Source organism: Falco cherrug, chromosome 7 (assembly GCF_023634085.1).
Source record: "Falco cherrug isolate bFalChe1 chromosome 7, bFalChe1.pri, whole genome shotgun sequence".
Classification (NCBI taxonomy): Eukaryota; Metazoa; Chordata; class Aves; order Falconiformes; family Falconidae; genus Falco; species Falco cherrug.
Genome location: NC_073703.1, coordinates 65,183,052 through 65,659,852, shown reverse-complemented (window position 1 = coordinate 65,659,852; position 476,801 = coordinate 65,183,052). Strand labels below are relative to the sequence as shown.

The 476,801-nt window shown below is 46.9% G+C and overlaps 15 protein-coding genes and 2 long non-coding RNA genes across 41 annotated transcripts; 10 read left to right on the top strand and 7 right to left on the bottom strand.

Moving 5' to 3' along the window:
- Window positions 1-66,929: 66,929 nt before the first annotated feature.
- Window positions 66,930-145,205, bottom strand: ADCK1 (aarF domain containing kinase 1). Of its 2 annotated transcripts, XM_055716546.1 has the most exons (11): window positions 145,120-145,205; window positions 142,080-142,217; window positions 137,632-137,715; window positions 114,121-114,324; window positions 91,330-91,488; window positions 87,452-87,610; window positions 84,113-84,229; window positions 74,276-74,425; window positions 73,828-74,025; window positions 69,360-69,553; window positions 66,930-67,954 (listed from the first exon to the last, which is right to left on the bottom strand). In XM_055716546.1, the coding sequence occupies exons 2-11, from the start codon at window positions 142,203-142,205 to the stop codon at window positions 67,783-67,785; spliced, it is 1,563 nt and encodes a 520-aa protein (XP_055572521.1). In that variant the 5' UTR covers window positions 142,206-142,217; window positions 145,120-145,205; the 3' UTR covers window positions 66,930-67,782. The 2 variants fall into 2 exon arrangements, with proteins under 2 accessions (XP_055572521.1, XP_055572522.1); XM_055716547.1 differs by lacking the exons at window positions 114,121-114,324; window positions 145,120-145,205 and adding an exon at window positions 144,496-144,515.
- A 9,392-nt stretch (window positions 145,206-154,597) lies between these two features.
- On the top strand, window positions 154,598-172,385 carry SNW1 (SNW domain containing 1). The gene is made up of 14 exons (XM_055715276.1): window positions 154,598-154,635; window positions 155,624-155,777; window positions 158,210-158,371; window positions 163,619-163,714; window positions 163,806-163,912; window positions 164,760-164,864; window positions 164,957-165,026; window positions 165,698-165,763; window positions 167,006-167,122; window positions 167,474-167,615; window positions 169,345-169,441; window positions 170,250-170,367; window positions 171,372-171,535; window positions 171,614-172,385. The coding sequence occupies exons 1-14, from the start codon at window positions 154,622-154,624 to the stop codon at window positions 171,816-171,818; spliced, it is 1,617 nt and encodes a 538-aa protein (XP_055571251.1). The 5' UTR covers window positions 154,598-154,621; the 3' UTR covers window positions 171,819-172,385.
- SLIRP (SRA stem-loop interacting RNA binding protein) lies at window positions 172,318-176,454 on the bottom strand. Its single transcript, XM_055715280.1, has 4 exons — window positions 176,302-176,454; window positions 176,108-176,166; window positions 174,221-174,328; window positions 172,318-172,442 (listed from the first exon to the last, which is right to left on the bottom strand). Exons 1-4 carry the CDS (start codon window positions 176,390-176,392, stop codon window positions 172,383-172,385), a joined length of 318 nt encoding a protein of 105 aa, XP_055571255.1. The 5' UTR covers window positions 176,393-176,454; the 3' UTR covers window positions 172,318-172,382.
- Window positions 176,455-176,467: 13 nt separating this feature from the next.
- Window positions 176,468-189,982, top strand: ALKBH1 (alkB homolog 1, histone H2A dioxygenase). Of its 2 annotated transcripts, XM_055715277.1 has the most exons (7): window positions 176,489-176,599; window positions 178,445-178,720; window positions 179,142-179,250; window positions 183,672-183,834; window positions 187,285-187,375; window positions 188,511-188,704; window positions 189,247-189,982. In XM_055715277.1, the coding sequence occupies exons 2-7, from the start codon at window positions 178,703-178,705 to the stop codon at window positions 189,668-189,670; spliced, it is 999 nt and encodes a 332-aa protein (XP_055571252.1). In that variant the 5' UTR covers window positions 176,489-176,599; window positions 178,445-178,702; the 3' UTR covers window positions 189,671-189,982. The 2 variants fall into 2 exon arrangements, with proteins under 2 accessions (XP_055571253.1, XP_055571252.1); XM_055715278.1 differs by lacking the exon at window positions 178,445-178,720 and having other exon boundaries at window positions 176,468-176,599.
- Window positions 177,278-208,304, bottom strand: LOC114015724 (uncharacterized). 2 transcript variants are annotated; one of them, XR_003559805.2, is made up of 5 exons: window positions 208,219-208,304; window positions 206,212-206,302; window positions 197,626-197,742; window positions 183,101-183,188; window positions 177,278-177,383 (listed from the first exon to the last, which is right to left on the bottom strand). It is a non-coding gene; the product is annotated as an uncharacterized LOC114015724 (long non-coding RNA). The 2 variants fall into 2 exon arrangements; XR_003559806.2 differs by lacking the exons at window positions 177,278-177,383; window positions 183,101-183,188 and adding an exon at window positions 190,586-192,821.
- A 1,936-nt stretch (window positions 208,305-210,240) lies between these two features.
- On the top strand, window positions 210,241-289,010 carry SPTLC2 (serine palmitoyltransferase long chain base subunit 2). Its single transcript, XM_055716043.1, has 12 exons — window positions 210,241-210,426; window positions 222,449-222,643; window positions 230,799-230,953; window positions 231,997-232,145; window positions 232,482-232,606; window positions 237,355-237,448; window positions 240,140-240,245; window positions 241,084-241,303; window positions 243,116-243,242; window positions 275,072-275,207; window positions 277,128-277,257; window positions 282,823-289,010. Exons 1-12 carry the CDS (start codon window positions 210,301-210,303, stop codon window positions 282,940-282,942), a joined length of 1,683 nt encoding a protein of 560 aa, XP_055572018.1. The 5' UTR covers window positions 210,241-210,300; the 3' UTR covers window positions 282,943-289,010.
- A 2,091-nt stretch (window positions 289,011-291,101) lies between these two features.
- ISM2 (isthmin 2) lies at window positions 291,102-312,329 on the top strand. Its single transcript, XM_055717250.1, has 6 exons — window positions 291,102-291,240; window positions 305,565-305,825; window positions 306,312-306,690; window positions 307,538-307,678; window positions 308,118-308,195; window positions 308,806-312,329. Exons 1-6 carry the CDS (start codon window positions 291,103-291,105, stop codon window positions 309,321-309,323), a joined length of 1,515 nt encoding a protein of 504 aa, XP_055573225.1. The 5' UTR covers window position 291,102; the 3' UTR covers window positions 309,324-312,329.
- A 6,804-nt stretch (window positions 312,330-319,133) lies between these two features.
- AHSA1 (activator of HSP90 ATPase activity 1) lies at window positions 319,134-325,439 on the bottom strand. Its single transcript, XM_055715998.1, has 9 exons — window positions 325,269-325,439; window positions 324,750-324,940; window positions 324,493-324,575; window positions 323,696-323,813; window positions 321,940-322,028; window positions 321,450-321,584; window positions 320,561-320,662; window positions 319,976-320,027; window positions 319,134-319,544 (listed from the first exon to the last, which is right to left on the bottom strand). The coding sequence occupies exons 1-9, from the start codon at window positions 325,346-325,348 to the stop codon at window positions 319,372-319,374; spliced, it is 1,023 nt and encodes a 340-aa protein (XP_055571973.1). The 5' UTR covers window positions 325,349-325,439; the 3' UTR covers window positions 319,134-319,371.
- An 87-nt stretch (window positions 325,440-325,526) lies between these two features.
- Window positions 325,527-339,445, top strand: VIPAS39 (VPS33B interacting protein, apical-basolateral polarity regulator, spe-39 homolog). 2 transcript variants are annotated; one of them, XM_055715996.1, is made up of 21 exons: window positions 325,527-325,601; window positions 325,636-325,696; window positions 325,808-325,900; window positions 326,347-326,446; window positions 327,757-327,900; window positions 328,865-328,903; window positions 329,242-329,306; window positions 331,919-331,975; window positions 332,879-332,971; window positions 333,617-333,650; window positions 334,100-334,202; window positions 334,291-334,318; window positions 334,505-334,578; window positions 335,138-335,213; window positions 335,510-335,644; window positions 336,187-336,228; window positions 336,630-336,719; window positions 337,116-337,202; window positions 337,713-337,802; window positions 338,131-338,235; window positions 338,507-339,445. In XM_055715996.1, the coding sequence occupies exons 3-21, from the start codon at window positions 325,808-325,810 to the stop codon at window positions 338,525-338,527; spliced, it is 1,476 nt and encodes a 491-aa protein (XP_055571971.1). In that variant the 5' UTR covers window positions 325,527-325,601; window positions 325,636-325,696; the 3' UTR covers window positions 338,528-339,445. The 2 variants fall into 2 exon arrangements, with proteins under 2 accessions (XP_055571971.1, XP_055571972.1); XM_055715997.1 differs by having other exon boundaries at window positions 325,567-325,696.
- A 2,787-nt stretch (window positions 339,446-342,232) lies between these two features.
- NOXRED1 (NADP dependent oxidoreductase domain containing 1) lies at window positions 342,233-347,749 on the top strand. The gene is given in 5 exon segments (XM_055717028.1): window positions 342,233-342,248; window positions 342,315-342,522; window positions 343,082-343,188; window positions 343,279-343,610; window positions 344,281-347,749. Coding segments are annotated over 5 exon segments (897 nt in total). The 3' UTR covers window positions 344,515-347,749.
- A 1,362-nt stretch (window positions 347,750-349,111) lies between these two features.
- On the top strand, window positions 349,112-362,491 carry TMED8 (transmembrane p24 trafficking protein family member 8). Its single transcript, XM_055716642.1, has 6 exons — window positions 349,112-349,343; window positions 350,729-350,807; window positions 353,391-353,520; window positions 354,457-354,598; window positions 354,870-355,169; window positions 356,194-362,491. Exons 1-6 carry the CDS (start codon window positions 349,250-349,252, stop codon window positions 356,409-356,411), a joined length of 963 nt encoding a protein of 320 aa, XP_055572617.1. The 5' UTR covers window positions 349,112-349,249; the 3' UTR covers window positions 356,412-362,491.
- A 130-nt stretch (window positions 362,492-362,621) lies between these two features.
- On the top strand, window positions 362,622-372,264 carry LOC114015717 (uncharacterized). Its single transcript, XM_055716640.1, has 13 exons — window positions 362,622-364,256; window positions 364,716-364,892; window positions 365,148-365,253; window positions 365,762-365,884; window positions 366,420-366,633; window positions 367,609-367,632; window positions 368,428-368,550; window positions 369,100-369,287; window positions 370,051-370,250; window positions 370,573-370,664; window positions 370,977-371,031; window positions 371,712-371,809; window positions 371,961-372,264. The coding sequence occupies exons 1-13, from the start codon at window positions 364,096-364,098 to the stop codon at window positions 372,173-372,175; spliced, it is 1,776 nt and encodes a 591-aa protein (XP_055572615.1). The 5' UTR covers window positions 362,622-364,095; the 3' UTR covers window positions 372,176-372,264.
- Window positions 367,031-368,428, bottom strand: LOC114015718 (uncharacterized). Its single transcript, XR_003559787.2, has 2 exons — window positions 367,415-368,428; window positions 367,031-367,313 (listed from the first exon to the last, which is right to left on the bottom strand). It is a non-coding gene; the product is annotated as an uncharacterized LOC114015718 (long non-coding RNA).
- On the bottom strand, window positions 370,826-382,879 carry GSTZ1 (glutathione S-transferase zeta 1). 3 transcript variants are annotated; one of them, XM_055716644.1, is made up of 10 exons: window positions 382,754-382,879; window positions 378,978-379,029; window positions 378,229-378,296; window positions 377,683-377,763; window positions 377,087-377,212; window positions 376,482-376,557; window positions 375,572-375,624; window positions 374,250-374,299; window positions 373,489-373,638; window positions 370,826-371,329 (listed from the first exon to the last, which is right to left on the bottom strand). In XM_055716644.1, the coding sequence occupies exons 1-9, from the start codon at window positions 382,772-382,774 to the stop codon at window positions 373,512-373,514; spliced, it is 654 nt and encodes a 217-aa protein (XP_055572619.1). In that variant the 5' UTR covers window positions 382,775-382,879; the 3' UTR covers window positions 370,826-371,329; window positions 373,489-373,511. The 3 variants fall into 3 exon arrangements, with proteins under 3 accessions (XP_055572619.1, XP_055572618.1, XP_027660438.1); XM_055716643.1 differs by lacking the exon at window positions 370,826-371,329 and having other exon boundaries at window positions 373,245-373,638; XM_027804637.2 differs by lacking the exons at window positions 370,826-371,329; window positions 382,754-382,879 and adding an exon at window positions 379,558-379,660 and having other exon boundaries at window positions 373,245-373,638.
- A 9-nt stretch (window positions 382,880-382,888) lies between these two features.
- Window positions 382,889-421,640, top strand: POMT2 (protein O-mannosyltransferase 2). Of its 14 annotated transcripts, none has more exons than XR_008733236.1 (24): window positions 382,889-383,133; window positions 383,785-383,869; window positions 384,670-384,774; window positions 385,948-386,056; window positions 386,604-386,712; window positions 388,396-388,555; window positions 391,100-391,206; window positions 392,139-392,221; window positions 393,319-393,428; window positions 395,307-395,373; window positions 396,271-396,340; window positions 397,759-397,837; window positions 398,597-398,748; window positions 400,427-400,518; window positions 401,598-401,674; window positions 402,858-402,929; window positions 403,142-403,201; window positions 403,400-403,505; window positions 405,377-405,517; window positions 406,139-406,253; window positions 406,856-407,079; window positions 411,059-411,124; window positions 415,183-415,254; window positions 416,720-419,708. XR_008733236.1 is itself a non-coding variant. In XM_055716639.1 (21 exons), exons 1-21 carry the CDS (start codon window positions 382,889-382,891, stop codon window positions 406,959-406,961), a joined length of 2,250 nt encoding a protein of 749 aa, XP_055572614.1. In that variant the 3' UTR covers window positions 406,962-413,385. The 14 variants fall into 14 exon arrangements, 1 of the variants encoding a protein (XP_055572614.1); XR_008733235.1 differs by having other exon boundaries at window positions 415,180-415,254; XR_008733234.1 differs by having other exon boundaries at window positions 414,724-415,254.
- NGB (neuroglobin) lies at window positions 420,164-426,342 on the top strand. 2 transcript variants are annotated; one of them, XR_008733242.1, is made up of 5 exons: window positions 420,164-420,378; window positions 421,527-421,638; window positions 423,192-423,311; window positions 424,433-424,826; window positions 425,964-426,342. XR_008733242.1 is itself a non-coding variant. In XM_055716645.1 (4 exons), the coding sequence occupies exons 1-4, from the start codon at window positions 420,272-420,274 to the stop codon at window positions 424,577-424,579; spliced, it is 486 nt and encodes a 161-aa protein (XP_055572620.1). In that variant the 5' UTR covers window positions 420,164-420,271; the 3' UTR covers window positions 424,580-426,342. The 2 variants fall into 2 exon arrangements, 1 of the variants encoding a protein (XP_055572620.1); XM_055716645.1 differs by having other exon boundaries at window positions 424,433-426,342.
- Window positions 426,343-428,798: 2,456 nt separating this feature from the next.
- TMEM63C (transmembrane protein 63C) lies at window positions 428,799-463,096 on the bottom strand. 5 transcript variants are annotated; one of them, XM_055717194.1, is made up of 24 exons: window positions 462,918-463,096; window positions 443,168-443,282; window positions 442,674-442,894; window positions 442,247-442,326; window positions 441,066-441,153; window positions 438,336-438,373; window positions 437,774-437,916; window positions 437,420-437,471; window positions 436,876-436,984; window positions 436,369-436,442; window positions 436,184-436,264; window positions 435,932-436,052; window positions 435,686-435,819; window positions 435,334-435,456; window positions 434,698-434,851; window positions 434,030-434,136; window positions 433,137-433,223; window positions 432,553-432,618; window positions 432,281-432,443; window positions 431,953-432,058; window positions 431,577-431,744; window positions 431,178-431,293; window positions 430,940-431,011; window positions 428,799-430,858 (listed from the first exon to the last, which is right to left on the bottom strand). In XM_055717194.1, exons 3-24 carry the CDS (start codon window positions 442,869-442,871, stop codon window positions 430,646-430,648), a joined length of 2,493 nt encoding a protein of 830 aa, XP_055573169.1. In that variant the 5' UTR covers window positions 442,872-442,894; window positions 443,168-443,282; window positions 462,918-463,096; the 3' UTR covers window positions 428,799-430,645. The 5 variants fall into 5 exon arrangements, with proteins under 5 accessions (XP_055573169.1, XP_055573166.1, XP_055573170.1 ...); XM_055717191.1 differs by lacking the exon at window positions 462,918-463,096 and adding an exon at window positions 462,633-462,895; XM_055717195.1 differs by lacking the exon at window positions 462,918-463,096 and adding an exon at window positions 462,633-462,895 and having other exon boundaries at window positions 443,168-443,231.
- Window positions 463,097-476,801: the final 13,705 nt, after the last annotated feature.

Here is a 476,801-nt window from a genome sequence, read left to right as displayed (position 1 = left end):
GTTTTGTATGGACAATATAACAGCAGTAAGAACTATCAATCCCTCCTCAGGGCATGGGATTAGATCCCAGTCTCAATTACTGTGAAGAAAATCAGGTATTACTTCATTTACTTCAATAGTTAACTCCAGATTTAAAATGTGCAACTGGCAATAAAATCTGGCTTCTAGTACGTTTCTTCCCCTGCTGATAGTTCTGGCAATCTAGTATTTTGTAGCTTGCAGTTTATCAAAGTAATGATTTGATGAGGTAGTCATCTGAAACTGCACCACCACTGGCCCTTCAGTCTCTGAGGTCTTCTAAGACCATGTACGTGCTTGCATCATATTTTCATCTGGCTGCCTATCATCAGAGCATCTTCCATGTAAAATCAATGGCAACAGCAGTCTCCACTTCTAGTTCCAACCTAAACCTCTTCAGTTTAGCAGACAGAAAACAGCATGTACCCTGAGAGAAAAACAAACTAGCAATGGCAGCTTACAGCCTGCTTAATCACAAAGGATGAAGTGAGCCCAAGAAGAATTGGGGAAAACAAGCTACATCCACACACCGTTCTTTCAACTTGAAAAAAAACCCCAAAAACTAGGACCCCCGCATATAAAATAGCTGTAAATCAGAAAGAAGCACAGAAGACTTCATCTAACTGAGGAACTTCTGTTCAGAGTGCTATATATGAACCAAAGAAGATAATAACTACTTTGGGAAAAAATGTGCATAACTCGGACACACAGACCTCTATTTCTGAAAAATTGTTACAGTTCGGCACCAAAATAGCAGACATTTTATAAATAGGTAGTGAGTAGTGAGAAAATATTAGAAGAGCAAGGAAGTTTCTTTAAGGTTGCAAGGCACATCTTTGCTAGAGCGTGGAGCTAACTGGAATGAAGAGGAAACCAGTGCAGTATAAGGAGAAGTTCTTTGTCCAGGAAGCAATACTCTAATTGCTCTATAGGGGAGTGGATTTTTCTGACTAATTGCTCTAATTCTTTCTTTCACATCTCTAGCTCTAGCCCTGCAGTTTGCAAACAAATTGTGTGGAGAGAAAGGAAAAAAATAATTGTTACCAGTGAGACGAGCACCAGCCCCCTCTGATACTCCTCCCCTCCGCTGCACATGCCCTGGCATTCCAGTGAGACTTTCAAAAATGTGTGACACGCTCTAGATAAAGTATTTTATCCCCATATATAAGATGATCAGTAGATACATCAGCCTTTTCTGGTGTTTTCATTAAGAAGTTCCCTTTCCAAGGGGCCTTGTAAATTAGTGTCACAGATTTATACACCTGGACACCTGGCCACTCCCTCCTGACATAGGCACTGTGCTTTCTGCTCCCACCACCAGAGAGAAGAGGCAAAAGGCAAGAATGCACAGGCACAGACATGTTATTCATCTTCTTTTGCTGGTTCCCTTCAAAATGAATTTCCAAAACTTTTTACCACGCTCACATGTTTGTTTTAACTAAAAGATGTAATACTGTCAATAATCCGGGGCAGTTCAGTTCATACAATTTTCAATAAATAGCTAAGTGGGAATGTTCATCTTCAAGGTACTTATCCTATTCAGATCTGAGCTTGCTAATTCAGGACAGCAGCTGTAGTACCCACAAGACATAGCTTTTGCTTACATCTTGCTGGAGCAGTGATCTGGCTCACAGGAGCTACCTAACTCCCTGATGCACTAGAAACTATGTGTACCATTTTCATCAGTTCCAGGTCCCCCCCTTTTCTGTTAAGCAGGGATGATGAGAGAGATCGAGATCAGAGCCTAGAATAGGCTCTGGAGACAGAAAAGGCAGGAGTTAGAGGCATCATCCATCATGCCAGGATGTCCAAATGCTGCAACACAAGACCTAGAAGATTCCATCTAATAATGCCCCAAGTATGGCATCAGGGGATGGGAACAAAGGCTGCACTGCAGTATTGTCCCATGGAATGTAATCTCCTGGGCTTTTTCCTCAGGTTCTCGGAATGGTATTGACCAAATAAGGCTCAAGGGGAATTTGCCATTGAAACAGTGGCAGGGAATTCTGTGCGACAAGGCAAGAAGGCAATTTATCTCTGGCTTTTTTTCTCCCCCCCCCCCCCTTTTTTTTTTTTTTTTGCCATGTTAGCACTTTCAGTGTCTTTTTGCCCGAAGTTAATACCCAAGGTGAATTTAGAAGCTGCAGTCCAAACTGTGATCAGACCATCTTGGTTGTGCCAAACGAAACTGATGTTATCTCACTGGTGACCTTATCCTACTTGAGCAAGCAAAACTCATTACAATAAGAAATAACAGAGATGGGAAAAGAGTAATCATGACAGTGCCTGGTCAGAACTCCCTTTACCATCATTCCAGAGGATTAGTTCTAAGTCCTTCTCCTGCAAACACCATTTTTCACTCCAGTGGAATGTTCAACCTCCAAAGTTATTCTGGCCATTTGCAGGACGTATCTGTTTATTCTTGATTCACAGACCTTTTCTTCCTCCTAGCATGTTCCATTGCATTTATTTAATAGCTACAGAGAAACTCTATACAGTGTACGCAGGAAGCGATTTTCTGAGCACTGCTTTTTTTAGCTGAGTGTACAGGGGACAGAAACTACACACACACGCACATTTGTGTGTGTGGCAGTGTATGAATAGAAGAGCATATGTCAAAAAAACCTGATGTGTTTACCCAGAGGATTCCTTGTAGGAGTATGTAAGAGGGCTTAAGTAAGAGTGGTGTGCATGCAAACACTGCAGGGGTATGTTCAGGGCAAAACATGTAGGGAAATGGAATATGTTTCATTACACCAACTAATATATTTGGGGAAAAAATAATGCAAACCTTTCTCCAAGTCACGGACAGTGTTTTCCGCTATCTCTAAGAGTGTCATTGTGAAAGGCTGTCTTGTACATGTGTGTTTATACTTAGGAATACATAAGCATAACAACAACAGATGAGACAGGTGCGTGTGCACACTTAAGTGTGCAAGGGAAGAAGAAAAAAAAAGCTGTACATTCTTTCAGCCAGCAATATAAAATTTGATGGTTGTCACATTGGCTCTATGACCCACACTACCACTTATTACATTAGACACATATCTACATCTCATTCTAAGACAGAAAAAACATCCATTACTATCTGTCGTTGTCAACAATCCCACTGTGACCCTGACTGACTGCTGGCCCAAAAGGAAGAGACCACTTCTACAGGCAGCAGGTAGCATCCAGTGAAATGGTCAAAACCAAAGCCACAGTTCAGAGTTAATGCACAAACCTCCCAACAAGTATTTCCATCAGCTTTGAACTCCACCCTTTCCTGCTTCTTAAGTCTTCTATGGGATCACTCCAGTTTCTGAGATGTTATCAACCCCCTTTGCAGTAAGACTCAGCAGATCCTTATTACTTTCTACATCTTCCACTTGAACTCTGCCTCTTCTTCTTGTTTCTGAATCCTCAGATGGATCCATGAAAATGAAATAATGACATCACAGTGTGCTTCCCTGCTGACAACATACCATATCATACCTGCTTGTCTATCAGCAGGATTGGGCAAGAATAGAAATTGATGAGTACTAAGAGAGTAAGAGTATGGAAAAGCCTGTGATCAGAAAAGCTGAATTTAACATGACTGAAAGATATAAACCTCTCTTTAATAAGATGCTCAGCCAATGCATTTACAGGAGCTACTGCTTGAAGAGCTCCAGCAAGTCCTCAAAATTAAATACTATTTCCACTTTGCCCTTGACCCCTTCAGTGACCCCGAAGTACATACACCTAGATTGCTCAAGGCCAGCGGTACAAGATAGGGACAGTTCCTGCTGTAACCACTAGGTAACACTCCTAACAATGTAGGAAACACGGTTTGGGATTTTGTACCTAAAGTTGTGTTAATTCTTCAGAACAATCCCTGGCAATCCCATGTCAAACACTTACCTGTAGCTGGCTGCTTATCCACACAAGACAGAAACCCTCCCCAGCCAACACAAGCAGGTGAAATAAGGACATCAGTGCAGGACAGAACAGGCTCCCTTCTCTTTCTTTCAAAAAGCAGCCCCTCACACCCACTATAGCACCCAACTCATGACTGAGCTCAGATCCGCTCCACAGTCACTGCAGTGCAAGTTTTCCCAGGAGAATTCCTGAGCTCCTGAAAAATGCTTGCATCTTTATAACTAACTGATCAGCTGGGAACCTCTCAGGACAAGGAGCAACTGCTGCAGCCAGTGCCCTTCTAATGTTTGGGCCATCTCATTTTTAAACCTTATATATAATTTTGGATAAAGACGATTAAATGAAACAATCTGTTATTTTCTCTACTCACATGCAAAGCGAACACAGCGCCATCAAAGATCATTCTGCCCATGCGAGGAAGTACTTCTCATTCACAATCAGATTACAATAGACATCTTATTTTTGCACGAGTCTATAACTTGAAGATTTAAGGTGAGATGGTGAACCCCAAACAGGACTCCAATAAAACTGAGTCAAGGGGAAAAGTTCTCTCCCTGCTGCTATAAAACATTGGGGAATGGGAATTTTCTAGCATAAGCAAAATTCTCCAATGAGCAAAACATACCTTCTTTCCACTTAGTGAACACTATTTTTTACAAAAGCCTTTTAGCCTGCATTTAATGATAGGTGTGGCATATCTCCAGGGCAAGCTTAAAGTATTGTTTTTGACCTTTAAAGCACTATATGCTCCTTTTTCAAAGTTAATAGGCATTAGATTTCCATGCTATTTAAGTACTTTCTGAAAATTCTACTGGATATCTATCTTGGAAAATCCAACACTGAGTTTTGAAAACCCAACCCAAAGTGGCTTGGGTCTCATATCACCTGTTTTCTCAAAGGAGGTTAAGCCAGTACTGACTTGCAACCACACAAACATGACCATAAAGAACTAACAGCCAGGACTCTGCCCTCCAACACTGCTTGCAGCACTGTGTCCTCCTACGTGTCTCCCCTCCTCACCTACTGGAAGGCTCTGACTGATGCCATGAGACTTTCAGCAGGCCTCTTTTGTCCAATTACAGGTTCTGCACCCATCACTGTGTATCAAAGCATATTCTTGCATTTCCTGGGCTCAGTCTAAGCTTTAAGACAGGCAAGTTGGAAAGCTAGACAAATGCATATATTCGAAAAAGGGACAGCAAGAAAATGGAGAGCAGTTCCTCTTCTATAGCCTGGCCCCTGTGTCCCAGAGCAAATACAAAGCTTGCTTTAGGGCACCATATAAATTGGTATTATAAATTCAGATGGTGCACCAGGGAGTGCCTCATTCTGTATGATTGGAGTCATTCTCAGGAGCAGTTCAGGCACTCAGCCTGCCACATGCGACTGCTGCCCCAAGGGCTGCCATTACAGATGCATTATTACAAAGCGCTGCAATAAAGCATGAACTAAAACAACTTCATTGAAATGAAGATTAATACGGAACATGTGTTCACCTCCGTACACTCAGAAGGAACAGTCCAGCAAACACAAGCACCACAGCGCTGAATCTGATGGGCTAGGGGAGCAACAGAACTGGCCAACCACCGCTATTGCTGAAGGCAAGCAATACATTTCCATAGCATCTTTTAAGTGTCCACGGATGGATTTAATGCAGCAGCTGTGAGGCAGAGTGAAGCAAGCAAAACGTGGAGTGATGAAACATGCAGAAAAGTGAGCTGTGTCTAAGGCAGAGAACAGAGAGGGTTGCCTCAAACCTACAGAAGCAATACCACTAGCATAACAATGCAGAATGATCCATGCCCTTAGTTATCACAGATTTCAACAGATATTGATGGATATTCTCAGCACTTCAAAGTGTCATATCCACGTCAGAGTTACAGGTGAGAAAGATCAGCTAAGGTGATAGTTCATCCATTCCCCTCACAATCAGAACAGGATTATTGCCTGAGATCTCTATTTGTTGGTGCCATTGCCTCCTCACTTAAACTCTCCCATGCAATACAACACTGTCTACCTCCCCCTTCTGATACCCTTTCAGAGCGTCATACGTTTCACCATTGGCATAAACCGAGGGCCATTACTTCTATGTATTTCCCAGCTCAAATTAAACTCATGATACCCTGTCATGGTTTAATGGCCCAACTTTCATGCTTCCTTTTCCTGCTGCAGGCTTTTCATTCTTCTTTTCCTTGAAAACGGTGTAAGACCCCTATCAAAAACTGGCTGGGACTACTGACTGCAGCCCCCAGTGCATTCCTTTCTTCATTCTATCAACCAAGTCAGCCCTGAAGTTATAGTAGTAAGCATAAAGGCATCCAGGATCGACAGGATCCATCATGTCCAGAATAAATAAATGACTCAGGCCTGGAATGTACTGAATACTCCTAGATCCCTTTGAAGTGTCTGAGACATGATCCTGTATGAAGGCATTGAGGGTGAAAAGCAGCACATCAGGTCTTCTTACTAAGAGAAAAAAAAGGGGGAGGGGGACACGGCATTTCATGACAGAAAACAAAGGGTTGGAGGTGTAATATAGCAACCAAAGTAATAGATTCATGATTAATTTCAATGATGTTTTTTGGCACTTAAAAGAAAATGCAACAATCTTCCCTGAGGGCACACCTCACCAAACACAGACTTTGACCCTTGGGAACCAACTGCATGCAAAAGCTTTTATCTTTTAGCAGTGCTTTAGACCTGGAGATGGTCGGTCTGTCTTTGGCTTCACACGCAGATAGGTAAGTTGTAATGGATGACAGAGGTAGGTGGTTTTTTTTGGGTTTTGTTTTTTTTTTTAAAAAGAGAAGTCATGCATCTCTGTATATGAGCTGGAAGTGAGTGGGGGAAAAGGACTAATTAAAAGTAGAGAACAGATGCCCCCGTGATGCTGGCATCTCTATTGCTTTCTGTTTCTGGAATGAAAAAATCATTTGTCATAAAAATAAATGAACTGACATCAAATATTTAAATTAAAAAAAAAGAAAAAAACATTGAAGGGGAGATAAAAATACACAGTAAACAAGCAAAAGCTCCAGTTAGCAGGTTTGCCTTTCCTCCCCAAGCTGACTGGCACTGCATCAATGCAACTCAGAGAGAACAAGATCTGCTGCATGCAAACGATTCCTAACAGAGCTGGAACTCTGCACTGAACGTGGATGAGCAAAGGTTGGGCAGTTGCCTTTAGACAAGGCTGCCATGTCACTGCCCATTCAAAGGGCAATACTGTAAAGAAATGGGTATGAATTATATTATTTCACAGCAAGGTGCCATCCATTCCTCCTTGCACTGCAATTTCATATCCCAAAAATAGAGTAGCCTTCACAGCCCTCCCACAGCGCACCTCTCACACCACCACAAATACAGCTCTGTAACAGTCCACTGCCATCAATATTCCCCTGACTAAAGATGACTTAATAAAACATTCTTAGAAGCCAATCAACATGGCTTATAATTAAAAAGGAGCCAATGTTAAGCTCTGTTGAATTATTGCTTGCTCTCAGCTCTCTACACCTCTGCTAAACCAGACATCATGCTACATCCCAGGATGGATCTATGCTATGTCTAGCTCTCAGTGGAGAGCTCTGTGTATCTCTAAAGTGACAGTTTCTTCTATGATCTTAAAACACAGCTTCAGACCTACAGATCTCTTTGATTTAGACCACACAGAGAACCCAAAGCTCCATATGTTGATGTCTAAATGCCTGCATAGACCCAATTCCCATCATGCAGAAAGGTATGTGAATCCTTATGCAGGGTTAATGCAGAATGCTCATTAGATATCTCTTAACAATCAGGTTCCTACCACGCAAAATGCTGTTTTGATGCCTATACTTAGCGTTGGAGGCACTGAAACTTTCTGCTCTTCAAATCTAGGTTTATGATGTGATCTGCAACAAAACAATGGGTGTACCTGGTTAAATGGTGAGGCAGTACCTCTCAGCATTGGCTTCTTGCAAAAAGAAGTCAGAATCATCCTATAGGAACTGATCCCCCAGCTGAAGTGCAGAAATATAAAGTCAGATGAACCACTGGGTCTGCAGTTGCTATATTTCATATTTCCATTGTAAAAAAAGAGGTGGTTTCCAACAGGTTCTAATTAAAGAAGTTCTGCCTAGCCTGTCAATGTCTTCAGCAAGGGGCCCCAGAGGTTAAGTGCAGGGGACTATTACAACCTGGACACAGCTAGGCAAGTGTCAGTCACAGCTGAACTGCAGTGTCTTGAACATACTGTGCCCAACTCTATGCAAAGAGCCAGTGATCATAAGCATGATTTATAGGATCACCCCATGCACAGGCAAATTCATAACAACAGAAGACTCCATCCTTCCCCCATCCAGCTACAAACCACAGCTGACTGTTAAGATACTGACCTGCAGACAGAAGACATTGATTATCTTGTCCCTTTTTTTCAGGCAGAATCCTAGGGCTATAGCTCAACCTACTTGTGGCACTACACAGAAGCAGCCATGTCGTCTCCGAGTTCATCACAATATCTGCAAGGATGATGCAGGAAGTACTGCATCACAACGAAATTATTCTAGGTTTTGTCTGAAATGGAGTTTTACTGGGATTATCAATATAACTTCAAAAATCTTGTTAAACAAGCAAATGTTATAATTCCCTGTATAGATGCTTGCTGCAGAACAGGAGCTGCTTTTTTGTTTTCCTTAGCTTAAGCTCCTCCCAAAGTGGTGCAAGCTGACCTGTGAAACGTTATTTTATAAAGAAACAATTAAGTTATAGTAGCATATCAATTTCAGTTCACACTTATACACACCCGTATCACTTCTCCAGACAGACAATGTATTAGATAAGGGACTTTCATAGCATTATCAACAGCAAAATGGAAAGAAGCTACATCAGATACCAGTACTGACAGAGAATTGGGGTCATCATCTGGGTCTCGTCTCCTACCTCTGGAAGGAGAGAGTGGTTTGGTGTCAAGCTGAAATGACTGAGAGCTGGAACCTGACAGTCCAGACACCTGCAACCATGTCTATAAGCCAGTCTCCTTCTCCGTGCCTCATCTTTTCAACTGTAAAATGAAAAGCACCTCACCAATGCCTTCTGATGTATTTTACAAAGGTTAACTATTTAATACTAAAGACAGCCTCTACAAACAAAACTTAATGGAATGCTATATGTGAAAAAATCTTTTGAGAAGATGTATAAGTTGCTACTCTGACCACCAGGTTTTTTTAGTTTTCTTTTTCAAAGAAGTTACTTATAGATATATGCACCAGTTTTACATGTTCCGGGCTCTTTGGCAGTTTTGGAGCCAGAAACCCGACTACATTCCATCTCTAAACACCTCCCGTGTTAATAAAAGTTTCCCTACTGTAAAACATTCTTCTCTCTCCCATCGTCTCAGGAAAAAAAGAAAAAAAAGAAAGAAAAAAGAAAAAGAAAAAAAAAAGGAAAAAAAAAGGAAAAAAAAGGTTCTTGCAAGGGGTTAAGATGCATCTTTAATGATGGAGCCGAGAGAAGCGCCTGCCATACAAAGAAGCTAATCAGTCAATCAAGAGCCAGCTCACCAGACAGAAGCCGTCAGTGCCTAACTGCTCTGTCTCCACCTGTCCAGGGGAACAACAAAACAGCATGGGACATGCCTGACAATTGAGTGCAAAATAGTACACATATTTATATATATCTAAGCATTAAAGGGGCAAGTTGTTGCTGCAAATTAATGTTTTCAAAAATATGAATAACAAACCCAGCACCACACATGTACTCATGTCCATTTGAAATAAGGCCAGTGACTCTCTTAGCTTTTTGAAAACAGCAGCAATCATCAGGATACAGAAGGACAGTAGGTGAGAATTGCTATAATTAGTCTAGCTGGAAAATATTTTGCCATAAGCTTGCCAACCTAGATCAGTTAAGCGAATGGTAGTTTCAAGAAAGAAATACATCTCTTAAAAGCAAAATGGGCAGACCTATAGGAGCTGTGTGGCTTTGCATTAGTGAGAGCATAAAAGGTCAGTAGCCTTTATTTCCCAGGTCCAATACAGGCTGAGGCAAACCACATTATCCTTATCTGCCTCAGTTTCCCCAACTACAGAAGGATAATGGACCCTACCTAGATTATAAAGGGATGATTGGTTTTGCAGCTGGCTTCATTAATATTCATTAAGAGCTTGGAGACCCTTGCATGAAAAGTGCTGCCCAAGTAGCGACTGTTAAGCTTGCCATTTTGCTGAGTGCTCTCGTAAAGAATTTCGAAATTTTTTTTCCAGTTCTCTTCAGACAGGTGGGTGTTTCGCAAGCACTCGGCATACAAAGAGTTTATAAAAGCATCAAGGGGCTTAAAATAACCGGCGCGTTACCCGGCGGTGGCGTGCGAGCCGAGGGCAGCGCGGCGGCGCGGCGGGCGGGCGGTGCCGCTCTCCGTGGTGCTGAACCCTACCGGGCTGCGGCGCGCCCCCTCCCCGCCGCGCTCCGGGGCTCCCCGCGGCGCCACCGCCCTAACGGGAATCCGCTCCGCCTTACGTGCTGGCCGGGCTGCACCGCAGAGACCCTGCGAATAGCTCCGCGATGTGTTCTTGGATTATTTCAACAGGCAAACCTGAGCTGGGAGTCTAGATCCTGTTGCTTGATAAAGTGCACTCCAGCCTGCCCTCACCCGCTGGCCTGACAGCCCCCTGATGAGGGGCAGCTCAGGTCATAACTGACCCGTGCTCCCACCGGACTTCACGGTATGGGCATCGTTCCTTCCACTTCAGTCACAGAGTTCTGTGCCAGCACGGGTCTAAAACTTTCCGGGTATGGAAATCCACTGTGGAGTACTTCGAACACAGCATTACGCACCCTTGAAGTGTGGTCTTGCTTAAAACCTTACTCATTGTCCATTCCTACAACAGGGAAAGGCAAGAGGAATAACTGTGTGCTCTGGGTTGCAAAATAAAAACATAATAATAAAAAATACTACCTGGAGACGGGGAACAGAGAGGGATCTCTGTCCCTAGCTTACCTGCCTTTTCTTTTTGTTCTGGGTCACCACCTATCTAGTTATTTCTATGATCACAGGAGCCTGGGGCAGCAGCAGGCCTCAAGGAAACTGTGCAGCTGTTCTACGGGAAATAGTCTGAAAAAACAGGGAAGGGAATGCGTTTCATCTCTTTCATCAAAAAGCAACACTTGGGTGAAAGGAAGCACAGGCTTTCCATGTGCACTCCACAGGTAGGGCTCACATAACAGGAAAACCAACCTGAGCAGAGAATCCTACTGTCAGCCAGGAGGAAGAGAGGACAGACCAGCTGCCTAACATACAATACCCTCTACAAGAACAAACAGTATTTGGTCATTAAATATACAGTGATTGGTCCCTCATTCTGCCCATTCTCTGCACTCATTGTGAGCAAGAACAGCAGTGAGGGGAAATGCTCTCTTTCCCACCAAGTCTTTTGAGGCTCATTAAATTACCAATCGTTTCCTAACCTGAATATTTATGCCCTCTCCTTGTGGAAAAGGACAGCAACTAAAACTGTAATCCCCAGTGCAAGGAACAAACCAAACCTCCCCAATCTTATACTTCTCCCAGGGACCACTTCCAGACATGAAAAGGCAGCTGGGAAAGTACTTCCCAGCCTCACAGAGGTGATATTAGACTAAATTCATTCATGTTTGTAACACTTAGATATTACAAGAATGCAGGTCATAGAAAAAGCATATAAAGAAAATGAAATACAAGGTCCTCAGTGCCTACCTCTAATCTTAGGAACTCTCGGGATGGGGAAAGAGATAAATAAAATCATACTTGCTCTGAGGGCTAATTCAGTGTCATGGCTAAAATCCAAATTGAGTAATTACATTCTGTCTCCTGAGTGTGCCCTTGAAGTTTCTGCTAAGCATGTGACTTCACTTCCTGTTGCCAAGTTCTGTGACGTGTGCCTAAGTGTCAGCTGTACCCACCCATATGACCTGACTCATGCTGCAGGAAAAGGAAGGTTTTGTTCATCCGCCACTCTGAAATCTTTTGATGAAAGGTCTTGTTGCACTTACATACCTCACTTGAGTTCCAAAGGCATTTTGCTAGGGCTGTTTCACTACTAGCAGCAATACCGTATTTGCTCCATAGCACATTTTATAAATACCCTTTCCCAGCAACAGCAGTACCATAAACGTGCCAAGCCTCTAATACCTACAGCACACCCTTTATACTCCCTTATTTCACAGAGATGCTGAATAGGCTGAGAACACGCCAGCTGTTTGTTTTCGTCATGGGGTTTAAAGGTAAAGTTTGGCATCACAGTCATTCCCTGAACTACAGCAAGGGCCTATAGAAAGCCAAGCCAAAAGTCTCCTTGTGATACTAACACAGCCATGAATTGTCTCTCACAGACACTTTTATACATCTGTTTATTGTATATTTACTTAGGCTTCCTACTTCACAGCACATTTTCTCCTAACGGGAAACGTGTTTTATACCCCTCCAACATTACTCCAGAGAAGCCAGGATGAAGATGAAGCAAAGACAGCACCTACTTCTCACAGGCTGCTTTATTTTCCTGGAATACATCCTAACCTTAGAAATGCTGGGAAGGCAATTGTGATTAGGGTCTGCTCAGATCAGGAATCTAGGAACAAAGAATCCTTAATCCATGAGATTTTAAAATGCTACAGGGAGGGGCAGACAGGGACACTACACACAGGCACTGCAAACAAAACTTGCTTCCCCCAGCTAGATCTCAGATCTTAAGGATATACACGTACCTTATTCAAACTGAAATAGATTACAGTTGGCCACTTGAATATTCAAAAATCTGGGCCCCAAAGGCTCTACTCCCTTTTTCACTTGACATCCTGGACCCTGCTAGCCAAGATACAATATCATCTTCAAAAATCATGAGACTCGCAAGCAGAAAGCTTCCAAAAGATCCCAAAACACATACATCCAAACAGACTACCGGTATTTCCTGGAGGCTGCAAAGCAACAGACCTTCATTCTGAAGTTAAATCAATTACCAAAGCCCTTTTTTTTTTTTTTTTTTTTTTAAATCTAATATTAAGCAGCAAGTGGGAAAGGTAGCTTTTCACTACCTGAAAAAATAATAACAAATAATGAAGTCTAGTTCTTATAAATGTTTTCCATCCACACATTCAGTAACCTCCATTAACAGAATTGAGGTCTGTCTTATAACATGGCATTCCAAAGTGCTGAAAACCTGCAGCTCCATTTAGCTTTAATAAAAGCCATGGGCAACAAAACAAAAATTAGACCAGAGCTGTCTGATAGTATTTTGCTATACTGGGGGTAAGTAATTGCCTTCATCCATACCTGAAAAGAAGCCAACTGCCATATGTAACTTGGCATCCCAAATGACTTCAAGCTTGAGGTACACAGAAGGATGCTCACCTGCTCTTGAAGGAGCAAGATGAAAAAGGCACTTGAAATCCACCCTTCTGAACACAGGCAGAGCAACAGCTGCAAAAGACCAATCATCACATTTGAATTTCTTACTTGCAGGAACAGCTACGAAGGAAGAAGAGGCAGCTAGTCCTCTGTGGCTCTTGGAAGTCTTCAACTGAAACCAGTCAAGGGAGGCACTATCTGGACTGTTTAGCATTTATGGTGTGCACTCACTTAGTGACTGGAAGACGGATACTGATAGTGACTAACCACAGTGATTCAGGAGATACATAGACAGCTGACTCCAACGCCTCAGCAGGAAGTCCTACTCCTCTGAATCGTACCTACTTTTTAATAACTTCACCCCCAGGTCACGATGCATGTTTATGCGATCCAGACCCAACGTTGTCATCTGTAAAAATGAAAAACATCTCCCTAGGAAATGCTGGAGATGTCCCACACAGCTGAAATCCTTTGGCAGTGAGAGTAGACGTGCTCAGCTGTTCTAGGACTATAAAGCACAATGACAACAGAGACTGACATGGAACACTCTCTCTCTGAGAGAGCATTTTGCTGCTTTGCAACTTTTTTTCCTATTTGCAATACAACCCACATTCTGTAATCTCAGTAAATGGCCATTTTCCATGCTTGACTCAGACTAGCTACAAAAATGAAAAGGCAGGAGCTACATAACGTAGTGACATAAGCGAATGAGCCATCTGATGACTGCTTACTGAAAGAGAGCAAGGAACCTTGTGATCTCCCCCCACCCCCCAGTTTTGTCACTGTACTATATGGAATGATAGGACAATAGTGTCATAGAACTGCACACTCAGAGGATTAATGTAAAATCCTGCAAGACATCATATAGTCTGTTCATACAGGATAGCTCTCTAACTTGCTTAAAATGGGCTTCAACCTTGCTTTGTTTCCCTGTGTTGCCTCATCTCCCCTGCTGGACTTTGCTTTGCCTCAGTGAACTCCCATTGTTCACAGCAGAACACAAAGGTTGATGAATTTATCCTCACATTACTCTCTGGAAGGCAGAGAAGTGTCAACTTCTCATCTGCAAAAGGGTGATAATTAAATGCTGAGAGAATAAATGACTTGCACAAGGTCACTTGAGAAGTATGTGGCAGAGCTGAAAATTAAATGCAGATCTCCAGAGCTGCAGGTCAAGGCCCAGAACGCAAAATCTTTCTGCCCTGCTGGCACAGTGGTGATCAGACTCCCAGCACATCATAAGGCACTCTGTAGGAATGCGTGTGTTATCGGACATGAACTGAATTTCTTGTGCAGTTTGTCTATAGGAAGAATTGGATAAATTTCAAAGAATCAGGTAAATATCGGAGATCAAAGAAACAGGAAAGCAACACAGAATCTACCTGAAGAGCTATGAAATGCCTTTTTGACATCTTGTATAAGACAAAGATGTAGGCTTCTTCTATTGGGCATATTACTAGTCCAGAGGAAGATCTGACATTAAGACCGTGTTTAGTATACAGAAGTCACAAAATGCAGCCATGGAGTTATCTTTCCAATTTAACATAAGGCTTGTTAACAGATTAAAGATTTTGGTAGTGCTACACTTTGTGTCACAGTTACAGTATAATAACTATTTATCTACAACTTCTTGTCTTCTTGCTTGCTATGCAAACTCCTGCCAAGCACCCCCTTTTAACCTTCCCTCTCTTCTTTCATTTGCAGATGCTTCCCCCTGATCCACATGATCAGATTTATGCCCATGCATGTAGCATGTTTCCTTCATTTCTCTGCCTAAAAAGCTTTCTATCCTAAGGCTTTCAAAAGGAAACAATCATCTTAGCTGGGTGTTAAGCCTGTCCTTCTTGTGTTTTTTGAAGCTAGGAATGACACAACACGCATTCCCACTGCATCCAAAGAACTGTAGAGGAAATGTAGGGGCACTATAACCCATAAAGTCTCCTTAGGAAAGCAATAGGATGTCAGGAAGATGGCCAGGCAGCAGCAGAGGACTGAGCTGCTATGAAAGTGGTGCTGGGCAGGGCAGATGCGTTTTTGAAGGCACCAAGAAGGGAGCAGGTAAAAGAAACAGTAGACAGCTGGGAGAGGAAAGGAGAAACTCACCCACCTGGAAACCTGCACAGCTGGATTCCAGTCTCATTTTTGATTTCAGAGCAACCAGGCACAGCATAACAGTATTCTGTAATTCTCTGATTGTTGGTGCTGCTTTTTGAAAGGTATCAGTACCACGATGGATTTTAGTGGCCCTGCCCATCACTAATCCCAGGTGTATGCCTCATCTCAGCAGTGAATCTTGCTCATGTCTAATGCATGTACCTACACTGCTTTGCTGCTGCCTGAACTCTGCTGTGAAGTCCCAGCGTGGCCTTTGTTCTTAATGTGTGCACAAAAGAAAGCAGATGGGTAAAGCTTAACTGACAATAATAATAATAGTTGGGGTAATAGTAATAAATCAAATGCTGTCCTCACAGTTCTGGCAAATTTCTACCGATTTCATAAAATTTGTGTTTGTATTAAAAAAAATCCTAACCTCAAATCACAGAGTTGCGGCATTAATTGCCATCTTCACCTGGACAGCTCAGCTTTTCATATTACACCCCAGTTTCTACATAATTTCAAGGTGTTTCATCAGACAAAATATTTGGAAAAAAATTCTAGCTATAATATTTTTGTTCCAGACATACTCCACCATCCAAATAAGTGGCCATTTGTTTTGTTTTTTTAAAGCAATATAAGCATTTATGGTCAGGAGAAGTATCAGGAGTAAAGAAAAAGATCAAATGGCTGTAAATTATAGCCCAAAGGAGATCTCAACAACTGCAGTTCAATTTTCCTAGTAAATTAAAGTATTGAGGAAAATTTCCACCTTGAAACAATGCATTTATTGCTCTAAAATAACTGAAGAAAACAAATTTTAATGTTCCTGGACTTTTTTTTAAAACTGTTGCTTAATACTCTTAACCCGGTCACTAGAGGGTGTCAAATTACAGCTTTGGAAATATGATCAAGATCATCCCAAAGGCTTAATTCATCCTAAAGAGCATCCCCAGATGATACACCCAACTGTTCTGTACAACACTTCACCCTCTATGCGTGTGTGAATATTGCAGAGTGTCCATAGACAAAACTCTGCTTTACTGCCAGGGAAGAGTACATGCTGCTGTCACATAGAGGTTTTGGTTAAAATGAATATAAACAAAGTCAATATCCCTAAAGCTTTTCTTGCCCCGTTCTTGGGGGATGTATATGCTGGTACACGAGGATAATCTCAGATGTTTTTATTAATGTTTCAGCAGTACAGCACTGCATCCCTGTCAGTTCTACATAACCACTGCACACTGACTCCAACTGACTACACCTGTTCACAGTGCCTATACACAGAAAACTTTATAGATCTTACAGACAAGAACAGCCAACAGCCCAAAGGTGATCGGTGGATTTTGCTGTTAGAATCAAAGCCACAAACCCCCTTTACAGTAACATCTCTACTAATAAGAAAGGTAAGAGAGGCTCACCAAGCTGGTAGCATTAGGGAACACGTGCCCAGCCGCCCCCCCCCCCCCCCCCCCCCCCCCTTAACAAATATTTCCTTTTTGTCCTTTCTTCTCCTCCAAATCCACTGCCCTTAGCCCAAAGAGACAAATTTCTATAAGCCTCCACATAAAAGCTATCCAAAATTAATAGGAAAAGCTAAACCCAGTAAGACTCGGTCAGCAGCTAGGTCAGAACTAAACCTCCATGTAAGAAGAAAACTAAATTATTTTCAGTATTGGTAGGGCAACTGGGAGTAAGGACCACTGGTAAGGGCTCAGGTGCAGTAGATCTCTGTGCATAAGTCACAAATGACAGCTCTGGTTGCCCACTGCAGACACTACCCCAGTGGATCTTACAGCCGTGACTGACAATAATAATGAAACAGGACATCCCTCCCTGCAGGCTGCTACTTCAGCTGTCCTAACAACAGTATGCCTACCATAATGGGACAGCATAAACATTAACAAGAGAGGAGCTGTGGGAGACAAGCTGAACGCAGGCATATGCTGCCTGAGAGACCACCAGGATGCAATGCGATGAAGGGTCCTGCTCGGTTCAGAAAGAAGTGTTCCCAAGCATGTGAAACAGACCCAGAAATGGACACAGCCTCATGCACGCGCTGATTTTGTGCCCATGAACACATTTGCACTGTGATAAAAGGAAGGAGATACTGCAGAGACAGTAAACAAAGTCTCCACATTTCCATGGAACATTGGTTTGAGGGGTCCCACAGGCAAGCCTGCATCATTTTCAACCTGTCAACCCCAAACATGGAAAGCATTGGGTGATAGAGACCCAAAACCAGGCATATAAAAATGATTAACTTTCAAATCCTGGGGGTTTCTCCCTTTGGTGTAAACAGGTCTTCAATTGCTGCAGCTTCATTATTCTTTGCTTTCAAGGGAAACAGATTTTGATGACTCCAGTCGAAGAACACCAAACTTTGAACAGGAGTCAGAGCTTTGAAACCAAAGTGAGCAATGCCTTTGCAAAATGAGGTACATCTGAGAAGCACAAGCACAGTCACAGCCCCCTTTTCTTTTGCAATTTCACCTTAAAGTGCTCACCCTTTCCAGAGAGGAGGGAAGGTGCACAACCATGGCATCACCATGGCCTTGCTGGGATTAGCACCTTCACGCTACAAGAATACCACCTTCCTCTCTCCTTGATCTCTCACTTAGCACCATTCAGTTAAACACCATCCCTGCTCTCCCCACCACACTTTCCCTCTCAGTTGCACTTCACCATCTCAGCCTTTTCCTTACCTTCTGCCCTCCATGCAAACCCATTCCCAGCCCTACTCAGCCATTCTCATCCACACATTTCTTTGCTCACCTCCTCTTCAGCCTTAATCCCTCTCTTTCTAACCCTTTACCCCTAACACCTTTCTCCGCTCTCCTCACACCTACAGTTGTAATCCCCTTGTCTGACCTCCTCCTCCCATCAGCTTTACTCCACTCCTCAGCCCTCTTGCTCCCTTAGCCCCTGTTCCCTGCCCCACACCTCGCTTTCCCTCCACAGTTGCCATGCAGGTGTTCCTCAGGCTCTCCCCACTTCACTCTGGGATCATCCCTCCCACCAGGCCCAGCATGCCACCTTTTGTTTACACAGAGTCAGGTCTTCCCTTCCCAGCTTTGCTTCTAGATCTGCCACATTTAGAGAGTCACCATGACCTACTTAAGCTCCCTGACCTAGTTATAACAGAAATACCAACTCTAAACACTCAAGAAAAAAGGGCAGCAGGAGGAAGGAAATACTATCATTATTGTTTGGAATGAAAACAAACCCACCAGGGCAGGGCTGCTGAGTTATTCCAGATCTGGCCATTTCCCAAGGAAGCAAGATCAGCAGTTCACTTGATAATGCAATACCAGCCTGGCCATGGATAACACAGGTCTAGAAATTACCTGGGAAAACAGCCTTTGGCCTTTTGCCAGCATCCCATTTTCTTCTCTTTTCCTTATTCCAACCTCTTTCTACCTGGCTTTGCTCACCCAGGTATTCCACAGCAAATCTGATTTTACCCACTACTCCCACCAGTCCTCCTGGCCTGTGAATCCAGGCTACAGCAGCACCTGTTTGCTCAAGAACAGCATTTCTGCAGCTGAGCTTCATTTAGAAATCAAGCAATGCTCTGCATCTGTTTGGCTGACCTCCTGAGCCCTTCTATTCTACTTCAGCTATTGCCACAGCTGCCTTCTCCCTTCCCCTCCAACCTGTGCTATTCAAACACCTTGCTTCACTTACCTGGCTTGGTGTTGCAGTGCTGTCTCCTCTTTTCTTTACGAGCTCTGGAGGTGGTGTCAGCAGTGTCAACACTGACACTGAGCTAGTAAAGCTGACTAGAAATAGCAAATGTTCTCCAGAACTAGCCAGGGGTCTTTGGGTTAGCAATGCCCATTCACTTGAGTGCTGTGTACTGGGCTCATGGCTTAGAAGACAGGAACCACTGCTCTGTGACAGCTGGTCCTGTGATTCACACTCAGCTCAGCTTTTATTTTAGTCATTGTTAATAGATTCTCCCATAGCATTTCTGTTTTAGGAATCATGTTGGCCCCATAGTTCCATGGATGAGTTCACTAAATCGAATTATGTCTCCATACAGCTGATATTTTGTGGTGCTGAACCTCCCTGTATAGGGCCAGTATCGTGACTGACACTGGAAGCAGCATGCTTTGCACCCCGAGCTCACATGGTGCTCCTACCACCACTGCTTAAAACCCTGCCAAGTGGTCCAGCAGAGGCTCCCCGTCCATAGCCAAAGTCCCATCAGAAAAATGTAGCTGAGTGTACTGTAGCCCTCCCACAATTTCACCAGAAATATTTATACAGACATGAGAGTGGTCATTCTGCATCCATTTACTGTGATTTTGTACCTGTTTGCCAGCTTCAGCATAAAACATACTTTTTGGCTATTGATTTCCTGGGTCACATGCTAATCTACTGTGCAAATGGCTTTGGAAATTTACTGTGGAGCCCCCAAATCCCTATGTTGTCATCAACCACTGCCTGCTAAATGTGCACTTGTGCATATACTAAACAGCAGCTTTAGCTCCTGTATTTCCTTTGTAACTGATTTCTCAGATCTGTCCCCCTCCCGTTGGTTTTCCACTCCTCCCTGTGCTGTCTACACTTGGGCATGGTCCTACAAAGACACTGCTAACCCACAGTCACTTCAACCACCCTCTGTTTTGACTAACAGCATCACTTGCCTCTCTGCTGTATCTTCCCATACAGCTGTGCTCTCCCAGCCTACATCGCTGCCAGCCAGCCCAGCCACAGCCCTCCACACTACTCTGATAACGCCTCAGTCCCCTGACCTGCATCACATCACGTTTAGTCAGATCAAGACTGAATTCTTCTAGCATGCAGGGCTGATATGTAAGGTCTGTGATTTCAGCAAGTCCTGGATCCTGAATACACTGAGAAAGTGCCTCACACTTACAGCCATGGGCATGAACACCTTGCGTTAGCATCACCCCCTACCTCCATTTATAAGTACCGAGAAGTGGTAAGAGGACTGGAAAAGGACAAAGTTGTGCCTGCACAAGCTATGTGCGGAGGATCCCTGCCAGCTTCTCAAGACAATATAAACCCAATGAATTAAGACAATTCCAGACATGCTGATTACATTTGCCGTTTCAATTTCTGATGGGATTTTCAGATGTCTCTGAACATTCTCTACCTGGCATGTGTCAGCCACACTTCACTGCTGCTTTTACGTTATTAGTATTGACAGCCACTCAGTTTAAATGCAGGTTAGGATTGAAATCCTGTCTGTTTGCTTATCACTGCCTTTTTATCTTGTTTGTTTCCATTCATTATGGAGAAATCCTCCTTTTCATAAAGCTCCTTTGAATACCTCAGCAAACATGCAAACACAATGCTAAATGGATTAACTGGGAGGTACTGGGGTCTGAAGCCTGCCTGAATAAATGCTTCTGGATCGATCAGTTCTGCATACAAATGCTAATGGTCTGAGTTTCTCATGATATTTCTGGGGGTTCAGCACAGGTCCAGTGGCATGTTGGGGATAACTCTTCCCTTTCAGGAAAGGCAGAAGGGGAGAAGAACATCTGGTCTGTAAGAAAGAGCTAGTTACTCAGGAACATTATGAACCACTGCAGGATTTTAACACATGGCAAGAGAGTGGGTGTGTCACGACTGCAGATTATTATGCCAAATTTTATCCCCTCACTTTTACCTTGTCCTCTCCCCCATTTTCTGGTTAATAGCCACATGCTGGGAACTGTCATATTGTTCTTTTGAAAGGTGTTTGGGGCAGGGACTTCCTTTCTTTTACGTGCATACAGGGAGCTTAGCACAGTGGCACTCAGGTCCCAGAATGAGACCTCTGAGACGTTACTGCAATATCAATAACAGCAATATCGCTCTTCCATCTTTAGGTCCTTACAGCATGTTTTCCAGACATGAATTTAGCCTCCAAACATCCCCTGTCTGTTGTTGCTATTGTCATAATATCCATCTATATTATACCATTTACTTTAGTATCTAGTTCATTGTAAAGCTGAGACACCCGAGGCAGAGAGATGCTAAGGCATCCCTATACCACAGCACTCTGCACAGCCAGAAAACTCTGTGTCTGCGCTGGCACCAAGCACAGGCTCGGACGTCCAGCTGGCTGGGAGGTCTTAGAGCTGGGCTGCAGTGCCCTCCACAGAGCTGTTCTGTGCCCCAGCCCAAGCAGCACAGGCTGGCAGTGCTGTTGGCTCTACAGCCCGCACAGCAAAGAACTGCTCTCAAAGACTCCCACGCAGACTGGCAGCAAACAGCAGAGGCAAGGGGAGGCATTTTGATTCAGGCCTCAGAGATGGGCGGTGGGATCACCTCTGCTACTTGAAATTTTCTCTGTGGACTAAAAGTGGTAAGGGACAGAGCATCTAAATTTTCTTTATGGCAATGGAAACCCTACAGAACCAGCAGCAAGGTCTATGCAGCCCCTTTTTATCTTTGCTAATACGGACAAGGAGGTACATTGCACCGGTTTGTGAGGGCTTTGACACGCTGGACTCACAATGAGACACCTCTCCATCAGCTGACTCCTGAACCAGTCATTCATTCTGATGGAGTCTACAATAAGAGCTGGGCCAAGGCTTGCCTCAGCACATGCTGGCCCTGTTTCTTGTGAGGACACCCTTGATGGAAACCCTCACCAGAGCCACTAGGTTAAGCATACAGTCACACTTTATCTATGGTGGGTGACAGATCAGAAATTCAGCTTTTCAGGGAAAGGAAAGAGAACAATATCACTGGTTTGCTCATCACAGTGATGGTAAGTCAGATACCAGATGCCTACTATGGCTGGTAGCATATTCCACCTTCCGAATGCCCACACATGATGCTATCAGCCCTAGCAGAAAACAATTTTGCCTCAAAATACACAAAAGGAGATGGTTAATGACAGAGAATAAAACAACCCATTACAAGGAAGTATGCTTGCACTTAGACTGCTTAAGAGCTATACAAAGGGTCAAAGATTAAGTACAAGGCCAGCATAGGTACTTCTATCTAAACAAACCTCCTCTCTAAACAAAAGACTTGATCTAAACCAAAGCTACATTAATGTTGATGCTCTCTAGGTCTTTGATTGCTACCAAACACCAATTATGCACCAACCTGTCTAGATTGCAGGTGAATGTCTTTTAGGTTTTAAAGCTAACAACTTTCTGTAAGTCAGAATAAGGCACAGACCACCCACTCCAGGAACCCAAACCACTGGATGTGACAGTCCACTGCATATTTTTTTCTAAAGCATGGGTTAAGCAGGCAAAGTGTTAATTTAGTGCTTACAGTAATATAACTCATGAATGCTATCTGCAGGCTCACCCAGCAACACAGAACTTGCTTGCTTTCTTCCAGCAGCTGAATATGCACATCTGTCTCTGAAAGACTGGTACATGCCAAAAAACTATAAACTGCATTGAATGAAAACTGTCAGCACATCACTTAATGCCACAGGCCAACTCGTGTGAACCATCCGTACACCCCTGCCTGGAGCAGGCAACTGGATGTAAGGAGAGCAGTTCCAGGTAATACAAAAGTCATGTAACAAAGCAAAAACATGTGGCATTCAGGATATAGACACACTGCAGCTGTCAGCCAAGTGAAATGCCCCCAAAGCTTTCTTGCTACAACACCTATTTAAAAGCCCAACAAAGACAACACAATTAGAAACATGCCATTCACAATTCAAAGTGTTTAATGAGGGCCTGGTAATGAGCACCGAAGCTGCCTAGGGGCATGGGAACAGAATAACCAAACTGGAGATCTTGAATCATCTTTTAGAAGAGTAGACATAACAAAGCTGATACAAGAAGAGGGGTCTACTTAAACAGAAATGAAACACGCAAGTGTAGGAAAACACAGATGATGATCTGTGAGCTCTAGGAGGAGCTACAGAACACAGAAGACTCAGCCATGGTTACTCATCAGAGCACAGCATTTCCTAGCTTTGACATATTAGATGGGTTGTGAAGGAAGGACACAAAAAGCGGTTGTTTGTACCTTGTACAAGCAGTAATTGTTGAGGTGTGTGGTCAGGCTAGAAGATGTGACCTTGCATTTCAAAAGCAACCAGGACAGACACAGGCCACCTTGGATTTTACCTTGAGTAGTCCCTCCAACCTTGATCAGCTATTTTGATCGTTCTTGAAGTTCTCTTTCTTCTACATGTTAGCGTCTTGATGATGAAAAGTGACAAGCTGTCTGATGAACAAAAGCAAGAGTAGATCCCGTCAGAGCAGAAGGAAGATGCCTGTTTAATGCCCGTTTCCTACGTCTGAGGGTAAAAACCCATCCCTGAAGTGGTTGATTTCTGTCCGCTAATAGACACATTTTGTTATTGCAGGCAAAAAGAGTTTACTGATTTGCGGGGTGGGTGGGGTGGGATTTTCAACCAATTTAATTTACTGCCAATGAACAAAGTTCCAGTTGTTGATTCTGATACCAGAATAAAAAGGCACACAGCGAAGACGCTCCTTGCCTCTTCCAAACCTCTCCTCCTTACTTTTTGCTTCCCAATGCCCTCCCCACACATTATACTCTTGTCTCCCTGACAGGGACTGCCCCTGAGCCCAGGGGCAATGCAGGAAAATGGGGTCAGTGCCTCGGTCCTCCTCCAACAGCAGCAGCAGCCACTTCAGAGCCGTACCCGCCAGCCACAGCCCAGCCTGCCTGCTCAGCTGCTGCTCGCCTCCCCCCACCTGCTCCGGCGCGGTCCTTGGCTCTTCTGTCCCCTCCCGCTCCAGCCTCCCTGTCCCCAGAGCTTGGCACTTACCACCCTTTCTAAAATATGCTTTCACAGAGCTGCCACAACCTTCGCCGGCTGGCTCAGAGCTGCCACCGCCTCTGCTGAGCGCCTAGCCTTGTCCTGCCCGGGCACTACCTCAGAGCTGGCTGGGACCGGCTGGGACCGGCTGGAACCGGCTGGAACCGGCTGGAAGCAGCACAGGGCAGCCCCAGCCTCCACCCACAGGGGCGCCCTGCAGCCCCGCCCCACGCTGAGGGATGGCGCCCCGCGGGGCTGAGGAGCCGGTCTCCTGAGCCCTTAGCAAGGCCGAGTGGGGGGTCCCTGTGGGGAGCCACCAGCCCCCCGCGGACCCACTCCCCTCTTCCCTGGGGCCTCGCAGCCCCTGGCCCCCCACAGCCGCCCGCGGGGGTGGCGACGCGATGGATTTCAGGAGCAGCCCTCTGGGCCGCTGGTCACTCCTGCTTTGACTGATACATACATTTTCTGCCTATTATATGTATATATTGGTTTTCAGGGGGAAAAGCATTTATTGCTTTTAGCACACTTAGGAGTTTAAATAAAAACAAATATATCTATATTGACTGTAGTTATTATGCTTGGTTTCATACAGCGTAAGTGGTTCAAATAAAAATAGATTGGTTGGAGTGAACGTGCATCAGTTCCAATAATAACACAGGCAGCTTCAAGAAGCATAGAAGTTTCATTTAATGTGCACTGGGCTTACAAAGAAGAGAGAAGAAACATCAGTTTAGAGCAGCTTTTAGTCTACATTTTCTGTCTAAAGGCTTCTGTATTTACCAGATTTCTGGAACTGAATGGAGTCCATAAACAAGTGGCGAGAGAGGTTTATTAGGAAGCCCAGAGGGGTATTACAAAGGGAGAAAGTGATCTACAGTAAAACATGGCTCTGAGGTAAAAATTCCCAACTACATTACCTCTCAACAGTTAGTCCCCTATCTGTGGTATTATCTCCCCACTGGAAGGCTGGGCTTCAAGCTGGAGCAAACAACTCAGCACCACAAAGGATTGCAGTTTTTGAGAAAACCACACTAGCCGAGGGCTACTGTTCAAAGGGAGAATGAAGAACAAATAGGAACAGGGAACGTAACAGTCTTGTTGGGTCTAGGCCATATACTTCAAGAAAAGGCTACAGGAAACTAGCGTAGAGGAGGAGAGGGGGTGCCTTGGGTAGGATGCAGCCAGAAACTTTCTGTCCTAGCTGTTAGGAATCCAGCAGCTACTATGATCATAATAGCTCCAGAAACAGAAAAGACTTCTCTTTGAGATATCAGATGTTCTATGGAAGGCATCTAGGAGACCATCTCAGAGGCAGTGATTCATTTCCAGGAATGTGTGCTGATGGTGAAAGAATCAGTTCAACCCTGCACCTCTGTTCCCCGAGATGATAAGAGAGCAAAGCTGGGACTGTAACTTAAGGGCAAATATTGAAAAGAAGCTTGTTCAGATCAGAGTTGACTCACAACAGTCTCTTCAAGCCATGGATTTACACCCCAGTCTCCAGTCATGATGGAGATCTGCAATGGTCTTATCCTGGGTAGTGCAGGAGGCATATTTGGGGGCAAGAAACAGTTTGGGAGGTACCAAAGGAAAAAGCCCTCATTTCATGGTCTTCGAGTCTTTGTATTTTACCTATTTCCCTCTTCACTCTTCAGATTTCTTGTATGTCCAGCAGAAAGGAGGACACTGCCTGTATGTTGGACCCCCCTACTTCAGCATGGGCTATGGCGGTGACCTACGCGCTCACACCTGATAGCAATGAAGAGGGATTTTTCATGCAGTTAGAAATGTACTAGAGGAGAATGCTCTCACTGTGCCTTTAGGATGGGCCTTTGAGGTAAAGGATGGGATCCCATCTCCCTCCAAAAGCCCTTGGAAGTTCCCAACTCTGGGGCCATCTGTCCTCCATGGGACCATCTGTTCCCGGTGAGCAACACCCCAGAAGAGCGTGTTTATTAAGAGTAGCAGATTGAAGCTTGGCAGGGTCTGCAAGAAAGCAATAGGAGGCCTTTAAGTGCAGACTTTCTATTTGCAGTATGTGAAGCGTGCATGTGTGTGTTTCCTTCAACCACCCATATTCCACAGGGGAAAGCATTCAAAAACAGGACCCAAAAATAGAAGAAACTGTGTGACTCACAGCCCTGCCACCCTGAGTTGTACACTCACCAGAAATCCCAAGCAAAGCAGTGTTAGGTGTTACACATCCTCCACGCTCATAGCTGCAAGTGACCCCAAAGGAAAACCTACACTATATACATATAACGAGTCATCATGTGCTAAAGCATCTTGCCTCCAAAGGGGCGCTGCTCCAACACCACACCAAGAAGGTTTGGTTTCGGCTGGCTTCACAGGTCTGGTAAGAAATTGCTGAGAGAACCAGCCCCCCCTGTGCAAAGCGCAGGCCTGGCTGCCTCCAAGGATTAAGGCACGACACATAAATATAGAAATATTAATACCACTGTCCTTGGCCACATTTCTATTTCCCTGGGATTTTCAACTAAGAAAGTTATTCTTTGCTTCTTTTTTTAAAACATGTTGTGTTCAATAGTCACCATAGCCCTTCCACAGATGTTCACATTTCAGAGGTAACTGAAGTGGGTTTTTGTCTAGAGACAAAAAGGTACATGAGAACTACCAGGTTTTGCCTGGGTTATATCCACTTCCCCATGAGATTAACAGCAGCCAGCTGAAAATTTTCTCTAGAAATATATTACTAATAAAAATATTTTTGTTAAGTTCCTTGATTTTTTTGGTAAGACTGTCCAAAATTCGAATATATTTTGGCTTCTACTGAAAGAACTATAAACAATAGAACAATATTTTTTTAAAGCAAGAATGAGAAAAATGAGGATTTTTCTTTGTCAAAACAAGAAAGTCTTGAAGATAAGCATCCGTCTGAAAAGAGAAGTAAAAATTTTAGTATGGGGAAAAAGCTCATCTCATGGTCAGCTCCAGCCATTCCCTTTTGCACCATGTTGGCCAGGTGGGCTGTGTGGTACAAATAGCAAACAGGTTCTCTGTGTGTACTCATGTCTCTCTCTAGTGGAAAGCCCTCATCACTACACAAATACAGATAAGAGACACGGGATCTTCGGTTCAAGCGTGGGAGACCTGCTCCCCACCGATGCCCTGCATCTCGGGGGCTGATCCTGCCCTGTGGCTGGGGCAGAGCTTTCCTGCCCTGCACAGCAACCCATTGCCCCCAGGCAGGGCTATGCTAAGGTTTAACATAACCACAGTATTTTGGAGAAGGGGAGATTTTAGCATTGCACCCGGAGCTAAATTAGTACCCAAAAAGTGTTGGCATTTAGGGATTTAAGCCATATCCATTTGCACTGTGAAGAAGGACAATAATTAAGAAATCTTCAAATGCCTCATTAAATGCATTTCCAGGTAGGAGCTACCCCACAGAAAGAGAGAGGCATCATCCAGATTTTCGTGGCATGCCCTTGGAAATATAGCCAAACACCCTGCCAGCTACCAGCCCACTCTGCCCAACTCCTCCTAATCCCTAGGGACAGGGAGGAGACATGTCCCAGGAGGGCCCACTGGCCTCAGTTTGCCAGTCCCTACTCACATTCCTCCACAGCCACCTGGAGGCTTTGCTCTAGGCTTGGTTGCAGCAGTTCGGAGCCCACTGGTGGGAGGCACATGCACCCCTGACTCTTATTGCACTGCAGCCAGCGCTGCAGCAGAGCACTCAGGGCAAGTGGTGCAGGGTCCAGCAAACAGCGTTGTGCTATATGCTGGCAAGTGCCAAGCAGAGGCAGCCCGCTGAGCAGATGTCACACTTGGACATGGCTGGGTTTTCCTTTCCGTGGTGACAAATAAGCACCATTAGACTGGTGGAGATGAGAGCTGTACAGCATGGAGAAGGTGGATCCAACTTTGCTTCCTCCCTCTGCAGAGCTGGGGTAAGCCAGGTGCTCTCTTCTTGCCAGGGAATTGCTCCCTGCATTGCTGCCCTCAGCTCAAACATGCTGCCCCCGTTTATTCACAAAGGGGCCAGCAGCTGCATTTGCACAGGATGATTGTAGAGCACTATTGATCTGGAAGCCATAGAGCCAGCAGAAGGCATCCAGGGGCCCTATGGGCAGCCTGCATTTGGACTGGCCACAGATTGCTTTTTGACACCTAAGGATTTTCTCGACGGCAGCCCTGGGGTCCATCCCTGTGTTGTGCTGGGATGGAGAGCACTGTTCCAGAGAAACCAGGGGGTGGCCAGAGGCTGCAGGAAGCAGCAAGGGCTTTAGCCACACAGCTGGGGTGAGCAGATGTCCTGATGACCCAGGTTTCCTTAGGAGTACCAAGTCACCCAAGGTTTCCCTGCTGCCACGTAGTGCAAACAGGCTATTCTGTCCTGGAGGCTTCCAAAAAGCTGTACATCTCCTGCAGCATTGCCTTTGTTTCACAGAGGTGGAAGCTGAGAGGTGCTGAATGCAGAAAACCTCCATTATAACTGCGAGATGGCTAACTCAAGCTGACTTGATGAGCAGTTGTGCAGAGCCTTGCTAGATCCTGCTGAGGGAGGGACATTTGCAGGTACTCCACACTTGGGTTGTCACTAATGAGGCACTCCAAATGGCTGGGCAGTTTTGAAAAATCTGGCCTAAATGATGTGCCTGGGGTGGCAAGGCATGTGCGAGGTATAGCTGGGAGCAGCAGCAGCCTTCAGGCAGTTTCCCAGGTCTAACCCCTTTTCCTTTAGCCTTCTTTTCCTGTGAATCCACCTTTGACTGAAGACCCTGTTATCAGTGGTTTCCATGCTTACACTAATCTCCATTTTAATTCTATATAAATATATTAACACAGATTTCACGATAGAGATCAGTATTATGTTCCCAAGTAACTGTACGGATTTCTAAGTATTTGATATATGTTGGGAAGAGGGCAGTGGGTGCAAATGGGTAGTACAGGCACCAAGGCCCTTGAACAAAGCAGCACCCATAACGCCCTCTGCTTACACCCAGCAAAGCTGAAGACTGATATGTTTTACATGGAAGAGATGGCTGTCACAAATCAAACATGAGCTTTGCATCAGGGAGTAACAGGCATAAAGCTATTTTACTTATTTCATTTGAGATATAACATCAAGGGGCTACTCAAAACAAAAATATTTCAGAGAAGTCTTGAAACTCCTCTTGCCTCATCTGTCAAAAATTGGCAGAAAATCTAAGCAGTGCCTTTGATTGCTTAATTTGTAATATGCCCCTAACATAGGATGACAGCAGTGACTATCAAGGTAAGTGCCTCTTTTTTTTTGAATGCAATATTTGTCTTTTACTAATAAGCTAATTGAGCTTGGCTGTTGGAAGCCCTGAGTTTTGTCCACAAGGAACCCTGTATGTATTCAATACCTGTCAGCTAGAGGTCAAAAATGAAAGGTATTTTGTCTCCTCTTTTCCTTCCCAGTCAGAACAATTTTGAAGTGATGGGTTTAAAGGCCCACATCAATTTTATTCGCTAAACAATGTTTTCCCCACATTCTTTCAGTTACACTTTCCTATCTCCAGCAGGATCTAAGAGCCTGACTTTAAATCTCACCCAGCCCTAGCTTTCCCTGTGGCCACAGAAGGAAATCTTTTGTGCCAGCCGCTCTGCTGCTCCACCTCCTGACACAATATTGTTTCATCATAACCTGTCCACCGAGCAAATTGCCTCTTTGGCCCCCTCGCCGTCTCTGCACGGGGCTGGGCTATTGATTGTGACAGTGTGCCGGTGTGCACGGGGCGATTCCTGGAGAGGAGGGGTCGATGGCAGCATAATTGCTACCTCACCGGCAGTGATCAGGACAGGGGGCTGAAGCACAGCTCAGCGGCAGAAAAAAGCTGACGCTGCTGCTGGAGCATCTTCCTTCTGGCTGTGGGGTGTTGGAGTACCTGCCACGGGGCAGGAGACACAGCTACGCTGCTGCCAAGGGAACAGGCAGCGGTTATTCCCACAGCAGTGGTTTTGCAGCCACTTATTGAGAAGCAGAGAACGGCAGGCAAGGGGAGAGAATGGATGAGGGCTTTGCATCCAGAAAGAAGGGAAAGGGTTGGTGGAGAATGACGTGAAGCTGCAGGTTGGTTATTCCCCTAAGGTGCATTGCACTGTCACTACAGAAATTAGGTCTGGAAGGGAGACTTCAAGCATTATCCATCCCCCTGCCCCAAGACATGACTGACTATACTTACACCATTGCAAGGTGGCAATCCTGGCTTAGGACAGCACAGAATATAAAATGGACCAGAAACCAGCACTCTCACTTTTAAGAAAAGACCGTAAGCTTCAAAGACTGTAGCATACAGTGACCAAAATCATGACAACATACTACATGTTGGAGCAATTCATTTTATAGGCAGCACCTCTGCATTAAAGAACACACAGGAATCTTCATATCTAATGGGTCCATTGGTTCATGTTATTCATACCTTCTATGTTTGTAAATATCAGATGCTTCAGAGGAAACTTCATCAAGTAAAGAATAACTGTTTAACAAGGTGCCTATCAAGAAATTCTTAACACTAAACAACAGCTAACCAATGAATATTTTTAATATACTGTGACTGCAAATATTTCCATTATCCAGATAGGCGACTAGCACCTTTCAGTATTCTGCTAAAATCTTGCTCAGACCTTTCAGAGCAAAGCAGCTGAATGTCACCAACACAAAACTGGCCTGGAGTATAAAATAAGGAATAATTTTCTGATGACTTGGAAGATGAGGAATCCATAGTGCTGATCAGAGCAGTGACAGTGACTCAGTGGGTAATGCCAGGGGCCTCATTTCTCCACTCTGTGCCTCAGTTTCTCCACCAAGTAAAGAGGAAAACCAGCACTTATCAGTTAAAAGGAAATACCCCGAATGGTTAAGTTCTAATAAACACAAAAGGCTCATACTTTCTGATTTTACTATCCAAATTAATATAGATGACCATAGATTTTTCTAGAACGGCCTGACATGTGACATCAGCCAAAGAAGGAGCTGATTTAATCCTGGATATGGCTGTATTACAACACACCAGAAAGAAATTCTACTCAAGGGGAAGCGAGCAGCCTTTGGAAAAGACTACTTTTCCTTGTGTAGTAGGTATCACAAGCTAGTTAAGAGAAAATGTTGGCTGGGTTTTAATTTTTCTCATATCTTGTCATATCTATCCTCTTAATTTTCATTCCTGCCTATCAACAGAAGACTCTCACTCAATAAATAACAATAACATTAAACATTTACTATAGAACTGTCAAAGTCCATCATATTAATAGACAGTGTCTTATTCTCGCCATCGGCCAAATAGGGAAACTAAGACATGCACAGAGGGGAAATATCCATTTGACGGCAGGGGCAAGCATGGAGTTCAACAATGCAGGGAGATTTATTTGAACAATACTTCTGAACTGGTATGAAGATGAAAAGTCCTAGATGCTATCTTTTTTTGTTTGATGCTTGGATCACTGGCTTCAGTTTCAAAGGCTTTTGAGAAGGCAGGCTTGCAAGCACTGGTTCCTGCACTCTGCACCACCGCCACCTCTGCTGAGCTTTCCAAACACAGACACAAACTCAGACCTGCCAAACACGTCAAACTCTGGACAAACTTAGCTACAGCCAACTCCAGCATATCCCCTACCTCAGAGACACCGGCTGTGGCAGCCACGACTGATAGCTTCTCCTCCCCATTTAACACCTTTCCACATGTTGGCTTGGACGTTACTAAAGCTTAAGAAGAAAATCTGACATGGTGCTCTCATTGTATCCATATTTGTGGGTGACTCTCCATCACTGACAGAGCCTGCTGTTCCAATTCCAGCTTTACAGACTCATCCAGGGAGTAAATGCAGGTGATTTATTGTCTGAACACCTGGTGACAGCTGGGTGCCCTCATGCACTAACGCAGCCAGGGATGGAGTATTTTGTCTCACCTCCAATCAATCAACAAAAATCTCTGCTGCAGGCTTGCACCAGTGATGCCCAGACAGGAGCAATGGTGGTGCAGAACAGGGCAGCCAGGTATGAGTAGGATTATGAAAATCACCTCTCGCTCAGTGTAGTCCTGCAGCAAGGAGTGATTGAGGCACAGTGTGGACTCAAAGGCATCCTGAAAATTAGGTTTCCTGAGACCAAAACAAAGCTAAATTCAAACTTCTTCAGCATACAGTGTTAGATTTGGGAATCCAAACTTGGCCTGTTTTTGTCAGCGCTTACAGTCATTAGATTTTTGATTGCAAACACCAGGGCATTTCCACATCAGGAAGTCCCCTCTCAAGCTGCTGCTATTTTCAGAGCCTGAGTGGAATACCTTAAAGACTTTGCCTCAGAGATAGGTGTAAGCCCAGGAGAGCTTCCACTGGAAGCAGAGCCTTGCAGAATCGAAGCCTGTTTTCAGAACTTGGGCACATTGGGCTAGTCCACTTCCTTTGTTTTCAATTCCATTGCAACGTCACAAATTCATTTCTGCCACACTGATGATGTAAAATCGTGGTATTAGTAGCACAATGCCAAAACTCTGAGGCCAGACCATTGTAGCAGCTCTCAAATCTGTGTGGAAAACCATGTCTTCAAAACTCAACAGTGACCTCATGCCAGCAAGCAGACATCCAGCTGGCCAAGGGCCTGAGGTGACAGCCTCTTCCAGTTCACATTACTGCTTTTCTCACGAGTACTATCCCAACTTTTCAAAGCGCCACGTATTGCAAAAGCCAACATTTGCTCTAAGTGCTGCCTCTGTTTCCCTGGCAGGGACTGGGTGGGAAAGAGCCAACACACTGCTGGTACCTCCAGCTCCACCTGGAAGTGGCAGCACCAGCAGTCCTGCCATGGAGTGTCAGGCTTGGCAGAGAGCAGGAAAGCAGTGTTGGGCTCTAACCACCCATGGCAGGAGACACAGAAGAAGCTAAGCCAGGAAGGCCAGTACTGAAACAGCAGCAGGGGGCTGAAGGAAAGCACCAAAGCCCAGCTTTTTTCCAACATAATGTGCAGCAAGCACTGAAAAAAACAGGACCCAGCTGAACCTGAGCTCTGCCATTCCTCTGCTGGAGAGCCTGTCTGCAGTACAGCTCGCTCCACATACACTGGGAAAGAAAGACAGAAATTGCACATGGTCTCTTGTGTGAGGTTTAGAGATCTTTTGTCTCATCACTTGTCACGTGATGTATCCCCATACATGGAGATGCAAAGTCACTTGCTAAAAAAGAATTCTTAACTCCACAACTTCCCCAAGCTTCATCTACGTCTGGCAGCAGGGAGGGGAAGGAGGCAGGCATGCCAGTTCATGTTTTGATCAAAGATTTGAATTTGTTATTGCTTCATCCAAGCCCATTTACGTCCTCCTACCCCTGAACTCTTCCCAGCATCACTGACTGTCTCCAGTAGTTAAAACATCAAGCTAAAGAAATTCCTCCTCAAAACTCTGTGCTGTGAGAAAGCAAAAGCAATGTATCACTCTGAGAAGCTCCATCTTTTCCATCACACACTGGCCTTCTGCCTTCAGGCTCAGCTTGCAGCAGAGAACAACTTTGTCATCACTTGTAAACGAAGTGCTTTAATGTAGATATCACCGAGGGAGAATAAACACAAACCACAGTGCTGTTTCACAGTTACATCTCTGATGTTCCCAACAGAATGTAGCACTTACGTGGTGCTTTGTCTCCTAAGATCTCAAGGCAGCAGACTTGCTGTCAACTTGATGGTAAAAAGGGCTTCTCCCCACACCTCAGTCCCAGAATGAGATTAACAGCTTAGAATGGGCTTCGGAAAAGAGCAATCAGTGATGATGGGACTAAAGCAGCTGATTTCTAAGTTGAAATAAAATGAGCTTGAAATAGCTATAAAGCTCATTTGGTGTACCCATGCTACAAGATATTTGTGATAGCAGTTAATAATATTACCATTAGCTAACCATACATTATAACCATATGATAGAAGAATGGAAAGACAATCTTCTTCAAATCTTGGCAGACTCTCTGAAGAGATAAGTTGTTATAAGAGGGTAAATCTAAATGGAAAATAACAAAAAGGTCATAAAATAAACCTAGGATGAATATTACCATATATTTATTAGAAATTAATCTAGTCCAGTAATCAGAACTGGAGCACTTATTTCCTTTATCTGCTACAAATTCTTGTAGTTTCTGAAGCTAAATCCAGAGGAAGATGCCCATGGTGAAACAACTGCCCATGCTGGAGGGGACTGTATGCTTCACCTATTAATGGGGTGACCAAGCTGCATCGGTCTTCTAGAGAAACCAAGCATAATTCTTCATGGACATTTGGAAGTGATCTCATACTCAATATCACATCAAGTTTAGAGAAAAAAATCCAAATTGATTGCTATTCATATATCAGATGGGCAAACAGACACCAGCTGCAGTGTCGCCCACTTACTCTGAATTAGCAACGACTGTATTGCAATTCAGCCTTTGAGCTTTTCTAAAATATAAGCAGGGAGAGACCATCATAATGTCTGTGATAATGACTGGGTGTGTGGATCATGGAGCTGAAAATTATTTCTCCTAAACTCCTTTCTTAGAAGAGGACATGTGTTCAGATTTGGCTGGTTGGTCTGAAACCGTGCGTGTGTTCATTCATCTCTGCTACATATCCAGTTTGTTCACTGGGACATATCACAATGCTGATTTCAGTTTGACAATATCGCATCAAAGAGATAAAAATCACACCATAACCTTAAACTAACCTTCCACTGCTACATTATTTAATAAATATTATAATCTTGAAGTTACAATTATACCACATAGAAGCCTGGATAAGAATGCCAATATGATTGCACACTCAAAATATCTCCGCTTTTCAGGAACAGAAGTTTCTACTATGGATTAACGTTATAGGCCAGATCCTCACCTAGCATAAACTGGCAGCACCACTGTGCTGCACCAGTTGATATCTGCTGCAGAAGTTGTAGCCCAGTGACTTTAAAATAATCAGATCAGCAATCCCATCCACAGTGCTTAGCAGAACCATACACAGGTATATATTACACATGCCCGCTCACTGTGGGTTATATATTTATAGAGCAAGCTAACTGAAAGGAGTTAAGACTGTGCACTGTGATGCATTCAGCCCTTTGATGTGAGCAACAGGGGTTATGGCATTGTTATATTGGAATTGAATACGAAGGCATGAACACGCAGACGTGGGTAAGCATGACAGCTGTGCTAATACTCGGTGATCTGCGTAGTGCAGGATGTATGAGAATTTGTAGGTTTCTTGCACTGAGAAGACTTTCATCAGTCTCAGCTGAAGGCTATAGGGGTCTGAGGGTAAGGTGGAACATATGCCTGTTCATATAACACCCTTCTTTGCAGACTGCACCTGGATTTAGTATAAAGGCTGGTATGTCCCCTATGGGCCAAAGCAGCAGTTTTAATGGATGCTGAGTCAGATGAAAAGGAGTACCCTGGTCTTCCACATTCAGGATCAACATCCTAGCCTCATGGGAAAAAGCTACAGACACAGCAGGAACTAGATTTTTCCTTGTGCAGTTAAACAAGCTGAACAAGAGAAGACCAAGCCTGCATCAGCAGACCACACATCGGCTCCAGCTCTTAGCCAGCCTCCCACTCTCCCTTCCCATCCCACACAAGCAGTCTAGCACCTACAAATAACTACACGAGGCAAAACCACAGCTTGTAGCATTTGTGCAAGCTGCCCAATCCAGTCAAACACTCAGCTGCTCCAAGAGTATGAGCAGGTACAATCGGGAGCGCTGAGCATTGAGAGTATAGCTTTGCCTTCACATCTGATTAGCAATGCAAAGTTGCACCCACAGCAGAGTCTGCCTAACATACAAAAAAAAAAAAAAAAAAAAGTGGCTTATTTTTTAATGCTCTTATTAGCACTGAATGCCTTCCCTCCCTACCCAGACACATAGCTGGGAGAGCAAAAGACAAGGGCTCTAGCCTTTGTGCATAATCAGGCCGGGCAAGCTATCTGACCCACGTGTGCCTCTGCCTCCCCCCTTCCAGTTAGTGCTTTCGTCATGCTGAGCTCCTGTGCTGTGGTTTCCAGGCGAATTTCTACTCGGTGCTCAGAGAGCTGAAACCTTTAGATTAATCCCAGATCTGTCAGCCTCCATCATTTTCAAGCAGGGCTGTGAGCTCCAGGGCACTCTGTTACTTTCTCTAGCACTGAGGAGCCTTAAGCTTCTTGCTCTCACTCTCCTGGAGAGTGGGCAGCCCCATTCCTCTCCCTCACCAACCTGAGATGACCCTGAGTCTGTGCCCAGTCTGGTTGCAGCAGGATTCTCCGTGAATCAGGTGATTAGTTGGTTTCCTTTCCCTTAATGAATGTCAACTTGATCTGCAAAGTTCAAGCCAAGTAGGAGCCAGATGCTGCCAGCCATCCCCTTTCTCCCTTACACATGGCTGCCCCAGCCCCTGAGCTGCAGCCACTCTGGCTGGTACCGTAATCCTGCTTGTTTGCTGCAGGTGTGGAAATGAGCCCCAGTACCCCACACAGAAACTCTTCAGCCATTTCAGTGACAGCTCAGCACTACTCCTAGGCTAAACTTGAGATTTTGTTCAGCTCTGGCTTTGGTTAGACTGAACCTCTCTGATTTGTCTGCTGGTGATCAACTGCTGGGGAAATTTCTTTCCCCTGCTCTAGCAGACCATCGTTGCCAGTTATCTGGCCCCCATCTCTAAAACAGTGTTCCCCGGTCATGCAGGGACTTTGCGTCCTTCTCTCCTGCTTACCTGTCTTGTTCATTTTGCTCTGCTGCAGGCAGCAGCAGCGATTGCTGACCTGAGGCTGCAGTGTCCATGACTGATGCCTAAGACCATATAGCATTGTCCTCAAGATCTTTGTGCTCACAAATCATGTATGAACCATGGGGACCATGGAGAACACCTCCACCAAGCTCTTACCCTGCTGGAGATGCTGTATAGTTAATCCAGCACCAGCAGGACCCTTGTTAAGTGGCAGGCATGGCCATCTGGAGCAAGCAGAAAGGAAAGAAGATTTGTAAAATTACTCACTAATAACTACATTCTGGGCTTGTTGCTGTACAAAGCACAGGCCAGGAACTGGTCTTTACCCCACTGACCTATAATCTACCACATTTCTTTTCAGCCTGGCCCAGTCTATGGAAGTGGGCTATGCTTACTCAACCTGCAGCTGGCTCTGCTGGATTTCCTCCCTTACTCTCGAGTGCAGCATGGGGATGGAAACATTCTGCAAGAGGCCGAGCCCTGCAGAAGTCACCACTGGTAGAGTGAAACTGTCCTGGTCCTAGCTGCTAGGTGTTCGCTGTGACCCACCATCATTCTGGGAGCTGGGAGGCCAGTGTGAGGAGCTGACTTGAACCAGAGTACGTGCACCCCCATATGAGCTTCCCAAAAGTGTCTCAGTCCCAAGGGCCAAGGCCTCCCATATCTGTGATACACCTGTGCTTTGACCCTGCAATGATAGGGAAGTGCTGGGCAAAGAGAAGAGCACGATGCTGAAGCCCATTGAGGAGGCAGGAAATGAAGCAGAAATAAAACACAGTGAAGAGCTGAAAAGTCTGTCCCTAAGAAAAATTCTTGCAGATGCTAAGAAAGCCAGATAGTGTGAGCAGAGCAGTGCTGGTAGCCACTGCCCAGGACTCCAGGACTTTTAGTGAACTCCTTCCCTCCACACAGGTGCTCTGAGATGGGCTAAGGAAAGCTGGGAGAGGCCCCATGTGCTGGACCAGGCCATGTCCCCGCCATCCAGCACCCCTAGGAAGAAGAGCAATCCCAGCCAAGGGCTTTGACAGGGAATATTTGAAGCTCCAGGTACAATGCAGGAAGCAAAGCCCCATGCATGCTATCTGGATGCTGCCAGTCTGGAGCCCCTACAAGCCAGCCATGGGCAGCTGTGATCCTGCCCTCCGCAGTACTGCCAAGCAGGGACAGGAGAGCTCCTTGAGGTACCAGGCTCACTGCTTAAGCAATTATCCTTCCTGTGAATACCTCTTTGTGTGTGGAAAGGGGAGATACTTGGTGCTGGGTGCTATGAAAAGAGTTTAACTCTTCACCACGTAACAAATAAGTCCCATTGTTCCAGCTCCCTGGCTAGCACTCCCTCCAGGCTGTGCTCCCCGAATCCCTTTCAAGAGCAGCTGAATCAATGTTTGACTTGTACAAACAGCCGCCTGCCTGCAATTTGGAAGGGATTCAGATGGGGATTACGGCAAGGCAGTGGATAAAAATCTATTACATGGCAGTATTTATTCTAGATCCCTGTGGCACTCAGTGTGAACTCTGGCAGCATCTCCTGTTCCTTATTCAGTGGCACATGTGCAGGGGATTGAGAAGAATCACTATCAGGAGAGCATGCTACAGAGCAGTCAGAGGAGAGGACCAGAATCTGGACTGAGTACACATTTTCAAGTCAGACTGACTTGGCTCTGTAGTGCAACCCCCCAGGGGGTGGGAACATCTTTAGTTTTGAGGAGAATTTGATATTGCTGAAATTGTATTGTTTTGATAGCCGTAAGGACCTGCTTCAGCTCTGGTTTACCGAAGACCAATGGTTCTGGCTCAGTGCAGCTGTACCTGAGATCAAAATCCAATCCTGCCTTCTCCCTTTGGGCACAGAAAAGCTCCAAGCCCTGAGCCAGCAGCAGGAGCTCCTTGGGTGCCGGGAGGCTGCCTGATGTCAAACCACAAGAGTGATGTTGCAGCAAGCCCCACACTGCTGCTCCCCACTAGTAGGCTAGCAATCAGGGGAGCAGTTCAAGCAAGGGTTGAGGGGGGGCTATAGGTGGCAGTCTCTGAGATGAGGGGACCCAGGAACAGGACTGCAAACAGCCTGCTCATTGCCCCCAGGGCTCACCACCAAACCACTGCTGCTGGCCCAGACTGGCCAAGCTAGACAGGGATAGTCTCCCAGGATGGGCATCTGGCCTGAGTACCCTCAGTCCTTTTCCAGCACACACACACACATATTCCGCCGGCATGAGGGAGCACGAGGAGCACCAGGGCATTACTGCGAGATGCTGCTGACTTAACAGGCTTTGACAGGGCTGTCCAGCAGCAAAGGGAGGCAGAGAAGCCACCACTCTCAAAAAAGAGAGCTAGGGGAAGGGTCCGAAGGGACTGAATTACCCATCCCCAGCTTCGCCTTTTCTTGTGTTGAAAGTACCAAATTTTCATCTGCCGGAAGCACATCACATGTCGAGGGAGACAGACCTCTCTACATCAGCGCAGCAATATTTTCTCTGCCAAGTGATAGCGCTAAGAGCAAAATAAGCGCTGGCCAAGGCCCCCTTGCCTTGCTGCCACCGACAAGACAGTGTGTGCAAGCACCCCACTCCCTGGCAGCAGCGTTTCTGGGCTGAGCAACGCGGAGATGACAGGAACAAATGGACTGGAGAAGGGCTGGAGGAGCCAGAGCCAGTTCGGGCAGCCCCAGCTATGAGGGACCAGCCCTAAGCACAGCCACAGACTCCAAAGCCCAAATTGGCCATGTCCTAAACACTTAACAGCTCCCTCTGGGGACTGCTCACGTGGCTGGATCTGCACTGGAGTCAGCCCCATGCCAGTGAATGAAGCTCTCCCACAAGGTGCTGACACAAATACAAGGTAGGGGCGCTTGCTAGCAGGGAGCACCACGAGCCTCCTCTTCCACAGCTCTTCCCTGGGCTCTGAACAAGTCACTGTCCCTCCTGTACAGCGGTACGGGTGACTACCTCGATGGACAGGCTTCAAGTTAACCAGCATTGCTGTGGCCTGAAATAACGGGTCATTTCCTCAGCTTCGCCATTTGCATTTTTAGTTGAAATTTTGCTATATGTAAACCAGAGATAAGCCTGACCTACAGAGGTGCTGGGAAATTTAATGAATGGAAAGCTTGCAATGTGCTTTAAGATCGCCAGGGAGAAGATACAAGAGACATGCAAAATGTTGCAGTACATGTAACATTTTATCAGATTAGAACAAATTTTAAGGTACTTCATGCACCAATCTCATATGAAGATGTGCTTTATCATACATAACTTCTTACAGGACCCACACTGCATCCAAAAGATCTAAACTTCTGGAGGGAAACTAGGAAGAGGTCATAACTCGCAGATTTCTGTCCCCCTGCTTACCCTGTCCACATGGTCGTCTTTTTCCCCTCACTTCCTCTTTCACTACAATACACACTTTTGTTATCCCCCATTTCACCCTGTCTTCCTCTGTCTGCCGTTGTGAAGTTATTGCTCACTGGGTTTTGTTTTCATGCAGAAGACAAAAAGCATCAGAAGTAACATGGAGCCCCAGAGGCAAACACACCGGGGCCGCAGCATTCACATCTCCTCCTATGGCCGCCCCGCCTGCCCCCAGCAGTTGCACCAGGGCTGTGGATCTGAGACTCTCCCACCTTTGTGTGTTATTTCTGCGGCCACGTAGGTTTTCTGCAGGGACCAGGCTGAAGCCCCCCTCAAGAAGAGCTTCGCTTTCATGCCGCAGGAGAGCCTCCTTCCTCGTGAGTGTAATTTGGTTCATCCCACTCCCCAGAGACCCTGGCTTACCTGAACAAGCCCAGGTCATCTGCCCAAAGGGATACACGCAGGCATTATGTTATATATTACTGTTAATGAAGTTGCTTTGTTTGTTCTGTCGCTTAGGGGAGTAAGTTAATGTCTCAGAATGCCCTTTAACAGTATTTGGCTTTGTTTATTAAATATTTATTTTGCAAGATAAATGTGGATAAGCGGCTCCTATCAGGATTCCTTCTGGGAGGAGAGAGCGTCAAGAGTCTTAGAGGATAAAACGGTTATAAAGAACCAGGTTGGGTTCTTATTCAGAACAGCATACATACAGCACCCACCCTTTCTAACAGTATAGAAGATAAACTGTTTTGTCTTCCGAATTCTCAGAGTTTATCCCCAGCAGCCAAAAGAAAGTGGATCTGACATGCTTAGGGGTCTTGTGCTCTTCTCTGCCTGGGGCCTGACACTCCTTCCCGCCTACGGGTGTAAAATGACTACACTTCCCAAAACAGTGAGAGGGAATCCTACCGGTTGCCATATAGTTGCTGCTGCTACAGGAAGGGTTTGGCGGGACAGGAGGGGAAAGCAGGTATAGGAAGCCTTCAGCAGCAGTACAGGGAGAAGGGGAGAGGGGAAAATCGCACGGATGGAGCACAGCTAGGATTAGCCTGTTCACTGGTGAGCCTGTGGGCTGCATACACACCTGCTGAGCCTTTCTTTGAGTAAGCAAATGGCAGAGGAAATACAAATAAATGCAACATGTTAAGCAGTTATGACAAGAAGTGAGCACTGTGAGCTATCCTGAAACTTTGCAAGACAGCCTCAAAACTCTTCCCTAGCAATGCCAGCAGAGTTTGGCGGGTCCCTGTAGTCACAGTCTCACAGGATCTGACTGAAAGGGGTTTTAGAAGAGACCTCTCGATGCATCCCAATTCCCCCTTTCTGCCCCTAACACCCAGAGAAGAGTAGGCAGGTGGGAAGTGGTGCTGCTCTCTTGCACAGCCGTGAAGATGCCATCCTCCCTCTGCCCATGCACATGGCTGGCATTTGAATCTGGCCTTTCTGGTCAGATCCCACTGTGGCTGTTTGCAGAGAGATTCACCCCCGTGGCATCCTTCTGCTGGGAGAGTGACTCCCCTGGCTTCTCTCAGCTGGAAAAGAGGAATAGCCATCTCTTCCTGATGTGCACGGGAGTAGGGCTGAGAGGGATTGGTGTGGATTCAGCCTCCAGCCACCTGCTGTACAGAATGGGCAGATCATTACCCAGAGAGCTCTGTAATTTTGCTTTGCAAATGCTTGCCCGCTGGCGCAGAGCCTGAGGAGGCTGCTTGCAGCTCTGCATGCCAAAAAGGCACTTTACCACACATGAGGCCACCAACGCTTCTGCAGCCAGCGACCTTGCAGACTTAACCCTCTCTGCTGCTTCCCAAGCCAGCTTTTTGTGACAGGGGAAGGAGTGGCAAGAGGGGGTAGAGAGGGAAAGGGGCTATTGGAAGGAAAGAAATAAAGAGCAGTGCAGGGAAGGGAAGAAGCCATAATAGCTAGGGAAAGAGGGGTGTGGAGGCCATGGAGGTATGTTGAGACAGGAGTCCCTGTAAGAAGTGACAGCACAAAAGGGAGAAGACTCCATTCCCAAGGTCTCCCAAGCAGGCAAACTGCGAGTACCCTCTGGGAACCAACAGCGAGAGTGAGGAAGAGCCTGCTTGGGACTTTCTGCTAAGCACAGGAAAGCTTTGCAAAGCCTGCTGCCTGGGGAAGCCTGGCTCATGTGCATATACTGCTTGCAACTGCAGCAGCCTGCCATTCCTCCTGCTTCCCCCACCTCCCCACAGCTTTTAAATTTGTGGGCAAATTTCAGCTAAATCTTTGACATGGCTACATCTCCATCTGGTACTGTATTTTCACAAGTTTCATGAAAACAGGCAAATGGATAGCAGAGAGAAGCCAAGTTTCTAGGAAGGGCCATGTGAAATGTGAATTCAACAGTATTATCACTCAGCAGAGAACCAAAACAGGACAGGGCTTCAATGAGTAAGTATCACAACAAAGTTCAAACTCCAACTCTCTAAGAACTATTTTTCAGCCAGCAACTGTGCAAAACCATCACGATTTGAGTAAGCTGAACACCCAGGCTCTGTTCCACACTGAAACCTTCTCTTCTGATTTGGCTTGAGCCCATTCCCCAGTGACGTCCCCCCTGACATGCACATCAGAGATGGCAGCAAGCTGAACCCGCTGAGAACAAGCATGAACCCAAGTGCTCAGCGATCACCCCTTTGAAGAAGCTCTCCCTGCTCTGCAACCACTGAGCCCTCCCCCCCCCCCAGCCGCCCAGAACCAGAGGATGGCTGCATCCTGTGGAGGATCTCTGCAGAGATCTGTGCGGTTTCCCAGGCAGCAGGGCCTTTACTGCCTTGCATCGCACCAAGGATCTGCTGCAGCTTTGACAGAGGTGCAGCCCAAGAGGTCATGTGCGGTGCTGCACAGACAGGGACTCTACTGCTTCCCACATGCCCCAGTTAATCTTCTGTTTTCTGCTTCTAGGCCTATGCCCAACTGGGAAGAGGGTTTCAGTACAGAAGGGAAATAAGGCTCAATTGCTCACACGCGCATCCAGCTCCCACTTTCCTAGTGATCTAAGAAAGCCTGTCCTGCTAAAGCACCTCTAGATGTTCCTTCTACATTCAGGTAGGTCCAAAAAGGGCAACCTTTGTGCTTTTCAAATGCCATTCCCCAGCCTTGCCTTAAAGGCTCTGCTAAACTAAGCAATGCACCAACATCAGAAACATCTAAGAAAAAAATTGTACGTCACAAACAAGCAGGCATTTGGAATCCATGGCCAGATGCTCTCCTTTTTATAGCAGAACACCTGTTCTCTACTTCAGAAATACTCTCATTTTCTAATAATACAAGCCACAAGAAAACTAGACCCGCTATGCCCACCTGATCTATTGTAGCAGCAAACACAAATCCCAGTTCTGCTGGCACTATTACATGCTCCAGTAGCACCCATGGCTTGCAGGATATTTACTTGGCTTAAAGTTACTTTAAGAAACAATAGGATAACATTTTTAATGTAATTTCATGACATTTTGATGACTCACACCATTTTATGACAACTTTGCATCAGCCCTTATTTTTCTAATTATTCCTAAAAGTGTGCTAGGAATTTTTCAAGCATCTAATTAGGGAATCATTGCCCTGAAAAGCTCCAATCTGACCCCTTGATCCTACACGTATACATGGAGGTTTGCCTTCAGCATCAGGGCTTCAGATGTGAAAATGGACAAGGGACAGGCAGGAAGAGGAAAAAAAGTGAGGATGACTAAAAGAGCATTCTACATGTTGGTCATTCTGATTTTTCTCTTTTCCTCCCTTTCTCCTGATTTTCCAGCCAGCTCTCACCCACTTTCAACATGGTGCAGTGACAGATGAGTCTTTTCTTGGCAGAACTGAGAAACTAAAAACCTGAACTTTAGAAAGAGTCCCTTCAGTCACACTAATGCTATCCTGTATGATGCTGGAATACAGCTGGGAATTAATGGGTCAGAACAAAAAATTTTCCCCAAACTGGACAAAATTATATATTGCTGTTGATTGCTTCATTTCTTTCCTAAGTACATGAGGCAGAGTTCTCGTCAATAAGATTTCAAGAAAAGAAAAGGATAAGAAAAACCCTGAGACTTTCTATATTTAGTAGCTTCTGCATTTTGGCAGATTTGCTTGCTAAAAATACTTAAATGCATTTATTGGTGGGGTGGGGGAATCAGTACTTTCTGCCTTTTACCATCCAATTATCCCAGCAACAAGAGAGGTAGACAACTGCAATTTGAGATTTCCTAACAGCTGCCTGCTGAATGTATAGCACTTAAATGCCCGCGTTTGCAGAAGACAGCAAGGAACCCAATCAAGCAGGCTGCCATTGGGGTTAGCATGTAGCTGAAGCGCTCAGCAGCACACCCAGGTGTGCCAATGCCCAGCCCAGAGAGCCAGTGCTCTGGAAATAAGTACCACTCCTCACCTGAGGGAGAGGGATGGTGCCCACATCCCCCTCGGGCAAGGCAGAGTGGATGGGGCCATAGGCCACCAAAGCCAGCAGCAGGGATGCACAGGGCAGGAGGGCATGGCTGGAGCAATGTGCCTGCCCAAACCTCGGCCCAGGACACCCCTGAGCAACCAGGATGTACAACCTGATCCTCATTCCTGGATTAGGATGTAAGTTAATTCTTTGGGGAATGTGGGGCTATGCTTACTCTGTTTCTTTTAAGCACTGCCCCTACATGGTGTCTGTTTGGTAGCCCAGGGTCCGGCACAGTTGGCTGAAGAGCCGAGAACCCAAGCCGTGAGCCTTTTCAGCCTGAGGAGGTTTGGTTGTCACAACCAGACCCATTTGGTGGCTGCATGTCTGAAGAAAGCTACTGATGCTGCCGACATGCATTAGGGCTTGTAACCTGTCTCACTCAAGCTAGTTACATTTTTGAACCAGGACCTAAAGACAAGTTTCCTTAGGTCTGTTCTTAAGTTTTACCTTCTTTGTGTGTGACTGATCAGCAGGGTTTCCTTGGACTCAGTCTTCCCTTCAGTATAAATAAAATTATTAGTAAGTAACTACTTCCAAGCATGAAGTGGATTTTATGAGCAAACATGAAGCTGCTGAAAGCTATTGGTTTGAAGTCTTTTCAATGGGAGAGCCCTGAATCTAAAGTAGAAAATATTCTTAAAGAAAAACATAACAAACAATATGGATTTGCAGCTCTAGTCACAGTGATCTAGTTTCCTTTTCCAACAATTACTCCAACAGAGTAACAGGTCTTGGGAGGCAGCAGGTGCCATGTCTCGACTCTAGTGAAGCTTTTGACACTTTGACATGTGACTCACGATATTCAAGGAAAGATTGTCTAGGTGAACCTACTGTGGGATAATAATATTTGGTTAGAAAAACATTTCTTGAAAATAGTTATTATTATTTCATTGCCAGATGAAAGATGTATTGAGTGGTGTTCATTGGAGGGTCCAGCACTAGTCAATGTTTCCATTAATGATTTGGATAATGGAATAAAGAATATACTTATTAAATCTGCAGATGACATCAAGCTGGGAGGGACTGAATATGCTGGAGGACAGAAATAGAATACAAGACAATCAGAGCAAATTGGACAAATGATCTGAGAACACAAGGTGAAATTCAACCAGGACATATTCGTGTAATTAGACTTAAGCAGGAATAATCAACTTCATAAATACAGAAAAAGGAACAGCTGTCTAGGTGGCAATTCTACAAAAAGGACTCTGGAAGTTACTGTATAGCACAAGCTGAAAACCAGTAAAAACCACCACAGAACAAGCAACTATCAGACTGGGACACTGAGGTTAGTCTGAGAGACCTGTGATGGAGGTTTTTCCCTAGAAGATTGTGTCCAGTGTTGTGTCCCCCACTCTGAGACAGAGACCCATTGGGGAGAGCTGAGGAGACAAGAAGGGGAAGAGTCAAAGGTTTAGGATCCACGGCCCACAAGAGCAGACAGAACACACAGAGGATGTCTAGATAAAGAGAAGATGACTGGGGTAGGACACAGTAACAGTTTTCAAATATCTGAGCAGCTGCTACAAGGAAAAGAATAATCTGTTTTCCATGCCCATGGTGAATAAGAGGCAATAAATTCAACTTCAGCATGGAAGATTTGGGTTAATCTCTTAAGAATAGGGAAGCACTGGAAAAGATTGCCCACAACTCAGTCAAAATATTGTCAAGGGTAAGGGAGGTGCAGCTGAATATGCCTGGGGCAAGGCGATGGACTAGATGATTTCTCAAAGACCTTCCAATCCTATTTCCTATAGCTTTTTTGATCAGTAGTAGCAAGTTTAAACAGAAACTGTTCACAGAACTCTGCATTCCCCCTCCTTCTTATCAAAATATATTCCACAATGAAAGGGGAGAATTTTGAAGCTTTTACAGTACAGCAAAACACACCCACCCCAGTCCCCACCCGGCTTCAGCAAATCTATTTCCTAAATACGCCAGGCACATATTTAGGTGTTCTCAACCCTATGTGGAACAGAGCTTGACACATTAATCTTTCAGCAACAAAACCACAGTCCTTTTCTAACAAGCCTGTGTAACTATTCCTAGGGGTGACTACAGAACCTCAGAACCCTGCGGCTCACTGCACACGCCTTCGTCATCAGTAGCCACAGCTAAGAAAAGTGTTTACATCCCAGGCTTACTGGTCTGTGCAGTCACAAAAATAAAGGGTTTTCGGGATTTATTTTGATTTTTTAATATTTTCCTGTGGAAACTTCTCAGATGTTAAATCTTATGCACCCACTCAACAAACTGAGGTCAAGTCTAAAAAAGATTAGAAAACCCTAAAAACCAGTGTCAGTCTCAGACTCTGAGCACAAGACCGATGGCAACTAATGTTTGCAGGACCTGTATTTGAAATCAGCCACCCTTCTCTTTACGGTAAGAGGAGAAGCCCTTCTGCCAAGAGCTAGAGCTGTTGCGGACCCGTTGCGCAGGCAGCTGCCGCACTGTTGTGCTGAGGGCAGATGCAAATGGTCAGGGAGCGTGTGCAGGGAACGCTGCGTCCTGCGGCGCTTCTGCATGAACATGATGCGGGCTACAGACGTGTGTATTACCCAGAGGAGGAAAAGTGACCACAGGACTGTAACTAGCAGAATGAAGGCAGAAAAAGACGTATCGATTCCATCTTAAGTGATCGTAAAACTTTTCTGGTATGAAGACGACCGGGAGTGCATGAAACACTCCCTCACAACCCATAGATGTGCGTCTGTATGGACCCATGGCAACTCCAAATCGAGGTGGTCATGCTCCCTATTCAGTCTGCCAGCGATGAGGATAATTAATACCATTTCTCAGATCAACCATAAAGTTGCAGACCAGCAGCTAGCAAAGTCAACGAGTGACGTATTTTGACACTAAAGAGCTTCTGAGAGAAGCTGTTGGCTGGCCCCAGTTGTCCCAGCTCCTTCTGCGAGGCCTCAGCTGCTGCAGGGTTTCCCCCCCTGCACTGGCACTCTGACTGCCCAGCAAGGGGCTAGTGCTGCCACATGTCAGGTGCCCCCCACTCCCAGGGATTTACGGGAAACGAGAGCTTGGGGAGACCCCTTAGGGGCTGCCCAAACACAGCGTGGAGTAATTTTGATGCGAGACAAAACTCCTGCTGCACCTCATGTGGGGAGATGCTTTCCTTGTCGATGCACTCAGGCAGGGAACAGGGACCCGTGGGGCCGAGGATGATCTCCCAGGCTGGCCATCCTTCCTCTCCCATCTCTCGCCCCCAGCATCTCTGAGCGATGCTCCCAAGGCTGGCTGTGCCCCTGCTGCTCGAGTTAATTACAGTAATTATACCTGCACTCCTCAGCTCCAGCTCCCTTTTGTTGTCACTTGCCTGCCCATTCATTTGCAAATCTAATGGCTCAGTGGGTTTTTTTAAAGAAAAAGGGGATAGGGAGGGCAAAGATACAAATGAAGAAAGAAAGTATGATTCCTGCAACAACAACACGAGGGGGAACTGAGGACCCATTGAGCAGCACCAGGTGTTTTATGTAGTGCCCCTACAAGGGTTGCGTGATGCTCCCGGCTGACAGGCCAGCCTTGCCTTGGCTACAGCACTAAACCAGAGTGAGGAAAAAAGAAAGCATTGCATCAGCCTCCCCCACTGCCTGCCAAATTACCTCAATCAAGGTTCATAGCAGAGCTCAAGATGCTGCCCGGTGGGTCAGAGCTCACTGGCCCAAGGGCAGGAGAGCTTCCTGGGCACCCAGCATTCCCAGCACGGCACGATGCCCACGCAGCCACCGTCAACCTCCAGCAACTGCTCTTCTCAGCGCTTGGTCCTACCCATTTCTCCAGCAGGTTTCCCGTGGGCAAGGGGTGCTGCAGCATCAGCTGTGGAAATCCAAGTCTCTTTTCATGCCTGGGAGCAGGGGCTCTCCAGCGGTGACCCCACAAGAGCCATTGCGAGAGGTGAGTGCGCAGTTCAGGTCACCAGTCTGGTAAGGATAGATTTGAGGTGAATCCTTAGAACAACGAGGGGAAAACAGCATAACCAGGAAAAAAATGGGCAGAACTGGCTTCCTAACTGTTTTCAGGTGCTCTGAAGAGGAAGCCTGTGATGTCCTCTGCCAGCTAACACTGGGACCGGTGTTATATCACTGCCGCAGCAGCAAAGTAGAGCAGTGGGTTTTGTTCACCCAGTACTGTATACAGTTTCCAAGAGAAAAGTACAAAACTGGTTGGGGTTTTTTTTGTCTTTTACTGCCAGTAAGATAGAGGCAGTGAAAGAGAGCAAGGGGCAAAGAGATAGCCTGGTTCCTTTGCACTAAACGCAGCAGTTTAATTACACTGAACTGAAACACTTCCACACCAGCCATTAGACCAGTTCATCAGTGTAGCCACACACTTTTGAGCTCATTCCCAGTATCATCCCAGACACCAGGATTTCCCACTGTGTGATGTTGCACCACTTCAGCGCTAAGGCCGATTTCTCTCATTGCCCATGCTGGAAAGGCAGCCCAGCTGGCTGCAGAAGTCCAGGAGTCTGAGAAGGTGAGGGTTAAACTAACTCCTCTGATAAAGTATTAGAAGAACAGACTTTTTTTTTTTTTTTTGTAAGGCAGCTGAAAATAAGTGATGTTTCTCATAATCGAAGTAGATGTTTCTTGCCATCGTATGCACTGTACAGAAAACATTTATAGTCTTGCATATCTGCATAGGCAAAAAAACCACTTCTAGAGAGCGGACAGGAGCAGGAGGTAGAGAGCCTTCTGAATCATGGGCAGGCAGAGAGGTAGTCAGGGCAACAGGTCAGAACTGCACAGCATTTGTATTTGCAGGTAATATCCAACTGGAAATTTTTAACTGAAGTGAAAGCAACAAATTCATTTTAGTATAACGGGAAAAAATGCAGACCCACTAAAGTAACGCCCTGTTTCCAGGCAAGAAAAATGAAACACAAGCACTGCACAGATCTGAGCAACATGTAACCGCAGCATGGCAAACCAGAGAGTCTCCAAGTCCTGCGGATGACATGCTCAAAAGGGTTTTCCATCTCCCAGGAGGCTGATTGCTGGGGGAGGAGAGAAAGGACCTGCAATTAGGTTGATTAAAATAGTGGTCCCAGTATGGTCTTTTCTTCACCGTTGCCAGGAGACTAGAAGGCTGGGATGAACTGTTCAAACTTTTTGTAACAAAAATAGGTGTTTACTTCCCCACCGTATGATCTTGGCCCTCTCCAAGGCTGCGCATTCTCCATTAGTTCTCCAGAAAAAAATCCCAACCCAACCTCACTTTCGTAGACTTGAGTTAAGATGGATTTACCACATCCAGACCCACATGGATTCTTCTCTGCCTCTGTCTTCCCGACCCAGTGCCCAACTCCAGGCTCTCTGCCAACCATTTGGTGGGTTTCTTTCACATTTTATAATACTAATCCTGTCTTTCCTTCTTGATCCAGAGCCTAGGCCCACACAGGCAGGTCAATGCCAGGTTACTCGCCCCCATCACAGGATATACATCTGGAGCAAAGGCTGCCTGCGTAGCTCAGCTGGCAGGAGAGGACACCAAGATGAGCAGACACTCACAGGTTATTAAGTGGACACGCACTACCCGCAGTCAGTGACCTACAGAGGATCTTGATACAGAAACCAAGCCAGGCTATCTTAACAACTCACTCCATTTTTTCCCCTCCCTCTTCCCAGCTGATATGGAAGTAAATGATGGTTATAGTCCAAAGTGAAACCCTACTTTTTCCTTCCAGTCCCTTTTGGGGACCATCAAAAGCATACTGAAAAACAAACCAAACCTAAAGTCAGCAGAAGTAGCTATTCTAAAGTTAAAAGCCTGAAGATCTCCATGCATTTGAAGTGCCTCTATAGCCTGATTTAGGCCATTTGCTTCAAGATAAGTTTCATCTTTCCTAAAGCCAAGTGTATTAATGAAACTGAGCCAATGTGCCTTTTCTGTGACTTTCTCTTGTATCTGCTGCTACAAAGACTGTGCGTGCCAAGCAGCGTGCTTTTTTTTTAATGCCCCAATGCCAACATCCTGAGCCGGAGACAAGGGGCTGCAATAGATGGATGGATAGCAGGCACGTTTTGGAAACGAAGGATAGAGATGACAGTGAAGATAGAAGATTGCAAAAATTGCAGCAAAATTAGCTCAAAGCTTAAGTCTCTGCTACAAATCTGGTAGCATGCATGTGGGGGAAGGGCGCTTGAATTCCAAGAGAGAGGATCCTTGCTCCTGTTAACACAGCAGTAATCAGGCAATAGCTGGAAAGAGCCATTTAAACCTCCCTGTGTCGCTGTGTTGTAACACACCACACAATTACTCATCACGCTCCTTTCCACAGCCTGCGCAGGCTGCCTGCTGGAAAAGCCATACTGTGCATCCATCTCAGCACGGCTCGGCCGCATGACTCCTTGGGTACCCTCCGGATTAGGCAGAGGGGAATTCACATGAGTACCTGAAAGTTTCCCAGCTAAATCCCATAACATGCACGAGGCTTCCATAGTCACCACACCCAGCTCTCTGCCTCCTCGCATCTGGGTGGAGAAATGGCACCGTTCACGTGGAGAGGTACCTTGACCATAAGGGCAAAGCACAGGAGCGCTACCAGAAAGCCTGGTTCTGTCCTTAAGTCTTCAGAAACTTCCCCAGACTCAGGCTGGACACCAGCCCTGTTAGTAGTGGCCCTTCCCTGCGTTTGCTCCAGCGCACGCATTGCTAACAAGGGTCTCTGAAGAGGGCAGCAGGCGCATCCAGAGATGGGGAACAGGCTCGGGTGGGAGCATGAAGGCACAGCTACATTAGCGGAGGATACAGGGAGCCTCAGGTTTCTCACCGGCATTTTAATAGAAGCGTTTCTGCTTCAAAACCACCTTGACTGGATGTCAAGGACACATTATAAAGGCAGGTCAATCTAGGTGTGAAGCAATGTAGCATAGCCATAGCAGCTGGAAGACTGCCAGAAGCAAAAAAATTTAAGAACGCACCCAAGAAGCCTAAACCCAGCAAGCTCACTGTGTAATTACTAAATGAATTGCTTCCTGCAACCTCAGATGCTAATTACTTGTGTGTTTTAATTTTTGTACTTAACATTCTTCTGTCCAAATTGAAGTAAATCTAATTTAATGCCCCAACACAAGCAGACTCCAAGTGTCTTTTCCCTTGAAGGCTTTTGCTGCTAGCCGGTACCTAGACACCATATCAGGAATAGCATTATTTTAACTTCTAAGTGGCTTTTGTCTTGGGTGTTGTGAACTGGGAAGACAGAAAAATTGTGCAAGAGGTAGAGAAGGTGCCTTCACTCCTGTCTGTCTACTAGCTGTAGCTATCCAGCCTTCAACAAAGGCTACTGGGAGGGTAACACAGCCCAGAGAGACACACAGCTGTATGTTCACAGCATCCAACAGACGCTTCCCAGGTTCATTTCCTGGTTCTGCTGGAAGGGAGAGCCAGCCACAGAGCCCAAGGCTGCTTTCCTAGCCTATCTTCCACAATTCCTTTCTATTTACAATCCTTCTTGGATAGCAGTCTCCTAGCCTTGCTTAAACTCCTTCCGTCTTGGATATCACCCCTCTGACATTGTTCGCTCCTCAAGCTTCTAGAGAGGGTCCTTGCCGCTAAGAGAAACACCCATCCCCTTTGTTGCAGCATCCCCAGCCCCAGCAGCCACACCAGCCGCACGGCGTCAGGCACGGAGGAACCCAGGGAGGGTGCAGAATGGGTTTTCTACAGAACCTGAAAAAAGTCAGAGACTGCTTTGAAAGGTCTGCACAAGCAAAAGCTGTTACTTAGCTTCTTGACAGCAAAGCAGGTGGTGAATTTACAGAACGCCATCTCCCTCCCAAACAGTTTTGCCACAAATTTCTGGCACTTCACGAAAGCTCTTCCCTTCCAACTTGATGATGACCTTTGCCGCTGATGGTAGGAGAGGAACCTGTTTGTCTCAGCAGAGAGCTGGCTTTGCAGCCCCAGAGGAATCAGCGAGGCTAGTGAGTAGCTGATGGGGTGGAGGGCGGATAGCTTAACAAGAGCATGGGTTATCTTCATAAAAAATACAGCCTGCCACAGATCTCCATATTTAAGAACATCCTCTCAGAGTCATTAGGCCTGGTAGCTTTGGTCACAACCTAGTATTAGCCCCAACAAAAGTGTCAATTCCTGCTTAATAAAACACGGTTTGTGTTTTGAGTCTCCCAGAGACTTTTCTACCTCAAGCTTCTCCGCACATGGCCAAAGCCTTTCAAAGCCCAGGGAGCAAAACAGAGGTGCTGGTGAGCCAACGGGCAGCAGCGTTTTGAGCTTGTGTGTGCCACATGTTGGTGCACAAAGTCAAAATTCCCCTCAGTGACATGGGTTGAGGAGGAAAACAGGCAGATAGGGGCCTCCACAGAACACAGCAGCCCCCAAAAGCCTCAGCACTGCTTTTGTTTTCTCATACCTTCTCCCACCTGTCCTCAGCTGCCATCACACACCGTCCCAGGCCCACAACCTACATAAAAGACATGATGAAAGAGGACCTCTTACGTACTCATTGTCAGGCTTCCAAAGAAGTCCGAGGAGATAGACACTGTCATGCATTCAAAAGACACCACCATCTCCAGGAATGGGACTTTCCCCAGCCACCCTTCCCTCAACTTTTTCCGCAGACAGAGAAGCAGGGAAATACTTGCCTTCTCCAGATCACCAGGCAAAACAACCCTGCTCCCTGGGACAGCCTCACTGCTCCTGGCTCTGTCCCCTTCTCCCCTTCCTTCTCCACATCACCCACACGTCACACCCAATGAGCTACCAAAGCCTTCAGCAGGTGCACTCGTTACCTCCAGCAAGAGAAAAAAGTAGCCATGACCCAGAGTTGCAACCTCGTTAGAGTTTGTAATGAGCTAACGGGAAAACATTTCTCCCTGATTAGAATCCTTAACAAGCTCCTGATTATTATGAGTGGAAGTTGGCTGGCTTCCTGCTTTGTCCCATCTGTAATGGCAGGATGGCTTCTAGCATCCCCCATGGATGTCTTCCCCTCAGCCCAGCAGGAAGAAATACAGTCACTCTTTACCGATCTGTACCACACCCTGACAACAGCAAAAGAGAAATACTGCCAGTACTAACATGTCAGCCCTTGCTGTAAAACAAGGGTTAAGCTTTCTGCTGCTTGGGAAAAACCTTTAGTCACCAGTGATGTCACCGAAGAAGCCAGCCAAAGGCACTGAGTCATGTTGCACCCCAGAGAGTGCTGTGGTTGGGGGCTCTAAGACCCTTTAACAAGTGCTTGGAACCAGGATGCTCTTTATCCATTGCATTTTATCTATTTAAAAAATTTCCACACACACCCCCCCTCGAGCAATGAGTACTGCCAGGTGATCTGCTAGTGGCAGGAAAACTGCAAAAGATGTATTTCCAAAAGAGGATGCGGTCAGTACTGCACAGTGAGCGCAGGGCTGGGGTCTCCCAAGGCAGACGCGTACAGCAGGTGCTGCCACGCTTCCTCCAGACCTCCTCCCTGCTGGCAGCCTCGGGATGCCAGGACAGGGAATGTCCTGTCGGCCCAGGGGGATCCCTGCAGGGTGGGCTTGTGGTGCATCTGCAAGGCTGCTCTCTGAATCACATTGAGAGTTTTCTTGTCTTCTTTCTGCTTGGGACCATGGACATCCCCAGGAGACCCTGCCCCCTGGCAGCCTCCACGTTACCCCAGCCCTGCAGGCCCACCAGGCAGTGGTGATCAATACAAGGAGCCAGCCCCTCTCCACCCCACATACAAAGCCTGGTACATGATACTATGGGAAGATCCTCCACCTTCGTATCCCATCCATTTGTCTCTGTCTCATGGCCCTCCCTGCTTGCCTCCTCCAAATTCTTCTGCCAAAACCCCTGCAGCCCTCATTCTTGACTCCTTCTCCAAAAGCCACGGCAGCCAGCAGGTCCATCAAGCTACTCCTTTTTCCACAGTGACAGCAATGTCCTTTCTGTAGCTTCCCAACAGTCCTTTCTGCAGCCCAAAAAGCAGGCCAACAAGTAGTAGGGGACAGGAGAGGTGCTCCAAGCCCAGCTTACCTTATAACACAACCGATACAATGGTCACAGGCAGCATCAGTTTGAGTGGAAGAAAACAAACCCAAACACTAATTGTTCTGATTAAATACAAAAGATGGAGTCTTTACTGTATTTTTTTAAGACTGTCTTTGGAGTTTACTGGAGCAACAGAACTGGGATGCCTCATGTGTTCTTGGTGATTCAACTCCAGCCCACATAAGTACCCAGGATGATCTGGTGATGTGATGGAGCCAGGGGATCCACGTGACTGGGAGGGCTTGCAGAGGACACTCCGGTGACCACTGTGACTCAGTCTTTGCCACTTGTGTCACAAAGAATGGTTGGGCTCAGATAGACATAGCCAACTGGCCAGCCACCGTGCCTTGCACTGGTTACAAAGGTTTCAAGGTACTAATTACTGGAAACAGGCACAGCTGCATTATATGTAAATACATACATACATGTTTATAAATGTTAAGAGGTATAAACTTCCTTGTTAGAAGTTTAGACCTGCTATAAACAGAAGTACGGAGTAGGAAGAAACTTTTCCAGTTGGCAAGTCTTAAGTGTTGTCCCTTTGTGTGGCTTTTCCACCCCCCTCTGGGCCAGCCAGGATGAACTGCTCTTGGAGGCTGCAGACTGGGCTAGATGGAGCATTGGTCTAACGCGGCCTTTAAGGTTCCAGTTTCATGTTGGAAATGGTGGCTTTTAATTGTGACTAGTGTTAATATTTTAATGACTTCTTTCTATTCAGACATCACCGTTGCCCTTCAGCCTGTACAATGCTAGATGTTCGGATCTTTTTCCCTGATTCTCCTCCCCATCACACTGGGAGCAGGGGAGGAAGAGTGAGCGAGCGGTTGCGTGGTAATTAGTCGCTGGTTGGGGTTAAACCGTGACATGGGGCATGTGGTTTGCCCTTCCAGCAAAGCAGAACTAGAAGATTTGTGCCTGGGAATGTTCTACGTGTTTTCTTTCTACACGCAGCCCTAGAACAGAGATGGCGAAGAGCCTGCAAGGGCTCTCTTGGGGACCTCAGCCCAGGACTGGCATGGGTTTCCCCTTGAGCTGACATTAATAAAAGACCAAAGCAGAGGAGTGGTGCTTACAAGGCTCTCTCTTTAGGGCCCCTGGCTCTGCCCCAAACCTTGCAAAACCCCTGTGCCATACCACATCCAATTCCATGGCCAAGCATAAGAAAAACAACTTGAAAGACTGTGTGTGGTGGGAGCATCCATTGGCACATGCCTTAACGATATAAACATATCGTGTCTCCTGACACTGGCTATACATTTTTTAACTGGGGCATTAACACTCAGCACTTGTAACACTTTTAATCCATACATATCAAAGCCCTTCTGTGGCAAGAGAGATGCTGCACAGGCTGTTGGGAGCCTAGAGATAACCCATTAAGATTTGGTAATAGTGGCTAATATACTCATTGACCCAGTTGAAGATGTACAGAAAAGTAACAAAACCCTCCGCCCAACATGCAGCTGGTTTGGTGTGAAGCCCAGAATGGCTTCCCTGGAGTAATATAGTGCGGAGTTCAAAAACATCTTTATGTGAATCCTGTAGTAACACAGAGCTGCCTTTTTAAGCTAAATTCTCCCACTTCAAAGTATGGTCTCAAGCAGAATCTGTTGGTCGAATCCATAAGGCATAGAATACCTTGCCTGGGCACTTCCTATCCCCGGCCCAATACAGGCAATGGAGACAGAGATTAAAGGGCGCTCTCTCTGCTCTCCCCACTTCTCCCATTTGTAACCACGTGGCATGTGTTTCTGGGCAGAGCCTGCAGTGTCCCACTGTGGAGAGATCCTGGGCAGCTGTTTTCCATCAAACACATGAGAAACCAATGACAAAATGAGGGTGCTGCTGGAGGCTGAGTCCCACCCTGCTGCAACACAACTCAGTCCTCTTCTGTCCCTCCCAGCCAGGCGAGAGCCCTTGACTTTTTGCTCTATGCTGTTATTTTCCCTTTTGCTTCTTCTTCCCCTCCAAACCACGCTGTTTGCTCTTAGAGTTGCCCACCCTCTCCCTCTCCAACCACTGCCCATGCTCAAAGCAATTAACTCTGCCACTTTCTCTGCGTCTGCTCCTCTGAAGTTTACTGTCTCATGTTCGGAGGGGATAATCCATCGGCCACATGGCCAGGGGTCTGACGCAGTCCTTTGGCACTCGTGCTGGGAGGTCTCTCCGGATGTATGGTTGTGGAGCATGGAGACGGCGGTGCGCTGGGAGCAAAACCAGCATGGCCTGGAGTTTAGTGTTCCAGCCAGCATGTGCACACATAAGCATAACCACATGTAAGCACGCTCATATGAGCAGCTCCACAGCCTGAAATCTCAGGAAACAGCTGGAAAAAGAGCCTGAGAATCTATTAGCTGTCAGGAGACAACTCGCCTGCTCTCACACTGCAGAGGCCTCCCTTTAAATCAGAAAGGAGAACCCTCCTTGCCAAGAGCTGCGAAGGGTTTCCAGATGACTTATGGAACCTGCGTAGCGTTATTATCTGAAGGAAACGTGAACGTGAACAGGAGCTGAACACCGTGCCCGTGCTGAGCCCACAGCCGGTGAGCACACAGGGTGCCTTGGGCCCAGGCTGAGCTGAGGTCTGAGTTACACCACTAGGACCAAACCGCTGATCTTTGGAGCGATCTAAAACACACCCAACTTCCCCGCACAACAAGGGCCATTGATAAGCAACATCAGCATCTTCACAATATGGCCTACACCACAGCCAGGCCTCCTTCAGCCTGCCAAGACACCCTGGAGAGGCAAACCAAGAGTGAGAGAAACATCACTGCGGAGGGGGCTCAGAAGGCAGGGTCCAGCCAGCAAAGCGAGAGGAAAATGCCTCTGCACACGGGTGCACCACGCCGTCTGCTCTGGGCAGCTGGGCACGGCCCCAACAGCTTCATGCAGCTGAGATGGGGCAGCATCTGCCTTGCGGCTAAAGCACAGACCCCCAGGAAGCTGCATGCCCCGTGCCAGCCGGCGGTCCCCCCCTGCGCCCCCTTCGCCGTGCCTGCAGCAGCAGCCAGCCGTGCTGCCGGGTGATGGCACGTGGGCTGTCAGCGCCGCAGAAACTGGGGAGGCACCAGGCTGAGAAAACCGGTCGCAAGTGGGACAAATACGCGAGAAGAGAGGCTGAACAGCTAGATGGAAGCTCCTTGCTGGGAGCGGGGCTAAGCTGGCCAGGCTGCTGGCAGAGTGAACGGACAGCTGGCTGGTGTGACAAGCCATTTAGGAAGTCCCGTTTCCTCTGCTTTTCACTATCTTTTCTTCCCCCTCTTTCCTTTATGTTTCTGATGTTGGTCATTTTTTTAAGGGCAGACGGCTCATCCCATCAAGCTGCCCTGAGAGGAGGGACCAGGCTGTCCGACCCTCTACCAGTTCCCTGCTGATCAAGCATTTATTCAAATCCTTCTCCAGTTCCAACCAAGAGAGAGGCACAGTGATCCCACAGATAATGAAAGTCTCTTAGATCTAATGAAAATAGGTAGGCGGATAGAGGAAAGAGGACTGCCTGACTGTCCCCGCTGTGGCAGAGATTGCAGTATGAGCTAAAATACCAAGCACCAGGAAACCTTCATGGGAGAAACCATGCAAATATCCCAGGCTGCACGAAACACATTTAATCCGCCTCTGTGCTCAGAAGGGCACTTGCAGCTGGGCACGGCGCAGGGAGTCAGCAGGCGATGGAGGCAGGCACAGCCTGTCACGGCTGGATCAGCAGCAGGTCTCCGTTCCGTGGCCTCTGCGCAGAGGGCACGGCTGTCTGGGAGCAGATGCATCCATGGCACCCCGTCTGCTATCGTGCGGGGTGTGGGTTCCCCTCCCAGCACCATTGGCCAGTGCTATGCATTAATGTCCGAGACTACCAAGAGTGTTTAAAAGTCCTCTCCATCTCTCACAAAGGGATGAGCATCCTTATCCCTCTTTACACCGGTCCCAAGGAGACTGTATCCTCTATGCTAACAACGCTGGGCCAGCTCTTTAATGAAGCCACATTGTGCCGCTAATGCTCCTGCATCCTCTAGGCAGAGCGAGGCCAACGAGCCTGCTCTCCGTGCAAGTCTTCCCACACCCTCTCCGCAAATAAGTTCATGCCAGGTCATAGCCTGACTCCACCGCTGACTCGGCTGGCATGTGAGTGCCCGCCAGTTCCTTCAGAAGCTGCTGAACAATGTGAACCAGGCTTAATGATGGATGTGACTCTTGCCTGCTCCCTGCAGATTTTCTGTACTCTGCTTGGGAGCTCCCATTTCCCCGCTGAAGGCACAAGGCAGCAAATGGAAGGGCATTATCCCTCCTATTTGCACTGAAACATTGGTGGTGCCAGCACATAAAAAGTGGAAGGAACCACACACCTTCCCCTTTCAAAAACCAAAGGGCCAGGATGCTTTCCAAGCCTAGAAACGAACTTAAGGCCAAGGCTGACATTTCAGGGATCATTGCCGATTAACTTAATGAATAAAATTCTCCTCTTCAGCCATGCTTTGTGCATGCAGGAGAGGAGCTGGATTGTTTTCCTGCCCCAGTTCTGGATAATAATTTTCGCTGCATTCACTCGGAGACATCTGTCTGTTTTCATGCCTGCAGTGTAAGCTGGTGTTGAAGTTGCATCTGCTAAGGAGCCTCTCTGCTCCCTATCCTGGGGGCTATTTCAGGGCAAAAATATCCATTAACCGCTCAGACTGAAGCACACACTCAACAAAAGCATGAGCAAATAACATAATGATGCATCAAGCTCCGTACATAACCCATCAGCTGTGGCCGTGCCTGGAGAGATGAGGGAGCGGTGGCCCCGAGCAGGGTAGCTGCCCAGGCCCCCCGGCACTCGCCGGAACCCAGCCCGGCTGCCACGGCTCGCTCCCGGGGCATCGTGGTGCGACTGAAGCCCCCAGCAGCTGCCGGGGTGGCTGGGCTGGCGAGGTGGCTCTCCCCGCCTGGGCCGGCGGCGGGCAGGGGGACACGCACCGCTGCCAGCCCCGTGGTCCCACTCCTTCCCAGCGGACCCGAAGCCACATCACCTCCACGCTCCTCCCGCCACCGCCGAGGCCCTTCCCAGCCTCACAAGCGGCTCCTTCACCCACCGCAGCTCAGAGACGCTGGGCAAACCAGCGGCGGCTTCCCAAACCCACCATGAAAAGCGAAAAGGAGCTAGACACACGGCCGGGTGCGGTGTGTGTTTCAGGGTGTACGAGTGACTGGAAACCAACCCCAAATCCCTGAAAACTCAAGAGAAAACAGGAACAAAAGGTGGGAGAAAACCACACAAGCAAGGGGGAGGCGGTGAGGAGAGGGGTATTGATGTTTGAAACGGGCTCTTTAAAATGGGAGATAATGACACTGAAAATTATTCTGAGCTTTTCAAAGGCATAAATGACCAAACTGCCTCCTGACTCCTGACTTACATTATCCAGAAAGAACTTAATAGCATGTTATTATCGCTTCTCCTCGCTGACAGGATTTCGGCACTGAAAAGACAAACAAGCAGCGCATTCATAATTGCAGCCACGTTCACCCCTGCGATGCGCTGGCCGCAGCTCATTTCAGGTAAGTGTCTCAGCGGCCGGCCAGGGGAGCCTGGCGGGGCTCCGTCACCTCTGTCACTGCCCGAGGGGGACCGGCTGGGTGTCCCCAGGGATGGCCGGTGCCCAAAAGCTGCTGTCTAGGGGAGAAAGGCATGGCCTGAGCTGGCTGGTGGCAGCTGATGGGGACTGAACCCAGTGGGTCACGGTGCCCCCCTGTCCCCACAGGTGCCTGCGAGGGGTGGGGGGCTGTGCGGTGGGTCCCCATGTCTGCTGCCACCACGGCTCTGCGGGCCGGCTGGGGGCTTACAGGAATGGGAGCAAGACAGGAGGACACAGGGATGCACACAAGACAGGAGGACATGTGCGAGGGCTGGGGAGTGTGAGCAAACAACCCAGCCCGAGGTGTGCAGTGACAGCCCCAGCCTTTGGCAGTTGCCACGTACGATGACTTTTTGTGACCGGCAGCCCCAGAAGTAGCAGTGCCGCTGATCCCCACAGCTGGGCGGCCTGGCAAGCCCCTTCCCACTGCCCCTGCCACCCCGTCGCCACGTCCTGGTTCGGGGGTTGGAAGGCAGCTCAGCCACACTGTGCTCCTGCCCGAGCCCTGGCCATGCCCTGGGACAGGCACCGTCTCAGTGTAAGCTGGGCACAACCCTGGCGTCACGCAGCACCACTGTGCCACCGCGCCACCACCTGAGGGGCACCACAACGCAGCAGCTGGCTTTGCACCCATTCCTGAGGCACCTTTCTTTACATTTCCCTTGTGTTGTATCAACATGTGCCACTGCTGTCAAAACACCTCTCTCACAGCAGGTGCCCATCTCCTCCTGAACCCCCCAGCGCTCCGAGACGGGGCCAGCTGCAGCCCCAGCAGGGTGGCACAGGAGCTCAGCCTGGAGGGAAAGGGACGGGGAAGGGAAAGATGCAGAGAGCCGTTTCGTGGGCTCTGCTTGGCTGCCACTGCCTCGGGATGCATCTGCACAGGCCCACCCGGGATGCAGAGCGTGACCCAGCCCCACGGGCTCCCCGGGCAGAAGACCATCACTACTACCATGCCGGCGTGATGAGGCTGAGCTAAACCCCAGGGGCAGCCTCGGCACAGCGCTCTGTGGCCTGCCCATGATTTACGACCCAGGTTTAACAACATTTCGTTTTAGCAGCCATGCGCTGATGTCCAACGTGTAGTCGTGATTTTTTTCCCCCAGTAGCACAATATGGCAAATAAATAATCCTTCTCCACTCCACTACAGAGGACAGGCTGTAGAGAGAGCTTAGGCAGCGTGCCCAGAGCCATCCACATCACCAGGGTGGGACCCCCCAGCCTCAGCCTGAGTGGGAGGCTCTGGGAGAGGGGCCATAGAGGAGCACCCACTCCCTTAGGAAAACTCAGGTGCTGCCAGGGAAGGGCACATGGCACAGGAGCACCCAAGCAGCTTTGCTGCCCTGTATCCTCCTGCAGAGGCTCCTCCAAGGTCTGTCTCTTGCCTGGACACTGCTTGGCAGAAAGCGCAAATGCAGCAACCAAAGAAAACCATGGGGAGAAGACCTGGGACAAAACTCCCGAGAGTGAGGTAAGACCATGGAGCAGTTTCCAAAATAAAGGAGTTGCAAGAACCGCGTAACCTGGGCAGGGTGAGGACTGAGGGACAGACTGCTGGGAACAGCCCCTTGGCCAGCGAGGGCTGCGAGGACAACCTTGCACAGCCTGCACAGCTCTCCGTCCTGCTCCCTGGCTTCAGTCTCCCATTCTCGGGGTGCACAATTGAACAGGCAAGTATAATCGCTCCAGGCCGAGACTCTTCTCCCATAAAACTGACTGCTCGGCCTGCCCTGCAAAGTCAGCAGCGGTACCACGATTTTAGCCGCCGGCCCACACCCCATCAATCTGCATTCTTCCCTCTGACATCCTCTGGGGCTCTGTCCAGCTCACGCCAACGGGATTTAGGTGCGCTGATACCCTAAAGTAAATCCCCAGCCCACATCACCTCATTGCTCAGGTCTCCACGCTGGCTGTTGCAGAACAGCTGTTTCCTCGCTGACCTCCCGCTCCCGGTGGCTACGCTGGTGGGGTCACCCTGCTCCGGTTTATCCGATAGTCCCACGACGCAGAGGAGCAGCCGCAGTCCCAGCGCAGACTGGGCGCAGCACAGGCGGCCGAGGGACTGGCTGCCCTGTGATATATGCATCTTATATTGCCGAGTTTTCCTTTCAGCCTTATCAGCATGATGGATAGTTTAGCCATGGTGAAGTACAAGACAGTAATAACAACGGCCACGATTACTATTTTTCACGGGTTTTTTTAAGAGCGATATGATATTCCCAGGTTTTGTGCATGTCTCTGTTTATTAGCTACCATTTGGTTATCTCTTCCATCTAAATCTTTGCTTTATTGAAGTTAGAGGCACCGTTGGGCTGAGGGGAGAGCAGGGGCTCCCGGGGCAGCCACCCTGGGGGGACGCTCGCTGACATCCCCACTGAGCCCAGAGCTGCAGCCTGCAAGCCACCAGCAGCCAACGGGCATTTCACATGCAGACACATCCTGCTGGGTCAGACCGAAGTCTTGTTCCTTTCTTTGCAGCGCTCCAGTTATAGGAAGAGGCTTTATGGGTGTTATTTATGCTTATACATATCAGAGCAAGGAAAAGTAGCCTCAGCAAAAAGAATCCGAATCAAATGAAAATAACAATGAAGTAAAATAAAATATAGTAGACTACCAGAGCTCCTCTCTACTCCACACTGCTTGTGTGGTCTGGGCAAGCAGTTTTTACCAGACCACAAGAAATCAAAGCACCTGGGCTGCAGCGAGCAGCTCACGAGAAGCTGTGCAAGGTGCAGCCAGTGAGCAGAGCCTGTGGCCCACCTGGACTGCCGCGGAGGATGGCAAGCACAGCGGTGCTCTCTGGGTCACACAAGCCATCCCAGAAAGGCCGTTACCCTTTGACAAGGTCACCCTGAGCTGCACAGGCTCTGCGGGATGCAGGCGGGTAAGTGTGTGAGGAGAGCAGGATTCTCAGGGGCAGCAGGTCTCCTGCAGCAATGGAACCTTCAGAGCTGGAACGGAAGCTGCAGAGATGGCTGCTGGATGCGGAGCAGAGCACAGCCCTTCTGCTGCTGTGCTGCTGACATTAAGAAGGTGAAGAGCAAACTCAGGCTCCGGTTGCTCCTTCCCTACACCCCCTGCTCCACCTTAGGCACCTCTATTCGAGTGGTCAGAGGATCAGCAGCCTCAAGCAGACCCAGATCTGCCCTGAGGGCTGGCATTCCGCCTCCCAGCACAGGGCAGGGCACCAGCCTGCACCCCCTTATCTCGGTGCCGCTGTTTGCTCCGTGCCATTTGAAAGCCGTCATGCAGACTTGTCACCATCGCCCAAGACAAGCACGTCCCCTGGCTGAGATGGGGATGGCCAGAGCTTGGGCTGCAGGGGCAGGAGCCAGCCACAGCCTCCTGCTTCTAGAGAGGAGCCAAGGAGGAAGAAATGTCTGTTCCCTGCTTCCTAGCCATCCAGGTGTCGCGGGATGAAGGGGGAAGGCACTGGCTACCCTGAGGGCTGCACCCCTCCAGGCACCCCCCTCTCTGCTCCTGCCTGCATCCCGGGTGTCCTGGCACAGCCCGCCGCGTGTGACAGCTCCTTGCACGCTCCAGGACCCCGCAGCCTGCCCACACGCCTTTGGACTCAGGGTACAGGGTGGGAGAACGGTGCCGGGGGCACAGAGATACACAGGGGTGGGGGTGGGGGGAAGAGCCGGGCCAAGTGATGCATTGGAACGTAGCCCCAGTGACCCACCGGGAGTCGTTTGTGAGGGGAATGACTTTGGCGCTGGCCAGGCTGCGTGCCGGTCACGGTTCATTTGCTCTGGGAAGCAGGGAGTGATTCATTTGGAAAGCTTCTTTGCCGTGACTGCACGAGGTTCATCCGCCCCTGCGAGATGGCAGAGGGCACCATGCAGCCTTGATCTGCAAATCTATATGCCACCCACTTATCATCGTTAAAGTTCACTGGATGTGCTACGTAAAGGCTGTGATGTTTAGCCTGGACTCACGCTCTCTCTGGCTCTTTCTTCAGCTGGATGTAAATAAGCCTGTTTACTTCATACCCTGAATTCTCGCAGTTTTGCATGGCAACATCATTTACCCCAACTGCCCCATTTTCTACCTCCAGCCAACCTAAAGATGGCACATTTAGATGCTAGATGAGATGACTGCTGGCTCCCCAACACTTCCAAGAGCACTGAGAACCTTTAGGATGGGAGATGCTCCGAGGCCGCAATGTATTCATATTACAGGAGCTGAAAGTTGCCTACCGGTTTTGCACCCCTGGCCCCAGCTCTTATCCCCTACTTGTCAGCCCTGAGAAAGTCGGGGGGTTCAGCAGCCTGCTGGGCGGCCAGCGTTTACTGCCTGCGCCAAACTTCGGTTCACTCACAGCCAAAGCTGGGCAGACAGCAGCCCCGGTGCTGCCGGCAAGGAGAGCAGCAGAGGCTGTGTTTGCTGGTGATGAAAATACCAATAAATGCAGGTTGGAAGGAGAGGCCAAGTGCACAGAGCTGATCCAGGTTACCCATGTTTGACAACCACAAATTGGGATGAGAAAGTGTCTTTTCAAAACCCTTTTAACACATTCACCTTCGAGAGCTTTCAGCAAAAAGACAAGGCAGGAATGTTAAAGGGTCAAACTCCGGGTGTTTGCTCGTTCTTTCCTCAGGCAAGCCCTCATCGATTGGCTGTGGGAAGGGTGAAAGCTGAGCACAGCTGACGGAGGAGTCCCACTGCTTTACACCGAAGCACGCAGCCTGCCAGCAGAGACTAATGACAACAGACAAAGCTCTTCTAAATACACCTCACTCTCTGCCTGCTGCACGCCGCCAAAAAATGACAGTCTGAGAGGCTGCTGGTTCCCTACCACTTCTGGAGCCAGAACCTTCCCCAGGCAGCGGGACTAGCAGTCACAGGGGGGGATTTTGGAGGGTGAAAGACCAGGCAAGGCTGAGAGTGGGCTGGGGGCTCACCAGTCAATGCAAACACCTGCTGCAGGGAGCCTCTCTGTAAGACAGAAGCCTCTGGAAATAAGGGATAGGTCCAGCGTCTCACTGCGGGATGAGCTTTCATGCACAGATGTTCGTGAGACCCAGGCAGTGCTCTGGCCAGTATATCCAGACATGAATGGGCAAAGGCATTTGCAGGGGCAGCTACAAGATGAGGGATGTGCAGCCAGGGACCATTACTAGAGGGTCTCCTGGACTTTACTGGGTACACCAGGCCAATTCCGTGAGTGAAGCTCTACTTGTGAGGCAACCAAGAGAAGCCCACCCACACTGGCCAGCCTACGAGCCGTGTCTCAAGACAGGCACTGATTCAGCCAGACTGCTCACGTGAGCAACGATTACTCATGCAGAGGCTGCAGGACAATACTCCAGGGCCCCTACAATTCCTTGCCAGCTCAGGAGTCTCGTCACTGCAATTACCATTATTCTGTTCTCTGACGCCACCACACAACCCAGAAGTCAGAGGAATCTCTCTGACGTGTCATTGCACAGGTTGGGGACAAGCTTTGCAAGGACAGTCAGTCTTACTGGGGTTGGTTTTTTTTTTGCTCTTAGCAAGTATGGGAGACCACAGGACTCCTGCGCTGCTGCCCCCATAGCAGGAAGGGCTCAGAGATCGAACACCAGGGTCAGGCGATTGACTGCACCAGAGACCAAACCCCACATTCAGTAACTCCCCACCTACAACTCTGTCGCTCACCACTTCTTGACAGCCCTGAGCCAGCCAGCCGTGCCTACACTCTTGCACGTGTACGCAGTCGCTGTTAAAAGCCACGCATCCGCAGTCACCAACCCATCACGCTCAAGCACACCTGCACTCCGGTACCTTTTCTGGATTACATCCCTTCCCTCTCCCACACAGCCAGCAGGAGGATCAGTTCCTCAGGGACTCACACACACTCACACTCTGCTCCCTGCTTCCCTTGCCATGCAAAGGGACTCACTGCGAGGTGGAGTCTCGCACTCGTACAAGCTGGGAAACTGCACACAAACTGAGAGAGCACACGGTCTTCTTCTGGCTTACTCTCAGGCACAGGCTGGTGCCCGAGTAACGACCCTCAGCTTAGCAAGCTTGCTGGCAGTAGAGGGATGTTCCCATCCTGTCCTTCGTGTTCCCTTTCACCAAGACCGTTTATGAGAAAGCTGAAATGATCTTAGCAGTCACCTCCATCCATCCACCCTTCCCAGCTGCAGGAATCCTCACAAGCAAGCAGGGATGTCTCCCAGGATCCCAAAGACGTCTCACATAAAGGAGGCCTCTGGGTGAGGCTTCCTGGTAACTATCCCACAGCTGCAGAATCAGAGCCATCAGACCTGTCACTTGCAGCACCGAGCAAGTGGCAGGTTTTCGTCTGAGGCAAGAGCAGCAAAACCCCACAGGCAGTGACAAGGTGAAACGCTCAGTGTGTGGCACGGGGATGGTGACATCTCACAGATGAGCTGCAGCGCGCAGCCACTGGCAGGGAGGAGGCAGGCTCAGCATGGATCTGGGTGGCAAGGAGTGGTGCGTCCTCCGAGCAGAACGACGCCCACTCCTCCATCCCACCCCAACACGCATCTGATGCAGCAGCACCAGAGGACTCAGATGTGGAACAAACCTCCTGGGAAGAGGAAAGACCAAACGGCCATTTCATTTGGCTTGCAAGGAGTTAACAGTGCTGCCTGGCATCACTCCGTGGAGAAACGGAAACAGGACTGAGGTTAGAGGCCCCAGCATCACCCTGAGCAACGCAGCCAGGCATCCCTCCCCTGAAGGTCTTTGATACAACACATTTATTTTGCTGTGTGGCAGTACTGTACAGTATACATACATTACCAGCAGTTTCAGAGCCCTGAGTTGTCATTCCGCCTGCCTTCCCTGAATTTCAGAAAAGAGACAGGACCATTGTCCCTTTCCCCTATTTCACTTGCAAGGGAACAGGCCAGGAAAAGTCCAAAAACAGAGGCACTTGCTGACAGGACTGGAGACAAACCTCAGAAAGCCACACTCCCAGTCCACCACTCTCACCGTTACGGTCCCCTCTCTGCACCAGGTGCCAGCTAGTTTATGAGCCAGCCCTAGTGCCAGCTCTCCACGAGATCCCACTCCTCTGAGAAACTCTCTACACACCTGAACAGAAATCAGACTAAGGAGACTGCAAAAACTAACATAAACCTCATTGGATTTTAAAGGGACTTTACCACCTCCCTCTGAGGGTCTGAGAAACGTTTTGGGCAGGGTTGGGATTCTCTTAAATTCTCTATGATTGTTTAAGAAAAAGCCAAGGAGAGGCTTTTGCTTCCAGTGCAGTCCCACTGGAATTTGAGTGGAATTTCCTCTGCTCAGATGGGGAAAGAAAGTACCCTGCCCTTCCAGACGCACGGTATCCCACACCTCCTTTTCCTCACCCCTGAAACGGCAGAGCTCCCGTGCAGACTCCACCTCTCCGTGCCACAGAGAAAGCTAATGCTGTAACAGGCAAGGACAGTGCAGCACGTAACGTGGAACAAGACCCAAAAATAGCCCACAGAATAGACAGAAATAGTCAGAAAGGCAAATGTGCCATGGAGAGTGGAAGGGAGGGAGCGACGGAGGGAGGGAGCACCCGGGCCTCTCCCACTAGTTCATGTCAGTACGTGGAATGGTGCGTCCGGCTCAGGAGAGCAATGACCCAGCTCCCCAGCTGCGACCCCTTCAGCCACAGGAAGAGTTCATACAAGTTGATCTGCCACAGGCTCAGGGCTTCTGTGAATGAGATCTGGACTTTCCTGTAAAACGAGTGACTCTTGCTCCTCTGGTACCTAGAATGAGAGAAACAGCTGCATTAGATCCAGCAGGATGCAGCCTGGTGGGAAGGAGCTCTGTCCTATGTCTTCAGTACAAGTGACCCTCCCCAGCAGAGGGGAACATCCCACATGTGGATAAACACCAGCAGTGCAGACCCCTGGGAGCAAAGTTCCTGAGGAGCTGGGAACTGCCTTCCTCGCATGAATCCAGACAGCCTGCTCCCCTGTGAGCCCTGTTCTCTCCCCACTGCATGTAGTAACCCTGGGCCACGGCATCCTCTGCTTCTATGCCCAGCTTCCCTTCAGCTAACAGGGACAGATGAATACCCCTATAGCCTTTCCTGGTAGCCCATTCGTAAGAGTCTAGCAATCCTGACGCACTGATTCCAGGAAAAGTAATTCTCTACCTTTCTTTAGAAGCAAAGGTTAACTGCGCTTCATAGGTCCCTCATCAGCCAGAGAAATAACTGTTATTTCTTCTGCAAGGAGAAGGAAAAGGAGTGCAGAAGAATGCAGACGTACATTGACTCATAAGACTCACAGATGGAAATCACTTGCGTGACTCCTGTTCCTGGCTTTTAAACATCAGCCCGATCTTCACAGTCAGCCCTAACCCCTCTATCAGGCTACAGAAACTGGCAACAGTGAACTTTCAGATCTTTCCTACCCACAAATACTTCCTAGAGGTGATGCCTATAATGGGCAGGAAGCCCCTTGCCCTCCTCTGGAGGGGCCAGACCCTAAACCCTTACCCTAAGGCTTCCAACTCCATCCCTGTCCCCACCCCCAGGGTGACAGACCTGTCCTCTGAAGAGGCTGATGGGCATGAGAACAGCACAGACAGTGGCTTAGACATGTAACTGAGCAGGGGTAGGACCACAGCAGATGTGCTAATCAGGGGGAGAGGTCCACAGCTAAGAGTAAGAGGTCAAGCTATGCCTTGTCAGGGCCCTGAGTGGGGGGCTCTAATAAGCTTTAATGGCCCTGACTAACCTGGGACTTCCCCCAGTGCTCTGCTCATAGGCCCAGGAGCTCTGGTTAATCTTAGGCCTGCACTTTGAGTCCCTGCCTGAGCTACGCTGGAGGAGTAATGGTCCCCAGCTCATGTCCTGCTGTGAAAGCCCTTGACCTGGACCTCAACTCATGTACTGACCTCTTGGCTTGACCTCAGCCCTGTCTTGTCACCATGGACCTGCTGACAACCACTGGACCTGATCTACAGATTGACTTTCTGGTTTGACCTTGGACCTGCCCTGCCACCACGATGTTACGTTATGATACAGACTTTTGACTGGGTCTGTCCTGCCCGCCTTGCTTAGCTACTGTGGGACTGGGTCCTGGCTGGCCAGTTGGCCCTGGGATTCCCACCTGCCCCTCTGCTGCTCCATGCCTGCCTCTGGTGCGTGGAGAAGAGACTCACGTGGAAACAGCTCTGATGCAGCAGCGAGACATGTTGAGAAAGGAGCTGGCACTGGCCCGTGTGTGCAGGGCTGACTCAATCCCCCTTAACAGGTCATTGGTCTTCAGCAGCAGCAGCATCTGGCGGGGGACATTGTTGAGGAGCTGGGTGATCTGGGGTAGGTAAGCAGCAGCGTTGGACCGGATCTCCACGTCCTGCGGCCAGCCGGGTCATGTCAGGGAGAAAAGAGAGAGAAGATGAGGGTGTGTGGGAAACCCAGGTGCAGATGCCGTTGAGCTTTGGCAGGAGGAGACAGTTCTTCCAGATCGTGACTCTAGCCCAGAAGCTAAAGAGCTCTTTGTCCTGCTTTCCTGAAGACCCCTGGCTGCCCCAAGCCCTCACAACCCAGTCACAGATCACTCTTGCCATATCCCACCTGCCCCTCCGTGGGATAAGGCCCTGTCCGCTCACTGGCAGGACCAGCAGCCTCTCAGGAGCGCAGGGCACCCGCTGCTATCTCAGTTCTTGGCCCCAGGCAGCCCACAGCAGCCACGTCTCATTACTGCCCCTGCAGCCTTCCGAGCCTCACCTCAGCACCCCCAAGGCTGGCAGAGCTGCAGGGAGCACAGGGCTGCTCAGAAGGTGGAGGCATGCCGCAGGGACAACCGGGCTGCTCCTTGGTTTGCTGTCCCGTGCAACTGCTGGCTTTATGTTACACCGAAGAAGCTGTTTTCAAGGCCTGGTTTAGTCCTCTGTTCTCAACACAACCCAGCAGCGGAGGGAAAGCATTATGCAGTGAAGCATCATGATAACCCAAAAGATCAAAAACTGTCATCTGCCAGATTAAGGGACTGTTTAGACCCATATCCCGTCTGGCAACCGCCAGTAGCAAACACTTGAGGAACGAGTATAAGACCAAGGCAGGCTGTCGTGGTTTAACCCCAGCCGGTGGCCAAGCACCACGCAGCCGCTTGCTCACTGCCCCCAACCCAGAGGGGTAGGGAGGAGAATTGGAAAGGAATGTAAAACCCAAGGGCTGCGATAAGAATAATTTAATAATTTAAATAGAATTAAAAAAGATAAGAACAACAACAATAATAATAGTAATAATAATAGCAGTTACAATGAAAAGGTGGGGGAAAGGATAAAATCCAAAGGAAAATGGAGAAAGGAAACCAAGTGATGCACAGTACAACTGCTCACCACCCGCTGACCGATGCCCAGCCAGTCCCCGAGCAGTGATCCCACCCCGCCAGCTAACCCTCCAAGTTTATACACCAAGCATGACGTCCCGTGGTATGGAATACCTCTTTGGCTGGTTGAGGTCACCTGTCCTGGCTGTGTCCCTTCCCAGCCCCTTGTGCCCCTCCAGCATTCTGGCTGGCAAGGCCCAAGAAACCAAAAAATCCTTGACTTAGCATAAATATTACCCAGCAACAACTAAAACCATCGGTGCGTTATCAATGTTGTTCTCACATCAGAGCCAAAACACAGCACTGTACTAGCTACTTTCTTCAAGTTAACTCCATCCCAGCCAAAACCAGGACACAGGCACAGGGTGATCCTTCATGTTCCTTGGTTCCCCAGCTTCCAACAAATACACAGGCCATGGTAAGATCCCAGTGGCAACTGATGGGCTACAGCCTGAGCCACTTCAGATGGGCTCCCCTACAACATGAGCACCATGCAAGACAGCCAGCTCCCACTCTTCTGCCTCTTCTTAGACCTGAGTGTGGTGTGGAGCCGATTCCACACGCATACCGTGTCCCTACCTCTTCCTGCAGAGGACATGACACGAATCAGCCCCTGGAACATTTGAAATCTCCAGAATCCAGCGGAACAGATGCGGAGGGCAGCAAATGACTCCTGACAGGAAGGAGGCTCCTCTGTGGGAAAGGACAGTTCTAAAACCTCTCCTCTGGAATGAGGGCTGGCTGGCCTGTATTTCATGATCTCACACTCACTGTGAATTTCAGTCTTATTATAAAGGAACAGACCTGCACAAATCAAGTGTGCAGGCCATGATGGTCAGAGATGTAGACAGCTCACCCACCACCATGGTTGCTTTGCTGCTGACAAATAAATCTTTGTGTCCTGCCTCTGTCACTGACAAAATACACAAAGCTTCAGCAAGAAGACGCTTAGCTCTCCTAAATGTTAAATGTTTTGTTCCATTATTTGGTGGCAGAAAATTCCTCCCTGATTATCTCTTATCCCAGGCAGCATCACTGCACAGCCTACTTTATTTTCCACACATAGGTTTTCTTTTCTATTTCTTTTCTTTTTATTTTTAGCTCCAGCTGCTTGTCCACATCACAAAACAACCACATGATCTGTCATCAGAACTGTCATTTTCTGTCAAGGGCAAAGCCTGTGTGCAGGGAAAGAAATGAGCTATGCCACAGGACCTGAGAAAAGCCCCTTGGCTGCCGCTGCTGAGGCTGCTGCAGGATGCAGCAAAACACAGTCATAAAATCAGATGAGATGAGGCTAGCAGCCGCCCTAAGCGGTCAGCTGCCTGGCCCTTGGCTTAAGGCAGGAACAACTACACCTATGGCAATCCTCAAAATTTGCATAGCCTGCTCCTAAAACTCTACAGTGATGTGACTCAAAGTTTCCCCAGACCATCCACACCAGCATTTTACTGGTCTTACCATTAGATCTGGCTTTCCTTATGTTTAAGCCCAATCTCCTTAGCTGAATTTAAACCCGGTTACTTCTTGTCCTGTTGGCAGCACTTTAACAGATTCGAAAATCACTACCGTAAGACTTCTTGACCTGTGCTTTATTCTGGACTTTTTCTGCCCTAACTTGCTCAGACTTACCTCATGGGCTGCATCTGCTTGACCGCTAGTCCTTGTAGCTTCCTACTGGACTTGCCCCATCAAACCCCAGTCTTGAGATGCAGTGCCCCAGGCTGGACACAGCACTACAGGTAAGATTTTGGTCCAGGAGCGTGCTGCCTTGTCTCACAAGCCACCCTCACGTCAATACATCCTCAAGCACACTCTCTGGAGCTCTGTGCTGATGGTACCTGCCTACACAGCGCTTGGCTCTTGCTGCTGATACAATCTTTCAAATTCACCTCTAAACAAGGGCAGGCAGCAGCTCATTTCCTAATGCCATAGCAAATCTGCTCAGCTCCCCATTATCTGCAGCAGGATTATCCAGTTTCAGCATTAATTGTGTCATGTAGGCAAAGACAACAGAGCTAGTTCCACACACGCAATTCAACCCAATGACAAAGTTCATTAGCCCACACAAGGCACCATGCGGCTGCAGCTACACCTCTGGCATAACCTTTGCAAGCCAGCTGAGGATGAGCAGTGCTTATTAGCTCAGATTCAACACTGGTCTTGTAGTATTGGAGCCAGCTCTGTGTCGATTTGTCTCGGTGCCTCTGAATTCTTTTATGGAGCTATGAGCTCCAGAACTCACCAGATCAAGCCTCTCTCTGCTAGACAGCCACTATATGTTATTTCCAATATGCAGAAAATTAACTGACATAGGAAGCAATCAAATTACTGGGCAATGGGATCTGTTACCCAAGGTATCTGACCTGCTCATTGCCATGGGTGATGGCAATCCACTGCAGCAAATTCTGCCACTTCCATCAAAATGAAACACCAACCCAAAAGAATTTCCAGAAGAGAATTTCACAGGACAATGCCATAACACTACCTAAATGAGTTTCATCCTCTCTACTACAAATGCGTGCAGAAAAAAACAAACCATAGGATACCACACGTTCCTACCTACAGGCACTAGTCCGTTGGCTGAAATCACATCACTATATGCTCACCTCTACAAACACGACAGTTGTAGGGGCTGCTGCTATTCTCAAGGTGGTGTGTGCACGTCAGGAGTGCAAGGAGGCACAAGAAGGATCCCAGCATGTGTGGACAGGAAAGGGTGGAAAACGTAAGTGACAATTTCCTAGATTTGCAGTGATTGAGTTGACAGGATCTGCAGTTAAGCAACCTTGACTCCAAGTTAATAGGGTTTCTGATTGGGAGGTAATTTCCAAGGGTTTTTAGGAGTTTGTATCAGTGCTGATAGTCATTTACATGCATAGTGATAATGCATTATCCTTCTCGTGTCTTCCCACCAAGCCTTTATGTCTCCTCTACCTTAACCTATCCTCCTTGATGGTTCCCTGCACAGCTGCATTCAACACTTTTTTAAGAAAAGGCTGATCTACAAATGTTTCCCCTGCCAGAACTGGTGAACACTTAGCCATTAAAATATTATACAAAATTTAAGCAGCCCATGACAAGTGAAACTGGGAAATTAAGTTCAGCCACTATAAAACGCGTTGCAGAAGGAGTCCTGGCTTTTTCTAGCTCAGCTGTTAATGCAGAATTTGCTACAGAGCTGCTAGGGGTTGCCCAGCATTGTTGCAGTATCAGTGGTGCAAGTGATTACGAAAAAAGAGAGGTGCCCCAGGAGAAGGAAGGGCCTGTGATAGGGAAGGGCACGCAGGACCTACCTCGCTGGCTGAGACTGGCGACCGGTCAATGCCCCTGTTGACAGACTCCCAGGATCTGGCCGTCAGCATGCAGGCAAAGAGGGGGTACAAATTCCCTGCCCCAAGCCGCTGGCTGTACTTCTGCACCCTTTTCATATCGGCCTTGATGAGGGCCTGCCAAAGGCGGCAGTAGTCCATGCGGAATGACTCGCTCAGCACCTGGGGAGGGAGACATGGTCCTCAGAAGTCCACAGAAGACAGGGAACCGGGGGAAAAGCTTTGTGCCCCCAAGCTGTGCCCTATCCCCCATTTCAGAGCCAGGAAACATCCTTGGAGAGTTATGGGAGTAATAGGAAAAATGTATCCATATGGGTTTAGGAGGGTGAAAGGCTGCAGCTGGCTGTACTCCTTCAGCCTGACGCCCACAGGCAGCCTCACAAGGCCCTGGAAGCCCCCCATAGCTACGTACCTGGTAGAGCCCGTGGTCCAGGAGGATAATGTGGGCCTTGCCAGAGGCTGGGCACTTCTTCACGAGCACGTTGCCCGGGTGCGGGTCACAGTGCACAAAGCCGTTCACAAAGATCATTTCGCTGTAGAGCTTCCCCAGGTTGCGAGAGATCTGTGAGAAGACAGGAGACGGTCACACACTGTGACCCACAGCAGGGCGCCTGCCAGGGAGGGGACACAGCCCCCGCACACCAGCACTGCAGGGAGCAAGGGCCTGGCACGTGCCCATGTCCCCGTGCAGAGCTCTTGCAGCTCCCCGCACTAACAAACGCACAGCGTGGCTGCTGGCATCTGCCATGGGGTGATCCGGGGCATTCCGGGAAGGATCCATACAGGAGGCACTATGAAGCTGTTTGAGGAGTCAGGGGTTATTTAATGACACTTCCCTGGCACAAAAAAGAGAAAAGACCTGTGGGTAGGAATGGGGTTTCTGGTAATGAGGATGAAAGCAAGGCAGCAGATAGGGGCAGGCAGGCATTCACAGGGAAGGCACGGGAAGAGCTGCTGGGGTGGGTGAGGGGCTGCTCAGAGGAAGACTCGGGTATTTCCATTCGTGGATGGCAGCAGAACCCAGTGAAGGAGGGGGGGAGGTGACTGAGCCTGTCCATCTGCTTACCAGAATGAACACGGGTTCCCTCTCCTCTCCAACACATTGTCCCCCACTCTCCCTCTTTCTTCCTTCAGACCCACTCTAATCTGATCTGTGATGTCTATGAAGATGAAGCAGAACAGAAAGGCTCTTTAAATCATCCCGTCACTGCTGTGTCCCTCCATGCCGCTGCTCCTTATCATCAAGAGATGTTATTAAAGTTAAAAACCTCCTAGGAGCAAGCACACATCTGCAGGGCCCGGGATCAATCCCTTGCCATGCACTAACACCGCACCCTCGCCCTGACATCCCACCGCCAGCCCTCCCCACCATCCGAGAGCAGCATGGTGCTCCACAGTTGACTGCTGAATAAGCAACTCCAAGACAACAGTTATGCATGATTCCAAGCATGTCCCCAGGACAGAGTGTAAGCAGCAAACAGGCAGCTGTTCCCATAAGCAGAGGTGGCAGAAGAGGTAACAGGAATACCAACAACAGCTCATCCTGCAGAAAACCCAACAGCCAGGGAAGGGTTTGCCTTACCCCCCTCTGAAATGCAGCCACCTCTGAGAACAGTCTTCATTACAAAAAGTGCCCAAGTAACTACAAATAAGGAGTTAGGATGGGAACTCTGCAGCACACCAACAGGCACAGCTTTAGGACCAGGTGGGACAACCCTCCATCCCTCAAGTGGGACTTGGAGCCACTCCTGAATCACAGAAAATGCTGCCCCCATGCCAAACCACCCACACAGGTGGCACAGCCCAGCCCTGTGGTCTCCTGTAGTGCAGTTCCCCTAATGCTACACTGATGCTACTGGAAGTACTGGCCGAGAGGAATGATGTTTCCCTTCTGAATCACCAGCAGACATCCCTGGAGCAATGAAGTGACTCTTACAGGTCTCCTAGATTAACAAGCTCTAGAATTGAATAGGACCAAAGTACCAGGTGCGGTGACCTAGAACAGCTGAGCAGCACTTGCTGACAGTCCAAGGACGTGCCAGCTAGTCCCTCATTCACACAGCCTTCCACGCACCTGCACACCAGGGGGAATGGACTTGGACATCATGACTGACCACAGCATCAACCACAACACCCATGCACACACACTGAGCGAACTGCATTTTGCCCTCTCTGCCCCTGCTGTTTGTCCTCCAGGGACCTGGAAGAGCACAGAATTGAAGGTGAGGACTTGGGGACAACCTGGGGTGGCAATATAATGCTTCACACCCGTTAAACACAAGTCCAGACAAAGAGCTGGCAGTTCTGTGAACCTGTTGGTTGGTCGTGGCTAAAGCCTGGAAAGCTGTTCATTTGGGGCACGGGAGTATGGGCTGCTTCAAAGAGCCCGGATTCTCCTTCTGTGCTACGGTAATAGCACAGGCTAGGAAAATCAGGCAGTGGAGCAAGTTGCCCAGAGAGGTTGTGCAACCTCCATCCTTGGAAGTTTTAAAGACCTGACTGGGTAACACCCTGAGTAAACTGGTCTGACCTCACAGCTGGCCCTGCCTTAGCAGGAGGTTTGATAGCAGACCTCCTAAAGCCCCTTCCGATTTCAATATATCCTAGGATCCTACAAAAACACCTCTCACCAAGTTATCCATGCCACCCTCATTACAGGTTCTTATGGTATGGCTGTAGGCTCCTCCAGGTATGGGGAAGGTCTCCCCTCTTGAGTCACCATCAGCAGACAGGTCACTGAACAGATCTGTGGTCATAGCCTTTCGCAGCCCACAATGCAACACAAAAAAACCAGCTCAGGATTCATCTTCCCATGAAAACAGAGGGCTTCACAGCCCTGTTCGGACCCACAGGCTGGGCCATGGGTATAAGATAATCCTCACTGCAAGATCCCCATCCTCTCTCCCTTCCCTGCTGTACTTACATTTACCTCTTCCTCAGAAGAAGAACCTTCACTCCTTAATTCACCGAGACTAGACTTTATCGCTTTTTTAAGAAAGAGGAACACATTCTGTATAATTTAGTTAGCATACAGAAGACATGTTACAGGGATTTATGATATAAGCATATAAACAGTCTTTACTTTTGGGAAAAAAAATTACCCAGTGTTAAGAGATGGAGCTGTGCTGCACATTAAAGTAGTTTCGCATATTTTTGTCTGTTGACATGCCTCTAAAATAGGGTAAAAAGCACCAATATTGTTGAATTCTAAACAAAAAAGGAAGGTTATGTTTCTAGGGCTTGGAGTGTAATATGTGAATAGTGACCTAGCATTATAATTTAGACAAAAGGAGTTCATGTTTCTAGAGAAAAAGTTTAGGAAAAAACCATGAAACCTTTATATACATTAACTGTCCGGTACTGTGCCCCATCACTATGGTCCTTTATTCCACCCTTATTGAGAAGGCCACTGGATAAATAACATATACAGAAATCACTTTGGAAGAATGCAGTTAGGTGAAACGAGAAAACAAATGCGTGAAAACCTCCACCCAGGAGAAGGGAGGAATTCAGCGTGCATTTCAGCTGTGGAAGACCTCGGGGTGAAGGTGCACCACAAATTAGACAAAAGGTTGCAATTGTTTACGGAAGCAAAGACAAAAGTAAACACACAGGCATTTTGTCATGACACGGAGAGGTCATCATTCCTTTCCCTGTTTATCATCCAACACAACAAAGCCCTTATCATTACCAGGGTTCCCCAGCATCGTTCTGCGGCACACCATAAAAAAATAATAATCACCCTTGGAATCCTGCACTCACTTCCAGACATCTCATTAACCGACAGTAGCAGACTACACAGAGTGAGTCCAGAGAAAGCAAATAAATGAGCAGGATGCAGGAGGAATTTACTTGGGAAAAAGATAAAAAGAGCTGAAGATTCCAAAGTTGACTAGGGAATGGCAGAGGAGAGGCAGTCTGCCAATGTTAGGAGGTTTGAATATCAAGAATGCAGAAGCACCTTCTGCATTTCTGTCACATAATTCAGAGGATCCCAAGCTGCAGTATAGGTAGCACCAGTGATATTTTTCTTCTTGTATAAGTACACAGCTGCAAACTGTTGCTGCCATCAATTTTGAAAGCCTGGACAACCTGTTACCCTTGTATGATCTACTAGGAGCTACTTTTGATGAACCCGTATTATACCCCCTTGTACACAGTACCACAGCTGCAAACTCCTGGGCACACACCAGCCCTAGTACACAACTCTCCTCTTAACAAATCAGCACACCCAGCTGACAGAGCAACCCGACTGGGAAGTCCATCACAAATGAGTATCTTTACAAACACCAATACACAACAGTTAGCAAGAATCCTCTCAGAAAGGAAAGAATGCATGTAAATTTGAGCCTATGAATACTGCCACAGTAAAAGATGGCACGTATGTTCATGAATAGCTGCACTGTAACAAACCAGCCTGGGTTATCCAGGGAAAGTCCCTGATACTTTCCTGGCCTTGTGAGCAAGCTGGAGTAGTCCTGGCTCCGTGCCTCCAACTGCCATGAAGAAAAAAGGCAAAGAAAAAAAATCCTGTGACACGGTCCTGCAGAGCTGATCTCACAGCCTGCCCCTGATAAGTCCCAGATGAAACTGCCTGATAGGGCATCATCCCTTCCTGTCCCACCTCCATCTGTGACTGTCTCTTTAGATCAGGAGCAGATACGAGTCTCTGGCCTTAATTTGGCTGTAATATTTGCCAATTATTTTAAGAGATGGCGACACTAACTTCTATTGATCTTATTAAAAGTAAAGGTCGTTGTGCAGCTCATTTCTCAGGACTCAATATTACCTCCTCAGGCCAAAATAATAGCATTGATTTTGGAATCTTAATCGAAGGTTAATTGGATTGAAGAGTGCATTGGGTTTTTGCTTTCTTTCGTCGTTGTTATTACAGCCACCATCTAAGGGTTTGCTTAATCCTGCTAGGGCAATCCTGCCCAATTAAACTGGTGTCAAATTAGCAAAAGGTGCAGATGGAGAATAGCCACAATTTGGAGCCTGCTCTGTCTGTGCTCTGAAATGGCTCTTCTTCATAGCAGATTAGGATGGTCACGCCCAAGAGATGGGATTTCACGCTCTGTCCTCTGTGATACAGTTGTGAGGATCAAAACACAGAGCTCTGTAAAGCTGTACTATCACTATGCACTGATCTAGCATCACAGCAAGGTGATGTCTGGACACACATGGTGTCATTAAGATACAGGAATAGTTTTTAGGACTCCTGGAGTGTAGTCCTAGCATGCCCCATACTCTCTGTTGGGGACTGAGGAAATTATTTTCCTGCTCAATGCCCCATCTTCCACAGCATTTAAGTGGGGAGAAATATTCTGACTCATCCACCCAGGGAACTTGAGGGACTAACTTGATAAGTTTCTACAGATTCTCAAAAGGACACAGGTAGAGAATACCAGCCATTGTTTATTTAATTGTTTCTTGCATCTCTGTCAGACCCAAAATGGCCATGGGGATCATTTTCCCTCGGCTTTAAATGTAGTCATATTTCCTTGGATTTAATGTAAAGCATCTTGATGAGACTTAAGCAATTGATTGACACCGATGTTTAAGACTGACTTTCAGTAAGAAAGGGGTTAGTGTGTAATTTAACTCTTTTACCTGGTGTCTTTGCACAGTTCAGAAGCTGGAAATGCTGGAGGTCACTATTCTTGCTTACCAGTGCCTTGTGAATTTTCATCAAGCTTCAGACAAGAGGAAATGTATGGGAATCTGCAAGGAAACCTCTCCCCGGACCAAACTGGCAGGTGCAAAGAGCAAGAATAGCCTTTTTCCTCAGAAAGAGTGTTCTTCTCCATGCTCAATTTCATCGAGCACTTGAGTGTTATAAGCACAAATACTTGAGACGTGAAAGGTTTCCACACTTGTGCTGACAAAGGGATCCCATCCTGGGAAATCCCACTTAAATTTTAGCAGTTACAAGGCAGCAGCTACCAACCCTTGGCAGAAGGGTAAATCCCATACTGAAAGCATATTTCAAGTTGCAAAGCTGTCAACCATGAGAAGGTAGCCAGGTTCTTTATTGAGCTAAGAGATACCATTCCAGTGCAGAACCCATTTAGTAACAGAAGGAAGCAAAAAGCCACAGTAGGCTGGAGTGACAGATGGCAATAATTGCGCACAGTAGCTCATCTTAAGTACCTTAGCTGTTTGCTTTCACTTCTCAGCTGGACAAAACACTTTCCTGACTTCTGAATCATCCATGGCTCATGACCAGCCTTTTAGTGAGCTGAAGTACACGGCATCATTTTCTTTCCCTGACTCAAGTCCAAGTCAGGGCGATCATGGGGGACTCTCCACTTGGCTACCCGAGCTGGCTGGTTAGCTGGAGGTGATACAGCAAATGCCACAAGTGCATCTGTAAACTCCACAGCTCCCACAGCCTGCTGATCCAGCAGCCTCTGTGGAGACAGGCAGAGCATCCACAAGGAGGGACAGGGAGGACCCATGCAGCAGATCAGAGATAATGTTAGGATTTGTATACAGACACGGTCTCTCTAAATGAAACAGGTAAAATCAGGATGGGCGCAAAAGGAACATTTGTGCCATTTGAGATCTTCTTTTAAAAGTCCATGCTCTAGGTAGCCTTCCTATCCTTTCTTCCCTCCTGCATACAAACGTCTTGAGAACTCCTCAGTCTGTTTTTCCTCCCTTCCCTGCTCTACCCACCTCTTCCAAATGTATCTTCCCAATCAAGCTCTTGTGTCTGGAAACAGGCACAGCCCAGTTTCCAGGTGCTCCCCCCTTCTTAACCCTGCCATGGCCTGGTCTTCCCTCAGAATTCACGCCAGCTCATTTCTCGGTAACTCCCCTCTCCAGGCTTCCCTCCCACCATCAATATCCTAGCTGCATGCTCATCCTCAGCTACACTTGCACATGAATAAGTAACTGTTCCACAGCCAGATATTTCAGCGTTTGCACTTGTCTTTAGAAATCAAAGCCTTCTCTGATTAAATGCCATTACAATCCAGCACTTGGACGGATCCAGAGAGATTAATGTGCTTTTGGGCAGCTTTAATGATAATCCTGCTACAGACGGTATTAAGTAAATGTCAGTAACCTGGTTTGAAGGGAGCTTTCACCTCAGGGATCCTCTCCATTTAGAGAGGAGAGGCTCAGCTTGCTTTTCAAGGCTGCATTGTCACACAAGAGAAATCCTGCTTAGTGAAGACTCCTCTTCCTCCACCCAGTAAAACAAACTGGAATAAGATGATAGAGGGGTTGATAGATAAATAGATTGGGACGACTTATAGGGAGCTAATGCATCTCTTGAAAGCCAGAACTGGTGTATATAATAAGTCATGCCATGGCTTTGAAACCTGGCTGGCCACCCCCTCCTCGTGCTCCTTTCAGTATCCGCTGCCTTTTGCTCACCTCACCATCACAATACGCAGCTCTTTACCCAGGGCAGCAGCAGCAGCAGCTAATAAGGGACCTTGGTCATATCTGTCCCCATCTGCTGCACCTTGCCAGGGAGAAGTCTGCTCCTACCTCATCTTACTGTGGCCATAGTAACAGTCCTTATTCCCCATCACATGATTCTGACAGGCTCAGTATTCCTTCCGTTCTGTTGTTGCTTTATGGGCAACAAGTAAAAGTTAATAATTTCAGAAGGTGGGGAGAGAAAAGGAAGAAAGAATAGCTTATCACAGGCACTGAGAGAGTTTGCAGAAATTCAGTCCTACTATGGAGCTGACAGATTGCCAGAACCCTCTGAGACTTATATACAACTTTTTTAAAACTACGTCTTCGCCATCATTCAGAGACCAGCTCAGAATCAGCAAAATGCATGGTCGCATTGCTGCGTGGAACCTATTTTGCCAAGACGTCACAAAATGACCTTCCCAAAGGCATGCATGATCAAAAAAAGTGAGCTAAATTTTCATCCTAAATCTCTCCTATCACAAGCAAAAGCCTTTGCAAGTTAGGAAAATGGAAATTAGCTGCTTCCGTACTTTATTTTGGCACACACTGGCAGCAAAATATCCCACTGAAAGGCTAAAGTCATTGAATTTTCCACTCTGGAAAATTGCAAACAGTGTTTTTGCCTGGGCTTCTCCAGACAACTTTGCTATGTCCAGCCGTTTGAGAAAATTCAAAGCAGCAACCAAAGTCCCGGGTGAACTACACTATGCTAGCTACCTCAATCTCGGAATGGATCTGTTTTCCAAGAACTGCGAGGAAGCCCTGCTCCGCATCTGAATGTACATATTGCTCAAGAGTCCTCCTGCTAATGCATCCAAACAAGCCTTTCTGACTATTTCAAGACTTGAGGAATATTTACCGTTGTATCTGAGCACTGTGGGCTAGACTTGAACTTTGCCTTTATAGCAGAAAAGAAGGATAGAATAAACTCACTCAAAGAAACTACTCTTGCTTTTGACCAGCTGATTTGTCCAGGTGAATGGAGCTGTGTGTTCTGCCACAGACAAGGCTTTTAAAATCTCTCTTGATAGCAAAGTCCATGAGCTACCATGTTCTCAAGAGTCACACTGTGGTGCTCTTTGCAGACCAGATGCATCATTGAGGCACTTACCTTGGTAAACACAAAGAAAGATCATTGGCATAAAATAAACACAGAGAAGGAATTGTGTCTACCTCTGACAATGACCTCTGTGATGCCCTGATGAGAGGGAGGAGGAGGAGAAGTAGTATTCCCAAATGCTCCAAATTCTTCCTGATAGGAGACATGAAAGCAGAGAGTCTGCACTATCTGTGGGTGAGGTTGTATTCATTTAAGAAGTCACTTGAATGAAAATGGACCAGGCATCTTGCAGGGAAGAGAGAGCATTGTTCGCTGTTACCAATTGACTTTGGCTTGTTTGTCACAATTACAATAGAAAGACAGTCTCAAAATCTACTTCAACCTTAGACCTTCCTTTCCTGTATTTCAGTGGAGAAACATGAAAAGGTGCCCACCTTTCTGCCTGCAGGGGTTACTAGAAAATATCTCGTTGACTTCTGTGGGGTGCAAGAGCAGAGGAAGGGGCAAAGAGAAACAGGCGGAGAAACAGACAGGTTACTCAGTCCTCCTGTAATTTGGCTGAGCTCTTTAGGCAGAGCTGCATGCTGACGTAGGGAGGCAGCTGAGAAGATACACTTAACGTTCTCTCCTTGTGTGGCATACCAAACTCACATTTCCCCTCCCTTGAGAGGTCTTTGACATGTCTCTAATTGATGCCACACGAACTTTGCCATGGATAGAAAGGGAGCAGAGAGGAGGAAGAGCAGAGAGAGGACACGTTCAGATTTCAAAGGTAAGTGGATGGACAGATTAAGTACAATTGATTTTATGCCATAGCTCTCTGATAGCCAGTCAACCAAATGCAGCTTCCAGGCCCATCAACAGGGCATAAGGCGAAAGGCAAGCAGAGGTACCTCAGTCAGCACTCACTGTCTGGGAGGGCTAGCTTGACACACTGTCCAATGGCTCAAAACCCTTTCCCCAGCATCTTCTCAGCCCTTCCGGGAAGTAATACCTTCTTTCCCTCAAGAATCTCTTGGCCACCGAGAATCCAAATCTCCCAACTTCATGCCACGTATACAAACTGCTTCGCTCCTCAGGGAAATGTAGCCTCTCCGTAGGGATGAAATCTGGCAGCCGTTTAATGAAGGACTGCAAAACTACACAGTAATGTAGGGCCAGGAAGCAAAGAAGAAAACTGTTGCATCCAGAAGAAAAAGGGAGATTTTGGAAAGCAGAAGAAAACAACCCATGTCAGAATATTACACAGAGCACCATGGCTGAGGCTCCAGCACTCTAGTAACTGTGATCATATAAGATCTATGATTTATATCTCCTGGGTAAGGTGGTAGCTGTTGGGATATAAAAGCTACATCCAATGCATTTATCCAGGAGAAAGTCAATGCGGGAGAAAAAGAGGGAAAGAACAGAAACAGAAAGAGTCAGAAGCTGAAGTTGTTCATTTAGGGTAACAGGATTGCCTTCTTGGCACAAACCACGGGTGTATGTAATATAAAAGCATGGTCATCTTTCACTACCTGTCTGCGTGAAGATCCCTCCAGCTGTGCAGCCTACAGGAGTGTTCCTCACAAGGTGTTATGTACTTTTCCCAGAAGCACAAGAACTGAGATCTCTCAGACTGATTGCTCTGTTCACACCTGCATGTACTCCCTTTTCTGCCGCATCCTGTCCGTTTTGCATCAACATCAGTTGATGTCAACATCAGTTTTGCATTGCCCACCATGCCCAATTCAGAGACGACTGAGAAACTACCTCATTGACATTGATGCCATTCCTCTCCATGTAGGCCCTGTCGTTCACCTGTCCCCCTTCCATAAACTCCATGAGAAGGACACGCCTTGTTGAGAGCTCCCAGTAGATCCTGGGGACCTGAAACAGGAACAGATGGGTAGGGTCAAACAACAGGCTGGGAAAGCAAGGAGAATATATCACACACAACCCAGAAAAGGAGCAAAAATGGAAGAGGCTGAAGCAAGGGCTTGTTTTTTTCTGGAGCACAAGGGAGGCAAATCCATCTACCAGCCTCTTCCGCAGGACAGCAGTGATGTGTGCAAGGACAACACACCAATTCAACGGCAGCAGGATCTGTACTCATGCGGCATTTCTGGCCATGTTCTACACGACTTTGACCATCCCACTCCCACTGATGTCTGAGAGCTTTCTTATCTGCTCTGCAGCTCCTGTAGCTGGACTGTTTAACTAGCACCTATTGCAAGTTTCTGAATCACCTACTAAGCTCCTTTAGACAGGAACAGCACCTCGTTCGCTACGCACAGGGCCCACTTATGCAGCTCTAAAAATGATAAGCCATCATCATAAATTGTTTCTCCGCAGCACCCCTTGGAACACAAACACCTTTAGGCTGACAAAACCTGCGTACTTAGGCCATCTGCAATTGAACTGGGAGAAAAATCAAGTGTCACAAATAAGGGGCTTGTCACAGAAACTGTGGGAGACCCTAACTATCTTGTTTTCAATGTGACACAGTAACAAGCGTAAAATGTCAAAGCACTTTTCATTCAATCTGCAGTAAATCAAGCTGAGTGAGGTACCAGTAAGAGACCCTGTGTCACCCGGGGAGGCAGTGACGCAGGCATTGCTCAGGCTGGCTCCCGCTTTCCAGCCTCTCTCTCCAGCCAAATTCTTTTCATGATGAAGTCCCTACTGTCAAGAATCCTTTTGAAGTTCCCTTTGGATATTCCTCACATCACTGTGCTGACCAATCTCCCAAGCTGTCCAGATTTGCCTTTGCGCATGGGTGCAGCCACACAGGTACATTTTACCAAAGATACAAGGGAGCTCCACCATTCCCATTACTACGCCCCAGTACAGAGACACACATTTTGGACCCTGTAAAGAGAAAGCCGGTTGTGCAGCCTCCTCTCCTCACCTGCCTGACTCAGCTGCGGACTGCAAGGTTCCAGGACCTCGGGGCAGGCAGGAAGAGGTGGGAGGTGAAGTCCATCTAGTGCCACCAAAGCCAGGGGAAGCAGTCAGGACACCATAGCTCACCTGAACCACTGAACAAGCAGCATTTGTTTCATACTTTGCTTGTAACTACTGACAGTGTCTCAGTTCCACGCAAACTATCTGCTCCCCCCCACTCCTGTCCTAGAGAGACCATTTTCCCAATGTCACCCACTTCTACCTTACCGTGTGTGTGACTCCTTCGCTGAGCAATTCCAATGTCCCTCAGCCCCACCGTTCAACACTCCTGCCATACTTTGCATGTTAACCTTGCCCAGGCTTTGACACCGGAGACCCACTGTGGGCACAGGGGATTCAGTTACTCGCAGCCTTCCCTGCTTACCTGGACGTCCATTCTTTGCAGTTAGATTGGTGAGAAAGCCAACCACCTCCAAAACTACGGTTCCCCAGCTCAATTAGCTCACCGATCCCTGCTGCCTTAGATCATTTCAGATGACACTCACTCTTGTCTCAATATTTACAGAGGTAAGTCAGTGGGCTTTAAAGCACTATCCGTGTTGTCAGAGATGCCCCTCTCACTCACAGCCAAATTCTTCAGTGATTTTTTTTAAATACTCACAGATATTAGGCTGCAATGCTACTGCATGGAAACAATTTATCTCCGGCTTTAAAAGCTCAAACAAGTTCGCAGCACAAAATCTACTTCTCAGCTTTCTAGCTTGTTTAGGAAAATTAATGATACAGGAGCCCAATTCTTCCGTTGCCTCTGGGTGATGAACGTGTCTCTGAATTGGCAGGTCAGACAAGAGGATCCATTATTTAGCCATCTCAAGCCATTTGTTATTGTTACACATATTGATATCATGATAGCTCCTTAACCCAGCCAGGAGGTGATTGGCCGTCTCCATGGGGATTTACTTCACAGTATCCTAGTTACAGCTGCAACGGATACAGCTCTCCAAGGTGCATCACTTCTGATAAGCGCCCACTCAGCAAAATCATTGGCCTTTGGCCTTCTGTAGCCCTGGTTGCTTTTAGCTATCTGTGTCTGAGGAAAGGCCACTGCTGCCACGGGGCTCCAAAAGGACTTCCTCAAACCTGGAGTCGGGTGACAAGGAATTATAGCCCTTGCGTGGAGGAAGCAAGGAAAAAATGGATGCATCAGCCTGTAAAGCCTAACAAAACTCACCTCGTTTCAGACATCTGTCACTTTCATCTTGGGACTTCTGCATAAACGGGAAGTGAAAACCTCATTTTGATGTGTGTATGCAGGAGGGTTCAAAGGGTGCATTTTTTGCTGCCTTTGTGTACGTGCAAATGCAGTTATGTCAGTGACTGCGTCACAGCACCATGTGTGCTTGACCATGCTTGTGTATTTCCAGAACGCACACAGTGGAGGCTTGCACCTCTTGTATGTCAGCAAAAGATTTGTGGGTGTGCGAGTCTGAAGATGTGAGCTTATGTCTTTCCAAGAATGCGATGTGTACATGTCTGATCGTACTTAAGACATTTGTCAGTGACCTTAGTTGGTTTGTAGCAGTGGAGGTGGGGTAGGAGTGCTGGTGAGGAACAGCACAATATGGGTGCAGTTGAGCTTGTGTATGATGGTAACACAAATGCACTAGCCATGGATATGTATGAAGGATGTGTGCTCAACTCCAGAGTGAGAATGTGCTTTTTTGCAGGAGGAAGGATTCATACAAACATGCTTCCTCCTGAGATACAGTGTCCCCAGTCTACTTGACATCATCAGCTTCAGTCTAGCTTCTCTGGTTTATGTCCATTTCTTGGCCTCAGTTGTGAAAAAGCCCAGGAAAAGGTACCATCAGATGGCTCAGCAAAGAGTGGCAAATTCACAGGTCTCTGGACAAGTTCAGAAACAGTGTTCAGGAAAATGAGTAACAGGCTCCAGAGACTGCTGGCCCCAAGCCACCACTCCTCATCCACTATATGATGCCTACAGTAGGAAACGGACAAGGAGGAAGCATGTCTCAAAGCAGTTTCTGGTCCATATCATTAGAGCAGTCTATGATGAACAACACGGAGGGACCGAACTTCATTCTCCCTCTGTACGGGTTCCTCCAGGTGGTGAATGAGGTGCACAAAACACATAAAGTGAGACTATCGATGCACATACATACACAGAAACATGTGTTCCCTCACCTTCAGGAAGTCAAAGTTCTTGAGCATATGAGCAACCTTCTCAGCATTCCTGCCTTCATTGAGGAAATCCAGCTCCAAGGGCAGATTCTTCTTAGCTTCTTCCACCAGCCACATGAACTCAAAATCTGGAAAGATCTGCTTCACAACCAAGAGGAGGACCTGAGAACAAAGAATCAAAGAATCAGCTGTACCCTGGCTCCAAAGCCACACAGCTACACACAGTGCTGTATTGATAGGATTGTTCCAAGTAACTTACAGATAAAAAACCCCAACCTGCATCCCAAGCGCTCAAAGGGTTCCTGCAGTATCATAACACAACACATGGTGTTATGTCTTGGTTCTGCAACACAACTTTTGGCTTGCCCTTCCACACAAGCACATCTAGGAGTTACATGATGGCACAGAAACCAAAGGGAGACTATCTGCCTGCTGCCTAGAAGTAAGAGAACAAAGCCCTGGAAAAAGAGACCACATGGCCAGATCTCACCAAGGGCATGGCCCAGGACTCTCTTCTGAGTCCTATAATTGTACAAGTCACTGTTCGGCTTCACTCGAACAGCCCTCAGATAATGCAGAAGAAAAAGATCTAAAGACTTGTCACCTCTATGTTACTTCTTCCACTGCTGAGCAAGAATTTTGCTAGCACAGAAAATGGACTGAGCAGTTCAAAGAAGACAGTGGATTTTGGATACAGCGAGTAGGCTAGAGATCTTTAAAGGACACTTCTGGTGGGGCTCAGAGGACAAGGTGCTCCCCAATGTCAGTCACAGCTTCCTCGCCAATGCTGAGGTGGTGTTTTCTAAATATCATCTATCCACCACCTGGCATCCCCTTCTTCTTAAAGGGATTACGTATTCAGCTGCACAGGGCCTTGCAAAGGCCAACCGAAAAGTTCCTGGAAATGTTCGCTTGAAGCAACATTAAAGGGGCAAGAGACGGGCAGTCATTCCTGAAGAAAATCAAGATTATGTGATTGGATAGTATAATCAAAACTGCACAGTAGCCAAGCATGCCTTCTGTTCAAATGAAAGGCCAGTTTCTCAACCAATGCCACAAATTTACACAAGCTGACAATCTGGACCACATCTTAAGGAAAATAATTCGTTTGGCTTTTTTTAACTACTTGAGTCACAGAACAAAAATAAAGCATAAAAATGCAATCCACTTTGCTGTCTTTATCCGATGATGTTCTGTACATCCATCTGAAAATGAAAACAGACTTGTCAGTGTGTGTTCCTGGACAGTTTCCCTTTCTAGATCTCCACCACTTAGGTGGGAATTCCTGCACTGCAGGAGGAACATTTAAAGCACACACCAGAAAGCTGCTATCACTGAAATGTATGACAAAAAAATAAGTTTATGAACCATCACTACTCCTGTTCAGCTGTGTAAAAACGTTTCTTCTCCACCCCTGTCTCTACTTCTCTTATCTACGTGTCAGTTCCAAACTCAATGTTCCTTTAAAAATGTAATCACCAGGTTCCAGACACTATTGAATGATTTTTCTACTGTTATATCTAAAGGCATAAATCCTTTCAAATTTATGTCACCCAAATGAAATGTAACCAGCGATCTTCCTGAATGTGTACATAAACTTTATAGGGGCTGCAGGATTACTTCGTTGGTGCCTGATGTGAGAAAATTCATGCATTGTTTTTTCCTTGCTTTAAATACTCTTTTGAATCAATTTGCCAACTTGACGATCAGCAGGGACATACTTAACAAGTATTTGGCCTGTCCCTTTTCTGACATCTGTCTAACATATTGTCTGGAAATAAGTATTGATAAGAGAAGAGCAGTGAGGTATCTCTCTCTGGATTTATCAGATGCTGTACTGATTTTTAAAGAGTCAGCACTGATGCTATGAAACCTCAAGTGAATTTAGGAATTTTCCATCTAGCTTTTCCCATTCAGATTCCTTCCCATCAGTCTCTAAATAAGCCATCAATATTTAAATCAACCTCCTATTTAGCTGCAACGCCTGTCTGATTCTTAAAGGACCAGAACTTCAGTGCACATAGACCAGCCTTCAGTGCAGCTTACACAAAATCAGTCCCACACAAGGATGTGATGATGCATGTAAGACAGCACTCCGCAAGAGACCCTTGAAAACCAAGACGGCATGTGTCCTGTTGTGAGCTGCTTTCCCCTGGCTGTGTGTACACAACAGATCTCGGGGATGCAAACTAGACTGTCTGTAGAAGATGGACAATACTAAATTGCCAAAAGGAAAAGCACTGGTTTAGTTTCAAGTTTCCCAGGAAAGTTAGTCTAAAAACTGAAGACAGTGATCATTCTAAAATTGTCTTTTACCAGTATAACCAGCAATCATGCCAACACAGTATGAGGGGAGATATTTTTGGCAACAGCCACTGTTAAAAGGGAAAATGTCCCAAGGTGGATCTAACCTTGTTCATACACCATCCTCTTATGGCCCTGGTCTCACCGCCTTTCATTACCTGCTCAGACTTCTTCCTTGATTACTTAGTTTCTGCCATCCTGCCCTGGGCAGGAGTGAAGGATGCCATAAGCCCCCTAAGAACTGCTGTGCATGTGATGACTCGCAAAAGCAAACTCATCAAGCAGACCACTGCAGGCAGTCCTGGAGAGGACCCAAACCAAATCCAAATCTACAGATGGACCCAAAGCCAATTCAAACAGTTCTGTGTTCTCAAACCAGCACTGAACCAGACATATCCCATCTTCCTGGGATATCTTTATTGAACCCAAAAATTTCTTTCACTACGAGTTCAAAATAAATATTCAGCTGCAAGCTAATGTGCTTCAGCTAGAACCAGCTGTGCTTCTTTGCAGACTAGCCAGGATTGCTCAAAGCAGGGTGTTTTAGCTGCCTAAAGGAGCTTTAGTTATGTGCTTCTCTGAGAGGGTGCTGGCAGGATCTTTGATTCCTGATCTCCTTTAATGGCTAACTGTGTGTCATTGCATCAGCAGCACCCTCTAAACACTTATCAAACCTCCTCAGCTTAATCTCCCCCTCTTTAGTCCCATGGACATGCCTGTCTGCCAATGGATGTGCACATTACTGTACTGTACATAGATATATGCTTATTAGAAGAGCTAAAAGCTTTACTGCTACCATTTACAGACCTAATCCTTCCCCTCTCCTCCACCTCAGCCCTGTCTCCATCTCCTGTTCCCCACTACACCACTGGCACCTTTGACTATTGCAACGCAGTGCAGTGCCACAGCTTTTCTCCCTTCAATGGGCTAGACTGAACTTTGGGAGATGTTACAGCATTGCACTGGGAACACAAGTGGTACCCACCATTCAGGAGAGGAACAGGAGACAGGCACTGAAACTTTTTTCCTAACTGAATCCCTCATTTGTGCAACTGCCCCTGTTAGGTGACCCTCTCCATATTTCACTGTTTTTGTTTCCAGCATGAATCAGTTCAGTATTAAGGAACTGATCAAGAAACACAACTGAATTACAGCAACCTCAGCCACTGTTGAATCCACATTGGAATTTAACTGAAAAAACACACACTTATGATGGAGAATGATTTTTTTTCTTGGTTACACAGACCTGACTGCCAGGTGAACTGAGAACAGTTTAATCAACCAGTTAATGGGCACACAAGTTGAAGAGAGACATCAGGACTCTACTTCTTAAATCTCACGTGGACTTACTCTGATGTCATTTACATTTACTTGTCTTCTCCTTCTGCCCTCCTTCACTGCTACCCTCTTTTCAGTCTCTCTGTTCACACAATCACCCGCACTGCAACCTTCACCAACCCTGTATTATTCCTGGTTTCAAAGCTACAGGATGGTGGTGTTATACCTGCTTACACCATGGGTCCCCACTCATTTCAATGGCAATCACTCTGTAAGTCAAAGTCAACGAGTATTTTTACCTCCATAAGCAAAATATCCTTGGAGCTCTGAGCTTGAACCTTTGGGTGCTGGACTTTCACTGCCACTGTTCTTCCATCCTGCAGCACTGCCTTGTGCACCTGGGCTAGCGATGCTGCTCCCAAGGGAGTGTCCTCAAAACTCAGGAAGAGCTCTTTTATCTGCCGGGAGAAGAGAAAGAGGTATCAGCTTGGGATGCCAGAAACTATCCCACAGGCCAGAGATAGCATATGCCAAAGATGGACAGCCTTTCATCCTTCCTCTGTCGCTTGCCTGAGCCTTTTCACTGCTTGGCCTCCCAGTGAAGGAGAATATCAGCACAGTTAATTAGCTCAGAGCCAGTGCCAACATGGTTATGTGGCTTCAGGCACAGAGCTAGTTCATGTAATGCTAGCAGAGGGGGTTTGTCCTGCTCTGTAGAGTAAGGTGCAGACAAGCTCTGAGGTATCCAGAAGTCAGCAAAGGGAACCTGTCCCACTCCTCCCGCAGGCTGAGCTGATTTCGGGTGAACAGTTGAGAAGCCGTTAATTTATGCAGTAACAAAAAAGAAAGAATGTCACTGCATTTTTATAACCTGCTTTTTAAAAAGTAATTAAAGATGGGAGCTGCAGTGAGCTAGTAATTAAATATGAATAAAGACCTTCTAAGCAAAGTCTTCATGCAAAGTGTTAAACGAATATTCTTTTTGCTGACAAGGAAGAAAAATACTACACAAGGAGCAGCCTGTTCCCTCCTGCAGCTGCCAGGGAATGAGCCCCCTCCCACACCACCCTACCCTTTCTCTCCCAGCCCCTTCCACGGAAAACTATTGCTAGCAACAAACCCGAGCATTTGCTGCAATTAGATCCAACAGAGACTCAGCTGCCTCCAGTAATTCACAAGGAACGTGCATTTTATTTATTTAATTAATTCCCTTTGGTCCTAGCAGCAAAATCAATTAAGTAGAACAACTGCATTTAAAAACAAGTAGTTATGTGTTTTTTAATTACAGCAAGTCCATAATTCAAACCTATTGACATTCACGTCTCAAGAGAAAAAAAGTTTTTTCCCCTCTTTCCCCTCCATCCTTTCTTTTCTCTCTCACTTTTAGATTTTGAGATTCTCATTTCAGATTAATATATAGACAAAAGCACCTACAGGATGACAGATGGCTCAGGGGACATGCATTCAAGACACAGACTTCTATCTATATGTGAAGTTTGTCTATCAGCTGAAGAGAAGACCTGTTAAAGGGAAGACACTTCAGCCGGCCAGGAGCATGCTGGGCTACGAGACCCCATAAGGAAGGAAAAAATGCAAACAGAGAATTTGCCACATGAAGTTGAGCTGCGGCTTTCTTCAACTCTCTGACTACCCTATACACATCCTCATATTAAAAGGATGTACCCTTTACAGAGCAGCAGCCGATATTACTAGTCTAACTCTCATAAAGGTGGTAACATCCTCCAAAAGTTAAAGCACGGGAGTTCACTGGCCTGAATCCAGTAAGGTACATTTATAGTAAGACCATATATAAAATGAAATTCCATCTGCTTCGGATTTCTAAAGCTCTTAATTGCCTACACTGTCAATCCAACTATTTTCACTGGTATTGAATGCATGCAGGGGAAAAAAAAAGCTGCACACATTGCCTGTGGCAGGAATAATATATACAATATCCTTGTGTGACTAAGTTTTCTACAGCAACACCATTTGAAGAAAGCTGTGTCTAGGAGTTCTTTTGGGCAGAAGGATTTCATTAAAAAAACCTGTTACTTAGAACATGAAAGCCAGGTTAGCGGTCATGTCCATAAGAGCCAGCCGAGTGGCCCTGCTGCAATTCAAGGGGGAATTTGTGTGCACCCACAGGCTGCAGGCAAGGGCAGCAAGGTGAGGGACTGCAACGGGGCCAGAGAATTGATGGCTTCTCCCGGAGCAGAAGGGGAGAGCATGCACATGGGGGAGGGAGCATATCACAGCCAGGCCATTACATGAGCAGGTGTGAGGCTGAGATAAAGAAGTAGCAGCACAATTACAGCTGGGCTCCAGGACCCCCCACTTAACAAATCACCCTCATTCATTATGAAATTGTCCTTTCGCAGCTTGATGGAGGCAGCTAGCACCTCTGATGCAGGCTGTGTGTCCCAGGCAGGCAATAGCAAGAGAGAGGCTGCATGACATGAAAGCAGAGAAGAGGTGAGCCAGGGAGCGGGGTACTTCCCAAGGGAAGGTGGCTGCACCCATTTCCTGCAGGCAGGGAGCTCTTGGAGCAGGCTGCAGGCTCTTATTGTTCACAAGCACCCAGCTAATAAGTACCCTTAACAAAACCCCTAACCATCATTTCCAGGATGGATAATTAGCAAGCAAAGGTCTAGTACAGTCTTAGAGCCCACCTGACATGGTATTTAAGGAACCTTCAAGCTTCTTTCAGGCCACAGCTAGCCTCAAAGGGCCTTCTCAAGCTGGCTGTTGCCATCCATAATCCTGGCATGAGATGAAACATACATAGTTTCCAGACAGGTTTAATAAAGGTTTAAAAGAGAGAAAAGGAACTTTAGGGCTGCTCTTTCAAAGGACAGCCAGCTGCAGGTTTACAGCTGTACAGGTGAGCGGTGTCCCTGCAGGCAGCAGTTTGCCTCACTAGCCTTCCGCACACCCATCGGGCATGTGCTCAACAGCAAATGAACTTATGGATCACTGTACTTCACCTGCTGGAAACACAGTCCTGACTGTTTAATTCTAAAGAATGAAGCTCATTTGATTTTAAATATGCACAATCTTTTCATGACTGTTGTTATTAGTATTCACACCTCAGGGAGCCGATATAAAAGCTTTTACAGGATCTACCTACTTAGACACTTCTTATGTATTTGTGCTGAGGTTGCACCTAGAGACCACCATTAAGCCCAGAGTGCCACCGCACAAGGTGCACAGCCACTCTGGGCCCTGCACAAACTCCTGCTTTCCAGGAGTCCCCAGTTGTCACCTACGCGACTCCTCATGCTGAAGCGCCCTCCCAAAGCACATACAGCTCTGCCAGAGGTGCATGGCACACGCCGCGATGCTGAGCATCAGCATGCCTCAGTACTTGCTGTGAATCCTGTCCTTAAACACTTAGGAAGTTACTGGAAGTCAATTGGATTTAAGGTCCCAAATCCTGAGTCCTTTCTGAAAGTATTACCTTACACGACCTACCCAGCATGTTCTGAGAAGTCTTTGACAGAGCTGGGATTTAACCCAGACATCCCAAGTTCCAGCCTGATGTCTTAATCTCCAAACCATAAACGTTTAACATGCATGTCTCGCTAGCTAATTTCTTTTGAAATATACTGCCTCTTAATCCCAACCTTTTTATATCCATGTGCTGCATAAAATGATCAAATATTACCGCCTGGTTTCAATCTGCCCTCTCCACAGAGAGGTATGTTCCCTTCCCTCTCCGGAAAAGCCGCTAACAAGGTGCCCTTGGAGCAGGAGGCCAAGTCAGGGAGCCCCTTCCTGGCCCAGCACTACATAACATCATCCCGAGTGGGATGTGGTGGCTCTGCTCTGTCACAGTGACCAAGCAGATCAATGGTGGCCATGTGTCAGCAGTGTGCTCAGGACAAAATTAGAGTGTAGTGGGATGCAGGATCACTAATGGAAAGTGTCTCAACAGCCCAGCCCTGTACAGCTGGCAGGCTGAACCCCTTTCAGCATGGTGCTCCAGTGTGTGTGGTGTGGCCAGAATGGGGCCACTATGGGGGTCTCAGTAAGAATATTTCGCATTACAAGTCCTATCCAGGCACTTTCCAGCAGAGTCCAGGACAGTTTGGAAAATTCTGGTTTTCCACAACCACTTACAAAGAACTTTTTCTCAACTCTGCCCGAGCTGCACCAGTCCAGTACAGGTGTCAGTGAGGAGACTTTCAAATGCTCAGCATTTCCCAGGGGAAGAGTCCTTCACCAAAGCATTTCAAAACTGCCTTCAAAAATTTCCCAAGACTTCAAAGGACTCTTCAGCCTGGAAAGAGAGACAATGGGGAGGGAATGTCACAGAACTCTATAAAATCACTTTTGTCACAGAGAACAGGATTGGGAATGCTCGTCTCGTTCACTCCACAGAAGAACTCAAGAGCAGCAAATTGTGGATTAGCACACAAGATTACCAGACAGCAGGATTAAAACAAGCAAAAAGAAATATTTTTTCCCCACACCAATTAAGCTGCGGAACTCATGGCCACAGGACATTATGAATATCAGAAGTCCAGGTGGGTAGATAGATCGATGAAGAAAATCCATCACCAGGTGGTGTTATTAAACACCAAGATCCAATCTCTGGCCCAGGAAACCTCCAATATTCAGATTATTGGAATTGGGAAGATCATAGAAAGTAAAGCTTAACTGTACGCCTGCCACGCCTTCATAGCCTTTGCCTCTCAGCCAACATTGGCTACAGCTGGAGGCAGAGTGGCGGGCTTCAGCTTTTGGTCTGATCTGTGCAGTCACCCCCTATGTTCTTCAGAAGCTCTTCCTACCAGGCTGAGCGGTCTCAATGCCAGCAGGATGGACAATGCAGGAATTGTTTCACCTGCTGCCAGCCTGGGACTCGGTCGCTGTTTCACAGCCTAGAAAGTTACTGATAGACCCTGTAAGTTTCTGAGTGCAAAAGGTATGGGGGAACCGCAGCTGGAAGTGACCCCGTCTCCAGGGTAAGCCCTGAGCTCTGGTAACAATGCATCTTCATGAAATGTCTGTCATGTAACATTCAGACAATACAGTTGTTTCTGTTACCAAAAGTATGGTAAATATGCCAGAACCAAGTGTAAATATGTCCACGTCAAGAGACTCTGGCACATCTGGGGAACATGCAGCAGGAGCTAAGACCACCTCAGACAGAGGCCATCTCCAGACATTTCACTGTGCTTTGATTTGACAATCACAGCCTCTCAAAAATTATTCACAAAAAGGGGCCCAACAAGTATGATGCTATTCTATTACCACCAAAAAAGCAATGCAAACTGAAAGATTCAAAACCTCAACCACAATTTCACAGCAGATCTCCTCTTCTGATCACAGTATCCTATAATTGTTCCTGAGTCTTGTATTTTGTATTTGGAGATAGCAATCTATGAGGTGACCTGCTATTTCGGAAGGGGCTGACTAGGCAACACAGGTTTAACTTGAACTTCTTGCCTCCAAGATCCTCATCACAGGCCATGATACAACCAAGCTCCATTAACAACAGTATTGTGCCGCGATGGCTGGGAGCAGCTTGCAGTCTCCTAGCATTTTGATGCCATGCAGCAGCACAGGAAGATGCACATGGGGAAGCTGGAATCAATCCATTCAAGACAAAGCAAATCGCTCAGTTGGGAGACACATCCATGGAGGAAGCCGACAGCCAGAAAGTGATTAAGGGAGGTAAATTTTGCACATCTCCTTGTGCTATGATTCTCCAAGCCGGAATTCCCTTGACAAGGTGACTCAATTCATCTGTTTTTTCCATTCCTGATAGAGACAGCACCAAACAGCCCCTTCTTAATCATGGCTCTATGGATGGCAATTTGCTAAGGTGAGCTCCGTCTGCAGGAGCTTTCAGAGATTTACACAGGGATCATGCTGTCTGGAGCCTCCCAGCCAAGACTGCGTGACACTGTGATAATGGGATTTGTGAGTGTGCTGGAAAACAGACCAACACAACACCACTCTGGAAAGAGAGCAGGTTTCCCAGGGAAGTTTTGGGGGCTGCAGTGGCCATCTTAACACTGCCAAGTACAATGTCCCCTCTATTTCATGTGGCAGAATGGCTGAAGAGTTACACAGTTCTATGTCTGATACAGCATTTCTAAGGCTTGTGGCTCACAGAACTTCTAGAATTCACTTTATTGACACTAGGACCATATTGCTCTCAATTCTGAATGCCTTTCCTGGACTAGGTTTAAGGGATGTGAACCTCATCCTAGGCTGGTTATCTTTTCAAGAACATACACATAACTGTCCGTGGCACCAAGGACTCACTGATCCCCGCAAGTCTGCAAGACCAGAGTTCTAGGTGTGAGAAAATATTACCTCGGAGTAGAGCGACCTACTTCCCAGACAGCAAATGGAGGGTTTTTTCCATTGTCTCAGCCCTTCTATCCCCTCTACGAAAACAAAATGTCACAGTGTTGCTCCAAGAATTATTAAGACAGCAAAAACTGAAAGATTAGATTTATCGCAGCAGACAGTGGATTATGAAGAATAATTCATCAAACGTCAGAACAAACAGCCTACAATTTATAGGCGGCTTTGTTGAGTCAGTGAAATCTGATTGGACTTCTCCCCACCTAATGAATGCCAAGCCTAATTGATGGTTCCTAAATGTATCTGTCAAGAACATGTATTTATTAACTCAATATTTTTAATAATATTGTAGATATACACAGAATAGTGGTTTTCTTCTAAATGGATTCCGTGGTGTTCATATTACATATACATGTAAGTGTGCATGTACACAGAGGTATCTACGGCATCCAAATTAATACAGGTAAAAGGTACGTGTGTATTCTGATGCACTGAAACAATTACGTATGGCTTATTGCACAAAATCCCTGCATCTTTCAGTGCACAGGATGGCAAAGCAATGAGGTCCATTTCAAGGGGAGATGTGTGCTAAGATGCCTGCCGAGAAATTGGAAGAGCTGAGCTCTAACATTGTCTCTACCTGATATCCCATGCAATGTTGGGCCACACCATGTCACAGCTCATGCATGGAGGAGCAGAATTAGGACTGTCCAGTCAGCTATAAACCCGCCCCTATTTCATTTTTCAGGACCAAATATGTAACTTTAATATCTTTTGAAAAATCTATCTGTATAATACATACAGAGCAGTTATTACATCCACAGCCACACAACTTCATCTGCCAATGGTACCCATTTGCTTGGGGCATGCAAATCACTGCTAACTTGGTTAATCACTGCTAACATTGCACCGCAATAGCGCAAACCAGAGCTGTCCATCAACCACCAGCCTTTCTTCTGGGAAAAGGCTGTGAGCCAGCTGGGGTATGAAGGCTATCTTTTCCTGTTATTTCTACCTGGTATCACCTTGGTACTCTGCAGCCCACTACCAGCTTCTCTGGGATCCTTCCAACAGCATTTCCCAGTCACAAAGCTATGAATGTTACAGAAAATGAACTCTGCTAAAGGAAAAGTCTTTGATACCATCATCTGGGCACCAAAGCTGGCTCCCTCATTCACTGTCTGATACCTAGGGTCCTGGCTATTCCCTGTTCTGCTCACTTACCAACTTCTGTAGTCTCTTCTGACTAGAAAAGCAGTGGGAAAGCCTACATGAAGCCACCATTGCTGTCATCTCATCCATCCAATAAGCAGTACAACAACTGTATCAGGCTACTTGATATAGTACCTTTAATTGTTACAGAGCCATACTTTTGAGAAAAGGTGCCTTTTGTTCCATCCCTGATGACTCCTGCTTAATAGTCTGCGCTCAGACACACATATGGTAGCTTCATTTATTTTCCTGAGTAAAGTCAGATCCTTAAGACAAGGCAAAACTATCTGAGAATATCACTCATCCTGGATCGAAACCAATCTCAATGGTGACAGCTACAACAAGCATTAACAGCAAGGAGCAGACAGAGCTGACGTACATCTCCTGAGACCCTACCTGTGAGGCAGATCTCATCTCCCACCTCTCCAAAAGGTGTGCCACTTACCTATGGCTCCCACAAACAAACAATATTCAGTCCAATAAAAGCGAGGATTGTTGTGGACAGACGGGAGCCTAACTGGCTCAGGAACATCCTCCTGATTGGCACAAGGAGATAAATGTTTTTCATCAATTAAGTTATTGGGTGTCCTACTACCTTTCCAGAGGCACAGGGTGCCAAGATTAACAGACTGGCTCAGTACCCCAAGACTCAATGCTTTCAACAGTTAAGAGTTCTGCAAGTTTTCATCATCACAGCCTCTTCCATGCTTAGCTTCATTCAGCTGTTTCTCTGTCCAGGTGCTGGCTTCACTAAGCACTCTGAAAGCAGACAGACTGCACATCAGGCTTCTGACATAAGGCAGGTATCAAGCTGGATAGTAGGAAAGCAGAGTGCAGTCATTACCTGCAGGGCTAGCACAACGCCTTCGGTATACTGCAAGCACACAGGACAAACCAAAGAGAGGAAACAGCAAAGCTGGGATCTCTCAAAATGAACCTCTAACCCATCCATTCAGTGTACTGAATGTACAGTGTACACTCGTATCAAGTGCTCCAGACAACGCAGATAGCTTTTCCCCCTTGCCTGTAATCCCATGCTCAGAATTAAATTCCAGGCTATTTCCTTCCAAATTGTCCATTACCAAAGGAAAGATTTTGCTGTTCAAAGCTACATGCCCAGTTCACTTCCCTGTAGAGAAGGTGGAAGGTGGAAGAATGTTGCACCACTGAAATCGATGATTTCCTCAGGATCTCCCTGAGTGATAACAAAGTACCAGTCCCTCTAACCCTGATGTGACCATTGGGAAAATGCTCATTTCCTGTTTCCAGATGCAGTTAATCAGCACAGTGACTTGGCTTGTTCAGTATCCCATTTCTTTCTACCTCAGAATAAACATCTTGTACAGATCACCGCCTTCCCACAGTCCCGAACCACTTCCACAGCCCAGTCTGTCTGTGACTGGCCTCCAACAGCAGCCAGTCACAGACTGATCCAGAGAGTCAAGCCAGAGTCCGCACCAGCAATGGTGCTTGTGTGGAGATAAATGTCTCAAAGCACACACTAAACAGTGTCACTGTGCACTCTATTTTGCATGATATAAACATCTTATAGTCTATGCAAAATGCACAGACCAAAACAATAAAGCTGAGGCATGTATATACATATATATTCCTGTTCCCTTCTTCCCATTCCATCATGCTGAAAAAGAAAGTAGTGACTTATTCCCCCCAGTAGTGCAGGCTATGGAGGAGATGCTCCAACCTGCCACATGTTCCCTTGCCCTCCCCTTGCACATACCAATGTTTCCCTTTATTTGCTCTTTCACCTTGAGCTGTCCCCCACTTGAAAAATGCTCATTAAATTCACTCTTTTCTCTCTGTCTTTTTAGAGAGATATTACTTCACCTGCATCTCTCTTGTCTGTGAGGATGGAGCCACACTTGTCAGTCGTTCAGACTGGAATCACAGTCCTTCAAGACCACACAACTTCTCCACTCCCAGCCATTTTTTGTGTTTTAATTGAAAGCACACTTTCTCTTTCTTTCTTCCCCTGCTAATAAACAAGGCTTTCACTTGTTTCACAGTGTGCAGCGAGAGCAGCGCAGAAGACAACTCTTTGCTGCCAGTAAAATTCTTTCTACACCCCGTCTGTCCAAAGGGACTCCTATTCCATTGTTCAGTAGGAGCAGTGGCTGCTTCTACTGAGATCTTTGAAACTTACCGTGCTCTCTGCAGCTCTTCAGCTCCCAAGCAATAGAGCTGAAAATGCTAACATAGCAGGAACACCCCTGTAGTTCCTAGGGAAGGGAGCCATTTCCTCAGCCTTCTGCTCTTCTAATGGTTCTGTTAGCATGTCTGAGCAGCTTCCTTACCCCATTCCCAGCTTTCTGAAGATGTTCCACAAAGCTCTGCTCACAGCCCCTACCCCCACCACTGCACTTGGATAATTGCTCACATAAAATTTCCACCCTCTTTCTGGTGGCTCCTAGTTCTACCTCTCTACTCTAGTTCAGCCTGCCTCTAGCCAAACTAAAATTTCAGCCTGTCTTTCAGGTAGTCACCTCTCTGTTCACATTCAACAAATCTAAAGCATGGTTTCTAGTCTTCTCACTCAAACCATCCCTCCTGTCTCCTTTCTCCTCACAACTGACAATGTCACCACCCTTCTGTCACACGTGCCTGCAGCCTTGGCTGCCTCATCAACATTGACCTCCTCGAGATATCATTTCCAGGCCAGGTCTGAATCTAGTAGTAGACATGGAGTACTAATGCTCACAAGTGACAGGTGACAAAAAGCCAGCTGTTGTCGTCGTCCCCCCCCCCAGGTTCTCATTTCTCTTGAGCTACACACAAACTAAGACACATGGGAGTCCCTGAACATACTCAGAACCCCTGGGTCAATTCCTGCAGGCATATTCCTAAATAACATATCACGCCTACAGATGCCAGCAGCCTGCTGCAAAGACAGCACACTTGGAAAGAATCACCAAATCATACAACAGCTCAGACTGAAGAGACCTCAAACGATAATCTGGTCCAACTTTTCATGGGAAAGGGAACCTAGATGAGATTATCATGTCCTGAAAACCTACAGAGGTGAGGACTCTACCACATCCCTGAGGAAAGTTGTTCCCATTATTGACAGTTATCTACATAAAAAATTTCATTCTTATATCAAGATAAAACCTATCCCAAAATGCCACAGAGACTGGGCCAGTTGGCACATTTAGGAAGAAGGTAAGACTTAAGGAAGTACCCCACGCAAATGAATTTTCAAGACAATTTTGGCTTCAGGCATAAACACATCCCTGCCACGCACTGGCTGAAACCCAAGTAGGAAAGGGTCAACAAACCCACAACAAACAGGCTCCACATTAGTCACAGCCAGGCAGAGGGAGGCTCTGTTGAGGACTGCAGAGATGCCCCAAGGGCCCTGTCAGCAGCAAGCCTGCACAACAGCAGCAGCCCTGTGAGAAATAACCAGCTACCAGAGCCTGAGGATATATAGGGACCTTCGGGAACACACATCACCTGTGCCTCATCTCAAATGCTTCTGATTCAGCTTTGAAAAGTGTATGAGAGAAGGGGTAGTGGTGGAGAAATGTCTATGGGCAGGTTTATGTGACTATATGGAGTGTAGTGGGGAGATGTCTGGGGGTATGTGTTTAGAAGAGGTGGGCTACAAGCATCTGCTTGACAAGCAAAGCTGTGCTAGGGCTTGCACAGTAAGTTATGGAGGGGGAACGGGGCTGTGCATTTGTGTGTACAGCTTGTGTGGAGAATGATAGGCAAAATCCTCCATCCACAGAGAGGCAGGAGAAGAACAGGGTCAGGACAGGTGTTTGCATGTGAGTGTAGAGGCAGCATGTAGATATATATCGAGCAGGACAGCACTGCATACACATAAGTATATGCTACATTGACAGACCCTTCTACTTCAGCTCCTAAAATGGAGAGAGAGGCATACTCCCATGAGTATTATGTGGAATGCTTTGATGTGTCTCCTCTGAAAGGGATCAGGACCTAGGACAAAGAACAGGAACAATCTAGCAGTCTGTCACCAAGGTGGACAGAGGCACAGTACAATGAAAACATGCAGAGGGCAAACCCCAGTCCCAGACAGATTCTGCCCAGTTACGTTCCTTCCTCAGGCTTCAGTCATAATTACATTGATGTAAGCGTGATAAAGTTCTATTGAAGCATAGCATTGTCCCAGGGAAGCAGGAGTGAGGATCTGAGGTAGACATGGAAGTACATGTAGCCTAGCAGATGTGGGCAGCTCTGCCTGAATTGAATTCGTATCAAGAAAGGGATATAATGAAGTCACTACATTAGAAGAAAGATGCTAAAAAGGTAGGAAAAGCCCTGCTGAAGATGTAAAGCTCATAAGCCAGTTACTGGTGATGACTGTACCATGATGAGATCTTGAAACATCAGCACACCTAGCAGGCCAGTCGATGCAAAGAGGTGCAGCTGTACAGCAGTCCACACCACAGAGAACAAGATGCAGGGACTGAAGAGAAGTCAAGGGAGAATAACTTACAAAAACATCTGGACGGGACCCTGGAGTTCCCACTGTTTGCAGCCTGCTCTCAGAAAAAATGTGTAGAGATCCAGAGAAGTCATTTGAGGGAGACAACTGCATGGCAAATTAAATCCACAACCAACTGCCAACAGCATCATTGGCACCATGCTGGGGAAGGGGTTCTGTATACTCCCTAACAACCAGTCCTATAAGCCCTGGAGCCCAGAGCTCTCTGCATCAATCCAGAGAGGAAAGTCCCGTGCTAGGCCAGCCACATCATTACCTGCTTCTTTCTTGTTAATCTCTCCTCTGAGTATCAACCTCTCCTTTCTCCTCCTGCCCATATTTCCTTTATTTTTCATGTCTCTGTTCTGATCCATCTGCTCCTTCTATGGTTTATTATTTATTTATTTTTAATTATTATTATGGTTATTTATTATCTGTCTCTTCGTCCTCTGCCTCCCATGTTTTTTTTTTCCTTGCCCCCAGATCTTCTTGGTGGGCTGCCAGGTCCCTGGTTCAGTGGTGTAACTCAGCTGATTTACTCTCCTTAGAGCAGTATCTGCTCTCATGTAAATCACACTCCAAATCCAGCCTGTGAAATGGGCTTGTTCACTAAACTCTATGAATAGGAAAGTAGGCACAGCTGGCCTATTCATAATCAACATAAAAAATAGATTAGCACTTTACAGATTAAACATTATCGTTTCAACAGTTAACATAAATCAACTACACTTACAGGCCCAGCGTTGCTGCTGCCACTGCAGGGTGACAAGCGTTGCAAAAGGAAGGGCTGCCAGTCCGAGCTGCAGTGGGAAACAGCTTGTTTGAACGTAAGTTACCCTCTGGCACCCCCAGGGTGTGCCGCTAGAGGTTGTTACAAGGAGAAAAGTGAGCTAAGGAAACAAAGGTAGGGGGTTAATTTTGATTAATTCACATGCATTTCCATGCAATACAGCAACCTACTATTCTAAAGCCAGAATCCAATTGCCCTGCTTCCCTCCCTATGGCTGATGCAGCTCAAAAACAGATGGAGCAACAGAGTCAGTCTCTGGAATAGGAACAGGACAGGGAGCCTCTAAACACTCACTGGTATTTAGCTCTGTCTCCTACAGTTTAAAATCACTGGGCTCCTGTGGATGAGGTAAAGCAGTTTGGTGGATTCTATCAAATGTAAGCAGGGGCACCTATCCCAAAAAGCATCTCATCATAATCCAGGGAGCCACCTTACCAAAGAAGGGCTGAGGACTGGGATCCACTCCAGACATACCCCACAGAGAGCAAAGTCAGGAGAGAGTAGCCCAGAGCCTGCTACTGGTCAGCCTGCACCTCCTTTTTCATTGGGTACAGGACACTAAGACACCGCAGAAGCTCAACCCAACACACTGTCATCAGTGTGCTACAGTTGTGTAGTCAACAGAGAGGTAAGACCCACAGAACCAGCACAGTCCATACCCTTCCCTTCCTTCCTGCTCACTCACTGAGAACCATCCAGTGTCTCAAATGTTTAGCTTGGAGCAGCCGATTTATAATTCCTGAGCTGGTCCTTATAACTGCAAGGGAATGGCAAAGGCCTTTGACAGGATATCCCATTAAAAACCAGCCTCACAGCTCTTTCAAACAAAAAGAAGAAAAAAAAAAAAAAAAGAGGAAGAGGCTAGGTTACAGTCCAAAGGACAAAAGACAGCCTGGGACAGGAGGAGTGGGTTTAGGGGTTTTCTTGGCAGCCAGGGCAAAGATACTAGCAGTTGACAAAGGAAAAGGCAACAGAAGTTACATGAAGAGACTTCTTTAGTATAACCCCTCTTAACAAGCCCTGGTAATTTTAATTGCTCTAGCCTCCTTCTAGCCTTTCTTGATAAATGGGAATAAAAGTCAATAGACCTGAACCAATAAGTTACATCCAATAAGGTGTTTGGCAAAATTAGCTTTGCTCCCCGCTCACAACTGATACCACCTCAGTTTCATTCATTATCTCAGATGAGCCAACTAATGTATATATTCTACTAATCATTTGAAGTTTGGAAGGGTTGGTGCTGAACAGACTCTTCCAAGAACTTGCCAATTTCAGATGGAGTGGTTATGGGAGCTTTGTAAGGGAGAAACTCACGGGTTTGCTTCAGCTGAGCTCTCCTGGCACAAGCAATATATCACGTGAGTTTATTGCTTCAGTTGTCACAGACAGCTTCACAGGTTTGGCTCTGAACCATGCATCCTGTAAAACCAAAGCACTGCAAAGCTTACAGAAGATAAGTGCAAAATGCGCTTAATGTTCACAAACATAACTTGATTTCCAAAGGGAACATGAGAAAACTTCCTCTCTCTCAGACTGGCCTGCCTACTAGGGACTGATGCCCTTTCTTTACTAATGGTGGAAAGACCTTTGAGACCTCTTAGGTCCCAATTTTTGCTTCAGTTCTCAAAACATAAAAGCATGTTGAGTGTGAGGCTTCCCATGAGGAGAATTTCCAATGTTCTCACCCACAGCAGCTTTTTCACAGGGAAGAAAGCCTAGATTTTTTCCTCTAGGAAACCTAGGCAGGGTTGAAGTGCTTTCTATGGTTCAGCAACCGTACATGGAACCAGGAGTTGTCTCAGACAGATCCCAGAAGTGCCATAAAGCAGAGCTTATTAGATCACTGTATATCTTAAAAATCCATAAAAACACTGTGTCTATTCTGCATGTTAGGAAAATGCAGATATATCAAGGTCAGACCCTATAACTCATTTCACCTTATGTCATCTGTTTCATCTACAAATAACATTCTGCCATGCCGAAAGTCGCCAGACTCACTGCATCATGTGTTCATGTTCCTGATGGGTCAAGAGCCAACTGGGTAGATGTAAAATTCTGAAAGCAAACAGGAGATGCTAACCAGGCAGGATCAAGTAGGATATTAAAAGATCAGTGAGCAAGCAGATGACAGGATTCCCTGCTCTCTCAGAGAAAAATCGGGCATACTAAACTCAGCCTGAGTCTAGATCAGAGCATCAAGTGAGAGTATTCCTGAGTGTATCAGCAGCAGGCTTTGAAACAGAAGCCAGTCCCACTACATGGCAGCTCAGTGTTTCTGCCCCTGCCCAGATCCTGCTGTGTCATAAACACACAGACACTGCTGAACAAACGAGACACACACTATGTTTGAAAAAAAAAAAGTCTCCATATGCAAGAAGGCTACATAAGGACTATTAATCCCAGTTACAGATAGTGATTTCCAGTGATTTGTTTGGAACTGGAAGGGTTACCCATGCGCTGAGAGGTGGTTCCTGCCGATGGCTAGAGCACTGTTACGCAGCACATCCACCACCTCTGCAAAACGTGGACACTGAACACAGCCTGACACAGCTGAGGTGTGCATTGCCAGCCAAGATTTATTTGCATCAGAGCAACACTTCAGGTGTCATCAAAACTCTGAGATAAACCATACCGAAGAGAGCGTACCATCTGCACACAAGACCCTGTGAGCCAACGAATTCCATGCAGGTATGTCATACACTAACCCTCAGGCACCTAAAGAATTTGTAAATTAAAGAAAAAAATGTCACTAAGCATGCAGATGGGAACTACTCACTAGGCCATTCCCCATCGCATCTTCTGATCTCAAATCTTCCACTTCCTTGCAGAAGGCCCTCCAAGAAATCCTTCAGAAAATCCACCATCCAACCTCCTGTATCGTAAATCTTATTAACTTGAAGGAAGCCAAAGGAGATTATCCCCTAATCTAGCCACAAAACCTTCCCTCTCTTAGGCAACGGGGCTTTGAGCACCCAGGAAGAGGCTGCCATGAGCAGGGCTCAGCCAGATTCTCTCCCAGCAGCTGTGAGCGCAGAGAAAACACATGGAACGAGGGAACAGCCTGTCCCAAAGCTCCCGGGGCAATAAAGACACCAGCTTGTCCTTGGCATGACTCTAAGGGTCAGTAACACCAGAGCTTGCAAATGGAGCGAGCAAGAGGACACAAGGAACCAAGCAAGGTGGACCACCCAAGCCACACAAAGCTCCCCACTTTCCCCACCTGCCCTTGACAGTGGAGCAGCGGTGCTGGGCAGCTACTGCCCGCACACGGGCTGGGTGTGGGGGCAGCCACGCTGTGGTCTGTCAGCAGCTGGGGCCTTTCACCCGAGGCAGGGTAAGGCAGAGCACGGCGGAGGCTGTAGCAGCAGCGGGACCCGCACAGGCAGCTGCTCTTGCCTTTCAGTTGAGTAATGCAGGCCCATTTGTTCTGGGTGACATTAATGCTATTCACCATCCATCTCAGACTCTTTAAATTACCTTTTTATGGCCAAAATCCTTTTCGTAATTGATAAAAATCTCTTTTTTATATCCCGAGTTATTGAAAAAAAATGTGAACTTTTTTTATTCCTCATTATAGTTTTAATACAAATGTGTTTTTTATTGACGGCTGCTTGGAAGCCCTGACGGGCCTACTGAGAGAGGCTTAGGGGGCGGGAGAAGGGCCAAATCCTGCTGTCCCACTTCCCAGCCCCTCACACTGTCAGACTAACGGCCACCATAGCCCAGCCTCCCCTCTGGTGGGTAATGTCATGCAGGAAGAGATTTCCTGTGATGGCCATACCACCCACAGCAGGCAGAAGAAGCTCTTGCTGACCTAAATCTACTTTCCCCATGTCTGTTAACGATGTATGAGAGATCCAACTTCACAGAGCACCCCAGCACAGCATTGCTGGAGTGGACAAGCTACATGAGACCCTCGTGTTCAGCAGAGCCATGTAGCATCAGTCCCACAGCCCCCCAAGCAACCACGAGAGCAGCCGTGCACTGACTGTGCCACACATCAGTGCTTTTGGGAAGAACACTTGACCACAAGTTTGTGCAACACTGGAGGGAGTAGGCACATGTCCTGGCATCCTGCATGGGTTAAGACAACACTGCCAGCTTGGGAAGAGGCCTTCTGGGGCCATAACAGGATCTGCAGCATCGTGACCTGAAGACCTTGTGATCTAGCCGGGTAAATGAATCTTCTATAGGGCAACATATGGAGCCAGCTACAGAAAGTGGCTCCTACTCCCTTGGGAACAACTTGGATGCTGTAGGACATGCACTGTAATACCCAACAGCCTACTGAAGGCCTAGCTGCTTTCCCACAGGGCTCAGCGCTGCTTCAATAGTTCTGCAAATCAGAAGTAAGCATATGTCTTGCCAGAGCTTAAAATGCTAATTAACAGTTCCAGAAGGAAAGAAATCAGTCCGTCCTTCTCCCGTCTCTGACACAGCAGAGGCTGCCATGCTGTACCAAGAATGCATACAGAAATAGGAGTAAAAAGGGGAGCCTTTTCTATTCCGTCTGTCTTTTCCCATACTCCAACAGTTCCAGGGCAGGGAAGTCTCTTGCTGTGGGGATTAGCACCTTGCTGCGGTCTCATTCTAAATCTTTCCCATGGCAGGTTCACATGGGCATGTGATTTTTGTCCCTCCCTGTCAAACGACCGCATGGCATTGCTGCACATCACTGCAGTGACCATGCTCCCAGGTGTACCATCAACAGTGGATGAATAATGTGTACCCGACCTAGAAGACACTTTGGGAAACTTGGGAGCAATTTAAAATAGAGGGACAAAGGGCAGTAACCTTATTAGCCACAGTTTTGCTGCAGGGACAATGGCTTCTCAGACAAGGAGTATCTGTTTCTTACTGCATAGCACTGGTGCCATGCCAGGTACAATGGTAGGAATCCAAGGAGAGCAAAGCCCTTTAACCTAAGGCTGAGTCCTCCAAACATCTCTGTGAAAATGCATCTTGCCTCACAAACCTCAGCACAGGAGGTTCCTCTACCACACGTGCTTTGCTTACAAATCACAGTCAAACCGTTGACATACCCTGCCCTGCTCAATCAGCAAGCTCCATTACTGTATGGCTGCAGGAGGTTTCTTGCAAATGGCAAAATAGTCCTTGAAAAACAGGTAAAAGCTGCAATTAAATGTGGATGAAAAGGATGGTCTCCTTGGAGGTGCTGGCTAATAAAGCAATTAGACACTACTTCCCATTACCTGCACTCCCACAAAGCAGAGCTAGACTGACATCCTTCCAAATGACTGTCTTTCCAACTATTTAAGCCCTTTATACAATTTGGCTTCAGCAAAGACAAGCCTTGACCTCTGGGGTCTCCCCAGCCCTTTCTCCCAGCTTTGAACACAGCAAGCACTGGAACCAACACACTCAATCACTGCTGGATTCTCCCTACGGGACCCTGTTTTGCCTCTCAGCCTTCCTGAAGCACAGCAGACTGGTGGTATAAGTATGTATGCAGATGTGGATACCTGAGGTCAGCATTTCTTGGGGTCCCTCAACAGCATCTGAGACTACTCAGCTTCAGCAGTTTCCATTCATCTCTGTGACAGCTTCAACAACTGTTAGCAAGAGGCCAGAGATGTGAGGATAAATCAAGGGGCAAGGAGGAAGGAGAGACCCTCACTCCCATGGCAGGCGAGACAGGCCCAATGCCCTGTACCAGCCCCTCGCCCCCCAGGCAAAGACACAACCTGGACACAGAGCACCTGGGCAGCCGTGCCACACAGGTGCCCTACCAGCATGGGAAAGACCCTACCTGGGACCACACTGGCCTCAAGGAGATGCTAATTTTATCCTGGTCCTAATCCCCAGCTGCACAACCTCAGACCAGACACAGGAGCAGAAACCCAAGAACCAGCCTGATGGGAACCAGCCAGAAAGGAGCACAGGTGGGGGAACTGAGGTATTTCTAAAAGGACAGTGCTGAGAGATGTGTAGGGAAGGAGTGTCTCCCCTCAGGAAAAATTACCTTCAACGTGAGTTAAAGCCTGGGTAGAGTATGGAGTACACAAACACACCAAGAGGGACAATAAGGAGTCTTGGGGGGGAAAAGTCATAAAGTTGATTACAAGATGCCAATGTGTGAGGATGGGCTGGAAGGTGATGAGCAATGGGCTCTGGAAAATGATGTCTTGCTGTATACAACAGAGGGATTACAGTGGTGATGAGGGGGTAGAGCTATGCTGTAGCCTACTGGGATGTGCAATATGACTGCAAACAAGGAGGTATTTTAGGACTAGAAAGAGGTAAAAGAGCATGTTGGCATAGATAGGAGTATACAATGAAGTGAGGAGATGTCACAGTATCTAAACTCATTATCATTGCATAGCAGCAGAGAAGCAAGACCCACAGAGCCATATGAGGGACTGCACTGGACAGTACCAGAGCCAGACAACAGAAAGGCACCAACAATATTTAGAAAACCAGGGCTGTAAAAGCTGCCAAGTCATTCTGCAGCTATTCAGTCCTATGAGGAGGGATGCTCTGGAATAGCCTTGATCAGAGCAGAGAGAAGCAGATTTACTTTTGAAAGGGGAGAGTTTCACAACAGTCTGACCAGTCTTTAGCAATGAGCAATTAGCTCCTCTGGGCACCCTGTCCATGGAAATTACATACAGAAAGACCTACAGGAAGCCTTTCTGACAGACACCAAAGGGCTGTCAGCTGGAACTGGCTTGGCCAAACTCAGAGATGCCCTGGGTTCTGCATCTCTGCTCTGGGACTGAACTGGCATCGCCTCCCCAGTATCCCTGTATCCCATAGCCACAAACCAGTCCCTTCCAACAGACCTGCCAGAGGGAGGAAATGCCCTTAATCCCAGTGCTGGTAAAACATTACTTCCATCATTTCTAGTTTCTAAACACAATGATTTTGTGCTTGTAAGGTGCAGCCACTCTGAAAGATTTATCTTCCAGAGCCCCTCATCAGTCTTTCTCCCTGAATGTCTGGTGTCCACATTTCACCAGAAGTTGCCTGGCTCTGCTCGCAATGCACTTTGTTGAGTTAGAGAGCTCAGCTGAGCCAGCCATCTTTATCTGTGTCATTAATAGCTCTGCAGAGAAAAATACAGTTGTGGGGTAGGGAACATACACATTTCACTTTCATTTTCCACACTTGACACCTTTTCATTTTCAGAACCTTGTTCAAGCAAGGAAGATGAAAATAGAGTAGGAAAGACTCTTTTATTCATATCTCATCACCCATTTTATGCACCCATATGCTTTTCCCAATTGCTTCAAGGAATCCAGAACGAGCCCAACCTGCGGTATCTCCACTGTCTCCCCAGAAGATTCTTACTCTATGATCTTGCTAGTGATCCAGAAGTCATTGTAAAAATTTCTTTCTGCAGCCTCTCCCACTGCTGCTACTCATGTTGCCCTCAGAATCCCACCCTCCATCTCAACCTCTTGCATACAACACTCAAGAGAATGATCACTGCCCATCACCACTTAGCCAAACCACTGTGGCCAAGATCAGAAAGACAGCATCTGCTCACTACTGATTATTTTTATCCCAATGATCCCTGATAGCTACACGGATTCCCCCTAGACTTAAAACAGGGTTTGACAGGTTGCCCTAGTCAGCATATATGATGCACCTTCTACGTCAGATCAGCACACCTGCCATTTGCCTTTAAATCAGTCCATTAGCTCATATGGCAGAGCTCCACACTGCAGCTCCCAGTCTCCAGCCATGATGCTGGCCAAGAATGGGAGATCCACGATCACTAGGGTGTCACGCAAGTCTGTAGGGTGACAACAACTGCATTGAACTGCTGTAAATCTACCTCACAAGCCCTCTGTCTTTGCTCAAAGATCAGTCCCATTGGCATGATCTCCAGTTATGCCAGTTTTCCCACAAAACCGCTTCATTTGTCAAATATCCAAGCCTCTGATAAGATTCTCCGGCATAGGTCACATCAGAAGACAGACTGCTCCTAATTGACTGAAGACACAATGCTTCTACACATAAAATTGGCTTTTTTTGATCTTCAAGCCCTTTTGGAAGCTCTTGCCTAATTTGTCGGCTTGTCACATTCCTCCCTAGGTATCTCTGTATTTCCAGTTGCAATTTCTTCCATTTGTTCTGCATGGATCCAAACCGTATGTAATTACTTCTTGCCTACACTTGAGATTCATGTGAGGAGCCAGCTCTTGCACCTGATGGGGGAACTGGAAGTCTTACCACTGAATTCGAGAGCAGCAGGGTTAGGCCTAAGTGCCCTGGGAAGCTTCCCTCACTGTTATTTTCTCTTCTATTTTAATTCATCTGCAAGCTCCCAGGTGAGATGCTGGCCCCAAGGGGGAAGATTTCAGGATCCATCTTTCCACTCTCCTCTACCCTGACACTCCACCTTGCCCTTCTGCCATTTATATTTCAGCTAAGTACATCATATTTAAAATGTACTGAGGATGTAGCTACGTGGGAATTAAATTTGTTCCTGAAGTCACCCTATTAAATCCTCTGGGCTCCAGCAAAGACAACTTTGGTGCATTAGGTTCCCCCAATCCTTTTTGTTTTTTAAATACCTTGCAACTGATGAACATGGGCATTTACCTCAGCTTTTAATACTGCCCAGTTTCAACAGCTCCTTTATGTCTATACATGTCATTCTCTTCATTTGTGTCTTTTATCATCACTCTCTCTCTCTCATTAGCGTTTCCCCTCTATCTCCTTCTTCCCATTTCTACCTTTTTTTCTCCCCCTCTTTGTCTCTTCAAAATTAAATATTGCCCAGCACTGCCCATGTGGGTGAAATGAATGCTAAGAGGGAAGGCTGCTGTGGAGACTGATTTCGAGCTGCCTCGCTGGGAATCAATGAGGCATGGAGGGTTCATCTAGCTCCCAAAAAGCTGAAAGAAACCAGGGCGTATCAGTGGCAGCTGAACACGCACTTCAGAGAAAAGAAAAGGGCCCGTCTCCGAGCACCTGCCTCAGCCTCTGAGAGATGCCACACAAACTGAGCCATAGGTGGCTGCTCTGGTAATTTAATGGGGTCTAATCCTGGGGTGGCTTTCCACAGCTCCTGCAGAGGAGAGGCTGCCGGATGGAGGCTCACAGAGCAGCAGGGAGCCTGCAGGGAGCAGCTAGCCTGCCCTGCTCCATCTATCCACTGAGCTATGAAACACAGCTGGTACCGGCCAGGCTACAAGGCTGCAGTGCAGAGGGAGGGAGCATCTTGCAGGTCAGGGGCTGACATTAACCCTGCCGTTAAACTTCAGGGGAATATTAATTGTCATTGCTGACTGGACAATACCTAGACCCTTAAACTACACATGGGCAGACCCACCCCATCCAAATCTGCCCATAATATACCCACTAGGTGCAAATACTTCAGTTACCCCCTCGCATTCCCCACATACCTCCTTACCACACAGTCAGACAGACCAGAACAACCCAAAACAGCCCCACAAACCTCTACATATGAGCAATAACAGATGTACACACTGCTTGCCTTCTTCAGCCCCCTGTCTTCCTCCCACTCACACGCACCTTCTCTACCATTGCCTTCACACACTGTTGCCTCCTGCCTCTCTCTTACCATGTCAGTTGTGATCCTTGAAATATCTCTCCTCAACATGGGCTGGAGTGAGGGGATATCTTCTTGTAAAGGGCAAGATGCAAAATATCGGAACATCCTCTCTACTGCAGTTACTTCCCTTACATCTAATGAACACAGGCACCTACATCTGATATCAGTGCTATGGGTTGCTGAGGGTTAATGGTGACATAGACTTCTGGGCTACTGTGTTACCTGACTGTAAGCACCAAAAGTGATTTATGCTATTATTTTCTTTGGGGGTTAATTAGGGGCTTGAGAAAGTAAAGGGCTGTCACTGTTAGATGGAATTGGTCCAGTGCAGCCAGAGGAGAGCAGTCCCTCACAGAGCTCTGCTAACATATCTTCGCCCTGAACACGAATACCTCCAGCTCCCACCCCTCAGTGTGGCAGATGGCCCTCCACCCTGAACTCCAGCAGCCCTGTGAGTCTCGGCATAACCTCGGGGTACGCTGCTCTGCTGAGTCCCGCCATTTCCACCTGCAGCTTTCACATCCTTAATCCACTCTTACCTTCTCCTTTCCTAAACTTGCTAATAATGCCCAGCAATGGACAAGGAAAATTCACATGGCCTTCTCCCAGGGGCAAGGAAGAGATACCTCCTGCTTGGTACCTCTTGCCACTGAGAACTACCAGGGACTTCCTTGCTCCTGTTTTCCTTCCTCTAGCTGCCCAGGGCTCGCTGAGGCCTGAGAGCCAACACAGGCTGTGGCTGCCCCTACCTCTTTGCCCAGATCCTCACGAATAACTTGCTCAATCTCCTGCCTGGTGCTCTGCGGGGCCTGGCTGTGCAGCACTTTGAGGGTGCGAGTGTACTCCTCAGGTAGCAGGTAATCAAGTGCTCCCAGGTGCTGTCCCACTTTGATGAAGGTGCCTCTGTTGGTGCAGCACAGGTCCCGGAGGCGCTCAGCAGAGCGCAGATGCACCTGCGGAGAGACCAGAACATCAGCTAAGCCCTTTTACTGTCTGTTACATGCACACATCCATATATATATACCTTTATATGTCCAGTATTCACACAGCCCAGGAATTTCCTTTCTTGATTTTGGGCATCATCATCTAATGTGTCAGCTAAATATTAGGACTCTGGCTTGATTTAGAGGGGCTGAACCAGACCAGGACAAGATGCTCCAGAGTATAAGGGGCTTCAACACTTGTTTGCACAGGCACCACGATCAGTGACAGCACATTACTTTCTGGCTCTGTCCACACTACCTCCTTACACAGAATAAGATGTCTAACCATGGGACAGCATTGGTTTGTCACTGTGCTCCACCGCTATGATGCACAGATTGGGAACCCTTGTCAACAGGCAAAAGTCAGGACCAAAACCATGTATGTTAGACTCTTAGTATGAGTGCCGTGAATTAAAGCAAGAAAATGAGATACCACTCCAGAAACTTCCAGGAACTTGGAAGCAGAATCTGTTAAAAATCAAAACTACAGGTGTCTATTTGGCAGTGAGGACGACAGCACGCAGGCAGTCCTTCATCCTTCTCAGCTCACTGACACACCACAAGGGGAAATCACATCCCTTCAGTCCACCCAGGTCTTGGTCTTACTGTTTACATTGCCAGCAAAGTCTGCAGTGACAGTGGTTTTAGAAACTAAGAATTAGAAGACTTCCCAGCTTTGCTCACATTGGCCAAAATGCAGCCATCAAATTACAAAACCTATCACCAACCATTTGCCTGGCCTGGATTTCAGCTCCTGAGGTTCATTCCGCCTTTCAAGAACAGGCCAGCCACCACATCCTTCAGTGACAATGATTTATTCTGCCTTTATTACTCTCACTAGACAAACCTCCTGCCAAGGACACAGCTACACTCAATATTCTTTAATAAACTTCAGATAAGTTTACTCTGATACATTAATAAAATCTAAGCACATCAATGATGAAAAATAACTTCGCACCCATCTCCCATTAATGCCTGACACCTATCTGCATGGAGGCTCCTAAGTCCTCTCGCTTCTGTGTCAGAAGTCATTGAAGGTCAAATCCTGTATCTGCAGACCTCATCTGCCCAAGACCCTGTGGTGTGGGACTCCACCAAAAGCCTCAAAATATACGGCAGAAAGGAACACCACCACAAAGGTGGGAACACCACACACACCCCATTCCGTGGCTATCTTTGACTTCTGTGCAAAGCAGTGCTGTGTCACATCATGGACAGGGCGAGTGTCTTGCACTGGGGAACATATCAGGGGAAAGACTGGGTGCTGAGCTGCAAGTGCATGAAACACAGGCCTAGGGGAGTGTGAGGAGAAAGCCTAATGTGCAAGTCTCACACTTAGCATGTGAGACTTGACAGCTTGATGCACACATACGCACGCGTGCACACACACTTTCCTAGGTGGGCACGCACGGGCAAGCATAACTTGTGCTAGGTGCGTGAGTTTCCCCCAGTGTATTGCCTGCTCAAAAGCACTCACGAATACATAGGCAGAAAATAACATCCACGAGCATACCTGAAGTCTCCCACATTATTGTGCTGCATTTTACACACCAACTCTAAAGCTCCTGCTGTAACAAGCAAGCCTCTGACCCAGCTGTTTCCCTGCTCCCCTCCCCTGTTGTGTGGCAGAGGCAAAAGCAGGCCAGAAGGGGACATGGAAAGGAAGCTGTGAAAGAGGATGAGAGAGCAACAAAAGCAGGGAGGGAGTATTGGGATGAAAGAGAAAGGCAGCAGGAAGGAGGGAGCCAGAGCAGCTGGGTATTTTGTCACAGCATCAGGAGTGCAGCCCATTACAGGGAAACAGCTTTTATGCAGCTTCAGTACTCACACTCTGCCCGCTGCCTCCAGCCATGGGGGAACTCCTCCAGCAGCAGCAATGGGGAAGGGGAGCAGTGGCCGGCCGCGCTCCCCCAGGATAGCCCGGGATACTGGCAGGACACAGTGGCAAGGCTCCTTGCAGATTCGTTCCAAAAACCCCAGCACTGAGCATGAGCCAGCACAGCACCCTGCAATCTCCTGCAGGCACAGCAGGAGCCCCTCAAATGACTCCAGGCTGCAGCACGGCCCAGGGCAGAGCGACAGCAACCCTGAGGCTGCAGCGCAGTGCTGGGCATGAGGCTGGGCAGCCAGCTCGGCATAGAGGTGCTGCCTCCAATGTACCTACCCATCCCACACAGATTGCCAAGGGAGATGGAAGAAACAGGATGGAAAACTCATAGCTGACAATGCAACTGGTTGTAGACACACTTGGATGCAGGGTACATCTCCATGTCGGTCACTGCTGAGAAGGAGGGAGAAATAGTCTCTCCTCTAGCACCAAGCGAGAGGAAATTTTGGCTCTTCCAAACATATCTACCCTGCAGAGAACCTGGTTGGCCTCATAGACACAGCAGTCCCAGCCAGGAGAGACAAGAGCATCCTTACAGAGAGTTCCAGGAACAAAACAGGACAAAACTCCCATGCACAGCATAGGGGGTCTCATGTTCTCACAACTGGCTTGGCTAAAACTCCCAAGAGACAGCTGCCCTGGCTGGCTGTCCAGACCAGGGAATGCCAGCTCCTGCCCCTGCTAGACAGACAGAAGATGACCAGACAACTTGTCTCAGAAGAAGGAAATCTGTCTGTAGCCCTACATTTTACAAAACTCCAGTCCACGTTAGAGGCAGAAGTACAGTGAGAATGAGGCAGGACTGTGAATGCAGCTACCAAGGTCTCTTTTCTTACCAACCAGGTCAGGATTTTTAGCAGAAACATCTATAATTAATATCTATTAATTGCCTGGATCTCCCCAAGCTAGGTCATGGTCCAGATGCAGCACTTGTTTCTCTGATAGATGACCTCTCCTAATCATAGGCAAAGCAAGAGTGTCACTTTCCTACAACTGTGTCCAATACTGCTGACAGGTTTCTGTCCTACCTTGGAGAAACTGCAGGGTAAATGGAAACCCATAGAATGGCTCAGAGCTTTTCTCTGAGGAATCTCACAAGATATTGCTCTTCGTTGCACAAGCAATACCTTGAAGACTCTTCTTATCAGGAAAAAGAGCTGGGAACAACAGCTGGTTAGACATGGACCTGCTTGTATCCATCATGCCTAGAAGCACACTGCAGAGAAAGGAAGCATTTCACGTACCAAGGATTACCAAGAATAAGCCTCCCTTGGGAAACACTTCAGATCACAAATGCTGTCTGAGTGTGTATATGGTTCTTCCCTCAGTCCACCTGGGCATCTCCTTCTGTCTCAAATCCCCTCCCCAAATTTCAGCAGGACAAATTCTCCGTTGTCCCACAGGATGGCCAACAGACTCCTGTAGTCTACCTAAGCCCTGCGTAGACTAGGATTAACATAGATTATTAAAATTGTTCCATACGGGCCACAGTGAAAGTTTAACAACTGTCAGGTATGGAGAGGAGGCACCTCTGGAATGAAGCACACACTCAGCAAGCAGAGCTTTAATTTTTCCTTGATGTACAAGCAGAGCTGGCTTCTCAAGACATATTGATGCTTTTGAAGGAGCCTTTATTCACAAAGACCTTGGCAAAGAACTGCTCTTCAGAGCACCAGACATGCAGGTGTCACAAATTGGCAGATACTAATCTCGTCTTAAAAACAAAGGAATTAATTTAGAAGAAAATAAATACCAAAGTTAAAATAGTCTCGTGAAAGCTTGAGTATCTGCTGTCTGGTGACAGACCTGGTGACAAAAGGGCTCAGAAGAAAGGCCACTAAAGACAGTAAGGTATGTGGTGGAAGCCACTCGTATCAAAAATCCTTCAGAAAAGTCATTCCAGCCCTGAAGGGCATACTCATAGCTGGCAAAATGTGAAATGAGGATTAGGAATGCAGAGAGAAAATTTGAAATTCAATTAGTCAAAGACATAACAAACAAGTCACCACAAATTCCTGGTGATGAGTGCTGCCTCCAGGAACACTGCAAACATAGACATCTCACAAAGGACATCAGGCTGGATTTCACCCAGAGGACAGGGCTAGAAGGGCTGCTCCTCTTCCCACCTCCATACTGGACAGCACTCTTGTACAGGGGAGCAGGAACAGCTCCACACCACGTGGTGCCTGCTCGCATCCCACCTACTTCCAAACTGAGCAAGGGAAAGGAGGCGCATTCTCCTTCTGCAAGCAATTCCCTGAACAGAGCAGGATGCTGAAAAGAAGCCTGGCCATCACTGCTTACAATGGAGTTACACTCTCCTAGACAGTATTTCAAGGAAGATGTCTTCAGAAAATACCTTGAAAACTTCAATCATATAACAATTACAGATTAATTCAAAAAGTAGCTGAGATGCTAATAATCATAATAAAATGGTCGCACATTAAAACCATTAGCTTCCAGAGGACTGAAGGGGAACAAAAGTTACCCTGTTTTTAAGAAAAATCCAGAGTAATCTGGGGAATTATAGTCCTGCAAGCTTTTATTCTGTATCAATTAAATTAGTTGAGATAATAATTATAGAGTCCTAAAAATCATCTAGCGAAATGTGATATGACTGAAAACAGCCAACAGGAATTTTAAGAGGAAAAAAATCATTCTTCACCAGTCCGCTAAAATACTCTAAGCATGTTAATGCAATGGTCAATAGAAGAGAAAAGGGGGATATCTACTGGGACTTTCAAGTGGCTTTCAACAAACTCCCACACAAAGAGTGGAAAGAAAACTGAGTAATTATCAGAGAAGATGTGACATCGCTTGCTCATTTTATCCCATTCCCAGCTCAGCATTCCCTCTCTGCAACACCAAGCCCAGCTCTACAGACGTCAGCAGTGGGGGACTCTAGTTAGGACAAGGCTGCAACATTTAGTGATGTTTTTACCACAGCTTGATTTCAACCTGCTCTGAGCTCTTTTAGACAAGGTGATACTGTGGAAGCCTTGCCTACCTTAGCACTTGCAATGTTGTTACATCCAGTGAGGCTGAACCAGCACTGGAAACACTGAGAAATGTGATGGAAAGGCAAACAGGTCTGGGTAGCACCCACAAGGCAGAAGGGTGCTAAATGAGGTGATACTGCAGAAGCCCTGTCCATGTTAGCACCTGCAATGTTGTTACTTCCAGGGAGGCTGGACTAGCGCTGGAAATACTGAGAAATGCGATGAGAAGGCAAACAGGTCCAGGTAGCACCCACAAGGCAGCAGGGGCTCTCTACTACAAATAGACTGACCCACATCACTGTCAAGAATAAAGAGCAGTGTCCCATTAAAACCTTTCTTACACCAAAATTTAATTTCCCTGCTAGTGATCTGGCAAAGGAGACAGTGGTGCAGTGACAAAAATTCCATGAGATGCAACAGAAATTATTCACCGCTATGGAAAAATAAGCCCTGCCAAGTCCCTACCAAAGATAAGTGAACAATCAATAGACTGGCAGCTCACCCTCAGCATAGATGGCTGCAAGGTTACACATATTGGAAGGTGCGATTTATCCTCCCTGCACACACTGATGGGCGCTCTAAATTAACTGTAGCCACCCAACACTTGCATCACATTGTTGTGGATGGCTCAGTGAAGGTACATGCTCAATGCACAGTGGGGGTCAGGAAAACCACGACAAGCTGTTTGACTGTGTAAAGAAAGGAAAAGAGAAAAACATTAAAAATATTAAAATGTCATTATTTAAACTGAAAGCACAACCTCACCTTGGATTCTGGACATCCCATCACAAAAAGAGGTACAGAAGAAAAAGAAGAGGGCAGAGAAGAACAAGGAAAAAATTAGCATGAACTTGAAAAGAGTCTATGAAAAAAAGAGATCTGAAATGCTAGAGGACTGTTTAGATTAAAGGGAGCTGATGCATAGGAAAGAAGAGTTCTATGAAATAATAAAATATCCCATTCCTATTTCCAGCTCTCACAAAATGGCCAATAGTCGGGCATTCCACAAAGCAACAACCTTTTCAAAGTTTTTTTTACATGCCATTTTACACAGTACAGCATTAACCAGTGGCACTCACTGTCAGAGGACAAAGAAGCCAAGAGCTTAATGGACTTCAGAAAGACTTTAGACATTTATGATAAAACAACCATACCTGACTTTATATGGAGCGCTTTTCATCTCTACAAGTGCTTTTACAAAGCTCTTTACAAAACTCAGGATTGCTATCCCCCATTTTACAGACCCGTAAGAACATTACATGTAATAAAATGTCTAAAGGGCTTTAAACACTCTTGCTCAAGGCATCAAGAAAAAAAATTACCCTATTGATTGGCCACAGCGAGAGGCAGAATGCAAACAGGGTGCACCATCAAAATCTTTAAAGAACTTATTTGGTGTATCCAGCTCCTACATTGCAGTTAAATTGGCCACCCCTGCTGCTGCAGTTCAACCTGCTTCCAGGGGTCTTCTGTATTTACTGAATTACCTGCCATTGCAAGGACTTGGGACATTGGTGATGGACTCTTGCCTTCTTTCCATGGCACTGCAGAACTGCTGCTTATGGTCTTTCATATTAAGCCTTTGCGATGCTGGGAAGTATCTTGTGGCACACAGTCTGTGAGAGCGTCCCAGGCCTATATGCTGTCAGCCATCCTGGATGAGACAGCTCTTCCAGGAATACCTGCAGCCACAAGAGACTGGACTGGAAAAGCATGGCTGTCCCTCGGACTCCATACAGAAGGAAGAGAGGATGTCATTATACCTCTGTAGCGGGTATCCCCAAAACACAGTAAGTCAGGGAGGGAGAAAAGACATGTCAGAGAAGATAGGAAAGGAATCTGGTCCTTTTCCATCCCAAATCATGACAGGGCCATATGCACACGACTGGTAAAACTACAGAACAGTTTTAGATGACCCAGGACAGCACAAACCAGAGAGGAACAAAAGGATGCCCATCTCATTTTAACACAGTGAGAGCCTGAAATCGAGTGTCAAGCCAAAAAATCTGTGAAGATGTTTAGGGAGGATGCAGGCTGGTGAAGTGACTAGGGTACTCGGGTGCTTTAAGAACAGCAATAGAAAACCTAGAACCTGTTACAATGACAGTGTACTTGTGTCTAAGGGGCCGTTATCTCCTCTTTCAACAAATTTGAATAAGCATACAGTTAATATAAACTACTATAGCCTTCATTACCACTATCAGCCTGGTAATCAAACTGACTGACAGCAGGGATGCTGCAGGGAGACACACAAATCTATGGAATTGTTATTGCCTCCTTTTTGTATTATCCTTCCTGCCTACCTTTTACAACAGCTCGTTCCTAGGCACACCAGGTATTTCCCATTCAAATGCTTCCTTATACCAATACCATGGGATCATACTGCCGATCATGGACAGATCCCTGTCTTTGGAACTGGGATAACTCCTGGTGCAATGTACCCCACTAGGTAATAATTAATTATTTGTGTAAGTTATATATAACATTCCTAAAGATCTTCCTACGGGTCTCTGCCTGCCCACATGAGAGTAGGGCATTCCATATGTTCCCACATTATCTTTTCAGATCTTTTTAGTTAGTTCCCCTTGGTGTAAATGCTGTCAAAAAGGCATCTCCCTAATTCTGTTGACTTCCGTAGCTCAAAATAGTCCAAGCAGAGATTGATATTCTTCAGAAATTCTGGCACAACAGTTGGTTGCCAGTGGGACAGGCAGACGTGAGAAAAACAGCTTTACAGCTTGCAAAGGATAAAAGACAGAGATGATCCCCTAGACTAAAGCAATGTTTCTTAGCTTCAAAGTTTCACAAACATGGCAACAAGGAGTCACACAACTAGCAAGATAGCCAGTGAACCCTGGATAAATGGAAGGATATACATAAGGACCCTGCATAAGGCAGCTGAAATCTGGTGTTGGTGCTGTGGCATTGTATCACCAGTGCTAAAGGCAGCTGAAATTAAAGCAAACACATTTCACGATTTGTGCAAAATTTCCCTGGAGATCACAAGGGACTTTTCCAAACCTAGGTCAGCCCATTTCACACCAAACAGACACACAAGCTTCCACCCTCCAAGCCATCAGGACTCTGAATTTCAACACACAAGCACACACAGATATTGACCTCCCCCCCATGATCTTCCCACTAATACCCTGATTCACAACATGGTTCCTCACAATCCGTACAGGTGACTAAGGGGTAGCCTAGCAACAAACCCTTAGCTTGAGATGTCACTTGGTTCAGGAAATATTTACGCTGGGCTGAGGTCCATCTCTTCAGCCAGTCACTTCCCAAGCTGCTCTGAAAAGCAGGGAGCAGCATTGCTCAACCACAGCACAGAGCACCAGCAGTCACCTTGCTGAACCCTGCACTTGCTGGCTGGTGTATGCACAACCAGCACCGATTGCCTGCTCCGTGTTCCATCTTCATTTTGCTCCAAGCTCGGTCATTTGTGCTCTGATTATCTCTCATTACTGACGACCTTGCTGTAATGAGTTTTAATCTGCCTCGTATTAATTAGAAACATTTTCATTAGCCAGCTCAATTTTAGGTAAATAGCTAATAGAACCAACTGAGCTGCAATTAGTTATCTGTGGGGCAGTTCAGGAGAAAAATCAGAAGGGAGCAGCTGTTTCCCCTCTAGACACCTCTGTGATATAATGCACTATTCTGTCTAAGTCTCCTGAGTACAGAGACGAAGGAGCACAGCGAAGGGATGGTCGGAGACAAGGGGAAAATAACATGCTAAAATAACTGGGGTGTAGCACTTCTATAGCTACAGCATTACCTGTCTATTCTCCCCATTAACAGTTCCACATCCAACTGTTGAATATAGGAATTTGAGAGTCAAGCTGAGAGCTTTACACTTACAGACAGCACCTCCAGTGAACAAGGTTCTGCTCTTGAAGCTGCTTTGCCCTGTTACTCTACAACAGGTCCTTGACAGGCTCTAATTTGGGGTGTGTACACTTACATGAATGGTACTTACACGTGAGGATAAGATCAGACCAGAATCAGACCAGATTTGCATGAGAAGGAAGGACCAGACCTATGTATACACAGATGTATAACACCTGCAAAGTCAGCAGGTTCTCAAAAGTGCCCTCAGTGTCTTGTTGTCCTGATAGGGCTACTATACAAAGAGATCTGTCCTGCGCTTCATTGCAGAGCACCCACAGAGGACAGGATTCAACAGCATGGCTGCAGAAGGCACAGGGTTACAGAAGCTGCAGTGAAATTAGGCACGTGTCTCGATCCATTGATCACAGTGCCTGCAGCTCCTGTTCAGAGGCAGGTGAAATGATAATAAATTTGACACGACATCTCTCAAAATCTTGCTAACAAAATTAATTCAGCTCAGCTTGGATCAGACTATGTGGGATGACAATGAAAAAAAAACCTGAGGGCTGAAAGACACCATCTTATATGGCCTTGTCTTTAGCTGTAGTGGGGGACTCCCAACCATCAGTCCTATTAAGCCCTATTTTATTTGCTATTTCCAGTAGCTATAAAGAATAAGATCACCCAAGATGTGTGTTACATTCAGCAGCGTTCCCTAAACAGAAGCTGCTGACAGACCCTACAGAAACTGCACAGGCGATGATGCTGTGCAGTAAAAATGACCTTAAGGGAGAACACCCCCCCAGACAGCTATGTCTAGGTAAGGAGAGCCTGGGAAGACAGTAGCATGTGAGGGAATAGCATCAGTAGGAAATGAGGGCTGGTCCTGGGCCATGAGGAGGGTGGGGGGAAGAGCTCAAACAAGGCCACATTAGGAATTAGCTCTCACTGAAGCTCATGCAGTTATGGCTATGCATAGGGAGGCTTCACACTAGGGAGAGAGGTGTAGGGATGACCTCTTCACTTAAAGAAAGGTCTGAAGTTCCAGATAGAGAAAGCAAAACAAACAAGGAAGAGTACATCAGGAGCCACTGCAAGACAGATGAACTGGTATGGTATGAAAGAGAAAAATTTTTGTGGTGTGTCCTCAATAATAAAATGTGATTCTGCCAAGAAGGCTGACCTGGTAACATTTTCTAATTAAACAAGAGGTCAGACACTGTAAACAGGAAAGGAAACATACAGGGTGTTACTAGGGTTAGTGAAGAGGTGGAAGACGAGATGAAACGAGTACCAAAGGAATCTGTTCAATACTGAATATTCTTGGACTTCAAAGCAAAGTGAAGGATCCTAGCAGCACAGGTGAGGATGGACATCTGACAGCCTGATCCCTTAGTCCCCACACCCCACCCTGCAATAAAATGGAGCTGGAAAAGTCACGGACCCCACAGGAAACACCGACAGACAGAAGATACACTGAAAGACATACTGAAAGATGAAGTTTATCAGGATCGATGGCCCAAGAACTGAAGGAAAGATGGAGAAAGCTCAGCTAAGTCTCATCTACTTCAACAGCTGAGGGTCAAGACAGGGTAGCTTCACACAGTCTGTTCTCCTAGTGTGGGTGTGCAGGGAAGAAGGAAGCACAAAGGCAGCCGTTGCAGCTGGAGGGGAGAAATCATCACATCCACTTTGTCAACGCCGAAGAATTTGGGCTGACATTTTTCTCTTCCCCAACAGTCAAATCCCACCCTACCAGCTGCACGTCACAGCTGACCTCCAGTCAGGACCTATCTGAGTCAACGTCAGACTATTAAACCATGCAACAGCAGCTTCTCCCTCCTTGTACATATGCAACTTCTCCCCTGGCAGGTTACTCCAATGGCCAGGGAAGCAGAGTAAGTGGGCTCCCTCTCTTACAGCCACACAGACAAGCACCAGCATTGAGCTTGGTTACAGAATCCAGAAGGAAGGGTTTCCATTGCAATCTCTCTAGAGATCTCAATACAGCCCCTTACCAAACTGAGAGGCAGATTCCTTTCCCCTTCTTTAATCTGAGAAGCTCTGACCTTTAAAGAACTGACCCTTCCCACAGGGACAGGATGCCTGAAGAGGAGAGACACAGTAACACATGAAATACCTAGAAGTGATTAAATTAGATCGACAAAGAAGTCAGGAAAGATAACAACCATGGATTATGCTGTCAATTCCAAAAACCTGCAGTGACTGTCATAGCCCCATATCCAACAGATAGAGAGAGGCTGTGGTGCCAGTAAGTCACCATCAATGGCAAAGTGCAGTTCTACTTCTAAAAGTGCCTATGTTGAAAAAGAACCCAAAACTCAAGAAATGTCCCCTTGTCACTCAGCAGGTCTGTTCCCTTCTAAGTACCAGAGTTGCTGACCTCAGTGAAAAAAATATATATATAAATTACTGCAGCTTTTTCATCCAGTTAACATCACACAGCTCCACACCAAGAAAGGCAGCCAGTGTCTATTAGCATCCCAGCAATGTCACCACTGTGGGAGAGTGAGCTGGTGTCTCTTTTGATTCATACACAATCAATAGACTTGTTAAACTGCAATTAGAAGGTCAGATCCTTCCTTGCAGCCACTCTTGTGCTTCCTCATTGAAAACAGTAGTTTTATGCAGGTGCCAATGGAAGCATAAGCAATGGGCTTATGGGGGTGTCCGTGAAGGTAGCATTTGGTCTACTGAATCCTTACAGGTGCTAGGAACACAAGCAACAGATATAACCTATATTAGCTTTGGGTGTGTCACTTTAAAATAGCATGAGATAGCAGTTTAATAAAGAAAAACGTGAATATTTGACATGGCACTAAACTGAGATGAACAAAAGGAGAGCCCAGGTGAAGCCATGTGTTGGTTATTCATTATCCAGAGTAGATTACTTTTGTTCCCACAATAAGCAGAAAGAATTACCCCCAGCAGTACCAGAGGCAATTTTCATTATTGCAGCTGGTATCACAATGAACAATATTGTATATGTCTCTCCTGCACTTGGCTGTGGCTCACCAAGGTTGTGAAGGGAATAAAACTGAGATCATCTTTATATACAATTACGTGTTCAACATTTTGCCCTTTCCATTGCCAGTTGTTGAGTCTTCCCTCTCATCTAAGAGATGAATGAGCATCCACGAGGCAGGGGTGCTGCATTTGTAAATGTCAAACATATTGTAAGAACCTAGAGTAAAACAGTCAGTTAAGCTGTTGGATGTCTGGTCTCATTCTAATTTTAAGAAAACGGAGTGTCCCTCCACCTACAGACTCACTGTCAGCCATTACTTTATTTACGAAGAAGTGGGTGCAACAGGAAACATTATCAATGTATGGAGAGCTGGGCACACAGCCAAGAAGAAAAGGAGCAGAAAGCCTCCACCGCCAGGTTACCTGTTCCATCCAGGATCAACGTAGCTAGTCAATATTTAAGAGTGGTTCAGCCTAGGACATTATAAAATAGATTTCTGTACAATTGCCTGTGAAGGAATATCCCTACCCTTATCCCCCATCCTTCCAAAGAAGCAATTACAAATAGCAGGAAATGGGCTTTATCAAGCAGAAATCTGGGGTGGATTTTATCTTCATTTAAAAGACACTGATTACCATAAATCACCTATGCACATATCTCAAGGGGCAGGGTAAGGGAAGCCTGGTCCATCATTACCCAGTTACAACCTCCCTGTGGAGAAAACTGCAAATCAGGCAGCACTTGCCACAATTTGAAAAAGAATGTACCATATAGGAGGCCAGGTTTCAGTCTGAAACTCTCATAAACAAAAGTCCAGGCTCCTTTGTCAAAAGGGGAAGAATCTGGTATAAGAGGCTAACATGGGACAAGAAAAAACGAAGATGACGCTGCACTGGAGATAATAGGCAAGAGGCAATCTCCATCAACAGGCTAGTCAAAGATAAATGATTTCTAACCTTGGCTAGAAGGTAAATAGTAAACTCAAGACAAAAGGCTTATCACAAAGGCAATCAGCACAAAACCTGACAGAAAAAATCATACTGACAAAGATCCTCCAAACAATCAGACCTTGCTGGCAAAATACAGTCACTGCGGATAGTCCCAAAGACAAAATTTGCATGCCAAAAAGGCCCATAGAGAATCAACACTACACAAGATGGACATGAAGCAAAGCAATGAAATCAGATGCTATTAATTCAAAAGTAATGCTATCTGTGACTTCTAGCCTCAAATATTTAATATTAAAGCACTTACACACTCCATACAGAGATACAGAGATCCCATGAAGAAGGATGAAGTCACAGTGAAACTGGGAGTTGACATTAGCAGGCAGGAGAAGATGGAAAATGGGATAAATGTGGTCTTGATTCAGTTTCGCTTCACTGTTCTCCCATTATGGAGATCAAGGCACGAAGCGGGGTTGTGCGTTGATCACCACTGAAGATTTGTTCCTTTCCTGGGCAGGGACAGAGTGCTGCATGTACAAGCACTTGGCTGGAGGTGGTAAGACGGGACTCCAGTCCCAACTAAACAGATCCTTTACCAAGACTCTACTGCCTGACGACTTGAGTGAGACAGCAAAGAAGGCAAAGCAGAGAATGTGAACAGGTCTCCTCCAGGAGCTTCTTTAAATCTAGGCCTTCTCCAGGAATTTCTTTAAATCTGTATTATGCCTATTCTGAAGACTAAAATAGGCTCCTTTTTAACCATGTGCTCATCAGCACCTGGGATGCATAGCATCCAATAGTAGCCAGTCAACTATGAGATAGACATCTAACTGCCTCTTTAGGAGCACAATTGCCAAGACTACATGAATTGCTGTCCTGACAACACATAAATTGGGTGAGCTTCTAAACACAGCCATGAGTAATCCAGATATTTCAAACTCCTCCTCCCCTGGACTTTGACAGAACACTTCAGGCACAGGGAGGCAGGGTGCCTTAATCACCTCCACAACAGGAAGGCAGTCATCTATGGGCCAAATCACAACAGTCCCCAGAGAGCACTCCACAAGAATAATTTTGGGCAGGTAGTCTGCAAATTCCAGGGGGACAGAGAGAGAGAGAACATCATTGGCCACTTAAAACTCCACCAGCACATCAGATCTGACCTCCCTGACACAGGGAATCCTTAGTGGCAATAAAGTAGTCCAGATAATGATTTTGTGTCTTGTTCTAAAATCCATCAAAGCCACAAGTCCAGCATTCCTCACTTCCAAGCCTTCATGATGCTGCTCAACCATGACACAAACAGAAGACATTGGTCCAACACCAACCATGAAGACCTCCCCTCCATATGGCAATGCCCAGATTCAAGCTCATTTTGGCATATGGTACTGGGAAACCAAAAGCTCAGGAAAAGCAAGCTTGGAAACCCACTCTATACTCTAGTTCTGGTTTTGCAAATCCCCCATCTCCAACTAAATATGTGTTGGCTTACAGAGAAGCACATGTTTCTAGCAGTTATACGGAGCTGTTAGATTTTACTATTCAGTTGCCTGGAAGAAGAAAAAGAAATCTCCTCTGTTGCCCTATTAATCTGTCATAACAGGATTCTTCATAATTAATTTGTCCCTAACAGTTGCTTTGTAATGGTAGCGAGAGAATATTTCAGGAATGGCAATTACCTCTGGTGTCAAAATGATGAGGAAAACAAATGTTCAACCATCAACAAAATGCAGTGCCTTTTCCACTCCCACCCGATGGTGGGTGACAGCACTGCACATCAGAATTACAGTGCAGTTAATTACTAGGCATGTTGCAATTGAGAATTCATTTCCCCTCTTGAGATTAAATTTGTTGAGCAACGCAGGTGGAAGGAGAGGCACCTGCCATTGGGACAGGGGTTGTGTGGGGAAGTGGTCTTACCTACACATTGCTGCTGCTTTAATTTACTACACTTATCTCCAAAAATTATAAGCAATGAACACTGTTTAAAGGAACTTTTCTTCATTAGCTACACACACATCCCACCATTTCAAAGACGTTGCAAAGGGACAGAGCTTGACTTCTTTGTTGTTGCTTTATTTAAATTTAGTATCCTTCAAATAAAAATCACATTTTTCAATACTAATATGAAATATAATGGGCTTCTAGGCTGTTTGTAAATGGAAGAGTTCCCTGGGCTGTGAGCTCATTTGATTTCAGCCTGCTACAGAATCTAACATCTCACTGTTTCTGGAGTGAGATTTCCAGGAATGAAGCTAAGATACACACAGCGTGGAGCTCATCTTTCCAGATGAGGACCAAGCTCTGCCAAAGCTGGGAATCATACTCCAGAAAGGAACTGGGAAGGGCAAACCTGCTGGCTTGGCTGCTATCAACACAGGTGTGCAAAGCCGCAGGCTGGGAGAGCTGTCCTGTCTGGGGCTGGCAATGAATCCACCCAGCACTTGCTACCCTAGAATCAAAACCATGGTTTAAAAGAATCAAACATCACCCTCACTCCTGGTACAAACTCGGCCCCTAACCTGTGGCTTTTGGGGCCAGTGGAGGTTGAGGAAAGTTGCGGTGGGTCTATCCCTGCTGGTCAGGGAGGCAGGAGGTGGTATAGCTCTTGGCAACCCTTCACATGCATCAGGTTGCAGAAACCCCTTGTCTTCAAGCACACAACCTAGTACAAGCACCAGCTCAGAGTGAGGAAAGCACAGTTCCAGCTAACAGCCTTGCTGTTTCTCACCTTCCATCACTCAGGAGCCATCATTTCATTATAAAAATGTTCCCCAGTCAAGGATCACCATCCCATATATTGGCAGCAAGTAACTCCCAATTCAGACTGCCACACCAAAACCTCAGCTTACTGCAAAAAATAGAAGCAGGGAAGCTGTCCAGGAGAGAAAGAGGAGAGACAGAACAGGTGATACCAGGGCATTGCAGACATCAAACATCTCCTGCTGGGCTCTGGAAATGCCCAACTGTGCTGCCTGACTATGAATACAAAGGAAAGGGCCCAAGAAAGGAAAGGGTATCTTCCCTACTTCTCTTCACACAACAGTTCTACGATAACCAAATGGAAGCGCAAAGCCTGCTGCCCTTCAGCAACCCTACAAAAACCAACTTGTGTTCAGAGTAACCCTACAATAACAAACAGGCTGTACCATTACAGAGTTCACAGGCAACTGAAAACAAGTACATTTTCAAACAGAGACTGCAGGGGCAGTAAAGACATTTTAGGAGCTAGCTGTTTTCAAAAAGCAACTCTGCTAGTGACCTTTTCAGTGAATTTACCTCTAAACTCAGCAAAACTGGCAAGACAGTAAAGGGATCCAGGCTTAGCAAGAGGCATTTCACAAAGCACTGTGCATGTGTGTATATGTGCAGGCTCACACGCAAATTCATCATTAAAGTGGAGCTAGGAACAGAATGGAGGCTGTATAAAGATGACCCTTGTCACTATGTTTATCTGCTCCCTGTGGGCCCCTTCCAAGTCACATCAGCTCAGTACACTGACAAAAACAAGTTGTTACTGGTGTCAGACCTGCCAAGATGATGCTGCTGCAGAGAAAGGAACAGCAAGCTGCTCTGAATGGTGCACCATCAGCAGAATTTGCAGCTACTGACACGGGACTCTCAAGTCAAAAAAGAAACAAGAAAAAAAAAAAGGAGGGGAAAAAAAAAAAGCAATCCCAAACCAGTTCTATGGGACCAAAAGCAGGCTTAACTAGGTTAGCAGTGAATGGGATTACCATCTTGGATTCACTCCTCCAAAGCCATCTTTGAACTTCTGACTCTGTCTTGGAAGTGGTTACTTCAACAGAAGCACTCATATCTGAACACACAGGCACAGGTCTGCAGGCAGACAGATGTGCCTGTCCAGATGTGCAAAAATGCAGAATATGCTCACATCAGCAGATTCCTAGTCAGGGCACCTGAACACCCTAGTACATAAAGGGGTAGCTTCCAAACTTGGCATTGAACTTCACATTTTGTTTTGTTCCTAGACTAAATCAGCAACTGCTCCAACTGAAGAGAAACAGCTTCCTTTCTTCCTAATTCCCAGGGCTTCCTCAGCCTGGCTGAGTCCTGCCTTATCCTGGGGCACCAGATGGAGCAAGACAGACACCTTTCCCTCAAGTATGCAAACGACCCCCCCCACATAAGTAAAAGGGTTTGCCTGGAACCCACTAAGATGCCTTCAACATTGCCAAGAATTCCAGAAAAGGGTTTGCAAGACACCACTCACCACAGCAATTCCCTCAACGCTGCCTTAACAGACTAAATGAAGACACTGGCTTGACAGGTAAGATAATTGTGTGCTACCCTCCAGCACATTCTTTTATCAGTTACACTTTGGGGAGAATGTGATAAGGTCACTGGTTTAGCAGAGCAAATCTACAGTATTCAGTCCTACTCTGAAATTCCAGCTCGGCCTGATACATGAAATACTCTCTGCACGCCATGCTAGTCTTCTCACTCCTGTTTTTACATCTCTGTACTCCTAATTTGGGGTCCTTCACTTTTGTGTTTTGGTGTTTCACTGCAAGCTGACTATAACAAACTTAGGAAGGGGAACAGAATCCACACTATGGGTCTTGTTAAGGACTCAAAGGACAAACAAAACATTTGAGCAGCCCAGTTTGCCATAACAAGTACTGATATGTCCCTATCCCCAAATGAATATTATTTTCCTAGTGTCAGATAAGATTATTTCAATTCTCAAGCCAGTTGTCTTCCTATTCTTAAAACAGGGAAAGCATCAGCTACCTGTCAGCTCTATTGATTTTACAGGTGGCCTCCAACAACCAAGCCATATAAACTGGCCAGTAGTTCAAGGCTACATAGTCCTTCATTAAGAAAATATCCTTGATTAGAGCCTGATCCAAAGTCAATTGGACCAGGCTTAAGTTACTTACAGAGGTATCATAAGCAATTCCCACTTTTTGTTTCCCCTTCTCTCTTTACAGAGACATTCAACCCTCTAAGAAATCCTACGTTCGTATCTATTTCCACCGCTCGCATCCAGGGTGAAAATTCAGGCAAATAAATAAATCTCAACCATGAGCTCTGCAGAGAAGATACCATCTCTTGCCATATGTCTTGACTTTGCACTGCTGAGTGTTCATTTCACACTGAGACTCAAGGCGTAGTCCAAACACTAAATAAAAGATTATTTCTTCACTTTCCATTTGCTCTTTTTATAGTGCTCCTCATGGTGCAGGCTCCTTGTAGCCTACATCCTTCAAGGGCTTCCTAATGGTTTCCTCACTGTACCGGTTGAGATGTTCTTCAGATACTCCTCTGGCTATTATACCTCCTCCGCAGCTCTAAAGAAGCAAAGTAATGAGGTCTTCAGGGATTCAAATTAAAAGGGATAGCCCCACCTGGAGGAGAGAAGGCTGAACGTTCCCAAGGCACACGGTTTCACTTCTGCTGGAGAGGTGCAAGAAAGATGCAGCACTCCATCAGAGTGCTGTGCCTGGCACCTCACGCCCTTGCTCCTGGAGTGAAGCACTTCAGGGACAAAGGTGCACAGTCAGGGAAGAAGGCGCAATAAATGAGACGCTGCCTCTCTCCCCTCACTTCTCTCCTTCTTCCTCTTCAAAAAATGCCACAGTGAGATGGCTTGTTTCTCTGAATATATCACTGCAGAGGACTGAAGAACATCTTGTTTTATAGGCACACATTCCCAAAAAAATGGACCTTCCTGATGCTCCAAAATTAAAACCTAGAGATGCTATGGCCACAACGTTCAGCTGACACCACTCTAGAAAGCAGGAGGAAAAGGAAGTGTCTTATAATTATAAGATTTATTTTACAGCTTGTTACGTGTTTTCAGTGCAAAGCTTTCATGCTTTATGTGTTGGCAGGAAGTTTGCTAGACAGCAGCGCTCAAATGTAGAGTCATCAAGCCACCAGCTGGCCCTGCTAGTAGCTTTTTTAGACTGCATTAGTGTCGACCATGCCTTTTAGATGAAGAGATATCCTGGGGAGTACATAATAGGGCAACCAAACATGATCAGCTCAGGGACTGTAGATGGGCTGTGAAGCTCTTCACCTCTGTATTACTGGTTCCCATTTAGCTTGGTGACAGAAAGTCACTGCCACCTAATGGCTATTCCATGTCTCATAGACAAGTTAATTTGCTTCTCTAGTTCACCACAGGCTGAAGCACAAGCAAAAAGAGCCACCACCACACGCACTGGCTGTGGTGCAGAACAGCCTACCATTCCCCATATACAGGTACCTTTTTGAAGGAACTCAATGGAGAGCCCCTAGGGATTTCTCTCTGCAGCTGCAGTCCATTTCCATCATGAAAAAGCTGGTTTAGGACATCACTTCCTATTATTTAAGGCACATAGTGTTACTGAATCATGAGAAAAGTCCAAAGACATGGGCTATTTCGTTGGTCTGAACTATCCAGAAACTGTGGGTTATTTTTTAAAAACACACGTACACATACACCCGCTCATTTTCTTTCCAGGATCCTTCAGCTGGGCAACTTCACTGTGAGATGCAGCTCATTTTGAAAACACCCACCCCACCATGAGAAGCAAACACAACAACCGCCAGGAAAAGCCTCCAAGGACCAAGAAACCATATCTGTGTAATGATGGCACAAGGTTACACCTTCCAAATATTTGCCCAGATACTGACAGCCCAATAACCAGGAGTTTGAATGAGGAGAACATCCTCATTCTGCTCTCAAAAGGAGGAAAGTTAATTAACCTCCCCAAATGGCTTCTCCCTGACAAAGCAATTCTGTAGCCAACAAAGTTAATTCAAGAATGGATTCCCACTGTCTCCGGAGACACCTTGAGCACAGATCCCTTCTCTCCTTGCTGTCTCCTATCCATTAAAAAACCAAACCTGTATCCACATTCACAGCAGTAACCTTTTGTCTTACAGAGGAAAATGACAAAAAAATGCCCTGCTCAGGATTTTCAAGAGTGGCCACTTGTGTGGAAATCTGCAAGATGACCAACCCATTGCAATCTTCTTACTACACTGACAACAACTCAGAAACCCATTGATGCCAGCCCTTAAACAAATTGCATGTTGTGCAATACCTCCTGACTGACAGCAGGATCAACAGAATGCCAGCAATAAGGAAGTGTCAACCAAAACATCCAGGTGCTACCATGAGAGGCACACGGGAAATGTCACAGGGTAGGCTGACTGGAGACTGAGCAGACAAATACTCAAGGAGGCAGAAGAATGTCAGAGAAATGCAACTCTCTACAGAATAAAATGGTTTGCTGAGAAAGCAATAGATAAGGAAATGGCACTGAGCAGGCTGCCTGCCTTCCTCCTCTGACCCAGTACAAGCAGGGGCAGAAATGGGAAGAAATACCCAAGTTTACATGTGCAAAGATGGCCAGAATAATCGAATGCAACAGACGTGAAATGAAGAAAGCTATCTCCCCTAACGTGCCTGACACCAGCCCTACAGACATCTGATGTCTTGGGGCTAACCATGACTACCACTAGCCTTGACATCAGTACACTGGCATTATCATCACAGGCAGAAAAAGGGCAGACATCCCAGGAAAGGGTCCTTCACTCAGGAGAAAGATCAAGTTACCCACCTGGTCCAGCCACCAGTGGTGAGATGAAGCAACCACTGGGATGGACATAAAGCCTGACCATAAGCAGTTTTATCCCCGTTACAGGCAGGGGCAGGAATGGAAAACTTAAGACATTTCTTTCTCGTGCCTGTTGCTGAGGAAGTTGTGTGTTGCTGTGAGTGCCATCAGGAAGGTGGGATTTTCATATCTCCTGGCTGAGGCGAGAATCAGAGAGAAGCAAACCGAATTCCCAGCTACTGCTTCCGGCCTCATGGGAAGTAGTAAAACACCCCCAATCTTCTGGCCATAAAAAGGTGCTGAGAAGTGAGGGACTGAGAGCATTAGCATCAAAAGTGGTCCATGAGGGACAGAAAAACAGAGTAAGATTGAAGAGAATTCCTTGGAGCTAAGCAGGAACCTGGCTAAAAGCCCCTGGGAACCCATTTCCTTCTCAATCTGCTTTGCATTTAATTGTTTCCTAATGACTATGTTCCTGTTTGGCCCCAACAGGCTCAGTGACTGGCGCTGCCACTGAGACTTCCCATCTCTCATCTGAGGCCATGAGTAATTTAGAGGCTCCAGTTTAATGGCTAATTGTGACTCCATGGAGAGCGAGTTAAGCATTATTTGCACTGGAGTAGCACCCACCAGTATGCTGAGTACAAGGAGGAGATGAACAGAAAAAGTGTTTTTCCACTCCCAGCTGCAAGTCTGTCCCAGACACACATGCAGTTACACCTCCCCACCAGGGACAGAGGCACAGCAGCTGCACCCAGACCCGCTGGCACTGACTGCAGTCCCAGGGTCACCAAATCCCTGCCTCACAAAATCTCTCCTCTAGGCACAGTACCAAAAGTGAGGCTGGAAATCAGTAACAAACTCATATACATGCTTAAAAGAAAATTCCAGACTCTCAGCATACAAAGAGGAGGTTAAGCTGGCCTCACTAGAAGGACAGAAAGCAAAGAAAGCACAATGCATGGCTAAGAGCACCAGAGATCTCTCCAGGACCGAGGCTAGCAGAAGCAACATCTGGTTAAGTATCCTTCACACACAACACTTACTTGGAAGGAGCATTCACATCCTCTTGGCCCCATCCAGTGACTAATCTTTAGTAACAACTCCAATGGGGCAACTTTTTACAGGTCATTCTGAGTTAGTTCAAGACCAGCAAAATGAGCTCCCACAGTGTTAAAAGACCTGCAAGATGGTAAAGACTTGGTTGCCATCCACTTAGAGCTGCACCAAGATAAAGAGTATATGGCATCTAACTGCCCAGGCCCAAAAAATTGCCCCATGCCAAACTGACGCTTTGCTAGCACAAGCTCCACAGGGATATTGCTGAGGAAGCCACAAGTGCTGTCCCAGGCTCACTGGTGGCCCTCCATAACACCTTCCAACAGCAGGACTGGTCTCCAGAGGCCAACAAGTTTTACAGACTCATGCTATACCCATACCTACTTCCTCCTGTCTCCCAGTCTCCCAGTTCATTCCCCTTCATACAGCCAAAGGCTTGTGCTGGCCATGCCACAGAGTCCTTGTGTCACGCTGACATGCTGTGCTTGCCACTGGCTCTGCCATGCGCAGAGGCTGACTCAGCTAGTCTTAGACGCCAAGCAGGGAGACCACAGCTCTGTGCAGCGCCAGCAAACAGGGCCCTTTCTGGCTGCTTGGGGCATGAATTGACAAACCATCAAAACCTGCATGACAGAGGTTAATGAAACCACAAAAAGACATGGCAAAAGGTCAAGAATTTGCAAGGGCTGCTGCAAACTGCTGCCAAATGACAAGCTGTCCACAGCACTGATAACTCCATAACTTGGGTGTCGCTCAAGAAAGCTACAAGCAGCCCTTCTGCAAACGAGGTCTCAAAGGCATGTGGCAGAGACATGGGCAGATGGAAGGTGAAGCTCCAGACTCCGACACATCTATCTCCATTTATGCCAGGGCATCAGTGCCCCTCACCTGGGATGAGATGTTACAGCATAACAGCTTGGCATCTTTAGACAGGAAAGGACGAGAACAAGCCCAAGGAAGCCACTCTGCAAACTATGCCAAATACTCTAAGACTGTACTGATGATGTGGATTTTCTGCCAGGGCAATACTAAAGCATGCTGGAGTCCAATGCCACCGATTTCTACCTGGCTCACCACTGTTTCCAGCTTTAAAGACCCTCCAGTTTGAGAGTTCCTTGAGAGTACCACCCCATGCATTACAATCATATCAGTGGCCTAAATCCTACATGCACTAAGAAGAAAATTTAGGTTAAAGACCTTACTTCAAACATACTATGCAGACTGGCCTAATTTGGCACAAGCCGTTACTTCCCACTCCAAAGAGGCCTTCAGCTGGAATAGCTGGAGAGACCCTGCCTACATACACCACACACACACTAAAACTCAAGGTATTGCACCCACAGCTCAAAGTATTGTAGGGCTGTAGGCTAGAAAGGTGCACCACAAGACTGAGAGGAGCAATAGGGGTGCCTTAGCTTCCTTCTCACTATAAATGCTTTTTCTATTAATGTTCATTACTGATATCAAAACACAACAATGTGTTTTGCAATGAGATGTATATTTCTTTGCCCAATTCTTACTTCTTGAGAGATCTACAAGCTTGATTCATCCCTATCACTTCCCCTCCAACACACTTCTTTTACTTAAATCCATCAGCCTTCATGTCATGGCCATTACCAACCAATAAGCAGGGTAAAAAAACACTGCCAGGCCCCTCTCAGCAGCTGACCTCCACACAACCAGTCTGGACAGCACAGAACCAGTGACAGAGCCCAAATGCATCTTATCCCATACACCAAGCCCTTGAATCTCTAATGGACACACATGAGTACTGGTTGCATGTAGCTGCTCTTGACAAGGGACCTTCTCCACTGGGCCACACATGTCCTGCAAGAATCTTATCTAACATGCAGCACAGTTTGCTGTTAATGAATTGGTAGAAGGCATATTGAATTATTAATGGTTTGCTTTACAGCAATGGCTTTTTCAACACACCTGTGCCTTGCAGAGTTTCAAAGGAACACAGTCCAGTGCTATCACCTACCTGTGATTTGAGGAAGTCATACTCCTCTGATCCATATGGGACACTCCGAAGAGAGGTGAGGTAGTCATAAGTGATAACTGCCGTCTGCAAATGAAACCAGAAACATTTAGCAAGCTCTACAGTTATCAAAACAACAAAACTTCTGTTAAGGAGAACGTGTTAGCTTAGGCTCCAAAGTTTAGGCTCCACAGTGAAGTTAATGGTAACAGACTCATACGAAATTAAATGAAAAGTTTTTAATTTCAATGAACATTTATAGAAAGCAGTGCAGGGACCTCATTGACACGGAGCTATTAAAAATAAGCAACACTTGGCACCACTCCTATACTACCTTCTATTTGAGAAGCTCAAAGCATTTTCATCATCTCTGTACAGCGCCTTGCACAGCAGATTCCCATTCTCAGTCAGCCATCTGGGGCTTCCACAATAAGGGCTGCTGCTAGTAACAGCGATCGTGCAGACCCTGTTTGTGCCCCGAGAGTCATCCCACACTTCATCTTCACACCTCCAACCTGCCTAACCACATCAGTGCACACTGAGCTCAGTCTGGGTAGATGGCTCAGCAGGGAGCAGAGTGACTGAAGGCAAGCTCACCAATTAGCACAAGCAGCAGTATTTTTGGGGATATTCAACTGCACAAAGGACTAGAGGGCCAAAGGGTCAGATAGCCAATTTCAAAACAACAATATGGGTTATCCAGCTAAAGCTTGTTAGCTAGACATAGCCACAAACAATAGCTAAGTGCCTTAATGATTTCTGAAAATGGATCTAGGGTACTTTACAATTTTATCCTGTGACTGAAGTTCCTCTCTTTCCACAGTCAGAACACCAGCAAATGGAACAGAAACATACAGGTCATGTTTATTAATTTTACTTGGAAGGAGAGAAGGGAACATACATCTAAATGAGCCTGTTCACTAACTTGCTGTTTGAATTTCAACTGATAATTCGGATCTGAAGTCAGATTTCCTAAAATCCCTCTACTGAAGGGGTAGCATCCCATGCTGGGACAGGATACTAGCCCCACCTTTCACCGCAAGCATGCCTAGGAAGGGCATAAAGCAGAGCTGATGTATCGCGAAAGCCAGGGAGGCAAGGGGATCAAATCTGGTTTGAGACAAGGTCACTGGAACTGACAACAGGGAAAAAATCAAACGCTCAGAGTTGCATCCAAGAGGGAACCAAGCTGGGAATCAGTTACAGATACAGTCCTTCTTTGTGGAGGTTATGTTTCTCATGTTTCCCATCTTGCACATCAAATTTTTTTTCTCGCTTTTCAGGCTCTCTTGCCCCTGGTGAACTCAGGAACTGCACAGCTACACAGAGACCCATTCAGAAGAAAAATTTTTCAAAGCATCTTCACAACCTCAAAGAACAACTTTGAAATGGAGGGAGGTTTGAATCGGCCTTGCATGAAGGCTTGAGCTGGTTCTTATTTTATCTCTGGTCCATGAGGGTAATTATCACCTCCAACTTGAAAAGAAGCAGCTAACAGATTGGCCTGTATTACAGAGGAAGAGGGAATTAATTAAGCGGTTGCTAATTACATCGTAATCTTAAACACTAAATTAGTGTTATGATGATCCTGATAGGCAACTCTGACATTGCCAAATCCCTGCTAGTGTCTGAGATGTATTGTAGCTACTGCACAGAATGTTCCTTCCACATACCCAAAACAACTGGGATACCCTCAAAGAAACACAGCAAACGCACAACTGCTCTGCCAGGTTCCTAATTCTACCAGAACACAGAAACTGTCTGAAACATGATGCTGTCCATGCCACTGGCTTTGTTCTCATCCAAGACTAGTGCTGTCATTCACATTACAGTGTGAGACTGAATCTTGGAGACATAAAAAGACCTACAAGATTAACTAGTCCCCTCCCTTACAAATGCCAGATTACTTCTTTCACAGATCTTGTGCCAGTCCAGTGTTAAATGTCCCGAAGACTTGAGCTACACTTCGTATCAATGAATTCTCAATATTTTACACTCTTCCACCACTCCTAAAACTATCCTTAGATCTTACCAAGTCATGGAACAATGCTCCCTCTGAATACTTGTCTACCCACACATAAGCGAGAGACAGTTCCCTAAACTGAGGCTCAAGAAGAAATCTTCTGCTGGTGCACGTCAAAGTCTGCAAAGGACTACCAAACCAGTATGCTTAAAATACAAGCAGACTCAAATCCTTCTAATCAAACTCAGATGAAATCTGTCCAGAGCCATGTAGTTCTTGACCTCCATGTGTTCTTTTCTCTGGGCTTTTGTTTTGTTTTGCTCGCTACACCATAAGTTGTCTTAATTTCTTGTGTGTGCTGCTGCTGAACTTAGCTTTTAAGAATTACAGCCTCTTCATTACAGCATGCTCTTTCCTGGCTATGGTCCAATGATTGAATCAAGCATCCAGGTAAAAAGCCTGGGCAAGGCTAGATTGAAGGACAGACACTTTAGGTCCACCTAGATGCCACCAATATCCAAAGTTGCTTGTTTGCCACAGCATCAGCTTTCATTTACAAAAACAGCAAGTCTGAGAAGCTCAGCTTCTTAGAAATGAACATGTCTAATTGCTCTATTGGCTTCATCTGGTTCATAGCTAAGGAATAAGAGCAGTCTGGGCTGCCAGTGCTCAGATGAGAGCTGGCCTCTGACCTTCCAACAAGGAGCAGACCCCAAGCTGGGAAGGCAGAGGTCACTGCTGCAGCAGGACTAAAGAATCTCTCAGAAGCAACCTAACCATACACAGTCCTATGTATTAGAGGGAACACAGAATTCAAAAAGAGACAGAAAATTCTTGTTTGAAAAGTACACAGACACACAGAGATAAACAAGTGCTGCCATCACCTACAGGAGACCAAGCATTGGTAGCTTGGTTTTGGAGGTCACTGCTTGCAACTATGGGTGCAGAACCCTCTAATGCATTTAAGAGCAGGGCTAGTGAAGTGCTTTACAGCCCACAACTTGTGACTTCCCTGAAGGCAGAGGATGCGAAAGTCAAGCATGTCTTCAGATTTGCCAGCATCTAGAGCAAGGAAAATCTCCTTTCCCCTACTTCCTATTCATGAGGAAAGTAATCTCTCACTGTCACTCAAAGCACAGCTTTGTCACTGCACTTCTCACTTATTGTCTTAAAACAGAAGATAGCCACAAAAACACTGGCTTCAAGAAAGACTGAGAAACACTGGTCAAGCAGGCAGAACTCAAGGGCAGACTGGAGAGCCCAAACACCCCGAATAGCAGATTCCCCTCCAGCCACAATAAGCTGTGCTCCCTCTCCATGCTTCAGTTTCCTGTGCAGCAAGAGGGAAACAGCTGCTCCCTGCCACCAGGCAGCACTGCCTTATGGTCAGTGACAGAGCTCGAAGCTTAGCACTTACTAGGTAAGAAAGAAAGACTAGAGTTTGTATTTCTGCCCTTACCCTTTCAAAATGAACACTCATTTTTCACAATAGTTCATGGTGTAGCTTGCACATATAAACAGCACGGCACCTGAGCCAGCCCACAGAGCTTGTTTCTTATTGCATCTGCCCTCAGGAGCTGACTCCCTGTAAAACCCATTAATGAAGTGCTTAGAAGTCATAGAATATGCAGACAGACAGCTGCTTACCACTGGGGGTCTGTAAATGATGGAGACTGTGGCCTGAAGTGACAGATGTATAATGCAAGTGAGGTATAGAGAGACTGATACCCCCTCCAGAGCCTCTGTCCTCCTTGTTCCTGGCTGTTTATGGATTCATCAGTGAATATCCTCAAGGATAAGGCAGAAACCTGTTTGGCTGGCAGTCTCGATTCTCAGGTTTTCTGGAGCAGTGATCAACGCAAGGGTGAATGATGCTAGGCAGATGAAGCATTTATTTTACGATTCTGGAAACTAATCCAATCTCAGAAGTACATCATCTCCCATCCTCACTTTATTCTTGCTTTGAGAATGGTCCTCAAAACACCTTCCCTCCTCCTCCCAAATCTCACATACTAAGGGTTACAGGGCAATGGCTACTGTAGCATATCAATACAACAACCATGATCCTTAAAACAAAATGTTCCAATGTAAAAAACGGTATATGTAGACAAGACAATTTGAACTAGGTCACTGTTAAAGGCAGCAGGACAGTGTACCTGGGTGACTGGTGGCTGATGATGTGGGCCCAGAGTGAGCCCTTGCTCTTAAAGGTCCTACCCTATTCAGGGAAGCAGTGACAGTTATCTGCAGCCCAGTATTTCTGGGTCTTTCCAAAATGTGCAAACGACAGCTCTGTTCCTTATATGCTTTCACCTCTTTTCTCCCCACTGTCAGAAACTTGAAGAGCTCCCTATTGACCTTCTGACTTCCAGAGCCAGCTGCCAACTGGAAATGCTGAGAGGGAATGCAAGAAATCCAAAGTTCTGGTGAAGTCCGGTTCCCTTACCCACCTAGAAATCTTCCTGCACATTACTAGGGTGACACTTACTGTGGCAATGGCTCGGCCCACACGAACAACTCCAAAATCATTGGGATCCACGAACTTGTTTCCATACAGATAGATGCCAGAAGCAGCTGCTGCCAATGAGGCCAGTTTCAAGGCCCTCCGTGCCATGGCTGATGAACCCTGCCGAGACACAAAACAGCAACTGTAACATCTGAGAAGGACGTAGTGATCTGATGCCTACAGCCCCAAGGGACCTGACAATCCAAGTTTTAATTGCTCCTTTGCTAATGATGTATCACTAGCACTGCCCCCAGCCAAGAGCTCAAGCAATCACACAGCAAACAAACATAAGCTGTTCTGCTGTGGTTCCATTGCTGTTCCTAATTCAACAGTGTCTATGGGTCACAAACCCAATAGTAACTCACCACTAGACCTTGTGCCCCCACAATATTTGTTTGTGGTCCCAAAGGCTTTACAAGGAAGTACAGGTGGACAGAAAGAAGGGAGTACAAGCTCACCAAAAGTCAATTCTGATCAGAGCAATAGGCCACCCCTTCAATGCAAATGTTTTGAAGACATCACAGGATAGGCAGATTGCAGGGGGATAACAGAAGATATAAAAAAGCAGGGTTTACAAAGAGCTCCTGCAACATCAAGAGCACCCAAAACTTGTTGGAAACTCTGCCAGACTAGTGAAAGTGTCTCACTGCTGATGAGTGGTAGGAGAAAAGGGGATGCATCCCTGGAGGCTGCATGCGACACCAGCATCTGGTGGCAGACAGCCACACACAGTGCAGGGGATGGGGGACCAGATCAGAGTGACCAAGCAAGGCTTGTTTTCTCATCATCACCATCCTGTCCAAGGGCCAAGCAGGGATTGCACTGGTAGAATGGACATCTGCAGGAATCAGCCGCCTAATCCTGGCTCTGTCACAGGACAAGCACAGGCCTGGGGTGAGACACTTCTCAGTTTTTCTCTGGGAGACAAGAGTGGGGAACAAATGCATTTCCCACACTAAGCACTCTGAGGCACTGCATTCCTTGCTTACCGTACATATAGTGTAAACATATAATTCAATACATGTGACATATATATATTACAATTCTTTATGTCACTTCAGAGGATTCAGACCTGAAAAAAAATACAATTTAGGTATATTTTTCTTTCCTTTCCCTTTGGCTGGTATTGTATAGAAAATATGATTGACCTTTTTTTCTGCTTACACCACAAATCAAGAGGCATGGTTCACCTACTCTGCAAGGTCTCAAAACCACCCTTGACAGTGTGGGCTTTTACCCCATCAAGATGGAGTCCACTAATCCTCCCACTCTTAGACATGATTGAGAAACTTTCCTACTTCTCACTGTGAAGCTTTAGCAGGGTCAGCCTTTTCTCTCGGAAGCCTTGTAACCAAAAAACACATGGAGTGACACAGGTCAAGCCTTTCCAAGTAGTTCACAAGAACACAATCGGCAAAATAGGCTAATATAACACAAGAGACCTCTGCACACGAACCTTAGCAAAACTTTATTATTTCCTTTTATTCCCTTATAAGCCCTTGGTAATTCTGAGGCAGAAAAGCTGAGACATTCAGTCAGCACCTGTCAGAGCTGCCTGCAGCATCCCAGCTCCTTCCCCTGTTGGAAGGGGTAGCTGACTGATCAGGACTCCTCTGAATCTGATATGATCAAACACAAGAGAAAATAAACCTGGCCCCCTGACTGCAGCCATATGAGCACACATTTCCCCAAAGCAAAGCTGCCCTCCTCCCCCTGCCTCAATGAAATTCTAGAAATTTGGGGGCTTCTTTCTGGAAGACTGATGTCTTTTGTACAGAAAACTCTTGTATCCTCTCTCACCTTCAAAAGACATTTTCTGCAACGCGTTTTAATTAAACCATTCCTGCTCCTTGTACATTTCTGTAAAATTTCATTTATTCGAAAGCGAAAGGTGCAGGCAGTGACTTTTTTTTAACACAGAAAATATGCCTCTCTCTTTCATTATTTTTTCCTTCACTTTCTTTATTACTAAAAGAACATTTGCTTGAAAGCAGGATGCAAGTCCATCTGTTCTTGCATCTTATTCCTACCTGCAGCTATAATCTGCAGTTCGTGACATCACATCTATTGCCATACCCGCCAGCTGTACGTCACGAACAGAAGATGGGAACTTTAGGTAGCAAATAACCAGGCAGAGCAGTTGAGCTCTTTTAGCAACAAAGTTTTTTCACGCTTAATGTGTTGTACCAATAAAAAGGGGAAAATTAAAACCCCTTCAATATAAGGTGCAGAAATGGAATTGTCAGAAATCAATTGTATTACGAAGTTTTGCATAAGGTGTCAAGGAGCCTTTTCCATGTAAATGAGCCACCCTAGGGGTATCTTAAAGACCCTGTCAGCTGTGACACACAGCTCAGGATGTCACCGCCTCTCCTTAAGGCCTGCGTTGATGAATCACCTCCAGCTCTTCTTTGGCCGAGCTGAGCCGGCTGTTTCGCCTTTCACACGGCTTCGCACACGCAGGGCTCCCTCTCCTCCCGCCGGGCTGCTCCCACTCCTGCTCGGGGGAGCCGGGCCGGGCGCTCACCGACTCCTCCCGGCGCCCAGGTGTGACAGCCTGGGGACCCAGGGCCGTCCCCGCAGCGAGCGCTGCCCACCCCCGCGGGCGGCGGGGACGACGCGGCCGGGGCCGCCACCAAGCCCCAGCTGGGCCGATCCGCCCCTCAGCGCCGCGGCCCGAGGGCTCCCCGTCAAGGACGCGAGAGGCCGGCTCCGGCTGCCTGCGATTCCCCCTCAGCCGTGCCGTAACGTGCCGTGCCCCCCGGCACAGCGCCCGCCCCCCCGGCTGCAGAGACACCCCCGAGCCCGCCGAGCCCTACGGCAACCAAGTCCCCGAGCCCGCGGCCTGCAACAGCTGCCTGGGCCCTGACCCCTCTGCCCGGCGGCGCCGAGGGGCCGCACCGGGCCGCGGCGCCCGAGGCCGCGGCGAGGGGTGAGAGGGCAGCGAGGGGCCGGGTCCCCGCCCGCCGGACCCTGCGGCACCACGCCGAGCCCGCAGCCGGCGCATGGAGCCGGCACTTACCGCCTCGCCGGCGCGGCGGCGCTTCAACTCCCGCGCCCCAGCCGCCTCCCCCCGCTTCGCCGCGCACGTGGTACTGCCCTGCCCGCGTGGCGTGCTGGGACATGGAGTTTCCGGCCGCGGGCGCTGGGAGCGGCGGGGGCGCGGCGGGACTGCAAGGGGCGGCCCTTGGGCGAGCCCACCGGGGAGCGGCGGGGGGGCTGTCACCCCGCGCTGCCCTCACGCCCCGGCGCCTGCCGCAGGGGTGCGCCCAGCTGCGAGGGAGGGGGTGCATGGGCAGCACCCCCCGGCCCGGGGTGCAACGGGGTCACACAATCTCCGCTTTAGCAGCGGGGCTTCCGACCTGGCCCCGGCTGCTGAGAAAAGCCGTCTCCTGCACTCTTAAAAAAATCTCCAAAAAATACTTCAGTAGGCTTTTGGTGTTTTGTCACTGGAAGTCCTGCAGCTGGGAGAAGGGATGTATATATGTATCCGTATATACATAGATATGTACCAAAAACCATGGGAGAAGGTAGAAACACCACACGCGGATGCCAGGGTGCTCCTTTCCTACATCTATGCAGGTGCTGGACGGGCACTGATGCGCTTTCATTGACTAAAAATCAGAACCGCTCCTTAGCGAAGGGTGCGGATTTGCCCAGGGTGCTGTGCGAGTCTGGCTGTCGTGACACATCAGGGTCAGGTGTGAGCACCGGCACCTACAGCTGTAGCACGTGGGCTGGCAACGCCGTGTCTGCTCTCACCGCTTGTCCTGCTGCTGTTAAACACAAAACAATGTCGTCCATCGAGCGGTCAGATCCTTAAGCAGCATAAATTGATAGCGTAAACTATGCAGCTATACTTAGCTTTTGTCATTCAGGGAAATGCACACATGGCTGCCTAACATCAGCTTACATTTAAGGGTATAATTCCAAAGGCCAAAGAGATGTGCATCATAAATATCTCAGAAACTGCTGTTCTCTGTCCAAGAGAGTGAACCAGCAAAACAACTGTGTTCATCAAGAATAAAAGAGCTGTTGGCGACAAGAAAAATAATTGCAGAATGAAACAAAAAAACACCTTCTCTGCAGCTAACCTTTAGCTCCTTACTATAAGAAATGAAAACGGTAATAAATTTTATTGTATTCAAGGTTCAATGCAAAACCAATCTTTTCACCAAAGTCTTCTGACAATAAAGATTACAATAAGAGAGAAAGAACCAAGCAGAGAATGAAAAACTATTGCTGAATTGTCATAAATAGTGTAAGAGAGACATATTCCCTGAGGCAAATACCTAGGTTGATACTCACCCACTTAAAACCCAGCATTCCTGATTGAACTTTTCTCCCATTGTGAAAAGAAAGCAGCTCAACATTGTTTCCTGTCAATATCTTTCTGATAAAGAAAACATGCAATTCAATAACACCTAGGAACCTATCATGGAAAACTGGAAGTACTTGGGACAGAATTAAGGACACAGCCACCACAGTTAATCCTGAATACTATAAAAGGATGCCAGAGACCAAAACCAGAATGAGACCAAAAGGAACTTAGTAATTCTTTGAGAGTTACTGTTTCCAGCAGGATGCTGGAAAGACTGAAACAAATCCAGGAAAACATCACCACAAGAAATATCCATTCACATTTGCAGGGATACAGTTGCACGGAAAAAGGTAGAGATGGGGGAAAAAGGGATCTAGAAACACTTGAAGCAAAAGGTCTCAGCTGCTAGAAGTAATAAACCAGGACATGGGGCTCAGGGAAAGGTCCTGATGACCAGACTGTCTTCCAGGATGAACAGGTTTTTCATCCAAACTCCTGTGGAAAATGTTGTACAGGTAACCTGTCCACCTTCTCCCCAACTGTGGGACAATAGTATATTAAAGATTTTCCTAAAAGATCAACATAATATTGGGAAACTTTGCTGGGTACCCCTTTTGTTTCCATCTGGCTTCGCTTCACTTTTGTTTTCCTCCCTTGTCCCCTGCAGCAGATATTAACATAAATACCTGCATAATGTGGGCTTCCTGCTAAATATTATCTCCAAGAAACAAAGCAGCTACAAATTACGAAGGGCAGAGTTAAGGGCGATTACCCTGCCAGCACACTGAGGGTACAGGGCTCACATGGCCAGTTGCTGCATCAGCCATATGATGGCAAAACTGCCTACAATCCCATAAGTTTCTTTCTCTTCTTGGACAGATGGGAGCTTTTGAACTGATGGGGGGCAGTGAAGCATCCCAGCTCAGTCCTGGACCATTACCAGTTGTGTAGGAAAGACTATTTTTGGAAGGAAGCTTTACAGTTTAGAGGGTGATGTTAAAAGAGGAAGAAAATAAAAACTCAGGGAGATGTGCACATGAAGTACTACTGAGAAAATGAGAGAGAAATGCGTGCAGTTTGCGTGAACGTGAAGTAACCGCTCTGAACCACAGAATAAATAAGAAATACAGGAAAAAGATCTACTGCTCCTGTATTTACTACAGACTGTGGAAGTTTTGCTGTAGATTTTTGTGTTTGCAAATTCATGACCTCCACAGCTCAGGCTGATACTGAGCATAATAGCAGGGCATCCATTTAAAGCTACTGTGCTACTGCATATAATAATCCAAAATAGAGAATGTAACCTCAGCACAGCCACTGATTCCTGATCACAGCTCGCTGCTTCTACCCGGGATACTTAAGACTGCGGCCCAGGCTATCAATCCCCTGCTTTAATCTCTAGACAGCACATGTTGGCAAAGCTCCCAGCAAAGGGAGCAGGTCAGTATCTGATTTTTGCTGGCCTCTCCTGGAAAAGCTATGGGAGGTTGCATCACATTAATTCTGTTCCTCGCAGCTCTAAGTTAAACAGGCTGATGCTGGGTCTGCTGCGGAAGGGGGGGGAAGGAGGGGGGGAAAGAGGCTTTTGTAGTATAACAATGCCGTGTGCCTATGTGCAGTGGGCAATTATGTAACCAACGCTAGATCTTTCTATAATTGGAACAAGCACCTAGTTAGAGTGATCAGAGCTCTTTTGTGTGAGGCTGCACCGGGGTAGGCAAGAAAAAACTTGGCTCAAAAGAAAGATGCTGGCTTGATTTCCCTTTCCCTTTCAACTGGTGAATAAATTCAATCTCAGATTGCCCCAAATTGCTGTGAAAGACGAAAATCGGAAAGTGTTTCCTTTTCATTCTTGTTGAAGACATTTGCATCCCAGGTGTGAATCTCACGAAATGCAGAAACAAACCCAAAGACTCAGGCCTCTCTGGCCCAAGCACCAGCGCGGGAAGAGCAGCCTGACTGCCTGAACAGAGGACAGAAGGTCAGTATCAGCCCTCCCCAATGAGAATCAAACTCTTTTAGGTTCACTTAGAAGAACATGGCAAGATATCTGGTGGGTCTCACTTATACTGGATATTCCTCATGTATGGGAGGAGACATGGGAAAAAGAGATCAAAACAGTCCCAGAAAGCAGGTCATCCTATGATTTTGTGGACTCAGGGAACCCAGTTTAACAAGGAAATATGAAAATATATAGGGAGAAAATGCTACCAGTGCAGCAGGAAGAACAGCTTGACCCAGCAGGTCCTTCACTTTTCTGTTCTGTCCAGCCATTCTGTGGATGGTCGGCAACACAAATATTGAAGCAGATCCATCTTCTGCAGCTATAAACTAGTTCAACTATAAAAGTCACTGTAGCAATGCCAGTTCATACAAGTTGAAGGTCTGGCGGGTGGGATCTCTGCTGCTAGAGGTCTGTACTTCTGAAATTACTTCTGGTTAGTTCAGGTCACCAGAAGAAATATTACAAATACCTGTGTATAAGGATTGACAGTTGTGCAAATCAACATGGAAGACAGGAGGCAAAACAACCTACTTGGAGCTAATTCCAGAAGATAGCTTAACATCCTCCCACAGGTCTTCTGCTAGGCCAAACCCACCCAAGTTCTTGGTCCAACTTCAAACGGAGATTGGCAGGTTTTGCCTCTCAGCAATGGAAAGCTCAGAGTTGACTCTGGGAGCCATCAAATTTTAGAATAAGATCTTCTGACCAATCCTACTGTACAGAGCCAATATTTGGATAAGACATCTCTTGAAAGAAACATGCCCATTGCCCCAGGTCATTCAGTCTCTTCCAGTCAGTAGTGACCAATGTTTGAATGTGACAACAAAAAGTGATGTGCTGCTTGGAAAGCTGTGCTTTAGGTGAGCTGCAAAGTCCATTTCTACTAGTATTTTGTTCCTTTAAGGCCTCTGCTCAACCTTGTTGCCCAATATCAGTTTGGACAAATGCACACTGCCTCCATAGTGCTCTCTTGTAATTTCTGTTGGCAAAAAAATTCCCCTTTGCTAAAGCTGTTGGTGACTACAGGATACTCCACTTCTTCTTGCAGGTCACGGAGAAGTGTCAGTAGGCCACCACATCCTGCGTGAAAATAAGTTTATCAAGCAGGAGTGGAATGTATCTAAAACCATGGCAAAACACCCTGGAATATGGAAAGTGTTACAGAAGTACAAAAGACCATTTTTGCCTATCTGAGAAAGTTGACTTCTCTACAAAGTACAACAAATAATAGAAATTAAACCAGCCTCCCTTTCAGTCTTTCCAGAGAATACAGATAGGGCTTGAAAAATTTAAAGATTTTTACAAAAGCATTAATAGACTTCCTGATCTTTTTTCCCCCAGCTATAATTATTCCTCCTTAATGTCGCCTGTAACCCGTAAGAGAATATGAAGTGCAGGGGTTGCTGATGTGGCTGAACCTTTCCATCAAGGTAAATCTCTTCTTTTTCACTGTTTAGCATCTTACCTGTGGCATAATTTATCCCCTGAGTTGAGAAGTATCATTTATTTTGAACATTTTTTATTCCGCAATGTGCAGTGACTGTTAGGCATGCAGATATCTGATATTAACAATAGCTTATTCCATTACTTTATATTGTCATCTTCATTTCTTACAAGATATTTCATGAACCATTTAATTCTGCCTTTGCAAATGTGAAAAGTGCTGAAGCAGATTAAAAAGGTGCAGAGGATTTAACAGCCTAAATCTACCCCAAAAGACTCCTTGGAATGCATCAGAAATATGCTCTCAAAACCAGCTGTGGTATCCGCATCAAACTAAAAATGTCCCTGCTGGCAGCCATGCCAAGGATTAAGTCCTCCACAGAGCCTGAACTCCTTACCCACCATACAGAGGACCATTTTGGCGTGATCATTTTGTGAAAAAGAGATGTATGTGGAAACCTGATAGCATTATTGTCCAGAAATGTTCAGAAAAAAATATTATGGTAAGAACAAAAAGGAATTCATCCTTCTTTCTTTGAGACAGATTTCTTTTGGGGGAAAATGTGTTTAAGGATCTCAAAACCATTCCTTGCCTAATGTTTCTTTTTATCAAGGCTCTGCCAGAGCTGGCATCTTTGAAACATTACCAGGTCTGTTCAGAAAAAGTCCCAAACTGGGAGAAACATGAAGATGCACAAAGGTATAAATTCAGAAGAGAATATTATCTTTTCTTGTCTGATGCTGTATATACTGTGGGTCATTAAGTTTCAACTGGCTATGGGCCCTGTTTGTTTGGGCTTGCCCAAAGCAGATCTTCAATAATGAAACCATTTCTTCCTGAGACTTCAGCTTTGATTAGAAGATAACAAGGGATTGACAAGTGAGCACCTCCCACGGTGTCCACAGGTTAATCACTCTCATTGTTAAATATTTCTGCCTAATTTCTCATTTGAATTTCCCTAATTTCTACTTCCAGTCACTGGTTCTTGTTTTATCTTCCTCTAAGAGACTAAAGCATACTTCCAGATTTCGCATTTTTAACTTGTACCAGTACACATACAGGATGGTCAAATTCTTCTTAATCTTTTGGTAATGAGAAAAATATACTAAATGTTTTACTTTGCTCGCTCAGATCATTTATATTTGTAATGCAATTGACAATAAGGATAGATAAATAGAGTTCACCTCATTCTAATCTAGCGATGTAACATTTACCTCTTAACATTTCACCACAAAACAAGTTTTCTTATTTTATTTCCCCTATACTTGCAATTAACACTAGCCTTATATTATCTTTGTAGTCTTCTAACTCTATCTTCCAGTATTGTTTTAGAAACCTGAACACCAGGACAACACAGGGTCCCTCTGGAGTTCACCATATCCCTACTTCTACATCCATAGGCTGCATGAGAATTTTTGTTACTTCACAGCACAAGAAACTCATGTTAGGCTGCTTCTTTCTCATAAACCTCCTGGATCCTTTTCAGAGTCACTGTTGGCCAGGACAGTCTGTACTTAACCCCCCCACTTCTTACTTCCAGATATAGAAGTTTGCACAATGTGATATTAGAACACGTCTCATTTAAATGGGCTCTACTTACCAAGTAATCTAGCTCACTCTGGATGACTTTCCTCTCAGTATTACTGAACATTTTGCCATTCATTTTTAAATCTATGAATTTTATGAATAGCAATTTCATATTGATTGGGAACTGATGAAAATGGTGACTAGTATAAGTGTCCCTTCCTCTGTAACTTCGTCAGAAATACCTTTATGTAGCACTGATCCACCACTGGTGATTGCTTTTTGAGATGCCAGCCAGTTCTCCATCCAGGTAGCATAAGTCTTCAGGTGTTGCATAGTGCTAATTTGTTAAGCAAAACAACATGAGAAGTAGAAGCAGAAGTAATGGGTGGTGTACCAGGTCAGGTTTGAGGACAACTATGTGAATAAATTATTTCTTTGGCCTGGTGGCTAACCTAACATAAAAAATAAATTGTTTTCTCACTTCAAGAAGAAAATGGAAAAAAAACAAACAAAAAAAAACCAACAACCCCAAACCAAAAAATGGTTCTATGTTGGGGAAAAAAATTATTAGCTCAGAAATTAAACACGTTCTGGTTTTAAAAATTTTACCACTTTCAAAAAAAGTAAGCTCATTTGGACTATACTTGGCCAACAAACATTGCTTTCTACTAAAGCTCGAGTAGTTCACTTTGCAAATGTTTAAAAAGGTTTAAACTTTCTAAACTCCCCAGTTTTTGAGTTCAGAACTTCTCAAAAAAACCACCCTTTTTTTACGCCAGCAAATATTTTTGACCAGTTAAACCATACATGTAAACATTTTCTACATTTGATACATGATAGGTAATGCAGAGCAGGGACAAGAAGTTATTCACAGCTGGATTAGCAGCATGTGCATAAAATAAAAGCTGCGATATGTTTCCAGAGCCATATGGTATTGAATAAGCTTGTACAGTCCCTTTGTACCATATGGTCCACTGTACCCATATTCACAAACTCAAGATTAGCCACCTCAGACATAAAAATTAAACCACAAAAAGAAAGACGTTCAAGAGAAAGAAAAAAGTATTAAAAAGAACCAGTTTTTCTTATAGCCAGGCAGCCATAAACATCTGCAATCACGAACAGCTTACTGTCTGCAAAGAGGAAGCAACTGCACAGTTCTCAGAACAAGCCATGAGACTGAGGAAACCAAAGGAGTATCTCCCTAGTGCAGGAGCTGAAGGAGATTGTTTACCTACAACTTTACCTGCTTATCAAGAATTTTGTATCATGGCTGTCATATGAACTGTGTTGCAAAATAGTTCACAAAGTTGTATATTCGCCATACAGCATTAAATATTGCATCACAGCAAAGGAAGAAGGAGAAATGTCAAGGTAGGAGGGAGAAAAGATAATTTTTCAGCTGAGACCAGTATAAAAGCTGGAGATAAGTGACCCTGGCAACTTCTGATGGTGAGAGGAGGCTCCTGAATCAGGAGGCAATATTGCCAGACGTGACAACAGCAATTCTGTTGCTAAATGACTGACAGAAATGGGTAGGAGAGATGACTGATGAGTTTTGCTTAGGAAAATTATTGATAAATGATATATGTCAAAGTCTTATATCTTTAGCTTTGTCTAAAGTGCTCATAAGAGGCCAGCTGTCTTGGAGAGAAGGGGAAGTATCTGTCATTCATAGAGCTGATGACAGAGCTGCTGTCACCTCAATGCAAAGCCAAAGTCTGATTCACACTGCAGATTACAAGAGTTTTGGCATAGAAAGACTGCACCAAGACTGTCCGTATCTTCCACGAAACCTCCACCATCCTAGAAATTGTAGCAGACTAATTCAGTCTGCAGCGTTACTCTACCTTGCAGATTAGATGACAAGACAGACAAAATGACTAGAAGACTGCAAGACAGACATTTAGTCTGCCTTACAGTCTTCCTGCCTCTTACAGTAATTTTTTCCCTTTCTAATAGACCGTGTTTGTTTCTTAATCATTCTACCCTTTTCTCCTCTGGGCAGCTTCTGTTTCTTTTCTAGATGAACCATGCCTAGCACAATGGGAGTCTTCTCCCTTTGATTCACTAGATGCAAATGTAACAGTGGCAGTTACTAATTAATAACTAAATTTCTTTCTTTATATATGATACCATATACTGTCACTTCAACATAAATAGCAACTTAGTCATTTAAAGCTCCAGCTAGTTCCCATCTACTACAACTTCCTGAGAAGTGTTTTTCCCTATTTCACACGTTAACTGTAGAGTACATCTTTGCTTGATTGTAAAAAAATTTCTATGTAACATTATGGATGCCCATTAAACATAGACAGTACAATTCCTGGCATTTAATGCAGTTAAATCTATTAATTTTTATATCACTTTCAATTTTTTTCCTTCTTTCTCATGTGCCAATTTTTAAAATGGCACCTAAGTAGCAAATATCAGAATAAGAAATTTTGTTTCAGTGAATCTGCGCTGTATGTTCTGCTTTTGACTTGGGATAACTTCAGCTGGATGCATGCAGTTACTGAACTCACTGGAACTTACCTGAATGTCTGAGGGGAAAAAAATAAAAGAATACTGTACTGAGCTCCTTTTTCTTCCAACCGTGCCTAAGGGATTTGTATGGCTCTTGCTTTCCTGGCACAGCCTTGTTGGGATTGGCACCATTGCCACTGGGTCCACCTCCTCTGCCCAAGTCTGCTGAGGCCAGCGATGGCTGGGGAGCTATCCAAGTGGGACAGACACACGGTACAGAAGTCACCGTGTGCGTCGCTTGCAGGAGTTCATTAGACTGTGGCTGTCCGGGTTTGGCAGTAGATAGGGGACTGGGGCCACGGGCAGTGGGCAGCTCAGCTGACGGTGTGCCCACGGGTGGCTGCGGCCTGCCCCAACCCATCCATTGCAGCGGCCAGGAGGCCAGCCCGCCCGGACAGAGCCGTCCTCCTGCGCGCCCTAGCTCGGCTCTGAAGGAGACAAACGGCCCATAGGTCCCTCCGAAAGGCCGTGCAGCCCGAGGGCGCAGCCGCTCCCTCGACGCTGCGCCCCTGAGCGCCGCCTGGGCGGGAAAACGACATCTCCCATGATGGCTAGCGGCCCGCCCGGCCGCAGCGCGCCCGCGGTGACGTCATCCCGACTACAACTCCCAGAGACGCGCGGCGGGGCGTGGCGCATGCGCGCGGCTGCCACCCCTCCGGCCCCCGCGGCCCCGCTGCCGAGAAGACGACGAAGGCGGCAAGATGGCGCTCACCAGGTGGGTCGGGTAGGCCCCGTCCGGCTGGCCGCGCTCCCCCGGCCTCCCTGCGGTTTCCCGGCCGCTTGCGAGAGGCTCCGACCGGCGAAGGAGGCCGTGCTGCAGGGCCGCGGCTTCTCCCGGGCAGCGGGCCCGCCGGGCAGGCAGGAGGCCCGGCCGCGGCTGGAGGGAGGGCGGTGAGGGCCGGGGCGGGGGGGCGGGGGGCTGCCCTGCCCTGCCCTGCCCTGCCCTGCCCTGCCCTGGCGGGAGGGGGGGTTGGTTCAGGGTGCTGTTAGTTGAGGGCTCTGCCTCCTAAGCGTGTTTTCTGTGGGAGGAAGGAGCTGCCCCTGCTCGGCTGGACGTGATCGGTTCCAGGGGGGTTTTGTCAGGGTTTCCTTAACCGTGAGTGAGGGCGAGAGGTCTTTGTTGTGAGTTACCGGGCCTCTCGCAGGGATCAGGAGTGCAGCTCTGGAATGCCAGCTTTCTCGGAGGTGGACACTTGCTTAATAAAAGTGTAAAAGAGCTCCACAGTCTAGACGAGCTAGAAAAGGGGAAGTCACGAAATTGGGGTTCGACTTCTGGGCTTTGGCTGGGAGGTATGTGACGTTAGGGGGGAGGTCGGACAAGTGGAGTATTTTCTGTTTCTACTCTGTAGTGGTGGAAAGAATACACAGTGGGATGTGACCCTCCTGTTGGAGAATGGGCATTGTCACTGTCCTGTTCAAACATGATGTGAATGTGGATGAATTTACCGTCAGTTTTCATAGGAAACTTCCAAAATGCTGAGAAAACACACATTGCTTTTCCCTCTATAACTTCAGAAGTTATTGCCCTCAGGTTTATGAATGTAGTACTCGCGTTTCATAAATTTCTTTCTTAATCTGTATGAAGTGTAAAGAAAGTAATAATATAGTTATGGACTCAAGCATAGTTGAGTGTCGCTGAGTGAAATGATCAGAACTAACCTTTTATGTCTTTCTGGTTTTGGTGGCTGTCTGTGGACATGCAGCTTTCTACCAGCTCCAACCCAGCTGTCTCAAGATCAGCTAGAACTAGAAGAAAGAGCAAGAGCTCAAAGATCTAGGCAGACTGCTCTGGTCTCATCACGAAGGGAACCTCCCCCATATGGTTACCGAAAAGGATGGATACCACGGGCGCTAGAGGTAGGTATTTAAATTCACACTTTAGTAGTGTGTCTGCTGATGGGAAAAAGAAGTCTATTTTCTGAAGCAGAAATAAACTCCGAGCATCTTGAGTGTAGCTCAGAATTGTGCAAAGCCTTACCACATGCACCATTTCCATCCAGACAGCTCAGTATATTCTTGGGTTGAGGGAAGATGTTGTAATTCACCAAACTGCTTCAAACGTTTGATGGTAAACAGGATAAGGATTCTTCCATTCAGAGGTTGTTGTGTTGTAACATGGAAATGGTCTTTTCAGTTTACAGTCTGCGAATGCAGGGTTTCTCTGAGAGAGACATCTATATTTTTTCTCAGTCGTTACTTGTTAAATGAACATTCCGGATTATAACTTGAAGAAGTGAACATGTGTATGTCAGAGAAGAGAGTGCTCAGGTGTATTCTGTTCTTAGCATAATAAATAGCTGCTATTGGGGGAGGTTGTTAGGCTTGGAAGGAAACTTAATTTGTTAGATACTCATTGATAAGTGCGTTACTGGCAGAAGGGTTTTGGACAGTGCTGTGTGTATTTAGCCGTAATCCTTGACACTTTAATTTTAATTGGCAATGATAAAAGGTAGAAGGGTAAATACAGATCTGTAGCTCTGATTACAAACCTGTTTTAGTACAGCTTCTCACTGTGAGCCACAAAAGCTTGCAGATTTTGAAATGGCACTTAACATCTGAGACTTTCTTTGAGTCATGAGCCAGTGCTCTTGGGACAAAGCGTGCTGTTGAGGTTTTGATACAGTATTTCATGTGTGATCCTGCCTTGTTCTAAATACCATAATTTCATGAACTAGTAACAGCCTTGCCCTCATTTATGTTTAAGTCCCATTTATGTAAAGATGGATCCAACACTACCCTGGTGATTCTTTAGTGCTAGGTAAGGTGACTTCAAATAGCAGTTCCAGTGGTTCTCTAGAAGAAAACGTTTTTGTATGGGTTCAGTATTAATAAAGTTTATGATGTTAAAAGTTATACCTTTGTTATATCCAGTATAGGGTTTCCTCCCTACACTGTTGATGACTAAGTTAGTATTCTAGTGCTTATTCTTTCTGAGCGTTAGTAAAAGAACTTCTTAACAGGTGATGGAAGGTTTTCAAAGTTTCCAGCATCACTGAGCCATAAAGTGATGCACATTTCCAAAAGACTGATAAGGACTCCTTTCTGCCTCAAACAAATGCAAATTCTTCAAGAGCAGTAAATTCTTCCAAAGCATAACTGTTGTCCAGTGATGCTGGAATTCCATTGTTAGAAGAACCAAGATTGTTCTTAATAGATCACTTCATAGTTATGCAAAAAATTTTGAGGAATGACTGACTTTTGTTCTGGCTAATACTTCAGCATGATTCTGTAACTAATTGTTGAATGCAGGTCATGCAGTGGAAGACTTTAAATAATGGAAGCAGTATTTCAGTGAGCGCTTAAAGATGGTGTAAGCATGTTCTTTTTTAGAAGGAAGTGTTCTGCTCGTTCATGCCAGCCTCACTCCACGCCCTCTTTGCAGTGGTGTTAACTATTTGGTCATGTGGTGAGCGTGGAGGGAGATCAGTCTACCCAGGACACCCATTATTCTTCTTTGATCTGGTTCGTTATCAGACCCCATGTAAGCAGTGCCATTGCAACAGGGGGAGGGGGAGATGCTTATGCTGCTTTAAGCAACTGCTTTCTCTGAAGAGTTGCATTTGAAACTGTAGCCTGATGCTGGTTTATCAATCATACAGATTCTGTGTGCATCTTCGGTGTTACTGAGACTAGTTACTGGTCTGATTTAAGAGGGCTTTTCGTTATCTGCTCATTAAATGCTTTTACAGCAACATGTTGAATGAGAGAGGAAGTACCTCTGTTGGGTGTTGGCCCAGTTTTCAGTATATTCACGTGTTGAAGTAAGGAAACAGGATAGCTTGCTATCTGTACCATTGTAAACCTATGAGCTACAGTTTTTGAAAGGAATTGAAAGCTTTTTCTTCATTATGGTATGAAAAGCAACGAATAACGAGTAGAAATTTTCATCAAAAAATGCTGTGCTTGTAATTTTAGTTTTTCCACAGTTGCTTTATTGCAGAAGGTAAATTTTGGGGGTTCTAATTAATAATTTGCATATGAATTAAATACTTAATCATGTATTGTCTGTAGCATAGTAGTGCTTGCACATTCGTCGGTGATAAGGGCTCTTGCTCTGTGCAGGGAGTAAGTGCTGCAAGATGTCTATGCACTTCAGTGTCTTTTAATAAGTGTAAGTTCTATAGCCCATTGCTGTCTTACCCAGCTAAAACAGTAAAGTTACTGGAGCATTCTGGCCATGTTTGATTTGGTTAAAATCAATCCACTCTTCTCATTCCATTTCCCACCCTTGCAAATGTTTATACCATGTTTTTGTCTTTCAGTCATTCACTACTTTTTCTTTTATGCAGGATTTTGGAGATGGAGGTGCTTTCCCAGAAATTCATGTGGCCCAATATCCATTGGATATGGGCCGAAAGAAGAAAATGTCCAATGCTTTGGCTGTTCAGGTGGATGCAGAAGGAAAAATAAAATACGATGCAATTGCTCGACAAGGACAATCAAAGGACAAGGTAATATTTCTTCAAATATGTAGACTGGCATGTACACCTGGAAAAGTAAGTATATGCAGTGTGTACATACAAAACTCACTGGTCTGGCATTAGCCAAATGGATTGTGTCCTGTTTCCTTAAAGTTTAAGAACTGAAAGTGTCAGACAAACATGAACATTTTGACTGGGATCACTGTGTGATCTTCTCTGTTATGTAATTAAAAGCTGAGGCAAAAATAGTGAGTCTACACAAAACTTACTTGATAGCTTAGCAGCTTTTGTTAGAGAGCTTTCCGGTGAAGGCAAGAAACTGAAAACAGGCCTGATTACAGGCAGCCTTATTTCAGTGTGTAGAAAGAGGGAGCAAAAAAAAAAAAGTCAAAACACAGTTCAGCTTTCAGAATACTACACCTTGAGCCTTACTAAGTTAACATTTGACTCTCTTGGCTGTTTTCAATATTGTTGGGTGCTTTTTTTTCCTCTCTTCAGTTGCCCCAGAAAGTATTGCCAGTGCTTATACTCCAAAATTTTTGTGCTGAGTTCAGTGATGGCAAGATTCTCACTGAATTTAATGGGAACCAACTTCAGTTTCCTGTGTACAGCAGCCTTTCTAAAACCAGATGACACCTTATGTTGACATCCTAACTAGTATTGAGGAGATCAGATACTTGGGTCTCCTAAGTCCACATTGAGGACTATTTGCATGTGCTTTTTCAAATGTAACAAAATGGACTACATGGAAACCTTAATTCACTTAAGCAAGTTTTGGAGACTGGAAAATTGCTGAGGCATGACCAAATGTATGACCAGCTGCTTGTTACAGCAAGCATCTCCTGTAAAGGATAGGGTAATCCGAAGAATATCTTAGAAAAGGGTTAACTACATGGGGTGTTTTACCTAATAGTTATGAGTAGTTGTTTTCAAAATAATTTGACTTCTCCTGCTGTAATGTAGTGTCATGGTTTAACCCCAGCTGGCAATGAAGCACCACACAGCTGCTTGCTCACTCACCCCTGCAGTGGGATGGGGGAGAGGATCATGAAGACTAGAAGTGGGAAAACTTGTGGGCTGACATGAAGACAGTTTAATGGGTAAAGCAAAAGCTGTGCACGCAAGCAGGGCGAAACAAAGAATTGATTCACCACTTCCCATTGGCAGGCAGGTGTCCAGCCATCTCCAGGAAAGCAGGACTCCATCATGTTACTCGGGAAGACAAACTCCGTAACTCTGAACATGCCCTCTTCCTTCTTATTCCCCCAGTTTACATACTAAGCATGATGTTCTATGGTATGGAATATCCCTTTGGCCACTTCGGGTCAGCTGTCCTGGCTCTGTCCCCTCCCAGTTTCTTGTGCACCTGCCCAGTTGGCAGAGCGTGGGGAACTGAGAAGTCCTTCACTTAGGGTAAGCACTGCTTAGCAACAACTAGAACGTCAGTGTGTTACCAACATTATTTTCATACTAAATCCAAAACACAACACTGTACTAGCTACTAGGAAGAAAATTAATTCTGTGCCAGCCAAACCCAGGATATTTAGAATGCCTTAAAGCTTATGGATGTGTAATATGCCCAATGTCAGAAAGGTGGTATATCCTCATCCTGTGCATCGTGTTACTGCAGTACTTCTGGAAAAAAAAAGTTACTTCAGTAGAGACTCTGTTGTCATGTGGTAGAATGTAGTCAGACTCAACAGAAACCACAACAGTAGCAATATTTTCATTGAGAAGACTATCAGTGGGCTTCCATTAGACTTTATGTAGTGTCTTGAATTATTTGTCAAGAAGAAGGTACTGAAATATTAATTACACTTAAAAGAATTCTGTGACAAAATATTTAGTACTGATACTAAATGCTTGATACAAAATAGAAATTTGTCTTACCCCAAAGCATAAAAAATAATTTGGAGCAGATCAGTAGACAAGAAGTAGACATACTGATTTTGGAGAAGCTGTAGGACAAATAAGAAACAAAAAAAAAATTTAAATGAGAGTTTAACTACACTAATTTACAACTTGCCAGGTATGTCTTTACTTACTGTGGGATCAGATTTAGCTTTCTTATAATAGAACGTTCAGATAGGCATCTAAGTATATTTGGAGAAGAACTAGAAGAGATAGTAGGCTTTAGGCAAGAATTTTCCATATGGCATCTATAAAAAAGTACTAATATTCTCATGTATGCTCATGTGTGGCTCCTTCATAAGCCATACGTACATGATGGAAGAGATGTGTGGTTTTTCCAAAACTGAGGTCTGTAGAACTGGAATTAGGGTTTCATAACGCTAAGCTCTGCCTTATGGGTCAGCTTGAATCTGAGTGCATCCAGCTGGCTTTAAATGCTGAGATTAAAGATTGAGTATGTGATTCAAGGGGGAGTAAAAGTGGGGGAAAGTTAGGTACTGGAAAAAAATTCCGCTGGAAGTAGCAGAACTACTTTTTCTTGATTTGTATTGCAGGAGATGTATTGGCACAGATGTCATAGGGAGTAGCTCTTCAGTGATCTGTGTTGAGTTGAATAATGTGGAATATTTTCTGTAAGAGAATTTCTGATAGTACAGTGTCAGTAGGATTACATACAGAAATTTCATTATCCTGAGAGCTGCAGTCATAATTCAAATACTTCTCCAATCTTAATACTTAAGAGAAACAGATACTTAGCAGCCTGCCAGAAATGAGATGGAGTTTCTGATCCTATTCGCTGAACTTTGGTTTGGTCTAGGTTAAGAAGCAAATTTTGCTTTTGTTACAGCTTATGGATTTTTTGGAAGTTGAATTTAGTATTCCGCCACCTTGTAGAGGCAGCACTCCCATCACCTAGACCCTGTCTCTGGATGGCTTGTCAGCAGTTTCTACTATTGCAGTGGTTCATCTCTCTTGCATCTGTTCCCTTACATAGTTGCTTCAGAGAATTTTCCTTGAAAAATGCAGACATAAATGAGAGAGTCTGACAAGCCTCCTGTCTGGGGCTGGCAGAAAGTCTCCTAGACGTGAAATGCTGGATAACGTTGATGAACCTGGACGCGTGACCTTATAGATCCAAGGGTAGAGTTCCGTCTGGTTGTCCAGATGAAGGATTTCCAGCATTAGCTGTGTGGTTAGCTCTTGTGCTGCTATAGATTCTTCCCGTACTTTCTCTACTCACATTACTAAAAGCCAGGCTACAATAATGCATCAATATTGATATATTTTGGTGAGACTGATGCTCTGTCTCCTTATTAGGAAAATAAGGACATATAATTGTTTCCTGAGTTTTTATTAAGACAGAAGAGAGCGAAATCAAGGAGGGGAACTATTATGTCCATTACTTTTTTTCTGGCAAGTGCAGGGGTCGGATTTCTTGGTGACCCAAGGCTGTGGCTTAGAAGTTAAAGGAGGAAAAAAAGAACCACAAATCTTTCCTACAGTTGTTTTCTCAAGAATTTTGGTTATTTATTTGCCTTTGTGGTAGAATTTGGTTTGATGACTTATTGTCAGGTTTTTTTTTCTCTGGTGTATGTGCCAGGCTTACAACCACATAATTTGTAGAAACCATTCTTTGATGAGGAAGGAATTCATCCTGCAATGCTCGATGGTAGCTTCTTGATTTACATGCTGCTCTGGATATACAGAATAAAATATGTTGAGGGGAGGGATTTATATGTTACAAACTAAGAAATTTCTGTCAAGACATCTGCGGCTGTTGGGTGTCTTGTGAAACTCTGAATGTGATTGATGTCTAAATTCTACCATGAGCTACAGTATATTATAAAAGTACTTAAGTAAAAATGTTTTTTCTGATGACAGTGGCACACAGACTTCTAATTGCTGCCTGTTAAGGCTGCCCCAGCCAGAAAGGGAATCATGTAGCTGTCCCAAAAATTGAGCATTTTGTTTCTGCCTGGGAGATTCTGCTTTTCAGTAGCAATCAAAATGAAATATCTGAAACACAGGCTGATGCTTCCTCTTAAATTTTGTAGATGAAAAATGTTAGTGGGTGGGCATACTACAATATCGAACAATCTGAGTCTCTGCTTTAATCTTGGATTAATAAAATGTCTCAGTATTACTGTTAAAATAAGGTAAATATGTAGAAAAACAACACAGTGCAACATCTTTATCTGCCTATCTCCTCTAAAAAGGACTCCAGTTAGAACATGCAACTCTATCAAGTTTTTGATGGAGACAAATTTTTTTGTATTTTCAGGCTAGTTTAATCTATATATTAGCTTGCCATTTGCATGCAATACTTTAGGGTTTAAATAGTTCATGTAGTTCATTTGTATCTTGGTGTACTGTAGTTCTTAGAGCACCTCTTAGACTCTTTTTTTATTTTCTTTTTTTTGTCTTCTGAGATACTCGCAGCTCTTTTGGCGTACTTTGTTCTTCATGCAGCAAGACAGTTGTCCTTGGTTAATTACCTTAGAGGAACACTGCTCTTCAGATGTCCTTCATTCAGCATCTGAGAAGCTAGGATATTTTTTATACTAATTCAGAGGTTTAAAATTTTAGGAGTGAAGGCTGAGAAGCGGTAAATGGCTCTTGTGTGACAAATTAATGCTGAGGGTAATAGGTCAGTTTCGTAGTTGGACATGCACTTTATAATGAACTTGAAATAATAGCTGTAATGACTTTTAACCCTTTGAACTAAGACTTTCTGATGTTATTTTGTTGAACAATTGTGAAGCATTAATGCAATACAATAAATTTTTCCCTGTAGTCATCTAATGGTGTTCTTTGCCTATATTTAAAATCGGAGCTTAAAGTTACTGACAGCTAGCTGCATGTTGTATGAAGACTGAAGTACATACGTAACAGAAAGCATCAAGAACAGATTTCTGAAACATTTACTTTTTTCAAGAAAACCGCAAGCATAATGAAATGAAAAAAATCTAGATGTTGAAAAAGACTTGTATCAATTTCTTAAGTAATCCATGAAAACAAAAGTACAAATGTAGATATTTTTTTTGTTGGTCTGTCTTGGGGACCCTGAAAAAGGAAAAGAATATGAAAGGGAAGTAGGAAACTAGCATCTAATCCCAACTCTGAGAGTGATTAACATCATATTTTATCAAATTGCTTCTTTTCTTCAATTACTCCATCTGTAAATTGGGGTCCCAGGTATATCCTTGTTCTGTGGGAGTCATTGAAGAATATGTAATTGTAATGCATTTAGAATTGTATACAAGTTTTAATTAGTACCTGAAGTGTAATCTAAGCCTGAAATGTTTCCTTTGATATATGTACAGTTATTCCTGTTTGCCAGCACTAATAAAATAAAATGTTTTCCAGGTTATTTACAGCAAATACACAGATCTTGTGCCAAAAGAGGTCATGAATGTGGATGATCCTGAACTGCAAAGACCAGACGAGGAGGCAATCAGAGAGGTATTTTATGCACTGATGTGCATAGCTATTGGTGGCATATTGTATGGTTTGCGTATATGATGAATGCACACTGTGGTATTTTTGTCTTCAGATAACAGAGAAAACAAGAGCAGCCTTGGAGAAATCAGTTTCCCAAAAAGTTGCAGCAGCAATGCCAGTTCGAGCAGCTGACAAACTGGCTCCTGCACAGTACATTCGGTATGTAGCACTGTGTGTGTGTACATGTAAGATGTGGTTACATATAAAATTGATTAAAATTGGGATATTCCTTGAATTTCTGAGAACAGAAATTGCTCTTGAATTCTGTTTTCCTGGAAGTAATATGAAACTGGCTTGCGTATTTTGAATTTATCCACTGATGACAAGCTAATTTGAAGTGGGTTGAAATACGCCTTAACATGTCATGAGTTGTGGCATTTTGTGGAGGGGTTATTGTTCTAGCAACAAAATACAGATTTGTCAGGGGCCACTAGTAATAATGCTGCCCTAAAAATAGTCTTTACTGGGAGTTTCAAGCCAAGGCAAGGCATGTAACAAAGTTCTTCCCTTATAAAAAATGAGCAGCTAGAAAGAATTGGGATTACTAGGAGGCTGAACCCCATTTTATGATGATTTTCTGCTGTAAATGCAGAAAAATTCCATGGCAGGGTTAGACTTGGCCTGAGGTGAATTCTGAAAAAAGTATGTGAAGAGGTTCTTAATAACCAGTAAGTAGTCACCAGGGATTCACAGACATAGGTAAAGAGTATTGGGACATGCTTAGTGTACTCTATTAGTTTGTTTCTTCTACTTCAGAATCTAGGTTAAAATAGGAGAATGTCGCCCTGGGAAGATATATTCTGTCTGGTGTCATTGAGTCTCTACATTCAGTAGAGTATCTTCTGTGCAGTTACCTGCTCATGGTGTTCACAGTGGAAAAGTCTTAAACTGGCGTAGATAAAATGAAAATGCAGCTGGAGCAGTGCACTGAGTAAAAATGGAGCTGGGCAAGGAATATCTAGCAGTTTGCAGAGAGAGAACTGAGCAATCTGATTGTTTTATTCAGGTACACACCCTCTCAGCAAGGTGTTGCCTTCAACTCTGGAGCAAAACAGAGAGTTATTCGGATGGTGGAAATGCAGAAGGACCCTATGGAGCCTCCAAGATTCAAGTAATTTCAAAACTTTTTCATGGCAAATACAAGATTCTGAGGTGTATTTCCATAAAATGTGCTGATTAGTAATTGTTTTCTTAATTGTTCAGAATTAACAAGAAGATTCCACGTGGGCCACCTTCTCCTCCAGCACCTGTAATGCACTCTCCTAGCAGAAAGGTATGAAATGCCATAGCTGTTCAGAGTTTTGAATTCTAGATGTATTCACAAGTTCTAATTTGATCTCGTTCATTTCTGTGCACCTTCCACTTACTGCTCTTTTGATGTGATGTTAAGTTATAAACTTGGTGCCCAGTGCAGTCTTTTTGGCTTTTTCCTATGTACCTTGTCAAAAGTTGAATAGATTTCTCATTTTATGCAGGGCTGTGTTGTTGGATTTATTCATGGCATGGATGAGTTGACTGAGGCTTTAGCCTTGGTACGCTGGTGCTGCTTTTAGACAACAACTATTAAGCTAATCCATAATGATGCTAATTTGTGTTACTAAGCATTAGCTCCTTCTGAGAGATGAGTGGAGGGGTGGTTCATCAGTTTCCTACAACTTGAACTGCTATTAAATGTGCAAAAATTAACAAGCCGGCTGTGAGTTCCGGTCTGTGTGAAAGAAGTTTTAAGAGGATGGCTGAAAAGCTGTTGTGACTTCATTCAATGTCGGCAAAGGTGCAGTGCGGAAATTAACATCTTATTGCTGCTGAGAAGAGTCGAGGGTTTTTTTGTAGTGGTGGCCTGAACTTTGAACTTTTAATTTATTTCAGAAGTTTCAGAGAAAGAAAACAGTATTTCCTTTTGCTGTAACTCTAAAGATTACTTTGCTTCTTTTCTTAAATCAGATGACTGTGAAAGAGCAGCAAGAGTGGAAAATTCCTCCGTGCATTTCAAACTGGAAAAATGCAAAGGTAATTAGGTTGTCATAAATTCATCTTTCTAATGTTGCACCCTGCTGGGAGACTTCTGTAAATGATTTAAGCTTGAATAGTACTGGTTTTAAACCTCTATAGGTTTAGGTAAACTGGTTGCTTCCAGCGTGGAGAACACATGATTTTACAACTTGTTTTTTCTGTTTGGCATATAAAGGGTTGTCAAACTGACAGGACTATAAAACTGAGAAAGAATGTGTTACTTCATGGCAGAGATTATGCATTCAGAGAGGAAAAGATGGCATTAGTTAAAATCTCCATAATAGTGCAGTGTGTGAAGTCTGAAACCAAAGTCTCTGGAGCTTGCAAAGTGAAGTCATCTAAACTGAAAAAGGAAAGGGTAATTCACAGAGAACCGAGCGTGTTTCTTTTTAATACTGCAGTCCAGATTTCTGGAAAGTTCTCCTTGTTGCATTCTTTCACTAGTTAGTTTTCATCACTGGTTAGCTATTTTTACTCCTTGTTTGCATAGGTATGTCCTGTCCCTTTGATTTTTATCAGCCAGTAAGTTTATGTTCAGAGAGAAAGGAGTATTTATAATTTGCTGCAGTAATTGGTCTAAGAGGCAGCCTCTTCAAATGGAGGAAGGAAAAGCTGCATGTTTGGATGGGTTTTTTTCTACCCCAACACAGCTGTATAACTGGGACTGATGCTAATCAGTAGATCAAATTTTAGGTTACAGATGCTAAAACCAAAGCAAAAATTTTGTAGAGTTCACTAAAGAATCTTAAAATATCATCTATAAATAATGATAGGTTTCAGCTTTTGAAAGCAAAATCGGCGTTCAGTGTCTCTTACTTTTGCTGGTGGCCTTGCCCCTTACTTTCTCATTTTGAATCGGCTAACCTCTTAACAGGTATGAAAACAGTTTAGGGAAAACAGTTTTTAGGCACAAGTGGTAAAACAGACTGGGAAAGCTATTATCTGTAGTTCTTAATACAAAGCAGAGTGGTCCTCATCAATCAAAAACTGTCATTCGTAGTAAGATGTAACTTGAAGGGAAATTGTGACACAGATTTGGGGAGAGTGTGGAATTGGAGCAAAGCTTATTACTACCTGCCATAAATTTGAAGTACATATAAAGGAGGGCCATCGGGGTGTATTAATGATGGGCTGTAAGTTCTGTGTGTGTTCTTGTTTTCTTACGCAATAAATGTAGCAATGTTCATTATTACAAACAATGTTAGTTTCTGTGGTTAACTGCCTTCGTTTTCTCTGTAGGGTTACACCATTCCATTAGATAAGCGCCTGGCTGCAGATGGCAGAGGATTGCAGACTGTTCATATTAATGAAAATTTTGCCAAGCTTGCTGAGGCTCTCTATATAGCTGACAGAAAGGTCAGGTGGTTGTCTAAACTATTTTGTTTCATGTGGTTTTACCTTCTTTTGCTTATTTCCTTGGGAAAATCAACAATGAATAGGGTATAGCTTTTTGATTTGTCTTGCTTCTTGACTAACATAAGACGTAAGGTCTTACTCCCACTATCTTCGAATCCGTGGCTCAGTGTGGGCTAAATTATTGGCGGTGATGGGTCTCGTTTCTCTCAGCTCTACATGCTGTGGTTGTCTGGCTTTGAACTTTCTTTTTGTGGCTTGATTCCTGCCCTGTTTACTGAGTAACTCCAGGACAGAAGATCTGCTTGTATCCCAGGTGCTAGCTTTCTTTTTAACTGTGTTTTATGTGTGCAGGCTCGTGAGGCAGTAGAGATGCGTGCCCAGGTGGAGAGGAAGATGGCTCAGAAAGAAAAGGAGAAACATGAGGAAAAGCTCCGAGAAATGGCTCAGAAAGCCAGAGAGAGAAGAGCTGGGATCAAAACCCATGTTGAAAAAGGTACGTTTCTTTGTTTTTAAGATGCTATGGGGTTTTTTTAGCACTCTCTGAAGTATGGGTTTGGAGAAATAACCTGAGAACTTAAAATACCTAAATATCAACTGTAATTTCTAAGCATGACGTCTGTTCTTCATGTCTTTACTTGATCAGCTAGTGAATTAGTTTAATTCACTGGCTGGTTTGATGGGATCTGGATTTGAACCTCACAGTAGTTTGTGTATGCAGATTTAGGACGCTGTTGAGAATTTCAGAGTTGTTAATAATCAGTGAAAGGAATGGCTTTCGTGGACTGTTATAAATGAATTAATATATTATGTTTTTATAATAGGCTTGTTGCAGATGAAGAGTGACTTTGTTTACAAGAATTAAATCATCTTGTTAAGTTTTCAGAGATGGTAAATGCAATATTCTGTCTCTTGTACTGTTATAACTGGTCTTGCAGAACTGTAGTTCTGTTGGCCTCAAGGCCCAAGACCTGCTAACTTAACTAAATCATACCATTGTGATAAGTGTTATATTTTGAACTAAATGACACTTCAGAGATCAAGACGCTGAACTTACAGAGCAGTTACCATCTCTCTAAAAGCTGGAGGGATATGGTCATACGGTGCCAAATGCTGTAGCTGGGATGGCCTAACCTGTTGCCAGCAGGCTGGGGACTGGCTGGCTGGAGAGCCACTCTGTTGAAAAGGACCTGGGAGCCCTGGTGGACAATCCACTAAACACAAGCCGGCAGTGTGCCCTGGCAGCAATAATGCCAAGGGCATACTAAGCTGCATCTGCAGGTGTAACCAGTAGGTCAAGGGAAGTAATCAGTTCCTTTTACTGGTGACCAGTTAAGACTGTGTCTGGAATACTGTGTCCGGTTATGGACCCCCAGGTACAAGACTGATAGTGGTAAAAAACTGGAGAGGGTTCAGTGGAGGGCCATCAAAATGGTTCAAGGGGCCAGAGTATCTGCCTCATCAGGAGATGCCGAGGAAGGAAGCTTGTTCTGCCAGGAGATGTGGCTTTAGGGGACACTTTAGGGACTCGGGAGCTTTCCTGACTCTACAAGGGGATCGTTAGAGCTCTTCACTAAGCTGTACAGTGGGAGAATGAGACAGTGGTCAAAAATTAAACCAGGAGGTTCCAATTACGTGTGTGGAGAAAAATGTTCACCATGAGGACGAGCAGCAGTGAAAAGGCTGCCCAGGGAGGGTGGAGATCTCTGTCCATGGAGGTTTTCCCCACCTGAGTGGACAAAGCCCTGAACAACCTGGTTTGAATTCAGCATTGATCCTGCTTTCAGCAGGAGGTTGAACTAGAGACTCTCTTCCAACCTGAGTGATTCTCTGATACTGAGTGTTCTTCAAAGCACTTAGATGCCTGTGTGTTTGAACAGTATTTTTACACTTCAGAGATAGAAGTATGATAATGATGATCTGTAGGTGTTTTAGGATGTTAACTTCTAGATGGACAAGTATTCTAAGCTCTTGAAAGTTGAGACAATGTAGTTACTGGCTGTGTCTGCTTTATCTGTCTTGTCAAGGACAGTTAATCGCTTGTGGCACAAGAAGGCTGTGGTTTTCCATGTGTTCTGTTTGTTTAAAGTGTAACATTTTAAACAGTGCTAAGGGTCACATCTCTTCTGTAAAACACTGAATTGAATCACTGTGCCACTGTCTGTGGCATAGTTAATTCAAACTTCAACTATTTGTCTATAATGAGCAATCTTGCATTTGTTCAGAGGATGGAGAAGCTAGAGAAAGAGATGAAATTAGACATGACCGACGCAAAGAGAGACAGCATGACAGAAATCTTTCCAGGGCAGCCCCTGACAAAAGGTGAGTCACAAAGGAAAGCTGCTTTATTCCTCCACTGGCGCCGGCTTGCCCACCAGGGAAGCTGTTACACGGAGCTTCCTCTTGCTTGATAGGAGTGCCTGAACGTTACTTTGGGGAGATACTGGTATGAAGCACTGTTCATTCATTGCATGCAATGGTGTTACTGTGCTAGCGTGTTGCTGTACTCGTCTACATTTAGAATTTTCCAGATGAAAGGAGGAGGGGGCACTGCTGGCTTCGGGTAGGTTTTCCTGTAGCAGAACTTCAGTATATTGAGATTTAATTAATATGTTGACCGCAAAGGTTGAAACCTGGATCCTGTAACTTCAGTGAGACCAGAGTATCATTAGTGGCTTTGTTTCTTGAAGCTGTTCATTTGAAGGAAGCTTGGATTTGTGAGTGTAGGCTGAAGTATCTTGTTTGCCCAAGCTAGTGAGATTTCTGAGCACAAGTGGTTTCTGGAGGCTTAAAATCTCTAATATCTTAAAATTAGATTGCTTTGCCTTCCCAGAATATAATTACACTGGTTCTTGCAAAAAATAAATATGACATTTTAGACTAAGTCAGCTTGATATAAATTGCAGATAGTGGAAAGCAAATTTAAATGTCATGCCCAGCTGAACATAACTTTCCCAAATGTTTCCTTTGCCAGGAGACAAATTTTAAATGTTACCTAGTAAGGAAGGGCAACAGTCAAAATCTGGCTCCTGAGGCAAAGATTTAGCAACTAATACAGGATCAGGTTGCAGCTGAGCATGTCAACAAATACGGTTTACTGACCTAATAAAACTTAACATTTTTAATTCAGGTCAAAGCTGCAGAGAAATGAGAACAGAGATATCAGTGAAGTTATTGCCCTGGGGGTGCCCAACCCCAGGCCATCCAATGAAATCCAGTATGACCAGAGGCTGTTCAACCAGAGCAAGGTAAAAATACCTTTTCACATCTGTGTAGCTTTCTGTGAGAGCATGCTCATCCTTCCTTAGTGTGTATGGCTAGAATACTGAAGGGACCCTGTTTGCGTGGTTGGTGTGGATATACTTTGAAAGAAGTCTCTACACAACTGGTCAGAAAACTATTGATCTCCTTTATCCATAGCTGATGCAAAAAAAATGGAATATTCTGAATGTGTAAGTGGATTAAAGTGTTTTTGTTGTGGTTTTCCTCATTGGGGTGCGGGGAGAAAAAAGCTATTTTGCCTTCAAGCTGCAGTGACCTCCTTTTCTTCTTGTGTATGAATGTACTGACTGAATAAGGGAAATCTGCTCAGAGAGAGAAGCAAGTAAATACTTTCTATTCCCATTATTGCTTATGTTAAAAATCCTTCTGAAGATATAAATAGTTAACAGCAACATTTATATTCCCTGAGCTTCATACTGTTCAGAGATGAAAAAGTAGATTAGGCTTCAGAAAGTCCCTGAATAGATCTGCAGTTCGTCAGTCGTTCTTTTTCACATATCCAGTGAAAGACTTGCAGGCAGAAGGGAAAGCTGATGAACCAAAAGTGAACGAGCAGGCGCTTCTACTTTCAGAGTTTACATAAGCCTCTATGTGATTTGGATCAATCAGCTTAAATCATGTTTTCCAGAAATTCTGAGTAATACACATTTTTGTAGGGTTGTACTTGGCTATTATAGACAGCTGCACTTGCAGGGCAGACTGAAATGATCCGTTATTCTGAAACATTAGTGGCCTGTAATCCTTCCTCTTGCTCTCTGGGAGAGCAGAAGTGGCCCTGACTGAGGCTTGCAGTGATTGTGTCACATCCTCCGGACTTGACCCCAGATCCAGAACCGCTTATATCCTAATGAAGTGCTTAAATGACACAATACCGTCTTTTGTGTATCTGTGACACCATCAGTGTATCCTGATGTTAAAACAAATGAGCTGAAATTGTGCAGACTCACTGCTGTTCTTTTCTTCTTTACAGGGTATGGACAGTGGCTTTGCTGGAGGAGAGGATGAAATTTATAATGTTTATGACCAGCCCTGGAGAAGTGGCAAGGATATGGCCCAAAACATCTACAGGCCAAGTAAAAATGTGGATAAGGACATGTACGGTGATGATTTAGAGGCTCGAATAAAGACCAACAGGTAAGAAAATAAAGTTAAGAAACGGTCTTAATTTGTAACCAGAGTACTATCAACTGAGTATCACCTCTTCTTCTGCAGGTTTGTTCCTGACAAGGAATTTTCTAATTCGGATCGTAACACAAGAGGGAGGGGCAGAGATGGACCAGTCCAATTTGAGGAGGATCCATTTGGTTTGGACAAGTTTCTGGAAGAAGCTAAGCAACATGGTGGTTCTAAACGGCCATCAGACAGCAGCCGCCCTAAAGAACATGAGCATGAGAGCAAAAAGAGGAGGAAGGACTGAATGCCTCTGCTCGTGAGAGGTAAAGAAATGGACTAGACGCTTGGACTTCATGCAGAAGGCGTTTTTAGTATCAGAGGTGTATAGGGGGATGGCACTGTAATGCAGCAGTTCATGACTCTTGTCACAGCTCTGGTGTGGATATATACACACACTAATTCTTCTACATAGGACAGCTACCCCTGGAGAGTGGAGAAATGGTGACCACTTTGAAGCATTTCACAAGGGAATTATTCTTTAGCAGGTGTTCTGACTGTTGATTCCCTGTTGCCCAGCATCTCAGGGTAAGAATGTAGCCTCTCCCTTCAGCTTTTAGGTTTTGTAGGTAGCTAAAGCTTTTACTTCATCTGTTTGAAGCTTTCCTGCTGTATATAATTACTGTTCTATGCTGTCATGAATGCTAGGGAGTTTACGACTCAATGCTTCTTTAGTGCGTCTATACAGTTTATTTGAACAAGGAGGGGAACCAGCTTGATTCTGTTTAAAAACAAATACTCACTCATAGTTTCTCCGTAACCTTTATTTTAGTTCCTTTACATTTGGTGAAATAAAGCCTCCTTCCACCGCTCATTCACTTTGGTTCTTTCTTTGACTGCGTCTTCTATAGGGCAGCTGTTTGAGAGTAAGCTGAAAACAATGGAAATTATTTAAATTAGCTAGGAAAAAAGGTTTGATATTTTTCATTTCTGATCTTCTAAAACATTCGTATGGAAAGTGGAAGATGGGTTTATAACCGGTTCAGTTTCATGCGCCATAACCCCAAAAGCTAAGCTCCTGTTGGGAGAGCTGAATATAATTTGCACAGCAATTGCTAGTTGCATCAGCAAAACGCATCTTGAAAGCTTGGGCTTTCAAGTGGAACTAATAGAAGGTAACTGTCTAAACCTAGCCTGGAACAAAGTGGGGAAAGTGCTCCTGTATTTTGGTTCTAGAGAAGCTTGCATTTTTGAAGAAATTAAGCAAGCTAACTACTACCTACCTTCTGCTTTTTATTTTGCTATAAAGAAGTCTCTTAGCTCTTGCACCTTTTGTGTGGGTATACTCTTCAAACCCTAGGCACTTAAGTGAATGTGGCTATCGTACAGCTTCAGGAATAAGAAGCGGCAAAGTAATTTCCAAGAAATTGACACTAAATACTTATCTGTGCTGTTCCCATACTTAATTTGATAACTGCATACAGGTAAGTTTTTTTAGTTGCAGCCCAGTTCAGGAGGGATCAGCCCATTGCCTGGCTTGTCACAGTTTACAACTGAAGTTGGCAAATGACTCCTTCATTTCCCCTTCCATTTTGTAACTCTGAGGTCAGTTCTTCTTAGGAATAGGTACCAAAGTAACCACAACCAATGATGTACGAACATGTCAAGCAAAATACTTTTTATCACAGACAACATCCTGAATCCCTGAAGTCTCTTGCCAATTCATTTTACTCTTAGTACTTCCTAGCAGTGGAAGCCTCAAAATGAGAAAAGAGTTGTCAGAAAGATACTGAAGAATTCTTAGTAATTACTCAAAGATGAGAGTTGATAGTGTCTGTCATAACAGCCTCCTTGTTGCTTATGGTTTCACTCTGTACTACTGAGTGAGTAGCTAGGTCAGCCGAAGCACATGTAAGTCTACAAGAAAATCCCCTTAGTAATTTGCCTCTATTTAGCGAGCATTTTAGATGCAAGTTTCTAATGGCTTTGCGCAGCCATTGACTCACTGTCCTTTCTCCCTTACCTGTCAACACCACTGCATATTAAAGGTTTGGAAAGTGGTGGGATGGTCATTTCCATGCTCTTGTTTTGCTGCAGTGAAGCTAGATGATACAGCTGTCTGGCTCTAACTGACCAGTCAATGACAGACACCTTTGTATAGGTACTAGACCAAATGTTTAACTGATGGAGATGGCAAGTTAAAAAAAAAGCTGCACTGAAGCTAATTTAAAGTTACCTTGAACACATGAAAGTGGGCAGCTGATTTTTTCCAGTACAAAATGATGGCTGAAGAACTTTCACTAAAGCTCAAAGCTTAGCTTTACATTGTTTGTCATCTTCCCCATGCCACTCAGCATCCAAATTAGATGCTGGAATCCACCTGCACAGAAATCTCTATTACAAATAACAGCTAGTTGTATGGCAGTTCCTGAACAGTTTTACTGCATTCATATTCCTTTAGCTTAGCATAGGAAGAGGTTTTGATTTCTGGTATGTGATCTCTCTGATACCTGTATGATCTCAGACCCTAATGAATTGAAGGATGAATAAGCAAAAATATTGATTATTTAAAAAGCATACTAAGTGACAAAATGCTTAATCACACTTGGAATGAATATGGCAATATTTTGATGTTACTATGTCCAACCAAAGGCAGAATTAAAGAGCTCAAATCATTACATTACTTCAATAAAGGAATTGGCACATTACCCTGGCACCTTCAAGTATGTGGGAGTCCTGCTGAAATACATTCTGAAGGTCGCTGGGAGTTGAGAATTTAATCCAGCAATAACGTCTGTGAAAGCCTGTATCTTTATCCTAGTCAGCAGTGTAAAAAAATAAAATCCAGTTACTATAGAAAACACTCACATAGGCTATTAAAAACTTTCCATGGGTATTCAATTTGACAATTCGGAAGTTATCAGAGAAATCAGTACACCTACTATTTCAGAAGCCTTTTTCACACTTTAAGACATGTACTCTCATTGGCAGCATGCAGGGGCCTAGCAGAGGCTGTTCTGCATCCCCTTCTCTCCATTTGAGTCCAGCAATCATAAAAAAATTAAACTATAACTTAAAGACTAGAATAATGCATAGCTGGTTGCTTTAAACTGCGGTAGTTACCTACTATTAGGGCAGTCACAACAGAACTGACATTTAAATGGCTGCCTGATTTGAAAATAAGCCTGCCACAGTACTTGAAAAGCACTGAAGAAGATAAAGCAGCTGCTTAAGATACTAAGAAAAGAGGCTGCAATTCAAGATGACAAGCACTAACTGCGCTGAAAAGAAAAAAAAAGTTTAACTTTTAAGAATAATTTGGCAGTGGGAAAAGACAGTTGTCAATAGAGAGAAGATAATGCTGAAAAGCCAGATGTACCAGAGTGGCTTTTATCCCAGCTCTGATCCCCAGAGTTCACAACAGCTCTGCCGCTCTGATCATCAGGCATGACTGGCTGCGCTTCCAAACACCGGTGAAGTTTTCACACACAAGGCACTGTAGTCACACTGCCCTGTTTCAGTATCCCAGTAATGTCTTAATTAGGGTTTCTTACGCTGCTGGCAGATTTTTGTACCTCTGGCAGTTTTAAGCATTAACAAACACTCCTAAAGTAATCACTGAATCAAAACAAATAGACATGCACCAGTTAGGCTTTAATCAGTGATGGAGGCAGGTTTTCGGTAAGCTGCCAGCCTTGGCAATGAAGCAATGCATTCCGTCCTGCGCCTGAGGAATAGAGCATGGCAGGCACACACCAACGCTTGAGCATTCAGACCGTTTCAAACTATCTTTCTCCACTTCCAAACTAGTCCTCAGCTGGCAGGGAAACCATCAGCTTGCTAACTGAAGTTCAGTACACACTAATCATTGCTCCACATGGAGAAACAGGAGCAGGCAGAACCTCTACTCCTTAGCAATGACCTGCAACTTACCCGTAACAGTGGGAAAGGAACGCTTTTTTTTCTCCTTTACTTTTCTAAGAAGCTGCACTAGATAATATTATCCCTAACCTACATGCTCAGAAGATAAATAACCTAAACAGCAGAGGCATGAACAGCTGACAGCTTGGGAGCATCCTGAAATGGTAGGCTTTGTGTTAGTCCCGCGCTCCGGATGGGGTATGAACGCACAGCAGGAAAAGACTGCAGGTTCATACCCACACCTTTGCATTTGTTAGGCCAGCGAGACCAGGCACACGAACACTTTCTTGTCTGTCAAAATAAAGACAACGTGACAGAGAAGTTCAAATCACTTTTAGGTTATTTTTCCAGAAACAGCAGCACCAACAGGATCCGAGGGATGCGCTTTTCTGAAGCTCTTTCAAAGCCAGTGGCAAGCAGGAGGCCTCAGCGAGGCCTGCAGGAGGCCCGCAGCTCACGGACAGGGGAGGCACCCGCCGGGGTGAGGAGCCACCAGGGGGCGCTCCCAGCGCCCGCTCCGAGCGCCGGGTGGGCTGCAGGCCGCGGCGCGGCCGGAGCAGCGGAGCCGCCTCCGGGGCCGGGCCCACCCTGCGGGACGGGAACCCGCCGGCCGCTCTTCCTCGCTTTACCGAGAAGCCACGAACAGCAGCCCGGAGAGAACGCCTGGGTACTCACAAACGGCAGCTGGCACCTCTGCACCGACCCGAACTGGGAGAAGTACTCCTTCAGCTCCTCTGTGGGGGAAACGCGCGCTGGGTTACACGGGCCCGGCACCCCCGCGGCCCCACGGCCTGTGCCGGCACACGCGGCGGGGCCGCCTCCCTGCCTCCCTCCCACCGGCGGGGGCGAGGCGGGTGGCGCTGACTCACTGTGCGACACCGTCCAGGGAACATCAGTCACGAAGAGATCGAACAGCCTCCGGGAGCGGCGCACCACCCCCACGGCGCTGGCCGCCGCCATCTTGGGAGCCGCAGCGGAAGGGGGCGCCCGGCCCGGCCCGCCCCGGCAGTGAGTGGCGCCGCCCGTCGCGGCCTGGCCAAAATGGCGGCAGCGGCCCTGACGCGGGAGGGCGGGGAGGACGCCTTCCGCCGGCTTTTTCGCTTTTATCGGCAACGCGACGCGTCGGATCTGCGGGGCGTGGTAGACTTCTCGGTGCCGGGGGGCCAGGTAACGCTGGGCGGCTGCTGTCCTTGCGGGCCGGCGCGGCGCGCTGCGGCCCTGCGAGCGCTGTGGTGGCGGTGCTGCCGCCCGTGCTCCGCGCCGGCCGCTTCCCCTCCTGCTCGGCGCCGTCTCTCCTGCCGCGCCCTTAGCGGCTGGAAGGCGCTGCCGTGCGGCGCGGAGCCTCCTCGCGGGCCGCTGCAGCGTTTAGAAACGAGCTGGGTGGCCGCAGAGGAGCCCGCCAGGCCCCTGGGGCCCGCCGCCCTCGGCCAGCGCGCCGCCTAGCCACGCATTTACTGCTTTTCTTTATGTTTATTTACTCCCGTAGTGTTTAATTGTCACTCTACGCAGCAGTAAGGTGTCCCCAGAGCCTCTGTTGAAGCCACGTGTTACTGAAGGGACGTGCAGGTACACGTGGGTGGCAAAAAGCAAATGTCGCTCTTGGAGCTGATGCTGTTTCCGGGCCTCCTGGCCTTTGTCTTGGCCATGAAATAGCTGGGTGAGCCGGGATCAGCCTCTCCCCGCCGTGCAGTGGGTGCCCAGAGTCCTTGTTGTCTTCCCCTTGGGGAATTTTCTTCGCTTTTCTTGCTCCCATATAATACCCACTTGGCTTGGCCCTCAGGCCCAGCTGTTGCAGCGGCTGTGCAGTCAGGAGCACATCTGAAAGCGGCAGCCATCGTGGTTAGTAGTTTACTGTGTCTTGAGTGATGGAGAAGTGACCTTTAAACTCATCTTCTGTTTTGTCACATCACAAAATGAACTATTGTTAACCAGGAATTTTCTGCGTATGAGCCTGTATGAGAAAAAAAAAGGAGTAGGGAACATAGTTAAAATGAAACTTTGCCTAATTTTTCATAGTTCAATGCTTAGTGTTTTCCTTTTACTCTTCTATTAGAATATATATTTTTCTATCTTTTCAGACAGTAATTTTGATACTGTTAATGGGACAGAAAACCAGACCCATCTGAAATCGTTCAAGGCATTAGCATTAAACAAGGGAGTTGTTAACACTTCAGCCTTTCTTGATCTTGCAGCAATCCTTTATCAAATAGGATTCCAACATCACTGCCCTTGTGAGAAATTCAAAGTACTTGAAAGCATCACAAGTATCTGTCCCCTCTCCATATCATTCTTTTTGTGGCTGTTACCTTCTAAGATCAGTTGATAGCTTACTAGTGAAAGCACCTTTTTATTCCTCTTTCCCTCAGGTTAAAAACATTTGGCTTTTCCCTTTAGGAAGGCGTACAGGCCAGGCAGATTGGCCCAGATACTTCTGTTCCTTTTCTCTCAGAAAACTTTCAAGTGATTGAGTTCTTCAGTGAAGTGTGACACACCGCAGCTGCCCTGCTACCAGGCTAATTTAACTGATTCAGCTCGTGTAATTTTTTAGCACAGAAACAGCTCCCGCTTTCCACAAGCCCTGGCAGCAGCTGATGTGTAAGCAGTTTGAGAAGGCAAAGAGGTGGCAGAGTCTTAGTGAAAGGCAGAGCCTTCCTGGGGATGTTCTGCAGACAGGACTATGGACTAAGCTCTTCAAGGCTGGCAGTCACTAAACTGCTTTTGGCAGAGAGCTGAACAATTGGTAAAACTGAGCACATTGCCAGAGGCTGCTGCCCAACGCTAGTTTAGAGCTTTCTTACAAATTCTGTGTACATATTTTAGACACATTGCTCAGGAGGTGTTAACCGGAGCTGTCAGCCTGCGGAAAGACTGATTTTTACGCATTTGCCACTGCAGAGTCTGTGTGCAAAGGCCTTAATTTAATATACGCTTTATCATAAACAAAGCCTTGCCTGTCTCTGCCTGCTTATGACCAGCTCTTTCCTTATACGAGCCTGTACTTACTATGCACAGCCCACATGGAGAGCTGGACTGGGGAACCAAGCCAGAACAAAATCAACCTGCCTCTACCCTGCCGTCCCTAAGACAGTTCCCAATCCTCAGGGAAGAAGGGAGCGAGAACACAGTGGATGAGTTTGGTTCTTTGCAGCAGGAGTTGGCTTATTGCAGCTTAAATGCAAGCGTTACTGCGACCCAAGAGAGTTCCTCAAGGAAACGTATCTTGCTAAGCCTTGAGCTGTTGACCCTGCTGTTGGAAACAGAAGTGGCAACATGGTGTTCAGTTTGAAGGTATAAAATGTTACAGGTATATTGCTGTCTAATGGAGATGATAATTACCAGAATATTTTACAATGATGAGGCTGCACTGTAGAAATGGACAAATAGTGCAATTTTTTTTCTCATTGGTATAAATTGATGGGGTTTTTTATGAATGGAGGACATCTGTCCTGATCCGTAAGTATTGTATAAACCGCAGGTACCTTTTGATTGTTGTATTGCATACATACTAGCTCTGTTAGCAGCATGCCCTGTTCTGGTCACAGTTGCTTAGACAGTAGTTCTGTGTTACAACTGGCATTTTCACAAAACTTACCTTGGAATATGGTAACACCTTTTCTTATAGGTGGTATATTTGGATGAGTTCTTCATGTCTTCCTTTTTTTCTCCTTTTTTTTTTTTTTTTTAAACCAGATTTGTTTTCTTTTGCCAGGTGTTCAGATCACAGCTCAGTATTTCTTCTGTCAGTGATCAAGATGCCTACAGAGCAGGATTGCAGCCAGTTAGCCAGTGGAAAGCCTATGGCCTCAATGGGTATCCAGGTAGGTACCTCTGATTTAAAGAAAAAAATAAACACAACCTTGTTGCTTGGGATTTGAGCATCTTCCATCTTAGCCTCCTTGCCTTGCCTGGAAAAGCTATTTTGGTTTACCTAAGTGTAGTTTAGTATTATTTTAAGGGCAGGAGAACAAAAGAGTCAGCTAAAGAGTAGGATATATATATATGAAGGTGAGTACAGAAGGGCCAGTTGTTTCACTGTCTCTGATCAACCAGACCATCCCTCATAAGAATGGATTTGCCTTTGATAGAGATTTTGCATTTCTGTAGCATCTGTTTTTCCTCAGCATATATCATGAAAATTAGATAAGTGACTGAAATACAGTGATTTCAGGGCTGAAGTGTGGCATCTACTTGCTAGTGTAGAACACTGAGTACAATAAGTGAATAAGAACCTGTTGTCCTGTTCAAGGTACAGAATAATTTCATTAGGCAGGTTATTTCAAAAGCTGAAATGGATCTTAGGCGTGCAGGTCACCTGGTAGAACCACAGAAAGATGTTAGGTTGGAAGGGACCTCTAGAGTCCTGGTCCAACTCCCTGCTTAAAGCGAGGACAAGCTGAAAGTTAGATCATATTGCTCAGAACTTTGTACAGGGGAGTTCTGGAAATCTCCAAGGATAAGAAATTACATACCCTTTCTGGGCGCCTCCAGTGTCTGGCCACTTTTGTGATTTTTTTTCACCTTGTATCTAACCAAAATTTGCCTTGCTGTAATTTGTGACTTACCTCTCATAATCTTGCTATGCATCTCTGAGAAGAATCTGGTTCCACCTTCTGCATAGTGCCCCTTTTACTAATATAGAGCAGCGTGTAACCAGCCTTTATTGCCGCAAGCGTGCACTACTGACTCGTGCTTAATTTGTCCTCCAAGACCCCGTGGTCCTTTGATTCAGAGCTGCTCCCTGGTCCTCAGGCTGTATGGTGCATGGGGTTATTCTGCCCCAGGTGCAGCATTACCACTGTTGAACTTCCTGAGGTTCTTGTTGGCCCATTCCTTCGGTTTGTCAAAGTCCCTTTCAGTGGCAACAGTAGCCTCCAGCATATCCACTGCTGCTCCAATTTAGTGTGATCTGTGTGATGATGATGGACATCCTGTTGTCCCGTTGTTGATGTAGATGTAGTTATCAGTCTTGGCCCTGGTATCAGCCCGAGGAACACAGCCCGTAACAGCCACTGGTTAGACTCTGAACCATCAAATCACTGTTCTTTAAGCCTGGTGGCCCAGCCAGCTTTTGCTCACCCTTTTAGTTTACCTGTAAAATCCATAAGCCCCCAGTTTGGCTGCGATAATGCTGCAGGAGACTTGACTGGAAAACTCACATTTAGCAGGCAGGAGGGCTGATGAGACAAAATTTACTTTCGGTAAGTCCATGCTGGCTGTTTCCAACCACCTTGTGTCTGGAAATGGCTGTTATGAAGGCTTGCTCCATAATCTTACCAGGGATTTTGGTAAGGCTGATGAGTTTGTAGTTCCCCATATCCTCCTTATTTCAGGGGAGTTTTTTTGTTCTGTTTTGGTTTTTCTCATGTTTCTTTTGGTTCATTGGAACTGCAGTCAGTGTCTGTGTGGGTTGCTATGAAGCCAGCCTACCACTTCTGAAACTAAGGCAGCCACGCTAGCCATCTGGCACAGTCAATACACAGGGAATAACTGTAGGAGAAAGGCTTCCACCTCTTCTTGCCTCTCTCAATTTTTTTGTTCCACTTAACCTGTCATATTATAGCTGCCCTTCCTTGGTTTCAAGCATTTTATGTCTGTGTAAATGTCCTTCCTAGCAATTACATGGGGAGGGATCACAAGTGTTCCACTCAACTGCGTTTTTCTTCTGCTTTGACAAAGAAAACCTTTCACTAAAATAAAATGCAAATACATCAAGAAATTCCCGTTCCTGTTTAGCATCAAGTCATGTGTGGACAAGAATAATATTTTAACCTTTTCCAGCTACCTATATCTGGACACCCTAAAGCACTATAAGATATTTAACTGCCCTAATAGCCCTCTAAAGTAAGTTAGAATTTCTTCAGTTTGTCTATGGGCAAATGAAAGGGAAGTAATCTGGTTTTGTCCCCACAGTGAGCAATGAAATACAAGACTAAGGAAGCTGGGTGAATTTCTGTTGCAGTGTCCCGAGTTCTGTGAGATGTGGGTGATGCTGTCTTTGGATCTTTGTAACTGACACAAATTGGGTTTACGATGGGTTGTTCTTGTTGCTAGACATCTGTATGTCTTACGCTTCCTTTGACTGAGGCTGGAGACCACTTCCACCAGGTGTAAATTAATTCCTAGTGTGCCGTAACATCTTGCTGCAACAAGAGAACAAGCTTCTGCTTCCTCAAGGCAAATTCCTTTAGTATACAGATCCCCAAAGAATTCATCATTTGCCTGTTCCACTCAGACCAGCTCTTTCAAGGCCAAGAGGTTCAATTGTGTTGACTTCAAAGCTTGTCTGTGGTGTTCTTTAGTCAGCTCAGAAAGACTGCTACAGAAATAAATCTTGTTCTTTTCCCTCACATGTCTGGCAAGTCACTGATTTCTAGCACTGCTGGCGCTCCCAGGAACTATTAGTCTTGACTCTTAGCGTAGAATTTTACAGTAAAACTCTGCAACTGTTAGAAATTACAAGTTTTCTGCCTTTCTTGACATCAGCAGCATAGCAGCAACCCACTTTTTAGTTGTTTTCACTTCTGTAAATCTAGACTAACCCAGTGTCTTAAGAGTAAGCAATGAAAGGTTTGGAGAGACGTGAGCATGTTCTAAGCTTCTGTTACAAGTAGGGTCATAAAATTTGGATTCTTGTTCTCAGCTCTGTGTGAAACTAGCCCTCCAGGCTTTTAATTCCTTCATTAATACCTAGAGATTATACTTACATAGTAGAGTGTAATTCCATGAATGTAGTAAAGCGCTTTGAGGACCCCACATCAAAAGGTGTAGACGGGAAGGACAATATTATTATTCTGTTCTATGCAGAGGCCAACAAAAAATAAATTTAATGCTTCTGGCAAAGTAACTTCTTGTAACCAGACCTGTCTGAAGGTGCAGGGAATGGAGTGAAATGAATGACAGTATATTATTAATACACTGAAGGCTCTTTTTCTAACCAGTTAATTTAATCTTGTGAGGTCTGTGAGATACACTGGCAGGAAGCTTTTCTTGTGATTTTATTACCACTTTCATAAGGCCACAAGGCAAGTTTGTATCCTACTGAGACTCCTAGCCTTGTTTCTTCCTTTTCTTCTATTTTTGTCTGTTTAACTTGATTTGACTGAGAAGTTCAAAAAGACACAGTAGGGCAAAACCTTGAAACCTCCTTTTCCTTTGTTCCTCCTATACCCTTATCTCTCTTTGTATGTGTATTTTGTGTTGGCGAGTCTCACTGAATTGACAGCCTTTGAGGGAGCGCCTTGATTCTCAGAGTAGGTACAATACAGATTAATAGCATCTTCCCGTCAGACACTCATTCATCAGTGCCATTGACCCTGGCCTGCAAGGAGACACCCCTGGGGTGCTGGGGAGAAAATTCCAGTGAAGAATCTTGTTAGCACTCCTGCTGATGGCAGATCTTCTGTCAAGGACTTTTGTCTGTTAAGATATAGACCAAATCAATCTGTTACATCTCGGCTAACCCTCTTATTTGAGCTGCTGCTTGAACTCCGCCTGAGGTGCACGGCTAAATGAGTGTGCAGACTAGTTACACATTTATGTTGTTTTGCCAATTAAAAATGACTGCACAGTATTTGCGGTCATCAACAAGAAGTTTGGGATATAATTTGGCTTTCATGCCCTTTGAGTATTACCATACCAAAATGCAGGGATGGATACAACCAGACTTACCTGGAAATAAGCATGAAGCAAAAGAGAGGACAGTTTACGTTGCTAGAGACTTGCTCAGCCCATGGACTGATCTCTGCATTTCATGATACTGAAGTAACAAGAAGATAGTATGAGTTCAGAGACAGCAACGAAGTTAGTTTGAAATCTAGAAAAACTGGGCCAGAATTACTTCAGCTTTGCAGGGTTCAAGAGAAAAGTCTCGCTGAATCATTTAAAAATCAGATATACTCCAAAGCAATTGGCTTTGCAAGTTCTTACTCCTTTATCTGCTTGTAGTCAATATGCCTTACACAGGCATGTCCTTCATGATCATTTTTTACTTTGACCAGAGTTGGCTGCCCTGTCTGCCGTGTACTTTATGGCCACCATTTGTAGTGAAAAAAACCAATAGATTTTAACAGTTCAGACCTGGCAATAGATCCAACAGCTTACATGCAAAGTCAGTGGTTGTATGTCTAAGGTGTTTTTTCAGTACTTCTGACCCCTGTCCTTTGCTCTAGTTTTAGAAAAAAACAGGAAAATGCCTAATCATACTTTTCTTCCCACCCTCTCCCTTTTTCTCTGTGATCAGGGTTTATTTTCATACCAAACCCTTTCCTCCCGGGCTGCCAGCGTCACTGGGTGAAACAGTGTCTCAAGCTATACCCCCAGAAACCCAATGTCTGCAACCTGGACCTGCACATGGCTCCTGAGAAGACTATTGACCTGTGGGGACAAAGCAAGGAGCAATTGAAGTAAGTCCACAATAACCTTTGGTGGTCAAAACTAACGGAGCCAGAAGTTGTTCTTAGCCCTGAGAAAGTCTTAAGAAAAATGAGCAGGGAAGGGAAGCTGAAAAAGACTGTGTATATGTTGGCAGTATACAGATGGTGTCAGACATGCCAAGTTAAAGATGGATTTTTCATGGCTTGATGTGGATCCTGATGAATGCCCTGCTTTCACACTCAAAATGGGATTTTCTAGTAGCAAATGATTCCAAAGTGATCAGTCAAATGTAAAATAGTGACCCTGGCTGATATCATGGTGCTTGGAAGCTTGCTAAGCTCAGCTGTGAGGGGAACCATGAGGTCCTTCTAGGCTTCAGTTTTCCTGAGGAAAAAGGGATCCTTTCCAAACATCCTGCTCATGCTAGCTCTTCTTCCCAGTCAGCTGTCAGACCTAGCATACTGTAATTAAAAGGCTGCTGTCTGCACTTTTATTTTTTTAACTTCTCAAGTTGGCTAGTTTCTGTGGGTTTATTTTCCAATGTATTTCTTTGGTTTGGTTTTTTTTTTTATTCAGTCTGAGGTGGCAATTAAATGTACGGTTTTAATGGCAATCCTATCTGCTCTGTAAGATTGCCACAGGTTCAGAGTTCTGTGGCTGATGCAGCTGCCTTTCCTCTACTTGATTTGAAAGTTATTGGAGGATTTACTCAAGTTTTGAAGTCAAGCAGAAAGTTTTAAAGTCCAAGTTTTAAAGACTTTTTTGTTGTTGTTAATTAGTCACCTGTAAAAATACATACAGGATAGATGCTTGTTTACAGTACACAGTGTTTTAGTTATTTGGGTATTCATCATTACCTTGTCGATTTGACTGATGAAATCAGTGATTGAGTGACCAAAGTTCCCTACAACTCTCATCTTGCACCACAGTAAAATTGACATGTTGAGATTTTTCTTTGGAAATGCTCTTAACATCTACAAGATATGGAAAGGCAAGAGCAAGGTTTGGACTTCTAAGTATTTGAACCTAGGAGAGAAGTTATGCCTCCACTTGTGTTTTCCAGGCTCAGTCAGAATTATTTACAGAAATTCAGACACCTTTTTTGTGTTCCATCAAGGATGAAAAATTGTTCTATAAAAGTATTGTGAACTGTGCCCTACAGCTGAAAAAAGTGGGGTACTGTTCCAGCTTGACAGGCCTTTCCCAGCAGCACCTCCTGCACACAGAGAGAACGATCAGAACAGAGGTTAATTTGCAGCTGAATCCAGTTCACTTGAAAACAGTGTTTGGAAGAGTGATGGCTGGCAGAAACACGGGCACTTGTCTGAGTCTTCAAGTGAGCAAACTGGTGTATTTGTGCTTTTACCTAGGCAGATCAAACTAGCCAACTTGTCTAGGAGTGAGAACCTTTCAGGGAGGGGAGAAATAGGGTGCTTAACTAAAAAGAGGTGTACTTCCAAGATTGGACACGACTTTAATGCTATTTAAAGCCATCAGGAATATGCATAAATGTGCTTATCTGCTCTTTTCAGCATGCAGGAATCACAAGGTAGGGAGAGTCCACACAATTGCTAGAAATGTATGCTATGCTTTCCCCACAAAGTGAGGAAAAAGTAATTTCTTTAGTGCTGGGGACAATTAAAAGCATAAAAGGGGGTAAAGCATCCCTACAAGGGAGATACATATGTACTCTTGTGTGTAAGGAAAAGGGCGGGGGCAGTTATAGAATGCGATCTAGTGAATCTAGACCAGTGAATACAGAAAAAAGGGAGCTTCACACCAAAGCTCCCCTGTTGTTCAGTCTTGTTATTTTTAACCTAGTTATACCAGAATTTCTCTGTGCTTTCTTGTAGGAGCATCTGTTGCTACAGCTCTAAGAACTCATTGATTTCAGATATGTAACAATCAGACTTTGCTCTCCTTAGCAATCACATGTGAAATCACATGCAAAATACTAAGTTGTGGAAATAAGGACCTACTGAGCCTATTGGGGTTCCTGCTGTTGTGCAAGCACCCTAGCGCTGTAGCAAATGAATGGCCCTTTCAAAAAGCATGTGCTAAAAATGTTTAATTATGAACATCAGATCTACGAGTTGAAAGATTTAGAGGAACGAGTTGTGGGCTCTCCCTCTTCTAGATGCTGTTACCTGCTTGTAGGCTCCATAAATTGTTCCAAGCAGCATGTATTTGGCAGTTACTGTGTTACTGCATTATGGTAATAGCAGTTGCTATTGCCTTATGACAAAGATGGAAACTGGAAAGATGACTCGATAATCAGTGAGCTATGAAAAATTATTAAAGGTAAAGAAACTGGCCTTTAACTCCTGTGCCTGGTTTAGCTTAGGAGCTATCAGTACAGTATAGGTGAAGGGCAGAAACAAGGCGTGTGTCTGGGTAGAAATGCATATTAAATGCAGATGCTTGGCTGAGATTTGACCATGGCAGCACAAATATAAATCCTGTTTTGTAAAAGAGAGCATGTCTTACAAAACTAATGAGGCTATAAATCAGAACCAACAATCTGGTGATACTGTTTATTGTGGTGTTCTGAATGCGTTTCCCTTTTCTTTCTTTATTTACCATAACACATGATTTAGCTTGAGAAAAGAAGCTGAAGTTGCTGGAGTAAGTGGACTAGAAGATATATGTGTGCCTTTCTATATTTGTCACTAGCATGTTTCTGTCTGATTTACTATAGTAATACTCTTGGTAACTTTTAAAGGACTTTTCCATAGCCATAGTAAAAGCCCATCCCTAAGGTCTCTTACTGCCATCGCCACCTTCAAGTAAGAATGGTAAATTGGTGTGTGGCGTCAGACCACTGAGTCCCTTTGCATTAGGGTTGTCACTTGAGAATAGTTTTTTGTCCTGCAGAGCAGTCTGGATAGGAGACATCTGCAGTCTAGACTTTTTGACATTACAAGAAACATATGGTCATAGCTAGAGCAGTCTTGCTTCTTACTGAACAAAGGACTCCTTGTAAAAGTACCAGGTAGTAGAATTGACAGTCCTTTGCAGTATTGTGCAGCTTGATACACTTCACTGTCAGGTGAAGCATTTTCCGGCTCTTGTCATTTTCCATTAAGTGCCTAGAATGTTTTTTTCCTTCTGTTTGCGGCTTTTAGATCTTCATAGATTCTGTTCTTTCACTTTCGGTGCTTAAATAGTACATGCTTAATTTTGAGTTCTAAATCCGCACCAGTTAATTGTGTTGTCTCCATCTGATAACCCATTATGTACCCCGTTGAAAATACAAGCTGACAGCAGTTGGCAGTAGACCCTATAGCTTGCACAAATTGCATGAAGTAAATTTCCAAGGTCTTTGGAGGAAAAAGATAATGACACTGAAAGAAGTTTAGCATTGATGGTTTTAATAGGCTGTCGTGTGGGTAAGTGAATCTCATTACTGTATGCTGCACTACCAGAGGACCCCTCAGAAACTAACACATATCTGATTTCTTTCCATTTTGTCTTTGCAGAAGGAAAGGTTCCGGTAAAGGGGAGCCTAGAAGCTTATTGGAGAAGCTGCGCTGGGTGACTCTTGGTTACCATTATAACTGGGATACTAAGGTACTGAAACAAAATTCTTCATTTTTCTTAGCTGTAAGCAGTCAGAATGGCAGGCAGAGGAGGGTATCATGGAATAAAATGCTTATGATCCTATGAGACAGCCTTGAGGAAAGGCTGTAACAAACCATGCTTGTAAGAATGTTTTAATCTCCATTAGCTTACTGTGAAACATTTAACAGCAAAAGTCCATTGCTGCATTCTTTCCTTTGAAAGGTAATGTGGTAGCATATACTTAGCTCTAGACCTGTGACTGTTTCGGAGTAAGACCATTTTTACCCTACCAAAAGGCATGGTCACAAAAGGGTGTTAACTGCCTAAGATGAGAATGACCTTGAATGCTTGAAGACAGCTGCTTCTCAGAAACTAGTCCTCTTTGGAGGGGTGAGCGAGAGCAGGAAGAGACTGCTGCTGGTGTGCCTTTGAACGTAAGAGTCTGAACCAGTATAGTACACTCTCACCAACTAACAGCTATTTTGGGGCTCCTGACCAAAATAAACTTTTTCATAAGACTGAATCAGATGGAGGCTGAGAAAAGATGACAGTGAATATGCGGTATATTGCAGATACTTAACCAAATCTGCTTGCAGCCTTATATTTACCAGGTCAGCCTATTATTGGGTAGCCTTAATAAAAACTTGGTTATTGCTTTCCAGTCCTCTCAGAATCACTCATGGGAGAGAGAAAAAGTAGGTTTGCAATTGATTCCTGTTCCTTACTTTCCAAAGAAGGAACAAAGATGCTTGTTTCAGAGCCTTGTTGAGATACAGAACTGTCTTTCCTTTGGCAGCTTTACACAGTGACCAAGTAGATCCTCAGGATGTTGGTACTAACCTTAGGCATTAATCTTACAGACTTCGAGTTTGCCATCCAGATATGATGATGAACTCCATGATTAATTGAATCTCTGGCAGTCTCAGCATAGGCACAGAATTAAATGATAGGAGGTAAATGCACTGTGGGTCCACCTATGTCGTAGTCATTTTTCCAGATGAATATGATGCCCTTCTCCCTGACTATCAGCCAAACTTCTGAGTTCTCTTTCAATGTTTGTTTCCAGTTGTATTTGCTGCTCTGATGTTCTGGGTGTGGTTTGTTTTGTTTTGTGTTTTTTTTTTTCCCGCTCTCCTTCCTCCAGAAGTACTCAGCAAATCACCACACTCCTTTCCCCTCAGACCTTGCATTCCTGTCAGAACAAGTGGCTGCAGCCTGCGGGTTCCGGGGTTTCCAAGCCCAAGCAGGCATCTTGAACTATTATCATTTTGACTCTTCACTGGGAATTCATGTAGATGAGTCTGAACTGGACCATTCTCGGCCCCTTTTATCATTCAGGTGAGTTGAGGAAAGCACTTGAGTGTTGTGGAGGGGTTGATGGCTTTATTATATGGTTGCATACGGTTATAGGAAGTCAGTATTATGTAGTTTGCTAATTGAGTATATAATCCTCAATCTCTGAAGGCATGAACAGTAGGAAGGTGTAGTTCAAGGGCATAGGTTTTTCTTTGAAGACTGCTTGAATAGTATGGATGCAGTGCCTGGAGTGGAAGAGCTCTTAGCACAGAATGCAGTTCTGTTCTAAAGCAGCAGAGTGTCAGCTGGGTACTAGCAGGCAAGGATGAAATACCTCAGCAGAGTTTCAAGCCTGGCAGGACAGCTGCTCACACTGTGCTTACCTTGAACCAGAACCAGGTATCTTAGTCTGTTCTCCATGTTCTCATTGTGAAGTTGTTACTAGGAGTCCATCTGGTTTTCTTGTTTGGGTTTGTTTTTTTTTATAAAGGGATTTTAGCTGCTAATATTTTCTTACTGCACATGTAATTGTTCTCTACCTGAATTTTCTTTCTCTTCTCTCTCCATCCTCTTACCATCTCTAGTTTTGGGCAATCCTCGATATTTTTGCTTGGGGGCCTGAGGCGGGAGGAGGCCCCAACAGCCATGTTCATGCACAGTGGAGATATCATGGTGATGTCTGGCTTCAGCCGTCTGCTCTACCATGCTGTGCCCCGCGTCCTCCCCAACCCTGAAGGGACAGCTTTGCCTTCGTGTCTGGACCAGGCACTTGCTTCAGACCTTCCTGTTGGCTCAGTCGTTGAGCACAGCTCTGATGAGGATTGGCAGGTGTGTGCCAAGTACTTGCAGTCTTCCCGCATCAATATGACTATTCGGCAGGTGTTGGCTGAGGGTCAGAAATTTCCTGAGGAATCTGGGACAAACAGAAAGGGCCAAGCACCCTCTGAAGAGAGTCACCGTAAGGAGAACAGTAGAACCAAGAGGCATAAACCGAATACAGATAGCTGAGACCAGTAGATCATGCTGACATGGACTGGACAGGCAGTCTCCACATGGAATCATATTAAAGTCACTTGTCTGTATTGGGATTAATAAACTTCTACAGAATAACTGTAGTCCTTCTCACTGTAAGAAACAGGTTGGGGGAGAAAAATGATTTAGAGGTAAGAGAAGGATAAGTTCAGGACTGAGACTCAGGAGATGAATTCTATTGCCACTTTGTTGCAGACATTTACGGTACTCCGTTCCCTTTAAAATACCTGTATATGTCAGAGAATTTCAAGCTTGGTTCAGTGATGCTCATAAAGTATTTTGAAATCATTGGGCAGAAAGTGCTGTGTATCTTTATACATAATTACTGTGTGTTAAAGAATCCTATTGGGCTTGTAAAGCTCAGCTGAAGTGTAGTAACAAGTACGAATGAGAATAGGCTGCTGTGGGTGTGAGACCTACCTGCAGCATTTCCAAGAGAATTACTTCTACAGCAAAAACTGGTTCAGTGATCAGAAACTAGCAGCTCTCTCAAGCAACACCTGCTGCAGTCTTGTGCTCTCCTTTTGCCTGCTTGCACCCACTCAGCTGCAGCAGAAACTGCTCTTCTGAGTGGAATAGGACTTCTTTTTGCATACCTCAAATTTTGGAGAGAAACAAATGGGAACAATATGTACTTGGAATATCTAGTAGCTCCCAGCAGGGTCTCCTGCCCACAGTAAGTACGTGACAGACCTCTATCCCCATTCTTTCAAAACTGCCTCCTCTTAAGTGCCTGCAGATTATGGTCCTCCAGTCCCAAGCTAGCGTCTTTAAGGAACAGAATGACTTGCAAGTAGAAGCAATGAAGTTGTAAATCAAGTACCTGAAAAAAAAATGAATTGGTGACTATCTCTGTCACCCAAAGATAAATATATTGAAACAAACAACAAAAAAAAGCACTAGCTTTTGTGCCAGTTTTCTTTAAGACTCAGACCTTCTTATCTGCTTTTTAATGCAATTTTAATTGTTGGAGTGGAATGCACTGTCCCTGGGGTATTTTGTTGCACTTTCCCAATGAATAAACTGACTTGGTTTTTAAATTAAAGATCTCTATCAGGTTTGGGCTGGCTCTTTTCTTTTTCTCCTTCTTAGTTATTTCTGCATATTGTTAATGCTGCCGCATTCCCTGTACTGTCCCTTCTAGGCTTCTTTTGGATCTCCTGCCTGTGCCAGCTCAGGTGGAGGAGACCTGCATATGTCCGCAGGGCTGCTTTGCTTATGGGTGGTTCAGGGTTTGTTGGGCAGTTCCAGAGAGGTGTTGCCTGCAGTATGAAAGTACGTATGTGGCAGCTTTTCCTCATGGGGAAAGTATGCCTTGTCTACTTATTTCATAGCAGGTAGGTCTGTGTATGTGCACAATTAATTCCTTATACAACACTGCAAAGAGCTCCAGTAATTTAATCTCTAAAATAATCAGTTGTGGGTTTTAATATCTTATTCTATGCCAGAAATGTGTCCTTTCTGTATCCTAGGCCTGGTGTATTTACAGCAGAGCCCTGGGAGAGTGAATACTATAATGCAGGGAGGTTACAACATGAGCAGAAAGGCAAGTTGACTGAGTAAGTCTCAGAAAACAGCAAAGCTCCCTTAGTAGCACCTGTAGGTGGGGAAGGGGAGAGCAATATTTCTTCTCCTGACAGTGAGAAGGCAGACTGTTCTTCGCTCTCAAGAGGGAAGCAAAAATCTGCCAGCTCACTCAGCACTGAAGATGAGAGAAGAGTCATGGATCTAGACGGTCACAAACTAGAGCTGGTTTCCTCATGTTGCAGGCTGAGATTTAAGTCCATCAGTTCCCTACAAATACATAACAAATGACCGCTTGTCATTTATTCCATGATTCAGTTGTTCCTGTGAAGAAGGACAAGAAACCATACTATTTATCCTTTGCAGTTTAAAATTGCAGCAAATGCTGCAAACTACTAACAGCAATTGGTCATGGGAAGTATCCAGTCCATTGGAGCTTTCTGTTTAGATGCAGCTGAGTTGACAATTTGCTGAGTTACTGACTTGCAGTCAAGCTTGTTCTGTAACACCATTGTGAGTGAGACAGCGCTGATCTAGTTCTGTATCAGGCACCCAGAAAATAAAAATTCTATGACCCAGAAATGGGCATATGGGAAATGACCCAGGAAAAAAAAGCGTCATCCATGTACAAAGAGAAACCACTATAAGAAGGGAGAATTTCCTGAAGTGCCAGCCTGGCAGGAGCATTGTTCTGTGACTGCAGAAGAGCAGAGTGCAAATGAGCAAACCACAGAACTTCAGTGGGCTCTGCAAATGGTGCTTCCGGACCATGATTTTGAAGAGGCAGCAACAGCTGCGGGAAGAGGTTGTGAAGGGGGCCGCATCCAGTGATAACGCTCCCTACACTCTTGCTGATGTTCCTCCTAGGACAGAAGGATAGGGAACCATTTACCTACTCTATATAGCACTCAGGCTGTGACGTTGCACCTCACTTGTTTAGGTTTGTGATGATGCAACAGGATTTTTCATAGTATTGATCAAATTTTTGTATCTATAGGTACCACAAATATTTGCTTGTGTTCATATAGGTACGTGCTGAGATAATCTCTGTATGTAGCTTTTAATTCCTCCAGAGGAAAAACACTGTCCAAGGGCCACAAGCACAAAATTGCATCAATGGCACAGGCCGCAGTCTTTTAGGATGTCCTGCTGTGCACAGCTGAGGGGAGGGAAAGAAGAGGTCTCTGGACCAATTCTGCAAGAAAATTAATGTAATGAGTTGATTACAGGAAGATTTAATTCAAAGCCACCTGGAAATGAAGCATGTTGTTTACTACATGTACTCTGTTCATTATGTGATCTATAGATAAAGCTAACTGTCCAACAGAGTTGAAACAATTACTGGGGTTTTTTTATAATCAATAGTAAAGTGAAAATGAAATACCTAGCTAAATCAGAATCAAAGCACAGTGGGATGAATACTGGGTGCAGAAGAGGAAACTACCTGTACAAACAAAAGGGAATACCCAGACAGCAGCACAGTATCTCACTGCCATGGCTGCAGGTCCAGGTTGAAGCTGGCTTGCATTTTGTGGAGTACAGACAAGAGCTTGGATCTGTGTTCATCTATTCGTGTAAGTCATTGTCATTCTTTGCATCACACCTGAAGCAGGGTAGATTTAACATGGAAAACAGACCTGTCAGTGACAGGATTGTCTTCTGCTTAATTAGGATGCAAAATTAATTGAGCTATAATCCAGTGTACTCTAAGCATACTTAAGTTCTGATGAAATCATAAAACTTGCCTGGATCTGAACACATTACCTCAAAAAGTTAACAGAAGTACATGGACTGCAGACTTCAATGATTCAGAAAAATAAGTTGCTGAAGGCCTCAGAAGACCCATATATAAAAGGTCTTTTTTTGGATACTCTGTGCGAAAAGAGACTTTTGAGAGAAAGCCATGCGAGTCATCTGCAGTCTGCTGATGCCTCTGTAAATCCTAATAACCAAAGCTGGTTGAAAACAATCTGTAGCATAACACTATAGATCTGGCACAAGATGTGGCTGACACAAGTTTAGCACAGTACAAAATAAGTTCTGCTATTTATACTTAGCAAATGGTAATCACAAATATCTTAATAAAACCATTTTTCTATACAAAGAATGCAACATTGACTAAGAATATCTTCACATACGCTCTGGTAAAGTTGCAGTGAGATGAAAGTCACCACTGTGCAAGTTACAGCTTAGCTCATACAGCTCTTTCCTTGCATCATCTTCTGATATCTGTAGTCACAGGCCCACAAAAATAGTGGTTGAAGGGACCTCTGGAGTGGCCAGTCCACCCTCCCCCTAGGAACAGTGCTGTTGCCACAAGGCTACACACGCAAGACAGAAACCTTCCCCGATGGGTGTAGAGGAATGAAGCTGGGTTAATTAGCATTGATGATTTACAGCTGTGGGCTGGCTTCAGGGGTGGTGGGTTGGTCAATGTAGATAAGGTGCAGCTGTGGCTGGCCAAGTTAAGTGGTTGAGAGGCAGTGAAGAGGGAGCAACCGAGGAAGGAGCAAGAGGAGAGGGCACACATGCCCTGGATGAGGTGAGACGAGGAGAAGGCAGCAGAGGGACTGTATGAAGAGTGTGCTGGTATGAGATGGTAGAAGACCTTGTTGCAGCTTGGTAGTTTGGAGAGTGCTGTGACAGATGGAGACTCTACCATTTCACTTGGTAACCTGCGCCAGCACTCCTCTGCTTGCATCATGCAGAAATTTTGCCTTATGTCCTGCCCGAGTTTCCCAAAATACAGCTTGTAACCATTCCCTCTGCCTCCTTTTTACCATCTGTTACTAGCAAGAGTTTGGTTCCATTGTCTTTGTAACTCTCCTTCAAATAATTGAAGTCTACAGTTAGACCCACTCCCCCTTTGTCTCCTCTGTGCCACATGAAAGGACCCCAGGAACCACATTTCCCCACAGATCACGTGCCCTGGGCCCCTGACATTGCTCTCTAGCCCTCTTCAGCACCTTTTCCTATTTCAGGTGGTACACTGCTCTCTCTGCTAGTGCTGGTTTCTGTTACAAACAGGATGCCAACAACAAATGGACTACTGAATCCTTGTTCCTAAACCCACTAGACCCACCAGATTCGCTTAAAACCACTGGATCTTAGGCTATGGGGTTATTTTTACGGTTTTTCCTAAATTAAATAACTTTTTCCTTCCCATCTACATCACAATAAAAACAAAAGCAGTAGTTTTGTGAGGTGCAGAGTGAATGTACCATGGCTCCCTATGGATTTATGTTCCTGAAAAATCGTGAGCTCTCACTGAAGCTTTTCTTCCAGCTGAGCATCTATAAGTGATTTTTTCCATGTGATCTCTCCAGTGTTTAATACATGCACGGTGCACCCTTTTCCTGAACTATAGGGTCCCTCTCCACCTACTGACTACCTACTAAGCTTGCAGAAACTTAATTAGCTGTGAAATTTATGCCATCTATCAAATCTAACTGAAATAAACCGACAGGTTTCAAAGTTGCCAGACAGAAATGTGAAGACAGAGAGTTTAACACATGCACAAACCATGAGAAAATAAACCTTACTCCCTTAGGAAGCCAGGCTCAAAAGTCTACTTTCATGCTCTTAACGCAGACTTGTCTGGACTTCTATAGCAGGTCTTGCTCTGAGGGGTTTTGCTCTTGGGGTCCCAGTCAAGAGAAGAACAAACCAGAATACCAGAATAATTTTAGCCCAGTGAGCACCATCCCCATCCAGTTTCTGCTATTTTAAGAGTATGACACCTCTTAGGAGGAGCCAGCTACGCACAGAAACTCCAAACAGGTTAATCAGCTAAATGCTTCTCTCTCCAAGACAGTAAATAAGTGTCTGGAGTACAACAGGAAGCCAGATCTGATTTTTGTTTGCAGCTAGGGCTTGTATTCAGATAGGCATCACAGAAGGCATCCACCACTTCTCTATACCAGGGGAGGGGGGAGAAGGAAGGAGGGGATAAAATCTGGACAAGCCTGCAGTAGCTCTTCCTCTCTGCAGAATACAGGAGATGTTTATTTCTCTGAACAGGGAAAGCTTTAACCTTGCGGAGGCACTTCCCATCTCGTTTTTCCCAAGTCAGTAGAAGTATTCCGTCTCTGACCTTCTCCTATGGTGCTGTTGATGCCCTCTTCAACAAAACACCCACACGTAGGGGACTCTCCCCTGAGCTTCTCTTTCTGTGTCTGCACTCACACATCTTAGCACTGAGGTTGTGCCCTCCTTCACCATCACTCAATGCTCATTTCCTTAACTTGGGTGCTCAGTGCTGCTGGCTGGGCTGAAGGAGGCCACCTGCCCACAATACAGCTTTTCTGTCAAATGTTTCATGAAACAGATGTTTCATGATCTCAAAGCAATTCCAAAAGGTAGGTCAAGATCCTTACCCCCTGAAAGGTCAGAGGCAAGGCCAGTTTACACCAAAATATGGGGAAACAAATAGAAGTAAGGTGAGGTGGCGCTCACACTTACATATTAGGTTTACAGTTGGACTCAATGATCTTAAAAGTCTTTTCCAACCTAAATGATTCTATGAGGTACAACAAAACATTCTCCAGATATTCTTGTTGAGACTATGTATAGACAGCAAAAAGCGAATCAGCCTAGAAGACACACTGCCTCTTTCCTGTCTGATGTTGGGAAGTCAGCACTTTACATTAGCTTTTAGCTTCCTTCCAGGTGAATTTAAAACTCATTCTTATTTACTGAGAAAGGCCAGAAGAATCAATAAAGGCCTTGGCTTTCTAGAGGTGATCATCTCACCAATCATTTCTTCTCTGTTCTGCACTAAGGGCTTAGATAAGGAGAAAGAAAACAAAACCAAAACCTTCTTAACAGAAAGGTTTCTTAATTAGGACGGGGGAAAAATGACTGCAATTTTGCTGTGGCAAATTAAAACCAAAATGAGGTAGCAAAGAGCAGGGTCTGGAAGGGAGGGGGGCAATCAGAGACAGCTATTGATTTTGAAATGATGGAGGAGCCAAAGGAGAGCGCACAGCCTGGGAAGGAGACTCATCTTTCAAAGCACTGTTCTTGCTTAAAAACAATCAGTCCAGGCAGAGGTGTTGGTTGTTGCTGAAGCTTCAGAGTTAGCTTTGTTTTCAGACAGAATTTAAATTTTGGAAAGACTCACTGGTTCATAAGGGGATGGCTCCTGAGGCAAATCTTGAGATTGTGGAGCTAGGAATCATGGGATGGAGCTGAACAAAGCAAACCTGACTGAAGTATCAGGAAATTCTTAGCAGTAGTGGTAACAGAAAGAGTGTTCAGAAATAGTTTCTTCCAAGGACAAAGAAAAATGTCACTGCTCACAGCCAACGCAGGCAGAGAAAAAAAGGAACAAACCCACACTGAATATGGGGCAAGCACCAAGATCTAACACCCTTCTCACTCCCAGTTGTTGCATAGCATGTCTCATCTTTTCTAGAACAGAGAGAACTGATCTGGCATTGCCTTACCTTGTCCCAGTGGCTGAGATCAAGCTTAGGTACAGCTTTCTGCCACTCCAGGCAGCACACTTTCATATACACTGGCCTTTTCCCCCTTGGCTTTTCAGACGGCACTCCTCTAAGATTAAAGTCAGATGTCAGTCTGACCTTTTGTCAAATACAGCCAGCACCTGAAAAGACTGTCAGAGAACAGCACCAATCTCGTAATGACTGGTTTGAGTTTGTCAGCTTGTTGTCATTGCTGTGATGAAACCTGACTTTCCAAAAGTGCTGGCAGGTGCCTATGATGGGGGGCAGGAAGATTGTAGCTGCAGTACTGCAAATAATCTGCAGCCATTCTAAACCCAGCTGAATGCTGTGTGCAGGTAAGCTCCTTTTCAGCCCAGACAGCAGAAAACATGCCACAGGCCCTTTTAAAGCAAGGGGTTTGTTCCACCACATAGGAGACCTATCTTCTGTTCTTCACACTGGCATTACTCCATCAGATCCTCATCACGATGCTGGTGACAAAGTGGCATCTCTTTTGCTCCCCATAGGACTAGCAGTTTGTTGGAGATAGCATATCCTTGTCCACAATCCATTTCCCCCCCTCTTCCTCTTGCCTCCAAGCAGTGCTAGAACAAGTGCAACAGAAATCTGTCCTTTCCCTGTCACCTCCTCTGTCTTTGTAGCTCAGATGCTGGCATGTCACCTGTTCCCTGCCTGAATCTCAACCGTAGGCAACACATGTAATTAGCTGGCAGAGAGACCTCTTCATCCCCTCCTAATGCCCGATCCGCACGTGTCAACAGCGGGAGCGCACCTCTCCAACAACTGTTTCTGCGGCTGCTCCTGCCATTGACAGCTGCTGCTGGATGTCAAACATGAGTGTAGGGATATGATCTCCTCCAAGCCCTTCCTGAACCACTTCTGTGATTGTGCTCCAGGAGGGATTAGTCTGGCATGCTGGTTTGCTGCTTCAGCACTTACCTGGGCTGAAAGTGGAACCAGCCTGCAGACATCTCCTGGCTTGTACTGGGGTCTTATATAGCAAGGCGTAGTCTTATTACTATCCTTGTCTAATCCACCAGCGCTTCTTCCCTTCTCCTAGGGCAAAATGATAAGGGAGAAATTAAAGGAAAGAAGGATCCCAGGTCAGCAAGCATAAAGAAGTGATGATACGGCATGGTCTTTCTGATCCCCCAGGACCCTCCCCTGTAGCTGCAAGCATCACTGCACACAGTTCTGGAACAGCAGAGGCTGCTCAATTCTGAAGGCTGCAATCCCTGGCTCTACAGATCTTTGATAATTCCTTTCCCTGGAATTCACACAAGGAATGCTGTCTTTTCAGGTGATATGGAACCTACTGAGAAACCATGGGTCCCATCCGGAGAGTAAGTGTGCAGGTACTCAGTGTTTGATTTGTTTAATATTATTTTCTGCAGCAGAAAAGCGGGAGAGCGAGAAACATTAGTCACATACTTGCTTAATTGAGATCTAATAGCCAAGGTCAGCGCTCAGCCAAGAATAGATAGCAGAAGCCTCCCATGATGTATTTTTTCAATGAGCTGTTCATAGCACACAGACTGATCTATTGTCAGTTTTCACTATGAAAAATTTAACTATCTCCTGGAATATGCTCAAATCCATTTTGCATCATTTCCTTGCTTTTTCATTTAAAAATATCTTTCCAATAAGACCTCATGACCGTGCAAATTAGCAGATCTCTGCTGTGTGGAGAGATTGCTTCACCTCCACTGAAGTGCAGCTATTTGTTCTTTTGCCAGCCCTCTGCAAGATGACGATACCTGTTTGTCAGTGTCTCACATGCTTTTCTGTGCTTTAAACAAAAAACTCTTAAAGGGAAAAGATGAGTACTCAAGGGAAGATGCTGCAATGGGCACATCAGTAAGGAGGAACACCGGACCTTTGCCTCGAGCTGTATTCTGCATGTCTGCAATGTTCCAGTGCAGCACAGGTAGGTACCTGCTGGTCTACAGCACCTCTCTGGTCTCCTGTGGCACTTCAACCTACAGGACCCAGCACGACCATCTACTTGGTTCATTCCTTCTAGCTTTTGCGTATGGGTCTGTGCAATGTTCCTCCCCAAACCAAGCATTTCCAAACATTTTAGGCCAGAAAACCTCTCCTCCTCCAAGTTTTCCCCATAGACCACAAAGCAAGCATCTCTCCAAAGCCTTAACTGAGAGCACAGAAGAGATAAAATTTATATGGCCTCACAGATCACTGATCACTAAACCTAGAGAGCTGATGGAAGAAATAAGGCCTCTGAAAATGAAAGGAATAAGGTCTCTGAAGAAGAAGAGAATATGGTCCCCGAGGAACACACCTTAACTCCTGTGGTACCCAAAGGATGCGGCTGTACTTGCTTTGCCAGGGGCCAACGCACAGGACATGATCTGATCCAACTAAGAACAGAAAACATACTCTGTGTGGGCACCAACAGCAAGTGTGAATACACTAGCTGCAAGGGGGCTTTCTGTTCTGGTGCATATCTGCCTTCTGTCTATCTTTGGAGTCTCGCAGTACGTATTACTGGTGAGCTCCAAGCCCCTCGTGGTGCGAGTGTCGAAGTTGTTCACTGTGATGCTCCCCAGACCACCTCTCTTGCAGCATGGGTGCAAGGTCCTCCTACAGACAGCTCCCTGCACATGCACGGTAGAGTACCTAAGAACTGGCAGCTGACTCAGAGTTCACTGCTCCTGAGGGCACTGTGTGGATATACAGTGCAAGAACCATATAGTAATTCAAACCACAGTCCCTCTGTCTTTGCACTGCAGCAGCCACCAGCACAGGACGTGCCCAGACAGTGGCCCCCTTCTGCTGAAAGGTGGAATGTGCGGAAGCCACCACCATATCCCAGTGTATACCACTCTCCCAGTCTGGAGAGAGGACAGCATGGTCCTCACCCATTCTCAAAACAGGGAGGGTGAGTTAGGGGCTTTTAGAACAACTCTCAAACATTACTGCCAGGCATCTGGCCGGGAGAGGAGAGTGTGGTCGCCATGGTAATTCTTCACCTCATTTAACTGCGAAGTAACCTCTTGCATCTTTACATGCAGCCGTTCCCAGCACATCTGCCCTGCACACAGCACAGGCAGCACGCTGCCCAGGGTATCCACATGCAGAGCAACCCCCTGCCTGGAGCCCACACACACACACATCCCCTGCAGTGCAACACTCTTGCCCATATATGATACATAACATGTATGTGCTGAGCAATACACATTCCCCCAGCTCTCTCCACTCGTATCACCTATGCCTGTAGATAACCAGGCAGGCTTACAGCCCTTGCTTCTACAGCTATAGGTCCCTCTGCTGCACAGGCATAAGATGCTTTAGAAGCACAAGATCAACACATGCTCAGCCAGCCATCAAAACACTTACCTGTCCTGTCTCCCCAGCCTTGCCACAACACCTGCCTACAGCTCTTGTACAGTTTATTCTTGGATGCATTTTGGTTTTATGCTGTGGCATGAGCAAGGAATAAATTCAGTTCTGTCCCACTCATTTTCCTCTTTCTGCCTCCGAGGATAAAAAGTCCCCAAGAAGCACATCTATATGACTGTGTGCCTCTCTGCAGAGCCACTCATGGGAAGCTGGTGGTCACATCATTGGGTGCTCCTGACAGGACCCTGCTGTTCACATTTCTGGCAGGTAACTATAGGAAATCAATCTCGGTTTCATTTCTCCTCAAAGCACTCTGTGGGTCCCTGCAGGAGGGCTCTGTTCCCTGCTGATAGCAGGGGAACGGAATTCCAGAACATCAGTGACTGATTTTATAGCATAGCAGGAGCATGGTAGATAGGAGCCGTGAGCTGAGTCCCTGACTCCCCTGCTACACAACAGCCAGGTATCACTTCATATCAAAAGACAAAACTCAGCTCCCACTTACACCACCAGACACGGCCTGGGGACCTCTCTCACTGTCACATCAGGTTCCCTCAGCTCTTCCAGAAGGTGCTGGTGTGAGACCTTAGGTAGTGTTACTAGGATGGGCACAGACCTGCCCTCAGCCAGGCCAGGTGACAAATAGAAACCCCTCAGCCACACGTATGTGACAGCTCCAGCTAACAGGGCCCACAAAAGCCAGCAGGCATAGACTCAGTGGAGCCTCAAGTTCCCATATCTGGTGCAAGTGTCCTTTTCTGCCTTGTGCTGTAGTGAATTTTAACTAGCATGTAGCAAAAGCAGACGGTCAGGGATGGCCCATATTGTGAGGGTGACAGTCACCTGAGTCTGATGGTGTTGCTAACAACCACATCCCACTTGTTACTGCTATATAGCTTGCATGATCTATACACGTGGCCTAACAAATGCTCTGAGAAGTGCTAGAGGCAAAACATCTTTAGAGAGCTGGCAGCAATGCCTGCCCATATCCTTTTGGGCTCATCCTCCTCTTTGTAAACCTTCCAAGCTCACCTTGAAGACCTCAGCTCTCTCTTGAGGACCCCTACCCCTCCTAAAATCACCTCAACATCACCATCCTCAAGCCTGAATGCCCTAATCAGAGTATGATTCAGCTAATACAACCAGTGATCTGATGTACGTGGGCGAGGATACAGCTGAAATGAGATTTGCCCAACTGGCTGCCCAGCATCTCTGGACAAGACAGTCCCTGTTCACCCAGGACTGGTCAGGGTCCCACATCTCATCCTCCCCCATCTCCAGGAAGCAAAAAGCACACACACATGGCAATTCACCTTCCCATCCCCATCATCGCTACCTGCACGCCTGGCTGTGGCTGAGCCCAGGTGCCTTCAGAGACACAGGCCCGGCTTGAAGCCCTGCACAGGAGGTGACCCAGGCAGAGCTGCGTGCAGAGAGCACAACCAACACAGCTGGGCTTGCTCCAGCACGGAGAAACACCTAACGCCTGAGCACACACTTACCTCTTGTGGCCATGCTCGATACAGCAGCCACTCAGGCCGGCAGCATCTTCACTGGAAATGCGATTTTTCTGTGAGTTCTGCCATTTCCCGTAGCTGCCGCTTATGCTTGTCGGGCAGAGACATCTCTCCCCTGCACTTGGGGGGGTGAGCACAGAGCCAGCTTTGCCGCCCCGTTTGCCTGATGCTGATCAACACACACACACTTGGGAGTGGGAAAGACAACTTGAGCGCTCGGCACGTGTCCTGCCCAGGCGTCTTGGATGGAAGGCCAAGTATCCATCTCTGTTCCTGGGGCAGATTTCCCCTATGGTAGGGCACAGCCTCTAACATCTTTCCTTTCCTCAAGTTAAGCATGGCTTTCACTTCCTTGGATTTTGAAGGGAAAGTTTTTATCTACCTAATTAGGGGTAGTTCAGGATTCTGTTCAATTTCTCCCTCAATCCATTGCCCTGTATGGCAAAGCCTCTCCCTCCTCTATCCGAATAATAACATCCTTGCCAAAAGCAGAGGCAGCACGTAGAAGAATGGCTGCAGAAGCGTGGCCTTAGAATCTCTGAAGATCTGCACAATCCAGGCCTGGTATTAGAATAGGCCTGTAATCAGAATTGTGCTGAAGTTGCTGTGCTGAAGTTAACAAGAAAGGTAGCCTTGAGCTATTCGTGAATCCTGAGACCAAGTAATTATGTTGTGCCAACAGGCCGTGGCTGTAACAAGCTACAGCTCCTGGGAAAGCAGGTGCAGGGCCGAGAAAGATAGGGACCGGTATGGGAATATAGGGAGTAACAAACTACAAGGCTGAAGCACAGCAACACAATTAGCTACATGGATAGAATGCTTATTTTAGTCATGATAATTAGGGGTGTGAGAACCGTGCGTGTTTAGAGACTACTAACCAATTATATTTCTGCTTTACGAATATGCATGTGTATCGGTTCTATACAAGTAGTGTTAGAAACTAATAAAGTTGAGCAAGATGCATAACTCATATTGAGCGTCTTCTTGACTCCGGCAAACCCTTCTTCCAACAGCAGCAGCCTTCCATTTTCCTGTACTGACCCTTTTCTCTGGACTGAACTTCAGGTAGCTGATTCTTTCTGTGCTCCCATCACCCCTAATACTAGATCTGTAATTCAAGAGCAGCTACTGCACAGAACAGGTTGTTTCCCCTTACATCTAATCTATGACCACCTTCCCTCAGCCACCAAGTCAGTTCAGTTCACCAGTCCGAAGGAAATCTGGTCAATTTTCCACAGGATAATTTTCTGTTGGATCAGCAAGCTGAACTGACTCACTCTGCAGGTAGAAAGCCGAGCATTAAAAAAAAAAAGCCCCTTTAGCAACATCTTCTGTCAATTTGTCTATCCCCCTTCATCCAGTTTTTCTAAAGAGGAGAGGCACGAGAATGAGAATCTGTAAAACTGTGCTTAGTACCTGAATGGTAACAAACTGCTCCTTCCTCCCTTCTCCAGGCTAAGGTCTGGTCATTGCTCAGGTGCTAGAGTGCTGTCCTCACCATCTCTCCTCTTCTCTACAGCACGCTGCCTTCTCATGTGCCACCTTTGTAACAGCATCAGTAAGGGATGAAATTAAAAGTATCAACAAAGACACACTTTCAAGGGAATGCTGATTTTAGTTCTGTTTTTCACAAAGGACCAAATGAATAAGAAGGAACCTGTCCAGTCTCCGCAGTTGGAGACAATGTTGTCAGAAACAGCAGCAGCAGTTGTGGTCCTCCCTGGAGTTAGCCATAGCAGCCTGATCGCACTCTGCTGGGCTCAGTGCCCTTTACCAGAGCTTCTCAGAGCGCTCTGCGGCAGCTGATAAAGTAAGACCACCCCTGCTTGCCAGGGTACTGGTGGGAGGAGGATTTGGGGTCACTTCCATAGTGCCAAAAGTCATAGGCCCAGATGCTCAAAGGTATTTAAGCACCTAAAAAGAAGTTAGGAATTAAAATATCATGGGGCTCTGGATCCTAATGAGGATGCAGTTATATTGGCATTCAATGTTTCTGCTGATACAGCTGATAGTGCTTGGAAAAGTTCTGCTCAAAAAAGAGCGCTATTCTGCTGACATAAGCTGCCTGCACACAAGGAAGGCTTCACTGGTACAACTCTGCTGCTACAGCGATATCACACGCATTTACATGTAAATTAGGGTTTTGTTTATACCGCACAGATGCAGCCTTTCACTTCATCCTGGATGGGGAGGGGAGAGGGAGGGTAACAGTCTCACTACTCTCATTTTATGGACTAAGAAAGCAAGGCACAAATGAAATTATCTTACTGGCTCAATATCACCCAACATGGGTGACAGAAAAGGCAGAGACCCTGGTCATAGGTTACAGCCACAGGTCTTTCTTCGCTGCTAGAGATAGGGAAACAAATGAGCGAGTCATTAAATAGGAGCCTTATCACATCAACCATGCAAGGTCAAATCCCTGATTTGTTTGAGATGGAGGGGCTAGTAATGAATCCACTAGGGAGCCCTGAACCTGGGGGACTGAGGCCTGTTTAGGTCCACGAAGCACTGTTAGAAAGCAACGGAACTTGAGACCTAAAGAAACTACTACACTACTTCACCACTCGCCAACCTGAGCAGCAATAGGCATGACTGCCAACAAATGTCCATGGAGGATGGACGTGAAACCAACAACATATCACAGGAACCAAGCAGGGGATCAGAAGTTACTGAGATTACCTTGCTTCCAACCACTGTTGCCCAAGTAAATACGCACTAAATGTACTTCCATTCTGCCAATACTCCTGTATCTTGACCACAGACTCTACCAGGCCATACTTCCACTTACAAAAGCCAACATAAGCCAAGAATGATAAAATAACTGGGTGTACCTCAGCTATTCATTCTCAGACCTGCCTCTCCTGCTCTACTAAACCACATATCTGACACGGATACAGGGTGAATTGCACAGGAGGACCAAACTCATCATTTTTGCTAGGAAAGTTTTAACCCATATCACCTTCTCACAGTAGCAAATACAGAGGTTCCTGGAGCTACAGCCTTTGTTTGTCCCACAGTGCCAGTAAGTGACCTGAAAAGACACATCACCACACAGTTCCACTGTGATGGTATAAAGATACATCCAAAACTCAGGCTCCAGATAAAGCAGGTGTGGCCATGGGTTGCGTGAAACATAGTCAAAGCGAGTGGATGTTACTGCCGGCCTTAAGTTAGCTATAAGATACAGTCTAGCTCCATTGCAGAGAAACAGCAGCCTCCATTCCAAAACACTGCCCAAGTCACTGCCCAGAGGAGAGGCAAACATCCAGAAATTTGAAGTGGAGGGTGGGAGGTGGGAATGGTGTGACAAACAGAAACATGACTTTCTGAGTAGTGTTTTGCACAGGAGTCTTGAGGACAGGGAACATGAGGAAAAGCAGACAAAGCATAGAGAAGGCGGCTTCAAACAAACCTAGGGCGATCTTGGGAGTCAGCCCTGACTGAAACATAGACAAAACCAGCTCTTCAGTACTAGCTGAAAGGTGGCTAGAGCCACAAGCAAGGAAATAGCATCCTGCTGCTCAATTCCCTCATACCATTGAAAACATAACCTTATATTTTGGAACTTTAAGAAAAAAGGTAAATACAGTTATCTACCTCTCTCCTAAATGAAGGATTAAATTTTTGGCCAGCTGTATGTATCAAAAGGAGCAACAACTGCAGGAGGTTAAGTCAGTCTGTTATTAATTCCCTGTTCTGCTGGCCAACACCCTGATTCTAGACATATCATCCCACCCTCTCTCACATATCTGTTTTCTTGTGGCTCATCAGACATATTCACACACATCTTTCAGTCCCTGGTATATATATCTCCGGTTACAAACCTTCTGTCCTGACTCTTCTCATCACAAAAAAGTTATGCAAGCCTGGCTGGTTTCTCCAGGCAAACACACCGAACAGCAAACAATTCATCAAGTTTACAAACTGTGGTTCAAATCAGTGCCCAGAGATTGGTTCAGTCAAGGCTTCATTGCAAAAAAAAAAAAAAAAAAAAAAAAAAGCGAGAAAAATAGTCTGAATGGAGTCTTTTCAGCACTGTATAACTTTAGAGGTTATTTCCAAAATAACGTCCTCCGAGCCAGGAAACAGAAGCTGTGGCAAGCCTAGAGCTGTAGCATTCACAGCAGAAAGTGTTAATGTCAGGGAGAGTCTCTCCTGGAGCAGAAACACAATTCTCAACTTAGCTAAACTTAAACCAACCAACTCCGTTCTTTAGAAAGATAAACCTGCCTCCCCTTGCTTCCACCAGAAGGAAGCAATCTGCTGTGGGTGTTCACAGGTTATCAAGATACGCTGAGAACAAATGATGGTCATTTCTACACCAGACTAGCCAACCTTCCAAGCATCACTCTCTTAAGAATTATGCTAAGGCCTCACCAGCTTTCCACAAAATTTAGCTAGGGATTTGATAAATTCTCCTGAGGCACCCTCGTAGCTATCTGCTTTCTTCAAAGGCTAAGAAGTTGCCAAAGAGTTTTCCACACTTCTGCTAATTCTTCTCCTATGCTTCAGAAAGGCATTCTGCCATCAGGCCCAAGCTAAAAACCAAGATTCGCTGCTCCCCCGAGTAATTTCCCAGCACGGTCCCTGCAGTTTACATACTAGGTTGCTATAACTGTGAAAGGGAAACAGAAACAACACTCACCTCACAGCACTGCATTGGTCTGCCCAAACTGCAGCCTTTTCAATTAAACCTTCAGCACTCATTTTGTGCTTACTTCAGCCTGCGCCTGAGACTGAAAATGAAGAGGAAAGGCACATGAAGAATGTAGACTTTTCCCTCTCGGAGCAGCCTGCCTGCTATTAACTGCCTTGAATACAATGGCTGAGCCGCTGCTCATTCTGTCTCTGCACTGCAAATATGAAAGTCAAAGGCTTAAGTTTATTTCTGCCTACAGCTGCCTTGAGACCTTCCATCAAGACTCTCTGCATAGCCGGCATCATTCATGTACCCAAGTTTGTCTCAGTTATCAACTCTCACCTTTCTTGAAGGAAATTCTTCCCCTCAGTCACATCTCAGTGACGACTTCTGATTATCTCCTAAAAGTGCAGAAGGCTCTTGTTCTCTCAGCTCTGCTATGCTTCTCTGTCCCAGTGGTTATCCAATTGTTCCTTCCTGAATTTGCCCTTTTTGCTGTCTCCAAACTTCACAACTCTACTCTGTGATCCCCCAACCTACAGACAGTTAGAAACAGTATCCATTGACTCACATCAGTGATGTAAGCTCTCTGGTGAGATGAGCCTGCTGTGCAGCAATTCCTGCCTGTCTGACTTGTTACTTGTGGTTCACTCTTCCTTTTGAGTCATTAAATTTAGTTTTTCATACAGTTCCTTTGCTTCACTGAGTTAGCTAAGTAAGGATGCTCGCTCTGCCAGCTCATAGGAATAGTATTCTTGAGATCTAAAAGGAAACTAAGAACTGGAATTTGCTGTTCTGAGTTTGTTTGGCTCCTCTGTTTTGCAACTTAGTCCAGAGACACAAGCTGCAGCTGCCAGTGTACACAGGTGTCTTGTGTGTTACACAGAGCCGTATCAGAGCTGTCTGCAAATGTGACTCCAGGAGCTCTGGGGAGTGTGCTTGGTGCTGCCCATGGCAGCCGCTGCACCCTGGGATGGCACCCTCATGCTGGGCCTTGTCTCCACAGACACCCTGGATTCTTCCGTCACTGCAGCTCCAGGGTTAGTGTGGCCTTCCCTGCCCCCTGTGCTGTGCCAGAATTGGCCAGGTGCCCCTCAAACACCAGGTTGTGCTGGCCCCACACCGAGGGCAGGGCAGGTCCTGGCAACACAAGGAGGTCCCATGTGCAGGGGAAGCACTGCAGCCACTGTGTGAGATCTCTGTCCTGCACAAGTTAACCGGTGGGTACCTTGATGTTTTTTCTTCCTGTGTTTCCTAAACCAAAACTGAAACCATTGCATTGTAAGGGTTTGTGCTAGTTGAGTTTAAGGACAGATGAGGTAGCCAGTTTGCAGGTACCTACATGTGGAAGGGGTTTGGGTTCTAATTGAGCAGATAACATGGCAGTGAGATCCCGTGCCTGGCAGGTGAAGCAGCTTATCCTCTCTAGAAGTAAGGCATTAGTAGATGAAACTCCTCCATATGCAGGTGTGCAGGGAATGGAAGGTGTTGCCCTACACACACCCTGTGAGCATAGGCTGGTGGACCATCTGCACCCCATGGCACAAACTGGTCAGGGAGAGGAGACAGGAGGAAAAGGCCAACAGCCAACTATGGCAGCAGGGGAAAAAATCCCACAAAAAAAGTTCTACGTGATGTGGTCCCCTAGTACTTTTCTTTCTTATTTTCTTTTTTCATTATAGTATTTGTTCATTTCCTCATAGATCTCTTCAACAGCCTTCCCCTCCTTATCCAGAAAAAGCTCAGCAGCAAGAGGGGTCCCTGTGCCTCTTCTCCACCAGCATTCCTAATGGCAGCCACACTGAAGCAAGTCCACTTGCACAAGCACTCAAATGCTGAACAGGAGTGTTTGCTGCTTTGATCGTTAGGTCCTTCCTAGCAACACTAGTCTCCCCCATGCTCCCTTCCCGTGACATGAGAGGGGGCACAGCCCATCCTATCTTAGCTGATAGCTCTGTCTCACTGCATACCGAAACCAGATGAAGAAAGAACGCTTCCCAGGCAAGTCCATACCTGCTTCAGTGGCAGTCACGATATGGGAGCGCCCGCAGACAGCATGAAAAGGAACAAGGCCTCACACCCAGCCCATGCTTGTTACCCCTGAGCCTGTGTTTGTATACCTCATTACAACAAGCTCTCTTGTTCAAAGGTCACCCAGAGATATGAAGTGTACTGGATGCATACTGCTGCCTACAAATAGGCTGGAACCAGGCTGTGAAGCTCTCCCAGGTTTTCTTGAGGGGAGAACAATGACTATCTTTCAAAGACACTAATTCACTTTTGTTAGGAACTCTATGATCATATCGAATTTGCAATGAGATTCATGACAGAGGCTCCAAGATGTGACTGTAATACAGAAAAAAAACCTGTCAAGAGTAGCAAATCACAAAGGAAAGGATAAGACCATTCTCTCAAATTCAACTGCTTAAACTTGTTAACTTTCCATTAACTGAGATTTGTTCTCATTGTTTCAAGTTAGATTCTAAGAAACACCGCAGCCCACCCTTATCAATTACGCTGGAGAAATCAAAGGTCATACTCTGCCATCTCTTCAGTATGTAATTAAGCATGTTAGGCTGTTTCCTTTCCACCAGTTAACACTCCTGCAATTCAGAAACCTCTGGATGCCTTCCCCTTCCCAATCCCTCACCAAGATGTATACAAAGTTGTGTAATAGTGCACAAATACAGATGCTTTGTGGTTTGCGGAGCACCTTTCCTCTGGTGTTGCCTGTGCGTTTGGTAACCCAAATGTTGCTAAGGTTGTTAATACCTATCCCTGAACTAAACAGTCTTTATTTTACAGGTCTTTGGATGAAACATGTTATTTCCAAGGCCTGTCAGAAAACACTTAAATTCATAGCCAAATATATGATGATTTTTAAACACTGCCGCAGGCAGAGTTAACAGACTGACAACTTCAGCTGTTAGGGATACTAGCTCAGCAAGGCAGCCATGCATATACCTATCTTTAAGCCCAAATTTAAAACCTGTTGGCTCAAGCTCTGCCTGGAGCTTGTCTGCAGGGTTTCCCATCGGGTCCTTCATTACCCAGGTGGACCTGAGCCAAGATACACCTCTCCCAGGTTGATCCTAGGCAGGAAAGGGCATTACTGTAATTAGCCCTGACCTCGCAAAAAGCCGTTCAGTTTCACCCAGGGGTTCTCCCAGCAGCCTGCGGGGGTTGCTTTGATCTCTCTCGCACAGCCCACCAGGCCACAGCCCCAGGCCTGCGCGGCCCCGGGCACCCCCCCGGGGCCTGAGGGAACCGCTCCACCCGTCAGCTCCCTCATCTCAGAGCAGCAAGGGCAGGCGAGGGGCTCCCCGGCTGCCTCACCCCACCCTGGCCCTCCCAACGCTCCAGCGACTGGGGTGCCGACTGGGGTGCCCGCGGGGAAGAAGGGCCGCCGGCGGTAACAGGAACAGTGCCAGCCCGTACCCCGCCGCGCTGCCCCCTGCGCGTCAGGGATAGCGTTTGCGGATGCAGGGTGTCCCCGCCGGCAGGGCAGGGCAGGGCAGGGCCGGGCAGCCTCACACGGCCAGAGCCCGACCGGGCGCAGCGCACACCCCGCCACCGCCTCACGGCCGCCACCTCACACCCTACCCCACCAGCCCGCCCCGCCACCCAGCCCATTGGCTGCCGCCTCAGCCACCGCCCTGCTCCTCCCTCCTGTCATTGGACAAACCCTGCCATTCACTCGCTCCCCTTCCCTCCACCTCGCTCTGTGATTAGCTAGCTCATCTCGTTCTCCTCGTTCCCGGTTCCATCCCTTTCAAGCGATTGGATAACTTTTACCGTCTGTCTCCACCTCCCTCCGAATTTTACACTTTGCGATTGGGTAAGCCACTTCCTCCATCTCGCTCCCCGCCCATCTGATTGGCATGCGGGACTCTCATTGGGCCTCTGTCTCTCAGCCCCACCCCCTCTTCCCGGCCTGCGCCGCCATCCTCTCACGCGCGCTGATGCGTCACTGCTGAGCCCGTCCCTGAACGTGACGTCTCCGCCGGCGATTGGGGGAGGCGGCGGCTCGCGCTTCCGGTGCGGTGCGGCCGGGCGGGGGCGGCGGAGCGGGTGCAGCGCAGCGGAGCCGGCGGGATGGAGCGGCCCGAGCGGGCTGCGGCGGCGCTGGGAGCTCAGCCCCGCGCCAACGGCTGCAGCGGCGCGGCCCACGGTGGCCTCCGCAACGGCTACGTGCGCGGCCTGCCCGCGCCCGACACCCAGGTGTGAACGGCGGGCGCCCTCCGCCGCGCGAGCGGGGCTGGCAACGGCGGTGGGGGGGAGGGGCAGTAGTTGCTTGTCTCGGGGGCTCCGGTGGCGGGCCAGGGCGTGTGGGGCCGGCCGGCCCCGGTGCTCTCTTCCAGGCGGGCGCCGCCTCGGTGCTTCCGCCCCGCTGCCTCGTCCCTCCGTGCGAGCCCCGGCTGGGCTGCGGAGCCGGGGCAGCCTGCAGCCGCCCCTCAGCCACCCGGCTGGGCGGTGGGGGGCTGCGGCCGACGTTCGTGGGCTGGCGCGGGTCGGGTTTGGGTGCCGGCCCCAGTCCCGGCCCTCAGCCGCGCGGGCAGGGCAGCGCCCGGGTGGTGGGCCTGGCCCGGGGGGGGCTGTTAGTGCCCGGGGGGGGTGGGGTGTCAGCGCCCGGCTGGCGGGCCTGGCCCGTGGTCGCTTGCCAGGCTGGTAACTCCGTGTGAGCCGGCTGGCCCTTGAGTCATTGCTGTAGCTTTACTGCGAGGCTTTTACTAGCAGCACAGCTTTTAAACTTAAACCTCGATATAATACGATAGGTCTGTACGTTAGAAGAAAAGACTTTGGCAGTTTCTCACCGTTGTTTTGTTGTTACAGGCGATGGGGCTATGGGTACAGGTAGCCTTGAGTAGGGAGTTCCCTCTACAGAAGAGTTAAAGGTTGATGCAGCACTTCCCATCTGGCTGCATTAACACCCTGTGATACCAGTGTGTATTTGTGCTTTCAGACTTCCAGTTGTTTCTCTGCAAAACACTAAACTTTTCTGTTACGGTGTAAGGTTCTTAATGGTTCTCGTGAAGGCAGGCCCAGTGGTATGGAGCAGGTTGCGTTTCCTTGGACAGCCAAAGCTGCTTGAGAAGAGACTTCTTCCTCCAATGTCACTCCTCCTGTTGCTCCTTGTTTTCACTCCTGTGCTGCCCATTCTGGGTTTTTTTCAGCGTAGGCATGTGCAGTCACTGCGTGAACCAGAATGAGAACTGATGCAGGGTAAAAGTAAACTTCCCCTTTCTCACCCCCACTCCCGAGTTAACTTTGACCCAGGGTACTTACTGTATTTCTTTCACTAGACGGACACTTACAGTCTTCCTGTGGCACTGGGGAGGTGATAACACAGTTTTGGGAGTGAACAAATGGAGGAAGACAGCGTAATACCTTCGTTTGGCAGCAGTGACAGCTTGTACTGGTTTGGGGACCTATGGCACTGGTAGTTGTGCCTTGCAAACACCAAGCACTGCTGACTATAAAACCATAGGTGTAAATCTTTGCATTAAGACTGAACATGCGTGTTCTATGAGTGTTTCCCCCTCCCCGTGCTTTTTAAAGAAGGTGATCTGAATACAGTTACATTCTTCTGCTCCAGAAGAACAGGAAAGTGTGGTAAAGAAGCTTTTTCCTCAAGGATTTTGTTCAGCTGTGTATATGGAAAACATGGGAGATGCAGCCCGTCAACATCAGGCTCGAGCAGCTTAAAAACCTTGCTGGTTTATGAGATGTTCTATTCAGTTAGTACCTTGCATGTGATACTGTGCTCAAATGTGTCTTGGAAGCCTGAGGCATTTGAGGTAACTATTTCTAAAGGGTGAGGAAGGCTTATTGGGGAAGTGGTCATGTGAAATCTTAGCAAAAAGCCCAAATGTGGCATTGTCAGAGGATGTGAGAAAAGTATAAGGAAGTTTTATATTGTTCTGGCAGCTGCTTGCTGGTCAAGCAGAGATTTATAATTAGAAGTCTTGCATTCTTTTCAGGATAATTTCATGTGGGCCAGATTGCTGACTTTCAAAATGAGAGTCTAAACGTTGGAGCCTGACTGGAAGAAGTGAGTATTTAGGAATACTGGCCTTGTAGAGCTTCCTCATCATCAGTGATCGGAGCTTAGAGCTGCCAAAGATATACTTGCTCATGTGTCACAGGTTTGGCTATTTGATTGGCCTTTTGGTTTTTTGAATTTTGGTTGTTGGGCCTTTACACAGAAGAAGGGATGTTAATGCTTACCACGTGTTGAGTGTCTGTTTGTACTATGTATATACCCATACAGTGCTTGAGAGTGCAGGCGGAGAGGTCTGTGGAATGCAAAGTAAACAAGTACCAAAAAGGAGGCAGCTTACATGTAAGAGTGCAATTCCTACTTAATAGAAAAAAAAACCAGAAAAGTAAGGATGAGTGGAAAAAAAGATGCTATTGCAAGAAGGCCTATGATGGGGTCCTTGAAGAGGCGAGAAGACATCTAGATAAAATGAATACATCAATGGGAAGTGAAGGGGGAAGGAAAGCCATTGGTATAAAGAAGTGTTGTGATCACTGGCAACTTATCTGGAAAAGCCTGGAGCTTTTGAGAGGAGGGCTTAGAGATAGGGTAGTACATCACTGTGCCCTCCTGCAGGGCTTGATAATACAGGAAAGCCTAACCCATTTTTAACAATGTGTAAAAAGGAGTCTGCCCCTACCTAGAACATCTGCTGTGGCAACCTGAGTAAGTTTTGGGGTTTTTTTTGTTTTGTTTTGAGGAGCGAGTGGGCTGGGTTACCCCACAAAGGTAAAAAAAGATTTGTATTAAAGGGTATTATCCTTATGGCACAGAATTCAGGCTTTCCTTACAACTCCCTCCACAGAAAGAGACTGGTATTTGATATAGCACAGGCTCTTTACTGTTATTCCAGCATGAGCAGAAGAGGGTGAAATTGTTCACCTTAATTTTTAAATAGTTTGTATTAATTTGTCTCTTGCTGGGATCTGAACTGCTAATCTTTCCCCTTGATGAGAAGAGAGAGGAACTTGGCTGCCTATTAAGACTGTGCAGTAACTGACCTTGGCTGCCTTGGAAATCAATGGGATATTATCAGTGGCTAGGAAAGTAATAATTTAAAGTTAGGGTTTCAGCATATTAAAAAGGCATTCTGTGGAAATACTAAGGTAAACAACAGCTCTTTTTGTTGCTTTCCTGGGAAATCCTGTGTTAAAATTACTTTGATTCCTAATCTGTTTAGAGATTAAAATTCAGTGAATGCAACAATCTCGCTATAAGCACCTTAAGACAAAGGTGGAAGAACCATCTAGCAATTAAAAACTGTGGGATATTGCAGAAGAATAAGTAACATTTCTGACTTAAGCTAAGGGAGTACGTGGTTAGAAACTATAGTGATCTATGGATGGATTCAAAACTGATTTAATGCTTCAGTGTAATACTGTGCTATGTAAGATGAAAGCCTGACATCTCAAAGGGTATTGTTATGATGTGAGGAAATGAACACAGCCAGCAGAAAGAAAGCAAATCTCAATAAAAGAACAGAGAAGTTACCTTATCAAGTTGTGCACGATTCTACTTTTTATGTCATTCTGGTCTGCTGGAGAGAGTCTAAAGTGAGTTCATAGAAAAAACAGTACTGAGGATCTGTCAGGACACTTGTGGGAATAATAAAGAGTGCAGGGAAAATTGCTTTTTCTTTCTGCAGTGCAGTTTTAAACTGGAATGTATTTCGCCATTGGAGTGTTTTGCTTTGAAGCAAATGGGTAATAGTTTTCTAATACTGCATCTGAAAACTTTTTACTTCCTTAGAAGAGGGAGATTGGGACATATTTAATGTGACAAGATGCCCTTTTTTCCCATGATAACTTATTGGAATCTAGCTATTATTGTAAACAGATTTTTAGTAATGTATTTTTTTGGACTCCTTAATTGAGCTTCTCACCTTAGAATGGTTTGTTGTGCTTCTAGAAGTTGAAGATGAAATAATCTCAAACAAAAAAAAAAATATTGGAATGTAGGTTTTAGTTACCAGGTTCTCAATTTCTGTTGTGTGCAGTATCTCTGAGTCAGTCAGACAGGAGCTGGAATGATACAAGCAAATTTTAATTTCCTTGATGTTTCTAGAAGGTCTTCAAATGACGTACTATGGTAATCTGCAGATAGCTTATTGTTTACATGCTTTTGTAAACAAGGTTTCATCCTATTTCCTCAGGAAGACAAGGAATAGTTTGGTTGAAGAAAGTGGGAGGACTACAGGATTTGCAGTCCCTTAAAATGTCACAAGTCCTGAATGCTTGCAGCTATTAAAATGGACAGCATAGATATTTTTTCCTGAAAGCTTTTGTGTGTACGTGCTAAAAACTGCTTGTGTGGTCCTGTGATTTGTGTTTGGTTTTCTGAGAGAGCGCAGTCATACTGCTTGTAGGCTCATCTCAGGGGTTCATCTTGACTTTATAGATGCTTTTGTTGGAATTCAGGTTAATGTAACTTCTTTGGGAGAGCACGCTTACAAAGATGAGTGCAACAAATACTGAAAGTTTCTGTTGTTACAGGGAGTTGGTGGTAGCAGTGATGTGAATAAGCCCTTGTTTCAGATGAAGGTTAGGATAAGACAAAGATGTTAAGTAGCTGCCCTATCTACTGGTATAAAAAGGAATTTGAATACAGAATTGTGAGGTGGGGTGGTTTTTTTTCCACATCTGCCTGCTTATTTAAAATGCAAATATTTCTGATAAAAAATTGACCCTAAAGAACTAATTCTTGTGAACTTATTCAGCAAGAAGTGATTGTTGACCCTTACTCAGCATTTGTGAGACTGCATCTTGAGCACTGTGTCCTTTTGGGCTCCCCAGAAAGATGCTGACATAGCCATGGGAATCTGTGAATCCAGTGGAGGGCACCCAAGGAGCAGAAGAGGCTGGAGCACTCGAGGTATAAGGAGAGACGGAGAGCTGGGTTTGCTCAGCCTTAGGAGGAGAAGTCTCAACTAGCTGACTGGAGGATGTAGAGAAATGGAGCCAGATTCTTGGACGTGTGTGGCAGTAGCCTGAGACGCAACAGATATAATTTGGAAGAATGGGAAATTTTGATTACATACAAGGAAAATAATTTTTCTGTGAGGGTGGTAAAAATACTGGAGGAAGTTGCCCAGAGAGTTTGGGGAATCTCTATCCTTGGAGGAGTTCAAGATTAGATTGGACATGGCCCTCAGCAACCTGCTTTGAGGTGGGGGGTTGGACACAACGACCACTGAGGGTCCCTTCCAACCTTGGTTATTCCATGATTACAGGAAAAAAAAAGTCAAAAATTGTGGGAAAGTTTGCTCAGGATTAGACATTAGCGTTCAGTCCTTGAACCCCTGTAAAAATACATGCCTTAGGCCTTCTAGCATGTACTCTGAGGCTTGTATCGGGCCTGGGGAAAGAAATTATTACTTTTGCCTCTTGCTTGGCTTTTTGATTGAGTGCATTTATTGTGTCAGTAACATAAAACTAAATTGAGTAGAAACCTGGCTGACCTAGAAAAGACTGCAGTCTCCTTCAGGTGTTTTCATTGACAAAACTCTTTATTTCTGAAAAAGCATACCTGTGCATGAGGGTACTTTTCTAATACTAAATTCAATTATAAAAGACTGTAAGCCTTTGTGGAAGGAATAGCTACGCCACATTTGATCTGGCTAAATGAATATTTGAGACCACCATACTAAATTAGTAGATGTAGAACCAATGTTGTACTCGTTGAGAATTTGTATATTTGTACCGGTTTGAAAACAAATGCAAAACCAGATACCCATGGTAGTGGTTGGTGTGACTGGCTTCTCTTAGATTTGAGTATGTGGTACTGAGAAGTCAGTTTGGATAAAGTGTTAAAATCTTTCAATTATATTTGGACTGCCATTTTAAACTTAGCTGGTGATAAGCCTTAAAGGCTATAATTTAAAAGTTCATTTTACTTTATTGTAACTACTTGAGTGATATGTCATGTTGTATTTTTCTGTCTTAACTGTAAAGCAGCATTGTTTTTTTCCTAAATGTGATGCTTTCAATTTGTTGGAAGAAAAGCTTTATCTTAATTATTTATTGACTTCAGTTTCTCTAGGAGGAATATAAAACATGGGCCCAGCTTCAAGAAGGTTTCCAGGTGGTTTTTTTTGCCTTCATTAAGAAATCACTCCTAGAAAAAGAACCATTTATAATTGAAGGGTATAGTCTTGAAGAATACTTGGAGTTGAGAAGGCAGGAAGTAAAAAGTTTAGGAAGTAAAAGGTTTTAAATGTCTGTAAAAATAAGTGAGAGCAATTCTAAAGTATGTTGGGAACTCTTTGAGAGGTATCTTAAAGCCTAGAGATTGACTTGTTGGTAAACCACTGCAGACTTGTGCTGTCTTTGGAAATCTTTATTTTAAAACACATTTAGTAATCAAGCGTGCAGGTAAGGAATTTTCTGTCACAACGCTGTACTAGATAAAGGAACATACTAGTTTTAGAGGTAGTTTAAGGTCAGGAAAAGTATATTCTCAGTAGGATTTAAATTGTTAGACGTATGTAGTAAGCAAAAATACCCCAAACGTAATTGCATCATTCACTTGTTTAGGCTGGTTTTTTTCCTTTTAGCAACACTTAAACGTTGTGAAGATTTATACTGTAGGTGTGGCAAGTGCATCTTAACAAAGGAATGCCACATTTCTTGGCATTTGGAAATAAAAATATTTGATAATACCGGCCAACGAGAAGAGTAATTTGGAATACACTCGAGTGTTAAAGTTTGTCTTGTAAAACAAATTTCCCTCCTGTGTGTGTTTTTTTTTTAAAGCTTAAAATGCAATTCAAATAGTTTCATTTTAATTTTGATAGTAAGTATTTCGTCTTTTTACCCATGCAATAGTCTGAGATTTGAAGCCTAAGAACAAAGCAGCACAAGAAAAAGGGCAAACAGTAAAATTACCACAGAATACCATAAGAGCTTAGAGCAGCTGCCTGTGTGGAGTTCTCAGTGCTGTAGTTTCTGTAGTGTTGACTCCCCATATCCTTTATTATAAATATGACTGCTTTTGAGAGTTGAGGCACATCCTAGAGTGGATGGGCATCGCGTATCTTGCCATTTTATTCTCTATAATTGGCAGGAATCTTTGACAAAAAAGTAGCTAACTCGTGGAAGCAGCCTTCCACATTAAGTTTCTGAAAAATAATAATAAAAAAAAGCTGCAAAGCTGCTAGTAAAATTTCTGCAGTGTGTGTGGTATGTGGCAATGAGAAGCTACTAAATTTTAATAAGACTTAGTGAAGTTGTGCTCCAGCTTAAATAATCCTTTTAAGCTGTTTGCATGAAGTCTGCCAGGTTCATCTGACTTTGTTCTTCCTGGCAGCATAAAATGAAGAAGCCTCTTAATACAGAGTATTAGGGGGTTTCTGGGGTAGCAGCATCACCAGTTATTGTGTACTTCTTTCTTACTGTGTGCTCTGTGTGTTGCATTTGGAGCATCTTCTGTCCCTAAAGTATATGCCTGCCATGCAAGATATGTATTCAGATCCCTCTGATAAATCCTGTGTGTTGTCTAACAGTAGTGTCTGCATATGATTCTGTGTTTAAGTATGGCTTTTGTCTTCTCACAAAACTTTGACAACTTAATGCTTTTGAAAGTTAAGCATGGTACCCTTCAGTCTGAGAGTGTTTGGCTTCTTGTGTGCTCCTTTGCATCTGCTGATTTCTGTCATGAGATCTTATCCAAGTTGTTTGCTAACACAGGTATAGCAAATATACAGAAACACCTTTTCCTGTTGTTTTTGAGAAGTTTTTGATGAGAAGAAAGTCAGGTTCAGATTAATGCCAGTCTCATACATGACCTGTTTTGAATGCCAGCAGCAAACACGTAATTACCACTGAAATCTGTATCTGCTGGTTTCATTTTAACCTTCATTGTAAATCCATGACAGGGTGAGGTATGGTGGTCCTTCTCTCTGTCCAAATTTAAAAATGGAAAACAGCGAAGGGTACTGGTAAAAGCTGGTTTACTGCGGTTTATGGATTGCAATTTTTTAACGCTCTGATAAAGGAGTTAGATTCACATCTAGTAGGAGAGTCAAGGTTGTAATCAAAGCATGCAATTGGATACATTCTAGTGTGAATTTGTGCTCAGTGGGGTGACCTAAATAACTATCTTTGCGCAGATGACACTGTTCTGTCCCTAATCATGCTAAGGTAACTGCAGCAGGGGTATTACGTGAGGGGTTTTCCATATATGTCATTAAAGAGTTTGAATAACTCAGGATAGACAGAAATATCTTTTCTGTCTGTGAAGCTGGAGTCTCATTCGGATGGTACCTGACCTTAAAGCACTGCAAGACTGGATGCTGTCTGGAGGCTGTTGTGGTCTTTAAAGCATAACTTTGTGCAGTAGCTGGGTAAGAACATCAGGTTGGGTGTGCTTTGCTGTACAAGTGTACATCCACAATCCCATCTTCTGCCTATACTAGATATGCTATCGTGCTACTTATAATGCTTCTAATTTGCAGGATGAACTAAATCTGAAGTCTGTTTCCTACTGTAACATCTTATGAATTGGAGCTGTTGGCAGGTTGGGGAGATGTTTATAATCAGACCCCTTGATGTGTTTTGCTTAGACCAGTGCAGTCCTTTCTAGCTGTAGCTATATGCTGCTGCTGCTCAGTAACAAGTTACAATGCTGTTTTATGTGATTTCTTTCCCCAAGAGCTTGGCCCGACACAGGCGTTACCTGTGGCTGACTCGGAATGCCATCTCTTTGGTGCCTTCCATAACCAGCTGGCTGGTGCACTCTGGTTTTCTCCTGCAGTTGAGTTCCTTGATGTGACGGTGCTCTTCTGTGTACATGCAGTCTGGGCAGTACAGCAGAGAGATGTAGGTGAGCACACACCTGCTTTTTTGAACCATATACTTAGGTGAACTTTGACTTTTCTTTGTGGTCTCCACTTAGATATGCAGTGTATTCTAGTTCAAAGGTCACAGCAGACTTCGTTATGGTAGGACTTGAATTACTAAGGTGTAGCCACCTTCTCTCTTGGTCTCTGGAACTGAACTTGCTGCCCTTTGGCAGCAGGGTTGGAGCTCGCAGCATGTAAGCCTTCATTTGAAGGCTAATGTGCAGATTTATAAGGCATTCTTGGAAAACTGAATAGGCTTGTATCTAAAATGTGGCTACGAATGCCTCTTCTGTAGGCCACTTTAGTGTGTATTTATAGTCATTGTATGCTTCATGAAAAGTCCATGGAATTGCTTTCAGAGTATTTAGTGTTTAATTCAGATAGGATAGTGTAGAAGCTTCTCAGCTTACATGGTAGCTGACATGAGAGTATAAGGGTGTATATGCATATATAACAATGCTTATGCACATTGGTGGAAGAACACTGGGAGGTGAAATTGATTAGAGTATGTGTTGAATCAATACAGGTATTCCCAAAAGAGCCTTTCTCAGTGAAATGTTGCGTTTTGACCGTGTGGAATAACTAGTTTAGTTTTAGCATTTGTCACAAGCAGAGACACCTCTAAAGACCTGGAGAAAATTGGTATGCTTTTATTCCGATTAAAATTGTGTGTAGGTTTTGGTTTGTTGTTGGCATTTTTTCAGTTGCTATTTTCTGTTATTAGGTAGTCTCAGATCTATATCCTTAGGATGTAGCCTTTCACCTCTTCCAGATGAACATCCAGTTACTGGAAAAGACGTGAAAACTTTGATGTGATATCTATTTATTAGATGCTAGATAGTTTGCGAAGTAGTCACTACCACTTTTCTGTCTGCTTATCCAGAAATGTGCTACTAGTAGACAGCCCCAGGTAGCAGGTAGGTGGTATGCCTGCTCCTCAGTAGCTGCTGTTCACAACCTGGTCTGTCACCATGGGGACACAAAATTCAACTTCAGTTCATCAAGCCATGAAATTGGAGTAGTTGGAGCTTTGGTGCATGATCTTTCTGAGATCTGGATGCAATAAAATTCTATGGTTTCATGAACTGGCGTCATAGTGATACAGTTAAGGAATCCCGAGAGGAACAGAGAAGAGAAAGCTTTCATGGTTTTTCCTCTGCAGTGTGGGCTCATCAAGCCTGCTGATTGTCGTGGTGCTGGTGCCCCTCCTTTCTCCCCAACAGCTGGGGGTTCTTGTTTGCTGAGATCTGTCGAATGAGTTTGTGCGTGGAGCAGTGCTGTAAAGACTGTTAGGGTCTAATAAATAACCTTCTGCAAACCATTGTGTATTCAACCTGGATCAGTTCAGTGTCAGGAGGGATGCTGTGCTGAAAATCGGATTAGCCTTAGTTGTGCAAGCCAGAGGGCGACACAGGTGGCACAAAGTGGGAGTGAGTGGGGCAGGGGCAGTTGCTTCGGCTGGCACAGTTCCTGAAGAAAACAGTGTATGAACCTGTGGCCTCCACTAAAGCTTTAAATTGCCATAATCTGAGCTGCAATGTGGTAAGCAGGTGTTCCTACACCTGTTCCAAAGCATGGTCATTTTCTACCTTAAGCCACTACTGTGTACAGTATGTTTTTAAAACTACTTCATTATTAAACCTGGCCTCAAAATGCTCTAGGTTAGTTATCTGCATCTGGGTAAGTGCTGCTGCCAGAAGAGAAATTCCTCCTGTATCTTTGCTGTTTTTTCCGCACTGGCACCAATTCTAAAGTCCTCGCAACTAGCGTGACCAGAGGATTTGCTCTACTTAAAACTTTGTTCTGGATGTCTGTGTCAGTAGAAGGGGAGAGGTAGAAATGAGTATTAGGAGGAAGGTGCTGGTGCAGTCTCTATGCTCAGTAACTGCATAGCTATAGCATAATTGTATCCTCAGAGCACACCCTTGTTGTCTGAAAAATTACTTTCAAGATATTAATGCCAGGCTTGAAATGCAGACTTGCTTCAGCACCTGAGACGAGCAGATGTCACTTTCCAAATAGTGCAGTGTCTGCTGAGGCCGGCAAGTATGTCTGCCTTTATTGATTCATTAGCTGTTAGAGGCTGGTACAACTCTGGGTCTTTCTTTCCCATATGATACTAGGAGTGCCATAGGTAAATAACTGGGTTTTTTCTGTCTGCTGGCCCCCACCCTTCAGTAATTATTGGCTGTTGTCCTTTTTTGATGTATTTAGGATCAACCTCTTTCCTAGGTGTTGATGTTTCTTTTATTAGAATATTTTTAAAAATACATTTCTTATTATATGTATATATTTAATGCTATAGATAGGGGATTTATGTCTTGGAGAGTGTTCTTTCACATGTAGCAATTCTATTATAGGGTAGCTGTTCTGTAACTTTTAGGAATATAGATAGCAATTTCTATGTTTTGATACATTGACTTTTGAGATCTGGTCTTTAACTTAGTTCTTTGAACAAGTAATCTAGTTAAAACCATGGTGGCTTTCCCTGCAGTGTTATGTTGAGTGAGCCCTTGCCTTGTAGCTGTGAAGTTTTTCTTTAATACTCACAAATACTGTGTTTTGTAGTGGTAGTACTTGAGATGGACATGCACATGTATTAAACAACCAGTCAGGTTCTTACCTTCAGGAGATGGTATGCAAGTGGCAGGATGACTTTTAGTGTGGATTTTATGCAGAAAGCCTTGCTTTGTTCTGTGTGCTGACATATATGCGATGTTGAAACTGTGTATACAATGACTTTTTTGTCTGTGGTGTCATGTCCGCCTCGTGAATGAGTATAGCATTTACGTCAGCATCTTTAGGCTGACAGCTACGGAGAGACTAGCTTATGCTTGTTTTTTTTAGAGTAATACAGGCTTCCAAAGTTGAGTCTATTTTGATATTTTCCAGGGTTTTTTTTCCAATTCTCATAATTCTAAGAATACATTGTTTAGATTAATAAAACTATCATTTCTGTTTTGTTTTTACTTGTGGCAAGCCTGGGAAGCCTTACTGTACTGTTATTTGTGCCTACCCAGTTCTTGGTGAAGGGGGAAGGCAATTTTTTCATTTTGGTTGGCCTTGATATAAGCGATGCTCTCCTATGTAGCTTCACAACCTAAAAGAACTTTAATGAGATGTTAGATTAAACTGCGCTAAATCAGTAACTGTGACTTTGGTTACATTAACAACTTGGCAACCTCATCTATGGAAACAGATGGTATTTATCAGTAATGGCTGGATCTAGCTGGACGTACTTTGAGCTGGGCTGGGGGGGATGCAGTGCTTATAGCTGGTTGGAGGGGCAGGGACTACTCTGAAATGCCTATATCGTTTCTTGAATGAGTATCTCACAACTGCTTCTCTTTAAATATTTACTATAGATAAATCATATTGTGCACAATGGAGGATTATACAAAAGGCCTTTCAATGAAGCTTTCGAAGAAACACCAATGCTGGTTGCTGTGCTGACCTACGTAGGCTATGGTGTTCTCACTCTCTTTGGATATCTGCGAGATTTCATGCGGCAGTGGAAGATTGAGAAGTGTCAAAATGCAACAGAAAGAGAAGAACAAAAGGTAACCGCTGGGAAATAATGGTAGGTGGGAAATGATGTGGTCAAGCTAGATCGTGAGCATTTCTTTCGGGAGCAGTGTTGGTCAGTTTTCTGCTGTTTTTCTAGTCTTCTGGATGCCCCAAATATTATGCTAGTACTGCTGTGTCATTAAACTAAATAGCGTTTCAATGCTGCATCAACAGTTTGTCATGTTTTAACCACCATGCAGCTGCTCGCTCACTGAGGTTATATCAACTTGCTGAGGGATGCCCTGCCTGCAGAAACAAGGGTTTGGGAGAGAGGGACTGCATATGCCAGCATCAGCAGCTAAATAAATGCTTACCAGAGGATCTGGTCTGAGTTTGACAGCAGTAGGAGGCTTTCTGATGCTGCTCCTGTGGCTGGGTTTTGATTTGGAAGCATGGTATTAATTCTCTTAGGCCTAAGTGGCTGCAAAGAAAAACTTGTGGATGAGAACCAGAGCACAAGCTGGATGACTTTAAATTCATCTGGAGTCAAAGCTCTAGCAGGTTAGCTGGTGAGTAATCTGAGGTACTGACTCCTGGCTCACTGGTAGTAATCAAAAGTAAGTAATTCCTGATAAAACCTATTCACAAAAGCTTCTGTTACCAGGTGAAAAATCTTGCCTGCTTCAGCAGTTAATCTAGAATTAGAGAATCCTAATTTTGAGTAGATGTAAAATACGTCTAGAGGCTTTTATTCCCCACAGGAATTAATTGCTGTTACGAAAGCTACTGTTTAAACTTGCAGTTTGCAGCCTATTTCCTGCTAAGGCTTAGAGTGAGCTCTCTCAGCACAGTATAGAATACCAGTGAGCTTTGCTCCAAAGGTAGAGTGAATTAGCTTATTACTCTTGTTGATCAGGATTCTGTTTTTCTCAACTGCTTTGGGGAGCCAGCCTGGCTTAGAAAATATTAAGGGCGTTTGTTTCCCAGCTTCTGGTTCTGTGTGCAGCCAGAAAAGCAGTTGGCTAGTGGAAGACAGAGTGGGTGGGAAGGACATCTCACTAATGCAAACAAATAATCAAGGGGAAGAAAAAAAAAAGGAAGGCTTTTTTGGAGGCAGTGCTGGAGTAAAGGGCATATCATATTACGGTAGATCAGCTAAGATGCAGTAAACTAACCAATGCCTAGAGTTACTTTACAGTAGCTTCTTTTTGTGAGCATCATGAGGTAGAATTAAACTGATTAATAATAAGGCGCTTATTTCCAAAATAGAAACATTCTCATAGGACTTAAATGCATAATAGGTATTTCATATTGGTTTAAAAGTACAGGAGCTTAAATTTACACTATTTCCAGAACTGACTTCTGGAATCTGGAAGTAAAAATCTTAGACCCCTTTTAACAGTTACAATATCCAAATAAGGATGGCTGGCTTGAAACTTGACGTGTTCATTAATGTAATTTGTGCTGTGGTGGTTTGTGTCACTTGGGAACGTGACACCCTTGTATTTTTGTGTGTATATACTAGAAGCTGATACAGAAGAGGAAAATCAAACAGTTGCAGAAATCTACCAAGACATTAGAATAAAGGTTTAAATATTGGTCTGTACTGATGGTACTTGAGGATTATAAAGGAGTAAGTGCAGTGTTGGTGCAGTTACTCTGTACTGTAGTGGTTAATTTCTGTTGCACAGTTTTTGAAATACTTGTTACCATTATGTAAGGTGCAGGACTGCTTACGGTAGCCCTTTTCTGTGGGAGCAGTCATGACTTCACATGAGCGTACAAAAGGAGGACCTTGGGCACTAGGTCTAGTTAGGGAATACATTATTGATATTAGGCTCTTGCTAAAGATTGTCACGGGGCACATTGAAGCACAGAGTTTATTAGCAACTGATTATCCTAGTTCTGAAAGAAATTTACCCTGAAATGTTTTTATAAATTAACTTTGCATTGCATCTTACCCTGAAAGGCATTTGCTTAACAAGTACACCTCCCAGACAGATGAATTGAAACCCTTTGAGTCTGCGTGTTGGTCATGGCTTGCAGGGAAGAGATGCATGTATTTGGTTTGTTTCGTACGTAAGATATCTGTGGATGGAGCTAGTAAGAAGTGCCAGTGAATATTGTGTAAGAATGAAAAATAGGAAATCCTGTTTAAAAAAAAGTTTTGCCGTTGAAGAAATCTCAGCCTGGTGTTCTTCCCCAGATCACATTTCTAGTGCTTTGGTTGGAATAGCTGTTTCCTATATAGGACAAAGAGAAAAGTGATCATGTGAGGTCTAGAACATACAGTACTTACCCTCACACTTTGCTGCTTTAAGCTTTGTTTGCCTGCGAATGAATTGGTGAGAGCACATTGTAGTGAGTCTGGTGTGGGAGCTAGGTTGTATTTTGGTGCCACAGGGGGCTGGTGGGTGCTCAATGACTTGTTTTCAATCAGTTTCTCATGATTTTCAAATATTTGAAAATCTCAAGCTGCTGGCTGACAGCCCACTCATCTTCTGGTAAGTGAGTGCAGATATAAGTGCACAGGAAAAAGTTTGAAACTCATGCTTTTTGTTTTTCTTTCTTTTTTTAATTAATGCATGCAAATTGGAGGAGCCTTGTGGTTGCTCTGGCAGATTTGTGACCTCTGTGTGAACAGTAACATTTTTCTTATTTAAATTCTAAAGAGCCAACTAAATGATTATGATTTTCTTAAGTATCAAGCAAAAGGGTTAGCTTTAATAGTTCATAATTGCTTAGGTGAAAAGCTCAAAGCAAAGGCAGTGGGAGTAGCTGTGTAGCTGAACAGTGTGTGACGACCTGCTTTATCAGCAAAACAGAATTACACAGTGCGAGGAAGCATTTCATAAAGGGCTGAATGAACTTGTCCTGAAAGCCATTGAACTGAAGTATGTGGATTTTCTGTTGTGAGTTTCTGAAGGTGATCACAGTTAAAAGCATAATGTAAAGTTAGATCCAAAATGTAGTCTAAAAAAACCCAAACAAACAAAAGAAATCCCCAAAAGTCACCTTCAGTTTTTGTGTGATTTAGAGGGCAATATATTTCAGTAGAGCAAATCCTTCCTTGACTTGTCACTTAATATTGTAATCTTAGTCTGTGTGTCAGAACTAGAAACCGCAAGTGACTAATTTAAAGGCTTTCCAATAGGTCTATATTGGGACAGAGTCTGACAGTGAGTAAATTCCTTGGAATTTTAGAGCCTTGCATTAAAATTAATGAGTCCAGGAAAGCCTAATATTGACTCAATGTTGGAACACAAAAGGGTGAAGAGGGACAGACTTTGCTAGTACTGATTTCCAGGAAATAGTCTGATGGCTTTTGGCTTTGTTTAAAAATATATCTAGCTGGGCTTTTCCTGGAAACGAGTGTTTTGTATGTAGCACATCCTTTCTGAAGCGTTATCAGCCTTATTTAGGCATGGGTAAGTGGCAAAATTAACATGACCGTTCATAGTTACGCTAGAATCTATTTATGCATACCCAATTTAATGTAATGTCGTATAATGTAGTTAAATCTGCAAATGCTTGTAGGATTGTGTAGGCAGGATGAAAATCACTTTTACGTTTATTCTAGTCTGATTTGCCTGTTGATCACCTTGTATGCTTTGTATAGGGCAGCAACTGGGCAAATGGGGCCAGTAGCTCTCGAATATACCTCTTCATGCTCAGTAGCTGGCTCAGTTAAAACATGTTTCTAGCACCTGGGGTTTTCAAACACTTGTTCACAGGAATCCCATCTGTAGGAGTGTTTCAGTGGCAGTAAACTGGAGCCCTTTGCTCAGTGTTGTCCTAGCACCTGTATAGCTCATCAGAGGCCTCCTGATGGTATAAAGGTTACCTGCAGCCATTGCTCCATTTTTTCTTGACTCCTGTAGTGGTGAGATGGAACTAGTCCTTTTGCTTCCTTTTAGAAGCCTGAAATTTGTTGCAATTGTCTGCTTGATTTCCATTCAGAGTCAGTTTTGTATTAGCAGGGAACGCATTATGTGAATTGCAGATAAGCCCAGCTGGTGCTCATGGCACCATTTGTTAGCTTAGGTGCAATGCTGTGAAAACTTGGCTCTAAAAGCAGCATAATAACTACACTTGCATGTCACCGTGCCCCAAGCTAATGGTTACAAAGCTCTCATTATGACCTTCACTTGTAGTATTAATTTACAGTATGATGAAAACTTGGATTCCCATATCGCTTATGCTGAGGTGCTGCACCCCAAGGGAGAATTTTATTCTTCACTTATTTCACCCTTTCTTGAAATCACTATGCCTTTCAGGCTTCTGGGAGACCACTAGGGTTTCTTCATCAGGCATCACCTTACTAACAGGATATATGTTCTAGGCTGAAATCAACAGGGATGGAGCTGTTCAGGATTTCTTAGCTTAGTTCATAGGAATTTGAATGAAAGAACACACTGCTTTTGCTCCCTTGTTTGGAAACAGTGTAACCTTCACTTTTGTGAAGTTGTTTGGGTGTCCTTACTCTGAAGATTGCTCAAAGATACCACTCACTCCTAGGCTATTTTTTCCTCCAAATGAAGCTGTTCTGTCTCAGGCTGATACTCTTATGCTCTGTTATGGCTAGAAAGAGTGTCTGATCTGATCTGATAGGATGAGAACTTGATGGAAAAATAATAATAAGCTCTGAAGTCCGTTTAAAGGTAACAGTGATTGTTTCCAGTGGTAGGACACTGTTGCAGCAGAGCACTGCGGCTGCACGTGCTAAAAATTTGATTTAGTATGGATTGATAGATTTCATCCCCCCTTCCTCCCCAAATATTTGTTTTTCTTGATTCAAGGATTGAAAGAGTTTGATTTGCATGAGGAATTCAAGTGGTCTTTTTGGTGTACTGTCCTCTCTACTCTCTATCTGAAATGCCACACTGTAGAAAGGTGGAGCAGAACAAACATAAAAAACAACCCCTAAAGTAGCAGGCAGACCATATGGTCCTGCATGCCAGCTCCAAAAGAGGGCCTTCAAGCTGCTAAGGTCTGTACTAGTTTATAAAGGCACGATATCGCTACCATTTCTGGTTTTGGTGTTCTGAGATGCCTGGGTCATGAGGACCTCTTGGTAGGGTTAGGATTACTGAGGAAATAGACAGTCCAATTTTGATGTTTGCCAAAATAACACTCCCTGCCTGTCCTATTCCCAGGGACTTTCTCATAAGAGCTAGCGGAAGGTGGTTTATTGGGGGGCAGGACAGACCACAAAGGGGCTGGCATTAAGCTGATGCCTCACTTAGAGCCCTTTGCTATAATGGTACAGCTTGGTACCCCCAAAAAACTAAGGCCAGTGTTCCGTATTAGACCTTAATTCCCTCAGCCATCGTTTGTTCCTTGAATTCTTGTTGACTTTTAAGACTCCTTTTTTCCATATAATAATCCATTAGGTTCAGAGAACTTCTTTATTTCACAGTTAAATCACTCTAAACTTAGTGATCCTGTTGGCTTGTAAGACCATACTTGCATTGTATACTTTGGGGGTGTCAGCCTGTTGTGGGTGGTTGTCTTTATCTCACCAGTTGAGCTTGTTACTCTTCCTGCTTTGCCAGCTTGGGTTTCGAAAGAAAACATGGTCTATCTGATCAGTAACCTGAGGTAAGAGTGGACTGTATCAGCCCAGGCGTACCTGATTCAGTTGGTGTGATGATTCACTTCCAGCCTCTGGTCCTAGCCAAGAACGTTGGCTAAAATCTCAGTTGTTTCCTGGGTCACATAGTGTGCTTGAGTAACTGTTGGGAAGCTGAATTCTCATGCAAAGGTGGTTAAGAGGAGTTGAAAATGCTTGAAAAGATCTCGGTAGATTATAATTAGACATAAGTCCAAGTCCCACAGGTATTGATCTTCTAATGTGCCACAGTTTCTTGTTGATTTTTCTCTTTCCCCACACCTCTACAAACTATGTAACAGAGGGTTTCAGTAACTTGTAGATAATTATTTCGGATTAGTGTCATGAATTGAGATGTTAGTATATTGCTACAAGTATTCTCATGCATATCACCACTTTGTAATAGACTGCAGTAGCTATGTAACTTCAGGTATGACTGGAGTTCCTGAATGCGTTTGTCAATACCAAGATGTTTTTCTCCTTTGTGAAAGTTACCAGTTTGTTAGTGATTCAGCCTTGAAAACCAACATTCTGCCTAGAACAATGTGAGATGCTGAAGTCAAGGAAGGCTAGAGCTGTGCAGCTACTTTAGAAAACTAATGATTTTCTAGGGGATTACAGCTTTGTATTAGCTGACCTACAATCTCTCTTGACAAAGTGCTTTTCTAAAAGACCTGACATGTGAAATAATGCAAAACTATACTTAAGGAGAGGAAGGTGGAAGAAATAATTGCCCTTCCATGCATCTTGGCTTACAGAAATGCGGTTTCCGCAGCCTTTGCTGAGAAAGGACACACTTGTGATTCCCTGGCTATTCATTGTGTATTTCCCAGTGATCACTGGCTAAATTTGATTGTTTTTCCATAGTTGAAATGATGAAAAATCGTGTCTTTGTGCCTTTTTGGCACGTCGTTATGCTTAGGTGCAACTACATCTGCTTAGAAATCGGCACTTTCGGACTGTCTTTCCTGTGCAGGTGCTGGTAGGGGGATGCAAAGGGGTGGACCTTGATGGTTCTTTTACTCCAAACTGAAAGGACAAAGTTGTTAAATCATTAAAATAGGAAGGTCTTGCTGCAGTCGAGCATTGTTACGTAAAAGCTGGTCAGTGCCCATTTGTTTGAGTTGTTAAGCTGACATAAATGCTCCTGGTTTTGTTTCAGTGGTACAAATGTCAGGCACCATAATATTTGTTTGGACAGATACTCTGTGTTGCTTATCCTGTCACCAAAAATAAAACGCCCCTCACCAAGTTTACATTTATTTCTCTTAAGAAAAACAGGAAGTGCTATGCTGGCTCTTACCTTTATCTTAAATTCTACAATTCTACTTTTTCCTTTTGTAGATTATTAAAAAGGCTTCCCCCCCCCCCCCCCCAGCAGTAGCAAATGAATTATGCATTCTTATCACTACTGAATGTCAAACTTCCTTTTTATTTGAATAGTAATAAGGAAATCTCATGACTTTGGAGCATTTTAAATAGGCCAGAAAAAATGTTCTTGGGTGCTCAGATGTCCTTGCTATCACAGTTAGTTTGACATTCTTGTGTGTTATCCATTCAAGACAGTCACTTTTCCTGAAAAACGTTGGAAGGGAAGCTAGAATTCAGGAAAAGCTCATACAAAGAAATCCTGTGGGACTTAAATGCCGATAAGCTGTGCAGAAGAGAGATGCCATAATGTATCTTATTAGCTTGGATGCAGAACAAAAAATTGTAGGAAGTTCTAACAGTAATCTCTATAATAATGCTAGTGCTGCTGTATCCAATTTGTTTCTTATGTACAGAGTAAAATACAGCAGAATACTTCAGTTTTCAAATTCTTTGTGCATGCAGCAGAGCAATGCATACTGTTTGGTACCAAAAAGCAATTGCATATTCCTTTGCTTTGTTTAACTCTGAAGGCTGAATCCAAATCTCTTGCAGAGATGTGCCCATGCATTTCACCATGTGGGTTTATTGTGTGTTTTGAGAGAGGTGCTCTCCTCAACTACCCAGCAAGAGCTGGAAAGAGAGCCAAGGTATTTCAAGTCCCATTTGAGTTCAGAGAACAAAACCTTGATGTGTCATTAGGAGCTCCCAATTCAGTTTCTGTGATGCTGTAAGTTAGAATTCTTTGAGGATTTCTAACTTGAAGCGTGACCTAATGCCATGATTGGTTTTTCTGGTTGTGATTGATGGCTTTGAGATTCTATGAGCTACTTAAGTTATATACAAATAAGGACCTACTGTTGAGGAAGTCTTAGGCATGGTATGTTTGCAGGTTGAAGAAGTTTGGAAATCACGTCTAGCTGGATGAATTTGGCACTAGTAGATTAATCTCTTCAGCTTTGCTGCAGCCCCACCTTCAAATAATTTTGCACTGGCATGGATTTCTAGAATTAAAACCAATTTGGGTGAATTTGATTTCAGGGCTTGTGATGAACTATTTAACTTTTTCTGGGGTCCCCCCCCCCCCCCCCCCCCCCCCCCCTTGGATTTTTCTGGATTTTATTTATTTATAAATTACATCCAAATGACAGAAACAACTTACTCCTCTTATTTCTAGTTTGCTGTAATATATATTTTCCTTTGTTACTTTCAGTGCTTTTGCATTTCAGGACTTTGTCCCATTGTACCAGGACTTTGAAAACTTCTACAACAGAAACCTCTACATGCGGATTCGGGACAGCTGGAACCGTCCAATCTGCAGTGTGCCAGGGGCCAAAGTGGACATGATGGAGAGAGTTTCTCATGACTATAACTGGACATTCACGTGAGTCACAAATGAAGAAAAGGTTTCCAACGACTGTCTTGAAGCGGGTCTATAAGAGCAAGTTGGAAGCTGTGAGGTTTAACAACCAGTGATTCGTGTTTGTTTTGGGCTTTCCAGTGGTTCAATCAATTTAGTCAAAGTATTTTGCTCTTTTGAAACACATCTGGCTACTGAGGTGATTTGTGTATAATTTTTTGGCTGTTTGCTAAGGTTCCTAGCTGTGTTAAGATTTCACGGGTGTATGCCTGTAATAAAATCAATACTTTTGTGTGCGATGAGCAGAACCTGGAGTAGATAATTTGTATTGCACTGCTACTTGTGACTTTGTGTTGATTTAGAATCAGTCCTGACACTTGAAGTAAATTCAGTTTCAGGTAGCAGCATTTAACGTGATTGTTTTGAGTCAGAACAGAAGTAGTTGGTAGAAACAAAATCAGAAATGCAAGGACAATGATTTTTACAAATTGCAAACATGCATCACAAGTTTGATGTGAAGAGGTTTGCAGCACAGAACTTGGTGAAACTAGTCATGTCTCTCCTTGGCTTTCAAGGACAGAATAATTAAAACTCTTTTTTTCTGCTGAACTTCTTCCTTAATCTTGTCGTGTATTGTTAACATAGCAGTGCCAGATGTGTTTCCTTTCTGTGGTTAGAGGATATCCTGCTTGAGGGGGGGCTGCCAAGTTAATTGATCTGGAGATCTTATTTTGTAATTGAGAAGAAAGTTGTACATTTCTGGGATGGAGGGTAGACACGTCAGAAGAACAAACGGTTTGAGAAACATCAAGCAATTTTAGATACGATAGCAAAATCACCTTTTAATCTAAACCCTTCTGGGAGCTAGTTTGAGTCTGTAAAGCAGGGAAAGCATCTCTTTGATTGTTTTGGTTTGATGAGGGGCAGTACTGAAATACTTAATGGTTGATTCTGTTGATTTTTTTAACATTTCGGTGTATATTCTAAGAAACTAAAATAAGAATCTTCTGGTGTATTTAATTTTTTTAATTGTGGGTGTCCTAATTTGTGGTGTTTTTAAAACACAGGTACACGGGGAGAGTGATAAAGGGCATTATTAATATGGGTTCCTACAACTACCTTGGATTTGCACAGAAGGCTGGGACTTGCCAAGAAGCAGCATCTAAAGTTCTGTCCCAGTATGGAGCTGGAGTGTGCAGCACTAGGCAGGAGATGGGTAAGTTGGAGCAAGATAGGATGTTCCCCTGATAGATGTTTCAAAGTCTGTAGTCCGATCACAGGTCTTTGAAACTTTACTTGTTCTACACTTTACATTAATCAAAAAAGAAGCTTTTACTTCAGGGGAGACAAATTGACTTGCTGGGTCTAGTTTGCATGGCACAGCAGTTGGCGCTCTTATTTTCATATATATATATATATATTATTTTTTCCCAGTGTTCCCTTATGGGCCTTTAAATAAAGAGCAGCCTGATTGGTGGAAGTTCTTCTCATAGTATATAGCAATAGTGAAAGCTTCTTCTCACTCTGAATTTCTCACCTGTTTTATGTGCAGGAAACTTGGACAAACATGAGGAGCTGGAAAAGCTAGTTGCCAGGTTTCTAGGTGTGGAATCTGCAATGGCGTATGGAATGGGGTTTGCAACCAACTCTATGAACATTCCTGCTTTAGTTGGCAAGGTATGGCTTCAGTCACTGGCTAAAGCTCATCTAACAGATTCTGCTGGTTGGGTTTTCTAGAAGCCACTTGTTTGGTTTTAGTTTTCTTCGGTGGCAAGCCCTGCAGATACTCTCTGTGGAAACTCTCACAGTATGCATTTCTAACCTCAGGAAAAATCTTCTTGGGGAAACAGCATCCATGGGACCAATACCAGTCCAGATCTTGCCCTCTTTCTGGGGGAGAGCCTAGCATGTGAAGGATCGCTTCCTCAGGCTACTCAGTGTATGAAATGGTGGCTGATTAACAGGCTGATTGGCTGATGGTATTTTGATGTTCTTGAGATGCTATGAAGTGATTGTGTCAGTGAGACACACAGATAAGCTGCATTGCATGTTGGTACATACTGAATTTATTATCTCTGAGCGACAGCTGAAAAATCGTTCCATTGAAGGAGCAAAATCCTAGTAGAAAAGCTATTTGAGAGAAACAAGGTCAAATGCAAAGACTGATGATGTCTGCTGTGTGCCCCATAAAACAGTACACAATGCAGCCTGGGTGTCCTGCTTGGGTTTTTTAGTGATTGGAAAATGAAATTAAGAAATCTCTTTGTATCTTCTGATGCAATGTATATGTTCCCTTAGCTCCTACTTAGAGTAAAACAGTGCAAGTACTGGAACTGGTTTCTCTTCTTGAAAATGGTTTGCTGTTAGCCTGATACTACTAGCCTGTTGGAATTCTTTGATCCTCTGTAGCGAATTATTTCCCTCTATTCAATTTATTTATTTTTCCACTTCCTGAGATCACTTTGTAAATTCTTCCATTTACGGTATCTACAGACTATAAAATTGCTGCCTTGTTTTTCCTGGCAAATCTCTTCTTGACTAGTTGTAGTGTCGTCCTGCATGCATCCTGCATATTATTTGTAATAATGAAGCAGCACTGTTTACATAATATCTCTTTTCTTTTGGTCTTTTAAGTTCTAAATATCAGATGCTTTCCATAATGAAAGGCATTTTTGAGTCCCATGCGAGAGAGAAATTCAGTGCTTCAAATCCTGTCTTTCTGAAGTCAAGTACTTCAGCAGTACTATGATTTTGAACCATGTGTGTTACTCCTGACGTATCTTTTACTTGCATTTCTCTATTCTTTATCTTCCCACATTTTCTCTTCAACAGAAAAATAATTCTTGATTTCTGTGAGACCTTTTGAATTCAGAACACACGTGGTCAGATACGTTTAAGTAGACTTCTGTCTGTTGTAAGTCAGTACAAATTGGCCATTACTGCAAAGTGACTGAACTTTTTTTCTGGGGATATGAATCCCACTGTATATCTTTAATATCTTATGAGAATAGCCTTGAGATAACTTACTCAGCTCCTTAGTTTTCACATTTGAACTATAACAGGTTTTGTAACCATTGAGAGAATCCGAATGGTGAATTTTAAGGCATGTATCATACCTGTTTTCACGCACATAACTTGGATGTTTACTAAACCAGCTTTTTTTATAAATGGATACAGCAGTCTGTACTGTGTTAGTAATGAGCATGCTTAGATTTTGTGCACTTTAAATCAAATAGTAAGAAGCCCCTGCCTCGTGACACTAGAAGTGCCCTTATACTCAGGTGAATACTCCAAAAAGAAAATGCTTTCCTCTGAAGAAAAGAGTTCTTGTCAAATGAACCATTTCACAGCTCAGAACATTCACTAAATACCTTTTTTTGCCTGCCTGAAGCAGCTTCCCATTGCACTTTTCTTCATTGTCTGCAAATACAGACTCGCATAAATCCTGAATTCTGGCACCACCCAGTACACAATGGGCTGTGTGTGCACAGCCTGTTTGGCAGTGCTTTGGTAGACTCTTCAGTAATGCCAGAAACTCTCGTGCTTGATTAAACTCTTGGGCTCTCATATTTGTGCTACTGTTTGTGTCTCTCTGCATGTCCTGTGTACATTTTCAGGTGCAAAGCTGCTTGGAACGCAAATTTTTGGATGTTTGGCAAATATAATCAGTAATGGCTTCTGCATTTGGCTAGAAGCAGTTTCTTCGACAGTCAGGAGTATGATTTGAAGCAAGTAGTTATTAACATTGTATCTGGGCACCTATATTGCAACTTAATTAGCTTGTAACACAAACTACTGCAATAAAGTTACTCACGTATATGTAATACTGGACCAGCTGTTCTCTTTTTGCTCTGTGGAATCCTGAGGCGCTTGGTTTATGTTGCTACTAGATCCTCTTTTCATAGCAACAAATATGACTTGACTATCCGAGGAGGATCTGTCTCTACCCCATAATCTGGTGGTTCAGCATTGGTCAGCAAAAGGAATTCAAAAGCTTCATTAGCGTTACCTGGTTGATCTTTATTCACTATGCCTTGTTAACAGCAGCTTCTACTAAGCAGGTGCTGAAAACAGGTATAGTTTGTGTACACTAAAAGTTGTGTTTCAGCACTGTTAAAGCATCAGTAAAAACAGGTCTTTCTGCACCTGGCAGTTTGCAGCAGGAGAGACCCACAGCTGACAGCCAAGTTTTTGGCTGCCTGGTACAGTCACTGCCAAGTATGCTGAGTCTAGAGCACAAATAATGTGAGATTTGAGGATTGCATAGTCCGAAGTTGTTAGACCATTTGGAGGCTAAGCTAGGACTTAAAAGTTGCCTGTTTTGGAGTAAGTGTCATTAATGTTACTGTAACTAGCTAATAACAGCATTCTGTACTGGCTGTAGCATAGAGCTTTTCATCATAGATCTGGACTGACAGAGGCGAGATAATGGAATTAGAGCAACGGTGCTTGAAGGATTTGGTTTTGGTTGTAAGAAAACTGATTTCCCATGTATTGTTAGTTTGTGAAACTAAGTGCTCAGGGTTGAATTACACAATTTGTGAGCAGTGCTTTTTGACAAGATGTGGTGTTCACATCAGTTTCCATGTCTGCTTTGTAGGATGCATTGGGAAGTCTGATCTTCACTGGCATATATTTTTCTGGATACCAGTAGACTGATCTCCAATTAGCGTTAGTCTTCTGGATGCTCTCTTAATTATTAGTTTGTTGCTAAATGCAACTGAAGTCTTACTGTTGTAGTAGCAGGACTCAGTTTTACATACGATCATCAGTGATTGCTGTGCTGTACCAGTGTGCTTTGATACTTTGCCCTCTCTCTAGTGGCAGACAATACTAGACTTTACTTCCTCTTCAGTTTTAAATTTTTTTTTTTTTTGGTCTAACTGAATGTCCTCTTCTGTTACACAGGGGTGAAGGGAGCCTGCTCTTCAATTTGTTAAATCTACTTTCTCTGCCAAAAGCCTTGTATTTGTTTTTTTTTATGGAGAAGCTCCTTTGGGACTATTAATCTCTTCTCTTTTTTTAAACTATCATTTTTCCTGGTTCTGACCATTTAAGAAGGATACTAGTACTGGATTATTATATTCAGTTTTTGGTAAAGTAGTGTTTAACAGCAATGCCCTCTGACATGGTATACATACTCGGTCTGGTATAGTAGTTCCACAGAGCAAACACTAGCTGGAGATTTCCATGCTTCTTATGCCAGTCGCTGAAATGTGCAGTGTTAATCCTTGTAACAACAGTTTGAACACTTGAGATTTAGTGTAGTTTCTGAGGAAAATCAGTCTCGAGCTTTCCCAGGCTGTAGAGTATTTCTAGGTACGTTACAATTCTAGTGCAAAATTTTCTTTATTGTGGAGAAAATACTCTGATTGTTTGTGACACCTCCTTGTGTAACTGTAGGCAATGCTTTTTCACAGTCCGTTCTAGTAACTCATTGCAGGGAAGAAATGTTCTTGACTCTTCCCTCCACCAGTTGTTAATAGAGAAACACAGAACAAACACGTGTTTACTATCAGATCTTCAGCATCTTGACACGCCTTTTGGATTTTTAACTTAACAGTTTATGGAGTTGTGGAAGATTTGCATAGTAATTGGAGTGGGCCAAGGTTATTTAGAAATATTATTGCTCTTGTACAAACTAATCCCCCAGTATGCGTTCCAGTAGTCCATAGTGATAACACTGTGACTAAATGTTCAGCCTAGTAGTACATTACTGACCTGTAATGCTTGCTGCTCTCAAAACAGATGTATTCTGATTTGATATTTGAAGAACGTATCTTCCCTTGTTTGAAAAAACAAGCAAGTTCAATGTAAAGTTTAATGGCTTCAGAAAACTCAATTTCACTCTGCGGTTTTGGTTTCCACTTCCTGTTTCTTGTATGTTACCTCCATCTAGAAAGTTCTTAATAGTTCTGTTCATCAAAGAAAATTAGTCCCTTTGGTACCACTGAGGACACATGGGGTTTAGTCAGTGCTTACCTCCTAATGTATGAAATAGTGAAACTTTGGTAAGGGCTTTAATCCAGGGCTTTGGTGGGCTGTGTCTTAGCACCAGTGTGGACTTGCTGAGTGAATGGCGGCCAGCTGCTCTGCTCTGTTCTACCTGGCTGCAGAGGAGGATGAATATCACAATTGAGAGATTCATGTGAGATATTCAGGCAGATTCGGCTGGAGGACTTCTGGGAAAAGTGAAACTTAAGTGGTTCTTTCTGTTAACAGCAGCTGTGTATTTTTATTTGCCGTACTAAGGCTGCAGATTGTTCCTTAGCAAGTCTTGCCTCGACTAGCTGCATTTATGTTGGAAGTGTGTTTGTTTTTTTTTTCCTAAATGATCTCTAAGCAGTTCAGAGCTGAAAGGTGTTATATGTTTGGCTGTGAAACATAACCTTTTTAATATCTTCCTCTTTCCTCTTCTAATTCAGGGCTGTTTGATTTTGAGTGATGAACTGAATCATGCATCACTAGTGCTTGGAGCAAGACTGTCAGGAGCAACTATTCGAATCTTTAAGCACAACAGTAAGTACCAGATGGTGGACTCTACCTTTCTGCAGACGTTGTAGATCAGATACACTCTAATCTATCTTCTGATAGTTGGAAATTCAATTTCATGCAAGGCAATCAATTGCTGGTTACCTGAAAGGTCAGAAGATGGCTGCAACTGAGAATTTAATCATCCTGAATTGGATATCTTTTGATATCTTCATTCTCAACTAATAACACTTTTATCCTGAAGCTCTTCTGGCTCACATCCTCTAACACTTTTATCCTGAAGCTCTTCTGGCTCACATCCTCTGCATATGAAGAGGAACATTTGCTGCCCTTTGGCAAGTCTGGAGGCACTAGTGTCTTAACATGGCTTCTTGTTACTTGGGTAGCTCAGCATGGTTAGTCTATTCTAACGGTCCATGTCACATAGTAATGCAATTTTGTAGTGCTCTAGGTTATAGCCTGGGAGATCAAGTTTAATTTTAGGGCCAGATGTCAACATGATCCTACAGTAACAAAAGCTTATGAATGCACATGTCCTAGCTAAACTAGACAGCCATGCATTGGTACAGTATAGTACAAAAGGAATTTGGGGGGCGTGACACACAGATTAATTTCACTGACTTGCTTTAAGCATTTGTTTCCAAAATGTACAGAATTTTCACCTTGCTAGTTTCAGCTTCCTCCAAAGGGAGGTATTTAGAATGACTTTAAAATTAAAAATACGTAGGAATTCCTTCTTTTTTTCTTAATGAAATAGGTGCCTGGTTGTTTTGGTTAGTAAAGCTGCTACCTTCATTCTTTAGCAACTCCTAATATGTTTTATACTATCAATCTCTGAGATGATGATGATGACTTGCTCTCTGAAGTGTGTGGTGCTGACAGCAAAGCTTGGGTGGCTGCAATTATTTTCCTTTCTTCGTCCTACTTGACAGTGGATCCTCTGATGTGCTTATGGCTTCTTTTGTGTTCTCTTGTCCTCTATCATTTGAATAATTTTCTTTACAGAAGTGTAGAGCTTACTGTTACATTCAGTGATTCATTTAGTTATTTATTTAGTTTGCTCCCTTCATAACTCTTGATTGCTGAGCAAGATCACAAAAGCTTTATATTAGGCTTCTGCGTTTGTATAGATGGACATTGCATCCCAGTTCCAGAATTTCAGAGAACACTGGTGACAAACACAGTTTGGGTTATGAGGAGAAGGACTTAAAAGCTCTGCTGTGATGAGAAAAAATAGATGATCTGTGGGAACGGGGTACAAACTGTGAGCAGTGGTGAGACTGGGGGATGTTCTAGAAACCTTATAGATGGTGGGGATCTGTGAAAGAATGGAGTGGCAGATTAGAATCAGAAGGCACAATGCAAGCAATGATCTTGGCTTGCCAAGATGATGATCATTTCATAGTTATGTATACGTTCTGTATGCTACTCTTGTTACACCCTATGCTGCCTTAGTTAACTTAATTTTCCTGAGATATAAATGGCTTCATTCATTTCTGCTTTTTTAGAAATTATGGAGAAAGAAAAAAAAAAAAATCATCCCCCTTAAAATCCTTGCCAATGTTTTCATTTTTCTTTTATCTCGTTCTGCACTTTGTCTTTTTTGTTAAGGTCAGACCTAGTTCCCAGCCTTTCCCTCTTCCCTGAGAGATCAGAGCAGAAGTTCATATACCATTGTTCTCTCTAACTGTACTAAACTTGTCCTTTCTTCATTGAGAGATCTGTTGGAGGTGGGGACTCACCGATTTCTTAATCTTTGTCTTTTTCTGAACGTTAGCTGTCTTTTAACAGTCTATTAACTGAATTACTTTGCTGGCTAATTTCTGGTCTAATTTCTAGTTCACAAGCTCCTCTTGGTGCTACAGCTGCCCTAGTCTATCAGTCCTCTTTTCATGGTTGTGCTGTTTTTTCATGCCCTAGTGTTTTTATCTGTCTCTTGCACAGCAGTTTAGCTTTTATGGTTTTATTACTCTCATCTCCATTCCTTTCCTCAGTGGTTTTTTTTCGGGACTAATTTCGCATGTATTTATTTTCTCACGTTAGCCAAGTCTCCTAGGATCATGTCAAGTGTTCGCAGCCAAGGCTAGTAAGGTTTCACAATACATTGGTACTAACAACTTCATCTGTCTAGTTTCTGATATGCTGAGCACTGTCCTCTTTCTTACACTGGTGGTTCTTTCTTCTTTCTTTTCTGTTTTTGGTTTAGTAGCTTCCTTTTCCACACCTCCAGTCCCTTCAATTTCAAACAAAGTAATAAAAAAAGTACATTTGCTCCCCTTTCTTGTTCTGCACTTTGGTCTGCCTTCTACTTATCTTTTGTTGATTGTCCTTGAGCTTGCTTGTTCTTTTTTTGAGTTATTTCTATCCACAAGGACACACTTACTACCTAAATTGCTTTCTCTTTTCCTCACGATGAGATACCTTCTTTTTTTTCATATTTTTTTTTCCTTCCTTGTTTGCTGTTTATGCCTGATGCTCTAACTCGTGCTTTTAGCTTAGGATGATGAAATTCTTCCTCAGAATTCATAGTGTCACACGTTCCCTTTAATCTTATCTGTGGGCCCACAGCTAGACAAAGCCCATGCTTATTGACTTATGTATGGTCTGTCCTCCACACTGGAGCAGTTTGTGCATTTCTGGAGTATTGCTGTCTTTAGTCATGTCAAAGCTCAAGCTAGTAGCTGTTTTGGTACCATTTAACAGTAATTTCTGGTGCAGATATGCAAAGCCTGGAGAAGCTGCTCAAAGATGCTATTGTGCATGGGCAACCTCGTACACGGAGGCCCTGGAAAAAAATTCTTATCTTGGTGGAAGGAATATACAGGTACAAACTATTCTTTATATTCCTAAGACTCTCCACATGAGATCTAGCTGCTTAGTATTTGGGTTCTTTTGCCAAATCAACTATGAATATTGTCACTTCATAGTTCTTTCATTAATCTCATCTGCAAATTAAATTGAGTTATGTATGTCTCACATCCTAGACTTTCTGTTGCTAGTACTGTAGCTGCACCTGGTGTTATCACAATGCTTCTCACATCCTGATTAGACTATAGAAATTAATTAATCTAAACTGATTATTTACATCACAGCTGAGGTCTTAAATTGCTTGTCCATTCCATTCTTTCTGTGCTCACTAGATGATGCTAGTGTGAATGGAATTGTGTAAATTGAATGTTTTTGCTGAGAGTGATTAGGAGCATGTAGTAGGCTTAGCAGTGTTAGGCATTTAAATCATAGTGACTTTCAGCACAAAAAGGGGGCATTTTGGAGTGCTACTAATGAGAGCCTAGTCAGTGCTTAAACTTGAAAACAAAAGGTAAGTAGATGTCAAATCGGAATACTGACATTAAGGTGGAAGTAGAAATGGGGTAACTTACATAATTGTCACTGAACACGTTCCTTTGCCTTAACTTACTGTTGCTGCTACTATCTAGTCTGTCAGCATCCTAGAGATGTTAAACAGGTAGAAAGTAGAGATCTGGGCCCCAGGTGCAAGGAGGAGTTATTATTCATCCCTCTGCAGAACACGATATGTCTAGCAAGTTGTATGTGTTCATAAATACTGAAAGAGTGAAGAAGAAAAAGCTTAGTGGCTTTAGGCTCCGTAAGGAGGCCGCAATCATTAAATCAACTTACACTGATTTTCTGTTTCTCAACAGTATGGAGGGATCCATAGTCCGTTTGCCTGAAGTGATTGCCCTTAAGAAGAAATACAAGTCCTATCTGTACCTTGATGAGGCTCATAGTATAGGTGCCCTGGGTCCCAGTGGCCGGGGTGTGGTGGAGTACTTTGGACTCAGTCCTGAAGATGTAGATGTTATGATGGGAACATTCACCAAAAGCTTTGGAGCTGCTGGAGGATACATTGGGGGCAAGAAGGTAAAAAACTGGGAACCATGTGTCTGTTTTAAGGCTGGGGTGGTAGAGTCCTTCACTAAGCATTTAAAATTTGATCTATTTTAAGTACCCTGACTGTCCTTTGTTTCATAATTTTATATACTGCCCACTGCAGTGAAAGTCTGTGCAATGCAGAAGAGTCTAGTCTAGTAACGTACCTCATAACTGTATACTTCTCACCTTGTCAGCGCTCATCTCAGTTTGCAGAATGTACAGCAGTGGTGTGGTATCTTTTTAGAAACTGCTAGGAGCAAAGAAAGCAGGGATTTCTTAATGTTACTTTTAATGAGACTTGCAGGAAAAACATCAAAAGCTGAAGTTTTTCCATCCTGTTTCGAAGGAGAATTCCTTTCGTGGGTTAGTCTGGCAGAATTGATTCCCTGTGGACTCCAACAGTTTGCTTTCTAAAAAGACAGTTCCCTTCTTGGGTGGCTTTTTGGCTACTGACTCTTTTATTGAAATGTCTTCTAGGAAGCGATGCCCTTGCTGAACTCCTCCTGTTGGGAGGGATGGTGTAGACAACGGTGTGTGTCCCCTTTCTTGTATCTTCAAATGTATCTCACAGATCAGGCTTCTAAGCTTTACTTGAGAGCAAAATTCTACGATTTTCCTACCAGGACAGTAATTTTTTAGATACTGATGGTGACAGTTAGTTCAGCCCATCTAAGTGGAGATGGAACTTGCCGATGTTCCTCTTTGGGAGTTGACTGCAGTTGGATTAAAATTACCGACGTCTTCCCCAGAAGAAAGCACCATATTAATCTTTTTGGAGTGGTAGTGAGCTAGTGGGATTAATTCCCTTGGTGTAAGGTGAAGCAGCTGAGAGTCCTTCACAGCTGTCGTTTAGCTACTGTTTGAGGGATTGCTCCAGGGGTAAGAGGCCTTAAATCTTCTTACCTAGTTTATTTCGAAGTCCCTTTACAACTTCCTTTAATTTAACAGACTCCAGGCACACAGCAACATGAAATTGAACACTTCCACATATTTCTGTAATACATTCTCAGCTTGTGCAATCTGCAGGGCCATCATTATTAATTCTATGGTAGCACAAGATGGACTCTGTCCTGGCATTCTTACTGGTGGTGTTAATACTCTGCTGGAGTGGACTGGGTATTTTAGAGTGGTTTTGTTACAGTTAACAACAAGCAGACTAGATCTGTGGTGTGTTGGTCCTTTATTCCTACGTGACCTGGTTTTCCCCTTTAACAACTGTAGCAGGTGTGTTTAACTGGGAAATGCAGGAGGGGTAGGCTGAGGTGTTTGCACTCCTAAATTGCACTTGCCACTGTATTTATATTGTGCTGATAAATGGGAGAAAGTATGTTGTGACCTATTCCCGTTTGGTGACTTTTGTGGGGAAACAATTATATTGAACATGATACATAAGCACCTACAGATCCTGCTCCCCACTGTTTCATTTGTTTTATACTCCCACTCTTATAATAAACACTTTTGAAACATAGCCTGCGCACAACCTGAGTAATGCAAGCACCTTTTTGCAATCCAGTACTGGTGGTATTAGCTAAACAAGTCTGTCACTGGCATTTGTCTGTGATCAACACATGTTCTTGCCCTGTGATATAATTATGGGTTGTCATGTCTCTGCTGTTTGCTTTTCAACTGTTGATTATTTGTGTCATAAATTCAATCGTTGAGATACCTGTTCTCTTCCAGCACATTCTGAAAGAGGTTTCTTGTGGTGGCCCATTTTATTGTGTGATTAAGACATGACAGTAAAAGCATTTCTGTTCAGTGCTGGGAAGGCGATGTATGATGCCTCTTGTGTTTTGCTAGGAACTGATTGATTACCTCAGGACATATTCTCACAGTGCTGCGTATGCATCATCAATGTCACCTCCCGTCGTGGAGCAAATCATCACCTCTGTGAAATGCATTATGGGTGAAGATGGTACGACTGTTGGTGAGTCCTTCTAACAATAAGCATGTGGAAGGGGGAAGCCAAACAGACTTGTTATCACTTTGGCAGATAACTCATTCAGTGGACACATTCATAATTATCTGTTGGTACATGTAGACTTGAAATTTCTCTATCAGTCAACCAGTTTACTGTCCTACTTAGCAGATCAGCCTGGTAACAGCACAAGGAGTTTCCAGCTAGAGGTAAGTCATCTTAGCCTTATCTAAGACACAATATTGTCTTGTATTCATTTTTGTTCCATGTAGCTTTTCTAGCCTCCTTCTTTCTCTTCGCCATTGTTTCTTTATTTGCCCCAATTTTTAGATTGCTTTCAGAGTATTTTGCTGTCTTTTACAGTCAAGACCAGCAGTCTTGTGTGCTGGTTACTGCAGGGGCAATGCTTTTGATTTTCATCTGTAGTATAACTTGATGTTTGCACCTCAGTTAAAGTAAATCCAGGAATGTTTCTGAAACCTCTTTTTACCTGGGGACCTAGAGGCAGTTTTCAAAATCTGTAGACTTAATGCACCAGGAGAAGAAATTCAGTGTATTTGTCTTTATTATCTTTAGGTTTTTTTCGTTATGAAAGTTAGAAAGGGGAAATCTGTACTAGTCTCAATGCATTCAAAATCAAAACCAGAAATTCTTGTGTTTTATTTGCCTAGTGGGTAGCAGCTTCCTTCAGTTCTAGCATAAAGTAAATAGCTTGCACATGTGATGTGTAAGATACCTTGGAACTGAAACGGTACAACACCTTCTGTGTGGGATATGTTTCCTTCTTCACAGGTAATGAAAAAGTTGTGAGCAGCTCACACAGGATGACAGTGTGTGTAGTCTGAGGATCTGTCAGTGCTGTTCCGAGAATCTTAGAATTCAAACTGCAGATTATATTCAGTTATGGGAGTTTCAGGCATCTGGCCACGAGGTGGTGGTGTATACTGAAGAACTGTACTTGCCTTTGCACATGGGTCATCTGCCCATCTAACCTGACAGATAACCCCTACAATGAGAAGGCTTGCTGGAAAAATGAGTTAAGAATGTTTCTGCTATAACAGATTTCATTCACTTTGCTTACATTGTCTGAGAACAGAGAGTTAAGTGCCAGCAATTGGTATTGGCAGTTCCTCAATAGAGGAGTCGTTACTGAAGCAAGTACAGCCAGACAGCAGCCTGTACCTGTGCTAGCACTGAGTGCTTCCCAGTGGTTCATGTGAGATACCTGTACCATCCAAGAGTTGTCCTCAGTGCTGCTCTCAAGAACAGATGTTAACCAAGCTGCAAACTATGTGAAAAGTTGTGCAAAAGGGCTGGTCTTGTTGTCATCTTAGAAGCAACTGAGCTCTTTCTAGCTGATGATTTGCCAACAGTCTGTGGTTTGCTTGGCGTTGCTTGTTTTGGGTTTCTTCCAGCATCTGTTTTCCTTAATGAAGCAGGAAGCAAGGAATGTGTAACTGATTTCTGTTTGCAGTATTCAGACTCAGGCATTTTTGCCCTTTTCTGAGGCTACAGTGTGATGTTTATTCAAGCCAGGAGAATGGAAGCAACTTCCACTCCAGACTGTTCTCCTGCCATTATGCCAGCAAGATCCCTCAGGCCTGAAAGGTGAACCAGATCAGGAAACAATTTGGCAAAAAAATAAACACAAAAACTCAAAAGGCCTTTTTTTGTTGTCATGTTGCTTAAAATGCATGTCAGGCTACATCCTGCTAATTTGAAACTCAAGAGTAGTACCAGAATTCCTAGCCATTCTTTCTATTGAGAAAAGAATTGGTTTTGGTGTTTGAAAGCTGTGTCATTTCAAAGAAGCCTCTGCATGTCTGATTTCTGTATAAGCTGTAGCACTTTGCGGAAGTGCTGGATGCAACAGCTGGATAGCCAAAGTCCTGTCTGCTCATACTCAAAGGATTTCTCAGCTGCAGGTCTCATGAAAGTGTTACTGGCTTTCCAAGCATGTAAGTCAGCCTTAAGCACCTCATAGGATGATCTCTGCATGGAAGTGCTTCTCTGTTCATGTTCTGCGCAGTGCTGCTTCCCTGTCATGCATTTTTTTAGATGCCTTAAGGCTCTAGAGATAATATTACTTTGTAGGCATTTTCTGTGGATGAAGTTGGCAAAAGCTCAGTTGGGTGAATTGAGCAGCTGCTTAGCGATAGCATGACAAAGGTGTTTTGTTTTGTTTTTTTTTTTGTTTAAGGGCTTTGGCTGAAAAACTTCTGTTTGGATTCTGTGGAATTATGGGTGGGGCTCTGGAGGGCCACTGCCTGCAGTTGGTTTGACTAGTGAGTAAATGTGGAGTAGAGTGGTGCTGGTAAGAGTTGTTGGCTGTGGAAGACAAGTAGAGGAATAGTGTTAAACAGGGCCACTGGTAAGCACCTCTGAATCAACTGGGTATTACAGAAATTTCACTGCTTTTAAATTAGTTAAGGTGAACTAATGGATGAAGGAAAACTGAGATAGGGCAATGATTTTACAAGGGCACAGGAGCTGGAATCAGAACAGTAGATGGCTAGCTCCCAAGCCTGACTTTTGGGCCACAGCTAAATCCTTTAATGGCTTCAAGAATGCTTTTTTGAAAAGAACCTGTGCAGCTTCTTTGTCTGCCTGCTTCTGTTTACCACACACAGTTTGTAAAAGCTGCTGTCCTCCATGGCATCAAACCTTTGTGGAAATTGAGATGGTCTGTAGCTGATGAGGCAGTAGTAGTAAGCAATTAGTTTTTGAGGATGAAAGGGTTTTTGTGTATTATTTTGCTAGAATAAGTTGATTCTCTCGTCTTGCACTTCAGGTTATTTCTAAATCTAATGAAACATCTGGAGGCTCTAAACTTACAATACAAGGCGTTGTAGTTAGTAAAACTTTACATAACTAAAAAAAGCAAATAGCTCCTTTCAGATCTTTCCAGCAAGCTGCCAGTGACTAAGTAGGATATTAGTAGGAGGCAGCACGGACAAAACGCAGATGCTATGAGAAGCTGAATGGCTGCTTACAAAGAACGTAAGATGGATGGTGTGCAAGTGTGCTGCCTGAATTGGGACAGTAGTTTCTTGTGTTGATTTCTGTTCGAACTATTCTGTTCTCTGTAGTGTTTATGCATGTAAGTGACTAGCAAGCCTCAGACTTTCTGAAGGCAGTTATGGGAATATAATTATAGATAAATACAAGTATATTACTTGCTTCTTCATCCAGACTGTAAAAAACAATCCACAGCCAAAGCAATGGCAAGAGCTATGTTAATGGGTTCTTGGTAATGGTGCTTCTGAAACTCCTCTACATTGTTATCAATGCTGTATGTATGTCTGTCCTATTTTGCTTTGCTTTACTTGTTTTGCATATAATTGGCTAGAAGACCATCACGTGGTCTTAAACAAAACATACTTGTTTTGTGATCACTTTGAGAAGTTCTGCAAAGGAGCAGTTGTCCTCAAGTGGTGAACATCTTGAGCTTATAGAATGTCTTCAGAGAACTCCAGTGACAATATAGGTGGGTATCTCACGTATCACATTTGGCTTTGTATAGTGGAGTGAGGTGAGTAGGAGAGATGGAGAAAGCTTCTTTCTGCAAAAGCAAACTCTTTGGTGCTGGTTTTCTAATTCAGAGTCACTATGGTTGAAATTGTTAATGAGCAAGTGTTGCAGATGCTTGTCAGCAGTTCAGTGGTTGCTGTTCTTTCTGTTCAGCCCCAAAGATGAATGAACTTCAGATAGTTTTGTAGATAAAGGGGCTTTTTTAAACAATAATAATAGACAGACATAATAAGCAGACTTTTTGGGGTTATAGTATACACAAAGATGACAGATGGATTCCTGGAATGGAGTTCTGGAAATGTAGTGTAGAGCCACTTGATTCTTGCTGTTCATGTGCTGTCTGTGTTATTTAAATTGACTGTAGGGAAAATGAGACAGCTTGGTGCTTGTCCTGGTAAATGAGATATGGTTGGAATTTATGATACTAAGTACTTGGTGAATTTTTCAGTGTCAGTGGTTCAGTTTGAGTTGAAAGGTGGAGGGATTTGACATTACAGTCTCACTAGGACTGGAAATCCAGTGGGCTCCTTTCTGCCATTTATGTAAGAGCCAGTGGTACAACCTGTGCAACTGGAGCTCTGTTAGCAGTGCTGTGTTCAGGACCCAGCAGCCTGTTCTGTGCCCTGATAACATCATGGAGGGAAAGCTGAAGAAAATCGTAAAGTAACGCAACTGAGACGTTGGCAAATCAAAGCATGCAAGGTGAAACAAGTCTAGGGACTGGTTAACCTCCTTCAGAGGTGAAACTTAGTTTGCTTTCCTGTATATTAAAAGTTGAAGGTGAGCCTTAAATCCAGGAGTGTTTTAAGTACCAACTTCAGTTCAAACTGTTAATGGCTTGTAAAAGAGGTGAACTACTTCCTTCCATGGACATTAACTCAACAGTAGTAATTATACCTGTTGATGTTTATGACAAGTTTACTGTCTTCCATCTCAGTTTCAGGAGGCAAATACCCCACACCAAATCACAGCACCATAACCATACATAGCATGTAGAGAATAAGTTGTGGACAGCCCTTGCTCCAGATGGCACTTAAATTCTGAATGAACGTTGTCTTGAGCACTGTATAGAAACCAAGGTTTATTATCTTACATAGCTGTCATGTCACAAGCAATGGAGGCAGCAGTTGCATGAGCCATCCCAGCTGCTAAACTATCGGAAATTAGTAACTAACCTTAGAGGGCTAGTCAGTTGTACATAGTTTGATTGGTATTTGTCCCATCAGAGCATCTCAGTTGTGAAGAGCTAGTAGTTGATTACATCTAGTCAGAGGAAACCTTAAAAAAAAAAAAATGGATTTCTAGTCTTGCCATTGCTGTGTGCAACAAACTTGAGTGAGTTACATCAGAAAAGGTAGTTAAAACAATTATAGCCAAAAAGAATAAGAACGTACAGCTGTGTTGGCAGAGAACTGAGCCTGATTGAGCTGTTGAGTACATGGGACCATTGCTATATTGTCATTCACAGGGAGAAGCATGCTGGAAAGAAAGCTAAGCCTTACCTGCTTAAATTCTAGGGCACAGAAGATTGCAATTAGTATTTTAACCTCCATGTGGTTAATCAGGCCCTCAAGTGAAGATACGACCTCAGTAGTTCAATCAGCTGCCTAATCAGTAGGTTTCTTCAAGTTGGACATTTTGTATAATTCCCCTTGACTTTCGAAAGACAAGCCAGAACTATATGCAAGTATAAAGTGTAAGCGGTAATGAAGGAATAGCCCATGTTACATCACTTGGAATTTAATTTTAGGTAACTTGTAGTGTCTTTATAAATGAAGTTTGTACCTTGCCATTGTTAGCAGTAGATCCACAAATGGAAGCGGTGGCTGCTGTTGTACTCCAAAGGGGAAATAAATACTCCTTGCACAGGCTGAGGTTGAAAACTTTCAATTAGCATTAAAATCGGTTCATTTGAATTTCCTCCAATAATGCACTTGTTAATGAGGTGTTAAATTATCACCTTGGGAACCCAGGGACCAGTCAAAACTAATTTGAGCAAAGTGAAAACATTTTTTGTTGCTGCCCTTGAGAATCTCAAGCTGAGCTGGGAAACTGTTGGAAAAACAAATACTCTGGGGGTCATAAAGAGAGTTTCCTGCTTCTCCCCAGGGGACTAACAGTTTTAAACATCACTCTCCGTATTTGTGCTTCCAGCTGGGGATCTTTTAAATCCAGCTTGTTGCTGCACCTCTACCTCCCTCCCACAGAGCATGGCAAGCCTCCAGAAAAATTGCTTTAACCTGGGCTGGGCAGGAGAAATCTTTCAGCCTTTGGTGCTTTGAAGAGTGTTTACAGATGTTAGCAGAGCTGTACCATTTGTGTTGTGCATTGGAATGTGAGAATTCTTCAGTGCCTCTTCTTTTGGACTTTAATCAACATTGTGGTGTTTGTGCAGGAGCTTATAAACCTTTATAACTGTACACCTGCTTTGTTCTTATAACATTCTGGTTCTTGCTATTTCTGTTCAGGTGTGAGCTGTCATCCTGTATGGTCATAGCCTAAACACCGATCTGTTACAGCACAAATACAACTAGGAATGTGGCTTTGATTAAGTAATTTCATTTTTCTTTGTTTCTTACACAACATTTGGTTTAAAATGTGTGGCTTGCTTTTTACTCGCAATAGCACTTGAGGTGCCCCATTTCTACAGAACGCTGCTGTGCTGCTCATACAGGGGAAAAAAGAAAATACTGGGTAGCAGCTCACTAATATATACAGTTAGCAATCCTGTGACTAAAATGCTTTAAGTCAATATGAAATTTAAGGTAAAACATTTGAATGGAAGTAATCACAAATGAGGTGATGTACACTCTGACTTTGGGCTAGTGTGAAATAAGAGTTCACGGTTCCTGGTATGATACATGATTTACTAGAGCAGAGTTTTTTGAAAATACCTGAATGACCCACATAAGCACCACTTCCTATCATCAACCCTGGCAACTGCAGCAATTTTCTACATAGAAACATTAATACTAGTATTGCTATAGTGTCTGCGGCGTACAGACACATGGCAAACTTTCATTCTATGAAGTGCATATAATGTAAATGTTTCTAGCTTCTTCGGAAACAAGCAACAGTCTGTAACTGAAGCCCTTTTTCTGGACTATGTGCAGGTGTATTAGGCTATGTGGGACTCGCAGACCAGTTGAACCTGCTGTCCTTGGGTACTTCAGCAGGTTCTGATATAAAATGTGGCTGGCACCAGGTCAACTCATGCCATTTCACATCAAACACAGACAATCTTGACAGTCATCTACAATGTATGCTTTAGTCCTACTGGTGTGCAGATGTTTGCTAATGTATCAGAATTATTAAACTTCCTTAGAGAGCACAGACTTAATCTTTGAAGAAAGAAGCTGTCTGAAAAACATGCATGCCGGTTACGCTTTGAGAGCATATGGCCAGTGGAGGGACTGGAGACAACTTTAAATGAGATTGTGGAGGTTCTGTTGCAGTCTAGCTTTAACAGTGGGGTTTAGCTCATGACAAATTAGCTTGTCAAGAACAGGATAAATCAACCTGCGAAGTTTCTTGCTGCCATGGCTGAGCTTCTGTTAATGCTCAGGTTATTGCCTAATTGTTGTGTAGTGGAAAAGTTGTGGTTACGGTGGTGTCTGCCTGGAGGGAGATGTATTACAGAGCATGCATACTTCTGAAGTTCATGTTGGCTGGCAGCTCCTAAGATTTCTGAACTGTTTGAGTATGGACACTGGGATTTGGGGGGGCGGGGAAGGGAGCGGGGGCTGGGAAAGCCAGTAAAATACTTCTGAAGCTTCTTAAGACTTTCAAGGTTCCCTTCTGACTGGCCGGCTTAATATTCTATTGCATAAGTGTGTTGCCGAACACATTTGCCCTGCAACTAGCATCTCTAGAACAAAATACTCTGTGCAAATAGATTCGGTACTCGTATAGAGTAACTGTCTATAACAAGAGCTGGAAGCAGAATGTTTAGTACTTCCAGTCTTTCCTGAAAATAGCTTGTCTTTTCTAGGGTTATTGCTATGTTCCTGACAAGTAACTTTTTCTTGAGGACCTGGCATTGTAGAGGCAGCTGTGGATTTTATATGCACAGCTTTGCTCTTTCCAGGATCCTTGGAAAATAGAGCCGTGCAGGAAAAACAAGTCTGTAAAAGTCACAGCAGAGGCAAGACCGATGGGGTTTGGGACTTTTCAGGCACAAAGCAGACTCTTCCACTTCACTGCAGTTCCAGGTGGCAGGCCACCAGAGCCACTTGCCAAATACAACTTACTAACATGGGAAAGCTTGGCACCCTTCCTGTTGAAATTATTGCAGTTCAGGGTAAATCTGAGAGCACAGTGGAGAAGGACAAGGATGTAACAGATGTAGCAGCTGATGTGGGCAGCTCTGACATGGTGGCAAATTCACAGGCTGTAGCGTTTATCATGAGATGAACCTCTTAGCTGTTAAGTGTCTTTGATGTCAAAGGAGAAACTTGAGCACTTATGGGAATGGATCAGGGTCTTCACAAAAAGGTGTGACAACTGTGTTGTGTGAAAGATTCAAGTGCTATCTTCTCAGTGACTTAGAAAAGCAAACAAACAAAACCAAACCAGCTCCTCCATAGTGGAATTCCTTAATTTTGGGACACATTAGTAAGGAGCACATACACCCTTGCAGCATCCTGTCTCTCCTATTGCTCCTTGGATTAGGTATGTGAAAAAGAAAAGAAAACTTGGTGGGTATATCAAGGTCATGTTGAGGGACAAAAAGACCTTTGGAGGCAACTGTCCTCCACTCCATAAGATCCTATTTAGTACCACTGAGAAAAAGTAGATATTTAGCACCATTCTATTCACTCATCCCTTAAGGGATCCTCCTACCAAGAAACGGTTAGTAGAAGGTAGTCTGCCCGGGTTTTTTCTGAATTTTCAGAGTAAGTGCTAACACCAAGAAATGCTTCTCATAGTACCTTACAGTATCTGCTACTGGTCAAAGTTTACTTATGTGTAGGATCTCATTATTATCTCAAGCTTATGGAGCCTGTTTCATAGTGTTTGGTCCTGGCATCGTTTCTTTATGGAGCTGATTTCTGTTCAGTTTGGCCAGAAAATTATACTGCAGTGCTTATGGCTGCCATCTCCCAAGGAAGTTTGCCAAAGAGTAAGCTAGTCAAACACATCCCATCCTTCAGCCTTGCTCGCTATCCAGGTGGGAGAATGGATGCCCTAGCTCTGTCTCTTTTTAGACTAAGCTGATTACTGGTTATTTCTAAGCCAAGGTGGACACTTTATAGCTGGCCGGTATATCTCTTCCGCTGAATATCAAGCCTTGCTGTGCTAGAACTTGAGCATTAGTCTTAACTGCTTCAGGAGCAATGCTGTTAGAAATTTTTAAGGCGTTGACAAGGAGCCTCTCCAATCAACTGACTTTAGCTGAGTACTGTTTCTTGCATTTATACGCTTCCCACCTGACTGTATAGTCAAGAGCAGCACTTTAGTGGCTGAGCAGCTGTATGGAATTGAGGGAGAAGACTGTTGCTAATCATCTGCAGCTAACCTGCACTGTTTCTTATGTCTGCCTCATTGCCTGTGATTTCCATGACATACAAATCCCTTTGTCTGGCTGAACTGGCTTTGATTTGCAGAAGAATAAATCAAGGCCTGTGGATCTTGTATAACCTTGTGCTTCTATACTGGTTTGATGTGAAATTTGAAAAAAAGTGCAGTCAAAATAAACCTCTAATTGTTATGACCAGCGAACAAGGGATCCTTAGAGAAGCTAGTATCTCAAAGACCAGTTAGCAGTTACTGAGTAACTGCTCCAAAGTTGAGTACGTGGATATCTTGTCCAGTCTGTGAATCGCAGCATATGATCTTAAGAGTTGTTCATGGTGAGCAGGATAAATATACTGACAGACTAAATGTTAATATTGTTGATAAATAATAGACTTTTTGTAAAACTGCATAAACTATACTCCACTACAAGTATTTCCCTAAAGACTGTTCTTGTATTTGAGAATTTAAGATAGGAAAAATTGCTTCCCTTTTTTTCTGAACACAGCAGAGCCTAATCTTTCGTTTCCAAGTTGATTTTGTGAAGTGCTTCCTAGAGTTGTCAGAGGTAGCTCTTGCACAGCTACAAATGTCTTGGATTTATAAAGATTTCCACTCTGATGCGTGTGTAGCTAGAGATATTTCCACAGATAGGATTGTTATGAAGGAGGGCTTTTTTTAAGTCAAAACTGTGATCAGGATTGTATGTTTGTTGTTGTTAAATCTTGGCAAAGAAAACAGTCCTTGGTGGCTGCTTGGTGTAGGGAATGCTTACTGTGTGCTTTTGCTCCTACAGTGGTACACAAAACAAAAAGTCTTTGAGTAATTCCTTTGTTAATCTTGCATTGTTGCTGCATCTCTTCTTGTTTTTTCAATTTCTCAAGTATTACAAAGTCTTAGCTCAGCAGAACTACCTGAGGTGCCCCTAGTATCAGCAGTGGTCATGCTGCTTAGAGAAGGGAAAAAAGTATGTTTGAAAGATGGGAGGTACTGAAATTATTTGCAGAGGAACCGTTTGGGTTGAACTTTTAACTAGGTAGATGGATGAGCCGCTTCAGTTACCTGTGTAAGTCCTTCCTAGTGTAAAGTTGTAATTATCTTCTAGAAGCTTCACACAGGTGTGTCTGGAATAGGGAGTTGAATGGTGGCCAGCTCTTTCAGATGAAGCAACACTTGCAGTTTCTGGTCTTGAGAAGGTCAGAAGTTGATGAACTGATTTCTGTCCCAGCATCAACAGAGGCACTGAGGAATGGGCCTAAGAGAGGAAACAGATCAGCAGCTGCTGAGAGGTAGGAGATTAGAGGGGAGAAATGTATAGATAAAAAAAATATGTTTTTTTCATATGTAAATCAACATGCAGAGGAAACTGCAGACCTTGCAAATCATAATCACTCTTACTTCCACATAAATATAAATTCTCCAGTGCATTTCCAAACAAATTTCAGACTTCTTTTTTACAGAGGGTAATTGAATTATTCATTTTAAACAAAACAAACAAAAAACCCCAACCACCACAAAAAAAACCGAACAAGAAACACAAACCAAACTGCAAGTGAAGACTAGCGTATTTAAAGTTTAGAAATCGGTTTTGAGTGCCTTTGCAGTGAATATACTTCAGTGCAATTAAAAATGATCTGTAAGCTTTAGTTATTAGTTATCCTTGCCTTAGTTATGACTTCTTTTTGTAACAGGTTTTGTGCAATTCAGGCATGGAAAACTGGTTAAAAATGCTAAATAATACACCTGTAGTTGTGCTATTCTAAGTTTAGGTATGTACATTCCCTACGGAAAATTTTACTTTTTCATACCTTTACTAACTTGGACTTGGACAGACTTAATATTCAATATCACAGTCCTGAGGTTACTGGAATACCTGGTATTAACATTTCATGATTTATTTTTTTTTAATTAAAACCATAGGAGTGGGGGTTTTCCAGAGTACTGCATCTAGTATGAAAAAGATATTAAAAACAGGTGAAAATTTTAAGTTGTACCTGTCAGTTAAAACTACAACAATGAAAAAAAAAACCCCAAAAAACAAACAAAAAACCCCAAACCAACTTGGAAACTATTTATCACTGATCTGTTAATACAGGTATGGCTGTCAGATTTGTCATCCATCCTAATCCTGATGTTTTGCTATAGCCTTCTTCGTATACACTAATTTTTATTGGATTTTAATCCTTTTAGTTTTTCTAGTACCTCATACTTTTAGCTGCGTTCTTCACCATGTTTTGAGAGAAAGTAGCCCAGGTTGGAGTAGAGGAAGGCTACATAGCCTTTGTTTTGTTTTGTTACAGGATTTTCTCCATCGGGAAGGAGGTAGTAGTAGTCTGTAGCCTGTTGATTGTGGAGATTGTGCCCTAATAGCTTGGCTGAGTTCATGGATTTTGTTATATACTTAACTTAGAAATTTTAGTACGGAGGGGAACCTTTGGAAGGTGCTATGTAGACAGAGAAGTATTCCCCTACAGCAGTTTGCCCTGCCTTCAGGATTAATTCTTCTGACAATTCATCGTGAAGTGAATGATTTGCATAACGGTTGTCTTTGTGGAAGCTCTGTAGATACCTGGTAAACTGGGGGAATTACACTGTGTTCTGGGAATCGTGTGTATAGGATCCAGGGATTTTGATAGTTCTGTTGTAATGGTATTTATTGGAGGGGTGGGAGAAACCACTGCTGCTCCAGCACAGTCTTAGATGTATGTAGTGGTGTCCATAAGATTCCTTAAATGTTGGTTTTGATGTATTCAGTGAGGTGGGAGAGTGGTTTGAATGCTTCTATGGGGGAAGATTTTTTTTTTTCATAGCAAGATTTTTCTAATACAGGTGGTAAATGTTCAGTGACTTCCTTTTAGATGTGAGGGTGGAGTGACCTGTGGCCATGAGGGCTGTGCAATCCATACACATTTGTTTTTCTATAGTACTAGCATCTTGTGAAGTGCTTCTAGTGCCTTTTTCTTTACGAGTTTTATCTGTGTACATCAGACCTATTAAAATTGAGCATTGTGTTTTTTCTTGGAAAAGCTGATGTGCACTACAGCTTTTTTGTATTCCAGGAGAAACGTAGTTTACAGAGCTGTTTCTATTTGTCTGTATATGTAGAGAATATCTATGCCATAGGGTGAACTCCAGCCTAACAGCAGCTGTATGGCAGAACTTGTGCAAATGATACATAGCGGTACAATAGAGGTTAATTGTTATTTGTTTTATCTCTTCTGAGGTAGACAGCTTCGGGAGAGATTTTATGCTGCCACTGTAAATAATGTTGGAGATGCAAGGAGCTCTTACAGTGCTTCTCATGCGTGAGCTAAAGCTGAATTTGTGTTTTATACTGACCATATCCTTCCTTTTTGGCCGTAGCTGTCTTAAAATGTGGAAGTGGACTGATTTGCTGTTCTTACGGCACATGTTCAGCTGGAGGTGATAATCTATCTGATTCTGTAAGGTATTTTATATCTGTGTGATATTTTACAATTGATAAAGGTAGTTAGTAATGCTAGCTGAAACTGGGCGACTACTAAGTTATTTGTAACGCTTCTTGGTTGAAACATAGGACGAGGCCATATCCTCGATCATCTTCCCTTGCACTACAAAGGCAAAGAACATTTCTGTACCCTCTTGTGTTGCTGTTTAAAATCCCAAAGAACAGTCAGCTTTGATACTGGCTTCCATTGTAGAAAAACGGTCTGCAGAAAACAGATGGAAAACATAGTTCACACTTCGTTGCTTCGTTGTAAAGCTACTGAACTGTCTCCATGGAAGTAGATTATAAACATCCTTTATATAATAAGCTTTGTCAAAGCTTGCACATTCCTTCTCTTGTTAAAAAAAAAAAAAGAGGTGTTTGTATGTGTTCCTGATGTTTTTTCTCTCTGTGGCTTCAGTCTGACAGGAATGCCTGCCAACCGATTTGCATTGTAAAAAAGGTTTATTTCCTTCTGTCTCTTCTTCACTGATGCTTTGCCTTACTCTTGAGTTTTTAAAAGCAAAGATGTGCATTTTAAGTTCCAATGTCTAAGGTAGCGTAATAAAAAGAAAATAGAAGTTTTCAAATGCTTGCTTTTTTCTAAAATGCCATAAACTTGGCAAGTTAAGTTTTACTGAAACTGTATAAAGGTTTTTTTTGTTTTTTGACTTCCTCATGGTGGAGGCACCATAACTAGTTCAGAAGAATAGTCTTACCAGCACACTTTTTTCCCCCTCTCGTCTCAGCAAGGCACAAGAATAGCTGTCAAACAGGGTATGTACAGCTGTCTTTGCAGTGATTATGGATGTTGTTATTATGACTGTGCATTTGTGATAATACACAATTTGTATGAGCTAATGTGTAAGTAAATACTAACTCCACAAATCCTCCCAGTAATTAATATGCAGAGTTAGGTAATATGTGTACTTAATTTCTTAGTTCTGGAGGGGTGGCCCAGTCTCATTCTTGAAGATCATTGGTTCATCTGAACCAATGCTTTTTATGTTCAAGATAAAGATCCCTGTAAGCTGTAATTGTTAGGATGCCATGAATTTCAGCCGTGTGACAGCAGTGTAACCAGATACAGTGAACAAGGTATAAACAAACATGAACAGCTAAACATAAAAACTAAACAACCATTAAAAAGTATTGCTTTTGTGAATTATAGTTCAGAAACTGCTTTCTGGATTCCCCTGGGTGGTGGGGATTACTTGTTGTAGGCAACACTGTTCCTCAGCAGATCAAGTTGAGCTGGTAGTGTGGGTTTTGTTCTCACTTGCTCTCACAGGACAGTTACTTGGTCCTATCTGTATAGTTATTCTATCAAGCTATGATACTTTAGGGAGAACTGAAGTTGCTTTCAGTAGAAATTCAGCCTCTGGAAAAGTTCTGTGTGGAAAAATACTGTGGTGGCTTGTGGGGCTGGAGTTAGGGTGTCCTTCTGGCTGTCTTCTCTGACTGCAGCGTTGTTATACAGGGCTTTGAACTTAGCAGAGGCGGTAAGTGTAATGTGACCATGAAATGGAGTTCTGGTTCCTATGCAATCCTTCACATATGAAATAATTTTGTGTTTAGTCAGTCTTTCTGATTTTTTTAGGTACACAGACACCTGCTCTCACTTTCTTGTTCTTTATTAATAGTAAAATAGCGTTCATGGATAATTTTTTATCAGCTCTACCACCAGGCCTTTATCTTGAATTCTACTTTAAGTGCAAAGGGCTTGTGTGTTTCTGACAGCCATTCGCAGGAGAGAGTGTGTTGGTTTGGTTTTGTTGGTTAGTGATTGGTGGGGTGGTTTTGCTTTGGACAAGACTGATTCTTCACCAAAGACATCGAATCCTCCTGCTTCTGTATAGCTGGATTTCCTATGAAGAGTAACACAGATTACAAATGGCGAGCATAGCTCTTTTGTTATCCATTGTGTGAACTTTAAAGTGGAGACAGTTGCTGTTTCTGCAGGGTCTGACTTGGGTGTGGTCATTGTAGTTAATACTGGAAAAATAATTTAAAAGCTTACTACCAGCTAAATGTAATTTTACTAATCATTAAGGAATCTGATGGTACCAGCAGCCATCAGACTTTAAAACTGCTTAGGACTTCCTGAGTCTTAAAAAAGCAGGTTGCTCTACTGCACAGTGCATTTTGAGTATGCAGAGAAGTGGCAATAGACTGTATTACGCTTTCCCATCTCTGGAAACGGAGTTCTTGGAATAAATTACAAGTTGGCATTACGTTTGAGGATGTGGTTCTCTTTTACATGGTTAATAACGATTATTTATGCAATGTGGATCTACTCTTTGGTAATTCCTTTATCTTTAAAATCAGAGGGCCGCTGACAAACAATGTGAGCAATTCATTTTAGCTTGCATGCTCTCTTACATAAGATAAAAGCCTGTGTAAATGGTAAATGTGGATGGGAATGTGGTTAGTGTTCTAAATAGAGCTATATAGGCTTTGGGGTTGGTTTGTTTTGTATTCTTTTCTTTTTTTCCCCAAAGGCTAACAGATTTCTGCAAAGCAATGCTTGCCTCATGACAGTTTTTGTACATAGGTTTAAATAAAACACTGATATGCGAAGTTTGTTTCACAACAGTCCTTGAACGTTGTCTGTAATCAAGTTTTTTGGCAGCCCAGGCATTTCCAGCTTTTGAGAGAAGAATCTGTCCAGAGCTTTTTGCAGAGGCTGGCCTAAGGGGCTCTATGTCCTGCTGAATAATCCTTCCCTCTTTTCTACGGACTGCTGGTGCAAACTTCAAAGACTGCTTGATGTCAGCAAATAATTTCCTCTAATTATCACGCAGGGAGTCTGAGATGCTGATGGCTCTGTATCCCTGTTGTGTATCACTTTCTTATTTATACAGAGGAAAAGGGCAGCTTTTAAAATAAGAGGGGGAAAAAACACTGCATCTCATGTTATAAACCATATGAAGGTTATTGATAGAAACCCAGTGGTTCTCAAGGTCTCTTTTAAAGGCTGACAAGTGTAAACACATACATTTTACTGAATTAGGCTGTTGGTGTCCCTTTAACTGAGAACTGTATAGTGCCTTATAGAACAAAGAAATGATCGGATGATAAAGCTCTAGGTTCAGAGGGCCAATAACCTCTTCAGCAACCTGAGAGCGAATGTGTGGGAGGGGGTACTGTCATGGGTAATGCATCAGCTGATGGACTGCACAGAGTGGCACAAAAATGCACACACTTCAGTGACAAATATGTGGCATGTCTCAAATGCCAGGCTTGCACAGGAATTATCCTGGTATTAAGACAGCTGAAATGTTTCCGTATTAAATTACAAATAATCCTGTCTTTTCAATGTACCGAAAAGAGTTGCGTGTTGTTCCTATTGTGGAGTAATATTTTAAATGAGAGAGATTTGGAAAAATACATTGATTGTTTCCATGGATGAGCTATTGGCTGTATTTTTACCACAGTGCTGAAAATGCCTGGTATTTTTAAAAATGCTACTTAGTGTATCTGTGATGTTGCATACCAGTGAAGCCTTTAAAAAAATCTGTGTTCCTCGGAACTGTACTAAAGTTTTACAAAGCTCCGAAAAATTGGCTGTTGGTGCCTGCTGTGGTTTTTTTAGGGGTGGGGGGCTTTTCCCCCCTTTTTTCATTAATTAAATCTCCATGTAGATACCATCCGTGTGACAAGAGAGACTAAGGTGTTTCAGTCAATAAGTTAATTCATTTGCTGTCTTTAGAAAATACAGATTGATTAGGAAATGTAAAATGCAAACTAGAAAGAAGAGTCATAGTAGAACCTACAGCAAAACTCTTCAGATGTGTTTGTCCTTAGAGCTGTATTGCATTATTCGATGTGGTGTTAATTAGAAACTGGTTCCACTTCTTCAGCCACTTAATGGAGAAGGAGGCTGGTCAAGAGGATGGTTCTGAACCTGCTGTAGTCTGGATCTGCCCTGGTGTAAGCACTGACGTAAGCAGCAGCTGATCATCTGTGCTCTGTTTCGCTTCATTTTTGCAAGCAATGTGCATCAGTTAATATTGGTAGTTCTGAATTTTTTTTTTCTTTGTGTAAGGACAAATGGCTTCAGTTGTCTTTAGCTTGATTGATTGGATTGACTGCTTTCTGACAATGCAATGAGTACTCAGTTTGCACTACTTTCTCATGGTACCTTTAATAGCAGTGGCAACTGCTTTTAGCTTTATAGCTGTTGGGGATCTCAAAGATGATCTTGTAGTATATTCTGTGTAATAGAGCAGAATTGGAGTGAATAATACTGTACAAAACTAAGAACTAGAAATGGTTCATTATAAAGATGAGACTAATTGGCATGTGTTGGAAAATGAGCAAAGGCTGTACCTTGTAAGGGATGTTGAGCTTTCTCTTGTGTGCACTTCTGACACTCAAGAGTGAGTTGCCACACACCTGTGTCTGTGGGTTTTGGAAAAGCCTGCAAAATCTCCACTGAGGGCTTTGGCATAGGTGCAAGAAATGCTTACATTCTTAAAAGAGTTTTAAGTGTTAGTAAAAATAGATTTGTATCTCTGTCTCTGTGAAGGTTTGTTGTTTGTCTCCATTGTTTTGTCTCCACTGCATGTACTTATTAAGAAAGAACAACAAAAAGATTTTTCAGTGATGTTTATTAAGTTCTGGTGGGGGTAGACCCCACGATCCAGAAGTAAGAAATCGTGCTTGCTTGTCCATATGGAGGAGACAACTTATTCTTTCTCTGTGAAGCTTTTTGTTCATGTATGTAACTGTGCTTCTTACAAGGACTGAGAGATCTAGTGCTTTATCTTTTATGCTTTCTGTATTAGTTGTGGTCTTCTGGGTGGTAAGCCATCAGCTACTGGCTGCAGCTCCTGGAGGCGATGAGCAGAAATGTGCATCAGTTGAGATTTGTGCAAAATCTTAAATGCTATTCAATTGTTGTAGGATTTTTTTTTCTCTTTCATCATACTTTGCCTGAATGTCTTTTTCTTCTAAGGCTGTAAATTACATACAAAATGTAATAGAATCTGAGTAGCATCCTTTAGGCAACTGCTGCATGAAGAAAAGAACGATTTGATCTTAGTTAGAGGGTCAGTCAAAAGTAAAGTGAGCTAAGCCAACTTTTAATAACATTTGTTACCATCCTGGAACTAAAACTACATGAACATTTCCATTCTGTTCTGTTCTATGTAATTCCTGGAAGTGCTCACACTTGGGCTTGCAGCTCACCTTTTAATTTCCCCGGCTTGATAGTTATTCTAGCTTTTCAAGATGAACAAAATGTTCTGCTGTTGTAAAAAGAGGATGTATTTCTTAACCGCTTCATCAAATATGTACTGTTGACAGAAGGGGAAGCTGAAAAGTCAAAATTTGGCTTGGAAACAGGCTCAATAAATGCTTTGAATGTTCAAATAATTACTGCTTTTTATGTGGCAGAGTTTGAAGCTCTAGGGGAAATTTAGTATGTGGTGAAATTCATCCAGTCTCTTGCGTTGCTCAAAATGAAGGTGCTATTTGGTTGTACTGTAACTTGTTTAATTACACTGCAAGGTCCAGTTCTCTGAATTACTCCAGTATAATTGGGATGTATTTCCAGATGTCAGAAGAATGTCAGCCTAGTGGTGTTTTGGTCTGGAAGAGACAGCTTTCAGTTTTTAGTTAGCTTCATTTTCTAGCCAACCTCTAATTGTCTGTGCTTCACAACCCTTACCTATTAGTCTTTTTCCCAGAAGCAATGTTGCTGCTCCTCCTTCTGAGATGCAGAAATGCAGAGCCAGAAGAGGGGCGTACCAGAGCATTGAAGATCTACCATAGTTTGCTTAAAAAGCCTAGGAAGTAGGTTGTGTTTTAAAGCAGTACAGCTACTTTCCCTGTAAAACTTGTGATGGAAAAAGTCTATGCAGAAGATCCAAAATGCCTCTTCTTCTTTTTAAACTGTATATCATCAATGAGAGACTTGTGCTATGTTTTTAACAAATGCTCTCCTTCACTTCTGTGAGTCTAATGAATCCTGGAGCTGCACAGTGGGAGTCTGACAGACTGGAAGTTGCATTAAACAGCTTTGGGTTTTTATTGAAAACATTGTCCTTGGTTCAAAGAGAAGGTAATTATTCTGCCCTGGAATGATAGCAGCCCCTCCTTTATTGACAGCACACCATCTGGTTGTGATAAATTACATGGCCCTGGCAAGGCTGCAGCTTTTTGGTAGCAGTGGATGACTTGAAGGCTTCATGTCCAGATTGGTAGAAAATAAGAAAAATATATATTGTTTATGGAAATTACATACTTTCCTTGTCATTGGTCACATAGCTTTAGTTTCTCTTTATGTCTGATAGATGTACCTCTAAAGGAAAATTTCAGAAGGTAAGATAGTTCATGGGATTTTTCAGGAGCCAATTGTTGCTGCAAATTAAATTGCATTAATCTGTTTAGGGAGAGCTTGAAAAAGTGCTGATAGAAATCTTGAGTATTTCAGGTGTAACTGGTGCGATTTGTTGTACTTTACTACCCATAGACTGTTACTGTAGTTCTTGCCTAGCAGTAAGAACAGTGCAGATGATTAAAGGGGTTTTCTCAGGGAGTGGTTGTACTTAAACTTGGCTGCTGTAGCTTCAGGGAGGTACGTTCCTTTTCTGAAAACTTGCCGCAAGTAGTCAGTTTGCATCCTATAAGTAAAAGTTCAGAGTGGTGTTAGTAGTTTGCTAGCTAATTGGTCCTCCTGGCAACTGGTTCTTTTTCATGCTGTCCCAGCTGAAGTATTATTACTTTTTCTAACCTGCCTAATTATATGATACATTCTGTGCTCTGACAAAAAAAACCAAAACCAAAACACACACATCTGAGGCAACAATGATTGTTAAACAGAAACATCCGCAAGAGTCTTGGGAGGGGAGAGGTAGTTTTGGTTCTCATTATACCTAAATTATAACTCCACCTTAAGGCAAGTTTAAATGTTTGTGAGTAGAACATACTGAAGGTGATTTACTTAAAAAGTGTCTGATTTGTTGAGAATGGCTGGTCTCTGCTTCCAGATTTTCTTTTATTTTGGAACACGATTCAAAATTCTTTTGCCACACATTACTGCTTTTGCTTTAGAAATTTCCTCAATTTGTTGGGTTTTTTCGCTGTTAAAAAAAAATAATCGCAGCAACACTATGATGAAGCTTATTCTTGCTGAGTTCTTTCGTTACCTTTTGTGAGGCTAATTGCTGCAGAGGGGAGTGTCATCAATAACTCTGCAAAGTTTTAGTCTTACTTGGACAGAGGTAGCAGGAATACCACTCATTACTGGTTCTTACTTTCCTACCACTTCTATTTTTAGAGCTGGAGTCCTTGCAGTTATATTTGCACAGTGTGGCATGAATAACATTTATCTTAGATTTAGATGTGAAGAGAAAACACTTTGAACCTGGCTTTGCTATGCTTGTTATTTCTGTGGCTAGGCAGTTTGGACATTCATGTGGGGCTTGGCCACAGGTTAAAATAACTCTGAAGCCATGTTGAGTTGTTCCTAAAATTCAGAAAATTCAATCAAACATTTTATGTATAATGAGCAAAGTGCCCTGGCAAGTTTGACTCACTCTTTGGCTGCCAGGGTACATAAGAAGCGGATGTGTGTTATTCTGGGGTTTGGCAGCCTGGGCTTTCCCCTTTTGCAAGCAGAATACCTCAGCAGCTTCAAGCCATTTAGCCCAGATGCCTCATATTTATTAATTGCAGCATGTTGATGAGCAAAGGTAGCAGAGTGGTGGTGGTTGTTAGTGTCTCAAACTGATAGACGTGAGGTTTCGTCCTCTATTGTGGGAGGCACCTAAAAGTATGAGGTAGAACTGAATTAATGGGGATAATTTTAGCTATTTTCTGCATCTAGTAAATGATAATTTTTGATAATTTGGGGGTTTATCAAAGAGGGAAGGAGCTTTTGAAAACTGAAACTGTGCAGGTGGTCAGATGTTGGAACAGGCTGCCCGTAGAGGTGGTGGAGTCTCCGTCTGTGGACACAGCTCTGGGCAGCCTGCCCTCGCTGACCCTGAGGTCAGGATACCTCTTCCAACTTGTTCATTCGTACAAAAATGGCACTGAGCATAGGCAAAATGACATTTTTGATCTTACTTTAATGACTAACGATTAATAATTTCTAAGTTTTCACATTTATAAACAGCTCTAATGGAATTTACTTGTTTTATGTATTTGCAACTATTACTAAACGTTGGGTTTACGCTCGTTTTAGGAGCCAACATTGGCCAGAGTTGAGGCAGGGTGGTCCCTTAACCAACCCATCTTTCTTTTTTCTGTGGCTGTGGTGTCAGTAGCATTGTATTGGTTTAATCTCTGTCTCTTTAAATCTTGAGTTTTCAGGATCTTATGAAAGGCATTTTGGCTGTGAGAAGCTGTCTCCTGTAGCTTGATAAACATTGGCTCGGTATAAATCAATTGGGTTTAATACTGCTTTTACTAAGTCCTTAAAGTGTTTGTTCATGCTGGTCTCCTTTACACACATATCTCATTTCAAAGTCTCTCTGCTCCCATAATGAATCCTGCTGCTTGAGATAAAAGATGACTAATCAAATAATTATCATACTGTCATGGCTGTGCGCGGATGAGTGGCCGTTTTAGCTGATTTTGTTACCATGTCATTTTGTAACATCTTTGTGTTAGCATATCACAGGAAACCTTTGACACCAGCTAAGGCTGTTGTGCTCACTGCTGTACAGAGATTGTGACTGCTCTAGAGAACTTACAGTTGCAATGATACACAGATCAGTGTAGGATGACGAATTCAGATATCCCCTGTTAATACAGGTGCTAGTTTGTTGGCTACAACAAGGTTTTGAGCCAGCACTGTGGTGTTGGAAGTGTATGTGCAGCCTGATCAGTCAGGTCCTTCTGTGGTCACCCACACAGAGTTTCTATTGATAGAATAATAAACTGTGGAGCGTGTGTTATTTTGAACAGTTAGTAAGATCTTCTGGGAAAGTGCCTCCATTGTGGGCTTTCAGTACTGAGAGGGGGCTTATAAGAAAGATGGGGACAAACTTTGTGGTAGGGCCTGTTGCGATAGGACGAGGGGGGATGGTTTTAAACTGAAGGAGAGTAGACTTAAACTAGGTATAAGGAAGTCGTTTTTTACAGTGAGGGTGGTGGAACGCTGGCACAGGTTGCCCAGAGAAGGTGGCAGATGCCCCATCCCTGGCCACATCCAAGGTCAGGCTGGACGGGACTCTGAGCAACCTGATCCAGTTGAAGATGTCCCTGCTCATGCCAGCGGGGCTGGATTAGCTGACCTTTAAAGGCCTCTTCCAACCCAAACTGTTCTGTGACACTCTGATTACATACTTGACCAAAGCTCTTCTAAAACCTCTTTAAATAGTAGTTCTTCAACAGATCATATCTTTCTAGTCATATGAAGAGACACAATCTCTTCATGGTAAGAGCGGCATCTCTTTGTGATGAAGTTCATGTTGCTGCCTTGGAGTTCTCTAAATGCAGCTGGGAGTTGCAAACAAAATCAGAAAGTGCAAATATAAAAATACTCCTGGGTTTTGGAATATGCCAAAGGCCTCAATCTCTACCAGTATGTATAAACTAAAGGAGTACACAATACATACCCCCAGCTGGTTTTTGGCATGCCTTTAGACTCCACTGGAACTGTTTAGCTTGATAGCAAATGCAATGACAGATACTTAATATTAGCATATAATTTTGTTTCTCGGAGACCTTTCAATGCCAAGAACATCAGCCGTAATTTTTTTCTCCTTTTTCCATTTCAGAATCTCCTTGACTTTACCATTGCCAATTTTTAAAATCAAGTTTAACTGTTTTCCCCTCTCCTCTAAAGCACTGGGGATTTTTACCATCACCTCTGCAGTGGCTCCATACTTGGTACCTATGTGATCCGGGCAAATCCCTCTGCGTAGAGTCTTGTTAAAAAGCCATAGGCGTGGAGTTAACTCTGAATGGTCACGAGCCAAGCCCTTCACCACTTCTAAAATAAATCGTTGCTAATGCTGCTGCCATATGGCCAACGAACATGAGCTCTCAGCGGTCTTTTGATTTCCTCGTTCACGCTTTCAAGTGAGCTGGCTCTTAAACTGGGCTTCTCCTCCCATGTTATTTGTAGTTTATCTCCCGAGCAGCAAACTTGGGAGGCACGCAAGTGTGTCACAAGAATAAATAACTGGATTCAGCTGTCCAGTTAGCGGTTCCTTAGCATCTCCATGATTTAAGCGTGGCTTTGCCACGATGTGGTATAGGCTTTTTCAGGGGTGAGCGCATCCCGATAGCAGGTCGCGGGCGCGGATGGGGGAGTGCGCAGCCAGGCGCGGGTACCGCAGAGGGCAGCTGCAGGCTCCCGCTGTGCAGCAGTGGCCTCTAGTGGAAGATGCTCGGTCTATCTAGTGACCCCGGAGCAGCCGTAAAGCCTGAACACTCTCCTCATTAATGACTCTTCCCATTTCCAAGCTTCTTTAAAACCTGGCTCCGCCGCTCCCCCCCCCCCCCCCCCCCCCCAGCAGCACTGCAGAAAAACCCAACGAGCCATTTCTGTCTTCTGACTGCTTTGGCAAATACTAGAGTTTGACTATTACATGGTAATGTAACAGCACTGACTTAAATTATTCTAATTACTTTTTTAAGTTTATCCTTGTTTTGGCAGGTTCTCTTGGCGTTTGCCAGTGTGAGCTGGTGCTTTATAATGTAAAACTGGGGGAATATATTATCCTGACCCTTACATTTTAATATGCCTCTATGCAATCTCAGGTTACATAGTATAATTGTGTATAATACTTTTCTGAAGACCTGCAGTGAAAATCTGCAGATGGCATCTGAAGGGAAGGATGTAAAACTCTTACTGCAAGTATTGGCAGCGATGCAGTACTCACACGTGCAAGCTTAGAGGAAGTAGATTGGTATGTGTGGAGCCACCTTGTCCCTGGCACTTAAACAACAAGATAGGAAAAGTATTCTGAAAGATAAGAGTTCCGTATGTAATGCGTGATAAAATTTTCCTTATTAGCTTTTATAATATGATCACTCAGGATAAACCAGTGAAAACTTTACTTTAAATTTCCCTCTTTGAGCTGTTGTAAATCACTTTTTTTCTTTTTTAGAGGCTGAAAGAATAGGTTGCTGTAGGAGGTGACCTTTTCATTATTGTGTAGGTGAGTGCTGCCTTTGGCAGGATAGTGCATGTTAATCTGTCTCAATCCCCCTTTCTACCCTGGGATGTGAGTTCATGTTATGAGTGTTCTTTCTGACAGATGATGCTAGAAGCCTCTTAAAATCAACTCTGGCAGATATTACTATCCCAGGTCCTTAAAACGTCTGTTACAGCATTTTTAACAACATCATGCTCTCCCTGTTTCTCCTAGTGCAACTTTTCCTTAAAAGGTAAAACTGTTGGCATTTAATCAATGTTGAACTGGGATTTTGTTTTGTGTTCCAATGTGTTTTAGTTTAAAAATCTATCTCTCTCTCTACTTTCTGTAGTTTTCAGTGTACTTACTATAGCCCTCAAACAGATACTACTTTGTTTTGAATCTGACCTTTGCTTCCAGTCAAATATTCTTAAGTCATTCTTGTCCTTCCTGCTGCTTAGGAAATCTGAAAACTTTTTGCTGGGGTTTTTTTCATTGTGCAAATGTTGTTAGAAATCATGCTTGACTTGTGCTTTTCAGGAGAAGCCTTAAAGAGAGGAAATTTCTATATCTTATATGAAAAGCATGTTCATGGCAGTAAAAGAGTAGTAGTGGTTTTATGCCTTCTCCAAAAAAGGAATTGGTTGTTGTGTTTTTTTAATGATGAGGGTATTTACAAGTATAGTGTCCAGAAAACAACTGGACTTATTATGTTAACATTGCAAAAGCTCTTCATAAGCCCTTGGGAGGCAACTTAGCTTCTGAAAGCTTAGTGGAGAATCTGTTAAATCAGCAGAAGAATACTGAATTCCTGGTTGAGATTTGAAAAATGCTTGTTTCCAAAACAGAGTATGCTGAATTATGTCTTCCACTGAAACAGCCAACCAAAAGACAGAAAAGTAGGAATAATAAACAGAGTGGAAGTATAAGCCTTTGCAAAAACAACAGAGTTTTAATGTGGAAAAATTTACAAGCTTGAATATATTATAGCATCACTCTGACTTGAAGAAACAAACTTCTAGAGAATGATATATGTAACCAAGTTTTCATCACCAGTTTACTTTGATTTAAACACTTCCAAATGTCTGAAAATACAGGCTTTTTGAAGTAGAAATTACCACTTCGGCCCATTGATAGCAAGGTATATGGAGAAAAAGCTCTATCCGTGCCAATGAAATGGTGCTGTATCTTCACCGCCACTGATGCTGGTGCTTTCAGAAAAGCCACCATGAAACGTTGCAGCCTGGTCCATATGTTTTCTGTGTAGGATGTATTTAGCCACCTTATCTTCTGTTTGGGGAGCAGGACACGACGGCCTCAGTTTGTTCTCTGTGCCTTCATAATGGATTGTGATTTCTTTGTCTTTTTTTTTCCTGTTTTTAGTGATGGTTGGCTTGTAATTGCATACGTGTCTGGTAAAAATCTTGGTAAACTTGCGTGGTCAGGGATTTCCATAAAATTGAGTTGTAGGTTGGTCACATCATTTGGCAACAATGGTGGATGCTACAGAACATACCCTTTCCACAAGGTCTTTTTATTCCACAGAAGAATATGGAGGCTTGGTTGTTACTTAAGTAACTAGTAGTAAACATTACTGCTCAGATTTATAAAATGCCTTTCAGCACTGTTTCCTGAAAAAGTCGATTGAGATCTGTTGCTTTGATGTCCTTTCACACATACACGTGCATGTATAAACACACAGAGAGCTACCATAATTTGCACGAGTATTTAGCTGACCACATACCTTCTTTCAGTTTGCTTTTTTTTTTTTTCCCCCTTCAAAGAAAGACCAAAAAATTAACTTGTTTAATCTTGGGAAAGCATTTGTACAAGGGAGGGAATATTAGACTCCCTAGATTGTGGCTGTCAGAAGAGGAGAGGACAAGGAACCTGCCCAGGTAAGCAGTCCCTCAAAATTGGTAGCCCTCCTAGTAAAGTATTCCTGCTGAGGTCATGCTGCCATCAGTGAAATGGTGGTATTTGTCAGAGTAAACTTATTGCCAGATAAATTCCTTCCTTGACTGAAATAAGCTCTACCAAGAGAAATGATTCTGCCACAAATTTAAGGATGGCACGTCTGTCAGCGGGTGATACAGTGCTTTTCACCTCCAGCACCTCTGCACTGGCAAAAGATTGTAACTTGGGACAGGTTTGCAAAACAGTGCGAGACTAATTACGTTAGAGACTGAAAGTAACTCTTGTGTGAAGAAATAATGGAGTGTTTTCATCTCAAAGGTGCCTTACGGATCTGATATTAAAATTAACTTGCCTGAATCTTCTTTTCTTCTTGTGGTGATTTTAGAAGATGTCTTTAATATGTTCCAGCCAATCTTCTTAGCAAAAGCTGCTTCTTGTTAGATACACAGTGAGCCTTATCAGAGGCAGTGTGTGACTATCAGAGTACATCTTTCTAAATTCTCACAGGTTTCTTATAAATCTCTACTAGTAAATGTTTTAATTTCATTGTCTGCATAATGAAAACTGGAACTGAGGGCATTTCATTATGTTACAGTGTGAGCTGTTACTAAGAAACTGAGTAATTGGGGCAATAAATATGTATCACAAGTGGAGCAATTCTGCATGTACTGAATAGCAATCTATTCTTTTGAAGAGGTTGGGTTCTTAAATTTTTCATTTAATCATTAAAACTAAAGATGCTAGCCTTCAGCTGGTATGTGAGATAAAGGCATGAAATTGCTCTGTCTAGCTTCACTGTGTTGGCAACAAAAAAAAAGGTTAAATTAAAATAGCAAGATTAAAATTCTGTGTCAGACAGCTACAAGATTAGTTAATGAAAGACTGTATAACCTCATCATAGCTATCTAATGTGAACTGGTATTTGTTGACCAACGAGCTGTACTACAGCTTGTGCATACAGTCAACAGTTTCACTGCTTAGGAGTCAGTTTTAAAGATGTGCCCTGCTGTGTTTCTTTGAAGTCTTTATGTGTTTACATTTTTAATTAATTCTTATAGCTTTCTTTTGTGTTACGTCAAGTATCTTTGTTCTAGATCCAGGTGACAGTGATTCCTAGTGTGACAAGCAGATAAAATCCTGCTTGTGTTTTTTTTGTGCATCTGAAGTTGGTTTACCCCTCCAGAGTTCAGTGTCAGTCAGTAGTCTGTTTGTGTACAATTCAACATGCCTTTTATTTCTCAAGAAGCCTTGCTGATGAAGTGTTGCATTGTTTAGAAGGACAGATTTGTGATTGCTCTCCAATTACTGCCTGGAGATCACAAGAGGGGGGAAAAACCAATACATCCTGGTTGAACTAAGTATTCTTTTGAGTTCAGCACCATCTCTAGTAGTCTATTCATCAACCTTAATAGATGACAGGAATATTACAAATATTACATCTTTGTGGCAGAGAAACTTCTTAACTGCAAGAAATGACCGGGGTTCCCCCCGGCTTCCCCCCCACCCCCCCCAAGACTGAGTTCATCGTGGTCTTAATTGCTGAGCAATTGCTCTTTATTTATTAAACTGCCTTTTGCAAATAAGGGCTGTCTGAGAATCCTTGCAGTATTTGGACTGTTAGTTTCACATGAACTTCTGTGGTAAAAAGAGCAGCGAGGCTATATACAGGTGAGTTGCTCTGTCACTTGAATGTCACATTCATCGATAAGCCCATTGCAAGAGGAGTTTAGCTTTGGTGTGGTAAAATGTGCAGCCCCCTTTTTATCCTGCAAGTAACTACGGTAAGTATCAACTCAGTTTTTGCTTTGAGAAGAAAATTGCTTAAGTATTTCCTAGATAATGTTTTTGCTGTAATTTCTATTTTTCTGAGGCATACAACCTCTAAAGCAGAGGCCTTCACAGGTGATGAAGTACCATACTTTTAATCTGTGGGTATCTGTCCTGGCAGAGATACTAATTTACTCTCCACTAGGGTTGTGAGCAGTATGCATCTTATGCTTTTAGATTCATAATGGAACGTTTTCTCTAGGGTGTTGGAATATTTTAGGTTTTTTTCAGGGAGATGCTAGCTGCATGTTTTTCTAAGAATATTGCTTGCCTTATGTATTTGTAAGACTCAAGCTGCCATTTGGTAAACTGTGAGAAAAGAGACATTCTCTCCCTCAGCACAAATCTAGAAGCACCATCTTTTAAGGCTTGTTTAAAAGTGGGCAGAAGTTTGCTGTTCATCTTGGAAGGTATGTGCTAAGTATTGGACGAATGGTAAAAATATGACAATCAGGCATTACTTAATGTATCAGTTCAGCTGATACCCTTCTGCTGCAGAAACTCTAAAGCCTGACTTGTCTGTTCTCTTAAGTCTACAGTTGAGTTGCTTAGTGTTTATAAATGCAAAAGCATATATCTAGCATTCTTGGCCATGTAGAGAACAACCGTGATGTTATGGGCAATGCCTTAGAGCAAAGGTTTGAGGAGCTCTGAGTGATTTCCTCAGCAAAGCTGATGCTGAGCTGGGAGTTCACGCTTGGCACCTGGGGTAGGAGGGCTGCAGCTCTGCACCACGTATTCTGCATTTAAGGTGTACAGTAAAACAGATGTCAGTATGAAAATAAGCAATGCCACTTTAGAGTGACTGCCTGTTATCTCAAACTGGTATAAAGTTATGTGAAGTAAAAGCACATTCCTCTTCTCTAACTGTAAATACAGTCAGTGATAAATATTCAGCCCATTTTCGCTATCCAAGCAGAGGTGATTGTTGCATTTCTTCTCTCTGTTCTTTTTAATTTCTCTGCTGAGTCCGCGCAGCTATAGCTGAGTTGAGGGTGCTAAAGGGAGAGTGTTTCTCCTCTTTAGGTGGCGTGTGACCTCCACGTCTGATACAATGGCAGCATGTTCTGCAGCAGATACATGGTAGGCTTTAGACTAAAGGATGCCCGGGCTGCTACAAGGAAGCATTTTACTTAATTGCAAAAGAAATCTTGTTATGACTGCAGTAAATTTGCAAAAGGGTATAAAAGTAAAGGAGAAGTTACTAGTTAATCCTCTAATTCCATTGTAGGTCTGTCAGTAGCTGGTTTAAGCCATTTACAGGACCTATAAGGGACTTCAGATCAGTTGCTCTGATAAGGGGGTCTAGTTTTCTAGCCTTTTGAAGAACTCTGTTCCAGTAATCCTCCTTTTCTTCCCCCTTCCCTTCCCTCCCCAAAGGTCATCACATTCCAGTTTTCTAGATCAAAGTATGTTACCAGAATTGTTGCACAACTCCTGTGCGAGAACAATTGGCAGGGTGGTGTCTGAAGCGGCCTTTTTTGCGTGGTCTTAAGAATGAAGCTGCATACTGCCAAGAAAGCCAGCTGCGGGAGGATTGCTGTAGTCCTGGCAGCCTTCCTCGCCCTGCAGTTGAGCAGATGTGGACCGAGCACTGAGCTTCAGAAGATGCCTGGGCTGGGAAGGGATTGTGAAGTCTGTCTGAATGCTCCAGCACTCTTTGGGTGCAAGTGGGGTTAGCACTGTCACCCAGGCACCGCTTGGTTTGGCTTTGTGGTCCCAGAAAACATAGTAAAACTGTAGTAGTGGTTAACAGCCTGCTCCACTAGTGTGTACCAGTGGGGCTGAAATGGCAAATGTTAACAGAGCCGAACACTGGGTGTATACTTGTTGCGTAATATTGCAAACCCCATTCAATTAGCATGTAGCATCACTCTTTAAGTACAGGATTTTATAGTGGAATAGGAGATTAAATACGTTGAAGTGCAGAGGAGTGTGGTTGCACAGGATGCAGAGAGAAAGGAAAGTGGAGGACAAGGAACCTGCACCCGGTTCTTGTTTGATTTCTGGTGCTTTGCTTTACCATGATCACAGTTCTCTTCAGATGGTAATGACACGTGGTGGGTAGTGAAAAGACACCACTGAATATGTTTTCAAGTTCTTGGTAATATTGTTGTAGCCATAGTGACAAGTTCTTACAGTGGTAGTAATTCATTAAATTGACTGATGGTTCCGGAGCAAAGCAAAAGCTGACAGAGGGCAAGTATCTTCCAAATCTGTCCATTGTTGTAAAAGGCGATTACTGAAAGACTTGTTCATGAAAGTTGTTTACATCGCAAAGCACTCTTCAATCTATAAGGACAAATCTAGAATCATAAACTCTTTTTGCGGGAAAGAGTTTAAGGAAGACTGTGAAGCGGTTGCCAACTACAAATTAAGGTCGCTCTTTAATCTTTATGCCAAAAGACTCCCAGCAACTTGGAAAAAGGTATGAATGTGTAGAGGGAAAAACTATGCAGGTGCTGAAGTTACTTCTGCTTGAAGCACTGTGAACCCCATGCTTTATGGGACCATGGAGAGAATGTACGTATCGGAGAAGCTGCATTCCTGGTCATGGGAGAGGGGCTGATCACAACAGTTGTATCCAGCTGTGTATGTTATCGTACTACTCTCATAGTGGTGAAGTCTCATGTGTATTTTAATGGGGTTGTACATCACTGACTTGAAATGTTGTCAGAAGTTGTGCATTTCTGTGTAGGAGACATGGATGCAGCTTTCTCGCTGGGTACCGTAGTAGCTTTTTTCTGCATGTAGATTGCTCTGGACACTTGTGGTTTTTATCGGTTGTCTCAATGTTAGGGATGCAAGTAGTGGCTTTTGGCCCGCTATCCATAGTATCTTGCAGTAGGCCTGTTTATTTTGTTGGGGTTTTTATTTTTTCAGCTTCACTTTGCAGTCTAGGGTATTTAAAATAACCAAATAATTGGTCTGAAAACATAAGGGAAAACTGAGTCTCCACTAGAGGATCTGATCTGATGTGAGTTGGTTAAAAAATTAGTTCCATAAGCACAAGATGCCTTTGTGTTTTACTGAAACCTTCCTGCTTTTGGGGGAAGAGGAATTAAGCTTCTGCAGAAACTCTGGGGGAGAAAAGATTAAGAAATAATGCTGTTAATGGAGATGTCTTAAATGGCGGGGAGAGCTGTAAAAAATACCAGCTCCTACCCACTAATGATAGGCCAAGTTTTGCGAACTTAACAGGTTTCATCCTTTTTTCCTCATGCTTTGCCTTTGATGGGATTTTGCCTTTGATTACATGCTTGTGGGTGGAATGTCTGAGACTCTTGGCTACAAAAACTATATAGGTTCTTAAAATTACATTTGTTCTGGCCTGGAGCAGAGCTATGTGGGTGTTTGAATGTTTCTTTGAGACCTGGTGTTCCTTTTGGTTAATCACCTTATGTTATCTACAACTTTAAAGGAAGATGATTAATATCTAGCAGCTGACTGCACGATGTGGCATAGGCATGGATCTGCACTGCTGTAGATTTAATGCTTCGGTACATGAATCATCCGTTGGTGAAGGCAGTGTTTGGATAATCAGTTATCCAGAAATACACTCAGTGGACCAGAGACAAGAAATTCTAAATGTACTTACTATAGTCTCATCAGTGGCATAACGCTTCGTCTCTTAAACACATTAGATCAGAAATACATTATCGTCTGCTTAGGTGAGATGATGTGGATCTTTTTCTGGGCAGTACAGAAACAGAGCACGCTATGCTAGGCTAGAATTTAATGAACTGATAAATAGCTTGTTGCATATGTATCTGAATAGCTAGAATATTTGAATTATACTAGCTGTCTGATGTCCTGTGTACTAATTTTGACAAATGTGGCGAGGGGGGGAAATCCTTACAGAATCAGCTGGATATGTGATAAATTGGCTACTGTTGCTTAGGCAGAGTGAGTTGGATTTTCAGAAGTAATCGGTTTAATTTAAACCCAGCTCATTTTAACTGAAAAAGGTTAGGGAGCAGCCACATGATCAGTTCAGCAAGCGGATCTAAAGAGGAAAGTAGTAATTTCCATTAATACCGACAAGCAGAATAAAACATGGCGAACAGCCCCAGCTGACACAGTAGGTTTCTGTTAATTACTCAAAGTGTAAGCAAACTCTTCAAGATGCAGTTACCAGTGAATTTTGAGGAAATTTTGCATCTTGTTTAAAAGCAGGTAACTGCTTTGTTTTGCCAGGTACCTCTTCATGAAAAAACTGATATGGAAAGACTAGGGAGTGCTTGGACTTGATGGTTGTGCCTGTCTTAGTCCATTCAGCTACAGCCTTGTCAGAAAATGGGTGATTAATCTTGATTACATGAGGGAGAAGAAACTCTGAATTCTAGTTTGCATTTAATTTTAACACTTTCATAAGCACAAGCGGTACATTCATAGTTTGTACTTTAGCTAGAGGTCTTGCATTGCAATTGTGTGTGTGACTTATGACTGTTGCGTTCACAGTCTTGTCTTAATTTATTTTGTAGGGAGAGCTCGTGTGCAGCAGCTAGCAGAGAACACGAGATACTTCAGGAGACGACTGAAAGAGATGGGCTTTATTATCTACGGAAATGAAGATTCTCCTGTCGTGCCTCTGATGCTGTACATGCCAGCAAAAATTGGGTATGTTTAACAGGATAACTTCTCATCCATCTTCTTTAAAGCTAGATTAGTATGAGAATATTAAGACTTTTCTAAGTATAAGAAAAGACTGGTTTGATTTTTTGCTTTTATGATCATTACTGAGTCTTACGAAACATGGAAGCTTCCCATAAGCGATCTTGAGAAAATCAAGGCTTTTAGCTTGGGTCAGCAAAAAAGCACTTCAGGGAAGCAATTTTAAGACTACCCATTATGTTTTAAAAGTTGGGTGTGGGGTTTACCTGTGAAGTGTATGTATGTGCTAAAGAGAAGCTGAAATTGAATGGAAACTGACATTAAAAGTCACTGGAGGAATGTTTCAACCAGTTTCTGGGTCAGAAGCAGCCAACATTCCCATAGATGAACTCTGAAAATTATTTTTAAAAAAAAGCAGGGGGGCAAGACATGATGGGACACAACAACCTGTTTTTGATGAATCCCACGTTTTTTTAAGAGGTCTGTACTTAATAGCTCAGATATTGTTATTGTAAATACTAATAGAACAACTTGGCTTTGATAATTGCTTTTCAGTGCAGTGCTCAACCAACACCTGCAAATTTGGAGCACGTAGCTTCATTTTAAGCCATACCAAGCATCTCTAGGGCTATTATAGCTCAGTTAGGCTTCAGCCTAGCTAAGCACTGTGTTTCTGCGAGGGAACAAATATCACCTAACTCTCTGCATGAAGCCAGATAGTCTTCCTCCACCCTTCTCAGTATAACCAAATTTATTTAAAAGCCTGGAACCTTCATGGGTGCTGTAGAGTCTGCAGTGTGCGCCATCACACACACAGAGACATACTGTTTCTACCACCCACCTTCTCTACCAGTCAGTAAATTCTGTTCCCTGAAAACATTCATGGAAATGTTTATTAGCTGAGCAGTTGGGCCAGTAACTTACTTAAAAACGAGCAAGAACACAGAACTCTGAGAGTTGGCCTTTAGGATCTACATCTGGTCTACTTCATCCTTTCTTTGTCTCTTGAAGTCTGTTTCTAAAATAATTTGAGAATACTAAATAGATACAAAATGAAGTGTTTCAGGATGCACCTATTTGTAAGGAGCCATAGGTGTAGCAGAAGTCAAAGGCAGAAAACTCTAAAACCTAATAAAAGGATGTTATTTTTACACATCCTTATCCTTGCTAATTCTCAAGATAATGTCAGCTCAGAAAGGATTAGCCATGGCCTGTGGCCTGTAGAAACACCCGCAGCTGCACTACCATCCTGGAAAGGATCTAGATCTTTGTGCTTCATTGCATAAGTCACAGCCACTAATTTCTTTACTCCCCATGAAAATTTGTTTTCTTGAAGATACTGTGTGACAATCGTATGAGCTTTTTGCACCTTCCTTAAAAATATCTGGTATCAGATTAAATGCTTTCAGTTTGTGGCAATTCAGTGGTTCCCATGATAGGCATTTTAAAAGTGTGACATTCTGTGACCCCATCGTGTACTTTAATTGAATTAAATTGGTGAAAACAAACCATCCTGAAACTGCAGAAGCATCTGCTTGGGGGGATTGCAGCATGGAGGGTTCCTTTATACTCAAACTTCTGAGCCAAAATCCCCGTTTCCTATTGGAAAGATTTCCAGGCTTAGGTTACAAATCCATTTAGGTACAGCCTGCTAAAAGACCGGCCTCTGCCACATAATTCTTCAGGTTTGTTAGAACTTAATACAGTGAAGTCTTTTGAGAAGGACCACCTTGGGACTGAATTTAAAAAAGGCTTTTGTGAACAGGTGTTCTGCTTCTAAAAGAAAGCACTGGAAGCTCCAAACTGTGGTCTTACAGGCTTGCTTTAAACAAATGCCTGTATGGTTAACACGCGGAGGCCTTCATGCTGCTGCTGCTTTGCTGCCACTAGTATCGTGCTGACAGTCTTTCTTGGTCTCTCTGGCAGTGCGTTTGGGCGTGAGATGCTGAAGCGGAACATCGGTGTTGTGGTTGTGGGTTTCCCTGCCACCCCCATCATCGAGTCCAGAGCCAGGTTCTGTTTGTCTGCAGCTCATACCAAAGAGATGCTTGATACAGTAAGTGTCTCATCTTGTCTTCCTTTTGCTCATGCCTTTTGTCAACAGATAAAACAATTGTCTATTTTTTTTGTAGACTGGTTCAATGTTTGGTACACAAACTGGTTGAACCTAACGTTCAAAGCCTTGTGTAGTAGAGCTGGCAACGACTCCATCTCTCTTTCCTTGCTTCAACAATGCGGAACGGCTGCCTACAGTAAATCCCAGGGACTTTCTTTTCCTGTTTTAAGTTACGCGAGGGAGACGGTCTCATTCCTTTGAGACAGTGCTTTTTCCCCCCCCCTCTCTTAAGAAGCTCTACCTTCCACTGAGTCTTTTAGAAGGCAAAAATTCTGCTACTTCTGACCCTAGATGCAAAAGGTTGAGGGGCGGGGGAAGCCTGGGAACCTCCAACGCATCTATATTCTTCTCAAAAGCAAGTGCAAACCTCGGCACGTGATTACCAGTGAGAATTTTTGTTCCGAAGATTACTTTTCCAGTTCTTGTTTACAGCTTCAGAGCTCTTTATCTTAAATGAGCCTGTCCCAAACAAGTCTGTGGCACCTGCAGTGCCTTTGAGTCCTGCCTGCATTAAGCATGTTCCAGCGGGAATGGAGGTCCCCGCTAAGGAGGCCTGCATCACAATTAGGAGATGCTGCCTTAAAAATTAAGGATGGAAGTTCGTCTGTGACTTACATGGTTATATGAATAAGCCTGACTATCCTTGGTACATCTTAGTGTAGTAACAACATTAATTTTTGAGTCTTCTGAATAGTCTGCTTAGAAATGTACCTGGGCTGGCTTAGGCTCTGTCAAATTTCTCCGTTGTATTTTTTCCTCACTTTGCTGTTCTGTAACTCAGAACCTGAGCTAGGTTGAGTCATGCCCTTGGACTTCAGGAGAGTAGATTCTGTCCTGTTCAGAGAGCTGCCTGAAAGAATCCCATAGGATACAGTCCCAAAGAGAGGTCGTGTCCAGGACAGCTGGTTGATTTTCCCCCTACCATGAAAAATGGTTCATCCTGACTCACAGGAAAGAAAATGTAGTGGGAAGCCTGCGCAGATGAACAAACCAACAAAACCATAAAATGGAAGCATATAAGAGGTGCAAGCAGAGATGGGTGACTATGGGAAAATCACATTGCCGGGGGGAATTAGAGAAAACTGGGATCTAACAGAAGCGTAGTATTACAGAAAACTTTCTAGGGTAAAATACAGTTATTGCTTTCAGGATGGCTGGCACGCACGAAATCTACTTTACCACAGCTCCCTAGGCAGAACACCCTGCCATCTCAGCACCTGCTGACAGGAGTAACAGAGGGCAGAGCAGAGTGGAGACCCTGCAGCCGGGCTCTGCTCTGCTCCCTGCAGGAATGGGAACTTGATGGTACCACGCAGCTGATAAGCTGCTTAGCGGTTGTCACACGAAGAATCTGAGATGTCTGCTGCTGAACCAACTACTGTGGCAAAATTACCTTCCTCGGATGATAGAATCTCATTGTAATACCAACACACACCTCCATCCCAAAGTTACCTGCCTCCAAGGTACTACGACCCCTTGCTGGGCACGGGATACCAGTCAGTAACAGCAATGTATATGCCTAGAGCCACTCAAGCTCTGCCTAAATGTAAAGAAGATAAATCTGAAGGGGGGCATCTGTGCACAGTTAGGTCAAGCTGACCCACTCTTTAAAGTTGTTATAAATGAAGGGACTTCTAATCAAGGGAGTCAGCCTTGGGGAGGATGAGAAACAAAGAACAGATCGTGAAAAGAACGCCATTATCTAAGTTACACAGAAAGAAGCCTTCAAGTGAAGAAAGTTCTGGCTATGAGAGGAGACAGGCTGATAAAGTGTTGCAATCCACTGACATCAACAGAAAATTAGTTGAAAATAAGACAGATAATTGCGGTAGTGGGAGATGGCGACCTGCAACTCAAATAGCCCCCTCAAAAGAGGGCAGACCCTGCTTGAGGAGCATGCGTAGTTAGTAGAGAGCTTCAGCAGTGCTGAGGATGCGTACTGATTCGCACTAGAAGCGAGAAACTTGTAACCAGTCCTGGGTATGATAAATGAATATGCAATGTAATGTACTATGAAGTATAAAAAGTGGACGGATGAGGGGAGAAGTTAGGGAAGACTCCATCATAACTTCTGGGGTCAGTCGACAGGCTGAACCTGTCTTCTCCCCCATAGGGGCGCCTGTTGGGTAAGATGTTTATTCTATGACTAACTCACGCTGTCTGCTAATAGGTATATTGTTTTAAGCTTGCTTGCAGTCAGTGTATTATCACCGGCAATCATCAAACCTTATTCCATCACAAACTTGCATTTTATGATAAAAATCTTCAGCTGCAGTTGTAAGTCTCCAGAGACTGGAGTAGTTGTATCAAATATAAAGGGTTTGAGGAACCCTCCCCTTCTTAATGTGACAGCAGCGGTGCGTGCAGTTTGGTGGTGTGTATATTTAGCGTCATTCTGTATCAGTTAAACACCCTGCCATGTATCTGTGGTGCTGTATTTGCTGCTTCTGAGTTTTCTGCCTTGTAAGACCTGAGAGAGTCTGCCCTGACACTCCAACAGCATGCTTACGGAGTTCCTTCCCAGCTACTTGTCCTGCTACTCTTCCTATAATTATCCTGATTCCATTTTTTATGTACCAATTAAAAATTCTGAACGAGCATGTCTAGAGAAGGCCCTCCTCTTCCTTTTGCTCCGTGTGAAATCAGTGGTGTCACAGTCTTGGCTCAGAGCGTGGTAATAGAACTGAGTGCATTGACACAAATGAGGGAGCAGTAACTTCTGGCCAGGTGGACATGAGGGGATGAATGGGAAGGAGGTGGGAGGAAGGAAAAGAAAGAAAACTGAAGTCTCTGAAATATATTATTGCAAACTGAGCTATAACTGAAACCATGCAAATTTGATGTGCTGACACTACCTAAGTAATCATCCAGTCTTGCTGTTGGTTAGATTCTTGGTCTTCGCTCTCAGTGACTAGCCAGCGACTTTACCATAACAAGCTGCTTTTGCAGGTTCTATATAAGTGCTATACTTGCTCTCTTCCAAAACCAATCTGTAACTTTTATTACTCAGCTTAAAAAAGCTCTTTTCCTGTCAATTCACTTACAAGTCTTTCTGCTTTCCAGAAAAAGTTTCAAGTGTCGTGCATTTAACTCTAAAGACTCGTTTCTAGTGTACCTCTGTAGGTGCTAAATGCTCTGAATTGAGGAAATGCTTGTTTAATAGACTAGGGCTTCTCTGCTGCCTAAGAAAATTAATCCAGGACAAAACGAGGTGTGAATTTTGAAGTGAATGAAGGACTCCTGATTTAGCTCAGTATGTGGAGGCTTTGTTCCAAGTTAGTGTAATCCACTTTAAGGTTCAAAAGGTTCAAAACAGCTGCATGCTCTGAACCCGGGACATTGGCAAGAGGAGTTAATAAGGAGCAAGTCTTTGTGTCAGTGACTTTGTGTCGTGTTTTCTTGTGATGCAGTGAAAGGGGATTGATTTCAGGCAGCTAATCGTTAAGGCAGCCCTCGGATCTGAGCCCTCTGCTGAACTGTGGCAACATTATCCTGGAGGAAAAAGAACTGAAATGAATAGGCATGGTGAGAACTGGCAGAGAGCTTCTTCAAGTCTGTGACAGAGAATAGAGCTTGGTAGCCCATCTGTGTGTGCATGGATGCTAACTAGGGCTGTTACGGCATTTTTTCCTCAACAAAATTTATCCAGGTTTGGAGCAAGGGGAAGAGAAGCTTGTCTTGTAAATGCTGATATTAGTAATGCTTCCTTGTTCTTATTAAATAAACCCACATGATGGGGAGCAGTTCTCAGTTACAATTTTAACCGTTTTATGTAAATAAAACTTCCTTGCCTGAAAATATTTGGCTCAGGATCAGAGTGAAGTCCCTCATAACCTGCATCCCTGTGGGCTGATGCTTTCTTTTCAGTGATGAAAAATATATTACACTCTCCTGAAGTCAGAGTTCACCAGTGCCGTTTCCTTTGTAGTCTTTGCTGGTCACATGGTCCTTTTTGTTTTAAATTAATAAAATCCTAAATCTGCATTCAAGAATAACAGTTAACAGACTCTTTCAACAGAAATTCAACCTTAAATTGTTTCCATATGGGATCTGTACTTAAAGCTCTGGCAATCTGTGCCCATGCTTTTGTTTTGTTTTGTTTTTACCAAGGTCCAACTTCTGGGTTTGTCGTTCCCCCAGGTTTTAGAGTGGAGAGGTTTTTGCTGCCAGATATAACAGGCATGAGGGGCCATTGTTTAAAGAACAAAAACTTGAAGTATCTATCCAGGAAGGAAAAGCATGTAGGGATATTAACCCCCGTCTGCCAGCTATTCTCAAGAGACAGGCATTTGACCCAGAACATATTAAAAATGGAACACTAATGTTGAATTAGCGGCGTTCTGAAGGAATGCTGAATGCACCTATCTGAATAAATCTACAATTCAAGGGAGTGCAGAATGCCAACCGTGGAGTTCAAAAACCACATGAGACTTGGAAGTTGTCTTCTGAACTCATTTCTTTGTCACTTGCCAGTATAAGATAATTACCATCACGTACTGTTGCAGACTTGTCTGCAGCAACTGATTTATTTTGTACCTTGCTTCAGGAGTCATCTGTAGAGAAATGAATTGAAGTTTAGGGTTTGGCCTTTAACAAACCCTGTTGTGAACCAGTGACTTATCAAAGAGATTGCAACATGAAATATGATTAACTGAGCCGGGACTTTCCTCGTTTCTTGTGCTAGCACATGTTTGATCTCTGGTATACTTCATAACATTTGCACTCAGGCCAGAACGGTGAAAGGTTTTATTAGCTCCCTAGCCATGTTCTGGGCCATCAGTTGCCTGAGAGTTGCCTTTGTGGCAACCTGAGTCAGTGGGACTTGCTTTCTAGGGAGAAAATGCTGGGGATCCTACCCAGAGTAACTTTTTTTTCATTCCTTGGATCGGCTGGCAACAATCTCCCATGCAGTATTGTTTACGATACAGAGCTTGCATCTCTCATTGTATATGGACGATGCAAATTAACCAAATATAGATACAATAAATGCATCAATAGAACTTATTAGCACAACGTTGCAGTTTGCCTTTTGCTGCCTTTCAATTTAAAAAATAGAGTAGATCAGAGATGGTACACTAACATGCATGTTTTCATACTGAATGATACATCAAGAGGAGTCAAACCTCCATGTACTACTTTATTTTTTTCTGCTTCAGCTTTATTACCACCAGGAAGTGAAGAACATTGTTCTCAGGTTTTTATGTCTGTGAATAGTTGTGGCTTTTTTGGGGATGACTGTGAAATTTGAGTTAGTATTGCTGGATATTATGATCCTGCCTTGGAAGTGGAGTAGTCAAGTGGGTGCGGAGGCACTCTCTGTTAAGTGACCAGTGCTGCTCACTTGGTCCTGAGACTTCCGAGTGGTAAAATCAAAACCAAATCCTATGTACCTCTGAAACTACTTGAGTAAAATGGCTGTCAGAGTAGTCTGCAGGCATGCAAAAAGGAAGATGTGCTGCTAACTTGCATCTCTCTCCTGCTGATCTATTGTGGTCTCTTTCTCAGGCTTTAAAAGAAATTGATGAAGTTGGGGACCTTTTGCAACTGAAGTATTCCCGTCACCGTTTGGTACCTCTCTTGGACCGGCCGTTTGACGAGACAACATATGAAGAAACAGAAGACTGAACTCCCTCTGTGTGCCTTGGTGGGAGGGACACACCCCATGGGACACTCCGTGGCATGCAGGCCACAGCATCCGTGAACAACACACTTACGACTGCTTAGCATAAAAGACATTTTCTCACAATACTGAGGTGGTCACATCAGCTCTAAATGGCATTTTGTAAATAGGGAGAGGAGGTAAAAAAAGCTTTGATTCCTGTGTCTTTAGGGTCTGGCCCTAGAGGTGCTTGGCTTTATTTTTTTTCTTGTTGCCTTTTTTTATTTATTTGTCTCAATTTGTTCACAGCAACCCAAGTTGGCTGTGGCTGATCGGCTCAGACTTTGTATGCACCATCAGGCTCCCCAAATGCTGGCTGAGATGTTGTGAGCATGTGTGATGCTGGCATGGCAGCACTTCCAGTGTCACTGCTAGGTGTCTGACCTTCCCAATAAGGAATGAGCTGACCTGGCTATTCTTGGAGACTTCCTAGAGAAACTGTTGATTGCTAACTTTGACATATTTAACAAAATGGATAATCAACCAAAGTTGTTTGTTTTTTCCTTTTTTTTTTCTTTTGCAGTTACTTGTGTTTAAAACTTGAATTTAGCCTTTTTAAAATAAATGTGTTGTTGACATGTCACTGACAGGACCATTGTTCCCAAACATTATTTAGTTTTGTAAGCCATGGGCAGAAGGACTTCTGGCACTCTAGCCTCTTTTCCTTCCCAGTATGGATACCAGATTGTCTCCTGGCTTTGACACTAATTGTTCTTGATATAGGGTAAGTGATGGAGAGGGGTTTTGTTGTTTTTTTGGGTTTTTTTAATGGGTAGTGGTTTTGTCTTCCTTTTGACATACTTCTTTCCCTCCCCCCCCCCTTTTTTTTTAAACAGAACAAGGTGGTTTTAGTGTGTGTTGCTTTCTCATCTTCAGGTTAATTTCTCTTGGTTTAGAATTACCATAAAACCGTGAACAAGTCACTGCTAGGTTCTAGAAGGGTGCTCTTGCTATTAAGTAAACTATAGTAAGCCTTGTGCTTTTTGTTAAGACCAGAACTCCTAGTAGGCCTATACGATGGATGACTGTTAGGAGAACCACTTATTTCATGCAGATCTGTGAAAGACTGATTGCTACCCTCCGCCACGCTGATTCACTGTTTCTTGGCATAATATGAGGTGTTCTTCATTGGCTTTGTTGCGCAAGGCTTTTATGCAAAGATTATAGACAGCTTGGGTCTTTTATCGTACGTTACATTCGGCTAGCCAGCAAAGTCTGTTAGCTGTGTGTCTGTATAGGCCTTCCCTGAAGAGAGAATGTCCTCACAATTGCATTTACTTTGTCATCTTATTTCTTTTGCATTTCTGTTACTGTGAGATCAAATTAATGTTCACTGAGCCATTTGCTGTTTGGAACCTTTATTTGCAAGTTCCACGCTGTCTTACTCTAATCAAAGTTTAAAATAGACACCTTTGCTCTAGCACACCTTAGAGGTGGTCTGCTACTTAGTCATTGCATCTAGAATTCTTTCAGTGAACAGAATGGATCATTGAAGAGGTACCAACAATTTTTTAACAGGAGTCAGTTACAGTATAGCTTGTTTCTGTATTTTACACCTTCGACACGTAGTATTTTTGCAAAGAGAGTAGAGCTTTAACATCGTGTCACTTGGGTTGGTCCACCTCTTCCGTTTGAGTTAGCATGATGCTTTTTGCAGGTGAGTGGAGTTTTTAAAGAACTTCATCGTAACACCAAAGCAGAGTGCATCTCAAAGCTATTTGCCTGGTGCTGCAAAAAAATTAATTTTAAATTGTTATGTTTGCTCTGCAGCTAACGGGGAAGGAGCACTTTGCTCGCTAGAACCAAGCAATTCTGCAAATACATCTGGTGACTTAAAGCAGAACTGGCCCCTATTTTATAGTATATCTATCTTTATGCATTTATAGATCTTGTTCCATTTTAATGTAATGGAACTTCAAAACACTGATTCAGTGTTTTACCATTGCATTTCAGAAGTTTAATTAGATGAGAAGAACTAAAACTGACTGTTTGAAAATAGATCCAGATAATTGTTTCTGTCTTAGTCCACTAATGTCAATTTGCTTGCCTTCTGGAGCAAAGTGTGTGGACAGTCCAAGAAGTCTGTAACTTGTATGTGCAACTCTGATGGCTATGGAGTAGTCTCATTTGTTCAGCCACAGAGCGAGTAAACTGCAATTGCACCAACTTACTTTCTCGCCTGTGTTCTGCCCAGGACTAGCTCTGCCATTGCAGAAGATGACCTGCTTTCTGACTTCAAGAAGCTTTACCTCAAAGAATTTCTGCTTCCTTTTTTTTTTTTTTTTTTTTTTCCCTTTCTGGATTATAGTAAGGAACAAGAAGTGGTTAGTGCAGAAGCCCTGACTCCAGCCCAGGTCCTGTTGATTTGATCACAAGACAAAACCAACCAGCTTCAAGGCATAGGCATGGGTCAGTAGGGAGCTGTTCTGAGCATTTCCAGGTGTAGATGTACAGTGTGCTTGTGTCTGTTGTATACTCAAGTCAGTTTGAAAACTGTGATGTATTAAGTTAGGAGTGGGTTGTCATAGATTCTACAAGTCTTGAGTCTTAATCTTGCCTCTGGGATTGGGTTTTAGGGCATCTTGTCTTTAACAGGGAGAAGAACATCTGGATAAATCTCAGTAATTCAGATAACTCCTGTATAACACTTCTGAAATTGTCAGTGTTTTAAGATTACTGGTCCCTATTGGGATTCCAGTTGCACTTGTTGAGGAAACTGTGTTCGTGCTATACTTCTGCCGTTTAGTGTCTTTCTGCTGTCACGATGTCTGCATATGACTTTTGAATTCTGAGTTGTAAAGACATTTCAGAGATCTTTCAGGCAGTTAGTAGCATTTGCAAACTGCTTGGTTGCATTTCAGCCATATTCTTTTTCAGAAGCAACTTCTTCCCTTCTTTTATTCAGGGGAACCTGATTTGCCAAAGTCTGGTACCTGATGAAAACTGCTTCTGAAAAAGTAAGAAGCTACAAGTCCAAGATTTCGCGCTTTTAAGTCACTAATTCACCGAGCATGAAAGCCAGGAAAATCTTGCATCTACTAAAAAACGTTGCTCCCGCAACCAAAGGAGCAGCCCACTGTTGGTTTGTACTAGGCAAACCTACAGCATGTATGCTGTCCTGCTATGTGTAGAATGTACTGCTGCTTTGATATTCATGTATTGACCAGAAATCTGTCTCCTTTTTTTATCCTGGCAGTAGAAGTGAACGAAAGAACCAATCTTGAGAGATCACAAAGGAAGAAAGACTGCTTAAGAAACAGACTTCAGTCCCTGCCAGCTTTTCTGAGACGTTCTAATTGAAAATGACTCCTGGTATTTCTTAGGAGATGCAAAATTCAAAAGAAAATGAAGGCTGCTTTTGAACAAAGGATTTTGCTCTGTACTGTACGTTGGCTAAACTTAGTCATAAATATACAACAGTTACCTTCCCAGTACCTCTCTGAAGAACTTAGCAAGCAAGATTTTGCATCTGCTGAGCAAAGAGTTTAGAATCATTACAGTTTTTAAGGCTGATGGCCATGTTCTTTTACTCTTCAGAACATTGAGGGGCTCCTATTACCGAGCATCAGCAGAGAGTGAGAGATCTGCTTCTTGTTAGAAACTGGCCTTCCCAAGTAGACCTTTGTTTTAAGGAGCCTGATTCATAATTCTTTAGTTCTGTGGTAGAGAAGAAACCAAGGGGGTTTTGTGTCAAAATATTCAGGGCTTGCTTTTTTTTTATTACACAAGACACGGACTCCTGTACAGTGTCTGTGTGTGTGTGTATATATATCTATATGGTATATTTAACTCTTTAATTTCTATAATTTTTTTCCCTTTTAAGTAGCATACTTAAAGAGCTGTTCTGGTTCTTGGGTTACTGGTGTAGCACACTTCTGCTTTAGGCAAAGACTCAGGAGTGAATTGACCGAACATCTTACTGTGATGAAGTCATTCAGTGAAGGAATTGCATTATCTGTCTTCCTCATGCTCTTTCCTCTAAGAGTGGAGAAGTGGTACCCTCTGTCAGAGCTGCACATTCACACAGAGCAGGAAAGGGAATTGTGCCTGTGAAATCAGTGACCCGGCTCTGTGCTGTGTGGATGAAGGACCAATACAACAGAGGTGGAGGAAAGGGGCAGGCAGTCATCACTTATTCTCAGCTATATGGGGATCTCTCATGTGTACTTCCTTGAACAAGCATCCGTAAGACAGAAACTTAACTTCCAGTGCCCAAAGGGACACTCTAAAACTTTTCCACACCAAGTAAATACTTCCTCTCCTGTGCAAATTTTAATTTCTTACTGAAAGGAAACATCTGCAAAGTACTTGGCTTACAGCTGTTTGCTGGTCCAGAATCCATTCAGGCAGATCATAGGAAAGGTTGGAGGAAAGCTGTGAGCATGAGCGCAGTTTCATTTAAGAGAACACCTTGCAGCATCGGATCTGGAGTGCTATGCATGAGCTGCATCAGAGGGAAGGAAAATTGTGGAGATTTATTCCAACATACAATGATCAGTCAAAATTTATACAGTTTATATGTACAGTTTATATATTTTTTTACAGTTTATACTCAACCTGTGAAAGTGTCAAGCATGCTGGGATCTGTGTGGGTGTCACCTTCTGCACAGGGATCCGAGGTACCCGCAGTCTGTTCTGGTTTAACACAGGTGAAGCACTGTGCTGTCTAGGAATGCCTAATGTGACCCCTGGGCAGGTGGCTTCAGTACTGGACCTGGTACCCAAGTGGCATTGGACCACTGTTAGGGAAAAGCACCAGTCATTTGACCTGTATAACTTGCACATAGTTTTAAAAGAAATTTAAAAATATTTTATTAAAAAACAAACAAACAAACACACACCCACAACTCGGATGCCATCGTGATGGCTTGTATTCCTGTAAACATCCCCAGCCTTGCAAGTCGTTCACCTCTTCAAGGATTTGGACATGAAGCTAGAGCACAGCCGTGAAGTGTTTGTGTGAAGTCTTGTGCTTTATCTTTCACTAAAAAGAGAAGTGTTGGCTGCAGACATTGGAGCTGTTGTGTTGACATCCCCAAAAGGGGCTGGGTGAAGGAAGGAGATGATGACTGGTGTGTGTTGAAGGCCTTAAAACTGTGGCTCTTGGTATGAAGAATGGAAATGAAAATTGACCTTGAAGAATGCGATGGATGAAATAATACTCTGTGCTCTTAGTTAAGCAACATGTACTGCTGTTTTCTTGGGGGGGGGGGAGACGTTCAGCTCGTTTTGTGTTTGACCCTGGCTAGCAGCTATTTAAGGAGCAGAAGAGGTGTCTGCATGTGAAGGCCAAAAATAGTGCCCCATGTTTCTATGTAGCAAGCATCGTAACTTGTTCCTGGGCCACTGAAAGCCAGAGAATTATTGGGAGGGTCAGGGACTTCAGAAGCAGTGGCAGCTAGCAAATCCATTTCCTAAACAGTAGGTGAACAGGTCTCACTTGAATATGCCATGGGTTGGTGCCATTCCAAAAATACCTATGGCAAAAGGAAACGTGCACCACACCATCTGACTGCTGTAAAGTGCTGCTTTTTCTTTTTCTTTCCAAATCTTTCCAAATCTCATCCTGTTCAGACAGTATTTCTGCTACCCCCTAATGGTATATTAAGCAAAATGCGTCTCCGCCCTTCCAATATTATTAACTTTAAGACCAGTTTGAGAGAGATCAGAGGAATGCTGGAGCCTGAGGCTTTAGGCTAGCAGCCACAAAGCCAATGGTGGCCCATATTTCCACAGGCCCTGGGCAGAATTGCCATGTCACACCACTTCATCTTAAATTGCACTGTATTCTTATGCCTCTGTGTTGCTATAATATGTACATATATATTGGATTTTTTTGTAGATAAGACATTTTAGATAAAATTTTTAAATGGGCTTCCCCCAAAATATTTTATGCCAGATGTCTAATTTTTTTTACACTTGGGATTAACATGAAGTTGGATGCTCTGTGGGCAGGGAAAAGATAAATGGATGATACATTGGCTTTAAAAAGGTAACAATGCATGTTTAAAAAAAAAAAAGAAAGAAAGAAAAACCAAAACAAAACCAAACACTGGAGAAAAAACTGCTTGGGAAAAAAAATTCCATTCAAATATATTCTATGTTCTGCATAATAAAGACTTTAAAAAAATGGGATAGTGTTGGGTGTTTTGCTTAATGTTAATGAGGCTTTTCCCCTGTTAGGGAGACCAAACCTTCTTCCCCTTTCCTTCCCCATCTCTCTTCCACTCCCTAAAAAGAAAGAAGGAAGGGAAAGAAAAGAAATAAAAAAAAAACAAAACACCAAAACACCACAAGTTTCATACTAGAATGGCTAGGTGAAACTGTAACTTGTTTGCAAGCTTAGGAAATGTCCCCCTCTACCTTTGGACTCCAGCGCCAGCAAACTTGCCTGTGAGATGGATGCCGAGATGGATGCTTAGCTGTTTCTTACCAGTCTCGGGTCCAGTGTACAGCAACAGCCCCGTCTAGAGAAGCTTCTGTGCTGGCGAGCCAGGTCTGCAGGGGCTACTGCCGTGCCTGGCCTGTAGCCCTCCTGTGGGTGCCTGCCCTGGCTCCGCAGTAGCCACGCAGAGCTGGCTTGGCTCCGCAGCCGCCTCCTCCCCTCGGATGCTGTGAAGAGTGTCAGGCCGCTATCAGCTGTCATGCTGCTAATGAGATGTTTGAAAGGGCTTTTTAATCCTCCTCGCATGGGATTCTTGACCTCACATCTGTCTTGGAGCCTGTGCCTTGCTTGAAACATTTCCTTCCATTCATCCCAGCCCTAGGTTTGTGTAAACCAGATGTCTGGGCTTGGAAAGGAGGTGCCGCTCCCGTGCTCAGCCCTGGGGGCACAGATGGGCTCAGGTGACCCTCAGGATTGTGCTGAGGCTGCTGTGGGCACGTCGGGCTGGGGTTGTCCCTGCTAGGTGTCCCTTGCTGGGGTCTCTGCTAGCACTGGCACCTTTTTAAAGTGGGCTGCCAGACCGCCTTTCAGTGTGTTTCCCTAATCGTCACCTCCGCAGGCTGCTGGATGCCTGGAAGGAAATCCTGGGAAATGATGCTCTCCGGCTCCCGAGGGACCAGCCGCACCGTGCTGCCGGCGGGCTGGGGGCCGGCAAAGATGCTGCCGGCGCGAGAGGGGGCACCCGGGGGGGAGGCAGCCTTACGGCGAGCGGGGCCGCTGCCCCCCGCTCCTGCCGTGCGCTCGGGGCGGCCTCCTCAGCTGGGACCCGGCTCCGCGCACCGGGGCTCTGACCCCCCGTCCCTCCGTCCTCCCCGCTCAGTCGGCCGGACCGGAGCCGCCGGGGCCCGCGGCCGCCCCGCCCCGCCCGGGAGGGCTCTGCCCCGGCGGGAAGCGCCCGGTGCCGCCCCGGCCGAGCCGCCGCCCGGTAGCGGAACAAAGAGCGGCGGCCCGGCCCCGCCGCGGCGGAGGGGCAGCGCCGGGCGGAGGCGGGGGGTGTCGCGGCCGCCCGGGCCATGCAGCTGCCGGCAGGGGAGGGGAGGGGCGGCCGGCGGCGCCCCGGAGGGGGCAGCGCTCGGGGGGAGCGGGGGGGCGGCCCGGCAGCGCCGGCAGCCCCCGAGCGGGGCAGGGGCCGGCGGCCGCGCCGCTCGCCCGGGAGGGGCTTGACCGGTGCGAGGAGCCCGGCCTCGGCCCGCCCGCCCTCCGGTGCCCGGCGCTGCCTGGGGAGCCGCGGGCAGCACCGGGGAGTGCCTCGGCGGGGGAGGAGGAGGGAAAGAAATCAGATTGCCGAAAGGATTAGGAAGGGGGGTGGGGAGGCGAAGCCCTCTCTCCCCCCCCCCCACCCCCCACCCCCCGCACACACTTGTGAAGCTTTTCAGAGTCACCCTTCAGCATCAGTGGCACCGGCGGGCGAGCCCGGGGGAGCGGCGGCACCGGAACGTGCTCGGCAAACCGCAACAGCGATCAGAGGGTCCCGGGCCGCCGGCCCCTGCCCGGCCCCCCGCCGCACTCGCGGGGCACCGCGCTTCCCGGCTGCGATATTTTCTATATTATCCTTCTTTTTCTTTAAAAAAAATATTTTTTTTTCGCCGTGCTCCTTTTGCTTTCCGAGGAAGGACGGGGCAGTGTGGCACGGCGCGGCCGCCTGCCCCGGGCGTGCGAGGCGGGGCGGGAGGGGGGAGCGATGCCTGTGATGAGGGGGAAGGTCCTGCTCCTCCTGGGCTTCCTCCTCCTGGCCGCCGTGCTGGCGGCGGTGCGGGGGCTGCCCCTCGGCAGGCAGCGCGGCGGCAGCCCGAGGGAGCGGAGCGCCAAGCTGGCGGAGGTAAGGCAGCCGTCGGGGCAGGACGGAGCCGGGCGGGTGCTGGGGCCGGCCCTCCGCACCCTCCCCCGTGCTGGGGGGGGGGGGGCTGAGCGGGGCAGCCCGGCCGCTCGGGGGGTGCCCGGGGCCGGGGGGACACCCCGGGCGGGAGCAGCGCCCCGGACGGGGAGCGCACGGCGGGGGGAGCGGGGCTGCGCCCCCTCTCCCGGGCCGCTCCTTCGCTTGCGGCGGGGCAGAGCCCCTTCCCCGCCCCCGGGGTTTTGGGGTGGCCCCAGGTCTCTGCATCGCGCAGCGGCTGCGGGAAAAGGGCTGGTTTAGGTGCTTTAGCCCCAGTGCCCGGAAAGGTGCCGACCTCCCCGGGGGCAACACTCCTCGTAGGAGAAGCGGGGGGGCCTGGCCGCTGCCAGTAAAATGAGCAAGGTTGGTGGCTTGCCAGGAACTCCAGAACTCCGCTACTACAAAAATAAGATGTGAGGGACTGAGGGATTTCAGCCACCGGCTCTCCTTCCCGCTGGGATGACCCTGGGGCAGATTCCAGAGTGGTCATGGTCCCCCCTCATCCCGGCGGCCTGGGGACCCCCAGCCTGGGTCCCTCCAGAGCCCGAGTCTGGCCAGTCCCGGCTTCAGGATCCTGGAAGCAGAAACTTCAGCAGGAGGTGAGGGACTGGTCAGACTGGAAACCAACTGGTGAGACCTGATGGGGATGCCAGGCAGGGAATGGGGAAGAAACAAACTGCCAGGAAGGCAGGGAGAAGGGTTTGAATTAGAAAGACGGACAACTGAACGGATGCAGCAAGCTGTTAACGTCCTGAAACTGTTCTCTGGAGAAGAAGAGGTTCAGGCAGCAGAGCTGTATTTGAAAAAATACCTTTGAAGAATGCTGCTGCTAAAGGTGGGTGAAAGACGTGGGAGAAACAGTGGGAGGAGGAGGTTGAGTAGGACGGGGTATGAGCAGCTCAGCCCATGCTGGCGATCCACAGCAGCCCGGGAAGCAGCACGTTGGATCTGCAGAGTCAGCCGGACTGGCAGAGGAGGTGCCGAGCAATGGGAATGTGCCTTACTGCTGGTTCTTGCCAAAACACGCGGCTGATCTGTGGAGGAGTCATGCCACCAGCTCCTGTCGGATGCACAGAACTCTGCTCCAGCAGGAAATCCAGTGAATAAGTGCGAAGAAGGAATCTGCCACACGGAAAGCCTGGCCAGTGGGCAAGAGGGAGCACGGGCCGTGTCCAGCCAAGTACCACCAGTCGAGCCTGGTAATGGTTTTGTCTGGAGGGTGGACCGAGCAGATTCTAGCAGGACTGCTGGGGATGCTCTGTGCTGTAGCACTGGTAGTACCGTGTTGGTATTGGACATAGATGCCGGTTCACTTGGCAGACGGATGCCAGGCAGTGTGCTTGGGACCCGGCTGCAGAGGGAGTAGGATTGAAATCCCTTGAAACGCTTGAAATCCGGGAAAGTCTTGCAGCCCTGTGGCAGGGGGCATAGGATAGGGACAAACTGCACGTTAGGAAGCTGAGCAGGTCCCCACCGCGGGATGCTATCTCAGTGGCTCCTTTTTATCCGATGTCTAAAATACATCAGGAAGCGGGGCAGCCCGCTGTCGGTCCCAGTTTGTGAATGGTTGTGAATGGGGAGCGTTGTGCAGCCGGCCAAAGATCACATACGGCACTTACACAGCGCACCCTCTGTCCCCGGGATCTTTGCTTCTCACAGGAATACAAACATACAAGATGTTTACAGGCAAAGGTTGGCGGGTGGAGGTTAGGAGCGAGGAGGAAGATGAAGAATGGATTCCTCTGGGGGTCTGTTGGTGCTCCCGTGCATGCCCTGTGTCCCTCGGGGTGCTGGCTGCACAGTTCACATGGTAGGGAGAAAGCAGTAGGTGTTGCCTTGTGTCTTCTGGCTGCATTTCTGGGAGAAAATCCTCTGTTTCTGGTGCATGCCAGAGAGATTTTGGGGTAGTCGTGCCCGGCTGTTAGAACTAAAGCGGAGAGCACAAGCGCAGCAGTGTGGTGGTTAAAAAAAAAAAAAAAAAAGCCAGAGTGATTTTGGGTCATATGCACAGATGGTTCCTGTTGCAGTGCTGATACGTCCTGTCTCTATGGCAGCAGGGCAGCCACAGCTGGAGTATTGGTTACACTATGGGTAATGCCCTACAGATGTGGGTAGAATGAAGGGGGCCGGGAAGAGAAAAATAGAAATGACAGAGCAGAGCAGATAGACAATCAAAACCATTAAACAAATATATAACTTAGACTAATTTAACATCTTTATTTAAAGAAAAGATTTTTCCTAGGTTTGGAATTGAATGGGAGATTTTATAATCTGTGCTGAGCCTCAGAGTTGCACTTCTATACTAAAATAACTTAGGAAAATTAAAACCACTAAGGTTTTCAGTAAATTTTTTAATTAGAAAATCTTCTAATTGCAGGAAGGATGGAGGGAACACGTGCTTTATCTTTGGGCAATAGCTTTATCAGTATATCCCAAAATCCTGTACCTCAGTCAGGATCCATTACTTCCAGCTGTTCCCAAAGGAGCAAGCGCTTGCATTTACATTTTCTCAGCTGTGATACTGCACGGAAAAGCTTTGCCTGAGTTACATTGAGCCCAGCACAAGCAACAGATGCAGCAGGATATTTTCTGTTTCTTCATTCTATTTGACTGGAAGTTGAAAAGGCAGAATACTGTCCAAACTGTGACTTAAATCTAATGAGAGAGGATACCTGCTTATCTGGAGGCTTTTTGGTGATGTTTGGGAAGGCAGGTGGGCTCTGAAGCAGCAGGCAGGTGTACAGCAGGGTTTTTAGAAGCACTTTTGCATGCATCACACGCTCTGACATGGGCAAAAAATGTGACAGGTCCGAGTGCTGACCCATGCCAGCAGCTCTTCAGATTTGTGTAACTGAACACTTGGAAAATCTTATGTCTCTTGTGGAGACAAGAGACAGCTTATCACGTTGCTTAATGGTTTGTTTATTTATGAAGTCAGAGGAGTCAAATGCAAAATATGTTTTGATAAACTCACTGGATTTCAAAATATTGGCTTTGAGCATTGTTAATAAGATGTTTGGGTTCTTTCCAACTGACACCGATCGGTTCCAGTGCTCTTCTAGTAAATAGAAAATAGCTAGGGCTCTAACACACTAGAAAGGTGGATGCTAGAGGTGATTAGGTCTGTGTGAACCAACACAACTGCTTCAATAACTGCGCGTAGAAGCAACAGTGCCAGCGGTAAGGGTGATGGGGGTGCTGGCAGCGAGCATCCTGGTGGCGAGGGGTGTGGCTGAGCAAGCCAGCAGTGGGTTATGGAGGGTCCAACCTGCCCAGCCCAGCTCTGGTGGGCTTGGTGGACCCTCCTTTGCAGGAGGGAGCCACTCTAAGAGAGGGGGCCAAGAGCACTGGCAAGTGGGCTCCCCGAGGTTCAGGCTGGAGCTTGCTGTTGGGAGTTCCCCTGGTCTGAGGCTGCGAGCAATCTGGTGTCTGCTATAAGACACAACAGAGGGAAACAAAAGAAATACCAAGCGCAGCATAAGGGCTGTAGCTGGCAGCAAATCAGTGGGTTTGTCAGCACCTGGTGTGAGTGGCTCCTGGCCCCTGAGAAATAAGGAAACGAGTAACAACAGTTCGTGTTATTTACTGGTTCCATCATGCAGAGGTAGGGATGGGAAACTGCGTTTAAAACTGGAGGTCTACACCAAGATGTTTTGCTTGCTGATTAAAAATCATGATCTTGATTTAAATTGATCTGCCCTGTGCATAGGGAGTCTGAGTGCAGAGGAGTGCTTAAGAAATAAATGTGTAGCAGAGATGCGCGCTTGGCCAGATAGCCAGAAGCAGAGAGTAAAGGAGCTCCACAGCAATGTGATGTGGCAGTACTAGGTAAAAAGTGTTAAAGGGAAATGCCAGCTGGGCTTGAGTGAAGTTTGTCAGGAGGCTGTAGAGCCAGGGTAGCCCTGACATTTGGGAGCCATAATATAGCCTGGAAACGCTGCCTGTGGACCCGCTGGGGTGGTGGGCTGCCAGGAGGTCTGTGGGAGCCTCCCGTGTGCCTCCCCCGAGCTCTTGGTCCCTCCTGGCCTCCCCAGGGCTGTCAGGCTGAGAAGAGGGTCTCGCTTTCCCCAGTGCCATTTCGCCCCACCGCGGACCTCCAGCCTGTGTTGTCACCCACACCTGCCCTGAGTGGGGGCACCCCAGCCAGGGCACAGCCAGATCCCTGCGGCCACTGCAGGCTGTGTCAGTAGCAGAGTCATTTTGCCTGCGGATGTGCTTTTTACCTTTTCATTTCATCAGCAATTAAGCGTTCTTGTCCCTGGCTTTGTCCTTGGCGGAGGTCGGATTTGTGGGTACAAAACGTGCACTGAAGCATCCTTCCGCTCTGAAAGGGGCTCTTTGTGTGCAGGGAGGTACTTCACCCTTTGTAGCAAATTTCCTTTTGAGAAGTGCCAAATTATCTTAGTCAACACAGTTGAAAACCCTCCCGCCCTGGGGCTGAGGCAGGAGCAGAAACAAAGGGGAGCCGGGTGTAGGGAAGCTGCCCGACAAGGGGGCTTCTTCCCTTTTCACTGCACGAATAGGTCTGCTGCCTTCCCATTGTTACAATCAAAGGGGTTCCTGTAAAAGGCACATGTAAGGGGAAGAGATTAGGCATAAATCGCTCCACAGGGCATTGCCCAGCCCTCTCTCTGGGTTCCCAAAAGTGTCCTGCTCTTGCAGACCTTCTCCTTACAGACAGGCAGGCTGAGGGACTCATCCTGCCTCCAGCTGTGGTGCCTCCAAGCCCAGCGAGGTGATGGTGGGAGTGTGCTGGGGACTAATTCCTGCTTTCCTCTTGTCAGTGTCTTGGGGGTAGGGAGTGCAAACCAGGGATCGTCTGTTTTCCAGAGTTCCAAAATACATTCTTCCACTCGGAATAATCCCCCAAACAAGATGTCTGGACACTTCCCATAGGGAAGCCTGAGGACATTCTGAGCTACAGTCATGACAGCAAGGTGATACGTGCTGTCCGGCTCCTCCAAAGCAAATGTTGCCAGCCAGAGGTTTGATTTTCCTATAAAATACCAGAGCTTATAGCCAAGAAGCAGGGAAGAGATTGCAGCCATGTACTGCTGTGAAAATTGTTTCTGTTTCAGACAGAAGCTTGCAAAAGTGCAAGACTTTTTTTTTCTTTTTTTTTTTTTTGTGGACCATTTTTCAGGGAACCTTCATTGGGCTTGTCAGATGCTTTTACCTGGTCAGCTGTGAAAGTCAGCCCGCATGGTATTGCTTCCAAGCAGTTCAGTTTCTGCATGTTCCCTGTGTGTAGGGACTCTTGGGGCTTGTCTGAGAAGCTGTTATGAGATACACTTCGTCTCAGTACTTATGAGATGAAGACACCAAAAAGACGGTGACCTACCTGCCTCTGATTCCCCTGTGGCTCTTGGCATGAAGGGCACTGATGCCTCCTTGGCTGCAGGTTGGTTTAGTCTCCAGTAAATTCCTGCCGCCTTCTGGTCCCCAGCACTGCTGGATGGGTGCGAGATGGGTACGTGGTTAGAGGTGCCTGGGGGGTGTCCATGCATGTGGTGAAGGGGTGGTGAGTCGTGGGTTTATCTTTGATTAGAAGCTGTTGGTTGGCCCAGTCTGCCAGCACTTTATGTATCCCACGGAACTTGGGGTGCGAGGCAGGGCTGGGAGCATGTCCCGAGCCAGGGGAACCTCTGTCACGTAGGGTGCAGCGGGAGGCTGGCGTGGCACAGGTATGGTGCCCTTCAGGTCAGCTCTCCTGCATCCCAGCCCCGGCAGCCTGAGCCTGGGCGTGAGCAAGCCAGCCCTGGTTCTTCTCTGGCAGCCGAGCCCCGAAGCAGTTGCTGGGTGAGGGGATATTTTTCGTGGGATGGCCAGAGGGTGCTGCAGGAGGTGCCACCCCAGTGGAGGGCCGGCATCTTTTCACCTCCCTGGGATGTCCTCTCTTCCCTACCGCTCCTGCTGCCCTCCCTGCCCTCCCCTTCGCCTGCAGCTGCTCCCACCGCAGCCAAAATCCCAGGGGAGGCCAGCTGTGCCATGCCATGCAGCACCTCCAGCAAGAGAAGATGGTGTACGGATGTCTTCATGTCTGCTCTTCCCCCCCTGCCTTCCCCTCTGGGGACACTATGGTTGTGTTACATGGTTAAGCTGGTTGCTCCTTAAAATCAAAGATCCTCCTTAGGAGAGCATCTAGTTCTCTCCTGGGGCGTATCTGCGGGGTGGTCCCCCTCATGCCTCCGTGGAGGAGATGTGGGGCTGCCCAGAAGTGCTGTGGGTGTCTCTGGGTGCACCTGGGCTTCCCCTGTACCTGGGATTACAGCTCAGCTATTGCGTGTCTGTGCCTACCCTGGGGACCGGTCCTGGGGTTACGGGTGAGATCCCGCTGGGAAGTGAATGGCCAAAGGGAAGACAAGAGGTCAGCTGGGAGCTAAGATGCTGGGCAAATGGGGCTCCCCATTTGGATGTGCCCTAGCTTTCCTCTGACTTTGGAATTGTCTCTGCAGCCCCGCAAGCCTCAGGCTCCCATCTGGTGGGGAAAGAAAAAGTAATTATTTTTTGGTGAGGCACTTTGAAGTAGCAGGGACTGTCCTGGAAAAGCTTATGAACAATATAAACTGGAGCTAGAGAGGAAAGTTTCCCTACCCTGAGACCCTTTCTCCACCCCATGCTGATGTGTGGGAGTCATTAAATCCTGCCACTGGGCTGGGGAGGGGAGCCAAGCTCACCCCCAGGCTGGGGAGCTACAGTCAAGCACCTGGGCTGCTGGCAAAGTCACCCTGGCTTTGCCTCTTTGGGAAGCTGAGATGCAGCATCCCTGCCTGGATCCCTTTCCGTGCAAGGCATGGACATGCTCTGAGTCCAGCTCAGATGCCCATTTTGTCTTTTGAAGGGATCCCTGATGGATTTGCATCTGTTTAGTCGGTTGCCTTCCTTGCCCTGCTGCCTGGGGGGGTGGGGGGGGTGGGGGGGGGGCAGCCTGTGCACCCTGCGTGGGACAAGGGCAGCGGGTGCCCCCTGTGCTCCTGCTTGCCCCAAGTGCCCCCCCCAACTGCAACTTCTAGCAGGCTGGGGGGGGGGGGGCAGGGGGAGGCCAGCGTTACTCTGGTCCCTCTGGTTTCTGCGCTTGCTTTGGTGTATTTGGGGATTTATTCCTGTTGTGGTTTTGCCTGGGCTGCGGCGGGGAAGGAAGCAGCAGCTGGAGCAGTCAGAGGGTTACGGTGTGCAGGCTAGCAAATGTGCATCATTAGCTGGAACAAGTTAATGGTTACTGAAGCACAGGGGGTTTAGAGTTGGAGTAAGTTAATGGCAACTCAGTCCAATGCATTAAGAGCTTACGCGTATTACAGCTCAAGTATGTTAACGGAAAACATGTGCCCTAGCAGGAGCATTTGCTGGAGAGGACCAGAGGGTATGGACGTGTGTCTGTTCACCTCACCAGGGACGTCTCCATGCAGTCCCAGTGGGGGCCCTGCTCTATCTATAACTCTGCTGCTGCGCTCTATCTGAGCAGCTTCCAGCTGGCCCAGCTGCCGCGGAGGTCTCCAGGTACCCCCTCCCCAGGGAAGGCTGCCTTGCCGCTGCTGGGCTCCTCGCAGCAGGCACCACCTGTCAAAGGTTGGCCCTTGGACCTGTGCATTTGGGCAGAGTCTCTGGTGTGAGGGCAGCCCCGGCTGCTGGGCTGGGACGTGCCAGTGGTGCTAACCAGGTGCCCCAGTTTCTCCACTGCAAGGCCAGTGTGGTTCATCCATGTGGGAGGCAGGGCAGTCCCTCCTGGGGGGCCGGTGGGGAGGAGAAACTGAGCTGTGGTGGACCTTTCTGAAAGCCTTCTCCAAGTATGACATGGGAGACCTGCATCTATTCCTGGCCTTGCCACAGCCTAGCAGAGAGACCTTGGGGAGGTCATTTGCCTCGTCTGCAAAATGTGGGGTTTACGGTATTTGTCTCAGTATTAAAGAGGGAGAAGGTATTTATGGTAAAGAAACACCTGCAGGTGACACTGAGGAGGACAGAGCCAGGCATGGTGAGAGGTGAAAAGCCACCAGGCTCCTACTTGTCCTTGTGTCATGAGTGACCTGGGGAGCTGGCCGAGGATGCCACGGGCAAGTTACTCACCGGCATGCCCGCAGAAGAGCTGGCCGCAGTGGGAGCCCCGGGCTGTGCCGGCGGGGATGCGCGGTGACAGCGCCGACAGCAGCCTGGCCCACTGCCCCCCTGTCGGTCTTGCACCAAGTCGGCTCTGCTGTGTCCCTGCTCCTGGCAGCGCTGCGTGCTGCTGCTTCTCCGTGCTGTGGTGTCTTCTGCTCCTGGGCTGGCTCTGCCTCAGGGGCAGCTGAGTCGCTTCGCTGACCTTGGAAAGAGATTTGAGATTACAGTTGTCGCGACTGTGAGACATGAAAATAAATGTGAGACTTGAAAATAAATGTGACATGAAGCCTTCGATGCTGCCTCCCGCAGGCCCCTACTCAAGACAGTTGGGATGAAGGTAGTTAGAAAAGAGTGATTCCATATGATCTAAAGTATTTTGATAACCGCACAGAAAATTATAATCGTGAGGGCATAATAATTATCTGTACAGCCCACAGTTTGGTGCTGGCTCCTGCTGGTCTGTCATAAACAAGATCTGCCCACACAAGCGTGATAACCGAGTGCCTTGTCTGATCCACAAGCACTTGCAGAGCTCTCCCAAAACCTAAAGGGAGGTGTGTATGCCTTTATTTTAAAAATACCAAAAACAGCATTCGAGTGCAAGCTGATCTTGAGGTGGACCAGTGAGTAGAGCAGTTGGAAGGCTGGGGTCCTGCTCTTTACTTGTGCCACAGCCCCTTTGCAGGCAGGCATATAACCCAGGGCAGAAGAAGAAGGAGGCAGCTGGAAGTGTCCACTGCCTTAAATTACCTCTGGCAGAACTTCCAGAGCTCGCCTGTCAAAACTCTTGAGTGATGGCAGCTGCTGAACTACCTGCCTATAGGTCTAAAGGTGTTCTGTCTGATCATTGGGATTGTGGCTTGGGAAGTCTTACAGACAGTAACAGGGACTAGGTGGCATCTTTGCCTGCCCCATAGGTACCCACCCAGCTGTTGACACCTCTGGAAGCACGCTGTGCTTTGGCACAGTTCGTGGAAATCCGTCAAGCAGGTGATGAGCGGATGGGTAGCACGAGTCACTTGTCTGATGTGCATCCAGCGGATTTTCCATCTGTCTGAAAGACTGTGCCAGTAGATGGGTTATGTGCTGGTGGGTGGGTTGTGAGCCAGGAGGATCAAACTAGGGCTGTGGGGAGGCTAAGGTGGTCTCAGCTGGCTGGGCTAAAAAAGCCTTTTCTTTGCACAGCGTCTGTGATGGGGTCATCGAGGAGAGAGCATGTCCAGCACTATGGCAGGCAGCATGGCATCTGCATTTGTTCCTGTTGATTAGCCGGCTGTTCAACCTTGCTTTATTTTAGAGAGACAACAGTATTACTTGGAAAAAGTAATTTGGAAAAAAACACTGGGAAAACCTCCCCTTTCTCCCACTCCCACCAGCAAAAACTGTCCTGAGCCTTTCTGCAAACTACAGCCCCAGAGCTGCCCCCAGACGGGCTGGGCTTACCTCTGGAGCAAGCAAGCAGCATCCCTCTGCTTCCACAGAACCTTTGTAATGAAACACTGCTCTGGAATTGTTCCTGCCCAGTTTCAGTCCAAAGATTTTTTTTTTTTTCTTTAAAACTTTCTCCAGACCTTTGCAGTTCATTCGGGTGAATATGGAAGGAAAAGTTTTATGGTAAAAAAAAAAAAGGAAAAGAAAAAAATATGTTCTGATTTCTATTTTGCACTTGGCTAATTCATAAGTGGGCAAGTTTGGAACAAACTGCAGGACAGATTTTAAAATAATGTCGGAGAGAGCTTGGGGGAAGGAGTAAGAAGATGCTTGTGTAGACTCGGCTCTATTCAGGGAACAATCAAGAGTTCTCCTGGTGGCTTCTTGTTCCAGTACAGCGAGGTAAAACTGTTCAAAGGAAACCTGGCACAAGCAGTAATGATTAAGCAACAAAACCCCCATTCCTTATAATTATAGCCCAGTGCAAGGCCGGGCTTTAGCAAATATGTAATTTTCTTCACTGCGGTGTTAACAAGCCCAAAGCACTGCCGGAACATTGCCTCTGCTCTGACTCCCATGTGCCCGGGTTTTTCTAGTGGAGACGGAACGTGTTCATGCACTCGCTGCTTGGCTGGGGATGGGTGTGGGTGGCCGCTGCATCCCCAGAGCTCATCCTAGGGTCCCTGTGCGAGGGACTCACTCACTGGCTCCACACCACTGATGCACAGGTTCCAGCAGTGCTTTGCTCCCCGGGACTTATCTCCAGCATACTTGGCTTGGGTTTAACCCCGTGATGAAGAGCAGCTCTGCTCAGCAAGGTGTGTAGTTACAAAAAGCGCTGCCGGTGGGTTCATTGGCAGCTTGCGGTGCCTGCGGAGATGCTGAGGAACGAGCTGGAGGGATGAGTACCTGTGGTTGTGGTGGCAGCTTAGTGCTGTCCCTGCTTGCCAAAGGGCAGCACGGGGACTGCTCGAAGTTTTCACGTTTTAAGCTCCTGTAGGACCTGAGATGTCACATCTCTAATCACTTTTGCATAAGAGCTGTAGCACATGGACGTCGGTCATATGCTTTCTTAACCCAGGTTTAGTTCAGAGTCTTGGAGAAGTTTATAACAAAATCACAGATTTTAAGACCAGAAGAAATCATTAGATCCTTGAGTATATTCCCTAGCACAGACGTGGTGCATGTGTGTTGAGCCCAGTGACGTGGGTTTGACTGTCTCCACAAGAGATGTTGCCACTTTCCTTGTTAGCTTGTTCCTGTGGTTAATCACCTATGGCGTTAAAAGCATGTTCTTGCTCCTCGTTTGAATTTGTCTGGCTTTGACTCGGACATGTTGGTTCCTATTATGTGTTTCTGTTCTGGATTAGAGCGTCTCTGGTGCCTGATGGATTATTGCCTTAAAGAACTGGGAGATCAAGTCATTGCTTTCTCTTCTTAACAAGACAAACGAATTGTATTTCACTGGACAAGTCTTTCCATCCCTTGAAATGGTTTCGTGGCTGCTCTATTCTCCTTCTTCAGATTTCCAAGCCATTTTAATAGAGGTGTATGGACCAGAAATGAGAAAATACCAGCCTCTAGTCTTTAGAGAAATGATGTCATGCCTTTCCCTACACCTTTTCCATACACCCTGTCACCCATGTTACGTATAAATTAGGCATGACACTGGGGAGAATTGCTGATGAGTTCCTTCCCCTTCCTAATATATGTGCTGAGCTTGTGCCCCAAGGGTTTAGGTGGTCAGCCCCACACACGGGAGAGCCTGAACTATGTGGGAAGGGCTCCTGGGCTGGTGGGGAGGTGTGTGTGATCCTGCTTACAGCCTTCAGCCTAAAGATGGTCTTCACAAATGGAAAGTGCATACTCTTTCCCAAGTGCTGCCCCAGAGTTTCTCTCAGGTTCATGCCCTGGAAACCTTTATTCCCAGCCACGCAGGATATCCCAAGTGTCTGCAGAAGGAACTGCGGCAGCTCCCGTTTTGTCTTTTCCTTTTGGTGCTGGCTGGTCCCAGAAGGCTGGGGCTCAGCTGCGAGAGATTGATGGCTTCCCAGCACTGCACCCTCTGCTTCTGTGCTGTGGTGGCAAGTGTCCTTCCCCGGTGGCAGGAGTGGGGAGCTGGCTTAGCTCCAGGCTTGACAGCTTTATCCAGCTGTTCCATAGGCAAGGTGGAGGAGAGGGTGGGTGTCATGCAGCAAGGGTGACCCTGGAGGGCTGCTGCCTGCGTGGCTGGCAGGAGCCCCTTGGTGACATGGAGAAGACACATCTGCCTCTCAGGATCGTGGTGCCATGGATGCTGTGACTCAGAGGGAGCACTGGGCCTCATAGGACCTCACTAAAATCCATGGCTTGGTCGACTGGGGCAGGGCACTGGGCAGGACCTTGCTCAGGTGGGATGTCTTCTGATGCAGGGATAAATTTTAACCTGATGCAGCTTCAGAGCAATGTAGACAGTTGCAGAAGGGAAGGGTTGGGGGCTGCAGTGCCGTGACCATCGCTGAAGGACTCTGGGCCACCCAGGGCAGACACCCCTGGGGTCTTTGTGCCTCTGGAGGATTTGGGAGCTGAGGGAGCTCTGTTCGCCTTGCAACACTCTCGGAGCCAGCTCCCCTGGGGCAGTCTTACGTATCCCCTGTGGGAACAGTACTCTGAATTTCTTGAGCTTGTTTGGGCGTAAAATCTGAATTAGGCACTGAGTGTAAGTTTGGAGACTTGGAGTCTGTTCCTGGCTGGCTTGCTCTGATGTCCTTGGGTGAGCTTGGGTCTTGTTGCTAGAGGAGACCTCACTTTCATGTGTATTAAATTTGGGTTGTCTGCGAAACGAGCTTACCCAGCCCCAATAAGCTCACTGCCAACTAGGCAGGAGCACCAGCCCGGCAGGGCTGTTGGCTGCCCCTGGTGCAGGGGTTGCGCTGGGCACACGCAGCTGGCAGCAAACCCAGCACCGGCTGGTGTGCAGTGTGCCAGCAGTGGGACACGGCCAGGTTTGGCTCTTTGCACCCCCCCGCCCCTTGTTTCTGCTCCGCCTGGGCTCCTCCTTGCTCCCTGCCAGGGAGTCCCTGGGCACAAGAGACCTGGCGAGGGGGTGAGACAGGCTGGGGCAGAGCCAGGCATCCTTACCGTGGGTCCTTCCCAAAACAGTTGCGGGTTTTGGACAGGGGCAAAGGGAGCTGGGTGGGAAAAGTGGGGGCAGTGGGTCCATCTGTGGCCACGCTTGCTGCCAGCGGTGCCCCAGGAGCCCTCCCAGCCAGAGAGAGGGGTGAGCCCCAAACGCCTCCCCGCAGCCCTGTCTCCTCCGGACCCATCTGGTGAAGTCTGTCACCGGCCCTTCCCCGAGTCCAGCGCGCTCTGGGCAGCAGCCAAGGGACCAGCAGCGTCCCTGCTGCTCTTTTCCCTCCCCCTGGGACGGGGGAGTCGTGGGCTTTGATGTGCGGGCACAGGGCTGGGGACAGGCTGTGTGCGCTCATGAGAGCCTGGCCAGGCTCCAGCTGCCTTTGAAGTGCTCCAGTGATCAGGATGAAAGGGAGGAGAGTCCTTCCCCAAACCATCTGGCTCTAATTGCAGGTAGAAATGCCTCTCTGCGTGTCCCCCCCGTGGGGAGGGGGCACGCCGCTCTCTTCGTTAATCCCATGGCTCTCGGCTGGGCTGGCATGAAGGGCAAGAGCTTGGGAACAGAAGGGGGTTTCAGCTGGGCAGCCAGAAATAGGCAGCTGCTGGCAGAGATGCTGGGGGGTTCGGGCACCTCTGCTCCCAGCCTTCAGCTGCAGGGCCCCGCAGACCTTCCCAGAGGTGGCCCATGCCAAGGGGGGGCTTGGCCAGTTGTTCCCATCTCCGGTTTCTCGGGTGCACTGGAGCGGGCTGGCCCTTTGACTCGCCCGCTTCCATGCCAGCGCGTGCCGAGCGCTGGGACAAGGAACGTGGGAACTCGGCGTGAGCCCGGCCGTTTGGCAGGCTTCGCTGGCTGCTTCCCTCTGCTCCTGGCTGGCTGGTGGGGCTCCCTGCCCGCTCCCCCTGTGCCACCTGGGCAGGGCTGGCTGGAAAACACTGCGTGCCACAGCAGCAACAGTGGTTAAAGCCATTGGCAGTACTGGCAAGTCAGTTTTGTGGTCCTGTTCAGCTGGGCATCTTGCCTTTCCCAAAGGGATAAAGGTGCTTGGGTTCTATCTACCAGCAGTTTCTTTCCCTCCCTGTGGTAGCCTTTGGGCAGCGTCTGAAATCTCAATCAAACCTGTGTTGCTTGACATTGTCTACCCTAACATTACAGAACAATTTATTTAGGTGAGGTTTTTCTCCCTTGTCGTAAGGCCCTTGTTATAAACTTTTTATATAAACATATAAAATTATTAAATGTGAGCTCTGATAACTCTGCGACCTGAAGAATTCTTGCCATTACCCGTCTCTAGGGACCAAGCGATGGCCAAAAGGGAAGAGCAAGAGGCGGAAAGCCAGGCGGGATGGGCAGGGGGACAGCAGAGGGGTGCAGAGAAGGTGGTCGTGGGGATGGGAAGCACCAGCCTGAGCAGACCCGTACATTGTTCAGGTGCAGTGGGGCTGAGCCCTGGCACAGCACAGGCCACTGGCTATTAACTTTAATTAACATGTAAGTTCCTGCCTTGACGCTACAATAAGATGGGACAGAGGAACCATTTGGTGCAGGAGACCAGAACCCTTTTGCTGGGCAGCACTTTGCTCCCTGCACAGCCACCCTCGGGAGATGTCCTCACCACCTCTTCCCCCTCCAGGTCTCTGCTTCGTCCGACCCCCGCTCGGCAGGGGATGATGAGCTGCCACCACCGGGGAAGGCGCGGGGGCTGAGGCGGAGTGGGCAGGCTGGCCTGCGGCGGCACAGGCGCCGGGGGATGGCTCAGCAGGCTGCCAGGAGCCCGGCGATGCCCCAGCCCGGCAGCGCTGGCCGGGAGGAGAGCCTGCCCTTCGTGCTGGACCTGCAGAGCTTGCCAGGGCTGGCCAACGTGGACCTGAGCGCCCAGAACCCCAACATCCAGGTGGGGAGCAGGTCTGGGCGGGATGGGGGGGATGCGGGCGAATTCTGCGTGTGTTCCCCAGCCTCGTTTTGTTCCCTAAGAGGAAAGATCTTGTGAGTGGGGTCCATGTGGCTGCTGCCATCTGTCTTCTTGGTAACTACCAGATGCAAATAGCTGGCAGAGGCAAACTCCTTGCTAGAGGAATTTGCTCACAGCCTTTTCCCTGCCCCCCCTCCCCAGCCCCTCTCTGTAGAGCAGGAGCAAACACTCCTACAGGAGTGACCTCTCAGTTTCTGAGGGTGGTGTTGGTGCCTGTGGGTGATCACCAGCTCCTGCACCTCCTGTTCTGCCCCTGCTCAGTCCCTCCCCATGAGGCGAGACCTCTTGCACTCTTCACTGGTCCTGTAGCCCAAACCATCTCTGGCCTCAGAACCAGTGCAGGGCTTGGCAGGTCTGTCCCAGGGACCGTGCCTCGGCTCACTGCCCTGCCTCATATCTGGCCTCCAGGTGACCATCGAAGTGGTAGATGATCCTCAGGCTGAGATGGAGATGGACTTGTTGAAGGAGACAAGCAATGACTGGTCCTTGACGTCCTCTGAATGGCTGTCCCACAAAGACCTCTTCTGGCCCCTCTTCTGGGAATACACCGACCCTGCTGAGGAAGAGGAGGAGGAAGAGGAGGAGGAGGAGGAAGAGGAGGAGGAGGAAGAGGAGGAAGAGGATGACAACCTGGATGTAGGGGACAGGGAGGAGGAGGAAGAGGACAATGAGGAAGATTACACAGCAGAGTATGAGGAGGAGTCCATGCTCAGTGGAGTGGGAGGTGACTGGGACCAGCGGTGGCCTGGGCAGAAGAACTGGATCTTTAAGGAAAAATATAATTATGGTGAGTCCTCCTGGGTACGTGCAGCTGCCCTGCAGACCAGCACTGCCCTCCCCTGCCCTGCCTGACCCTCAGCCCTGTCTCGCTGCAGGGGGAGCAGCCCTGCACCCAAGATCACAGCGCACTGATGCTCAGCTCCTACTTAAAAAATTAGCAAGTATGCCAAAGAGCAAGGCCAGCACCCAGAGGGGGCTTCCAGCAGTCAGACGTGCCAGCATCCCAGTGGGAATTGTCCTTGTGTGTAATCAGACTGGAGCATGAACTCCAGCGAAGGCATGCTCGGATGAGAAATACAATGTAAATGTGAATGGCAAGTGCTGCTGCCATCAGCTCAGGTCCCTGCGATGACGGCAGTGCCAGAAGCCTTAGCCACAGACCTGGCAGCCCCCAGGAGAGGAGCTGCAGAGGGCTAGGTGGCAGGTGCTGTTGGGTGGACAGGCCAGGGCACCACAGCAGCTCCCTCCTGCAGCTTCCCAGCCACGAGCCCAAAATCAGGCAACCTTTGCTAACATGAGATGCTTCAGCATCATGGCCAGTGCATCGGGTGGGTTCGGTGAGGATGGGGGTGGGCAGCAGTGCCTGTGTGGGTCAATATGACCGTGAACAAAGCTGAATGAGAGCCTTTGCCGGGGGCTGCCTCCCTGGGGTTGCCAGCGAGGACAGGGTTGGCCCTTGGCATCACATGGCTGGGCACCTCCATGTGCCCTGGGCAGTGGTGGCCCTGCATGCCTGCAAAAGACATCCCAGGGACAGGGAAGAGCTGAGGGAGGTGCTGGGTGGCTGCTGGCTCCCCTCCCACTGAGGCTTTCCTGGGGTACACCGCTCTCTGCCTCTTCCCTGCCGTGCACAGACTATGAAGACGAGGAGGAGTGGAGCCCATGGTCCCCCTGCAGCATCACCTGTGGCAGTGGCAACCAGAAGAGGACCCGATCCTGTGGCTATGCCTGCACAGCAACGGAGTCGAGGACCTGCGACCTGCCGCGCTGTCCTGGTGAGCCCTTGGCCATACACAGCTTCAAGAACTAGTTGTGTTTAATGTGATCTGGGCTAATGACCACAGGGGTTTGTCTCCACGGAGAGGTTGTGATGGGGCTTCGTGGCTCCCCAGTGGAGAGCGACCGGGTGGTAGAGCTGGCATCCAGCTGGGTGTGCCACTCCTGGCACCGCTCTCACCGGGAGCTTGAAATCCTCTCGTGAGGCATATGAGAGCCGGGTCCCTGCACTGGGATTTGCATAACCCACAGCCTTGGGTGGGTCTGTCCTGCATGTCTCGCTGCCAGCCCTTCCTTCCAGGCGCAGGGCTGTGTAACCAAAACAGTGGTGGGAGAGAGGGTGGAAGATGGACAGTGTCTGGTGCCCTCACAGAAAAAAAAATCCCACCACTCCTCCTGGTGCTCAGCTAGCTCTTTGGGTTTTTTTCCCCTCTCAAGGAGCAGAGGGGGAAATGGTCTTGCCCACAGAGGAGATGCCTTTCAAAAACGACAACACCACAGAGCTGTTCAACTCAGGTCAGCCTCTGCCTCTCCTTTGCACCGGGGGCTTCGGTGCCAGACCCCACGGGGTGGGTGGCTGGCTGGTGCGGGGGGCTCTGCCAGGGGCTCCTGCATCTGGTGTCCAGACCTAAGTCACCCACACCGCTGCCGCAAGCAGGCATGGGCAGCCATGCTGGGAAACCCCGCTCCTCCCACAGCCCTGGTACAACATGGTCCTGCTTTACAGCGCGGTGGCTGCGGCCAGCCTGCCGCTTGCCCTCTGCCCTGGGGGGATGCTGCCAGCCCAGCCCCTGTAGCAATGGGTGCCCCGTGTAGAGCCCCTGCTCGGGGCAGCTCTGCCCCAGCGTGAGACCCCTTCCCTCTGTCACCGCCTCGGGGATGGAGCCTGGCTCTAGCTCATCCCAGGAGCCCCAGCTCTGCCCCAGCGTGAGACCCCTTCCCTCTGTCACCGCCTCGGGGATGGAGCCTGGCTCTAGCTCATCCCAGGAGCCCGGCTACTCCTGCCTGGCTGTTGCAGGCTCCGCTGGTTCTGCTGGTGAGGCTGCCAGCAAAGGGCAGCTGGGTAAAGCGGGGTGCGGGCTGCACGTGCCCTCACCCTTTTGGTGCCTTCCCCCCCCCCCCCCAGAGGTGGACAGCTGCGAGAAGTGGCTGAACTGCAAGAGCGACTTCCTCACCAAGTACCTCAGCAAGGTGCTGACGGACCTGCCCAGCTGTCCCTGCTCCTACCCTCTGGAAGCTGTCTACAGTGCTGTCAACCTGCGCGATGAGCAGCAAGGCAAGAGCTTCCGATGGCGGGACGCCAGTGGCCCCAAGGAGCGCCTGGACATCTACAAGCCAACAGCACGCTTCTGCCTGCGCTCCATGCTCTCCCTCGACAGCACCACCCTGGCTGCCCAGCACTGCTGCTATGACGAGCACACTCGCCTCATCACCCGCGGCAAGGGGGCTGGTGTCCCCAACCTCATCAGCACCGAGTTCTCCCCGGAGCTGCACTACAAGGTGGACATGCTGCCCTGGATCCTCTGCAAGGGTGACTGGAGCCGCTACCACGCCGTCCGGCCCCCCAACAACGGGCAACGGTGTGCTGACAACCCCACCGAGGAGGAGTATCTCTCCCAGCTGCAGGAGGCCAAGGAGTACTAGCCACAGCCACGCTCAGAGGAGCCGCGGCCGCTGCCGGCTCCCACCCCAGCCCAGCCTGGCAAAGCCCTGGCCCTGCTCTTGGGCTCCTTGCTGGCACCGAGCATGCGGCGAGGATGTGCCGTCTGTCTGTCTCCTCAGTGGGACGCCTTGGCCCCCCCTTGGATTCCTGAGGGTGCCAGAGGTTATTGTGGCTGATCCCTGCTGTGCCACCTGGGGTGGTCCTGCACCCCAGGGCGCCTGGGCTGGCACGCGGGGAGCCACAGGGGATGGGAGGCGTGAAGGGAACGCGGGGCTGCTCCCGTCTGCTTTTGTTCTCTACGGTCTTTCAATGCAACCTGAAAGCTGAGCGTCTGCAGGGTGAGGTGGGTCTGCAGGGTGAGGAGGCCTCAGCTCCTGCTGGCTTCACGCTGCGTCTGAGGAGCTGGCCTGCTGCAGGCAGAGCTGCCTGCTCTTGCCTGGACACCTGCTGGCCCACTTCTGAACCTGGTGGTGGGTTCCTCCTAGGGAGGGGGAGGGCTGTCCCAGCCGTGCACATGGAGCGGGGACCCTTCCTTGGGTTCTTCCATGCGCAGTTGGGAAGGAGCAGGGAGAGGCTTAGCAGGGTTTCATGGGCCCGGGGGGTACATGGGGCAGGAGGGAACTGGCCACCTGGGCTCCCTTGCCACCCTGGGTTTGGCTGCAAAAGGAAACACGGGGTGTCAAAGCCAGACGTGAGTGGAGGTCAGCACAGGGGACACGCCAGCTGTATGCATTTCAGCCCCGCTGCCTCAGTGCCTGGGGGAGTGGGGTGGCAGCACCCATGCAAGTCCCACTGCCAGCCCACCTCCACACCTCAGCTCCCTGGCAGCCCCTGACACATTTTAGTGCTCGGGAGCACCCGTGATATGACCCAGCAGAAAGTCCTGAGTTTCTCACCCACAGCCCTGCCGGGCAGGAGGCAGCTCAGCCACCACTCATGCCATGGAGAGGAGCAAAAAGCACTGAGCTGAGTTCTCCACGGGGGTGGGAACAAGTCAGGCACTGCTGGGAGCACCCAACATTGCCACTCTGGTCTGCTGCTGCTGGCCTGGGGCTCTGCTCCATGCTGTGTCTGCCCAGGTCCCCAGCGAGGGGCAGCCCGGAGAAAGCAAGTTGTGGGTGCACCCTGCGCTCCCCAGGCTCCCTGCCTGGCCGGGCAAGCCAGTGCGGCTCCGAAGGGGGAAGACACACATGTGTGAATGTCAATAACTGGTGTCTGCAGGTCATGGATCACGATGCTCCCTGTTGGCACTTTGGTATTGCCTGGGTTTTATTCAGCGTCAGGTTCATGGCAGTTTCTCCCAACATATTTTGGGAGCTCCCAAGTTTCCTGCAGAGAAACCAGGCTGAGCAACTTTATCACTGGACATTCAGTTGCTGAGCCTGGCAGAAACTTCTAACCTTTATTTAGCAAAGTTTACGCATCAGAGGAAATAAATGAGCAAGTGAAGCACATGTAAAGAAGAATGGAGTGATTTCTAGACTAGAGGTTTCACCCAAGGCTTTTGGCTACTCTGTTTTTCTGCAGGACACTGTTGGACAAAACCCCACCTGTCTGGGTGCAGAGGTCCTTGGTTGGCTGTCCTGTGCTAGGTCTGTCCTTGCAGGAGCTTTCTCTAGGGCCAGTGAATATCCATAGTCTGATAGCTCTTTGGGGAGTCTTTCTGGGAGCGTCTTGTATCTGTTGAGTGTATGTTGATCATTTTGCCTTGGTTACTGATAGAATGTTACATCCTTGGTCATTCAGTACTTCATGGCTGGCAAAACAAAAGTATTAATGAAGTTACCAGTGAATTATTCTTATTTAACTGTTATTCCACACTCATATCCCCAGACTTCAGTTACGGGTGCTATCAAAACATAGGCAAACACGATCCATTTCCCAACAGGCGGGCAGTCTGAGATGACCAGTGTTATGCAAAGGGTGAGAAGGACAACGCAACCAAATAAGCATTGATGGAGACCCAGGCTCTGGTAAATTTTCATGACCATTACATGTTCCCTAGCCCAAATGGTCATCTGCTCACTAGTTTCTGGTAAAGAGGTAGGTCATCAAGAGGTGGTTGAGAGGGGGGTGCAGTAATCTGGTGGCTTGGTTCTGGGGGCCTGGGATGTGTGTGGGGAGGCTCAGCAACAGGCATGGAGGTGTTTGTGTGGGAAGCCAGTTGAGTGGCCGAGGCCATGGTAGGATGAGCTTGTTACCTTCTGCCATTTAGCAGAGCATCTTCCCATTTTGTCTCCCTTATCCTGTCATCATTAACATCAGCAGACTCTCAGAGGAGCTTATTTACCAATAGCGCAGAAACTTCTTTAAAACAACCTCCCGTTAAATGTGCCTAGTGTCCAGCATTGGACGCACATGTGGAAGCAGGATGTCTGCAAACAGCCTTTCTTGGGGGAGACTTTCCATAGCTCAGCCAATTTGTTTGTTAGACTGGCTGCTCTCTGATCAAGTGCTCTTATAGTGAGGACTGCTATTCAGGATTTGCATCCTCCTCCTCTTTATACTGGGTGTGTCAACCAGTCTAACCCCCAAAAAAGAAACTATAATTTTTGTAGTAAATGGAATTCTTGTCCAAGGGCGAGTAGAAAAAATTCTTGCATTGAGCTCCCCCTGCCCCCAAAAGCTGGCTGAAAGCTGGGAGGCTGTTCTGCCTCGCTGCCTCTGTGGTTTGGATGATACAGGCATGAACTGGAGCATGAGAAATGAGAAGCAGCCTTGTTCCTCACACAAGCACCTTAGACACCAGGAGGCTTTGCGGGGCACCATGAGAAAAGTAGACATTAAGCAAGCACAAAATTTTACTGGCTTCTATATCCCATCAAAGGTTCTGTCCAGCCCACTGCTATTTAAGTGATGAATCTCATAAGCTTCCACTCCTGAAGTTTATTTTGGTTTTATATATAATATATGTCTTTTATTCCGACAAAATTTGATAGAGAAGAATTCTTTATTCTGATACTGCAATAAAGCACTTTATATATGTACGTGTTGCTGATGTTGTTCAGTCGGGACTGAAGCGTATGTTGCAATTTGTTTTGGTTGGGAGGGATGCCACTGTGCTGAATGTCTTGGGTCCGCAGCCCCAGCTGTACTGCAAAGACCCTGGTGGCTTCTCTTCCTTCCCTTAGCATTTGCATTTGATGGTGTCTAGCTGCAAAAATTGCAGCTAACAGAGACTGCGCAGAGCCCACCGCCGCAGCCACGGGATATGGGAAGTTCTGTTCGCAGGGAAGGGAGTCTCCTACAAGATGATCAGGGTCAGTGCTGCGAAGCAAATGCATTCCCTGTGCCTTCAGCCCTGATCCCAGGTTTTACTCCATGCTCAGCCTGGCCAGAGCTGGGTGCCAGCCAACCTTACACCAGTATACTGCTTTAAGCAGGTGTTGGGCATGGGAGTGGGTGAAAAAAAGCACCGGCATCATCCCAGCTTGAAAACTGGTTTGGCCCACCGCCTCCAGAGCCAACAGCTAATGATAACAGGGGGATTTGCAAAGCTTTCCAGGGATCACAACTTCCCTTTGCTGTTAATTTGCTGCATAAATCGTGACCACTTCCAAGCTCTTGCTGTTTCCAGCTGTTCTCCCTCCTTTTCTCTTGCTCCTTTTGCCTTGTGCTGGCTGCACATCTGTCAAGGGTTATCTGCTGCTCCAGCATGGGAGGTTGGCTTCACAGCTGCCTGGCGCCGTTGCTGGCCCCTGCCTGGGGGGAGCAGGCGGCTCCTCTGGGTGAAGGATCCTCTGGACTTCCCGCTGGTCTTCTGCAACATCAAAAACATTGTTGCATGGAGCCCAAGCCAGGAGCAGCAGGCTGAGCTCTGCTCTGCAGGAAAAGCAGTGCAGAGAAAAATCACTCTTTCCCTGGAGGGGCAGTCAGCAGTTACTGCAGTGTATTTAATGTGCCTGACATGCCTTTATCCTCTGCCACAAAGTCCTTGCTCTGCTGGATGCTGAGCCCTGTTCCAAAACTGGGCTATAGAAATCCCAGTCAGAGGATGGAAGCAGGAGGAATCGCTGCCCTCATTCTGCAGGTGCTCAAGACCTGGAGATGTTGCCTGAAATCACGGAGTGAGTCTGTGGCAGTATCAAGGTGCACCTTTGCCCGCTGCACGAGACTTCTTGACCAGTTGAGTTGTCTTAGTTTAGCCAGCCCGGACTGGAGCTTCATGCGGTTCAGCTGCACCAGTTCCCTAGCATCCGACTTGCAGCAGCACTAGTCTGTGCACGGACGGAGCTCTGCCCAGGTTTTGCTGGGCACAGCAGTCAGCATCTGCTTGTCCCTGCAGACCTCCCCTCTTGGCCCCAGATGAGTCAGGGGCAAGCTGTGCAAAGAACTGCTGGCTGTGAAGGACACCTGAAGGCATGGGAGCGCGGCACGCAGCCCATCTTGTGGGGTGGAAGGGGGATCTCATAGAAATGTGTTTACAGCAACCCAGACCCCATTAGCTGTCACCTTTCTTTCCAGGGCTTCTGCTCCAAGTCTTTGCTCCTTGGAAAGCACACAAAAAACCCAGCTGGGCCCAGAAAGGAGATGCTTTGGGAGGAGAAGACAGAGGATGATGATGCCAGGAGAGTCTGGCCAAAGCCTGTAGAACAGACCTGAACCTCCAGGTCTGGCCTTAGCCTAGGAAAGAGCGAGGTGTGGTTGTGATGGTCTGTGGACCTTGAGTTAAGCTCTGGAGAGTAATAAAAGACCTTTCAGGCACCCCTGTAAAAAGACGTGCCCCACTGTGCGGCCATGTTAGTCCTCTGGGCTGGCTGTGCTGGTGGCACAGCGTGGCACACAGCCACCAACTTCTCTGTAGAAGAGAGGAAAAGGAAAAAAAAATCACACTAGCCGCAATTTTTTGGCAGTAGCCCTGCTGCCGACAACGTGAACGCTGGGCGAACAGGAGCTTGTGGCAAGAGCTGGTCTCCAGAGCTTTGCCTCCGCCATGAGCGCAGAGTCACCCCAGCAGGTCTCCAGCACCCATCAGAGCCCGTCCCCAGCTCCGCTTTCACCGATGCTGTGCAGAGGGATGCTGACACCACACCAGGTACCCCTGCTCGACATGTTCGCAGGGTGGGATTTACTCCCTCCATCTCCACAGAGGATGGACCCACACGTTTGTGGTCAGGAAAAAATGTCTCCCCCTCCTTCCCTGCCACGGAGCAGCCAGCTGCCCCTTGGAAATGCCGGAGAGGAGCCCAGCTGGCGGGGCCCAGCCCCTGCTTTGTTCCAGGTCCTTGCAAGCACGTCAGCTATTCTTCTCTCGCTGCATGAGAGCCTGGCAGTAGGAATCACAGCCTCGCACAGCTTGACCGTCATGCAGGGGCCAGGGACCACAGCAGAGCCCATCCACAAGCCTGCATCCCCATCACAGCATCCCCCTCCAGCCCCAGCCCCGCTCTTCTGTGCACTGGGAGATGAGCAGCAGCTGGCAACACAGCTGGGAGGGCTCTGAAAAGCCAGGAGCAAGGTTCCTCCAGGCATCACAGCCTTCTCACATGGGGATGTACCACAAAACAAATTTGGATGGGGTCTCGAGAGACTACATAGCCCCACCATAAGGGTAGGGGCTAATAATTTCTCACTGGTGGGTCCTGCTCTCTCCTGGGCTTCAAGCTCTCCAGTGATGGAGATGCCACAGTAACCTTCAGCTTTACTGTTCTTGTAGGGAGAAATACTTTCCTAGCACCCAATCTAAATCCTTTCTGGTTTATTTTAAGCCCACTGCATCTTATCTGCAGTGGTCACAGAGAGCATATTATTGCCTTATTTGCTCCTGCCTTGTGTATTTCAGAATTTTATCGCTGTGTTCCCTCTTTCCCTCCTTCTGCACCATCTTCTTTTCTCTAGACTAAATGCAATTCTTTCAGGCTTTCCTTAGAAGCTGTACTTGTAGACCTCCAGTCAGTCTTGTTGCCCACCATTGGGCTTGCTCCAAGTAATGCACATCTTTCTTGAAGTGCAGAACCCAAATCTGAAGCCACAGGCTCTTGTCTGGGGATTTCTTAATGCTATATGGAAAGATTTCTTCACAAGACCTACAAACCCCAGCCTGCCCAGGCAGCTTTTGTTCTCTTCCATGATGTTCTAAATTTCTGTGCGTTTGAAAATCCACTGTAACCTGCCCAGCTTGAACATCTTTTACAGTGTGCTGCCATGCCTGTTGCTTCCCCCCTTGTACATGTTACTGGTTGTTTCTACCTCAGTGTAAAACTGAATTCAGTGAGGTCAAATACACTTTTCTTTTATCCCCCTTCCTGGATCACTTTTCCTCTTGGTTAAGATCATTTTCAATCCTAAACTTGTCTTCTAAGGGTTTTACAGCAGCAGTGGTGATGTCTATTATTTTGGACTTTTAAGTTATCAATTGTATTATCTTCTATACTGAAACATACTGGATTAATTACAGCTCTGTTAGGCCTTTCCTTATTTACTAATAAAAATATCATATAAAACATTGCCTGAAGTCTTAATAAAGCCCAGATATTCTGCCAAAAAGAAAGGCATTAGGTTGACTTGATAGGAGTTGTGCTTGTTGTAGCCATGATATAGGTGTGCTGGTTGTTACTTTTTAGCTGATTAACCGGGTATTTACAGATTACTGACTGTATTTTTTCATGAATTGACGTTACAGACTGATCTCATTCCCTTGGCACTCACCTCACTCTCTTCCTCCCTCTCCCCAGCCCCATTCCCCATCGAATTCTGAAAGGTTACTCCACTCTCCCAAGTACGTGTTCCAGGGTAAACTGCATCAGACCCTCTCAAGCTGGAAACATCCAACTACTTTTACTTTGGCTTTTAAAAAAAAACCATTTAACCTAAGTTCTTCCCCTTTTGCCATTGAAGTAGGGTTGGGATGACATTTCAAAGCAGCTTTAAGTTACTTAGGCTAGGGGCTTTCAATGGCTTTGATTTGTGGCCTGCTTTTCCCATGGAAGTTTCACATACATAAATGATCAAAACACAGGAGACACGGCCAAGGGAGTCACAACACATGGTCACCTAAACCAGCATCCAGTCTCTGGCAGTGTTCAACAGCAGGTGATTAGGAAGAGTCAAGAAGGACAAGCACGCGTCGCTGTTTCACCAAAGTACTTTCCCTGTTGCCAGCAGCTGGTGACCCAGAGGCTTCTTGAGCCAGGTGTGATGGTTGTTCCGTTTAATAGCCCTTAGCTGGTTTATTCCTCCATGCATTTTTCCACTCCTGTTTTGAAGCCATGTAAACTTTTAGTGGCAGCGTATCAGCAGCTGCAAGAAATTCCAGAATTCACTAAATGTGTTCAGAGACTCCTTCAGTTTATTATGTTGTTTGATGGTTGTTCCTCATTTGTCTTCTCCAAGTCCATAGCCAGTCAGTGTCCATGCTCATTGCTGTGAAAAATTCACTATTTACTTCTGTCTCTATTTTCTGGGGTTTTAACCTTGGTTTTCTTTAATTCACAAGACTTTCCCTCTTATCCTGTCAGTTCAGATTCTTGAAGGGCCTTTGAGCAGAATAATACCGGACCTTTGCTTTTCTTCCTCGTGTTACGTAGCCCTCCCTCCCCCAAATAGCTGAAGGACTGCAAACTGTGTCCGGCTCTCCAGACGCTTCCAAGTAAAGCAAAGGGCTGGGGTTTCTTGTTAGCATCTGTACGGATGCCTGCACCAGCTGTCAGCTGTGGCTGAAGGAGTGGGTCTCCTTGCCCAGAGCAGGCAGAGGCAGCGCGGGGACCATCACTAGCATGCAGTGACTTAAGGCTCAGATTGCCTTTGCCAAGTAAACGGCTGAAGCAGTATAAGGCATTACCACCGCTGTGCCCCGGTAAGGTTAGTACGTACTGACACGCTCCGAGCCTCGGGCTAAGCGCTAGCTCACAGCCTGGCCTTTCAGCACCAGCTTTCCTTCCCTGGTGGGTTAGTGCAAGAGATTCTGTTGTGAACAGCAGCCAGGGCACGGCTGCGTGGCTGCACAGCCTGCTCTGCTGCAGCTGGGATGGCGTTTTCCAGCCCGAGGGGCAGGGAGCCAGCTGGGGCAGCACCAGCATCACTCAGGGCAATCGGTTTTGCTGGCAGAAGAGCCCTCAAACAGCCCCCGAGCAAAACCCGGGGTCCCGAGCCCCCAGAACATGGGCTGCCGGCTGGGGCCAAAGCGCCGCCTATTAGAGTAGCAGCAGGATGCCCAAAGTAAACCCTGCTTGAGATGAAAGGAAGGCAATTAAAATTCCACTTCAGCTGCCTTCCTGTCCCACTTCCTAACCTTCCAGCGGCAGGTGATTAGCGGGATCTGCCTTGTGCTGCCCTGGCCCAGCTGTGCCAGCAGAGCCCCGCTGCAGGCGGGCACAGCTGCCCACACGGTTGCCCGAGCACAGCCAGGACACCGTGATGCTGCTGTCGAGTGTCAGGTTAACTTACGAGCTCATTCATTCCAGTCACTTTGCTCACCTCTTACCAAAGCTCTTGTCTTGGCTGGGAACACACTCGCCAACCCTGCTGTTTAAGGTTTCCCGTGTTTCTGCCCAGCATTCCCCAAGCAGAAAACCAAACACCTACGCTGCACCGTGACGTCAGCGTGCTTACATCACGTTACGCTCCCGCAGCCTACCAGATGTGTACAGTAGTTCATCTGCGCACAAGAACCCTGGCAAAATGCCTGCGGCCCCTTTCCCAGCTGGATGGTGCTTGAAGACACCCCCGCAGGACACAGAGAAGCCCTACCGTATCTACAGGCATCCAGTCTTGGCACAACTTCCTTTGCGGTCACAGGCCAGCACAGGGGTAAGCACACAATATAGAACTTACTTTCATACTGCACTCTTGATGTCCCTACACATTTTAGCATAAATAATCACTTTGGACTAGTGAGTGGAAAAGGCCAGAAATGCTCTCCATAATGTAAAAGGCAACTCAATTACATTTGGCATTTTTTCAATGGAAACTAGTTTTTTTCCTCTCTCTTCTATTGAAGGGGATGGCTACAACACACCATTCAGATTACAAAAAAAAAAAAAAATTAAAAAAATCCCCAAAACAATAAATCTCATCTAGCAACTCTCCTTCTGGCTTACTAGAGGTGCTCTGCAAGAAAAGCGCACGCCTCAAACGGAGCACCTGAGCACTTCAGTTGCTCTTGAGGCTACACAGATTGACACTTCTGACCAGAACTAGATTTCCCCCCCTCATCCTATAGGCGAATTTATTTCTTTAGAAGACATCTCTGGGAACTAACTGTATTAGCAGGAGAGAACAAGCAACACCAGTCAAAGCAACAGCTGAAGTGGGGTCAGCCAAAAGTACTGCACCTTGTTTATTTTACAGGAATAAATCCCACCCCCATTGGGACTCTTCGTGGTTTGCTTTGGCCTGTAGCTCTTGGAAGTAGCTGACCCTGTGCCCCACAACCTCCTAGAACCATTTTGTAGGTAGGAGTTCCCCTAGCAGTGGTTTGCTGATTGTCCTGGAAATCAGGTGACTGAATGATTGGCATTCTTGTAGAGCAGGCTACCGCTGTCTAAGAAAGGACTGTGTTGGAGATGTGCAAAGGAGGAGAGGGACAGCTTGAACAGGATCTTGGATCCCTTCAGAAATGGGAAGGGTTTGAAACATTTACTAGCGGCAGATCAAAAGCAGAGAGAAAATGAGCAGCTGCTCAAACTAAAAACTGCATCAAGCTCATACTCTCCACTCCCCCAGAAGCGAGAAGTAAATCACATCGGGATCAGCACTCCTCATTGATCAGTGTTTTTCCAGACAGATCCCTCCCCTCAGCCTATTGACCAACCCTTTGAACTCAAGCCGATGTGAGGACACAAGTTCCATGGTGTTTTTTTTAAGTTAGGTTTATTTAGCAATAGAAGTATGTACATGTAAGAGAATCCCCTGCAGCATGAGACATGCACAAAGCAGTGAGGGACTGAAAGTGGTGCTGCTCAATGGCCTTCCTCATCACCTGTCATCCCACTTTACTCAGCAGTAGGGCCAAGATTAGAAAGGGACAGGTGAAAAATGTATCAGTCCATGTGGCAGAGTCTTCAGGCAGAGCCTTCCCAGCAACCAGTATTAAAACAAGCGGGCGCCATAGCCAAATGTCTGTTTAATGCCCTCGAAGTAGTAGCGCTGCCAGCCTTGCTTTGTTCTCTCCTCCTCGCTGGCAGGAATGCCCTTGCCTTCCAAGCACACCTCCGTCTCACCACCTTTGTCAGTGAAGTTCAAGGTAATTGTTGCAAAGTGCCCTGGAGGAACCAAAGCAAATCTCTCAATAGTGTGTAGTATAGTATATGCTGCCCCAAGGAGCTACTCTGCTCCTCCTCTCACATGGCACCACTGAAAAGACTCCTCGGGATCCTTTCCAGAGGATCTATTTATGACAGCTGCAGGCGTTCCTCAGAGAGAGAGGGAGGAGAGGGCTCCCTCTTCACGGGGTTTGAGGCAGTTGCAGCCACAGCTGAGCAAGCTGTTCCTAATCCCTGGCTGCTGCTCTAAACCATGGCTGATGATTCTGACCTGACTGTGTGGGATATGAAGGTGGGGTATGGCTGGTGCAGCTCCCAGAACACCCACGTGCTCCCCACTCATGAGCCAGAGTACGCTCTGGCAAGTGGGGCTGGAATTCTTCAAACACAGGCAAGGCTGTAAGACCATAGTCCATTTTTGGACTACTTACCAGCTGGCCAAGATTTAAATCTCCATTTCATAACAAGTTGCTTCTCAGGGACCTTGAAAAGAGAGAGAGAGACTGAGTAGTAATTTTTTGCAAATCCTGCAGTCTAATAGAAAATAACTAGAACTGTGTTGATCTGAAGCCTTAAGAGACCCCTTGAGAAACACATACACACAGAGGAAAACAATTTTAAGCATCGTTTCTGCTCCTCTTCTAGGAATGTAGGCCATAGTACGGCCCCAAACACTGAGACAGCGTCCCTGTCCAGAAGACTTCAGTGGCAAGAGGGCCAAAGAAGAAAAGGGTCAGTTTTATCTTTAACACCCCTCCAACCCCTAATAAATAAGTAAAATCACACAAAGACAGGGCAGATGCATGACTCGCAACCAGATTTTCTCCCCAGCCTGAAGTCCCATACATTAATCCATACTATAAGGAACAGTTCAGTAGCCACAGTGATTAGAGATAATTATTGGGCACCAGGCAGAACCCTGCAATTAGCTAACTGAAGCACTGTTACAGAATTGATACCTCAAAAATAAAAAGGTTGCTCCTGAGCAAGACACACCTGCACTAGTTAGTACTTACTAGGTCAACAAACTCTCCCGTGACACTGCCATCCAGCAACTGAAACTTGCCTCCTTTGTCAGCCTCCAAGGCAGCTTGTGCATGGGTGAAAGCTTGGACCATCTGAAAAGAATTCAGGAGGAGACCTGTATTACTTGACACTATCTGGTTGCAAACTTGCTGCCCGATGCCTCCCAACCAGCTACAAAAGCTCTGAAAGACGACATTAAGTCAATAGTGTAAGGTCCTCATCAAGAAAAAGACAAAAACCCTGTCCTGGCCAGCAAAGCAAGGTTATCGCCACTACGGCAGCATTCTGCCTGCCAAAGGAAAAGAACCCCTAGTTTTCGTATCCTATGCAGTGTTCTGTAAGCCACACTTTGATTTACTCTGTTTATTTCTTTATGAAACCTAGTTCTAAGAAAAGGTGGTATTTTTTGCCGCCCCCTTTAAAAAAAAAGGGGGGGGAGGGGAGGAGCAAAAGACTAAGACCATGTTTAAATAACGATACAATGCTGCTCTCTCTTCTTAAACCATATAATAGTGTGCAGGACAGGGGAAGCTACTTCTGAAGTACGCTTTGATAGCACCTAACCTTAAAATGAAAAAAAAAAAAAAAAAACCAACAAGCACACAACTGTAAATCCCAAGAGATCTGACCACATGCAGTAAGGGATACACCTACAGATAGGTGCTGACAGCAGTCTGGCACTGGCTTCTGGCTGGCATTAATCCCCTCTTGTCAACTGTGTGAAAAGACACACACAGGAGCTTTAAGCAACTGTTCTGCAGACCGGCTTTCTTACCCCATTCTCATGGATTGTGTGTGTCCTACAGAATGCCTTAAAAAGCTTCTAAGAAACAACCTCCTATGTGCAAAGAACAACTCTCAGAACAAGCCTGGCATTACCTCCTGAGTAACAAATACCCGGTAGAGCTCCTCTGGAGATGTTAAGAAGGTGTCCTTCAAGCTGATCTTACATGTAGGGATCTTGACTCCTATGGATTTGGACTGCGACGTGGCAGTGCCACTGCTGGCAGCCATCTAACAAAACAACAAGCAAAACGTACATACACATACTTTTTTCACCAATAATAATAAAATAATAATAAATAAAATCAACAAGTGGATCACATATCCAAGAGAAAACCCGAAGGCCTTTGGTAAAGATGTAATTAGGTACAACTGTATTTCAGTATAAAAAGCACATTTATGACCCTGCTTGAATTAAGAGATACCACGTGCTGCAAATCGAAACAGTCAGGCCTACACCACAGACTGCCAATTCCTCCATATATTTATCCTACAAATAGCATAGGTTGCTCCTATAAGCCCTGGAATCTAATACTGTGTACTTTTCTTCACAGATCCCAAAGCATGTTTGCACAGTTTTATTTACCTTGCGGTCTTCTGCTTTAGGAGCCACCTGAGGTGTTGTTTCCATGTGTTCACCATTCACTGTGGGCAAAATCATGCCCTGGGTGAATTCTGGAAAGACAGGAATGCGCCCATGAAACTAATAAAAGATCAGGTAAACCTTTTAAATATTCTTTGAAATACACAATCAGAAGGGTTTCCTGTTTTTTTGCCTGCTTTTGCTAGTGCCCACAACTTGAAACAGTTAAAAAAAAGTAAACAGACTTTTTTTTTTTTAACAAGCAATTAATTCTTCTTGCCCTCAACTACTCTCCACTGAAGACTGTATCAGAACCTGCCTACGCTAACAATTAGGAATTTACCTCCTCTTCCTAGCCTAGAATACCAATCACTATCTTCTACATGTTGCTCTCATATTAATGTTAGCCTTACACTTACGTAACTTTTCCCCCGTCTCACTCTCTGATATAAAGAGCAGCCACATCTCAAATACTCTGATCTTGCTGGTCTAGACAAACCAAACCAAGCCCTTCCATTTTTCAGACTGGCTCTCCCATTTCTCCTATCATTGTAGTACAGAATAAAATTACTTCTGACTCCTTCTTTGATTTATCTTTTTTGACACCAGATGCCAGGACTAAACACAAAAACCCAGGGGAGGTCTCTCCAGTGCCCTGTTCAGCAACACCAGCACTTTTATAACTCCACCAGAAGTTTCAGCCTCTTTCAGCATCATGTTTTCTTTTTCTCCAGCTCTATCACTTCTGCCTTTACCAATTATAAAACAGGGTTCCCCTTCATCTGTTCAATCTAGCAAAACTCCATTACATAGCAGAATTTTATTACATGCATTCGATCTTGTATCCCACAATACTTAGTTCCCACCTATTCTTATTTACTCCAGCCCACAAGATCATAGTTGTTCCTGAACAACATTCTCATCTTCCACTGGGTGACTGCATCTCCCACCCTGAACACTAGAACACCTGGAAAAAAGAGCAAGGGTACAGAAATTTGACCCCAGAAAACCAGCAACCAGTGGTGGTCTGTACTTAGCAAAAGCTGAATATCTAAGCATGTGTAGCACAATACAGGTAAATGGATATAAAAAGCAACTGTAGGGTCCCCAGTCTGTACTAGATAGCAAAGCCAAACTCAAAAAGCATGCTGATTTAACTACAACTGCTGGCATCAGATTTATCTCCTAAAAAAAGATAATGTTGATCTGGAAGCTGAGACAGCTTATTCAAGGACACCAACAAAACCTGGAGAGCTATATCCAGTTGTCAGTTACTCTCAAATCCAAAGAACACTAGATGCCTTTACTAGCACGGCAAAAGAGAAAACACAACAACCTAGAGAGAAGATACCACCTTCCAAGGGAATATGAAAACTAAAGTCCAGGTTGGGCCACATGCAGCGACTGATACTGCGTCACTGAGGTAGCAAACACATTTTATACTGGTTTCAATTTCTCTCTAGCTGACCTTCAGCATATGAAGGACATTCTCAGTTTTAAAACGTAAATCCAAAAATGCTGTTTATTATTGGGTTATCACTAAAAATAGTCTTTCTGGGTTGTGCTACAGTGCCTACAGACAGAAGTGCTTCTTACCAAATGCTAAGCATTATCAAGAGACGGAAAAGTTGGTACTGTTGCTCTGACACCTTCCTGTCAAGGTGAGGTGAAGACTGATATTCACTCCCATTACCCCCATCCCTTCTTTAGCATTAGCTCATACGGATTCCCGTAACACTTCTCCCTCTCAGTTACATACCTGTTTTGAGAGTACTGATGTAAGTTTTCATTGCATCTCTAATTTTTTTTGCACCTTCTTGCTTCATCAGGGTCTTCAAGTTAGTGTCAGGCTCATCTTTGGCAAGGCTGACATGGATCTAAACAAGGAGGGCACGTGCTGATTAATAAGGCCATACTTGCACGGTCCTTTTAATACTCAATTCAACATCACAGTTAGACTTTGGCCAAACTTTCACAAGCAGCAGTGCAGTTTTATTAATCTTTCACTTTATCTCTCTCAGCCTACAGTAATGTATGCATGTACCTAGACACCTTCAAGTGCTATAGAGCCCTTACATCTAGAAGGCAGGAATTAATTTGGTAAAGATACAACATGATGGGAAGGGACTCCTTATCAGGGTATGCAGTGGCAGGATGAGAGATAACAGTATGAAACTGAAAGAGGGAAAATTTAGATTAGATATTAAAGAAGAAATTCTTTACTGTGAGCGTGGCGGGGCACTGGAATAGGTTGCCCAGAGAAGCTGTGGATGGCCAGCCCCTGGAAGCATTGAAGATCAAGCTGCACAGGGCTCGGAGAACCTGGTCTAGTGGAAGGTGTCCCTGCCCATGGCAGGGGGGTTGGAACTAGATGATCTTTAAGGTCCTTTCCAACCCAAACCACTCTATGATTCTATTAACTTAAGCAGTCTCTAACACTAAAATTTCTACGCAAATGTTCTAAAAAAAGGTAACATAGAAGGAACTATTAACGCGGTGAGGATTCCTGTTAGAACAACCATACAGCCAGCAGTATCAGCCTTTAGCTGTGCTTACCTCAACTTCATCGATGTCATTTTCATCCGAGAGATTAGGAATCTCCACGTAACCTTTGTATTTCACACCTGTCTTTGAGGTGCCTGCAATTACAATCATGTTGTTCAGATCAGTATTTCTTACTCTGATAAGAGCCAAACTTGTGATGTATCACAAGACAAGACTTCCTCTTATTGTTATTTCCCAAATAAGTATCCTTATCCTTAATCTTACACTTTGACTCTGGCCTTGAAACAAGAGGGGAGAACATCACTCACCAGTCCACGCCAGCTTGATAGCCCACTCATAGAAGAAGATAAGTTTCCCTTTGCGGTTGTTAATGGAGGCCTCTCCCTCCAGCTTGCTCACTTCTGTCACCTCACAGGCCCCTTCCTCACCCTCCACCCTGACAGGCAGGAGGAGAGTTTTCAGCCGCTCTGTGGACCAGTTGGAGGCATCCCGCTCTGTCCTGCGAGAGAACCGGGCACTGTGAGAACCTGGGCCAGGCCACACCGCCAGCACACGCTGGGGCTATCCAGCCTTGGCCTGGCCCGGCCCAACACACACACAGGGACACGGAGGGTCACACGGGGATCCACGGGGACCCCACACAGGCCACGCACACACACGCCGGGGCCTTCCCGGGACACCAGCCCGTCCCCCCCCCAGCACCAACAGGCACACAGGGGAGCGCGGGCAGAGCCCTTCCCCGGGGCACCGGCCGCCGCCCCCCCGGGGCAGCGGGCCCTGCCGGGTGGGCCCCGGCGCCGGCCGGCCGGGCGGGCAGCCCCGCTCACCAGTGCCAGTTGTTAACGTTGGTGGCGTCCGCCCGCTGCTCGACGATCCAGCGCGGGTCTCCCTCTCCCCACTTGGCCATCGGGACCGCCGCCGCCTCCGCCGCACCGACCGCCCGTGGAAACTGCTAGAACCGCCGGCCGCCGCGCCACCTCCCGGCTTCCGGCACGGTCCCTTCCGGCGCCTCCCCCCCGCCTCGCCGCCGCCTGCCTCCTTGGTTCCGCCGCCCCGCGGCCTCCCGCTGGCGCCGGCGCTCCCGGAGCCGGCCCCGCCACCCCGCCCCGGAGCCGACGGCGCGGGGCACGCCGGCACTCGTAGTGCGCCAGCGGGGGGACGCCGGCCCGGCCCGGCCCGGCCCGGCGGGGGGACTGCCCGGCCCGGCCCGGCCCTGCGCTGGCGGTGCCCGGCGCGGGAGGGGAGGCGCGGGGAGGTGAGCGGGGCCGGGGGGCGGTGGGGCCGGGGGCGGGGCCGGGGGGCGGCGGGGCCGGGGGGTGGCGATCCCCCGCCCCCCACCCCAGGCAGCCGCTGTGTTCCGTTGCAGATGAGCAGGGCCAGGGCGGACGAGGAGGAGTACTGGCACAGCTCCAAGTTCCGGGCCTTCACCTTCGACGATGAGGATGACGAGCTGTCACAGGTAGGGTCTGACCCCCCATGGGCAGCCCCACCCGCGCCCCATCCCTAGCCAGCGCCTCGGCCCCGCGCTTTGCTGAGGGGCTGCGCCTCCTGGGTGGGTGGGATGTTGCCTCCTGCCCTCTGAGGTGGCCGCTGAGGGCTCCTGGCTCGACCCCCACGGTAGCCAAACCGAAATCTCGTTAGGAGCGTGGGTCCTTGCCCGGGCACCAAACTGCATCTCCTGCTGGTTGAGCTGTCAGTGCCGGTGGCATTCGGGTTCCCGGGGTGAGGAATGGCTCCTGTGTCTGCTGAACACCCACTGGCGTAAAGTACCTTCTCCGAAAGAGGCAGTGGAAGCTGAAGAAGCTGTATTCACAGCTCTGAGGGGGATTGTTTCAAGGTAGTAAGAAACAGAACACACTCTGTGACACTGATGGTCTTTATACAAGCCCTTTCTTTTGTCCGTAGCTAAAGGAATCCAAACGGGCAGTGAATAGCCTTCGGGATATCGTCGATGATGATGATGACGACCTTGAGAGGGTCAGCTGGAGCGGAGAACCTGTGGGAAGTAAGTGCAGAAGTACCAAAAAAGTTATCCTGGAGACAGAGGGAGTTTAAAATTACAGCTTAGGTCACGTTCTTTAGTTGAGGTCAGGAGTACTGCTTACTATCTAATCCTTAATCTTTAATTCCAGTCTCCTCAGGTCACATTGTGAGCCACTTGCTTTACCTGTGTGGTTCCACTGAAAAGAGAGCGAGCAGAAGCCCAAACTACATAAAGCAATGGCATGCAGACAAGTGGAGGGATCTCTCTGTGTTTCTCAATATGTAGCCCAGCTTAGAGCAGATATTTTGGAGGTTATGGCTTGATATTCATCATGCTCAACCGGCCTGCAGGATTCTAGGTGATCGTTTCCTTACGCTGCTGCCTGAAAAGGCACCATTTAAAGTTCTCTGCTTTCTCCTCACAGCACTTTAATAAGTTATTGCAAGGCTAACGGTCTGTTTACAGGTTGGCCCTTAAGCTTGAAGTTTGAAAGGGAATTGTAAGCATTAAGCAAATATGTTTCTAGTGATGATGGGAGTGAACTTGTGACCCAGACATGATGCTGTCTCCTGCACTTGGGAGTTCGTGACGCACAGAATATGTGGCACTTGCTAGCCCATATCAAGCAGTGAAAAATGACATTTGGATTACCTAGAAGACCTTCAAAGACTCTGTTCTTTTTGTCTTATGCTGTAGCTCCTCCCTCTGGTTCATACCATTTCTTTTCCTACCCAAGGTCTCTACCTATCGGCTTTTTTGCTCTATCACCCTGTCCTACCATGTGTGTGTTGTGCAGCAGCGTGAAAAGAAGGGAAAACTGTGTCTCAAACAAGCAGGAGGGAGACATATTCATTGTTGCTAGCAGCATATGCGTATTGATAGCTGTTTTGTCTGTGTGAGGAGGAAAGCTATCTCAGTTTTCCAGTGTTCACGAAGGTATGCTCTTTATGCTGCTGTAATTTGAGGTAAACCAGGGATTCTCTGTCTTGTTCTGTACCTTTAGAGCAAGGGTTACGCTTTATCCTATGCAACAGCACATAAGTGTTGAGTGGTCTGTGCATTTTTTTGTATAAGCCATAATCAGCTGTACGACATTGCTGAAATCAACCATTTGTGGAGGGCAATGTGCAACTGTTTAATGAGCTGTGTTACATGAGACCTGGGATTCTGTACACTGCATCTTGTTAGTGCTGAGCATCCAAGTTATCAGCATGTGCTACTGCAGAACTGACCAGGACACGCTTGGTAACATTGCTGCTGTTAACATAAGATCATTCTTTACAGACTGGTTTTCTCTTTCTCTGTTATAAATGACCTTTGTCTCCACATAGGTATCTCCTGGTCAATCAAAGAGACAGCCTCCAGCAGCACTAGCTCGCTGGAAGGCCGAGACTCCAGCCTACAGAAGGGCTCTTCCTCCTATGCTGCTTTTCCCAAACAAGTTTCCTCCTACTCCCTAAGCAGCCTATTCAAAGGTGAGGTTCTTCTTATACAGTATGGACAAATGGCTTTTCCCTCAAGAGCCTTAAGGGGCAATTGTGTTGTGTAAACCGTTTTCTCTTAAGTGTATTGCAAAGCAGGGAAGCTCTGATCTCTCTTCAGTGTGCGAGTGTATCTCTTACTGGTCAGAAATTGAAGACTGCCTTGTGCTGACAGTATGGGAGGGAGCTTTGGAGACTATGGCTTCTTAAAAGCCAGGTTCCACAGAACAGCAAGGTAGAGCACAGCACTGTACAGCAATCTGTTTGCATGGTGGAAAAGAGCAGCCTGCAAAGGAACTGGCATGACCCATGTGGCCCTCATTTGATCTTCAGTACCATAGAGAAGACAGGTTGATTGTCCTTTATTGGGAGCTCAGCTGGCTGCTGTTGATGTTGTAGTTGGTTCAGCTTGGTAGCATAGCTGGTTATGGGGGGATCTGCACAGCAGGCCATGGGGAGTCTTACACAGCTTGCAAGAGTTCAGCTCTGTTGTCTCACAGCCAGACAGCAAAGCAGCTTTTACTTTGTCTCTTTCTCGGGGGTGGTTTTTTACTCTCAGCTTTGGTAATACAGTGATAACAAAAGGCATCCACATCGCAGCTCTGGTGAGAGAAGCTGTCCGTGCTGCCATGGACTGAGCAGTGTGTGCGCTTGAGCCTCTGCACTGCAGGTAGATGAGTGAATTTAGGCTCTCTAACCTCTCCTGGCCTCAGCAACAAGAGGGCAGATGGGGCCAGGGTGTGATATGGTTCGTGATGCCACAGACAACTTCAAAGCCTTCGACTGCAAGCTGGTGAGCCGCGGCTGTGCTGGCGTAGTGTGAATCACTGCACAGAGTGGCTTGTTCTACAGTGGCATGGCTATAGCACACTGGCTTGCGGTCTAGGCTTGTGTTCCCTCTGCAAGAGATCTTGCTGGGGAAGAGACAGTCTCTCATGAGTGGTTGTTTTGATTTCAGGACGAAACAGACTTCCAAGTTTCCAGTCCCTTTCAGATGGTAAGTTTTGAATCCCTGCCTCATTTTGGGAGGGGTGCAGATTTATGTAAACCAAAGCATGTCCAAAAAAAGGAGAAGTGTCATCTTCCTTATGTAGCAGAAACTGAATCATGGGTTGCCTGAAAGTCATTCAGCAAAGAAATGAAAAGAGTTGGCCAGATGGTTTGTGGTGATCTGCTTATGGACAGCTGACAACCGTTGGGTTTAGAGCAGCTTTGTATTGCTGTTTGGTGCTTGAGTTTGGGTCTTCTACGATGAAAACCAAGCAAAGGGCTGTTTTGGAAGTGGGTGTGAATTGGGATTTTGATGTGCTATTCAGCTTTGCCTTTCCCTCTCAGCCCTCTCTGACACAGGAGTTAAAAACTATGCCCCAGAGCTGCGCAGACCGAAAGCTGAGTACAAGGTGAGCAGCTTGTGTTTGTAGTGTGTTGAGATCAGAGTACTGCCAGGAGAACTTCGACTGTGTTGGTTTCATGGAAGGTGATTAATCACTATTTCAGACAGCAGAGGGCAATGCAGGGAATAGGATAGAGAGCTGCAAAATGCAGCCTCGCAGTAATTCAGGTGTTCTCTGCTTTTGCTCAAAAATAGGGAGCCTTGCTGGGGGTCTTCGTTACTCCTGCTAACAAATGGCCCAGCAGTCTTTTGTGAAAAGGATTTCTATATGGTGCTTTGCCTGTAAACTGCTTTCACGCTGGGTCAGGTGAACTGGCATCATGTGTGCTTTCAAATTTTTTAAATCTAAAGGCTTCTAAATTTCTTGTTCATGAATCACTGGGACAGCACAGAGGGAGCTGCACAGAGGTAGAGTTCTAGTTGGCAGGAATGTTCTCCCACATAGGCAGTGTTAGGTGTTGCAGAAACTAGTGGATTTTGGGAGTGGGTAGATTCCTCCTGCTAGGTGTGATGTTGTAGTTACATGTCCCCTGGTCCAGCCAGTAACAGGACCGAGCATGTATTCACACAGCTGCCCACATGGATTAACGCAGACAGAAACCAATGCCTTTACCAACAGACATGTAAATGCACCACACTCAAGCCTGATCCCCAGCCTCCTTTCTGGTTGACCACGATTGAGTTCCACTAGTGGAACATATGCATGCTCTATGGGTCTCTCCAGCAGCTGGTCTTAGACAACCAGTTTGTTTTGTAGCTGAATCCCAGACCTCAGTCTCCTCTAGTTGCTGGCACCTGGACCCTTGAGTCCCTAGGGTTCATGGTCCCATTCTGCTTCATGGTAGATTGTTTGTTCTACTCACTGGCTGGTTGAGCTTGAAGTTTACTAGCTTTCACATGAACTGGGAACAGAGAGCCCACCCACACAGAAGGTAGTTAAATACAGAGTTTAGTGAGAATGTAACACAGACTGCAGTGATCTATTGCTGGGCTCAGTCAGACAGGCACACTAACTAGTCACTTGTTTACACTTGGCTGGCGCTCTGTGGCCCATTTTCCCTGTTTTCCCATGCTTGTTCCTGCCCAATTCATTTCGATCCATCCCTTTCTCTGCTTTTTGTCTTTTCCTGTAAACTGCCATAACAAGCCTCACACGTTTGCACAACCTTTTTAAAACATCCCAGGGTGCCCTTGCATCCCATACTAAGTCCTGTGCCTCTTTAGGGTTGCATGTTGTTTGGGGAAAGTTTCTTTGGTTTACTGATCTCAGGAGGGTTTTATGCAACGGATAGTGACCTAATCTGTCTCATTTGCTGGTGGGGAGGAGTGGCCGAGTCAGTGTGCTCAGATTGCCCTGATTAGGTTACTGGGTTTTCTTCATCTGTCCTTGGCCATCTGATCCTCACCAGGTTGATGTGTTTATGTCGATTAGCTATTAATCACATAATCTAACAGACATCACTTCCTGAAAGCACAGCAGGAGAAATAAATGTGCCCTCTTGTGTTCCATTCTGTGCCTGCAGAGGCAGTGAAGCAGGAAAGGGAGAGGCTGTACAGCTCCTTAAAAGCAGGTAGGAGTATTGTAAGTGGGGTGGAACAAAGAAGGGAAAATTAGTGTCAGCTTTGAACTAGTGCTCTGACAGTGACAGGCTGAGGAGATGCTTCTGGGCAGAGGAACTGGAGGGAACCCTGGTGCTCAGGATGCTCTGACACTCAGCTATACGTTGACTTGAGAGGCTTGTGTGCAGTGATCCCCTAATAGGACTGGGTTAATCCTTCTTTTCATTAGATTTGGGTTTTTAATAAATCTTCAGCGAACTTAAAATTCAGTGTCCTCAGAGCTGGTTCTGGTTACTCTCTTTCTCTGGCTCTTCTCAGGCAGAAGGCTGAATTACAACTGCTGGCTCAAGTGCCTTACAGAAATTTGGCTGCCCTCTTGGATTCTGAGTTCAGGAGCGGTTCAGGCCGCTGCCACTTTTTATCCAGTGCTTCCAGATCCTAGTGGCTGTTGGGGAAGAGCTTTGGTCATTGCAGCAGTGGTAGCGTATTACCTTAAGATGGCCTTGCCCCAGGCTTCAGTGCTCTTGTCACACTGTGCTAGTCCTGTATGACTCTCCAGGGTGGTTGCCTGAATTTGTTGTTCCTGCATAGTCCGTGCTGCTGTGGAAGGCTCACCAGCAGAAGTCCGTCTGAATTGTAACAAGAAACTGACTCCTTCCCCTCAGTTTTGGGATTGTTGGTTTTGCGTGTATTTTGTTTGTCCTTCTGAAAGCAACATTGGAGCTTTAATTTATGAGGAGGACAACCTGTGAAATGCACTGCTTATAAAGGATATGATGGTGGACCTTATTGGGGCAATAGAAAGACTCTGTGTTTGCATCTGAGCCTCTATCTTCCTTTCCCACCAGCACACACAGTCTGAGGGCTCAGCATCTGCACCTGAACACTGTAGGGACGCATCCTGCCAACAGCTCCCCTAGAGCAGCTGAATGATAAGTCTGAGAAGCTACACATGGGCCGTCACTCTGATCCAGCACAAGTGGGTGGAAAGCAGCTTGGGGACTGCTGGTGTGATCTGGCCTCTTGGGGCTGAAGAGCTCTTTATTTTCCTTGTGGCAGGATTACAGCAGTGATTGGAGCCCTAAGGATACGGTCAGGCGAATGCAGAGGGGCAAGGTAAGGCCTTTCCACTTGCACCTGCTTGCAAGAGTCAGAGGGTGAGTGCTCCTAAACTGCTTTACACTTCCCTATGCTCCTGGCTGTTCTGGGAGTAGGGAGGGGATCCGTGTTGCCTGCAGCTCCCCGCAGGGACAGTGCCCTGCCTGTGTGCCGCTGTGCCGGGTGGCAGTGCTGGCATCACACTAGCTCAGGAGCTGCAGGAGACCTTCAGGCTTTTGTTGCATTGTTTACTTGAGTCATCACCTCAGCTAGGCTCTGACGGGAGGTATCTGTACTGCTGTGTTCCTCTGTACCCTTTGTGCTTCTTGGGGCTGGGTTTATGGAAAAAAATCCAAGGGTGTGGGGCTCTACTTCCCTTCTTGGTGGCAAATGGAGGGAGAAAGAAACAATCTTGGTTACTCTGAAATCTTCGTCTTGGCTGCCTCAGTTTGCAGTAAGCATATAGGGAGCTTGTGATTTTACTCTGCATGTGTCTCCTCAAAGGCTGAGGTGATCTAAAGGCTGAAAGAGGCCACAGTTACGGGGTAAGAAGAAGGGAGGAAGTCTTACAACTCTATTTTTCTGGTCTCCTCTGTTGAAAGGGCCCTGTAGAGTTCCTTCCTCCTGTGGTGGTTTGTGGTGCACAGGGAAGTTTTGCCTCGTTACAAGGGTGTTTGTGCTGAATGTACAATGTCTCCTGTCCTAGCCTGGGCAGTAATTCAGGCTAACTCTGCAACCCCTGTGGACAGATTCCCAGGGATGGTGCAGCATGTAGCATAGAAGTCCTCCACTGGTTGGGAGGACAGTTATTCATATTGCTGAAAGACTCATGGGGGAAGAATAAGTAGTACCTTGGGGGCTGTTTCAGCCTGCAGATTGTCTGATGTCCCTTATGCCTACTTACACGTTTTCTATCTCCAGATCTGCTCTCTAGAGAGATTTCGCTCCCTGCAGGACAAGCTGGTACTCTTGGATGAAGCTGTGGCAGGGCACGATGGGAATGTCATTACAGCTGTGAGTCCATATAGGGCTGGGACTTTCTGGGTGACCCCACAGAGCGTGCTTATGTGAATGTAGTCAGTTGGCCACCTAATCTTGCAAGATAGGGGATTGTTCTTTACTTCAAACCAAAAAGTTAATGGAAAGTATCAAAGCTTAAGACTGGGAAGTTCCATATTCCTGCTGGCTTTCCTGCCACCCTGGAGAATTCATGTCAGGTTAATAACAAGGAACCTGATGCTTCAGCCTTACTGATCTTTGCAGCAGCTTCTTGAAGGCTGACGTTTAATTTGCTCATTGCAGCACAGAAGATTTGAGGGTCCTCTCCAGCTTACCTGGCTTCCAAAACATCAGGCAGCAAATGGGACTGTGTCAAAGCTTCCCTCATCCAGGTCTTTTTAACCTCTCAGAACTCTCATGGAAAGGTTTTCCTTTCTAAATCTTGGTCTCGCTTATCTAAGCTCCAGTGTAGAAGCTTGGGCAGGCTTCCAGACAGCTGTGGCAAGTGTCTAGTGGGCAGTAGAATTCAGTTCAGTGCTGTAAGAGCTGTGTCTCTAGAGGCCCTTTGCAAAAGCTTCCCCAGGCCTTGACCATTTTGCTGTCTCTTAATTCTGGTGAAGACTGATCTGCTCAGCTGAGACTGCCTCTCTGTGCTCACAGGTCCTGATATTCCTGAAACGGACACTAAGGAGAGGTAAGTGTGACTGCAGCCAGGGTTTCTATACTGTGTTTTAGTTAAGGGCAGAGCAGCTAGTTCTTTGGCAGGGTGAAAGTCACAAAGAGAGCATGTGGGATATTGCTACTTAGCTGAGCATGAAATATTTTTGCAGCAAGTGTAATATGGGAGGGGGGATGATGATGCCCACAAAGGTCCCGAGAGGTGCTTTAAGCAGTGATACGTGGTAGTGGTGATGGGGTGAATGAAAATGAACCTGTAGGGGTAATACACTGCTGTGAATTCAGCTGGCAGCCTGGTGAACGGGCTCTTCTCCTGTGCTCTAGCCTCCAAGGCTGTGCTTTGAGATGGGATAAGGTTATTGAGTCCTGCCAATGGCTTGTAACTCCATGCACTGTGCTTAGCCCTCTCTGGCTTGGTAGTGCCAGCTTGCTTTACTCACCTGTACGTATCTCTCTCTCCTGTAGAGATCTTGTTTCGGGAGCTGGAGGTGCGGCAGGTGGCCTTGTGTCATCTGATCCATTTCCTCAAAGAGACGGGTGAGCAGAAGTTGCTTCTGGATCTGCTCAGGTGAGGCTCTTGCCCAGTCTTGTGGCAGGGCTGAGCGCACTGCTAGGAACCTGTCTCCAAGTTAATGCTTCCTCATTCTGTTTTGCAGGTTCCTAGACAGGACTGAGGAAGTTGCTGTGAGTATTTCCAGGAGCAGAAGCTCCCTTTCCTCAGTTAAGAGGGAGTGTGGTGGGCCAGGGGAGGCTGGTTGCAGGATGTCTGGTAGTCAGGCAAGAGCCTGGCATCCCCGTTTTGCCCTCTGAAGTCCTATATCTCCCAAATCCATGAGAACAGACTGTGCTTCTTTTCCCAACCCCCTCCAGCTGTCCCAGTACCGGGAGCATCTGAACATCCAGGATGTAGAAAAAAGGAGGGAATTTCTGAAAGGCTGCATTGGGTAAGAAAAAACGCAAGAGGGTGGGAGGGATGCGGGTGCTTCGCAGAAGGTGGTAGTAAAGAAAATTAGACGTCTGTCCCAGTGACACAGCTTCTGTAGTTTGAAAGCTGATGCTAGTTTTGCCTCAGTGGGAGTAGGTTGTTGTGGACACAATGTAGACTTTGGAAGGATTTGTGGTGATGACTAGTCCAGCAGCTTTTGCGGCTTTCTTGGGGGCAAAGATGTTTTAGGGACCTTCTGATCATTGACCCTTCAGGTTGTGAAGGATGAAAGCTTGGGTGCCTGAGCACTTGAGGGAATTGGTAGCATCAGCTTTAGATTGTTCTGTAAGAGGTGCCACATAATTTTTCCTTCTCTGGAACCTGTCTAGGACTCTAGAGGGTCAGTTGAAGAGGGCAGTGGGGCAGGAGCATGAGTACCTACTAGCCACTCAGGCTGGGGAGAATGGGAGGAGTTCCCCATATCTCTGTGGGGAGCATGTTTGGTAGAGAAGAGCATCCTTCGAAGTGTTCTGCATTAAGAGCTGCTGACAGTGTCTCTTTCCTCCACGTCTGGCCAGGCTGCCATTTTCAGCTGAGGATACCTCCCACATCCAAGACCATTATACCTTGTTGGAGCGACAGATCATCATTGAGGTATGAAATCTTCCCTGCTGGTCAGGAGGTGACTGGGACTGGCTGTGAGATCTCTACCTGTCCCTAACTTGTACCACTTTGGATCTAACCAGCTGGTCCTGGCTAGTGTAGTTTAACTGCTGTCCAAGCTGCCGTGCCAGGCACACCTGATGAATACCAGACCTGAGACTTCATGGCATGTTGAGGTTGTGCTTGTGCATTGCTATTGCAACACTTTCCCCAGGTCTGTACCCTGCAGCTAGGTCAGGCAGTTGCCCTGGCTCATGTTTACCCTCTCTGTCTTCCTCCTTTCACAGGCCAATGATCGGCACTTGGAGATGGCTGGGCAGTCTGAGATATTTCGGAAATATCCTCGCAAGGCTTCAATTCTCAACATGCCACTAGTGACCACCCTCTTCTATTCCTGTTTCTACCACTATACAGAGGCTGAGGTGAGGAGGATCTGGGAGAAGAGTTACATCTCATCCCTGTAGTCCTCAATGTGTGGGGTGGTTGAGATGGAGCATGTTAAGGAAAGAAGGGGTATGAGGTCCTATTTCATCCCTCAGAGAGACCTGGAGGAACTCAGCTCCCCTTGTCTGTCTGGCACAAGTTCGGAGTTTTCTTTTGTGCTCTAAGGTGGGACATTCAACATGGGACAGCCTGTCAGGGAGTTGCTTCCTAGAAATCACTTGTATCGCTATGGCCCTTAATCCCGTGAGGCTGAGGTGCGCAATACTGGTCTTGGAAGTGCTGTAGTAGGTGCACTAGGTTGAGGATGTAGAAGAAACCAAACCAGAGAGCTCATGAGGTGGGGTAGTTGCTCTCTTCTGCCAGCTGTTTCCTCCTGTGGCACTGACATGAGCAGAAAGCGGTAAAAACATGGGGAGATACACCCTGTGCAAGGCAAATGGCAAATACCTTACAAGTGGTGTCTGAACCTGTCCTGCAGCCTACCCTGCTGAGTTTGTACTGACCCGTCTGCTCTCTCTAGGGAACGTTCAGCAGCCCGACCAACCTGAAGAAAACATTTAAGGTGTGTGTGTCTCCTGTCATTGTGGCAGCCCTAGTGGAAAATGTGGGCAGCCAAGTTGTACTTAGCGAGGGGGCTGGGTACCAAGAGTTCAAGGGGCTCAGCCCTGAGATGGGGAGGGGGGCATGGCATCCTCCTCGAGCAGAGCCATTCTGGAGGCTCAGAGAGGCAAGTGCGAGCTATGTGGAGGCTTTCACTGGGTGCACCCTGGCTGCAGCAGCACTTGCAGATCCCCCACCTCCTGCTCTCTGCAGTGCTGGTCCTGACCTTAGACAGCATCTCACCTCCTTGCTTAGCTGTTGGTGTGGGTCTTGACAGGGCTGGGGGCAGATGCCGTTCCTGTCCAACCCATGCAGGCCTTCTCAGCTGTGCTGGTGCTCTGAGCGTAGCTTTCTGCCTTGCAGATTCCCGATAAGCAGTATGTGCTGACTGCCCTGGCTGCCCGTGCCAAGCTGCGAGCCTGGGATGATGTGGATGCCCTCTTTACCACCAAGGTGAGCTGCGGAAAGCCTTGCTGGGGACTCAGTGCCAAGTACTGATATCTACTGCTGATAGCTGGGTTGTTCTGGAGTTGCTGGACAGACTGGTTTTATTTCAGCAGGGCCCAACACCTCTGCTGCAGCGTGTTGCAGTACGTTCCTCCTCTCCCTGCGTAAGACCTCTGCTGAGCCTGGCTTGGCTGCAGCAGCAAGGTCAGAGAAGGGGACTACCTTTGTGCTCTGTAACCAAAGGGTTTGTAGCCAAGCTACACAGCCACTGCATGAAGGGCTCTGCCAGTGGTGCACGTGGTGGCTGGTGACATATGTTGCTGACACCGAGGGGGAAAACATGTTCTTGTGGCTGGAGGGGTTGCCCTTTAGGATTAACATAGGGTTTGGCTCTCCTTTCAGAACTGGCTGGGCTACACCAAGAAGAAAGCACCTATTGGCTTCCATCGGGTGGTGGAGATCTTGCAGAGGAACAATGCTCCTGTGCAGGTGAGCAAGGAGCTGCCGGTTATGTCGTCCTCCTCTTTGTTGGGATTTGATGTGGGAATGGTTCCCCAAGCTTCCTAGCTGGGAGCAGGAGAACAGCTTGCCAAGCTGCTGGCTCTGCCAGGTGGGTGCAGCATCAACAGGAACTGTGCATGGTAGTGAGGGCTGGGTCCTAGGTCTCGCTGCAAGAGGGACAGCAGGCCTAGAGTTGTCTGGGAGGTCTCTCAGTGCATTGCCACCTGTGTTTGCTGCATTAACTTCTCTTACGCTTAACCTGGCTGGCAACTGTTAACCTGATCCATAGGAGTGAGGTAGCCTAAGACTCTGACCTTTGTGAGCAAAGCTTTACTGCCTCTGGGCTCCTGAACAGTCTTGTCCTAGTCACTTGTTGCCTTAGGAAGGAAGGGGTCAAGTCTGTGTGAGCAGCAACCTTGAAAGGTTTTGTGACTAGGGTGAGGGAACGAGTCAGGAGGTACCCGCAGAAGGGAGCTGAGACACTCTTCCTTCTCACAGGTTCTACAGGAGTATGTGCGCCTGGTGGAGGATGTGGAGACGCGGTTGAACCTCGCCACCAAATACAAGTGCCATGATGTTGTCATTGAGGTAGGTTCCTGGTGTGTGTGTCAAGAGATGGGACAAGAGCCTGCTTTTTCTCCCTAGCTTTCCTGTGCTCTGCCATGTGCTGCTGCTGCTATGTGCCTGTTGGGGTTTTTTTTATTCCTGTGGCCTGGGAGCAGTGATATGGTTCCCAGTGGAAACCAAGTGAGCTAGGAGAGTGGCTCCTAGCATTTGTGCTGTGGAATTGTGTTGTGGTGGGAACCTGAGGGGGGACTGAAGAGTTGCCCTGCTCGTCTGCAGGCAACGCACCATCTAACTGCAGAAGTGTCCTTGAAGAGTGTCCAGCTGAGTGCTGGTTTTGCTGTTTGTCTAGACATACAGGGATTTAAAGGACCGCATCCAGCTGACAGCATATAAATGCAAGGTGGAACGAGGCTCTGCAGAAGAGGAGAAGATAAACAGTGTTCTCAACAACACAGTAAGAAACACCTACTTTTTCTTCCGGAATCTCATCAGAAACGGCTGTAGGTTAGGTGTCAGGGCATGGCTGTCCAACATACTTTTTGTCCTTGCTGGGAAGCTAATCTTACATTTGGAGTTGCATTCAGTGTAGGAACAAAGGTTGAAACTGATAGAAACGGCACCCTCTGGCCGTGGTTGTCCTTGTCAAGGATTGGGACTTGACAGCTTGGCCCCTGAGGGATCTGTGTCCAGCACTGGTATTAGTCATGTCTCGTTCTTCCTTCTAGCAAATCCGATGGAAAAACTGAGCACCTGTGAAGCAGCCTGCTTGGCCGTTGCCTTGCCAGTGAAAGAGGAAACTGCAAAACCCAGTCCGGTGCCAAGAGAGCAACTCTGTTACTACTCATTGCATGATCAACGTTTGTCAGTGACAGTGGGTGCCCGTGGTTTGTGGGACAGTGGCATTCAGGCTGGGTGAAGGCAACTGTTCCAATGTAGCCAGTGAAACCATGGTACTGATCCAGCAGGGTTGATTCTTTTTGGAATCTGATTCTCTTTAACTTGGCTCACTTTTGTTTGTGGAGGGAAGTTGCTGGGCACAGCAAGGTTACGTTTGCTCTGGGTGGTGCCTGGGCTTATTCTTGCAAGAGGAACAGGTCAGTCACGTTTGTGGGTCTCATCACCAGACAGTGCTGACCAGTTCCTTTAACACTCAAGCTGGCTTGAGCATCACCAGTCATGGCTGTGGCTGGAGTAAAGCCTACTGGACTATGTTCTCTCAGCATTGAAGAGCGTGTTGGGGGAAAGGAAAGGACCAGCTGCACCTTAAAACTTCCTTTCTTTTTTTTTAATTTTTTTTTATTTTGTGTTGGTTTGTTCTGGCTCACCCTAGGAAAAGTGTTGTACGCACTCCTGCAGAGAGCCAGGACAGCAGCCTCTGCCAGTATCCTTGTGCTGGCACTCTGCAGCTCTTGGAAGATCCTGTTATCAGGGAAGAACATGCACCTAGTGTGGAGCTGGTCAGAGCCTTGCTGGGCTGGATGGAGCGCAAAGAGAGACCCCTCTCAGCTGGCACAAACCTGCTGGCCCCAGCAGCTCTTTTCTCCGAGAGTGTTATGCCAGGAAGGATGAATTGCACTTTCTTAGAAACACAACTCCTCAGGCAACTGCTGGCTTCATCCTTCCAGACCTCACTTCAATTCCTTAAATAAAGCTGTCTCTTTCTCCTTGGGCTGTTTATTTCCTTCCCACACAGAGCACTTTTTCACCCTGTGTGCTCATCCTGAGCAATTTATCACACCTCTGACAACGTGAGTATGCAGGGTGTTTTCTCACGTCCTGAAAAGCACAGTGTGTGTCACCATGGTGTGGCTTTGCTTGCAGTGGTACCTTATTTCACACCTTCAATGCCATCAGCACAAGTGAATTAATTTTAATGTTGTAGAAGAGTTTGCTGCCACAGGGGCTGGTCACACAAAGGTGAAGGTTATGTGTAGCAATGTACCAGCCTGAGGGCAGTGTTCCAACCTCCTTACTGCGCTGTGTGCTTTCAGGGTTTTTTTTTGTTGGTGTTTGGGGTTTTTTTTTCCTCACAGAATCATTTAGGTTAGAAGACACCTCTTGATCTAGTCCAATCCTGCTCAAGCAGGGTCACCTGGAACAGGCAGGCCAGGACTGTGTCTATTTGGGTTTTCAGTATCTCCACAGCTGGAGACAACCCAGCTTCTCTGGGCAACCTGTTCCTGAATTTGACCACCCTCACAGCAAAAAGGTGTTTCCTTGACTTCAGATGGCCTCTCGCATTTCGGTTTGTGCCCACTGCCTCTTGGTGTCACTGGGTACCACTGAAAAGAGTCTGGGTCCCCCTTCTTCATTCCTGCTCACATTAGTACTTGCACATGTTAGTTAAGATTCCCCCCTGAGCCTTCTCCAAGTTGAACAGTCCTAGCTCTCGGCCTTTCCTCATATGAGAGATGCTCCAGTCCCTTGGTTATCTTGGTGGCCCCTTGCTGGACTCTCCCCAGTATGTCCATGCCTCTTTTTGTACTGAGGAGCCCAGAAGTGGACCCAGCATGCTGGGTTTAGGCAGGAAGGATCACCTTCCCTAACCTGCTGGCAGCATTCATCCCAAGGCAACCCAGGGTGCTGTTGGCTAGGGTAAGGTTTGCTGCCAGGCTTTCCCACGCATTCCAGGCCAGGCCACCGCTTGGTTGGGCTTTACATTGGGGAGCAGCAGGAGAAGCTGAACGTATCCTTGGAGTAATGTGGTGAAGCCACAAAACAGATCTTCATGCCTGTATTCTCCAGGCATGGATCCTCGCGTGGTATGACCAGTGCTACAGATGGTTAAGGGGATGTATAAGTCCAGCAGCAGGGGAGCCGTGAGCTGGCTGTGCCTGCTGATCCCCTGAGCGCGGTGTGCAGTTTGCAGGATGCCATCCTTCTGACCTGTGGGTATTGCCACTGCCAGCGTCCCAAGCAAAGCAGGACTACTTGTAACATGAAATGCTGATGTGCCACATGGGATGGAGTTGTTGATTTGGTTGTTCCTCACACCCCAATTCTAGAAGCTGGGTACCAGCTTTGTGAGCATCTTTCAGAGCACCAGGATACCGTGGCTGGTGTATCTGATTACACGTGGTGCATCAGGGAGTGTTTGTCCATAAGGCAGCATTTGGCAGCCCCAACAGTTACTCAAGGGTTCCTCCGAGGCCACAGCTCACAGGCTGTCCTTGACTACTTGTGTGGGCAGGAAAAGGAAGATTTCCAGGGCAATGTGTCCTATGGCTGGGGAGGGTGTGGTTTGTGTAAGTAGTAAATCTAAAGTTACTGTAGAGATGGTGGGTTTGGTTGGATTTTTTTTATTAACAATGTGGCAAGCACTGGCCAGCTGATGCGGATGATTTTGGGACAGCCCCAGTGGGATATAGGTTTCCTCTTTAATACCTGTCTCAGCCCCTGTGTGCTTTTGGTATGTCTCTGCTTTTAAGCAGCACAGTCCAGCTGATGAAGTAGGTCATGGATAGAATTTATATGAAGGTAGCAAAATGCTGCTTTTTTTTTTTTTTTTTTTAATGCTGCTTTTGAAATTCAACCCATCTGCCTCCACTGGAGAAGCCAAACGCATTCTGGTTGAGAGTATCTTTTCCCCATGGACATGTGTGGGCAGGAGCTGGCATAGAGACATGTTCAACCCCTGCCCTCTTAGTTTTTTCATGCTAACCTAACTGCTGGCTCTCAGGGTGGCACAGCTGTACCCAGAAGAAAAAAAGACTGCTTCGGTGAAGGTGCTCCTCCCCCATGACTGACTTCTGCTTTCTTTGTGCTCCAGGGGATGTTGCAGTGGCTCTGGAAAAGCCCACGCTCCCAGCTTCCCTGGGTGAAAGTGCCTGGTCAGTGGTGACTGAGACTCCAGATTGTTAAATATTCACCTAACAGAGAAAACGTTTCCCCAGATGAGTGATAGTGCTGAAACGGAGATGTCCCTCTCCTTGTTTTGTGGCTGCAGGGTCAGTTGTGGCAGACGAGCTTCTTGCTGGGCTCTGCACGCCCAGCCGGGAGAAGCGATCAGCCTGCAGCATTACAGCAACTGTTTGCATACAAACCGTCAACTGCCCCGTAAACTTCTATACAAAAGAAGACAAGCAGGGAGAATGGTCCTCCAGGGAGATGCTTGAAACAATAAAATCCTCTTTTGAATCATCTCAGGGCAGAGAGAAAGCAGGGATTATTAAATGGCTTTTTATAGATCTTGAGAACTAGCCAGATCCCAAGGCTTGGCTGTTTCAGCTAAAGGCTTAAAATTAGCCTGCGTGAACTGGGGTCAGGCAGCTGAGGCACCTGAGCTCTCCGCATGTTTATTCTTGGGAGAGAGGCTGCCTGCGCTGTGTCACTGTGCTGCTGCCTTTTGCCATGTAGGGACAGTGATGGGCAGCAGCCAAAGTCTGTCCATGCCACTTTGGGCAGGCAGCCAGTGGTCCCAGCCTGGGGGTGGTGCTTTGTGTTCCACCTGCATGGGGCAGAGCACAGGTAACCGCACTGCCCGTGCCCAGAGGTGCTGGTCAGTCACCTGTGCTGATTCTGTGGGCTCTTGAGTCCCTTTCTCCTTGCTTATCACAGCAGATCTGCAGAAACAGGGACTCACGTGTTTTTATGACCACACTCAGCTGGTGGCCTGGGCAGGCACTGTGTTCTTCTGCCTCCCATTGCATGTGCTGTCCATCTGCTTGGTTGTTCAGTGTGTCATCCAGAAACAGAAACGCTGTGCTGTGCATGGCCTCATTATTGCTATCTCTATCCCCAGGTAAAACAGACCATGTCATTTCAGAGCCTGGACGTGCTGCCCTCATTTGGGACCTCATGGGGCAAGCACGGCACACGTGCTCTGGCCGAGCCGGCACCATGCAGGAGCACAGCTCCTGTTGCCTCTCAGAATTTTATTGTGAAACATCATTGCAAACCTTATCATGCTTGGTCTGGTTGCTTCCCCACATCCCCTGCTGCTGGAGTCAGGGAAGCACTTTAGAGTTTCAGCTTCCTGTTTGTCTGGAGGTAGTTGCAGACTTTGTGCTGACAAACCTGAAAACACAACCAAAAGGAATCAAGGGAGCTCCAGATCAAACGTGATGACCCTGCTCCCACCAGGGCCTCGGGTTGCTGCTGCAAAATAACCTGTTGTGAGGTAGCGCAGGAAACAAGGTGCAAAGAGGCAGCCTGCAGCCTCCATGGTCAAAAAAGCAAATCCAGTGCATTGTGTTTTATGTTTAGCTGCTGCTGTAGCTCCCCCGAGGGCTCTGAGTTGCAGGGGTATGACCTGTCCCCCCTGCTTCTGACCCCTGGGGGTGCCCAGTCCCTGTGGTCAGGCTAGTCCTGGCCACTGAGGTGACTAGTGCAGGGCCAAGCGTTACGCTGCTCTTCATGATACGGGAGAGGCCGCTTACTAGTAAAAGGTTTGCAAGTCCTGCAAAGGGTAACTGCTTCCCCTTCCTTACCAGCTAAATCTGGTTTCTCCCCCATCTGCTAAACCTGGGTGATACAGGCTGTGGGTTGCAGGGCTGAGGGATGGGAGGGCAGACAGGTGGTGGGGATCCAGCTGGAGAGAGGAGGGGAGATGAGAATATCTCTTCACACCTGTACGAAGAATTGACATTTGATTGTCTTTGTTCTGCAGGAAAAATAAGAGTCAATGCTGAATGGCTGGTGGCCATTTTCTGCACAGCCCTGAACAGCAGCACGTGGCAGAGCCCGCCTCACCAGAAAGCACTGAAATTACTCAGTGACCTCTCTTTTCCTGAATGCTACCTCATCTGCACAGAGCAGAAAACTTCCTACCCATGGTTTGTGTGCAAGAGTTTTGTCAGCAAAGATTTTGCCTCTTCTGTGACTCAAGGAGTAAGTAAAGGACTGAATGCTGAAATTACTGCTTGTTCGGGCTTCCTCTTTGCTCTGAAGCTTGCCTCATCCCACAGCTGAATCATGAGCTGTCTTGGTGGGTTGGAAGCTGCTGAATTGTGTTGTTGCCCTTAGGGCCACATACCTGCCAGGGAAGATGGCCTTAGATGATGTATCAGCAGTAAAAGACCTGGACTATCATTTCCAAGTTATTTTGTTCCTAGTTCCTGTTTGGTTATTCATCAGGGTTGTCTGAAGCTACTGATCAGGACTGGGGCATTGAAAAAAAAAAATCCTGTGGGAATATCTAGAGAGGACAGCTCAGGTAATGAACTTACAGTAGTTCATGGACTGGAATACTGAGGATGTTAAGTCAGGGGAACATTGCTTGAGGGAAAGGACTCCTGCTTGTGCAAGACTGTCCTAGAGCCATTAGGCTCAGTTTTGCTCTGCATGGCAGAGTAATGCCTGGAACACTGTAGATTCGAGTCTCTCAGTCTGATAGTTTCTCAAAGATGCAAGAGACTTGTAGACAGACATTGAAGAAAACCATCATTTGTTTAAATTATTAGCAAGCTGCTTCAGGCTGTTATTGCCCAAAAATGTTTCCACTTGTTTTCTCTTCCCAGAAGCTTCCCCTGATTTGACCTGACAGCAGCACAACTGAGAGAGCCAGCTGCTAGGAAAGAGTGAGCTTGTCTGGTACCATCTACTATACCAGGCATCCTTTGGAGACTGACCTACAAAGCAACGTAGGCTGATCAGCACCAAGTCATCTCTTACTTCAGCTGTAGTGGAGCCTGGCGTGATGCTGGATGACAAGTCTCCATTCTCTACAGCTGCTTCCACCATTTTCTCGGAAATCCCAGAGGACACTGCTGACTATGGTTCTAAATCCTTCTAAACTCTAATAAAGCTCACGGCAGAACACTTTGCCAAGATCTCATCCCAGACCCCTCACAGGACTGAGGGGTACAAAAATTAGCACTGTTCGCTCTTGGACTCTTTAGAATATTCCAGCCAATAACCCTGTGTGCACATTTGCTCGTACAAGTTTCACTCTTAGACTGCTCAGCAAACTTGCTTCCTGCTGGCTGCCTGAGTCTTGCTTTATTTTGGTCTGAATTTGCATATTGCGTAGTTATCTCGGCCTACGAACTGCTTTGGTTTCACTGGTTTTCAATAGAAAACTGAATTACAAAACCAAATTACAGTTCTTATGTAGTGGCTACAGCTTTGGTGTAAATAACTAAACAGGACTGGGCCCAGTCATCTTTTTTTTTACTTCCATGGGGAATCTTGAGGAAACTGTTGATGCCAGACAAAATAGTAATGATTTAGTATTTGGTCAGGAGCCCTTTTTCTGTTGAGCCAGGCTTTAATCAGCACTTACTCATACTTCCTTGCTGGTGTTAATACAGCCCACCACCACGATCACAGACAACGTGCTACTTCTTTCAAGGAAAAAGGAGGTAACTGAATATTGTCTCCAAATCCACTAGTTCAGCTGACACTGTCCTGTTACACTTCCTGCCATCATCTATCAAGTGTTTCACTACTGTTTACTATGATAAACCACTGCCTGGTTTTGCTTCACAGGAAATAATTTCTGCGGTGAGACCAGGGATTAATAGTGCATGTTGTAACTAGGCCCCTCACCTAATTACGATCGCCAACAGCAGCTGGCACCACACCTGTATACCAGTTATTGTATATGCCGTTTATCCTACATCTGGGCTTTACAGTCTGCCCGGTCTGCAGGCACAAAAGCCTGGGAGAAATCTATTCATGTGAGCTGCCAGGAAATTGTTATCAATCACTGGTCATCAAAATACATCTGTGATTGGTTTTTGGTCTTTTTAATCAACTGTGAAGCAGAAGTGAAAGACAGGCAGTGGTAGAGTCTGATTTATAGCTTCTGTTTCACTTCGTTCCTGGAAGCAAATGAAGGACTTGCGTAAAAGAGCCAGTGTGGGGATGTGTTTGCTGTCATAAAATGGCTAACTTGTATAACTGGGAGAAGGCGGAACCATACCTCCCTGGGCAAACTGTGAGGTTATATTCTGTGGTCCCTGCTGGGCTTCTTACAAAGGTGGAAGTGCAGCGTGAGTCTGTAATCCTGCCTCTGGGTGCCCTGTGATACAGGGAGAGCATCTGCTTCTACCCCGGTCTGGGCTCATTGCAAAGGAGGAACTGTAGTATAGGGCTCCAGTCCTGCTTCTCAGATAAACTGTGAGAAAGTGAAGATATCTGCTTTCCTTCCTGATCAGAACTTTCACTCCAGGAAGAGACCCATGTCTCTGTACAGGAGGGCAATGGATCTGTTGAAGAGGCTCCTCAATGCCCAGCCGCTTTCTCACGTGTCTTGAAATCTGAAATACAAGACAAAATACCAGATTTTCTCATTTCACAGGGCAACAGCTAATACCATTCATTCTGTGTCAGAGCAGCAGGAAGAAGAACTGAATTTTAGAATTTTAGAATGGTTTCACACTTGAAGTTGTAACTCCAGAGGGATTTGAACCCATGAGCCCCGTGTGACATTGTAAAAGCAGAGCAGACCGCTCATTGTCCAGATTTACTGTGGGGGGTGGCATCACATCTGATCTTTTGATGGCGCAAATAGCTCTGTTTTCGTCTTTGCAATTACAGAACAAACAAGTTATGGGTGAATGAGCTGGAGTCTGCTCTGTCTAATACAAAAATATTGCTGTTTGCTAAGTGATATTGTCAACAACAGTCTATACATAGAAGAAGTGTAAAAACTAATTAAACCAGTAAGCCACATTGCTCATTAAGAAATTGATGGGTGACTGGCTGTCTGAGCCAGCTGGACCTGGAACTGTTAGTGAACAGTGCCTTGCCATTATTTTTGAAGTCACTTCTGAGAATGTGACCTTCTGATTTGACTGAAGCTTTGAAATACAATTCACAAGGTTTTACTAATCTTTCATAGAATCATAGAATTGTTTAGGTTGGAAAAGACCTTTAAGATCACAGCATTTGCTCAAAACCTTCCCCCAGCTTTGGCTTGACTCTGAAGAGCAATACCCTACCTACTTTGTGTGATATCAAAAGTGCACCGGACTAGTATCTTCAGCTGGTTTGGTATTTAAAATACCAGTAAGTGGAATTAAAACCAGCAGTAACTTCACTTGTCCATGCTGTGTAGCTTCCACATAATTCACTGTGTAGTTCTCTGCCGAACTGCCATTACCCCTAAATGCAAAAACTTTCTGTCTCACTGAGCTGATGCTATCACTTTTTTTTCCATAGTAACTATCTCGGTTTTGACTGGGCACAGCCTTCCATTGATATTTCTTGTTGGGAAGCTGATGGACCCAGGACTGTGGCCTTAACTTTGCACCTGCTCTAGTACACACTTCCTGAAAGACTCAAAGGGCCACATCCTGCTCAGAGCTCTCCATGCTTGGATTCCATCAGAGTAAAGCTCTCCAAAACACAAGTAACTAGCAGGATAGGGCATGATCTTCAAGAACATCTAGGTTCCACTGAAGTCTGTGAGATGTTCCCAATTCACTTGCAAGCTTTGGAAAACATTACAGAGACAGTGTCATTTCCAAGCTTGCTGCAGTATGCTGGCCATCACTTATCCTAGCTCTGAGGAATTTTGGTTTCTACAGGAGGAAGAATGGGTTACAGTTGATATCTCTAACTTGTGGCTTAGCGTTTCTCAGCAGTTAAACGACCGCCATACAGAATCCCTATGTCCCAATGTGAGGGTGAGGCTTACAAAGCCTATAAAATTCTTGCCATCTTCGGTAAGTGCAAATGACTGTAAAGGCTGTACCTGGCAGTGCTCTGGAATGGCTGCTGTCTCAAAAACTAAGTGTTGCAATTTGATGCCTTCTCTTCCAACCAGCAGGCAAAGTTGTGGCACTAGTCAATGTTTTCGGTGGCATATTTCATTTCAAGCAAACAGTTAAGATTGTGCAACCAGAGAGAACTGCGGTGAAATTGCTTTTCGTTGCTCCAGAATAAAACAAACAGCGTTCATACTCTAGTCATTGAAGCATAAAGATTTTTCTCTCTTCCTGGTTATTTGAACTTCTACCTTGTGTCCTCTAGGGAAAGCAATTTTAAATTATGATTCAAACTAAACAGCTCAGCTCCGTAAATAGCAGACCCGAGTCCCTCTGTGGTTTCCATTAGGGAGGGGAAGGAGAGCAATGAAATTTAACTTGCTTATTTTCTGAACTTTCAGGAAGCTTTGGAAGGCCTGACTGTAGCCCCGAACGTCAGTCTAGTTAGCTTAACCATCTTTGTTAAAGAAAAGATGTAGGTTTGAAAAGAAAATGACCAAACAGTTACATGCTTATAAAATGAGGAAGAGACAGATGCTGTGTTCAGCAAAGCATAAAACAAGGAAGTAATGAAGAGTTGCCATTCTGCTGCTTGAGATCAGTGGCTCAATTGCTGCAGGTTAAATCTGATGAGATTGTTAGAAGTTCTACAAATCAGTGAGTGGAAAATTGCTGAAAAAAAATTCTGAGAGATATGTAAGAAAAGTGCATCTACCTTGCTATGCAATTTTGTGGGGCAAGAAGAGCACATAGGCTTAAAGAAAAGCTAAGCACTTCTGATGCACTTATGGTGTCCCAGAGAGGAAGCCTGAGATCTCCAGCCAGCTAAGGATTAATACCTGGAAAGACTCAAGAAATCTGTTTGGCTGAACCAATGTAGTTGCCCAGTTTCAGGCTCACTCTTTGAGCAAACCACCTGCTCGGGCGGGCAGGCCGTAGCCCAGCTATGCTTGCAGGCAGCGAGGGTCCGAGCAGGGCTCCGAGGGGCTGAGGAGCAGCTCACAGGGGTGATGCCGGTGATGCCGCCGGCCCTGAAGCACCCCTGGGCAGGGAAGCGGAGGGAAAGGCGGGGGGGGGGCTGTCGCCCTCAGCCGCTGTGTCCCCCACCGCTCACACGCACTGCCACACACACCCAGAGTTCAGGGGCTGCGGCGAGGGAAGGGGCTTCGCGCCCAGGCCGGCTGCCCCGCACCTCGTACTGGGGGAAGCCAAGCTGCACCCTGCCACCCACCCTGCCACCCACCCTGCCACCGCCGCGGCGCCCCAGGCCAGGAAGGGGCAGGCAGACCACGGCCCTACCCCGAGCAAGGGCTGCGGACCGGCCCCCCTCTCCCGGCTAAGGGCTCGGGCTGCGGCCCCCCCGGCAAGGGTTGCGGGCCCCCGCCAAGGGCTGCGGCCCCCCGGCCGCCCCCAGCCCCGGGTCCAGGGCCACCGTCCCCAGCCCGCCACGGCAACGCGTTCTTCCGGGCCCCGTTCCCATGGCAACCGCGGCTCGCTGGAGGTGCACCCCCTTATCCCTTCCGCCGCCCCTCCGCGCGCACGGCCCACGGGGCGGCCGGCGGCTCTGCGGGGCTCGCTTTTGATTGGCTGCGCTGCCCGGAGGGGGAGGCTGAGGGATGAGCGCCGAGGCGCTGCCCTCTCCCTTCAGCCTGGCTCGCCCGCTCGGCTGTCGCTGCCCCCCCACCCCCCACCCGCCCAGCTCGGGTGTTTCCGCCGCCGCCGCCCGCAGCGCTTCGGACCCGCTCGGCTCTTTCCGCCGCGGCGGGCTGCCCGCCTTCGGCTCCCCGCGCGCCGGCCGCCCGCTCAGCCCTGCCCATGTCGGACGTGCTGGCCGCCGCCGCCGGCTCCCGCTCCGAGCCCCCGGCCGCCGGGGTGGCGGGCGGCGGCCCCGCGCCCCACGTCCCCTCAGGTACGGGCTCGCCAGGGGAAGGGGTAGCCGGGCTGGCCGCGGCGGTCACGGGGGCGGCGAGCGCTTGCAGCCGGGCCGGGGTCCCTGAGGCGAGGCGGGCGGGCGGGCAGCGCCCCGCGGGCCGTGAGGCGACCGGCCGGGGGGCGCCGGTGTCAGCGCTGGCCTTGGGGCGGGGGGCGGGTTGCCTCGCCGCGGCGGGTTTCCTCCTTTCTCCCGGAGAAGCCTTAATTCCACGGTGGCGGTTTGCATCGGTAGAAATCCGGCGGCCCTTGCGAAGAGGAGCATCGCCAGTGAGACCTCGGCTGCGTTCGCTTAGCGGGTGGGTGGGCGGCTGGGGGGAGGGACAGGCTGCCCCACATGGGTGACAATCTGTGAAACAAACCCTGTGACCTCTTGCGTATGGCATTTGAGCCTGTGCAGGTGAAGAGAAGGGCCTGGAGACTGAATTGTCTGCTTTGGGACGGTATATACCACAGTCGGTATAGGAGGGGCCGTTCTTAGAGGTTTAAGGTTGTTTTAAAGGGGTACGCCCGGGCATACCCCTCTGCAGCCGGGTGCTTGCCTCACCTGGAGCTGCAGCAACAGTTCCCACTGTTTCTTTCCCTGCAGCAGAAGGATTGATGGTGAGCCAGGATGCTTTCCCTGGTGGAAGAGGCCCCATCTAGCTGGGAGCCGGACAGCCCCTGCCATGCAGGCTCTGCCATGGGCTGGGAGCCTGGTGCTGTCTACCCGTGGGCTGGAGCTGCCTCCCAGCTGTGAACAGACTCCCTGAAACGGCCAGCAGCTGTAAGGCCCTGTCATCAGAGAGCTGCCAAAGCTGGAACTTGTCCCTGCCCGGTTTGCTGCCTTAATGTGATCAGACAGCTGGGCTGTGGGGCATATACCGCAGCTGTATGGGGACAGAGCTTTCCCGGAGTTCAGGAGATGTGGGGGAGACCAGGAGCCATCTTTATAGACAGTCCTTTTAGCAGTGACCTAGGAATTTCCATCTCGTCAGTGCCCTGTGGGAACCGCTGCATGATTGCTTTTTCCAGGGCTTCAAATTCAGCTCAGTTTGACAGGAAGAAATTTGGCCTTGTTCTGTCCTTTTAAAGCTAGGGTTGGTGGTTCCTGAACGAACACTGCTTCTGAGAGTGGTTCTGCACCAAAAACATACATGGGGTTTTGTTCTCTCTTTCCTAGGAGTGAGATGATTAAAAATCATCTGTATAGCACCTTGCAGGATACAGCTCATAACATGAAAAACGGGTTGGCACAGCTCTTCCTTTCACAGCCATGTGACCTTGTCAACGTTTGAGCGCTGGCTGTAGTTTTTCCTCCTGTCTGTGCATTCTAAAGACTGACATTTATTTCACCTTCTGTCTGTATATTCTGTTTGTTGTTAGAAAATGAAGACTCGGCCCAAAAGACAGAGTCTGCAGATCACCTGGTTGATTCTTTGGAGTCCAGTACTTCACAGAGTGGGTAGGAAAATCTTTTTGTGTATTGTGCCCCACATGCATGACAATCTGTTTCACCCCTGTGACCTCTTCCATAAGGCAGTTGATCCTGTGCAGGTGAAGAGAAGGGACTGGAGACCGAATTGTCTACTTTGGGACAGTATATACCAGAATCAGTATAGGAGGGACTGTTCTTACAGGTTAAGGTTGTTTTAAAGGTTATGAAATGCTGATGTGTAGTTCATGGTTCAGTTATTCAAATCATGGAATCATTCAGCTTGGAAGGAGCTCTGCAAGGTTTTGTAGTCCATTGTAAGAGCCAATAAACCTTCAGCAGGAAATTTTCTCTATCCTGTCTGAAGGATACTTTAATAATTAAGCATTCCGACTGTCTATAATTCTGGTGAAAGATGAGCAAGAAAACACCTTTTACTGTTTTATTGACAGTGTTTGGGGTTTTTTCTTCACCCCTGGTTTTCTGTGTCACTCCTTCATTAACGCTGCTGTTTGACGTATTATCAGTTGTTTGACTTGTTATTATCTGTTGGGCATGTGGTGTTTGTGGCAGAGTCATTGCATTGGTTACAAGCGCTAGTAACCATATGCAGTGGAGTTTCATTTGCTGTCATACATTTGTTCCACAGGGTACAGTTTCAGAAATGTGTGAGTTAATTACATGAGACAGTAGATAAACCACAACCTCATTGAAAAAGAGAGGAAGAAAATTCCAGCAAAAAACCGAACAAACTACCCTACTTACTAAACCAGCAGTCTGATGCCATTTTGGATTGATGTTAATGACATCTGTATTGGCCTCCTCGTCTCCAAATGTGTTCTTTCATCTGTTTATTATGTCCTCTAACTTTTTTCAAAGAGATTAATGTAGTCTGTAAGCAAAATGGCCAAAGTAGATGCTGGATACTTGTAGGTATTACCTGATAAATTTGTCTAAGCTAGATCTCCTTTGTAATGGATGGGGGATGGTCCAAAAGGGTTGTGTGAGGAGGAATCTGCTGAACTCTGTCTCTGTAAATCTGCTTATAAAGCTTGTGTAGCCCTTCCTAATTTTTCAGTGAGACTTTTGGCCTTCAGTGGTGTCTGGAGGAAAAATTTCCCAAGCTGTTAGCTCCTATGTTGATGGAGAGCCTTTTGAGCACATGTGCACACCTGTAGTAGCAAGTGACCAAATAACCCTTGTAAGTGTGTTCATGTAACTGCTAAGCTAAAAAGGAAATGGGCTGGAAAGCAATGGCATAGAAGTCCAAATTTGTCCTGGGCTGCCAGTGAAATTGTTACAGATCACTGTTGTCTGCTCCAAGTGCCCCTTATTTTTTTATATTGCCCATCTGCTGCCATTTTGTGTATCCTGGTATTCAGCCCATTTGAGTTATTCTTACAGACCTTCTGGCCTATCATGACATTTTTAGGAAAAGAAATCACACTACTGAGAGAATTTAAGTAAGAAATGGCTTTATTTCTTGTTAAAATCTGTACGCCCATAGGAACAAAGATTTGGAAACGAAAGCTTCATGTGCCCTGTTCTAGTCTTTATGGATGTAGCAGTTGGGCTGTGTATGGGTTTTTTAAATGATTTTTTTAAACTATTCCACACTATGCTGTTTTCCATTACTGCTGTGTTCTCGTGTTTCATATCCTTTAGACCAAAGCACTTGACGTCAGGTTTATAGTGCTGTGAGAAGGCTTTGCTTTTTCTAAAGGCCAGCTGTTTCTGTTCTTACTAGAGACTAGGTTGCTTCTCCTGGAAGTTTCACCAAGTATCTGAGAGAGAGTATGATAGAGGAGACTCTTCTGGCATCCATCTGAGTTCATTTGGGATGATAACTCTTGCCAGCTATAGACAATATGCAGCATTTTAAAATAAAATTTAGAAGAAAACCCTCAACAGAAAATGAATGCCAAAGATGGTTCCTTTCTTGCCCATTCTCTTCCTGCTACGTGCCTTTCTTCTTGCTCTGACATGTCCGTTTCCTCTTGTCACAGTGCAGTACTTGGACCTCTTTGCTATTATTGTGCTGCCGTTGTGTGTCTTGTGGCTTGCTTGTCTGTGCAGCGTATTTGAATATGGCAGAGATGCATGTGGGTGCTCCCTGTACCTCTTGGAACTGCCAACAGGAAAGGCATAATGGGCCACTTAAATAGAGGGCGTTTTCAGGATGGCTGTCAAAACTGTCTTGAAACCTTTCACTGATCCAGTTGACCTCTGATGGACTATGCAGATGTCATGTAGTAGCTGGCGTAACATAAGTTGTCCTTTCTTGAGCAGAAAAGTTGATACTGATTTCTGTGTTTAGTACACGGTTGGTGAGCTAGCATGCTGTGGGGTGGGTGTACTGTATTACTGCTGTCTAAAGGATGCTGAATACAGTGTATCTGACTGAAGTTTCTTCCTCTGGCTCACGTGGAAGATAGCTGCATGGAGATGAGAGCAGGACTGGAGTGCAAAGGGCTTTGTGCAGTCGGCAGGTGCTGACCACAAAAGCTTGTTCCCTTCAGTCCATTTGAATTTGAGTTTCAGAGCAGAGTGATTCCTTTGCTGGCTGTGCCCTGGGTGCAAGTGCTGAACTGTAGTGCTCTCTTCCTCCAAAAGGCCGCAGGTTGGGTCATCTGTGAATGCAGGTGTGAGAAAGGATTTGAAGGAAGACGCTGATGCTTCGGAGGACCAGGAAGTGGCCAAACTAGAAGAGAAGCTGCCTGACCAAATCCAGCCCCTCAAAGAGGTAGGTGGGTGTTTCTTATGTCTGAAAGCAAGGACAGAGGTGCAGCAATAGTTCTCCCACCCTGCTGGTGTGCTTATGGCTATGGCACTGAGACTTTAATGGTTAAGACAAAAGTAGTATTAACATACATTCGGTTGTATTTTTTTTCTATACATTAGTGGGAGGTAAATGTTATCGGTCAGATTTGCAAAATCCATCTTGTGTCTTTGGCTAGTCCTTGCCTCCTTGCAGTTTTTGGCTCGCCAAAGCTTCAAGGTTGTTCTCACATTCTGCTTCTTGTCTGGGGCTTCGGGGAATTCCCTTCCTGCAGATTTATGGAAGAGGGAATGGAAAGTGACTCTACTGTCTTGTTTCTCTTGGTGAGCAGCCAGTTTGTTTGCATTACAGATACAGTTGGGGAAAACCTGTGCAAATGGCACCCAGCTCAGGAGCTGTGAGTTTGCATGTATGAGATGGCTGGCCCTAGTGAACCGGATAGACTTTAACTAGGATGCAGCGAACGACTGTTTGGTTGTGTCTGTATTCTAGATGCATGCAGAGCTGAAAAGCTCTCCATAGAGAGTTAGTGTCTTGGGAATCCTTTCCAAGAGTAGTCTGCTAAATCTGTAAGGCTGTTGCTTTGTTGAGAGGTGACAATTAACTGAGGCAGATGCAAAGATGTGCCTGCCCAGGGACTCCTGGGGAGGCCAAGGGGCGTGTAATTTGTGAGACCAACACAGCATTTGACTTCAAAGTTCATGACTTCAGTGCTGGGGGGGAACAATGTAGAGAGATATCTCGGAGCCATCCAGTTCTTTTTAACTAATAGAAGCTTCTGCAGAGTCTGACTTGGCTTCAGAAAGATGCCTGAATTACTAATGAGTTGTTTTAAATCCAGCTGGGGACTCTTTTACTAGAATGGCCTTTGTGACAATGTTTCTTTTGTGCTTTGTGCAGGAAGCTCCTGTTCGGATAACCAGCTATCATGTACCTCAAGGAGCAGGGGATATAGTCATGATTCAATCAGATCACACTGGTGCTGTGGATATCCTTTCAGCTGAGCTGGAGACTGCAGACCTCCTTGGGGAACAGAGGAAAGGTGAGTCCTGAGAGGAAAACACTTGTTGGGGCCACTCTTTAAGTGCCTGTCCTGGCTAGAGAAGAGCAAAGGCTGTCCCAGAGACACACTGCTCATTCCTGCTGGAAATGTGGGCTCCTGGCTAGCGAGCGGGGAAAACTTGATATCCAAGGTTTTTGGGAGCAGGCTCCAGAATGCCAAAGCCTTGTCAGAAATAGCTTCACTGTTTTTAGAGAACAGTTTGTCAGTAGTGAAAAGTCAGGTGACCCCACAGTCTCTTCCCTTGTCTCAGCTCAGCCTCCCCCTTTGGCTCCACCCACCATGTGGACCACTGAGAAGACAAAGGAATTCAAAGCCAAGATGGGAAAGGAGAAGAATGGTCGGATGGTGGTGAAGCGAGGCGAGGTGGTGACAGTCCGTGTGCCAACCCATCCTGATGGGAAATACATTTGCTGGGAGTTTGCTACAGATGACTACGACATTGGGTTTGGAGTTTATTTTGACTGGACCACCGTTACTAGCACTGCCATTACTGTTCAGGTCAGCGAATCCAGTGATGAGGAGGATGAAGAGGAGGAGGAGGAAATTGAAGGTTAGTGCAGAGCCTGTAAGGGTTAATTTGTGGTGCCTGTTGCCATGCTGCTGAGTGTCTGTCAGATGCTGTAACTCCCATCTACTTTGTTTACTCAGCCCACTTGTTATCTCTGCAGCCTTTTGGTTTCTCAGTTTGGTTTCTCTGTTAGGGTGTGATGAGAAAGCATTTAGCCCTTCCTGCTTCAGCATATGTCAACGGCTGTCTTTCTCCAAGAGTATTCTTAAAATTGAACACATTGAAAAATTAAACCCGAATTCACTTGTTCAACTTATAGCTGATAAAATTTAGGGTCTGAAATTTTAACTTGACTGTTCTTCTTAGCCTCTCAGACTGAGAAATTTCTGATGGTGAGTAGGAGCAAAAAGGTTTTCTGGGGCTTTTATTTGGTTGTGTTGTTTGGTGTGTGTCTCTCCCTCCCGTCCCAGTACCTCAGTAGCTTTTGCTGAGTGCATTTAGGAGGATTGCTACCTGTGTCTTTATACTTGTGAAACACACAGTTATGTTCCCTGTTCTGTGACTTCAGTGTATGTATGACCAGTGTAGTGGGGGGTTGGTGTCTGAAATTAATTTTGCAGGTTCTCCAAAGAGGGGCAGGTTCCTGTATGAGGAATCCTCTTGAACAAGTAAATTGAGGATGTAAACACAGTGAGGTTATAGCTAAGAGCTTTCCCATATTTCTTTTCCTTCAAGTCTTCATCACTGGACCGCTGTTGTTTGTATGAAAACAGTGAGGTATCTAAAAGGTAAGGCCAGGGAGAATAGTCCAGGCTGGCAGGCCAGTGGCTGCTGTCACATCCGTATTCCCAAGAGAACTGGTTCTTGGCATGTCCTTTGTCATGATAAAGAAAGCTGGACTTTGGGTGTTATTTGCAGAAAGGTCAGAGCAGATGCCATGGGTAATGCTGTCATAGTTAGCCTTCCATATATCTACGTGCCCCTGCTGCTTTCTGGTCTTGTTGATCTTTTTCTAGACTACCTAGTGCTTAACCGGCTCTGGCCTTGTCTCCTCTCTTCCTTTTAGGACTTGCCCCTGTTGGTGATGTGGAAAGGGGCTCCAAAAGCTATCTGCGGAACCGCTATGGAGAGATCATGCCCGTGTATCGCAGGAACAGCCATCGGGAGGTGCAGGCAGGCAGCCATGAGTACCCAGGCGAGGGCATCTACCTGCTGAAATTTGATAACTCGTACTCTCTCCTCCGCAATAAGACTCTGTTCTTTCATGTCTATTACACTAGCTGAAGAAAAGGGAAGGGGCAGGGACGGCAGGAAGGTAATGGTGAGTGTAGCAGGCTGCCACCCAGCCCTAATACCGCCTGATGGGCACTGCTGTGTGACAGAACCAAAGCACAATTCTGCCGGCTCTTCTTCAGACACTAACTGGTTTCTCCCCACACCCTCCTTCCCCGCTGTCCCAGTGGAGAAGCGTAGCTGTGACTGCCTGGTTGTCCACAGGCAGCTGCTCTTTCTGTAAAACTTTGGGAGGTCTGCTCTGTATGGGCATCGGGCTGGGCCGTCATGTCACAGCTGGTAAATGCCCAGAGGCCAGGTTCAGGTGGTCGTGTTTTTGATCTGGTGCGCTGATACAAAATGAAGTGAAAATATTCTTGATCTGTTACTGTTTTGTGATTAACTTTTCCAGTTCTCCTGCTGCATCTGCATCACTAGAGGGCAGCTGTCAGCTGCAATGAGCCAAAAGCACAGCTGGCTTGTCACCTAACCACTGATAATCTCATCACCTACCACCACTACGTGTCACCAGCAGCCAGTGCTTCTTTCAGCCGTGTCGGTGGGGTGTGCGTGCGGCTGGCCAGCGCAGCCCGTGCTGCAGTGGCTAGGCCATGCGCCCCAAATGACAGTCACAGCATGTGTTTGAACAGGGGGTGGGGGGAGGGTGCACGCCTAGAAGTCCATAAGAAGGTGTTCCTACAGATTCAGAATTGGATTTTATATCTGCTGACTGCAGGAATATGTAGATGATTAAAACCTCGGTGACCACCAGAACTTTTTTCTGTAATCCAGATGAGAAGCAGAAGAAATCACTGCTGCACTGAATAAGCAGAAAAAGGTTGGAATACAACCAATAAATATACAGGAAATATTTCATAGTAGCAGCATGGTGGTTCACTGGTGTTGCTGCCAGCTGGGTAATACCATATGTAGCAAGGAAAAGGCTCCCCAGAGAAGTGTAGCTTGTCAGCTGCTGTTGTTAGAAAAGAACACCTCTGCTCGGGAACTCGAAAAGTGTGGGATTTAATCAATTCTTTCTGTGAACCAGAATCAGCAAGGCCATTGCTAACCCTGACCACATGGTAAAGGATGCACTTCCTTGGCATGTTTTGGTGGCTATTTGATGGCATCAGTAATCACCTTCTGCTCAAGTGCCAGCAGAGTTGAACAAGGATTAAGTTAATCCTTCAGAGATTAATTATAAAACATGTTTATCTGTAACTGTTGTTTATTTTAATACTTCTAACTTCAAGTCATTCTCTTTTCTAAGAATACTGCTGTATTTACATTTTGATACCTCTTTGCAGAGACAGAATGGCTGTTTGCATGGTGATTCTAGTAGAGTTCTGAGTTTTATTTTTAAATCCTCCAGGTAAAGCACCTCTACTCGGTCCATTCCTTCCATTGAGAAGGAATGATGAACAAAATTATTTTGGGGTAGTTAAAGCCAAAGATTTCACTCTCATAGGAGGGCTGCATATTTTCTATTAAAGGTATATAGTAATGCCATGCAACTTGCTCCATATTCAAGCTGCTCTTTTAACTATCTCTGCTTGCTTGCTCACTGTCCCAGAGCACTTAGTAGGCCAAAACAGTAAGGGAGCAAGCAGCCAGTCTACAGTAGAGCAGCCTGAGCTGGGAGCAGGACAAGTGGAAATGCAAAGAACACTGGTTGGGAGCACTGGCTTTCTGGGTGAGCGGGGAGGGAGCAGAGTCGGTCAGGGTAAGGAGCGGAGTTGCTGCTTTGAGCCCTGAGATCAGGAGAAAACAGCTGCCTTTCTCGAGAGAGTGAGCACACATGGACCGGGCAGGGGGGAAACTACAAAGCTGCCTTATTCAAGCCAAGCAGGGCAACCACAGGACAGCCTTGCAGGGAGACAGAACAGTAGGGCTTGGTATCTGTCAGAGTAAGAATTTCTTTCATTTAGCAGTTTGGGGAGGATTATTCCTTCCTTTAGTCTTTCTTGGGAGAGATGGAGTACTGTCCTGTGGCCTTTGTACAACACTCGAATCAGGCCTGAGCAACTTGGGCAAGGTGCTCTCCTTTTTCCCCCATCCTTTGTCTATCAAGTTCATAGACACTAAATGGAAGAAGGTAGAAAAGACACTTCAGTCTGACCGCAACGTCAGCATTGCCCCACTCTATGACTGCATTTGGTCTTTTGCTGTGAGATCTGCAGAACCCTATGTGCCCTTGCTGGTTAATGTGTGATACGCTATCTGGCACCTACTCCACTTTCTAATTAGGTTTTATTTATGATGAAGGGAACTTTGACCTGTATATACATTAGATATTCCAGAACTATTGATCCTCAGTTGCACAGCTTATTGCAGGCTAGTGGATTATCTCCACTAAGAAAATGTTTCCCTTATAGTGGCCTCCCTATTGCTAACTCGCAGCTCCATCCCACTTCTGTCTGTTGCTCGTATTAGGGTTTGAAATACATTTGTTTTTTCATGTTGTAAGAAGTTAATAAGGCCTGCCTCACAACCAATTTTGATTACTCACTGACACATAAATAGTATGCACCAGTTTTCAAGCCACTGGTTAACGTAAGTGGTACTGTAGGTGGTAGTCCTACTGCTCAGTTCTAGCTTTCTGAAGTGTGGACCAACCTTTAACAAGGCTCAGGTCATCTGTTTGGAGCTGTGCCTGTCTCCTAGTCTCATTGACCTAAGCGCAACAGCAGCATTAAAATGGTATGTCATACCAAGGGGCACGTGCCTGGTCTCCAAATGCAGTGTGCCCATCGATGAGCCTGCTGCAGTAGAACTGAAAGCGTTTGGTGTGTGTTACTTCACTGTATAAGTTTCCCAAAAGTAGTGTCTCTTATGAACGCAAGGTAGTTTTAGGCACAGAATATTTTATCTGCAGGAAACAGAAGCTTCACAGTTGTACAGGATAATTTATCTTCTTGTTTATTTTTTTTAATATCCACATTACATCAGTATGTTGTTTCTCAGGTATTCAGATAACATTCATTATCTAAGTGACAACTTCCTTTGGAAGGATATATAGTCTTTATTAATTTTCTGATAAATCCAGTAGCTCAGTTGTGTGGCTAGTGATTAACAGCAGCCATACCCATTCAAAATCAAACCCACAGCTGGTCCAAAGAAGTAATCTTATTTCTTGTGTGTCCTTTCTTTCAGTTTGGTGTGTCTCCTGGATTTGTATCCAATCCTGCTATCTGGCCGAGGCAGCAATAGAAACCCTTCTTATTTTAATTGGAAACCTTTGGAACTAGACCTTGGTTCTAGAAAGAAACTTCAGAGAGAGAAATTAATCCTCAAGAAAGTAAAATTTCTTTGTTGTTTCTGTGGAAGGAAGATTTCAGATAGGGTTTTTTAAATGTGTTTCTTCTCTCTGTAAGTTGTGTCTAGAGATTCAAAAAGCTAAATCAAGGAAGAAGCTTATTTTGCATTTTGAGTTTGCTTTTGTGAAAGCACAAAATTGTTTTCAATTTTGTTTGAATATAATTTAGATCTAGAAATAAGATTTACATGTTCAGCCAGAGGTATAAGACAGTTCTGTAGTGCAGGACTTGCATAAAAATTAGCTTGTGTAATTCTTTATTTATAATAATGATAACAATCTGTTGGGCAGAGGTTTTTTATGTCAAAGAAGGTCATAAGCTTTCCATAAGTTCCCCCACCCTTTTAGGCGTAATGTAGCAGCAGGAGTTTAAAATGTTTGTGTTTTACAGAGGACAGTTAAAATTGTTGAAATCAGGGACCACTCGTACTGATTTAGTTTACTCACAAACTCTTTGGAGGCCTGTAATATGGATTCTTGTGAAAGGTTATTGGTGTCAGACACAGGTGAGTTGCAAATTAATGCTTGGGACCCATTTAATAGTTACGCAGATTATTGGTAATGAGCCATTTACACGAACGGGTTAGAAGAAAATGCCTGAGAGTAAAAGCTTAGTTGTCTGACTTCAGGTGCTGAGAAGAAAGTGGAGTTACTATGCAACTGAGTCTAAAAGGCAGCCACATGCCCTTCCTTTTGGCTCTACCCTGCGCGCTTGTCTCCTTGTAACTGTGTGTGCATGTATCCTTCACCTGTGGCCTGCAGTGGGTCAGTTACTGTGGTGCTGGACCTGGTGAGGTGGGTTAGAGGTGAACCTTGTCTAGTTGCTGAAAGGCTTATTCTTGTGGGGAATTAGGGTAGAGAATGAATCCCTAAATGAGTTCACTTTTATCCCCACTGCCTGTACCCTTCCTTGTCTTACTACCCCTACTAAAGCCACTCTATATAGACTATTTATCACAAGGTGCCTTAGGAACAAGGAGCATGTCTGAAATAAGAGCCATAGATGTCATTAATCCAAGGGATTCCTCCTTGTTTCTCTGCCCATTTGGGTAGAGGGGAGGCAGTTCCTAATGTTAGGCAAGGAGAAGCCCCTGTAGGCTGTTACTGGAAATTCAAGCTGTTTGTTAGACTGCCTTGTTGCTGTAAGATGAATAGTGGAATAGTGTTTTGAGTTTCCTGGTGCCATAAGATCTTTTTGCCTTTTAAAATCATATGCTGCTGTCAGATATCAAGGAGGGGACTATTTTTGGCATGCTGATGCTAAACTTGAGGACCAGAGGAACACTAGGTAGGCACAGAAGAGCACTCCATTCATAATTTTCTCTAAAAAGAGTATCTGAATCCCGCATTGTGAGTGGTGTGCACTCACGTGTATGGAGGCTGGATAAGAGACCAGATAAGAGAAGTGGTGTTTGGTGGGGTTTTTTTGTAAGAGAAGTTTTTTTTTGTCTACAAGTCTAAAAGAAGACGACTTTCTCCTTTTCTCATATCTGGGAAAATATTGGATGTGACAGTGTCATGTAGATGGTTGAGAATATCTCAACTGGTATAATGAAAAACTGGGAACCGATTAGGTTAAATACATTGGCTAATTAGACTGTGAAAGAGGCCAGGAGTTTAGCAGGAGTCGAAGTGCAAAGTCATTTATCTAAATAAGTTGATTTGCAGTAAATACCAACTAAATAAAGTTTTAGAAAGTACATATTAAAATACATTTTGCTAGGAGGAGAATTTTCTGCTCATGTTCCACATTTGCCTCCAAAGGGTCTCTGGCAACTTAGTCTGAAACACTGGTACTGTTGCAGCTGAAGACACATCAGGCTGGGTGGACGGTGGGTGTGACTCCCCTTGGCTTTTCTGTATTCTGTTCTGGATTTTATGTATTGCTTTCTCAGAAGCATCATAGAAGAAATGTACCCTTTATCAGGCAGGGAGAGAGGAGGAATTTTGTGATCCATCTGTGAGGGTTATCTGGTTTAAGCCCATCTGGACTGGTGAGTCAAGTCCCTTAGGCAAGAAGCTGGATATTAACCATGAATCAGAATCATTTAGGTTGGAAAAGACCTTTGAGGTCATCAAGTCCGACTGTTAACCCCAGACTGCCAAGTCTGCCACTAAACCATGTCCCTAAGCACCCCGCATTACACATTTTTTTAAATGCCTCCAGGGATGGTGATTCCACCACCCCCCTGGGCAGCCTGTTCCAGTGACTAACCACCCTTGAGTGAAGAAAGCTCAGCGAAGCTCAGAGCTATGGAGGCTTTGCCAAGTAATGACCTTGAAGTTTCAGAGCTGCGTTTGGAAATTATAAATAGCTGGAGATGATCTCCCTGCAACCTCCAGGAGGCCCTGGAGACTGTCTGCTCTCAACTCACCGCTCCAGCTGCTAGCATAGTCTTTCAATGGGGAGCATCTTGTAGCTGGTTGTACCTGTTTCAGACCTATATTCTTGTGAACTGTGGTTGGTGGTTGTCTGTCAGTCCTTATCTAGGTGATGTGAATATCTTTGATGTCCTGTGATTTCAAAATAGAGTTGTCGGTGCCAACCGTTTGCCTTTCACGTCCTCCCAAGATACGAGTTTTAAATGGAGGAGAGGATATTTTAACAGAATGTGGCACTGAACCTCTTGCCGAAGGGCACGTATGAGGACTGCATTTATAGTGTGCTTGCATTCCTTCTATGCTTGGTTTGTATTGTTTATATTTGATGTGTTGTGGCTGGTTTGTAATAGTATATTGGAACTTGCTCCCTTTAAATAAACTTTTCACTATGCAACCAAGACCTTTGTCTTCTGTTTAAAGCAAGTGTGTGTCTTGATATGGAACACTGAACTACAGACTTTCCAACAAAACAAGAATGCAATTAAACTTAGTTTTACGAGCGAAGAAGAGACAAATACTCAATGTACTTTGCAGTGTACTGGATGTGCTGGCTGCAAATGGATAGGAAAATGCTCTGTTCTCAGCTGGCGACGATGGTTCCAGCCAGGAAATTTTCTGTCTGTTAAAATGATTTACTGGGATTATTTTTTTTTTTTAAATTCTTCAAATTCTTTGCAATGCTTGAGATTGTACTCAATGCCTAGAGAACTGGAGAGGAACCAGCAAGTAGCTAAGCACATGTAATGGACATGGGTAGAGTTTGAATACTTTACCCTCCAGCGTTTCATATTGGTACTTGTCGGCTCCATTTGCAGAGATCCCCTATAGCTCACTCTTCCGTTACTTCAGCTTTCAGTCTGAGGGACTAAAACCATCTCTTCTGTTACCAGGTACTGATAAAAATTATTTAGAGAGAAGTGTTTGCCTTTCATAGCTCCTTAGAGCTGCTTGCCCATCAATTTTCTCTTACTATGAAGACTATTTACATGGCCTGAAGGAAGCACCTGCTAGTCAAAATGAGGAATGGTACCTGCAGCTGGAGCCGTCCTTTCTCACTTGTCTTCTTAGGAAGCTCAACAGGACAAATGCTGCAGAAGTTCAGTTGTCTCTGTTCTAGCCCTGTGTTTTCTTGGAACACTTTTATAAAATAATTGATGGGCAGGAGCAATGATAAAGCAAGCTGATCAAAGGGATGGATGGCTCTGCCAAGTTAAAAGACATTCTGTCTCCTTTGAAGACCACTGAAGAGAAACAGCACTACAGCTGTTTGCTTGCCATGCTCTCCCTATGAATCCTTGTGCCTGGCTCAGGCCAAGAGGAAAACCAAGCAGCTTGTGGGGGTGCAGGGGAGCGATGTGGAATTTCACAATGTCAGTTTTTCCCACCCGTTCTGTAATTTTTGTGGTGGGGCTGCAGCAGAAACGCTGTGGTTGTGAGCTGCTGGGTGATGGTCTGGCAGCAGGCAGTGCCTCCTCCCCGTCTCAGCTGTGCACAGAGAACCTTCTCGGCTGCTGAAGCACTGTTACTGCTTTCAGAGGTTTTAGTTATCAACAGCAGCCTGAAGCTTAGCACAGCTCTTCAGTGTTATTTGTGGTATTAGGTACACAGTGGTCTCTGTAATTAACGTATACACCGATTTAATTCTTTTTTAAGGAGTATCTGCCACCGTCCTGCCTTCTCTTGCTGGTAGCCCTGACGGCAGAGTAAGAGGAGCAAGTTTTGCACCTGCTCCTTTGGGTGAGAGCTGCCAGAAACGCGGACGGATCACCTCCCGGGGGAACCGGCAAACACCCTGCCCCCTCCCCGGCCGGGGCCGCGGGCCCTGGGCTCCGGCAGCGAGCGCAACCGGTGGGGAGCCGCGGCCGGGCCTGCCTTGGGCCCCGCCCATCTCCTGCCGCGGGTGGCGCCGGCCCCCGGGCTCTCGGGCCGGGGCGGGCCCGGCCGGGGCCGGTGGGTGGTCGGCGGTGACCGCCTCCCGCCCCCGGCTGCGCCGCATTAATGGCGGCCGGCGGGCGCCCCCGCAGCATCGCTGCCATGCTGGCCGGCCGGGGCCGGGGCCGGGGCCGGAGCCAGCCGGGGCCGGGGGGCAGCGCCCCGAGGAGCGGCCTCGCCTTCTACGTGCTGTGGGCGCTGCGGGAGCCGCCACGGCGGCTGGAGAGGTGCGGGGCGGGTACCGCGGGGCGGGTACCGCGGGGCGGGTACCGCGGGGCGGGTACCGCGGGGCGGGTACCGCGGGGCGGGTACCGCGGGGCGGGTACCGCGGGGCGGGTACCGCGGGGCGGGTACCGCGGGGCGGGTACCGCGGGGCGGGTACCGCGGGGCGGGTACCGCGGGGCGGGTACCGCGGGGCGGGTACCGCGGGGCGGGTACCGCGGGGCGGGTACCGCGGGGCGCACCTCCCGGCTCTGCAGCTGCCCGCGGCTCACGGGCTCCCTTCACCAGCTGCCCGTTATTTCCATTGCAGCCCTGCACCATTTCCTCTTTAAATGACACAAACCCTCTCCTTTCACCTTCCCCGGCATCAACACGTTTTCAAGCCTTTTCATAGATTTTTTTAGACTTTCCATTTTACCTCTTGATGGTTACCTCAGCGTTCTGTTGTTTCTCTTCCCTCGCAGCCAGTCCAGCAAGATGGGTTTCCAGGCCTGGCTGCCCCTGCCGTTGCCAAAGCAGCTGGTGGTGTTCGGGCTCGGAGACTGGAGCTGCTACTCTCCGGACACGAGCGTCGCGGTGGATGTGCTGGTGTCCCCGAGCGTGGCGCCGCAGCGGGTCGGCGTGCTGGAGCCCGCCCGCAGGTTGTGGCCAGAGCCGGCACTGCCAGGGAGTCAGGAGGGCGTCCTGGAAAAGCTTTCTGCTTCTGTGGTTCTGCCAGTGTCCCAAGGCTGCTCCAGCCTGCTGGTCCTCCACCATGGTGTTTCTCTCTAGTGATGCTTTCAGCTTCCTCTTGGCTTTCGGGGCTGAATCTTTTCAGGCTTTGGGGTGTGGGAGCAAGATATTTTCCCTGGCCAGTGTGTCACTTGTGGGCTGAAAAATCCATGGTTCCTGTGTAGGTCTCTGGTGTGGGAAGGTGACTGGAGAACGGATATTTTCATGGCCTCATTGAAAGAGATGGACAAAGGCAACTCTGTGAAGCTTGTCCTGACTGTCAATGGGCAGGTAAAAGAAGTGACATCCTCATCTTTTCTGCCCTGGGTCCCAAATGTTGTCACTTCTGAGCTACAGAACTTCCTCTCCCATCCTTTCCTCTTCCTTCTCTTTGCTACTCCAAGGCAGAGCTGCCAAATGCAGATCCGTTAATGCATGCCTGTGCCGAGCCTAAACCCTCTGTGGGGCTCCAGGCCTATTCCCTAAATAGCTGTGCCAAAACACCTCAAGTGTTGCATGAGATGGGCAGCAGAGAGCGGTTCACTTTCAGGTTCGCTCTCCTGGGTGTGCGATACTTACACAGTTGATTTACCTTGTGCTGAAGCCCTTGGCTTTAGCATCTACCAGTACCTGGCTTTGCTTTTCTTTGTTTACCTTGCTGGTGCTGGAGATGAAACCTGGGCTATTCCCTTGCTGGGAATCTGTCTCTTGCAAGACATCTTTTTGCTCACCCTGTGTGGTGGGAGGCCAGCACACTTGGCATGTCCTTTTATTCTCACTGTCACTTTTCCTGCCGCAGCTGCTCCGAGGTGTCTCCAGCAGTACGCCTGTCTACCCCTTCCTCGTCCTGGAGACCACCCAGTCACCAGTGCTCCCAGCAGATGATGCGTCCTTTGCCCAGGACCTGGAGAATCCTGCTATGGTACGTGTATCCTCCTGGAGCCTTTCTCTCATTATTTCACCCTCTCCTTAGTATCTTCTCCCTCCCTTGGAGCTGCTCAGTTGATGTCTAGCAGAAACACCTGCTGCTCTCTTAGTGGAGACCTGGCTAAGCATGTTCTGGAGCCAAAGATTCACTTGTGCTAAAGAACGCGGTACTCTCCATTAAAATGCCTTTGGAAGGGTTGAATTTAACAGCCCTTGGTGGGATGATCAATCAGCCTGCTTACTCCTAGCACAGCCAGCCTTTCTGCCTTCCCCATTGCCTTGTGATGGCTGTGCCTGTCGCAGCCAGCAGTCTGAAAGCGGACCACTGGGCATACAGCAGCAGGTAGCTGCATGGTTCAGCAGGTGTTTGGAGGCTGATACTGATGGCATGCTGGCCCTTAAGACTCCATGGGAAGACAAGCCTGAAAACCATCACCATGTGAAGCTAATATCTGGCCTAGTAAGAGACAACTCACAGTAGCTTTAGGTCTTTTTCTTCAGAGTTGATTTGTCTGGGACTCTTGTCACAGGTTAAGAGCTCAGAGGTGACTGCTAGAGCATCCAGGCCTGGAAGGAAGGATGTCCGCCCACCACTGAGGACCCTGGCAGTATCCTGTGCCCTAAAGCCACCAGCTGGCAAGGTGGAAGCCAGTGAGGCCTGCAGGAAGAGTCCTGTCCACAGCAAGAAGCCCAGGAAAGTTTTATTTGAACCCACAGCATCTGAGAGAGATCTCAGTGAAGAAGGTAACTCTGGCAGCTTTCTGGTTTATGTTACGGGTCTTGTCTGAATGATCTGTCGATGCTGCTGGGCAACAACTTCCCAGTCTATTTCTCTGTATACCCCCAAGGCAAGATGGGTTTGTCTGTCTTGGCTTGCAAAATACTGAGAATGCTCCTTACTCCTGGATAAACTGCTTGATGAATTTTTGCCTGTTGGGAAAAGGCCAGAAGTAGAACATGGGATATTCTTAGTGCCGACACTGTACCATAATACGCCTATCTCTTCATATGAGTAAAAGTGTTTCATAAATTAAGGCAAGTATCATTAGCCTTGTTTTACAAAAAAGTAAATCGAGGTGCAAGGTTACCTACTGTAACATTCTGTAACCTCTCAACAACAAACAAACAGCATACCACTTGGTCCTTAAAAGACATCAGTTATTATTAAAGTACAGAGAATATGAAAAGGACTATATGTATATTTAGTATAATTGTACTGACTTTTCAGTAGTGACAGGGTAACTGTCACGGTGTTTAGAATCAAAACCCTTAGCTTCTGGAGTGTGAATTCCAAGTCAGCTCCAGGGTGTGACCACGTTTGTGCGTAAATGTTTGACAGTAACTCAGTGGTCCCCACGTGCCTTCCTGGGACTTGGCTTCCTTCTCACAAAGGCAAACGCAGGTCCATCACAAAGTTGCTTCCACTGTAGGCAGTGAGAAGGGCAGGAAATGAGTTTCCATCAGAGGGGTAAAATGCAAAGGTGACGGTATGATGGCAGTCAAAGGAAGTCTGCCCTGCTTTTACCTGTCTTCTGCATTTCTTCTGACGAAACTTTCTTCAGGATTCTTGGTCTTGCACCTTGTTTGTTGCAGTGAAGTAACTTTGTGTTGGGGGTTGGAGGAAGGAAGGCCAAAGGGCTCTTAAGCCATGGAGCTGAGCACTTTCTGTGGTATGTCTGCTGCTTTCTTCATGGGGCCATCTCTGTGTTTCTTCTGCAGATCTGACAGTGGAGGAGTTGCCAGGTGAGGATCTAGTTCCTAGACCCTGGTTTGTCTTTTCAGCCACTCAGTGATGCCATTCCCTTTAATGTCACAGGCCTCTCATGCTTCATCCTTTAACTCCATAGTGACCAAGAATAACAAGTAAGTTGTATGTAATACTGTTCCTTTCCATGCAACTGCCCTCAGTGTAGGCGCTTCCAGCACTGTCAGGCTCTCCAGGATGCTTCTGTAGCCCCTCTGAATCTCAGACACACCTCTGGGTGCATAGCTTTTTGAGGCAAAGAGTAAGATGGGGAGTAAGTAAATTATTAAAAAGTATTTTTTAGCTTGCTTAGCCAGCCACAGGGGCCTGAGAGAGGAAAGGAGGAACAGAGCAGTATGAGGAATATCTCTGGAAGCAGCTCCCTGCTTCTGGTTGCTGTATCTTAGGCACTAACAAGCCTGGGTAGACCTCCCTCACAGGGAGTAACACGGGAATAGCCCAACTGGGATATCCATTCCCAGAAGGGCTAATCAATGAGAGGCATCCAAGCCTGTCTGAAGTGGCAGCCTGTATGCATCCTACAGCCAGCCAGGCTCTGCTGGCTCCCTCTGCTTGCGAAGTCTCTCCTAGTACAGCGATTATTCCCCAAAGCCAACAGAAAATCTTCCTTAGGGAGCTATGTCTCTTGCCACCCCAGAGGGAAGGGACCTGGGGCCTTTGCCTTCCCATTTCTCCCCTCTGCGCCTTCAGCTGCCTTGCTCTCCCCAGCAGGGAAGGGAGCTGGGGGTGTCTCATCAGACTCTTCTCACAGCCCTGTGCTCTCCCCTCCCCAGGCGGTCCCAGCCCACGGTGGTGCCATGCCATGTGCCTCAGTGACCAGGGGACAGCTGTTCTGATCGGTGGCGAAGGTGTCGACCAGCAGTCCTGCAAGGATGCGCTCTGGAAGCTGGAAATTGGTGGGGACTTCAGGGCTAACAGGCAATGGAGGCAGTGGGACTTGAGGACAACTTATGCAGATGGGAGGGGGTACTCAGGGGTTTGTACATATGGAGGGAACAGCAAAGGTGTCACATCTCCCAGCATGGGCACCAGGCTAAGCTGACACCAGAGGGTGCCATGAGAGGCTGTGGGGTAATACGTGAGCCCTCCAGGAGCAAAGGTAGACATTGTGGAAAGAGATGAATTTTAAGGAGTAAAAGCAACAGCGTGGTCTGCAGTCTGTGTGTGATGACTGGTGGAGAAGTGTGAGATACAGTTCCAGTGCCTTGCAGCTTTCTGTGCCTCACCGATTCTCTCTTCCACCTTACTGTTCCCCACCTAGTTAGTGTTCCCCTTCATTCGTTATACAGAAGCATTTCTGTCTGAGTCCCCTCTAGCCCTGAATCAAAGGTGAGGAGTAGATGAAGGGAGAAAGGTTTTGAATAAAGATTTTATGACATATTCTTTAAATCTGGAAGAAATAGAGAGCATCTTTGAACTCCTATTTGTCTGGTTTTGTCCCACAGACAGTGATTTCTGGCTTCCAGTGGGTTTCCAGCTACAAAATGCCATGCCATTGTGCTTGCATGGTCACACAGCTACCTATGACCCAGACACCAAGCGTATCTATGTCTTTGGGGGCATAAGGGAGGACAAAGACTACAGCAGGATCTATATTCTGGACACAGTCACCTGGAAGTGGCTCCTCGTGGCTGTAAGTACTGCACCTCTTCCAAGACAAATGCACAGGAGGGATGGCAGGTCCTGCCTGAACATGACAATCTATGTACCCATGTCCTTATTCCAGTAGTCTTGGCCTACTGTTGCTGCAGGTTGTCTGAGCTGCTTAGTTGGGATTAACAGATATGAGAAGGCTATGTTGAAAGGTCACAAGCTTGGCAGAAACCAGGGGCTGTGCCTGTAATGAAGGAAGCAAGATGAAAAAATGGTTGCTGCAGAGCACTGTGTCTGAGCAAGGTCATGGGTGGGAGGTACTGTACAAGCTGCAGAGGGAAATGGGCTCCCATTTCATATGGTGCTGTTGAGAGCTGCACTGGATGCTGAGACGAAGAGCTGGTCTTCTCAAACGGGAAACTGCTCTGAGCAAAGCAATCTCCGAGCTCTTCAGTTGCATGTCATGTCCTTGCAGAGTCCCTGTCAGCAAGGGACTGTCTGTGTCTTTCCTGGTTAAGGCACAGGATGGCTTTTACAGAATAAGCCTGGATGAGATCTTTCTGTTCCCTTGTCTTCTGCGGAAGCTGGGGTAGGAGGTTGACTGCCTTCTGTCATCAGAGCATTCTGGTGGTGCTGAGTACTCAGAGGATGTGCTGTCTGCCTGTGTGGCAAAGATCTGGCTGGGGAGCCAATAAAGTGAAAATTGACACTTGTTGAACTCACTGCATGATGTGGGCCCCTTTTCTTCGGTCACGCAGTGAACAACACACTTCTCATTACAAATGTATGTTGACTTTTTCTAGGCGAAAGGGAGGATGCCAGTGCTCGCCTACCACAGTGCAACTATCTACCGCAAGGAGCTCTTTGTTTTTGGAGGGACTTTCCCCAAAAAGGCATCACTGCCAGCTGGACTCTGCAGCAACGTCCTCTATGTCTTCAACCCAGAGCATGAAATTTGGTATCAGCCCATCTCAGAAGGGGAGAAGCCTCTGCCTAGGTTTGGGTGAGAGTGCCCTTATTCCAGCCCTCCAAAATAGAGCAGGAAACCTGTGTTTACTTTTCCTCCAACCCCAGTCTAAGTTCCTAAATGTTAGGCGATTGTTCTCCACTGTTTGCCCCTTAATATAGGGCTACGTTTTGAGCGATGTGACTCCAAGTACCTCCTGTCATGAATCCGGATGGGAGTCTGTCTTGGGCTGCAGTGGCTGGGAGTAGAGACAGGTGTAGATTGAAGTTACGGCAGCCCAATAGCAGAAGCCAAGGCTGAAATGTCAGGTTTGGGCACTTGCTGAAGACACTTTGTTCATTGCTTCTCCTCTGCCCAGGCATTCAGCTACTCTACTGAAGAACAAGCTGCTGATTTTTGGGGGTCGGAAGACTTCTTTCTACCTTAGTGACATGCATATCCTGGATCTGGGTAAGAAACTCTGTACCAGATGGCTGCCTTGGGAAGGTCCATTCTAAGGCAGGGACTGGGGAATGCAGCATGCCTGATGGGAAGGTAACAGTAATGTTATAAAAACTAGGCAGTGGAGATAGAAACTGAGGTAAAAAAAAATATGCTTCTGAGGCAAGAGGGGAGGGAATGGGCAAAAACAAGAGACTTTTTTTGGAAAAAGCTGGGTAATAGAGAAGTCAGGTTGCTGATGTGCCAGAGTGTGGAAGTTTTTTGTCTAGTTATGATGTTGAGCTTTTTGAACACTTCACCTGCCTTTCTCCTGGCTGTCAGGTTTCATGGAGTACACACCAGTCCCCCTCCTCGCAGGACAGCCTTCTGCACGTTGGTAAGATCCTCTTGCAGACCCAGGAGCTATCATCTTCCTTTGCACTTTCTTTTTGAAGCCAGGTTTAAACAGTGCTTGTGATCAGACCCAGTTGCCAATCTGTCCCACTAGTCAAAATACAGTGGTACTATCCTCTCTGGTGTGGGACCAGAAATTCCTGCGCTGTCTTAGTTGGTGTCTGTAGGCTGTGGGGGGTACAGACCCCTTAGTCTCCCTGGAAATCTGCCTTTCACGCTAGGGGTAGTTTTCTGCCATGTGCTAGTGAACTGTATTGCCTGCTGTTTGGTCTTCACAGTACCTGGAACACAAGAGAGGAAGAAACTCTTGTACTGGGACTATACTGTTTCTAAAGGAACGCTGTTGCCCATTTAGAAGGACAACCTAAATCAGACCAAAGTCCAGCTAGCTGGTCTCACTCTATAGAGCAAAATGTAGCAGTTTTGATAGCTCCTTCTGAGATAGAGGTGCTTTTCAGGCTTGATTATGGCCTGACCTGCAAAGGCAAACAAACAGGTCTTTCCAAGTTGTTATTCAGCAAGTCAGAGCAGAAGAGAAGCAGAAGTTAACTTCTGTTCTGCAGCTTAAGCCCCCCAGCCTCCTGCTGAAGTCTGCCCATTGCTGACTGAGGCAACCCCAAGCAAGTTTGTTGTAGTCACCTTTCAGCTTTGCTTTGGTCGCAGTTTTCACGCAGCTCTGGCTGTGTCGGACCAGAAGGTTCTGATCAGTGGAGGCTGCAATGCCAAGGGAGCCCTGCAGGATGCCTTTGTCTTCCACCTAGGTGAGTGACTCTCCCCTCCCTGTCTCCATAGCTGAGGGTGACTACGGGGGTGCAGTGGTGTTTCTGAACACCTAGCCTGGTCCATTTGTGTTTTCATACCTCACACTAGGACTGGGCTTCTCCAGTATTGATAGCCCCTTTCTACTTCCAGATACTCTTTCATGGAGCACTGTGATCCACCATGACCTCTGCTCTGTGCCCCGAGCTGGCCACACGTTGCTTGACCTGACTCCTGCCCACCTGATGGATGTGGACAAGGAGAACAAAGAGGAGCATAACCTGCACATGGTGTTGGTCTTTGGGGGCTCCAACTGTGCCGGGACTTTGTACAACAGCACAGTCAAGATCCAGCTGGACCTAGGATGATGTACAATACTCAGAATGAGACTGGGACAGCAAGGGCTCTTCACCAGCCTGAATACAGACATGGATGGCAATAAACTGAGTCCAAGCAATGTGGCAGTCCAAGTATCTGTATGTAGCTGAATGCTACCTTGGCACAAGAGATCATGGGTTTGTAAAGCCTTTCTGAAGGCCGCAGGTATTGCCCTCTTAGGGTAGCTGATATACAGCATCAGACTGGCAGAAATTCACTCCCATATCCCTGGCTTGATACCTGAGCTGGGGTGCCGAAACATGCAGTGGCATCTGAGCTGTGCCTGCACAATTACAGGTTTATAGGTTTCCCTTTTTGCCCTGCAGGTTTTTGGGCTGGAATTCCTGGGGTGCTTTCAGCTCTGAAGGTGATTCAGATGTTGGTCTCATTTGGGATGAGTGGAATGGGTTTTAATTCTGCCACATTAAATGTCTTCATAGTAAAAGTTACAGGCATGATTCTGGTTTGAAGAAAGTATGGGGTGGGATTCTCTTGGGGAATAGTCTGCAGCTGAGGATGAGGAAAACACCTACAGCAGTGTCTGAGGATGGGGAAAGGAAGAGAAGGCAATCATTTTCAGCATATGAGAATGAGCTGCTTATATCTTGCTGACTACGGCACAATCACCTAGCTTTGCTCTGGATGGACCTTTATTAAAAATTTCACAAGATTGCTGCTGGACATAAGGAAGAGATACAAACCAGCTGTGCCAGGCAGTAAACTACTCTTCCCAGTGCAAGGGGCGGTAGGGTTGCTAACTGTTGGCTTTTGCAAGGCCTGCAGGACCCAACAAGGCTTAGGATTAAGCTGTCTTCTGTCAGAGGCTAGCTGTTATTGTTTATATCCATGGCACTGATGATTATGCCATAGCTCTGAGGCAGCTGCAAGGGCAAGCAGGCCTGATAGATTAGTAGCACACTGTGTACACTGGCTCCCTGGTGCTCTTTCTGTAGATGATAGGAAGAAGCAGCCCCTGTGGGGAGTCCAGAATTGGCTCAATGCCTCACTGTTGTGTGTGGCCACATTCCCCAACCAAAGCCATACAAAGGGGACTTCTGATAATTATGGATGTTTCTGCTTTAATCTGCTTCATGGAGATATATCAGATAGAAAAAACAAAAAGTAGTTGCAAGCTTTCCAGCACAGGCATAGCTCCTGTAAGTAATCCAGGCTGCTTCCAGGACCTCTGTTCTTCTTCCCACCCAGATGAAAGTGAGACAATAGTACTAGGGCTTCCTGCTGGCCCTGAAGTCCTACTCAAGCTGTAGCTGTTATCCTCTTTACCCGTTATCCTCCAGCTTACTTGATTTAATGAGTAGAAGGGCTTCAAGCTCGTAGCTCTGCAGGAGTATCTGGCTGCCGGGAGGGGTGGCTTACTTTGAATGCCTCTAACTCAAGGAGAGCTTTGTTTATTCTGGTTATTGTGGGATATGGACTCATATCCACTTTGTATCTGCAAAAAGAAAAGAATTTGTGAGTTGGACAGCTACTGCAGCAGTGAGCAGAAGGGCAAAGCAGTGTGCTGTGCCTGCCCAGTATAGGAGAATCTCACAGGCTAGAATACATTTGCATTAAGCTAGAAAAGGTTCATCCTTGTAGGTTTAAAAGCGAATGCTAGAGGAAAGGTTAGTTAGTTCTTCCATCTTCGCTATGCTTTTAAATAGTGTGCAGCACAGGGTAAGAAGGCACTATGCTTTTCCTGGGAATCATGCTGCCACTACTTGTATCTTTCAACAAATATAGTCAGATTCATCTTTTTCCCCTGTGTGAAATGTAAATATAGGCAAAACAGGGAGAGAGGACATAGACTGTGGGCAACCTTAGATTTTCTGAGGACACAGATCAGGTTTTCCCCCAGGACCCTCTGAGAAGACAGCACAGCTGCTTATTTCTAAGAGCTTCCAAAAGAGACTGTGTTTATGACATAGGAAAACTCATGCAGAGAGGAATCCGTAACTGGACAGGGCAGAAAGGAGCAATGCTTTCCTAACAGGCACAAGGAGCAGCAGAAGGTAAGCTCTGACAGTCCAGCACAAAGCGTGCCTCAAGCTTAGCCTTAATTACCTTTCAGCATTGGAAACTTGAGGCACCAAGCACAGGTCAGCCATGGAAACCTGCAAATGTAGTAGAGAAGAGGGGTTAGAGTAACTCGGAGCCTGTCCCATCACACTTCACCGTGGTGGCAGGCTTCAACAGCAGGATGGAAAATATTTTATCAGCCAGTACAGAGGAGTTGTCGTGACAGTCTTGTTTTTTAATCCAGTATTAATAATACAACAATAGCAACAACAAATACAACGAAGGAAAGGAACTTCATAGCAGTCACTAGCAGAAGCAGCCATCTGCCTTTAGGGAGCTTCACATTTACCAGCTGATCCTGACAACCTCAAGGACACTGCTTCTATGGCAACTGCCTCTGAGCAAACAACCCCGGCAAGCTGCAGGGGGAGGCGATAGAGGGCAGGGGGAGTTTGCACAGCTGGGAAAAGAGTAAATTTTGCTTGTTTGCATTGCAGCAGTATCAAGCAGTTCCTGCCAATGTCAACATCTGATATGTGATATGGCCTTTGCACACAGGCTCAGGGACTTGCAATCCAAAAAGAAGACTCAAGGACAATACAGCTAGCTGCCTATCTGCACAGAGGCAGCTGCCCCCCCCCGCCCCCAGGTCACAAGGCCCCAGGTGCCTTTCAAAGCTAAGATCTCATAACTAACCTTTGCCCACGAAGGGCTCCAGTTCCATAAGGGTCCTACTAGGCAATCCTCTACCTCATGGGAGATTGTGGGAGCTTTCCTTTTTTCTAAAGCTTTTGTAGGAAATATCCAATTGCCTGCCAAACAAGACTTCTAAATGGAAGAGGTCTGGGCAGCCTCTAGCTTGGTAAGGGTCAGAATCAGAATAGCTTGTATGTAAGCTGGCTGAAATCTGTCCATGTCAAAACTGGACAAACAGAGCAGAAAAATATAATACAACCTGGTTCAAGGTTCCATGGAGCAGAGCCAAGAACTGAACCTGTGTTTCTTGAGCCAGGCTTTGCCCCTATGACAGGATACTTTGAACTCCAAATCTCAAAGATGAAATACATATCATGTTTCCACAACGTCTAGTAGCAGCCAGATCCTAGACACAGCTGCAGCACCTGGCCATCAGCAGGTTAGAGGCAGGCACAAGTAAACATCTCTAACTACCTGCAGTCAGTAATGGCCTCAGTAGGATCCATACAGCTGTCTGTCTTATGGTGAAGGCACCACATGTACCTCTAGGCACATGTATCACTAGAGCGGGGTGATGCTGTGTCTCTACAACTAATTTTCTTTCCTATTTTATGGAATATACTGGGGTTTTCAGTTTTCCAGTAGTACATAACACTCTCTCAGATACTTACTTCGTCCTCCACACAGTAGCGCCCAGCAGTGTGCTGCAGAATCTGCTCCAGTGCTGTCAAGAAAGGTGGTATACTGGAGTGAGGCACTGGAAACTCATTTGAAAGGGACACTGAAGAACTTATAGACTGGGAATTATGAACAAGGGTGTTTTGACCCTGAGCTAAGCATGAAAAAGGAGGATTTTGGGACAGAACCTAGAAGAAACAGAAATCTTACAACAGTGTAGTTATTGTAGTCTTTAGCATCCTTAGCTTTTAGGGACCCAGGCTGATTTCAGCTGTTTCAGGCAATGTGATGGAAATACTAAGAGAACAACATAGAGATATATGAGTGAGGAGGGGAAAAATGCGAAGGTTCAGACAGCTTGTGTCTGTCCAGAAGCACAGATATGCCTGTCATTCCAGCTCATGGGGGAAAGGGTTCTGAGGAAATAAAAAGCACCCTATTTCTCCCAAGTAGATAAAAAAATAATGTGCTAGATTCTGTGGGAGTTTGCCATCAGATATCTTTTGTCTGATTACAAAAGCATACAAATATAGATTGATAGAGCTTTAAAGCAAAAGGCACTAGTTTGGGAGCAGCTGAGTGGAAAGGAGAAGTGCATCAGCCCTCGTGCTTTAGGGTGAATCAGCTGCTGTGGTGTACAGGATGGCCTCAGGCTTCCCCTCTTCCACGCACAGCAGCGGAGGCACCTTCTGGACAGCATCTTTCCTCCAAGACCCTGGAGAGCTGCCAGTCCGGGACAAGGGACTCTGGGCAGGAAAAGCCCTGTCTCTGCCAGCAGGGCAGGACCCCAGCACACCAGCCTAGGGAGATCTGTAGTTCTGCTTGAAGATGAAAGTAGGACTCCAGTGGCGCAACATTTTCAAAGTCAGTCAAAATGCCGATCATTTTGGATGTGGGACGTACCTTGAAAGCCAGATGCGATGCAGTTCTGAGCCCATTCCATTTTTTTCTCCCCGATTTGCTTCAGGACACTCAGGTTCTGCGAAGGCAAGCAATCTCCCGGTTAGATTGACCCCTGCTGGCTGGATCTTGCTCACTGCCTCATCCAGTGGAGCACAGGAGATGAGCTGCCAAGCCTGAACCCCTAGCTTGAGTTCAGCCTGCTGAGTCAGCCCCGACCTCACCTGCACCAAATCATGCACCCTGCTGTATCTCTCTCTTGGGACTGTCCTGTAGCAGCTGCCAGAGCATCCCTTTTGCCTCTGCCATTTGGGTTGCTCAGTTTTCTTCTTCCTAAAACATTCTAGACTTAGTGAAACCACATGGGTTCAGCTGTTTCTGGAAAGAACCCTGGGGTGCTACAGGATTTTCTTTGTATGAAATACTGTATTGTTGCCATTGGCAGATCAGGCAGAGGCTAAGCAGAGATTTTATTTGCTAACATGCAGTTTTAAGGTCTACCACACTACTGGCTGGCAACAATTTAGAGAGACTGAGCTTTTCAGAGATACAGACGCCCAGAAACCTGTCCTGGTTTTCTCATTTGCATGGATATAACAAGGCAATACCTGGAGTGGCTGAATGCCAGAGACAATGTGATCAGCGATCATTCTGACTTGGGCTCTCTTCTTCGGATCTTGGGGCAGGAGCCTGGGGTTAGGACAGATGTCTTCTAGGTAATGAATTATAGCTAGCTGAAACGAACAAAGAGATAAAGGGAGGTTATTGGAGAGCCAAGGAAAAGCTCACATCCTGAACATCTAGGAAGGGGAGCTGATCTAAGAGATTACAACCACTTTTGAATGACGTTTGTTACCAATTAAAGCAACAGAATATCCCCTTTATGTCTGCTTGGGACTTTGTTGTCATTTAGCTCAGCTGTAATTTCACGCAAACCCTGGCACAGCCATCTAAGTCAGACTACACTGCTCAGTGAAAGGTGACGTTAGGACCAAAGCTGAGTTGAGATCAAATCCTTGACAGCATTTTTGTAGTAGAAGCTACGTGCTATTTCTGCCCCCAAGTGGGATTGTTTATCACTAATGCCATTTTTTTTTCCAAGGCACAGATGAGAGCTCTGGGGGAAAAGATGGGGCAAAGCCACCCCCTCCAGACTGGGCAGCAGGCTGGAGTGAATGGTTTAACAGGGTGTCTGGTAACTCACCGACTGAGAAAGGGTGATGCCATCAATTTTCAAGGCTGGGACTTGCTGCATTGGATTCACTGCCTTGAATTCAGCAGAAAACTGTGGAAACAAACCTGAGCTCACTCTACTGCAACAAGAAACTACTGCAACCCCTTGCTATCATTCAGCATCTTTTGGACACAGACTCCCTGCCACACACATAGTCCCTGGTGCTAACTGAATGAGGTCAAGTCTATGTTTAAATTGCAGTGCAGCTTCTCTGAAGTTTGTGCACCGGATATGTTCAGTTATATCATGCTAAGCAGGAGCAAAAGATCTTCAGCCTTATGAAATTCAGTCATAGATGTTTAAGAGAGGAAAAAACCTTTATCTCCTGCAGTCACCTTCTCCCCGGCATGCTATTTTGCATGCCAGGGAATACTAGCTGAAAGCAACTATAAATTACAGAGAAGCGGTGAGAAATTCAGTCACTTTGCCCGTGAACTTCCTAGTGCTAATCCCAATTCTCCTGACCATCCCCAGGTTCAGAACACCTGGAGAGAGAAATGGTAGCTGTATCCTTACCTGCTGTCCCCCATCCTTCAAGAGGTTCACAGGCACCAGGTCATAGGAAATCCCTTTCAGAGCCAGTGCTAGGGAGAGCAGAGTGTACAGCTTCAGACAGGCACAGTGAGACCAGTTCCATTGGCAATGGGCTTAGGCAAATATTACCATCTCCATCTGAAAAAAGACCTTATCCCTCATAAAAGGTGGCCTGAGTCCACCAAGAAGACAGTGCTCTGGCAAATGAAGGACCAAAGCACTAAAGATCAGTCCTGGCAAAAACACTGCATTTTTCAAAATAAGCTTTGCCACTCTTTGCAGCACAGCCTGTCCTGATTTGGTTTACCCTGTGCTCACCTGGATAACTTTGCTTAAGACTGTCTCAGTACAAGTAGGGACCATTCCCAGCCCTGCTTAGCTCTCAAGATTGGGCAGACCAGAGTCTGAGGCAGTATCCATGTAAAAATAGAGTGCATGGCCCCTCTAGATAATGTGGGAGAAACAGCCATCTGCATCATGTTAGCTTTACAAAAGGAGTAATTCCCTCTAGCTGCAGGCTGAGCGAAGCCCTCCAGCCTGTTCCTCTCCCTTCCCCCTGCTCCAGATAAATTGTGGTATTCCCTTCCCTCCCACTGGGAAATGCCTCGCTGTTCCAAGGTTCATGTTTGCTGATCTGTCTCTTAAAAAAAGTGACTGATTAATCAGGTTAGCGAAGGGGAGGATAATGCAATAACACCAAGACAACAGAAGAGATCAATACTGGATCTTACCGATTCTCACTCTCCAAGAGCAGGAACTTCGGAAATAGCTATAAAGTATAGGCTGAGAAGAGAGAGAGAAAGTGGTTATATGGTGGGAACACCAGAGCATTGTACAGAGAACAGTGCATGAACAGAAGGCATTTCAGGAACAGTAAGACAGGGAAGAGCAACATTTGGGACAGAGAAGGCTCCTTTCTGAAACTGACTGATCCTGTTTTGGGCGTACAAGTAGTATCACTGTCTTTCCTCCAGGCCCTCTGAATATTTAGTTGCACCCAATGTTTCCAGTGACCTTAAAATTATCTCCTGCAAAGCTTCTGTCTTTCTCCCTATCAGATGTTGCTAACTTCTATCCTATCTTAGATTTTTGAAACAAATTCCCTACTGATTGTGCCAAGTACCTGCACTGGGTATTTGCGTGGCATGAAATAGCTTTTCCAGACATGCAGGGCAGGGACAGCCCTCTTCCCAAACTAGAAGAGCTTCTGCTGTTTGAGATGAAGGCCAAGATGGCAGACAATTCATCTTTACCTGAACTCTAGCACTGAGGCAGCTTTCCCAGACACTTCCACCCTGTCCAAGCTCTCACCTTTTCAGATGCCATGGTCAATGTGCACAATCTACTCCAGGAAATAAAACCAACCTCTCTGCTTTCCCTTTTATCTCAGCTGGTATGGGGGAAGGCTTCTGTCCTAAAGCAAATGAAAAAAGGACTATGCTCCCAAATCTGTGCCCAGGACACAAAAAACAGCCAGTCAGATTCAATCCTAAGCGACTGAAGTCAGCTGCATCTGCGTCTCTGTGTTGTGCTGCAGCCCCAGCCCTGGTATCAGAACCATTAACCAGCCTTGAGGTTGGAAGCACATTTAGGAACCATCCTTATTTCCCTAGCTTTTTTGTCCAGAAGTAAGATGTCTAGAGAGCCTGTCAGGCTCTCAGCAGTTGCCAATGCAGAAATACAGCCCTGGGGAACAAAATAAGGAAACCAAAGTCACATGTAGAATTTCTGTTTCACTAGGGAATGACTGCCAGCTCCCTGAAAAGGGGCTGCCTTTGTAGTGAGGTCCCTAAGGGTCCTCCTGCAGCCCTCCTCCCATCAGTACCAGCTGGTGCAGAGAGTTTTCTATGTTGCAGGCCTGGGAGAGGCAGCTGCTTTGTTCCCAGGCCAGCTTTGTGAGAAATAAACAGCTCAGTTTTTTTGTGTTACAGTCTTTTCTTTCCACACAGGAAACTGATATTCATGCATGTCTCTAAATAAACCTGTGATCATGTCTCTCCTTTTTTCCATAGATCCCATGGCATAACAGGGATCTCTCTGGGTCTCCACCCTTCCCAAATGCATAGAAATTATACCAGAGACTGACAGCAAGGCAGAAGAACGCAGGGATTTGCTTACTGACACACAGTCTGTCAACGGAAAACCAGAAAGACCCCCAGGATCTCTCTGCTCCAGTACTCTTTGTAAACTTGATGCTTCTCTTACAGTTTAGATTGGTTCAAATAATTTTAAACGAGGTATGCATTTGATTAAATTAGTCAAAGTTTACTGGAGAAATGGTTTATAAGCGAGCAGGGAAGTGATGGCAGTATTGGCAACACTTTTGCAGACAAAATATTTACTAATTTTTCTTAAATTCTCTGCTTCTGGAATCAGGGCATTAGAAATCCCAGCTATACTTTTTTTCCAGATGTCTAGCCTGCTGGTTGCAGAGAAAGAAACAGAAGCTCTGACTTCTAAAGGGAAACATGCAGCATTTATGACATACTGATTTAAGCTGCTTTTCCTGGGGACCTTGCTGGTGATTTTTTGGCTCAGAAATTCATGTCCTTCACAACATCTATTTTGGGCTCTGGCCTCTCAGCTGGCAGAGACACTCCTGATTCTCTGTCCTGGTTTCAGCTGGGATAGAGTTAATTTTCTTCCTAGTAGCTGGCACAGTGCTGAGTTTTAGATTTAGTATCAGAATAATGTTGGTAACACACTGGTGTTTTAGTTTTTGCTAAGCAGTGCTTACTTTAAATCAAGGGCTTTTCAGTTCCCCACACTCTGCCAGTGAGCAGGTGCACAAGAAGCAGGGAGGGAGCACAGCCAGGACAGGTGACCCCAACTGGCCAAAGGGATGTTCCATACCATAAAGCATCATGCTCGGTATAGAAACTGGGGGAAGTTGGCTGGGGGCTTCTGATTGCTGCTCGGGGACTGGCTGGGCATCTATCAGTGGGGGGTGAGCAACTGTATTGTGCATCACTTGTTTCTCTTGGGGTTTATTCCTCTCTCTCTTTTTGTTATCTCCCCTTTCATTACAATTACAATTATTATTATTATTTACTTTATTTAAATTATTAAATTGTTCTTATCTCAACCCACGGGTTCTGCCTTTTTCCAGTTCTCCTCCCTATCCCACTGTGGGCAGAGGCAGGGTGAGGGCGGAGTGAGCAGATACATGGTACTTAGTTGCTGGCTGGGACCAAACCATGATATCCTCTCTGCAGTTCTTTGCTGGTTTTGCTGCCTGTGCTATCATTTTTAATAAATTGTGCAAAGCTAATTGCTTCACTCTGTAATTTCAAGGGCCCAAGGGGATTTCACCAAAAAGAACATGGAAACAACCCATCCCTTAGCTGGGAACTATGTCTCCAGAGGCTGGGGCCTGGAATGATCTCTTAAGTTCATGCTGTTTTGCTCCCAGTGGCAAGGCAGATCACAGGCAAAACAATCAGCTACGTAAAGACCAGACACAGGAGAAGGATTTTGTCCTCAGTGTACAGGTCCCAGAGTGACATGGTATCTAGGAGGAAGAGCTGAGTGCGGGCCAGGGAAGTAGTGGGGAAGAACTGCCTCCATTTACAAGCCCATGGGGTACAATCCCCATAAGCTGCAGGTTAGATCGGTTGGGGCTGGTAGGATAGCTGGGGGAAAAACATTTGCTTGATGTCCACTGAGATTTCTGGTTTAGTTCGGTTCCGTTTTCATTTCCAGCATCAGTGGTGCTGTGAGGAAAGTTTGGGCTTAAATCCCAACCCAGAGTAAAACTCTGGGAAATGCCTTTCACTGTTGAAGAAGATGGAAGAGACACCCCAAGCTTTGTGTGTTGAGCTCCTGGGTTTCCCAGCCTGTGTCTGCTTCAGTATGGATACCACCTCTTTCCAGGCTTGTATTTGGGATGCACTTGGAAAGGCAAAGCCTTTCACCTGCTCCTTGAGACCCATTGCCCCAAGCAGCCTGCACCCATGCACTGTCACAGGGCAGCCACTCACATGGGACACAAGAGAGAAAACAGCCCCTTGGAGGCTTGTGCAGGGGAAACCTTGGTGTCTGCAAGGCATCACTTGTATTCTGCTGGGTTAAAATGTAATGGAATAAGTAGAAGGAACAGCTTTGCTCCTGAACTCTCAGTATCTCTGCAGCTGGTGTTTGTGTAAACCGCTCACACGAATGAACTATCTTAGGTAAACACCACCGCTGCTTCCAAAGGGATGAGTTTTATTTAGCATGGGGGTAAATTCCTTGCGCTGCGCTGCCACAGAGACGTGGGTGCAGGCTGGGGCTGTGGAAACCTAGGCAAGGGACGCTGTGCGCGGGGTGCGGCCCCTCGGTAACGCCGGCCCGGCCAGGTCGCGGCCCCAGGAGCTGGCTTAGGCCGCGCTCCCGTCAGCTGCCGCGGCCGGACCGAGCGGGGCCCCCAGCCCAGGCCCACCGTCCCTCGGGCCGCCATCGCCCCCCAACTCCCCTCCCGCCACCCGGGCGGGCCGCTCCGCAGCGCTGCGGAGCCAGCACCGCGTACCTTGGCGGCGGCAGAGCTCATCCCGCGCCGGGGGCCGGGGCGCCGCCCCCTCCTCGCCTCAGGGCCGGGCGGCCGTGGCAGGCCCGCAGCTCCCGGCGACCCCCGCGCCCGCCGCCTCAGACTCCGTCTCCCAGGATGCGCCGCGCCCGGCCCGGTGCTGCGCGCGGCGGAGCCCCGCGGATGCCGGCGGCGGGGGGCGGCCAGGCCGGGGCGGGCCCGCACGGCGGACCGCTGCGGCACCGGGAGTCCCGTCGGCTGCCGGCGGCGGCGCCGCGCCCCGCCACCCCTCCCGCTGCGGCTCGCTCGGCCGCGCTGGCTCTCGTCACCCTCCTCAGCTTCGCTTCCCGCTTCTACCGCCTGCCGGAGCCGCCGCACGTCTGGTACGGGCCGGGGCCTGGGCCCCTCCGGCGGGCTGGGCCCGAACCCCTGGCTTGGGGTGGGTGGGGGGCGCGTCCCCGCGGCCGGGGGGGGCCTTCCTCATTCCCCCACCCCGCTGCCAGGCGCCCGGCCGGGAGGGCACCCGCGTTTATTGCGGGCGGGGGGCGCGACGGGCCCCCGGGAGCCAGGGCCGCAGGGCAGCCCCGGCCCCGCCGCCAGCCCCGGCCCCGCCGCCAGCCCCGGCCCCGCCGCCAGCCCCGGCCCCGCCGCCAGCCCCGGCCCCGCCGCCAGCCCCGGCCCCGCTCTCCCCGCGTCTCTCGGGACACCGTGCGGAGAGGGGAGCAGGCCTCAGGGGGGCCGCCTGGGAGATCGGTGGGTTGCAGGCTGACACTTTAACGTCTTTTAACTCAATCTGGCGTCACAGGGGCAGGCTGGAGGTTTTGGGTGCTAAACTCTATAAAAAGGGCGCTGCCTAGAATTGCTGAAGTACCCGCTGCAATTTCCCAGTGAATGTAACACATTGTCTCGTGCCAAATGTATGGCACAAACCCCCTATACGATGAAAAACATGAGTAAAAAGACCTTCCTGGAGTTTTTTTACTGTCTTCAGCATTATAGCAGGTTGGTGGTTGGTTATTTTTTCTTTTTTCCAGTTGGGATGAAACTCATTTTGGGAAGATGGGCAGTTACTACATTAATCGGACCTTCTTCTTTGATGTCCACCCCCCTCTGGGGAAGGTAAACTGCTTTTCTGTTACGTGTTTTAGAAGCCAAAGAAGTGGGCCAACAAAACTTTTCCCCTTCCTTCTGGCAGATGGATGTGATGAACACCAGTACCTTTTCTAACTGTTGGTGTTACGGTAGTTTACATTAAGTATCCAGAGCCTCAGCTTGCATCTTTTCTTTATGAAAATACTTTGAATGTAGGAAAATGAAACAGTGTCGCATGGTGGGTATTTGAAGGGCTTGAATTGAACAATGAAGTGGCTCTTTTGTGGTTTGAAGGGGATATGTAACAGAAGGCTACAGTTAAAAGGAACCAAGCAGCTCCTGGTAGCTTGTGTGCAAATGAGATGCCTACCACAAAGGACCCTGTAAGCCTTGACTTACTAGTCTGTAATCAAAGAACTTGTTCAAACAACAGTGTGCAGTGTGGATGAAGATACACTCTTCCTGCCTTGGAAAGGTTGTTTTCCTTTCAGGCTGAGCCTCCTTAAATGATAGGAATAGGGAGCTATGGGAGAATCTATAGAGACGGAATTCTCTAGGCTAAATCCCACACCTGGTATTTCTCTTGAGCTTGCAGTCATCCTTACAGCTGGCGGCCAAAGTCCCTTCTGATCCCTTCTGATTTTGCCTTTAGACGAAGGGTAGTATGTATGCATATCAATTACATACATAAGCTCTTGTTTGGGTGATGTGTCTGGATTAAGTGGTTATCCTCTGGATCAGACTTGGCTTCTGTAAAAACCTCACCTGCTGTTGGCTTGGATGCTCCTTCCTCCAATGCAATTTCCCTCATTTTGTCACCTTTTCAGATGCTGATTGGACTTGCTGGCTACCTTAGTGGATATGATGGCACATTTCCTTTCCAAAAGCCAGGAGACAGATATGAGCAGCACAACTACGTGGGAATGAGAGGGGTAAGGTTCTACAGGCTAGTATCAAGCTGGTTGGCTCTCTTGTGCTTTTCAGTACAGAGTGTTATGTCATAAGAACATCTTTTTTGGATCAGATGTCTGTTTAGCCTTGTGCCTTGTCTTTAAGCACCTTAGAAAAGTATTAGTGGTTGTATTGTGAATAAGTCTTTAATATCTGGCTGTGAGAGGCCAGGTAAGAAAGTGAAGTGATTTTTGAGGGCAACCTTTGCTGCTAATTAGTGGGACTGCATTTCTGAGTGGGACAGATACCTTGCCTGTTCTGCAAAGGGAATGTTGCTGAACCTGGGCTTCTGCTTGCTCCGTTCATTGTTCCTGGCTGCTCTACTGGGGAGCCAAGGATGTCAAAAAGCCAGGATTATCCACTGCCACCTGCAGTTTGCCGCCACCACCAGTGACACTGAGCTGAGTAAGCTGATGGAGGTGGGGGGAATTACTGTTCAGAGTGGTATTCTGTCTGAAACCCTGGCTGTACTGCTGTTTAGGAAGACCAAGAGCCATAACACTGACTGCAGATTAACACGAGCTAAAAGAAGAAACAGTGGCCAAGTGCTAGGGCCTAGAAAGAAGAATACAAAATGGGAAGGCATATTTTCTTGGTTTAGTTTCCAGGTCTCCAGTAATTCATGGTTCTAGATTTCTCTGAGTCACAGGAGGGAGAAGTATTAAAACCAGAAATTGAAGAGAACACATTCTACTGTGATGCTGCTTGCTTCTCTTTTGATTTCTGTTCTTTCTTCTGCAACTATCCTCAGCCTTGTTTCTGTAGGGGAGGTGATACTGGTCTGCTAAAGATGTAAGGTACAGGTGTGTTCTGTTCTTAGATTTCATATTCTAATATCTTGTTAAAATAAATTGAGTATGGTGGATGTGTAGTGCACCTACTTGACATATCTTTTAATGAATATCTGATGTAGTCTAGCAAAAGAATGACTGACTGTTGTAACTGATGCCTCTACAGAACAGAGCAAGCAGCTGTCCTCTGAACAGTGTCTTTGTTCATTTGGCTTTTATCTGATGTTCTTAGTGAGTCAGTTCAGCTACTGCAACACCTCCTGTTGTTGGTAGGTGTGGAAGATGAAGGAAGGGAAAGGGTGTGAGTGTATATTCACCTTGGGGCAGGATTGTAACTTCTCCCATGATCATTATCTTCTGCAGTTCTGTGCGTTCCTTGGTTCCTGCCTGGTTCCCTTCGCCTACCTCACAGTGCTGGAACTGTCAAAGTCACTGCCAGCAGCATTACTCACAGCTTTCATCCTTATTTTTGGTAGGTGTTCCTGCTACAGCAAAATTGAGCAGGTTAATTGTTCAGAGAATTTTATTTCTGGATTATTGTGTGTTACCTAGCCAGGGGATCTTGGAGTTAATGAGAGAGGTTCCCAGAGGCAGAGTAATTCTGCTTTATCTATATATGAGTCTTTTTAATTGGTGGTCCCCTCGAGAATTTTACAGCCTTGTTTAGTTCATAGGTAGTTCTGTTATCTGCACGACCACAGCATTGGACTACATTTTACCTCAATTTTAAGAATTTTTAGAAGGTGGATGGTCAGGAATGACTTTGTGCACTAATGAAGTATTGATGTCTCCCATATGAATTATAGAGGTATCTAACAGCCTACTGCATTACTGTGGAAGAGTTCTCAGTAAGAAATGAGTAAAGTTCCTTGTTGAATTGAGCCCAGTAGAGAAATTAACATTGCAAATGGAGTTAACCCAACTGGAGTTTTGTGAGGACACACAGATACTGAGGCACAGAGATTTAAAATACCCATCATATTAATTTTTCATAGGTAATATCTGAAATATCTTTGCAGATACAGGATGTATTACTTTGTCCCAATATATTCTACTGGATCCCATTCTCATGTTCTTCCTCATGGGAGCTGTTCTGAGTATGGTGAAATGCAACGGCTGTGCGAATAGGTAAGATAACTATGGTAATTTTTTTAAATTTTAAGTACTCAACTTTCAGAGTACTAAAACATGTCTGCCATTTGGTGAATGGCTGAGATGAGATTGTTTCAGGAAATTTGGAGGTGAAACTGGCTCATCGTAGGGGAGAGAAGTTTTTAGTTATCTGGGTTTGTGAAGTTAGGAAGAGGTGGTGTGGCTGGGGTAAACAGAGAGAGAGACTTAATAGGTTATTTTAGCATGAAAGGAAATTTCAGCAGAAATAAGTGTTTATGGAACTGCAAATCTTGAAAATGAAGGTTAAAGCTTTTTAAAACTTGACAAGAGAGAAAGCTAGTGTAGGGTGTTGTAGTTCAGAGGAGGAGGAGTGAAGGATGGTTGTAACCTGTTCAAGGCTTTGCACCTTAATGGCAAAAATATTAATTTGTTATCTAGAACCAGTCCCTTTGCCTTCGGGCTGGAGAAACAGTTCATCTGTGACTGTGATCCTGTAAGCACTTACAAAATCCTGCTAGCTGTGGTAAATAGTGTAGTTTGTTGGTGTTAGAGAATTGATACCAAAAATCTGAGGGAAATATAGCCAGGATATTTCTGAATAAAGTAGTCAAGTTGCTGAGGATATTTGCTATAGACCCATCTAGAGGAGGGTGGTGTTTTACAGGTATTTGGATATGTTGGAAGCCTTCTTTGTGGCTCAGCTGTACAGAGTAGGTTCCCCACGATGCACCTGGAATTCAAAGACATAAAGGTTTACAAAAAGCAATATAACAAAGGTTATATGAGCAGGTTTTGTTTCATGAAATATTCAAGAACTGATCATATAAATTCTTAGCATGACTACAGCACACATGGCTAAAACGCAGCCTGTGGTGTCATGTAAGGCCATCCAAGGCCACGGTCATCTACAACACATACCCCAGGGAGTGCAAGCACTAAGTTACAGGGCAGGGTTTGATCAGCTCTGTGTGCTTTGACCTTAACTTATTTCTCATGTCTTAGAGCTAATCCTGTTTTTTAACTCTTTAATTTTATGCAAATTGAAAGCCAGCTGTAGCTATTGTGTTGCTTAGCAGTCACAGAGATTTTGTTTAGTTAAAATACAAGTGTCAAGACATCAGGAGTCAGTAGGAAAAGGGTTTTAAATTCTGCTGTCATCTTTTCTCTGTGGTTCAATTGTTTAGTTTTTAATTTGTTTGCTTTTTGCTGTAGCTTTTGTTTGTGCTTTGGGTAGATGTTTTCCACTATGGCCTTTCTGTTTTAGGAGGAGTGACTACTCTTCCCTCCCTATTCTCCCCCACATCCTTAGCTTTCTGAGAGAAGTAAGTTCGCATTTTATGGAGCAAAAGTCCTGTTTCTATTTTCAGATCTTCCATGTGTCAGACTTTCTCAGACTAGTATTTCGTCTTATACCTGGTGTCTGTTCCCTTCCTTAAAGGGGAACATGTAGGGCTGCCCAGGCCTAAGTGTTGAGCCTTTCTGAAGCCTGTATCAAGACTTCACAAGTCTGTATCTGAAGGCAGTATCCTTGCATCATTCTAGAATTAATGAAAAACTTGTCTTTCTATTCCTCATGGGCTCCTGAGAAGATGGAATGTAACTTTGCAGGGTAACCAATTTGCTGTTTATTTTTCTTATCACAGATGCCCGTTCATGTAGCCATCGTTTATTTAGTGACCTCCTTTATCCATCCTGCAGGCCATTTTCTGCTTCCTGGTGGTTCTGGCTGAGTCTGACTGGCGTGAACCTTGCTGGGGCAATGGGCGTAAAGTTTGTTGGCCTTTTTGTAGTCCTCTTGGTTGGCCTGAACACAATCTATGACCTATGGGACTTGCTGGGGAACCTCAGCCTGTCACTGGTGAGTGTCAAAACCTTTACTTTACGTTAAGGGTTTCTTTGTTTTGTTGGCTTTGTAATTATCCTAGTCTTTGACAACCGCGTAACTAGCCAAACAGTGATACTCTGCCTGCAGCCAACAGGGACATCTGAGGTGGATGGTGGTAATTAAAACTGAAGTTTATAGTGGAAAAACTATTGCCATACATTCGAAAAAAACCCAAACACACACATGTTAGTGGGATATAATGTCATAAGAGCACAGCAAAAAGGCTGTTGCTTGTTCTTGAGAGAAACTATTACTTTTCCAGTTGGATGAATTTTAGTTCAATCTAGGCTAAAAATGCTTATTGGGAATGGCTGTATGTTCATCATCAGGATCAACAGCAAGATGTTGTCCAGCACTGTTAGATGACACTCAGAGGAGTGTGTGCTGCCTGGCAGCCATGCCTGTGTCTTGCAGCACCTAGTTTGCATAAGCAGCGCAAGCTCAGGCTGCTTCATGAGAGTAAGAGGGCACAGGCCACATAGCAGTAGTATGCTATAGTCCATCATGAGCCAGTCCTGAGGGTGAAGGCAGCTATAGCCTGCTTGATTTCACACACATTTTAGTTCTTAGAAGACTTGCTAGCGTACATTTTATATTTGGGGACTGTGAAATCTGCTATTTGGAGAAATACTTTGTTGTACCATTTGCTGTCTTGCAATCAGCAGGAAAACAGATTCTTCAAGCACGTGTTTTAAAATGTGTTCAGTTCTCCTCTTGTTTCAGCTTCTTCTGAGGCTTGAAAACTCTCATTTCTTTCACGTACTGTTTTTTTTGTCCTGTTTGTGTCATAAACAGTGGGGATTTGGGGGGACTTCTTCTATTCCTGCAGTGATTTGTTTTCTCTGATAAATGTGAATCGATATGGGCTGCAAAGGTGCAATGTTCCAGCTCCAGAGAAGCAGTTCTTGAGCAAAGTCAGTTAATTGCATTTGAAATGGAACAAATCCATCATGTCTAAGCTTTCTGCCAGCAGACGACTGCACAGTGATTTCATTTGAGCTGCTGGCAGCAAAGGCAACAAGCCCCTGAGTTTTAGAATATGTAAAGAAATTTACTCCAGAAGGTAGATGCTTTCTGAATAACTATTTGGCAACCTTGGTCCTTGAGGAGAGAAATAAAAAAAAAAAAAAAAGTGAGGATTAAACCCCTGAAAGCCCGAATAACTTATCTCTGCATTTGTTAGGAAACTACTCATGATTATTTACATGCAATGTTTGGGGGACTAATTTGATTCCTATAATTCTCAGCTTATCTTGGTCTGCTGTTCTGGTTTGCTCAATGCTGTCCTTTATGTGCATTTTCTTTTTTGAATTTGCATTGAGGTCTGTAGTTAAAGAAAACCTTTTCACAAAGATTGAAGCATGGCGTGGTCATTTTGAGCAGGGAACTTGAGGTTAATTTGTGTGCCTCTCCACTGCATAAATTTGGTTATGTACCATCAATCAGCATTTTTCCAAGTGCCCGGTGGTTATTAAGTGTTCTGTTGAAGTACTTGAGCTGAGTAACTGTTTCCTTTGTTGACTTCAGTAAGTTCTTAGTTTTGTAATGTGTTCCACTCTTTTTCCATTACTTTGGAAATCTTTGGATCTGGTATTAAAGGAGGAAGAATGATTAGCTTAATCATTTTGTGATAGGTACCATGTAAAAATAATATGGAGGATAGCAAGTACATCTGCCTTCATCCACTCTGAAGTTAGATGCGGACATTTAGCAGTTTTTGCTATGTTTTCTTTGCCCACAGCTATTTATTACCCATGCTGTATTTTACATTATTTACTGTACTACTAGCAGTGTCAGTTGGATGTGAATATGTGATTGATTCTTGGGCATTTGTGTACAAAGCCCCTTTCCAAGTGGCTTAAATAAAAGGCAGCTGAAACACTCACAGGTTTTGTTGCTGACTTCTCTGTAACTTCTGGCTGAGCAGCCACAGAAGTTGCAGTGTGAGAACATCCTTGCTAAGTGAGCTGGCTTCTGTGAAGGAAGCATACCTGGTCCCCAAGAAGTCGTGGTTGCATTCACATTTGCATTGGGAGACTTGTTGGCAGAACAAATTTCTGTTTTCCCTTATGCTTAGCTTTGACATGTAATGTTCTGGAAGCCATGTCCTTGCTGTGATTTTTTTTTTTTTTTTTTTGTATCAAAATCTGTACCACTCGGGTAAACAAGTTAAGGTCCTTGTTTTCAAAGTATTGTCAGTGGGAGCTGCCTCGCCACCTTTGCCAAAGTTAGGGATGCTCGGTGCTTTGGAAGGTCAAACTCTCCTGTTACCTGTTATTGTCTTCCTCCCAAGACTCTGACATTTCAGGGTATCACAGCTCCAGCTTTTGGAGGTGCACAGCAAGGTCTGCCTAAGCTTTTACCTCTCTTTAGGCCTTTTTAAGATAATTCTGCAGCCTGCTGAGCTTGCTTGCACGGCAAGCTCCAACTATAGGACTGCTGCTCAAAATCCTGTGAAGTAAGGAGCAGAGTTGTTCCCGCAGCTGCACTGTTTGATCCAGGTTGTGTTTGTTACAGGTCATGTTTGGGAAGCATTTACTGGCTCGTGTACTCTGCCTCATCCTGCTCCCGCTTGCCCTCTACACGGCTATGTTTGCTGTTCATTTTACAGTATTAAATAAAAGGTATTTCACAATGTTTTCTCCAGAAGAAGAATCACTTGTCTTTGCTTTGAATTAAAAGCTATTGATTATGGATTTCTCCATTTTCAGTGTCAGAAGCACAGCCACAAGCTGTGTCTTTGTTTAATTCCCTTCCCAGACTCCTGCATTATTCTTACAGAAAGGCTCTGGCCAAACTGGCAATGAAACTGAATTTGAACTTGAGATTTTATGAAATGCCAAGCAAGTATCCCAACCAAACTCTGTCTTGTTTTTTCCTCCTCTCTGCCTGGACCTTGAAAGTGTCTCAACTCCATTCTTTTTAGTTTTGAAATTTGGAAAAAAAAAAAGTAATTGCTTTGGCTGTGACTAAAAAAGTAAGTCTGAGTGTACCCAAAGGGAGGACTCTTCCCTGAATGCCTTCATCCAAGGAGTGCTTTTTACGCGGAAGGAACACAACAGCTAGTAAAATGGCCAAGTAATGTTCGTCCAAGTAATATGGCAGCATTAAGAGATGAGGTGAATAAGCATTTCACCATAAAAAAGGAATATAAAATTAAATCTGTTATTTTTCAGTTTGTCAGCTGGTCTTACCACTAATCTCTGAGCAGAAATGAGGCTTAAGAAGCCACAGAGAGAGTCTTTCTTAGATCTAACCTGACAGTGGGTCAGTTTGTCGTAAGAACACCTCCAAAGATGGTCGATGGTGCTTTGTCCAGTGCCAGTGTGACCTCAAGGCCTTGCAGGTCTGGACAATTTTCTGCAAGACTCTTTCTGTCTGCTATGATTCACAACTTAGAGTTGTGTGCACCTAAGGGAAAGTCATTTTTCTCCTGATGCCATGTCTGGTTTTATCGTTTTCCTTCTGTAAACACAATTTGGTAATGCGTGACAGGGCTTTGTATGCCTGTTTTGCCAGACCTTGAATTGTCACGTTCTTTGCTCTCTTTTTATAGTGGTCCTGGGGATGGTTTCTTCAGCTCAGCATTTCAGTCCCAGCTGATTGGGAACAATCTTCATAATGTCTCTGTTCCAGAGCGTAAGTATCCAAAGGAATAAACCGCTCTGAGTGTTGTCAGTGTGCATAAGGGTTTAAATAAAAATAGCATCTCTTATGATTCAGTGCAGGACAGCGCAGGTTATACTGTCATGGTCAGATCCATGTTGTTCCTCTCTGCAGTTTTATGTTATCAACAGAAAAGAAAAAGGATGAAAATAACACTGTTTAGTGTGCCATCACTAGCTGTTTCATTGTATTCCTTCTAGAGGGAAGTGTGCCATTTTGAGGAATTTGACAGTTTTGTGTGCATGCATCTTCTTATTTTTTGGCTTTTATGTTGCCTGAGACAAATTTGTCCTGTTCACCTTAGGTGTTCAGATGTGGGGTTTATTTCCAAAATATGTGTAAATGAAAACTATCAACTCCTTTGTGACACAGCATACCCCTGGTTCAGCTATGTTGTATTCAGCATGCATGTGAATTTAGGGGGAAGATGGCTCTATGGCTGTTCCCTAATCCTCAGCTGGCTAGGGACTGTTGAGCCTTTAATATGATACAGCTTTCTGATTAGTTCAGCTTTTCTTTGGCTGTGCCCTGCTCCAGAGCTCTGCTGCTGGAAGAGCATCAGGTCCAGTCTCCAAGACTTGTATTGGGAGGCTGTGAAGGACAGTGTCTTCAGCCAGGGAGAGGATCAGCTCCGCTGACAGTGGAGCTTGCCTCCCTTCCCTCTTGTATTGCTGTAGGGGATGGGGGTGATGGGGTGCTTCCAAGTAGTCACATGCTTTTCAAACTTGACAGTGCTTTAATTTGACTGTATATTCTTATGGAAAGCAATCCCAAAACCTCTCGTTATTGAGATTACAGAAGAACTAGCACTTTCGTTTGTGTTAAAACTAGATGGGAGAATTTGAAGTGTGTCAGCTAAATGTTATGTAGCAGTTTTACTGAATTGTGGTTGGGGCTGGAAGGTAAGCTTGCAATGAGCTGCTTGGAGTAATGTGTCAAACAGGAAATGAACTTTCATTAAAACAAAGCAGAATGCATGCCTAATCAGAGCACTGCAGACCAGCTGGGGAGGGGGGAATATTTATAGGAGAGCTGCCTTTTGTCTTTTTTCCTCCTTCCTTCCCATGTAGACTTGGCGTATGGGTCTGTTGTCACAATGAAGAACCTTCGGATGGCAGGAGGATACCTTCACTCCCACTGGCACCTCTACCCGGAGGGCATTGGGGCTCGCCAGCAGCAGGTTGGTGTGCTGTGGTACTGCTGCCTCTGACTACAACCATTGACTTGCTCCCATTGCATTTAGCATTAGAGGCTGTTGTGACAGGAGCTGTGTATTTACTTATCATCTGTTGCCCTCTTGGTGCCACAGCTGTGCACTTGGCTTGGAAATTGTGAGTAAAAAGGGTTCTGGAAGAAAGCCTACCATTTTGCACCAGAGAGGTGACTTAGAGTAACAAGGCTTCATTGTAGTACCAAGACCACCCTCCACAGATGGAGGCCAAGAGGACTTAAAAATAATCTTCCATAATGAGAGGAAGGCTGTAAAACTTACGTTTAATACAAATAAATTATCTTACAGGTTTCTTTGCTATCTTTTAAAAGCAACAGGACTGTGTGGTGTTTTCACTCCTGCCACTGGCCTCTGTCACTTTACATGGATTATTCTCCTTTTAGGTCTTACTTTCCTCATCTGTCACCAAAGAGTGTGTAAGGCTTTGCTCATTAAATTAGATATCTGTACATCAGTAAGCTAGCCATAATGAAACTATCTGAACTCTCTAAGGGCTTCTGAACAAATGATTAAGCAAAGTAAAAACCAGAAATCATGTAAGTATTGCTAATTAAGTAATACAGATATTGATTTCTTATTTTTGTCCATCATCAAGCTTCACAAATCTTTGCAGCTTCTGCAGCTTTCCCAAGATGTGTTTTGTGTTTTGCATGGTAGTGTCTAAAAATTGCTCTGAGCTCCTTGAAAGGAAGTTGCCAGAGAAGAGCAAGTGTTTTTTAACTCCCTTCAGTCTGTGTGGTGAGGAAGAAATTTTCAGAAATGACAGCTTTGTCTCAATCTTTTCGTGCTGTTCTTCCCAACCAAAAATTGACATTGATGTTTATTATCATAGATGGAGATGTCATACCAAAACTAGCTCAAGGATATGCAAAATTTGAGTGCAGAGCGTTCTTTATGACGCTAAAAGCAGGGAGGGGGGATTTAGAGAGGACACTGATGGGAGTTTCTGTGAGGGTAAGTGGGAAAAGGTGGAGATTCTCCCGAACTGTGCTCCCTGCACTGGAGGTCAAGCAAGGGTAGGGGCCTATGGAGAGAAGGGAATTTACACCTCAGACACTCCTGTATGTTCTGCCTCTCACCTGCCCGCTGGGCCATCCCACCTGAGTGGCAGGCACAGGTCTGGTACTGCTGGGCTAGGGTCCCACAGGGCAGGGCTTGCTGCTGCTGCTGGAAGAGGAGGGCGAGCAAAGTGGGCACGGTTCCTCATGCTGCTTGGGAAGGTTGCTCTCTGGGGCAGCACCCTGGGGCCAGGTGGTCTCTCCTGGCCATGGTAGCAGTAGGAGCAGTTACTCTGTGAGACTGAGCAAGCCAGTAAGGGTTAGCTAGGTAACGTGTGTGGCTTTAACATTTGATCCCTGAATCCTTACCTTGCCTGCATCTTTTGGCAGAAGTATTATGGTTGTCACAGGCAGCCTGTTGTCTACTAGTGATGTCTGTCTGTAAAGCCAGTGCTGTTTCTATCTCCTGACTGGTCAGTGATTATTCAAAAAGGTCAGGTTTGGATATCCTGTTGTTGTAGGAGGAGCGTCTGAAGTAGGGTGAGAGGAGGTCAAGCTGTTTGGTCAGAGGCTGTTTGTTACTCATGATGTGTGTGAACTGCCATTACGTGTAATGCTCCTGAGTGTACGGGCTATACGCTGAACAAAAGGTGCGATCTGGGTTAAGGAGTGGCCAGTGCCTGACTTTCTATGGGCACTATCATAAAAGTCATCCCAGGGTTTCCATGGGACTGGTGCATTCGTTTGGGACTTTGGTATGCTGGCAAATGTGTGTCTGCTATCACAGCTTTTTTCTTGTTTGGTAAAATAATTTATCCTGTGCTTTCAGGTCACTGCCTACTTGCATAAAGATTTGAATAACCTGTGGATTATAAAGAAACCTGATTTGGATACAGGTAACAAATACCAGTAAAATGTCTTTTATAATTGCTACTTCTGTTTTTCACTTAAATACTCTGAGTTCCCTCTAGGGCACAGTATCATTTGTGGATATGAGGGGGGAGAGAAGGAAGAACAAGGGGAATCTGGCTTCATCTCAGTTAACAGTTTGTGTCTACCGTGAGTTGGGTTTTTTTCTCCAGATCGTACAGCTAAAAGTAAAGAAGCTTTTCTCAGCTGAAGGTTGCATTGACAACTTTTCAGCTAGGTAGGGCTGCAAATAAGAGGAAATTAATCTGAATTTAGTTAATATTTTGTGGAATCTGTTATTGTGGCTGTGGGTCCTGGAGAAGATGGGTTCTGGTACTTTCTGATATCTTGTGGTCGACTGATTTGCATGGGTGCTTGCTTGAGACAAGATGAGAATACTGAACGTGAGGATCTATGGTTTGTACATACATCTGTTCTTTTAGAGTATCCTCTAGTGTAGCTGAGGAGTGTTTGGTCTGGCAGAGTTTCCTTTCTTCACCTGCAACATGTGTATATAAAAATTAACAAGAGCTGTCTAAAACAACAAAAAATGCGAATAAGTTAGATATAACAAAATTATAATCAGTGTTGCAAGAATAATTTTTAGTTAATAAAATAAATAAATAAATATAGTTTTGGTGTTCAGTTAGCCTGACCAGGCATCCTCTTTATTTAAGGGCAGTATGTGCTGCTTGGGGTCATGTTTTTGGAGTAGCCCTCAGGGCTGGTCTTCAAACTGTAAACTGGTTTACACCAAGCTTAGAGTCGACAAATCAGTTTACCTTGTGTTGTCAGCTTGAGGCACGAGCATTCCCAAGAAATGTTCTAAGACCCTGATAGGTTTGTCAGTGCATTGATATGATTAGTTTGCCTTCTTTCTGCAGATCTGTCAGACCCCTCGAGCCCTGTGGAATTTGTGAGACACGGAGATATTATTCGTCTGGAGCATAAAGAGTAAGGACATTTTCTGGGATTCAAAGAGATTCTGTGATTGTGTAGAATTAGTGGGAGATTTGTCCTGCTGGAGGGCTATGTGGTTAGGCCAGCACAAGCAGGCTGTGTGACAGGTGTCTGTATATCTGCATTTTGAGTGTGGGGTATATGGAGTTCTTCTCCTACGGTTTGTTTTGAAGGGTGTCTGTTAAATGGGAAACTTAACAGAACCGCGCAACTTGATTAGAAATACCTACCTAAGAAGCAGAGGGACTTGAGCTGTGCAATATTAAGGGTAGCTCTTCTGCAAAGAAGCAATTTCAAAACCCTCGTTCTGTTGTCTATCCCCACTCGTGAGTTTTCTAGGCAAATAGGATGTGGGTTTTTTTGTCCGTGTAGCGCGAGTGTCCTGTTCCTGTGTGCATAGGCAGTATCCAGCTGAAGTTTTCAACAGCGCTGAGCTCACCGCAGTGAAACACTTGGAATTGAAATGTCAGCTGGAGCCGTCCCTCTCCGCAGGGAGCACGCAGGCGGAAGCAAGGAAGCCCTGGTGGCTTGATATTTAATCTTCACCTAGTCTAATGTCACTGTGCCACAATGCTGCAGCTTTGATTTCTTAACAGAAGCTCTAAGCTCATGAGCCTGGAAAAATCACATGTATATTCAGTATTGCATGGTCACAGACCAGGGCTTAGGTTTCCAAAACGATTTTAAGATTTATATAAAATACAAAATACAAAAAACCCTCCAAAAAACCCCACCTTGAAATTTTGGGTTATACAATGGAATGTATGATAACGAAGGTGGTGACACGGTGATGAGGCAGCACTGGTTCGGTTTCGGTCGCGGGAGGTGACAGTGCGGCGCTGCGGGGAGGAGCCGGCAGGTGGCGCTGGTGCGCCGCGCGCGCCGCAGCCGCGGGGGGGGCCCTGCGCTGAGGAGGGGCCGGCCGGGACCTGGCCCCGTTGTTCTGCCGGCCTCGGTTAGCGGGCCCTGCCGGGGCGGGGGGCTGCTAATGGGGGCCACTTACCCCCCCCGAGTAATAAATAGTACGGTCTTCCCCCTCAGAGCCCAAACCGATCATCGGGGGAGGTCAGGATCCTGCTCCGCTTCTCCTGAGCGCAGGCTGGTTACCCCCACCTTTACTCTTCATTTTAAAAAACACCCAACCGAACAAAACCGGCCATGTTTTTTCTACTTGGAGGTGGTAGGTTGGATTTATTCGTGCCCTCCTCCTCCTCTGGCCCTGCCTGGTGTGGCATAACCTCAGAGCAACGTGGGGGGAGGCCCGTGGCTGTGAAGGCGCGGCCTGCCCGGCCCTGGCTGGAATTCAGTGGGCAAAACGCTGGCAGCTCCTGCATGGCTCCAACAGAAGTTCTTATCACAAACTGACTGAGACATAAAAACAAAATGAGGTTTGACTTTTACTTTCATTGCAGAACTTCTAGAAATCTTCACAGTCACCAGCATGAGGCTCCCCTGACGAGGAAGCATTTCCAGGTCACTGGCTATGGAATAGTAAGTAAATGGCAAGATAAAACAAAAGCTTCTTTTGGGGAGAGTTCATACCGTGCCATCGGGATTTATTCTTGCTTGTTTAGTTTGTTAGCCAAGGTGGTAGATGTATATCTACCATACTGGAGGAGAAGATGATTCGGTATGAAGTATCTTATCTCATGTTTAAGGTCTGTTTAATGTGAACGCAGATAAGAAAAAAATTTAAGCTTTTACTGCCAGTCTGGCTTTGGCAGCGTTCAACTCCAGAAATGCCAAAATGAACAACCTTGAAGTTGCTCTGACAAGAATTATTTTATGTATTTGGCCTCGTCACATAGACAAGTCGCTTTTTTGACAGAATGATGACAGAATTTTGAATCACGAAAATGAAATCTGCTTTGAAGGCTGAATTTCCAAACGCAAGGGGCTGTTGCCTAAACCCCTTCTGTGAAGCAGCCAAGTTACCCCTATTTAAAATGTAACTGAGCCACAGTGAAGTTTGAATTGGAAGCAAAAAACTTTAAGGTTGACAAGACACAAATGTATTTGTGAGTGGTTGCTCATGTCTAGAATCATCTCTTCCTGATGGGGAATCTCTCTTGTGAAGTCTGAGCACGGGTAGCCTGGGCTCCTTTGTTTAGCTTTGCTACCATTAAGAGTTTCAGAAGTTCCTATTTGCAGTGCTTTGATTCTGTATGTCTTCTAGTTGTTTGGGTTTTTCCCTTTTTTATGGTTTTTTTTGTGGGTTTTTTTTCCTCCTGTGGTATGTTTGCATGATAGAATGGAACAGGAGACTCCAATGACTTCTGGCGGATCGAAGTGGTAGGCAGAAAGGCTGGGAAGCTCATCAAAGTCCTACGGAGTCAGGTCCGGCTAATCCATGTGGCCACAGGGTGTATACTGGGCTCTTCTGGAAAGACTCTGCCAAAATGGTAAATAGCATGTAAATCCCCTCCACCCCTGCAAGGTCTTGAGCTGGCATGTTCCTTTGCTCAGTGGTACTTTTAAACTAAACGATAACCACATTTCCTCCGTTTCTTTATCCTTAAAATTATAAAAAAAGTAACTCACAGGTACCAAAAACATAACCAGAGGGGAAGGTCTGTGTTAGGGTTATGCAGTCTGTTACAGTGAAGGTATACAGCTCTGAAAAATAATATCCCTTACTAAGACATGAGCCTTGTCATCTGGTAAGTCCAGGAGGGGATGGCAGATTTATTCTTCAAGGCCTGTTTTATCTTTGGGGTTCAGAAAAATTGCTAGAAACTGGGGCAGTTCATACTGTTCCATACCATAATCCTCAAAATTTCTTTTTTTTGGTATTAATTTGTGGTTGGAAGACCTGCCATTTTTGCATGCAGCACCTGAAGCAAGGGCAATGGTAACAAGCTGCTGTTAGCAGTGGTAGGGATTTAGTATGTCCTTGAATTATATATTTTCATCATTAAAATGAGGTGTATACAGAGACATCTAGATTAATGCCAAGCAAGCTGCTGTATCTGCAGAGCTGTACTGTGTAGGGTGCTAACATGGATCCTGAAGTAGCAGGCTGTGCAGTCATGTTGCTTCTCTTTCCAGAGCAGCCTCCGTTACTGCTAGCTTATGTTTCCCTTCAATGTGTTATGGTAGAAAGGGCTTCTAAGGAATCCTGTGGGTGCTGAATCATAGTCAGTCTCCCCTCTGGGGACTGCCTGCACAGGAATTGCAGCTGCCATTTAGACTGTACCAGTGAAACTGGGCATATGGGTAGATAATGTGATTGGTTTTGAAAAAAATAAATCACTGCCTCTGTCAACAGCATTCAGGAAAGGGGGTATTATTTTTTTTCCCCCTAACACAAATTGACCCTGTGAAGTTACCGCCACAAAATATTGATGACATTAAGAGCTGAGGGGAAAACATACTTGTTAATTGCAAATAAGAATGGTTAGAGTATATTGGATTTTTATTTTTTTTAGGAATTTAAAGGGTAGTAATCACTGTCCTTCAGAGAATTAAGTGGTGATTAATTAATGGAATTAATTAATTACTGGAGTTAAGTCTGCTAAGTGGTGATCAGTAGAAAATTCCTTATTAATCTGTCACATTACTGCAGGGTTTGATGCAGTGTCTCCCAAAGTGTTTGATGTGACCTGCTAGAAATAGGGTGACAGACTAAATGGATAGTTGGTGGGATCTTCTGAAGTCATTCTTTTGTGTCTGTAATACAGTTGCTGTAGGCACGGATTGACTCAAATTAATGATGGTGATTTTCTTCTGGATAGACTGTAAGGGTTGACTTGAAGTAGTTTCTAGTTGTCAGTGTGCATCATCTTCAAAAATCCCACTGCTTATGTGTGGATCTAGGTTTTTGAGTTTAGATGCCCAAAGTTAGAAATGTAGTTCAAATTCAGTAGAATTTTGATGTTGGCTGCCTTGCAAATCTGTTTTGGTTTCTACATGGTTCTTAAAGCATGTACGAGTGTGTCAGAATGCAGCTGCTGTGGTTGAGTGGTATGGTAGGTGTTATGGAGAAGTTTAAAGCTAAATGGGGGAAAAAAACCAGAGAGGAACTGGAAATATTGAGTGATCTTTTGTGGGGTGGTGGCTAACTGTTCTGCTGTTCCTCAGGGGTTGGGAACAAGTGGAAGTCACCTGCACACCATACCTGAAGGAGACCCCCAATTCCCTCTGGAACTTTGAAGATCACATTAACCCTAAGTGTAAGTCATTTATTTAGTTTTTCTTTGAGAGTACATCTTGGCTTGCTGTTAAAGGAAGGGATGAGCTATCACATGGCAAGAAGTGGCATTCAGTGTTTGGAATTTGTTGTTCTTTCCCAGCTCAAGTGTGAACTTGCTGAATTTGGGCCAGTTGTTCAGAGATGCATAGCGTTTTTCTACTTCACTGTTTGTACCGTAAGCTGGTGATAATGCTTCAAGTGTAGAGGAAGTATAAAGAGTTTTAAGAATTTTGAGATATTCATGGGTAACAAAAGTGTGTTTTATGGATGCTGCAGTACATTGTTATTTTTAACATAATAGGTTTAATTAGGTATTATTGTCATAGATGGGAATATGTCATATATACTTCAATGATTTTTTTTTTTTGGGGTAAAGCTAGGATCCGTCATGTTCTGGTATATTTTATTCTCTTATGGGGCATGCTAAATAATGACTTTGCAGTACTGTCAAGAAATGAATAGAAATGTGACAGAGGACTAAGTTTGCCAATAACGACAGATGGGCCTTGCAGCCTCATCCAGGAGTTAGATATGTGTCACAGCCTCATTTGGCCTGAATTATTTGATATAATTTTCTTCCCATGAATTGCAGATGACTTGGGCTAAGATCGTAGTTATTAAAACATCTAGTGTTCGTCATCCTTCCAGAGTGACTGTATGCAAGCCAACGGAGAGAGAGATCCTGGGCTGTTGACTTGGTAGAATTTCCTCTTCTGTTGTAATGTATTTTACATTCCCACACTTGTGGCTCATTTACAGATAAACAACAGCCTATGAACAATATGTCTCTAATTTCAGCTAGAAATTTGATGGACTTTTATCTGTTTCTCTTGCTCCTGGAAGTAAAGGAGGAAATGTAAGAGTAAATCAGTTGTGAAATTCATTCAGAGATACTTTTGACTGCAAGCCTCTGTGTTTAGAATAGGAATGAATTGTGTAGTGAATTAAAAGAGGTGTTGGAAGCAGATTTGTCACAGGAGGAGTTTAGTTTATTGTGAAAGAGGCAAATAAAATTAAAGCATACAGACTTCTAATCTATTTTTCTCTCTTTTTCTAAAGTGCCCAATATCAGCCTGGATGTTTTAAAACCCTCTTTTGCAGAAATTCTGCTAGAATCCCACATGGTTATGATTCGGGTAAGATATCGTTAATTCTAGGTTATCGTTTTCTTCCCCCTTTCTCTTGTGTCAAAAAAAAAATAGCATTTTCTGAAAGATCTGGATGATGGCTGCAAGCTAGGGCAGAATTTACATGCCCCAGCAACCTACTTGAATTTATACTTAGAAAAAGGGGTGGTCTTGCAGCTAAATCTCCTAAAAGTTTGGAAGCCTTGGGCTTGATGCCTGGCTCTGCTGTTGGTGTGATCTAGCTACAGCCCAGTTATGTAATCCCTCCACTGCTGAAATCTGGTTCTGTAAAGGCGAGATGGAAATTTTTCCTACCCTACTGGAAGGTTTTAAAGTTAAGTTAGTATTTGTGAGGCAGGAGGATATTGCTGTGGTCAAAGTCAGGAAAATTAGCTGAACAGCCACTTAGGAGAACAATAAATGTTTGGATTGAAAATGGAAAACTTCTAATTTGTTTTAAAGTTGATCAAGTTGATGTGTTTTCTGCTTTTGTCTTCCCTGTTTATCCCTGAATAAAAATAAAAATAAAAAGAGAAGCTGGATTTAATATTTTCAAGGTGGACTGCTCTTGCAGTCTTTTCCTGTTATTGTTCTTTGTGCTCTTGGCCACAGTCCTTTTGCTTCCAGCCCTTCAATCCTTTGTCTGAAGAATGAGAAGTTACTATTTTGAGAAAGGAGTCTAAGGTTTTATTTGCTAGTGTTTGTAAAGCTCTTCTCAGATTCTTAAGAGAAAGAAGGTAGTCAGGCAAGTTATTATTAATGCTGAGCATTTCCATGGCAACCAGCGGTAACACTGTCTCAGGTAAAGAAGCACCTGCATGAGTTTCCATGGAAATAATCTTCCTGGGGCTTTTATTTTCAGAGTGGAGGGAAACCTGTCAAAGTAGTCTCTTAATTAACAAAGGTCTTGCTTATGCAATATGTGTCCTCAAGTGACAGAAAAGCAGGAGGAGAGAAATGAGAGAATACTGCCTGTAATGGTACCCAAAGAACATTTTCACTTGCAAACTAATAATAAAAACTTTCATTGTCCTTATTGTGGCCATCTCCAGATGATGATGTGTTTATGTAGACAGAAAACAGTCTTTACTCAGGAAGAGTATTCATGTGTGTTTGTGTACCCAGACATTGCTGGGCAGGCTTTGCAGCATAACTGCCTGCTCATTTAAATTTTATTTTGACTTGTCTGTAGGGAAACAGCGGCCTCAAACCAAAGGACAATGAAGTTACATCCAAACCTTGGCACTGGCCCATCAACTACCAGGTATATTGATCAATCCACCTTCCTTTCTGTTTTCAAGTGGTTCTGCTGTGCTTCTTGAAGCATGGCACCTCTTAATTGCATTGAACGTGTTGTCAAGTTTATTTTGTAACACCTGAGCTACATGAATGGGAGTTTGTCTCACCCTTGACACTGCAAAATACAAACTGGACTGATGGAAACCCATTTTACTCCCTTCTTATCTGTTTCCTCAGGGCCTGCGTTTTTCTGGTGTCAATGAGACTGATTATCGGGTTTATTTGCTGGGGAACCCGGTAAGTTGGAATGGGAGGTTCTAAGCCAATGCCTTTAGCAAATTTTAGCTTAGTCTTGCTTCTGCCAGTGGCAATGATTCTCTTCCTTGCCCTCCTCCTTTTGGACTGTCTCTCTCATTGTACTCTTATGCTTGAATGTCATTTCCTCTCTTGTGCACATGTCCAGCCTAAAGTCCAAAATCTTTTTTTCCTATGTAGGTGATTTGGTGGCTAAATCTGGTCACTATTGGGTTATATCTTCTGATAACAGTTTCCACTGCAGTGGCCCTGAAGAGAGGTGTCCAACTGACATCTGAACTCAAAGGTGAGGTCAGTCTTCCTATCCTCCCTGCATTATAGAATCCCTATTATAACATCTTGGTTTCCTGATACAGAAAAGCTCAACCTGGAACTCCTGTATTTAAATTTATTTTTTTTTAATATTGTATTAAAACGCTCTGAGTTGAATAGAATATACTCAAGGTAGCTGTACATACAAAGCACTAAGTTATATAGTGCTTTGAAAGTGTAGCACTGAACAACGCAACTGTTAACAAAGGGTTCCATCCTAGAAATAATCACTCTGATGAACAAATCTCACTTTTTGCTTGGCAGACTATTCCTGATTAGTTGCCAAACTTCCTAAGCCTGTAAGACTTGATCAGAAATCCTCAAGTCAACAAGGGCCCTGAGACACCCAGTTAGCCAAAGAGAAGAGCTCTGGAAGTGACTCCCAGGCAGGAGGTGTGATCAGTGGCTCCTCAAAAGTCTTATCACTCCTTTGCTGGAGATTTTGGAGCTGGTCTGGGTATAAGTTGGCATCTTAAGGTGATCCTAAGATATGAGTCTCAGTAGGCTTTTGCTACCTTGTTTTCTAGCAGGAGACTAGGGCTTGGATTAGTCAGCGGCTCACATGGCAGCTCTGCTTTGGAGGTGATCACCCAGCCTAGCATGGGAGTTGCATATGAGCTGCTCAAGAGACAAGATGCTGGCCACAGTTGGTCTCACTTACATAGATTACTGCAGCTCAGAAATGACCAGATGTATATATGTTGGAAAGACTATATTTGATCTGGACATACCAGTAGGAGGAGGTGATAAAATGTATGTCAGGGAACCTTCCCTGATTCAGAGATCTACTCGTCCCATAGTTTTTAGCTTGTTCTGCTTTGCAGGCTTCCAAGGTGTTCTTCCTAGTAGAGATACTTATTATACATGTGTTACTGATAATAGGCTTCCTTTTCATAAATGCCTTCTGCCGGCACCTTAAAACTGTGTGGATGGCAGGACTTTGTATACCAAGGGTGGGAAAGCACTGAACTTGGGTTATCAAGCAGTGTCCACAAGGAAAAGAGTGGGAGCTTCATATCTCTAACAGGTCAATAGTGAACAGGACAGGTCTTCAACAAAAGTACTGCAAGGAGCTACCTGCTTTGGGTGTAAGGGAGACAGACCAATCGGATCAATGCCCGGCTCTCAGGTTCTGCCTGTGCTCTGTACTACTGTAGTATGCATGGTGTTTTCAAATGAGAAGTGTTTCCTGATATTTATGCAAAGCAAATGACAAATGCAAGAGATGCAATGATCCTTTCTTATGTCAGGTGCCAAGGTTATGGAGCTTTTAACAAATTCTAAAAAGTCATACTTTGACCGTTCCAGTTTACATCAGTGGTTGCTTTGTTTTGTAGATCTCCCTGTGGGAAGTGAATTCTTAATTGTGATGTGAAACTATTAAATTACACGATAAGTTACTGGCTAAGCTGCATGCAGACGTCAGAGCTCTCACTCCCTTCCCCAGGCTCTGAGAGCTAGGCAACATTTCTTTCCAGGAAAGGCTGGCAAAGCGATCATTTGGATGTCTTGTAGTTTTATTGCAGAGAGAATAAAAACCATCAGAAACTGCAATGACCTAATTAGTCTGATATACATGCTGAGAAACTGCAAATCCAATCTTACCATAGAGCATGGTCAGCCTCCTGCCAGTCCCTTTGTATATCTTTTCTAGTAACTGTTCTCCTGAAAAGTGTTTGTATGCTTATAAAGAATGCAGCTAGGATGTTGCAGGGCCTTGAAGCAATTTCAGACCAGTGCATGGCTTCCTGCAAAGATCATTCCTATTGAGTTTACTTAATGTGGTAAGGTTTGCAAGTAGGAGCTGTAGCTGAGTTTTGCCTCTGCTGTTTATTTGTGTTCCAGAACTGTCCAGAGTCATGCTACATGGTGGAGGGCAGATCGCGCTGGGCTGGCTCCTTCATTACCTCCCTTTTTTTATGATGGGACGAGTTCTCTACTTTCACCACTACTTTCCTGCCATGCTTTTTTCCAGCATGTTGACAGGTAAATACTAGAGTCTGGGAGAAGACAAGGCAACGAAACAGGTGAAATTCTGTTAAATAGAATGTTTTCAGGCTGAACAGTTTGGGGGGGTTTAATAGGTTTTCTGCTTGCTTGTGCAAAGTGCTTGAAAACATTGACTAATTCAAAATGTTTTCCACAAAGCAGCACAGTGCCAAATTGTCCTTTTTTTGTTACAACTCTGAAGAGGCAGTCATGGCCAGTGCTTAGGGCATTTGAATTTCAAGATGTGATTCCTATTCTTTGCTGTTTCACTGTTCTAATACATGTTTTTATACAAGTTACTTCCCTTTGTTTGCTGCCCCCACTTTTCTGTCATGTCTGTTTATAATTCAGTCTTGGTAGTTTTTCGTGTGATTTTGTACCAACTAACTTAGCATCTGGGACCCAGATCTTTTTTGCATTTATTCAAAAGGTAGGAAAAAAGAGCCTTCTGCTGATGCAGAACAATCCCTATAGTTCTGAAGGTTATTAGGGTAAATGAACATTGACAAAGTCTTCTGCTGTTAACAGAGCTTTGGCAGCCCAGTCTATGACTGAACCTAACAATTCTGTTCTTTGGCCTCTGCACTGCTCCCAACTTCTACCTCTTCCTTCTTCTAGGAATCACCTGGGACGCTCTACTGAAGTTCTGTGCTGGATTCCTGTTACCTAGCACTACAGCTAGAAAAGTGTATGGAGGGGGGTTCCTGGCACTGGTTCTGCTCATCATGTACAGGTGAGTGCTGAAAACTGAACTTTCCCTGAATGTGTGACAGTCACTGTCTCAATGGATACCTTACTGCCTGTTAATTATCCTTAGCCTTTTTCTCTGCCTCTCTTCCCTGCTGAACTTGTCAGACATCGTGAAACCCAGTCCTAAACCCTTTATTATAAATATATTTATTTATAAAATTTATTAGATTCTGCATCTGTGTCCCATTAATGCATTATAAAACATCTTTCCATTGCAGGGAGTCTTCCTTTTATCACAGCACTCAGTGTGAACACCATTCTCCTCTGAACCCACAGTGCAGTGGTTTCTGATTGTAGTCCCAATGCTAGATCATGCCAGATCCCTCAAATACAGCCAAATTCTTCATTACTGTAGGTTTTCTCAGCTGGCTTTTCTCCAAAGCTGTTGCTTTCTAAGAGAAAATACTGCAATAGAACTGTGTACTATGTATATATGTTGTGTTTGGCAGAGATTAGAAGATCCTCAGTGGTACTTAGAACGGCCCAAAACCAAAAGGTCCCATATTTGTGTGGACTAATCTGCTGCAGTGTTCTTGAGAGGGAAAACTGTGCAGTCCCTGATGGGCATTTGGTTTCTTTCCACAGCTTCTACCTCTTCCATCCTCTGTCCTACGGGATGATAGGACCCATGGCCTCTGACCCTAGCAGCCCCATGGCAGGGCTCCGGTGGATGGACTCCTGGGAGTTCTAGAGGCAGCAAAGGAAGCCTGGGAACAGTGGATGAGAAGCATGAGATCAGCTGCATGTCGGGCTGGTTTTGGTGCTTTGGAGACCTGTGACTGTAAAATGCCCTCTCTGGAGAACGCTGGGTACAGTAGCCCTGTTGCTTTGGCATTTGTTTGCACTGCCTGCATTGGAAGATGCAGAGGATGATCATGAGAAGGTCGTCTTAAAAAGACTCATGTCCTGAATCCTTAGGTTATATTTCTGGACAACTGGCTGCTTAAATCTCAATTCTTTAAAGCAATATGTATCAGTCAAACAGCAGTGGCATTCCAGCAGCCAGACCAGGACAAGTTGGAGGCTGTGTGTAGTTGCGTGTGTGTGTGTGTGTGTGTGTGTCTTCCTTCTTGTAATTCAAGCACTGTTACTGTTTGAGAGCCAGACAGTGTCTGAGACATTAGGACTTTTATCATGATTAACAACCTTTCTTACAGCGAGGCTTTTGAAAGCTTCATGTAAGTAGCTGTGGACCTCCATTCCACCCTGCCCTGACTGTCTGCATTTTTTTGTTCTGACCCTGAACTTTTGGAATTTGACTGAAAGGGGTCTGCTTGAAATCTCCTGAGCCACTGTGCCTTGCCTGTCTCCTAGGCCCTCTGCAGACAGGGGAGATGGAGATTATTTATTCCTGTATACTGCCTTGCTTTCTGGTCACCTTTAATCATTTATAACAATCACCTGGCGGGCCTGTGCTTAGAGCCACTGTTCCAGCTCAGCACTTAGTAGCTTCTTTGCAGTTCCATCTGAAACTGTTAAGGAAATTACAGTGGAAATAGCAGATGATATATTTTCTGCCCCAGTATGCTGTGAAGTCCAGCTTCTTGGGGTTGTACTAGAGACTGAAATGGTAGCTTGGAAATTTTACAGACAGCTGTCGTTCATCTTTTGATCCCAGCTATTCCAGTGACAGTACCTGTGCTTTCAGGGGGAAGGCTTCATCTTACTGAATGTAGCATCTGCAAAACTGGCTGTCAGTGCCATGGTATCTGTTCACTGTATTTCAATATTGAACAAGTTCCCTCTCATTAATGGCTGAACATCAAATTACTGTACTGAAGGAAATGTGAGGCCAGGCAAAAATTCTTTGTCTGTTAAGAGCCATTGGATGTTGAATCCACCCCTTCCAAGAAAGCAGAATTCTATTTATTAGGTGCCTTTTTTCTGTGTTAGGTCTATGTTCCTTTTACTCCATCTCTTCACCCGATTTCAATTTCTTGTCACAGTTCAAGGTTGCTAGTTTGTAGCATCTAACATGAAGGACACTTGGATCCCAGCTGTGTTCCTGTCTAAAGAAGTAATATTTGCAAAACTCTTTTGTGTATGTTTCATTAAAACCAAGCCTTTCATTTCAGAGTTCTTGCTCTGCTCCTCAGCCTTGCATCAAAATTGCAGGTACAGGGAGAGCAGCAGGTGAGGGTGTCTGTCTTGAAACATGAATCGTGCGTTCATTTCTCTTACCAAACTTTGAATTCTAATGTATTTCCTACAACACAGAAGGGCTGCATTAGCATAGTGGTTCTGTGGGGGGGACTGAGACTCCAGTCAGACTTGCTTTCATTCCTCTTCAGTAGAGATCCATAGCACTGTTCAGTAAGGCAGCTGCTTGCTATTGTAAGGCTCTGGCTTGGTATGTCACATCTCTCTCAGAAGTTGACTTTTTGATGCTAACTCCGATGGTATGGACCTGTGCTTTTGATTCTGAAGTTTTTGAGTTAATCACCTGCTGGTAATACATGGTGGGAAGTCATTGCACTAATTAGCTACTGGGCTTGATGATTCCTTTCCACTTGCTATTGCAGGAAGTGCTCCCACCTACATGAGCCAGGGGTTCACAGAGGTGATAGATACACAAGAAGGATGGGGGAGAAGGCTGCAAACTTCTTCAGATCCTGCTTGATCTGACGGCCGCTGTGAATTGTTAACTGTTGGCAATGTGGCAGGCAGACAGTGCAGTGCTGCCTTTGTAGCAGTGTGATTCAGCATCTTCTGGTCTTGGTGAGATTATTGCCTTAATACCTTGCTATCCTGAATATGAGCTTTCCCTAAGGTAGTCTTATTACCATGGGGAGGATTTGCCAGAAGAGCTCATAAAAGCCATGATTTAAAGTGCAGGGTTTTTTTCCAGCACATACAATCACCCACTTGCCCTTAACATTAACAAAAACCCCCCAACAAACCAAACAAACTCTAAGAAGCATGTGAGTGTTTTGGAATGACAGTTTCTAACATTCTTTATTCATCAATTTAAATCTGTGGGAAAGCAAAAATTAATTCGATAACCTTGGTTACTTCAGTTATGAAGGGGTTAGCTTTGTAGGAGCTGCCTGAGGAAGGTGAGCCAGTGCGTTCTTTGGCCAGGGTCCCTCTATCCTTTATTACTAATAATCTTTTGGGTGGGGATTGGTGGCTGAGTCTGGGGATTGGCCAGCTGAAAGTAGCAAATGTTGTGCTCCCATCCCACCTTCCCGTGCACAAGCCCAGGTTCTGTTTCAATACGGACAAAGGTTTGTTTTTCTTTAGGACTGCCATTTCAGGAACCCTCTGAAAGCACTTGGTTGGGATTGGGACTATTTCTTAGACCTTGTGTGCTGGTAAGGGGATGGAGGCATACAGTGAAAAACATCTAGCTATTCCACAAGAGGGAGCAACTTGCAGCAGAATCTTTTCTTTTGTTTCTCTCTTTTGTTTTAATCTGGAGTTAGAAGTAATAAAAGGTATACATTTGAAGATTGTAGAGCAGACATCTCCTCTGCACCCTCTGAACTCCAAGGGTTGGCTTTTCAGTTATTTTAGTTAGAATTTAACCTTCAGTGTTTGGTTCTCAAAACAAAACCTGTAAGGCCATAGCTGTATGTAATAGTAACTTATTTTGTGAATTCAATAAAATACAATAAATGGGATTCCCTTAGTGACTGACTTAAAATGTCTCAGTGGTGCAGGTGTGAGGCAATAGGTGCAGGGCATTCTTCTTTCTGAATGGAATTTGGGCTGCTTCAGTTCATTTTTTCCATTTGTGCTTGTGGAATGAGTTCAAGTTCTCTTTGAGGACTGCTTATTCATCTTCTTCCCCAGTCATGTGGAAGACAGCTAATGGTGCTTTCTGAGGCCAGAAGATGCTGTTCTTTGGAGCAGCTGCTCTCTTTGAACTTCGCTTGATGGGACTCCTTTTATCACTGGCAAAGTATTTCATGAAACTGTATCTGTGGATTCAAATCACAGAAAGCTACAGGCTGCCACGTTCCTTTCTCATGTGTAAACTCATATTTTCAGCTCTTCAGTCTTTGAAGGATAGATAGAAGGCTTCTAGGCTCATCTAGCTTCATCCTAGACAATCCATCCATCTTAAAAGGTTTCTGTTAACAGTCACTTCAGGACACCAATGTGCACACACCTGTTCCAGCAGCATGGACTGGCCTGTCTCCACTAAATGGACTACTCATGCTATCAGATGAGGATGTGATCATGAGGAGGATTTGAATGGAGGTTCCTGTGCCAAAGTTCCTGTCATGCGCTGCGTACCAGCATAGTTCACAGCCCTGTGGGTGGGAGGGCATCTCGTCTGCATCTCTCTTATCTGCAGAGAGTTTTCTTTTCCATCTTAATTGGAAGGATGTACTGATGAACACAGGGCATTGACAGGATCTACATTTTTGTATCTCCTCTTTGCTTCTGCTTCTTCAGGTGTGCCCAAAGTACAGGATACACCTTTGCTGCTCCTCCAGTTTTTAGGCTGTGCATCCTTTTCTTAGGGGTGCCGTACAAGGGGTGGGACAGGACACATAGGTATTCATCCACTCCAGATACTGTCATGTGCACTGAGAGCAAAAGCAGAACCTTGTTATGGAAAGGTAAACAGATGTGTTATTTGACAGTAGCTTCCTTATCTCTCTGAGAATTGTTTTCAAGGGACTTGAGAGTGTCAACATAGGAAGCGCAGGCATTTACTTGAAATTCTCCATTGCCATGCTTAGTGGCTTCCCTTCCAGAGGCCGTGCCTGTGTGACTTACCCTCTGGGTTGGCACTCTGCGCACGAGCACCATTATAACACTGTTTCCTCCTCTCAGGATCCTGCTGGCAATGTGAAAATCTGCTTAGCGGTGCCCTGTGCCTCTGCCAGGTGGGGAATATAGGTAAGATTTTTTTTTTTCCCATTTACAGCAAGTGACCCCACACATTGACAAGTGCGTGTCATAAAACCAAAAATGTGTGGAACAGTGTAAGTCTTCCCTGCTGGGAAAGGAAGGCTGAGGATAAGAACACCACCTCCATAGCACACTTGCATCTTTGGGGAGCTGGGGGCTACAAGCAGTCAGGACTGGAAATTGTCTCTGTCGTCTTGAAAGTACTGAGACCTTGGTTGCATGGTTGGCTGTGAGTTGCTTTACTTTTTTAACTCTTATGCTTTTTACTTGAAAGTCAAGGGCTATGGTTCTCACAAATGATACCTGAGGTAGGGGACATACTAGCACAGAAACCACTCCTGCTGAATTTTTACTTGGTCCTAAAACTTTGCCAAATGAGTTTGTTGTGTTTTATAAGAGGCACTGTTTAGAGCCAGCTTGGAGAACTTGCCCCTGACTGGGGGAGAGTTTGGAGCAGCAGTGAGAGGGCTTCTTTTGTAATTCAGTCATGTATTCTGAACATTTCTTACTAATCCTGCGTGTGTGTGTGTGTGCATCTGTCCATGAACTGAATGTCTTCTAACTAAGGTGTAATTACTGCACCATACAGTGTGGATGGGAGAATGTTCCTTTGAGCTATAAATGTATTTTGAACAGAAGATCATGGAAAATGAAGTAGAATTTGGAATTTAATTTTGTAATAAATACTTCTTCTTTCAAGCATTTTCTTTACATCTAGATCTTGGGGTGTTCCCACCCCCCCCTTTCCTCTCTCCCTCACATGCACGATTGAAGTAGCGACATTGACTTTAAATGGACCCATTGAGGAGTTTGATCTAGGACATGGGTGATCTGCACCAGCTTTCGGCACACCCATGTTGCTGGACTGCAATTCTAGGAGGTCAGGTTTTACTGCAGTCCAAGCGATGTGCTGATAAGCACAGCAGGAAGTGAAACCGGTAGATGTGAATGAGAAAAGTGCTGCCTGTTGAAGCAGGTTTATTTCTCCACGTTAAAGACGTGTTAAATTGTAAATATGTATGACATGTCAGGTTTAATGGGTATATTCATTGAACTTCTGGTAGGTTGCCTGTGAACACTTCATTTGACAGATCAAGCACTTTATTCAGGAACCCAATGTTTTAAGTCATTCTTATGTTGAGTGTGTGGTGTCCATGACATCAGACTGATGCACAGTTTTGTACAAATGAGGCCCTTGCTGTGAACTAAATGGGAGAGTCTGTAATGAAACTAGAACCTTGTGAATCAGAATCTGGCTCTGTGCCAGGGCAACATAGACTTCCGAGTACATTGTAACAAGGGGTTGTCATCCTCGGGGTGGAACTAGATGGGGGGGGAAACGAAATACAGCATCCTTATTTAAGGCTGCACATTGATGCCCAGATCAGTGCTGGAGGACAGCCAACCAGTCTGTTTAGGCATATTCCAGTGGCTGCTGAAGTAAAGCTAGGACAGCTAGAAACTGGACGGTGGCCTGCACAATGTGATACACTGGGCTAATAGATGGTTACTGGAAAGCCTGTTGACATCTTGTATTGCTTCAAGAAAGTGCAAGTTGGTCTTTGGATACTGTCTGATCTCAGGGCTATCCTTCTGGAAGGGCGGGCTGCTGATAAAGCAGTTGTGCTAGAGTGTAGGGAGATGACTATAAGGAAAAGACATGAAATATTGTTCAGAAAATGCTGATAATGTCTGAAGTAAAACTACTTCTCACTGCGCTCTAAAGAAAGAATGGCTTCTTTCTGCAGGTGAGTGATCTCGTGTGGGTGGACACTGGTGACTGATTCCATTTGCATTTGATTTGAACCTGCCAGGTTTCTAGGTTTCTAAACTCCAGCCATCATTGCATTACGTGTTTCTCAACAAGAATGGGGCTTTTTCATAACCTGGTGTTTTAATGTAGTTTTTGTGCTCTGTCTTCAAGACACTGCTTAATCTTTTTGCTAACCAAACAGAAACTTTCAAGGCAAGTTGCTTTCTCTAGCCCTCAGTCTCCTGTGCCTCTTCTCATTTTTTTTGGTTTACCTGTGTGGTTTCCCAAACTGTACACCGTCTTCCAATATCAGTCTCCCAATTCCATATGTTGAAATAAATCTTCATTGCTCCTACCACTGCTTCCTAGTTTATATCCAAGGAATGTGGTTGCTATGCACTTTGGAATTGTTTTCTAATACACCATTTCTTAACTCTGTGGCTATAGCCCAATGTAATGCATGTTCTGGAAATACAAAGTTTGTGTTTTATCTGAATGGGCATAGTCTACCAAGTGTTATGATTGCTGTAAATTGCTTTGTCCATATTTACAATTCTTGCAGTCGCTGTTTTATCTCCAGATTTCATCCAAAGCCAGTCATCCTGCTGTCTTGCAGCTGACAAAAGGTAGTTTTCAGGCTTCGTTCATCTGACCTTTTGGGTTTTTTTCACTGTGCGTTTTAGCATGAGGTAGTTCTGAAGTACCTGGGTTTCTCCGGTAAACAGAAAGGGAGTTTAAGTTACTTGCCCATATGAAGGCATCTGTGTTGGGCCAGCTGAGTCCCACCCTGGGAGTGTGCTGATCCCTTGGAATGCTTTAGGGACAGTAACTATTTGGTTACAAGGTAGAGAAGGAAACTAGATGTGAAGTGGGGAAAGTGGTTGAGGTGAGAATGAGCATGTGCAAGGTGGTACATCTTTATTTGACATTTGTGAACTGTATGAGAACAGCCAAATAAAGCCAGTGCAGCTGAAGAAAATGAATTTAAACAATTTGATAACTTGCAGGCAAATTCCCATTGAAGCAAGTCTCAGGAGCAGTATTTAAATAAAGGTCAACAGGAGCACAAGCACCAACTATGCCAGTGCAAAGCAAGGCTGGGAAGAGCCAAAGATAAGCTGAGTAACAAGTTATTACTTGACTTCAAATACAAGAAAGAAGCATCTAGCAAGTGAGAGCTCTAATTACTAGAGGCTGCTATGAAAGTTATGCGGAGGGGGAAAGCAAAAGAGCTGCTTCACAAAATGAAGGCATAATGGGGAATATCAAAGTTAATGAAAAACTGTCAGGACATAGGTAGTAAGAGATGGATCAAGAATTAGACCACTACTTGGCAGAGACAGAAAGGCATGAACAGATGGATCACTCTGAAAAGTTGTACACACATCTTCAAAGGCTTTTATAATAAATTCCCTACTGGGTTTTTCATTATTTTCTCTATGCAGGCTAGTTAGTTTCTTCCTTACTTAATCATCTTGTTTGGCCTTTTTGAGTATTGCCACATTTTATACTCTGTAAGTCTGCTGAAATTTCTTTGTTTCAAGCATTATTAAAAAAATAAATAAGTGGGTTGGAGATAGCCTCAGGCAGCTCTTGTAGGACTCGTGGGTGCAAGCTATCTGTGCCTGCTGATTTTTAAGTCTTTATTGCTAACAGTTGTTGTTTAACATCGTATTTAGTTACTAATGGATTGGAAAGTGTTTTATGATGCAGCTTAAATACATCATTCTCCTCAAGACAGAACCACAGTATTTATTCAGTGCTTAAGCATTTTTTGACTCTGGAGTTTGCAGGTGCAAAATTTCTCACTGAACTGGAGAATTATTTTTGACAGAGCCCCAAAACTGGAATGGCTTAGATGGGTGAGGAGGAGACAACCTCAAGCAGGAAAGGATCCCACACATAGAAGCAATAACACATGGGCTTTGCTTTGAAAACAGATGGCTGAGTGCAAAGCTGAAAGGTTGTGATGCTATCACAGCCCTGCCATGAAGGAATGGATGCAATTAAATGCAGAATCTTTGTTTTAATAAATCACATCAAAGATGCTATTCTCTGAGACTACTGCTGTAGATCAAATGATTGTAGGAGATGCCCTGGTCGATAGTGGCAATTCAAACTGCAAGAAGAAGGGAAAGAACAGACAGAGATCAGAAAGAAGACAATCAATGAGCGCTTCAGAGATCAGCACCAATGGCACTTCTGAAACAAGGCAAATGCAGCAGGGAAACTACAGAGGACGATCCACAGGGAGTAAGGATCCTTTCACCAAGCTTTTGTCATGTTTCAGCAGCTGAAGGATGATCCAGTCCAGGAGTATAAGGACAACTGGAGGAAAATCCAAGCCCATGTGCACCATCCCTAGGTAGGGCAGAAGCCAGGTAACTGTGCTGACACGGTGCTTGCCAAGTTGCCAGGCAGATTAGCTAGAGTGCCATGCTGAGCTAATGAGGAATGGAGAGCTGCTTGCATCCCACCAGCCTGGAGTCTGCGTACCTCTATAGTTGCGCCTTATGATCAAATTCAGCTTGTCAGACTGACATGGTAGATAGGCATTTTGAACTCACTTGGTAGTGTCACTTACAAAAGGCAGAGTTTGCTTCTTGGAACATGAGCCTGGTGGTCGGAGTAGCAACTGGTGGATTATGACTGTGCTGGACAGCACAAGGTGAATAACAACTGAGGTAAAGTCTGAGCTTTTCAAAGTGTCAGGCCTGGTTCAATAGCCTCCTAAGTCAAAAATACTCAGGCTAGCAGCTCTCTGTGTAGTCCCCTTTGGCTTCTCTCCCCGCTTCATGCCCCGTCAGCCTTGGATTGTTTTCACCTACCTGTACAAACTTTTCCCAGCTGGCTCTGGGAGATCTAAGATGAACCTGAGGATATCTAGTAGCAAATCGAAGTCAAAAGACGTGTTTTTGTTTTATTCTGCTGTTGAATCCTCTCCTGCACATTGTTCCTCCTCCATCTGCCTATCCCTCTCCCCTTAGCCCAAATCCTCAAGGCTGCTAGTGCTGCCCTGCTCTCCCTGCAGGCATGGTGGCAGCCAGCGAGCTCTGCAGCTGTTGCCTTAATCATTTTATAAGCAAGATTATTCCCTCCTGCATCTCTTTTGCTTCTTGTTACGCAATTGTATTTCGTGATTTGCTTTGCTACTGAGCTGCGCTGCTCCATGGCCTGAGGGAGTAGCTTGAGAAGACTGCTGGGAATGTTGCATGGCTTCTGCTCCCACCTGAGGATGGGGATGGGAGCCTGGGGAAAAGAGGAGCCATCATGGTTTGTGGTTTTGGGACTGGGGGCAAGGGAAAAGAAAGGGGATTAGCTAAGCCCAGGAGTCCATATCTGAGGTGAGCAGGGAGCCACTAAGCAGCTAGATCAGAGTGGCATTATTCATGAAAACTTAGAGATGTAGAATTGGAAATGAGCAGGACTCCAAAGGGGGATTCGGGTTTGTTGATACAGCAGCTGGGATGGAAACTGGCAGTGCCACAGCAACATGTGCGAAGCAGTTGTCCCTGGGCCAGGCTAATGGGGCGTCCCTGGGGAGGGAGGGCTGTTCTCCAAGCACCCTGAGCCCTGAGTGTGGGGTTGGGGGCTGGCATTTGTGAGCTTATTCCCAGTTCTGTCACACTTTTTTTATGAGCTTGGGCAGCTTGCTTTCCCTGTGGGTAAACTGAGGCACTGAATAAGTAAAGCCAACACTTGGCAAGGGTTGGTGTTGATACTGTAACTTGAAGGGGCTGTAGATTACAATAACAAGACCCAGCAAGTTAAAAACCTTATAAATTTGTGTTCTTCCAAAGCACAAAAGAGCTTTATAATTCTCTTTGCAGGTCAGTGAGTTTCTGCAGAAATCTGCCTCCCCTTTCTCCTAGTGGCCTACAGTGGATTTTGGAGCAGTCTGTGCTGCTGACCTGATGGTTCTTCACTCATGCGAGCTCCAGGGACAGTCTTGTAGAAATTCAGGAACATCTCAGAAAAGAGCTGAGCTGCCAGGCTAGGTACGTGGAGTCAGGGGAGCTGGGGACCATCACAGGAAACCCTCAGACCATGGAAACATTTGCTGTGCTCAGTCTTTTGATGCATCCTGGGGCTTCCTCATGCTTGGAGGCTCACAAAACACTTGAACAAGAAGGGAGGTTTGCTTGTTTGTTTTTCCTTGTACTTTAAATCCTCTCTGGACTCCACTTGTGCTGTCTGCATCTCAGTGCCATGGCAGCAGGAGGAACTCTTCTGACAGCTGTGTAGCTGCAAGGGAGAAGCTACTTTGCACACAGGGAAGAACACCACGTCTCCTGAGCCCTTGCTCTTTTAAATCATGTGAATGGTGGTTCAGATGTTTCTTACCCCTGAGCTCTCCCTGCCTCCCACCTCAAGTCCCTCCCTACAGCTCCCTCCTCCTGCGTTGGAAGGTCTGCGCTGTCACAGGGAAAAAACTGCTGGGTTTATTAAGGGAGAGGACGGGAGAGGACGTTTACCAGTGCCAGAAAGCAGCAAAAGGATGGATTCACTGGTCAGAGGAGCAGGGAAGGTGGGCAAACTGCTCCTGAATGTGCCCTACCCTCCCCAGAAGGAGTTATTTATTGTTGGGGAGCAGGGACGGGATTAGCTCTCTTAGGTTCTTGGACTCTGCCGAGTGTCAGAAGCATGGGGTTTGGGTGCCAACAGGTGGGTAGGGCTATGACCAGTCCATTGTCCCTTCCATCAGCTGGGGCACCTGTATGTGCCACAGAAGAAGACATGTCGTGCTTAGCACTCTCGCTGCTGCTATATCTGCTCTGTTCTGACACTTGTGCTTTGTCTGAGTACTCAGCATGCAGACACCATCTGCAGCACAGAGGGAAGGTGCAGGGGGGAAGACTTTGGACAAGAGCCACCACTTTCCCTTGCCATCATGGCTTTACTGCTATTGTCTGAGGTACCCTTGCCATCAGGAACAATGGCTGAACCTGCATTTTGTTGTTGCCCCGGGTATGGTGCCTGCATGGACCTGAGGAAACATGTCCTACATCCCAACTAAGCTTTAGGAGCTGATCATTCTTAATGACATCTTGCTTTTGTGGTGCTTCTCTTCCTCCTCTATCAGCCAGCTCTAAATATATTCAAAATGTTGCTAGGCAAATACTCAGCCTCGGTTGCTGCTCTGACTGCACATACGTGCTTCAACTCTGCTCCTCGGTATCCTGTGGTCTAGGGAGGACTCTTTGCTCTCCTTTCCAGTGCCCTGGCAGCACAGCACTGCCCACCTGTTCCGCTCCCCCTTCCTGTTAGCAGGGTCGGGCTGAACTGTCCAGCCAGGCTCTGGTGAAGCTCCACGTCTGTGGTTGTGACAACTGGCTGAAATGTTGGAGCAGCTTGTGCAGATGCACACAGGGTGACATTTCATGCTCTTTGCTGGTGCGCTCGATCAGCTGCAAGGTAGCTAAAGGCTGATGTTTGCGTTGGCACTACTGGGCTTGTGTTCACCAGCCTGCTCAAATTAACCTCCTATTTCCTGCTGCCCTTTCAAGGCTCCTTGCAGCTTCAGCAGTTATCATCGCACTGATTTATCATCGGTCCCCATTGTGAATGTTTCCTTTGCAACCACACAGCTAAGATGCTGTTTTTAGTGGGAGTGTGTCGTGGACCAGAAGATGGTGGCCAACAGCAGGAAGCACTGAAGCTCTGTGAGCTGGCAGGTTGCATGTTCTGACCCCCCCGGCCATGAGATGGCCCTGCAGCTGTTGACTTCTTTATTATTGAATGCTTTCTATTTATCCTTTGTTTTCTAGGAATACAGATGTGTGGAGATCATATGCTTTTGGGGCTTGTCCAGGTTATCATGAAAGCTAAAATGCTGTACTTTTAACAGGAACCATGATTTAACAGAAGCCATTTGCATCTTTCCAGCACTTGGGACCTTTGTCATTAAGTCTGTTCTAGCAATGGCATTCAAAACACAGTATACCTGGAACATGAGTTGTTTACTGGCTTGGTAGCCAGCGATCTGTAAGTATTTGTGGGGCTCCTTAGTCCCATCAGACAGTTCAATTTCTTTGTGAGTGTGTTGGACGCTTCAAGAGCCCAGCTTTATGACTGGGTTCTCCAGCTTCCTCCAATGTATATAGAGCTTTTCCTATACAGCATCTTGCCTGGTCTGCCCGGGAGTGCGAGGTGTCAAAAGCCTGAGAAAACAGGTAATTTATTCTGACACTTGCAGAGACGTCTCTGGTGGCTTCCTGCTGTCACGGCAGTCAGTGCTGTCACTGGCTTTTTAGGAGAAAGGCCCCTGGGAGACAAGCTGGGGCTGGGGCTGAGGATGTAGCATTGTGCCTCTGAATTTGTCTCTTCCCAGGGATTATTTTCAGTACTCTGATGGGAAGAGCCTCCTTTCTGCCTGCACTGAGTCAACGTGCTCCTGGTTGGGTCAGAGGCTGCTGTCTTCCCTCCTAATTACAAGAAATAAGTCTGATGTATAGAACCAGAACTTGTAATAAGATCAGTGCAATTGTTTCAGAGCAGAGTGTGATGGTTTCAGTAGTATTTGTGCTTTGGCGTTTCTCGCATCCTCCCGAAAACCTTTGCTTGCACGACTGCTCTGGCTTTCCTGGCTTCTGTTTGTGCTGCTTGAGACCTCGCTGGCTCCTTCTCGCTTTGTTTCCTCCACGCTGCCCGAGTCCCAGGGCCAAATTAACAGCAGTGCTTCCCTTTGTCTGAACAGTAAAGAGAAGCTGGGTGTTCTGAACATGATTGACAAAGATGACATGTCTTCTGCTCTGTTGTTAATAACTTTGCCCGGTGCAGCTGGGTTAATTAGCTTTATATTAAACATGTTATCTTGCAGTGTCTGGACTGCATCTGCGTGTGGAGATAGCAGGGGGCTGCCGGGCACCCTGAATCTCAGTGGAAGTGGCCGAGAGCGAGAGGCTGCTGTAGCATCGCTGAGGACCCCCACAGCAAAGTGACGCTCGTTCGGAGGGAGCCGTGCCGAACCCAACGGTGAGCGAAGGCAGCCGGGTCGCGGTGGTCCCTCGCCGGCACCGCTCCGCCGCGCTGCTCGGCTTGGAAAACCAGGGCGCTGGGGAAATGTCAGCCGTGAAGGAGCTGAACTTTCTGCCCGCCCTGGCGGTGGCTGGGCATTTGTTTCTGAATTTTCCTGCCCTTCCCCCGAGTGGGAAACCTAAATCCTGACCGGCGGGGCGGCGGGGAAGGCCGGGCGAGGGGCGCCGGGCTGGCGGCGGGCGGAGCGCGGGTGCCCGGCGCGGCGGGGGGCGCGGGGGCGGCCCCCCCAGGTGAGCGGGGGGCAGCGGCGGAGCGAGGGGCGGGCGGCTGCCGCTCGGCGGCCCCTCCGCCAGCGGTGCCAGCGCCCGGCCGCGGGCGGCGAGGGGCAGGTCCCCGGCCCCGCCATGGCGAGCGGGATGGGGCTGTCTGGCAGGCAGCGGGCGCTGATCCGGGAGAGCTGGCGGCGGCTGAGCGGCAGCCCGGTGCAGCACGGCCTCGTCCTCTTCACCAGGTGAGCGGGGCGGCGGCGGCGGACGGGCTCGGCCCCCGCTTCCCGGGGCTCCCGGGGCTGGCGGCCCGCGGGGGGCTGGACCCCCCCTCCCCCGCGGGGAAGGTGCCCGCTCCGGGCGGCTCCCCCCCTCCCCGCCCCCGCCAGCGAGAACTTTGTTACGGGGAGATGGAGGGAGGCGGCGGGCCGTTCCGTGCGCTTCTGCCCGCCGCTCCCCCCGCCCTGTCACCGGGGCTTGTGCTGCTGGGGGGCGCCCGGTGCCGGGGAGCGTGTGGAGGGGCGCTCCTGCTGCCCCCCGGCCGGCAGCCCCCTGGCCCCGGGGGGGGGGGGAGACGCCGTGCCAGGGGAACGGCAGACACCTGCCTCCCTGCCTCCCCTGGGTACATTAATGTCTCCATTATGGGAAAAGAAAAAAAAGGCCGGGGGGAATAATCTATGAAAAGTCGTTTAAAAAGGATGACTAGGTTGTTGATGACCAGCTTCTGGAGCGGGGTGTAGCAGGTGGGAGCCAAACCTTGCAGAGCAGGGCTGAGAGCAGCGACAGCATCGTTGTTCAGGACTTTTAGTGGAGGGGAGAGAGATGCGGTAGTTTAGCGTGCAGTATGGGGAGAAGAGAGGCTGGCTTCCCTGAACTCCCTGTGGCATCCATGGACAGCATGAGCCTCTTAGATCTGCCTGCGTGGCTGCTACTGAGACCCTGGCATACACCGGCAGGGAGGCTAAGGGAGCTGGTGATGATGTGGGAGAGTGGGGCGTTAGCTGAGTTTGTACATGCCCACCTTGTTCAAATAGGAAAGCCAGCTGCTGGAGCTTGCAGGCCTTCCCTGGATTTGGGAGCTTTGAGACTCAAGGGGATCATGTCGTCATGAGATGACAACCAAGACTTTGAGGCCAGGCTGGGAGGAACTGCAGTGAGCTGGGCTGGTCCTCGGGTGCCATAAACATGTGTCTGAGAGCTGGGGCTGTGGGCTGGGGAAACAGAGATTGCCCCAAGCTGAGACTCTTCAGAACTTCAGGGTCCTTTACAGGTGAAGAGGGAGGCAGAGGCAGGGCTGCAGGTGTGCTGCTGATGGGGTTGTTCCTGGGGAGAGCAGGACTCTAAATAAAGCTGAGGAATTGAGAAGATGGGGGTTTCTCTTTTGCTGTTGCAGGCTGTTTGACTTGGACCCTGACCTGTTGCCCCTTTTCCAGTACAACTGCAAGCAGTTTGCCAGCCCTCAGGAGTGCCTCTCTGCCCCCGAGTTCTTGGATCACATCAAGAAGGTTAGAGAGGGGCTGGAGCGCAGCCTCTGTGGAGGAGGTAGCCCTTAGGTGATGGCTTGGGGCTGTGGTCTATCTGACTGGGGGATGCATGGGAAATCTCCTGAGATGGTGACTGCAGGGGGTTAGTCATGCTAGCAGAAGGTACTGTTACCAGGATAAAGTGCCCTACCACAGTGGGGAGGGGATGAGGGTGTACGCTGTGGTGGATAAGAAGCACCATGCTGATTTCCACGCCGCCTTCTGAGTGTGGATTGCCTTTTGTGAAAGTTGGAAGCCCCGTTCTTCTACGGCTGAAGTGCCTCAATGAGCTCACTTCTGGCCAGACAAGGACTGAAGCCCTCTGCTTGGCCACATCCTGACCAGGAGGTGGCACAGAGCTGGGCAGTGGGTCAGGCTGCTCCCACAGACCCACTCCCGTGGAGATGCTGCTGTTGCAGCTGCAGAGCCGGAAGTCCCACAGTATCTCTTGCATAGCCTCTGGGGGAATGCTGTGATACGCATTCACCTCCCCCCAAAACAGGGAGAGGAGCAGTTCTGCTGTTATCTGGAGGAGCCCAAGCACGGGCAGAATTATACCTGGTGCAGCAGAGACCATTTGCGGAGCCCTGATGAGTAGATACACTGGGGTAGAGCACAGCCATGGCTGGAAGATGACTTCATAAACTGTCTGGCTCCATCTTTAAACCAGTTTGGTGCCTCGTTTGCCTGTGTTTACTCCCTGTAAGAGGCTGTTTCAGGACTGCGCTCCTCTAATCGCTGCAAGCTTTTTGTTATTTTCCAGCCTCTGTTTATTGGCAAAGTTAAGTCCATTTTTACTTCTGCTATTATTGCCTTGAGCTGAAATAGCTCTTTGCTCTTGTTGGAGATAATTTGCCTGTTGAAATTAGAGAGCACAATTCTATCACCTCTTGGCTTTGTCAAGCTAACTATGCCCTGGCTTTAATATCTCCTTCTAATTTGGTGTGTCTGTTCCCTTCATCCCTCGTTAACCCTTCTCTGTCTGGTTACCATACTCTTCATGGTCCTGGGAGACCATGGTGGTATATGCTTTACCAGACCAGGTCTCACAGCTGTACCATCTACCCCATCTCCTCAAAATACCTTGGCTGATCTTAGGATTGGAGTTGCCTTATTCACAATTACACCATTTTGGCAACTTCCAGTTGGAAACTCTAGCCCTGACATCTTCCAGGGCTCCCCTGCAGTTGTTCTGGGGTCCTAAGATGACTAGTGACTGCATCAGCATTATGTCTTAATTTGTAACTGATCTGCTCTAGGGCTGTTTACCCCCTCTGGGACAGGGAGCTCAACAATGCTGCTTGCTGTGACACCTCTGGCAGCGTCTTATGGAAGGATGTGGTATGTGCTGCTGCCAGCATGCCTCACTGATGTGACGCACTGATCACAGCAGAGCAAAGGAAAGCTCAGGGGGCATCTGCTGGGCTGGGAGGTGGTCGAACTGAGAAGGGGGAAGCAAAAGGGTCAGACTCTGTTTCTCTGGGAGGGCAGCAGCACCTTGCTGTTCATGCTGTTCTGCCTCTGTGCTCCTGCAGGTGATGCTGGTGATCGATGCTGCTGTGAACCACCTGGAGAACTTGTCCTGCCTGGAAGAGTATCTCTGCAACCTTGGCAAGAAGCACCAGGCAGTTGGTGTGAAGGTCGAATCTTTCTCGGTGAGACATCCTCTCTTGTCCCGCTGTGGCTGCCCTTGGCTGTCCCTATCCCTGTGCACCCACTTGCTGGGTTCAGCTGGCTGGAGAGAAAGCTGATGGCTCAGGGCAGCCCCCGAGCGACTGATACCAGTGTAGTGATGTTGGCTTGATCAGGGAAAACCCTTGAGCTCCCCTTGCTTTATGCCCTCCCCCAGTAAGCCCAGGGAGAAAGGATAGAGTGGAGCACGGCATTTCCCCTGTTCAAAGAGGACCACAGTTTAGGGCACTGCAGTCTCTCCTGTGACACAGGGATGCAGGCTCAGCCTTTGCCCTGGGCCCTGGATCTCTGCATCAAATGCTCTGGGGAGACCACACTGCATCTGGGAAAGGGAGCACCCACCTCTCTCTGTGTCTGCACGGAGGTGGGGTTGCTGCATTTCAGCCCCTGCTTCCTTGATGGCACTAAGACAGGAGTGTCCTCTGTATTACACCCTTGCTTACTCCTCTCCTGCCATCAAGCATGAACAGAAATGCTGAATAAAGCAGCGGGCAATGGCAGGTTGAAGGAAAGGTTTCTAACCAGTGCATGGCTCCCTTGCTAGCTTTGGTCCTCTTCAGAGGGAGCAGGGTCCCCTTTGCTTGGGGTACTGATCCCCAGCAGCCCTGTGCTCAGTGTGTGAGTGCTCCTGGATGGGGCTGTTTGCAGCCCTGTGAGGAGCAGCGCCTTGTGGAGAAGCCTGCGAGGCAGACCTTGAGCATCCAGCCTGGGGTCTGACCCACTGGCTTGGCATCAGGGCATTGCTCGGCTTTGTTGATCTGCTGCTATGCCAGTGGACAGGGCTGGCCACCTGCATCTGGGAGCCACGGAAGATGGATGTGTATCTCTCCCCTGGCGTTACATGTGCTGTGTCAGCCCTTGCTCCCTGCCTGTACTCCCTGCTCACCCAGAGTGTGGGGTGTGGGGTCAGGGCCAGCATAGGGCTGGGGAAGGGGCAGCCAGGGATGAGGTGGCCTGGCCCTGTTGGTGGAAGAGGAACAGCTGCCCTGAAATGGGAGAAGTCCAAAAAGGTGGTGAAGTGAGAGAAGGGGCTATGTGTCGTCCCCCAGTGCTGAGCTTGACTGCCTCCCTGTTTGGTTTGCAGACTGTTGGCGAGTCCTTGATGTACATGCTGGAGAAATGCCTTGGCACTGCCTTCAGCCCAGATGTGCGGGAGGCTTGGAGCAAACTCTACGGTGCTGTGGTGAAAGCCATGCAACGTGGCTGGGGACCCTCCCAGAAAGGGGACTAGATCCTGCCAGCCATCCCCATCCCTGACCACGCAGTGGTCCTGGGCAAGGGGAGCACTCACGCCACGCTCTCTGCCTCTCTCCACCTCTGTCTTTCTCTGTGCACCAGCCTATCGCTGTCTTCTCCAGTCACGTGTGCTTCGGGGCTCTCCCAGTGATTCTGCCTTGCTTCGACACGACCACATCTCTGCCTTTGCTAAGGGCTGGCAGGGTATGTCTGCAGCGAAGCCTGGGAGTGCTGCAGCACAGGTACGTTGCCTGCCCCAAGTTCCTTCGGGCTAGCTGGAGCACCAACACCCACGTACCTGCTCTGGTTTTTAGCTGGCTTGTCTTCCCTCCTCTTGCTACCAACCCTAGTTAGATGACAGCTAGTGTCAGACGTATTTACCCAAGATTCTATTTGCCGCACTCAAGACCTGGCTGGTCTGGCACTGCTCGCTCCTCCTGCACTGCTGTGCCCAGTTCAGCTCTGGCAATGGTGGATGTGGCTCCCTCCAAGGGCAGAGGCAGCAGAGGTGGGAGCTGGCCGTGCTGTGCCGCTGTCCTCCCCGACCCTTGCAGGGAGCTTTTCCCCCTCTCCCTTCGCCAACACATCACTACCAGATGGTTAATCCTGGTGCTCTCTTCTGCCTTGCCTCTCCCCTGGATGGGACCCATGCCTTTTCCTCATGTCAGGTTGGCCACAACTCGGTGTGTTTCCTTAGGGATGCTTCAAGCAGTGAGGTCACGTTAACCCCAATGTGAGGCTGTTTTTAGTGGGTCCGGGCTGCCAGCTGAAAGGCTTTGTCTTGGTTTGGCTGGTTGGTTTAACCTCGGAGCCAGCTGAAAGGCAGCGGCAGTGGTGGCTCTTTACTGCTTTGTGTTAAGGAGAATGAAGTAAATACAAGGAAAAGAGGTCTTAAAATAAAAATGAAGGTTGCAACCATGTCATGGCAACAGCTTCCAGAAATTGTTCTGGCTCTTGGCCAGAGGAAGGATAGCTGGAATTTCTCTGCTGATGCTGTCAGGACCTGGAGTGCTTCCCAGCTGCACGCAGTGCCCATCTGCAGAGCTCCTCACCCTTTAGTAATCCCTCCCCGCCATACTCAAGGCACAGCTGCTATGGAGCAGAGCGAGGCAACCAGTTAGGTGTGTGCAGCAGTGCTGTGTCAGGACAGGAGTGAGAAGACAGCATCTGCTGGAAGAAATCTTAGGAAATGGCTGAGAGGCAGCATCTGAGGGCTCTGGGGGGAGCTGAACTTGAGCACTTTGGAGAAGAGTTCATCTTCATGGGGAAGTCACTGTAGGACAGGCAGAACCACGTTTCCAGCTATCACTAGCCCCAGGGCAAGGACATGGAGCAAGTATTCAGTTACAGACAGCACCCTTTTTTTGCTGCTCCTTCAGGGCACGTGAAGCCTGGTGTTGAGGGCTGGGATGATGCTGTTCTAGAAGCACGTTCCTCCTATACTTAGATGTCCTCCACTCTGGGGCAGGAGAGGGCTGCCTGCTCCTCGCAGCTGCAGCTGAGGTCTCCCAGCCCCACGTTGTAGAGAGGACGGTGGAGTGCCGTCTGAACTGGGGCTCTACTTCCCTGCCACCAGGCCTGGTGGTGGCCGTGGGCTTCCAGCAAGCGAGGAGCCCTCCAGCTGTGCTTGGGAGGGGAGCTGAGGGGTGTTGTGGAACAGGCAGTGAACAGCCCGAGGTGGGATGCTCGCTGTCCTCCCTGTGGTACCAGGCTCTGCTCCTGCAGTCCTGCCACGTGGTGGTGTGTGTCCTGGCGGCTGGGTCAGGTGACCAGGCAGCGAGGGATGGAGGAGCCGGGGGGGGGGGGGGGGGGGGGGGGGGGGGGAGATGCTAGTTGTGACAGCACAGTGTTGGGCAGGAGGGTTTGGGAATGGCGACGTCCTCTTTGCAACCCTGTTCTGGGGCATCAGCCTTCGGCATCGTGGGGGGACCTGCTGGCTCTGTGTGACAAGTAGGCAGCTGCGTGATGGATGGGATGTGGGTGTTACTGCCCCAAACCATCCCCGCTCCCTCTAGCTTTCCCAGCTCCTTGACTTCTCTTCTGTACCACGTTTTGTGTAACTCCCAAGAGAACTGAACTCCTCTGTGTGCCTCTTATACCCAGCTGTACTGTTTAATAAACAACAACAGTGAGTCTCAGCCCTTCTTGCTGCCTTATGCTTATTTTAATATAAAAGGCCCAAGCAAGACCCCCCTGCCTCCAAAAAAAAAAAAAGACGGAGAAGGGTATTTACTGGTTTCTTGTTGGCTCTAGCTTTGGAGATACTGGTCACTGGGAGCGCTTGTATAGTCCAGCTTGACTGATGTGAGAAGGCATCCAGCACCAAATATCTTTTGGGAGCTTTTGTACACAGTAATTGAATGGGTAAGCGGCGGAGGGGCTAGCAAAGGTGTCCTGCTGCTGATTGCTCATTACCCTTCAAATTTAATGATCTCTAATGGAATTAGAGTTTTAAGCAATCAGCCTAAAATCCCTTTTCTGTTGTTCAGCTGCTGCTTTTGTTCTTTGAGATATCATCGGCTCACCCGCTGCTGGCTGCCCGCGGCAGCAGGGCACAGCCTGGCAGTGAAGCGCTGCCAGCTCCATGCAGCATCCACCCTGCCAGCCACGCTGCTGAGCCACCCCAGCAGCCCTGCCCCAGGGAGCAGCCCCTGGGGATGCAGGGGGTCCTGGCTGCCCCTTCCCAGGGCGTGTTCTACCTTCGAAATGGTACGTTTCCAGCCCTGGCGGAACTGGGGACTTGGCACTGAAGAAGGATAGTCCCTAGGGCAGGGAAGCCAGCTCAGGGTCTGTAATAGCATCTCCTAAGGGCTGGAAATCCCAGCCCTGCCACAGGTGAGCATGCTGGGAAAGCTGCGCTGCTCTGCCTTGGGTGATGTTTTGAAGGCAAAGAAACCCTCCTTGCGGTTTGTTACTAAAATAATTTTTCCAGCTCTTCCCGGCCTGGAACAGAGCTGCTAGCCTCAGGCCTGGGGGTGGGAGCCCAACCCCAGTGCTGCAGGGAAGGGCCAGCATGGAGGTTTGCCACGGCACCCCCAGAGCACCCATTTGCCTTGGCTGCTGCCCGGCAGGGATGCTCCCGGCACCGAGCAATTGCTCAGCCCCGGCTGAGAGGGACTTCTCTACGCACTGGCTGTAATCAGGTGAGTGGGTTTCTGAGGGGCAGCGTGGTGGGGGCACGGGGTGATGGGGCTTGCAAAGCCTCGTCAGGCTGCCATGAGCTTCCCTGGCGTGAGGGCCAGGGGAACCGCCGGCTGGGGGGCAATTACAGCCCTCACTCACAGCCAGGGCTTCTGCCGCAGCTCCCCCGCACCAGCGAGGCCCCGCATTGAGCCCCGTTTACCGTTAATTACAAACCCTGAGGGGCCTCTCTGGGTGTGTGTGATGAGAGGAGTGGTTTTTTAAATTTTCCAGGTTTTTACCCAAAGAGAAGCCCACCCTGTGCCCCTTGCTGGAGGCCAGGCAGGGCTGACCCCAGGGGAGCCATGGAGGAGATGGCAGGAGGGACCTGCTGAAACCAGAGGCAAATCATTCAAGTAGGGATGCAGGTGTAAAGAATGTGTTTTGGGAGGGAGGAGGGGAGAGCAAAAGAGTGCTGTCTGCTCAAAACCTAGAGAAGGGCTTCCAGAATGGTGTTCACCCCCTTCCCCGGGACTCGCTGGTCAGTTCAGCTTCGGGAACATCTGCTCCATCCCAAGATGGGATGGGTACCCCCCACTGCCCCTGCTCTTTGCTGTGGTCCCAGAAAAGCTCCAGGTTCCCCTCCTGCTCCCTCTGGGCAATAATGTGTGCCCCTTTGGTGGTGTCCTGAGCCAGCCCTGCCCGTGGGGTGGGAGCTGGCGGAGGACAGGTAGGGGAGGCACATGCCTGTCCTGGGGCTGCACCCCATTCCCAGTGTTGGGGTGGTGCCAAAGGCTGTGCCGGCCTTTCCGAGGGGACTCAGGGGGGTGCTCTCCCATGCCTTTGCTGCTTCAGTCCACTCACTGGCCTTTGCTTTTGTGGGGACCGTGGTGGGCAGCAAGGTGCCTGCAAGTGGGGAGGTGTCCAAGTGGGCTCCTCACCCCTGAAGTCTCTGCAAGATATCCACAGTACGGGTCAAAAGCAGCCTGCAGCTGGGGAAAGGGGCTGGGGTACTTTCGCAGGCTCCAGCAGTGAGGGTCCCCCCTCTCCTGGCACAAGGCAGGATGCACGGGGTGATGACACCAGACAGCAGCTGGGTGAAGTCATTTTATTCAAGGCACGGTCATAGCAATAAATCACGAGAAGGTACAGACCTCTGGCACATTCCTACAGCGGGGCAGCCAAGGGCAATCAGACCAGCAGCCTGAGCTCCCAAGGACACAGTGCCGCTCGCAGGCACTTGCTTCCCACCTGGAGAGAGGCCATCAGCATCCCCCCGTCCCACCCCAGACAGAGCTGCCCCCGGAGCAGGCAGTGAGGGCAGCGGCTGGCTGAACCGTAGGCAGCCCCAGGGGCACCTGGGCAGGGAGCCGTGAGCCCCGCAGGGTGCTTTTTGGGGTTGGGAGGGAGCAGCTGAGCTCAAGGCTCTGCCGAGGCAACCGCTCCACAGCTAGTGTGCCCCAACATGCAGGAACGGAGACCCACCAGCCCCATGGGATGTCCCAGGATCCACCTGAGTCCAACAGAGACGCACAGCTCGCTGCTGGGCTGCCTTGTAAGCCCCCTGCCCAATACTGGCACCCCATGCCCCTCCCCCCCCCCCCCCCCCCCCCCCAGTGGCACCAGTAACCTGAGCAGTGCCATGGCCGAGCACCTGCCTTTGCACAGTGGCACTCCCCATGCTCACAGCCCTGGTGCCAGCAGAGCTGCATCGTCATCCCTGCCCTCCCTGCACGGCCCCGGGATGGTGACTAGAATTGCTCTACAGCCAGCAGGAAAATCAGGAGCAGGAAAATCAGCTGTGAGGCTGAGCGAGGGGCCAGCGTGCCCAGGGGGGCTGGCCTGGTGGGAGGGGAGCTGAGCAGGGCGAGGATCTGCCGTCATCCCCAGGGGCCTCCATGGATGTTGCAGATGAGCTGGAAAACCCCAGGGATGCTGCCCAGGCAGGAGCTGGCGCATTTACACTGACCACAGCAGGACTCACGCTGGAGAGGTGATGTGGCTGCTGGGGGAGCATCCCATGGCTGCGGCTGGTGGGCAAGGGCAGGATGCGGTGGACCAGGACCCCGAGGCCGGGATCCTGCCAGCCTCCCCCATTTCTGTAGCAACAGGATGAAGACATGCGGGGTCCCATGACCAGCCCCAGGGAGAGTGCGAGCACAAGGGGGATGCTGCCAGGGGGTGCGAGATGACGAGGAGCTGCTCTCACAGCTATTAAACACACTCATCCCTTGACCTTCTGCTCCTCCCTGAGGACCCAAGGGTGCAGGCATGGTGCAGCAGGGACAGAGGGATGGGGGGGGGGGAGGGAGGGGAAGAGCCGGGCTCGAGGGAGGAATGGGGTGGGAGGGCAGGGAAGAGCTGGGCTTGCATTTTGATGGCTGCTGTGGGAGCAGCCCCGGGCACTCGCCTCCTCTGCCAAAGCGCAGGTGGCTCAGCAGTCCCTGCTTTAACTGGCAAAGCCACGGGGGCGGCAGCGGCATGGCCACCGCCAGCAGTGGGTGATGTGGGAAGCAAAGGTTGGGGGTGGCCGTCCCCTGCCACTGAGGACCCACGGGACAGTGTGGGGGCGGGCACATTTGTATGAGCTGTCTGGGCCGCTTCCCCTCACGGAGGGGCCTCTCTCCTGCTTCCAAAAGCATGGCCTCTCAGACAGGTCCTCTCCCCACACGACTGCACCCCTTCTTCCCCGCGATGGGCTGGAAGAGGCAGGTGGGGAGGGGGGGGCACAGCAGGGGCTGAGCCGGTCCGGGCAGCGGAAGGGACCGGCAGAGCCTCCCGCCACCTCCCATGCAATGGGGTCTCCCCCTCACATCAGTCCTGTCATCCCCTCGCCCTGTCAACAAGGTGGCCCCCACAAGTGCTGGGAAGGCTCCTTCCTACCCCACGGCATGTCCTCCACTCCTGGCATGGCCAGTCCTTGCCCCGGTGGTGGGGATGCTCACTGGTAGCGGGTTTGGCTCTCCATCACGGGGCCACTCCTGTACTCGCTCTCCACTGACTCCAGCTCCGTCTCGAAGCTCTGCAGCCCCCCATCCTCCCCGTCCTCCGCTGGTTCCAGATGGTTGCCCATGGTGCCATAGGACTGGTGTGCGGGGGAGGCTGCCGGTGTCAGGCTCAGCTCGGGCTCCTGCAGGACAGTGGCCACGAAGAGCTGCCCCAGGGGGCAGTGGGGGGTCAGGGCCCAGGACAGCGAGGAGGGGTGGCCACGGCAGGGGTGGGGAGGGCTACTCACGTTGGAGTTGGGGGTGGAGGAAACGCTGCTCCGCTCCACATCGTTGAAAGCGCCCTCAGACTGGTCAGACATCTGGGGAGAGGGAGGCCAGGAGGAAACAACAGTTTGGGGGGCCCCAGCTGAAGCCAGGGGTGCAGCCAAGCACCGCTTCAGACTCCCCATGGCGAGTGCACCCCAGAGAGCTGAGGAGAGGATGTACTGGGATGAGGGAACAGGACAGGTAGCTGCCTGCACTTACCTGGTAGCTGGAGGGTTTCCGTGGCTGCAGCTTCTTCAGGCAGAGGCCAAAGAAGGAGAAGAAGATGCAGGAGAGGAGGACCACAAAGGTGAAGAGGGTGACAGGGCGGGTGGGACCTAGAGCACAGAGACACTGGGGCAGCACAGGAGTCTTCAAGGACCTGCTGCATGTCCAGCTGAGCCTCCGGCTGGTGCCTGTTTTGGGTCTTACAAGCTCTCAACCCCCTTCCCAAAACAGTAGCTGATTGATACCCCCCTCATCTGCCAGGTCTCCAGCATCCCTTCCCCCCTCCCCACCCTCCCTGCCCTGCCTAATTCAGGGGTGACACCAGCAGCTTGTCCCCCCAGACATCAGATGTGACCCTCAGCAGTGGCCGGGAGCAGCCCCCATCTTCCCTACCGAGACGCAGGACGGAGAAGAAGAGCAGCCAGAAGATGCAGAGGATGGGGGCCACCACCACCTGGCTGATGGCAGCAACGTGGAGGCGCTGGTTCAGCTTGGTGGGGATGTACACATAGTAAATGTTGTACCGGTCAACCATGTGCTTGAGCAGCATGTAGAGCAGCCCTGGTGGGAGGAGAGGGGCCATTTAGGGGGAGGACACTGGGGACAGCCAGGGGGCAAGGACAGCAGGGCAGGCCCAGGAGATGATGCCCAAGGGTGTCTTCCTGTACCGTGTGGGAAGCTTGTGCTCCCATGCTGCTGCTGGGGTTGGGACAGGCTGTTCTTTGCATGGCTGGGGGCAGCAGGACCACGAGCATGGGATCATACTCACCGAAGGGGACGATGATGGGGCAGGTGATGCTGTAGGTCATGACGACGGAGAAGATGCAGCAGGTCCAGGCATACTCTAGTCCAAACTGGAACTGGTAGGCTTGGCTCTGGGGCACAACCAACAGCGTCATTACTGCCCGTGCTGCTGCAAAGGCTGCACTTGCTTTTGCACCCTGGCCCACATGATTGCCTCCCCCCATTAGCCCCTACAAGGCCTGGAGAAGTCCCCTCAAGCCTCCCCATAGGACCAAGACAGCCTGAGTTTCCAGCGAGTGCATCCCTGCTGTGCTGGGGGTTGTGTAGGCTCAGGGCTGACCAGAGCCACGTACCCGCTTGACATGGAGCCGCTCAGGCTCAGACTTGGCAAAGCAGAGGCGGGCGGTGTAGACAAGGAGGCCTGGGATGCGGAGCAGCTCCATGGCCGTCCCAATCAAGCTGGAGGTGACGACGTAGTTGACAAAGAAAGCGCCATTGTCCGGGAGGAAAACACACCTGCCCCAGGGATGCAGAAGGTGAGAGGCAGGCAGCCGGGAGAGCCACCGGGGGCTGGTGTTGGGTGGTCCTGCTTGCCTGGCAGGTCCAGGAGCTCCCTACTACTCACTGGAACTTGATATCAGCCTCATCCAGAAAGTGGGTGTCGAAGAGCCAGCGGAAAAAAAGGTCCAGGCTGGAGGGAGGAGAATAGAAGCAGTTCAGAAAGAGGGGGAGTTACAGAGCAGTTGGGGGGGCACCCTGCGGGTGCACGCTTTCCCCTGCCCTGGGTGGGCGAGACCCTCTGGACCCTACACTGTCAGAGCAGCCCCTTCTGCCACACAGGACCACTGCCACACGGGTGCTCGCCTCCCGGACGGTCCACACCGCCGCAGCCAGGGCTGCGCAGATCCCAGACCTGGTCCTTTCAGGGTCTGCTAAGGGCTGACCCCAAGCAGGGCAGGGTGCCACCAGCACCCTTGGGTCAGCCGCGGCAGCCTGGCAAGCTGCTCTGCTCCCCTCCGCAGGGAAGCTGTCTGTCCGTGACCATCTGGGAGCAGTGAGGCATGGCTAAAGAGCCAGTGTTCCCTCCCAGGGCCAGCTGTGTTTCAGCAGTGGTGCACCCCTAGTCCCCTGGGGGTGGCCGGCGGGGGGCAAGGGTGCCCTCCTGGCTGCCGGGGAGCAGGGAGAGCAGTGCAGCAGGGTGGTCTGTACCTGCTCAGCCCCAGCGAGGGCAGGATGATGACCATGAACACCAGGAAGAAAAAGCACTTGTGCATGGTGAGCTGATTTTCACTGGACCTGCAGAGGGGAGTCAAGAGGAGAACGTTGCACTTTTCCAAGGGGGAGAGGTTGGGATGGGTCTCGCTTCTCACCGAGGAGTTATTCCCAACCCCAGGAAGCCACGCGCATTTGATGTGTGCATCTACTGCCACCTTGCAAAGTTTCTCCCAGGCTGGGGAGAGTCACCATGAGCAATGTGCTGTAGTGAAAGCTCTTGTCCTCCCAGCCTCTCACCTCCTTCATCCCTGCCCTCTGCTACCACCCTTGCTGGTGCAGACACCCACCAGGAGGCAGCTGGGTGTCTACATCAGGGTTCAGGAGCCCCCATTTCCCCCAGGAAAAGGAAGGGAGGTGATGATAAAGCTCCTGTAAGGTCTCAGCAGACCAGGCACTGGGGTTGGGGCTGGTGGACGGTCAAGACAGAGAAAGCACATTGTAGGAGCTTTGCTGGGAGACTTTGAGCGTCCTTGGCCTTGGAGGGCTGGGAGCACCGCTGGGATGTGCCATCCAAGGCAGGACCACGGCCCTGCCGCTGCCAGTTCACTGTCACAGCATCCCTTTCACAAACTCCTTCAGAGCCATCTTAAAACCAGCTCTGCCTGCCTTTGTCAGCAGCCTGGAAGTGTGCAGGGCTATGGCAAGGAAACGGCTCCTTCGGGCATGGACCTGGGGCTCTTTTCCATGGAGAGCATCACCCATCTGGTTCTGGGGGGCGGGTCTGCCGCTCCACTACCTGCCTCCCTGCAGGTTGGGTCACACCAGTCCTACCGAGGTTCCTCCCACCCACCGCAGCCCTGGGGCAGTATGGGGGCCAGCCCCCTTACCTTGTCCAGTGCGACTCGAAGAATGCCGAGTAGTAGACAAGAAAGGGCAGGAAGACAGAGAAGGCCCAGAGCAGCAGTGTGGGGAAGAACTGAGTGATGATGGGGTTCTGCAAGAGGAGAGATGCCAGACACCCCCTCAGGAGCCTGTCAGAGCTCAGCCATGCCGGAGGCAGCTCCCTGGGCCTCCTGGCACAGGATGGTGTGTGCAACGGGCAGGTGGGGGCATCCCCTCCCTGAGCAGGGGCGTTTGTTTCAGGAGATAAGAGCTTGAGGCTAGCCAAAGGCACCACGGGCACGCTCTGAGCCGCAGTGCCCACCCAACAGCTCACAGGTCAATCAGCAGGAAGGAGATGTGCTGCTGGCAGCTCCTAACATCTCCTGGAGCTCTTCCCACCCCTATCATCTCGCACAGACACCAACGTGCCCTCCTCCATGGACACCAGCAGCAAAGCTCAGGTTTACACAGGTGCCCCAGGGCTCTGCCACTGGAAACACAACAAGAAGGGGATGGATGGCAAGCAGGGGCATGGCCACTCCTTGCCTCTTATCGATGCCCATCGTGTGGTTCATCTTCTTGGGCCAGTGTAGAGCTGGTGCCCCACCCCGTCACGGACAAGCCTGGAAATGGAGACCCTTTGGGAAAACTGGCATAGGGCCCCAGGGACTACCTTGAGGCTCTCCACAGGGTGCGTGACATTGAACATGTCCATAGTGTTGACGATGATGGCTGGTGTGGTGAGGAAGAAGAGAAGGACGAAGAGGCAGATATTAAGGAGGATGAACCGTACCCACCAGGATGTGCCACGGACTGATAAATTCTCCCTGTGAGAGGAAAGCACAAGTCAGACATGGTGTGGAGGAAAAGCCATGTGTCCTGGGCCTCCCACCCCAGCTCCCCAAACCTCTGCCTCCCACCACCCACACCAACCTTCCCGGCAGCCATTGCTCACCCTCTCCCCATCCCCGCGCTGCTGCACTGTCACCTGCAGAGCCCCCAGGACCACAGAGCGGCTGCAGGGGAGTCTGTACCACCAGAAGGCTTTGGAGTCAGGCTGGAGAAATCAGAGCCTGGCCAGCACCCCAAACGTCTCCTGACCAAGCCCTGCCACCCATGAGGTGATCACTCCAGTCACCCCTGCTGACTTCTGCCATGGCTATAGGAGAGATTGTCAGCCCCTGTCACCCTGGGAAAGTGCCCTATAGACATGGGCACAGGTTCCCTACAGCTACATGGGCTCCCTATAGCTACAGGCATGGGCTCTCCCTGGCTGCTCGCCCCCCTTCCTCCCACCACAGAGGTTCACCAGATGATATCGCTGGGTGCAGGGGCATAGTGAACACCCCAGTGGTGTGACTTGACCACGGTGGTGACAGAGGACTGCTGAGGGTGCTTGCGGCACTGGATGTGGCTGTAGTCCTTCAAAATCCTGCAGGAGGAGGGAGCCAGGGGTCAGGTCAAAACCAAGGGTTCAGGACCCCCTGCCCACTTCTTGTGAGACCCTTCCCACAGCACCAACAGAGCGGCCATCGCCGCAGATGACAGTGGCACAGAGAAGACAGACCCATCATCTGGCTTTGGCTGGAGAAGCTGGCGAGGTGCCCCAGTTCCCCAGCAGCAGCGGATGTCCCCGTGCCTGTTGCACGAGAGGCACTCACACAGCTGTCATTCGCTCATCCTGGAAGGTGACGAAGGCCATGTCAAGCCGCTTGAGTGTGATGCGGTTGCGCTCAGCATTGAACTCATCCGTGAGCTTCTCCTCCAGCTCCCCGTAGTACTGCTCGGCGTCCACCTGCGGAAGCAGCCGGGGCTGTGCCACGCTGGTGGGGCTGGGGCACGGGCAAGCTGCCGTACTCAGCCGTGGTGGGGATGTGCTGCCTGCAGCCCTGTCCCCACCCTCCTACCTGCTCAAAGCCACAGAAGCGGCAGCAGAAGATGCGGGCGCAAGGGTGGGTTTTGATCATGATCTTCCCTTCTTTCTGCGCCTTGGTGGTGAAGTAAAGCCGCCCCTTCATTGCCTTGCGCCTACCGGGAAGCCAGTGGGGGTGAGGGTCATTTGGGGAGCGGCAGACAGACAGACAGACTGGGTCCCTCAGCACGGTGGGCAGGAGCAGTACGCCCATCTGCAGAGGCAACGGGGACCTGCACGCACTCACCTCTCTGCATCCAGCTTCATCAGCTTGCGCACATCAAAGCAGAACTGGACATTGGTGACGGTGCAGCTGGGATAAGCCTCGCTGTGGGGACAGGGACATGGTAGAACCAGGAGCTGGGGGACGGGGACAGCCCCTGCCACCCACCTGCCAGCCACCCGGCAAGGCTGCGGCACACCGCTACTCACTGGAAATGCTTGATGATAAGGGAAGGGTCTGTGATCTCCTTGGGGATGTGGGTAACCATCAGTGTCCGGGCAACCTGGGGGAGAGGAAGGGGCAGAGGCGGTGGGTGGGCAGAGGATCTGTGGGACATCTTGCTGCTACCCTGCTTGCCCAGCCACTGGGAAGGCAGAAGGGAGCCTGGCACCACCTGCCACCCTGGAGACTGGTCAGCACAGCTGTCCCCAATGCCCACGCCCAGACCCCGGGGCACAGATGGACACTGCCGCTTCCCAGATGGACACAGCAGAGCTTCAATGTCGAGAGACCAGGCAGCAAGAGAGAGAGATCTGCCTCCAGGCTGCCAGGCTTTCTCCAGAAGCTGGAGAAAACCAGCCATATCTTTCCCTGCCTGCCCACTCCCAGGCTGTTTATAAAGCTCTCCCTACCTTCTGGGACCACCTTTTCCATAAAGCACAAAGTTGTCCATTAGCACCAAACAAGGCAGGGCTGGAGCAGGGGTGGTTGCTCACCTTCTCATTCTCTCTGTATTCAAGGTGGACAGAGTGATGAGCCATGCAGAGGACGGTGAGGATGAAATAGATGAGGGCGAAGATGCTGTGCAGCCACAGGAGACGGTCCCTGGAGGAGGGGAAGAGGGGATCAGTGAGTGCTGTGGCAGGCAGACCTGCCTGGGGCTCAGCATCTCACCCACGACCACCACCACCACCCAGCAGGAGCTCCCTGAGCCAGCTGCTGGACCCCCACCCTAGGGATGTGAGGGGCAGCATCCAGGGTGTTTGCTGAGATATTACAGGTATGAGGCTGCCCAGTGCCCTCAAGAGCACTTCAGCTGGCAGTGGGGTGAGGCGAGCAGTGCCAGCGTGCTGGTCGCTGTGGCTGTGCTCACGCATGGTGCAGACAGATAGGAGAGCTACCATGAGCAGCATGCTTCTCCCGTGGACCCGTCCCCATCCCCAGCACGGGGCTGTGGTGAGTGCCATGCCTGGGTGCTCCCAGCAGTGCCCACCACAGCGGCAGCACCCACAGCCCCCCCAAGACACGGGAGCCACATACTGGGTTGGGATGTTGGCGATGGTCGTCCGACCAAAGTGGGTGGGATTGTGTCCTGCAGGGGAAGAGGAGAAGTGGGAGGTTAGAGGAATCCAGTGCAGATCCATGCTCACAGGGTTAGTGGCTCTGGTCTTTGCTCCCTCTTTCCATCTCCTAGGTCCCCATCAAGCCCCCACTGCCTTGAAGCTGCCTGCCTTTTGCGTTCCCCTGTCCCACGGCTGATGGTGGGTTCCTGCTCACGTGGGGCCTCCTGACAGAGGAGTTCTGCACTCCATCCCAGCGGCACAGTGCTCGCCCTGAGGCTGGGGGAGCTTGCACCACACTCCTGAGCCACCCCATGACTGGGGAAGCACCTACCCAGGAGGTCCCCCGAGAAGTTGACAGGCAGGATGACAGCCACGGAGAGCACACAGACCAGCATCAGCAGGACCAGGAGGTGCCGCTGGAAGGAGAGGTAGGTGGTGGCGTCGATCCCACACTTGCTCTGAATCTCCTCGTCCCTGGGGGAGAGGCGGGTGGGGGTGAGCACTGGTGGTGCCTTCCCACCACCTCCCACCCTGGGGACACTGGCTGCTCCAGCCTCACACAACCCACACCAACTCATGGCATCCTGCGTGTGGCACATGAGGTTTGGGCACAGAGGGAATGAGGGGCAGGAACAGCCCTCGGGCTGCCTTTCCGTTCAGGACTGGCTCCTACCAGAAGAGGTAGAAGCCCTTTTCTTTGGGACAGGATCCAGGTGCAGGAGGAAACACAGAGGTGAGCCCTCTGCTTTCTCTCCAGGGGGGATGTTTTAAGAGGGGTCTCCTCTGCCGCTGCTCCCAGCAGCCCCAGGTGATGGGCCACCACCTGTGGGCACTGTCTCCCGAGGGGCTGGCAGCGGTGGGGCACAGCCGTGATGCTGAGGACACACACTTACTTCATCTGGTAGATAGAAATGAGCCAGGAGCAGAATCCCTGGAAGGGAAAAGAGTTGGAATGAGCTGGGGGTGACCACCCCCACCTCCCCGGCTGAGAGTCACGGCATGACCCGTGCTGGGGACACATGCAGAGATGCTGTGGTGCCTGGGACCGGGGAGCAAACGGAGGCAGTGACCAAGGCAGCCCAGCGATGCCAAACCCAGTGGCTTGTCTGCAGCGGTGGCAAAGCCTCAGGAGGTGTAGAAGAATGGCTGCAGAAGCGTGGCCTTAGAATCTCTGAAGATCTGCACAATCCAGGCCTGGTATTAGAATAGGCCTGTAATCAGAATTGTGCTGAAGTCGCTGTGCTGAAGTTAACAAGAAAGGTAGCCTTGAGCTATTCGTGAATCCTGAGACCAAGTAATTATGTTGTGCCAACAGGCCGTGGCTGTAACAAGCTACAGCTCCTGGGAAAGCAGGTGCAGGGCCGAGAAAGATAGGGACCGGTATGGGAATATAGGGAGTAACAAACTACAAGGCTGAAGCACAGCAACACAATTAGCTACATGGATAGAATGCTTATTTTAGTCATGATAATTAGGGGTGTGAGAACTGCACGCGTTTAGAGACTACTAACCAATTATATTTCTGCTTTACGAATATGCATGTGTATCGGTTCTATACAAGTAGTGTTAGAAACTAATAAAGTTGAGCAAGATGCATAACTCATATTGAGCGTCTTCTTGACTCCGGCAAACCCTTCTTCCAACAAGGAGGAGTGGGAAACATGGTCCAATTCTGTAACAGGCTCCTGGCTTCCAGCAGCTCCTCCTCTGCCCCTTCCCTGACAGTCCCTAACAGGCAACGTGCTTTTTTGTCCACTGCCAAGCGCTGAGCCGGCACTGCTATAGAGTGATACAGGACAATGTAAGAGCTCGTGTAATAGCTCATTCCCTGTCACTACGTATGCAACTTTAGGGTTTTTCTCCCCTACACATTATGTTTTACCGACATCAGAGTTCATGCAAGTTCAAGGTCCCTTTGCAGTCCTCCTGGTCATGGCTGTGCCAAATAACACTCAGCCATCTGGCCTTTCCTCTTCGCCCCTTTCCGGAGGGTTTATGCTGACCTTGGATGGGAGAGATGCCAGGCAGCACCCTGTGGGATCCCCTTACCCTGCCCTTCAAGAGCTGGCAGTTTCTTTCTCCTCTCCATACCCTGGCTTTACCTCTTCCAGGACCTTCCCTCCTACTGAACAACTCGGCTTCATCTGATCGACCACAGCAGGAAGCTTTGGAGATGCAGGCATCCCTGCATCCCCGACAGCTCTGTGGGAGCCGGACACCCCCTTAGCACAGCCAGGCTGAATCCCCTCATAAACCCAGCTCCGGGGCTCTGCTCTGAAGAACCGTGCCCAGGAGGTTGTCTGTGCAGACCCCAAGCTCCCTGGGCTGTGATTTCTTGGGTTTTCCAGAAACCCTCCTGAAAAAACAGCATTTACCGGCTGATTCCCAATTCTCTAGGATCCCCACCTGCAGGAGAGAGGTTGCACACTGCAGTCAATAGCTTGGCTATTCATCTCAGGGAAAAATCCTGTGCCTGCTCCTGGGAATTTATGATGGTAACAGGAATTTGTCAGGCTGCTTTTATGGCAACTTCATCCTCCAAACCCGCTGCTGGAGGGATGCTCCAGTGCTTCCCCACAGAGAAGAGCCCCCAGCAGGAGTTTGGCCAAGCTCCCCCTCAATGGATACAGACACCAAAACTTTATTTAGCTCTCCTGCCACATTCTTGCCTTCTCCAGCAAGCATTTTCTATCCTCAGCATCCATCAGCCCTACAAACCCCCTGGCAGGTTTCCTGTTCCTGAGGTATGAAGAAAAATCCAGTAATTGCTTTTAGGCTCTCTACAATTTATCCTCCAAACTGCTCTTTTCCCTGCCTTAGTGTATTTTACATCTTGTCTACATTTGGGAACAGCTTGAGTTTTAAAAGAATGTCTTCTTATTTCTGGTAATCTCCCTTAATCTGTTCTTTAGCCGTGCAGGCTTTCCCTGTGGTCTTTCTCACTTATTTTTTGATGAGCAATATACATTTGCCCAGAGCATCTAGTACTGAGCCCATAAACAGGCTTCCTGCCACTTGCAAGGATTTTGCTTCTTTACCTTTCCTGCCTAGTTTTTTTTTTTAATAAGTTATGCCGTTTTTTTCATAGTCATACCAGATTTTTGAGCTTTTGCTGCCAAAAAAAGAGAAAGAAACAAGACAGCAAAATGTGTCCATCTGTGCTTGTTTCCAGAAAAGCCTGGTTTATGCTCAGTGTGGTAGAGAGAAACAAAGGATGACTTTAAAGCCCCCACAGCAGAGGAGGAGGTGTGATCCAGGGGACTCTGTCCTGACAGGACTAGAAAGATCCCTGTGAGCATGCAGTGAGGCTCTGGCCGTGCATCTCACTAGGTCCCTGCAGCCAGCAGGGATGGCCACACAGGCGGGAGATGCTCATCCTGGTGGGAGCATCCCCTCCAAGGTGCCGTTCAAAGTAGATGCCTCAAAACAAGCCAGGCCAAAGAAACCCTCCAGCTTTCCCAGGAATACCCTGCTGCTAAAGGGTGCTAAGCCGGAAAACCTTGTCCTGGATGGTTTAATTACTCCCATTTAACTTCTGACCTGGGTTTCTGGTGAAGAGCAGCGTGGGCTGGGCCAGGATGAGCCCAGACTGGGCTCCTGCTGCCACAGCCACTGGCACTCACCACATCCTTGTTGTCGGCGTCCAGGGGGCTGCTCTCCGATGGGGACTTCTCCTTCTCGCTCTGCTCTCCGTAGAAAAGCGATGTCAGACTTTGAGTGAGGGGAGCAGCGGAGAGGTGAGGCAGGAGAGAAGCAGCAGACAGGAGAGGATGAGTACCCTCGGAGAAGCTTCTCCTAGGGCAGCAGCCCAGCACTGGGGCTGGACCAGTGACTACTGCTGGGCTCGAGGCAGGGGCTGCATCTTGCTGCCGCCATGCCAACAAGTTCCCACAGCTTCTCTGTGGCCCTGGCCCATGGCAGGGTGGCTCATGGAGAACTGACCAGGACAAGTGACTACTGAACCAGTTTTTCTCTATTCCCCTGGTTTCAGCCCTCTCAAATGGCATTACAGTAAAAAGGAACATCATGAGAGCTTGCATTTTAGTCTCAATTGCCCCCTTGACCTCCCTGGTGAAGGCAAACATCACCTGTCCTTTGCCAGACTCGGCTGCAGAGCCCAAGGCCCAGAGGAGCTGGAGAGAGAACGCGGCAGGAGGGGGCCTTTTACAGAGTTTGCTCCTGGGGGCTGCCCAGCCTTGCAGGGACCCCTCCTGTGTGCACCTGCCTGCACAAAGAAAGATGCTCTGCTGTCCAGGGCAAGCTGTGCTCTGGCAGGCAGGCATCTGCGGGCGGCACAGCCCGCTTGGAATTCTGGTCTGGGCTCTACTTTCACCAGGACACTGGTATTTTTTGTATATTTATGGTCTATTTAGGATTCTGCACCTAGCCCAAAGGATGAGCCAGGCAAGCTGCCTTGGTGATATGAGGAACAGTGTTATTGCTGTGTCTCCCTCTGCCGCTTGCTGGCCCTGCTCATCCCAAGAGACCGTAGGAGGAGGGGCAGCAGCTCTGTCCCCACTCGAAAGCAGCTCTTGAATCTCTGACCTTCCCAGGACAGTGCCCTCCCTGGCACCGAGAGCACCGTCATCAGAGGGAATCAAAGCTGGCCTGCGCTTTCCCTCTCCCTGTGGTGAATAGTGCCTGTGCCTCCATGGGCAAGTGCAGCCAGAGCATTCCCAGTGGGGAGGAAGGGCAGGAACATCTGCTGAGCGTCTCCATGGGCCACCCCACAGTACCAGCCCTCGTGCCAGCCCTTTTGGAGAGGCTGGAGCCACCACCCACAATGGCCCCGCATCCTCCTCACCTATCATTGTCCATCAGCAGTGCCAGGCGCCCATAGTCCCAAGCCGCTTTCCGAAGGCAGGAAAAGACCAGGAGGAGAAGCTGGAAGAAGAAGCAAGAGGAGAGGTGAAGGGCTTTGCCACAGGGTCTTTTGCTATTGGGTCTCTTCACATTGCTCCTTTCTGTTTTCTAACTCATGAGCCCAAGCTCATGCCACTCTTGCCTCAGGCCAAACCGCTCCTGCTCCATGATCTTGCCACTGCTGCCCACCATGACATGGGCAAAGCTCTTGGTTCCCTGCACTCACCTCCATTCCCCCAACCAGCCAGGTGCACACGCAGGCTGTGCTCACGTGTGGCTGTCAGCACACCCATAACACCCCCCAGCCCGTGCCACCACAGCGGGGGGCTGCGGTGCCTGGAGACACGGCACCCTCCTGGCCCGCTCACCAGCCAGAGGATGAAGTTGATGGCGAGCACGGTGGGCACACCGCCAAATGGCAGCCCTTCCAGGACAGTGCTGCGGGAGCGGGCGCTGAAGCATTGCTCCTCCGTGCTGTTCACCAGGGCATCCAAGAAGCTGAGCACATCCAGCGAGGTGGGGCTGGCACTGTCAGGCACCGGCTCCACCGAGTACACACTCTCCATCGGTGCCGTCGTGGGGCCTCACTCTGCAACACAGGGGAAGGGGTGCGGATGGAGAAGGCTTTGCTTGAAAAGGGGCTGAGGCTCTGCCTGGTCCTCCAGCAAGGTCTGAGGAGCTCACTAAGGGCAAGGAGGGGAGAGGACTGGCTGGTGACCTTGGAGCTTCCCCAGTCCCAGTCTCTCCCAAGGAGGGGCTGTGGGACACAGGGCAGGGGGTGTTGCTGAGGAAATCTCACAGCTACCTCATACCCTCTCCCCACCCCATTAAACCCCATGCTATTTGGTTGTCTCTGTCATACCTGAGACAGGTCTCTCACTACCTCTGCCCCTCAGTTCTGGAAGCTGGGGTCAGTCATGGCCACCCTGGTGTGGTCAGCAGGCAGGAACGAGGAGCCAAAGCATTTGCTTGAGTTTCTGAGAATAAAAGCAATGATGATGTTAACAACTGGGCCGCTGGGGCTGTGCTTGCTTTGCTCCCTACAGCCAGATATCTACTCTGTGTGGAACATCCCTAAGCCCTCCCTTCCCCTCCAGCATCACGATCTGTGTGACTCAGGAGTTGTGGTACCTCCCTTTCACCTTTCCACCAGAGCATAATTGCTCCTTCTAAGATACCTTGATGTCTTCAGAAGAAGCAGCTTCTCAAAACCCTAAATGCCAGACCTCCCCCCACCTCCCCAGGAGCTGATACTGCAGGCTATAGTCCTCACTGGTAGGAAACACTTAAAGCCCATTAATAGCCAAGACTGCAGCTTGTTTCCAAAACCTTTCCTACAGCCACGCTTTAGAGGTAGGAGAGGATGCCTGGGACTCCTGGGAACAAGCACCCTCCAGCAGCCAGCATGGCTGTTACTCATGGGGATGCCACAGACCTGCATGCCAAGGTGGTGCGTGAACGGCTGCTGCACTCACCAGAAGGACAGGAGGAGAGGGAACCAGCACAGCAAATGCTAACACACACAGGGTGGGGACAACAGGGCCAGAGTCTCTTCTTCTTGTGTGCCTGCCATGTCTCCATGCTTTGGAACCCCCACCAGCACCCTCAGCCAGCTGCTCCTGGTGTTTGGAGACCTGAATGGCCTTCAGAGGAGGACAGCTATGACTATGGTGGGACCAAACATGTTCCCAGGGTAAGAGGCACCCTGGGACAGTGGGGGGTCTTCAGGGTCCTCTCACGACAGTCCATTATTAGGTTGTTGGGAGGTTTTCAAAATGGCAGCCAGGCTGGGTCCCTAGTATCTCTTCCAAAAAGGTCCCAAGTTAGGATGTCTAGTACTTCTTAGGTAGATAAATCCAGAGGGCTGGAGACCCTGCTTAGGGGAAGACTAAGGTTACTGGGGGTGGGGAACAGACAGACAAAACAGCATCGTCTTTGGAGGCCTTGAGCAACCAAATATAATTTTGAAGTTGGCTGGGTCCTGAGCAAGGGCTTTTATCAGATGACCTCCCTCCAAGGGGGGCCGTCCAGCCGCAGTTATTCTACATCCCTATTCACAGGGACTTGTGCTCCTGACCAGAACATCACCTGGCCTGCCTGAAGTTTGTAAGGAGTTACATGGGTGCCTTGCCCTGCAGACATGCTGACCACGATATACAAAGGCCACGTGAAACCTCAGCATCTTATTAACATGGACTCCTGTATTCAAGCCTTGGGGCATTTATTCCTCTCCCTCCTTTTTATCTATATTCCAGCCACAAACGGGACCCCGCTGCAGCCCCTGCAGTCACCCAGTGACAGCTGATCCCTGCTGCAGGACGCTCACAGCCCACACGGACAGGGCAGAGGAAGAGGAGCAGAAGCCATGGTCTGATTAAGCAGTGGAGGAGGACGCAAAGACAGCCAGCACCTCCAGCGACCTGGAGATGCAGTGTTTATGGCAGGTTTTCCCATCAAGACCAAACAGGATCAACTCTTCTTCAACACCAAAGGAAACCTGATTGAGAGGTCCCTGGGGAGAACAGAGAGAGCACGCACAAAATGCCTTGGCTTAGAAAGGGGCTCTTCCTGAGCTCTGCAGAGATTTCCTTTTGTTGGGAAACATTTACTTCTGCTGTGTCAGTGTGACAGATGGGAGCCTACAGCAGCACATGGTTTTATGTGCACTGCTGTAGCCTCAGCCTCTCTCCCTCAGACCATGCAGCTTCTTGCTTGAGATTAGTCCTGCCCAAAAGCTCCTGGGGAGCCCAGACGACACCCCCACCCACGACTGGGCAGAGCAGGTAGGACAGGGATGCCGCGGCAGGAGCTCACACAGGTTACACGCCTGAGACGCTGACTCTCTCCGACCTCCTTGTCCAGAGAAAGGAAAGACTGAGGAAAAGGAAGGTTTTCAAACACAGAGTTGACAAAAGAAAAGAAAAAAAAGAAAAAGAAATAAAAAGGGCTCAGGTAGCCTGACAAATGCAATCACATGGACACCGGGGATTCCCAAGAGATTCTCAACCCAAGTTCTCAAGGGGGTTGAAGAACTAAAGAACCACTCTTGGTGCCTGCAGCTTCCAAATTAAACACAGAGAGATGGTGACTTGCTATTTTCTTCATTTATGAAGCATAAATTCCAGCCCAAAGACAAATCTCCACTGAAAGCCAAAGAGTGGCTGGGATGCTTGGACTAAGGCTACGAGCCCAGCAAAGCCTGAGGCTCACCTGAATCCAGACTTAGGCTGGTGCCTGGCTACCGGCATAGATGCTTTGAAGGAATGTCAGAAGTTGCTGAGCTACAGGCATCAAGATTCCCAGGACACGCAGACCCATGGCAGTCCCTCTTACTGTGCCTATGGTGTGGTGTCACCTGGAGGGGTATGGGCTTCAGTGTCTGGTCTGCTACAGACCTGCACACATTGCCTACAGCGTCTTCCATTCTCCTTGGAGGTCTCTAGCCACAGTCGTATTGATCTGGCTAGTCCACAGCATCTCCAGACAGAAACATCATCGCCCAAGCTGTGACAGCTGACCATTGGCGTGACTCCCAAAAGAATTGCCAGGTCACCTGAGATATGCTGATACTGCTCCAAAGGGTATCCCGGTAGACTTGGGGCTGAAGTACCATCCCTGCAGCCAGGTGTGAAGTGAGGGATGGGCTGGCCAAAATCTCCCTGTAGTGCCCTCAGTCATGGCCCGCCTCCCAGCCAGGGTTGGGAATCCTGTCCTTCGACGCCCGGCATGGCCTCATTGGGACAACAACCCCTGAAAGGGGAACTCCAGCAAGGGGAGACCCATGAGAAATGAGTGGGCTACTCTGGCAAGCAGCAGCTGTTTGCCCTGGCCGGCCTGCCTCCTGCTTGCTGTCAGGCAGCTATGAAACCACCTGGACCACTGGGACCTCTGGCTGGGGTCAGCCCTTTCCTATAGAGATGCTCTCAATCTGTTCTCCCCATGTGCACGGCTCCCTCCCTCCTCTCCTCCTGCAAGCAGCAGAGCCATCGCCATCTGGCATTTTCAGCTGCTAAATAATTCACCGCCTTTTTGTTAACAAGGAGAGTGTGCCTCTGACCAAGGGAGCTGTTGGACCTTCAGTAAATTAACAAGCAGACTCTTAGCAACCTCTGAGTCCCTTCTCCACCACTCCACTGCCCAGCAATAAGATCCTGCAGCTTGTTTCTAGGCACTGTCTTCACACTCGTAGGAGGAACATCCTGCCAGAGGATGGCTGAGTGATGGGGGTTTTCACAGGGATCAGCACAGGTTGTCTTTCCCTATCAAGTCCTTGCCGCTGTGCCCTTCTCCCAGTAGCAGATATTTTGCCCCCAGTGGGTGGCCAAAATCAATGGGATAGCTCCTGGAGATGATGCTAGCATCTCCTGCTCCAAGCTGTCTGGCCCACAAGCCTCCCAAATGCCACCCAGCCCAACTGGTTCCTGTCTCTCCACCCAGCATTGCTGTTTCATTGCCAGAGTCTTACTGCACAGAGAAAATCCAGGAACAGAACACACATGAAGCCACTGGTCCAGCTTTGTACCCTCTCTTGGGCACCTCCATCTCCATTGCCCCAAGGAATCATCACATCATGCTCAGGCCAGTAATGAAGCCCTTGCAGCGTATCACAGATCCTCTGAAGCTGATCCCATGCTTGTTCTTCTGCCTTTTCCCTGCTCCTCTCACACGCAGACACCCCCAGAAACCCACCTCCAAATACCCAGACCAGTCCTTTTCTAGATGGTTTATTCCAGATAATCTCACCTTTTATGGTGCTGCTCCTAGAAAAGCTCATGTGAATTATATAGCTGCAGCGTTACCATTAAAATAACCACTGGAAACAACCAGCTAAAAGTCAATCTTGTAAATGTTCTAGGAACAGCACATGAAGCAGAAACCTCGAGAGAAGACTTCTGCTCAAGCACACCAGGAGTGAACTCAGACCTGTAGGACATGTTCAACCTCCCTCCAACTGGAGGAGATACCTAACTTGGTATACGGAGTGAGAGATCACATGGACACCCTAGGTGAGACTTAAAGTCACTGTTAAAACACCTAAGCTACATTTTCACACGAGATGTGTGAGATTATTGCAATAATGCTGAAGTCTCTGGTGGCAGCACTCTGTGATCGTACCTTAAAGGTCCAAACAAACCCCACAGCAACACCAGACCAACTCCTGTTCCCAGCTACGCCCCCATCATTGTGCTTCTCCTGATCTTTAAGGGCCAGAGAAGGAAATACTGTTGTGAATAACAGAGCTGGGTGGGTACCTTCACCTCCAGAAGTTGCTGGGAGAGCTTCCCACTAGCTGTGTATGAGGCAGTGCCTCCAGATGCCAACCACAGATGGGCATCCTTTGGAGCAGCTGCTGTCCTAGAGGAGTGACAGCAACAGGCACGTCGAGAAACACAGGACAGGGTTGCAGCTGGGGAAATGAAGCAATAACACAGAGGCAGAAATCGCAACATAGGGTCTACCCAGTCTAGGACTTACTTAGAGGAAAGATGCTAAAAATGGGCCAGAAAACATGTAGAGCAGTAGAGAAAGGCAATCCTTCTTTCTCCTCTTCGCGATGGCTGTGAACGGACAGTGAGTGTATGAGATTTACCATTGAAAGTGATTTGCTGAATAATTTCTATGAAGCATTTCCAGAGTGTAGGGTTTGCCTTGAATATTCAGTGCCCTGTTTATTTTGTTGATACGCCGGCATATGCTTCTCCTCTCCAGTTGGGTGGGCACTAATCCAGAGAATCAGCTTTCCAATTAAAAATAAGGCATGCCTTTTATGCGAATGCAATTCTTCAGAATTTGTCTTTCCCTTGAAGCACCCCTGCCAGCAAACTCATTTGCTAGGGGATTCACAGACAGCTGGAGTAGCAAAACACCAAAACAAAGTCTTGGGAGCACTCAGATGACTAAGCCAGGCTTCTCAGCATGCCTGCGCTCAGCCAGCCTCAGCATCCTGCTCCGGCAGGGAGGGCATTACTCATTTCAGCTGGCAGGTGGGCAGCTGGGGCACAGGGCTGGTGGTGGAGCTGTCTGTGGCCACACAAAGCCAGCAGAAAAGCCAGGCTAAGGAGCCTGCCCGTGTCTCCTAGAAAGCAAGCATCCCCGCTACTTGACTGCCTCTGCATCCTTCCTCCTTCACGAGGAGATGCAGCCAGGCTGCGAGAGGGGAAAGTGAGGACCACCGTAATGGGAAGAGGAGGTTCATGCCCTGACGTGCCCAGACTGGGTAGGGAGACAAACCTCCAGCATCCCGCCTTGCAGGACTGCAGTGACTGACCTTGTGGGACTGCAGTGATGGGGAGGTCAGGAAATCTGAGCCACTGCCACTGACTCAGCATGGCTAACAAACAACCTCAGGCTGGGAAAACGCTCATCAACACCCTGTGTTGAGTTCAACGCACACACCAGCAGAGGCAGTTTTGGCACCAACGGGCATGGTGACCTCTCCATCCCTGTAGCTCGGTGCTCAGGAGAACAGACACGCCACAGGTCACATCCAGCCCCAAGGGGGACAAGCACAGAAGGGATGGGACCACAGACATGGCCCTCCAAAACCCTGCAGGGGTCCAAAGCAATCCTCTCTGGCTTTCTCTTTGCCCTTCCCTCTTAGTCATGACCTCCAGGTTCAAGAAGCAAAGGGAGGGTCAGGCTGCTTGTGGCCTGTGGAGTGAGCAGGCGTGGAGCAGCAGCATCCCTGGGCAGGGCTCTTTGCACCACCTTCAGCATCTTCAGGGCAGGCGCCTGACTGCACAGCAGTGCCTACCTCCCCGGGGCTGAGACCCAAAGACCCACATAGAGTGGAACCAGGCCCCAGGAACACCGCAGAGCCAAGGCACTGGATGCGGAGACACAGGTAGCATAAACACAGACACTGGTGTGAACGCTGTGCCCACACCCCGCTAAGGCCACGGCACAGACAACCCTCCACAGAAGTCCCCGTCCCATCACCAATAGGACCACAGCTGCCTCACACAGGGGACACACCAGCCTGTCCCATCAGCCTGCTGGAAACCAGAAGCATCTTCCAAACAAGGAGAACCACACCATATGCAGCAACCTGGCTTCCTCACCAGTAAGCTCTAGCAATGCTCTCCCACCAAGGGGTATGAGTACCCACCAGGCTCCCTAGCAGCTGGAGTGGGGGACAGCGGGCCCATGAGCCCACCCAGGCTCTGGGGATGCAAACCCCATGGCAATCCCCTTCCCGTCGGTGGTGAGCCCGCCTTTGGCACTGCTGCTCCAGTTCCCAGTGTTTTGTGTGTCCCCCCAGCCCTCTGGGAGCTCTCTGCAGAAAGGGACAGCAAAGGCCCAGGAATTCACCACAAGGGACCACATGGGCAGCAGGATGAGGGCAAAGGCATCTGCTCCTGGGACAGAAAACACGCGTCCTCCCTGCTTTCCTCTCCTCACCCACCACTCCCAACCTGCCCTGCCAACAGGACCAGCTAAACAACGTAATCCAGTAATCCACGTTTCGGGGAGCCAAGCAGGTTTTTCTGCTCTCAGGAGCAGCGGGTTGCCACCACCTTTGGGAAACCCTGCACAGGGTCACTCTGCCCCAGGGCTTACCTGAAACCAATACGGCATTTGAGAGCAAAACCCTGCCATGTCCCCTTGGGGTGGCTGCTGCGTTGCCCCCAGCTCCCTGCCCTCCCCTTCTCCCCTGGCACTGCCGTGCGGACCCAGGGTGGCCATATTTTGGCACTGGGACGGACTAAACTCCAAATATGAGGGTTTTGAATGAGAAAGCATCCCAACACCTGGCCTCCAGCAAGGCTCTCTGCAGACAATGTTTGTGGCCTTCCTCTGCAGTACAGCAGCCATCTGTATAAGCCCCTTCACCCAGAGGGGTGCTGTGAACCAAGCAGGGCAGCACCAACTCGCTGTATCACTCCTTGGAGCGAGAATAAAGCCAAACCTCAGGCAACCAAGAGCAAATGGTGCTTATGGTGAGATCTACAGCTGGGGAGGTGTGCTTGGGACGGCGCGTGGGAGACACCATACACAGAGCAGCTCTTCTCCAGCACCTCCTCCATGCACATGCAGGCCAGCGGCTGCTGGAGCCAGCGCATGGTAATTGGGAAGGAAGAACCGGAGCAGGGTTTATTTGTTCCAACCCCAGCCCTTTTTGCCACCAGCTCCAACTTCTGTTTGGTTTATATTTCAATCTCCTGCTGTGCACACAGTGTGCTTAGCCCCTCACACCCTTGGCGTGCATAGCATCAAGCAAACAGAAGCTAATTGGGCTGCAGTCTCCGCAGGGCAGGGGCACATCACTCGTTCTGCGTGGTGCACCCTTGTCCCCTGGTAACACTTAAATCAACACCCCTCGGCACAAAGGGTTACCCGTGCCAGGCTCAGCACACGCACAGGGCAGGGAGCCACTGGGCTACTGGTGGGCGATAGCTGGGAGCAGGGAGCCAGGAAAGGGGCCTTATAATAAAGGTGGGGACAGATATTTTAACAGGGCCTGTAGTGACAGGACAAGGGGTACCAGTTTTAAACCGAAAGAGGGTGGATTCAGACTAGATATGAGACACAAAAATTTTACGATGAGGGTGGTGAAAGACTGGCACAGAATGCCCAGAGAGGTGGCAGATGCCCCATCACTGGCAACATTCAAGGTCAGGCTGGACGGGGCTCTGAGCAGCCAGATCTTGTTGAAGATGTCCCTGCTCATGGCAGGTGGGCTGGACTAGCTGACCTTTAAAGGTCCCTTCCAACCCAAACTGTTCTGTGATTCTATGAAAAAGCTGGGGCTGACTGTGAGGGACAGAGACCCAGGTTCCTCACAAGTGGGAAAGGGGTAGGGAGCCATCCCAGGGCTTCCAGTTAACATGCATGTGCATTCAGGAAAACAGGAAAGAACCCCCCTGGTACCACTAGGTCCCTGATCCAAGCTGGGATGCTGAATGCTGTTCACAGTCCCCAGAGCAACCCCTGTGCTTGCAATTAGTTAATGATGCTATGCATAGAGCAGGACAACTCCCAGCCCCCGCTGCCTGCATGACTGAGGGCCACCCCAGCAGCTGGCCCTAGGGAAGTGCTCGAGCTTCCCGCAGAGGGTACCCCTGGTTGCTTACCACCTGCCAGCTCCAAGGCCAGGGCATGCTGTGCCCACACACAGCCAGTCTGGCAGCAGAAGCCCCCATTTGGCATTGAAGGCCAAGGCAGGCATCTTTCAGGGAGGCTGCAGCAGCAGTGGGACATCAGGCAGATTGCCTCTTCCTCCATCCAGGTAACTGTGCTCAAACAGAGGAGGATTTTAAGGCCTGTGTGAAGGGAAAGCGCCACCTCCGCTGGGAAAAACATTCCCTCGTGGAAACCTGTATGGAAACCAGGAGCCACAGTCGGGAGCTAGTCCAGAGCTGTCACTGTGGGTCACGGGCATCTTTCATGGTGCCACAAGGTGCCAGAAGCACGGTGGTACCTGGAGATGGGGCGAAAGGTAGGATGGAGATCGGGGAAAAGGCAGCTCTTTCCTCCCCGAGTCCCTTCTGCTGTTTGCAGAGGAGGAAGCTGTGGGAGGTGGAGAGTGGGAAGTTTATCTGCTGCCTTTTATAAAGCCACCTGCTGCAGAGAGACTGACAGCCCCGAGGGCAGCCAGCACAGCTACAGCCCTCACCAGTGAGCTGAGGGAACATCACCCCAGGGCAGAGGGAAGATGACTGGCAAGGAGAGGACTTGGGCTGTGCATGAGGGGGACGCAGATGGGGAAGCCCAATACCACACTGCTTGGACCAGGCAGCTCCGGTGGCTTTGCATCCCGGTGTCCTGGCCCAGCTGGGATGGTGTGGCACACTTGGATATTGCAGGGACCTCACCACGGAGCTGGTGGAGAATGCAGGCACATTTCAAGTCCCCTGCATGGTTGCCCTCGGCTTCTGAACTCCTCCAGCCATCCTCCCAGCTGATGCCCACAAGCCTGCTGTGTGATGGGCGGCAAGCACAGGCGCGTGGCAGGCTAGCAGGGATATGGCACCCATGCTGCTGGGCACAGCTCCGCTCCAGCAGCTGCTGCCTGATAGGGACCTGGGGGCACCCTGCTGCTGAGCACCCTCATCCCACAGCCTCCCAGGGGCCAGTATAAGATGGGCAGCATCACACTTGTCCCATTGATCCCCTTCTCAGGCCACCCATGCACCCCCTTCCACACTGCTCTGGGGGAGCCCTTGGCACCTGGCTGCTGCCAGCCCCCCTGCTCTACGCTCCTCCCCAGCTTCAAGCAGCCGCAACATTCCCTGCAGCTGGTTCTGCTGGAGCAAAGAAACGCTCCTGCCCTGCCCAGTTCCCCTCTCTGCCAGCACAAAGCCTTCTTTCCTGAAAGCAGCGAGTTTCTACACTATATATATGTACACACCACACACACAAAACATGATTTTAGAGCATCTGCAGAGCTAGAACATTTCTACCACCTGTGCTGGGTGCCAGGAGCAGAGCAAGGTTTTGGCTGCAGCAGGAGCCACTGAGCACACCCCTCACCAATCCTGGCCCTGACCAGGCTTTTTTCCCACCTCTGCCCAGCTTCCAAGCAGCTTTGGGTAACACCAGACAACTGGAATGAATCACACTGCCCTGGGAGCGTGGGAGCTGGCAGCTCAGCCAAGGCTCCGGCACCGGCAGGTTGCACAAGCGGGGATGGCCCCAGCAGCCGCGGAGTTAGCCACATCCAGCTGTGCCAGGGGGGCTAGCGCTCAGCATACCTGTTTGAGTCAATAGTGCATCAAAGGGCAGGGGAAGCCTTTGATGGTGAGCACAGGGGACTGCAACCAGAGGACAAGGAGGAGAGAAGGTGCTCCCCAAGGCCTGGCTTGGCTACCTCCATCCCCTGGGGACCCACCAAATCACCACCTATCCCCACCCTGGGTGTGCAAGCCAATTTGAAAAGGAGGAGGGAAGTGACTGAACCTGTCTCATAGTCTCAACAGCAGATTGAGCTGCTTTTACCTGGGCTGTGGGCCAGCCACCTGCCCGCCACCCCCCCCACCCCCCCCAAATCCTGCCCCTGTGCAGGGCCAGCTCTGCGCTGCTTTTCATTGGGGCACCGGAGGGAGCATGCAGTCGGTCCCCCCCCAGGTTGCAGGGGTACACATCCAGCTGCCTCTGCAGTCCACGCAGCCTTCAGGGGAGATCAGAGGAAAGCTGCTCTGCTGCACTGGGAAGGGAGGCAGCTCTCCCAGGCGCATGTTTTGCTGCAGGCATGCAGCTCTGCAAAGCACCGATGGTTCCAGTCTCCTCCTGGCACGACAGGTGCTTGCGCACGCTGACAAGACAGCTCATCCCCATCTCTCCCATTGCCCCTGGGGAATTCCCCTTGCCCAGGACACCCAAGCACAGTCCCAGCCATGTGCCTGCTGCAGGGCAGAGCAGGCAGCCCATCACACCCAACAGCCTGCTCTCGTCTCCTCCATGGGGAGGACCTGGGGAATCAAACAGCCCTGTAGCATCAGAGATAAGAGGGAAATTATGGGGGCATTGAGATGGGCGCATCAATGCATCCCAAGCCAGAGAGAGTAGGGACAAGTTGCATGGCAAGGACTGGGGTTCAGGATCCCCCCTAACACACACATACCACAGGCAGGTGGCCCTGCACATGGGAGTGAGGAGGGCACAGACGGTCAGCACACAGCCTCTGCTGTGCCAGTGCTACAGGCACCATGCCCACGGCCAGCGCAAGGGGCGTTGGGAGCGATAGATGTGACAGAGGAAAACACAAGAAATTGTTTCTTTCCCTTCAGGCAGAGAAAGAAGCGTCACATCTGGACATGTACAGCAGCCGGGCTGGGAAAGGGACAAGGCATTGGGAGGAGAGAAGCTGTGGGCTGGGAGGCGCAGCATCACCCAGATGACGTGGTGAGACAGATGGCAGATTTGGCAGCAGGGTGGTCACGGAGCGACCTGTAAGCTCTTCCTGCTGCAAGAGCAGGCGACACAACACTGCGTAGGGGCTGTCAGCCCAGCCTGGCAGGTTTGGGGCATGGGGTCATCTCCTTTCAAACATGCCACGTTCAACAGCCAGCATCAAAGATGCTCCGTGGGCAAGTCAGCCTTGGAAAAAGGCTATGTGGGATGAGGGGGAAAATGGGAAAAAAGATCAGAATGGCAAGTTTTAGGGGCAGAGTGTCCCTGGTTTCTCTACACAAGTCCACCTTGCCTGCATACAGGGCCATGCAGCCGGGTTGGCACTCAAGGAAGGGCTGGCAGCCCCTGCACCACTCTGCCCACCCTGCCAGCAGCACAGGGTCCCCAAGCAGCCACCCCCTGCCCTCCACAGCATCACTGCTCATGTGGAAGAGAAAAGGAAAGGAATTTAAACATATGGTGCTGCAGCAAACAGTTGCACAAGGAGCCTCCCCAAGCCCGTGTCCCCTGGTCCTTCCAGCGCGCTTTGGGCATCGCAGCACCAGCAATACAGCCGGCCAAAGAGATCTGGGGGCCCAGGCAGGGAGCAGTATCCCAGCAACAGCCACTGCAAGCCTCTCCACAGCCCTGCCACAATTAGCAGGAATCAGACAGGCTCCGTGCCCATTTTAGGAGAGATGCTCAGGGATGCAGTATTGATATGGAGGGGTTTTCGCCGTGGCTAGATGTCCTGGCCCAGCCCCAGCCCAGACTCCAGCTTTCCGCCTGGTTTTGGATATGCTGTTCTGCCTGCCTGCATCCTCTCCCAGCACAGCCCAGATCTACAACCACGAATGCTGCTCTTGCCTCGCTGGCCTGGTCCCAGTGAGCACCCTGTGATCCTGTACTCAGCCTCTGCAGTACCAGCAAGGCATTTACTGCATGAGGAGGGTCTCCACCTCCTCACCCGCTGTGTGCTTAATGTAAGGGGAAGCTTGGCACATGCTGTGCTGCATAGCTGCCATCCTTGCTCTGAGAAGCATCTCCCCACTTGGAAACACATGGAGCCTCCAGGCAGCTTAAGAAAACCCAAGGTGAGAGTGCACGAGACCTCAGCACAGCCGGCACTTCGCAGCCCAGCTCCCTGGGGCAACCAGCACTTCCAATAAAGCACGGGCACATCCCACACTGAAACACCCCGCTGCTTCATCAGTGCCAGTACCGCTCCTGCACTTAGAGACAAAAAGCTGCGCAACCACAGATGCCGCGGAGGCTCCGGCTCATCCTGACATCCCTGTGCTGACCACAGCCCTGGGAGAGTGAGCAGAGCTCTGCACAGGCAGCCAAATCCTCCTCCAGCACGGCAGGGATCAATATTTAAGTGATGCTGAATCCTGTAATGTTGCCTCTCTCCTAGGGACAGGACCACCTGCAGTAAACACCAGTCCTGTCCAGATGCTTTCCACGCTTCTCTTGGCAGCACAGCTCTATCACGAGGCACATGGATGTCATGCTGAAGGGAGGGGACCAAAAAAGAACCAAAAGTCAGGTGTGAGGAGCCACCTGAAGGCACTGGGAAGGCTATTCCTAATGCTCACCACAGCATGGACAGACCCTGAGCTGCAGGACCAGCCTAAAGCCAAAAGCGGGCTCCAGCAATGCCGCTGGTGCAGAGCGCCATGCTGGCCACGCAGGTGGGCATGGCTGCAAAACCCAGCTACCCAAATTACCTCTGTTCAGTGAGGAAGCGAGATACCATCCTGCTGGCACAAATGCTTTCCCACTTCCCACCTCTTTCTTGACCAAGGCAAGCTCCAGGGAACAGACAGCTTTGCCCAGCATGTTCAGGAAGCAGGCAGGCAGCCTGCAGCACCGAAAGCAGGATCGGACCCAAAGCTCAGCAGGTCCCATCACACGCCTGCACACCCCTTCTCCCACCCCAGGGGATGGGGAGGGGGCAGTGCTGGCATGGTGGGCTCCCACGGGCAGCTGGGGAGGTGGAGGGACACCCCTGAGCACCACTCCCAGCTGGGACATTAAAGGCTACAGACATGCAGAAACTTATTTTGCCCTCTGGATATTTTCCACAAAAAATCCCAAGCCCAAAGATATGCAGAGTGAAATCCCTTCTCTGCTGAAACCAACTGCAACATGCCTTTCACGAGGGCCAGAAATTCACCTCCTTGTTACAGAGGGGAAAGAAACCCCTGAAGTTTGGCTCTGTGCGGGGGCTGTCCAGATCAACAGCCAGCCCCTCAGACACAGCTGCTGTGATGGAGGAATCCTGAAACCTAACGATTACCCCAGAACACAAACACATGTAAAGCTGCAGTTGTGACTGTGCACGTATGTACTCAAGGGCATGGTCACAGTCTGTAAGTCCAATTACTAAAGTTTTGCCTAGCTAGGTTTACCGGGGACTGAATCTGCAGGAACATCCACCCTGACTTTCCTGCAATGGCTGAACTAACCCAAATGTCTTTAAAATGCACCGTTCTCAGGAGGTGGCCCAGCCACTGCAGCTGTTATCAGCAGTATTTTCTTTGTTGGGTTTGGGGCTTTTTTTTTGTTCTGAACAAGGAAGAATTTGATGAAATTTCACAGAAGAAAACACAAGAAATTAAAAGCTTAGATGAAAGAAAATTAAACTTGATGAAAACCTCCCAACAGAAAAATCCAATGAAACTCCCTGATGAGAAGATTAGCGGCAGCGTAATATGAAAGGAAAAGGCAATGAAGAGGACTTGGAACCCGAACAAATAAAAGAATTATGACTTTTGGAAACATATATCTGACTTAAAAGTAATCAGATTTTGTCTGAACTGAAAACTTTTTAAATTAAAAGACAGCCAATTTAAAACTGGAAGTTCTAATAACATACATGCTAAGACCTCAGATCACTCCCATCAGTGAAAAATAAGTCAGCAGAAGTTCATGCAGGATGTCCTTGCTGCCAGATCTGCTCAGCGCCTGAGTACTCGGAGCTAAAGCTTGATGAACTGCAAAAGTGACTCTGACAGCAGCAACCTTTTTTCTGACAGCAGAAAACAGAGGGGGGGGAAAAGTTTCAATTAATGTAGTACACTGATTAGTTTAGTCAAAGTTCAGACTGTTACTGCAGGTTAACACAGGAAAGCCTGGTTCCCTTTCCAAGGCCAATGAAGATGAAGTGTGAAAGGATGATCTCTACTAGTTCTGAATTCTTAAAAGCCAGAAATTATCAGGTTATATGACTGTTTATGTTTTACATGTCCTATAATAAAATTATGTTCCTGTAGTAAGTATTATAGTAATACAATATAGTATAGTAATAGAGCATTGTTAAATTCATTAAATATACAAATAATGCTTTCATAAACGTATCTGTTTTTCTTTTACGGACTCATACATTTTAAGCAGTTTTATTTAACCAACTAGAAAACATTTTTTAAATGCTTGCTTTCTGCATTTTGAATAGGATTTCATTTTCCACTGAAATACGGCAGCATCAAACTTGTAATAAATAATGAAGAGATAACTAATAAAGACATGTGTCACCACTTTCTAATGCAAGAAATCAGGACCTTAAGAATCTAATTAACCACGTGTTACACCCTAAACCCACTCAAGCATAGTGCAGCCTCCTGCTCAGCCCTAAGCACCACAACACACTCATCACTGAGAATCAACTTGTCCTTAAGAAAAGGGAAGAAGCGTACAAACACAGCAAGATGAAAACTAGGTACTTCGGTTGTGGCTTTCTGATCATTAATTTAAATCGTGACTTTAATCCATCCATCCTACTCAGCAACAGGTCAAGAGCCAAAAAAGGCGCAGATCAAACTTACTCTGAGGTCTATGAAGTTTAGGTTGGTTTTCTGTCGGTTTTGCCATTACACTTTCCTCCCACATAGTTCTACCGTCTGTGGCCTCTCCTGGGAAAAGCAGCCCAGAAACACCAGGAACAGTGCACGTCCCCAGCCTGGAGCCTGCAAGCCCTGGAAGTCTCTTACTGGTGTAGACACCTCCAAGATCACTGCCTGCAGGCTCAGGAGAGCTAGGGAAACCTCCATACTCCTGGTCTTTTCTCTAACGCTGCCTTGGGGATTATCCCATGGTGACTGAATTTGTCAGAAGACAGGACAAATAATCCCAGAAGCATTGAGGCTGGAGGGAGATCATCGAGTCCAGCCTCCCTTCTCAGGGCAGGGGCAGCTCCAGGAGGTTGCTCAGGGCCATGTCCTGGCGGGTTTTGAGTATCTCCAAGGATGGAGACTCTGCTCCAAGCCAGAGCCACACTGAGAAGACCATCCCAACCAGCTGTTGCAAGCAGGTCCTCCAGCCAGGTCTCAAGCCCCAGGCTACTGGGGGCTGTCCCAGCACAGACTGGGATCCTAGCTGCACTGGTGCCCTGTGGCCCATGGGCAGCCACTTCCAAACCTCACGTGTCACCCGTCAGCTTGCCAGCTCTCACATGATGTCTCAGCACCTTAGCTTGTGCCATGTCCCTGCCATGCCGTGTCATCCTAGCAGGGATCATCTTGCTGCACAGCAAGGGGACTCCCCCAGCAGGGTCACCTTAGTTTGGCCAACGCAGTGTCCCCAGGCCTCGTCTCAGGGTACCACGGGCTCACTTTGGGCCACAGCTGGGACCTTCTCCCCAGCTATCCCTCCAAACCCAAGGTTTGCCCTAACTCTTCCACCTCTACCTTCTCTGAACATCGGTCTCCCCTAGCCCATCCAACACACCACATCCAGGGGCTCGTTGTCTCAGTCTCCATCACCTCCTGCCCCAGCTTCCTACCACCAGCTCCCAGCTGACAATAAGTGCTCCCTGGTGAAGCAGGGCCAGACCCCCTTTCCTCTCTCTGTTAGGAGGAATTCAAATTTAGATGCTGACATGTTTTTCCACCTCTCACAACCTGCCTTTTAGCACTGGAGACACAGTGAAGCTTTGGCTCATTCAGATCCTGCCTTCCTCTCGGCTCACCCACAAGTTGCAGATGACAAGACTACACAAGATGGTGGTGCTGAGGGTAGGGGAATTGGGTCACCCAAAGCTTTCGCATGCTCCCACTGAACAGGAGCACTGAGCCTCTCTGCTGTGGTACTCCATTTTAAACACAACTTTATTGGAGATCAAAGCAGCCCCTCCTTGGTCAAACCAGTACCCACAGCTTCTCACGGCGACTCTGCTGGGAACTGCAGAACTGATCCCCGTGTTGAAATGTTTCCATACCATGGCGCTCATGCTCCCCAGAGACTGGGCAACATTACAGTCATTTCAATTAGGAAGGCAATTTCTCAGCCAAAGAGGTTTTCTCTGCAGCCCTTAGCATGGCTGCAGCTCTTACTCCAACACAGCCATCCACTAAGAGAGGGCTGTACCAGGACAGGCAGGGCAGCGCTGGGGTAAGCACCAAGATGAGTCATAAAAAGCAAACGTGGTGAGGAGGTGTGAGATCAAGTGACGGCTGAACCACCAGAGAGGTGAGGGTGATGCAGGGACCAGGGCAGCAGGCTGGGAGAGGGGACCCCATGCCCCCCCTCCAGGCTCCTTCAGCCCACCTCCTCCTGCCTCTGCAAAGAGGTCCTGTGGGACCTGCTGTGCCCAGTCTCACCCATTAACCAGCAACAATAGCAGCCTGGAGGGTGGGAAGGGCTGTCCATGGCTGCCTGGCCAGGGCTCTCCCACTGTTGCTGTAATAGTGTGAACAAACTGCTGCCATTGTCCTCACCCAGTAACAAGGTGTGATCGCAGCCTAATTACCAGTCCCAGCTGCATTTAAAGCAATAACTTCAAACCAGCTTTTAAAAGAGGTTTAGGCATCTTAAAGTGCAGGTAGGTGCCAAGGGGGATCCCCAAAAACTCTAAGACCTGTTGTTGCTAAGGATCTGATAGCTGGTTAGGGACTGAATGTAATCAAGCCAAAGCTTCATTTGGAAGGAAATTGGGACTGGAGCCACTTCAGAAATAATCTCAAAGGAAATCTGGTTTTGCTCTGAGCGCAGTGCATCAGCAACGCAATGTTTTCTTCAAACTTAGGGCTAAGTACATGAAATATATTTACAGCAATTAAAGTAGGTAAGAAGAGCTGTTCCACCAAAGGCAGAAGTGACAACAGTAGAAGGCTTTGGTGTTTGTAGGACTCACAGAGTCAGCATTTGCACAGCACACTGACGTTCGCCTAAAAGTTTAAGTGACTGATTAGTTTAATATCAATTGAATTCACTTGTGGGTGTTGGAAACATTTCTCCCTCTCCTTGCTGCTTGGGGAAAGCTCCTGCAGTCTGTTAAGACGGAGGTATTTCCTGCAAGGAATATTTTAAGGCAGTGACAGAAGCTGTGCTGAAATCTGCCTTCCTTTCCCTTGGGCCAGAAGTCACTGCATGGAAGGAGGATGGTATGTACTGGAGAGGGCCTGTGCGTACCCCTGGCCAGTGCCCCCAGCAAGCATCGCTATTTCTTCCCCGCTTGCAGGACCACCCTACGCTTACCGATGTCAGCAACCACCAAACCAGGGATAAGCTAGTTAACCTCAGGAAAAGCTTTGAAGAGGACAGCAGCTACAGAGCCATGCAAGCGTTATCATAAGAAAAAAAGAGAAAAAAAAAAGCTGAAAGGCATTCAGATGGAGTTTCGGGAAAGGGAAGCCAGTATGCTGTCAGGGGAAGAAGGCAGAGGTTTAAGCTTACAGGAAAGCCGGAAAAGCCCATATGTGCTATGGAGTCAGAGGCTGCAGGGGTGCCAGTGGCCTCCCTGCTTTTATTACTTATTTGTTTGCCAATGGCTGTCTGCCAGGAACTTAAGACAAATCCTTCCTGAAAGAGCTGTTTCTGCTTCCCTCTCCATCTGCCGCCTAGCCCTGATCACCACTTTGCAGGGTAGCAAGGAAGGCAGCGAGGCCAAGGTTCAGGTCTGGTCTCGGGGCCAGTCTTTCTGCTTTCTGTCTTTTCCACACCTTCTCCCCTCTAAGCAAACACTGCAAACCACCTCAACAGCATCTTTGATTGCCAATGGCATGTTTTGCCTGCTCAGACAGGCAGCCTGACCCCTCACACAGCATCGTAAAACTCCAGCATGGGGTAAGGTGCCTTCTCATAGCTCATTTGCCCACTCAGCCTTCCCCTCACCTCCTGCTCCCCCCCAGCTCTCTGAAAGGGGAGAAAGCAGAGGCACATACACCAATCCTGGGGATGGTGGCTAAACAGTTAAAAGAGATGTTCACACAGAAATACCGTCCACCAGCCAGACAAAGGTCTCTCTCTCTTTCTCCAGGATAATAGCCATTCTGTTCAGGAGGTTCCTGAATTGCCAACCTACTGTGCAGCACCACGAGAGAGGATGGGGAAGCAAGCGAGGGAGAAGGCAGGGCTTTGATCCGTGGACAGATCTGGATGAAGTGGTAAACTGGGGAAGAGCAGCTCGGCCAGAGCGTTAGATCATCCTGGCCTGACAGCCCTCCCAGAGTCATCAGCCTCCCAGAGCTGGAGGGAGAAACGGGGAGCGGTTCCCCCTCCTCTCCCCTGCTAGCACCGTGTGTTTCCAGCACCTTCAGGTGTGGCTCCCACAAGGAGGGTTCTGTGGCCAGGATGACGCGGGGACCAAGCACAAGCCATGGCATGACACAGCGGTGGGATGACATTTTATCTCGCATCAGAGGACTGCGGCGCAGGCCAACACACGTGCACTGGGAGAGGACACGGAGGGGCTGGGGCTCGCTCCCTACTCTGGCCGCTGACCCCTTCCAGCAGCCCAGGGAAGCCCCCCCACCCTGCCGGGCCGCAGCTGCCCATCACCCGGCTGGAGCCGAGCGTTAGTTAAAGCCACTTTGGTACTTGGTCCCGAAGGGGGGCAGGAAAACAGCGCCTCACCGGAGCCAAGTGCCTAGAAACCTCCCACCCCAACGGGCCAGCCCCATCCTCACACCCCGCAGAGCCGCCCCGGGGCCGTGCCGGGCGCTGCCCCCGCAGTACCGGCACACCGGGGCGGGGGGGGGCACCACGCTGCCGTAGCATCCCCCCAGCGCAGCCCCAGAGCCAGGCCCACCCAGGAGGCGCAGCTAAACGGGGAAGGGGGGCCGGGATTAGCCCCACGCACGGCGCAGCTTCCCCCCCACACACACACCAGACACCCCACCGGCACAACGGGCCCCCCTGCCCCCCCCCAGTCACCACCCGCTACCCGCCAAGCCCCCCGCCCCGCTTCCGCGGCCCCAGCCCCGCACTGACCTGCTGGGGGGTCCCGGCCCCGCGCCCGCCGCCTCCCTCCGCCCCTCCCCGCGGGCTGCCCGGCACCGGCAGGGGAAGGGGCCGGGGCCGCCGCCCCCCGGCCCGCCCCGCTGCGGCGGCCGAGCCGCGGTCCCCGGGCTGCTCCCCCCGCCGCCTTACCGATGCTCGGCCGCCGGGGCCTGCGCTGCCGGCCGCCAGGCCGAAAAGCGGCAGGAGCTCCGGGCCCCGCGGTGGGAGGAGGGGTGGCGAGACGGGGGCGGGCAGCCCCCCGCCGCGCTGCCTACCGTGGGGGGCGGCGAGGCGGCGGCCCCAGCTGCCGGTGCGGGGAGCGGGCGGGAGCTGCCGGCGGCGCGGCGGGGCGCGGGTCTGCGCGGCTCAGGCTATTTCTGGGTCTGAGGCGCTGCCCGCCGCAGCCTCCCCGCGCTGCCGCTGCCGCAGCGCTCGGGCTCCGCGGGGCGGCCGCCGGGCGTGTGCCGCGGGGGGAGCGGGCCCGGGGCGGCCGGCCAGCGCGGCGGGGACAGGCGGGGGGCAGCCCCCCAGCACGGCGCGGGGGTGGGGGCGCCTGAGACCTCAGGAGCGTTGGCAAAACCTCTCCCGTTGATGCGGCATCGCGGGGGTCGATGAGAAACTTCCACGGGGTCCTCGTTGCGCAGAACAGCAGTGCCTTCCTGCGGGAGGGGGGGACACGCGGGGGATGGGGCCTGAGCCCCCGCGGTGCAAAGGGGCTCTGAGAACCTGGTTCTCCTTAAGTACACACACACCCCCCGCTGCCCATCTCCCTAACCCGTGAGGATGCAGGCGGCCGCCAGCAGCGCACCCAGGGGTGAGGCCCGGGTCTCACCCATCCACAGGTGTTGCCAGCTGATGATCAGGGACACACCTGCAAGTGGCCCCGCGGGGAACAGCCGCCAGGATGTGTCCACAGGGAAGTCCCCCTGACATCCCAAGTGCTTCATTGCTACTGTCTCACATAGGGGGGCTGGGGTCCCACATCTGTGGCTTTGCTAAGTAAACAGTGTTGCTATGCAGCACCACCTGAGGCTCGTTTGGGCTCATTTTCAGGCTGAAGAAGCACAACCCCGTGGCTAAGCCCCTGCCGTTTGAAGGACCTTCCAGGCTGACAAGGATGCTTGTGGAAGTCACCAGGAGAAGCACCAGGGGAGCAAAACACGTAATGAGCTGCCAGCCAAGAACCCTCCTTCACACTGCAAATGGAAACTGGCTGGCACAGCTCACAATGAGGAACTAGGGGGAAAAACCAGGTGTCCCCCATGGCATCTTTCCTTTTTTTTCCTTTTTGAGGTAGCACTCACTGATTTCTGCTCAGTTGAAGCAGGGTGCAGAGCACAGGCGGGCTACAATGCAATGCCTTTTGATAAAAATTTACAATAAATGAGACTTTTATCCCTGACTGGTGACTTCGAGGAGCTACTGTAGCCCAAACAACACATGCCTAAAACTTTAGGGAACAGCTGAACAAAAAAAGATTTCCAAATTTCTTCCACCACCACCACCTCCTTCAGCCCCAGCAATATGTAAGATGTGGAGAAGTCACACAGTGTGCACACTCACCCCAGACAAGCCCATGTCAGTCCTACAGCATCACTGAGGCTTGGAGGCCTTGACTGCTGTCTTGCAGCAGGTGACACTGCCTCAGGGGAGAGCAGAGAGCACTGTGCTGGCTTAGTACATGTGCTCTGCAAACACTGAGCAACAGGGGTTTGTGGGAGAAGTGGATCTGTGGGGCTTTTCTAAAATACCTTGTGACTCATCTGCCACCGAGTCCCCAGTATTCAATACCCTACTTCTCTGCAAGTGCAGAGAAGTATGTGTTTTTCATAAGCTGTGGCTTCTCTGACCTACTGAACTGGAAACCAATACGCTTCGTCACTTAAACTGGCAAATGCTGCTGGGAAATCTTGGCTTCTGAGGAGAGCTGGCAACCTTGTTGCTGGTGAACTGCCCAGCCCCAAAGGAGCGAACACCCGCATCCCCCCCCTCCCTTAGCCCACCAAGACATCAGGGTCACACAAAGCTGGGCAAACCTACCCTGTGCATAAGCCATTCCCTGCAGATACTTGTTTCTTCCTGACTCTGGCCCATATTGTGCCTAGCTGGAATGGAATAGAATAGAATTATAAACCAAGAGGGGAACAGAGGAATCGAAACAAGGAGAAAAACTCCTTCATTTTCTATTATGTATTGGGCCTCGGTGGCTGTGACTTTGGCCCAGGTTACAGGTACTGTCTCACAAAGGCTGAGGCATCCCCTTTTTTTAAGTCCCTCCACATGCCTTGGAAGCACAAGCAGCATGTGGCTCAGCCTCCAGCTCTGCGGAGGAGCCCGTTACCTCCTTCCTGCACTGCTTATAACCCTGCAGCAGCGTGGGAGAGACGTGGAGCCACAGCCAGGGGCCACGGGAGGATGAGGCACAGGGAGCTGCTTCACAGCTGGAGCTGCAGCACTGAGTCCTGCTGTCTGTGTGATGCTCCCCATTGTAATTCCTCTTTTCTGTTGCTTACGGCTTTAATGTTTAAGCTGAATTTCTCTAGGCAGGCTCAGGGACTCAGGCTGAGTTTGTCTAGACACATATCAGGCAAGATGGTACAACTGTTCCTGAGCATCGCATCTGAGAAAAAGACTATTTTGCCCACGTTTAAGAAAAAAGATTGATGGCTTCTCCCTGGGCAGATCCACTGTCTCCAAGCTTCGGAGCCAAACGCTGGCAAAGGTGTGGCCTTTAGCCGGGGATGTGCCTTTGAATACCCCTGTGGAGTCGGTGCATATCCCTGGAAAAGTGCAGTTTGCTCAGGCCAGGGGCAGACTTCAAGGGTGCAGGAATTAAAATACCCTTTAGTCTCCACTCCGTGTTCCTGAGGCCAACCAGGCTGTGTCTGTGCCCCTGGGTGGCCCCCCAGCCTGGCACGGCACGGCACTGCTGGGATGTCCCCTCGCTGGCTGCTCCTCACCAGGATGGGTGGTCCAGTTGGGGTGCAGCGAGCACAGCCTGTGAGCCCTCGGCCAGGGCTTGCCTGCAGGCAGGCATTGAAGAGAGCCCTCACCTGCCCAGCGCAGGGGTGGGAGCCAGTGCGGAGCTTCACAGAGTCGTGTGGTGTGGGCAGGCCTGGACACTGCACCTGGGAAGTGGAGCTGGGAATGGGCAAAGGCACAAAATGACCGGTGCTGGCACAGCACAGCCCTGGATGCAGCCCCAGGTTTCTTACCTGCACCCTGCTTCCAGGACAGGATTACTTGTTTCCTTGGAGGTTTTTTTTCCTCATCATTACATTATGGCAGGAATGAATTTCTTCTCATCCCTGGGACAAGTGGGGGATTATCCCCAGGGTAGGGATGGAAGCTCAAACCTGAGGTTGAAGCTTGCTCGCCCAGCAATGCTGGGCGCTTTCCCCTGTGGCTTGCCGGCACAGCACTGCAACTGCGCTGACTTCAGCCCTGGCCCTGGGTGCTCGGCATTTCTTCCAGCTGGAGCCCAGGGCACTGAGCAGACACCCAGAAAATGAAATCCGGGCAGTTTAGTCACAGCATAAGGGGAGTGCTGGTGAAGCACCCTGCCTTGCCCACCCAGAGACCCTGCTCCCCAGGGCAGCGTTAGCCGCCCTCTCCGGAGACCTGCCTGCCTTTCCCAGCGCTGCCTGCCTCCTTCCCAAAATACCTCCTGCCTGCCGTAACTAAGGAAACAGGCTCCTGTAGGCAGCAGCTTCTTTCAGTCCGCACCATTGCTGGGTCCCCAGAGCACAGGCGAGCTGCAGGCACCAGTTGGCAATGCCAGCCACAGCCCAGCCACTGGCCCCCAGCTGACCCCCGGCTCTGCACCCTTCACGGGGGTCTGCCGGGCACCCCCAAGCAATATGCTTCTCCCTTCCCACTGGACGCCGTGGGACTCATGCTTTGCAAAAGGAGAGGTGGGAAGAACTACAGCAGAGGCCGAGCCACCATCACACCAGCCACCTCAGTTCTGTTAATTAAAAAAAAAGTTAATTTCTTAATTTTCAAGTCCTCACCCTGGACCTTTGCAGGGCTCTTTGAAGGCAGATTGCCATTGGGAACAGCAGAGAAACCAGGGCCACAGCTGCTAAGCTGGGAAATCGTCTCTCCCCCATACTGGCTCCCTTGTGGTTTGGTGTCTGCATGCTTGTAATTTCAAATCTGCTTCAAACATCACCCATCACTCAGGCTCCGTGACCAGGCACTAATCAGTTACATTAAAAAAATGCTAATTGGCTCTTCCCAATTACCACTCAGGTGGGGCAGTGTGGCTCACAGGCATGGGATTTCTCCGTGGCTCCACATCTCAGGTTTTTGGCTGGCCTGGGGAAGCAAGGTGTCCCCACTGCTTCCCAGCCACCACCAGCTCTGCTCCAAAAGGCACCGTGGCTGGGCCCTCAGCTCAGGCAACTCAAGTTGTTCAAGCCACCAATGCATCTTAAACCCAGCTGCTTCTCTCAACAATTAGCACCCCCAGCCCTCCCGGCCATCCCACTACTGCCGCTAGCTGTGCCTCTGTGGGTGCTCCCACCCGCTCCTGCATCACTGCAAGCAACTGGTGCAGCTTCTTGCTTGGGGCTTTCCTCTTTTCACCGCTGCCTTCTGCCACTAACTAAATGTTCCTCCGCTTTTCCCTCCCCAGATCCTGTCTTTTGCAACACAGAGCACTTTGCTCACACCCTTGAAGAAGGACCCATTGGAGATCTCCTTCTAGACCTGCAGGCTGGCACTCAATAACACCAAGCCAGCTTTTGTGCATGAAACATCCTTGCATTAGTCTGCAGACAGATAGTCTGCACTTCCCCAGAGGTTGGTCCCACTGCCCACCTCCGACAGGTGCTCTGACCTGGCCCTGTGTCTGCTCTGAAAGCCCAGGGCATGCTGAGTTGCTTCCTTGTGGTCTGGAGATGCACACAGGTAGGAATGCAGGTCCATTCCCTCTCTTAATGCACATGTATGTGAGAGAGAAACAAAATAAAGATGTGGTTATATGGAGCTTGAAGTGGAGGTCATGGATCAGAGTTAAATCTTTCCTGCAAATCTCAGGGAAATGACCCCTCTGTATAAGGAGGTGCAACTGGTAATTCCTGGCAGACAAGAAGAAGATCCAGGCTGAGCACTGGACCTTCTGAAGCAGGAAACGGCATTTGTGATGCTGCTGCGAGCAATGAAAGATCGATTGCAGAGATACCGGGGAAAAGTGATGGTAGTTTTAATGAGAATGTCAGTGGATTATGCAGGAAGGATGTAAACTGACAGGCTGAGCCGGGAAAGTCAGTGAGGAAGATGCACATCATGTAATGAACCATGTTACCATTCTGGCCAAACACAGGGCTCTGCGTGCAGGCTGTGCCTCTGCCCACATGTCCGGCCTTGCTGGGAGCAAACGCTCAATGCACTGATGTGCTCCCCAGCTAAAACTGTTGCCAGCAGCGCAGCTAGCTAATGCACGGTGGCACAGTCCTTTATGAAAGTCATTAACTCTAAGTAGGCCATCTCATATACAAAATATTCAAGAAAATAGTTAGTAACTAGCTCGTTCACCTTTCCTCCATGTACAGAACATCATCAGAATGAAAAAAAGACCAAAAGGAAGGAAAAAGGAAGGGTTATCCTCTGTCAGAAAAGGGATTTTGTGTAGACTAGCATTCTGTTCTGGAAGCAGCCAGTAGCAAACACCTTGAAAAGAACCTAAGAACAGAGTGGGAGGGCTGCTCCTGCAGCGTCCTCTCCCACTCACCAGCACCAGGCTTCCTGCATTGCCAAATACATCATTCTTGACAGAGATTCAGAAGCCATATAAAATGTGGGCATCCGCAACACCTTGCAGCAAGGCGTTCCCCAGGTAAGCCACATGTTGTATGAAGAGCTCAGCATCTCCTCATTGCTCTTTTGGCCCACTCACCTGCTACTTTCACCTACTTCTTAGCCTGGATCACAGTCAACATTTAAGCCTAGTCATCAACAAATAATTATTTATTAATTTCCCTGTTCACGGTGCTGGCTTTACCTAGGGTTTTGCTGCGTGCATAATTTTTCATCTTCAACTTCATTCATCATGATTCTTGCATCTCCTTTCTCCCTCCCTTCCTTTCCACATGCACTGAAATGAAGCCAGCACTCAGGTAGAGGCAATATGGGGTTTTATCAGGCTGGAGTTACACCAGGGAGGAGCTAGGAATGCTCAGCTGAACTGAAACTACAAGGGAAATGTGAGTGACTGACACGCTATAATGGCTAATAATGCCACCCCGTGACAAAAGCAGAGCCCTGAAACACTGGTGGTCACCGAAGCCCTGCTTTTGCTCCTTTAGGCACCTTCTGCCATAGCTCAGCAACTGGCAGCTCTGCCACCACTTCAGCAGACTTCCGAGAGCCCCAGAGAGAGCTCTAGCACACTGAGACAAGGCAGATGCAGCAGCTCCTTTGCTCTCTGTTGGTGACCAACATAACACGTGGTGTAACAAACAAGGAGAAAGCACTGGGGCTCCCAGGCAAAAGCTTGGAGAACTCCTGGAACAGGTTTAGTTGTGTTGCAACAGAGCATGAATCACCGCAGTGGATAAGATTCCCATCTGATGCAGCTTTTACCCTCCTGCAGTGAGGACTGCAGTCCTCCTCAGTGGCAATTTGGGGAGCTGTGGGTGGGGGATGCGGCTGCGCAGATGGATCCTGCCAGGGGAGAAAGCGCTGCTCTCCCAAGGGAGATCACAGCTGCAGGGCTGGGGGCTCCCCAGCAGAGCTGGAGAGGGAGGCAGGGCAGAAGTCTCCCTTAGGTTGTAATGGTCGGCTCCCATCCCACATCCACAAATGTCCTTGAGCTGCTTGACTCCTGAACCATGATAGTGGCAACCCCACGTCTGGGTGACCCAGGGAAGGGATGAGCTGGCCACGTGTGCCCCCCAGCCCCCCAGCCCCCCCCCTGCAGCACCTCTGCACCCTGGCACTGCCCCCATCTTACTGCAGGGCTCCCACTCTCCTACTCCTTCTGTATCTTCAGACTCCCTTGAAACCTCTCTTCACCCCACCCCATCTGACCCCCCCACCCCATTGCCTTTTTTGTGCCATGGGGGATGGAGAGTTGGGCTCAGAAGAGCTGCCACAGGACATACGCTCCATGCTTCTCACCGGCCAGTGCCTCCCAGCCATCCCAGCCAGGGCAGCATCCCAGCGGCTTGCTGAGGTGAGCACGGAGCTGGGGGCTGAGCAAGCTCCATCAGCTCTGGAACACAGTGGGCTGACAACACAGCACCACAGCACCACGTAGTACATGGGGTACGGGCCTGGCTCATGCCCACCGACCTAAACCTCTTGCTCAGCTGGTTCATTCCCCACTGCTTGGTTCCTAATGCCCTGCCCCGTTTGTGTTAGCTTCTGACAAGATGGCATTTTGATAAGAGACCTCCAGGGGCATATTTAATGGGCAGGCTGGAGCCAGCTGAACCTCCAGGCTGTCTGCTGTGGATGTGCAAGCAGGTACCATAGGAAAAGTCAGTCGTGGTGGTCAAAGCAGGTGGTCTGCACTGATTCCCTCCCTGTGCAGCTCCTTCATTTGCCACTCCTTCTCCATGGGTGAGATGATGGAGGCTTTGGGGTCGTGACTTGATCCCACCCTGGCAGGGAGGGTGGATTGCGGCTCCCTTTACCTTGGCCATTGCTCCACTGGCTTTGGACACCTCTCTGCTAAGGGAGAGCATACGAAGAGGTCGTGCTTCTCTGAAGAAGACCCTGCTTGCCTGTGTCTGTGCCTTCCTCTCTTCCCTTCCTCCTCCTCCTCTCCCTCCCTCCCTCCTCCTCTTCTCCCTCCCTCCTCCTCTCCCTCTCTTCCCTCCCTCCTCCTCTTCCTCCTCTCCTTCCCTCCCTCCTCCTCTTCTTCTCCCTCCATCCTCCTCTTCCTCTCCCTCCCTCCTCTTCCTCCTCTCCCTCCCTCCCTCCCTCCTCCTCTTCCTCCTCTCCCTCCATCCTCCTCTTCTTCTCCCTCCCTCCTCCTCTTCCTCTCCCTCCCTCCCTCCTCTTCCTCCGCTCCCTCCCTCCCTCCTCCTCTTCCTCCTCTCCCTCCCTCCTCCTCTTCCTCTCCCTCCCTCCTCCTCTTCCTCTCCCTCCCTCCTCCTCTTCCTCTCCCTCCCTCCTCCTCTTCTTCTCCCTCCCTCCTCCTCTCCCTCTCTTCCCTCCCTCCTCCTCTTCCTCCTCTCCCTCCCTCCCTCCTCCTTCTCCCCCCCCCGCCCCTCCCGGCGGGCTCTCAGCGCCACCTGGCGGCTGCTCCCGGCACTCCCGCCGCGCCCGGCGCCGCAGGGGGCCGCTCCCCGCCCCGCACGCAGCCCACCCGCAGTCCCCGCCGCGGGCCTTTCCCCGGGAGCCGCCGGGCTCACCGGGCACGGGCGGCTCCGCAGCTCCCCCTCGGCTGAGGAGGCGCCGCAGAGAGGCCGGCGGCAGCGATGGAAACCGAGCGGGGGCGGGGGGGGGGGTGCCCGGGGCGGGGGGGGGGCGACGAGGAGGACCGGGGCTGGGAGGGTGCCGGTGACCACTGCACGGAGCCCCTCGCAACCCGGCCATCACCTCAGCCCCACCGCCGGTTCTTCCCGACCCCGACCACCCTTGCTCTGAAGCCCACTCCATCCTCACATCGTCATCTCTTCTGCTCCTGTTTCCCAGCTCCTTTCAGCCTTGCCCTCCATCCCTCCATCCCGAGCCCCCCCCCAGGCTCCCCTCGGAGCCCCCAGAGGGCTCATGCCCCTGCTCCCCTACAGGGCCGCTGTCCGCCTGGCACAGCCTGCCCACTGCCCCCCTTCCCCAGCTCTCAGCCAAGCACATGGGGCTTTTGCTTCGGGCAGGCGTTTTGGGAGGCCGGGCACTGGCTGTGCCACCCCAAGTCCACCGGACAGGAATCTGTGAGAAGCAAGTGAGGGAAGTCTGGAGAGAGCCCACGTCTCACTGCTGTGGGGCTTCTCCCTTATATTTTTCCCTCATTTCTCTGTTTCCTCCCATAACTCCTCACTGAGTCTTCAGAGGGGAATAACTCACCTCCTTCTTTGCCCTTGACACCGTGGTCCTCTGTTATCCTCCGCTGTGGAGATCCACTGCTGCTCCACTGCAGCCCCACGTTGTGTTTCCCTCCCTCAGTAATCGCCCAGGTGAGGAGGAGGGAGAGTGAGGCCAAAGGTGCCATCCCCACAGCAGACACCACACTGGATCTGTAGGCCCTGGACCACCACCGGGCTTTGGAGATGCCCAGAAGCTCCTGGAAAGGGGAATTGCCCTCTGACAGGAGCATACCCTTTCTCCAGGCAGCCTGATGTGTGGTTGCCCTTGGTACAGTGCTACCAGCCTCGCCTTGGCCTTACTCAAAGCAGCGCTAAGGGCTTCATTTGTTTCATATCAAATATGTCAGGTGGTTCCTGGAACCTAGCAAACAGCTACCCATGATCAAATCATGGCTTTCTTTTCCTTCAGATGAGAATAGAAAGTAGCATCTCAACTAATTTTCTTTGGCTCATTTAGGGAGATGATATTACTGGACCAAAGTTTACCCTTCAGCCCTGCCCAGCCCAGAAGGGGTATTGGCCTCAGGAGCCTGGTGTTCGCTCCCAACATCTGTAAGGATACCTGTATCCCCCCAGCACAAAGGAAGAGTTGCTCCCCCTGGGAGTCCAGGCCATATGGGAGCTGGAAACCAGTGGACATGGGGCTGCCTCTAGCCTCCTCAGAGGAGGACCTGGCTCTGCCTCCCACCCTCTTCCTGAGCAGGGCTTTGAAGTTCTTCTGTTAAAGCAAACCAGATCTGCACCAGGAAAAGTTGCTGTTCATTGTCAGTAGGGACAAAGAACTGCCCAGAGGACACCCTGGCTGGTGATGGGGCTGAGCAGACATCTCAGGACTGCACAGAAAGCTCAGGACTGCACAGAAAACACCTTGACCTGCTCAGAGATCAGTGTGGGAATCCCCTCCACGTAGGCACCTGGCTGGCAGGGATAGCATCCTTTCTTCTGCACCAGGTCCGGGGCTTGAACATGTGCTCAGGAAGTGAAGTGCCTGGGCTCTAGCTCTTCCTAAATCTGCCAGAGTCTGAGCATCCTTCATACCAAGCTACCTGATGGGATGAGGCGGGATGGGATGGAGCTTGCTCCTTTAATGGAGCTGGGCAACTTGTGTATGACATGTGGGGACAGAAAAGGACAAGAAGCAAGATGGTGTGTGACTTAGCACTGAGTGGCTGGAGGCCTGGTGTCTGCTCCTGGTGCTGTTAGTGCTGTTCCACCCACGGGGGCAGGTGGAAATGAAGTAGGCAAAACCTGATCCTCCAGGTACCAAAAAAACCAGTCAGCTAAAACCATTGCCACCCACGGTGTGGCTGGGGGAGTGGTTGTGTACAGCGCATCTAGCGCAGTAGTTGATAGCTCACATTTTTGCAGAGCCAAAGTAATTTAGGAACTGCTCTTACAGACCCACTGGAAGAGCATCTTGATGGCAGGGGCAGCAGCCATGTGATGGCAGGGAGAGACATCGCTTCTCCCAGAGCGCTGCTGCAGCAGGCAGGAAGATTAATCCAAGTCTATTTTCTGGAATTGATTTAACGCTGTGTTCATTTATCTGCAGTTCCTGCTGAAACATTTCATATTTCAGATCTGATTTCACTGTTTCCAAGGCTGAAAGGCTTACTTCTCTAGGGAACGACAGTTCTGCAAGAGAACAACAAGTAGGAGCCCTAGGGAAGCAGCAAAAGGGAAGGGATGTTTTATCTTTAGTAACTGGTCATTTCCATTTTGGAGGCAGTGAAAGAAGAACCATCTGGTGGGTGCTGAATATTCACTACGTAAACAGTGACTTGGTTATGAATATGTGCATGTGTTATTGTTATTTATTATTTATAGGATTCCCTAGGTGTGCATGACACTTCACAAGCAGAAAGGAAGACCAGGGCTCTTGCGCTTTGATGTGCCAAATATAAATTTGACACGATGCTCAACAGCCACCGAGCATGGCGGATGAGGGTTGGGCAAGTGGCTCGGGGCAGGCAGGAAGATGCCACCTCTGTGAAAGAGGACAGTGTCCAACTTCTGGAGCAGTAGCTGCTCCTGCTGATGGCAGATTGCTTCAGGTGACCACCCTCACATATTCAAGCCTGTTTGGGTTTTAATCCTCCCCTGTAATAAACACCAATTACATTTAACTCTCTATTCCTTAAGAGCTCTGCTCCTGCAGTGTCCTGCCTGGAAAAGATGCAGAACAAAAGGAACCTTGGTCCAATATCTTTGCTTGCTGTGATATTCACCTGAGGGTGACAGGACTGCTCATCTGACTTGAGTTTTACGGCTCAGGAGCTTCAGATCAGTCAGCTGAAACAAAAAGAAACGTTTTATTTTGCACTTTTCCTGCTAGCCAAAGTATCTTGAAAGCAAGAAGAAGGGTCCCACCAAGTCCCAGGCTGGCAGCTTGTTGTCAGGGTATAATGTCTGATACTGAAGCCTGCTGAGGATGATGAGAATCTGAGAGCACCCAGACACCTGCAGAGGATGCTCAGTGTTTTGCAGGAAGAAATGTCTGTAGTACTTCCCCCTTCTCTCGTTCTTTCTTTTCTCTTAACTGCCTGAGATTTTCTGTGGGGGTTTTCCCCCTGGCATTCAGCCATTCCTTGTGCTGGTGCCATACTGGTGCCGGGCCAGCATTGTGGGCAGGGTTTGATGAAGGGTGCAGCCGTAGGCATGTAAAGGGAAGGACCTTGGGTCCCTTAGGGGGATGCTTCCCACACCACTATGGGGACAAGGGCTCAGGGGCAACTTCAGGGCTAGTAGATGTAGGAGTGGATACACCACAGTCAGGGACAACAGCCCTGGCCTGAGCTCAGGCCCATAAGTGCCTTCCCTCCTGCAACAGTCCCTTCCCACCTAGCAGCAGCATTTTCCCTTCCTGCTGTTACACTCTGACACACTGAACTTTACACAGCTGCAAAAAAAGTTTGTTTCCTGACACCACCAGCAAGCAGCAAATGAGTGCAACGTTGATTTTTGAGACAGCTTTCCTAACACAGCAGGGTGTGCCATAAACGGTGACTTAGAGCACTTTTCTCAAACAGGCCTGGCGCTTCATTGCATGGGCCAGCTAGAACGTCCCAGAGCATCGTCAGCAACATGATTTCCAACTCCTTGGAAACGTGTTGGCCATTCGGTCTTTCTCTTCTGCTCCCAAAAAAAAGATGTGTAGATATTGGTATGACTCCAAGAATGAGGGAGGGAGATAGGCTAAGAAGGAGAGGGAGACACATAAGGACTTTCATGCGGGATGAGGCAATGTTAGTGACTGCTCTAATTTTATTTCTTTTTTTGTGGCAAGAGCTCTCTATTCCTTATTAAGCACCTGTAAACAGCTGGCATCCCACAGTCACAGGACTTGCCCTGTTAGCCACTGCCAGCACCAGAGAACTGTAGCCATCCTGTCAGCTCCTTGCCTGCAGACAAGCAGCAGTCACATGTAGCAGCATCAACTCAGGCAGAGCATAGAAATGCAAATACTGTTTTGAAGGATGGCCTTCCTTGTACCCTAGGCATCAAGTCCTGTTTAAAAAAAAATACTGTGAGTTAGAAGACCTCTAAGACATGTCTTCGAAAGCAACCAGGGTTTTTTTCCTTGTCTAAATTTACCCGTAGTGCTCATACTATTGAGGCCACCCGAGTCTTGGACTTTGTGACAGAAGTGGCAACAGCCCAGTCTGTGCGGTGGGTTGCTATTCAGATGTTCCAAAGGTGGGTTTTGTTCAATAGACATAAAATATCTTTTACAGCCTACTGAACAGCTCATTCTTCATTTTGAGGCCAGTGACCCTTTGTCAATAAACTTTTCACTCTGTCTTCTGAAGTGCTGGAAATCCATTTGCTAAAGAACACTGTCACAGAGATAGAGAACAAGCCTTTTTGAAGAGTGGGGTTCTAGGTGCATTTTTTTCCCCTTCAATGCCAATTCTCCTCTTCATCCACATGGCTTATTGACCTGAAAATGTCTCTCCAATAGAAAGATATAACAAACCATGGATATGTTGTTATGTGGCAGATTATTTACTCATTTACTTTAGAAGTATTTGGATTAGTTGTCCATGTATGGCACTAGCTGGATCATAACGTGTCCCTGTATAAATACCTTGTACACCAAGCATTACTCCCAGCTCAGTTTTACACTGTATCATCGCTGGGAGGTTTGTAATGAGAAAACAGCCACTGTTTCAGCCTGGGGAAAGCTCAGCACACTGGGGCAGGAGATATGGCTGTATAAACCCCCTTTCTTTCTCAACACTGTCCTTGAAGGAAGCGTGGGGGGAGCAGGTGAAGATTGGCCAGATGGGAGCTGAGAAAGAGGTTCAGTAGCTTCAGTCATAAATTCAGATGCAGCACGCACTTGACAGTGTGCTAAAGTCATGACCGTCTGTCAACTGCTTAGTTACCCCCTCTCCTGTTGTTAATAAGCGTCCTCCTCACTGAAACCCCCAGCACAACCGATGCAGCACAAGTGGCAATCTGTGTCAAAATGATTAAAACCCGGCTGCCCAAAACTACGCTGTCAATCTGCCTGGCCCCAGTGTCGGGTGCCCCTCAGCTCTCAGGTACTTCCAACAATGGAAGCAATAGCCCAGGTCCTTCAGTCCTCCTTTTGGAGGTTTACAAAACACAGCCCAAGAGGAAAGACTGAGGCAATAAGGTGACTTCATCTAGGCAAGACATGGTAGCAGCTTTCAAGTACATAAAATGCCGGAGAGGAAAGTATTCACCTTCCTCTGTATCCACTGGGCATGGGATAAGGACTAAGCCTTCGACTGCTGCAAGGGAGTGTCAAGCTAGGCATCAGGAAATACTCTGAAAGGATAACAATGAACTGAATGGATTGCCTGGGGGCTGTGGAGAATGTCCATCATCACAGATCTTCAAGACTTGATCAGACTTTTGTCTGCAAGGGATAGGTATACTTGGGGCAAGGATGTGGAGGAACTGGGAAAGATGGCTGAGTTGGCCTCTGAAGGTCATTTCTCACTGTAAGCAGGAGCTTGTCATTAGGTTTCTGTTCCAGGAAGATCAGGTCCATCCTGACAACTTCAGTAGCATAACCCAGAGATGAATGAGAGGGTCCTGAGCTCCCTTTTCCTCTGTTTTCCTGTCTCCACCCAGGCAGATTTGAAGCTGGTTGGCATAAAGGTATGCAGCTCTGCTGCTAACCATGCTAAATTTGTTTTATTGCTGAAATGAAGACATCAGCCCTCACATTGTACTTTTTGTGGCCATTCAACTTTACCTAACCAAACAGGAAACCTCTCCAGACATTGTGGGTGTTCAAATTGTGAAAGCTAACTAACTGGAAATAGGGGAAAATAAAGTTCACAAAGACTTGATAAGGTTTGTATTTAAGGCTGATAATTTAAGGCAAGCAGCACTGGGTTTACAGCACAGGGCATTCATTTCTTCCAGACT

Bases quoted from the DNA above. Each gene is read 5' to 3' on its own strand.
- SLIRP (XM_055715280.1), bottom strand. From the start codon at position 176,392: ATGGCGGCGGCCAGCGCCGTGGGGGTGGTGCGCCGCTCCCGGAGGCTG. The intron at 174,329-176,107 runs GTGAGTACCCAG...ACTGCTGACTAG, and splicing joins AGAGGTGCCAGCTGCCGTTT to GATAAAGATACAGGCTTTCA. The intron at 172,443-174,220 runs GTAATGTGCCAA...CATTGTTTTCAG, and splicing joins ACATACTTGAAGGTGCCAGG to CTTACTCTCAAACAGCTGCC.
- AHSA1 (XM_055715998.1), bottom strand. From the start codon at position 325,348: ATGGCCAAGTGGGGAGAGGGAGACCCGCGCTGGATCGTCGAGCAGCGG. The intron at 323,814-324,492 runs GTAAGCACAGCT...CTCCTTGTTTAG, and splicing joins ATGACATCGATGAAGTTGAG to ATCCATGTCAGCCTTGCCAA. The intron at 321,585-321,939 runs GTAAATAAAACT...TTGTTTTGTTAG, and splicing joins CTAAAGCAGAAGACCGCAAG to ATGGCTGCCAGCAGTGGCAC.
- GSTZ1 (XM_055716644.1), bottom strand. From the start codon at position 382,774: ATGAGCTCTGCCGCCGCCAAG. The intron at 377,213-377,682 runs GTGAGTTACCAG...TGTTCGTTTCAG, and splicing joins GCATCACCCTTTCTCAGTCG to CTAGCTATAATTCATTACCT. The intron at 374,300-375,571 runs GTAAGTATCTGA...CTACATTTGCAG, and splicing joins GCTACTGTGTGGAGGACGAA to GTTTCCATGGCTGACCTGTG.
- LOC114015717 (XM_055716640.1), top strand. From the start codon at position 364,096: ATGGCGGCCGGCGGGCGCCCCCGCAGCATCGCTGCCATGCTGGCCGGC. The intron at 365,254-365,761 runs GTAAAAGAAGTG...TTCCTGCCGCAG, and splicing joins TCCTGACTGTCAATGGGCAG to CTGCTCCGAGGTGTCTCCAG. The intron at 371,032-371,711 runs GTAAGATCCTCT...CTTTGGTCGCAG, and splicing joins GGACAGCCTTCTGCACGTTG to TTTTCACGCAGCTCTGGCTG.
- POMT2 (XM_055716639.1), top strand. From the start codon at position 382,889: ATGCGCCGCGCCCGGCCCGGTGCTGCGCGCGGCGGAGCCCCGCGGATG. The intron at 383,870-384,669 runs GTAAACTGCTTT...TCACCTTTTCAG, and splicing joins TCCACCCCCCTCTGGGGAAG to ATGCTGATTGGACTTGCTGG. The intron at 392,222-393,318 runs GTAAGTATCCAA...CTTCCCATGTAG, and splicing joins TAATGTCTCTGTTCCAGAGC to ACTTGGCGTATGGGTCTGTT.
- NGB (XM_055716645.1), top strand. From the start codon at position 420,272: ATGGCGAGCGGGATGGGGCTGTCTGGCAGGCAGCGGGCGCTGATCCGG. The intron at 420,379-421,526 runs GTGAGCGGGGCG...TTGCTGTTGCAG, and splicing joins GGCCTCGTCCTCTTCACCAG to GCTGTTTGACTTGGACCCTG. The intron at 423,312-424,432 runs GTGAGACATCCT...TTTGGTTTGCAG, and splicing joins TGAAGGTCGAATCTTTCTCG to ACTGTTGGCGAGTCCTTGAT.
- VIPAS39 (XM_055715996.1), top strand. From the start codon at position 325,808: ATGAGCAGGGCCAGGGCGGACGAGGAGGAGTACTGGCACAGCTCCAAG. The intron at 325,901-326,346 runs GTAGGGTCTGAC...TTTTGTCCGTAG, and splicing joins AGGATGACGAGCTGTCACAG to CTAAAGGAATCCAAACGGGC. The intron at 336,229-336,629 runs GTGTGTGTGTCT...TCTGCCTTGCAG, and splicing joins ACCTGAAGAAAACATTTAAG to ATTCCCGATAAGCAGTATGT.
- TMEM63C (XM_055717194.1), bottom strand. From the start codon at position 442,871: ATGGAGAGTGTGTACTCGGTGGAGCCGGTGCCTGACAGTGCCAGCCCC. The intron at 433,224-434,029 runs GTAAGGGGGCTG...TCCCCTCTGCAG, and splicing joins TTCGAGTCGCACTGGACAAG to GTCCAGTGAAAATCAGCTCA. The intron at 431,012-431,177 runs GTAAGTGCAGGC...CCCTCTCCCCAG, and splicing joins GGAAACCCTCCAGCTACCAG to ATGTCTGACCAGTCTGAGGG.
- SNW1 (XM_055715276.1), top strand. The intron at 163,913-164,759 runs GTATGTAGCACT...TGTTTTATTCAG, and splicing joins GCTCCTGCACAGTACATTCG to GTACACACCCTCTCAGCAAG. The intron at 167,616-169,344 runs GTACGTTTCTTT...GCATTTGTTCAG, and splicing joins CAAAACCCATGTTGAAAAAG to AGGATGGAGAAGCTAGAGAA.
- TMED8 (XM_055716642.1), top strand. From the start codon at position 349,250: ATGTCGGACGTGCTGGCCGCCGCCGCCGGCTCCCGCTCCGAGCCCCCG. The intron at 354,599-354,869 runs GTGAGTCCTGAG...CCCTTGTCTCAG, and splicing joins CCTTGGGGAACAGAGGAAAG to CTCAGCCTCCCCCTTTGGCT. The intron at 355,170-356,193 runs GTTAGTGCAGAG...TCTTCCTTTTAG, and splicing joins GGAGGAGGAGGAAATTGAAG to GACTTGCCCCTGTTGGTGAT.
- SPTLC2 (XM_055716043.1), top strand. From the start codon at position 210,301: ATGGAGCGGCCCGAGCGGGCTGCGGCGGCGCTGGGAGCTCAGCCCCGC. The intron at 222,644-230,798 runs GTAACCGCTGGG...TTTGCATTTCAG, and splicing joins CAGAAAGAGAAGAACAAAAG to GACTTTGTCCCATTGTACCA. The intron at 232,607-237,354 runs GTATGGCTTCAG...CTTCTAATTCAG, and splicing joins TTCCTGCTTTAGTTGGCAAG to GGCTGTTTGATTTTGAGTGA.
- ISM2 (XM_055717250.1), top strand. From the start codon at position 291,103: ATGCCTGTGATGAGGGGGAAGGTCCTGCTCCTCCTGGGCTTCCTCCTC. The intron at 306,691-307,537 runs GTGAGTCCTCCT...TGCCGTGCACAG, and splicing joins TAAGGAAAAATATAATTATG to ACTATGAAGACGAGGAGGAG. The intron at 307,679-308,117 runs GTGAGCCCTTGG...TCCCCTCTCAAG, and splicing joins CGACCTGCCGCGCTGTCCTG to GAGCAGAGGGGGAAATGGTC.
- ALKBH1 (XM_055715278.1), top strand. From the start codon at position 176,474: ATGGCGGCAGCGGCCCTGACGCGGGAGGGCGGGGAGGACGCCTTCCGC. The intron at 183,835-187,284 runs GTAAGTCCACAA...TTGTCTTTGCAG, and splicing joins CAAAGCAAGGAGCAATTGAA to AAGGAAAGGTTCCGGTAAAG. The intron at 188,705-189,246 runs GTGAGTTGAGGA...TACCATCTCTAG, and splicing joins CGGCCCCTTTTATCATTCAG to TTTTGGGCAATCCTCGATAT.
- ADCK1 (XM_055716546.1), bottom strand. From the start codon at position 142,205: ATGGCACGGAGGGCCTTGAAACTGGCCTCATTGGCAGCAGCTGCTTCT. The intron at 137,716-142,079 runs GTAAGTGTCACC...TTTCATTTGCAG, and splicing joins TGGGCCGAGCCATTGCCACA to ACGGCAGTTATCACTTATGA. The intron at 87,611-91,329 runs GTAAAAATACTC...CTTTGTTCTCAG, and splicing joins AGGATATTTTGCTTATGGAG to GTCCTCCTCTTGGTTGTGAA.